This window comes from Eumetopias jubatus, unplaced genomic scaffold, assembly GCF_037043125.1.
Source record: "Eumetopias jubatus isolate StellerSeaLion01/CBP00866 unplaced genomic scaffold, mEumJub1_p1.0 scaffold_15, whole genome shotgun sequence".
NCBI lineage: Eukaryota > Metazoa > Chordata > Mammalia > Carnivora > Otariidae > Eumetopias > Eumetopias jubatus.
Window position 1 is genome coordinate 42,368,265 of NW_028274821.1, and position 550,175 is coordinate 42,918,439.

Genomic DNA, 550,175 nt, shown 5'->3' on the forward strand with positions numbered 1-550,175 from the left:
GGTGGTACCTGATGAGAAGTCAAGTTTGGGATAGCTTAAGGGTCTTTATTTTTTAACATAGAGTTAATGAAGGAAACCTGAATGACTGGTTGGGAGAGCAGTCACCCTGCCTTAGTCACCAGTCTCACCATGATTACCTCGATATAGCACTGAGGCCACCCAACATGGCCCCATCCCTTTTCTGAGAGATGCTTATTTGCCTACAGCTCCTGCTAAAAGACAACTTTGGTGGCCATATTTTATATCACGTGACTTGCCCCCCCGGCACAGCTGATTGGACCAGGGGTGAACACTGACCCAAAGAAGCCAAGCCAAAGCTTGTCAAACACACAAGACATGGCCTGACCCCAAAACGATGAGTTGAGTCAAACAAGATCTTTATTTAAGATGACAGGAGAGAATAAAGTATCGTCCATGAAGATGAAGCAGAAAGAACATGATGTGGTGGAGTAGGGTTGGACAAGGTCTTGGGGAAAAATTTCTGAGTGAGATGAGGAAGCAAATACAGCAAGGAGATAGGAGCTCCAAGGTAGAGAAAAGACATGGTGTACAGAGTGAACATAGGTCATTAAAGGACAGAAAAGAAAGGTTCACAGGGAGAAATAGAATGAGGGAAGTGGGATGTGGACGAGTCCCTGAAACTAATGTTAGTAGTCTTCTAATTTCTGTACATGGCTCTGTATATCTTTACAATTAACCATCATTTTTTTTAAAGAGTTAGTTTCTTTCCTGCAATCCAAAGGGTATGAATCATATAATAGACAAACAAAGGGGAGAGGTTGGCAAGTGTAGATACACCCTGATGATGAGTCCAGGCAAATGCAAACACCAGGAGATGTTTCTGTGTCCTTTCCTCTGTGAGCCAAGACTCCAAGGTCCACTCTTGCTAGAAGTTGCCATATACCCTTCTCGTGTCTGAGGCCCCATTTTGTCCTATGAGGGCATTTTCAGAGGCAGAGACCTTGAAAGACTCTCTCTGCGATGTGTCTCAGAAGTCTGAAAATTGAAGGTGACCCCACTTGACATGACTCTGTGGTCTGAAAAATGTTATTACTGAGAATTCACTATCCTGAGAAGGGGCACACACAGGAACCTTAAATGAAGAGTCTAATTTAGAAAAGCAGAAGCTTTGAGTTTTCAGGTCTTTAAGGAGAAACTCACAGTTTTCCTGGTTGGGAATCTTTTGAATTGCCTCTGACTTAATTCTATGAACAAAACCCCTGAGACCAGCCACTGTTTATAGCTGAGGGAGGTATCTGTTCACTCAAATCGGGCCCGTCATGCTGGTAGCTAAATGCTTTGACAAGTGGGAAAGGACAAGTGAAATTATCTAAATGGCTTGAGCTATTTATCTATATATCGTAAGTGCTATATTTCCTGGAAAGAAGCCGTGAGTTAAAATAGTTTTAACTTGTTCTCTCAACTTCCTGGCTGCTGTGATACTCAAACCACATTTCAATATTTCTGGGTTTTGTCTGACAAAGTAGAAGCGCGCGGAGATGGAAGTGGGGAGGGGAGGCAGGGAGAGGATGTAGTGAAGACAAAATCATGAAACCTAGAGAGAATTTCAGGGGTTCCGATGCTGCAACCCCTGAAAGTGGTGCAGGCGGGGCTGCCCTGAATCCAGGGTGTGTGTGCCTCCTGTTTAAAATTGGCAAAGAGGGTAATATATATATTTAGACCACTCCCTCCTCCCTATCTGTATCATGTCGCCAAAAGCCACTTTAGCCAGAGTTGATTACATGAGATCTATTTGCAGGTAATTGCCCTTCTTCTGAATCTCTTTTCCATTACTGTCTAAAATTTTATAGGCTGGGCTACATATCTCCAGGCATGCTCTTTTGATCTTTATATAAACTTAGCAAATAACTTTTTCTCCAGAGCAGGACAGGATTAGAATTTGATAATACTGGTTATCTCTGGGAGCCATGAGATAAAAAGAAAAAGAAAGAAAAAGAAAGAAAGAAAGAAAGAAAGAAAGAAAGAAAGAAAGAAAGAAAGAAAGAAAGAAAGAAAAGGAAAGGAAAAGAAAAACTAAACCAAAAAACCAAACCAAACCAAAACAAAAAACCCAACTCTAATATTTCTGTAGCACCATAAATCTGTGGTTTGTGAAATGCTTCATAAATTATTTCACCCCCCACGACAACACAAAAGATAGATAACATAGATGTTCATATTATTTCCATCTTTCAGATGAGAACATAGAGGTTTTCAGAGATTCTGTGACTTTCCCAAGGTCTGTATGTAAGAAGCAGAGGTCCTTGGTGACTCAGGTCCTTGGGGAGAGTGCTTCTTTCTACTCTAGGTGGACTCTCCAGGGAACTGAAGATACTCACAAACTGTTCCAGGTCAACTTTTTAGCTGGTGACCAGCAGCCAGGAGGGTTCAAGGCCATAGGAGGCAGTGGGTCCTGAACCCAGGAGCAGGCCAAGTCCTCTCTCTGTGGGTAGCCCCTGGGAGGCCACGACCCCACCCCATCCCAGCCCATCCCACCCCAGGTGAATGGCAGCTTGGCCAGTCCTACTGAGAGATGACTTGAGCTTTCTCTGTCACCAAGACAGAAAGTTCTACAGGAAATTACTACACCTCATCTCTGCCTTCTCATTTTCTACCCAAAGTGTGATGCCCAAAGTGTGTGTTGATTAGTCACCATCTGTATTGGCTAGCTACTGGTGACTAGCAAATTAACTCAAAACTTAGCAGTTTAAAAATATAATCATTAGTTATCTTTGTTTCTGCGGGTCTGACATTTAGGAGAGGCTTAGCTTGGTAGTTCTGGCTCAGGGTCTGTCAGAGGCTCAGCCAGCAGAAGGTGTGAAGCCCTAGAGGCCCCACTTCCTCACCATATGGACGTCTCCATATCACTGTTTGGCTGTCCTAAAACATGGAAGCTGGCTTTCTCTAGAGTGAGGGATCCAAGAGAAAGAGCAAGGAGGAAGCCCTGATGCCTTTTATGTTCGAATCTTGGAAGTCACACTCCATCATTTCTGCCACACTCCATTCGTTAGAAGCAAGTCACTAAGTACCACTCACATTCAAGACAGGGAATTAGAGTCTAGTTCTTGCAAGAAGGACTATCAAAGTATTCATGGTCATATTTTACAGTTACCACACGAGCCCTCTAGAGCACTGAGGAATCCCTATAGCATTCAAGAAATGAACGACTCCAACAATGTTCAGGTAATGGAACCAGAAGGATGAAGATGCATCTTACTCATGCACCTAGTCACAGGAGGATTACAGGACTGTTCTGTTGGAGTTCTGAAAATAATGTGGTCATTCTTCTAAGAAGCAGAGTCATGCATATAGCAGGTAGATAATTACAATACGTTGCATCCAGTAACAACCATGACAAAGATTTTTTGAGCACTTACTGTATGCCCATGGTAGTCAGAGGGCTCTACTTGTATTGAGGAACACAGCCCTCACAAAAACCCCATGAGGTAGGTACTGCTAATATCCCCACTTACTTACAAGGACGGTTAGTGATTGCTGGAGCTGGGAGCCCAGCAACTGGATTGAGGAAACCCAGAGAGGAGGGGCCTCCTCCAGTCAGAGTTGTAAAGATCATATTGAACGAGGACATATTTAAGCTGGGCAGTGGTGGTGAGAGTTGTAAAGATCATATGAACGAGGACATATTTAAGCTGGGCAGTGAAGCATGAGTAAGAGTTTGTTGAGCAGAAAGGTAAAAGAGATGTAAGAACACAGTCTGGGCAAGGAATTGTGAACACTGAGGCTAGGGTGTAGAGAGTTACTGGAATTTTCCCCCAGTCGTCACATATGTTCTGGGGAATGTGAACAAGCTTTTTGTATTATTCACATCTGTGTTTTATGTAGTTCATACCCACAGTCTGATTTTGGTCTATCCCTGAATGGAAATTCCTGCACCAAAAGACCTTTGAGAAAATCATGATGGGTGTGGAGAAAGAGGAACCTGTCCACAGCTTGCCTCCGTCTAGTTAGCCATGTGGCTCAGAGCAGACTGGGAAAGAGGCTGCCCCCTTAAATTCATTTCCCGTATGGTCTGGTTTGCTTTTTTTGGTCCCTGCCACAGACAGGGACCGTGGCAGCTCTGACCTGGCCAGCTGTCCCACTGGTGTGTCTGGCTGGTTGCAGTCTAGCTGGATACACTCCACCTGCACCACTGGGTATGGATGGGAGGCCTAAAAGCACATGTCCTAATGACAGGAACCATCCTTCTACAGAAGGACGCTATAAGTGAAGCACATCATTGCCACAACAAATTCCTATTTAGCCTGAATAGGTAAGCAAGCTGTGGTGGTTAGTTGGCTGTTTTGATTAGCTAGGGGTTATTACAGAGCTCACCCATACATTACTAATTTTCAAAGAATTAGAATCCAGTAAGGCACCACTTTATTCTAAGATATTGCTGTGCATGATTTGGTATTTCTATGAAGATTTAATGGCACTGCAAATGTTAAGGATTCTTAAAGCCCACATTATGATGGGAAGGTTAGATATATGAAGTTGAGAAGGAAAAAGAAAAAGGTCAAAGAATGTTTTCCTATAGAAACTATCAAGTAGAGAAAGTCAATTATCATATGGTTTCACTTATTTGTGGAACATAAGGAATAGCAGGGAGGACATTAGGAGAAGGAAGGGAAAAATGAAGGGGGGGAATCGGAGGGAGAGATGAACCATGAGAGACTATGGACTCTGAGAAACAAACTGAGGGTTCTAGAGGGGAGGAGGGTGGGGCGGTGGGTTAGCCCGGTGATGGGTAATAAAGAGGGCACGTACTGCATGGAGCACTGGGTGTTGTACAAAAACAACGAATCATGGATCACTACATCAAAAACTAATGATGTATTGTATGGTGACTAACGTAACATAATAAAATAAAATTAAAAAAAAAGAGAAAGAAACTACCAAGTTTGCTCTGGGGGTTGAGTGTGGAGGTCTGCTTAGGAAGTCATGCATTTCCAGGTTGTTCCTAGAATAGGCCAACCTTCAAAGAGGGATTCAGAGCCATGTCAGAGGACACGTGCCCCAGAAATACTGTAATGGGGCTCCCCGACCCCTGGCTAGAAAGACCGCTGTTGAAAACTTCCCTGATAATCAAAACTGGCTTCAGAGGAAGGTCAGAGTGTAATTTCTAGGGGCAGTGCTTCATAAGAGCACTAAAGCATCACTGGGGTGCTAGACCTTACTGGAAATATAACATGGAAGAAGTTGGATTTATCAGAAGTATGTGTGCGGTTGGAATTTTTATAAAAAATACTGTTTGCAATGGGGTGGGGTTTCACACTAGTTGCGTGTCATTTTATCTTCAAAGAAGGGCAGGTCTGGTTGGTTGCTGGGCTTTTGCTGGTCTGAGTGGGGCATGCAAATCTGGGACAGAGCAGAATTGTTGAGAAAGCAGAGAAGAAGAAACCTGGTGCTGTCCTCTCCCTCTCACTTCTCTCCTTCTCGTTAATGGTGAACAGATTTTTTTTTTTAAATCATTTTGGAGGGATGCTAAATTATTAGGCTTCCCACTATGGTCATCTTATCTCTGTCTGGCTTTGTTCCTAATGCACTGATGGTTTAAAGCTCACTGGTCAACTTCTCTCACGAACCCCCTCTCTCCACTCTCCTTCATTTCAGAAAGTTGATTTTACTTCCAATCAGAAAGTGGGAACAAAACAAGAGAAGAAAGGACACCTAGAGCGATCATGTGTTCTACTCTTTGATGACTCCAATATTTTAAGAGGGGGAAATCAATGCAGGAGGCTGAAGCCGGTGTTTAAATGGGATTTCAAAATGACTTATGTCCAGTTTTAAAGTAAACTATACTAAAAAGGATTTTAGCAAAGATCTAAGAGCCTTTGAGGATGCGGAGACTGCCGTCCAAAGTGACTTACTTCAGGTGACAATGCAATTTCAACATCGAATTAGGAGGTAATCCACGAGAGGTAGGAAAAGCATCCCCAGGATAGCATTGGAAGGCTGTGTCCACCTGGTCATCATTTCTGTGTGTTCTTTTCCTTGCTTTAACCTAAGGAAAGATAGGAGAAGAGAATTACTCAGGATTCCTTGTGATTACCCAGCATTACTTGTGAATATGACAACCAGCCTGGATTCTGTGCCTTTGACAAACATTTATAGAGTGGTTGTGGTTATTATGTGTCAGGCATTGTTCCAGGCAGATTCTGAATATGAACTCATTTCATGACCATCACACCCCACAAGGCAGGTGCTGTTGTTATCTCTGTTTTACAGATGGGGAAACTGAGGCATACAGCCAGCACGTGACAGAGGTGGGGTGTACCCACCCAGTCTGGCTCCGAATCTGTGCTGTTAACCACGAAGCCCGCCTGACCACAGAGCTCTGCCCCTTAACATTTTCCAGAAGTCTATTGCAATCCCCTGTGATCTGCCTAAACTAGCGAACATGCAGAGGTCTGGTGCTGGTGAGAATGTACTTTGCTGGCTGGGAGGGGTCCCTGGAAGGATCCTCAGGAAGGAACAATAGAGCAACACGAAGACGCCCAGTGGGGCTTTTCTACAAAAACATCAGCTTTGTTGGGAACAGAGGGAAGAAAATGGGTGAGGGTGAGGCTGAGGATGTAAGATGCAATCCATATGGGAGTACATTAAGATATATGTGTATACATGTTTGGAAGTCGGCACACATGTGTTTCTGGTTGTGTGTGAAAGTGTTTATGCATTCATTTTTTTATACCCACTGTGTGCATGAGCGTGTCTGTGTGTGTGTGTGTGCGTGTGTGTGTGCGTGCACCTGTGGGCTTGCTAATGTGTATGGAAGGTGCTAGAATAAATTCCTTCTATAGTGACTGAGTTTCTGCCTATGTAGTGAGGTCATATACACATCTGGGTTACTTGGCTTCAGGAGTACCCAGTCCTCCCTGTCCACTGTGTGATTCCCATCACTCTTCTTGAGCCAAAGGAAAATGAAGCTGAGAAAAAAAGAGAGAATTCTAAAAGAAACACCCCCCACCCCCCGCCGGAAAAGGCTATTATTTGCTCAGAAGGCCATAGGATGAGCAATATACTTGGCGATTTTCCCTCCTCTTTAACGAAGCTGAGGCCCAGCTGGAGAGGACCACAGAGTCCCCTGCTATGTTGGCTCCCCAAATCCATAGCCCATCCCCGTGGGCAGTCAGGACCTAGTACAGGGGCTCACAGGCATTGACCATCTGGCCATGAACTGGGAACCTGGGAGGGCCTTTCCACGTTCCACTTGCCCACACCCTTAAAATTTTAAGACCCCATTCAAGGCCAGCCCTGCTGTCCCCAGAAATACTGTTTATACAAGGGTTTTTCAAGGAGCCACTGTCTACAGGCAGACAGGGAAAGGAAACAGAGCATTGCTGCTGCTGTAGTTTCAACACAAACTGTGAGCATGACTGGGGGCATTTGTCTGTCTGCAGAAGTGGCACGGAAGTGGCAGCCCAGGCTTCTTGCACCGGAAGGAGATGGCTGGGCCGATATTCCTAAAGAAGCCAGAACAGGGAGAGCCCAGGGAGAGGGCGACCAGAATTGCTTGGCGGCCGGGATGACAAGCAGGACCAGCAGAGGGCGCCACCGCGCTGACGCTCGTCCTGCTGCGCGCGGTGCAGGCAAGTGGGGGATGCTCAGAGAGGCCAAAGAAGGATCGATTCAATACTGTACCCCCCTCCTCTGTCTCCCTCCAGCTCCTATCTCTTCTCTCCTTCCTGCCCCCTCCTCTGTCGCTCCCTTCCCTCTCCTCTCTCAGTCTTTCTTTCTTCCCATCTCTGGCCCCCACCCCCTCCCCAACTTGAGCGGCCACCCCAGGGAACCTCAAGTCTAGTAACTGAGTGTTAATTATGTCTGAGCGGATTCTAGAGAAAAAGAAAACCATATACTGTATCAGCAGAGAAATGGTTTCACTATGAGGAAACTAATGATGCTTTTATCAGGAACAATATAAAGATCGCTTTTTTACTAGTGTGTGTCCCCTAGGGTTCAGGGCTATGAGATATTTCTGTATCTGGCTTTAGGTTCCTCTGAGCTTTTACATAATCAAATCAATATAGCCATGATTCACCCTCTGGCAACAACTGCTCCCTGCAAGTTCACTGTTGCTTCTTTAGTGGCTAAAGAGAAAATAAATAAATATATAGAAAGGAACTCATGAATCCGTAAACATTGATTTGTTTGGTCTTCAGTCTTCCTTTTTAATTGCTCTGCATACACATGCACACACATGCACATGAAGTGAGCATATAAGGTCACGGTCAGAAATGAAGTGGCAGACGATCGGCCAAGACATATTTACCATTGTCTGTACGGAGGAGATTCGTCCTGCTTTTCAGAGTCAGATTTGCTGCTTGTCTGTCCTCCAGTATCCTTTTCCTACATAGTCTTCGTCTTCTTTCCCATCCCTGTGAATTCCCTACATTCCGGACATGATTTTGGTTCTTGCTTTTCTCTTTGAGCCATATTGCTTTTATCAGGAATTTCCCTCCCCTCTGCCAGGCAGAAATGCTCTCCCTTGGACCTAGATCTCGTCCCAGTGCCATCAGTGAGAGCTCAAGCTTCTCTCTCCCCTGACCTGGGGACAGTTGGCATGGACCCCAAAGAGAACAAAACATGGGAGTGGGAAGGAGAAGAGAGGTCACAGGGCCACCTGAGAACAGATCTTGCCATTTCCTCGGGCAGCGCACCTTCCCTTCTCGTGTCTCCTGAGGATCAGCCCAAACTTTACAGTTCACGGAAGGATAGCACTGGCAACGACTGTCGAAATCTTTCACAACACAGGCAGTTTGCCACTCCTTCTGCTTCCCCTCCCTTCTTTCTCTGGGTAAATAAACAAAGATATCTTTCTTTTGGACTAAAACATGGGTGGGGGGGCCGGGGGTGGGGGGAGGATTCGGTGTCTTAGCACACTGTCATCTGCTTTTCATAGACAAATTGGGATGACAGGAGTCTCTACATAAGGCTTTTACAATGCCACTTGATGCTGTAAATTGGCATAAAGTCGACTGAGAAAATAGGTAAGTTTTGCTACGTTTGGGGAACAAAGGTGGAGCCTCACGGGCACCTGGCTGATCAAGGGGACCGGTGAAGACTGTTTAGTCATTTCTACTCTGGTCCCAAATATCAGAAGCCTTGTTCATGCTTTGCTGGCTTTTTCCCCGCTCCTCCCTCAGAAAGAGAAAAAGTTAGAAGTGATAACATTGGAAGTGATAACAGAGACAAGACAGGAAAGGAAAACCACGTAAGTGATCAGGTGTGCTGAGCCCCGGGGGTGACAGTTATCACAAATATAAAATGGCCCCCTAATTATGGGGGAGTCTTATTAGCGGAGCCGTGTTTCCACGACAGGGATGCCATACTTCGAGAACCGCGAGAACAGAATTCTTTAAAGGTCTCCCTTCCTTGGGTAAATACTGGCCGTTGAAGAACATCGTCCTGCAGGATTCTTGGTGCTTCTATATCCCAGGACTTCCAGCCATCAGGGCAGACATGATCTAGCTTGTATTCTAGGGAAGGGAGGAGATGTCAGCATTGGGTATTGTGGCGCTAGCAACACCACATGTCAGCATAGGGAGAGTCACAATGGCTGCCATTTATTGAACATCTGCTCTCTACCACAGGCTGTGCTGGAAGCTTTGTGTACATTATTGTATTATGTTAATTGTAATCTTCGGGACAGGACAGCAAAGAAAGTCATATTATTCCCATTTTATGGAGAAGGACATTGAGACTCAGAAAGGTTAAATAATGTGTCCAAATGCATAGAGCTGGTATATGATCAAGTTTCTTCAACTCTGAAGTCTGTGGACTTGCACCATGCCAGTGTCACAGAAAGTGTGGAAAACCTGCCAAGGTGACCTTGAGTTGATCCCGGGCAAACTCGTAAAAAATTATATAATTGCGTGTTTCTTTTCAACAAATATTAAAAAATCGTATTGCTCCCACACTGTGCCCCCTATTTCATGGATATTCTTAGAAAAAGGCTATTTTCTGATTGAAAAGAGAGAGAATCGATGTAAATCAATTAAGTAAAATCCACTGAGATGTGGAGTGTGCCGATGTGGTAAATCTCACGAGACTGGCAAACAAATGATGGGAGGTCGGGGAACACCACAGTTGACCACATTGCCTTGAAGAACAGGCGAACAGGAATATGGTCAGTAGCTGCCTTGAATTTTGTGTTGAGAAGGATTCTGAGGCCCCATGTGTTACCTATTAGCGATGTCTGCCTTGGGGCACCCTGCAAGCTTGGGGGGAATAGTGACTTGTGAGGCCTCTTTGATCAAGCCCAATATGCTCCTTTCCCAGACAAGGAAGAAGCCCAGAAAAATTAACTGAACGATTCAAATGTTTTGAGTCAATAATTCTATCACGAATAGCCTTTTTCCAACAGATCCAAACATTTGCTCATGGTTCTCCATCAATACATTTTGTCCTGTGGGGAAGAGGGATCATGATATAGGCATCGTTTCACCCAGTTTAACTTGCTTCTAGCAGACAGGCAGAACTGGATTAGAATCCTGCACTATTCCACATGTGATGGGAGGGAGTGACCTTTGAAGAGTCCTCCTCCACACAAGAGCTCGTCATTCTGGTGCCGTCAGCCCATTGGATGAAATAAACTACATAAGCACCCATTCTGATCAATATGTGGAATAAACCTTCAATAAACAGCACCCACTACCCTGTTACTCCCTCTCCATCCAGGGGATGCTTATTCTATGCCTACTATGTGCACGGACCTGTAACCAATAGGGTTCGCATAACAGTGAAAACAACAGGCAATTCATTTCTCAGCTCACACTTAGAAGGCTCTGCTGACACTTCCCGAGGCCTTTATGGACATCATCTTGGGCCCACAGCCCTCCAACCTTACCCCCCCCCCCCACACACACTGGTCCTGACCAAACGCTCTCACACCAGAAAAATCAGAAAATACACTAAGAAAAATCCAATAATACTTACTTGAGGTTTTTAAACTCCTTGGGGGTAGAGAGATACAAGGCAGTAAACCAGCATAGGGAAAGAAAAACAGTTAAAGAAAAAAAAACTAATAAAAAAATCCCATAGGAAGGAAATGGAAACCCCCTGCCCCCCAAATGGAGCTAAATTGTGTGGTTGCTGTATCTGCTTTCCTGGAAAGGGGGCCAGAAGCTGTGAGCATGGGGCACTTAGACTGGAATTGTTTTCTAAACAGATTTTTTTTGTAGCGTGTATTTTTCACATATTTCAACCTTTCTCAAAACGCCCTGGCCAAAAGCAGTAAAAATGCTGTACTATTAAACTTAAATTAGGGGCCTGTGTCGGCTGAGGGACCCAGCTGGGTTTCTTCTGGCAACAGGGCAAAGGACAGAGAGGGAAAGCGGACCACGGCATATTGCCCTCAGGTGCTTGCTGGGAGAGCCCGGGAACATTCTGCTCAACCAGGCCCCGGCTAACAACAGAACAGCCAAGGCAGGGGCGGGAGAGTGGGGAGAGAAATCTTTAAAAACAACGAAGGGACATGTGTATGTTGAGAAGGTAAAAAAAAAAAAAAAAAAAAAAGAAAGAAAAGAAAATCTGCATGTTTTCAGAACCAGCAAGCGAGGTTAGGGCTATAGTTTCATTTGGATTTCTTGTCCCCGAAAGGGAAACATTTCAGGACTTGCGGGTAGGTTATGAAGGGGGTGGAGAGTGGCCCTGAGTTTTATTCAGAACAGTAGGTTTTAGCTAAAGCCAAGTCGGGCAAAAGAGACATGTTCACAAGTCACCACCGGTTGTGGCCACAGAAAAGTCACTTTCTGTATTGCGATTTTCCACGGGTCCTTGGGGGACCGGATCGAAAGCTTTAGAACATTTTTTCTCAGGGAAGCAAACTCTTGGGTGACAAGCTGGGTCACCTTACCATCTTAAGGGCCCAGCACAGCCTGACTTGCTCAGAGGGGACCTGAGGAAAGTTCTGTGTTCAGGGATGAGTGGGTTTATTGATCGTATGGAAAATGGGCATTTCAGCTTCTCTCCGAGGAATCAGCCTGGATGTGTCAGCAAAGAGCCCCTTTGGACACATCAACCCAGGCTGAAGAGCGTGCTTATAACATCTCATGTCCACAGATTCTGGCTGGAGCATCAGTAGCACTGGCTGATGGTCCACTCAGGAAGAAAGGGAGCGAGACAGAACAGGATGCCCTCTCCCTGCAGACGGCATGTGCCCGGGTCTGCATCTGGTGCATCGCATCCAGGCCTGCGGGCAGTTATGGGCGCCGTCGGGGGACCCAACGAGCCTTGGCACAAAGATTGTTGTAGCTGGGAATGTCCTTGAGCTTGCAGATGTTTTGCAGCAAGGCTAGAACATGTGAAGCATCTGCTGGTGCCACCAGGCCTTGCAGTTGGACCTGAGCTTGGGCTGCTAGGACATGACCAAAGGAAACAAATGTTTGACCAGACATCTGAGAACATCTGTTTTATTTTGCTTGTGCGGATGCAGCCTGCCTGGTCCGAGGTGTCTGCTTTTGGCTGAGAGGTGAAGTGAAGGCCCACTGCAAACACGGGCGATGCCAAATATGGGCAAAGTCAGCTTCGGGGATTGCGTTTTTCCCTATTTAAGTTCCCTCGGTGAGATGCATGTCTTCCTAATTTATTCCAAGCCCAAACGTTCAGTTTTGAAGGGAGGGGACAAACACGGATGTGGGGTGTCTCAGGCACCAGTCATCCTCTGGGCTTTGAACCCTTCTCTCCTTCCCAGTTTGGGAGATTTAAGGGGCCTCAAATCACCACTGCTTGGACCATCCCACAACTGGGACAAGAAAGGTGAGGCTGAGGAAAAGGGTTTGTAATAGAGCTCTCCTGGGAGGAGACCCTTAAAAAAAGGAAGGAAGGTAGGAAGGAAGGAAGGAAGGAAGGAAGGAAGGAAGGAAGGAAGGAAGGAAGAGAGAGAAAGAGAAAGAGAAAGAGAAAGAGAAGAAAGAAAGAAAGAAAGAAAGAAAGAAAGAAAGAAAGAAAGAAAGAAAGAAAGAAAGAAAGAAAGAAAGAAAGAAAGAAAGGAAAGAAAGAAAGGGAAAGAACAAGAAAAAGGAAAAGAAAAAAGAAAGAGAAGAAGCGGTTAGGTCCCGAGCATGTTTCCTTGGGCTTCGTTTAGAATGCCCCAGTTCTCGGGGGTAGAATGATGCCTGGGTTATTCTGGGTTGAGTGCTTGGGGAGTGTGAGCCCGTGGGGCTCTGGAACGGAAGGAAGAACCACCACCACCAAAGAGAAAAAGACCCAGGCTGGTTCTGCCTGTCTTCTGGAGCCGTTCAAAGCTGGGGGAGGAAAGTGGATAGAGGCAAAGACCCAGACATGGCTGCATTACGAGTGCCCCCCCCCACCTACTGACCCCCAAATCATGATTGTTTTATGTGGTTCTTTCTCCCTTCGGTGAGGAAAACGGGATGTGGTGTCAATTACTGGGAAAAATATACAAAGTCCTAATGGCTAATCTATTCTTCTAAGTACAAGGAAGCCTACTACACCTAAGAGACTTGATCTAATTGTATAATAAAACTCGAATCATTCCAAGCAGGATCGGATCTGCCAGGTCTGCTGGAGGAGCTCGGGCTGCCGGGGCCGCCTTGGGCGGGAGAGCGGTGAGCTGACCCTGGAAATTGCTTGTGGGGCAAATCAGAAGGGGGACTGAAGGGAGTGGGGAAGATGGCTGCAGGGAGTAGTGAGGGGCCATAAAGATGTTGGGCTGTAAACAGTATCTTCATGTTTTATGTGTCTCCGTGGTGGCAGTTGTTTTCTCAGCTCGAACGTCTATGTCAAGAGCCTAACCTTGGAAAGAAATCCACAACGCGGCTCCGTGACGCTCTCGCCCTTCTTTCTCCCCTCCCGGCTCTCATCTTCTGAAGATCCTTGTTTAAAAAATTCACGGTGCCCATCCTTCTCACGGAATAGATCTTGTTTAATTTAAGCCTCCCAACAACCCTTGGTGGAAAATCCAGTTATCATTTTACAGATGAAAAATCCAAGAAAAGCTAAGTTGTCCGAAGTCACACTGCTAAAAGGTGGTGGCACCAGGGCCCCCACCTGGGCTTTCTACCTCGCTCCTGCCCTTGGCTGCCCTTCCTGGGGCTGGCCCTGTTGCGGGGTCCCGCCAAGTGATCCTGATCGTGGTGCAAGGCGTGGTGGGGAGCCGAGGCTCGAGAGGCGGGTGTGTGTGCTGAGAAGCTGGTGGCGACTCGGATCCTAAAATTAGCTCTTCTCTTTTCAACTCTTTCTGATCCAACCTAAAAACATGAAAAGGCTTGCAACTCCCTTGCATGTAAGTCCAATGACAGCTTCTAACACTACCACAAAAGGCAAACCTTCTGTTTATTTAAGCATTGGGATTTTTTTTTTTTTTTAAGAAAAATACATCTGGGAGTAGAAGTCACTGGGTTATAAATGAGCTCTCACCCCACCAAAGAAAAAAATAATAATTATAATAAAAATAATGGCACCGTATTCTCTGATAAACCAGTGCCAGAAAAGCTCTTGGGGATCAAGTTTTGTCAGTCCCCAGCTTTTACCAATTTAAATTCTTGGCAGAGTATTAAAAAAAAAAAAAGTATAAGGTATTTGAAACTCCAGTCCCTCAGGTACTAAATCTAGTGTTTCCTGGCAATAGATGAATGTTGCTGGAGTGAAAACCTAGCACCACAGGACCATATCTCCATGGCTGTTCGTATTTATACTTAACAGACAAATATGTCATTCTTTCGGGATCCCTTTACAGGCCAATTTTTTTTTTTTTTTCTCACATGTTACCCACCCTTTTCTGATAAAAGTGAAGGCAGACCCAGGCCAGGACACAGACTTTGAGTTAGGGCTCTTCTGGTATCGGAAACCATGTTTTCCCAGAGGTGCCTCATTTCCCAAGTCGTAGTATAACGAAGAAGTGGGAACGGGACCCTCGACCCACAGCTTCCTGTGGTGACGGTGAGTGGAAGCAGGATTGACGTAGCCTGGTGGCAGTCACTAGCCAGTGACTTCACATTGCCCTGTTCTTTCTAGCGGGACTGTGATCCACTGGGAGTATTAGGACTCCATGGTCCCTCAGATGTTTTTGCCAGAACCTTGGCTTGGGAAAGGTTGTTTAACTCTTTCGGCACAGGGTCCCTTTGTAACATCAATGCCTACACTCCACTGATGAAATATGGGTCATTTTTTCGATCCCAGGCTCCTGCAATTTTGCCCTATCACAGAATCCTCTAGTCACCTTCCAGAATATTTTTCTATTCCACTGCTTCTAATCAAGTTTGTTCTCTCTCCTCTCCTCTAACCTCTGCTAATAGGAGTTTAATCTAGAAATAATCTGGAAATATCTCAAACAGCTTACCTTCCCCGAGTCTGCAGACCATATTTCAACCTTCATCATGTAAGAAGGGAAGAGGGCATGCATTTATTGAACGCCTACTACATTTGGGGCACTGTGCTTAGTCCTTGTCCAATTTTAAAGTTGGATGAGAAGTCTTCTGAACCTCGTGAAGGAAGAACGGTATTAATATTTTACGTACTCTGAAGCCCTGAGAAGCACGGCATAAAATATTGCAATATGCCACTTCCATTGCTTGGTCCAATCTAGAGCTTCATATTTTTTGTGAGTGGAAAATATATCCTTTAACTTTCAGAAAAACGAGTTTTCAGTCAAAGTGTTAAGATATCTGAATCCTCTGTACTTCGTAAAATATTTATATCATAACCTGAGGGACACAGGGCTGTCTCGGCAGAAATGGAAAATAACTGAGGTGAGGATTTTCGACAAGAAGTTGCCGCGGGAACTTCCCACATCTCCTGTGAGTACCCCTTAAGCTTCAGCCCACACGGCAGCCTTTCCTTGGCCCGGGCTGGTGAGATGCTCCTCAGCCCATGAAAGCAACTGAGAACCACAGTGCCAAGTCGTAATGGCAATGAGGTCACCTCGTCTTGTTCTCCTGTTCTTAGCATAAGGCAATGGCTGGAGGTAGCCCCTGCTCTGTACCCTCCCTTTCTATTCTCCTTTGAAGAATTGTTCATCTATTCTCTCCCTTTCGGTCATGATGTCCGTGCTGATCTCTACGCCTCATGCTGACCTCTCCTCAGGGCTCTGGGACTGTGTGGCCAGCTGCCCATGGGACATCTGAACATGGTGGCCTCGTCTCAAACTCAACATGCCCACAAACAAACCCTTTCTCTCCTAGAATTCCCTATGTTAGGCAACATCCTCACTTTGCCAATTACCCACATTTGAGATACCAGCACCCTTCTGATTCTTGCATCTTCATGTTAACAATAGTTGCCATTAATTAATGATAACAGCTCGTTTTAACTGGATTCTACCTGTGTCCCCCGTGCATTGCCTCATTTGGCTTCTAGTCTCCTTGAGCCTTCATCACAATTCTATGAAACACATTATTATCATTCTCATCTTGTAGGTGAGAAACAAACTCAGAGATGGCAAGTGGTTGGCCCAAAGTCACACTACTGAGTGTGGAACGCCAAGCTGTGGGTTCAATTCAGACCTTGGTCTGTGCTTCTCCAGAGCCCACACTTCACTTTTCTACACCATATGGCAATCAGGTAGAGTCTGCCCGAGTCTTCCAAAGAAATGTCTCTTGAAGTCATCAGTCCTGGTCTATTCCCAGGCTACCTCGCCCCTCACCATCTTTCTCCTGAAGCTGATTTTGCTAGCACTGTGATTTCCCTGGATTCAGACTCTTCCCATCAGAAACATTATCAAGAGCTCATCTTTTAAGATACAATGTTTACTAAATTGAGCGAGACCAACCTCCAGTGGTTCTCCATGACAGCAACCTTACCCAAAGTGTGTCTTGGAATATTCCCCGTATATCCCTCTCATTGAAGGGGCAAGAGTTTTCTCTGTGCCAGGAAGGGGACAAGCCAGACTAATGGAGTTTTCAGTCTAACGAAAAAGTAAGCATTGAGGTGATGAATGGTTTGAGAAAAAGTAGAGAATGGTTATGGGGGCCCCTGATCTAATCTCATCTAGCCAGCCTGTCAGGGAAGTTTCTTTTAGGAAGATCCATAGGGTGTTTGGAGGTGTACATTGGGTTGAAGGAAACCAAATAAGTTTCTTTATTCCAGGTCTTCTCAAAGCCTGACAATGTGCTAAAATGTAGTGTGACCTTCCAAGAGGGTGACTTGGTGGAATACGGCATCTCCCAGATTCTCTTGGTCACGATGCCCTCTGTTCTATGAAGCACCTTACAGGGTGAGATTTCCATAGCATGCTAATGTAGAAAAGCCCACCCTAGAGAATCAAGTTCAAATTCCTCATCCTGGCTTTGGCGTTCCAAACACAATTATTCACTCGCCTCAAAAAGCGTTGCCCCATCCCACCTTCCTCCACGTCTCCCACCATTAATGCACCCACTTGCTATCGATATGTTTCCACTCAGCTCATCACACGCGCAGGGCCACCTCCCTCACAGAATGCTGCCTTGTTCACCCCATACTCGCCGAGTCACACCCCACTATTCAGGTCCAACTTGAAATTCCTTTTGCAATCAAGAAATTTTTTTTTTTACTTTTTCACTTTAGGTGGCTCTCTCATTTTGCAGTCCTTCAGCCCTTAGCTACACGACTCCATTACATGGAGTAGATACTGGAATCTAAAGACCTTGGTTCACGTCCCAGCTTTGAGTCCACTATCTATGCGACCCTGGGAACCTGGCTCTTCTAAATCTCAGCTTTCTTATCTGTGAAAAAGGAATATTGTTCCCTCAAAAGCTGAATCTATTTTTCCATTAAGAGGTGGTGAAAAGGAGCATAAATGTGGGGAGAAGGCATCTTAGCAGAAACGCTCTGTCATGGTCTTTGAGCGAGTCTGCCCAGGCTCTTTCCCATGCTCTCCAGGACATCAGTCAGAAGCTGCTGCTCCTTGACCCTATACTAAGAATATATCTGGGGCTTGTGTTTACCACCCAGTTCTCCTCTCCCTAACCACCCGCCTCCCCTCCCCCCCCCATCACGCTCAGCCTGACTACAGCCCTCACTGGGCTGGATCCCTTGCCGGCTTCTCGCCTCAGCTGGCTCTCAGGGAAGGTAGCAGAGCTTACCTGCTAGCACGGTGGTGAACACTGGTGAAGCCAGCGATGAAGCTCGGAGGCACAACTGAGATGTCCTCATTGCCTTTGATCTTTTCCATCCTATGTCCCTGGTTATCTTAGATGGGAATGGAATCTCTTTCTCTCTGTCTGTGGTTTGTACAGAGAAGGGACTCCATAAACACTGATCAGAGTGGTGGTGCAGGTGGACTGTGGGCACAGAGAACAGCCTTTCTATATGCCTTCTCAGAAACCCATGCCAAGGTTCAGGGATCGTCTGCCCAGCTGCTGGTCAGCTTCAAGACAGCCAAGCCCGCCTTGTCCACCTGTGTCCTGGTGCCTGGCCCAATACCTGGCCCAGAGGAGACCCACAATAAGTGTTTGTTCAAAGAGCAAATGGATGAACAACACAATGATCTTGGATGAAATGACTGTAGAGGTTATTCCATCTATCATATTTACTTAAATGTCACTGTGCCCACACTTCTACATCTCCTGAAAGGTGAACTCCATTAAGACCTTATTTCCTTTAGTCCTCAGACTTTTACTCTAGGCAAGAGTTTAAAGGGATCAAGGACAAAAGTCTGGTAGACCTGGGTTTGAATCTTCTCCTCCACTTATGAGCTGTGTGAACTTGGGAAAGGTACTTAATCTTTCTGTACCAGTTTCTTCATCTATAAAATGGGAATTAAAATTGAAATTCCTCATCTATAAAATGGGTGACTGGGCAGAATAAATAAGAATGCATGTAAAATCTTTGGCACAGAGCTTGGCATATAGTCGTTCACCAAAGTTTAGTGTGTTGGTATGGTTGCAGGTGTTGACTAATGTGTTTCCAGCCTCCACGAGCTTGCAGTCTAGTCTGGGAGACACAGAGTGCCTGAGCACGCTGGTCATCAGATAGGCCCACATCCACCTCATGCTCCAGTGTAACCAACCCGGCAACCTGAACTTTAGATCCTTCTAGGGTCATGTTCAATGGGCACCACCAAAAAGGAGCTGACCTTACTCCATTTGGCATGTGCTTTTTAGACCCCAGTTGGAATTCTAACTCCCCAACTGGCGAGCCACATGATCCTAGTCAAGCTACGTTACCTATTTTCCATTCTGGTTTCCGTTTTCATGCTTATGAAATGGTGCTAATGATGCATATCTCAATGGGCCACAGCAAAGATTAAATTAGATAGCATTCATGAAAAGGCCTTTTGTAGAGTAGGTGTGTAATAACTGTTGGTCGCCTCCAATTCTTAACCCACTTTCCCCTCCCCCACACCCTGCGCACATGCCTCCCTGCCCCCTTGCTTCCCTGATGTGCAGGAAGCAGCCCTCAAGAAGAGAGGCCCTGGGGCGCCTGGGTGGCTCAGTTGTTAAGTGCCTGCCTTCGGCTCAGGTCATGATCCCCGGGTCCTTGGATCGAGTCCCACGTTGGGCTCCCTGCTCAGTGGGAAGCCTGCTTCTCACTCTCCCACTCCCCCTGCTTGTGTTCCTGCTCTCGCTATGTCTCTCTCTGTCAAATAAATAAACAAAATCTTTAAAAAAAAAGAAGAAGAAGAAGAAGAGAGGCCCTGCCCTGCTAGGGCTGGGATTTCACTCTCGACCCCATACAAGAAGGACACACAGGGGTGCTTGGCTGGCTCAGTTGCAGGGCATGTGACTCTTGATCTTGGGGTCCTGAGTTCAAGCCCTGTGTTGGGCAGAGAGCTTACTTAATTGAAACAAACAAACAAACAAACACACAGATGCCCAGTGTCTGAATGTCCTTATAAATTTCTGGATTCTAAAAGAAATATGAGGATTCTTCTTAGTGAATTCTCTCAGCTTTCTGGATCATCAGCATAGGGTTCAAATGCAGTCCTCCTTCTCTCCCTTGTCTTTCCTTTCTTCTCCTCTTAAGCCTGCACATAGGACCTGGCTCCCTAGGCCTCAAGTCAGAAGGAAACAGCATGGCCTGTTCTCTCTGTACTCCACTGGACTTCTTTCTGACTCTCAGAGTCAACAGTGCCCCTCTCCAAAGATCCAGAAAATCCCCGCCCAAATGGAAACACCCCCACTGGTGCCCCTTTTGCAGGCTTTCTGAACCCAGAATCTCATCTCTCTGTTCTCCAGTGAGCCGACTTGCTGTTCTCACCTGCAGAGAAGGGAGAGGATAGAAGCGTTGTCTTCCTTCCCCCAGCCTTTTTATTTCTGGTTTCCGTAGTGGCTCTTCAGCATTTTGTACTGTATGTCCTCGAGACTCTCAAGGTCCTGAAGAAACAGTTGGGAAGAGATGGAAGAAGGTACAGATAACTAATTGCCATGTAACGACATTTGATTCTCTTAAGAAATTTGTAAGAGGGAGTGATGTTATGGAGTGAGTATGGTGATAACTTGAGGACAGGAACTAGAAGCTGAAGAGTCTGCTCCAGTGGGGGGGGCGGGTATACAGCTGCTGCCTGGTGGGGGGTGGGATGAGAGGGAAACCAGGGGCCACTGAGGAGGGACTACAGAGACCAGAAATACCAATGGGGATTTAAGTTGTCTGCTGTAGAGTCTGTATAGACTCCTACCAGATTTTCAGTAAAATCTATGCTGCTCACCAAAGTACTTATGCAAATGGATTCTTTTGGGGGAACTCCCATAGGGGCCGAATTCTGCAGCTGGGTTGGTGTGGGACAACAGTCAGAAATGCTTGAGAAGAGGCAGAAGCTGGAGGACAAAGGGACCACCTCCACCTGGCTTTCATGGGACATATCATGGTGCCAGTTCTCATGGAGCAGATGATCTAATGGAAAAAACAAATATGCAAGCACCCAACTGGAATCTAAGCACAATGACCTCAAACCAACCATGGTGGGGTCATTAACTTCTGACTGGGGGAAGCAGAGAAAATATCAAAAGTTTTAAGAGATGACATGGATGGAAAAGGGTAAGGCCATGCATGAAGGTATAAAAGAACACGTTAGTGTTTAAGGAAGCAAGATTGAGTAATATCATGTGACTCAAGAATGGGGGTGTCTTGGAAACGCTTGATGGAATTGGGGTTTTATTACCCAGACACGGAAGGATTTTGAAGACCCGTGTGACTCTGACAATCAGTGAAGTGTAGAGTGGAGGCATATACATGAGGAACTCAGAGACGGGGTAGGAAATGACTGCAGTCATCCAGGTGAGAGAGGATTCAGCCCTGAATGGGGGGTCCTAGCAGGGCTTCCCTTCTCAGCTAGCCTGGCTGGGTTCAATCGTCCCCTTGAATGTGCCTGTAGAAGAGCTCGAAACTCTTCGAGTAGTCCATCATTGGAGCTCACCTTGTGTATCCATTGGCTTTAGCTGCTCTCCTCAAGCCCGCTTCCTCCATTCCCCACAAAGCCATCAAGGAAAGGAATCAAAGACGCTCCAGTAAAGCAGGTGATTGGCGGGCTAGGAACAATGCAGGGAGAGGGCCTGGTTGGCCCCCCAGTGGGGGAGCTGGGTGCTGGGGAGAAGGACTGATGTGAATCCACGTGCGAGATTCAGCTGTGTATTGATTAAGCCCATTTGCACGTGAACCTCATCATCAGCTCCTGCTTAAGCCCTCGCTTCCCCGGTAATTGACTCTCGCATATTGATTAAGATGTTGATGTGTCCCAGGATTTCTCGGTGGTGATGCTGATGCGGGCTGGCCTCCCGGCAGGCAGGGCTAACAAAGCTCTCGCAGTTTGGCTGTCACCGCACGCTCCTTAATGGATAAAGCTGTCATCTGAGAGCTGGAATGTCTTGCAGGCACAAAGACGAAATTAACTGTTCAATAATGTATGGGACATGGAAAAAACTTTACCCAACAACTCGAATTGATTGCTGTAAGTGTTTTGACTGCACTTGCCTGCTTTGCATAAAGTCAGCGACTTTGGCTAGCCTGATTTTCACACACAGCCATTTCTCGGCCTCTTTCCCAACAAGAGTTGAGAGACATCGGCGGCTGCCAGGAACGGGCCGCCGTCGGTGGGGGGGGGGGGGCAGGTAGGTGGGGTGGGGAGCAGGTGGGCACGGCTGACACCTTCCCTCGGGATCTTTGAGTGATCCCCGGTCTTTAAAGCAATGCATTCCTGGCAGTTCTGCGGGATCTTGCTGGAATTGATCACCCTGGGTGAATGGGGTGAATCACTGGGTGTGTAGTTCCCGGATTCTGTGACCTCACTTTGCCCGTGGTTCTCCTCCTCTCCCACTGTGTTAGGCTGAGGCCCCTGGCAGAAAGAGGCTGTCAATCGGACCTATGGGGGGAGAGGGCAGTCGGGTCACATGTTTAACACCAGTTTGATAAACAATTTCCATGTCATGTAAAGTGGACCTTGCTTATTATTTGGGATTTCGTTAAACACCAGGTGAACTCTCCCACAGATACCAGAAACCACTGTGCATTTCTCCCCGAGTCTGCTCGCCTTCTAACCTGGGAAAGGGGGAGAATATCAAGGTAGCAAACCTATCCTCTACATCCTTTCTGCCAAGCTCAGCCTTTTAAAAACAGAACGAGACCCTTTGAACGCAGCTCTGTTTTATCACAGGATCTTTATTGAAGTTTTAATCAACACGAGCAGCTGACAAAATAGGAGCTTGCAGATTCGGCTGTACGTTATGTATCCTCCTTGTGAGTCCGAAAAAAAAAAAAAAAATCCTAGCATTAAAAAGAAGAGAAAATAAACAGCCTCATTTAAAAAACAAATGAATCCCACCAAACCAAGGAAATCCTCTCGCACCCGGAGGAAGAAGGCCTGCGGTGCGGCGTGCCGACTGCGGCCCCGCAGTTTGGAGCCTCATGGAGATCATTACCATAAAACAAATAACCATCTCGTTTTTGTCGCCCACTATGAGTGAACTCAAAACCTCAGGCCCACGTCCAAAGATTCCTTCCCCGCAGGCCCTGCCAGCTCCGGATCAGGCTGACACCTCTACAGAAGGGAAGGAAGGCATGGCCTCTGTGTCCAACTCCAGAACCTTCTCTCGGTCCAGCCCCTTTCTTCCCTCACCCAACAATGGACAAACGCACACCAGTCTGAGTTTCTCTGCTTCGGTATGTGAGACAGCACTGGGTGAGGAGGGAGGAACACTCTCCTTTTTCTATCCCCATCGGGGTCCCTTTTTGAAGCCAGGCGGCCATCTTGTGCTCCAAGAAGGGCATCCCCTGGGTCTGCATAGCTATTTCATTTAAAAACTGGTGCATGGAAACTATTGAAGAGAGGGACCCTGGTGGCCGCAGCCCACCTGAAAAGACTCCTGCTTTGACAGCCGATGCCACTTCTCTCTTCTCCGAGATAGGGAGTGAATGCGAGGGCAAGGGGAGTGTGGCCCTCAGTCTCAGGAGGGGTGGTGTTGTGATGGAGAACTGGCCTCTCCGGTGGCTTAGACCTAGACTTGAATCTGCTCTGCCACTCAAAACGTGTGGGCCTGGCACCCAGGAGGTCTCCCTAAATATACATTGGCAGAAAGGATGAGTGAGGAGGGGGAGGGGGATGAAGATACGACCCTCGGGCAAGGAGGGTGTGCACGAAGTACCGGGAAGATCAGCTGAGCCATGATCCCTGAGGAAGGTTTCCTGAAACAATCTTTTAACTGGGTTATGAAGTAACAGCTGCATTCTGCTTGGTAGAGAAGCATTGGAAGACTCGAGGTATGACAAGCTGAAATGTGGCATTAGCCTGAGGATCCTGGGGAAGTCTGGAGATCTGGATGGGGCTTTGAATGCCAGATGGGGCCTGGAAGGGAGCATTGGAGTCTGGAATAGGAGAATGGCAGGCTCTCCCTTTGGGAATGATTATGTAGCCATAATGGAATGATCATGAAGGGACCCTGGGGAGTCAGGACGCATGATCTGTCCAGGGAGGCCACTCTGGCGTGGAAAGGGCTAAGGCTCTGGATATCAAGGTAAAGAAGAGACATAATCTTGGCAGGTCTCGGGGGGGACTTCCCAGCCATGAGATCCTCCAATACTGTGGTGGCCTTCATGTCAGATTTTCAGTCTTGGGATAAAGACTGCAGGAAACTTCCCTAGAAGTTCTGTTTCTGTGCATTTTATTAGTTTGCAACCAGATCCAGAGAACTGGATCCCTAAGCCAAGACATCTTCCTGTGGTCCATGAATATTCCTCAGATATTCATCCCATGCAGGTAGTGGGGACACAAAGATGCAATGCTGCTGGTCCCTCTTCCCTGGTATTTTCAGCCCACAGCAGACAGACAAACTGATACACGGAGGACCATGAGACTAACTCAAATGGGGGTGGTACCTCTAAGCTGGTCAGAGTGCAAACGGGAACTTGTCTTCGCCAAAAAAGTAAAAGAGAGGTTCCAAACGTTGTTCATTGCAATGGGATGACAGAAAGATCGGGAAAAAGTGGGGCAAATGTACAGAAGGGCATGGTTGGGTCTGGCCAGGCACTCGGTTTGGTAGAAAAATTGGGCTGGCCTAGCCATAGCTCCACAAGTGAGCCCCCCCCTACCGCCCCCCCCCCCCCCCACCTCCGGCTTTGAGAAGCCAACACTGCTGAATGGGGGAAGGGGGTTCCTAGAAAGACTTCGTAATTACTCTGGTCACCTTTAGCTTCTAGACTTCCCATAGTACAGAGAGTGCTTGCCCCTTGGCCATAGGGAAGAACAGTAAATTAGGTCAGAACTGCAATTTCTCCTCATAGGTAACTAGGGTAATTGTCCCAGAGCCTGGGTGACCAATAGCCAGCTCCCCAAATCTTGTCTCAAGGCAATTGCAGTAAGTGATTTGCAGTGGTGGGAATGGAAGTGATTTATTCTCAGAACCCTGTCTGCATTGCTGTTAAATCATGTGTATTTTGTTACGGGACACGAGTGAGCTAGCTGTTCCCCGAACTGCACTCCTTTGCTTCGGGCCCCCACGCCGGTTGCACAACTGCTTATTTCGGGTGACAATTAGCAGGAAATGATGTTAAGGGCCCCAGGGTGGTCACTTTTCCAAGGGACTCTGGGTATTAAGTTTCAATTACTTAGAGTCTCTGATCTAGGTCTCCAAAAGGAAATGAGCTTCTTTTATAGTTGTTAGAGAATATCAGGGTTTTGGTTTTGGTTTGTTTTTTTTTTTTTTTTTCCTTCTTCCCGTCTTCTGTTTTGTCAATTTTCAGAAAGTTAAACTAAGAATTAAAGCAAAGGGGCTCTGAGGTCCAATCTGGCAGAAGCACATCTATTTCTCCCACCATCCACACTCTAAAAGGCAAACCGAGAAAGAATAAGAAGCAAGGAATAAAGCCAAGTGAAATAACATTTATTTGCCGGTTTCCCTTCAAGATGTGAAGCGCGTGTTATTGAGAATGTTCCAGGCAGGGTCCCCGGGGGGGGAGTGCAACCGTCCCAGCATTTCCTGCGCTGGTAGGCGACCCGCTTGCTCGTTCTCCTCGGAGGAACTTTGCTTCAGGTCCAGAGAATAGGATGCATGGGTTTCCAGGGCCGGGTAGCAAACGGGGGTCTGGCCCAGACCAGCTGAACGAGCAGGGTTTCTGTCAACTGTGGCCGGGGCTGGCCTGGTACTTTTCTGCCGGGTCTGTGAAGACAGCGAGCAGTGTGTTTGAAGTCTGGTCTTTGGGAAGGAGACCCAAGAGAGCATGAGCTGGGCTTGTCTGGATATCAAAGTCCAAATTAAAAATTTATTCCAGTGTTTGAAAAATTCCTGGCCAGAACCTTCATCTGGATTAAAAAAAAGTACAAACCTCCTTGTTTCTTCAGTGGCTCCAATTGAGGACGAGAGGATTTATTCTGAAAAAGGAAAAAAAAAAAAAGCAAGGCCAATAGTTCCATAAGTGGACTCAGGTCAGATGGCTTCTTAGCTAAAGCTGCGGGCAAAGTAATCAGTTAAACCACTTTGGGTACCTGGGAAGTGCTTGTTTTCGTTATCATGTTTGAATCTTCTTTTCTCCCCTCTCCTATTGCATGTCACATCACCTGGCTCTTTGCTGCTGGAGCTGGAGGGGACAGAATGAGAAAGAGCTTCTCCCCCTTACCTACCCCCACCCTTGGACCCTGCCCCCTGCCCCCGCCATTCCACTGGACAGAAAAGTAGAGATAAGGCTTTTTATAAAGTCGTGGGTTTGAGGGGGGAAAATGGAGACCAAGCAAATGATCTCATAGTAATTTTGAAATTATAGATCAATAAGAGCACAAAAATCATCAGGCAAAACCAGGAAAAAATTAAATAGGGAAGAAATGAAAATTTCAACAAAAAATTTAAACCAAGGCCATTAACAAAACTTATAGAAGGAAATGGAACTAAGGCTATATGGAGCATTATTTGTGAAATACGAACAGAAGTTGAGGATGAGAAATCAGCTCGGGGGGCAAACCACCTAAATGAAGGATCAAGATCGATGTATCAAATTGAGATTGAAAGCCAAGGGCAGAGTAGAGGAAAGGGATAGAACCATGTCGACAGGCGGAAGCAATGGAAACTAGGAGTGGAGATGGTACCAGAACTACAAAGACATAAAGCAACCTGCAGAAGGTAAATGTTAGGAATCAAATGAATTTACACAGGTCTTCGGGTCTAAGGTTTTTGCTATTGTTGTTTTGGTCCAGCTTGGTAACTTGAAGTATAACTTATATATCCATCATTAGTGTGCAGTCTGATGAATTTTTCAGAGCAAATGCACCCACGTGACCACCATTCAGACCTGGCCGTGGAATGTTGCCGTTACCCCTAAAGCTACCACCTTTACTCTCACTCGCTAATTGTGACCTCTCTTCGGACAGCAATCAGCAGAGATAAGTTGTGCTTATGTTTGAAGGTCACAGAGAGTCACACAATATTTTAAATGCCTTTTTTATTTCTTCCTTCCTTCAACATTACATTTATGATTTTTGTTCGTGTTGTTGCATGCAGTGGTAGTCCATTCATTCTTATTGATGTATGGTATTCCATTGTATGAATATACCATAATTTATACCATTCTACTGTTGATACATTTGTGTTGTTTCCAGCTTTTGCTAGTAGAAAACAGCACCGCTCTGAACATTCTTGTGCATGTCTTTTGGGACCCTTATATGTACATTTCTGTGGGGATATATCCAGGAAAATTGTTGGGTCATAGGGTATGCATGTGTTTAGCTTTAGCAGACGCTGTAAAAACAGTCTTTCCAAGCAGCTGGGCCCGATTACAATCATGCTAACAGTGTGTGTGCCAGTTCCTATAGCTTCACTCTGCACCAATAGTCAGCATTGTCAATTTACCTTAAATTTTACACATTTAGTGGTTAAGTGCTTAAAACTGAATTGTGATTTTGATTTTGCATGTCTAATTGTTCATCTTTTCATAAATTTGCTATCAATTTAGATATCTTTTTTGTGAAGTGGCTTTTCAATTATTTCTTCCAATTTTAATGCACTGTATGTTTTTTGTTGTTGTTGTTTTAGCAGAAGAAATCTTTACATATTCTGGATACAAGTCCTTTGATATATTTTTGGAAATATCTTCTCCCATTCTATGACTTGCCTTTCATTTCTCTTAATGGCATGGGTCTATTTGCTTTTCTTTTCTTTTTCCATAGGGAAAAGTTCTTAATTTTAATAAGACCAATTTATCAATCTTTTGTTTTATGGCTAATGAATTTTAGGTCATTTAAATTTACCTACAGCAAGGTGATGAAGATATTCTCATGTGTTACATTATAAAAGCTTTATTGTTTAAGCTCCACACTTAAGTCTGATTCATCTGTAATTGACTTTTGTATATGGTGTGAGACAGGGGTAAAAGTAATTTTTTTTTCCCTGGAAATCCAATTAACCCAACCATTTTTTTAAGAGACAATTCTTCACACACTGCATTACAATGATGCCTTTGTTATAAATCATGTGATTTATATGCAGCTCTGTTTTTAGATTCTCAACTCTGTTCCATGGGTCTATTTGTCTCTGTTTACACCAATTTCACACAGTCTTAATTACTGTTGCTTTAAAACAAGTTTTGTTATCTAGTAGCGCAAGTCCTTCCAACTTCTTCTTTAAATTTGTCTTGATTTTTTTTTTTTTTTTGAGCGAAAGAGAGCCAGTGGAAGGGTGGGGTAGACGGAGAAAGAGAGAATCCTAAGCAGGCCCCATGCCCAGCGTGGAGCCCAAAGTGGGGCTCAGTCCCACAACCCTGAGATCATGACCTGCTCCAAAATCAAGAGTTGGACACTTAACCAACTGAGCCACCCAGGTGCCCCTGCCTTGAGTATTCTGTAACCTTTGCATTTCCATGTAAGTTTTAGAATTAGCTTATTAATTTTCACAAGGAAAAAAAAGAGAGGAAGGAAGGAAGGGAAGAAGAAAAAAAAGAAGGAAGGGAGGAAGGAAGGGAGGGAGGGAGAAAATCTGCTGGGGTTTTGACTGATTTTGCACTGAGGCAACAGGCCAATTTAGAGAGCATCAATGGTTTTACAAGACTGAGTCTTCAAATCCAATTTACATGATATATCCCTTCATTTATTTAAATCCAACACTATTCTCTCTAGTGTTCTGCATTTTTTAACCATAAGTCAGGTACATATTTTGCTAAGTTTATTCCCATAAAGGTACTTGATTTTTAAAATGCTATTGTAAATGGTAACAACTTTATTCTTTTCTAATATTTATTGTAAGAATATAAAAATGTAATTGACTTGTTCCTATGTACTCTTTATATTTATTAGCCTAGCTAAATGTAATCATTTGCTATAATAATTTACCCACAGATTCTGTGTATGCAATCATGTCCACAAACAACATCAAGTTTATGTATTTTCTAATCCTTAAGGTTTTTAAATTTCTTTTTCTTATCTAATTACTCTAGCTAGAACCTTCAATGCAATGGTGGATAGAAATGGTGAGACTGAATATCCTTGTCTTGTTCCTGATCTCAGGGAGAAGCTGATTAAGTATAGGTTTATTAGACATATCCTTTACACATTAAGAAATTCCCTTCTAGTCCTAATTTGATGAGAGTTATCTTTTTAATCATGAACAAGTACTAAGTTGTATCAAATGCTTTTTATTCACCTATTGAGATGGTCATAGTGTTTTTCTTCTTTATTCTGTAACTGTGGTGAATTATACTGATTATTTTTTAAGTGTTAAACCAACCTTGCATTTCTGGAATAAACTTTGTTTTGTCATGATATTCAATTGTTTTAATACATCTCTTTGCTAATATTTTGCTTAGGAATTTTAAATCTATGTTCTTCTCCTATAATGTCCTTGACAAGTTTCAGTATCAAGGTTATGCTGGTCTCATAAAATGAGTAGAAAGGTGTTTCCTCTTTTTTCTATTCCCTGGAAGAGTTTGTATAACACTCATATTTTCCTCAAATATTTGAAAGAATTTTCCACTCAAACCATTTGGACCTTAAGATTTCCTTGTGGGGAATTTTAAATTATGGATTTAATTTCTTTAACAAATATATGAATATTAAAATCATCTTGTTCTTCTCATATCAGTCTTTTCACATTTTTCTGGGAATTTGTTCATTTCACTTACATTTTCAAATTCATAAATTTCATAAAATTATTCATAATACCCTCTTAATATTTTTTAATGTCTGTATGGTGTGCACTGATAATCTGTGCAAGCTCTCTTTTTACTTATCTAGTTCAGTCTTTCCAGGGATTTATTTGTCTTTCTCTAAAGGATACAGACAAATACACAGAAAGATAATACATTATACATTTAGAATTAAGAGAATGTCACCTGAAAGGTATATAGTGAATGGTGGTTTAAAAGGAGGAGAAATTATGATTGGAAAGCTCAAGAGAGACTTGTAAAGTGAGAAGTCTTTGAGCTAAACCTCGAAGAAAAAGGGAGAATTTGGGCAGCATAAAGAGAAGGAAAGGCACTGTTGGCAAAAGGGGAAGTTGGAAATAGTCATTTGGATAAAGTACAGCAGAGAATCAGTGAAAGTGGGAAGCCTGAAAAGATGGGACGGTTGAGACTTAACAAGAGACTTGAGTCGTAGACAATGAGAAGACTGGAAATTTACGATATTTTGTTATCCTGAGTATTTTGGTAAACACAAGGAACAATGCTGAGAAAAGACTCCAAGTTTTCCAGCATGGTGATTGGGAGGATGGTGATGTTTCCAGAAAAATAAAAGAAAATAAAAACACAAAAGGCAGGAGAAAGAGCATTTCAGGGTTTAGGAATGAGACTTCATAGGTACCAGCAAGGTACCTATGAAGGCTGAAGCCAAGGCTGGATGAGCCGTTAAGGGAGGGAGCAGAAGGAGACAACCGGGCTGCGTCCAGGGCCACTGACTAGCAGCTCCCTTTAGGAAGTAAGAGAGAGACGAGCCAGTGGCACAGGTGAGAGTGGAGCATGGAGCCATGGAAGCCGAGAAGCAGGGTTTTTAGTCAGGGAGAGTTGATGGTACGAGCTTCCACAGAGCAGGTGCGTGGCAAGGACTGAGAAAGCTCCCGGATGTGGCATTGTGGCACGTGGGACATCACGGAGACCGTGACTGGTTAGTGTCAATGGGGAGAGAAGAGAGAGCTTCGTTCTAATGGGTATGCTTTTCCAAGCTGTGCAACTCACATGGTCTCTCATTCGACAATTATTTACTGGCTCCATTTGCCAAGGACCTGCTTATGGCAGTGAACAAAAGAGGCATGATCCCTCTCCTAGTAAGCTTCCGAGCAATAGAGAAGCTAAACATCAGATAAATATAAAGAAATAATTAAAAACCATGGTTAGTGCTTGAGGCAAAAGAAGAGGGGGTGAGGAGAGAGACTAAAAGAAGGAGCCTGGTTGAGACAGCAGGGAGGGGTCAGGGAATGCCTCCCCGTGGATTGCATGCAGGAGCATAAATGGATTGTGACAGTCCGTGTTGAAGTAATCAGATGAGCAGCGCGAGTGCCTCATTCAGGGGTCCTGTAGACGCCGAAGTTCTAGAACTTGCAGAGCATCACAACTCCCCATCTTCGTACAGTGCTCAAACCTCGCTCCCATCACCTGCCTATCTTCAGGAGGTAGAGGTCAAAGGGGGAAATTTGTAGGTTGACGCAAGGTTGTCTTCAAAAGCACATGGGGAAGATGAATCTACCAGTGTTAAGTTATAAGGTCGAGAGACTATGACGGCTGGTCTGATTAATTGTAATTATCATTTTAACATTTATAATGGATACTCATAATCATACGGCTTCTAGAACATCGTCATTATCTTTCACTTTTGAAATGCCTGGGTTTCCCTACAGACTTGGGAAGGGGCTTTTATTAGGCCCAGATCATCAATCCAAACCTTTTAAGGTAAGGGTGTTGCTACCTCAGCAGCCAAAGAGACGTTTGCTAGCCTGGAAAGAAAGCACTAAATAGTCCTTAGCTCCTTCAATCTGTTTACCAGCCCGCCTGTTGCTGAGGTTAGACTGGCCTCAAAATTAACACTCTGCTCTATTTGTCCATCAGCATTGTTGTCTTACAGAATGTGTTCTCAAGTGGCCATGGGCAAATCTTGTTTCAGGCCGGAGCTATGTTCCTGGGGAAAAAATGTCTAAATTAAATTTAGTTTATTCAGTTCCATTGGAAATGAAGAGTGTGTTTAAAAGAAAGCCCCACTCAATACTTTTTAAAGCAAGTATCCATCATTTGCTCTGACTGGTCTCAGAACTCCTGGGGGAAGGAGTGTTTGCTTCCTTCTTTTATCAGGGGGGCAACTTCATATCCAGTTGGTTTTTTTCTCACCTCTGGTGACCCCTTCATAGGAGCGAGGATGCTCACGCAGCTCTGCTCTCCCCCACCCTCCATGACCTACCTCTGGCCATCCCCTTTCTCTCCCAGCCTTCTCTCACTCCCGAGTGCTCCCCAGGGCTCTTGGGTCTTGTCTCACTTGGGTACCCTCTCTGTGGATGCCCTTGTCCCCAAACATTTAGGTTGGCACCTGCACCTTGACCTGTCCGTGTTAAGACCTCTTGAAATCCACAGGGACAACTCACCAGTGACTAGGGACAGAGCAGCTGTATCAACTCAGCTTAGGGAAGCTCAAGTATCCAGTGATCTTGGCTGTGTGGAGTTTGAAATGAAGCCCAACATATTACTCACGGCAAAACCAGGGGCCAGCCAAGTTAAATAGAACGCTCCCCAAAACCTTCACGGGCTGATTTGAGAAGGAAGCTTCGATCTAAAGAGCAGCTATTTTGTGCCTGTTTGTATTTTTTTAAACAACATGCTCTCCACAAGTGAGATGGGAAAAGTAGAAACCTCAAAGAACGATATTTGTTAAAATATTTGTTCATTTAAAAAGCTTAGACCTACGATCATATGCCATGTCCCTTTAACTTCCTAAGAAAGGCCAGAATTTTAAGGAGCAGTTCTTTTTTTTTCCAGAAACTGTGCTGAGGCACCCAGGAAGCATGTTCCCACCTAATCTTCATGCCAACTCTGTGGTACAGGTAGCATTGCTGTCCCCCTTTGCAGATGGCAGGCTGAGGCCCAGAGAGTGCACAGACTCTGCTTTTAAGTGACGCGCTAGGCTTTGAACCCTGGCAGCCCGCCTCTGCATTCTTACCTGCTCTTAAACAAATGCAAGTACCCAGGAGCTTTCATGAAGAGGCCACCTCAAGAGAAAGCCATGACTTTACCCCCCTGCCCCCCTCCGCCCCCTGTCTGTGAGTGGAAGCCAGTTTGTGCTCGAAAGAAATCTAAAGGCTAGGAGTCCAATAAAGCTACACAAGCCCCGTTGAACCAGGCAGGGCTGGAGTTTGCAGATTATTTTCCAACCAGAGGGAGCTCATTGACTTGGAGGAAGAAAGAGAATCATATAATGGACATACAGAAAATATTTTTATTTTCAGGTTTTTTTGTTTTTGTTTTTGTTTTTTTTTTTGGTCAGATCTGAGGCCATGGGTCCTTTCCTCTGTTGGCTTTTCCTACCTGGGATTATTTCAAGGAGCCTGAAGCTGAGTCCTGGGTCCCCCACCAGCCAGGCCTGCCTCTTCTTTGATCAGGTACCTGCACTACCCTTTGCAGTGGCCTGTCCACGCAGACATGTTTATTCCAGCACTGAGCATCTCACTTCTCGAAAAGCCCTGGGAATTAGCTTGTTTTCCATGCTGAAAGTTTTCATTTGAAAAATAACCCTCTTTGTTTAACTAATGAAAAGGAGGGGCTGCCCTCCCTTCTCGGGCTGGGTAAGAATTCCATGGGCAGTAATTCTGTTTCTCGGTGGAAAATGTTTCGGTCTCTTAGTGTTGTTTTGCAGACTGGCCCCTGCCTGGCCCTGGCTCCAAGGACCACACGTACACACACATGCGCCCTGGCCCGTGCAAGCTTCCCCGCGGGGGGCTGGGGATGGCTGCATCCCCTTTCCAGCACCTGCAGGACAGCAACGAGGTGGGCCAGTGGCCGACACCCAGCCAGAGGCATGGCTGCTTGCTTGGGAACAGAATGCCTTCCCGGGGCCAGGCTCTGAACCCCAGGGGCTGGGTGGGCCACGGGGGAAGGAAGTGAGACTCTGACCTTCTCTTGTTTCCATGCCACCCCCATGTCAAGCCATTCTCTCTCACACTGGGGGGGGGGTCTAACATTCCCTGCTCAGTAGCTGAGTAGGAAATGGTGGCAAACGCTGCACGGTCATCCTTGGACTCACGGCGTGGCCAGCATGGTGCTGAGTGGCCAGGACTGTACGGAGTGTATCAAAACACGGCCCCAGAGGCAACTCAGTGGAAGGAAGAAAAACACGGACGCCCAGATCACCCAGACTGAGCCTGTGTCTGCGGCTGTGGGCGAGGAGGTTATTTGTCCCACAGGGATGGGCAGGGCCATGGACGATCTTGGCCACGGAGTAGATGTCCACGAAGCATCTTTCTTCCCTTCTCCGTTCTCTGAAAATTGCCCATCTCCTGTCTAGCTGGGAAGACAAATGTCTGGGAGGCAAGGTACAAACACTTGAGTGCCGTCCCATTCTGCTGCCAAGTTAGGGGGAGCCGTCAAGAGGGCTCTGTGTGTTCTAGGGACCCAGGGGTCTGTCACCAGTGGTAACTGTGAAGTCCAGCGAATTCAAAGAATTCCCTCTGTCTAGAGTCTTCGTATGGGAAAGATACAGCTGCCCCGAGTGCGTGGCTTAAACATAGTTCTGCTTAAAATGAGCAAAAGTGATGGACAAGAGGACCACAGTACGAAAATAGACATTTTGAAGATCCGCATGTGTAAAATGTAAAAAGCCAGCTGTTAGCATGGAGTAAATAAATAGCTTTGAAAGGAGACAGAGATAGGATGAACAAGTGTATCAGTCAGACTGCTTTTGGTTTTAAGTGCCAGAAACCCTTTTCTAATATTACCTGAAGCAAATAAATAAATAAGGAATTCACTGGTTCCTATAACCAAGACATTCTGGGTTAGGTCCTCAGCTGGGACTAAGAGCTAACTTGTTCTCTCTCTTTCTTTCTCTCTCTCTCCCTCTCTCATTCTGTCAGATAGCCAAATTCTCTCTTCATGACTAACTTCCTGCTCCTGGTTTAGCAACCCTGGCAGAGACAGAAACTCTCGGCATCTGTAAGTCAAAGCCAGGGAAGACTCAGCTAGCTCTGAACCTGTCACTGGCTAGGGGATAAGGTGCCATACTTGCTTTGTGGTAGTTGGCCAAAATGTTTGTGGAGTACCTCCTCTGTGGTAGGCACTGTTCTAGCCACCAGGGACATAGCAGTGAGTGGGCCAGCCAAAGCCTCGTCCCCGGGGAACTTACGGTCTTGTGAGGAGCCAGCATTTTAGTTGAATCCCCTTGCCTCTTGCTACCTGCCCCCCCCCCCCCGAGAACCAAACAAAAACAGAGTCCTGGCAAATCCTTTGCAAAATTAACAGAAAGTCACCGAATACAATGATAATGTGCTGAAGGTTCCTACACGTGAGACAAGCATTCAGGTCCCCACATTCCAAATAGCGAGGCAGCCTCAGCGTGAATGGTGCCTCCTGGAGGTGTGCTGTGGGCAGTACAGCCCACCAGAAACGGCGTGGGCTCTAAGGACATAGCTTCTCTTCGGGGTTTCTTGCAGAAAAGTCTCCCAAGGAATGCATATGGTGTGCATGACAAGCAGGGGCCTGCAGGACGACCCTGCAGCTCTTGGCATCTGCCCTTCTCATCCTGGCTTCGGGAGGTTTCCAGAGATAAGAACTCTGCAACTCCTGCTGAGTTGTCGGTTACTCTTGAGGAGCCCATGGAGACCTTAATAACCCAAGAAATTATTTTTCAGGGGAAAACACACTCATATATATGTATATGTATGCACATGTATATATAAATTATACATGTGTATATATATATATATATATATATGTATAAAATTACGAGTTCTCCGATCAAAAGAAGGTGGAGTGTTCTATAATCCTAGAATCTACAGTATGATAGGGAATCAAGTCTGTGTCCTCTTTGCATTGCAATGGGCATTATGGTTTTAGGTTAGGGGAGAATAAATGCCTTCTCAAGTCTTCTGTACTTGGAGAGATCAGTAGGTTTGTGTTTCTTGATAACTCAGATGTGTGCTGGGGTAGGAGGGAAGTCTCACCAAATAGAACTTTTTCAGTGTTTACCGAGTACCTCCTATGTGCCTCTCCCCAGACAGACAATAACAAGCAGTACAGTGTCTCTGCTTCATGGACAGAGTATCTAGGGCCGGGACCTGCATGCAAACTGACCCCACTGCAGTGGGTAAGCGTTCTAAGGGAGATGTCCAAGTGCATTGTGCTCTACTGCGTCTAAGACGCATGGCGGGCTGTTTGTGCTGATGGCAGGAAGAAATGGTTTTCGGCTCATCTCAGAATGGCCGCCTAGAACCCCAGCGGGAGCCTTGGCTGAAAGCTGGGAGACTGGGCGGAAAGGTGAGGACGGGCTTTTAGAGCAGGCCTTTCAGCCAGCTGAGGCCACAACTTGCTAAGCATGCTTGACCTCTGCAGGCCCAAGGTGGTGCACGACAAGCATCCGCAGGGCCTGCTGGACAATCATTACTTTCATTATGCTTCTACTCAGAAATCCACATGGACTGCTCTTATGATTTCAGGTTGTCCCAAAAGAGATACTCAAGAATCAGTGATGAGCATGGCAGGAGAGGGAGCCGGCTGCCTATCTCAAAAGGGCACATCACCATAATCACGGATAGACGGTGAGCATATGCAGAAAGAAAGTAACGGGGGCGTGTACGTCGGGAACAGCCCAGAGGATACATAAACCAAGTGCCCCCTTCCTGCATTCCCCCCACCCCCACCCCCCCGTCCCAAGAGGGTGCCTTTACAATCCGTGATGGGTGCCCACATCTTCTCCCTGACCCTGCACACCCTCCCCTCCCTCACTAGCCACCTTTGCTGCTATCCCACTGAATTCACCCTGGATCTCCCCAGGGCTGGCTGTTGCCTTCATATTTCATGCGGAATGTGCAGCTTCTCAGGAGCCTGAGCATGCCCTGCATGCTGATGCATCAGTGCTCTGACTCCAGACAGCTCCAGAGCATGCCTAATGAGGAGGCTGACACTGAGGCGCAAGAGTCAGCCGGGCTGCAAGGGCCTGCCGCAAACGTGGGGTGACAGGGAGGCAGTGGGGGCGGGCCAAGGAGACAGACAGTGGGCGCTTCTTAAGGCTCTCCTGTCACCAGATACTACACACCTCAGCCGATTCAAACACCAGCCATTGATCGAGCCCTAGTGAAGGAGCAATTCCGATCAAGCGACATCCTTGGAAAAAGCCTGAAGTTGAAAGAGGAAGGAGAAGCTGGGAAGACCAAGAAGGGGTGAAGCTCAGACTCCCTCCCGTTTCGCAGGCTGGGCTGGTTCAGGGTTAGCTCCCGAGGAGGGCTGTGTCTTCCAGTCTCCTTAGAGACCACTTCATTATCTAAAAGATCCTGCTGAACAGAAGTTTTTCCTTTCCTTAAAGCCTCATCTACCTTCATTTCACGCATTACTCCTCATTTGGACTGGCCCTATCAGGACCCATAGACCCTTGCTTCCCCTGGCATTCAAGCACTTAGAAGGGGCGTGGGCAGAGTAAGTGCCCACAGTCACCGTCCCAAAGCCCAGAGCCTGTGATACTGACATGCTCTGTGTTGATGCCGCCCTCCACCTGACACTTTTCCCAAGCCTGGCCCCATCTGGTCACCCCACCAAACTGATGAGGTAGGTGAGGCTAGCTCCATTTGTCACATCCAAGGCTACACAACAGACCAGTGTCTCTAACCCTGGCCAGGCCCCAGTGCTTTCAAATGAGCTGGTCACCCACAAAAACTTGCCCACCATTCCACTTAAGTGTATGTGGAATGAAGTGGCATACCTTGATTCCCAATAATTTAACTTAGATTTAATATTAGTAAGGGAAACTTTCACATTGAACAGCTTAAATATTGATCAATATTTAAGTCATGTAATCTAATGAAAAGTTTTCCTTTAAAACCTTGACTTCTGGGGGCACCGGGGTGGCTCAGTTGGTTAAGTGTCTTACTCTTGATTTCAGCTCCGGTCGTGATCTCACCGTTGTGGAATCGAGCCCCGCACTGGGCTCCGTGCTCAGCGGGGAGTCGGCTCGAGATTCTCTCCCTCTCCCTCTGCCCCTCCCCCCACTCATGCATGCTCTCGCTCTCTCTCGAAAGAAATAAATCTTTAAAAAAAAAACCTTTGATCACCTCACACCAGTCAGAATGGCCAAAATTAACAAGTCAGGAAATGACAGATGTTGGCGGGGATGCGGAGAAAGGGGAACCCTCCTACACCGTTGGTGGGAATGCAAGCTGGTGCAGCCACTCTGGAAAACAGGATGGAGGTTCCTCAAACAGTTGAAAATAGAGCTACCCTACGATCCAGCAATTGCACTACTGGGTATTTACCCCAAAGATACAAATGTAGGGATCCAAAGTGGTACGGGCACCCCGATGTTCATAGCAGCAATGTCCACAATAGCCAAACTACAGAAAGAGCCTAGATGTCCATCGACAGATGAACAGATAAAGAAGATGTGGCATATATATATATATAGATATACATATATATATATATATGTATATATATATATATACTGGAATATTATGCAACCATCAAAAGGAATGAGATCTTGCCATTTGCAACGATGTGGATGGAACTAGAGGGTATTAGGCTAAGCGAAATAAGTCAATCAGAGAAAGACAAGTATCATATGATCTCACTGATATGAGGAATTTGAGAAGGAAGACAGAGGATCATAGGGGAAGGGAGGGAAAAATGAAACAAGACAAAACCAGAGAGGGAGACAAACCATAAGAGACTCTTAATCTCAGGACACAAACTGAGGGTTGCTGGAGTGGAGGGGGATGGGAGGGATGGGGTGGCTGGGTGATGGACACCGGGGAGGGTATGTGCTATGGTGAGCACTGTGAATTGTGTAAGACTGATGAATCACAGAGCTGTACCTCTGAAACAAATAGTACATTATATGTTAATAAAAAAACACCTTTGATTGCTGTCATCGTTTGCGTTTGTGTGTGTGTGTGTGTGTACGTGTGAGTAATCAGCCTTCTGTTTTGGCGCTAGGAACAATAATTTCACAGTAAGAATTGCAATTCTTTATTGCATCCTTACTATGCACCCCACACTTTTCATTAATTATCTCGTGTCATCCTTCTGACACTGGGAACCAGGTGATACTGTTCTACTCTGCAGATGAGGAAACTCTTGCTCAGAGAAGGCAAGCAATAGGCCAAGGCCACAAAGCTCTTGAGTGTACAGGGACACTGCCTGGGGACAAGAACCTGCCTGAATTGAAACTGCATGCTTCTAACCCCTACAGGTAATGCTCATATTAAACCACATTGGTTTGCAGCCCCATCATATAAGCACATCTTTAATATGACTCAGTGTCCCTTTATTTTCTGCATCATCATTATTCATGTACCTCTCGCCCCCTGGAAATATCTTGAAATATCTCCCTTGTTAATACCTGCACTTTTTCTTGTGTGGAATTATATTTTACTAGTTCTGGTTTTTTTTAAGATTTATTTTAGGGAGAGAGCAAGCAAAAGAGAGAGCATGAGCAAGAGGGGCAGAGGGAGAGAGAGAGAATCTCAAGCAGACTCCAAGCTGAGTGGAGTCCGACTTGGGGCTCGATCTCACAACCCTGAGATCACGATCTGAGCTGAAACCAAGAGTTGGATGCCTAAGCAACTGCGCCACCCAGGCACCCCTTTACTGGTTCTGTTTTTATTTTATGATTCTTTAGAACCTGTCCTTTCCCAGAACAGAACAATTCTCACTTTTAGCTCTTAATTTTCTCTTGTCATTGAATACTTTTAGAGTTAGAGTTAGAAGTTTACATTTGGAGGAGACCTCAGAGATGACCCATCACCACCTTGCTCCCGAGGCAGGAACTGGCCCTACAATATCCCAAGCAGGTGGTCATCCAGTCTCCGCTTAAAACACCCTCAATGCCAGAAAGTGCACTCCCCGCAAAAGGCAGCTCAGCCACTCTTGCAAAATCTCGATCGTTACAAAGGTCTCCCTTCCACCCCCTCGTGTTGAGTCTGCCTGCCGGACACGCCAAGCCACTCTCCAGCAAGTCATGTCTGTCACCGAACCACTTCAGCCCCTCTGTTAGTTTCCTGGGTTTGCCGCAAACAGGGTGGTATAAACAAGAGAAATTTCTATCTCACAGTTCTGGAGCCGAGAGGTCCGAAATCAAGCAGCATGGGCTCCTTCTGAAGCTGTGAGAAAGAATCTGTTCCATCCCTTTCTCTTAACTTTTAGTGATTCACTGGCAATCCCTGGCATTCCTTGGCTTTTAGATCTTTGCCTTCGTGGTCCCCTGGTGTTCTACCTGTGTGCATGCCCATCTCCAAAATTCTTCTTGTTCTAAGGACATTGGTGGGTCGTATTGGGTGAGGGACCCACCCTACTCCAGCTCAGCTTAGCTAATCACATCTCAACAACACTATTTCCAGATAAGGTCATATTCTGAGGTAACGGTGGGGGGGGGTTAGGACTTCGACATACGAATGGGAAGAGGGCCACAATTCGACCCATAACAGCCCCTCTTCTGCAGAAAAGCCATGCAGACATATGAAGAAGGCACTTGTGTTATCCTGAGGGTTCTCTTTTTCTGCTTGAACAACCTCCAGCTTTTTGCCATCGTCTTCTGTCCTGGGAGGCTCTTCTGAACATGCTCACCTCTTTGTCAGTGCCTGAAAGGGTGGCACCCTGCCAGTTGGGCTCGGAGAAGTTGCGCCCTCAGTCCTGCAACTATTTCCCCATATTAGTGCTGGTCAAGTTCACAGTCTCGGCCGCCTAGGTGTGCAGAGCGTGGCTTGTGTCGGTGGTGGAATCTGCTCATCATCCCCAGTCTCTAGCACACTCTAGGCTGTTCTTAAACCTGGCCCCCTCCATCCAGTGATATGCTACTTGATTCCCTTTCCAGAACATCAATGAGACAAGCCTAGCCAGAGAGAGATCCTCTCAGCACTTTGCTGGAAACTTCCCAAGCAAAGACCTGCCTATCCAGGTCTTAGGCAGAGCCACCCACTTGTGGGTCTTTTAGTCACTTCTCAATTCCCATTACTGCAAATCCTTTTCTAGTTTTCAAATCAAATCCATCACAAAAATGAATATAAAAGTGAAGGGCTCTGAAGCTACCTCATTTGCTAATCCTGAAGCTGAAATGTTAGAGGATACCGTTTTTTTAGCAAGTTCAGTTTTTCACAAACATGCCACATTAACTTCTCGAAGTCCTGTTGTATTGCTCATGGAGCCTTTCTCTCCTAGGATTTGTTCCATTTTCCTGCAAAATGTTGAAATTCCTAGTTGTATGTTTTTCCTGGACTATTTCCAGGGAAATAATGCTTTCCTATTTTGGAAATCGGTCCCACATGTCTTCTTTTGATAATTCTGATAAATCCCCTGATCATGATTCATATTTTTCAGTCCTTTAATAAGTGGACTTCTTAAGCAATTGTTCTGATCAGTTTTCTAATTGGGGCGTGGGGAGGGAATTCCTTCAAATCTACCGATCTGTACGCTTTCCAAGGGCACCCTTTCCTGGGTTGGCTTCCTTTGTAGATATCACAGAACTAAGGCAGAGCCAGAAAGAAATCTGTAAACAGAAATAGGGTAAAACAAGTAGCAGGCTTAAAAGCGGGGAAAAAAAAGTAGTCAACTCTGTTTTCCCAAATTCTTTTGTGAGTATATGGGAGAGGGGAACTAGAAAGGCGGTTAGAGTAGAACATGTCTGGGAACAGGAAGAAGAAATGTAGTGACAGAGTGGGATTAAGGAAGGACCTGGATTGCCTTGGCATGAAAACAAGGTAAAGCTACTAACCCAGGCAACATCCAGGTCATGAGTAGAGGCCCTAATCCTTTCAGGACAAGTTCTAGAATCTCTGGAAAGCAGTGCCATCCTGGTGTATTTGGCATGAGGAGCAGGGGCGTTCTTTAGCAACCCCTCCTCTGTGCTACAACATTTATTTTTGGGAATCAGCTGTACTATTCAATAACGGTTATCTCTATTTGTTATTCAGTTTTAAAACTAAAAATTAGCAATTTCAAAGGAAGAAATCTCAGTGTTAAAGATATTCAAAGTCTGCAAAATATTTCAGGCGTGCACTAAAATTTACAACATATTAAACAAAAATATGACACCTCACAGTCTGCACCCTGTTTCACTGTCTTGGATTTTTTTTTAAGATCTTACTTATTTATTTAAGAGAGAGAGCACACAAGCAGGGGAAGAAGCAGAGGGAAAGGGAGAAGCAGGCTTCTCGTTGAACAGGGAGCCCGACGTGGGGCTCGAACCCAGGACCCTGGGATGATGACCTGAGGCGAAAGCAGATGCTTAACTCACTGAGCCACCCAGGCACCACGCTCTGTCTTGGATTTTTAAAACAAAAACTCTAAGAGGTCATATAAAGTAACACCCGGTGTAACCCACCTTTCATTGTTCCATCCTTGTAGTCTCGTACCAGGACCAGTGTTTTTCATCTGGTGTTGAAGTGCAGGTATGTGTTCTATCACAGGAGCTGAAGACCTCAACTGTACCCAGTGTGAACTCAAAGGATCCCTAGCCGCAAGAATTTCCTCCCCAAAGGAACATGAATGTATGTCTGCCTGTATGGGAGACTCTATGGCCGAGGATGTCTGCATTAGCGTCCACATAGAATACAATATTTATTCAATGAAAATGTGCTAATGTGTGTGTGCATCTATATATTATACATATGATATAAACATACAACCAAAACTCAACAGTAACTGCAGCAATTCTTTGCCTTAGACCAGCAAAGATTTTGGGATGGGAGGAGGTGGAGAAGACCAATTTTATCACTGGCATGTTTTAGAATCACTGGTGCATGTTGAAAATAAGAGGTGGACCAACACCACACCTGTCCCCAGGGCGTTCTGCTCTCACTATGCTTGGTGGCCGCTGCTGGACAGTCATGAGAACAGTAAGAATATTCCCAGTGGACTGTGGCGGGCAAGGAAGAATTAGGGTCTAAGGGTCTGTGTTGTTTGCGGTGTCGATTATGTCCAGTTGTTTCATTTCACATATTTATGCTTTGTCTCTTTGACTTGACAAATATCTTCAGGGTGCTGCCATCAAGAGGGCTTGAGGGCCCCAACCCTGTTTTGTGCTTCTCTCTATTGCCTCTGTCCTTGGCCTGGACCCCTCGATGGAGCACAGTGTTTGGTTCACTTCGAGTCCTCAGTAAATGTCTACTGATAGAGGGATTTCTCTAATCGGTAGCATCAACAGTTTAAAGGCAACATCCTCTCTGTGCTATTTGAACTCATGAATCATACCCTCCTCCTCTTTCATTTATTACCTACCCTAGTGGGCTTGTTTTTCCCTAACACTGTTACATAAGACTCTTGATTCTCTGCAACCCTATTAGCTCATCTTCACTCTTTCGGCTTCTGCTGTCTCCGTAGACCAACACAGGGGAAGAAAGAAAGAAAGGCAGGAAGCAGCAAGAAGACCCCCAAAGATTTCAGTGCACTGGATCCACCTGCGATCATTCAGACAGAGGTTCTTTGCAACCCCGGGGCCTGGGGAGGTCTCCCCCTCACCTTTACTAAGCAGAAGTGACATATCCACAGAGGTGGCCCAGGGCCCAGGTGGGAGTGCCAGGGGAGCTGGAAGACACCACCCTCAGGAGACTCTGCAGGCCCTTGTCTGCTTTCTTCGGGGCCAGATTCAGCTCTATGAGTTGGAGCAATTCCTCCTGCCCACCTCCAGACCCAGCAGTTTAGTTCTTCATTAAAAGAAGGTCCACAGAGGGGCTTAAACACAAAACTCCCTATAATGGTGAATACTCAGAATTACTTTCCACCTGATACTGCTTCATTTAATTGGACTAAAGCAGGCTCCCCTGGCTCCAGGCTCCCTTGAAATCCTGCCCAAATTTGCCTGGCTCCTGCGTGGGCCTGAGTAAATATGCAGCAGGTGCGCCGAGGGGTTGTGAGCCGGGCTCCCATGAACTGTAATGGTTGCTGCATGACTGATTCCCCAACTCCTCCGCCCTCCCACTAAATCCCAGGACCCTCCCTGCTTATGCAAAGAGCAGGCTCCCCAGTGTCGTCTTATGAAGAAGTGGTAGAGCAATTTCATTTAATATTGCTAGTGCTTCCATTAACCTGAGTATATTGCTCTCCATCCTCAATTTAAGACTCCCTCTTTCTCTTGATTATCGCTGTATTTCAGAGCGCCTGAATGTCCTCCCCAGACCTCTAAGCCAGCCTGGAATAACTTGATGATGGAAAGCTATGGTTCCTTGAGGTTTCTGGCTTTGGAGGAATGCAACTTTCCCTTGCCCCACCTGGAGGTCTTAGAAACCAGCCCGGGGTCTCCGTTTTGCTCTGAACACGGCTCCCTCTAGTGTGTTCCCCTGTTTTCTATATTCACTCTCCCCTTCCTCCCTCCCTCCCTTCCTTCCTCCTTCCCCTTCTTTCTTCCTACCTGTGTTTTCTTTCATCATTCTCTTCTTTTTGTTTGTTGAGATTTGTGGGACAAGAAAGTGTTTTCAGAGCTCTGTTGAGGAGAGGGGACGTAAGTCTGTTATGGACTATTTTGAACACACTGGGTTAATATTTAGATGTCTGGGAAGCTATAACTGATTGATTCAATCATTAATTCAACAAATGTGTATTCAGTGCCTACTATGTGCCAGGCACTCTTGTAGGTGCTGGGGATGAACTGTGAGCCCGGCTGGTGTAACGGTTGTGCTTTCATGAAGCTGAAATTCTAGCAGAGAGAGAGAGAGAGAGAGAGAGAGAGAAAGGGAATAAGCAAATGCATGTACAGCAGATGATGATAAATGGTATAAACAAAAATAAAGCAGGGTTAGGGGTTGGAGAGCGATGGGGAGGCCACCATGAGTGCTCTGGTATACATACACCTCCTTTAAATGATAGAGGCCCCTCTACATCTACATCTACATACTGCATCATCTACAATAAGGATGATGGCGGGAATGGGCCAAGAACACACCCTTTCCTGGGGAAAGTAGAACTGGCATGTATCGGAGTCAACTGTCCCCACCCCATAGCTTTCCTGGTCACAGCTTGCAGGAAGCTAGGGCAGGGCCCCCAGGAGCACAACCCCAAGCTTTCCTCTGGAGAGCAGCCCTGGAAGCATAAGGCACTGATGTGACCACAGAAAGCAAACTGGTCACTACCATTATGCCCCTCATTCGACCACCACTGGTTTGCCAAATTCCAGGGGGTCGGCAGAGTCCTCATCCCATGCATGCTGTGGGAAACCAAGGACCGAATGAAAGTTGGCTTTTCAAATCTATGATAATTGGGTTGATAGGCTGTAGCCAGATTCCTCCTGGACCCAATGCCTTCAGGGAATGGTCCCCTGCAGCCTGGCCAAAGGAGAACACAGTCCTCTGACCTCAGCAAAGAGTGGGAGTCATGGGGCCAAATGCTCCGAAGAGAAGACAATTCTCTAAGAAATTGAGGCCAAGTGAAGGGTAGAATAAGCGTAAGCCTTCCATAAAGATGGGTTTCCAGGCATCTGTGTGCAGCTAAGAAGGGATGGGCGGGGGGGCAGGGGAAACTTTAGAGTCGGTCATACTTTGTTTTGGGTTCTGGCTTCACAAGTTTCTAGATATCTGGTTTGGGGTGACTTACTAACCCTTGCTGAGCTACAGTGTCTTTGGTGGTAGGATGGACCAATCACATCTTTTTTTTTTTTAAAGATTTTATTTATTTATTCATGAAAGACAGAGAGAGAGAGAGAGAGAGAGAGAGAGGCAGAGGGAGAAGCAGGCTCCCAAGGAGCAGGGAGCCCGATGCGGGACTCAATCCCAGGACCCCGGGATCATGACCTGAGCCGAAGGCAGACGCTTAACCATCTGAACCACCCAGGCGCCCTTATTCAAAAAGTTGTGAGGATTAAAACAAAATATAAATGGACAGTGCTGGGCATGAGGCAAGAGCCTGGCACTGAGTTGATGACCATAAACGTCATTTGCTGGGATTGTGCTTAAGTAGGAAGATGTCCTGATTTGATCCGAAGACTAAAGAACTTAGGGGTAAAATATCGTGTCTATCATTTACTTTAAAATACTCCCCAAAATATTAAATATTAAAATATTAAATATAAGTAAATAAAAGCACGTTTCCCTCCTCCCTAGAGAATCTCTAGCCAGCACAACACTTACCCACTTTTATTCAAACTCTTGTTAACATCAGTCATTGTCTTGGTTTAAAGACCATCTAGTAGCCAACAACTCTATATTTATACCTCCAAGCCAGACCTCTCGTAGGGAAAACTTCAGACTCACATACTCAACTGCCAACTTGACATCTCAAAGCCAGATGTCCCAAGGATGGTTGATTCACCGTCCCAACCCTACCCCCACAAACTGGTTCCCTGCCCCAGCCCCAGCCCACCTTTCCCATCTCAGTAAATGGCACCACCATTCCCCAGATACTTGAGCCAGGAACCCTCAGGACAGTCCGGACCCCTCCTCCTCCTTCACCCCCCACATCCAGTCCATCAGCGTTCCCTAAAGATTTCCCTAATTCGTCCTCCACTGCTCCCACCTCCTCCACTGCTTCCTTTCTGCACTGTGACAACAGCCTATGAAACTAATCTCTCCTCTTCCACTGCTCACATAAGCCACACTGTATCACTCGCCTGCTTTAAACTACGCATGTATAATTTCCCTTATGCATCGGTTAAATCCAGGCACCTGCCCTCGGCCTATGAGACCAGGCGTGATTCCCATGTCACTCCCTCTCTCTTCCTCACTGCACTCCAGCCACACTGGCCTCCTTCCTATTCCTCCAACAAGCCAATCTCCTTCCCTTCCATGAGCTTGAGTGCTCTCTCCCTCCCTCTTCCCATATCCAGCTCCTTCTCATCCTTCAGGTCTCAACCTACATTTCACCTCTTTGAGTATCCTTCTATGACCCCCTTACACTCAGTTAGGCCCCTCGGCCATTCTTTCTCATAGCACACGGATCTGGTAGCCTTCAGAAGGGGAAGGGCAGTCTATTTACCAACGTACATCTAATGCTTTGCAGAGCGGTCATTGAATATTTGGTCTATAAATGGATGAACCAATTAAAAATTCCACTGCCCTCATTTCAAATCCCCCTCGTTGAGCCCCACACCTTGATCCTCAGCCACAGGTATCAGGCCACCCCTTTGGCCAGGCGTACTGTGGCCACACAGGCCCCTATCTCGGCCAATCCCTCTGGAACCGCCTCCTATTGTCCCACCAACCTTGTGCGGCCCTTCAAGGACAGGTGAAATGGTCTCTTTGCTCCAACACACTGGTGTGCACACGTGTATGTGTTCATTATGTGCAAGTGTATGCAATCTTGCATTTCTCCTGAATCAACTGCTGCCTCTAGGTTGCCCATCCAACATCTCCGGGAAAATGGGACCGTGCAAATGTTACCAGTGGACTACAGGCCATCCCTTACTGAAGTTGGGCCCCATTCTGAGGCCTTCTCCTTGGGCTTTCTGAGGTGGTTTTCTGCTGTTGCCGAGGTCAGCATGGAGACCAGCTTTGAACATGGAAGCCTCTCCCATCCCAGGGCGACTCTGGCTTTCCTATCAGACTCTGCACTAATGAGAAGTGAATGCTACAATCACAGGGCGCCCTCTGAGGTCGCAATTACGTAAGGATTATTAATGAAGCAACAATGTCAAAATTGTGTGAAATCAAACTCAGATTTAAGTACTTAAAATAAACAGATATAAAGTAACAGATGTCCCGTTTTGTTCTCAGATGATTTCATCCCTTGTTAAAAATAAATGTCTGGATTGAAAGGAAGAAAAAAATAAAAGGGAACTTTACTTCCATGTTAAAAATTAATTGAATCCAGAGGTTGGTAAAGCAACTAAGTGACTAAGTGGTGTGTGTTTTTTTTTTTTTTTCTTAAGGCAAAGACATATTTGTGTTGATTTTTATTTCAGCGAGTAATGAATTCATTGCATAGCCCCAACTTTGATAGACCAAACTCACGTCCTTTGAAACCCAAAGGGAAAATTTCTCCATAGTTATTATGTAGATAAGAATGGGGTCCAATGTATCTATCTGAGGAGAATTTCGTTCCATGCTAAACCCCCAAGGATACAACAGCAGACGCTTCAGAAATCACAAGTCCTGACTGTCATTCTCGCAACCATGAGAATCCCACTGAGGTGCTCTTGCCTTGGAATTTCAGTGTGGAAGTCCCAGAGAAGACTCCTATTGAAATTAGTAATGGGAAAGGCAAATTAGGTCATCTTGTCGGTCCCCCTGCCAGCTTCCTGCACTGTGGTTAATTTTCTCCTCCTTTGATCAGATACATTTTAAATGTTTCAAGAGATGGAAATTGCACCAGTTGTCTCCCTCCAGAGTTCCACGGTCTACTGAAGTTACGGGACTCGATATTCTGACTCGATATTCTGCCTGTGAAACTCTGTGGGAATTTTTCCAAGAGTGGAAAGTTGTTTGGGGGTTGGGGGCTGCCTTTCCTCCCCCAGATGTCTCCTCCTTGTTTCTGGTTTTGGCCCAATTCACAGGGATTAGAAATCCGGAGGAATGCTCACCTGTCCAAAATCACAAAATGGCCCCGGGAACATTCAAAGGAAATAATTTATTTGTAGAATCGGAGTACAAACCAAGGGGATTGATACTGATGCCCTTTGGATAAAAGATGGAGCAGCTCATAGCCCTGATGCTGGCTCTCTGTGCAAGAGAGTTATATGGAGCAACATTTATTGGAGGGGGATAAATAATCCAGATAAGAAACCATGTTTCCAGGCAGAAGATACATGTGCTTTTAAGCTGTTAGCACTCTGAAAAGTAAAACTATTTTGTATTTTTGAATGAATTAAAATTTCATTGCCCTTATTTCAAATCCCCACCTCTGAACCCCATACCTGAGAAAACCAGCATCAGATTAGCACTGAAAAGTAAACAATGGGATCATGGGGATGGTTGCACCATGTTGTCAGGGCACTTCATGGCACTGAACTGAACACTTAAAAAGGGTTGAAATGGTTTTTGAAAAAGTTTAACAGTGAAGCCCTTCTAACTGTACCCACAGGAAGCCGGGGGCTACCTTATGCAATGGGAAAAGTGGGCGGCAGTGCTGGAAAGGGTGACGCCTTCTGCCTTGCTTTAGAGCACATGCCCTAACTCTGGCGGAGGAGAAATGGAAGAATGAAGCACACGGCGGGCAGGGAGTTAGAGACCTGGGTGCTTGGTATGGTTTTGCTCAGCTCCAAGCTGCGCTTCTTTGCATTTCACGCTACACCTTCTCCAGAGACAAAGAAGGTGGGACAAAAATGCCCTTGAAAGCTCTCCGGCCCCGCACCGCTGACGCCAACTCCCCATCTGTTTTCCTTTCTGATGGACTAACAGAACCTAGATTTTGGTTTTGAGCGTCACTCTGCCCGATTATTAAAAAGAGAGAGAGAGGGAGAACGAAGGCTAAGATCACTTCCCTGCCTCCCTTGCAGCTGGGCGCTGGCCATGTGACTTGGTTCTGATCAATGAGACAGAGGCAGAGCCCCTGGGGAGGGAGCCCCTTTGCCCCTTCCCCTTCTGCCTCCTTCCTTTGGCTCCTTCACGTTTGCAGTGCTTCAAAGAGCAGCAGCGGTCTTGCCACCCTGGGGAGGAAGCCGGAAGACAGGAGGAGGCTCGGCAGACAGTGACATTCTAGAGCTGCCATACAAGCCCTTGCAGGGGCAGAAAATTTTCCCTTCTTCCCTTCTAGGTTTGTTAGCTGGTCTAATGATTGAATTGACAGAAGACAGATTAACAGAGAAAGACAAGTTTAATTTTGTCCATTCTGAAGCCACAAAGCTATGAGACTCAAGGGCAGTTGAGGCTAATATGCCATCCCGAGCTGAGGAATGGGCTGGGGCCTGGGCCTTCAAAGGGGAGGAGGCGACTTGCAGGAGGGTAAGAATAGATGATTAGTAATTAGATGTCTATCCTGCCATAGAGATAGGTCTCTCAGATAAAAAGTTCTCTGGTGATAGCTCTCTTGCTGGGCCAGGCTCCCTATCTAAATTTTTTTAGGTAGTTAAGAGAGAGGTAGAAGTTCTTCCTGAGTCTGCTGGGTCTTGATCTCCGTCAACACAAAATAACCCGTATGCCAAAGTGGCATATTTTGGGGCGGCATATTTTGCTCTCCTTGAACATACAAATCAACAGCATCTGTGTGTGCATGTGCAAGCGTGTGTGTGAGTGTGTGTGTGTGTGTGTGTACTCCTAGAACACCTTTACTTGTTTAAACCATGGCAGCATGGCTTTCTGTTACAGCCAAACCCATTTTTAACTGATATAAGTTCTATGTCATGTCACTTGAAATTCCACATTCGGATGAAGTGCTGAAGGCCAGTGTTAAAATACAGTTGCTCTGAGAGGGAGCATTTTTAAGTTACAGCAAACCATTGACATCTTACTTCAAGTGAGTTTATCAAAACTGCTGTCTGGTCCAATAGCAGGGTCCTAAAGGAACAGGCCTGGGGACAATGGGTCTGGATGTGAGGGAGGGTGCAATGAAGCCTCCAGCTGAGTTCCTGGAGGGACTGAGTCCTGGGGTCTAGGGACTGGGAGAGGCGAGCAGTGCTTGAGGAAAGATAGAGAAGAGTCAGAAAGGATGTGGGAAAGGCCAAATTTGTCCTTGAACTTGTCACTTGTAGAGGACACTTCAACTCTGAGCAGCACCTGAAGGCCCTGGGGGTTCACAGAAACTGCTCTCAGACATTTAGAAGGAAGGTGGGAGAGCTTCATAAAAACCACCCGGGAGTTTAGACTTTAATTCGAAGATACCTCTGCTTACAATTTCTTTGCCTGGAAAGTGCGTTTCCCTCCCCCACTGCCACTGCTTTACATCTCACCCTGCTTTAAGAGCCTGCTCGAAGCCCAGGGCCTGCGTTGACCCCTTTGGGTCTCCAGGACCCTCTCAGCATGCCCATGCTGGCTTCCGGCTCTTCCCGCCCAGTTCGGATATGCACGCGCCCCAGCCTCTCCTGGCTGACTATCCCCCGGGGCTGAGCTGGCTCTGATTTGCCTTGGTATCTCCTCCAGGACCTGGTCCCACGTCCTGCTTTTAAGCTAACATTAGTCGAGTGCTCACAATAAGCCAGGCACCATTCTAAGGCATTTACGAGAACCAATTCCTTCAATCCTCAGTCCTCTGGTTCTTCTTCACCCAAGCCAGGGGCCAGGGCCCTCAGCGTTGTCCTGACAGAGTAGGGGCCCCATCTGCTATGTAGTAATTCTGGACCCATTCACTCTACCCTCTTCTCTTCTCCCAAACCCTCACTCTGGGTAACCTCCTGGCTTCTCCTGCCAACAGCACCAGACCCTTAGCTACTTCTGCTGTTAAAAGATATATCAGTCCCTATAAAGTTTTTTTTTTAAGATTTATTTATTTGAGAGAGAGAGAGAGAGAGAGAGAGAGAATGTGAGCAAGGGGAGGGGTAGAGGGAGACAGAATCTCAAGCAGATTCCCCACTGAGCGTGGAGCCCGACGCGGAGCCTGACATGGGGCTCAGTCCCAGCACCCTGAGATCAAGACCTGAGCCTAAACCAACAGTCAGACGCTTAACCAACTGAACCACCTGGGTGCCCCGCTGTAAAGTTTTTAATAAAGGAGATGGCTTCATCATGAGGCTTAGATCAAGAGGGCAAGGAAACAAGGTTCCTGGAAAAAGAGTGTTCTAGAACACTCTAGAAGAGGGCCCAGTAAAACCACTCTTACACAGCACAGAGGAGGAAGACCCCGTTGCCAGGCACCCAAATGACCTCAATAAAATAGTCCGATGGGGGTAATGGGATACCTTGAGGGACAGAGTAGATGCATGGATTTAGGCATCAGACAGACGTGGTTTATGTCCTCGCTGTACCACCACCTCACTTTGTACTCTTGGGCAAGTCCCTCAGCGTCTGTCAGCCTCGTCTCCTCATCTGTAAAATAGGGGTATAGTTTCATTGGCTCACATCTCATACGTTTCTGTGAGAATACAAGAGATTCCACATAAAGCACTGTGGGTGTTTCAGCAGGGGGGACGTCATACCAGAAATTGGTACTAATGTTTTAGAAGGGCTGTTGGAGTCGAACCAGGAAGGCGGTGTTACCCAGAGAAACATCAGTAACTGCAGGAGGACAGTAACTTCCATCTGGGACAGGAGGAGCCGAAGGGGGTGTGGGGTTACCCACAGCTCACAAGCTCTGTCTCCTGAGGACGCTGGGGCCACCATCGCTGCCATGCTGAGGAAGCCGGGAGGCCGTGCCCTTGCAGGGGCTGCAAGAGCCCCACAAATCCACAGGGGCTGCCACTCACCCCCCGTGTTCCAGTGGCCTGTGGTCACCTTCCATGGCGTGCTGCTGCCGCCCCCTGCTGCCACAGACACTTAATTAGTTAAAATGTTAACATAATGACTCCTCCCTCGTTCCCATTTCCCAAGATTCTGTGAGCGCTTGTCAATGATAGAACCTACCTGAAGCTGACAAGGAAGTCTGGGAAATGTAGTTTTCCGGCTGCCGAACCCTGGACACAGAGGAGAAAATAGCAGGGTGAGTATGGAGCTAAGAACCAACTATGAAATCACCAACACGAGCAGTTAGCACAATGCAGGTACTTGATTATGTTAACTGTCATCACCATCATCATCATCATCATCCTTGTTAATTCTGCCACCAACAGGCAGTGGGACCTCAAGTTATTTCACCTTCTGGGTTTCAACTGCTTTATCTTTAAAGTGAAAGAGGTGGACTGGATAAGTACTGGGTCCCTCCCAATGAAGAATTTTCTTCTTTGCCTCACTTATCCAATCAACAAACATTTGCTGAGCACCCAGTAGGAGCCAGGCACTGATGGAAAATCGGCAAGATCGGGTTTGCACTAAAGAGTACTGTCTAGTGATGGAGACAAAAAACGAGTAATTGGGCTACATAGTAATCATGAGCTCACCTAGCTAGTTAAGAACAAAACAAGTGGACTCCAGTCCAGTACTCATCCCTGTTTATCTCTACTTCCCTAATTAATTGTTCCAGCAAATTCCACAGTCGGGGAAATTTTCTTCTTTTGCCTCTGGGTGTGCACAGAACCGACAGTCCCTCTCTCCAATAAGCTCCATTTCCCATTGTCCGTCATGTACCCCCTCCCCCATCCGGGCCCCAATATCAACTTGTCAATGATGTAGTGGGGATATGAGCTGCAGAGCGGGTCATCAGCCTGGGGCCCTGGTCAGCACCTGCAGAGCAGTCAGGGTAATAAGGGATGTAAAAATATGAATGCTCTGGGTCTCCATGATTTCCCTGTTTGCCCAATCCGTCACTCTGCTACCCACGGATTTCCCACTATTGCTCATGACCCTAATGTGGAGTGGGAGACCCTGTGTATTCCATCTCTTATTCCTGCTCACTCTGAATGCATTTCAAATATTGCCGTGGAAACGTCAATTCCCCAAGCCAAGAAGACCCCTGTTTCCCAGAAGCTACTTCTACAAACTCTAGAATATAGATGAGCCTGGCCCAATCACGCGCTATATCTGGACCCAGTGGATTTGCAGCACACCTGCATTGGAGGTAAATCGATTGGTGCTTCTTAATCCTGGCTACTACCAGGCAGGTTCTCTCCTACTCATTGAAGCTTAGTAGCAACATGCCCTTCACTGTAAAGAGAATTTTTTGTCCTCTCACTTGGGACTAAAGGTCAAAGTTTAAATCTATATTTAATGCCATTTTCTGAAAACTGGATTTGTGATTCCCTTTATGTTGGTATTACATATCTTAAGGGATTTCAAGGGGAGAAATCTGGGAAGCCCAGTTTCTGAGAATGACCTTTACTTTAAATGTGTAAATAAGATGGAGCTTTTGTTTCTGCTTTTTAAACCTTCTAATTGTGCTTCCAAAGACAGTTCTGGAAAACATGGGCTGTGCAGAATGGTTACACAGAAGCCACTTTGAAAGCAGAGACTTTGATTTTTGTCTTATGCAGATGAAAGGCCGAAGGTTAATGGCCTCCTGCACTGTTGGCCTGCTAGGGACAGTTTCTTTTGAAGCTTTGTACCTTGAGCTACAGTGATCCCACATTAGAATATGCAAATAGTACGGCCTTTAACTGCCTCGGCAAAGGGAAAGTTCAAATTTACTTAATTCTATTTTCCCCCTGAATTTTATAAAACATTATTGAAGTGGTATCAGAATATCATTCAGAATGTCAGTTTTAGAATATTTCAAATATTTACCTAAAGGTTTTTTAAACGGCCGCTTTCACAGTCTGAATGTGGCACTAAAGGCAGATATAAAATTGACTTTCCTTGCACTGCAGAAGCTCAAACTTGCATATTTAAAAGGCAGCGATAGGGATTTCTCAGTTTGCCAAGTGTCTCCAGGCATGGCCATCTATAGGTAGGTAGGTAGGTGGGTAGGTAAGAATAACAGCAATATTTAATAAATATACCGTGATAAGCTTATTTTTTCCAAGGTTGACCTCGTGTTATTATCACATAATCCCCTACTCTCATATTTCCTAAAATTTGGCATGTGTTGTTTTGAAATGAGACATGATTGTATCCACAGAAGGGAGGCTCTGGCCTTAGAGTTTTCCTGACTCAACCACATCATAAAATCTGTCCCTAGGAAGCTCACTCTCTGGGTCCTACTGGACTCTTCTGCCCTCCTGTCTCCCTATCACTCCTGCGGCTAAGACAAGACCCCAGTAACTTGCCCGACCCTCTCTGGATGCTTTTGCTGTCAGCATAACATCCATCCATGATAACCCATGAGGGTCGCTTTTCTGCAGAGGTGGCCCAGGAAAAGGTACAACGTGCCCAAATTCAACTCCAAAGTGGTAGGACCGGGCTTCAGCCCCAGGCCGGTCTGACGGAGAACCTACACACTCCACCTGATTTCACTCTGCTCCAAAAGGAAGTTGGCTGGGCCCTCACCTTTGAAAAACAGACTCTTCCTCTTCTTTTTTTTAAGAGAGCCCTTTCTTACAGTATTTATTTTTTTCTTTCGTCTACACACGTCCATCGAGGCCTCCTCCCAGCCGTCTGCCTCCTCCATCAGAAAGCCGACTCACAAACAGGTTGTGGCAGATTTAGGCTGGTGTTTCAGGCACTTTAATGACCAAATCAGGTCTCTCTGTGGTCAGCCCTGAGCTGGCCAGATGGAACAAAGCTGTACATGCCCGGGGCAGATTTGTTCACAATTTATAGCCACAGTGAACTTCAATTTTCAGAGAGGCATCTAAATAGCCACTTTATGATTGCCCCAAACTTTCCTCTGCCTCCCCGGGTCACTGATGCCTTCACCGTCCCATCCTGCCAGCCACTTCCAGCCGCTGAACACTCCTTAGGGACGCAGTTCTCCCGCCCCCATCCCCTCATCATTTTCCTGGTCGGTCTCCGTTTCTTCCCTCTTAGAGCCCGGGCTCCGTGGTCTCTTCCCCTTTGTCCTTTTGCTGCCAGGGAGCTGTCACTGAAGCCACCGCTGACCCTTGCCTTTCCAGAATGGCCAGTCTCCCGCGTCCAGCATCCTTTATTTAGCTGTGGCCGCCTTAGGCGAAGCTGATTAAACTTGCCTCCTCCACCACCACGCTGCATCCCTGGGGCTTTGTGTTACCTCTGGCTTTCTTCTTACCTCTCCTGTGATCTTTTTCCCTTCTGTTCTCTGAGCTCCCTTCAATTCTCCCTTTGCACTTTGTTTCTATCTGACCTCCCGTATCCCCTCACTTTTAACTGTAGCAGACTCTGAGGGAGCGTCTTTAAAAAAAAAAAAAAAGAACACCTGAACACACTCTCTTCCCTCTATTCACTACCATCTTTCTCCCGGGCCCTCCTTTCTCTTCTCTTTTAAGGCAAGTTGCCACCTCCGCCTGCAACTAAAATCAAGTTTTATTGTCTTTGCCCGAGGGCGTTTCCTCTCTCATTCCCAACTCCTACTCTCCAAGCCCCAAGCTCTCATATGGTTTCTTGGATGGAGACCCTCCTTTCCTTTTTTCCAAAGGATCTCCAGAATTCATTCTACCCCTCCAGCCTTGGCAGAAATGTCTTAATTCAGGGGTCCGTGTCTCTTATGCTTTGGCTGATGAAATGCTTACCTTTTCATGCCGCTGCCCGCGACAAAAACCAAGACTGTCTCCTTTGCAGCAATCTTGGAGGGTGTGTATGGTTGTAATCCCATGAGAAGGGGATTGTCATTGCGAGCATTTAATTAATATTGACGCAGTGCAAGGACAGTTCAGAGTGTGAGTTCTGGAGTTGGGCGGATGAGGGTTCAAGTCCTGCCTAGATTCCTTACAAGCTCCTCATTTCTTCTTCTGTAAAAGATAATGTATCATAAGAGTATCTATCTCATGTGCTTGTTGTAAGGATTAAGTGAAACACTGTGTACGAAAGTTGATCCACAAGTCTGGTATAAAATATTGTTCAGAAACATTAACTGTTATTAAATAATATTCCATAAACAAGGGAAAACTCCATGGGATGAGATGGTAGTTTCTTATAGTTGATGTTCTGACTCTTTTTTAAAAATCTCTGCTTATGTCTAGGTTTAACGGACCCAAAGTGGTTCCCTGTTTCCCAGGCCTATTTCTAGTTGTTGCCTATCATGCGCATGTTGGATATGACTAGATCCACATGAACCAGGCAGCCTCCCATCTTTGTCTAAAAAATCTCTAAATTCACCTCTTCACTCTCTATAGGCACCCACTGTCTTGAGTGCTTTGAGGTACCAGGGGCATCACCTTGGGGGACAAGTGTACGCTTTAGGAAAGAATTCTTTTTGACTTCCTTGGCCCCCAAGCCAGCTCTATGCATTTTATGTCGTTTAAGACCAATCACAAGAAAGGCATGGGCACAATTCTTCCAGAGGAGAAGTTTACTCTTTTAACTCTTTTAATTCAATTGGCCAACAAATTCCATAAGCACTTTAAAGAAGGATCAGTTCAATCAAAGAAAGAGGGAATTCGGTATAGCCATCAATTTTGCTTTTTTTGGGAGGGTGGGGGGAAGGGTTATTTGTGGATGAGCCACCATATTGCAATGGAGACAAAATGGCTGGATCTGGATTCCATCAATCTACTTTAAAGCACTTTCAAGGAAGCCCCCTTGACCAAAGGGTGAGAAGCCAGCATTTCACCGCCTTCTCAGCAAACGGTAATTTTTTCATCAGCCCTGTAAGTGAAAGTCAAAAGCCGAAGTGTTAGCAGTTGTTCCCACGAGAACAAAAGGGAGCCCAGTGTTGCTGCCAGAGCCAAGGACTGGAAGCCAGGACACTCAGAGCTCTTGGTTCTGTTGCATGACTAATTCTCCATGAAGGTGCTTTGTTTTCTCTCCCTCGACTTCTGCATCTGTAAAATAGGAGTGACTGGTATCTAGAATGGCCAGAGATTCATAGGCAGGAACAGGCATTAATGAGGTGGCATATGAAATATTCGGTGAAATTCTTGGATACAGAATTACCAGGGATCACATACTTGCTTTCTCACTTCCAGATTTAACAAATCTGGTCTGTTAACGCACACTAAAAATTGAAGGATAGCAAGAGGTCCAAATTTTACTTTGCAAAAAGTGTTTCAGCCGTAGCCAGTTTGGAAATGTCCCTATGAGCTTGGGGCTTCACCCTAGCCTCCTTCTCTTAACTCCGGCACTCACTGCAGTGTGGGACAGACGCCCCGGGCCTGCAGTCTTGGGGTCAACCCCGCTCCACGTTGCACCCCTCCTCCCTGAGTCTGTGCTATGGCCTCTAATCTTATTTCATAATAAAAGATCACAAAGCTCCCTTTTTGCGGCTAAGCCTCAACTATGCCCTGATTTTAACCCTTTAGAGGCTACAAGAGTATCTTTTTTTCCACTGCTGTTCCAATATTCATATAAGTGGGTCATCTAAGTGGCAAGAATATGTATGTTTTCCCAGAAGACTCCACAGATCTGTTTCCCTTTGAAAGGGGGAGTAAGAGGCCTTTAAAAATACTCTGGTAGTTTTGTTTCCTTAACTGACCTTTTTGCGAAAAGTCGTGTAGCATTTGCCCTGCCCTCAGATTGGCTCATCCAGTGAGCCATCTTGCGGAGAGAGCCCTCCCCAAACATCCTCCAGACTTCACCTCATCCCATCCCCCTAAAACCAAAGTGCACGTTCTAGTCTTTGAGGAATGGAAAAGGTTCAAGCCACCACCTTCCCCTCGGAGAAGGCACCTGGCCTTCTGGCTCCCCGAACCTCAGCCTTACTCTCCTTCATGTTTTTCTTTGTCCTGTTTCCTAAAAGAGCCAACGCAGAGCATGTGTGAAGCTGGTCTCCAGGGAGAAGTATGCACTCACTAGAGTGAACCCAATGAGGGAGGAAGCCAGACAGGGTCATGCCCCCCTCCCCGGCCCCCTCAGTGGAACCAAGCTGGCAGTCAGCTTGGAATGTCTAAGGAGGGAGACTCCAGTAGCCAATCTAATTGCACAACCCCGCAACCCCTCTGTGTTGTGAGTCACCCTCCCCAGTGAACCCACAGTGCTTTGATGCAGCCCTTCTCAGAGCCCCAGTCAAGTTGCTGACATGCCTGTCTAGCCCTCTCCTCTCTGAGTCTGGGGGGCTGGCAGCAGCATGTCTTCTTTCTCTGTGTCCCTCTGTGCCAAGCACCGTGCCCGACACTTTGGAAGCCCTCACTAATTGTCTGTCAGATGAATGAACACAGATAAAATATCGGTTGACAATTAACTCGCTTCAAAGGATGGAGAACTCTATTTCTGGAAGCTGTATTGAAGTAATTGGTTCACAGATTAAATCACAAAAGTGCTTACTGGACAAATGAGTAAGTGACTTTCTTGGCACACTTCATAACAAGTGACACATCTTTGACCAGTCACCAGGAATGTGAGTTTACCCATCAAGTATTTATTGAGACCCATCGACGAGCTCAGGACTGTTCTAGTCCCTGGGGGAAGGGAGCAGAAAAAGGAAGACAGACTAGAATAGTGGACAGACTAGAATAGTGAGACCCAGGCCCTGTCCTTGAGCATCTTAATTGTAATGAGGAGGGACGGATTCAGAAAGCTCTTTGCAGAACCCTTCTGACACGCCAAACTGGCGCCAGAACCCTGGACAAAATCTGTGGGATTGAGACATGGCTCAGCCAGCCAGACTGGTTCTGGTCACAACATCTCAAGACCACATCATGTCACAATGCACGACGGTCACATTACTAAAACATCCCGACATGTGTTCAGCCATCATGCAGCCAAACCAGTGTCTGTGGGGAGATGAGTGGTTCCAGTACAATCACAAGTCTGAGAGTAGAAAAGGCAAATGAAGAACTCCAGTGGACACACCACCTGGAGAAGAGATGGGGACGTGCCAGACTCTTCCATAGAGCTGTTGCCTCCTCCTCCTGTCTAGATTTCCTCATCTTCTCTTGCCGAGAAGTGTGGCGATTTTTTTTTTTTTAATAACTCAACGTCTATTTCCAACTCTTTTTCTTTCACATCCTTCCACTGTAGCAGCTGGAAAGGCTGACTTTGACTTTTCCCAGCTGCCTTGTGAGGACGGGTAGCCATTTGGTTCCTCTGGCCGATGAGGTGGAAGCATAAGTCTGCTAAGAGCTTCCCGGAACACTTCTGCTTTACTGACACCGCCCCGACCCAAACCCCCATTTCTGTCTTGAATACAGACATGACATCTCCAGTTGGGCAATCTTCTTGGGAGCATGAGAAAAAAGGTCAAGATAAAAACAGACACATCAGTCCTGACACCACTGAGCCATCCAAGCCAACCGCAGACCTCTCATCAAATCCAGTTTTGTTTAAGCCACAGTTAGATTTTTCTGTTACTTGCAGCTAAACGTATTCCAAACTAGATTCGAGATTAAAAGTCTTCTTTTTTACATGAAGAACAATCAATGAAATGTCAAACTCTGAAGCCCAATTTCTTAGGTTTGAATCCCAACTCTGCTACAAGCTGCCTATGTGGTTTTGGCCAAGTTACTTGACTTCCCCGTACCTCAGTTTCCTCATCTGTAGAGAACAGAACAAGATTCTTGTCTCCTAGGACTGTTGGAAGGACTAAATTAACTGAAATACGTAAAGTGCTTGGAATCATGCCTTATACATAGAGAACACTATGGAGGGGTATAGCTATTCTTCTTCTTATTATTATTCAAACCTAAGTTTCTTATTTGACACAAGGACCATTTATATCAAGTTGTGGATAAATCTGTTGGAATAATAGATGATTTTTGCATATGGATTTTGTTGGCCTTTCTTCATTCATTTACTACCTACATGGGTATCTGTCATGGGCTTAGTTGCTTGTAAATAAAAAGGTAGAAATTTGGAGCACAAGTAAATATTCCCCCATGTCTCACCAGCTGGCAATTACACACACACACACACACACACACACACACACACACACACACACACGGAGCTATGAGTGTAAATCCCACATATATTCAGGCAGGAATCTTTAAATTGTCCCTCCTTTTTCTTCTGGGAGTCCAAGGAGTTTGCCTAAACCTACAACCTGTCAGTCGACTTCCTGGGGCACAAGGTACCCACGCTGCCTTTCTTTCCTGCCCTGGCTCCCCCAGAGCTGCCTCAAAGGGCCCCTGCTGCTCCTGGGACAGCCACTTCCCACCCAGCTGCTGGCTCCCATGTGCCCAGAGCAGCACTGCAGACCCATGCAGAAGACGGGGGGACAGAGACCTCCCCAGCCACACTGCCACCCGGGCTTCAAGCAGCGGGTCTATGCCCTGAGTCTCACAGACATTCCCAGGAGAACAATTCTTTCATGCTCTGGCTCTCATCCCTCTAGTCATGGGTTCAAACCCTGTCCACTAGACCAGACTCAAAATAGTTGTTTCTGCCATTCTAACCAACTCTTCCTTTCCCTCCTGCCTCCTTTCTCTATTTGTTTCCAAAAAAAAAAAAAAAAAAGAAAGAAAGAAAGAAAAAAGAAAAGTTCCCCATGTAATTAGAAGAATGGTCATGAGTGGGGGTGAAGAGTGGGGCCTGTCTGCACTAGCAGCAGCTGGGACCCAGCCGGGCCAGCAAAATGCTCTCTCCCAGTGCTGTCAGAGAACTGTCACCTTAACACTTCATGACAGTAAGATGTAGTCGGGCAGTCTTTTAAAGGATCAGGCCACACTGATCCCTTCAATACACAGCTATTGATCACTTACTGGGTGCCTGGCATTGGGCCAGTGCCAGGCGCACCGTAAGGAATAAACACAGCATCTAGCCTAACTCACAATTTCCAATGAAGTGAAACACAGATGAATTTGAACACATTTTTTTTTCTTTTTTCCAGTGAAACATCTATGATATGCTATCGCATTTGGATAAGACACATTCCCAGCCTGGACCCTCCCAACACCCTCCATAGGGAATAGAAAGATAAACATTCTTTTATTTGCAGTTGACATGGTTTTATTTTCATGAACTAGGAGTGGCCTTAATAGACAACAGGCCCTGCTCTCCAGTGACTGCCAAAAAGAAGAACTACAGAACATCTTTTCCGAAACCACATCTCTGAACATTTAACTCACCCAGGGTTCACTGTCCTATACAGCAGTTACCTTTTGGTTTATAATGTAACTGGACATATTTGATACCTTCTTATCTAAATCTCCAGGATAGCACACTAAGAACTCAGTTCCCAGGTGGTCATCCAATAGTATTCCTCCAAGATAAAGAAAAAAAAACCCCTAGCAGAGGCTGTGTAACTCATGTGAAAACAGACTAAAATATTTGGGGAAGAATTTCAGCAACAGTGACCAGAACCAAAATGGAGAAGCCTAATTAACCCTCCATTAACCAGAACATCCTCTCCCTCTAGGAATTTTGGTTAATCACAGCTTTATTGCACTCTTGAGGATTTGTAGTCACCCACTCAACCTGGGATGCCAATGGCCCAGAGGACACGGTGTTGCCCAGCAAGTCCCTACGTGACCTGCTTCAATGTTTGAGTGGTGTGCACTTTCACTTCTAGGTAAATACCCCCAAATAACTGGAAGAGGGAACTCCAACAGATATCTGTACACAAGCACATGAAAAGATGCTCAACATCCCTCATCATTAGGGAAAAGCAAGCCAAAACCACAATGAGGCATCACTTTACACGAGTTAGGATAGTTACAATTAAAAACAACAACAACAGAAAATCGCGTGTTGGTGAAGATGTAGAGAAACTGCAACCCTGGTACACAGTTGGTGGGAATGTAAAATGGTACAGTGACGATCGAAAGCACATGGCAGTTCCTCAAAAAATTAGAAATAGAATTGCCATGTGATATGGCATATGGTATATATGGGTATATACCCAAATAATTGAAATTAGGTTCATAGCAGCATTATAGGCAAAAAGTAGAGGCAATCCAAATATGCATTAATGAATGACCGGATAAACAAAATGTGGTATATACATACAATGGAACATTATTCAGCCCTAAGACGAAATGGCATTCTGATACAAGCTATAACCTTAAAGACATTATGGTAAGTGAAATAAGCCAGAAGCAAAAGGACAGAAACTGTACGAATCCACTTTTGTGAGGTACCTGGAATTGTCAAATTCATGCAGACAAAACAGAATGGTGGTTACCAGGGGTTGGAGGGTTGGCAGGAAAAGGGGAGTTACTGTTCAGTGGGTCCGGAATTTCAGCCAGGAAAAATGAAAAAGTTCATGAGGTGGATGGGCGGTGATAGCTGCACAAAAATGTGAATGTACTGAATGTCACTGAATTGTGTGCTTAAAATCGATTAAATGATACATTTTACGTTACTTGTATTTTGCTACAGTAGAAAAAAATTTAATTAAAAAAAAAATGGGTGCTCCTAGAATGTTACTTGCATGTATGCGCCAGAATGATCACAGGCCATTTGTTCTCTTCTGAATCTTTTTTTTTTTTTTTTAAGATTTTATTTATTTATTTGACAGAGGGAGAAAGCACGAGCAGGGGGAGTGAAAGCAGGGAGAAGCAGGCTCCCTGCCGAGGAGGGAGCCCGATGTGGGACTCGATCCCTGGGATCATGACTTGAGCCGAAGGCAGATGCTTAACCATCTGAGCCACCCAGGTGCCCATGTTCTCTTCTGAATCTTAATCCCTGGTCTATTTGTGCTGTGGCAGGATCCTCGGTCTTGGCCGCAGTCTCTGTTCCCACCATCCGCTAAGGAGCGTCTGATTAAGTGGCATTGCTGTATCCACATGTGATTTACAAAAATAATATTTTATCCTCACCATCAGTACTGCTTGTGGCTGCACACTGAATAGGAATAATTTCGGAAGGTTCCAGCTGGCCTTCTTCAAAAGGTAAAGAAAATCCAACATTTTTAAGGTTTCTCCAATCTTTTGTTGTTTCAAGTGAATGCTTCCTCTAAAGGACGATTTCAGCATTTCTGGGATCTATTAAGAAGAGCATAATGAATGTTACAGAGCCAGCCAACTTAAAAAAAGAGACAGAGAGAGAGAGAAAGAAGAAAATATTGCCGACTTGCCGAAATCCCCCCCACCCTCTTTATACCAAAGGAGCCATATCTTCTATGCCATAATAAATGCAAACTTGGAAAGGCTCACAAACCCGCCTGCCTCTTCAGCTAATGACAGCCTCAATTATGGGGCCTAATCCTGCATTCCGGACACTCCCCTTATCCCTGCATAACTTCCAGTGGAGTCAAAAGGCCCTCAGCCCCTGGCCCTGGCAGGGAAACATTAGTTATGCAGGAGCAGCGCCTGGGGCGTGCTGGCAAATTTAAGGGTCTGTTCATATAACAACACACACTTGGAAGCCTTAAATCCTCATGCTTTGACTCTCCGCCTTATACTGAAATAAAAAGCCACAGTAACTCCGTTAAAAAATATAAAATTCCTCCACAGGAAATGAACACTAGTTTGCTTCTAATTTATATCGGTTTTAGGCTTCTCCTTTCCCCACCCCCTTTTTACTTTTCATGTTAGTGTCCAGCTCTATGGAAAATATTTTCCTTAAGGAAAAAAAAATAAACACGAGCATTGTGCTCGGTCTTCGCGTTTTATTTACTAAACTGGGCAAAACAGCTTGGATTTACTGGCTCTCACCCTCCAGTAAATGATTGGGAATCCCTTGCAAATACACCCATAGGCCACTCCCTTAAGTCGCCCTGTGAGGGACATCTGAAGACCTCTGGCTTATTGAGAAGTGGCCTTGTTTTGTTAAACTAATCATCCTGCCAGCTACATTAATAACAAGACTATAACTCATTTTCATCCTAGGCACACACTGTGTATTATCAGTCTCCTAATTAATCCCAGGCAATTCAGGGGGCAGGTATTACTACTTCCAATTTTCCTCACTGCTCCTCATGCCAGAGACTCGGCAAACAGAGGGTCAATGCTCTGTGTCTTGCAGGCATGCCCCTGAGTCCCAGCCCAGAGCCCACTCCACCCCAGACACCCCTGCCTCTGGACGGGGGAAGCCCTGGGAATCAGCACACCCCTGCTGATCTCTGAGGCGGTGGGACTTCCTCACGGGAGAAAGAACCTGGGGTCAGCAGACATCCGGCAAGCCTGCTTAATGGACAAAGTCAACAGCAGCTTCCCTGGAGTCAGAAAATAAAGTCGGGGCCTTGGGACACTGCACACGGCTGGGCCTGTGCTCTGGGCAGCTGAGACTCCTCCCCACTAAGTCCTCACACCCACCTTGTCCCTCCCCCCGTGCGGGTGGGGGTGGCTCCAGACTTCACACCCCCCACCAGCAGGCTGCTAGCTGTTCAAAGTCAGGATCTTGGGCTGAGTGTTCAAACCCCTCCACCACACATGCACAGTCATAATCCTAGGGCCTTTGAAGACATAATCCCCCAAACAGGAGATTCTTACCGTTGCTGAAAAAGTAGCTTCCCTTCCTCTTCTCACCTCCCTGGTTCAGAGTCCAAAAAGGCACGTGTTCAACCATGAACATGAGCATCTATAAACACTCTCAAAAAAGGACCAGCTCGCTCAACTGCTGGGGCCCTTAGTCCCTGGAAAATCTTCTCTTGTTGCATTTGAAAGAGCTCTAAGCTTCGGGTCTGGAGACCTGTGTTCAAGTCCTAACTCTCCTCTTAACCTGATTGGTACTTAAAACTCCCCAAGCCTCGATTTTCTCATTTTTAAAGTGGGGATAATCGTACTTGTACGGCCTCCTTCCTTTGCAGGGCAGCTGTGAAACAGCAGTCCTTCCTGGTCGCCTTCAAAAGCTTCTCTTCTTGCCAGTCAGTGATGTTGGGAGTTCCTCAGCACACGGGCCCTGACCTCTCTCTGTTTTCACTCCCTCTCCCTAGGTGAGCTTGGCCAGACCAGCACCGCGCCCAGCGGGCCGGGGATCCCATTTTAGGGTTTCTGTGCCCAGGTGTGGTGAGCGCACTTGCACTCTTCAGAGGGCAGCGCTCAAGCTATGAGAGTTGCTTTGCCTGCAGGTCAAAGGGGTAGAGAGCCAGGATTTGTGTTAGTTACAGTTGAGGTGTAACTTAAGTGTCTCGGAGTTCCCCTTGGAGATCCTGCCTGCCCTCTCCAGTGTGTTGTCCTGGATCACACTCTTGCTTAGCTGCTGCTTCTTCCCTGCTCTTACTTAACCTTACCTCCCTTTCCGGGTTCCCCAGGAGCACTTACCAAGTAACTTACACATGACTCCTCATCTCAGGGTCTGTTCCTAGGGACCTTCTCCAGTAATATGTCTCCAGCCAGACTTCACTCAGCTCTAGACCCATATAACTAAATATCTCTTAATCCCCTTGCATTTCTCAATGGCACCCCAAGGTCAACATAAGCAAAACGGAACTCACGGCCTTCCCACATCCCCAAGCCTGGATGCCTGTCAGTGTTCCCCTACTCAATGAATCCCAGCCCTTTCACACACACACACCCCGCCAGCCACTTCACAATGTAGAATCCTAGGACTCTCCCTAGTACCGCCCTTCCCTTTGAATCTTCCTTCTGCCACACCCCCCACTCCATACAGGCCATCTTCAAGCTCCTACCGATTTTATCTACTGAATGACGCACCTAAACTCTACAAAACTCCCATCAACTCCCACCACCACCACCGTGTCCAGGCCACCACCAACTCTTTTTAGGATACCTACAATTCCCTCCGATAGATTTACCTACTTTCCTTCGGGTTTCCAACGTCAGTGATTGTTCCAAAACAATCGAATCCAATCGAACACTACCCTACACGTCACTCTTCCATAGATCTCTACTGCTGCTGAGTACAAAATTCCTCACCCTTGCCACCAGGCCCTTCGTGATGCAAGCCCGCCTCTCTTTTCACTCCAGCCTGGGTCATTGGCCTCTTTTGGTTCTTCCACCCAGCCTGCTCTTCCTTCCCCTCCGCACCACGGCCGTTCTGTCCAGGCCTTTCACTCAGCCGGAGCACCACTTTCTCAAGGTAATTCCATCCGATCTCAGATTCCCGATTTCAGGTTCCTGCAGCACCACCCTACCTCTTCTTAATACCTGCCACAGTTGCAGGGTGTTGCAGTCAAGAGACCGCAAACATGCATCTGTGTGATCAGGTGCTACGCAGCTTCAACCCAGTCCAGGTTCGCCACTTTGCCCTTGGCAACAGCCAGCAGGCACTCCGCGAACGTCGTCATAACCAGACTTTGAAGACCCGAGTCTGGAGGGGTATGGGGGAGCGGAGGGGGTGTTTCCTTCGGTACGAGCAGGGACAGTGTCTGTTCTGTCCGTGCGATCTCCCTGCGATCTGCTCTGCCTCAGGCGCGTGTGACCTGGGAAATCAGAGGACTATGCTCTGAAGTAAGAGCTGTGCTCTCCTAGGAGAGGGAGGTATTAGTTCCCAAATGTCAGGCTGGTATTATCCCCTTCTCAAAAAGGAGGATACAAACAAACTACATGTTTAATCATCTAACTGCCTATTTTTTTTTTAATTTCTCCAATTAAAAGGGCAAAGAAGCCATGGTGGCGTGCCTACAATAGCCAAGCTCGAAGCTTCGATGCGTATCCTCACTCATCCTCACCGCGACTGCTCGAGGTCTTGCTTGCCCCATTTTAAAAGAAGAGCGGACTGTGAAGCTATGTATCTTACCTGAGACCACAGGGTGAGCGAGCGGATGGGTCGGGACTCTCGGGGCAAGGCCGCCTGAGGGCCCCGCCCAGCTCCCGGCCCCACAGGGCTCCACCTGCGCGTCCCGACCTTTGTCTGCAAAGTTTCATGTGTTCAAAAAATGTTCCTCTGTGAATGTCTCCTATTCCTAAACGAAGTCAGATCGCTTCTGCTTTATTTCTTGGTGCAAATCACCAGAAAGGCTTTTCTTCTGATCCAGCCAAGACCGTATTTTGAAATAGTGTGATTCAAAGCAGAGACGTTGTGAGAAACAAGGACCAGGTATTATTTTGGTGACGCCCTGAAACTAGTAGCTTCTCTATAAGCACATGGGAAATAAAATTTGACCTCCCTCTCATTGGACTATTGTGTGAACATGAAGTATTAGAAGTTCCTTGCTCTACTTATTTTCCTCTGTCAGCATTCCGCTTGTTTTCCAGACCAAGAGCTTGACTTATTTTATGAAAATGAAACGCTCTCTTTGAAAGCATAAAGATGAAGTTTTTCTCTTTAATTGCTGCATGACTACAATTACTGTAGTTTGGGAATGGAATGGAATAAATTTCAAATAGGGCCAATGCTTTTGAACAGGGAAGGAAGTCCAAGTGTCTTCATTTTGCCCCCACCCACTAGACAGAACCCGGGCAGCCCAAAGTAAGCAACACATCTGAAGCCGAGTCTTTGTCTGGGACTTTGAGGCAGGCCATAGGCAGTGACCACAGCCTCAGAATCCAGAAAGCAAGGGCATGCCCTTCCTGCTTCTCCTGGAATCCATTTTATATTTCCACAAATTTTGCATGCTTTGCACTTCTTTGTCACTAGGCTTGTCTTGATTTGATAATTTCTTATGGTTTACCCAGGTTGAGGAGTCAAAGGAGAAAATCAAATTCTCAAGCTTGGACAGAGCTCTGATAATGCTCACACTCAGAGCCAGCATTTTGACAACTCTGTGCAGTTTATACAATGATTTTATGCATGAACTTTGGGGCTGAGGCTTTCTGCCCTCTTTCTGGAATATTCTATCCAGATCTTCCTTTCTCTTAGTTCAGATCTCAACTCAATGTCATCTTCCCTGTCTACCCCTGTGAGCGGGCCTTTATACAACTGTGTATTTTTCCCAAAGCTCTCAACACTCTCTGAAATGACCTTGTCTTTTTGTTTCCTTGATGGCTACCTCTCTCCCCACCACTAGAATGTCAGCCCCACAAGGACAGGGATTTGTCTTAATACTCCTGCCTCCTGGAGACCAAAAACAGTGCCTGGCCGTTAAAAACACTCAGGATTTTTCCTTGTACTGGTGGATGTGTGAACAACTTCATTTGAGCGTTGTGGTCCTGTAAGGTAGTTCTTATCTTCACTTTAGAGGTGGGGAACCCACATCTCTGTGAGATTAAGCCACTAGCCTGGAGCCTCACGACCTGTCTGTGGCAGAATCATAACTCAAACCCAGGTCTTCTCCTCTGGTTTGGAATCTTCAGATGGGAAGGAAAGTGAACTTTTACTCAAAATTGGGCCATGCTGGGTACTCTTAAAGGCAATTTCCCCATCAGAGATCATTAAATGTCAACAGTTTGGAGTATAAAAGTCCTGATAAAACCCTGGGTCTATTCCTCACATCAGAGACGGAAAAGTACCTGCAAGATGAGCTTAATGGCACAGCACAAGACTGCTTCCAAAGGCAGCTCGTGGGTGGCTTGCTGCCCCTCCGTCCTTGCACACCACAGACCCTTTCCCATCCCTGCCTTCCCTGGCCTTGGACCTCACTGGCCTCTGGGTCCCTCATTCCAGGAGACTCTGGCCTGGCTCTAGACTTTCCACAATTTTTCTGACATCCTAATTTCTTGATCACCTGTGCTGACACGATCCTGATTTCCCTCAATATGTCTTTTTTCCACTCCTGGGAAATTTATGTCTGTTCTGGCATCTGTCCCCTTCTTCCTTTGTGAAAAGAGAGGCAAAGAGGGGAAATAAAAATGCCTTTTAATATTTTTTCACAATGTCTTCATGTTCTGTCAATAAATTACCTCTGCCAGCTTTTAGAAGCCCTATTGGCTCTTGTACTGACCTTTCGTTCCTTCTGTGCTTGAAAAATGCCTTATTATTTATCTTAGCCTCTCTTGCAATCTTTTCATTCCTCACCTTTGCTTTCCTTATCATGTTTTTGCACTTTCTTAACTTTGTGCTATAATTTCTCTCGCTGAGTTGCTGTTGGATTTTTTTTTTTCAGAGTTTCTCGCTTTCCTAGTTTTGATTATTTCCCTTACCACCACCACATCCTTTTTAGAGCTATTTGTTTGGCCTCTTTTCTACACTTCACGTTGCTAGGGAGCTCGTCTTTTCTTTGGGCAGTTTCTATTCATTTCTCTCTGACGTCACTCTTCCATTGGGAACTGTTCTTAGCACCCTTGGATCTCCTTGGGAGGAGCTGAGAAATTTTGCGCCCTCTGGAACCCCTGCGCATCCCTCTAAGAGAGTCCTCATTCCTGCTGAGACTTACTTGGACTGCGAAGTCCCCCGTCGGGCTGCCATCAAGAGAAAGCCAGGTGCCTCGATTTACATGTCACTCGAGTTTCCCCAAGTCAAACCGCCTGTGGATACAAGTGGGGTCACTTTATGGTGGTGTTCTGTGCACACTGGCAGGTGGTTGAATGACTCCTATCTGCTCACTAACAAGACTAGTCAGCTATGAATGAATCCTGCTGAGCTCCTGGGCCAATGTCCACCTTCTGGATGCCATTCTGTCCCCCAGGCACTGCTTGCTAATGCTGGGCACTGCAGCCACCTCTGTGGGGCATTGTTACATCGACTGGTGCCACCAAGCTGTCCCCAGACACCTGCATTGCCACGACAGAGGCTGTAGCTCTCAGTATCTCAAAGCCATGCTGCATCTGGGTAGAAGACATCCTCTCTCCCACAGTGTGCTTTGTCCACAGGTGTCAGGTTGCTATTGCCTGGGTCTTTAGAGCTTTCAGGGAAGCAGAATGGGTTTTTTTCCCCCTTCCAGCTTTCCTTTACTGCTCTTCAGACAGGAGTCAGTGCAGCTTGGGTCAGGTACACTTAGATACTGTTTGCCCCTTGATGCTGAGGCAACATATGTCTGTCCATCTTGTCTTCCATTAGAATGTGGTCCCCTGTAAGTGGTTCCTTAGTTTTGCCTGCAAAAGGACTTTGGGTGGGCATGTGGGTGGCTCAGTCAGTTAAGCCGTCTGCCTTCAGCTCAGGTCATGATCTCAGGGTCCTGGGATCTAGCCCCACAATGGGCTCCCTGCTCAGTGGGAAGCCTGCTTCTCCTTCTCCCACTGCCCCTCCTCCTGCTTGTGCTCTCTCTCTCCCTCTCTCAAATAAATAAATAAAATCTTAAAAAAAGGATTTGGGGTGAAGATACCCAACTACATCCACCCCATAATGGTCACAACTACACACATTGTTCTTTGGACACAAGTAGAGCCCAGTTCTGACATCTGCCAAAGTCCCATGAAATCTCTGTTCTCAGTTGTCAACTTAAACAACATCCCGAGGGGTGCCTGGGTGGCTCAGTCGGTTAAGGATCCACTCTTGATTTCGGCTCAGGTTGTGACCTCAGGGTCGTGAGATTGAGGCCCGTGTGAGGCTCCACACTCGGCAGGGAGTCCTCTTGAGATTCTCTCTCTCCCTCTGCCACTCTCTCCCCCCCATGCTCCCCCCAAATAAGTTTTTAAAAATCTAAAAAAAAAAAAAAAGCCCAGCATCCCAAGTACGTACCCCCCACCAGGGGAAGCTGCAGGTAACAGACGATGGTAATGGATGGAAAATGAGGAAAGAAGGTTGATGTCAGATACAACAAACAGTACAGGGGCACCTGGATGGCTCAGTCAATTGAGCGTCTGCCTTCAACTCAGGTCATGATCCCAGGGTCCAGGATCGAGCCCTGCATTGGGCTCCCTGCTCAGTGGGGCCTGCTTCTCCCTCTTCCTCTGCTTGCCGCTCCCCCTGCTTGTGTGTGTATGAACACACTCTCTCTCTCTCTGTCAAATAAATAAATAAAATCTTCAAAAAAAAAAAAAAAACCAATCAGTACAAAGTTTATTCAGACTTACACATGCCAGGTGCAATGCTATATTCTAGAATTACAATGATCAGTGCAGTTCAGATTTGTACCTTTCTTTTGTAGAATTAAAGTTCTGGTGAAGGAGGGATCCACATGAAAATAAGCTTTAATCATATTTTTGGTGGTAAGATAAAGGTGTTTGCATGCGAGCCCTGGGAGCACAGAGGAGGAGCTAATAATCCCTCCTGGAAGTTTATGGCAGATTTTCTATATTCCCGGAGTGTTCACATGAGTAGGTTCACTGCAGTAAATATGCCACTCGTACTCCCCGTCCACACCCACTCACATCTCAAAAGGTATATTAACCACCTGCATCACCCCCTATGACTCCCAGGCACCAATCCTCCAATCAAATATCAATGACTGAATCTCGACCGATGGCAGTCTCTGTTGTGGGAATTTGGAATGAGAAAACCGAGAGTTTAAGTCAGGTGTACCCACAGGATGATGGGTACTTGACCCGAAAGGTCATAGAGAATTGGTCTGAAGTTGCTACCCAAGCAAACCAGGACCACCATGAGGCTATAAGATCTGTAAGATCATCTGTTGTAATTCTGTAGTAACACTCCTCTTTACGTCAGGTAGTTCAACTGGATTTCTTTGCTTTGCAACCAGAGCCTTAATTAATATAACCTTCCAGTTGCCCAGCTATAGCCTACTGGTGCAAATTTTCCTCCTTTACTCGGCAAATGCCTGCTGAGTCTTCATTACCTGGCTTCAGTGTTGCCTCCTTTCTGAAGCCTTCCCTGACAGCTCCGCCTTCCTGATCCTTCAAGACTCTGCTCATAACCATTACATTGTGGCGTCACTGATCTATCTAAAAACACTCCACTCTCCAGACCACGAGGTCCTCAAAGGGAGAGCCCCGTCTTAGTGCCTGCTACCCAGAAGGTGTTCAGTCAATGTTTGCAGAATTGCTTCAGTGACTCTGAGTTGGTTCTGGAAGCAGCTTGCCAGTTGGCACACCACGCTACCTGCCACTCAATCTTCCTGGCTCTCGAGGGGTTCTGAGTTTATGCTGACTTTGCTAACTTATCAGTTCACTCCCAGTTCCATCTTTTCTCAGTCCTCCCTGGTGTCTGGGATTTCTCAGCTTGCTGGGTCCCCCCTGCTTTGTGCAAACTTCACTACCCTTGGATCAGTGACAATTCTAAGGCGACCTCCCCCCCTCCCCCCGGGGCAGAGCACATGCTGTTTCCTAGGGTTCTAGAACTCTTTGCTGAGTTTTGGCTCCTCTTAATGGCTTTGTGTGGTTGCCTGGGGCCCATGCTACCTGTGTGTCTGCTCCTGACAGCATCCCCCACCCGATTCCACCATCTGTTTATTTTGGCTTCATCTCCTTCTGAGAGACAGTGAATAGCAACTACTTCTCATCAGCCGGAAGGCCTCGCTGCCTTGTCCATCGGAGAAAATTTGTCTCCGGATCTGCAGCCGCTTTCTTACACGGGAGACAACATCAGTGCTCATTTGCTCAGGAAAAGCAACAACAACAACAAAACCTCTTGCTCTGCTTGGACCTTCTTTCCTTTATGGATTGCAGTGCCCCCCAGCAAACCCACCAGGTTTCCCTGCCAACTGCCAGCCATATATCCAAGCTGCTGATTCACCCCCTGTCAGCCTGGGGCAGGGGGTGGCGAGGCAAGAGTTTCACAGCTTTGGGGGATTTATTTGCTTTACTTTGTGTTCTCTGGTACAGAGTGTTTTCCAAGAGGGATTTCTGCAAGTACACCCGATGTTCTAACCTCAGTACTGATATGTGTATCAATATCAGGGATCACCTGGGGGATCAGGTGGTTTAAATACATGGGGGCTGTGATACCTTTGCCCCTCAACGTTTCACTTTGCTGACCTCTGCTTTCAGACACAAAGCAAAAACAAAAACAAAAACAAAAACAAAAACAAAAAACAAAAAACAAAAAACTCAGGCTCAGCTCAGCCTCCCGAATTCCAAAATGGACTCCCTTGCCTCTCTCTGAACCACACCTCTCGTGTTGATGGATGTAGCTTTTACAGATTCTGGGACTTTAGTGTGTCTTGGTCTGGAAATGGCGTCAGACTTTTTGGCTAAAATGGCACCTGCCGCAGTCATGTACCTGGGCTCTTTCTGATCTCCATGATGGACACGGGAAGCCCACTTAGGACGGACCTGTCTCTGAAAGGGCTCCTGCTCACTTGAGGCGGGAGAAGCGACTCTTCTATATCAAGTCACATCGTAGACAGTCCCTTCAGCCTCTTGCTGCAGGGTAGCATGGAACAAAAGACAAAAGTCTCCAGCCAGGCCGAGAGCCACGAGGGATTAGTGCAAGAGTGGATGGCTCTTGTGTTGACTCTGTTCCTCTCCATGTCTTGCTTCCTTCTTCATTCAGAGATCTCAGCACATCAAAATATTAGTGAAGGAGATAGTTTAATCTGGGGATAAAATGATACCTCTTTAAACCTACTTACCAATCCGACAGCTACAAGTTGTTTGCATCCGACCATAAATTATCCCCCAACGCTGTTTTTCTAAAATGAAAACCTGTCTCTGGAATCTGGGACAGAGAAATAGAAGAGAAAGAGCACTTCACCAGGATTCAGGGACCTCTATTTCTAATGCTTGGCTCATTACTAATGATGTCACTTTGGGCAAATCATTCTATTTCTCTGGCTTCATTAGTGACCTCAGTGGGAGCAGTTTTAGTAGAAAATCTGACATCCTAATTGCCAAATCCATAGGCTAATTTTCATTCCTCATCCTACTTGACAACTCCATTGCACATCGGCACTCTTGTCTGCCCTTTCCTTCTTGAAACCGTCTCTGCTCTTTGCTCCTGGGACCCTGCCTCTGTGAATCCTTCTTCCACTTCTCTCCCAACCCTCTTCTCTCTTCTCAGACCCCACCCAATTCCCCATCACCTGCTGGGATTCCCAAGAATTTCCCTCCTGGCTCCTCTTCTCATCACACATCCATTTCCTCAGTGATTCAATCCACTCCCTTGAAGCCCCCATCTCTTTGTGGGTAACGTCCATATCTCTACTTCAGAACTCTCTCGGCCTCTCTCCTGAATGCCATCCTAACTCTCTGGCTGCCCACAGGATGACCCATCTAGTTGCATGTCCAGCCCCTCAAACTCAGCCTGCCCCAAACTCAGTTCACTGTCTTCTTGCAAATATCCTACCTGCCCCCGGAAACCTGAATCCTTGCAGCCCATTCTGCCTTCTATAGTTCCATTGGTCTCTGAAGCCAAATGGTCTTTCATGCTTCATTCTCCCTAAAACGTTGTTGCTACCAAGTCTACCTGAGAGGTGTTCCTACATCTTCATGCCAAAGGTGTTGCTGAGCTTCAGGTCCTCAGATTCTTGCATCTGGATCTTTGAAATAGTAGCCAAGATAGTTAAGAATGGGTTTGGCTGACATAACAAGAAAACGGAGCTGGCTCTGGCTTGACCAAACAGAGTTTGGGGTTTATTTTTTCTCACAGAGGGCAAAATTCAGATATAGAAAGTCCAGAACCAACATGGCAGACCCACAAAACTTCTTCTATCTTTCCAGGCAGCCATTCCTGACCTGTGGCTATCACAGGCTTGTCACTTATGCTCACAGAATAGTAGCTTCTCTTCCACATCCACATTCCTGGCAAGAAGAGAGGAAAAGGGCAAAAGGGCACAAGGCAAACGCCTTCTGAGCGTCTCCTTTCGAAGAGCTCTCTTGGAAGCTCCACCCAATGACTTGCATTCCTGTGTCATGTGACCACTCTCTGCATGAAGACTGGGAATGGTAACTGGGGAGGTTCTTTGTTTTAAGCAGGACACATTGCCTCCCTTATTAAGGTTGAGGTTCTGTTAGAAAGAAAGAAAAGGAGAATTGATACTGCAGAAGCAAATAACTGTGTTTGCAACAGCCAGGTCTTGGTCACCAGAATCTTCATCCACTACTCTACTCTCTATATCCCTGGGGGGGGGGGGGGGGAAATGTGACCATATTGTTCCCCTATTTTAAATATCTCTGTCGAGTCCTCATTGGCTACAGAATAAAGGACAAACACCCTGGCCCACAATCTGAGTCCCATCTTCATTTCTATACTTCTCTCTTGCCATCACCCTCTCCTCTCCCTGAGGAACACACCTTAAGATCCCACAGAACTTTCCATGGCTTCCTAAACCTGTGGTGCTATTCTCATGCCCGATTGCCTTTCTCATCTCCACACATTTCTTAAATCTTCACTGCCAGGGAGGGAGTAGGCATGTATCTGTCCCTCACCTCAACTCCTAGAAGAAGGACATTCTTCACACCTATGAGTCCTCCTTGCCCCCTACAGCCTCCACCCCATGGGACAAGGCATTCAGACTGAAAGGGCAGAGCCCAGCATTAGGTGGGCCATGTTTCCTGGAGGATGGGGGATGGGGTTACTAAACTGAAAGAAAACATACATCTCGGAGCACATTCTTTGTCACTTGCCACTCTCTCAGTGAGGCCCAGAACCCTCTCCCTTACTATTATTTCACTACTTGTTCCTTCAAATAAAGTATCCTTGAGTACGACATCTCCAGCAGCTGCCTGGCCACCTCCCGGCTCACGCCATTTCTGTAATTCATCCATGATGTTGCTTCAGGAACCTGACTCAGAATCTTCTCAGGGACTCAGAAGTCTGTCTATTGTTCTCTGCAGACAACCTGGGTGTAAGGGTCCCAAGACTGCCCTGTATGGAAGGCAGTGTCGCCTGGCACATACACCGAATTTTCCCAGAGCATTGCATGGTGGTATTGGGCATTTGTCAGGCTTCAGATAAGAGCAATGCTATGTTTTTGCATACATTTGCATACATTTGCTAGGGATCCTCATGTGCAGACAGCCGTAGGCTGATTAATGTCTGACAACTGGCTCTCTGAGGTGGGGGTGGCCAGGGAACGGAAGCTCTGGTCTGGAGGCTTTACCAATTCCTGTGGTGTAAACACTCCCATCAGGACCAAATTCAAGCTACTGATGTGTTGCAACTGAACTTGAAGTTGGCTTTGGCAAGCCAGGGTGAGCTGGCTCCAGCTCGGCCACAGGAGGCTCCACCAGAGAAGAAGGATGCATGACCAGGTCTAAGCACCAAAACCACACACAAAGCTTAGCAGCCATGCCCTCAGCAACATCTCTGAATGAACACTCCCTCCCATCCAAACCGAGCTCTTTCCCCAGTTCATATGGCTCTTCGATGATTCTTCTCCCCCGGCAGTGTTTTTGAAAAGCTTCTTCTGGGGGAATGAGTGCACTATTGTGCAATGTGCATTGCCTCAACCATTTACTCCACAAACGGGTCCCAAGCACCTTCTGTTCCTTGATTCCCTGGTGAATCCTCTTCCTGTTGAAAAGACTGCTATACTTTGGGTCACCAGCAGGAGTCACTCTTTGGCATCAGCCACAGACACAGAGCCTGAACAGCACTGAGCACACAGTAGGGCGGAATGCCCACTTGTCTGATGAATGACGGACAGAAAGAAATGATGCTTTCTTACTTCGAGCCCAGCCTGTCCTCCCTGATTTGCCTGGCTATCTCCTACTTACCTTCCGAGGCTCAGTTTAAATGTCTCCTGTAGGAAGCCCTCTTTGGACTACCTAGCCCCTAACCCCCACCACCATCAACTGTGGGTTAGACGTCCCTTCTTTGGGCTCCCATCAACCTTTGCCTTCAAGTAGAATTAATCACCCTGTATACCTGCATTTCAGTGTTGACAGGATTGCCTATTGGATTGTGAGCTTCAGGAGGGCAGGGCTCTTGTCTCCAGTGGCTCATACGAAGAGTTACTTAGTAAACACTTGCAGAATGGGGGGTTGAGCAGAATGTGTAGTACTTTCAAATATTCCCCCTGGGAAGTTTAGTTTAATTTCTTTTGCCTTTGTCTTTTTCTTTTGTTATTATTGCTATTGTTTTCCACACCAAATTCCTGCTTTCAGTATGACAGTACAAAAGAAAAAAAGGGGGGGGGGGTAGAAAAGATTTCACTGAATTGCAGCTTCCAGCTGGTTATCATTATTTAAATTTGGGCTTTATCGTTGTGGGCAACTGAAGCCTATGATTTAAGCTATCTCTAGCTGAGCAAGGAGGTCGGATGCCCGCCCAAACACTCATATTTCCAGAGTGCACTTTGCTGTGTCAATATACATTACTTGTCACATCGCAAAGAGTCTGAGAAGTTTGATCTCCACTGTTAGATTGTTGTCATGTGTCAAATCACACAGCCCAGGAGGAATGAGTACAATGCACAGGAAAAGCAGACACTGAGCCGTGGTCAGACTGCCTGAAAGAGAAAACTGTTGTGTAGACCAGAAAAAGAAAGGGCAAAAAACAATTTGAAGCTTCAGATGCCGTAAGCCTTCGTTACTTTCATTTTCTTGCCACTCTGAGCCTTCAATTTTACCAGCAGGGGCAAATACACATTTTTCATCCAAATGACCTTCCAGCAGATTCTCCCACAATGCGGGACTAGTTGGAGTAGTAGTCCCATCACTGGTGACGCAGGGCAGCATCTGGGAAGCCCCCACGTTAAAGCTGACCAAACAAAGCAGGTGCAGTGACTCAACAAGCTCCCACCCACTGTCCTCTGTGAAACGGAAGCTCAAAGAAAATGTGCGAATACAACTAGACACTGGGAAGAAGAATTCACGTAAGGGACTATAAGCTCCCCAAGCAGGAAGGCTGGAATAATTCCTTGCTGCTGCTGCTGCTGCTGGTAGTCTTTTTTCTTTTCCTTCTCTTTCTTTCTTTCTTTTCTCTTTTTTTAAAAGTTGGCTAAAAAAAAAAAATTAAACAAACAAATAAAAAAACGAGTACTGGTTGTTCCATATTAAAGAAGGAATGGGTGTGAGTCAACCTCCCCATTTAAAGACGCTCACACACTTGAAATAAGTTCCTAGAAAGACAGATATAATTCAACCGGGTGTAGCTCAGCACACTCACAAGGCATTTTTACGACACCTTCCAAATCCTCGGTGGCTGATCCCGTGGTATGACAGAAGCACGCCACATTCATTGCACCAGACAAGGATTAGGGGAGTAAAATTAGTCATGTATGTAAATTGTAATCACGTTGGACGGTTGTATGTGCTCATTTAGGCATTTTAACAGTGTGTGATGCTATCCCCTCCACAGGACTAATAAGCATTAGCCATAATGAGGTCAGTCAGTCAGTCAGGCATTCCCAGGGGATTTAATTGGGACATGGGTCTCTGCTGAAGTGAAAATTAATAACTTTTGTCAATGTTCTGGTGAAATGTTCTGTCTTATTAAACTATGAGGGTCAATTAGAAAGCATTATGTAATAAAGTCCCCAGCAGCAGAACTCAAATTGAGTTATACCACAGTCATTATTCCAGGGCGAATGCATTTGAAAATGGAAAACCAGAGCGCCATATGGAGGATTCGGGTCAGATTTACAAGCATCGCATGTTAAGGCTTCAACAAGAAGGAAACAATTAAACGTAATACCGAAATAAATCAGCGCGCCGAGCGTGCTGTGCAGGGCCCAGAGCCCGGGGGGCCGGCCGGCTGCAGGCCCGGGGCGGGGACACGGCAAAGTGGCGGCGTTTAGCAGGCTCGTCTGGGCTGTGGCCGGCGGCCCGGGCCCTGCAGCTCGTGCCCGGGGCTTCAAATCTGGGGCACACCTGGAAGGCTCGGGCCTGCACACTGCCTCCTATAAATAACTCTTTATTGTGTGGCTATTAAGACGAGAGATTGCTTTTATTAAAGTGCAAGTTATTGTGGTACAGCAAATTAAAGAATTTTAAAGCATACTAAACAGCCAGCAATAGTCCCCCTTCGGTCATGTTTTACGGTACTTTAAATGGGCAGTATATTGTTAGGGAGATAGAAAGCCTGTGCCAAGGTGGGGATCTGATAAAACAGTCTTCGGGCACTCCTGGCCGGGAAGGGTCACTGGCACCGGCCTGGATGGGGCGGGGAGGTGGGGAGGGGGGGAGGGTGGAGGGGAAGGGACGAGGGTGCTGGGGGGCCAGGATGTCCCCTGTCCTCCCGCAGACCGGGGAAGGTGGTTGTTGTCGGCAGCATTCCAGCAGAAGAGGACATCTCCAAACCGGATTTTGAAAGATGCTCTGCAGGTAAAACAATTAGGAAATGGAAACAAGTAAGGGTGGGAGATGCAGAGACCATGCGTACTGTCCCGTTACTGAAGGATCACAACTTTCCATATCTGCGAGGCTCGGTCATTTCTGAACTTTCTCTTCTCCCATGAAGCGGGCTGGGTCTGATTATTTCCCCTTTGATCCCTAATGTTGATTATGTTTCTCATTAAAAACAAATTGTAACAATGCCCCTTTCTTGGCTCCAAACCACCATGGAACCCAGGTTATTCTCTCCCTCACCTCCCCAACCACTGCTGTGGTCTGAGCCCCTGCCCCTTCCCACCAGAGCCTGTTTCCACTCCAGCTGCTTCCCCCCCACTTCCTAAAAACACAGATCTGGCCATGTCACTCCCCTGCTTAAAACCCTTTAGCACCTTCCCTTTGCACATGGGATAAAATCCAAAACCCTGACAACAGCCCACAGAATCCCTCCCCAATGTGCCTGGGGCTCGCCTGGAGCCATGCTTCCCTCTCCTACGGTTCTTGCAGATTCTGGAACACATGAAGTTCGTGCTCTACCCATGGTTTTGGCACATGCGGTTCCCTTAGTCTGGAATTCTCTTCCTCCTGATTATGTGCGGCTGGTTCTTCTTAAGCCTCAATATCCATCTTCCAGGAGCCCTTTCCTGAGCATTCTATCTCAGGGAGCCTGTCCAGAATTTTGTATCCTCATTCCATGTGTGCTTCCAGCATAGTCCCAACCGGAGTTTGTCATTTAAAAACAACTTTAACATAGCAAAAGTGCAGTAAGTAGGAACTATTATTGTTTTTGTTGTTATTATTCCATTTACCCATTAAAGTATTTCCATTTCCCTATGTTGCTCCCATAACATTAAAGATGGTCATGTCTGGGTGATTAATAGAACAACAACAACTTGATTTTGGTCTACTCCTACTTCTTCTGACACCTCCGGTCTAAGGGTGCTGCGATGACAAAGACCATATCTGTTTTGTTTCCCATAGAATCTTTAGCAATGGGGGCAAACAGCAGGAGCTCACTATGTGTCAAGGGAGTGAATAATTCATTGCATTCAAAGGTTGCCTTGGAAGGAAACCTGAAGTTCATCCAACTCTTTTATGTCATGGAAAAAGTGTTTCTGAGGATGGTGGAATAATCTGCACAAAGAAACTATTGAGACAGCTGGGGCCACTCCCTGGTTTACCCTCAAAATGTTTCCTTTTTACTTTCTTCTGCCCAATTACCCACTCCTATCCAACCACACCTGGTCTTTACCGCTATTGGAATAAATGCCACCCTAAATCTGACAGTGAAAGCATATTTAAAACCAACTTAAAAACGGAAGCTGTTCCACCAATAAGAGAATAGATGATTGAATTCTCCTGTATTCATATAATGGGATACAAAGTGAAATGAGAATGAATGAATCAAGGCCACAGGCACAAAAATGGTTGAATCCCAAACCCATAATGTTGAATAAAAGCAGCAAGTCACAAAAGAATGCATACCTTGTGATAGCCCTTATATAGAGTTGAAAACATAAGCAAAACTAAATAATATGTGGTTAGTGGATATGTGGTAAAACTATAATGACAAAAGTAGGAATAAGGAAAGTTTTAAAAAAATGAAAGCAACATTCAGATAGTGGTTACTTGCCAAGTGTTGGGGGTGGGGGGGAAGGAAAGGGACAAACATGAGGAATTGTACCAGGGCTGGGTGGAGGGTGATCATGTTCTTCATCTTTAGTTGGGCAGCAGTTTCATGATTATCCATTTATCTCTTATGCTTCATAATTTAGAAGTTTGTATGTATTTTAAAACTGCACACATTTTTTTAAAAATTAAAGCTGATGTGATTTCAGCTTTGCCTGAACATACCCAATCTCCGAAAGAAAGGCCTCTTTCCTCTTCTCCAGAAATGCCTTCAGGAGCTTTCTCCAGCTAGCCACACCCCCTGAAGGCCAGCAGACAAGAGTCCTTGGGACCTGTCCCTGGGCCAGGTCAACACCATACAAAACCATAGAGTAATTATGCAGACCGTTTGGAAAGGAGTGACTTTGGAGACACTGGGTAGGGCTCTTGAGCAAAAATAAGCCCTCATGGGTCCTTCCACTACCAGCAAACTCTTCCCTGCCAACTTCAAAGCTTTACCACCTTTTATACTCCCTTATTAAATCCAAATACTCTTGAAAGTATCCACGCCAGAATCAACACCCTAGTGATCTTCATTAACTGAGAGCGAGAACGGGGTCCCGGGGTTGGGGGGTGGGTACTTCGAGGCACCCGAGCAGGGAAGAGGCACGATGAGGGAGCCCCAGAGGTAAGCCAGGACAGCATCCCATTTAGTCCAGTGACACTTTGCCTACTTTTCTACACAACCCCACTGATTTCACATTCTCTTAATTGTTTTATTTGAGCCCTAGGATTGTTACCAACACAGAATGCCCCAAGATGGCCAGTCAATGTGCCCCTGGTGATGTTGCCACATGCTGAGATTCTCCTCCTTGAGCAATTCCTCTTTCTAATGTTAGTGGAGGGGGTTCCCGCCATAGGGGTTTCTGGTTCATTTGTGTTGCTGGGTCTCCCAGGGCCACACTTCTGTTTCGAGAGAGAGTTTTGGCATCAGGATCCTTCTGACATGTCAGACTGAAAAAGTGAATTTGAGCCAAGAGTTCTGTTGCTTCATTTCGGTTATTTATGAGAAGCTGGTGTTTTCTGCTAACAAAGACAACGGGAAATTTCAAAACCTAAAAATGATCAAGCTATTGTGGTGGGAAAATAGAAGTGGCAAAGTATTTCTCAACTGGTTTGAGTAACTTGCCTTGAATATTTTTTCCCAGGAGTAATTACAAACAGAAATGCCACTTGCCTTTTGGAATCTTTTTGCTGAAAAGTATCAAGCGATTCCAGGAAGGATGGAGACACAGAAGGTCCCCATCATCACACACTCTTACAGGAAAATGCAATCTGCCTGCACCTCTATGCTTTGGCTAGTGAACGAATGAAAGAGTCAACGAATGAATGAACTGCTCAGCCTTACATGAATAACGCCACAGTAATGCTTGGAAAAATAGAGAGAAGTACAAAGAAGAAAACAGGAGCATCCATAACCTACCCTACAGAACGATCTTATTAACATGGAGATCTATGTCACACCAGTGTTTTTCTGAGCATATAAATGTTCCATGGCTGAGATCTTACTGTCTGCACTGCTTATATCTGTGTTCAACAGAATTCAAGATGACCCCCAATGCCCTATGCCCTTGTTTAATCTCCTCTCCATGAGTGTGAATATGATGGGATGGCACCCCCATAATTAGGTTATGTTACATGGCACAGCTGACTGTCAGAAAAGGAGATTGATTATCCTGGTCACCTGACCTAATCAGGTGAGCCTGACAAAGGATGGGGCTTTACCAGGAGTTAGACACGAAGGATGAGAGGGTCTGAAGCAAAGGAGATCCTCCCTAGGTGGCTTTAAAGATAGAGAGGACCACACGGCAAGGAAGGCTAGAAGCCTACTGAAGTTAAGAGCTGCCCCCACCGAAATTCAGTAAGGAAACAGGAACTTTGGTCCTACCATCACAAGGAACTGAATTCTACTGACAGCTTGAATGAGCATAAAAGAAGACCCCCGTTCCAGAGGAGAGCACCATCTGGCTGACACATTCATTTTAGTCCTTACGAAACCCTGAGCAGAAAACCCAGCTGCGCCTGCTGGGATTTTGGAACTACAGAACCTATAGAACCATGAAATAATAAGTAGGTGGTGTTTTAAGTGGCTAAGTTTGTGGTAATTTGCTATGCAAGCAATAGAAATCCAATAGAATGTTCTACTTTTTCATTCCCATGAAAACTTTTCTCTTATTATTAACTAAAATTTTAATGTCTACCTCTAATGTGGGTATGGGTCATAACTGATGTAACCAGCCTGTATTCTTAGGCATTTAGGTGTTGTCACCATAGGTGTTAGAGAGTGCTTATTTAAAAAGTAAGTGCTTTCTTCTTATTTTGGTTGTCTCTGTTTGTTTTGACTTCTATGGTCGCATGAGAGGTGAACATCTCTTTTCCAGTATCTGCTGAAGCTATACCTCTCCGGCAGAGAGAGAGAGGCAAGGTATTCCTGAAGGCTTCACTCTGCTCCCATTTGGAAACTGAAAACTTTGGAGCAGAGAATGATTCTTTGTGTTTCAAAAGTGAAGGCTCTTAGGAGCTGTAGGCTACACTGTCCAAGGAGAGGAATGAAGACTGTGAGCTGTAGCTGTTGAAAAGGGGTGGCTCCTCCCAAGACTAAGATGAGAAATGAGGGTTGGACTTTGACCCAGGGTGGAACTATGGCCCCCTCTGAGCCTGGTGCCCTGGGTGACCTCAGGGAGGGCCTGCCGTGTGATTGTCTCTGGGGCTGGTACCACCCACCACAGCTGGGGATGCTCTGCCAAGGTCCTTAAACCCAGCTCAAGGCTGAGGAATGGAGAACTCTTGTCACCACCCTTAGCTAGCATTGGCTTCAACCAGATTTAATTCCACTTTGAAAACTAAAGAAATGTGGCTTTTTGTACCATTTGGGGACCATTTCCTGTTACATAAACAGTACTGTGATAAATAGTTCTACATAAATACATATCTATATTCATTACTATTTTATTTGAATGAATGTCTAGAAATAAGTCAAAGGATATAAACATTTTAAGGTCCTATAAATTATCAAATTAGCGGGCTTTTAAATTTCCTAAGTTAAAATATACAGATGTATAATAAATTCTCGCATCGGCCTCTGCCTCCAACCACCCCAGTACAGTAACTACAAAAGATTCGAGGCCCACTTGGGCAAGCCTGGGTGCTGTGTACTTCTCCACAGAGAAAGGTACTGTGCAGCCTGAGCCGTGTAACAGGTCTGGCCTAAACCCACACCCACCTGTACCATTGACGGACTGCACGAATTTGAGTATATGCACTTTTCCGGGGTCGTCATAACAAAGTTTCACAAACTGGGTGCCCTAAACAACATAAATGTATTGTCTCACAGTTCTGGAAGCAAGGAGTCCAAGATCAAGGTGTTGGCAGTGTTGAGTCTTCCTGAGGACTGCGAGGGAAGAATCTGTCCAGGCCTCCCTCCTAGCTGCTGGTGGTTTACCAGGAATCACTGGCATTCCTTGGCTTATAATTAAATGTAAACAAATGACCATCTTTTCTCTGTGTTTTTGCATGGTCTTCCCTCTGGCCTAAATTTCCCCTTTTTATAAGGACACTGGTCACATTGGATGAGGACCCACCCTAATGACCTCATGTTAACTTGATCATCTGTAAAGACCCTATTTCCACATAAGGTACTGGGGGTTAGGACTTCAACCTACTGGGGGTTGGGTGGGGGACATGATTCAATCCATAATACCTTGGAGAGCCCTATACACTCTCTAAGGCTCTGTTTCTGATCAATAAAACAGGGATGTCCCCCCCCCTTATTGTGAGGATTAAATTTATCTGACAAGTGGAAGGCTAGACAGATGACAGAACACTTACCCAATGCCTGGCACATGATAGTGGCTCAATTAATATTGGTGAAGTGATCAACTAAAATTTTTGCTGTTATTATTTCACATAGATACACAGAAACCCATGCTCAGTTGGGCGGAGATTTATGCTTATGTGGCCACCATGGTGCCCCTAGAGGGAATATACTATTTTATTTTCAAATGTCTTGTCCCTTTGCCTCGTCCAGCCTTTGCAGGCGGGTTGTAAGCCAGGCACAGACCTCACCTCTCCCACAAAGCCCACTTTGGAGATTTGGCGCCTGCCTTCTGCCGCTGGTTCATTGTCTGAAAAGTGCTGACACCTCTCTTCGTCCGCGGTGCCAGGACTCTGTGCCAAAGCTGCCCACATGAACGAGACGTTCTTTATGCACCAGGGTTTCAGAAGGTGAACCTGGCACCAACCAAACACAGTTAGAGAGGCCCTTGTGATACACACACACACATAAGCACACGCACACACAGGAGCCAGAGACCAGAGACCCCCAATCATTACTTAAAGCAACTTTTAAAAGGAATAAAAATTGCCCAATCTCTTTGATGATATTCAAAGGATCTTTTTTAATATATGAGAAAGGCATTCTACATTCTGAACACATCTGGTGTCACCAGCTCTTCACCCCCACCCCCCACTAAACCCTCTTAATTCCATAATTTAGAAGGTCTTAAGACACGGAAGGATCTCACCGCAGCATAATTGGGTATCCTGCATCTTCCAAGTTGGATTGGATGCCCCACCTCAGCCTGGAAACTTTTTCACAGAGTCGGACAGGAAAAGTTTGAGGCGGTGGGGGTGGGGGGGGAGTTGGGGGGGATGTGGGCAGGGACAAGGACAGCGCCCTGCTTGCTCAGGCACCTTGGATAGGAGAGCTGAGCTGCCTGCAGGAAAATGTTTGCTATTCATTTTGCCCTGACACTCCAGGAGAGGAGCACAATTTCTTTTGTGATTGGAGGTAATGTAATCTACAGGAAAATCAATGTGGGCTGACGGGAGACTCGCCCAACTGATCTGCAGGCCAGAGACACTGAATCACCGCAGGTTGCAGGCGGCGCTTTGGCAAGGCACTTCCTGCTGCCTCTAGGAGGACAGGGTCTTGGAAAACTCACACCCTGGGGTGCTCCTGACTCTTCACCAGCCTGTCGATGTGATGCCTGGCTGCTAGGAATTGAGTGACAAAGTACTCAGCCTGGGGAATGAGGCGAGGGGGCCGGAGGGCCACAGCATGCCCCGCCAGGCTCCGGAGAGGAGAGAGAGAGACAGAGATCCTGAGACTGTAAGCTAGAGACAGAAAGAGGTAGGGAGAGACAGACACGCATACGCATGCATGCACGGACCTCAATTTTAGAGCGTCTACATAAGCCTCTATTACTTTGCCACTTTTTAAATTTAAAAATTCAGACTGTGCACCCCAAAACATGCATTACCTCTAGTAATCAGGAAAGAATATGTTATAAAAAATTAAAGAAGAGACTTAACACAAAATCACTCTCGCCACCCCAGAAACGCGTGCACATCGGCGGGCCCCCTCCGCCAGCCTGGCTGAGCTGACGTAGCACACAGCCTCCACAGCAACTGCAGCAGAATTGGCAGGTGTCACCCCAATAGGGCTGTGAACTGCATCCCGTGATTCACAGGCATAAATCAGGGTAATAGGCCTGGGCCGTCCCCTCCCTGGATGTCCCCTTTATCTGAGCCAAGGCCATGGACAGCCCTCTGGCCTCCGGAGTTTGCTTGATGGCATGACCCATACCCCCCTCTGGGGTACTTGTCTGGAATCTGTTTAACCTCTCCGTATCGTCCAAACACCCCTGCAGTCTATTGCACGAAGCATGTGGAAAACCTCATTTGGGGAAGTAATGGGTTACAAACTGCAACTGAGAGCGAGCCCTGGGAGGGCAGGCCCGTGGTGTCCATCGGTAACCATGGGCAGTTCAAGGAATCAGGAGGCGGCTGGGTGGTCCAGAATGGGACGGAACCCTGCCTACCCCATCTCTCCCGTATTGAACGTGGAGCGGGCCTCTTGTGCCCACCCCCACTCCCCACCCCCTACAAACTTCCTGGCAAAGGCTTCCGACTTCACCTACTATGTTCCTGGCAGAGACTTTTAGGGCCAAAGAGGCGGCAGCCTGGAGCACGGTCTTTTCAAAGATTTGGGGGCAATCCCAGGCCTGAATATGCTCCTTTTCCCTTTCCGCCTGCACAGTCCCTGCCCCGCAAGGAGCTGACAAGGGCTCTGGACAGCGGGACAGCGGGATCCAATAAATCTGAGGCCTGTCTAGGTGCTTCATTTATCAAGAGGCCTAATTTACCCAGGCCCTTTAGACTAATTGCAGATTTGCAAAAACTGCTGAGAGTGTAGAACCGAGTATTGTGAGTGTCCCTTGCCATATTTCTGCTAATGTGTTTCATCTGGAGTACATAAAGAGGCAGGGATGCTGATTTTAGACACAGCACTTTGGGGCTAATCCAGCTAAATGATTAGCCCTAAAATTCTGCAGTGATGTCATTTTCCCTACAGTGCTCTGCCAGTCGGCTTGTTTGCTTTATAGTGAGAAATATGTACTCGCAGACCCAGGCTAGCTGTTTCGGCATTGCAGGAAAATCGGCCCTCCATGGTTTATTTGGGGCAACAATGCCAGGCTGCACATCAGTCTCTGGGCATCTTCTCAAGATGACAGGAGCTGCCAGCAAGACAGCAATAATGGGAAAATGCAACTTCTTTAAGGGACTCTCGGATAAACTTTTCTCTCCTCCCCCACTCAAGCACATCTGTGAGCGGGTTCTGCCTACTGGGGAAGCCGTCCAGGTTCTGAGTCCGAGCAGCACAGGTGGGGTAAAGAGGTGTGAGTCTCAGCTCTGCCTGCAGCTGTGTGGGCACATGCTAGTTCCATGGCCTCTCTGAGCCTGTTTCCTCCTCTACAAAACAAACAGGAACACCTGCCTTGCTCGATGTGTCAGGACAGCAAAGTGCAAAAACAGAACGTCTGTGCAAGGGCCGCCCCTTGGCAGCCCTGATGGCAGTGATGAACATGGAGCTTTGCCGTGAGACAGCTCAAGTTCCAGCTCTATCATTCCCAAGCTCTGAGACCCTGCTTACTCATCCCCTCTGTGCTTCAGGCTCCTCCTGCTTTCCACATGGACGATAAAAGTGGCCTTGCAGGGTTATCAGACTTAGCATTCACCGCCTTGCAACCAGCCCTGTGCTCCCCGAATTAGAGCTGCCCAATAAACAGTAACTCTGGTTTGGGTTTATGCACTTCCCCCACACTGGGTCCACAGATTCATTTCAGAAAGAATTGGGTGGCAGTTAATGAGTTTTTGATACCTTTTGCACCCTAGAAAGTTATTTTCCCAATAAGTGCAAAGAAGTACATTTGGCACGATCTCAGAGTTTAAAAGATAAAAGTTCCTAAGGTCAATTAGACTCCCCAGAGTCCTTTGGTATGTTCTAGAGGAGGAGTAGAACTATCCCCTTTAACATGTAGCCAAAGGCTTCTCAGATTCCAAAGTGCGTATCCTACTTAATATTTACAATAAACATTTATTGAGTGCTCAGTATATGCCAGGCATTGTCATATACTAAGCATAAGCTTTTTATATACAACCACTGTTCAGTCTTAACTACAGCTCCCCAAGGCAGGCACTATTATTATGTCCGTGTTACTGAAGAGGAAGATCTTTGCGAGATTAAAGGCTTTACCCAAAATCACAGAGCTGGTGAGGGGCACAGCAGAAACTCAAACCTCGGTCAGGCCGCCCCAAAGCTGGGGCTGGATCCAAGACGCCACACAGAGTGTGGAAAACCTGCAAACACAGACAACAACCCAGCAGGGGTTTACGGCATGCCAAGTGCTGTGCTGGGTGCTGTCAACCCAGTATCTGTCATCTTCCCGGCATTGCTGCAAAGCAGGAAGTAATGTTGATCCCGTGTTGCGGGTGAGGGAAGTAATGCTTGTATAATTCCCCCAAGTTACTCGGCTCGAACGTGGGGTCGCTGGGAGCGGAAGACAAGGCCAGCTGCCTCTAGAGATGGCCTCTTAATCTGTGCGCTATGCTGAGAGGACAATGAGCCCTTCGAATGCGCTCATAAGACAGGCATCCATGATGGAATGGCTGGGCCCATGATCTTTAGATACTGGCTGTGGTTCCGTTGTGAGTGTGATCTTCCCAACTAGGCCAGAATAAATGAGGCTAGGTCGTAGACACCTTCACAAGGCCCTTTGCTTGCCTAAAAACTCTACAACTTGATCCTCTACCCTAGAGAATTATTAAATAACGTCCCAGAAGAAGCTGAGGGCTGAGCACTCCTCTGTATCCTGAGTTGCTGGGTGTTAAGCCATCTTATTAATTTGACCTGCCTGGTGGAAGTGTTTGTCCTGATGGATCAAAGCTTGAGCTGAGACACAGCACCCAAAGCTGTGGAGGCAACATTTGTCTTGCGTCTCCCATCTCTGATTAAGAAGCTGGGGGCACCAGCCAAATTGTATGATGGATTCCTCACACGTTGTACCATAAATTCCCCCCCGAGGGCCAGACGCCGTGGTCCCGCCTGTGTCAGCACACTAGCACGCAGCCTCAGAACCATAATGTAGTGTTCTAGGGGGAGGCTGAAATTAATGAAACTCTGGCTGACATTTTGAGCACGCACACACATATCTCAAGATTATCCCACAAGTATATTTCTTGCAGAGAGAGTAGTTTTTCCATATTAAAAGATGGCATTAACCTTCAATACTCCATCACTTGCTTTAATTCTTTCCACCTGTAAATATTTCAGATGAAAATATCACATTGGCTATGCCTGTGTCTTACAAATGCGGCTTATAGCTGGATTTCAGGGAGATGATAGGTTAAACTTTGTCACTTGGAAATACCCATCAAAACCAGACTCAGGGGTGCCTGGGAGGCTCAGTCGATTAAGGGTCCGACCCTTGGTTTCAGCTCATGTCAGGAACTCGCAGCTGTGGGATTGAGCCCCACACTGGGCTCTGCGCTCAGCACAGAGTCTGCTTCAGATTCCCTCTCCCTCCCGCTCTCTGATGATAAATAAAAGTAAAATCTTTAAACAAAAAATAAAACTAGAATCAATGGGTGGTGGTGTAAGGAACATGGAATTTGGGGTCCACAAGACTGAGTTCAAATACCAGCTCTTTCATTACCAGCGCAGGAACTTTGGGAAAGTTCCTTGGTAGGTCAGCCCCTATATGTGGAGTTTCTGCCCTGCAAAAAAACAGCTTTGTGCAATTAGTCTGTCCACAGGGGCTGCATTTTTTGTAATTCATCTGCCTGCATTTATTTTTTTTTAAGATTTTATTTATTTATTTTAGAGAGAGATAGAGAGTGCAAGCAGGGGCAGGGCAGAGGGAGAGGGAGAGAGAGAATCCCAAGCTGACTCCACACTGAGCACGGAGCTCTATGAGGGGCTTGATCCCTGGACCCTGAGATCATGACCTGAGCCAAAATCAAGAGTCAGACACTTAACCAACTGAGCCGCCCAGGTGCCCCCTGAATTTAAATATGTACACCACTGTAAGCATGAGTCTCAGCCTTGTTTTCTGTCTTTTTCAAGGCTCATTAGCCTCTTCCATAAAATCAAGGGCATACCTTCTTTTCCAGGTCCTGACCTGGAGAGATGCTGTGTATATAAGCTCGGCCCCATACTCCCCTCATGGAAAGGAGGCCCCATGCAGTCAAGGCTCTTGAACCAGGGTTGCAAAATGGCAGCCTGCGGGCAGGAGCCATTCCCCATGCATGTTTTATTTGGCTCATGCAGGATTATAAAAACTTTTGAGCCAACCTTTAAAAACTAAAAATCAGGAGGTTAAAAACCTTTAGAAATCAGAAGACTTTCCCATAAAAGCTGTACTTCTTGTTCCTCTTGATGAATCAGAATGTCTGGGCACGCAGATGGTATTCCCAGAGAGCGCTAATCAGCAGGACCTGGGAATGGTGCTTCCTCCAGACAGGCAAGCTCACTGCACGCCCCACGGTCCCCAGCTCTTAGACCTCATGTGCCCACACCAGTCACCTCATTCCTGTACAACCTGTGGCCACCGCAGTTTGAACTTGCTTCTCCAAGTGTGGCCTGCGGACCAGCAGCACCTGGGAATGTGTTCAAGATGCAGAACCTCAGGCCCCAGCTGAGACCTACTAAGTCAGGATCCGCAAGCTATCTACACGCACATTAAGGTTTGAGAAACCCTGGTCTGGGATGGGAGTGGCCGTCTATGGCAGGCATGCCAAATCCAGCCAGCTGCCTGGTTTTGTAAATTACGTTTCCTTGGAACACAGCCACGCCCATTTGTTTATGTGTTGTCTATGGCTGCCTTCACTTACAATGGCGGAGTTTAGTAGTTGGACAGACCCTCAAAACCTGAAATATTTACTATCTGACTCTTTATAGGAAACGTGTGCTGAGTCCTGATCTAGAAGAATGCTTTAAAAAAATATATTTTATTATAGGTTCCAATTGGACGTTCCAAGTGCTATAGACTCCATTGTATGCAGGGGCATTTCTTCATGTAAACCTACTGGTTTCAGCTTTCCCAGCTTCTTCTTTTTGGGGGGTTCTCACTTCCCAGCTCTCAAGAGCCCACAAAGCCACATCCCTGATGTTGGTAGGGAGTCCTCTTCCATTTGGATACCCCACCTCCTGTCTGCTTCTCTCCCAGCCTCCCAGGCATTTACTCGTTTTTTCCCTCCTTCCCTAGGACTCTTCGTCTTCCTTTCCTGCTTGTTACTCCTTCAGCTTTCTCAAGTGTCCTCCTGGATGATTTGGGCAAGTAAAGCCCTGGGCCAGCCAGAAGGTAGAGGACAGGCCGGTCTCTCGGCGCAGAACCTGCAAGATAAGCGGACTCCCACCATGCCCAGATTCACAGCACTTCTTCTTTACTGGTACATTGCTGAAAGAGTGTCTGTCTCCTTCTGCTGTCCCAGACTTATGTGTACAGACCCCCGGGGGGACAGAAAGGTGGAAGGAGGAGGAACCATCCTACAGCCTAAGTAAACCCAAGCCCAAGACACACCCATGATGAGACGCAGTGGGTCTGCCTCACATGAAGGCATTTTCTTGTACTTCTTTCCTTATCTGGAGGCAGAAAACTGCAAAATACTATAAAGCGAAGTCATTTTTGAGCCAAAAAAATGTCTGGAGCTACACACAAGTTCCATATGCGGGTCTGATGAATTTTCGACTGACCAGTCGACAGAGACACTTCATCTTCAAAGCAGAATTCAGCATTTCAGAAGGTGTGCCAGCCAGCAAGGTGTTCGCCACATGCGGTGTCCACAGTGATTGGAAACTTCAGGTGAGCCCCAGGACTTGCACAGAGTATCTGGAGGATCAGGCAGGTTCCAAAACCTTCCCTCGCAGATGAGGAGACTGGACGTCTCAGAGGCCACAGGACGTCATGTGGGTATTTCGGGCCCAAGCTGGAGGTGGGACCCACATCTACCTTTCCACCCCATGACACCGCCCTTTACCTATTCAAATGTGACCCCATCAGGGGAGGACTTTCAGAGATCATCGTGCAAATTCTTCCTATTTTTGAACCGGCTGAAGGGTTTCACAGCCTATTCTGGAGCTCATAACCATCTCTGCCGGGAAAGATCCTTAGGCAGAACTGAAATCCCTCTTGCCATGCTCTCTGCCTTCCATTTGTTCTGTCTTTCCTGAAGAAGCGCTGGTTGCCATTCTGTCTTTAATAATCTTTTTGTCCCAGAGGATGGCTCCCCAATCCCCTCAGCCATTTCTCCTGCAAGTTAATAATTGCAATTCCTTTCATCTTTTCCCCATTAGTCCTGTTTTCCACCTCAAAATCACTACCCTCGAACCATTTACAAATTCCCTGCATCCCTACAAACTGCCTTCCTATTTTAAAAATTATGTAAAAATGTATCAAGTAAACACATGAATAGGACAGCCATGGAGGATAAAATTCCATTACATCAGAGATGGTTCCCGGATTTCTTCAGAAGGAATGTTCAAAAGTATGAGTCTAGAGTTGGCATTTTCCCATTTGTTTGTTGTTTTGGAGTCAGGGATGGGGAGATGGCTGACAAAGATCTAGTAAGAAATACCAATGGTAAGATTAATAATGACAACAATGGTATTAGATGTTTATGATGTACAAGGCTCTGGACTAAGGTTTACACATATTATTTCACTTGGTCCTCATAATGCTCATGGAAGAAAGCACCGTCATTATGCTTGAATCCCAAACAAGGAAATTGAAGCACGGGAGAGGTTAAGCAACAGGCTCAGAGCCTCTTCTAGTAATACTAGGCGATCTCCCAAAAATGTTCCCATCCTGCTACATGAGGATATAGAATTTCCCCCAGATGCAAGAGAAACCAAGAAACCTATTCAGAGAAGGGGCAATGGTTTTAATCCCCACTGGACCCCCAGCACCTAGCAAAGTACCTGGCACACAGTAGGTGCTCAGCAAATGTTTGTGGGATAAACGGATAAGTCAACTTCATTGCCGGGTTTGAACAGGATGTCAGGGTTCAGTGGACATCTGGAACTGAGACCCAGGTGATCACATTTACTCGCAAGAACATCGCTGACTCGTGAAGGAGTGATCCATCCTGGCTGAGCAGCAGAACCACCAGAGCACCGTACCAGCTTCTCATCTCGGACCTCCTGAAATGGAATCTTCCAGGGGCAGCCTGGGATTCTGTACTTGTTACCAAACCTCTCTATATGATCATCATGCAGAACAGACTGGGGAGTCCTTCATCCCTGCCTTGTGACCAAGGAAGGAGGACTTTATAGAATGCACACATACGTCCTCCTGCCCTCTGGCTGCTGACTGGGTCCAGCCATGAGGAGGCACCAGCAGATCAGGATGTGGAAGGAAGTGAAGTGGAGTATTAATGCCCCAGCTCCCTTTTGACCAAGCCCCCCGGAAGACCATGGCTGTTTCCTCTACCAAAGGCCACAGCTCATCAGGCAGCCCTCTGTCAACAGCAGCTCTCTCCCCAGGTTCAATCAGGGCTCCTTCCCTCACCCCTGCAGTCCTTCTGTTTCTCTGTTGTTATTAGCCTGCTGCCCCCTCAGCACCCCTTCTAGATTCCCCTTAGCCCTGCCCACAAGGCTAAAAACAGTCCCTCACTAACCTCTTTTCAATATCCCTCTTAAATGTGCTATTTCCTGCTGGGACCCTGACTAGCACTTTATCTGCGAAGTTAGGTCACACACACACACACACACACACACACACACACACACGCGCACACATATGGGATGTAGTTTAACAGGGGCCACCATGGGTTCCTTTCTAGGGATTTTGCGTATGGGACCATACTAAATAGGGCCTTTATCTTACTCCTTGGACCCAGAGGCTAACAGTTGGCAAGGTCTTCCCGGGCTCCAGCTGGCCAAGGCAGCCCAGATGGGATTTGTCATATTTTGTTCAAAGTAAGAAGGGAGAACCCAATACTGTCTTTTGGAGTATTGATCTTTACCATCACATGCCTAACTTTAAAATCATATTAAAACAAAAACCATTCCCTTCTGAGGCTTTCATGTCCAGATTATTGAAGAGTCAGTCTGTTTGAGGTAGCTCTGTTCACTCACTCACTGCATCTTAGAAGGTTGGGGTGGTGGGTGAAAGAAATATATGAGCCTTATGGGAATGAGGTCAGGGAGAACGGGCCAGAGTTCCCTCCAGGAGATGCAATTCAGGCTTCAATCACTTTCCCAAAAACCTCAAAGTGAGAACTAGTCAAAGCCCCAGGCTTTGCCCATTTTCTGCCCAAGCCTAGTAAATCAGCCTGTTCACATACCACCCAGACCAGCATCTGCTGAAGCAGACTCAGGCCCTAAAGAAACCCAGGCTGAGAAAGCCCCCTCCAAACCCAGTCTAGAGTTTACGAACCTTGGCCAACCTCTCTCAAGCACTTGGCCCAACACACGGGTCTGGGCCTGGTTTAGGGTTTCAGAGTGGCAGTTTCAAAGCCGTCTCATTATTACTGATGACCAGGACTTGCTGAGAGCAATAGTGTTTTATAGCCCACTGAGCAGGGGGCCCCAGGAGCTGTGGGGGATCTGCTGCCTCTGAACTTGTGCGAGGCACCAATCGCAAAGGGGGTGAAGGCCATATGCTTGGCTGAAGCTGCCCTAAGTGAAGGTTGCAAAAAGCAGAAAACCAACTCCTACACTCCCACGCAGCAACCCCAAGACAGAGTGGCAATATCCAGGTGTGGCCCGGGTCCTCATCTTAAGAGCCGGGAAAGCACAAGGAAACTATAGGCAACAAGTGGGAATGTGAGGGCGGGTTTCGGTCCCCCAGGACATTATCAGGTGCCCTCAGGATTACTGTTGTCCCAAATCAGAGATAATTTTGTGACTCATTCCCTGGGCCATCTTGGTCCAATTGAGGCCTGAACTCCCATTCTTCACCAAAGCCAATCTCTTGACTATCAGCGTTCATCCCTGGATTTTCTGGCCCACAGAAGTCCTGAGAAAAATTAAAGTTCAGGTTCAGGGAATCAAAGGAATAACATTAACTGAGGTGCCAGTTTTTTATCCTTGAGGTCCACATTTAATCTCCATAGCAATCCTGGGAGGTGGCAGTTATAATTATTCTTATGGTTAAGAAGGCTAACACTCAGATTTTTAGGCAAAGTCGCACAGGCAGAAAGGAGAGGCCAGGTTTGTCTGACCCGGGGTCAGTGCCAACACCACTGCCTTCTTGTGCTAGATAATGACAGGGAGGCTTCTCTGTAGCCTGCCTCAGTTTTATATTCTGCTTTTCCTTTGCAAAATACAGGAAATGACAAAAGAATAAGTAAAATCTACACACAATCTCACCAGTTTTTAAATTACAAATAAATGAGAATGTGCAAGTGCTTCTGTTCCTGTAATCCTAAGCCCTCATAGCAGTTGGGCAGCCTTGGGCTGCAAGGAAGAGCACACACATGGCTCCTGTTGATGTAGGCAGTAGAACATTGATTATCTTCTGTAATATGAAGTCCTAAGGCAGCACGGATCCAAAATTGGTTAGCTCAGCAACTCGTGACATCAACCAGAACCCAGGTTCTTTCCATCTTTCCTCCCTGCCATCCTCTGGGTGTGCACTTGGTCGTTGCGTTTGGATACCTCATGGCTCCAAAATGGCCACCGCGGTTCCACTGTCCCACTCAGAAGAGGCAATGCAGGCCAAAGACTCCACTCTATCTTATAAGGACAGAGAAGCCTTTCCCAGAATTTCCTCAGTGGCTTCCCCCATCAGCTCTCATTGGCCAAAACCGCGTCACATGCCCACTCTTAACCAATCACCAGAAGAGGAACGGAAATACCAGGATTGGCATAGACTAGTCAGCATCATCACAGAGCTGGGAATGTTGTGTTTTGGGTTTTTTTTCCCCCTGAAGGGTGGATACCTAGATAAAGTTGGGATTCTGTTAGAAAGTGAGGTGGGCAATCAATAATGACTGCCAAACCCACACACTAACATGAGTATATATACACACAGCCAACCATGGGTTATTCCTATTATTAGTTTGTTATTTCCCAAAAGTATTACTATGCCAAAAAAAAAAAAAAGAAAAGAAAAGTGTGTATATATGTTGCTACCTTTTTATTGAAAGTAATCTGGCATTTTTTACTAAATGTTTTTCATGCTTGAACACACAGATTTAATCCACGTCTCCCCTGTAAGCATTCATGGAGAGCTATACCCATCTTTATTTAACTATTCAGCTCTTCATAGTCGACTTCTAGGTCGTTTCTGATTTGTGGTATTAGCAACGTGGCTTTGACCAAAGAACCTTGTACATGCATTTCGAACATTGTATGCTGTTATTTCTAGATGACAGCTTCCTAGAGTAAACACTTAAAAAAAATTTTTTTTTCACAGATTGTATCCATTTACACTTGCCTCAGTACTCTACTAGAGTGCCTGATTGTCCACACTCTTGCCAGCAGTTAAAATTGTCATTTGGATTATTGTCAACACAACAGGTTAAAAAATGGTTTTCCTCTGTTTTCAATGAAAACACCATGAAACAGGCTGGAGCACTCTGAGAACTCCCAAGTTCAGTGTGGCTGACCCACAGGGAAGGGCCCCAGAGGAGGGTAAATGGGTTGGGAGTGGAGGGTGTGAGTAATAAGATAGAAGGAAACCAGTTAGCCAACTTTGTATTAAGTCAGGGGGAGAGCCAATGAGGCCCGGAACTAAAGCAGGCCAGTGAGGAGGGTGAGGAGGGCTGGCCAGGGGGGACTGTTAAAGAGGTAACCTTGACAGTATGGGGGTGCAAGTCACCCAAGGAGGCTAGCCCTGCTTTCCCGGAGCTCCAGGGGTGGGCAAATGAGAGCGGCTGGATCCTGTGTCTACATAGGTGACAAGGTTTTGCTCAGAGCAACACTCTCTATCCCAATAGTAACTTTACAGGACACTTTGTTCTTTTATGAGGTGTTTTCTCTGGGGAAAAGAAGTCATTTATTTTGTGTATGGAGAGAGGAATGAGTGTTCACAGTTGGGGCTCCCACAGGGGCTTGCCTGCCGTAGGGCTGCCTCCTACAGTCAGACCCCACGCTCCCGCTACTGGAGGTGTGAAAAATGCCTCATGGTGGCAGGGAAGGCAAGGTAGAACTTGAAGTCAGACATGAGATCTCAGAATCCAAGCTTTTGCAAATTCCTCCTTTGGTGGGAGAAATGGCTCGGGATTTTGAACCCAATGTGTGCTTTCCCAGCATTGCTACTGGTACGTTGCAGAAGGCAAAGGGCACAGGGCTGGGTGGCCAGTTTGACGGCACTCACCTGTGAGTCCTCCACCGCAACCAACAGCAAGGACACCAAGAGAGCTCCAGGGGAGAGAATGCTTCGGCTCCACCATGAACAGAAACATGTTTTCAGAGCACAAAACGTTTCTTCTTTCTGTTGTTTGAGAAATTGCAAATGTTAACATTCCACCCTCGAAAAATGAGTGAAAATGTATCCCAGCGTATGATCATCCATCATCACAAATGAACAAAAAGGGGATAGTGCTGGGTATTCACAAGTTTATTTTGTCCATTTTTATTTGGTTATGAATGTTTAATTCATAGAGCAATTCACCATTATAACAATTTCAAATAATCCATTAAATTGTTCTGGGCACGGCCATCACTGGAGTATTTTTTTTAAAGTAAATTTATTCTTGACTGCCTTTAAATTGCGTTGGTAGCACTTTGATCATATATTCCATTCATTCAATGTGCTTCTCCAAGATGCTTTTCAACAAGCGCCTATTGTCAAGGTTGTCTGCTTTCTGTCCTGCTTCTAAATGTTAAAATACACTAACATTTGTTTAAAGTAACAGTGATGAGGGCATTAGACAGCCAGGTTTACCTTGCTTTATGCAATACATATACTCCTGAAATGTTGCATCTAAGTGGCATTTTGTAAATTTTATGTTCTCTTAGACAATTAAAAAAAAAGCAATACTAAACTGTTTTATATATAAATTGAGATTCTCCATGCCAAGTTTGCCTAAACTGAGGTAGACCCAAGAATCCTCATTTGAATTAGGTAAAAACTGAATGCACATACACTTATTTATGCATTCATTCAACATGTATTTATTGACTACCTACTGTGTGCCAGATACAGCTCTAAGAAGCTGGAAATTCGACAGTAAACAAGCCAAAGTCTCTTCCCTTGCAGAAATTATATTCCAGTGGGACAGTCAGACTAGACAAATAAATAATTACATGACACAATTTCGGGTGGCAAAAAATGCTATAAAGATAAATAATGCAGGAAAAGGAGATCGAGAATGGCGGTAAAGAATGTATTTTAGACATTGTATTCACTTTCTATTGCTGCATAACAAATTGCCACTAACTTAGTGGCTTAAAGCAACACAAATGTATTATCTCACATTTTCCATGGTCGGGAATCAAGGCATGGGTTCTCTGTGTAAATCTCACAAGGTTGTAGTCAAAGGGTCAGCCAGGCCTGGGTCACATCCGAGGCGAGGGGTCCTCTTCCAAGATTTTGTGTTTGTTGGCAGAATTCAGTTCTTTACAGCTGTAGAACTCATGGAGGCAGAAGGAGAATATCTGTTACTGCTTAGTCCTCTTCTAAGGGCTCATCTGATGAGGTCAACCTCACTCAGGATAGTCTTCGTTTGATTAACTCAGAGTCAAGTGATTAGTAACTTAATTATGGTGGTTCTATCCCATTAAACCACAGATTCTATCTGCACAAGGACATTACACCAGGGGGCAGAGATCATGGGGCCATCTTAGAATTTTGCCTACTCCAGACAGAGTGGTCAAGGAATGACTTTCCATGGAGGTTACATTTGAACAAAGACCTGAGTAAAAAAATCAGAGACTGAGCTACATAAAGGTCTGGGACAAAAGCATACCAGCATATGCAAAGGCCCTGTGGCAGGAATTGGCATATTCAAGGAATACCAGAAGGCCAGTGGAGTTGGAGGCTAATGAATGAGGGGAAACATGGTATGAGGTGAGATCAGAGAGGAGGACAATGTACAGATCATGAGAAGCCCCGTGGGTCGTGGTGAAGAGTATGGAGAACTCTGGGTAGAGAGTGATATGATCTAATTTCTATTTTAATTGCCCTTGCCGACTTCTTTGTGAAGAAGGAGCTGTAGAATGGAAGCAGAGAGATGATGGCTAAAATCCAGGTGCAATATACAGGTGGTTTGAACTAGGGTGGCAGGCCCTGAGTCGGCGAAAATGAATTCACAATGGGTTTGAGAGGTAGAGTCAATTAGATACACTTAAAATGTAAAAAGTCAATTAGCTACAACTAAAATGTAATGATTTAAAAGCATACACTCTGGGGGCGCCTGGGTGGCTCAGTCGTTAAGCGTCTGCCTTCGGCTCAGGTCATGATCCCAGGGTCCTGGGATCGAGCCCCACATCGGGCTCCCTGCTCTGCGGGGAAGCCTGCTTCTCCCTCTCCCACTCCCCCTGCTTGTGTTCCCTCTCTCGCTGTGTCTCTCTCTGTCAAATAAATAAAATCTTTAAAAAAAAAAACAAAAAAAAAACCAGCCTGAGCCAGCTACAGGGACTGTCCCTGGAAAGCTGCTACATGGAATGGCTTTGGCTTCCACTGTCCACCAGGCTAGCTGGGATTCTAGCTACCACCTGACCGAAAGCAGAAGTAAGTGACTCTCTCACCCTGGGGTGGTGGGAAGGAGCACTGGCCTCCTGATCACCCCAGGACACAGCCGGCAGTGCTGGATCCCTTCCAAATGTGTGCAAACTCACACTCTGACACACCATAGGAAACACCTGGGGCTGAAGAATTAAGAATACTCCCCCTCTCTCTCTCTGCCAACCTAGTCTAGTAATTCCTAATTCTTGAGGTAAAGTGTTCATTTCTCCTCACTAGCTTTATCGTTCACACAGAACATAAGAACAGGAAAGGACCCTGGATTTACCGTCTAGATAGCTGCCACGGTTCCTTCACCATCTCGGCATCCCGCCACCAGCTCCCCAGGCGACACCTGCGCTGGCCCCCCGGACCGGGTCGGGACTTCCTGCTGGGTGTTCTCAGGGCTCCCTACAATGTGTCTTCATGGTCACAATGCGTAACGATTGCCCAGATTGAGATCTGGGTCCCCTCCTACACCATGGATTTTGTGGGGACAGAGATGACAGCAGTTTCACCTGCCACCGTGTCACGAGCACCTCCCGTGGATACGCCGCTGGAGCAAGTCGGCACCCACTACTCAGCACTGACTGCTTGCCAGGGCCGGTGCAAGCCGCTGGGAATGTGGTGGTTTGCAAAGTCCAGTCATTGTCTTTAAAGGGGCTATAGCCAGTGCACCTGTTAACACTCTCCCCAGAGGTCGGCCAGGACGGGCAATGGGAGGAAGGGAACAGGTCGGCGTATGCATTATCTCGGACATTTGAGAAGTTTTGAGGAGGCTCAAAGAGCAGAGAATCAGGTGGTTATTGCTGGGAGCTATTGACACATCGCTTCCCAGCAAAAATCCTGTTAAACCTGATGCTGTGAACGCCTCCTAGTCACATTAGGTTTCCAGGGACAAGAACTCTACAGACGAGAAAAGAAGTCCCCAAGCCATCAGGAGTAAGTGACCCCGATCAGGGGGAGTTGGGCCGTTGTCCCATAATGGGGCATGGAGGAAAATGCTTGCCCTGGGGCATCTCTTGGCAATCCTCTACCCAGCTGTGATGGTAAATGGATACTCTTGGTGACCACAGCCTGAGAAGGGCATGATGACCGGGAGCTGACACCTCGAAGGGGGGCTCAGCAGAGATACTAGCCAGGGATGAAGGGCAGTACAGGAGGAAGATGATGGTAGTTGCAGCAATCAGGGCAATGTGGTTTGTTTCACGAATCTTCCTCTTAAAAGCTTCCTCAGGAAAAGAGAGCAGCCAGAATCTTCATGAGCTATTTGTTCCCAAACAGGGTGAACGTGTATCACAGAGCGGGTGGATTCAAACCAAACAAGAGGATAGAGAGTAGTGGATTCTGTGAAGTGCCACCCAGATCACCCTTTCAGAGCTGAGACTCTTGTTTACCAGCTGCCGGGAATGATGCCTGATGACAGCTCACAGGGGCCCTCCCCAGGAACTACGCCTGGCCAAAAGGAGCTGGCTCGCCCCAAATTACACCCCTCCGCAGGGAAGCCTCACATCCTTGACTGAGCCTCTCCTTCCTGCTTCATTTTGGGGCATCTCTGAAAGGTCACTCCAGCTTCAGAGAATCCAGAGAGCCTAAAAGAGGCCTCTTTGGCAGCTAGGCTGCGGCTCAGCCCCTCCCTCTGCCCACTCCCCACCCCCCTCACCCCTCACAGGCATCGTTCCTGGGCATTTCCTAACAAATCGCTGGCATGCGATGCTCCGTTTCAGCATTGGGCTAGCTGATGTTTCTTGAGCATTTCCTGAATTTTCAGCTTGTGCTACCCAATAAGATACTCTCTAGCCACTTGTGGCTTCTGAGCAGTTGAAATGTGTGCTCTAAGTGTAAAATACACACCAGATCTTGAAGATTTCGTATGCAAATGTAAAATATATGGTCAATAACTTCTTATATTGATTACATCTTGACATGATGATATTTGGGGTAGTTTGAGTGAAAGAAAATATATTATCTAATTTTTTCACCTGTTTCTTTTTACTGTCTTTAAGGGGGCTAGCTAGTAGCAAATGTGAAAGTTCCTGAGACTTGCCTTTTGACTCACAATATGTTTCTTTTGGACAGTACTATATGATAGACACTGAGCAGATGCTTTATAACAATGCTGAAAGTAAACACTGTTTATATTCCTATTTTACCAACAAGAAAACCGAGGCTCCAGAAGATTAACTAACCTCCTCGAGTTCACGCATTCAAAATGTGGTAAGACCACGATGTGAGCGGAGGTGAGGAACAGCCTCAAGGCAGGTCCACGGAATACAACCTGTGCGGTGACCCAGGCCCCCATGCTCAGGACGATGCCTGTGAGGGGTGAGGGGGGTGGGGACTGGGCAGAGGGAGGGGCTGAGCCGCAGCCTAGCTGCCAAAGAGGCCTCTTTTAGGCTCTCTGGATGCTCTGAAGCTGGAGTGACCTTTCAGAGATGCCCCAAAATGAAGCAGGAAGGAGAGGCTTAATGCTCCACTGTCACCATTTTCAGATTGCTGGTAATTTTGTCTTTGAACTTGGGTTTGTAAATGAAGCCCGGCAAGACAACGGAGCACGTGCCTGAGCAGAGGAGATGTGCACAATGCATCCTTGCCTCCCCGTTCACATACAACATTTGGGATGCCCCATGGCACAGAATTTCAGGGGCCCGGCGATGCCTGATAGTTCGGTGAGTCTCAAAGTGAATACAAGGTAAGAGTGTTATGTCTACGAGTAAGTAAACAGGGGGTGCTGACAGCCCTGAGAGGCTGCATCCTTTTCATCTGAACCAGAACTTGCTTCTGACACAGAAAGAGGGCAATAGCATTCTAAGAAACACAAACGATCAATGAACCCTAACCTACCCTTTCTTATTCTTGTTGCTTCTCTTTATTAGCCAACCACTTCCACGGAGAATGATAACATGGAAGGAAAGAGAGAGATAAGACACCCCCCAGTTTCTTCCCTCTCAGTTTTCCCTCACTCTCCAGTTGGCCAACGATACAGATGTTGATAGGATGTATGCATGTCAAGAAGCGAAATAAAACAGTTGAGTTCGTTTTGTGCCATGTCCCCTCTTTTCCAAGAACAATGAAATACATGTGTGAGCTGCAAAATAAGGACTGTGTCATTAAAACAATTCTGCATGAGTTAAATGCTCTGATGTCAACTTTTAAAACACATTCTGAAACATAAAATCGAACAGTACAAGGTATGCTAATAATTTAAGATTTTAATTTCTCTTCGTGTAGAATGCCATTAAATAGCAAATAAAAAAACCCACCATGATAAATCAAGACAGAGGCCACAAAGGAAAGGAAAAAGCTTTGTTTCTTGGTACACTTAATGGCATTTTTCCTGCTTTTTTGAATGAGGGACCCTGCGTTTTCATTTTGCACTGGGCCCCAAAAATGTAGCTGACTTTGGAACGGAAGTTCTAGAAGCTGGTGCTGTTCGATGCTACTTTGTATTGCATTCCCCAAGACAAGTCCCGTTCTCAGAACCATTGTATTTGTGTTGGTAAGAAGGGCTGTGTCATGGAGATTGCATTCTATCCACAGAGTTCTGTGGAGAAGAAGTGGCTCCCTGTCACATCCAAAGAATGGGGTAGAGAGCGTCGCCCAGCAGGTTTGGGAAGACGAAGAAGACATCAGACAGGAAGCACCATACTACGCACCTCTGGGTCAGAATCTTCTGTCCAAAAACCCAAGTGAACCTGGGATGAACCCCCAGCCAAACTCACCAGTTGAACAGTTCATGTGAACTTTGGGGTTTTGTTGCAAAACATGTAATCAGGCCAAGTTTCAGGTTCCATAACAAAGTTCTTCCCAGTCTAGTGACCGCAAGCCAGACTGACATCTGTAAGTGCATTTCCACAGAAAAAGAAGGTGCTGCCTAATTGCATTAGGAGAATTGTAGCACACTCCATGGGAAAGCGGTGACATGCTTTGACAAGCACAAGGAAAACTTACTCCTTTCTGTGCTGTGTCCATCTTCTTTGGGGTCATGGCCATTACCGTGGAGATAACAAAGAAAGGCTCAATTTTATTTCCCTAATGAAAACCAAGTTGGCTGTTCTTTCTTAGTAACGATCAAACAACCACCCAGCATGTTGCTACCAAATCATCTCACTTCCTTCCAGTCACAAGGATTATAATTCTCTTCTGCGAAATGACCTTGTGACTTAGGAGCTCCCAAGAGGGAAGGGAGTGCTAAGTGAAGGGAGAATCTAGGGTAGAGAAAGAGCAAATAGGTAGAGATAACGCATTGCAGATTCTCTGTTGTTTGTTAACTGGAAAAATAGAGAAAGAATGTGGAATAAAATCCTTCAAAGTCTTTCAAAGTACATATGACTCTGGGGAAAGTGCTTTAGGAAGGAAGTCGAAAATTATGGATGTTTCAAACAGGAAAATTGTATAAATGGACATTTCCTAAAACGGGAGTGTTTGTGCTTCTTGAAAGCTCGGAATCACATTTCTGTAACAGGAATAATATTTTGCAAATATTACACTTCTAACTTTCTGGTTTCCTCTTAAATCACCTTCCCCTGCAGTCTTCCACCTCCAAGGCTGAGGCACAAGGCTTCTGGCCCCAGGGATACTGCCTAGAACAAAGAGACCATTGATCAGTTTGAATCTCAAAGCTGACTTTCTTGACCTCTTAAGCAAGAAAATCATCTTCAAAGCCAGGCATTGTTGAAAAGGAAGGGGATTTTCTAAATTCCTTTAGCTCCCATTAGTATATCGAGAGCCATACCTGGTGGAATAGATCCTAGAGATTTACTCTGTGCCATCAGGATGGGATGTGGAGGTGTGGAAAACAGGCTCTGTTCAGCCTAAGGGATTGGATGAAGAAGGCAAAGGGGGCAGACAGACAAGGAAGCCAGGTAGGGCCTGAGCTCTCCTCTCAGATCCTAAGCCCTGGAACAGGGGGCACAGTAGAGAGACGGAGGGGAAGGCTGAGAATGTCAGGAGACTAGAGACTCCATAGTGGAAGAAGATATTCAGGCTTGTGAGCCTACGACGATCCCTAGGTCCCTAGTGTCCCTAGAGGGCACCTGGGGGATTCTAGGGTATAGGGGTATGAAGGTGGGGTGATGAAAACCATCATCCGGATGAAGAGACCATAATAGGCCCTGAGACCAGGAGAAATGGCCGGAAGTGGGGCCATTACATCATCCCCAAAAGGCCAGGTGGACATTGATCCCAGGACAGGGGCCTGGCCAGTCCTGCCAATTTTGCCTCAAAGATCCAGAGGATCTCACATGGTCCCCTTTCTCCTCTCCCACCACTTAACATGAAGTCTCTTTAACCACCCTGGATGGGGAATGAGCTTTTACCTATAGAGGACAAGATGTTTAAGGGGGGAAATTTAAGCCAGCCCTGGAAAGGAATTGAATTTCTAATAACTAGGGTATTTAAATTAAAATGAGAGCATTTAAATTGGAAGAGACTCAGATATTGCTAATTGGCAAGTGGGGGTTGCCTAAGGAAGCTCAGACCGGCTTGATACTGCACATATGGGTGGAGCATGAGTGCATTTGTGGCCCTGCTACATCTGTATTCCTCACCGCTCCTTACCATTCTATTGAGTGTACACACGTCATCCTCTTTCAAGTCAAAGCAGATTTGGTGTTTGGAAGTGTCCTCCGGGAAGCCTAGGGGCACGAGAAACTTTCTTTAATGTCCCAAAAAAGGCAATAGCAATTTGAAGTTTGCAAGATATGCTCTTGAGAAGTCCTCAATGCTCACATCACTTGAATTAAAATCAAAGCTGCAGGAAAGACTAGCTGAGCCTCTCCGTGCTTCGTGTGAAAGTGGAGGTCACCATTCTTTGGGGGGGAGGAGAGTGTCACAAACTGGTCGGGGGGTGGGAGCAGTGAGAGATGTGGAATGAAAAATCACAAGAGCCCAGCTCCCTGAAAAAGTCTCCGCTGAACCCACGATGTGTTGAAGCAAACTAGACAGACTCAGGCCGGCACAGGAAAGGAAGATGAAACTTTGTGATGTAGCTAGCAAGGCTTAGTGTGCAGGGCTCCGTCTTGCAGACACCTGTGCTCCCTCAGGCTATGGATCTGTGCAGGCCATCACTGATGTGGCCGTGTGCATATATATATATATATGGCCCAGGCAGAGCCCAAGGACCCATTTATGGACAGCGAAAAACGAAAGTTCAAAAGCAAAGCTGAATGGGCAGGGGGCGGGGTGGGGGACAGAGTCCGAAAACTGGTTGCACGTGTTGGGTCATGTCCAAGGTGCTTAACTGTTATTGAATGCCCGCTTTATTGTCCTGGGCTGTATTATTAAGGTGCCCATACTGAGAAGCAGCTCTTGCCTGCCTCTGCCAGCCCTCATTGATTTTCAGCAAAGTTTCTGAAAATTATGCCCAGTACCTGGAGGAGCCTGACTTCTTGCGAACACATCAAGCATCAGAAAGGTTCAACGGGAGATAACCGGCCAACCTGAGCACCGAAGATTGAAGTATGACCTGCTCTGTTTTACTGCTGAGCATCAGATGTTCGACAAACAGTACAGACTCGTTTGGAATAATGGTTCTCCTCCCTTTCACCAGCGTACCACCAAATTCCAATCAGTGTGTGAAATTCATTTTTGTTCCAACAGGGGTGCGTTCTGTTCCGGTGGTGTTGATCAGATGGAAGGGAGCCGAGCCAGCCTGCAAAGAGTGTGCATCGGGGTCCACCTGCCTGAGAGGGTAAGAGGTGAGGCCTAACGAGGAGCCAGCCCTCAGGGTAGAGTGGGGTTTACTGGAAGTGGGAGAACTTTCTGAGGAGGGTATAACAATATGTGACCGAGCTGGTCAACAATTCTACTCAAGGGCAGCTCAGGGCTGAAGGACAGACAAGTAAATAGTGAAATAACGATGGCTAGAACTTAATCCCATCAGGAGTGCCACCAACAAACCACTGATTCAAAGAGGACGGGATGCAAAAGGAGAAAGAGCCACTGGTGTAATAAAATACATTCTTGAGGAAGGAAGTCATGCATTCCATGCACATTACTGTCATAGGCTGACATACATGAATGTGATGGTTAATTGCTGGGTCATATGTGTCAACCTGACTGTGTCACAGGGCGCCCAGATGGGGCATTTTTTTTTTTCTGGGTGTGTCTGTGAGGCTTTTTCTGGACAAGATTAGCATTGGAATCGGTGAACTCAGTATAAAGTGGATTGCCCTCCCCAGTACGGCTGGGCACCATCCAAACCCTTGCGTGCCTGAAGAGAACATAGGTGTAGGAAGGAGGAATTCATCCCTTCTTCTTCTTGTCTGCCTGCTTCAGCTGGGACTGGGTCTTCTCCCACCCTTGAACTGGCATTTATATCATTGGCTTCCCTCGTTCTCAGCTCTTCCGACTCAGACTGAATTACACCACTGGCTTCCCTGGGTCTCCAGTCTTCCAACAGTAGATCATGGGACTCAGCCTCTATAATCGTGTGGATTAATTCCTCATAATAAGTGTCTCTCTCTTTACATATATACAAGCACACACTGATGTAGATACAGATATATCCTACTGGTTCTGCTTCTCTGCAGAACCCTAATACAATTAATTCACAAACTCCCATTTTGCACTGGAAAGGGTATCAGGAATCATCTCATCCAACCCATTCATACTTCTGTACACATTGATTGCATGTCCTGTGGACTATGTAAAAACAAGATGACACTTTGCTTTCAATGTGCTCTCATTTAAGATGATATTGCATATTCTATGTCACAGAATCTTCCCATTCTTGCATTGGAAAGAATGCAAAAATTCACCATATCCAATTCCCCACATTTGTTAGAGGACTATAATCAAAATATTCCTATCCAGTGGTCCTTGGACATTTGCTAGTCACACTTTTAGTGACCGGGAACTCACTACCTCCAAAAGAGTCCATTCTGTCTTTGAAATGATGGTTATTATGAATTACTAAATTACTCCTGGAAATTGCTTATGCTTTGTTTTTGTTAGCTATCTGTCATTAGCCAACTCTTCAAACACTAGACATCAGCTACTTTTTTTTACCATTCTCTGCAAAATATTATATGTGTATACACAAATGTACACACTCAAACACAGACTCAGCTAGTATAGTACTTCCCAAATTAATAGGTTTAATCAGGAGTTGATTGCACTATGTGTGTGTTCACACTCACACAAGCACACATATGCACACATATTGTTACTCCAGTTCTTAAATTGTCATCAAGAATGGTTTATTTATTCAACCATTGGCTGCTCTTTTCTTTGGAAATTATTAACAGACCCAAAAGAGTTTTGTGGGTGTGTGTGTGTTTTTTTTAAAAGCTCACCAATTTGCCTTGGGGCAGAAAAAATATGAGTGCAATTTATCATTTTGCCAAAATAAGTAAGCCTTGATGAGGTGAGCACCCATCAATTGCTTAAGTTAATAATGGGAATGTCAGCATGGACACCACTCATTCATTGTCTGGATATTGGTGGACACGGCTGGTTCATAGACTCTCACCTCAGCATGTACCCAAATCATCTGTGTGTATGCTTCTAGCCGTGTGCAGGCTTTGTCTCCAAGAGTTATCCCATGGAACAAAGGGTTACCGGTCTCACTGGCATCTTTGAAAGATTACTTTCCTTCTGACCATATTTCCCTGTTTGTCATACGCTGACCGTAAGACATGCCATCGTGTTAATATCACCTTTTGGTGGCCGCTGATACATTCATTGGACCCATCAGCTGTAGGACGTCCCGATCTCAGAAATGGTGAGGGGTGGGCAGGGAGCATTGGTTAACGTGGAGGAAATGCACCGTTTACTTTCCCGAGCATCAGAGACAAAATGCAAGGACGTTTTTCAGCGGCGGCACCACAAAGAGGAATGAGTGTGGGTTTGTTCGGTGGGTTTGCGTTCTAAAACTCGCTCCATTCCCTCCAGCTGTTCTCCCAGCGTCCCCCCTTCTCACGAATGTTGTGCTTTCCCCTCTGTTAACGTCTTCTGGGCACGTTTACTTCGTCAGCTTTGATGTTTGGCAGTGGTGCTGAACTGATTCCAGCCAACCCCAACTCTGAGGCCGGCCCTCCTCGGAAAGGATCTCATTCGCGTTTCTTTAAGCTCCAAGCCTGGTACAGCCCCAAAGCCAGTTGCATCAGGAGAGAAGCAGCCCATGAATTATGGACATAAATAGTATTGGGGAAGGTTGACCTTCACACAGACAGATAAATAAGTGATAACAGGGAGACAAATAAGAACACAAAGATAAATAAGTGATAATCTTCAAGAAAACTTTACTTCTCCCTAAATCAGCAACCTGAAAACTTGGGAGTTATTTTCTTTCTTTCGTAAGAAAGCTCTCCAGAATTCCTCCACAGTTCCATCATTTACCCCAGCCGACGGTCTAGCAAAACTGAGGCTACTAGGCCCCGTTTCCCAAGTTTCTTTGGGAACAGTGGTGTGGTCTGTGGAGGGTGAGGAAGGGCACACTCTTTCTGAGTCAGCTAGAGGTTGAGGCTGGGCATGGAAGCAGGGGCATCTCTTGTCCCTTAAATCAATTCTGTGAGAGACATTTGCTTGAAATCCTGATAGGAAATTAAGAGCAGGTCAGAAGCTCTTCGGGTCACTCTTTTTGCCAATTCATTGGCAGTCCCTTCCCCAGCTCTGTTCAGCTAATTAATCCCCCCAGACACTTGTATTCACCACATGCAAATTATCACAGAAGGGAGCTCTTTTTTTTTCCTTTTTTTTTAAACATACCCTTGAATTATACTCTTCTGACATCAGCTTCCAGCCCCACTGAGGGGTTTCCAACAGCCTAATAACAAACAGATTAGAGGCCAGAGGAGCATGTATTCCTCGAGTCCTTCCCTGCGTCCAGCTGTGAGGCTGCTCGGGCGATGGCAGGCGGAGGCCAGCCCCGGCCGTGGCTCCAACTCTGATGTTAAAATGGAAACTCGGTGTGAAGGCCTCGGGGGGATTCCAGAACACTAACTCCGTTGCCCATCAGAAATGGATAATATTCCCCATTCTGTTCCTGCTGGTATCAGTTCCAAGTTGGAAAGCAGCCTCCTCTCCTAATTCAAGCTGGGGCCAGAGTGGAGCAAGCCTTCTCAGATATTATAAGCCAGTGTGAGCTCAAAAAAGAATTCACTGCTCAAGGCCAAATAGCTTCAAAGCTAATAATCCTCCAGAGTCAGTGTGAGAGCGCCGCAACTGTCAATGTCAACTGACACCATGCGTGGGGAGAGCGGAACTTCAATGGCGACATCATGGAGGAGAGGGCAGAGGGTAGCTGCCGTGGAGGGAAGTGCCGGGGCCCTTCAGATCTTGGAAACCTGCGAGGATTTATCTGGACTAACATGTCTCCATGTAGTCATTGCAGTCTTAGGCTCCTCTGATTAAGGATTTAACGTAGTCAAAGGGTTTCGGCAGCAGCAAGATGACACATTTTCGGGAGCTCGATTGGATTCCATTATCTCCTCCTCTCTTCTTCTGCAGACGCACCCCCTCCTTCCAGGCCTCCAGACGGGCCTCCCCCAACAAGAGGCTGGTCTGGCTCGGGGTCCCTCCTGGCCCCCATCTCCCCTCCCCTTTTGTTCCTGGCTGGGTTTGCTTGTCAAGCTGGCCCGACCTTCCTTCTGCCCTTGAGTGTCAGGATGCAGCCCTCGGGGTACTTGGACAGTTTCCTCCAGGGCTCCCCTGAGCCCCACAGAACTTCCTCACCCCGCCCCGCGGTGGGAGGAATGCAGGTTCCCATTAGAATACACACACACACACATATATATATGTATATATATATACATATATATATATATGGTCAAGGTCACAGTTCACAAGAATAAACTTCACAGAATCCTCAGGGAGGGAAGAGATGGGGAGAAGCAAAGCTCAAGGCAGGAGCGGAAGGTCAAGGGGGAATCATCCCACCCTCCCCCACCTCAGCCCTGGCCCACGAGGACAAGGCAGTTCAACTCTGCCGGCTTTCAGTCCATAAATGAAGCTATCAGGAACTCATCACATAACCCGAGCCCGTCTGCCAGGCACTGCAGGGACCTCAGGCAAGGCGGAGTTTAAGAAGGCTCCTGGGGAAGGGACACTGCCCTGAAGATACTGGCAGATACGGCTAGTGAGTGCTCGGCGCAGTGGGCATGCTTTGGGCCTCGTTCTGGAGGACACTGTGGTCTCGTTTACCAGACAGTGACGGCAATATTGGGCCAGCCAGGTGAGTGTTCCCGGAGCTCAGTCTCAGAGTCAGAGAGACCTGAACGCCAGTCTTGGTCTAACTAGCTGTGTACCCTTGACAAGAGCCTCCCCCTCTCTGTACCTCAGTCCTAATCTGAAAAATAGGAGTAATGCCTCAGAGGGTCAGGGTTATGGGAAGATTACATACAAAAATGCAGGCAAATCGCTTAGCATAATGGCTGGCCCCAGTGTACGTTCAATAAATGTGAGTTGTTAGCATTATTATTATGATCATTGTCACTCAAAGAGTTTTTGCCTACACCTGAAGGAACCAAAAACATTGGAACTTGAGAGAACCGTAAAAACACTTCAAAGGGAAGAAATAAAAATTTCCCTAGATCACACTGTGCATGGCTTTCCATATGGTGAATGTCAATACACATAGAGATTGGTCCTTGCAAATGTGGTCTACAGGAGTGTCTCTGGAGTGTTGAAGGAGTCTGACTCAGAAATGACCATGAAGAGCCTGGGACATTTCTCGAAATCACCAATATCTGTCCTGGTTCTGACTCTAGGTCTTTCTTTTTCCTTTGTTTCAAATTTCAGTTTTATATCAACCTTATTGGAGCACAATAGACACACAACCAAATGCACACATTTTAGGTACACAGTTTTGATGAGTTTGGGCAAATATGGTCACTTGCATAGCTACTATGACAGTCAAGGTCATGAACAGTACCCCCGTAACAGAAAGTTCTCTCATACTCCTTGTTAGTCACCGCCCACCCCCACCCCCTAGCCCCAGGCAACCACTGCTCTACTTTCTGTAGATTAGATTTGCCCATTCTTGGTCTTCAAGTAAATAAATGAAAAGAGTGTGTGTTCTTTTGTGTCTGGCTCCTTCTGCTCGGCATAATGTTTATAAGATTCAGTGTTTTGTTGCATGCATTGGTAGTCCAGTCTGGATTGCTGAATAGGACCGCATTATATGGATGTACTGCATGTTGTCGATCCATTCAACCTATTGATGAATGCTTGGATTGTCGCCATATTGGGGTTGGTATAAAGGGAGCTGCTCTGAATATTCACTTCTGTGTTTTCATTTCTCCTGGGTAAATATGTACAAGTACAATTTTTTAATGTTAAAAGAAAACTGCCAAGCAGCTCTCCAGGGTAGTTATAGCACATGGCATCCCTGCTCTCGATATGGCTGCACGTCTTGGCCAAGAGCGGGCTGTCAAGGGAGGGGCCCGTGGGAGGGGGGTTGCCCTAGCTGGGGAACAATATCTTATCACTGACATTGTTTAGAATTGCTGATGCATGGGGATAATCAAAAGCAGATTGGCTTTGAGTTGTTCTGTTATTGTTCCCTGCCCCGGACAGACTGCTTACACCGCCCCACCCTTGGCACAACCACTATTTGCCAACAGCTGGTGTAGTCAATCTCTTAAATCTTAGCTGCCTTTGTGTCTGTGTAGTGGCATCTTACTGTGGTTTGAATTTGCCTTTCCCTGATGGATGATGAAGTTGAACTTACGGGCTGTTCATATACCTTCTTTAGTGAGGTGTCTATTCAAATCTTTGCCTATTTTTAACTGAGTTATTTGTTTTCTTATTATTGCGCTGTAGGAGTTCTGTATATATCCTGGATGTAAGTCCTCTGTCAGGTGCATGTATGGTGCGTATTTCTCCCAGCGTGTGGCTCCTTACACTTTCCTTCTTGCTAATCCTTATCTTACCAACCTAAACGGACAACAGATTTCTGCCTTGACACCGACAGTCTAGCAAGTACCTTTCTACCGTAAATAAGGGAGCTGCAAAAGTCACCGGTCCCGCGATGCCACTAAAGGAAGGAGGACTCCTCCTCCTTCTTCCTTTCTGTGATGGTTTTTGCTGCTACTGGTACTGTGGTTGCCCATTTATAGACTCCAGTTTAAATCGGGAAGCTCTGCCTCCCACTCAGGGAGGCAGCTGGGAACACATTTCAGCCTTCCCCTCCTTCCTGCTCCCACCGCTGTCCACCTGAGTATCTAGCATGGCCTTTTCCAGTGCTTTGCTCCAAAATGTTTCACCCTCACCTACCACCCCATGTCACAGGGCCTCACGCTGGATTTCATCTTCTTGACGAAACGTGAGCACTTCCCACCAGCTTCCTGTGTTCACGGCTTCCTCCCCAGGAATCCAGGTGTGTTTACCTGTTCACTTCTTCATATCCATGCATAGAACCTGAAACCTGAGTTGGGCCATTTGAAGCCACCATACTCCCTTTCCCACAGAGCCATCGTGGGGAGGGGGGGCAGGGAGCCAGGTCAGAGTCTTCCCAAGGAAGCAGAGACCTCAGACGCCTTCTAACATGAGGCGGTGAGGAGGCTGTGCTGGTTTATAGTGATGAGATTCAGGAATGGGCTGTGGCTGGCAAAAGAAAGGAAGGTGAGTGGGAGGCAGAGCCACCAGGACCTGTAAAAACTGGCCCACGTGCCACCACAGGACAATGTCAGCCTCGCACTCGTGGGTAGATTGTGAGGATTCAAAGAGATGCTACATAAAAGGCACTTAGTATAGTGTCTGGCTCCAAATAATTGCTCAATAACTGTTAGCTATTAGATCAAGATCCCTTTTATCTGACACAATATGGACTGGTGTGGGTCAGTTAATGGAAAAAGCTGGTGGAAAAGAGAAATCCGAGGAAATTATGCTACACACCTTCAACATTTTATTTTAAGTTAAAACATATAAATGTACATCCATTCCCTAATCTTTGATGTGGGTCCAATGCCTTTCCTTTGAGTGTGGGTGCATGGATGGGCGTGTCCAGCCATCTTTCCCGAGTAAACCACACCCAGTGCTGCATCATCTACCGTTTCCAGTTTCCGTGTCTCTAAAGTGGTACGAGAGCTGACATGTGCCAAGTGCTCTGAGTGGAGACTCATCTGAGATGTGTTCATTTTCCCTGCAACCTCCAGTGTTAACCAACCCACACCTAACAAGAGCGCTACTTCCTACCAACCCATCATCATGTCATCTTCTGAAAGTATTTTGCTCAGTTTGCAAAGGAATGATGACTCTTTTCTTTCCGCTGTCATTATATCATCTGTTGGCAAAACGTCTCATTAAATGCCTTAATTGCAATAAGGCTTTTACAAAGACAAGCAGAGCAAGCATGACACAGGTTTGGGAACAAAGACTCACTGGCACTTAGCAAGCAAGCGTCCACCTGGCAGGAGTGGAAGTGGGTTGTGGAGAAGGGTGTACGGGGGAAGGGCGTAGAGAGGTGCTAGAGAATGACTACTAGCCAGGGGCATTCACTGTGTGCTGGGCATCACTTGATGTGCTTTAGGAAGGGGCTGAAGAGCAGTTATTATCTAGAAGATTGGTGAAGCAGACGCGGTGGAGAGAATGCCTATCTATCTTGGGCCTGCACGCGATTTGTTGTCGAGCTTTGTCTTGACCTTTGGGATGATTTGCTTTACCTCTGGAAAAATCCGTGGGAAGAGAACTTTGAGAGTTACAGGACCAGCATTCTAGTCCTGGTCCTATCAATTACACACCTTGTGATCTTGGCCATGACACTCACCCTCAGTTCCTAGAAGGAAAGTTTGATGGGATCGGAGGTGAGTGATTCTGCCCACATCACCCTCGAGGACCTAATGAGATCGTGTGTGAGACAGCTGCTCTGGGCGTGTTACGGCCCCGCTCAGCCTGAGCAGTTTCTCCGGTCGGTCTGCTGGTGGCCATGACCCAGATGCCAAAGGGCTGGCCATGCCACATGCAGGGGCTTTCAAATTCCAGGCACCAGTCCCTAGGAGAGGAAAGGGCGCAGGCATGTTCCCCGTCAGTTCCTCTCAGCATCTCACTCTCGCCTCCCCGCTCTGCCCTTTCACTGCTGCCAGAGCGTTATGTATTGGGCAGAGCCCCCATCCCGGCTCCTGAGCGCCTCCAAGGGCAGGACCTGCCATGCCAGGCAGCCCTCCGCCGGGTCCATACACCTGCTCCCCCCACACACGGTTAACCACAGCCAATCCACGCCTGTTCTCCATGGGCCTCCTTTTGCGGGGAGGACGCGGCGGCCGGGGGTGGGGGGGGGAAGTGTTATTTGGAATACGAAGAAGGAGCCAGTGTTGAAGACCTCCACCCAGCAAGCACTGACACAGTCTCAGGGGTCGTTCCAGAGAGCGAGGAGCATCCGATAAGACTTCATACTCAGAGCAGGCCTTTGCTAAGTACAGCGGGCAGCCCTGTGCGTGGGGGGGGGTGCTTTTGAGGGTCCCAAGGATGACTTCTGCCCCACCCAGGCCCCTCAGCAACTCCCTGAGGCAAGAGACCCCACACATTCATAGCCATTTGTCCCTGCAAACACCAAAACCCCAGGAAGGGAACACATTAAGTTCTATCAGTCATTTTCCCTCTGATCTGAAGACCCTAGAATCTTCCTGCAGAGCTACTTTTTGATGGGCTGGGAAGGGAGACCAGGAGGACATGGAGAGACAGAGAAGGAAGAGGGAAGCAGCGTTTGTGGGAGACAAGAAGAACACAGGAGGGAAGAGATCCAAGGGAGGCCGTCCCAGGATGGGAAGGGAAGAAGAGCCTAAAGGTTAGCCCGACGCCCTCTGCAAGACTCTCTAGTGCTCAGAGCCCACAGTACAGAGCACAGCGAAGTGGCCATTCTGTGTGTTTGTGTGTGTGTGATCCCACAAAACCCCTAAAATGATCTGATGTTATTTTAACTTTTTTTTTTCCAGGATGAACAGATTGACATTCTGTGAATTTTTCCCCCTATCTAAACCCAGCCCTGATTTTTCTCTCTCCATCTGTGTTCCTTTGGCAGAAACTTGTACCAAAAGAATGAAGGAGTGAAGGGTCATTCTGGGAAGGACAGGATGTGGGCCAAGCTGGGAATGCACTTTTGCTGAAAGGGCCCAGCCACCGGCCACCCTGTGAAACATTAATGAGGGAGGGCTTTCGGGGCCCGGCCAGGGGAATGATGCATAGATCCATTTCTCACATGCTTGCTTTTATGCCAGGTTCACGGCAGCTCTGCATTGGGATTATTGTATAGTTTTGTTTCCTTTTATAAAATTTCAGCCCTGCCTTCCACACTGCATGCACTGTGCCGGGGTGGGGGTGGGGGGGTGGGAAGAGGGTCACATGAGCTTCCCAAGGCTGGAATTTGAACCCTGGTTGTCCCCACACATCTGGAGGCTGAGGGATAAATCCTACAAGTACACGTTTAACCACTGAATGCCTGGGTCGGCCCTGAAGACAGTGTCTGTGTGACACATCCCCCCCACCTGCCGCCAGAGAGTGGACCCTGGTTGATATAGCCCTTCTGGAAGGAACCTGTCTCCCCAACCAGGCGAAGCTGTCTCTGATCTATAGGGTTGTCCCTGGCAGGTGGAAGGGAGGCAGCTTCTCCAAGGCAGCTAGGAAAAGTAGAAAGAGCATGACCCGAGGAGTCCAGTTCTGTTCTGTCCTGTCCATGACCTTGAGCAAGTCACTTAATTTCTCCGAGCCCCCGGTTTACGTGTGTTTTAGAACATGACAGCAGCATTAAATGAAACCTGAGAATAGTTCGTGGCACCGACTCCTAAGGTGGTGGCCACTCATCTTACCTGCCGTGGCCTCTGCGTCCTCGTCCCTGAAGAGCTCATGATGCCAGTGGCTGAAGTGGGCCAGAGCGGGAAGGAGGGCATTCAGCCAAAGATCCTGAGCTGTCTGTGTGCCTCGCTTCCCCCAGCTGCTCCCCGGAGCCCTCAGGGATGCAAGGGTAGCCCACCGAGCAGTCTTTATGACTCTAAGTTATCCATGGAGCAGCCCGTGGCGGCCTGTCACCGCTGGAAAGGCCAAGTGGTGCTAATAGGAAGTGATGGTTGATCCCATTTAGTTGGAAACGTCCGGGAAGGCAGGATTTAAAGGAGGCTCGCATTCCTGCAGCTCTTCTCCCGGGAACTCCGGCGCAGGGGTGAGAGACGTGGTCTGTAAAGCAGCAGGGCCTTGCGATTTGGGGAGGCACAGAGGTGGGGGTGGCAGGCCCCGTGCGGTTCCTCCCTGTCACCGAGGATTATGCTATTTTTGTCTACCTTCTATTCAGACTGAGACAGGGGATACTGGGGAGGACGGAAGGTGCTCTCTGGCTGAGACGTAGCCTTCACAGAGAGGCAGAAGAGGTGCATAGTCTCTGTGCCACTTCTCCGGGGAAACCCAAGCAGGGACAGGGGTGTTTGGCTAGTCCTGAGTTTTGGCAGTGTGCTGCCTGGACCGCTGAAATGTTCCACTGCTCATTAACAGATTGGGGAGCACAAGATTCAATAGTGTCACTGTCATTCGCTGGCTTAAATGGAGGATGGTGTTGTTCATGATTTCCTGGACCCAGCAAGGCCTCTCTGGGGCACCTCGGAGATTTGGTGTCATTTTCGGTCCAAGATGGGGAGGACCACTGGCTTGCTCTAGGATCCCAAGCATTTGTCGAAGGATGACCCTGCTGGTGCAGCCCCCAGAGCCAAACCTCCCTACGAGATGCATGCCAGGACACAACTCAGGCCAGGCTCAACTTTCCCCACCCATGGCCCCCCACCTAGATAAGCTGGTAGGAATCACTTGGTTTCTCAAGGAGCAGCCCCCTGGGGCCCAGCTCAGGAGCTCTTGCCCACTGGCAAGTGGGGCCAAGCAGACCAAAGAGAGAAAGGAAGGCCACTTCTCCAGGGCATGGACCATGACCAATATCCTGGCATCTCCCGTTCATTTGGATGTCTTGTCCCCTTGGGACGGGGACACATGTTTGCTTCTAGCCCAGGGCCTGGTACACTCTGAGTGTGCATTTTGTTACAGAGAATTAGATATATAGCAAAATCCCTGGCACAGGATCATTCAGCCTAGATGGGTATCTGCGTCTGTTCAGGCTGCTATAACAGAATACCACAGACTGAGTGACATAAACAACAGAAAACTATTTCTCACAGGTCTGGAGACTGGGAGGTCCAAGATCAAAGCACCGGCAAATTCCATGTCTGGTGAAGGCCTGCCTCCTGGTCCACAGACAGCGGCCATCTCACTGTGTCCTCCCATGACAGGAGAGATGAGAGAGCTCCCTGGGGTCCTTTTTATAAGGGCACTAATCCCATTTGGGAGGGTTCCACCCTCATGACCTGATCACCTCCCGAAGGCCCCAGCTTCTAATACCATCACTTTGGGGGTTAGGACTCCAACATATGAATTTGGGGGGACAATATTCAATCCATGGCACCTTGTATGGCAGATATGCTAATACTTGTTGTATATTAGAACACACAGAAGAAAGGTGTCTATTACCACAATGCACAGTTGTACCATAGTAGACACAAAAGGGACATGAGTGGAAAAGAATAGATTCAGGAAGGTCAAGTAACCTGCCCCAAGCTGCATCTAGGCACTTTCAGTATAAACAGAAAAGATTATCCAGGTTCCCTGCACTTGAGGCCAGTGATGTTTCTGCCCCATCCTGTACTCCATGGTCCCACATGAAATGAAGGGCTACCAGGAAAGGCAGCCCAGAGTGATGGAAAGTTCTGAGCATCGAAGCCGGAGAATTCTGGGTGTGAGTGCTTTTCCTGACTCTTCAGGACTATGCAGGCTCATCCCTGAAATGGGCACAGTGTTGGAGAGGCTTTGTTGAAAGGATCCATTGAAAGAATTAAGGAGTGCCTAAATCCTCTGCGCCTCAGTTTCCACATCTGTGAAATGGGAACAGTAGAGTCCCCCTAAGTTGTGCCTGTAAGGGGGGGAGCCCATGAGAGGGGACACAGAATGCACCCAGCAGAGTGTCCTGCCCAGAGTGGCTGCTCAACAAACTCATCGTTCGCCAGACTGTCAGTTACAGAAAAAGCCACATCTTGCAGAAATGAAGGTGAGAGAGAGGCAGGTCTGACGGAGAACAGGTCTGAGAGCCCCGAGGAGAAAGATCTCTAGGAGGTGAAGCATGACCTTGCAGAAGGGCTCGCCGGGGAAGTGCTTGGCGAGGTGAATGGCTGGCGTTTAGCTGAGCCAGGTATTCTGGGCCTCGCTCTCTGGGCCCTCTTGGCCTGGGAAGAGTGCCCTGCGTGTGGGCTGCCAGCGCTCTGAGGCCCTCGTAATTACTTAGCCATTTGCTAGCATCCGAGACACCCAGGGTGCACTTCAGCCATCAATTAGCTCTGCTCACGGCCCCCCTGTGAGGTCCAGTGGTGTCAGGACTCCCATTTTTCAGCCGAGGAAACTAAGGTGTAAACAGGTTAAGCAACCGGCCCAAGGTCACACCTTGAGTCAAGCGGTCACAAGGCACCGAGGCCGCGTCCTCGCTGGCTCCCTGGCCTGTCCTTAGCCCACTGGCCCATGCCGCTGCCCATAAAATCCGCCGTTTATATCTCGTCAGGAAGCCAGGGAGTGCACCCGGGACTTTAGGAGCTGTACAGAAAGGCCATTCAGCTGATTTCCAAGGCACTGTAGGGTTTTTAAGGAAATGTTTAACCCCTTGCTTAGAGAGGTCGATGGCGGGGGGGGGGCAACGTGACCTGAGTTAGCAGTTTCTTCGCTGGGCGGCCAGTGCTGCCTCCCACACCACAGCTGGTGGCAGGGGTCTGGGTTTTCTTTCTGCTTGCTCCAGGAGACACCCGTGCTGGCACCTTCTGGGGACCACGAAGAGCATCTTTCGGGAGATGCTGAGATGTGAACACAGAGCACAGGCCTCGCTCCAGCAGGTCCGCAGCCCCAGGACCTGCCCAAGGGCTCCCATGGGGCTGGGAAGGCTGCTGAGTTAGAACGGCTCCCACAGTGAGCAAGGAGCGGGCGGGAGGAGGTGGGCAGGGGGAGCCCTCTGTTGCCTCGTGATCCGCCTGGCCACACAGAGCCCCCCCGGCCCCAACCATACCCCTCCCCGACTTTCCCACGTTCTAGACCTTCTCTCTCCCAAGAGCACTGGCCCATGTCCTTGCTTCCCCGGGCCCTTCTTAGTCACCTGCCCTATTCTCAGCTCCTCCCTCTCCCTCGGCACCCTTTCCCTAAATCCAATCACCCACCCCCTAAAATATCTCACAAGTATTTCTGGAATCTCCATTTGGACAGCTCCACCCCAGGCTCACCCAAACCATTATATAATCTCCTCACTGGGCTTCCGGTTGCACTCCCCGCTCCTCAAACCTGTCATCACAGAGCACCCAGAATACCTCACCCTTAATTTCTTATTCTCTTTCTTAAAAACCCTTCATCCTTAGTGCCTGGGAGGAAGTCCAAGCTCCCTAGTACAGCGTCCAGGGCCCAGCACCCTTTCCTGCCTCTCCCCACCTCGCACCCCTTTTGCTTTTGATGTTCCACTCACAGCACACCCCATACTTGTCCCCTGAGCCCGATTCCAGAAGTGCCTCTTCCGCCTGCCCTCGCCGGCTGAGCCTTAGCCATCCTCATGGCTCCACTCAAGCTGGGAGACCGTCCCAGCCCCTCCAGCTGGCTGAGTGGCTGTCCTCAGCCCCCACGGCCCTCTGTGCATGTGGTCCCAGCACCCCACAGATACCGAAACTTTATTAAGCTTAAATCAGCCAGCATGATCTGATTCTAGGGATGTTTCTAATGGCCGATAATTTGCACATGAGAAGGAAGAGTATAATGGATTCCAGCTAGGCTCTCATACTCAACAAAATAAACTTGGGTGTACAAACCTGATAGAATCTAGCCAGCTCTCAATTTTCTGTTGAAATAGCAGACAAGTCACACAGCCTCTCCAGACTTTAGTTTCTTTTATGGTAAATCAAAGGATTTGAACAGGACCTGTGGGAAGCCCGGATGAGGGGCCTTGGTCCTACTACTGGGGTGAGGGAAGCCCAGCAGGTAAGGCTCCAGGTCCCCCAACATACATCCTTCGGTCAGGGAAATTCTACTCTTATTTGTTTTATCAGTGGGACTTCGACATAAGGAATCATTTGAACAAAAGATCTTGCGGCTAGTGAAAACTAAGAAAACCACTTACCCTATGTCAGTGCCAAGTGGGGGCATTTGGGGTAGACCCAGGGTGTCTCTCCGCACCCCTCCAACCTCGCTCGTGGCCTCAAAGAGTGAGGCTCCTTGAATATAAGCAGGCAGTGTTAAGTCGGGCATCTCTCAGTCCAATAAGGGGCCCGAAGAAGCTTCTCTTTCCTTGTGACCTTTGAGAATCCCCGGGGACCTCAGGCGCCAAAGGCTACGCTGGGCAGAAAAGTTCAGGCTGTCAGCCGAGCATCTGGGTTGGTGAGGCTGTAATTACAGAGAGCGCAGAGAGCCAGCAGGGCACTAGGGAGGAAGGGAAGGGGTTCCATGGCACTAGGAGGACATCGCTCCGAGCCCAGGGCAACCTCCAGCACCGTTAGCTTCCACCTCTCGGGGGCTGGTCACAGGGGGACTAGGGAAGACACCAGAGTTCCAGACCCCCATTTGTACAGAACCCAACGGAGCCATTTCCGGGCACTCACAGGTGCAAATACCTTGTTCCAGGTACAAATGGGCGTGTTCAGGGTGGAGTGAGGGATGTGGGGAGAAGCGCAGCCTCTTCCTGGAAGGGGGACCCCCACGCTCCACCTCCTGGGCGTGAGTCACAGCCTTCTTGCTTTCTCCTGGCCGTGTCTGTGGCACGCCTGGGACTAGCCCCACATTCCCTGGGTCTGGAAGGGCATAGACGAGAGAATCAGACATGCTCGGATTTAAACCCCAGCCCTACCACTCTGCCGGATCTGAAACCTTTGTGAGGCAAGTGCACCTCTTTGATCCTCAGGGCGTTAGCCCCGTAAAATGAGGCTGGGTCAGGTAAACTAATCCGTACTTCAGTTTTCTCATACATAAGAGGAGAAATAAACACAATACCAATATCCCTGTTTGTAAGAAGATAATACATGGAAAGAAAACACTTAGGACGTGCCTGATTCCAATAAGTTAAATTATGAGGCTGCTGATCTGAGCCTTCTCCACCGATGTTGGCCAGCGGTGTGGCGCGTTCTTCTCCCCCCGAGACCTCCCCCTCCGCCCCCGCCGAATTCAGCCCAGTGCTGGGACACTGAAAAGCTGTCTGTCCTCATTCCTTATTCTCCCCTTTCCTCTCTCCCTTCTGCCCTGTCACCCAAGGGCGGACAGCCTGGGGTGCTCCCCCAAGTGCATTTGTAGACTTTCTGGAACAACCCTCCCCACAGTCCTCCTTGGGGACCCTGGGGTTAGAACAGCGCCGGGCTGAGGGCCAGACTCCCACCCAAACTCAACGTCAAGTTTGAGCAGCCACTTGGTGAGAGCCAGGCCACCTCTCAAGGCAGCCCACGGGGTCAGCCAGACCTCCACGGTGCCTAAAGCCGTGAGCTGTGCGGCACCCAGGGAGGATGCACTGAGCCGCCCTCCAGAACCTTCCTGAGCGCTTTCCTTTGCTTCCTGGTGGGTCAGGGCTAGGCTCGCGATCTAGGCGCTACACCCTGGCCCAACCTGACCTGTGGCTTCCCAGTTGGCAGCTCCGGGGTCCGAAGCCCCAGGTGTTTGGAGGTCAATGCCCACAGAGCCTTGGGATACTGCTAAGCTTACATAGACCCTGAGCTGGCCTTTCCCAGGCTTTCCTCTGAAAACACACCTGTCATCTTTACCAAGCTTCTCTATGAGCCAGGTGACATGCAAAGATCATATCGTGCAGAGCTGTCACCTTTATTCTAGTTGGTTTGTTTATAGTCCAAAGGCTGAGGGAGGTTGGGGGTGGGAGGTGGTGGCCAGAAGGAGGGGGCCTGGTTAGATGCAGATGCCAGATTACACTGCCCCCAGGGCAGGGCCACTCAGGAAAGAGAGGGCCTGGGCCACTTCCCTCCCGGAGCTTCCGGCATATTAAAAAAAAAGAAAGACAAAAGCAGAGTTTCAAAATCTGTTCTATTTTAGTGTTTACTTTTGAGAAAACACTCTTGACGCGTGGCGCACAAATACAATGCAGCATAATTGTGTAGTTTGCAACGCAGTTACAGGATTTATTCTAAAAATTGCTTATCAGTTGATAGGGCACTATATTCGGCATAATATAGTCAATGGGGTGCAACTCTAAAATAGTATAATGAACATTTCTTCCAGGTCGGCCAGGACAGCTCTGTGGTTGCATATCCAGTCTTGTAGATAATAAGCAGGTCTTGAGCCGGGGGCCTCTCGGAAAGGCCCTAGTATGGGGCCAGGATGCTGGCTGATGGAGAGGGAGTCGGGACACAAGGGCATGTGTGTTTAATGAGATCAGAAGGACATCTGGGAAGGTGAGCTAGCCCACCCACCACCCACCCCAGAAACTGCCCCACACCACTTGTTTTCATGAGGCTGCTACCTCCCCCGTGGCTCAGCTGTGTGATCTGGACCAGTTGCTTGCTCTCTCTGTGCCCTGGACTTCCTCAACTGGAATCAATAAGAGTTATGAGTGCATACTATTTGGGGGTTGTTGTGAGCACCAGATGACATAATACAGAAGTGTGCTTGGAACGGCACCTGGTAATAGTTACTATTACTAGGTTTAGCCAGGAGTGCGGGCCTATTATTGCCAAATCTCACTTTGTTATGAGAAGCCAAAAATCCAGGATTTTCATGTGAATTTTTTGATTTTTGAAGCACTGGCTCTTTTTTAAGCACTGTGCAGGTTAAACAGAATAGGTCTGCCGCCTGATGGGCCCACATCTGGTCTGTGGCCTTGGGTTTCACACCAGCCTCCCTTGGGCTGCGATCAGGAGCCCCCCACTGCTCCCGCCCGCCTCGCCTCAGCATGTGTCTGCAGGAGAAGTGGGGAAGGCGGCAGTGAGGAGGGAGGAAAAATGGAAAGCCCATGCATCTGGATGGCGATTTCTCCCATTCAAAACGTTGATCGGCCAGCCCGAGTGATGTATTGAGTTCGTTTCTGTGGGTAATTGTTTAAATGTTATAGCAGCTTTAACATGTCGTCTGTTAAAACGTATTGGTGAGGCAGCCATTCCAAACTTGTAATGTGGGTAATATTTAGATGATTTACTAGGTGAGGTGCAGTTTCTGATTCAATCAGAGTTGCATTTGATTCAATAGGTGATGCATCTAATCCGACTGGGAGCCCATCGAATCTAGAGGTGATGTGTTTGATTCACGGGCTGATGTACCTGATTTAGAAGGTGATGGATCTAGTCCACACTGAAGGATTCCAATTCCCCCATGCCGGGTATTTGCTTCAAAGCGTGATGTATGAGTTTTAATAATCAGACCCGCTTTGGGGATGGTGAGGGCACCAGCTCCTCCCACTGCCTGGCATGTCTGTGGCTGCAGCCGGCTCCTTGCAGAGCCTGTAGGACCAGAGGGGCTAAGTAGGGGCAAAACCCCATTCCCCAGGTATGACCTGATCCTCCACACGTCCTGTCTCTGCCATTCTTCTAAGACCCATAGATGGTCTTCTGCCTATCTGTCTAATTGTCGAGAGGTCCGCAGTTAGAGCTATTGTGTTGACAATCTGGTTCCTTACTTGTGGGGGGCCTTCGGGGATGCACCTGTCAATTGAGAGATTCTCATCCTCTGTAGTTCTGCCTGACGCTTGCCCGACACTTCATGGGGTGCCAGTGCAGCCTTCCTGAGCCAGCCATGTCTCTGCTCAATGTTTAAGGGATTGGATTTTCATGCTCCAATTAGGGACATAGGGAAGGGTTCTCCTGAACTACATTTCAGCCCCTACCCCATTATCCTTCCTTCCCTACCGTGACTGGCAATGACCTCCCGAGAGAGGAGATGCTTCTGTTGCGTTCTCTCTTCTGCCCAGAATGCCCTTCTCACTCTTCCTCAGCATGGCAGAAAGCTGTGCCTCCTGTCCAGAGTCCCTGCCTTCTGTAACCCCACATAACAGAAGCCACTCCAGCCCCACACCCCAGCTTGGCCCCAGACGAGGCCTTCCCTCGTTTTCCATGTCTCCGGGCCACATCTCCATGAAAACACTTGTCACATAAGTTGCCTTTGGCAGAGAGGTCTGTCTCTTCCTCACGCTGCTGTCCCCAGCACCCGGCTCAGCACCTGAGAGATGGCCGACATGGAACCTTCGAGGAGGGGTTAGAGTGAATCGTTAATGATAATCAATAATAATAATAATAATAATAATAATAATAGCTCACATGTATTGAGCTCCAGGTATGTTCTAAGTGCAGAGAGGCCTGAGATGTTACAGATCCCTGCCATGTATGATAAGAACTATCATTACCTCCACTTGTGCAGATGGAGAAACAGAGGCTCAGTGAGGTAAATGATCTCCCCAGGGTTACACATCAGCAGAAGTGGATTGGAAGCTAGGTCTCTTGGATCCAAAAGCCAAGCCCTTAACGGTCACATTATTATCTGGCCTCCCAGGACCAGACAAGCTGCCCCCTCTGAGCCCAGCACAGGGAGACTGGGGTCTCCCTGTGGACATGTAGAGGTGCCCTCAGGGAGACAGAGCCATGACACAAGGCACAACAACCTGATCGGTAAACTGAGGCACAGGGGGCCTTAGAAGGAGGAGAAATTAAGGAAGGCTTCCTGGAGGAAGAGAAGAAGAGAAGTGTGGCCATCAGCTCTGCTGATGCTCATTCTCAGCTGCTCTTGGCCCAGCGCTTGGTCCTCAGGCTCCCCGAAGCACAGGTGAGTCAGTGAGGCTGAATTGGCAGCAACTAGTCTTTTGGGTAATGGTTCCCCACCAGAGCTCTGTGTGGTCAAAAGCTGGGCCTGGGCCGGTGCTTCAGACAGGGATCTCACCCCCGCCCAGAAGAGACTAGCCAGCGCACCATCTTCCGGGAGGGAGATGTTGAGCCCGAGCTCAGGTGAGTCCTGGATATTCCTGTGACACCGGGGTGGCCCTGATCCCACTTCTCTCCCAGCATGTAACCCATAGCTCTTCTTCCCTCACTCTTGTCACTGCCTTGCTTCCCCAGAACCCTGGTCCACCTTCAGCGGGGAGGTCCTCTGGGGCATGCTCTTACCAGGGCAGCGGAGTTTCCGGAAGACAGCTTGGGCCATGTATACGCTGCCCAGGATCAGGTGGAGGGGAATGCCACAGGGGGCGGGGCCCAAGGCAGGGATCTGCTTCAAAGGGACCTGGACCACCCCCTGCCCAGGCCCACACAGCCTGTCCTCCTGAGCCAGCCCTCCAGGCTGTGGCCCAGGAGTCTGCATGTAACAAGCCCTCCGCTGGAATGTGACAGTGACCGCGCTGGGCCGTGTGGGGGGCACCAGGCAGGGGGCAGCCGGGGCCTGGGCCATCCCTCCAGTTCTCTGCTGTGCCTACCGCTCAGCTCCCCTGTTCTCTCCACCCAGAATCCCAAGAAAGCAAATCTGCAGGTCCAGGGCAGTGTATGGATCGGCCCCTCTGGGGAAAGAGGACGCTGCAGGTACCACCGGCTGTAGGTCAGAGCTCAGGGAGGCCATAATGCACCCCTGGCCACACGCTGGGCGCCCGCTATGCCCACATCCTTGATCCCATCTGATGACCTCAGTCCCATTTTACAGGGAGCAAACTGAGGCTTGGAGAGGCCAGGGGGCTTACCCAGGGCCAGGTAGCAAGTACTTGAAGAAATGAAGGCGGGAGTGATATCTGCCCTCTCCTTCCATGTCTCTCTCCATCTCTCGCTAATGGTGGGTCACCAGGCCCCCTGTCAGGCTGGTGTGGGAGATAGTTGGCTCAAGTACATCTTTTGTGTCCTCTGGTCTTACCACTCTGGCAGAGGCACACTCCAGTGTACGGTTGCTGATGGGCCAGACAGGCTGAGTCCGTGGAGGCTGCATGCTGAACCGCTGCTACTCCCCCAAGAGGCCTCTGTGGCCCTGACTGCCCATAGTTTCCCAGGCTGTGCCGCAAGTGGGGGGTCCTCGGACCCAGACAAAGGAATAGCTCAGCCTTGCAAATGACTTCAAAAATGGGGCCGCGGGGATTCCCCTTGGCTGACACGCTCTGCCCTGGCCCAGGCTTCATCTCCCAGAGGCATCCCCTGGCCCCTGTCAGCCAGCTGTGTCTCCCACCGCTGCCCACACCCAAGCCCTAACCACACAGACGTGGCTACTCAGCCCAGAATTCCCCGTCACACCCCTTCCCACGCAGGGAGGGGCAGGCGGCAGGGACAGGGGCAGCAGGGACTGTGGGGGCTGACTCAGCACTGACATCAGACATGGATCACAGACCCTCCCTGGGCACCCCCCGTGGACCAAGGCCCTCATGAGCCGAGCAAGGTGTTCATGTGGGACTTGCCCGCCATTCCTATCTCAGATGAGACCTCAAGTCCAACACTGAGGGTGTTAATGCTAACGAGGGGCATCAGGCCTTCTATGCAGAACCTGTGAGGGGCGACCACAAAAGACACAGCACCCATTGGCCTAGCAGTCTTCCATTTGGGTGCCCTGGGGACTCAGGGAGACATTCTCAAGAACACACAGGCACAGACAGCCTTGAAGACATCTTTCCAGCCCCTCTCTTTTGGCATTCTTTCCAAAACTAAAGTGTCTGAGCACACACTGGTGGTTTCCAGTTTTCCCACTAGAACAAAGAAAGGCCTTGCCCATCCCAAACCCTGGCTGTGGGGCATCTCCCTGGGGTATAAAATCCTCACGGCACCAAATGCAGGACTACAGGGAAGAGCCCAGTAAAAATCCAAGCCAGGGATATTTCATATAAGTAACAAACCACCACAAACCACCTCCTGCCTACCTACCTGTCTATCTTGGGATGAGAATGCAGGGGTTTATGTGGCACCTGGGTGCCTCAGTCAGTTAAGTCAGGTCATGATCCCAGGGTGCTGGGATCGAGCCCTGCATCGGGCTCCCTGCTCAGTGGGAAGCCTGCTTCTCCCTCTCCTTCTGCTCCTCCCACCTGCCTGTGTTCTCTCTCTTTCAAATAAATAAATAAAATCTAAAATTAAAAAAAAGAATGCAGGGGTTTCCAGTACATATTAACTTTTATATTATGTTAATATAATATTTTCACTTTTTCAAGTGAAATCAGAATTTTCCATTTTTAGAAAAAGTTCCGACTTAAGTCTTTGGTTTTGCCAAGTTAAGTTAAACGGCAGCTGTGTTGCCTCCATTGGATGACCAAAACCGGCAACTTCAAGATCTCGGTGAAAAATCTATAAAGTGCATATGTCATGTTCAGTACACCAGAAATCTCATCCTTTGGAACTATTTAAACTTATGTAAAATTTTAGATGTCAATTTTAAATGTTTAGTAGTAAAAGCATTTAAAATGCTTAAAGATGTTTGAAAGGCTACACAGTTTTCCAAAATCCTTTTAGGAAGTAGTCAAACAAGATAGTTTGAGGACCATTCTCTCAGTCCACCCCCTCCTCTAAAGCACAGAGGAGGACCGATCGGCAGAGACTGGAGCAGAGAACGTCCAATGTTGTCAACAAGTTTGCTCATCTGCTCCCTTTCAAGGCGGGGAGAAAGGGGGCCTTCGGGAGGACAATGCTTACAGAACAGGTGTGTTTCCCATGAGAAGACAGTGAACTCACCCTTCTGGCCAGAGGCTCACTGAGCTACAGAAATCTGAGTCATGGTGACACCAATAACTGGGGCCCCTCAGGAAGGGACTCCTTGAGAGAGCCTGACCTGAAGCACCGGAGAGGGAGACACTGGGTGGATCCCTGAAGCTCGTCTGGAGAAGTCTAAAGGCAAGCGGCGGGATGACCACAGCCTGATGCGGGAGACTGAGAAGGTGACAGTGGGTACAAGGCGAAGAAAGGACAAGCCATTGTCTGTGGGCCAAGTGGACCTACGGCAGGCAGCAGGTTGGGTTCTGTCTTGACAGGGTCTCCAGCCAAGCCAGCTCCCTGGCAGAGCTAAGGCAACTCCAGCAGAAAGAGGTTGGAGGTTGGCCCATAGGGTGCGTCAAAGAATGGAGGTCGAGCGGGGCTGGCCATAAGCTGTCGGCTAGAGATGATGTCTCCCATGCCAAGTAAAAGCACAGCAGGCGAACCCTAGGAGGACCCACAAATGCTCATTAGAAGGAAATGAGCCAGTATTTGTGTGCGTACCAGGATCCCCCGTGCCAGATGGCAATAGATCAGGAGAGAAAGACTTCTGTCCTCTGTCACCCTTCTTCCTCTGCTCCAACCCCAAGGCCCCAGAAGCTGCACATGGAAGCTAAACACAGCCTCTTCCCCTGAGATGGGGCTCAGCTGGGACAGGGAGACCTTAAATTGGATGAGAGGGTGAAACTCTGGGATTAGACTGGACTGGACTTTTTTCTTTTTAAGATTTTTTTTTTTTTTGAGAGAGGGAGAGAAAGCGAGCGTGAATGGGGGGAGGGGCAGAGGGAGAGGGAGAAGCAGACTCCCCACTCAGCAGGGAGCCAGACATGGTCCTCAATCCCAGGACCCTGGGATCATGACCTGAGCCGAAGGCAGAAGCTTAACTGACTGAGCCACCCAGGTGCCCCTGGCCTGGACACATTTTGAAGTTGTTTGGTAATCACAGAAAATGACAATGAAATCCACCAAAGCTGAGAGGCTGCCCAGGGTACGGGCAGGGCAGACAGAGGTAAACTGTGCGGAGGCCTGTTTGATCTTTTGCTCTGCTAGCCTCCCATCGAGTCCGACCTTAGGACGCAGCCAGAGGGGGCCATCAAAGCCTGGCTGCTCCTGCATGGACTGTAGAGAAAGCACCACGGGAGACAAGACCCTGTGAGTGACGTCAGCCGCAGGAGCAGGCCAGGGGATCAGCACGGGAGGAGGATGGTGGGGCAGGGGAGAGCAGTCTGCCCCATCTCCGTTCTTCTCTCCAGAGCCAGCACATCACAGATATACACACACACACACACACACACACACACACACACACACGCATCCGTACCATCCTGGGCACACGCACACTACAGGTGGCGCTTGGTTCAGCTACAAAAGTCTGGGGGAAGAAGCAAAGCCAAGCATGGTTTGTTATTGTAGGCCCTCACTCACCAGACATGTCCATTTTTAGAAAAGGCATCCAATGATGGGGAGGAAAATAGCCTGGGCACATCTCAGCCCCCCTGGAAGGCTGGGGCACAGGTGGCTGGTGAGTCTTGCCTCTGACCCTCTCCCTCGAGCACGTGAACCCTGAAACTTCGTGCCCCCTCAGCACTCTCTTCCCCCCGAGAGAGGAGGCCACTGCAGGTCAGGAGCATTTAGGGTCATGTGGTCTCATTGGCCTGGCGACACCCAGTGGCCCATGATCCCGTGGGTCCCCTAGGGTCCTGCCCTGTCCCATCATCTGTCTGCCATGTGGAAGGAATGCCTGCTCCCTTAATCAGGACTCAATCCGTTCTAGGCAGGAGAGTCACCTGATAGGGAAGGGCAGCTGATCAAGTGACCAGCACTGTCCCTGCATTTGACCTTCTCCTGGGTTCGCTCCCCTTCCCATCAGCTTGTCAACCCCAGGGGAATGCGGTTCTGATTGCTCTGGTCTATGCCTAAACAAAAGTACCTGGGTTGTCTGGAATGATCCCGACGCTCACTTCAGATAGCTGAGGCAATGATCTTGCAGGCACCAAGGGCCCCGAATCTGCCAGTGGGGAGGGCCTGTGGCTGAGCTCAGCTGTCCTCAGTCACAAGGTCTCAAGGGCTCCAGGTCCTAGGAGCTGATGTCCCCAGACAGCTCTGGTAAATGCTGGCCCCCGAGGCCAATCTGCCTTGTACTCAAGTGGTCTGATTGCTGCCCCCAGTGATAAGGTTCCTCTCTTGCGTGTTCTATAAGAAGGAAGGATCCTCAGGAAGGGCCGACTTGCCACATGGCAGTGAGCACCTCACCAGCCCAGGACACCACCCCATAGGCACAGTGGGAGAACGGGGACCCCTGCTTTTGCTGGCCTTAAAATTTCCCCTTTCCCATAAAACCTCTTGCTTAGCCCCTGTATTGTGACATCTGGCCCCACCCTGGTGCATGAGAGGTGGTGCCCGCCAACAGGCCGATGGTATTAGTCAGCTCAGGCTGCCATAACAAGATACCACAGGCTGGGTGCCCCACACCGCAGAAGTTCATTTTCTCACAGTCCTGGAGGCTGGAAGTCCAAGATCAGGGTGCCAGCAGAGCTGGTTGCTGGTGAGAGCCCTCTTCCTGGCTGGCTGACGGCCACCTTCTTGGTGTGTCCTCACATGATCTCTTCTCCGTGGTGGGTGGAGAGAGTGGTCTCTGGCATCTCTTCTTATAAGGACACCAGCCCATTGCATTAGGCCCTACCTACCCTTGTGATGTCATTGAACCTTAATCACCTCCTTGCGGGCCCATTTCTAAATATCATTACATTGAGGATTAAGGCTTTGAAGTATGAATTTGGGGGAAAGGAGGGCTCAGTTTGGTCCGTAACACCAACCTTGCCTTGGTTCCCGTGACTGCAAGTCCCCGAAGTGTTCCTTACCCACTAGGAGAGAGTGACAGAAAGAACAGGAGAGGAGCCTCAAGAGCCGGCCTGTCAGTGGAGCCCTGTGCCTCCCCAAGGGCTCACAGGCCTTTTCCCAGCCCTCTTGGGCTTCCAGGGGAAGCAGATGCTGCTTCCAGAATTTTCTCACCTCCGTTTATTCCCTAGACACCTCCCCAGGGTCTGGTCTGAAGTTCACACCTGTGCCCCATGCCCATTACCAGGAATTGCTTCACCATTCCTGGCAAGAGCCCGAACTCTCCCCAGGCAGCGGTGCTGTGCCTTCTGGGCTTCACATGACCGTCAGATGTCGACAGGACACTGGGCCATTGCAGTCGGGTGACAGAAGACAAAATTCAGCGGTGGCCAGGGCAGGCGTGGGACAGAGAGAGAGAGGGGGGATGCGAGTCGGGGAGGTTTTCAAAGACAGTTCTTCAGGCTGGCGTGGCAGGCAGAGATCTCCGGTTTCCCTCTGTTTGCAACTCTCCCATTGCAGGCAGGGGGCATGTGTAATGTTTTCACCTTCCTGAACATGGAAGACGTACACCAGCATCCCTGGTGCAGTCTGAGCATCTAAGACACAGAAGGGGGGGCGGGGAGGGCTAAGGGGGCACCAAGGAAGGACTGAAATATGTTGCCTGCCCTTAAGGAGATGATCACCTAGAGGGAGAGTCAGATACAGAACTGACCAACCATCTCACGATGTGGAAAGTGCCTGATCAAGTTACAGTACTGGGTACTTGGGGATCCCAGAGAAGGACCAATTCATTCTGCCTTGGGGGAGGGGGCAGAAGGGGGCAAAGAAGATCTTTTGTGTTTTAAATAAGGAAACTGAGGCCCAGAGAGTATCAAGAGACAAAAGGTGGTTTTTTTCCCCCCAAGGTCAGTGGCAAAACCTGAGAGAGACCCCAGGACCCTGACACTCAGGCCAGTGCCTCTGTCTGTTTCTCAGGGACCAGTTTGTGCCGTGGACTGCCTCCTACACTTTGATAACCCTGACGCTCAGCATCCCAAGAGATGCTGGCAGGGCTCTGCTGGGCACTGGGCTGAGTCTCTGAAATGCTGGAATGGTACCAGGCAGCCAGTGCCCTCCCTGGACTCTGACACCTGGGCAGTGTTGCAGGCGTCCGGGAGGAGGGCAAGGAGTCCACCTGGTCTGGCCTCCTGGCCCCGGGAAGTGATGCCTCCCTCCTGGGCTCATTTGAGCAGCTATTGCTTGCTCTGCCTGGCTCAGATAAACAGGCAGATGTCCTCGGGGCGACCTCCCTGACTCAGAGAGTTTGGGAACTGAGGTATTCAGTCCCTTGGCGGGGGGTTGGGGGGGTAGGAGGCAAGGACAAGACTTGTGCTGCTGACTCACTCTTCTCAATGCCTCTGTTCCGATTCTCGGGGAGGCAGGAAAGACCTGGGGAACGAAGGAGCTGTCTGCACAGGACGGGATCCAGGACAGAAGAAGGGCATATTCTCCTTCCTCCCACCCGTGCTCCCCCTCGGCTCCTCCAAGATGGCCATGGGCCTGGGGCAATTTCTCACATTCGTGACACAGCAAACCTTGCAAGGTCTTTGGGTGGTAGAGCAGATGGGACGAGGAGGGAGATGATCCTATGACACCAGACAGAGGCAGAGCCAGGTGGAGAGAGGTTGCCGCACGTATTTTCTGGGTGACAGATAAATTATAAATATGCAAAATGATGATGATAGCAGAAAAGCAACTTTCCTGGACAATAGAGCTTGAAGGGGCATTAGACATCATTTTGTCCCACCCTACCCGAGGGCTGGCTTCACAGGTGTGCGACCTGTGAGGACACACAGAGCCCCACACTGGGAAGGGTCCCGCTCCGGGGTTAAGGATTTGCTGTTGCCATCTTGAAATTCGTAGGCATTTTTTTTTTTAACCAGAAGCCCCCATTTTCATTGTGTGCTATGCCCCAAAGATTAGGTACCCAGTCCTGCCCCTGGCCTTCCCAGTAAATAAAGGAGCCCAGGGAGGGAAAATGCTGCTCAGGGTCACGCTGCTCATTTTTACTGTCGAACCAGGGTAAACAGCCAGTCCGGAGTTCTCCACCAGTCTCACTCTGCTGTCTCTGTTCAGGGCCTCCTCACACTGAGGGTCCTGTGCTCTGTCACCTCGCCAGCTCCAGGTGGGTGCTTGGGGGGAGGTGGGGGGGGTCCGAGGTGGCCCAGCCTGGGCCTAATGTTTGTTGACAGGCCCGCAGCTCCGGGTACCCAAGAACTCAGACAATGATGATGGGATCTCAGGCCTGCCCTTTCTGCCTCTGAACCTCTCTCTGAGCATCTCTGATCATTGTACCTATTGTGAGCAATATCGCAAGAACTAGAATGTACGTCGGGAGCCCCGCCATGCCGGATCCCCTGGGCTTTCAGTAGCACGTGGCCTGGCATCTGGCCTCGTGCACATGCTCGATAAAGCCTTCCAGGGCTGATTTTGTCTCTAGCTCTGCTTGTCCTGGCCTAAGATTGTGGCTGGAGACAGCCCTGCTGTCATCCCTGACACTGCCCTCTAGTACCTGCTGTTCAAACTAAGGTCTGGGGTCCAGCAGCAGCCGCCTCCCCTGGGAACTCCTCAGAAATGCTGAATCTCAGGCCCCACCCCAGACCTACTGAATCAGACTCTGCGCTTCACCAGGATTCCCAGGTGAGTCACGTGGGAACGAACCGTTTGGGAAGCAGTGTGATTTCGGGTGCATACAGCTGGGCCTCTCTTGCCCTGCCCCGGGGGGAAGCGGGGGGGGGGGTGAGTCACTTCCTAGTCCCGGCCAGAATTACTCTTAAAAAGGCAGAGCCCTGGCTTCCGGGATGGATTGGACCAGAGTCCGAGTCGCTTCCTGGAGGCTTGCAGAGTGGCCGGGGTGGGCTGTGCGAGGAGGCATTAGTGAGACGGGCATCGACATGGGGAAGGAGCGACAGTCGGGAAGCTACTGGAGACCACTGCAGTGATCCCAGCAGTCGGGGGCCAGGAGCGTGGGGACAAGGGGCTAAGTTATGGAGTTCTACCTGATGTGGAATCCAGCAGACCTAGCAAGCAGGTAGACGTGACAGGTGACATGGGCGAAGGAAGGATTGAGGGCAACTCTGAGATCCTGGATTGAGATCACTGATGGAGACACAGTGGACCAGAAGGAAGGATAAGGGGCAAACGATCAAGGGAAAGGATGCATGCTTTTCATTTTGGACGCAGTGATTTGGGTGAGCCAGTAGGACATTAGCAAAGGTTTTCTGTAAGAAGAGTGGGCCTTTTGTGGTAAGTCAGTCACATCTCTTTGCAGCGCTCCTCATTCTGGAGGTAAATTCTGCCTCCTCTTGACCAAATGGCCCAGACCATTCACTGGGTTGGAGTGCTGAGGGGCTCTGGAACTAAAAGGGTGTGGGTTCAAATCCTGGCTCTTCCACTCTGGAGCTGTTTTCTTGGGCAAGTTAATAAACCTCTCTGAGCCTCAGTTTTTACCCTTGTAGGATTACCTATCTCGGACAGTTGCAGTGAGGATTAAATGAATTAATACATGTGAAGTGCCTCGAACCACGCCTGTTACCTAGTGAACACTCAATAAATATTATCCATGCTATAACCGCCTGTTTACTTTGAAACTGTGAGGTCCTTGGGGGCAGGGACCTCAACGGAAATCGCCTTTGTGTTGTGTAACGCTTTGCACAAAGCAGGTATACAATATGGTCTGCAGAAACCATAACATATGCTGTTCATTAAAGGTGGCCCCGTGGGCCAGTGTGGTATCTGTGCACAGACGAATACAGATGTTGTATCCCTTTACAAATGTTCATGCCTTCCTCTCTCCCTTTTTTCTAATCACAACTTAATGACTTGTAGGTAATGAGAATCTGTGCTCATTCGCTTCTCAGCCCAAGCTCATCTATGGGCCACTCTGATAACCAAGCCTGGCTTTGGGGGTAAATCCCTTCTCCCCAAAGAGCAGTACTGACCCCCTGAGTTGGGGGAGACCTGTCCTCTGAAGATTCTTGCTTTCACTTGACAAACATTACTAACTGTGTGCCTGTCAATAATAATGACAATCACTTCCATTTCTGAGTTTGAGTAAGACGAAGACTTTCCTCACTCTAGAGCTCAGGCTCATCGGGGAGAAAGACAAGAAAGCAGAGTATTATTAAAAAAAAAAGTGTGATTGGTGTAATGTGACAGTAGAAGTAGACACAAGGTGCTGGGGGGGGGTCACAAGAGAGAGAGGCACCCCAGTCTGATCATTTGAAATCTAGCTCCTCTGTGAGAGGACCAAAGCAAAATCGCACCCCTGCGTGAATGTCTATCCTTCCCACAGCACTGTATGCCTTTTCTCCTTCACTATCACATTGGGCTTGGTGACAGCAGGGCCTGGAAGCCAAATGAGGGCAGAAACCAGACCCCAAGCACAAATCCCTTGACGGAATTCAAGGCCAGGCATAAATCCAAGTCAGACAATGACTTCGGCCCCTTTTCCTAGGAGCAGAGCTTGCGATAAGGATTGAGTACAGCTGGTTTATCAAGGGGGTGGTGCTCCTCAAGGAAAACTGATAAGGGAGAAAGGAAGGAAAATTAAAGAAGGAGAAAGAGAGGAGAAAAGTCTGGCTTTTTGCCTGATCCTTGGGGTCAGAGGATGAAGAAACCTTGCCCCGGCAAGGCACTCCCTCAGTCAACTCAGTGGAGAAAGTGGGCAGCCGTGAGCTGTCAGTAGCCCACAGGAGCATCTGGGCGGGCAAACAGGCCCAGTAAAGGGAACCTGGGCATCAACATTCTAGGCACAGGCAGGTTGGGGTCAAAGTACCAGCATCGTGTCCACTTTCCCCCATGATCACTGTAGTCTGTGACCTCTTTTGTGAACTGGAGTGGGCTGACTGGCTCCTTTAAGAACCTCAGTCTGGGCTTGGTGTGGAGCTTGCTGGTGACCAACCTCTTCAAGTCTTTTCCACAAGTGCTGCTACCAAGCACATCTCCCTCATTCTGCTGGTGCATCTGGAATTTGCCTACGAAACATGACTTTGGGTGGTAGGGACAAGCTGGTTTGCCCACACAATTTGGTATGAACACTGGGTGTCTGGGGCATGGTTTATACATTGCTGCTCACAAATTATCAGCCGCGAACTCGAGTGTGCAAGAGGAGAAGCCTGATTGTTTTCAACCACCAAGGCAACCTGGCCTCTTCTGGCAATTGTGAGTCATACCGTATTCCTTCGATAAATTCCTTTTCTGCTTAACTCATCCAGAATCAGTTTCTGTTGTGTGCATCTAGGAGTCCTGATGGATATAGACAGTAAATCTGCTCCCAATTTCCACATTTTAAGTAGTGGGGCGGCAAAAAGCATTATAAATTTGTGCATGGGCCAGATTCGTTCCTTGAAACTAATTCCTAGAAGCAGAATTGCTGGATCAGAAGGTCTGCAAAAGTGTAAGGCTTCGGGTTTCTACTGCCTAATTGTCCAGGAGCCTCTGGTGTTCCTGAGAGGAGAGGAAACTGCACCAGGAGTGATGGGCATTGAGCTTGGAGCTGCAAGTACAGCAGCCCTACCGGTCACTTCACCTCTCAAGGTGGGTGGCATTATAACCATCTCACAGATGAGGATACCAAGGGCAGAAACTTGTGTCACTTATCCCAAGTCACAGCATGGTAAGTAGCAAAGCTACTTGAGATTTGAACCCAGACATGCAGGATATTCTATCTGCTCCTCTAGACCCTATCACCACTCTCTTCCACAGGGAGGCCCAAGTTATGGCCTACATCCTGGCCCCCCTGCCTTTAGCTCCTGTTGGCTTCATGCAACGGGAGGCACAAGTAGGAGTTGAGAGAATGGGGAAGGGGGAAGTCACAGTATCGATTCCCAGCTTCCTCCTGGCAGGCTACCTTGGTTGACTGAGCCCCCCGACCAAGAGAGCAACCCAACCTTTCTTTGGGTTTGGGAAACTTCTCCCTCTACTGGCCTCCTTCTGGTCTAAGAACCAGAAGAGCTCTCTACTGTTGCACATGGGTTTCTGCCCCATCCCTTGTCGGCTTCCCTTGACTCCACCAGCCTCTGTGTAAATAGTCCCTGCGTTAGGGCCTCCACTATTCTCTTTTGGGATTCGGACATTAGATTAGGTCCAAGCTGGAGTTTTCCCATCAGGTCATGTTATGCACACGTACCTTTAAGACATCAGCCCAACGACGCTGATTCCTGCACATACGCATGCATCCCATGATGAGAGTTTACAGATTCCACCAGTCAGCTCCGTGGAGGTCAGACTGTACTCAAAAGAGCACTGGAATGAGAGTCAAGACTCCTGGCTTGCTGTGTAGCCTCGGGCAAGTCCTTCAAGCTCTTCAGCTCTTCGGATTTCCATTTCCTCATCTGAAAAATGAAAAGCTGGACTAGGAAGTTCCAAGGGTCAGAATACCCAGGAGGAACAGGACCGACAATTGGATGCAACAGATATTAAATTCACATGTGTACTTTACACATATGTGCACACTCATATGTGCAGTTCTGTGAGGAGAAAGGGGAGCCCCTTTGCAAGCCAGAGTGCGGGGACCTTTTATTCACATGTATTTAGAACCTTTGCTGTTTGTACTTGGCCAGCTTTGGATGGCAAAACGGTCTATTCTCTGTGGAAATTTTGACTTATTTTTCCAGCTGGTCTGCCAGTTGCCAAGAAATGTCATCTGAATATCATTATTTAATCGAAGATTAGTCCACGCCTGTGACATAGGCTGCAACTATTATCTTCTTTGATTCTTTACATAAGCACACATTCTCTTCACAGACTTGACCTTGCCTTAGTGGAGGTAAATGCTGCCTCCTCTATGACCAAATGGCCCAGAGCGTAGCAAAGTCATCCACTGGGACTGTGGCCGTCTGTAGGTGTGGGGAGTATGTGTGTGAGTAGGAGGATACGTAGTGAGTGTGAGGAAAGTACCTTTGAAGTCATTCCTTGCAGGGATCCAGAGAGAGAACTTTCCTTGATCATTGGTCATATCAACATGGCCTCCCACCCTAGCAGCTGATTTCCAGTGTTTGTTTTCAGATTAGACCATGTGTGAAACAAAATCCAGCCAAGCCTGCTGGGAGGTATGAGGATGGACCAGACAAAATTTGCAACCCAATCATATTGCAGATCTCTTGGGTAAAGCAAAAGAGAGGAGGGCAGGGAGGGCATGAGTTCAAGCTGTAAATGTTGGCTTGGGTGTTGGAAAACTCTAGACTGCATGACCTTAGAAGGCCCCCACTTAGCCCTGGAATGTCTCCAACCTTCTTAAGCTCCATGTGACATCCAAGTTAGCTTTTCATTTACTGCTTTCAGGGCTCCCTAGGACAATTTTCTTACTGGCCTTGGTTCAGCCAGCTGAGGTGATAACACTTTATTTTGGTTTTCTTATCAGGTTGCTTCCAATGAAGCGGGGCCTTGACCTAGCCTCGGAGTAGAGCTCATTACAGGGTCAGGATTTGCTCTCTTTTTCATGAAGGCCCTTTAGATTCTTCCTTATTTTCCAGCCTCCTGGCCTCTGTCTGGCCCAAGGGCCAAGCTGTGGCCAAAGATCTAACACCATCACTCCCAAATCACTGGCTAAGTGATCATCTGCCAGGAAAGAGGAGTCTGGGGACAAGCCCCTGGGCCTAGAGGGCAACTTGACTCTTTATTTCCATACACTGTGGTGGGGGCAAGAAAGGTCACTGGCTTCATTTGTAAGAGTTGGGGCCACAGAAAAACTGAACCTAACAACCAGAAATTCTCACATAGATCTTACTTATACCTCTCCACTTTCATTCCCTAAGCTTTTTCTCTTTCCAAAGCCAGTACATGGATATGTCAGCTCAAGGACAAAGAGAACCATAACCAAAAGGACAATCATGTCCATGCCTCCAGCACTTTCCCAGTGCCCGGCATGTCATAGACCCTCGAATGTACTTTTTGAAATAATGAATGAGAGAGTGAGTGGGTGCGTGGTGTGGGTGGGTGGATGAAGATGGCTCCCAGAATATATCCCCAAGAAAGTCTTCTTTAGAAAGGGTAGACTGGGGAGAAGGCCCCCACCTGCAGTTGTTACAATATAACAGTTATAAATGTCTCCCATACTAGTGAGGACCCAGCCTCTAAATCAAATTGGAAATCTCTTTTCAGGTTCCTCTGGGTGGAAAAATGAGAGCTGAAGAAGGAGGAGAGGCAGATGGGGAAGAACGGACCAAGGTGAAGGTCAGACCTCAATCTCCATTTGAGCTATATGTACATTTCAGTCCTTTTCCCAGACTGCTCAGCACATCCCTCACCCTGGCGCTCCCCCAGGTAATGATGGAGGCAGATGACTAGATGGAGAAGATAACCAGAAGCCCAACCAGATTTTTTTTTGGTCCAGTTGCTAAGTGTAGAGTGACTCATAAGAACTCCAGACAAGGATGACGATGGAAAAGGAGTCTAGCAGATCACGGGAGGGGTTGGGGGAAGGAGGGGGACCCTTGAGGTTGGGAGAGAATGGGAAACATGTTTTGTAAGATTTCCAAGATTTTTGGGGGCTGTTGTTAAGGACTTTTTCATAAGACCTGTTATCCTGCTGGGGTTTACATCACTATTTGATCTAAGCCCCAATAGGACGACTACATCTGCTACTAAGCTGTGTTGTAAATGTCTTTAATTTTTATATTTCATCTGAAGGGAGTTGTTAAAGTGAGTTTACAGGGTGATGGCTCTTTGAATAAAGGCCATCAATACTGGAGCAGAGCTCTGTATGACACTTAATTTTCACTCTAATAAGCCCTCCTAAAACATTACAAGATTTAGGAGGTTTTTTTCCTTTTTTCTTTTTCTTTCCCTTTAACCTCCCTTCCCTCTTTGCATTATTCCTCTCCTCTCAATCTCTTGCACTCTCCTTTCTTGCTTTTCTTAAAGGACATATTTGAAAAGAACATTTTTGCCCAGATGACACCACTTCTCTTTTCACCGCCAGCCAGATGTGCTCTTGACTTCTGAACAGGAGAAATGTTTCTTTGAAGTTTTTCAAAGACTTTGCTTTTATTTAGAATTTTTCCCCCCTTTTCTCCTCTCCCTCATGTTTAACTGGTTGGGAAGCCCCAGGAGGGGTTTTCACATGGGCCTCTTTTCTTTTCCTGGGGCATAAAAGGAATGGGATCAGAGGCACTGTGTTCCCAAAGAGCCTTCTATTTTCTGCCCCAACGATTCCAAGTAGTTTCTGATGGAGCCGCTGTCCTTAGGAGCAAAAAGAAGATGGCTTTCGATTCGCTCTGGAACCGGATTTTTTTTTTTTTTTTTTTTGGTTAATACAACAGTTCTGTCTGGAGTGCAGGGGTGGAAAGTATCCCCATCCTCTTCCTGAATATCTTCCTGTCCTTCAAAAAGGTGGGCAAAAAGAGCTCTTCTCTTGCCTGGCCGTGGTGCAGTCATGATAGCTCAGGTACTCTAGCATTGGCCTGAAATTTTGTGAAAACTGGGGGGCACATCAGAAAAAGATAGATAAGCACCCGAGAAATAGACCAGAAGCCCCTCTGAAATCAAAGAGAAAGCCTTATTCATCTTCATCATCCCCTAGCACTAGACCCCGTCATGCCACCCAATAAGTTTGGGTTTGTTAGGGTTTTTCGAGGAGGCTTGGGAAGGAGCTAGTGCTTCAGGAGATGGCAATCATAGAAAGCTGGAAGATTTCATTTGAAGAACAAACATGACATGTTAGTGCAAAGAGTTGCGAGTATGAAGTCCTGGTTAAAGTTCTAATTGTGTACTGACTAGCTGTATTTCTCCCCAACTAAATGTAAGTTCCAGAAAGGTGGCATCCCCAGGGCCTAGAGGAATGCTTGGGACTTGGTGGGCACAGAGTGATTACTTGCTACCTGCATCAGTGTATCTGTCTGACAGCAGCCCTGATTCTTTTGGAGGGAAGGGTGTTCAAGACTCAGAAGGAAGACTTTCAAAATAGTTACTGGGGGTTCTCAGAAGAATTCTCACTCCATAAAAATCTTTTTATTTCTAAAAACCTCTGAGGTTGTTGAGGAAGATAAATAGATCTGGATTTGGGGATTTTGTTTTTGTTTTATACATTAGAGACACCTGGCTGGCTCAGTCGGAAGAGCATGCAACTCTTCATCTCAGGGTCATGAGTTTGAGCCCCATGTTGGGTGTAGAGATTACTTAAAAATAAAATCCTTAAAATCTCTATGTATGTATATCTATCATCTATCTATCTTCATTAAAACCCAAGGGTGTATATGTGTGTATGTGTATGCATGTACATGAACTGGTTTCTGCTTGCCTTACGTGAGGTGTGTTCACTACTACAGATAGTCACAGTCAGGGACTCCTTTGACTAACTTTTAAAGACTAAACCTCTAAGGTAGAACCACTTGGGTTGAAAGCATACCACCCCCTGTGCCTGGAATTGTAATACCACCTCTAAAAGTGACTGGGTATGTTACAAAAATTATTCTCCAGTCTCTTCTTCCTACCGATTTACCTCCATGTTCTAGGGGGAACTCAGGTGTGTGATTTCTTAATTTCTGCCTCTGGGTGAAATGCAGAAATTGCCCTATTATAACTAAAAAATGGAAGGCTCACCAAATATTCCACATTTTCCCCTACTTTCCCAGAGTCCTTTATAGATATTTAGTTAGATGTGATTAGTTTAGGGCAACAGACTCTGGGTGGAAGTGATGTTGATGTCAGATCAGTTAAAGGTCTTTGCTCTGCCTGCATCCATCTCTTCCTCTTCTTTAGCATTCAGGATGCCACATGCTCTGTAGTGCAGCTGAAAGATAACAGAACCTCTTTCAACCTGGGTCCCTGAGTGACTGAGTACAATCGAGCCCCCTGCCAATCAGTCTTGGATGTAAAACATGAGGTAAGTAAAATTTTGTTATGTTAAAAACAGAGATTTCAAGATTAATTTGTTATTGCAGCATGACCCAGCATATCCTAACTAATATGCCTTTGAGAGTCTGGACAAGCTGTCAAACCAACAAGGCCTATGGTTCTGCTTCCTCAGTGGCTCTCACATCTGTTCCCCTCCATTTCTGTTGCCAAGATTCTGCCAAGACCCCCAGCCTCTCACCTGCACAGTTACAACCTTCTGCCACCCGGAAGATCCAGCCTCTCTCACTCTACTCCTCCCCCGTCCCTCGTTTCCAAATGTTATGTCCTTAGACATGGCTTAGTATCATATCACACCCTTGCTTAAAATAGCTTCCATCAGCTACAAAACAAAGTCTAAACACTGAAGCCAGCAACCACAAAACCCTCCCTAATGAAAATGTAATCCTGGGGCGCCTGGGTGGCTCAGTCGTTAAGCGTCTGCCTTCGGCTCAGGTCATGATCCCAGGGTCCTGGGATCGAGCCCCGCATCGGGCTCCCTGCTCCACGGGAAGCCTGCTTCTCCCTCTCCCACTCCCCCTGCTTGTGTTCCCTCTCTCGCTGTGTCTCTCTCTGTCAAATAAATAAAAAAAAAATCTTAAAAAAAAAGAAAATGTAATCCTATCTTTCCATCTTCTTTTCTCAGACCCCCTTCTCAGCTCCAGTTTGCATTAAGTGACTGTTCACGATCTCTTGCTGCACATTCTCACTTCCATCCACTGCCCATTTTTCCTCCCAGCTCTTCCTTCCTCATCCCATACCCCAGCTCGTCCTAGCCAATAAAGGCTCCAGGGCCAAGTCCCCCCATGACACTTTCTATCTTTTTAGCCCCCTCACATAGAAGTGATCTTGCCCATCTCTGAACTCCCAAATTCCTGGTCTTCTCTGGTGCCTGTTAACTCCTTCCACAGAGCATCACTGGGTTTCACTGAGGAAGTCTAGGAGTCTTTTATTTGTACCATTCTCATTGAATTCACAGAAACTAACCCAGTTCCTACCCACAGTAGCTTAAGAAACTGCTGAAAGAATACACAAAGAATGAGCCAATATCTCAGAGACCTAGTAGGAATGAAGCATATTATTCTATTGCGTCTGCTAGCTTATTGAGTATTTAAATCTGTTATCTTGAGAATATTCTGATCTCGTAGCTCTAGAGTGAGTCTCCAGAATTCACATTTTATGAGAACACAAGGGGATCCTGATGCAAAAGATCTGCAAACCACATTTAGAGAAACACTGAGGTGTATGAACCTGTGCATGTGTGTTTGTGAATGCTCTTGGTATATGAGTGAAATGCATTGATAGTTTGGGTCATTGGTGTGCAATCCTTTCCAGGGATGGCAAATACGTTTTATCTCACTTGTCAGCACCAATACATTCATAGAGGCTGTCCAGAGGACTGTTTTAAGTAGGTCTCTGGGGCCACATCTGGCCTGCACAGGAAAATGTCCTGTGATTGATGGATGATGTCTGCTGTAGGACCGAGAGGGGAAAGTGGCGGCCTGTGTGCCAGGTGTCTGCCATCACGGCCAGCCCCTTCTTTTGGAGACACGGAGCCAGAACTTGGGAGATGGAGATCAAAGGATCATCAGAGTCTTAATCCAGCCTGCAACCAGAACTGACATCACCGTTGACTTCCTCAGGTGACTTTGTGGCAAAAAGTAATAAAATCAAGATGTTTGGTAAAAGGCATAGCTAAACAAGAAGCTACAAAGTTGTCGTAGTGTATACGTTTTGTTTACATCTGTGGCCTCCATTGCCGCCCATTCGATGGTACTTTTATTTTCCTTTTGGGAAGCCATTCCCCCCATTCCCATTCCATGTGGGTGGGAGTGACCACGCTCCCTATTGCAGGGTGGGCCATGACTGGCTTAGGCCAAGCAGCATACCCTACCTCCCCAGGATATGAGAGAGAGGACGTCCCAAGAGTTATGGGAGCTAACAGAAGACCTTCTCCCTTCTCCTTGAGAAGAGGTCATGAAGGTGTGCAGTTAGAAACGGCTAGAACACTTTTGCTGCCATGAGATGAGAAACTGCAGCTGCCTGAGGTGGCCTCTCTGAGCAGCCTGAGGATGAAGCCAGTGCCACCAATGGCAAACCAGTGACAAGGTCCTGGATGACATCATCAGGGCCACTGGACCAAGTCTGACCCAGCAACAGTCCTACCACTAGACTCTTCAGTTACATGAACAAGACAGTCTTTTCATTGTCCAACTGTTTTTTTAATCATTTGCCATCAAACAAATCCTATCAGTTCTTTAAAAGGAAAATGGAGTTTCAGGGGTGTCTGGGCCTCGTATATGCCAGAAACAAAGTGGCTCAGACTCAAGGCCCAGCCTGGGGTCCATGTGTACCCTAACCACGGGCACATGACCTACCTTTGTTCCTTTGGTGCTTCTGCTGACATTACACCCTCATGTGAGCTTTTCATTTCAGGAGGAAAGGAAGCAGAGAGGAGTCAATCCCACAGGCGGTTTGCTCTAGGCTGCTAGCCTTGATCTCTGCTTTTAGCACCCAGACCTCACCAGGGGCACGGGCAGTGATGTGTGAGCCTTAAATAGTTATACTGCTAAAGGTCTTTGAAGGCCAAAATCACTGAACATTGGTATTTGGATTCTTTTGAACTTAGGAGCATATTATTAAACACATAAGATAAAAAAAATCAATAACCACGGGGCGCCTGGGTGGCTCAGTTGTTAAGCATCTGCCTTCGGCTCAGGTCATGATCCCAGGGTCCGGGGATCGAGCCCCGCATCGGGCTCCCTGCTCTGCGGGAAGCCTGCTTCTCCCTCTCCCACTCCCCCTGCTTGTGTTCCTGCTCTCACTATGTCTCTCTGTCAAATAAATAAATAAAATCTATAAAAAAATAATAAAAAATCAATAACCACTGAATTATCTGGAGCAAAAGTAGTTGGTTCCCACATTAGCATATAGATGTACAACAATTACTTTCCTATGATTGAACTTATGTTTATGTATTTTAACAGATCCCATTGTAGGGTTTTTGTAATTAGGATATTTTATTCATCGCCCATTTTTCCTCAGTCCCAGCTAAAAAGGAAGAATATATTTCCACTCAACGTCAGTTTGGGGTTGATTCAAAATCTCATTTACAGAAAACACTGTGAATGAAAAACCACTGAGACGTAAGGACACAGGCCTCTGTGGTGGGTTTTCTTCTTCTTCTTCTTTTCATTGGCTATCATTTCTCTTCTAAATTAAAGGTGAAATTGACGAGAATTAGACTGCCTGCAAGCTGGAAAGGCAATCGCTTAAATAATGACATTCAAATAGATCACTTGGTATCATGTAAATGTCAAGCGTTGGTCATTTTTCAAAACACCACCTTTGCTCAACTGGGTCAAATGCAGGGACACGCTGTGGTGAGCTTTTGTAGGCAGCACCCTCCCTCTTACTTTCTGAGTGTGTGCATGTGTGAAAGGGGCAAGGGGGAGGAAATCAGCACAAGAGAGCTTTCACTTCTTAAAATGTTAATTTCTTCAGTTCACAAAAAAGAAAATGTCGATTAAGGGAAAAAACAAACAAACAAACAAGATGAGTGCCAATTTCTATCCTCCTTCTCAGAATTTAGCCTTAAGGTCTGTAAGCCAAGCTGTGCCCTTTTCCTCTCTCCACCAAAATCATGCCGTCTGGTTTCCTACCTTATGAAATATTATCGACCCGCTTGAAATGAAAGTGGGCTGTAAATTAATGCATGCACCATAGTCTCCCATCGGATGGATGGCTGGAGCTGGAAAGCCACTGCTTTTAGAATGTTAAATATTTATTGGTTATCATTTCAACCAAAATATGAACTTGCACGAAGAAGAACATGATGCAGATCACACCGAAAGGTTTGCCTCGCTTCCTGTGCCTTTGGAGAAAGGAGAAAAATAGGGCCCGTGAGGATGTGCACCTTGTCTAGGAGCTTAAAAATGCTCCCGGAAGAGAAATGAAGAGCCCTACAGCAAAGGACTGGAAAGAGCAGCCGGTGTCCCAGAGGACTGTTTCCCGTGTTTCCGACTTGAGAAATGAGTGCCTCATTTAGACTGTTCGTTTTTCCATCCTTGCATCTGGCTGAGTTCCTCAGGCTCTCAACCCCACCCCCAGTCATGGAAGTGAAAGTCGCCCACCAAGTATTCTTCTAAAAGACATTGCTGTGGATCATTTATTGCAGATAATAATTGTTTTATCTTTGTTATCATTGTAGTTGGAATTTTAAATCCCTGAAGCTAAATATTTGAGATTTGTTGTTAACTACAGATCTTTCAGCAATTAGAGATATGTGAAAACTCGAAGATATTTTTGAACATAAAGCAGTATTGTAGGGGATGGAAATGAATTCTCTTTCAGACTTCATTACCATGAGGGAGTGAATTTACCTCCCAAGTCTTGGAAAGGAACACAAAATAATTCTGTTTTCACGGCCAAAAATATTAAGAAGAAAAATCAATAAATTCACAATGTAATTTGTAATTAAAAGGTGGGCCAGTGAGTTTAGAAACCCCTGCAAAGGGACAATATATCACAGATGTCCCTGAGACATCAGCTGGGTTCCAGAAGGACTGGCTATACATACGGACACGCTCCACTAAGATGGTTTCTGTCTGACAGGCTTCAAAACCTTTGAAACTAATGTGGAATAATCACTTATATCCTCACTTTAATCTTAAAAAAAAAAAAAGTTAAGGTGACTTACAAAGATATGAAAGGTGTTCCAAGATTAAATAACCCATGGGCAAGTCTTAAAATTTGAGATGAAGAGAGACTAAGCTTAAGGAAGTAGGTTGGAGTCAAGATGTAAGCACATACACCAAACGTCTGCCATTAAGGATTTAAGGTTGAACTATCAGTGGTTCAGGAATTTGGCTCTTAGCTACCTAGCAGCGACCATGAAGAGGGAAGTGTGAAAGTTCTTGAGATTTAGTGTCTGTAAAGCAAAAACAAACCAGTTGTTCAAGGAAGCAACATAGCCATTTCTGTGCTCAGATCAATCAAATTATCTCTCCTTAAGGGTCCTTGTAAAGAAATCAGTTCCATCTTCTGCAGCATCTCTGATGATAGCAATAAGTTTCATAACCTGTCTCTAATGAGAAGAGGAGGCCGAATATTGGCCAATGACACACAAGTAACTGGGCTTCCAAAGAAGCTTTCAAGGTCTTGTCTGTCAGTTAAGGGTAGGGGAATCAGGTCTAGTCCTTCTGAGAATTATAGTCCATACACACACTCTTCTGCAAAGTACACATGCAGTTGGACAGACAGACCGTGTTCTCCAATAATAGTATATTGAAAGTCAGGAATTTCTGTAGGGTGGACACACATTGCCTCCAGGGTGTGTCCTCTATAGAATGGCATGCTAGCCTTCACCAAAATGGTGGCTATGATCCTGTGGAGGCTCCAATACCCCGTTATTGATTAATGGGTTAAATTGGCCTGTTATGGTGATAAGATTATTTTGTTGTCAGCCAAACCTCTAAGGACTTTCTTTTTCATGCCATGAAATGAAAAGGTCGTTCTGAGAATAAATTTGGTAACAGAAATGCATCTATTTCTTGTCTGCCAGAACCCTTCCCTTCTTCTGGCATAGTGGGCCACCCCATTTAGAAAGTTGTTCCTTCTCTTTCCCTAAACCATGTATTTGCAGTCGGGGTCTAAAATCATAGTACTCTCACCCCTTGGCCACAAATGATTTGCCTACAAGTGGCACATGATCCGAAGGAGGCGGATCAGAATTCGTTTCTGGGATGTCTCAAACTGGGGCCTGGAAAAGAGTTTCAGGCCCTGTTTGGTGGTGGAATTGTTAGGTGTGGGCTCCCTTGGGAATGTCTCATACACATTCTCCTGTTTGGTTAGATGATAGTTTGTGTTCACATAGCTCATTCTCAAGGATTCTACAAATAATAAAATGGAAAAGAGGGTGAATTCCAGGCTTGTGAGCTTCAGCTTGGGCCTCACATTCTACTATTTCCAGCCCCAAACTGACATCTAACACAGCTTTACTGTGTCACACTCAAAATCACAAGGCTCCTTGACCTTGAAATATTTCTAGCAAGTGTTTAATCAAGGCTGTTTGGCAGCTTATATGATTTAGAACCAGTTATATCTGAATCAACAGTCAAACTAGTGTTTTCATAGTCGTTGTAAATTGGGACAATCTCCCCTTAAAGAACCATATCTCTCCAACTTTCAATTACAAAGGAAGAATGGGAGACCAGATTTTTGTGTTAGGTAGTGTGAGTTGATTTGAACGTGGCGATTCATGCATGAAGCACCTAGTCTGTAATCCAAGCAAGCACGTTTTTAACTTGTTTAAATGGAGGTTAGTAACTCAGAGCTGGAGCTCTGTCATAATGTTCCATATATCATTGATTCTAAAATACTGTTTTTCCAGCATTTTAACACCCCTGAAAACAGAATGTGATTGAAACTGGGTGGGGTACTGTAGTTGGCAGCATTTTTCTTTCTTAATAATAAAAGTTTGCAACAAATGACATTTTTTTATTTGATAAAATATGGCACTTAACCGGGAGGGCACATTTTCATTGTCACAGTATTTTCCAATAGGTTACTTCCTTTTCTCCTCACAAAAGCTCTGTGATGCCGGATGACTTAGGAAAGGCCCAGACATGGGCCTAAAGGTCCCCAGCTGTTATTGGCAGAGCTCAGCTTAGACCTTGGTGCTCTGGAGTCCCATGCAGGGTTCTGCCCATTGGATCAGATTCAGCAGCTCCAGATGAGAAGCATACACAACCAAATAGATTCGGTTTCATTATTTTCAGACATTTTTAGTAAAATTAGTGGGAAGGGTTGGAGCGAGTAATTGATGACACAAAGGAATCAGTCTCTGTACCTCGGAATGACCAGATGTTCGATAATAATTTGGGGCATGTATCCCCCACCAGGGCCCAACCTCACTGTTGTCTTTCAGAATCTTTGTTGAATGCCAGCACAAGAAAGGAGATTGGCGAGATTCATTCCACGGTGGACACTGCTGCCTGATCCAGCTTTCTTTTCCTTTAATTCTGTATATCCTTCATTGAGAACGGTCCAGACAGCCTCTGCCAATCAAATGCAGCCCAGGAGGTGAAACCCCTTTGCTGCCCTCGACCTTTAGCATAGAGTTCAACTCCCTTAATCCCTTCTGACCTGGACACAACCTCCCTTTCCCATTTTATGTCCTCCCATTTCTCCATTCCATGCCACAGGCAATGGAAATGCTCACTGGCTCCAAGAATATGCGAAATTTTCTGTCACTCTGCCCCCAAGAAGCTCCTTATTTCTTTTTTGCACTTTCACTCCATTCACAGCCCCACCTGGAAAAAGTCTTCTCCATCAGAAGTGAGCTGGTTGGGTCCTGAACTCCCTTAGCACTCTATCTCCTACTACTTTTGCACTAGATATAAATTTGTTCCACAGTATGAGGGCACAAAAAACATCACGTTTGATTCTATTGTTTTCCCCCCAGCAAGCTATGCGAACGACCACTAAGGGATGTGCCTCTGGACCAGGAGGTCCTGTAAGAGTAGGCATTGACACAGTGGTTGAGGGCAAGGAGTCCAGGAGCCAGAACAAGAAGGATGAAATCCTGGCCCGGCTACTTAACCATCCATAAAGACCTTGGACAAGAGACTTAACGTCTTTCCACCTCAGTCTTATCTACAAAAAGGGGATGATAATGAGGCTTATGTCAGAGGGATTTGGTGGGGATTCATTTAAAGAACTTAGCTGGTGCTTGACACATAGTTAAGCTCAGTAGATGTCATTTATGAGTAGTACTGGCCTTCCCTCCCCCTCTGAGTTGGGCTCTCTAAGAATTTAAGGACTCGGGCGCCTGGGTGGCTCAGTTGGTTAAGCGACTGCCTTCAGCTCAGGTCATGATCCTGGAGTCCCGGGATCGAGTCCCACATCGGGCTCCCTGCTCGGCGGGGAGTCTGCTTCTCCCTCTGACCCTCTTCCCTCTCGTGCTCTCTCTCTCTCATTCTCTCTCTCTCTCAAATAAATAAATAAAATCTTAAAAAAAAAAAAAGAATTTAAGGACTCAAGGAAAGAAGAGGCATGCCTGGTCCTTCCTCTTTGGTGGCTGTCGCCATCACCACAGTCCTTCCTACTGCGGGCAGCCTCCAGAGGTGCACCCTGCAGAGCTAAGTGCAGGCACAACCCACTCCCCACCCAGGCTCCCAGGGCACGGGAGCTTAATAATCAATCCGGATCTCCATGGACTGCCCTTTTAGAAGCCCTGCCACCTGGCCCAGGGAGGATGGCAGGGAGTGGGCAGTTTCCGGCCCTCGGACCATCAGCCCTAGTCATCCCTTCCCCACCTCCCAGGCTTTCTCTCCAAACTCCAGCCCCGACACCCCCCATCAGGCAAGTCCCTCTGAAGTCCCCGATGACTCTGTGTGGGGATTACACTGTAGCCAAAGTTTGGGGGATGGCTGGGAAAAATTAGGTTTTCATTCTTTTTTGCCTCCCCTAAGAGCAAAAATGAATATCCCATTCGATCATCCTGGCACATCCGTGTCCCACTTTGGATTAATGCGCTGCTTTCTGCTACTAGAAGGTAAGCTCGTTGGGGGTTGTATCTATGTCAGATTCACTCTGTTTTCCCTCCGTGTTATGCCCAGAATCCTATATTAGCAGCAGAAGAATATCCATCCAGGGACGCCTATTTCCCTTTTTCTGCAGCCACCCCCCCACCCGAAGCCACTGGGTTAACATGCTGCCAGTACATGCCACCAGACTAGCTTCCAGGTCCCTCAAACCAGCCTTAAATCCAAGCAGTGTCACCTGCCATCAGTCCCCCGCCCCTTCCTCACCTCCACTTAATGAGCAGATAAGGAAAGAAAATTAAAGTGAAAAAAATTAAACAGCTTTAGCTAAGATCAATAGAATTCTATAAAGCTCTGGGCAGTGGTATTGAGTGAGCCCAGAGTAATCCCCTGCATATTGCATGTTAAGTTAACTTGTAAGAGAAATATGCTCTTGCTCAGCCTCACACCTTCCCCTCCGTTGTGAATGAGGAAGCAGGGAACACAAATTAAAATAATGTTGATTTAGTTTTTAAAGGGAGTGCCCAGGAGCATTTTCTGCATGGCCAACTGAAAACTCCAGCCCTGGCTGCCCAGGCTCCCCCTCTGCACAATACAAAGAGAATATTTGATCCCCAGAGCTCAGCCCACAGGCGGGGGCGGGGGGGGATTTTTATTTTGTTTGGGGTTTTTTATTTCCTGTATGCTTGCCTCTGGATTTCACGATTTTAAATGGCAACTTGCAAATTCCTCTTCCGGCAAAAGATCTCTACTCCAGTGCAGCAGGATTCTCTGGAATCCTTAGTCCTAACACATAGCGATGAGTGATCCAGACACGTCTCACGCGGGAAGCAGGTGGAGGAAAGTCGTCGGCGCATGGCAGGCACAGCGTGGGTCAGGGGGCTTTTTCATCGGCTTAGGTTCCCCTAGGTGATGGAGAGCTGAGAAAACCAGGTCTTCAGGGTTGCTCCTGGCAATTCAGCTACCTCCTTGAGTGCTACGGAGACCATGCTTCATTTTCAACCAGGGTGGGCATTGGAAGCCATTCAAGCCCAAGAATTCAAGATCCATCCTTGTGAAATAGAAGCAGCCAAGGTCATGGTGAAGGGCAACAGGGCATGAAACGGGGGCAGGGCATTCAGGCCTACCCTCCTCTAACCCCCAGCTCCCCCACTAATTGGCCGTAGAAACTTCAAGTTATTTTACCTCTCTAAACCTCAGCCTCCCATTTTTAAAACAGAAATTATCCAGCCTCCCATGCAGGATGGCGTTGAAGATTCAGGGGAATACAGCATGTGAAGGAAGAATGCCTGGCATGGTGTAAATCCTCAGTAGATGTCACCTTCCTTCTAAGGGGTGCCCTGCAAGCCTGGGAAGGGGCGAGAGCACAGGGATTGTGGACTCTATTCTGAATTCATCTCTGAATCTCCAACACTTAATACATTAAATGCAAATAGCTGGGTGACTGAATCACTACATGACTAAAACACTGGAGCTAATCCTTTCTTGCTACTTCGTAAGTGACAGTTTTTCATATTATAAAATTAACTCAAGCGCCTGGGTGGCTCAGTCAGTTAAGCATCTGCCTTCAGCTCCCGTTGTGATCTCAGGGTCCTGGGATCGAGCCCTGCGTCGGGCTCCCTGCTCAGCGGGGTGCCTGCTTCTCCCTCTGCCTGCCGTTCCCCCTGCTCGTACGCTCTCTCTCTCTCTCTCTCTCTCTCTGTCGAATAAATGAGTAAAAATCTTTTGGGGCGCCTGGGTGGCTCAGATGGTTAAGCGTCTGCCTTCGGCTCGGGTCATGATCCCAGGGTCGTGGGATCGAGCCCCACATCGGGCTCCTGGCTCAGCAAGGAGTCTGCTTCTCCCTCTCCCTCTGCCTCTCTCCCTGCTCAGACTCTCTCCTCTCTCTGTGTGTATCTCTGTGTCTCAGATGAATAAATAAAATCTTTAAAAAAAAAAAGATTAAATCACGTTGAATGTAGCGTACTTAGAAAACCTAGCTAATCAAAGAGAAGAAATAAAAATCACCTATAACCTTGCCGGCCAGAAATAGCTACCATTACCTTTTGGGTGTATGGCCTTCTGGGTACTTATCAGCTTGTTGACAGAGATAGAAATATTTGTCAAAGCAAAGTGGGACCATCTTGAAACACATCTCCTGTAACCTGTTTTGTTTATTTAAAGATGGATCAAGAACATCATTCCATGTCACTCAAGTCCTTCTACTAGGTGGGTTTCTTAAAAGCTGAATAATATTCTATTGATTCAATATATCTGAATTTATGGAAGTGGACCCCTTCTTGGATATTCAGGTTATTTGCAATGTGTCCCTTCTCTGAATGACACCGTGGTGAACCCCTTAGACATCTGTCTTGGTGACCGGATTTGAATATTATCTAAACATTAATTCCCAGAAATGGAACTACTTTTCCCTGGAAAGGTCTAAGGTCGACCAGAAAGGAATATAAAATAGTGCCATGGTGGGAGTGTACCTCACACAGCACCTCCCCAGGTAGCTGACTTCCCTTCCCAAGCACATGGGACCCCGAGTCCCAGTGCAGGCTGGGCACCAAGAGCTACTGTTGACCTGAGTAGTGGCCCAGGGCCGGCCTGCGGAAGGGGAGGTGCAGGGGGGCACGGAGCAAGGCCAGAAGGAGGCCAGGTGCCCTCACCTCTGGTCGTTTTGACTCCAGGCAAGTATTTTAATCATATTGAAGTTCCAGGAACTCTGTAAAAGAAGGACGGTGATATTTTTCCATCAACTTTGGGGGCTGTTATGAGGAGCTCATGAAAGGCTATCTGTGAAAATGTTTTGCAAAGAGCAAATGAAATTAGGGAGGAGTTGCTCTATGGGCAGCTCTGGGAAATTGAGCAGTTTTCCCAAATCTCCAGAGACAATCTTCTCGGTGTGTGGCTTTGAGCTTTTGTTTGAAATGATACGAATTCCCAGAACATCAGACACACCCATGGTCAAATGCGAGCACAGAACACACCCAAGCCAAGGGTGCTGGGAATCCTGCCCCCTTTCTAGTCAGGGTTATTCACCCTGAGGCCACCTTCCTTCCACCCGTGCGATCAGCTGCCTGTGTGTGGAAACTACAAACACCACATCACCAGCCCGCAAAGCAACAGCCTGGAACCTTCATCCATCCGTCTCACCCCGTGCTCTGACGGAGGGAAAGAGGAAGGAGATACAGGCACGTTGGCCAATCTATCCAAGTCTTTCAGGTGCATGGGGACATTTCCTGATACCAAACAGTGTTGTTCCCGTGAGACCTTCAAGGGAGATGGTTAAGGCTGGCTTCCCTTCCAGCAGCCTGGCACAGTGTCTGCCACCAGGTCGCCTCCAGGGCACAGTCTTGTGATAGAAGGGCTGGGAGGAGGGTCAGAGGAGCCAAAGACCAGCCGCCGCGAAATACAGAGGCTCTTTCCGGGTCCATCGGGGCCTGCGCTCCGTTTGGGCCAGAGCCCAGTGTGCTTGGCTCTAAAGAATTCTGTTCTGCCGTTGCAGAGGGGGCTCGGCCCTGGTGAGGGCATAGCTGCGCTGCTGATGGGGACAATGCATTCATTTACGAGTCGGTAGAGAGCATGTTCTGGATGGCGGGGCCAGCGTTAAGCACTGGGGATGCAAAGGTGCAAGAGACAGCATCCGCCTCAACGAGTGTTAAGAGCGGTCAAAGTCAAGGCCTTTGCCCCCTACTGGATGTGGCACCTCGGGCAAGTCCGTCAACTTTGCTAAGATTCTGGAAAGTGGGAATATGGAAGGCAGTTTACCTCGCAGAGCTGTCGTGAGGATGAAATAAGATGATATTAAAGTAACTGAACATATTCCACGGACAACCTTATTCTTCCCAGCCCATGCGTTTTGCACCCCTGCTCCCGGTTGGTATCTGGGGCTGAGCCCAGAGCATCGCCAGTCACTGGTCAGCACTAGAAAAGTCTCGTCCTCAGAAATGGATAAAGCGCAGACCACTCTAATATTAAAATTTCAATTTCTCATCCAATTCAAAGCCCCTGTCTTTCCCCAGCTCAGACATACTGAGCCTCAGTGGCCTGAAGCTGGGAGGTGGGGGGTTTTCTTCACTCTCAGAGTCCCTCCCCCACCCGCCTCACCCCTCCAGAGATGCAGCAGGGACCTGAAAGGGAAGGGAAAGGGCCAAATCGGATTAGGGAATGAGCTGGTGCTGTCCAGAGATCTCCATGGCAGATGTCTGAACCCCGACCTGTCGTCCATGAGCACTCTAGTGCCTTTCTCCAGAACCCCACACTGGGACCTCTCACTCAGCATGGCCCACGGACTCTCAGGCTGGCCCTCAGTACCACCTCCATGGTTGCACCTCCTCTCCCCACGACTCCTTGAGCGACTGTCCACTTAGCTGGTGGGAAACTCAGCATCTTCACCTCTCAAACCCTGGAGGGGTGCATAGGCCACCTCAGGCCTTTCTCCTCACTCTACCAGCCTTTCCCCTTTGGACTTTTCCCTTCTTGGTGCCTCCACCTGCCGGGGGATGCCGGTCAAATTTTCTAAAGAATTCTCTCACTACGTCCCCTCCCAGAGAAGCTCAGGAAGGGTCAGGATGTTTCTTCAGTCCAACAATCAATAAATGGTATGTCAACTCCCCTCTGGCAAACAGCCCCAAACTTGGGGTCCTCCCGCTGGGAAATGTATGCCCCTCCCCAACAGCCAATTTTTTTCGAAGAGCTCTTCGTTCGTTCTGATGACACTGATGGTAGCTGACACCGGCCCTTACTGTGAGCTGGGCACTGTTCTCAGGGTTCCATCCACAGAGCTGCCTAGCCTCTCTACAGTGATTTACTTAATCCTCACAGCATCCCTGTGAGGTAGATGCTGTCATCACCCCATTTTACAGATGAGCAAATGGAAGAACAGAGAGGTGACGTAACTTGGCCCAAGTCTCCCAGTTGGTATGTGGCCAAGTGGGGATTCGAACTCAGGCTGCCTGGCTCCAGCTTCTAGCCAGATTTCTAGTTACGGATTTCTAGTGCCTCTCTTCCTCTTATACAGATGGGAGGCAAAGAATGGAATAGGGTGTCAGAAAAGATTGTTGTCATCTCAGCACGTGCTGCAAATGTGTTGACCACCAATCTTTGGAATGTAAGGGTAGTTATCATCCCTTGTTTTCGGTTTTCAGTTAACCAAAGGTCCATAGACAATAATAGTCAAATTCCCATTAACCAACCATTACACATATAGATCTCTTAGAAATGTGCCCACCATTCATTTACAATAAATAGAAGCTTCAAGGCTCGGAAGCTCCTGGGTTTAGAAGAGACAGGATAAAGAGCATCATAATGCTGTGTAAGTGCTGTGTGCTTGGTTTCATGTCTTGAATTCCAGAAATATTTACTGGACACTTATTACAGGCTGTTAGGGGCTGAGGATATAGGTGATCAGAATGGATAAGGTCCCTGCCCTGTGGGAAATCCCTGCAATTGGACAGGAAAGCGTCCCCCAGAAAGAAGATATTTCTGTTACTTTTTGCTGTACAACAAACTACCCCAAACTTAGTGGCTCGAGATGACAGCAACGGTTACCTGCTTATGATTCTACAACTTGAAGAGAGCTGAGGCAGGATAACTCAACTCTGTCCCATGTGTATCGGCTGGGGTCTCTCAAGCTGCTGCTCTCAGGTGGGGAAACGTCCATGAAGGTGTTGTCCACATGGCTTGCTGTTGGTGCCAAATGAGAGCCGGTATGTCTTGATTTTCCTCCACGGGGCCTTTCTTCCTCCAGTAGTCTGCATTGGCTTCCTTACCAAATAGTAACCAGTTTCCCAGAGGAAGGTCCCAAGGGGGACCACTTGTGCAAGCGCTTATCCAGTGTCTGCTTACGTCATGCTTTCGAATGTCTCATTGGCCAAACCAGCCACGTGGCCAAGCCCAGGGTCCGTAGGGGAGGGGACCACACAGGAAAGTGTGGTTTCCTGGGGGCCATTGATGGAACAGTCTATCGCAGAAGGCTTCATGGGGTGTCTGAGCCCACTGATAGCCTCTCCCAGGTGACTAGATCTGGCTATGTTCCTACCCACCCCTCTAGAAGCACCCACCCTCCCTCTAGAAGTCCCAACCCAGAAGGTGGCACTGGAGAGAGAACACCAAGACAGGAGGAAAGGAGCAAGAACCTCCTTCTATCATATCAGAAATTTACCCTCCGGGTATTATCACCTATGTGGTATCAATACCAAGAGGCATCAAGCCCAAGCAGGGTCCCCATCTCAAAAAGAACCCTGCTCCCTCTGCGTCTCTATTACAGCTTCATTCTTTGAAGGGGATAAATTCATGTCTGACTGGAATAGAGACATGTTTACTTAATATGAACCAGAGCCCTGCTGTGTGTGATTTGGTTTGTAATACGCAATTATAATAGGGTCTTTCCAAACCACTGTTGGCCAAGTAGATCTTGAGGGCAGTTCCCACGGAGTTAGTCAAATGGGCTGAAGCAAAGTCTCTGAGTGAAGAAGAGCATCCTTCTCATGGGTTGGTCAAAAACATTCCAGCTGCTGTGAAGGGAAGTCCTCAGTAGATGGCAGGATGTAGAGCTAACAGAGGGCTGGGGCTGCGGCTGATGGGGAGCAGCGTGCAGGCTGACTGTACGGGGCAGCTGAGCTACAACACCCCCCTCCCTGGTCCCTACCCTTTTCTCTTTTCCCTAATCCCAGCGATTTTTCTAGTGGGATAGAGGCCAGAAAATCTTGTTCTTAATCGTGACTTTCTCCTCTGTCTTTTGTCCATAGGGGCTCAGCCTTTGGAACTCAAAGGCTTTTGGAGAGGTCCCCCTTCTCTCTGCTTTCTCCTATCACATGCTTTCCCGAGGGAATGAATCCAGAACGACTAGCCTAATTGAAGGGGGCAAAGGGCCAGAGGAATTATCACAGGGAGAAAATTTTGTTGACATTTCTAAAAATTCTTATCCCATCACATAAGTATGCATAACCTGACTGTACAGTGAAACTTATATTGGTCTCACCCCATTGAGTGGGTTCAACCTTGACTAACAAACCCTGGTATTGTCTTTATTGTCTTTGTAAATTGAAGAACCTCTCCAGGCATTTTTATAGAGAGAGTGGGCTGTGTAGGAGGCACCTGACTCTTGGAGTCAAGATTCTGGCATCCAGAAAGGAAAAACGAGGTAACTCCCCTTACAAACAGACTTTTTGTCCATTGGCAAGTGCAGCTTTCGCAGGATGGGGAATGACATGATCAAAATTGGATTCAGGGAAGATTAATCTTCCATAGTAGGCTGGCTTGGGGGTGGGAGGTCTAACAATAATACCCACAAATTATAACAGCATCAAGGGTGAACCTGTAGTAGGCATTTGATGTGATCAAGTGCGAGGCAAAGTATTGTTTTCCAAAGTGTACAGGTAAGGGAACGGAAGTTAAAGAGATCCAGACATTTGCCCGAGTATGAAACTGCAAACAGGTGGTAGATTCAAGATCAAATTCAGATCCATCTGACTCGAAAGCCCCATGTCTGTCTGTTCAGAGACTATTACAGTAGTACAGATAAGAGATGTCAAGGCCAGAACTAGGGCAGGGAGGCGCATACAGAGAAGGAATCAGTGCGGCAGGTGGCCTGTGTCAGGAGGAAGTAGGAGAACAGTGTCGGGGACCTGAACTTGGGGCAAACTGAGCGGAGGCACTTTGGAGTCCTACCTGCCTGGACCACCCACCATGGGCATTAACTTGGGTTGTGATGTGAGCCCAGAGACGACGATGGCCGGTGGCCACTCCAAGGAGGCAGACGGACCAGGAGGAGCACAATTGAATCCAGTTTTACTGGTGGAAACTTGATCGTTCTGTTTTGTTTCAGGAAAACTGATGAATCCTACACATTTAACTGGCCAGAAATGATGAATAACTATCCACTTATTTAAATCCATGTCTTCATTTGTGCATTCTTTTATTCAAGAAACGGGGTGGGGATGTATGGCATAAACAGAAAGCAGGAAATCCTGGGAAAGTCATTAGTTGCTATTTCATAGTAGTAGCCCAGACCTGCTAGAACCTGCTAGCCACCTGAAGCTAGACCCAACTCATCCCTTCCTTTGGTTTCCACCACTGAGCATAGCACCTCGCACTCAGCCGGAGCTTTGAGATAAGGATGTTGACAGTGTCATCCGTGAGACATCACACTACCTGGGTCCAGACCTTAGACCTTGGAGGGTCATGGGTCATGGAGCAAGTTACTGAATGTCTTGGTGCTTCTGTTTCTTTGTCTGAAGGATGGAGATAGTAACGGGACTTACCTCACTGGATCGTTCAATTAGTTTAATGTAAAGTTTATATAAAATAAAGTCAGTAAGTTTTATGTAAAGGATGTAAAGCAGTGCACCCCAAAAGTGTTAGTTGTTGTTGTTGTTGTTATTACTGCAGCCCCTGCCTCCCATTCAGAGCAAATACCTTACCTTGCGTCTGCCGCAGGGTCCCAGGGTTGGTGCATGGGGACGCGTGGGTACTAGACACAGGGCTTTGTTAGACAAAAGCTTCAGTTCACTGATCTGAAGAAGCTCACAGTTCTTTGCACCTGCTTGCTTCTACCTTTTCAGCATCCCCTCCTATGATGCTGTTTGGCTCTGTGCCTAGAGTGGGTCTGTGTTTGTGCCTGGGGCCTCCCTCTTTGAAAATGTCTCCATTTTAGCAGGGCACCTCCTCTCCTCCTGGGAGACCCTTGCTGATCCCTGCTTTGGTCCCCTCAGCTATGTTGAGAAATGCTACTTTGGCTTCTGCTTCCAACCTCTCCTTTTAAGGGGGCCCATAGAAGGTCCAAGAAGGGGCTCTGACTCCCCAGGCAGGCAAGTGGTGTGGTAGCTCTGACTGACATTTGGGCAGGGAGGCCTGGACGCACCCTCTCTTGCACCCCCAGTGGTCACCCCTCCCCTTTAGAATTTCCTGCCAGCAATGACTTGACCTCTTGTTTTGGAGAACACCATGGTCACGTGGTACAGGAAGTTTCATCCTCCAGCCTCCTCTCCTGCCTCTCCTCCATCAGTCAACCTCACACTCCCCCATAATCCACACGTCTCCTTCCTCTTTGCTGAGGTCACCCCTTCCGCTCATCCATCGAACTCTTAGAGGGATTTTCTTCGTGGCTCACCTTTGCACACCCCCATCTTCCCTCCCTCATCCTCATGCTTCCCTGGCTCACTCCCTTTGGATGCAAACATACAGCGTCGGGGCTCTATGAAGAGGCTGCCCTTGACCGCACTGACCCTTGGAGACTACATCCGTGGTGTTATGTCCTCTTCCATCTCAAACCTTTGGACCTCGAAGTGGTTATTTCCTTCAGGGATGACTTTCCTCTCTCCCATTTCCGCCTCATGGCTCTACTGAAAATGCTCTCAAAGGTCCTCAGAAAAACCCTAACCTCCAACCCAATGACTATTTCCTAATCCTTAACCCTCCCGGCCTCTCAGGGGTATGTGTCCCCACTGAACACACACTCCCCTGCAAAGCCTGCCCTCCTTTGGGTCCCCTGGTGCCTCACGCCCCTGCCCTGCTACCCCTCCGAAGGCTCTTTGTGTTCTTTGTGGGCTCATTCCGCACGCAGCCCAGGACTTTCCTGCCACGATCACATCAGCAAATCTCCGATCTGTAGCCACCCCTAGGACCCTCCCACTTGGCATCGGACTATATCAAACCAAGAAGTTTCAAACTACATGATTTAGCCCCAGCCCAACCGCCTTTCCCTCTTAGCATCTGTACCTCTTTCGGTGACACTTCAGTGTTTGAGGAACTGGGGCCTGTAGTCTGGATGCCCTCTCTGACTTCCAGGTCCCTGAGATGGACGGGTTCCTCCCTCAGGGCCTCTTTCTTTTTCCCATCACCACCACCCAACCAGAGCCTCCACGCTTACCCCTGGATGATCACAAACCAACCTCCCCCTTCTCAGACTGCCCCAGGTGTGCCACAGTTAGACATAAACCCTGCCTTGGGCGGTTACTGAGGGGCTTCAGGCATTCAGGTCCTATTTCCCCCAGACTAGAGGCCTCTACTGCTTTGCAGAACTTTCTAAAGGCAGGGACGACATTGATTTTGCCAGCACTCAATGGAGAGGTGTGCGTGTTGACGTGGGTGACCATCTCCAGGGCCAGCCCCCCAACCACGATGCTCTGATTATTCCCCCAGTGATCCCAAAGTTCTCAGTGCAAAATAAAAAATCATATTTTTCTGAATGGTCCTCTTTTTTTTTTTTTTTTGCCATAGGAAAAAGAATACTTTCAAAAGCAAAAAAATGAAAGTTGGAAAGGTCTTAGTTTTGCTGCCATTAGCTAAAAAAAAAAAAAAAAAGACTGATTAAAGACGAAATGTGCCCATGAGTCCATAGGAGGTGATTAAGCAGTCACGCTCCTCGCCCTCGGGGAGGTCATTACCTTGAAGAATGCAGCAGTCTTTGCCGTTCCTATTAATGGTATATATTGACTCTATTTTTGAAATCCCTTTTCTAAAGGATGCAGCACGTCCCCCAAGGCCACCAAACACCGCGTGGCCCAACCCAACCTCAGTGATCAAGGTGATGACCCGTGGCCTACCCAGAAAGCCCGATGCCTGGCTCGTACTTGACCTCACAAGGTAAACAGTGAGACTCAGCCTGGAGGGACCAAACATTCACAGAGGGTGAAAACACAGGTGGCAGTGACTTCAAGAGGAGACCGCAGACCCCAGGCAAAGGGCTCAGCAGGTGCCATGTGCTCAAGATGATTCAGAAGACTCTGAAGCGTCAGCAGACCAGAGGCGTTGTGGCTGGAAGCGAGCCCTGCTCTGAGACTTGGTAGCTGAGAGACTTTGGGTAAATCATTTGTCCCCGAATCTTAGTTTCCTCATCTAAAAAAAAAAAAAAAAAAACAACAAAAAACACCTCCTTTGTCAAGCTACGCAGGATTGAAGTACCACCGAAAGGATTATTTTGTGCCGGGCGCAATTCCAAGCATCTACATCCATTAAATCATTTAATCCTCTCAACAAACCTCTGAAACAAGTAGTATTATCGTGCCCATTTCAGACTGGAAGGAAATGAGAAATGAAAGGGTAAGTAACTTGCCCAAGGTCACCCAGCTAATTGATAACGGATCCAGGAAGTGTCAAGCATAGTGGAACAGCTGCTCCAAAGGTTTGAGTCAGAAGACCAGCTTGCGGGAGATGACAGAGATATGACATCTGTGACACTTCTCTGGTCTGTGGAAAGGCAAGGACCATCCTGTGAAGTGTTGAAATCAAATTGTTCTGTTTTTTCTTTTCCCTTCATGGGATTGAGTCTGGTATGAGTGTGTGTGTGTGTGTGTGTATGATTGTATTAAATGTGAGAGTGTGTGTGTGATGGGAACAAGGAGGCTCGGGGACGGGGTGACCACCCCACACATCTCTGGTCTCCCCATATTCACTGTCCCCTGCCCCTCTGCCTTCAGACATGTGCAGGTGAGCAGAGCATTGGGAAGATTTGGCTTCTTCCTGATGCCTCTTCTTACTATTGCCCTATTTCTCTTCCTCCAAATGAGCTCCAGGTTGATCTGTTTCATACTTTGGGGGTCCAGTTTAGGTCTTGTGGGGGAGGAAGGACTTCTACTGCTTTATAAAAACTTTAAAAATCACCAGTGGATGCATATTCTGTGCCCAAGGATATTTCAGACCAACTAGACTTTCCAGAAGGGCTGAGCTGCAAACAGTTGGAGGTCAGAGCCTCTGAGGAGAAAAACCTAAACATAATAATAAAATAGATACCTTTGTTCATTTGCAAGCATTTATGAAGTGACTTTCATGTACCAGGACTCAAATTTGCCAGGATGCTGTCCTGCCTCCCCAGGGGCTCACAGCATAGTAGGAAGACAACACCCGAAGAGTTGTGGTGTGAGGCAAAGAAGGAATGCGTTGGACCAGGAGGGGGCTATGGAAGCCTTGCACCCATTAACCAGCACAGAAACTGCTAGAACATGTGCCTTGATCATTTGCTTGTCCAGCAGCCCTGCTAGAAATAAATCCCACAGCCAACTTCACTTACCTTAAGACTCTAGAAATTCTCCACTCGAGCTTTGCCAGGTTTGGTCCAGTTGGTTACTCTGATTCCCTAATACCAACACAAAGCGTGAAAACTGGGTATCAGCCCTTAATTTACATTTTTCACCATCAAGGTACTGGACTTGGTATTGATTCATATCGATATAGATACACACAGCATGAGACACACTGAGGTTTCCCTTCCTGTCAGAGCAACCATGAGAGGTAGGGGCAGATGATGAGCTGACGAGTCAAAGGTAGTTTCTTCGCTTTGAAGGAGCCAGGGGTTGGTGAGGTGGAGAGTCCTTTTTTTCTTCTTCTTTCCTATTTTAAGGTGGAGCCCCGTGATGAGATCAGTGCCTTAATACGGACAGGAAGAGACCATGCCACGTGAGGGCACAGCAAGAAGTTTACTGCCCGCGAGCCGGCAAAAGGGCCCTCACCAAACACTGAAGTTGCTGGCGCCTTGACCTTGGACTTCCCAGCCACCAGAACTGTGAGAAATGTCTGGTTTTAAGCCACCCAGCCTATGGTGTTTTAAAACAGAAGCCTGTGGGGGCGCCTGGGTGGCTCAGTCGGTTAAGCATCCGACTCGGTTTCAGCTCAGGTCATGATCTCGCCGGTTGTGGGACCGAGCCCCACATCGGGCTCTGTGCTCGGCACAGAGTCTGCTTCAGATTCTCTCTCCCTCTCCCTCCTCTCTCAAATAAATAAATCAATAAAATAAAATAAAAATAAAAAAATAAAAATAAAAATAAAACAGAAGCCTGTAGAAAGGGTAGGAAATTTCCCCAGATAAGAGGGTCTGATATGTAAGGAGCTTGGAAAATGGGCATCTTCTGTACTCATGCCTGTTTGTAGTACCCCATCGAAGGTCCCCTTCCCTACGAGCTCGCCAGAGTCAGTAAGGCCCCACCTTTGCTGGCCTTTGAGAGCTGAGCTTCTTTGAGTGAAACAGACTTGTGGGGTCAAAAAACTTGGTCCCTTGTGAGAAGCGATCAGAATTGAACTCCCTCAGGAGACAGCACTGGCCCAGCTTGGACACACAGTGGTAGGAGGGGGAGGACAGGCAGTGCCTCCAGTGGAAGAGAGAAAACATATCCCAGGACTCCTGCCTGAAAGTGCCCCCTTGCCCTCCCGCCCCCCCCCCGCCCTGTAACCAACAGCACTCCATTTACAACAAAATATGAATCAAGAAAGAGTGTTGGGCACACACGGTAATGAAAATCCATGGTTCAACCGTGCGTTCATAATTATTTCATAAATAAATGGCTTCTGGAGAGCTGCATCTATCTCTCGCCACCGAGAGTATGTCTTTCATTAAAGTACCCGGGCCTGCACGGAGCTGGTCTGAGAGCCCCACTCATGGCCTCCTCCTTCTTTCCATCACTGTCCACCAATAGGTTTTTGTGGTTCAGAAAGAGCTGCAAGCCCCACACTTCTCCACAAGACTGATGGCTCGTCAATAACATTAGCCAGCATTACGGGCCGCATCGGGGTAGAGCAGAATCAATACGGCCAAGTAAAAAGTCTAATAAGTTGACATGGCCATCCTCAGCAGGGCTCACATTACAAGAAATGAGTTTTCTTAAGGAATCAGCGTCAGGGTTGCTTAGGTGCTGCACACCCAGATGTCCTGACGAAGATTTATAGCTTTGTGTTTAGTTGGTGGAGCATGGTCGGTGGGGAAAAATGAAATGGTAACTGGGGTTAACTAGAGAAGAAATTGGGGACTTGGGCCATACTGTTGACAGTGATGGCGGTCCGTGGCTGGGGGAGTCTTCGTGTGACAGCACCCCCTGTGAGCGGGCCGCTCCCCGTCCTGTCTCCCAAGGTGGGCTCCTGCTGAATGATGGGTGGGAAGTCCTTCGAGGGGCCCCTGGCACCGGGCACCACCAGAGTCACCTCAAGGTGCCTTCACTGATGCCCCCCTCCTGTCCTCTCACCCAGGGTCACCCACAGCCAGAGTGAGGGGAAGTTGCAGCAGACATTTCACTTTTATGAAAGGATATGCTCATCTTTTCTCATTTGGCTGGTCATCGGAGGGAATCCCTGTTCAATTGGGTGAGGTGACAGCATTATCAGGGGCCTTCACATAGGCTCAGCCGCTGTTGCAAGAAGCTTCCAGAGCCAGGTTCCTCCACAGATGTGCCATCATCTTCTTAAGGGGACAGCCCAATGGTACAAAGCTGTGGAGAGAGTTCCAGTAGTCATGGGAGCACACTCACCCAGTTAATCTTACCTTTCATGAGCTCACACAGGCCTTTCCACCTCAGGTCCACAAGCACGGACCAAGGGCCAAGTGAATAGGTGGGTAATTCAAGGGAATAAGAAATGGTCTCTGTTCCCCAGATTGCTGGGAGAGTAAAGGGAAGAGAGAGGGTAGTGCAAAAAAAAAAAGAAAGAAAGAAAAAGAAAGAAAGAAAAGAAAGGCTATTATCATATCATAATATGAGACAGGCTGAGATACAGGCTCATTCATTCATTCATATACAAACCAAATGTACTGAGGACCTACTATGTGTTTGGCGCTGTTCGAGGTGCAGGACCACAGCAGTGACTAAAACAGACAATGTCCTTGCTCTGAGGGAGCTTCCATCCCTGTGGGAGCGGCAGATAATGAGAAGTTCCACAAGGGAACACATCGTTTCAGGAAAATGCTATAAAGAGAAGTAAGGGGACAGAGATAGCGTTGGATACAGATGGGGAGCTGCTGCTTCAAAGGGGGGTGGTCGGTGAGTGTCTCACTGAGGAGGCACATTTGAGCGAAAACATGAAAGTAGGCAGAGAAAACAAAGCGCAAAGGTATTGAGACAGGTGTGTTCTTGGTGTGTTCAAGGAAGAGCCCGGAGGCCAGTGTGACCGGGCCTGAGGCAAGGAGAGGCCGGCAGGAGAGAGCATCGGGAGGGGGCCCGAGGCCAGAGCCTGTTGTGCCTCGTGGGAAGGAAGGACTGTGGATTTCTTTCTGCATATGGCAGGATGCCGTTAGAGGGATTTGAGTGGGGACTGACACACACAAATTTTCATTTTATCAAGTTCCCTCTGGCTGCTTTGTGAGAATAGTCTCGAGAATGAATTCAGGGAGACAAGTTGGACTGGGGAGCAGAAAAAATGATAAGAAATAGGATCATGGAAATATCTGAAGGAAGAGCCAAAGATTTGTTTATGGAGGGGATGAGGGATGTGAAAGAGCTACATCAAGGATGAGGAGGCCAGTGTTTTTAGCCTGGGCAACTGACCAAAGCTGGTTTCTTTTCCTCCAACGGGAAGCAGGTTTGAGCAGGTGAAATCAAGAGATCGTTCGGTGCACGTTGAGTTTGAGGTGCCTATTAGCATCCAAGCGAAGATTAGAGGGGGTGACTGTGGAGTCAAGCCTGGGGCTCGGCAAGAGCTGCAGAGATAAATTTGAAGCCACTTCATACTGAAGCTATTAATGTCATAATTCTGGATGGGATCCCTGAGGGAGAGAGCATAGAGAGAGCAGAGAAGAATGGCACCAAGGACTCCAGCATCCAGACGACAGAAGGGTATGGAGGGTCTGGCAGAGAAGACTGAGGAGCACGGCCAATGACGTCATGAAGGCTCGAATGAAGCGCTGTGAGATCACTCAGGAGGGCGGTTGATTCTACCTGGAGGTGGTTGGAGTGGAATATGAACCTTGATGGATGAGACAATTGCAACAGTTGGGTGAGTTGGGTGGGGGTGGGAGGAGAAAATGTTGTCAGGACAGGAGGGTGGAGGGTCAGGTCAGGGAGAACACCAGGAAGAGACTGTGAGGAAAATGACAGGATGTCCGGATAAGCTGGTATGTGGAATTCACGGGAGGTGAAGAGGAGAGCCCAGAATAGCAGTTTGGAGACAAATCCCAGGTGAACATGAATGACTATATGTGATGGATAGGTGATGGCGAGTGATGCCCAAAGCATGTCAGCGGCCATCAGAAAACAGAGAAACCATATACCCCCGTCTACTTGAGAGTATCCATGAGCAACCTGAGCTAACACTGGGGTGAATATCGCCCACCCTCACCCCCGCCTTCCCCACCATTTAACAGTAACCATTACGGCAGATGTTTCTGGGATTCCTACAAGTCTAAGCTCTTGAACACAGAAGGAAAAATTAAATTTTCAATTCATGGAATGATTCAAATTTCTCTATTTGTGCACATTCCCTTCAACAAAACTGAGCTAAAGCCTCCTAAAAAAAAGGACCCTGTGCATTTGCCTGATGATTCACCTCATGAAACAAATACGAACACTTTGTTTTTATTTTCCCTGAAATATCTACACTGATTTTGTTGTACATTCATCTTATGTTGTATTTTGAAGACCCAGTGATTGTCAGTTCTGCAATAGGTTTGGCCAAAAGCAATAATGTTCTGACCCGTGAGAAGACCTTGTTGGGTCCTTTGGGGGAAACAAAGGCTTATGGAACAAAGTCCCCAGGGGACTTAAAATCCATCAGGGGAGAAAACACATGAAATAAGGTGCAATCGATGCTCTAGAAAGAGGAGCCTCAGAGTAGGGAGAGATCACAGACCAGGGGGATGGGAAAGGCAAAGAAATCCAAAGAGCCAGCATTTGGAAAGCAGGAGCGAACGATGGAAATAATAACACCATTTGTTGAGAGTTCATTCAGGAATTGTGTTAAGTACTTTACAGGGAAAAAAATGTAAATCCTCCAACTACTCTGAAGTAAATACTACTTGCATTTACCTTCATTTTAGGGAAAAGCAGAACAGAAGGTTAAGTTCTTGCCTATAGATGGGTGGCCATAAGAAGGGGAGTCAAGTTTCTACCCCTGCACATCCTTCTGCCCCCCAAACCCAAATCATTTGCCCTCCAGCTTCCCATAGAACTGGATGGAGTCAGGGCACATGGGGATGCAGGGAAAGAACAAAAATCTTGGAAGGACCTTCAGGGCTGGAGGGCCTTGGGCATTGACTCCTTCTTAAACCATGAGGTGGAACCATGACCACTCTCCACCACACTGGGTGTGGAGTAGGGACTATAAATAAGCCCAAGGCAGAACTTTAATAGGCTGAAAACGTCCAGAACCCCCCCCAACCAGGACTGTCACTGACCCATACAGAGCCTTTGTGTGAAAGAGGAAGACACATTCTCCCCTCCTCAAGACTATTTCCATCAGTCAAAATTCTTCAGACAACTCTAATTCAGTTAGAAAGAGACCCTTGAATGCCAAGTACCGGAGAATTGTGGTGATGAATATGCACCTCCATGATGCCCTTGAGGGGAATGGCGCCTCCTAGAGCACCCTCGTGTAGAGCGCAGTACTCAACATCTGGTAAAATTTGCATGTGGTAAAACAAGATTTTAAGATTTTTGTGATCAGTTAGGCTAATCTCTTTGTCCACCCTGACTTCACTCCCCCTTGCCTCTGGGGTAGTGTTGGAATAGACGTGAGCACTGGGGGGTTGGGCTAATGGGGAGTTGAGCTGCAGATGCATTAGTCTGGGTGAAACAACACGTTGTATGTATGTGGTTCTCAGTCACTGCCATGGCTGGTGAGGTTACTCCTGGCTTCCCTGGGATAGAAATGGCTTCCAGGAATATTCCTCCTACCCACTCTGCCCACTCACCTGGTGTCCTGAGGCAAAGAGGCAGGGCCAGAGGTCTTATTAAGACATGAACATGTCCCAGAATGCCAAGTACCAGGAGTATGTGGGTAAAAGGAGAAGCAAGTTTTTAAATACACAGAGGCAGAAGCCAGCATGTGGAAAATCTTTCACATCTTACAGCTAAGGAAAATGAGCCCTGACTTCGTGGCTCTTCACCCCATTGTGAAATGGTTTTCCTAAGATCCATCTTGGCACTCTCTGGAATCCTGTGTCTGAAAATTTTGCGTGAGTTAAACTTTTGTTTTTCGGGATTGAAGCAACTATTCATTGGCCTGGAATCAGTGCGAGAGCAAGGAGGACGGCCAGTATGAGGCGTCTTCGATCCAATAAACATTCACAGATACCCTCCATGTGCAAAGCCACTCGTGTCCTGAGAAAAGGCCATAGGCAACTTCAATAAAATAAGAGAAAAAAACATCTTGCAGCTAATATATGAAATAGACTTTGTATGAGATTTCCTCAATTTGGCAATAATTCTAAAAATGAACATGATCTTAAGTGAATTTTGAATCTGAAGGAAAATTTTAGAAGATATTGGCTCTCCCCTCATATGAATAATGCTACAACATACATCTTGGTTCATGTGATTATTATTTAACATTGTAGAAACTTTAACCAATAAGAAAGATATGGGGGGGGGCGCCTGGGTGGCTCAGTCGTTAAGTGTCTGCCTTCGGCTCAGGTCGTGATCCCAGGATCCTGGGATCGAGCCCCGCATCAGGCTCCCTGCTCGCCAGGAAGCCTGCTTCTCCCTCTCCCACTCCCCCTGCTTGTGTTCCCTCTCTCGCTGTCTCTCTCTCTCTGTCAAATAAATAAAGTCTTAAAAGAAAAGAAAGATATGGAACAGAATAAGAAGTATAATTATTAGAAACAAAGAGGAGCGCCTGGGTAGCTCAGTTGGCTAAGCGTGCAACTCTTGATTTCGGCTCAGGTCAAACAGTCGAAAGATCGAGCCCTGCGTGGAGCCTCGTGCCAGGCTCTGCACTCAGCCGGGAGTCTGCTTGAGGTTCTCTCTCTCTCTCTCTCTGTCCCTCCCCTCCCTCAAATAACAAATAAATAAGTCTTTAGAAACAAAGAGAATGATTATTATTCATAGATGTCAAAATTATAAAACCAGACAATGTAAGAAAATCAATTGAAAATCTCCTAGAATCAATAAAGGAAAGTAGCTAAATGACCATATTTTAAAAATATTTCAATATAACAAAAAATATATTTGAGTGTATACAGTATAAAGGGAAAGAAGGCACTATTCACCATAGCAACCTAAGCAAAAAGTAACTAAGAAAAGCTCTAGCAATATATATGAAGAAACCACAGGAAGAAAACAACAGACATTCACTACAATTTGTGGCGGAAAACTTAAAGGAAATCTTCTTTCGGGTGGGAGATAGGCAGACTACTGTAGGGCAGTTAATGCTTCCGAATCAGCATCTAGGTTGGTTGTGATTTCAACAAAAACTCAAGGGGGCTTTTCAGACCCACCTAGAAGGATGGATAGGTAAAGATAACTAACTTTTTACAAGTAAGGGTGGAGTTCTGCTGTCAGATATCAAAACATCTCAAGTGAGAGACTTAGACGAGAAACAGTGAACAGACCAATGGAAATGGACTTAGGGCGTGGATGTTAATGTATGATGGAACATCACACACTCACCCCGCAATAAACAAAGAAATCGAAGTTAAAACATATTTTTACTAACCAGATCTGTAAAAATTAAAAAAGGAAATAGATAAAAGACATCAGAATTTCACGTACAAGGGTCTTCATCACAGTACGCTAACAGCAAAGAAGCAGCAAGCAACTAGAACAGGAATGTTCCATAGAGGACCAGCTAACTCCATCATGTTACGAACACACTACAGCATTGCACACTTATGACAAACAAAATACAGCAGTTTTCTACCAGTTTCTTCTTAAAGATGTGCTCCCTGAGTGCAAGGAGATTGCAATTTTGCTATGGAAATAAGTTACACCCATAGAAAGAGAAGTAACAGCTCAAACTAATACGTGGCTCAGGCTCTAAATGCTATCAAGATTTCAGAGAAGGAGCATTCCTGAGCTCTTTGGCAATATGCAGACACACACACACACACACACACACACACACACACACACACACACACACTGCAAGAGCTTCACTTCCCTTCTTGCTTGCACCATCCTAGGATTTTGCCTTCATTCTGTGAGGGAAGATGGGCTGGAGAGAGAAAGAAAACACATGACCTTTCCACTTAATCCCTACCAAACATAGGGGCTCCGTAGGCTCTAGAACGACCTCTGTTCTGCTGGGAAGCTTAGCCCTAGGACAGAAGCTAGAAGACAAGGACAAAGCTCTCATTACCTAGATAAGCAACTGAAGGCTATACAGGTATTAAGAAGCACGAGTCCTGTTAGAATCTGTCTGAAACAAGCTTAAAATTGAGACCAAACTCCGGAGAGCCAAGCGGTTGATCTCATGAATATATTCCCTTCTAGTGTGGCTTTTCAAACTTAAACCCAGCTGGTCTGGTTTTGTTTGAGTTTTTAAGGTCAACAGCCATGACCAAGATTCAGTGATCCAAATGAGAAAAACAGGAGAGTTCTTTGATAATTGTTGATTGAAGACAACTAAATTAAGATGGATGAGCAGGTCACGGTTGCTTTTCTATAGTGGGAAGAAAACAACATATATATGTGAGTCCGGAACATTATCTGGATATTTCTACCTTCTTGACTCAGCAGAGGTATCAAAACCACTCAGCTCTGATTCAGGTTCTATCCCCTCTAGCTCTCCCCCAAAACAGAAGGAATAGAATCTTTCCCCAAAGAAGGCATAACTCCAGCATCTTCATGGAGCTTTTGAATCTCTTTACCTGAATGATAAAGGAAAGGGCATTTTGCCCATCTACAAATCCCATTATGATCTGGAAAGGAAAATATATGACAAGAGACATGCAATATATTTAATTCAACCATTTCTGCCTTCTAGGGGGTGAGAGAATTCATCATGAATGAGGTTTTAGTGGAAAGGCCACGTTATGGCACTTACTTGAGTCTGTCATGGGTTCTGTTAGGATGAAGCTGACACAGGGAAAAGCCGTTCTGTACTGCATAATAAACAAAAGGTGTCCTGCTTAGGTGGACGAATTGTTCTTCAGGGAGCCGTAGGGTGAGGCCACAGCATGGACCAAACCCAAAGTTGAAAGAGAGAATATATTAGTTTACGATTGCTACTTCAGAAATTACCACAAACTGGTGGCTTAAACCAGTCCAAATTTATTATCTGGAGATTCTGCAGGTCAGAAGTCTGACAGGGTCCCCCTGGACTAAAATCAAGAAGTCAGCAGAGCTGTATTGCTCACCGGAAGCTCTGGGTGAAAATCTGCTTCCAGGCTTATTCGGGTTGTTGGAGGAATTCAGGTCCATGACATTGTAGGAATGAAGTCCCCATTCCCTTGCTAGCCTTCATCCAGGGGTCATTCTCAGCTTTTAGAGGATACCTGCAATTCTTGGCTCTTGCCCTGCTTTCTCCATCTTCTGCCATCTTCAAAGCCAGCAATGGCTAAGCTCTACTCATGTGTCACATCTCCTCTGATCTGTCCTCTGCCGTCCTCTTCTGCCACATCTCTCGGACTCCAGCTGGAGAAATTTCTCTGCTTTTATGAGCTCAAGATTGGGCCACCTGGATAATCCAGGCTACTCTCTCTATTTTAAGACTAGCTGATTAGTAAACTTAATTCCATCCTTGATGTCCCTTCACAGCAGTGCCTAGGTTAGTGTGTGATTGAATACTCAGGGACAGGCATCTTGCGGGACATCTTTAGAATTCTGCTTATCACAGAGGATTTGGTAGATGAAATGGACACCAGCAACATGGCGGCCATCCAGAGCCATGGGACTGCATTTGGCCAACAGATTTCAAGAGTGGTGATGTCAGATATTCAACTTCATCCTGTTTCCTGCTCTTTGCTGTGACCCTCTGTTATTCCCTATTGTTCACAGCCTGGTGTAAAGTGCTGCTTTGGGTAGCCTGCATAGGCCCTGTGTCCACACTTGGAGGTGTGCCCATTTACTATAAAGTAAGCACCACCTAGTGCTACCCCAAGCAGACATTCCTGAGATCTAATTGACTATCATCATCATCATCATCATCATTACCAGCATCATAAAGATAATTGTATCACTCACTTGCTTACTATTATCAGACATTAGGTAGGTGCTTTACATGTGAAATTTATTAAATCTCTTTCTCTCTCTCTTTTTCTTTTTGTTGCAAATGAGGTACAAATAAGTTAACCAAATTGCCCAAGTTCAGTAGCTAGCACAAGGCTGGCTGCAACCCGGTCACACAGTCACCATGGCTGTAAGGAAGTCTGGGACACTGAGTATCTAGCAAAGGGGAAGAATATCCCCCTGATCAACATGGGCCAGTGGTTCTCAAAGTGTCTTGAGGGTCTCCTTTTCAGAGGTTCTATGAGGTCTCCCTTTCCAGCCCCATCTCTGTATGAGATTGAAATTTCAACTCAAACAACGTATCACACCAGACTGAACACAGAAGCAGATATGAGAATCCAGCTGTCTTTTATTAAGCCAGATGTTAAAAAGGTTTACAAAAATATAAAATAATACTTCGCCAGTTTTTTGTTTTGGAAAACATACTAACATATAATGGGTTTATTATTGTTATTTTTAAATGAAATGATGAATATTTTTCAAATTCTCAGTTTTAAATTTTACATGCGAAACATTGATAAGTTTACCCAATGTACACAAAAGGTCTTCAGTGTCCTCAGTAATTTTTAAAGGTGTAAAGAGGTCCTGAAACCCAAATGTTGGGCTTGGAATCAAATTCAGCAAATGATGACCGTTGGGACAAATCTGTCCCCACTGACTTTTTTTGTGACTAAAGTGCTTGGGTTTTGGTTTTTGTTGTTGTTGGTTTAACAAAGCAATGTCCATTCATTCATGCATTGTCCACGGCTACTTCTGTAGCACCGTAGCAGAAACGAACCACAAAGCCTACAGTGTTTCCTATCAGGCCCTTTAACAATAAGAAAATTGCCAACCCTGATTTAGAAAATCATGATTGATCACCTGGGACCTGGCATATTACCAACCCAGACAAACTCAGGATCCCACTAACTGTGAACAAGGCAGACCCAACTGCTGTCCTCATGAAGCTTAGGTCTCTAATGGGGTTTGGGAATGGAGGGATGAACACAGACGATAAATAAGCTGGTGTTGTATTGGCCGCAGCTAGGATGGTCCTAACGCGGTACCTACTCGGGAAATACTCAACAATATTTATTGAAGATCTACCTGAATGAATAAAGTAAATGTGTGTGTGTGTGTGTGTGTGTGAGAGAGAGAGAGAGAGAGAGAGAGAGAGAGAGAGATGAGAAATGTGGAAATCACACTGCTTAAATCATTATAGTTTTATAATATGCTTTGATATTCGTTAGATCAAGGCATTGCTTCTTTTTCAAAGTTGCCTCGCCTACTTTTACATATATCCTCTTCTTGATAACTTTAAGAACTTTACGTTTTCAAGTTCAATTTAAAAATTCCTCAAGTCATTTAACCAAACCTGTTTGCTGCTTAGATTGTTTTCATTTTTTTCTAATATAAATAATAAGAGATACAGCCATCTCTTATTATCACCTTAGGATGAGCCCGTAAGGTTGGAGACACTGAATCAGATGGAATGTACATTGTTTAGGCCGTTGATCCTAACAGTCTAGCAGAAAAGCTCCTTCCAGTGGGCAGAAGCAACTTCAGGACATCCTTACTTGCTGCTGGTGGAGCATAAACCTGCCACCCCAAGCACGGTGTGCTCAGTGGGAGAATCCCTCCTCCTGTACATGTTGTCATAACCGAGCATGAGGAAATGGCTTTATTTTGTCTTATTCCCAAACCTGTATTTTTTTTCCTGTAGAAAATTTCACGAGGCCCAATCAGAAATCATTTCCGCTAACTGGAAGCGTTAGCCATAGCAGATAACTACATTGCACAGATGACAATGACAGTGACCATTAACAAGGAGTTCTCCGGGAAAGATTCCTACTTCATTTCATTTCTCGCCTCAGTATTTCCAGACATTTGATGGAGGGTGGGGGTTGTTGAGGGAGGGGGGGGCACTGATCACCAGTTTCTGGAACACCTTTCGGGGAATACCTAGGGGGTTATGTTGATTCTTGTCGTGAGGAGCTTGGAGTCAGTAACCCGCGAGCTCTCGTCCAGCTCTGACCTGTGGAGTTTTCTATCACGCCTCTCATTCCAGTTCCAACTCCTGCGAGCAATGGTCTGCGAGTCCTTTTACAGTCTCTCTGTAACTTGGAGCCACTGGGAGGAGGCTTTCTGCTGCCAGGATTCCACAAGGATTTCTACAGCATTCACTTGATGGCGCAATCTTTGCCACCCCGGGGTGTGACTGGCTCCCCACCTCCATGTTGGATTGACAGAAGGGAATGTGTCTCAGGGACTCTCAAATATCAATGGCCCTTTTTGACTAACTGAGCTGTCAGGCCTATTTTAAATGGCTACTCTCCTTCAACCACACTGGCCCAGGGGAGCCTAACCTCGGCCTCGTGTTGATAGGCAAAATATTTAACAACCAACATGCCCAGCAGTGACGGATCAGAATGGAGGCCAGCCCCAAACCCCCAACCAGCCATTCTGGTGCATCCAAGCGAACACGAGCCCTGCCTCCAGCCCCCTTCTGGCCCCTGGGCAAGGGCTTCCTTCACTCCTCTTTTGGGGAAGTTGAATATAGTTTCTCACATTACGTACCCACGATTTCCCAGAGTCTTTGCAGTTCATTGCAAGTAAAAAGCCATCCTTCTGAAGATAATTATGTCTGGAAATATCCTTTGGAGCAGTGGAGGCTAGTCTTCTCTGCCTCAACAGGGAGAAAATGCACAGGGCACAGAGATCAGCCTGGGCAGGAGCAAGAGACCTGGATTTTCAACGCAGCTCCAGACCTGATGGATGAGTTTTCTGTGTGGGCGTGGCTAGGCTGTAGCCCTTGGTGATTCCAACACTAATCTGGATGTCCCTGTAAGATTATTTTGTAGATGTGATTAAAGTCTATGATCAGTTCACTTGAAGTAAGCAAGATTATCCTAAATCGCCCAGGTGGGCCTGATTCAATCAGTTGAAGGGAGGCTTCCCTGAAGAAGAAATTCTGCCTGTGGACTGCAGCTACCAGCCATGTCTGGGAGTTCCAGTTGTCCCCCGGGCTTCAGACTTGTCTAGCCAGCCCGGGCATAGTCACAGGGGTCAAGTTCTTGCAATACATCTATATGTACATCAGCACCTTTATCTATACAACCATATCTGTATCTGCATGTGAAAGGGTAGGTGAGACCAGAAATCTTCCAGGCCAAGATTCACAGGTGCCTGCCTATTCCAAGGAAGTCCTTCTCATCATGGGACTTTCAGAGCTGGTTCTTGATTCACTAGGGAAGACACAGGCTCGGTTGTCTAGATGCCAAGAAGCAACACAGACAAACAGGGAATAGAAAAATGAGCAATTTCTTTTCTTCTTTCTTGCTTTCTTGCTTTCTTTTCTCTTTCTTTCTTTCTTTCTTTCTTTCTTTCTTTCTTTCTTTCTTTCTTTCTTTCTTTCTTTCTTTCTTTCTTTCTTCCTTCCTTCCTTCCTTCCTTCCTTCCTTCCTTCCTTCCTTCCTTTCTCTTTCTCTCTTCCTTTCTTTCTCTCTTTCTTTCTCTCTTTCTCTCTTTCTTTCTTTCTTCCTTCCTTCCTTTCTTCTTTCTTCTTTCCTTCCTTCCTTCCTTCCTTCTTTCTTCTTCTCTCTTTCTCTCTCTCTGTCTCTCATCTCCTGTGTAACTACTCTGAGCCTGGCACTGTGTTCTAGCAAGAATACAGTGGTGAATGAAGGAAAGGGGCCCTCTTGGAGCTTGTAGTCTAGTGGGGGTTGCAGACATGTAACTGGGGGATCACACTTGAATACACAGGCACATTGATGGGGTCTGAGCACGCTGCTGAGGAGGCAGCCAGGAGGGGCACCGAGCTCAAGCAAGAGGGATCAGGGAAGACCTCATGCAGGATGGGCTATGGAAGCCAAGACCAGGAGCCATCCAAGCGAGGCTTGCCAGGGAAGAAAGTTCTAAACACAGGGAAGAATATGCACAAAGCCTACAGGAGCAAAAAAGAGCCAGAGAGAGCCTGAGAACTTAACTCAGAGTACAAGCTATAGAGATTGAAAAAAAACCCAGTAGACCCTTTTGCAAAGACTGTTGAGGAGTTTTACACTTTATCCGAAGGGGGACCCATTGAGACTTTTCTAAGCAGGACAGTGATGAGGTAAGATCTGTCTTTAAAATCTCAGTCTGACAACAGCATGGTCAGAGATGCCAAATCAGGACTGAGAAAGAGGATTGGAGGCTGCACACAGCCACGGTCAAGGGCCCCTTCACCCTGAGGGTGGCAGGGGAAGAGCCCTGCACGGAGCCTCTTAGCTGCTGAACCCCATTCCCCAGGGAGGCTCAACATCTCAATCCGTCTCTCTCTCTCTCTCTCAAGCCAGCCCTCCCTGAGCCCCCATCCTGTTGAAGTAGGCTGATGTTCAAGCACCTCTCTCAGTTCTGCTAAGGCAACTGAAAGATACCTGGGAGGGAGGGTAGGGGGGAGCCAGCATTTACTGGGTGCAGATACCCTGCGCTGGGTGCTCAGATTAAGCCATTCTATGGTGTTCCTTTCCTTCCATCCTCCCAGGAACCCAGCGATTGCCTATCATCCCCCTCTCCGGGTGCAGGCAAGCTGCTCAAGGGGACAAGTTAGCCGACCGGGAATGCGTCTGCCCTCAACTGTGTTCTTCCCACCTCTGCAAACATGCACTCTCTCTCCCGAGTCGTCATTAGGGAGACCAGGGATGCGCCCTCCACAGCTGGAGCACAGGAGCAAGGATGGGGCTTTGCTCGTCCACAGTGGGAACCAAGTTGCCCAAACCCAGCACCCACACCCTTAGCCACAAAACCACCTGCTCTGGGGGGCAGGTCTGCGGTGGGGGTCGGGGGGGGTCATGGCCTCTTTGCATCTGTTGGGTCTCAGTGAGAGGTAAGAATCTGTCTCGAAGGAAATCTCCAGGCTCCATGCTTTTCTCCTATAAGATTTCCTAAATCTGAGGGATCATATTGGTTTGGGGTAGGTAGAGCTCTTGTATCTTTTATTGTCCTTCATGATGTGACCAACCTCCTTGGTCCTACTGATTTGAGGGTTAGTAGGGGAAACTTGTGCGTGAGACTATTGCTGTTATTGCTGATTATTTATATTACAATTTATGGACTTCAAAGTAACGGGGTAGGAGTGAGCAGTAACTGAACTCTCCAGATATTTCTTCAACAATCCCTTTCTGGTACTGGGTCATTTATTTGGTGCACACGGACATTTGTGGGAAGAGCCAGATCATGAAACCTAGAATCAGCCTTTGTGTCCAAGGTCAGGCCCTGAGCAGGAATGGCCAACTCCAGGTCATATTCTTTCAAGCAAAGAATCAGTGTGGCCAAGAAAGGGTTGGGTGAGCATTTGGGAGCAGGGAGCCCCTCCGGTACCCCCCTTGCCTCCCGAAGGCCCACAGCTGAACCTTGGGCTGGCCCCTCCCAGGATGGCCTGGTGTTAATTATGATGCAATCCCCCAGCCATGCAGCCTCAGCAACAATTTCGGGAGTCAGGGTCCATGTGCAAGGCCATTAACACTAAACATGTTTTAATCCATAATTGTGTGAGATTTATTTAATTTAGGGGCTTTATTTATAGTTCGATTGGAATTGTAATGTATTCTCAGCCCTCCGCACTGGGATCTGTCGATTTTTACGGCATCTTTTAATTGTGTTCTTCCAGGCCAGGTGCAAGCAGTTTTCCAAAGCAGCCTGATCAGAGGAGACCTCCCTTTCTGTGATGGGGGAGGGCAGTGGCCTCGCACAAACTCGAGTCCGGGCCACCATGAGGGCAGGGACACTGGGTTCCCTGTGCCTCTGGGAGCCACAGCCCCTCTTTGCAGCTCCGTCATAGCCTGTGGGCTGAGAAGGAGCTTCTGAACATCATTCCACTCACACCCTTCCATTCCTTTGTTCAGTCCTTTGTTTACTTAGCAGACACCGACTGAGCACCTACTGTGCACCAAGCCCTGTGCTTAGTATAAGAATGTAAAAATGAGGAAGCCGGTGACCCAGCCTCTAAGGACCCCGTGCCTGGAACTGATGGTCGCCAGAATTTGTTGAGCACCTATGTGGCACTGCACTCAGCTCCCCACCAGAGCGATAAAGAAGGACATGACCTCAGCCTTCGGATTCAGGAGATTTGGTCACAATGAATTGATCTGAGAGTAATTGGAATGACTATACTTTGGGAGCAATATGGAGGAGAGCAAGTTCGTCAATACGGTGACTTGATCCAAACACCTCCAGATCCCTCCTGCTCTCTGAGTTGAATGGCTTGGGCTGGTGAGGAAGGCTTTATTTAAATGTGAATATTTCTTAGCCTTATTTCTTCTCAAGTGTTGGTAATTTTCAAACACCATGGGGGTACTTTTGCAACCCTTTATGCATCTTTAAGCACCCTGTCTGTTTTTCCGAGTCATTTTCTTTCCAATCATACACTGCCACGAGCTATAAGTGTTGGAGGAAAGCACCAGAAATCGAAGTAAAAGAAAGTGGAGAAATGAAATGAGACTCTGCTGGCTGGGGTCGCATGCTGAGGAACCGCTCCTTCTGGTGTAGCTGGAGGAGAGCAGAGTTCCAGCCCAGGCCCTGGAGGAAGCTGTGGTCCTCACTCAGGGGGCCCCGGAACCTTGAACAACGCCTAGCGTGTGCGAGTTATCAATAACCAGTGGGTGAATAAATAATGTGAGTGTGAAGAAGATAACACCTAGGGACAAGGCTTTACTGGTTAGAAAATAAATAGGCTTGGTCAGGAAACAAAGGAAAAAACCCTACATTTTCCGAGTAGGGTTTCTTCACACCTACCATGTGCCAGGCATTGTGGTAAGTGGTTTTAGTTACAAGTCAGTACATCCTCAAAACAGTGTGAGGTGAGGTGTTCGTCCCATCTTACAGAGGAGGGCGCTGAAACTCAGGGCGTTTCAGTGACTTGCTTGGGGTCATCCATGATGAGAGAAAGGCTTGCGGGGGGAAAACCCCAGTGGGAGCAGGGGGGCCTGAAGCCAATGAAGCAAGTCACTATTTTCCAGAGAGTCCCACACCTGAGGTGGGTGAAGGCCAGTCTCCAGGGAGTCTTTGATCCCTCAGATTCTAGAGGTTCTAGAGAACCTCCCAGCCCCTCTAGAGAGTCTTTAGAGAGGCTTTTGCTTTCTTAGGTCCATAAAAATAGGGGAGGAGTTATTTATGAAACAATGGAGAGTGGGCGCCTGGGTGGCTCAGTCAGTTAAGCGCCCGCCTTCAGCTCGGGTCATGATCCCGGGGTCCTGGGACGGAGCCCCACATCGGGCTCCCTGCTCCATGGGGAGCCTGCTTCCCCCTCTCCCTCTACCCCTCCCCTCTGCTTGGGTCCCCTCTGTCTCTCAAATAAATAAATAAGTCTTGAAAGAAAGAAGGAAGGAAGGAAGGAAAGAAAGAAAGAAAGAAAGAAAGAAAGAAAGAAAGAAAGAAAGAAAGAAAAAAGAAAGAAAGAAAGAAAGAAAGAAAGAAAGAAAGAAAGAAAGAAAGGAAGGAAGGAAGGAAGAAAGAAAGAAAGAAAGAAAGAAAGAAACAACCAAACACATAGTGGAGAGTCTGTAGCTTGATAGGTGGCTGGGAGCACACTGGGAGGGCCCCAGCGCCATTCTAAGGGGAGTCAGCTTCCTGTGAGAGGAGGCTGAGTCCTGAGGACCCAGATATGGCGCCCTGGGACATGGCGCTGGCAGATGGGAGTCCGGGAGAGCCATTAAGAGCCTGCAAGGATGGTCCAGGTGGACTTCAAGGGGAGTGGGAGGGAAGGAGAGGGGTAAGTCAAGGGAAGGAATAGAAGCAAGCGCTGTTACTGATGTCATTTGGGGGAGAAAGAGACAGAAAAGAGGTCTTTGTGCTGGGCAGTCAGCTAAACTGGGAAGGGTCAGAGGCAGAGAAGCAGGACCGCCTGTCCAGCCCTGAAAAGCCAGGAGGATGCTCACACGAGGGAGACGGCGAGCAGGCAGGGGGCAAGGCGGCCGCAGCCGAGGGACGGGCTGCTGAGCGTGATGCACTGGCCAGAGCTGCTTCCCGAACGTAGCAGGTGAACGTGTGAGGTCAGATGAAGATCTCTACAGGAGAAAGGGCAGGAAGAACAGGGCCAAGGAGATGCCCCTAAAGGCTGCTGAGAAATAATGGTTGGAGGAAGGAGACCAGGGAAGAGAAATCTCAGTGGAGTGAAGACAGAAGTTTTGCGGATGATGGGGTCCATGGCAGACGCCACCACTGTCAGGGGGGCACGCGGAAGACAGCAGTCGAGTAGGTGGGAGGGAGGACACTGGTGGTCTCTGACAGAGTGACAGGGTGGTAAGTCAAGGGCTGGGGTGGGGAAGGCTGAGAAGCGAACGGATAACAGGGTGGGGGGGTTGGGGGCTGAGCATCCGAGAACACGGACCCCAAACCATCTCTCCAGGCCTTGGGTTAGTGAACACCCCCATCACTAAAACCAAGTTCTGCCCGGTCCCTTCTGCAAAGCCTCTAAGGTAAATGTGCTTTGCAATTTGTTGGTCAACCTGCTTTTTGGCGTCAGAATTCTTTTCAGTCTGTGAACTGGTTCCTAAAGACCCCAAAAGTCATGAGCAGATACGAATGAAGGACCAGAACCTTAAAACTTTCGGGGAAGCCAGGAAACTGGGCTGAAATTAATTTCCTTAGGAGAGGGAAAATAATTCTATCGCAAACGGGCACAACTATTTGGATAATATGACTAGAAAAATAATGGATTCCTTATTTTCATTAAATTTGTTAACACACCTAACTAGGGGCACCTGGGTGGCCTGGTCGTTAAGTGTCTGCCTTCAGCTCAGGTCATGATCCCAGAGTCCTGGGATCGAGCCCCACATCGGGCTCCTTGATCAGCGGGGAGCCTGCTTCTCCCTCTGCCTGCCGCTCCCCCTGCTTGTGCTCCCTCTCTCGGACAAATAAATAAATAAAATCTTAAAAAAAAAAAAACAGAACACGTAACTTTTTTAGAAATGAACCCACCTAAAAACAAAGTTGATGCACACACACACCCCATACACACATACATACACACACACACACACACCCATACACACACACATACTTACACAATACGTACACATGCACACATGCACCTACACACACACACACACACACTTTACAACTTCTTATTGTCTAAATCTGCCAGAGTGTTTTTCAAAAACCATTCTCTCCCAGTGGAAGTCTTTCCTGATCAATTTTAACATTCTGAGATTTTTTTTTTGAAGGTAAGATCAATATAAATAATCTCTCTAACATACACACAACAGAGATTGTGAAGAACTTCCTGATTTGGCCCCAAGGGTCCTACCCAAGCAAACTTTATACTCCGATAGTGCTGTGGGGACCTTAGGGCAGAGTTTGGGAGAGCCACAGGGTAAGGAAGACCTTGCAGAAGGGAGATGATTCTTTAAAAATTATATATTTGGATGAATTATACATATGAAGATGGATTTTTTAAAGTTCCTGTCTTTTTAATTTATTCTTCTTCTTATTATTTTGATCTGTTTCTATGTTGGGGAATTCTCCATCACATGAATCTTGAATCTTGGAGAGAGCATTGTATCAGTCAGATCAAGCCAAGTAATGCCCTGCTAACAGATAACACCCTCTCCAATCTTAGTGGCTTACAAAGCTTTAATTCCTTCTAATGCTGCGTGTTAATTATGGCCCTGGCTCTGCTCTGCATCGTCTTCACTCCTTGGATCTGGACTGACGCAGCAGTCCCCATCTAGAGCAGTGCTATTCTTGAGGCAGAGGGAAAATATACGGCAAACCACACCCTGGCTCCTGACGCGTCCACCTACAAACGATCCACATCATTTCTGCTCCTATTTCAGTGGCTAAAACAAGCAACACATTAAAGCAGGATGTCAGAGAGGCAGAGAAGCGCAATCCTTTCCCCAGTGTGGGGCAGAAGTATTTGGGAACAAAAATGTGGTTATTGTAGGCAGAACCTTCCTTCCCGCTATAAGAAAAGAGCATACTAACGCGAATGACCTAGGACTGGCCCATCTGATTCAGCCACGGCACTCAGTGAATTCAGAGCTGACTATGCACAGGAACAGGGTCGATGCCAAGGTCATTCTAGGTCTACGCTGCAGGAGCACCGGCTGTAGCAACCGAAGCCCAGTTCTGGCAACATCACCCAGGTCCTCACAGGACTAATGCTGGGATCTGATTTTAGTTGTTGGCCTATTTTTTTTACCTACCGTCTTGCATTCCTGTCAGCTTCCTAGACTAGTGATCCAGCCTTCTTAGCAATTCTGTGAGCCACCCAGCAGTATCTGAGAGATATTTCCATATAAACAAGTCAGAGTCTTCCACTGTTGCTTTCAGTTAAGAACCTGACTGATATGGTAAGGCTTTCAGCACCCCACCCACCCACCCCCCAAATTTCCTCAGTTCAGTTTCTAATCACCACGTGTGATTGTTGCCCAAGGACCCGTGATCCCTGCACCGATGAAAGTCTGGCAAAGTATCAGGGCATCTTCTATTCAAAGATGTTACATAGGAAAGCCCAGTTCAGTCTTCGGTTCTGTGCGCTCAGGAGATGGAGAGACACTGCATACCAAACAATACGTGTGGAAAGGGCTTTGCCAGCGGGTGGGCCCCAGGTGATCTTGAGTTGGGAAGTAGCCTGAAAGGCCGCGAAGTTTCTCTGCAGTGACTACATGTCCAGTTTGCTCAGGACAGTCCCAAGTTCCTACTCTTGTGGACCTGTTGATGCCTATCAACTACTTTTAGTGCCCTCTTTCTTTATTTCTTTCTTTTCTTTTCTTTTCTTTTTTTTTTTTTGCCCTCTTTCACTCTAAAAAATATCCTAGCTTAGACAATAAATTATATGGACACTCCAACCAAAATGGAAATGGTCCTGGACCAGAAGTCAGAAGATCTTTATTTATTTATTTTTAAAGATTGACTTATGTATTTGAGAGAGACAGAGAGAGAATGGGGGGGGAGGAGCAGTGGGAGAGAGAGAATCTCCAGCAGACTCCCCACTGAGCATGGAGCCAAACGCAGGGCTGGATCTCACCAACCTGAGATCATGACCTGAGCCAAAATCAAGATTCGGACCCTTAACCGACTGAGCCACCCAGGCACCCCAGAAGATCTTTACTTTAATCACAAGCTAGCACTAATGAGTGGAGCAACCATAGACTTTCCATACCTCAGCTTCCTCATCTACAAAGTGGGGGAGTTTTTATATCAGGGTTTGGCAAATTGTGTTCTGGTTTTCAAGACAGTATCTCATGGCGCCCTGCAAGGGGAGAAAGAGGAGGCCAAATAGGGGAAGATCTGACACCCCCAGAGACCTCTACTTCTATTTGTTTCTGGTCTTGGGGTGGTACCTAACATTGTGATCGGAAGAAGTGTTCTTGTCATAAGAAATAAACACACACACACACACACACACACACACACACACACACACACCCTTCTACCTTGACCCTTCTTCCCACTTCTGATACAAGTTTCTTTCCTTTGCCACAAAACTTCCTAATAAAGTCCATGCCCACCCTCGTCCATGCACTTCTGCAGTCCTGGAGCACCTGTAGGGACTGGTGTCTCTATCCATCTCTCTCTCTCTGCATTCCTAGTCTCTGTCTATCTGTCTGTCTGTCTTTCTTTTGCCCTATTTCTCTTTCTCTCTTCATCTTGGTGCTATTTCTTCTCATATCCAACTGCTCAATCTACTTTATATATCAGAGTCCAGTCCTGGACAGAGATGGTTTAAATAACGAATTACTATCTTTGCTTTGTACCAGACCTCCTCATGGGCACACCTGCCACCCTATACACAGACTGCTTTTGCTTGGTCAGTCTCCGGTCATGGTTTGGCGAAAGTCCACCCAGCATGGCTTCGTGGCGTAGGGGCTGACGACGAAGCAGTTTTAAACTAGCAAGGAATCCGGGGCTTGGTCGGCACTGTAACGCATAAATCAAAAACATGCCCTGTTTGCACCCAAGTACTAACAACTTCCCCAATCACTGAATCCGATGAGTGCTTCCTAATCTCCACCTCACCCGATTTCTCCGGAGGGCTTCATATGGCCGACCAGTCGCTCGTTGACACTTCGGATCCCCCCCACCTTCCCGACCACGGGTCTGGTTATCTCCTTACCACTCCTGTCAACCTCCCTTGCTGGGCTCCTTCAGCTTCCCTGTCCCTCCCTTTCCAGTCTCTTCTGGGAACACACTTCTATCTCTTCTATCAAAACACACTGCTGTCAATAAGGCAGAGAGTTTTTAAACCTTAAGAGGAATGTTTGTCAATGTGTTTCCTCTCTAGGGTTTTCTTTTAAACCTTGTCATTTGGATGTGAAGGAGGCTGCCTTCTTTTAAGGACATAGCTGTAAAAGCAAACAAGTAAAGGATGTATCATTTATAACCCAGGGGTGAGAGGGTACGAGAGGCAGATTTCACTCCCTCTGAAAGCAGATTACCAGGGGACTGATCTCTACTTCCTATTCTTTAAAACAAATTAATATCAAGTAAAATTGACTTTTGCTCTGTGGACAGCTCTATAAAATTCAGTACACATATAGATCTGTGTTACCACCACCGCAACCAGGAAACAGTGTGTTTCCTTCTCTCTCCCAAACGCTCTCCGGCTCCCTCTCCATTGCCATGCCCCCCTTGCCCCCCTGGCCCCCCTGGCCCCCGCCCCCCGCCCCCTGCGCCATAGCAGCCCCCGTCTGCTCTCCATGGCCACAGATGTGTCTTCCAGACAATGTCATATGAGTAGAATCATGCAGAGCGCAGCCTTATGTCATAGCTGTCTTATGTAGTACATCCACATACATTGAAAACGCTGTTGGACGATGCTATCATTTTTGCTTTCAATTTACAAAAAAAAAATTAACAGCAAAAAAATAATGTATTATATTTGCCCATATATTTATCATTTCTGTTGCCTTTCTTTCTTTCTTGAGGATCCAACTTTCTTTTTGGTACCATTTCCCTTCTTTCTAAGGAATTTCCCTTCCCAGTTCTCTTGGAACATGTAGGCTGGACAAAAAACTGAGAATTCCTTCATCTGAGAATGCCTTTAATTCACCTTCATCCCTGAAGAATATTTTTCCTGGACTTAGAATTCTGGGTTGACAGTTCTTTTCTTTCAGCACTTTTAAGATGTTGTTCTACTTTCTTCTGGCTTTCTTGGTTTCTGCTGAAGACATTCCAATGGTTCCCCTATATGTAATGCTCCGTATGCCTCAGGTTTTTTTTTTCTTTTCTTTTTTTTCTTTTCTTTTATGTTTTTTAATCTGTAGAATCCAGTAATTAGATTATGCTGTGTCTGGGTGTTCATTTCTTTGACTTGATCACCTTTGGGTTTAATGAGCCTTTGAATCTGTAGGTTTGTGTCTTTTGGCCAAACTGAGACAGTTTTCAGCCATTAGGATTTCAAATGCTTTTTCCTCTCTGTGATCTTTCTGGAGCTTTCCAACCTTGCCTTTTCAGCCCTTGGGCCGGAAAGCTGTTGTTTTGCAGGGACTCCGCTTACCTCCAGGACCAAAAGGTGAGAGGGCCGATGGAGATAAAAGGGGTTTCCCCACCCTTGAGACAGCAGCTCTTATTGGGGTGCAGAGTCTGGCTCCTGCAGGTCCCCATCACTGCTGCTCTTGTCACCACCACTTGGGTTTGAGGCTGGTACTAGAAAATGTGGGGGGCGGGCAGACTAAGCAACTTCTCCTACTTTTTTTTGACCATTCACTGTTTTCTTCCCCACTTTCTGACCACAGGGCTTCTGGAGATGCCTTCGTCCAGCCCTGATGCCCACTCATGGGTTTCAGATTTCGATGAATTCAGGCCAGCTGGGGCATACAGGAGGGAGGAAAAAATGGCGAAATAAGGCCATTTCGGTAGCACTCCGAATCCTGGTCTTTCTTCTCAAGCTTCTGGTAGACTACTTGCTTTTCAGAGCCCACAAAGAGCTGACCCATGCGTTCTATCCAGGTGTGCGACCACAGCCTCCTTCGCCTCGTCATAAGGCTGGCTTTGACTTTGGTATTTAGCAAAGGGCTCCATCCCACAACCTTCATCCCCTATACCTTCCTCTCTTCTGTTAGCAGTGCACTGATCACCTACTAAGGACCACAAGCTGCAGGCTAGAGAAACAACCCATCTTTAAGTTGTTTAGAGCACAGTTCCCACATGAGACACAGCTCCTGGATCTCACCCATGTCCTGGCTTTTCCCCCTCTGTACTTAGGCTCACAGATCTATGCGAAGTGAGTGGATTCTGTTACCTCCTTGAAAAAACAAGTCTGCATGTGAGCCTGAAACCATCCCCACATGTGAGCTCTGTGGGTGAGGCGCAGGGCTTCGGAGAGAGTCAGAGTTTTCAAACACACAGGTTTGTGGTTTCTGAAAGAACAAAAAGCAGAAAGCATAACATCTTGCAGGATTACTTTCTGCTGAAGACCAAGTGATGAGACATCTGAAAATAATCAAATAAGTGTCTTGTTTTCAGCCTGCAAATGACTTTGTGAAACTTTGGAAGGAAATTCTCCACTTAAGAGAAGAAAAAAAAAAAAAACAAGAAAAATGGAAATTGAGATCATGAGGAAGAACAAAGATGGGGAATTATGAGAGTGCTTTGAATTGTTAATAGCATTTGTATTTGTAAAAATGAATCTAAAAACCTGGAAGTGGCCTAATCACTTTAAATCACCTTACATAGCACATACCCAAAACCCTGATAACCTCCAGCTTCAGTTGCTTATGACCATTTTCTGGAGCATTCCAAAGACCTGAAGTTGCCACACAATGCGCAGAACTCTGGATTCAAAATTATTGAAGACTTTGATATTTTTTTTCCTTATAAGCTCTTACATTTGGAAAGAAGTCAAGGTACAGTCTAACCCCAGAGGATCACAAGATATTGAACTTTTTTTTTTTAATGTTATCAGCCAAGAAAACAGAAATTGAACTGAACATTATAATGAGGAAAGTAAAGAAGGGCAAAGAAAAGGCTGAAGGTGGCGTGTATAAAAGACAAAAGTTGAAGGAGAGGGTGCACCTCAGGAGGAAAAGTTCTGCTGGTCGAGGTAAGTCCCAGGAAGGCAGGTTGATGAAGATAATGGGAGGCAAATGAAATTCAACGTCATCAAAAAACCCAGGCTCAGGTAAGGAGAGACTGGAGCAAAGAGAAACTTCCCCGGGGCTGCGGTGGTTAAGGGTGACTTCGTGTTCCTATAGCATTTCATTAATCTACAAGTCAAGTGTTGCTAATATCCAGCGTGGATGACAGGCAGTTGTACTTTGTGAATTTCTGGTTTCTAATGATGCGTTTGAGCTTTATTTTTTACAGCTGTCCTTGTCTTAATCCTGTACTTTTTTCCCCCTCCCCACTGAGGTTTAATGGTTTCTAGTTCTATATCGGCATTTTAAGCCGCATGCCGCCCATCAGGCCATACGCGGCTTCCAAAGGTTATGGCGTTTGGGTTGCCATGAGTGCTCCGGAAGGACGAGTGCTCCGGTGAACAGCACAGCAAACCCTCTCGTAGGATGGGAACGCGCCAGCGCAGGACCAGGGCGCACGCCAGGAATCGAACCAAATGCCTTTTGCAAACAGCAGCTCAATGAGGATTCCTGCCATGAGGCAAAATGCTTGGAAAGTTACTATGCACTGGCATCACTGGGTTTGGGGTCAGCATGCTGAAACCGGGACTCATTATGTTCCTACCATGCCAACTTGGTGCAATTAGCCGAACATGATAATTTCCCGAAGCCATATGTTGATCTTTAGGGGAGGAGAGGCTTCAGATGCCTGATGGCTCTGAGCTCTGACTGGCATGTCCCAGCTTTGAGCACATTTCCGTAAATCAGGGTAACGGCAGGCACACAGCAATCAAAGGTGAGGTAGGAGAGCCGGCCCGGATAGAGGCAGGAAACAGAGCAGTGCTGTGTAGTTGTTGACTCTTGCAGGGACTTGGTTTTCTTCTTCTTCTTCTTCTTCTTCTTCTTCTTCTTCTTCTTCTTCTTCTTCTTCTTCTTCTTTTTTTCCCAAGGAAGATTTCAGAGAAAGGTCAAGGGAGCACCACCGTGTGCAAGGCTGTTCCTTCCTCCCCCCCACCAAAATAAAATCAATGGAAGGACCTAGAACACAATAAGTTATGTTCCAGGGCTCTGTGGCCTGTATTCTCATTGGAGACCTATCAATGTGAACTAGCACTGTTGGGAAATCTCTTCAGCTAGCCCTGTTAATCAATACCTCTGTTCATTATATGTCTCTGATGAATACGGGTAATGATTGGGTGCCCGAGAGTCAGGTGACTAAAAATAACTGTGCCTCACTGAAGGTCGATAGATGTCCCCCCCAGTATTACTGCAGGCAATTCAATATTCGCTGCCGCCCCTCCCGAGTGCCCACCGATGCGCTCCTCTCTGGTCTTCATTGATAGATCAGCTCTGTCCTCAGAGCAGCTTTATTAAATTAGTAGCACTTAATCTACGGTCATATTGTCAACTGACTGCGGGGCAACCTCACGAGAGCCACTGGCCGCGACCCAGGCAGTTTTGATTAGCTTTGTGCCAAGAACTGTCTTCACGGGTGCCTCTTTGCTAAACAGGAGGATTTCCACCATTTAGTAACGTTTAAGACAATTTTTTTTTTTTTTAAGAAGAAGGAGCTGTTTGAGGGAGAATTCTTGCCAATTACAGACGTGTTATGACAGATGAAAAGATCGTAATTACGCTTGGATTCCCTGCAGGAGTGCGTTAATACATCCGTGACATTTAATAACCACATGCGTCAACGGAGGTTGACTTCTCCAAAGTTGTTTAACCTACCGTTTCTTTGCCCTTACCCCCAAACCCAGCTAGGGGTGCTCAGAGGAAATCGAGGAGGGAGACCCCTCAGGGCTCGCTGGCTGGCAGCCTTGCTGCCCTGGGAGGGCCCCTCAGTCCGTGGCACCCGAGGCCGGCTGGACAGTTCCTCGCTGTGGGCCCGATGACAGCCTGTCCCGCCCCTTGCTGGCCAGAGGCCCAGGGCCCAGGCTGCCGCGGAGTCGGGGTAGCTCATTTCCCTGGTGATGCGCCGGACGAACTTGGTGCAGTGAGTGCCACAAGCTGGGGAGATGGGCAAGTCCAGCGCTAGGGATGGAGAACAGAAAAATGCCAGCTTGGAAAGGAGACTGCAGGAAAAGTTAGTCTGGGGTAGCCACCTTTTTTTTTTTTTAAAAGATTTTATTTATTTATTTGAGAGAGAATGAGAGATAGAGTGCACGAGAGGGAAGAGGGTCAGAGGGAGAAGCAGACTCCCCGCTGAGCAGGGAGCCCGATGTGGGACTCGATCCTGGGACTCCAGGATCATGACCTGAGCTGAAGGCAGTCGCTTAACCAACTGAGCCACTCAGGCGCCCATGGGGTAGCCACCTTTTTAGCTAAGAGGTGGGGGTGATAGTAAACAATGCTGAGTCAAAAGCACCTTCTATATGCTTCTTCCCCTTGTCCCTCAAGTAGGATGACAGGAGGAGGAAATGTCACTGATTAGGACATCTGTCCTTCTGCTAGTTTTATTTCTAGATTATAACAAGCACAGGCTGCAGAAAACCACGGCCCAGGGAATATAAACTGAAACACAAGCATTTAGTCTGAAAACAAAATATATAGTCATCATCCTGTTGGCTACGGTCCACAAATTTCAAAGGGCGGGGGAGGGAAGACAATGTATTTGTAGACAGTTAAGTGGCAAAGATACCTAAGTTCTTCCTTTGGTCTTTCTTTCCTAAAAAGAGCTTGGGCAAAGGGCTTTGTGTGTGTTGCGGGGCGGGGGGGGGCAGGAATTCTGGAGAGACACAGAAAAGTCATCCCTCAAAGGATGGCTTTGGTGAGGAAGACTCTGAGCAATGTCTGCTGGGCTCTGTCGGGACTGGCTAGAATTTTCATAGCTCTGACTCAGCTTCGCCATCTGAGCAAGAGACGGGTTTGATCTTCCTAAGGAGAGTATTCAGTAATACCAGGATTCAGTCCAAACAGGAGACTGACTCTGAGTTATACAACAAGTGTGCTTCAATAGGGGGAATTGCCGTGTGAGCTGAAGTGTTACTAAGTGTATTTTGTAAAGGTCTATCGGAGTTGGTTGAGTTTCTTCAAATCAAGAAGGGAAGAAGAGGTCAGTGACTGATAAATCTTTAATATAAAAATTGTACAAGAATTCTGATACAAATTACAAGAGGTATTTGGACAAAATATGAATAAAATTCCATTTACATCCCCAAACCCTTATGCATTTTATGCAAAAGACATACTGTAGACAGTTATAGTACAGAAAATACAACAAAGGAAATAGCAAATAAAAAACTTTTAATTCCCTTAGACTACTAATCAAAACAAACCAAAAAGCAAAACAAAACAAAACAGAAACAAAACCCTTGTTCAAGGTAATACAGTATTTCTGAAGCTACCAACGTCACGAGTATTACATGGGGGGATGCAAGCCGTCCCCGTCCCTTGGTGCAGCTACCGAGTGGAGCGCAGACTTTGGCTCTGCAACAGGCTTTAGCAGAAGAGACTGGTTTGATGCAGATGAGAACAACACAAACAAAAAGAAAAGCCCAGACCCCCCAAACTCTGGGGGAGGGAGAGGACCTATCTTGGTGAAAATTCCTTTTCCTCAAGATATTTCAATTCCCTTTGACCACTTTTGCTGTCAAATATGCAGGTCGAGTCAAATGTTTTTGTTATCGAGACACACCGGTGGGCTTGAGGTGGATTAGAAAGTTATGTGTTCTCCCAACTGTGTGAAGGATCTTGCTAGTTCTGGAAGGACTAGCCCCTGATCTGGAGGGGAGAACAGAGAGCTTTCCTTCCCAGAGCCTCAGCTTGCCTCCAGCTTTGAGGAAGGGCCCAGGTGGCCTCAAACCAAAGTCTCCTTTTGGTTCCTTGACCTTCCTTGACCCTCTGACCTCCGTGTACCCACATTTAGCTCTCCTGCACTTTGTTTTTTACTGGCACTAGTAGGAAAATGGTAAGATTTCTCTGCAGGGCCGCTGAACCAAAGTTTGCACAGGAAAGAGAGTGCACCATATATTATAAATCTTAGATAGTCATATCAGGTTAATATATAATACTAGAACATCTCATTCGCTTAATTCATGTTATGTAAACCCTGGACAGGGTAGAACACACACATGTTTCCGAAGTGATCAAAATCAGGACGAAGGAGGGAGTGTTCTACCTTCTTGCTTCAGAAAAGAATTTTTTTTTAAGGGGTAGGTGAGATCAGAAGGAGAGCAAAGGGTAGGAGTGGAAGGGTAATGGGAAAGTGGGGGAGAGTAAGATAGGCAATGAGAGGAATGGATTACTCTGTACAGAGACATGCAAAAACGCTCCAAATTGAGTACTAGATGAAAAAACAAAAAACAAAAAACACACACAAAAAAACACAAAAAACAGTCAACCTTGGTTTATACATCTCAAGTGAACCTATTAACTCAGCACATTGTCTGGGAGTTCAGGAGCATCATACCTCGGGAACCAATGCTTCTCCAGGCTACCGCACTGAGTCTCACGGGGCAGGGAAGCTTTGTGTCCTAGCCTGGTAAAGGCAGGCAGGCGGCTCACCTTGCACGGGGACTACCCAGAGGCCTGGGGTTTTCTCCCCCCTCTTTTGGAAAACACTTGCAGGACCAGGTGAGAGGGGCTCTCCCACATAGCTAGGGGCTCCTCAGAGTCACCTGTCAATCCTTGCGTTCCGCAACGGAAGTGCGCGGAGCCGGGTAATAATGGATTGATTCGCTATCTTCGTTGTGCATTGTTTCAACATCACATTTGGCAACAGGAAGCCTTATAAAGTCTTGGTATAGCACTTAGATACTCTCTCTCTTCAAGAAATATATTTTTATACTATCTACTTCTCTCCATTTTTGTTAAAATACCTCTTTCTCCTCTTCCTCCCCTTCAAAGATTTTTTTTAAATGAAACTTAAAAAAAAAACATTAGAAATGTCCTCAAGCATCCCTGTTATTTCAAGGGGGAAAGCTAATATTAGTTAGCAGATTCTGTGCAATTTTGGCAACTGAGTTTTTAATTCATTTAAGATTTTATTAATATGTTTGATAAATGATTGTAATATATACATACTGGGGGAACTTAAACAACATCAAGCCAACTGCTTTTTCTCTGACCCCAAGAATCCTCGCTCAAAGTGCTTTTCTTCCCAGTCCTCAGACAGGCTAATGAAATTATTTCGCACAAATTTGTCAACAAAGACCTGTTAAGCTTTCTATGTCTAAGTCTCCTGCTTTTCTCTCTCCAAAAGTCCACATCAAAGATGACACCTGCATGCATCGCATTTGTTTGACAAATACATTTGCCATGTGACTGTTCACAGCGGGTGGTGGGGGGTGTCAGCAACTTCTGTCACACCTGCTACCAGACGGAGAGCGGGGAGGAGGCACGGAGTCCCCTGGCTCCTTGGAGAGGACGTACAAATCGATCTTGCGCTTCACTTAGTCACTACCTAGCCACTTTCCAACCATTATCGAGCAGTTCAAAACAGTTCACTAAACAGTAACAGCAACCACTACTTACACGTAATTCGGGCTCAAGGTATTTTGGAATACAACATTTTCGTGTGTTCCTCCTTTGTACCTTTTGTCCCCACGTCACTTGTCACTTGAGTCTGTAAAGCTCACTATACTTGTAGTTATCAAAATTCTCCCAAAGTGGAGAATTTACCTTTTACATATAGGGTAGTTCCTGTTTTAGTGATTAAAGTAAAAAGTCCCATCACCTCCCCTGCCCCCCTCCCCCCACCCCCTGCTTTTTTTTAGATTGTCAGTCCAGTCTCACAAAATCAAGGTTAAGCTGTCGTGTTACACTATGGATTCCGAGGTGGTCATTTCAAGGTACTTGCTTACCACCATGCACAACCAGTTTGTCTCCAACATACACACTTTTGGAAGGGAAAGGAAAATATCGTAATGCTTTTTCCAGAATATGGGGTGATCTAATTTTGCTCTGCCACTGACTTGTGGGAAATTTTGCTCCAGCTATGGGGGGGGGGGGGCACACCCAGTACTCCTTAAATGAGTGGGCATGGAATTGCAGTACTTGTTTCTAAAGACACAAAGAATGCTGTCACGGGGTCTCTCTGCTGACCCTTTATTTAAGAAGTCATCTTGTTACTGTCCACTTAATAGCTGGAGAGGGCATCGGAGAGGCAGCCTCGGGCTTACCAAAGACGCAGCTTAGTAAGGGTGTGTGTGTGTGTGTGCGCGCGCGCGTGCACGCGCACTTGTATGTTGGGAGGGGAGGGAGAGAGGGAGGGGGAAGGAAAGAAAGGGAGAATTGTGACTGTGTGTGTACATCAGGGAACTCAGTGGGAAAGCTGAGCCCTTGTACTCCATTTCCCCTTCACAAGGGATAAACAGGCAATTACGCATCCTTTTATATTTGATGGCCAAGTGCTGAACTGGAAAGCGCACTATTAGTTTGTGTCCCTTCAGGGCCAGGGCAATAAGTAGCCAGGAGAGCTGGGGCTGAAGCAGAGAGGGTGTTGTCTGCTGTTAGTGTGACAGTCTTGTCAGCAGCATTCACATTACTGGAAGGTAATAAAGTGACAAGTAAGTTATTAGAAAGATATGAGGTGAAATTGAACTGAAGCTTCTCGCTGCTCAGCCCCAGCTTTTTCCTTTCCTCTTTTGTAATGGTCCACTATTTGTTACAAACTGAGCCTTGTCTTGATACTCTATATAGAAAAGATTTTTTTTTTGCAGTAAAGGTCAAATGAATTTACGATAACACTTTAGAAAAGAATAAGGATGTTTTATAACAATAGAATGTTGCTTCAAAAAATATATATAGCATTATAATGAACAATAATGCAGATCCAATTTGATGTACTTGTAAAAATGCTCCTTTAAAAAAAAAAACCTTTATTAGGCACTTGGAGTTTTTAACAAATGCCCAAAGACAGTATCTGATGTCCAGTTATTGCCACATGACCACAAACATCATCTCGGGCATGATGTGGAAAGAAGGGGGATGATGGAAGGACACAAGGAAGGATGGGTGTTTGGGCCAGAGTGATGTAGACTAATTCAGCTGTCAGTTTTACAGCTGGGTTTATAGACACTAATTGCAAGTCACCATATATGGGGAGCAACTCTCCAACTACAGGGAATAGGGAAATGAGTCGGAGACACATCAGATATGGTCGTAATTCTAACACGAGGAAGACTGCCACATGGTTTAGCTTTGAGGGGAAACATGAAAACAGAAAAGTTACTTTTATGCTTCACAGGAAGGTAAATGAGCTCACATTTTGATCAAGAAGTCTTTGGCCAAGTGGCATTACAATCATGGCTACAGGGGCAAGCAAAAGTCATGATGGAGAAAATACATTTAAGAGCTCAGTTTGACCACCAGCCTTTTCTATAACCTAGGTGACCCATCACATCTCTTTGCTTCCCTAAGGGACTCCAGCATCACTTCCCACCCACAAAACAAAAAACAAAAAAACCCCACAACTGTCCTTGTTGGCTCTTCTGACCCATTAAGGAACCTGTTATTCCACACAGTTGTCTTTGCTTTCTCCTGTTCCTCAGACTGGAGTGCCATGGGTCACCTGGTCATAGGGAGCTCTTCGGGGCGGTGCATCATTATGCTCTCGCCCACTGCTAGGCACAATTGTACCAAACCTTTCTTTTGCACAAACACTTCAGGTTCATTCACTATTTTCTTTTCTAGCTACCCCAGACCGGGGTAGGTACCAATCCCCTACTTAGTATCCCTTGCTCTGCTTTTGGAAAAACTCATTCCCTCCAGTCTTTTTGGCACTTGCCTTTTATTGCCCTCCTTACACATTTAGACCCTTCCCATTAAAAGACAAAGCATGGGAGGGAGAAGCAACATCCTCTAATTTAAATGTTCCAAGTTTTTAAAGAATGAAATTTATTGTAATTGTTTAAAAGTTAAGGAGTGTGTCCAGGGGATAAAAGAAAGTTTCTTCTGGATGATTTGTTTCTTTATGATAGCAGATGTAGTGTGTCTTATTACAGCTGAGTTTTATTTACTCTGTTAGTCAATCCAATCCAACACTAACAGACCGAGTACAAGTTAGGACTGCTCAGGTCAACTGTTAGCAGTTAGCAGCATGTCCACCCCACTCTGGTTACTGGCTTCTTTATGTTTTAATTGCCAGTGGCCCCCATTCTCATTTGCTTGGTACACATCTGGGGTGTGTACGTAGGGAGGGGAACAAAAGGTCACTTTTTATTTGGGGGGAAGCTAATGCTTGGTTTCTCCTGAGTAAAATGGGGAGAATGCCTCTGAAACAACAGCTTATTCTTAGTATAGTCAAAGGTTTGTTTGTTTGTTTGTTTGTTTTTTTGAGAGCAATGTACACACTAACAGGGCTGTTAACCAGTTAAGTGTCTTTCTCCTCTTACTGGAAGGACCTGGAAATTCATGACCAAAGAAATCACACTACAAGGACAGTGGCACCATTGTGCTAAAAACATTTGCAAAAAAGATGTTTGTCAGGTTGAGAAGCAAAACATTAATACCTTCAAACCTTTAAAAGGCATCAGGCTGAACTGGACAGCTAGACTAAGATCTGAGATGCGTTACATTGCATTGACTTATCTCAATACAATTAATAGCAGAACAAAGAATGTCAAGCTTTTTAATCACATTTTTTTAAAACCAAATTACTTATCATCTATCCTTTCCCTTGCTCTTTGTCGTCCCCCTCCAGCAGCATGCAGATATTCTCTAAAGCAGACTAAGCCTTTCTGATATGTACAAAAACATAGTTTAAAATGATCAAAACAGTAAGTTTCAACATCAGCTAGTGAACATGCACATTAATAATACTGCCTCATTTTCTACCTGTGACAAAACTGTGGTTAAAATCAATCAAATGCGAAAAAGCTGCTTAGATGAAAATCTGCATCGCTATTAATTTTCAGCAGCACAGAATGGATGCAGCCCAAGAGAAACTGTTACACAATAGAAAACTCCTATGAAAAAACAAAGGAGTAGAAATGGATAAAGACGAAGGGCCCAATGATTAAAATGCTGGTCTCTTTTTCCTTCCCGTTTGCAAATAAGCCTTGGGATCACCGTCCTAACTAGATTTACAGTTAAGTCAAAACACTGCACTCAGGCACACACCCAAGAACAAGCAACACTTTGGGACAGGAAGCACAGTGCATTTCATAACGTTACACTTTATGTACCACTTCGCTTCCATCCATTCCCCCGGTCCCTTTTTAAGCAAACAGGCTTTATACTGGAAGGTGTTATTCACCCATTTAGAAGTCCACCATAACATTTGGGCACTTGAGGCACAAAAGTAGTAGCAAATAGGGGAGACACTTAAAAAAGGAGCCAGTTGTCCAGGACTCACGGCCATTTCTCTGACAAATCTCAGGCGAACACATTCATGTTTCTGAGCAAGGGCAATTCTACCTTGAGAATCTCATTGCTTCTGGACTGTTCTTCTAACTGGCTATTCACATTAGCCCAGTTTGTGGCAAGTAACAAACATTTGTTCTAAGCCCCGTTCATTTGCTGATGTGACCTGCTGACAGCTATGTAATTCACTCACTAGGGCTATTTGACCTTTCAGTTGACATTAAATTAAACAGACTAAACATTGATTCTGTACAAGATGAGTTCTAATATCTCAACCAAGAGTGTAACTTTTTAAATATCACTGAAATAAAAATGTGTTATTTTCGTAAAACTAGGTGTAATTCCATCTATCACAATCCAAAAGCCAGTGTTTCCCTAATCTTTTGTTGGGATACTAAAAAATATTTTTTCCACCCTTTTTGACTCGAATCTTCTGGTAGTGGGCCAACAGCGCAACACAGAGAACGCTAAGAGGACCAAAAGGTTTGCAAACAAACTTTCATTATTCTAGTTCAATTTTTCACAAACATACTGTACATAGTCTTATATGGTATAAAACAAAGGAAAACATCTCTGTCTATTCAATTTAACACAACACCAAAATAAAGCAATTAAGACTTTGGGGAATTCAAAGGTACAAGAAAACAAAAATGGTTATTACTAATTCCTCAGCTTTTTACCGTAAACATTTGTCATTTAACATAGTGTTTGATATGGTTTCTTTTGTACTGTGAATACTTTTGGTCTTTCCTCACTGGCGAACAAATGAATTAAACGAGCCCCATAGCATCCTCTGAAGGAGATGAAAAGATGAAGCTTCTAGACAAGTCTAGCTTATCTTTAAGAATCTATTGTTTCTGAAATTTTTACAAATAAAAATACTGAATCCTCAACTAATGATGCTTATTTTTGGAAACAATAAATACTGTGAGGTACAATAAATCCTACAGGAATAACAACAACAACAGAAACATATTAACAGTTTCCTTTGGCAAATTTAACGGAAGTGAATGCTGATGTGAACATAGAAAAAATAATTACAAAACATATGAAAAATGGAAACAACATGCAAAGTTCAAACAAAGGGGGTATTTCTAACTTTGAGACCGATGAGAGAAATGTTTGAGGCCATTAAATGCAGAAAAGAAATACATTCTCTTTAAATTATTGTGTACTGTTAAGACAAAATATTCCTTGTTTATCTGTCTTTCCCCCCTCCACTTAAAAAAAAAAAAAGAAAAAAACAGACAACAAAACACAGTCTGCAATGCACGTCCTAATGGTTTTGGCTGCAGACTGAACTTGAGTAAATATCATCATTTAGTCAGTATGTTGTGGTAGCTGAGGGCTGCCCATGTGGTTAACCAGCTCAGGCAACATGTGTAAACATCGGAAACAAAACAAAACAAAAACAAAAAAGGTTTGGAGAATCGTCTCCCTCTCTTTCTCACTCTCAATTGCTTGGTTTCAGGCTTGCTTTCATTTCTCTCTGACAAATCATGTGGGGAAACACAAAACACTCAACAGTGAGAGATCCTATTTTAAACCCCCCTTCGTCTGGCTTTTCAGAAAGGAGTGTTGCTCAATTCAAGTTCAGCACATGTTTTCAAAGCTTCCAAGTACTGCCGCTGTGAAATGTCTTTTGATTTTGTCTATCAAACAGGCCTGAATCATAGGACTACTGCAGAACTTGCAACAAATTAGACAGCCATACAACAGACCAACCCAGTGCAGACTTCTTTCTTTCTTTTTAAAGGAGAAGGGTTAGGTCCTTGGAAATGAGTGTTCAACACTTTTACTATATTCAGCTTTGTTCCATAGTGAGTAATTTGGGCTTTTGTATCCTGAAATATTATCCTGCCTCTGAAGAGTAAATGCCTTGGCTGTTTCACACCATGTAATTGTGTTTTCCTTTTATGGAACTTAACATATAAGCAAAGAAGGATGCAATGTTGATTCTAATAACATTCGGCACTTGAAAGAATCACCAAGTGTTCTTTTTTTAAAGCGGTTTTCTGGTGGCCGACAAATTGGCCTGTGGTTATGTTGAGTGACTAATTGTATTTTCTTTTCTGGAAACTTGTGCAAAGTTGGCAGTTTTGTGTTAACACTAATACTTTTGTTTGGCATTTGTGCCCTATACTGACCAGACCATTTTTATACAAGTGAATTTTTTTAAAAAGACACTTACTTGAAGTGTGGCAATAGTTTAAGGATAAAAAAGAAGCATGGATATTACACATCCCCTTGTAGTGTATGAAAAAAAGTGCATGACTGGATTTATGTACTAGTACAGGACATTTTAAAAAATCCGATCTGTGCTGTAAAGCATGCCAGCACCTCTTTATCACTATATCTAGCAGGTAGTAAAAACAAGACCATGTTTTTTTTTTTTTTAAAAATGTGCATTAATGCTAACATAAATGAATAGAGCTAGCCAGCAAACTATTTTTCTCCTGTATATCTAACAGCTGGATGTAACTGTAAAAATTAAACAAAAAGAGTTAAACAACCATCAATACAATTGCTTTACATCATTGGCCTCTCAAGGCTAAATATTTACAGGTGAATCTGCCATGCTTTAATTGAAGATTCTCTCAAAACCTTAAAGTTCACAAAAGACAACTATAAGAAGTTCCTTTTTTGTTTCTTTTTTCTTTTTTTTCCCTTTATTTTTTTTTTGCAGGCAACAGTCATGGATACAACAAATTGTCCCTCTGGAGAGGACCAAGAATTCTTATTCTTTCAGAATTTGGGCTAGTTGCACACTTTGTGTGTGTATGTGTGTGTGTATGTGTGTTTTAAGGGTACTTTGTTTTCACCCCCAAATTAAAGATCCCATCCCTTTCCCAAAACTATAAAGGAAAAAGAAAACAATTTCAAAAGCACCTAGTGTTTATCTTTTTATACCTAAAGAAAAGATGTCTGTGTGTGTATATATATATGTAGACACAGAGGCGTACATATGTACACACACACCCCCTCCCCAAGTACACAAGCACACACTGACTATGGCAGTTCAGATATGTAGGCCATCTGGTGAGAGCTGGCATTTGTAATGTCCGTTCTGAGACTAATCGACGGAAGTGAAGGGAATGTTTTTGTGGAGATTAGGGTTCTGACTGTGCCGGTTTCGGCTTCGCACAGAGGAAAACATCATATTGCAACCAGGGACTTTGCACTTGTGCATTTCTCGCAAATGCACAGTTTTGTAGTGCACTCTCAGAGTCCCCTTGTTGCTGTACATTTTGTGGCAAATGTTGCACATGATCCCACCATTGCTCCCGGACAAGCTGTTGAACATCAGAGATCCTGGAACTTCGGCCCCTAGACTGCCAGGGAGGGCAGGAGCCTCGGCCTTGTGTGCTGACTCCCCACTGTCACTCGCCCCGTCAATGTCGTCGAGAAGAATGCCCTCGTCGCTGCCTGCGTCGGATTCTCGGGAGGAATGGATGCTGCTGCTGGACTGGAGGCTGGAGGTGGTGCTCAGGTCAAGGACCATGTAGTCCTCCGCCATGCCTCTCCCGTACCCATTCAGGTGGGAGTCTTCAGTCCCTGCAGGAGAGGAGGCGTCTTCCCTGACATCGAGCCCCAAGGGGTGCTGGGCACCATAGATCTTCATCAAAAATTCATCCCGGAGGTCCTTGCTAAGGGAGGGCTGCGCTGAGTCCAGGCCCATGTCATCGAGTTCTTTGGTCAACAGTTTGCGATGCAGGTTTATGTTGGCACTGTGTCTAGGAAAACAAGAGGGAAGGGGGGGGAGGTGTACGGGGAGTGGGGAGGGGTGAGAAAAAGGAGAACATTTTAAAATTGATTCAGCTTCCACCAGGCATCAAATAAGCACATTCATTGCTAATTGCACCATTATAAAAGCAAACATTGCCCTACATCCTCAGGATTTGGGAATAAGTGGTGGTGGGGAGTGCAAACAAGGGGAGCTTTTCATTAACATAATTTTTATAAGAGTAAAATTCTTCAATGGTAGAATGAATGCAAACCCATGCACCTTTTTCTCAATGATATTGTTAGCTCTACTAGGTAGCAGCATCAGCTGCACAGAATCTCACAGCAGAGATGTCAGAATATATATTAAATAGGATAAAAGAATGGAAACTTGCTGCTTGCCTAAACTGAATACTTTGAATTTACACCTAAAAAAAAAAAAAGCCCTTTTTTTTGCCTACAGCGCTTCATTTAGAGGTATAAAAAAGATCAATTTTTAAAAAAGTAAATGGTCTAGATAATTTCAGTTTAACTTTAAAACATAATGACATCTTCCCCCTTGCCTTTCTATACTTCATGTTCTAGGAAGGAAAAAATTTAGTTTTATAGATTAGCAATTTGAAATAGGGTTACAGACTGTATCATAAATCCCTTTCCTCAGAATAATTTGGGATCTCAACTAATCTACTAGTAAACTACACGTCATTTTCAGAAGCTGCTGCATTTTAGAGTTGAAAATGCTTTTATCGAATAATTCAACTTTTAAAATTTAATCCTTTAAAACAGAGCCTGAAAAATAGAAATTGTTTTTTAAAATAAAATCCACCCACCCTTTAAAAAAATCACACTGAACAACAGAAAAAACCCAAAGGGACAAAAAAGAAAACACACAATACCCCCAAAATCAAGCACAATATATGGTCCCCCTTTTTTAACAATGTACTTCTTAGACAAGCAAAACTTTTACTCTAAGTGCTTTGCTTGTGTTTAAAAAAAAAAAGATAGGATTTGTCCCACAGCATCCCATAGGGATGTCATGATTTACAAAGCCTAATATGTTATTATCTATCTGAAAACATTGCCTTTGTATTTACATCCCCCATTTATTTTTAAAGTGCCCTTGGGCATATACCTCTCTCCACCTGCAAAGGCTCACATGTTTGACAAGTACCTAAATTGAAGGCTACCCTTCCAAAAAATAAACCAATAAATAAATACACAGATACATAAAAGCTTCTCGATAATGGCAGAAGCTCTACATCTTGAAAAAGTAATTGTGATAATAGAAATAACCTAGAATGGCCAGTATAACATTCAACAGACCTCCTGATTATAATTAAAACGTATGGAAGACCAAAATGAGTCACTCCATTTGGTGACAAGCATGGCTAATTTCTTAGAGATGGTTGAGAGGTATGTGCCTCAGAGACAAGAAAGGTAGGAAAGACTTCTCCACCTTTCCACACAAGACAATATATAGCACTCCGGGTGTTAAGGGGCAGAGGGGAGCAGCCCTCTCCACACTGCACTTAGGAAGGCTGAGCTTACCTTGTGATAATAAGATCAGCTTTCTAATCTTTTGCTAAATCGATCACAAAAGAAAGCAAGAATGAGAGAGACAGAGAGAGAGAAAGAGAGAGAAAGAGAGAGAGAGAGAAAACAAATTCACATTCTAGACATCTGGTTTAAAAAAAACTTAAACAATAAAATAGGGATTTAAAATGTTCTGATCACAAAATCATTTTCTGTCATAAGCGATCACCTCATATGCTGTCTTGATGATTTTCAGATCAGCTGTATAATCCAAAAATCGTAAATCGAATTAAGATAAACCAAGTTCACAGCATCATTATCATCCATAAATGAGTTCCACACAGATGCATGCAGGGTGCAAGTATGTGAGTGATAAACAGAAGTTGTCCCCACAGTCCCTGCCCTGACACTGGTGTTCCCTGTTTCCTTGGCATCAGATGGCAGATGACTCCAAGTGCAGGTTGCAAAGCACAGTGCAGTCAATGCCTACTGCGCGGTCTCCACCCTGACATGCGGGTATGACGCCCCCAGAGTTATTAGAAGAACATGGAAACAGAGTTACACTGAGTACTCTTACTCTATTGATAAAACAATCTGCCAACTGTAAGTAGCCCACGAAATCCTACCCCTCTGTTTATTATTTTTAACACCCTCCCCACTTTCTTAATTTCACAAGCACACATTTTGTGATGACTGTAATCTAGAACCCTGTTGCTTCTCACACATCTGCAGTTACCACTTCCTAGATACACTGCTGAGAAAATAGACACATAGCAGTCACATCAAGACACACTGAATAAGGAAGAATAAATTAACATTGGCAAAAGGACACACTGATCACCCAGATGGACACTTCTTTCCTAAGATGACTTGTGAAATAACACATCTCTACTGATATGTTACCAGGAAGAGATGTTTCTCTTCATTTCTCACTTACAGCAATAGAAATCTGTAATCTAATTAGATGATGTACCAGCCCTCAATATCTGTCAACCAAACGATGTGCAGAAATGTGTAGACCAGCTCTGGCACTCTGTTCAACAGTGTCCCTTTTCCGCTGTCAGCAGTACTGTTGGCCTCTGCTAATATAATTACATTGACTTTTATTCAATTAAGTGCCATTCCTTGCTTTAAAAAAAAAAGGCTATTTTATCAATTGATTCAGGTGTAATGCAATAATAAAGATGAACTCATGGCAGTGCATTAGCTCTGCTGTTCATAACTTCAGTACAAGGGCTCATTCATGGTAGTCGATTTCCATTATGCAACCACAGTTCAAGAGAATTGATTCTTTTATGCTCATTTCTTAATCTATTTCATTTTTGTTTAATAATCTTCCTAAATACCATATGCAAAACACTTGAAGTGGGGATGGGAAAGTCTGCCCGTTTACCCACATGGTAGCGGGCTTGGGAGATTTTCTAACACTCACACAGTAATGTTGGGGTGGTAAGAGGAAAAGCGAGAGCAGCAGAGAAAGAAGAAAGACAGATTTCTTTAGAGAGTACTGATCCTGCTCCTCAAGAGGTTAGGTTCAGCCTCTACAGAGCAGATAGAAGGCAGCACTTGATCTTAACAAAGACCTATTGTTGGACTCTGGAATCAGTCGATCTAAACCATTAATTGTCATAAAACACTGTCCTTATGAGGAGATACAAAGAGAAGGAAGATGGAAGAGACACAGAAAGAACTCATGCCTACTGACCATCAGATGAAGAGAAGAGGACCCTAAAATGGGAGGAAGGCCAGAGAGTGTTGGAAATATGAGAAAGATCCTAGCAGAGGAAGCAGTGTGCAGATGTATGTAGTTAAGTGGAAGGAGGAATCTATGAAGGAACTCAATTTTGAGTTCTTCTGAGACAGAGACGGTTTTTCTAGAAATGGACTTACTACGAATATTTATCTCCAGAAGAGAGAGAGATAATCATTAGCAAAAATCTAGATTATATTCAAACTTATTATATAATACAAGATCAAAAACAGTACTAAGGCTCTTCCTGCTTGCTTCAATTAGGTAGGAAATGCCAATACGCAGATGTAAATTTCTCTCATGGAACAAAAAAATGACTGGGATGGAGAGAGAAGATGAGTTCCTAGGCACAAAGGGTAAGGATCTGAATAGGAATCTGCTGTTAATGAGTACAGACAGTACTACTCACTAAGAGAGGAGTCCCAAATGTAGCCCCCAGATGGTCACTTTCAAGAACACAAACTAAACCTCATTCAACCTCCAGTCTCCTGCAGTAAAGTAGAATACTTTGCACATAGGAAATACTTGAAAGTACATTTACTCGCCTTTAATCAATAATATGCAGGAGAAGCTTTTCCCAAAATACATTGTAGAAGAGAAAACAATGATCCCAAGACCAGAAGCATATAACAGAATACTTAAGAAAAGGCAGTGGTAATACAGCAAAGGGTAATTCTGACTCTATTAATACCCCAGTGTGGTACACAGAAATGCCATGTAAATTAAGACATGACATAGTCCTATAACTTGGGCTTGCTTGGAATTGCAACTGCTTCCTCTGAATCTCTGTACTATTTCCTACTCCCTCCACACTGTGAGTTTACAAAATGCCTTTTGAAAACTAAGATTATCCTAAAGAGCAAAAAGTAATGAAGCCTTGGGTAGGGGAGGTCATAAAAACAAACTTAACACTGAAATGCTGAGTGGAAGTACTCTAACTGGTCTGAAGTGGACCACCATTCTTTTTGTTTCTTTAATAAAAATTTTACTTATGTCAATTATATCTCAATTTAAAAAAAGAAAGAAAACTTTACTATGCAACCACGGAAGACACCAAATTCATCAAACACAGTTAAGTAAATGCATAAATACAAGCGAGAGAAAGTAAGAGAGAAAAACTAAGTCTTGCTGGGCATTTCTCTTCTTATGTTTCTCTTGTTCTAATGCCCAGTTCAACTTAATACAATGTTTGATGTTTTAACTTTGACTTTGATATATAGGGAAGGAACTTTTTATTTTAAAGAAAAAGTTCCATGTCCAAATTGGAAAATCAGAATGTAGTAGTCAAAACTGAATAGTGAATCAGACCATAGGTTACATGAGAAGTTCAACACTTAGATCTTAATTCTTTGTAAGTTTTGAACCATTCTAAACTTGGTGAAACAAAATACTTGGTAAATATTACAATATCTCAGGCAAAATAGAATTGAGGCTCTGTATTGGATTAATTTTTATCTTTCTTTTCTTGCTTATCTCTGCCACTCAACACACACACACACACACACACCCCTCAAATTACACTGTTCAGAATGATCAGTGATGTATACATATCATATATATGGTGTGTGTGTGTGTGTTGTATATTTATGTACGTATGCATATATGAGGATTATAAATTTATTTATAATCACTCTAGAAAAACCTAGATGATGCCAGATTTGAGTGTACTGTGGGATACTGAATCAGCAGCACTCCTGAACAGAAATGTACATCATCTATCCAAATCCACAGAATTGAAAAATTAAAACCTCTGCCCCTCATTAATTCTCTTCTTATCTGGATTGCTCTGACATTATCTATTGTATTTAACTCCTCAAAATTTTTGTATTAATGGTAGAAGGCTTACAGCTCTGCGAGTTAAATGACATTTTTGATAGTACACGTTTCTGTAAAACTAGCATTTGTTCTATAGGCTATTACTTAAAAACCCTCTCCAGAAGAGCTGAAAACCATCTCTAGCCCTCACACACACACACACACACACAAAAACCGAAAGTACAATTTTAGTGAATGCTCAAAAAAAAAAAAAAAAAAAAAAACGAAAAGAAGTACATATGAAATGCAAGAAATAAAAGCTAAGCAAATTCTTGCAAATTAAAACTATGAAATTCAGTCACTTCAATCTTTCAATATAAAACAAATCATCCATACTGGTCACGCAGACAGTTCCCTCTACATTCAAATTATTCACTTGAAGATAAGCTCCCACCAAACTCTTTAGGGGTTTAGCTAATTTACTGCACAGATACGGCACGTCTGTTGTAATAACAGGTAGGATGTATTGGGGTCGACCATTTATCAGAATTAGACTTCTTTTCTCAATTCACAGTGAATTATGCTGCCTACATGACTCCCCTCTCTCAGAGCCTACCATCCCCTCATGGCCCTTAATGTGGCAGGCAAACAAAATTGACAGTCTCATCTTGTCAACAAGGGGCGATTCTCCTGAGAAGCCATTTAACTTTGCCGAGGATGCAATGTATTAATGTGCATGTCCCAGCAATGTTAATCATCTTCAAGCTTCCGACCTAACTTTGACGTGAACGAAATCACCAAATTTGTTTACTAAATGAATCGTAATATGCTAATAAGAAAGCATGACATATATGGAAAAGCCAAACAGATGGTTTGTTTACTCCACTTTGCAACTTTATAAATGTTGTAATTCTGAAGATGTTAGTGAGAATTATTGGTTTGTTGGCAGAGGCAAACGTGTCTTTCGCATACTAAATCTGGTGCTACAGTTAGAAAACAATTTGTCATTGCTGTGGAATGCATAAAAAATGTTAATGTAGTAATGGCATTTGGGAAGGCAGATTGGTAGATGGAAAATGCGTATGCTGGATGCTCAGGTTAAGTGTGGGATTGATATCCAACAGCCCTGCTCCCTAACCATTTTACTTTTGAGTTGCATCTGACACATCAAGGCTTCTCCAGGGTGCTGATTGAATTCAATAGGTACCTGTTGCTTTGTAACCTGAGAGAAGTGCTACACTGTGAAGAGGGTTGTTTTCACAGCATTCAGAAATTTTCTCAATCAGGCAGCTCATCTGGTGCTCAGTTTACTACTATTGGTGGGTAAGAAAAAGGGCATAAACACTGGCGTCTTTTAAGGAATGAAACGAATCTGAGCTCTAATTTTGAGTTTTATTTTATTTTTTTTTAAAGATTTTATTTATTTATTCATGAGAGACAGAGAGAGAGAGAGAGAGAGAGAGAGAGAGAGAGAGAGAGAGAGAGAGGCAGAGGGAGAAGCAGGCTCCCAAGGAGCAGGGAGCCTGATGTGGGACTTGATCCCAGGACCCTGGGATCATGACCTGAGCCGAAGGCAGACGCTTAACCATATGAGCCACTCAGGCACCCAAATTTTGAGTTTTATATATATATTTTTTACCCTGGATGAACTAACCCTCAAATCTTCCAACCCTTGTGTTATGGTCTGACTATAATAAAGAGCTTAGAAGACCTACGTCTAAAATAATAGGAATGCCTTTTTCTCTAGAAAAATTTCTGCCATTTAAAAAATAAGCATTGTTTTTTAATACATACGTGAAACCTCTATTTCTTTCTGAGACCTTTTTCAAAGGAAATACTTCCTAAGACTAAATATTCAAATGTTTTACATCATTAAAATGGTTAATTTAAGATCTTTTAAAAAGATAAGGTTAGGAATGTCTGAGTTCCCCAAGGGAAGGGACAGAATTTTGTAGACCATCAGTATTGTGGTTTAGCTATGGCCTTATCTGGAATTCTATATTAAAAATGAAACTACTTAAGATACATGAACAAAAAGAATGTGCAAAATCTAATTTATGTTTTTGGTTACATGATGTCAAACGTACCCAAGAAAACTTCAGTTAACTCACCAGCAACGTACCTATGCTACTAAACATCTCAATTTTTAGAAACACTCTATTTTTGTGAAATAATTTTTACTTTTTATTCACATGAACATAGGGGAAGCAGAATTTTATATTAAAAAGGTAGTGATTTCTCTCAATATTATGAACCATTCCCCCCCAACTTCTTAGTCCTACATATCGAGACTACCACTAATCTTGTGGGATTTCCTTGTGGGATTTCCATACAGTGCCGAAATTTTTACCCATCTGCAAAAGAGAAATGAGAGAACAAAGGGATCTAAAGAAACCATGGAGTTCATCTTGCTGCCCAAGGATCACTTTGGAGCAAGAAACATTAGCGGCTATCCCAGCCTGGCGCTTATATCTCATTTGAAACATCTCCTCATTCCTGACCAACAAAGAAAATTTCAATAAAGTACTTTTACTGGTTTAACAACAGTGAGCTCCTGGGATTGTCAAAGTCGTAAGCCTTTTTCCAAGGAGAGAAAAAATCAGCAGCTCAAATATAATTAACCTTCTATTCTCAATGCAAACTGCCACGCACAGGAGCTCTGCAGTCTATTAGCAAAGTTAAAATGGCCAACAGGCAGAAGCAAAATTGGTCAAAAAGTTGGCTGCTGCTGTCATATTTTTGGAATTATGATTAATGGCACTAATAATGTGGATGATTACTGATATGTGTATCTCCAGCAGTTTATCATATTGCTCTGGCTGCCTACGTCCACAATAAACAGGATGCTATCATTTACCTCTTTATTGAAGGCAATCCTTCTCTTGAAGGAGCATATTCTAATTACTTCGTAATGTTTTATGTCTTAAACATTTTGCAGCTCTGGACCTTGCCAACTGCTTCATGTCTACCATTGATTAATTACTGAATGTTTAATCAAAATTTAGAATCTAATGTAGTCATTTATGAGCACACTGCAGTGCCAAAGTAGTTAGGCTTTGCTCCCAAGTTTGGAGAGTGTTGGGTTCAAAATCAAATCCCAGCTATGTATGAGGATCCAAGAATTTCACCTTGGGTGCTCTGAGGTTGCCAGTTCTCTCTCTGCTGATGAATGGAAGGTAATCTAACTACAGGGTAAACAGCATCTTTACCTACCCTCTCCCTACGGATTTCCCTATCCTCTTTCCCCAATTCCCTAATCAACAGAGCAGTGCCATTGGCTGCTTCTGAGAACAAGAAGGTCCTCGTGAACACCCATCACGAGAACATAGATTTGAAGTGGTTAAACAAGTGAAAAATAATTTGCTGGGACAAATACATGAGTTTTTTTTTTAATGTGGGTTTTTTATGGTACTGTCATACAACCATTCACCGTTGAAGTTAAGTGTTTTTTTAATACCATTACTGAACTGCTGAAATGGATGCTAATATAGCTTGGAGTGCTAATGTCAAGTCCTGGTAATAAAAAAGACAGACTGCTGAATGAAATAATTTCAAGTAAAAAATAGAACAAAAGTGCTCTCTCTCTTGCTCTCCACTTTTATTGAATTGGGACTGACTGAGCCAATTGCTTTAGAAGTCTGTAAAACACAATTACTAGTGAGCGAACTGACCCACCAGTGCCCCCTTAGTGACAGAGGGGCTAAAAAGGCAGCAGAGCCAGAGCGGCCCCCCTCAGCTGGCCGTCAGACCAAGGAGGTTTCCTTCTGAACGACTGTTGTGCTCATTGTCCAAATCTGTCTCCTTTTACTTACAAAATCTGGTTATTTCCCACCAATGTGGTAAAGTAACTTCATTCGTTACTTTCCAAGATGAAGATGTCTGTTCTGGCAATGAAGGATGATCTGTCTTTTGATATTCTTATTTATGTGGATGTTTATGTATAAACACACATATACATTATGTGGATGCATTTAGATTAGGACGTTAGCATATTTTTTGAATAGCTGGTAATAATTCAGATTGATACATGTTCTAGCGAAACTGAAGCATCACTTATATATGTTCAGCTAGAAACACTTGGCTTTTTTTTTTCCCAAGGTAAAGTCAAAATAATTAGAGCAAGCAAGAAAAAGAATTGAACTAGAAGTGGGTAACATTTTTCCCCCTAGTTAATAAAAGAAGTAATAAACTCCATAAAGTACTAGAGTTAAGATCACTAACACTTCAGGCATAACAGCTTTTTACCAGGAATTTACAACCCCTGTTTTAATTCAAGCAGCTTGCACTGGGACATAAAATCTAGGTATTTTTTAAAAGTGTAGTTTTATGTTAAGTAACTGAAGAAAAATTGTCCTTTCCTATAAAGTATTCTTTGCTCTTGTTTCACAGCCTGCTTCTCACACATGCGTGTACACACACACACACACACACACACACACACCCCTTGGCACTCAAGAATCGAAGTTACTAAATCCCTTTTTTCTGACATTATAATTTTTTGGCAAGTGTAAACTTTCATATTCTGCCACATTCATTTATTTGAAGCTTGTAGCCAAAACATTAAATTATTTTTGAGGCTTAAAAAAAAAAAAAAAGAAAAAGAAATACTTTCTAGCCCGACCTTCACTAAGAAATTTCAACAGAGAGAGGAAAGTCTCCCTTCCTCTTAGCACAACAACAAATGATCACTCACAGTGAGAGAGCTGGTAAGAAGCCTTTCACCTAAGAGAGAACCACTCTTGACAGTCCTGATATAATTGACTGCTAATGTATGTGTGCAGTCTTACAACCCACTTTCAGCGCAAATGGCCTACATTTTTTAAAAGATTATCTACAGAAACAAGTATCTCGAATAATTATGTAGAAGAATAGTTATGACTAATAAAGTCTACCAGGGTGTCAGGTGGATGGGCAGATCCCAGAGAGGTGGAAATCAGGAAGATGACCCCTTCAAAATGTTGCCATTGTGAAAAATACTGCCTGTGCACTCAGTATGTGCATTCTGTTCTAAGTGCAATTTTTGCCTGAAATCATATGCATTTATTGAAAATCTCTCTTTAGAAAAGTTCAAGATAATGCTGGCAAGAGTAACAGCCTGTTCCTTTCAAGGGAAGGTAAGAATAAGGAGCGTGTAGGAAGCATGTTTGTGCAATCGAAGTTTTGTATCGATAAGAGATGTAATGTAACTCTCATCAATAGAAATGTGTAAGCATCTCTTTGTCATTCATCCACCATTAAGCCGTGCTGTCTATTTGGTACTCAGTCTGGAAGACGGTGGAAGTGACTGGTGTAGTTCTTGGAGTGGAGGAGTGAAAGGTCAGCAGAGGCTTAAATGAGCTTGTCTTACATCCAGCTGGGCCAGCAGGAGATCATTAGGAAGATCCGAGGCTCACTTTAGGCTTGTCAGAGTCTCTCCCCATGATACAAGGAGACCGTTTTGCTCATTGCTCTTCTCCCAATATATAAAAAGAACCCCAGAGACAGGAATGACACTGAAGTTTATCTTACTACCAAAGTTTCGCTTGAGGAGGGCACAACTAGCAATTACTCAGAAGGGGGATTTATTTTGTTTGTTTGCCTTTGATGGAAAGTAATGGAGATAAGTAGAAAAGACTTATTGATCTGCTGGCTTCTATTGTGAAACCAAATAGAGTGAAGGAGGGGAAGTCTCTTCCTTAACATTTAAGTGTCAGAGGTCCTGCACAACTTCACTTTATAAAAGATTTTTGGAAAAGGAGAGTTTCAGTTTGGCAAACATATAGGAAATGAAATGCCTTAAAATGTTCTCTTATACTTGAAGAGAATTAACACACTGTATTTGACAGCTAATTATATGAAGGCAAATATACTAATAGTTATCTCAAACTGGTGCGAAGTGGCTCATTTCTTGAAGGTAGTGAAATCATATATGCATTTATTGAAAATCTCTTTTTAGAAAAGTTCTAAGTTTCCAAACATAGAGAACGATGGAAAAAATCGATGTTGCTGCTGAGCAGATGATAACAGGAGGTAGGTAGCATGTTTTCGCATCTTCACCTCTGTTGTTAATGTATGCAGTGGCTCATCAGAGGTAGCTCATGTTAATTTATTCCTGCACACCTGTACAGGGCTGGAAGTCAGGTAATCAGATAGGCAAAAACTATACATCTCTGCTTTTTAGCTACAGCTACCCAGAGGCCTATATAGGAACAAATTTAGTTCTGGAGACATCAGCAGGTTTTAATAAACCAAATACAGATGTCTTCTTCCATACAAATCAAGAAGTTTACATGTTTAAATCTGGACTGATTTAACTAGCAATCAAAGAAAAGGTTCACACTTGGCACCAATGGTTGCCTCATATTTATTTATAAATCACCCTAAACAAATATTATTTTGTTTTTAAATTTATGCATGGGGCTGAATCATCTTTCCTACACCTTGAAGATTAAATATACATGCTTACCTTTCTAATAAAATTTAAGACAAACTTTGGCAATCAGTGGCCACTATTCTCAGAAGGGAGGAACAAAGATGGTAAAGATCATGTTAGATGTAAAACAAAGGGATACATAGTTCTTTCTAAGCAGATCACCTCGTTTCTGTGTGCAAAGTCTTCATTTTAATTGAGGGAGTTTTAAAACTGCCCATCACTAAAAGATATAGATTTTAAGGTATTAGCAAATGATAAGAAATTCTAGGGAAGAGGACCGGAGGGCATTTATTTGTTGTTGTTGTTAATAAAAACCAAATGTAACTTATAAATAACTTAACATGAATGAATACACAGGTGATCCATGGTCACTCAGGCCAGGGATCAAAATTCAAGACACATGATGAGAAATGACCTAAGGTAAACCAGCCCCACTAATTCTATGACACGTCTCCAAGAAAAGTCCCTCTGGGAAGACCAGGTTCTAAGCCAGTTATAATTTCTTCTTTCCTGGAACTTCTTCATGTGCATACTTCAAAACGGAGGGTCAGCTTCCTGATCCTTGAAAGAACAGTATCTTAGTAGCAGAAAAGTCAAGGGATAAACAAGAAGGAAAGAAGGGTGTTTAGGGGAGTGTCAGGTCTAACACTACACCACATTATCAGTTTATACTTAAACACTTTAGTAATCACCTTATCATGCTACAGTTCTTCACAGATAAAGTAATTTACATTTCACTTCCATAACTCAGAACAAAAATTATTCCTACAGCCACCTAGTGACTGGATGAATTGATCTTTGTGCATACCGTTCTCTGTCATTAGCGTGAAATGGTCCTCTTTGCTTTTGAATCTATTACACTCACACTCAGTCACAACTGTATAGAAAAAGGACACCTTTCACACTGTGCTTAGAATCCTCAGCCCTAACAAACCATGCATGTACCCCCACCCCCCACCACTTCTCCCTTCGTATGACTTTAGACAAAGAACATTCTTGCTTTTCAAAAAGCCTTCAACTTGATCTTATAAAATCTAGAAAGACCATAAGCAAAGACCTGGAAATCTCTAATTGCCAAATGTAAAACACAGCATTTAACATCTTTCTACTTACATCTTACTAACTAGCATGTCTACTTGGAGACCAAAAATGCAATTCACTCGTGTATAGCCATTTTGGAAAAAGCCCAAGAAGATCTGGGTATCACTCCTGTAAGGTGTTCTAAGACCAAAGTTAAGAAGACTGCTTTTATAAACAGAAGAAGAGGGTTATTCTGTTAGTTTTATCACTACACATCCTGTAGCCTTGCACACTTCAGCCCCCACTCAAAATCCCCTCTAATGCTTTATTTGCACAAGGAAGACATTGTGGAGTCAAGGATGGATGAATCAAGACTCTGGGGAAAGGAAAAAAATAGGGCTGAGGACAGCAGGATTAAAGGCAAAGAAGGGTTTCTGTTTGGGAAGGTCTGTTGGCTCAGAGAGAGGTAAGAAAATGTGTCTTGGCTTCCTTGTGAATTGAAGAAGAAGAAAAAAGCAGGGACCCCAAATTCCTGGGGTTCTCGTGAATAATACAGCAAAAGTGAAGAGAAAAGGGGAAGGTAAGTCTAAGTGGGAGATCAGAGATGTGGTCCAAGAGGCTCTGTGACACAGGAGGTTAAGTGACAAGTCACCATTAGTGGAAGAAGTGATGAGAACTGGCTGAGATGGGTGTACGGCTATGTTTGAGTTCACTCTGTGGAGATGCAGGAAGAGGCAGGGACCCCAGTGGCATCCCTGTCTCTGGTTACATGGTGGTAGCTATGCTTGCAACATATGTTAATTCGAGTCATAGACTCAACAAGGATGAACACTTTTTTTAAGGAAAGAAACGTCAAAATTAAAGTATTATAGTTTTTGAGAAGTTTTTAACTTGGGATCAAAAAATGTGAGTATTCTTGAAAAGCAAAACTTCAAGTGAGAATCAAAAAACTGTCTCTGCATGGCATTTTTTTTTTCAATTTGCTTTCCTTCATTTACCACGTGTTACACAACTCCAGAATTATAAAGATTAGCTGTGATGTGAGATTCCACCCAGATGAAACCTACCACCTGTCTTCTGAGGTTTGCAGTCTCCTGTGTGACTGGACGCACATGGGAAAATATCTGTATTCTGCTTCCCCAGAATATCCCAGTTAGCCTAGACACTTCTAAATTTCCATATGGCTAGTCATCCGCCAAGTTCCTAATCCTTAGAATAAAAATGGAGATTGAAATATTCTCCTGCTATTAATAAATGTTTTTCCTTAGACAAACCACCCTTTCAACAGCACCTCCTTATGCATTAGGACATAAAAATACAAGTGCTTGTGTTTTCTAGTGGTTTGACATAAATGAAAGCACCACGCTTCGGGCATTGTAGCCTTTTGGTTCCAGAGCCATTTACGCCAGTGTTATGACTTGCAGTATTTTCAGCAAACCAACTAAAACTGTGATAGGAATTCATGCAAATAAGCTTAAATTTTGGCTTGTCTTCAAACACTCCATTTCCATAAATATTTTATGCAGGTTTTCATGAGTCTTTTATTTTTGTTAAAAAAAATCCAATGCATTAACCTCATTATCACAAGTGCACTGTGTCAAATATAAAAGAATGAGTAGTATTACTCACAAACTTGGGGGTGGGAAGTTGTGTATAGTATTATATTTTATTATTCAAATTGTAGCTACCTTATCTGCTGTATTCTGGTACTGTCAATGATAACTCAGAAATGAAAAAGACTTTGTGACTGTAAACCATTTTTACGGAACAAGGTAAATGGGCGTGGGGGAGAGGGGTGGGGAAGGGGAAATCTTAATATAGATTTCTCTTCAAAGCATGTTTTGAGTTGTATAAAGCGAGCCACTTATTTTTCTCAGAATTTTGCTTTTAATGGATTGGGCCTCTTGCATTTCAGTACTATGGAAAATATTCCTTTAACTTTTATTTTTAAAAAGATTTATCTTTTAAATATGAAGACAAAATCGAGTATTATAGAAGCAGGTCGCTACTTTTCAGTGGTACCTTTATTTTATGTTACTTTGTCAAAGAATTCTACCCAATTGATAAGTGTGAGAATTTGGGGGATGCCTATTTGGAAACTTCCTAGTTAATCATGTTTCTTTTACTATATTGATTTTTACTATGTAATGAAATTTTGTCTAAAGATATTTTTAAAAGACAGAGTAAAACCAAAAAGCCACATCGGACATGAGAGGAAGAATTAACTGGTGTGTGACTCTGGGTTGGGCTGGTATATTATGTAAATGATCTGCTTGCAAGCTTATCTCCGTTAAGTGTAGGATGACTGTGTTACCCACCACTGACCACCTTGACACATTCCATTTATATTACATTTTCTTTAGGATTGAAAAAGAACATTGGAGGTTTAAGACCAGCTGCTTCTGTTTAAACCCAACTGTTTCAGAGCTGTAGCCACATAGCTAAGGTCTGATGTCATCTCACGGCTGGACATATATATTCTGAGTGATCCTAAAAGTATATGCATGCCTCCCCTTCTGTGCATAATTCCCACAACAGACTGTATTTTAGAGATATGTTCAAAGACACTGAAGTCAAAATAAAGAAACCCATACCACCATACCATTTCCCCACATTAAATAATTATTTTGGTCCCATTTTCTTCTGATATTTTCATGACTCTTAAAAGAATTCAAGGACACACTAAATACTCATGTAAGAATGATAACATTTCTGGTTATACCTACGGAGATGCAGGCTGTCTCGATGTCCTGGACCTATGGTTCTTTCCATCCGTAAATTTCTGTTTCTATATTGGATAAATATGTGTGTATGAAGATAATATATTGATTTAATTAAAAAGCCACAAGGCAAAGCAGAAATATATATAACAGAAGCTGCGGCTTCTAAGTGAAGCTTCATGAGGAAGCAGGGAACTGTGTACATAGTTAACTTATTCACACCTAGATGCATGGGAAAACATACATACACACATACACAGAGCACAGAGAAAAATGGCGTGCATTACTGGGTAAGATGGCATATGATTCTGCATGCTTAATCATAACAAGCACCAACCGCAACAATCCTTCATGAGCATGGCAGCTTGGTTATCTCATGGTTACTGTGGACAATCTTTACAGTGCATCAAAAACATCTAAGTTGGATTTTTTTTAATGCTAAGTCCAACATGACTGGCACCCTCCACCCCCAGCAGGAGCAGCCAATGGAGATTTACTGACCTGTCTCTGCTTCGGCGAGAGGGGAAGGCAGCGTTGCAGCCAGCCACCGTGCAGACATGCATCTCTTTTAAGTGAACATTCCTGTAGTGGAGCTTCACACTGTAGGAGCTTTTGAAACTCTTCTTGCACACGTAACAGATTTTGGGATCTGGGCTAGAACACAGGTCGCCTTCTGGGGAGAACTTTTGAGGGCTGCCATAATTCAGAGACGATGTAAAACTTTCATGCAGGGCTGCCATGCTGGCCCCCCCACCATTGTACAGTCCATACTGGCTCATGTAAAACATGTCGTATGTGGGGTCTGTGAATTCTTCCTTCACCTTGATGACATCCTGGTGAGAGGGCTCACTGTGGTTCTCATCAGGCCTCTCACTGCTCATCAGGACTTTTTCGCTCACTTCACTGTGAATGTGCTCATCCCCTTCCATGGACTCCTCGCCTAGTTTGGGCTCTGAAGACTCGGACTCATTCTCATAGTCCCGCTCAGGTTCTTGGTCCTCGGAAGTCATGCTGTCAGCCCTTCTTATTTCAGTCCTTGAAATGCACCGGGTCCTGCTATGTTTAGAAAAGTCCTTCACAGACATGCCTGGACTCATCTCCTCTTGGGAGTGGCAATGATTGTCATGGCTCACATCGTTGACCACAGCTGCACCATCATTGGGGTCGTCGTCTTCATCATCGAACTCATCAGCGGTATCAATGATCTCCTTCTCAATCTTCACAGGCATGCTGGACTTCCTGGGCTTCTTCTTGGGTGCCAGGTCGGCACTGGGCTCATGAGTGGCCATCATCACTACTGGTGCTGTGGGCTCAGAGGGTGGTGGGGGGTGCTGCTCTATGGTACCACTGGCTGGAATGATGGGACTGGTCGGGAGGGAGGTTGGAGGACTCACCATTTCCCCCGGAGTGAGTAAACTTCTATAAAATGGAGGAACTGGCTGTACAGTCTTTAGCCCAGAAAACACCAGCTGGCTAGGCAGAGGATTCTGTAAGACAGGGTCTAGTGGGGGAGTGGTAAAACCCATTGGGGGCCGGCCAGGACTTGTGAGTGTGAGATTTGATTTTGTACTTGCTATGACAGGGGTGGCAGCTCCTGATGTGGCCCGAATTAAATCTTTGTCTCGGTTATTTCGTAGCATGGGCATGTGAAGGCGAGGATTAGGGTTTGCACTGTGGCGATTCCGGCTTCGGAGGGAGCTAAAGACCATGTTGCAACCTTCGATGGTGCATCGGTGTTTGATCTTCAGGTGAACAGCATTATAATGAATTTTGAGAGTACCTTTGTCATAGAACGTCTTCCCACATGCGTTACAGAACACTCTTCCTTTCCTGGAGGCTGACCCCATCCTTCTCATCCGGTGAATCCGGAATGAGCTTTTTGGGTGTTCAGTTTTGGTCAGATCACTGACTGGGGCAGAATTCTGAATGGGGGATACGCAGGCTGGCTCGGTTTTGGGCTCCACATTAGTAATGCTGGTCAGGGCATTTCTATTGGGTGTCTGGTCATTCTTATAAGGTGTGGGAGATACTTCAGATTCACTGCTCTCATTGTATTCATTCTGGGTTGAAAGGCTTGGTTCCCGCAGCCTCAGTCCCGGTTGCTCTAACAGTAACCCGTTTGGAGGCAATCCTAGCAGTGGGGCCGAGACTGGGTTTATGTACTGGAATGGAAGCAGAAATGCAAGGCTGTTGGGGATGTTTTCAAAGTGATGAATGCTGGAAGGGTTGCTGTTCTCTAGATGAGCAAGAAGGCTGGGACTCCGGGTGCGATTATTGCTCTCAATGAAAGTCCTTATGTCTGAGTCTGTCTTTGAAGATGGTACAGCTACGGCCTGCCCTTCTTTCTCCTGAATTGCCATCAGCTCTACAATGGACTTGGTTTCTCCAAACCGCAGAAACTGCTGAAGGGTGATGATTTCCTCTTCTCGAGACATGATGGCCCAGCGGTCCAGTACCTTGCCGGCAGCATCCTAGAGGCCACATCAAAGAAACAACAAACATAAACACAAAAACTTATTGATTGTGCAAAATTATTCAATGCAACTGAAGGTGCTCTGCCTGCTCATGAAACACTGAGAGTTACTGCAGAAAACACGCAAGCACCATTCAGAAAAGTCAACCCACAAAGCAAAATTTTCTGCCATGCAACTGCAGTAATTAGAGTCACAGAGAAACAGATTTTAGTTTAATGTCAAAGCAAACAAAATGTAGACCACTGGGGCTCTGTGATCTAACATGCCTTCACTACTGCTATTTTAACAACAATGGTCTATATAGAATGCAACTATTTAGCACATATTAGTATAAGACGTGAACTCTTGCTGTGCAACCCAGTAAAAATGCAAAAAATGGTACCTGAATCCGTATTAAGTAGTGACACCACAGGAAGGGATTAAGTACATTTTGTGAAATTTATCTCTTCGACACAAGCAGACATGATACTGGCTTCAATTCCTTTAAACAGGAGCTATTATACAACTTTCTGAATCAAAACGATGAAGAAAGGAGCTTTGCTCTCTGTGCTCCCATTACTAAACTGTATTTTTCTCTCTTTATCGGCTGTATTTTAGTGTCATTTACTAACAGACAATCTCATAAGGTAGAGTTAAGGAAAAACAGTGATTGTACTTTTCCTGAAAATTGACTGTAATCCTGGGATTCCAAGTTTGAGTTAGACTTTAAGTATTTGACTTTTTATGATCTTGTTATAAGTGACAGTTATAGATATTCAGAAAGTAAACATGTGATGGATTTAGATAGAATAAATGTGTAAAAATGTTGTCTCTTAACATCCTCCTCTGATAGCAAAAGGAGTCCACAGAGAATACACATCAGTAATCACCAGACTATGTGTTGTTAAATATACATTAAAAAGCATTTCACACTTTCATTTTTGCTAGTAACTATGAGATTTGCCTGGAGGTAGGACTTAAAAATCCTGCAATGTAATGTCAGGCAATCCATTTCAGCATGGGCTGGGAGAAATGTATTCAAATGCTTAAATAATGACTCCATCATTTTCTAGAGCACAGCTTCTTCCTAACCAGGATGGGAACTTTTGCAACCTCTGTGAATAATACTTGCCCCAACCTGCCTATCAATTTAAGAAAGCATAAAATCTTCTTAAAAAACAAAATTAGATACGTATTCATTACAAAGAGAAAAACCATAACGTTACAACGGAGAAACCTAGCAGACACCACCTTAACCAAGTAAACAAAGTCAACATCACCAGTGTTAAGCATCATCATTATCTTCTGATATATACTGAGAAGGGCACATCATCTTTTTCTTGCCAAAATATGTATAACCTCAATCTAAATCATGAGAAAACATAAGATAAACCAAAATTGAAGGACATTCTACAAAACAGCGGCTAGTACTCTTCAAAGTGTAAATGTCAGTAAAGATTTTTTAAAAAGGACCAGAGAATGGTTACAGATTGGAGAGGACCAAGAAAATAGGACAAATAAATGTAATGTGAGATTCTAGAGATACCAGACCAGAAAAAGACCCTTTAATGGGAAAACTCGCAAAATTTGAATAAAGTATCTAGATCAGTTAATAGTATGGTACCAACCTTAATTTCTTAGTTTCATCAACTGGGCTGTGTTTACATAGAATGTGTCATTAGGGGAAGCAGGATAAAGGGAACGATACTATTTTTGCAATGGAAAATTCTGTCTCATAGACCATTTCTATTCAGCTTTGTGATATCAAATTCTCTCTGGACCACAACTGTATGGTCTGAACCAAGACAACTAGTTTGATTGTAAGGAGATACTTATCATTTATTTAAATTACTTTACAAAAAAGAAGCTCTAATATGTGCCATTCCTGATAAAGACTCACTCCAGCATTCTATTATTTTACATAAAGTATATGTGTGGTATGTGCATGTGGGTGTCCATTCCTACAAAAATTTTCCCTCTTTCATCTTGCAGATAACATGAGCCTTCAGATCAAATATCCTCATGCACCTATCTGCTCAGAATACTTATATAAAGATATGTATATATGGTGACTCTGGGTGATGCTGGAATCCTGCAACAGCCAGTTTTTAAAAAGTATCACTCAAAGCAATTGGTCTCCCTTACATGCTTTTTCTGGAATAGGGCAAAGCAAGGGGGAGTGTTGGGTATTGTAGGTAAACAGAGAAATAAATTGTGATTTTGTATAGATTATCTCATTTGAACCCCATAATAGCTTCCAGAGCTCAGCAAATGTGTAACAGATGAGGGGCCAAGGGTGAAAGAAAGGGGGATGGCTGGTTGAGGTAGCCAAGACGCTAACTTGGGGTCTCGGACTCGAATCCAGAAATTCTGACTCTAAGTTCATGGGGTGTAATGACTGTTGTCCATAATGTCTTTTCCCAGGTGGGCACACTGAGTCTCTGACCATAAGGAATAGGACTTCTGCACAGGGCTGGTCTCTGGAGCGCTGTAATGTCCTCCTCTACACCGTTTTTCTTTTACCATCAAATCCATTCTCTTAATTGTACTTCTATGGAAGCTTTTACTGTGGATCGTTTCTCAGGCTGCAGTGCGACCTGAGCAGCACGCAGTCATTCCTTCCCAGGTAGCCGGCACCTAAGTCCGCATGTCGATAATGTACTTACACAGCTGGTGGCCTCTGGTATTAAAACAACCCTTAGAAACCATAGCAACTGATCAAACCCACCTGAGGCATCTCCTTTCCATCACCCTCCTATCTTGTCTCCCCCAGCAGAACACAGCAGTCCCATATGGTTTCTCTTTTCTCCTGGCCCGCCACAACGCCTGCTGCTCTTTCTAAAACCACTGCCTTTCAGACCTCTTTTAGTCCTGAGTAGCTGTCTCCGCTAAAATGGAACCGTTAGGTTAAACCACTTACTTCTGGTGGAAGAGGTCCAGGTAAGCAAGATTTAGAAATTTGCTGGTAGCCTGAATCATAAAAGAGAAGCTCCATTTATAGTGGTAAATGGAAACAGCGATTTACAGTTACATAGGACAACATCACATCTTTGCAAACAAATGTACTTGGGAACAGGACAAACATCCACATTACCCACTCAAACTGGGCATCCAGGCAATATGAAGCGTCACAGATGTTCTTTCCAAAGAAGCCACCATTCATGTTTGATCAAGGGTATTTACTATCATCTTGCTCATAGAGAGAGCAACTGTAGAAAGAAACAAGTTGACTTTCTTATATAACATCATGGGTCTGCAAGCTCAATGCTAAGAATGACTATCGGTTTTAGCACATCCTTGGATAAACTGGTTGAATGGGATTTGGAAGTCACCAAAGGGGAAAAAGGAAGGCCCGGGTTCTTTTTTCCTGAAGATCTCAGTGACAGAGATAAGCATGCTCTGGTGCAGTGATTCTCAAAACAGTGGCTTGGGACTCCTGTGTTAAAGCAAGAATTTCCATGAGTGGTCTATATGCTATTCAAAAAAGACCGGTGTCAGTTTGTTGTTTTTTTTTTAACCAGTCTGCAAATAATTGAGAGTAATCATTTAGAAGACTTTGAGACAATGTGACAACTGCTGCGGCAATGAAAAGTGTGATGATTTCTTTTTTATTAATTTCTTTTTATTTTATTTAAGTATTGGCTTAAAACTTAAGGGGGAGGTGGGGAGGGGGGAACTGGTCCTTCCTCACAGATAATTCGAGAAGTACAGATCTAAAATCTTGGCCCCCGTGCCATGTCAAATAAACCTTACCAGAGTGAATAAGAGCCATAGAAAGAGTTAGGCATTATCACAGAATAAATATTAATAAAACAAAAATTCAGTCTGGTAGACCAGTATGAATGTCCTGACTGTTGACCAACCCGTAATGGGACATGGGTCTTGTGCAGGAATAATAAACCACAGCAGATTGTGTAACTGGACTCTGGTCCTTCTCATTCCATTTTGTAGTCTGTGAGTCAGTTTCTTAAGGCTTTCCCATTTGTAACCAGAGTTCAGTGACCTTTAAACCTTTACATTGGGAATTGTTATTTACAAAATGAGGATCATAAGATTTACCCTGTTAAGTGAAATGCAAGGTATTATTATATGTATTGATTTCTTGTGAAATAACCAGCTATACTATTAATTAAAAGATGAGTAAGACCAAATAATCCTAACTTATAAACCAGTTTTACTGGGTTCAGAAAAAGTATAAAACACTTAAAATATTTACATGTAAGTATTTTAAATGAAAAGATTTCCTTTTATTATTTTGCTGGAACTGGTGATTATCACTCAAATCTGGCACCTGTTTCTGTATGGCTCTGCAGAGTGCTTTTTAAAAACCTTTTTTGTAGTAGAATCAACTGTCATGGTTTCAGTGGTTTTATTTAAGCCCTTTCTTCATGTTAAAATATAGTATATGACCCATAGTTTTAAGATCAGAGTAAGGTTGGTTGGTTTTTCTTAAGGGAAAGGGACAGTAGAGCAGGGAAGGATGTGAAGAGATGGAAGAGGGACCAGATAAGACACTTTGGGATAATTAGATTGTCAGGTGACCTCAAGCCCACAGACTCCTCAGTCCAAGAAACCCATCTGTGTTCATGGCAGGCCACAACCATGTCACAGTACAGAGGGAAAACAATGCCTTTCTTTCTGTCCACACATGTGAATGAGGGAGGAACAGTGAACACAGCAGAGATCTAGGACTCATTTGCTCTAGCATTATTCAAATTATTAAGAAATAAGCAAATAGCTTTTAACTCTAAAAAAGGCAGAGAATAGTTTAATTTTCTATTCTTATTACATGAACTTCTTGTCAGTCAAATTTAAAGCATATATTTTTAAAAATCCTAAAATGATTAGCTAAAAATATTTCCTGTTTGATATAATTTTAAATCTTTTAATTAAATGATACTGAGCTATAGAGAATGCTGACCACCTAGAACAAAATCAGAGTTTTATGAGATATACTTTTTGATTTCATGTCTAGATTTGAAGTGTGCTATCTTAAGAAATTATTCTAACATAACCATATTGGCAACTTATTTTCATGACCAGTTTCCCGTATTTTTTATCCTTCAGGTTTAATTCAAATATCAAGGCAAGAAGAACAGGGCTGGGTAGAAGGTAGAGAATTACCAAATTTCAAGACTATGTAGCTTGGTACTACTCTATCAGGTAAAACTTAACAGTAATTGTAGAGTTAAAAATTGATGAGACAATGCTATGAATCATAAATTTTTACCGGGTTTTCTACATGTGTAAGTCTTAAAGGTAAACAAAGAATGGGAGAGCTATGTGCTAGAATTATCACTGAGCACTTAAAAAGAACAAACTAGTGATCCACAGTAAAAAAACATGGAGGACTCTCAGAAGCATTAATGTAAAAATGAAAGAAATCAGACTCAAAAGACTACCTCTTACCATTCCAATCATGGAAATTCTGGGAAAGGTAAGACCATAGAAACAGAAGGAAGATCAGTGGATGCCAGGGGGTGAGGGTAGGGGACAGGGGCTGACTGCAAAGAACACTGGGGAACTTTGTGGGGTGATGGAAATGTTCTATATCATGACTGTATCCATGTTTACATGAATATATACCAACTTAAAATTGGTACATTTCATTGTATGCAAAAATATACCTCAATGAAGTTGACTTAAAACATTAAATCATGCAAATTGCATGAAGTCACACTCAGAACTCAACATTCATAAATTTCCCTATTTATAGACCATCTTACTTGTTTCCTGCATTGTTTTGTGACCAGAATAACAAACATACACATCTCTCCCATCAGTAGGGTATGTACCATAATCCACCGTGACATGGGGAGTAAACATAAAAATTTCCTTTCTCTTTTTTTACCAAAAAGATGATTTTTTGCTAATATTTTATATGTGTCTTTACAGTAGTATGTTACTAATTTAGAAACAGCTTTACATATATTAGGATACAAGCTCATACATTTTTATTAACGGGGTGTGTAGTCATAAAAACCAGAGACTGCATCTCTACACAGCTAATACTGACGTGTGGCAGACATGTACTACGCACACGCACCTTCATGAACACTTTGGATGGTGTTGATGAGGAACTGTCAGCTAATTCACCTTAGCTTGCCTCTATCTGACTTTGTGCTGGACGCCTGGTTAGGTGGACATGTGTCAGGATGTGACCCAGAAATTAGGAAATATATCATCTAACTGCTGGGTCACCTCAGGAGCAAGCGATGGGCTCAGGCCATTATCTCAGATGATATGAACAGGGGCATTCCATCAACTTAACAGATGGGGTCTGCAAATGGAGAGATCATGGGTACCACTCGTGGGTGCAGAGGGCAGGCTCTGAGGACTGGAAGTAGCTGGAGTTTGCGGGAGATACTCCGTGGAAGGGAAGCCTTTGAATATTCCGTGTGGTTTAAGAAAAAATTATAGAAGTCATAAAACTTTCAGTCCTCTTTTGTCCCATTCTCCCACTAGTTACCTGTTTTAGAACTCAGATGGGTCCATATGTAACATGCAGATATTTCTGTTTAAACTGTCTTTCTAAAGTCAAGCCATTGTTAAAACTTTTCTCTTCAGCCAAAAGTTTAACTGGTCTGGGTGCTCTCCACTTACAACGGCCAATCCTCCCCCCACCCCGTCTTTTTGTTAATTTTTATCTATCTCTATAATTTATATGACTTGGCAATCCTAAGTGTGCATGGGTCAAAGTTTTGTGTGTCTATGTGCCTGCATGTGTGTGTGTATGTAAGCAGGCAAGAAAGGGAGAGGAACAAAATGCTAAAAGAAAAAAATTATTGAAAGTAATAGATTCTGGGAAGTACTTAGGGAAATTTTTTAAGCAATGTTGTGATAATTTCTGAGAAACACTTGAAATTATGTGGGAAAAGAACTTGGCATGCTTATTTGTTTTAGCAAATTTACATTTAAACAGATATTTCTTGGAGGGCACTGACTGAGAAAGATGCACCACTAGCATACACAATATATACTGGAGCAGTTTGGTTGTGTAAGTAAACAAAATTATACCATTCTTTAGTCACACAGAGCTCTTTTATGTGATTGTGCTTTTCCACTATTTTAGGCTAATGTTTCTAGGCCAGCTGAAACAACTGTAATATCTGTAGGCAGAATGAAACATACTCATTTATACCATGATTGCACCAAATGGTTCAAATTAGACCTGATTAAAAAAAAAAAAATCAACATTTGTTTTGGGTAATGAAAACCCTACTCAATTTCTATGTTTTAGAAATATGTATTTTACAGAATTTCTCCAGAACATCACTTTACCTTCAAAATATAAAGCTGACCAGTCATATCTTTGCTTCCTCTGCTCCTCTCTGGGACAGAGGTGTCCGATGAGAAAGAATCAACAGGGTGTGGCATAGAAAAGAAAAACTTCCAACTAATAATAATCAAGACTGTACTTTATTTGTTAATGTTTATCCACATGAACATCCCCTTTGGAAAACAAATATGCTTTCCTCATCAACTCAAGACCATCATTGTCATGAAATGAGCGTGCAAACATGAGAGCTGGGTATATTTTGGCTTGCTGTGATTACAGAAGCGGGTGATCAATTCAGTATGTCCAGATTATAAAAACCTTGACTTGAAATACCTTTCTGATTCTTCCTTTTTCTTCCCAAGGAGAAATGAATGCTACAGGAATATCCACCATTGGTTAGAATGCTAGAGCTCTCAGAGAACTGCATTACAGAATTTTCTGGCAAAAAGGAAAACCTTATTAGTCCTTGTTAGCAGACATGCTAACACTGAAGTCTCCTCTCCATAAATACTGCTTGCACATCGGGATTGGCTTTAAAAGATTTACTTATCACACAAGTTTCCGTGTACTGAAATATGCACACGTATATAGAGACATGACTACCATTCTTGGCTTACTCTTAGTGTACATGAACCTTATTATAAATCAGTATTATAACATTCAAAATGCTGGATTATGGAGAATGGTGGTATAGTGAGGTAAGGCATATTGAATTAATTGCAAAAAAAGGACAAAGTCAAGGAATGCCTCCCCTTGGATAGAACTGGAAGTTTGATGAGCATGGCCCTTGACTGGAGTTGGTAGCAGAAGAAAAAAGCAACATGGTAATTTTCTGTAATTTTAGGTACAGGTGTTGACATTTTTCAATATATCAATCTCTACACCCCTTCTCTGAGATCCACATTTGAAAATACTTTTCACCAAAAAAGGTATCTTTTAGGGGAAAAAAAATTATTGAAAAATTGAACAATACATCCTCCCAAACCAATCATCTCTCTAACCAAAATAACATTATCAAAATGCCAGGGCACTAGTTTCAAATGGTTCTTAAAATTTTTAAAACATATTGTTTGACTTTTGATAAAAAATTCATTTCACTATAGAGTGTTCTTCATTATGGACCAGATAAGAATATATAATTCATAGGAGACTATCACTTTTTTTCCCTTAGTAACAGTCTGTATAGCGTTTTTACTTTAAAAACTGTGATTATGATAGATCACTCCAGGGTTACAACACATTTAATCATAGAAGCTTCAGCTAAGCTCTATTAAAGGCCTGTCAGGATTTTTTCTTTGTACCCAGGAATTTTAGCTTGTCTTGCTTAAAACAAGCCATACGCATTTCCTCTATGGGCATTTGTTTGCAAATAAATAAAGCAGGTGCCTTGGTTTGCCATATAAAAAAAAATTCAGAGGAGTAAATTACTTTCTGTAATGTCTAGAATTGCACTTCAAAGATTCAAAAGTATTTTTCAAATTACCTAGCTCCATTGTAAATCAAACTTGAGAAACTTCTAAAGACATGATATATTTTAATGTTTAATAATAGTATCTTAGGAATCATTTAAGTTTCAAAATAGAGAATTTTAAACCCAGCTGATATTCTTAGCATACCAAACTCCAACATAAAACTACCCGTGCGTGAGTCCTTAACGTAAGAGCAGAATATCTAACTCTGTACCTGTAGGCGAAAACAGAATTTGTATCTTAAAGTTTCAGATTTTTGATTCATTTAACATAACTTATACATAGTCAACCTTAGAGGGAAATAAAGAATGCAAGTGAATAACACCTAAGTTCTAGTCTTGGTTTTGCTAACGACCAGCTGTGTTGGCTGTCAGATCACCAATACCCAGCTTCGGCAATCTACACTAAAATTACAGAAAATTCCCATGTTGCTTTTTTAGTCAATCCAATGATCAGTTCAAGCGGAAACTTTGCCTGAAAACTAGGGAAACTGCTCAAAAAGTCCTAAGAGGCCATGGGAACCCCTCAAAATCCCATCAGTTATGGTTTGTGAGAATTCTGCAACCTGAGAATCAACCATTCCAAAATAAATGCTGTACCTCTATAAAGCTATAAGTAACTACCTGTGGTCTTCCAACAACCTTTGCAGTTCCAGGGAAGAGCAGTATTTGCATATAAGAACCTCCCTCCAGCTAAACCCTTTAAATAGGCACAAGTTATTCACTTCATCGTTCAGGACAGCAAAGGAGCAGTTTGAAACCCTCAGAGACGACACTTAGAAACAGGAGGAAGGAGAGGGATGGTCCCCGAAAGTGGTCTTGTTTTCTTCTCCCCTCAGACATAAAGATAAAGCCCGAGTCCTAGGACAGCTATAAATCTGCTTGCTTTGCAATAAACAAGACTTACAAGATCCCCTTCTAACATTTTTGCTTTGAGGACGGCATTTTCTCATTTACCTTTCTTCCTATAACCAAAGTTCTGCCACTGGGTTTGTAGGAAGCCTCCATATATATCTAGGGGTTTGGCTGGGGCTTTACATACTTAAATATAAATGCTAAAGACCCTGGCATTTCCTGACGTGCTTTCCTATAATGTCTGACAAACAGCAAAAACATGGGGGCAAAAAAACTTTTTTCACAAGGAAGGTGATTTAACACATCAGGTAGGGGCCAAAACCTTGGGACAAATTCAAGGCCACAGGCTCTGAACTTTGACATTTTGTCTACGAAACCAAGATAACCCAATAGTGGTGTGTGATCAGAGATTCCAAAGCTTGAAAGGATGATTCTATTTTACATATTATACTTTGAATTACTCCACAACTGGAGATGATGGAACAACCCTAAGGAACTTTAACATATTCATTAGGATATGAGGGAGCAGGGGTAGAAAGGGACTGAACGCTCACTAAGCAGTATTCCATAGAACAGCGAGGACTGAGTATTCTATAAAACACACGGAGGACGGAGTGTGTGACTGAACAGAAAGATGGATTGGGAGATTTAACTTTGTTCTTCTCTGGGTATAAGAATGGCAGTAGGACACAAAGATTAATTTCCTGCTTTAGCATTCATCAGGGAACAACACATTATTACTTGTAACACATACACAAGGTTGTTGATGGATATACTTTCCTTTGATTGCTCAGATTAAATGTGTTTCTATAAAAGGCACCCCCACACACGTGTATGTATAATTATAAATCCACGTATGCATTAACAGTGTCTTTATATTTATAAGCAGCTATCAAAGTAGATATTACACATTTTATTTGGCCACGAAGTCGAGGGGATTTGGGGCTGGTGGCTGTCTGAACAGATACAGATCAAAAACAGAATAAGCAGAGTTAATAATCAATCTATGTTATTATAACAAAAAACTCAGAAGTTCAAAATAAAGGAGGGTAAGAGGAGGAAGCATGCATTACAGAGCGAGGTAATAACCGCGTCTGCATGCCTTAGTACTCTCCTGTCCCAGCAGTCTTGACTTTCTAAGCAGCCCACTTCTCCACATTAACGGTAGTCATTTGGAGAGCAGCAAACGTGCCATTAGAAGCACTTTTACAAGTGTATATTCATCCACCAATTAGCTTAATGTGGCCGCTTTCTGCATATTTTCTATCCAGGCTTGCACAAATCTTATTAATATTTCCCCCTAGCGCTTTGACAGATTACCTTGTCATTACGCATCCTGGAGCCTTTTAAACAATATGGGTAAACTACTGTTTGTGAGGTTAATGACAATTATCCCCTAATTACTGCATAAGTCACTCAGTCCACTTTATCTCATAGGCAGGGTTCTGCTCTGTGTATCTGCCATTGTGTCACTGTAAATGAATCTTGTATTGCTATGTTTGTCTGCCACTGCCTTGTAAATTATACTGACAGAAGAATGAACAAATTACTGCATGTCATCACTTTACTGATTCTGAAATTAAAAAAAAATGCTTCGACAGAGAGCCTCAATTGTGATTTTAGCAGATCACAATTAGTAAAAACATATTTAATGTTTTAGGTTATATTTCAAGGCTGATTGCATGGAATTCAGTAGCAGCGTCACAACAATGGCACTGAGGGTGAGAGGAAGGGGACAAGCGATGGAGGTGAGGGGGGAAAGGGTGCACAGGGGACTACCAACACCAGCTCAACCTCCTGAAGGCATTTCCTAGTATTTCACAGATGATAGGGCATTCTTGAAGTATTTCTCAAGATTTACCAATTCTAAAACAAATTCAGTGGGTTAGGGATAAGCCACACTCTTCAGCTGGGATCATTATTTATTTACTTATTTATTTATTTATTTAAGTTACTTAGCACCAGTCCACACATAAAACACAGAATCCATGTAATTGAGAATAGATAATGTAATAAAGGCCATAGGCTAAGCCAATTTCATTGATGCATTTTTAAACATTATTAAACAGGTTCAGAACACTGTTTCCAAAGCTGCATTCGAAATTGTTTAACAATGTTTAAATCAATGAAATTAGTTTAGTCCATTGCACTATCAGGGTGACTACATCTGTTCTGATACAATTTACAGGGAACATCGGACAATACCAGCACATTTAAAAAAAAAAAGAAAGATTGAGTCAATTGCAAATAATCTGGAAATCTATGATTCTGCAGATTATCAGGTAAATAAACATTTGCGTGAAAACAGGCAGAAACATCTGGCTTCCTGAGATGCCTGCCATTTAATGTGTACACTAAAACATTTTGAAATGGGAAACATTCAAAATGTCTCCATTTAAATAACACCTAGGTGGCTGCTAACTGGCAAGCAGAAGCAACTGGGCCACACCAATCTTAAGGATGGCTTTCAACTCTGAATGAGTTGGGCGTGGAGAAAGCTTGCATCAAATCCCCCTATGACAGCCACGACTTTGTAAGGGAGAGCTCACAGCACTGATGATAAAGCTATCTGGTGGAAGCACGCACGCACGCACACACATACGCACGCACACACGCACACACATATGCACGTACATACGCATGCACGTACAATACCTTTTGGTGTGCTTGTTGAGCAGTCTGGAAGAAAAAGCTGCAGCAAAAAGAAAGGAAAACATGAAAGCCCGAGTTGACAGGCCTCACGGGGATTCTAAGCACAATCCCTAGGGCTCCCGTGGATCCCCAAAGACTGATTTTAGCGTCTGTCCCGCATTCAGTCAATACAGATTCAACCAACAAGTGCTGCAGGCAAAAATGAAAGCGCTGTACAATGTTTTTGTTTTTGTTTTTTTAGTATATTAGACCAAAGAGATCCCAGGTAAGAGAGACATCACTGTGACAACCACTAAGGGGTTAAAATTTTTCCCAATTTTCTTTTTTAACTGTTTAGGCTATCTATGGAGACAGAACTGAGAAAAGTGAATTTTTAAGTCGTTAACTTTTTCTTTTAATATTGGGCTTTGTTGCCCACACCCCTCTTCTTTAAACCTTGCTAATGGTATTGCCAATATGGTTGGGCATGGGGGGAGACAATACGCATTTAGGGGAGATAAGCTCTTGGTGTCACCTCAAAAAAAGGAGCACAAACAGTACTTTCTTGAGTTTGTGAAGTTAGTGCTGGTTATAGAAAGGGACACGATCCTGAAGGATCAATATAAATGCCAAGAGGTACCTGGGTATAAGTTAACTGCTGAAGACAGTCATTAAGAAAACAAATAGCAAGTTTCCCCAATCACCACTCTTTATGCATTTTCGTCAGATTTCTGAAGACTGAAACTAGAACTATCTCACTCCCCCTCCTCGCAAACTAGCACTGATTCCCTACTGTGCACAGAATAAATAATAAATTCCCATACTTGGCATTTGAAGTCCCCTCAATATAAACCCAACCTACCTTTCCAACATCATCTCCTGCCAAGACCTCTAAAGCTCCAGCTATAAAAAGCTACTTGCCATAAATGATCCTGAGTATGGAAAAATCTTACCTGATTCTGAACCGCTTTCCGTTCTGCCTCTGTCATTCTCTTCTTTCAAGGCCCAACTTAAATGAAGCTCTCTATGAAACGTTTTCTATGCCACCCTCTTTCTCCCTTTTCCCCATTCCCAGCAAGAATTACCTGCTCCTTCAGTGACTTGCTCATACTTCTCTGTCATGTAGGTATCTTTATCACAGGATTACTGTACTTTGTATTCCCACCCTCCAGATGAATCAGTAGTGAATTAATCACTAATACTATGAATGTAAGAGCTGGTTAGAAATTTAGACGTCATCTAGTGCTACCTTTATTACTGTATAGATGAGAAAATTAACAAAGAAGTATCTTACCCAAAATCAGGAAGCTAAAGTATGTGGCTGACTTGGGACAAGGCACTCAGCTTCCCTGACACGGTCTAGTATTTTTCTCCCAATACTATTTTTTTTCTCCTGGCAAATACTCAGGAAACAGAACATCCTGGGTAAATGAGTAGATTCACATCAACTGGCACTCTCTTCAACCCCATACCGGCCCTACCTGAAAAACATTTTTCCTTGAATTGAACTCCCCTCCTAACCATCAAGAAGGTGTCCAACAGAAACATAGTCTTTCCCCAAGACCAGTCGTACAGGGGAAGCAGCTGCATTATTAGCATGCTGGAGGTGAGAAAAAGTTGAGAATGATGGTTTTAGCAAAACATATGTGTTTAAAATTTGGTCCTCACCATTTTTTTTCTTTGCAAATATCAGAAAATTATCTATTGTTCTTGGAAAATGCTTTTGGCAAAGACATTGCATTTATTTATGTTGGACATTTTCTGGATCAAAATTAAATCCTATTGTACAAAGAACTAGAAAGGAAAATGCAACAGTCTTTCACTTGGTTGGTGTTCTGTATATGGAGTGAACAAATTAATTAAATCAGTCAGTTTAATACTGGACACAGGAATAATAAACCACTACAATTATAAATATGTGTGTATGTATATACTTTTTTTTTTTTAAAGATTTATTTATTTATTTGAGAGAGAGAATGAGATAGAGAGAGAGAACATGAGAGAGGGGAGGGTCAGAGGGAGAAGCAGACTCCCTGCCGAGCAGGGAGCCCGATGCGGGACTCGATCCCGGGACTCCAGGATCATGACCTGAGCTGAAGGCAGTGGCTTAACCGACTGAGCCACCCAGGCGCCCCTGTATATACTTTCTTCCTTCGCTTTAGCTTCTGCAAATAACTCTATACTTATCAACCCCTGAATCATCATCTGGTCTTCCCATCAATCTTGTGATTTCTCATTTCTGTCTTACATTTGCTCCATCCCTTTCTATGAGGAAAATTTCAACTCTGAGGATTTCTTTAGGGATTTCACCTATAGACCAAAGTAACTAGACAGTTGCTCAAAAAATCATCTGAATTCGGAAAACAAAACAAAACCACCAAAACAAAATCTGAAACACACAAAGGCACAGAGGTCTTTTTTTTTTTTACTGAAATACTATTTTCAAGCTAAAGGATTGCTATAAATAACAGTCTCCGTGCCTTGGTTTCCTCATATATTAAAGAGGATGAAAATAGCTACCAGCAAGACATCTGAGAATTTAACAAAATAATAATGCCTATACTTCGCACTGAGCCAAGAAAGACTCTAGGTAATATATATGTATTATGTTCATCTACACTTAAATGAGGCTTGAGGTATTATTACCAAACCCACTTTATAGATGGGAAAATGGAGGTGCATCAAAGTTGGTTAATTTGCTGGAGGTCATAAAGCTAGTAACATTTGGAGCCAGGATTCAAACCAGGATTGACTTTAGAACTGTACTGAAATGCCTTGCACAGAAGGAATTCCTATCCATTCATCTCCACCCGAGCCTCCATCAGTGTGGCCTCTCCTGCTTTCTGTTTTCCTACTATTCTCTCTCAAATCCAGGTGTGAAAAGATAAGTTCCTCTGACCAATTCCTTGGTTAACTCAGCTGTCCAGTCACATACCTGTCTCTTCAAACCTATCCTCCCAAGCTTAGTGATGGCCCACATTCCTTCCTAAATGGATTATGATAATCGTTCCATGTTCATCCATCTACTCCACCCTTCTCCCCACTCACATTCCCTGATGTCAGGCTGCTTTTCCTAAAGTATACCTCTTGATCACATTACAATCTTTACCTCCAGACTAGACTTGAATAGCTCCCCTTTGCTAAACGATTTAAGCATAAATTCTTCATGCTGGCATTCACGAACTGCCCAGATCTAGCTTCTAAGTCTTACTTCTCTTATATACACTCTCACCTTGGAGCTGAATGTGACAACTTACTTTTCAGTGAAGGCACTATACTTTCTTGAAACACCGCATTTTTGCTTACACTGTCCCTTCTGCCTGGAAAGCTCTCATCAATTTTCTGGGGCCCCACTGTCGTCCAAGACCCACCTCTCAAATATCACCCTGATCATAAATCCTGTGATCTCTTCAGAATCTCCATCTGTTTTTTGTGGGATTTTTTTCTTTAACTGTATTATTCCATTTTATATAGGTCACATGCAATCTGGGATAACCCCTTACAGTATAACCAGACCCTTGAGTACAGGCAGATCTCGTTTTATTGCACTTTGCAGATATTGCATTTTTACAAATTGAAGGTTTGTGGCAACCCTGGGTCGAGCACGTCTATCAGTGCTATTTTCCCAACAGCACTGCTCACTTCAAGTCTGTGTCACATTTTGGTAATTCTCGCAACATTTCAAACTTTTCATTATTACTGTATTTATTATGGAGATCTGTGATCAATTATCATTGATGTTACTGTTGTCATTGTTTGGGGTACTACAAACCATACCCATATAACATGGCAAACTTAATCGACAAATGTTGTGCATGTCTGACTGCTCCACCGACCAGATGTTCCCCATCTCTCTCCTCCTCCTCTGGCCTCCCTATTCCCCAAGACACGATAATATTGAAATGAGGCCAATAATAACCCTACAATGGCCTCTAAGTGTTTAAGTTAAAGGAAGAGTCACACGTCTCTCTCTTTAAATCAAAAGCTAGACTTAGTGAGGAAGGCATGTTGAAAGCTGAGATAGGCTGGAAGCTAGGCTTCTTGTGCCAAAGTTAGCCAAGTTGTGAATGCAAAGGAGAAGTTCTTGAAGGAAATTAAAAGTGCTACTCCAGTGAACACATGAATGATAAGGAAGCAAAACAGCCTCACTGTTGATATGAAGAAAGTTTAAGTGGTCCAGATAGAAGATCAAACCAACTGCAACATTCCCTTATGCCAAAGCCTAATCCAGAGCAAGGCCTTAACTCTCTCCAAGTCTATGAAGGCTGAGAGAGGTGAGGGAAGCTGCAGAAGAAACACCTGAAACTAGGAGAGGCTGGTTCATGGGGTTTAAGGAGAGAAGCCATCTCCATGACATTTAAGTGCAAAGAGAAGCAGCAGGTGCTGATGGAGAAGGTACAGCAAGTTCTCCAGAAGACCTAGCTAAATAATTACTGAAGGTGGCTATGCTAAACAACAGATTTTCAATATAGACAAAACAGCCTTACATTGGAAGAAGATGCCATTAGGACTTTTATAACCGGAGAGGAGAAGTCAATGCCTGGCTTCAAAGCTTCAAAGGACAGGCTGATCTTCTTTCTAGGGGCTAAGGCAGCTAGTGACTTTAAGTTGAAGCCAATGCTTATTTACCACTCAGAAAATCTTAGTGCCTTTAAGAATTATGCTAAATTTACTTTGCCTATGCTCTATAAATGGAACAACAAAGTCTTGATGACAGCACATCTGTTTCCAACATGGTTTACTGAATATTTTAAGCCTACTATTGAGACCTACTGCTCAGAAAAAAAAATTCCTCTCAAAATATTACTGCTCATTGACAATGTACCCGGTTACCCAAGAACTCTGACAGAGATATAGAATGAGATTACTGTTTTCATGCCTGCTAACACAACATCTATTCTGCAGCCCATGGACTCAAGAGTAATTTGACCAAGTCTTATTATGTAAGAAATAATAAGGCTATAGCTGCCATAGATAATGATTCTTCCGATGGATCTGAGAAAGTAAATTAAAAGCTTCTGGAAAGGATTTGGCATTTTAGATGCCATTAAGAACATTCATGATTAGTGGAAAGAAGTCAAAATACCAACATAACAGTAGTTTGGAAGAAGTTGATACCAATTCTCATGGATGAAACCACTCTGAGGGGTTTAAACTTCAGGGGAGGAAGTAACTTCTTCTCGTGGATGAGCAAAGAAAAGTGGATTTTTGAGATGGAATCTATTCCGGGTAAAGATGCTGTGAAGACTGTTGAAATAACAAAAGATTAAGAATATTACATAACTTAGTTCATGAAGCAGCATCAGGGTTTGAAAGGATTGACTCCAATTTTAAAAGAAGTTCTACTGTGGGTAAAGTGCTGTCAAATGGCATCACATGCTACAGAGAAATCTCTCAGGAAAGGAAGAGTCAATTGATGTGGCAAACTTCACTGCTGTCTTACTTTAAGAAACACCACAGCCTCCCCAACCGTCAGCAACCACCACCCTGATCAGTCAGCCGGCATCAACATCGAAGCAAGACCCTCACCAGCAAAAAGATTGCAGCTTGATGAAAGCCCAGGTGGTGGTTAGCATTTTTTTTTTTTTTAGCAATGAAGTATTTTTAAATTAAAGTATGTACAGTGTTTTTTTAAAGATATAATGCTGTCACACATTTATGAGACAACAGTGGGAACATAATATTTATATGCACTGGAAAACCAAAAAATTCATTTGCCTTACTTTACTGCAGTGGTCTGGAACCAAACCCGCCTGTATAGAGACTCCAGAACACTCACCCTTAAACCCTGATAGCAACTAGGATGCAACCTCATACACATTTTTAAGAAGTTATGCTGTTTTTATGCCTAATTCATTTCTGTTGACAAACGACCATTTGTCATTCCTGTAAACCCAACTATCTTCCATAGACAGATGCTTACTGGATTTCTCAATACACAGCCAATGTGCATCCAAAACACAGGTTGTCCAATGTCTGGTTCAATAGTCACATATGCAAATGTAGATATTGAAAAGTTTTTATTATGTACTTAAAAATATGAATATTTTCTGATGTAACTAAAATTCATTTTTCTCTGAATATTTTAAGATCTTGGTTGGGCCTATGCTTCCGAGTTCATATTATTATACAACTGTTTACAGGTGTAGGTGCAGAAACTTAAGTTTCTAAAATGCAAAAGTAAATGACAGTATAGAAAAAGAGTGGCAGAGGAAAACAAGCTAGGAGGAAAAAGAAATTTAGGGAAGAGGAACAAAGTATGAGAAGGGGAGCTCAAAAAGGCAGATATGGGATCTGAATATAGTACCTTTAAAATCTGACAGCTTAGAAAAAATTTCTATTTGTGGCCAACACTGAGTTACTCAATGCTAGCACTGAATGTTAAACATTTGAAATAATTTAGTTGAAACAATAAGTAGTTGAGTCCTGGCCAGAGTAGGAGGTATATCAGCAGACAGAGCAGGAAGAAGAGTAGAGAAATCTCTCTGATAGAAGGTTTGGGAAAACTAAACCAGCTGAGAAAAAATAAACACATAGGTATAGGAAGGTAGAGACTAGAGTCATCAATTTTGAATATATTAACTGAATTCTTAATATGGAGCCCTGATTGTACACAAAAAATAAAATGTACAGAATGGGGAGAAAAAAAAAAGCACAGAAAACAGATGTTGCTGAATGAATATGAAATGTACTGAAAAAGAAATATTACAGAAGAACTTTCAGTCAGTCGGAGTTATAAATATAAAAGGCTTTCACTTATTTTACTTTTCAAACTATTATCATTTGTTATTTATGAACAGTGGCTCTAACGTTTCCATAGAGTATAAAATGAATGACTTGCTTGTCTTAAAAACGTACTTTTATAATTAGTGAAGTCCTGCTCTCACTGAACCACCATGCAATAAAAACAGTTCAAGCCACCTTTGAAGATAATCAACTACTTGTTGACTTTCTAAATTACCAGGAAGACTTTTTTCTTTACTATGTTTATGTGAGGAAGGAAAGGGAATATTAAATAAAAACTATCAAGGAACTAAGTCATTTTAATAAAAAAAATCAAAATTTCACTAATGGAAAGAATATAAACATTTCATTTTTTGGAATTACCTACACCAAGGCAGGAGACAACATTTTTGTCATCCCAACATCTTTTCTTCTGGTGTCTATTTTAATCAAGTCTAAAATAGACATTGTCTATAAATTTACATGCTCTATTTGCTCTATGCTCAAGTGTCTCTGAAGTAAGGAATAAAGGTTATCCTACCAGACCAAAAAGGCAAAGTGTATGTAAGCTCCTGCAAACAGATGAAAACACTACCAGCCCAAGAGCAGCAGACAAGTCAATGATTGCCAGTGCAGCCACTCCTGAATTCAGTTTCTGTCTCGTACTTTCTCCCCAAATGCTCTCCTGGATGATATTTCTCAGCAGCACTACTGTTTCTCTTTCTTTTCCCAATAAGGAAGGAAGTAGAGTCCTTTCAAGTGGAAACAGACATTAAAAACTCTGGAAACTTCTCTGTTGTATAGTATGGAAAGACCTTATTCAATATAAACATCCGAGAAGTGGAATAAGGTAATACCAAAAAACCCCACAAAAACCCTCCAATGTAAGGCAGTTTTTGTCATTTTATTTTCCTAACTCATAAAACATTCCCAAATGAAAGTCAATTGCCACTGTATTCTATCAAGGAGGAGAATTCTAGTTGGTACTGATTTCCAATTAGAACACCAGGTAATGGGGAAAATTGTGTGTGTGTGTGTGTGTGTGTGTGTGTGTGTGTGTGTGTGTGTGAGAAAGAGAAAACACATCGTGTTAAATCTCTCTGACCTTTACACCTCAGTTCTGATAAGAGTGGAGAACTAGGAATGAATTCACATTGATACCCGAATGTTGCAGAACTGCCCGTACAATTACATTCTATTCTAAACATATTTACTAAACTCATCATCAAAATGAAGTAATGCTTAGGAAGAAAATGATACAGGATGCGGAGATCTAGAAGGTAAATTTCCAGGCACTTCAGACTTTCTGCCTTTTCTTTTTATATGGAATCCTATACAAGTTAGGTTTTAACTATTGTGTTGAGGGTTCCTAAGACTAGCCCTAGATCAGTGAGACCCACAGGACTCAGCATACAGTCATTCTCACAGCTAAGATTTACTACAGTGAAAGGAAAATCAAAAGCAAAATCAGCAAAGGGAAAAGGAACAAGGGGCAAAGTCCAGAAGAAACCATGAGCATCCTTCCAAGAGTTCTCTCCCCAAGGAGCTACATAGGATGCCCTTAATTTCTCCAGCATCGACTTGTGACAGTACATGTGAAGTGCTGTCTATAAGGGAAGTTCAATAGCAAATCAGTGCCCATGGTTTTTGTTGGGGGTTTGTCACATGGGTACTCTGCCTAGCATGTACCCAAACCCCAAATTCCAGACTCCCAGAAATAAAGCAAGTGGTCAGCATAAACTAGAGTATTTCCACAAACACAGATTAGAACACTGAGCCACTCCTCAGTTAGGGAATGGTGAAACACTCCCCAAATCCAAGTTCCCTGATGCCAGCCAACAGCCAACTTCGTAAACAAGCCTCTCTAAGGACGGCTATCTCAGGCCTGCTGTGTTAACACCTTTCTGCACACCCACTGTACCTTCTCCATCAGATCTGTACCCCCACTGTTAGCCCATACAAAAACGGACTCTGTAATTTGTAGTTCTAGATGGCCACAAGCTCAGTCCTGATACTTGATCCAGGAATGGGAGGACAGGTAGGAGACAGGGAGATGCCTGTCTTTACTTGAGCACAGGAAGGTGTGATTTATTAGTGTCCTCTATGGTGTCAAGTTACATGGAACAAAAAACATTACTGAAAACTCAGTCTGTACCTAAGGGGGGAAAATACCTACCATTATAAATTGCACAACAATAGATACATGAGATTAAGGCGCATCAAAGCCAAGGGGCTACGCTAGCATCATATTCTTTAGAGAACATCCATGCGAATGTGTCTTTAGTATCTCAAATGTTATTTATTAGAAGATGCAACTAATGGTTCCCCAAAAGAGGCCTCTGATCCAGTAGAGGCTGGAAAAGCAGCTTTTGTGGTCCCTTTCAACATTCACTTCTAATAGCAAAAATCAATATGGGGTTGCTTGCAAATCTCTTGGTTTTGGGGCACCTGTGTGGCTCAGTCGTTAAGCATCTACCTTCGGCTCTGGTCATGATCCCAGGGTCCTGGGGTCGAGCCCCGCATCAGGCTCCCTGCTCCGTAGGAAGCCTGCTTCTCCCTCTCCCACTCTCCCTGCTTGTGTTCCCTCTCTTGCTGTCTCTCTCTCTCTCTCTCTGTCAAATAAATAAATAAAACATTTTTAAAAAGTCTCTTGGTTTTGATAAATAGGAAAGTCTTCATTGTCGTCTGAAACTGACTTGTTAGTTCTTAGTCTACAAATATGACATCCAACTTATTTACAGCAATCAGCTAGAAACATAAAATAATTCAGGAAAAAGAAATCCATGTAGCATTTTGTTTTCAACCCAATCCACCAATTATATGCAAAAGTACAAAAAAAAATAGAATTCTTATTTTAAAGTCAACATTTTGTGATGCTCTCAGCAAGGTAGAAACTGACGAACAAAAAGGCTATCATAAATCTGTATTAAAGAGAGAGGTGCAATGTGACTTTGGGTCCAATGAAAAGTAACACCTACTGCTCACTAAGCACTCACTATGTGCCAAGCACTAAGGGAAAAAGTGCTTCACATGCATTACCTCACTTAATTACTCCACCACTGAGTGCACACATGAAGGCTACAAACTGTATTTCAGTTCAAGTCCAGAGTGAGGGGAAATCAGGAGCAAATACATGCACTGTCCTGTTTAGTTTCCTGGTTTTATAGTAAGAGCACCCCTGCTGAATAAGGATATTACAAAAGAAAACACATTCCTTCCACTTCACACGGGCAAGACAAGTGCAGAAACTTTAGTCTCTGTGAATAACACCACTAATGAAGACACAAGTCCTTATTTAAGTTTAAAAAAAAAAAAAGAATGAAATTAGAGAGTTAAATGGAAGCCAAAGTACACCCATATGCGTGTATTTCTTCCTTCCCTCAGGATATTACTCAGAATTCAGTGTCGTGAATTAGCATTTGTCCTGACATGCGTGATCATGTTCTATAACATGACCTTCCTCCTTCTCTCTACAAAAGGATCTGATGCTCACAAGTAGCTAGAAAATAAACAACAGACACAGAAACTCCTATGAGTCCCAACTAAGAGGGTGCTTCATAAACAACATTCTGGGAGTTTCCAGGCCTTTGTAAGTAATGCTCTCAGGCCACAGGTGTTGGGATTTGTTTTCTGTGGCTTTAGGGTAAAGCTCTCTGCAATGGATTTTACCGAAGATGGGAGGCGGGGGGTGGGATTCGAGGCTCTGGGCAAAATGAAACATGGTGGTCTTTGATCACTCCAAGCCAACAAGGAAGAACACACCTATTTGTAAAAGTCCCTGATCCAAGAACATTACCATTCTCCACAGAAACACAGGCAGTGCACGGCAGGAGAAGGAGGACTCAGGACCTGGGCCTGAGGCACCCACACACATAGCAACAAAGAAAACAGCGTGCAAACAGCAGCTGCCCAGACACTCAGTGAAGACAGAGGCTGGTTTTTAGATCTTGCATTGGAGAGAACAAAGACATCCCAATTAATCACAAGACAAGTGGAAAGCTGGAGCTTCTGCCCTAGCAACAAATAAAAAGAAAAAATTGTGGCAAATGCATGTAATTTTGGCATATATTTTTCATACATAAATATACATATTTATGCGTATATATATACATACGTATAAATATATAAACCACAGAATGCACAGACTTCCTATGGCCACAGCTGCCTGTTCCATTATCCCTTTATGCAAGGGCTTTGAGAAGGAAAATGAAAGGAAATGGGGTAAAAATATTTCCATTATATATATAGCAGACTGTTGCCAAATATTTTTTATCCTAAAAGAATGTTTTAATATGGATTTCTGGCAAAATTTTTAATCTAATGAATATTTCATTAAAGTTGATAACATGTATCAAGAGGCTAACTCCAAGTTATATCACAGTTAAAAAGGCAGCAACATAATAGGAGCAATAGCATACAATTGAAAGAAAATTCAACAAAAGAGCATTTCCCTGACTATCAGGGTAAAAAGGATAAGCTCTGGTTCTAACAATCCTAAAATATCCACTTTGTGGAAGTAAGGGGAGGCAGAATGGAATGGAAAATCAAATCAAACTAAATGAAATCAAAACAAACTAAAATACAGTATGGGATGTGAAGTCACAGACCTGTGCTCCAACACCAAGTCTTTCACTTGGTAGCTCTATGACCACTTTGAGCCTCAGTTTCCCAGCTAAGAAATGAGGATAGTAACACCTGACTTTTGGGGATATTCTCAGGAGTATTAGTTATTATTAGGATTGAATTAAACGGAGTATAAATACTCATAAAAGCTCTTGCTGAATTTCTAGGCGCATGGCAGGCACTCAGTAAACGATTGTTCATATAAATAGTTGTAGCTTTAACATACATCCAGGGACCAACTGAAATCTTGACCTTGCATCTAGAAATCTGATTGTACAATGTGATCCACTGATAACGCATATAAAATAGCAAACAATAAGTGACACAGAAGACTTATAAAGGCAAATGTTAAAATTTAAAAAAATTCTATTAGTCTAATTACTGGAAAAACTACACTTTGATCAGTTTAAGATTTTTTTTTTGGTTGTAGGTGCTGTGTAAAACATGCAGAGATAAGATTCTGACAATAAAAGGATGGATTTTACATGTGAATGCCATTCACTGAATTCAATGAGCAGTCTTTTTATTTTTATTTTATTTTATTTTTAAAGATTTTATTTATTTGACAGAGAGAGACACAGTGAGAGAGGGAGCACAAGCAGGGGGAGTGGGAGAGGGAGAAGCAGGCCTCCCGTGGAGCAGGGAGCCCGATGCGGAACTCGATCCCAGGACCCTGGGATCATGACCTGAGCTGAAGGCAGACGCTTAACGACTGAGCCACCCAGGCGCCCAGCAGTCTTTTAAAAAATGATCATTTTATTCTTCTGTTTATTGGTTTGTTGGGTGTGGGCTCTGTGTGCATGTGTGTGTGTGTGTGTGTGTGTGTGTGTGAGAACACGCATGTGCAAAGAAACCAGGCTCTTTTTTGTTTTTAATAAAAGTATGGCAGGAATCCTTTCTGCTTTTCCAGAAGTATGGAACTTCTTTCAAAGAAGAGAGAAGCTTTGAATGAAGATTTATGATGTGATTAGAGCTAAATATCTCAAAAATGAAGCAATCATATAGGTTATTTTGTAAACATTTTATTAATCCTCTAGGAGCCTCCCAAGTGAGGCCTCACAGATACTTACTTATATTATTAATCTGCTATGAATAAATGCTTCGATCCAGCACCTGCATTCCAATGACCCAGGACTAAACAGCGGAGTGTAAGAAGGTTTCAGGTGTCACAGGTGCAACTCCCTGTCAAGACACAGAACCCAGTGACACGTTCCCTCCACCAGGGACAGCTCGCTTCAGTGATTCAAAGAGGTTACAAAAGGGCAACAGGCCTTAATGTCAGCTACATGGTTTTACACACCTACCACATCAGGGGCTCCCAACCTTCTTGGGAATTCATTCAAATGTAGGACTACTTTTCTAACAACATCTTCCATCTGCCACTGACGTGGAAGGCCACTCACTTCTGTGCTTTCCAGTTCACAAATGCTGGTAGTGCTCTCTTCAAGGTACGTTAAGCAAACAGAATCCTCCTTCTATTTCCTAACAAATAATGTCTTTAATGCCTTCCCTTGATTTCATTTGCATACCTCCAGCTGTAGACATATAGTTACAAGATAAATTCAGAATCGCCTGCCTTTCCTCACATGCAGTTCCTATTAACATTTAATGAGTGTCCATCGGCAAGTCTATGGATTGCTTTTCCACTCCCACTCTCAGAAATCCTCGGCTGTCTCCAAGCTAACCCAGGATTTCTTCACCCACGTTATTTATTTTCTCAAAGCTCAAAACCATCTCCGTTCATCAAAGAAAAAAGGTATTCATGGCAGTTGAAACAGAACATGCCGATGTAAATTAAATTGGGCTTTATTATAAGAATTAATAAATTTATCTATCTAAAATGGCTCAGGAGCAGGGTTTTGTGAGATTTCTGCCTCCAACTTTTGTACGGAGATAGAGGCAACCTAAACCTACTTCTCTACCTTCTCCAAGCCTGAATTAAATTTTTGTCTTTAAGGGCAAACTGGTGTAGAGTGGGAACCAAGACCGAATCTTATGCCTCATATTTGGCAAGATGATTAACACAACGAGTCAAAAAAGACTAAATTTGGAGAAGAGTAAGAAAAAAACCCTCACCTACCATCTGATAAAATCCCACCTAACAGAAAGTGACAACCTCTCACACAAAGCACTTTAGTTGTAATGACAGTAAGAGTCAGGCTGTCTTCCAGCTACATCATTCCTGCCTCTTTAACAATGGAAGTGGGGAGGAGAGAGAGAACACACATCATCAGTCTGTGATGGTGATTCAAAGAAAAGGTCATTAGCTCCATTCCCGCTCATTCCTGGTCTTCACGGGTACCTTCTTTGTTCTCTGTTTCCATCCGTGCGGCTCCAGTTATTTAACATTATCCTTCCCTTGTGCTTCAGATACCAAAAGGTCCTCATCTAATGTTTCTTTCCTTCCACTCTTGTCTGACTTCCTGGCTTTACTCCTAAATATCCTTCTCCTGAACCGACTGAAATCCCCCATTCAGAGCTCACGGATTTCTTCTGTTCCTCATACTACTCCACTGGCCTCTCTCTTTCCATTTTCCCTCCTGAAAGCAACTTTTCTATCCTTTGTCACACATTCCATTTTGGTTCAGAGAAAGGAAGGGGGTTATGAAAGGTCATGCTGATTGAAGCATTCAAAGTGTGTTCTGTCTACCAGGAAACATCGGCAATCTCACAGAATGTGAGAGCGAGCTAATGTTCAAGAGATTAAATGAGGGTGAATGAGAAGATGTTCTGAGATCATTCTGGAAAGTACAGAAAAATGACTACATTGAACATTTGCCATTGTGAGCATACAAGTGCCTTCTAAATCCCTTGACTGATCTATCCAAATGGAAGGTGTTCTCCGTGTCATTTCACTGCACTGACAAAATGAGAATTAAATTCCCATTTGTCGCAAATGAGGGTTACATATCAACACTGACGGGAGATTATTTCCTAATTCCTCCTCTGAGTACAGAATTCATAACTCAAGAAGACAAAGATAAATGGTTTAAAAATGGGGAGGGGGCATACAGTAGAGGCCAATTATAGCTAACAAATCTTTGAGACCCACAAAAAATATATATTTACTTATTTATTCCGACCCCCCAAAGCTAATGTTCAGCTCATGTGTCCTAGGCTGGTATGGAGCATGCGCCAATGTCTGGGGATCTGTTCTTATTGTACAGCATCTGTACCATTCACATTAGTAAAATTATTTAAATATTATGACTGTATTCTCCTCAACATATTTACTTTTCCTTTCTCCTCTGTATTTTTTTTAAAGACTTATTTGAGAGAGAAAGAGAGCGAGGGAGGAAGATGAGATGGAGATGAAGAGAATCTCAAGTGGACTCCATGCTGAGCAGGGAGCCTGACTGGGACGGGATGGGGGGGGCACTTGATCTCATGACCCTGAGATCACGACCTGAGCCAAAACCAAGAGTTAGACACTTAAATGACTGCCCACCCACACACCCCTCCTCTGTGCATGGATTTTTTAAAAATTTTATTTATTTGAGAGAGAGAGAGGGAGAGAGAGAGCATGAGCCGGGAGTGGGGGAAGGGCAGAGGGAGAGGGAGAAGCTGACTCCCTGCTGACCAGGGAGCCAGACATGGGGCTCGATACCAGGACCCTAGGATCATGACCTGAGCCAAGGCAGACACAAAGGACTGAGCCAGCCAGGTGCCCCATCTTCCTCTGTATATTTTTGAAAGAAGTCTTTCATTTTTGTCTCTTTTTTTTTAATAATTTTATCATTAGATGATATGATGCAATGTTGTTTTTCAAAAAAACAAATCATGCTTTCCTTCTTCTGTAAGTCTTCTGTCAGGATGGGTCATATCTGTCTCAACTGCAAACTGTGTGCAGTGGTTTCTCTGCCTTTAACCTGCTCACTTCTCCCCATGGTGATTCTAACACACGATTCTAATCATTTCACTCCCTTGCCCCAAATCCTCCAAAGACTTCCCATCTCCGAGAACGGTGGTTAACAGACTAAATGATCAGTGAAGAGAGAGGAGTACATGACCCAAAACTGGTATACTTACTTAAAGGAATGATATTAAAACTTTTAATAACTGGTAGGGCTAGGCAACAATCACTAAACACACGCTGTAACCAATTCAGAAAAACACCAGCCATGAAAATAATTACTATGTACTGGCTGAATACATGTTCAAACTCTCTGCATATACTATGTACTAATATACAATGCCTTAAAATGTATTATATGCATTGTATGAATATTATAAGGCAAAATTAAAATTAAAAAAAATATTTTAATGATCCTGTAGTCCCGGGATCGAGTCCCGCATCGGGCTCCCTGCTTGGCGAGGAGCCTGCTTCTCCCTCTAACCCTCCCCCCTCTCATGTAGTCTCTCTCTCTCTCTCTCTCTCATTCTCACTCTCTCAAAATAAATAAAGAAATCTTTAAAATAAATAAATAAATAAACAGAAACTTAATATCATCTCCTTGTTTCTCAGTGTCTAAACCAGAAGTACTCCCCTTAGAAGATGACCGGCACAGAGTATAAACTCAGAACGTCTTTTCCTGGACAAGGCTCTTCAAGATCTGACCCCTGACTACTGATCCAGGGTTATCTCTTGTGAATTTTTTTATGCTCCAGCAACACTGACTCATAGATTTCTGGAACAGGCCATGGTTCCTCACGATGCTGCTATGTGTTAGTGGACGCTGTTCTGTTTGCTTGGAGAGAGTACTCTGTTCCCGAGAAACTCTTACTGTCATCTTTTTTCACATCACCTCAACTGCTACCTGCCTCTTTGGTGAAATCTGCTCTGACTGCCTAGGACACACTGAGAGGGTCCTTTCCCTCTTATTGCTGCAGTAACAACAGCTAACATGTTTGAGCACTGGCTGTCCAGCAAGTATTCCGCTAGATACAGTGCACACACTACCTTGAACAACTTCCCCAACCATCACCATATGGTGGGTACTATTATTCTCTCTAAGCTGAGGCTTAGAAGGGCTAAAGATCTTACTCAAGTGGCACAAGTAAAGAAGGTAGGGAAGGTATTTAGGCCCCAGTCTGGCACCACAGCATATACTCTTTGTCCACACCTCTAGTAAGAGTATTACATAGCATTGTAAATGTTGGTTTGCGTGACAACAAACCTTTGTCAACAAATCTAGCATTTTTTGCCTCTATATTCAAAGCACTTAGTACACAGCAAGCTAATGTAAAATGTTTGCTGAGTGAATATACATCTAGCTAAAAATCTTGTGTTTTTTAAATCACGAGCTATTCAGCCTATGCGCTGTGGAATATTCTATGTTACATCTGTGTGTGCTTTTTATATTTCGAATATTGGTAACAAACTAGGTAGTGTACATGACCAAAATTTAGCTTACCAGGAGTAAATCTTGCATTCACCTTATATGAACAAGGAGCTCTGAAAGAGAGGATGCTCAAATTGTACTGATGATTCTCTCTTACAAGGATAAATTCTAAAAGCCTCACAAACACTATAGCGCCTTGCACTGACACAAAGGGAAAGGCACCCAAGACAGAATGGGTATACAACCTCAACCCTTTTCTTTTTTCTCCTTCCCCTCTCACTTCCTAAGGAAAAGAGGGAAGGAGGGAGGAGGGAAGAAGAGAAGGATGGGGGATGGAAGAGCGGGAGGGAAGGATGGGAGAAAGAGGGGCTAGAGAGAGAGAGAGAGAGAGTAAGGGAGGGAGAGAGGGAGAGAGATAGGTAGGTGGGTGAGCTGAGGCAGGGGTGTGTGGAAACAGCTCATGAGAGGTGATGCCCTACCATCTGTCTAACAAAGAGAAAATGATGGAAACTAGGAAAAACTGAGATCTAAGCTTTTTACGGATGTCCTGATTGCTTTACCCTCACCTAGATTCTTGCCTGTACCTATTCTCTTTTACTCAACTGTGTGCTCTTTGAGGATAAAAATTCAAACACAGGCACTTGGTTCAGTCACCTTCCACCTCCTTCCAGACTGGGTCCCCCATTCCCTCAGTCCTAAACTAGTCTCCAGCCTGCAGTCATGGTGAAACTTCTGAAATACAAGTAGGGTATGATCCACAGCTTATATTTCTTCTTCTTTCTAAGTCTCTTGGAGGTAAAGACCATGTTTCAACAAGCTTTAGAACTGCCGGGAGGTACACCATACAACCCAGCCTTTGGAGGCCCTACTGAGAAAATGAAAGGTCAATATGGGAAGTCATGAGAAGAAACAACTTAGGAAAGGGGGTAGAATATAAAATATAAAAAATTCAGTTGTAGCTATGTTGATATGTATTTATTGATAGTGCCATCTGGCATCAAAAGTCAGTGGACATTTGAGAATGTGGAATTGTGGTACCTAGGACGATGGACGCTTGGGTATCAGATATGGATCATCTACCCAAAGGTGGCAGCTGTAGCTATGGGAGATTTCCCAGGCAGGTCTAGTCAGAAAGGAGACCACAATGTTGGAGGCCAGGCATCTAGGAGATGACCCTGGAGCTGGGCAAGATATTAGATGGACAAGTCAGATGGCTCCTACCTTTTCCTAGGAGTACTTCCAATGTGCAGTGAGACAGAAAGGCACTTGTCACTGGGAACACTGTTATCTCTGCAGAAGAGGGAAGCCAATCTGGCAGCAGGATGTGGTAGAATGCCATGGACCAAGAGTCAGAAAAATTTATATTGTCATGATAGACCAGTTTTGTATTTCTCTCTCTCTCTCTTTTTAAAGATTTTATTTATTTGACAGAGAGAGAGAGAGCACAAGCAGGGGGGAGCTGCAGAGAGAGAGGGAGAAGCAGGCTCCTCACTAGTAAGGAGCCCGATGCAGGACTCAATCCCAGGACTCTGGGATCATGACCTTAGCCAAAGGCAGATGCTTAACTGACTGAGCCACCCAGGAGCCCCTGTATTTCTCATCTTCAGAAAGGCACCCTAGCTTTTTCCCTTAGGGACAAACCTGAAAGTGCTCTGAAAAGGTAAGACTGCCACACATGTATGTAAGGTAGCACTTACGAATTCTGTAAGGAGCTGAAGTTAACTCTTCTGAATTAAAAGGCTAAGTGGAAGTATATTTAATATATAAAAATAAAAAAATAAAAATATATATTTAATATATAAAAAAGTATACTTAATATATAAAAATAAAATATATATATTTTAATATATAAAAATAAAAAGGCCACTATTTCTAGAGTTGATCCTAGTTTAACCACTGTCAAAGCAACTTTGGGCAGTCACTTTACCTCTCCTTGCCCCAATTTAAAGTGATTTAAATTTCATTCCTGAGTATCTCATTAGGGTATTATGATGATTAAGTACTTAAAATGTCTTAAGATCTAGTGAGTAATGTCTTAACATTTGGGGGAGCAGTCATGTGATATTACAGCTTGTCTGAATAATTCTAAAAGCTGTGTGATGTTTCTCCAAATTCCCTAGGTCTTTGATACCAAAGATAAACAGACAACATATCCAACACTCGACTGCAGTAGCATTTGCTTTCAAGTTCTAAGAGAACTGTACTTTGTAACTGCACAAATGGAATGCACAGTGATCAGCTGTAAAATTTAAGGGTGCTTATCCTTAATTACCCATCTTGAATAAGAGTTAGAATTATGCATCCTAACTTAAAAGAATACCTCTTAGGAAACAATAAACTCTGCATACACATCATTATATGTTATGCTTTCTTAGATATCACTTATGATACAGCAGAAAGAGGAACAGTTAGGAACATTATCATGAGCACGGGAAAGACAATGAGGGCCTGCACTGAGTTCCAGGACTGGAGAGGACAGGATGGGTTCAAGGGCTATTTAGAAGACTAAAACAACAGCATTTGGGGGAAAGGGTGACAAGTGGATAGAGGAGGTAAGAAAGAAGAAAGCAGGGGCGCCTGGGGGGCTCAGTCGTTGGGTGTCTGCCTTCGGCTCAGGTCATGATCCCAGAGTCCTGGGATCGAGCCCCGCGTCAGGCTCCCTGCTCAGAGGGAAGCCTGCTTCTCCCTCTCCCACTCCCCCTGTTTGTGTTCCCTCTCTCGCTGTCTCTCTCCCTCAAATAAATAAGTAATCTTTAAAAAAAAAAAAAAAAAGAAGAAAGCATCAGAGATGGACATATACTAGTTGAGTGAAGGTTTGGGGAGGAAGATAAGTCATCAAGCCTTACACATATTGAGAACAAAGTACCTCTGTGATACTACCATTTTGAAAATTCCTTTATCAACTTCCTAGTTTATTTTCATATAGTGTAATAACAGAAAAACCGAAGAGTTTTAGTTACACTTGAAGACGTCTCTGAAAAATTTTAAGTCTTTTGAATGTTTAAGAATACTCAATATTCCTCTACTCAAAGAAGAAATATTTACATACCATATTAATTCTAGTCTCCCAGTTACTAAGAACACCCATGATGAAACCACATGGTGAGCTTATCTTGGGAGCCAAAAGCACTCTACCAAACTGGTCCTGAGATGGCATTAAAGCAAACGAAACTCAACCAGATTTCTCTGTTCCAGCTTCAACATAGAAACAGAACTATATAGGGCTGGACAGTTAGAAAATGTCATGCCATTTCAGAACAGAGTAAAGAAAGGAAATATTAAAAGGCCTTTCAACCCTCTAGGTATAATGCTATACAAGTAGATCTGATTTTATACCATGGCGAATTCCAGCAAAGCTCTAGTCTCATGAAAACAGCAGAGAATTTATTAAATTTATGAAGATAAGGGCATTGGGTTGCATTTTTCAAAGACAGGGTTAATATACCTATTAGACTAAAAAAAGAACATCACTGGATATACAGCATTGTCAACACATCCGTGTTCACACATGTACATTATGTACATGCCCCTCAGCCTGAACACAGCAATGCTTTAAAAAATATGTCAAAAGTTATTTCAGAATGCACAGTATGTTGCTATGGTGCATGCTGCTGCAAAGAAAAAGCTAATGGACTCTCTACTTAATGTGATTAGAGCCATTATTGACATAATGCCAGGAAGATGCAAAACCATTAGCATTACACCACAGCTCACTTTAGTATCCACTCAGATTTAGTATTTGATCCACAATTTTAATTTTGTTCTGCTCTATTCAGAGCTGCATTACACAAAATGCATAATTAAAAGCTGCTGTGATTCTCTCTACTTCTCAAATTAAAAACATAGCAAACATTTGTAGTTCTAATCCACTAGAAATTAATAAATCAAATAGTGTCTTTTATCCTCTTTCCTCCATGCAATTCAGATTGCAGGTTGGGAATACTTTTGCCTGCAACAGAGTAGGCTGCAGACAGAGTGGCTGCTCAAAGGAAGGAAAAGTCCCCTAACTGCCTACTGCAAAGGCAAGTGAGGACCTGGAGGGCCTAGAAGCACTGATAGCCTTATAATTCCAAGCGGTAAGCCGGAAGGGTTTTCTGCAAAGAAAAATTTTAATCAATTCACCATAAATCCTTTTGATGCATTTTCCTTCATTAGCTCACTTTGTCAAGCACACACATGCTCCTAATTTAATTTAATCAAATTCACCATGTCTTTCTGTCAACAGTGAAGCAATGCCCATGTCCAAAATATCTCCTATCAACTCCCTACCAGGGGCAGCCTGGAGGAGAAGCCAATGAGCAACAGGAGTTTTACTTTATCCACCATGAAAAACTCAGAGGGCTTCCTTCCAAAGACCTGCCATGAAGAGGTGAGACCCCGACACCGCTGCTAGTTTTACTGCTTTTAGAAGCCCTTATCACCTGAAATAATAGAGCATTTTAATTCATTACAATAAAAACAGCATATTCTCTCTTGTGGACATGATCCTAGGAAAGTCCTGGAAGGACCACAAAAAAATAGCAGCAGAGAAGGCAGGTGTGTGTTCGAGGCAGGCCCCCTCACTGCTCTTGAGTCTCTCCACTCCATACCAGGGATGCTCGTTAGCTTTTCATTGCTAGTTCTTCCAGCAGCCCATGCCTCCTTCCGCCTGCAAACCCCCACCATTGCCCACTTCCCTCAAGAACTGCAACTCATCCTTCAGATCTGTGCTCAAAACTCACTTTCTCAAGGAAACAATTCCAGAAGTCCCCTAGGACACTTGCTTTTTAAGGCCCTCTGTGTGTATGTATGAGTGTTTAAAGACTATGACGATTTACATGTATATGCTTATGTAGTCAGTTCCATGAGGGTAGGAACCACATCTATCTTGCTCACCATTTTAATGTTGAGAACCTAGCAACTGTGCCTGGCACCCAGTAGTAATTCAACAAATACTGGTTAAATGGCTAAATGCTGAATTAACCTACCACCGTCTCCCGAGAGTCTCCCTACACATGCCAAGTTCTATTCATTTTCTTAGCTCTTTCATGTTATAAGCCAATTGTTCCTGAAATCATATTTTAAATAAATACAATGATGCAAAGGTTTTAAAATGTACAAAAACTTTACATTTTGTGGGGTTTTACATGTGTCTACAGTGGGAAACGAAACGAGTGAAACTGCTGGAAATAATGCAGGATCCAGAAGAAACAAAAAGTAGCAGAAGCCCTCAAGAGGGCCCTTCATATGCAACTGGAACTGAAATACAAGAGTGTCCCCCATATTGCTTCAAAGAGGAGAGTGAAAGGCAGAAGTAAGACAGAGAAAGACCACTCCTTGAAGAATGGTCCAAGTGTCATTCAGCTTTGGAACAGGCTCTGATTACCTTTAGTTTCTAGTATTTGCTTCTAAAGACAAACATTCCTTTATAAAAATGTGACAAGGAAACAATAAGCACTAAATAACAACAAAAAAACAAGTCTCCTTAATTTTCTTATCAAACCAAGACGTCAAAGCTTAGAAGCAGCAGCCAAAGCCATCATCCACCACGACAGCCATCTGTTTACAAATGTCAACCTTAAGCATTTTTCCAAGAAGAGAGGGCTATTCTTATAGTATTCTCTTGATCTGTTACAGAAATATCTTATCTTTAAATTTTTAATTGTTTGTGCTTTCCTCCTCGACACAAAGAAATAAAAATTGTGCATTATTTGCTTGTAGTTCCAAACATAAATGAAAAACTAAGGCCTTCACTGGAAGATACGTATACATCTAGACTATTTCCTATAACCCTAAACAAATGGATGGATGGGAAAAAGATGAATAGTATATATTTTCATTTCAGCTTCAACATTATAGAATTTTCTATTTTTAATCAAAAAACTAATCTATTTCTATCAGAATCCTGACTTAAGATGCACTTTCCCTTGAGTGCGCCCAAAAGACCAACATCCCCAGAGCAGACTTGAAAAGAAACTTCCTTTAGCTTCTATCGTACAACGGACTCCCCCAAAAAAGAGGATACTCTACTTTTGGGGAGGCGCCTGGCCCGCTATTTGAACTTCTCGGCATGTCTTTCTGGAGGTGCTCAGGAAGTATCATTCTCTTTAGAAAAAGGCTTGGGTGGGCCCCTGCGTCCTGCCATCTCCTGCAAATAGATGACAGGAGAAGTCAGGCAAAAAAAACAAAAACAAAAACAAAAAAACCCAGCTGTATCTGGCTCATTATATTATAAGGCAGCTCGTTTCATTGTTTCATGGCTCTAACTGCTGCACTTCTTTCCTTCCACTGAGCTGAGGTCTGCCTTCCTAATAAATTTCAGTCCTCTGAGGCCTTAACAGAATCAGTCGGCTTCCTGGTCCACGTAGAAGCCCTTACAGATGGGGGAGGAGACTCCACTCTGGGAGGCTTTTGACCAGATGAAACATGATTGGAATCTCCAACTGATCCCCTCACCCATATGGTTTGTCTGCAGATCCTCCACCACCCTGGTCACTGATGATCACACTTCAATTGCTCAACACTCCTCCATACAATGTGATATCCAGCACTAAATGCAAGATTCAAGATGTGGTCTGAGTAGCATGGAGAAGAAGGGGATACTTTACAACAACCATTACTCTGGAGTTAATAAGAAAAGGCATTTTATCTTAAAAAGACACATGACAAAAAATATATAGAATATGCACCTTTTCAACTTAATACTTACTCTGTACAGTTCTAAAATACTGCCTTTTTCTTGGTGGCATCCATAATCTAATTTCTATTCTTACTCTTCAATGAACAGCATTAGTGTAACACAGAATATTCATCTTAAAAACATCTTTTAACACAAATTACAAGATGAAAGTATTGTTAGATGTAATAAGTATAGATCATCTAATGTACAGATGCTTATTAGCCTCAGAATATATTAGCTCTATATTAACCACAGAACTCCTGGCAAACTCTTCCAGGTCACAAAGAAATGTCATTGTGCAAGAATGGCATTAAATGGAAATAACTACCTTGGGGTACCCTGCCTTCTTGGCTCTCCCTCAAAGATCTTCCTTCCAGCTCTGAACAAAGAAAGGAAGCATGACACTGATATTAAGCAATGACCAAAATGCAAATGAGAATTCAATTCACAGAAAAAACCAAAAGACTCAAAAAGAAAGAAAGAAAGAAAAGAAAGAAAAGAAAGAGAAAGAAAGAGAAAGAAAGAGAAAGAAAGAAAGAAAGAAAGAAAGAAAGAAAGAAAGAAAGAAAGAAAGAAAAAGAAAAAGAAAGAAAGAAAGAAAGAAAGAAAGAAAGAAAGAAAGAAAGAAAGAAAGAAAGAAAATTAAGAAAGAAATTAAGAAAGAAGTTGGTGGTAAGAAAATACATCCCCAAGTGAGAATGAAATGGGATTTCAGAGGGTGTGTTCCTATGTGAATTCCACACCACCATGACTGCCATTTATCATGCTAGAGAACACAGGGTCTAGGAAAGGTTTTCAAGCTTCAGAGAGTTTTCCTTTGAGCTAGTGAGAAGCAATGTTATGTCTCCCCCTACCAATATTTCATTATTAAAATTCTTTTTTTTTAAAGATTTTATTTATTTGAGAGAGCAAGAAAGTGAGAGAGAACATGAGCAGGGGTGAGGGGGGGCAGGGGAGAGGGAGAAGGAGGCTCCCAGCTGAGCAGGGAGCCCGATGCGATGCGGGATGTGATGTGGACTCGATCCCAGGAGCCCAGGATCATGACCTGAGCCAAAGGCAGATGCTTAACCAACTGAGCCACCCAGGTGTCCCTCATTATTAAAATTTTCAAATATACAGAAAAGTTGAAAGAACTGTACAGTGAGCATCCATGTATCTACCATCTAAATTTCACAATTATCATTTTACTATATTTGCTTGTAAGGGTCTTTTTTATGTATCATTGATCAGCATGAGACAACAGGCAGATAATTTACAATTTCAGGGGAAAAAATTCTTGATATCACCAGGTCAGCACTCATTTTTAAAGTACAGATATAAACATTTCAAATGCTTAATTTAGACTAATATAATCTTACTTCCATTTGAGTTCTAAATTCTTTATGCACTCTGGGAAGAATATCTTCTAGGTTATTTATCTGTTTATTTTAACAGCTCAGCACAAAGATAGTAAAATGTTATCTGTAATAACTTAACCTTTGGAAGAATACTTACCTTTGACAGTCTCCAAATGTTTCTGAAAATTCGAAAATTACTTGCAAGCCTCATTTGTTGGTTTAAGTTACTATCACGGTAACAGCCACAAAATAATTACAGCAGCTAATTCTCATACAGTATTTACTATACGGCAGGTATCAGTCTTAAGTGCTTTGCATATTTTAGCTCACTCAATACATGTAATATCTTCATAAAACAGGTACTATGAATACTCTCACCACCATTTTAAAAATATAAAACATGAAGCACGAAGAATCAAACAGTGCTCATAAGGGGCAGGGGTGGGATTCAAACTCCAGCAACCTACAGGGCCGACTTTTCCACCAACCAATACACTGCCCTGCCTCTCTAGCCAACAAAAAGAACTCTATGCCTGAGGGAAACTGAATATGTTACATCTTTACCATCACTGACGTTACTGCAAACTTATGAACTGACTACTTAATTTAATTTGGGAAAGTGAACCGATGCTCCATTTCAATGAATCTTTTAAAAAATCAATAGGTTTTTATAAGTAAAAAACACATGTACAAGGTACATTATGGTTATAATATATTTGGAACATAAAATAAATATGTATGCTGAGTATGGAATCAATGACTATACACACAGTCCAATATACAATGATGTGCGATCTTGAACAAGTTAGTTAACTTCTTTGAACCTGTGTCTTCATTGACGAAATGGAGGCAATAAAGCAACAGTAGTATCAACCTCATGGGATCATTACGAAAATTATAGAAGATAATCGAAGTTCCAAAGTGCCTGTGATATAATCATATAATAAACACTCAATAATCACAGGAAAAAACTTAGCACTATATATGGTGCATTGTGGCCACCAAGTGTTGTCCATAATAATAATGATAACAATATAAGATCGATGTATATCAGTACAAATGACTATCTACTAATCCCATGAAGGGATCCATAATTTTGTTGTAACGTTGCTAAAAGCATAATTTTAATCTGGGCCAAACACAGCCTTCCAGAAGATGGCATCATAAAGGATACTTCTGATTAATTCAAGGTGACCAAATAGCACCACAGACTTAGAAGCATCATTTAACTTAAAAACAAATCAAATTAGTATCAGCACAAGGTCCTGGTGGCTATTATATCTCCACTACATCAATCCAATGGTGTTGGCAAACATTTAAAAATTAAATATTCAGCTAAAGAAACTCAAACCCAAAGGAGAAAAAATATCTCTTAAACTGAATGACACAAGAAAGAATTAAGGGCTCAATTTTAATAGTTTAAATTTCAAGTTGACCCCTAGGAAGGGGACTGTAAAAACTGACACTGAGACTCTCAATTTTTGGAAGAAGGATGATGAGACATGAAATCTTCCTGGTTTCACAACTCCACGGCCTGCAGATAATTTATGAAACTTCTTACCTCTTTTCTGATCCTAATGCTAGCAGGTAAAACCAGATCCCAAGAATCAAGAAAACATGCCCTCCCCTCTGTGTTTCCAATTTAAATGAATACATTCAGAGGAGTCAGTCACTACAACATTAAAAACCCAGGGCATCTGGGGCTAGACTGAGTCTCAAAGAACACTGATGGATTCACTGGGCCCCCACATGGCTTTAAGTGAAAAGTCATGCAAAGGTCCAGTGGCTTCCCTTGGCTGGCCCATCAGTTCACTCAGGTGTTACTAAAGCCTTGACCAGACCAGTTAGTCCTTGCAGATACAAATGGCAATTTGCGGGTGGGGGGATGGGTTAGCCTGGTGATGGGTATTAAAGAGGGCATGTTCTGTGTGGAGCACTGGGTGTTATGCACAAACAATGAATCATGGAACACTACATCAAAAAACTAATGATGTAATCTATGGTAATTAACATAACAATAAAAAACAAATGGCAATTTGCTGTACATTTTCGATTACACACATATTTTTTTCTCCATCATGCCTAGCCAAATGTAAAACAAAAAAAGTACCATTTTGTACACACAAAGGCACTTTTCAAGGCTCAGAGGCTCTCAACACCATGCACTTTCAAAGGATCGATGATGGCGCCATGGGAATGGGACAGGAAACAGACATCTGTGTTTTCCCGTTAAGAGCATAATGCAACTTTATTGCTAAAAGAAAGTAAAAAAGAGGATGTTCTTAACCACCTCGAGCCACTGAAAAAGACACTTGCTGCTAGAAGCCAAGAGGGACTTTTGTCTGGACATAAGGAACTGAACATATTTCACTTCCTTAGGCCATACTATTCCCTTCCCTACATTTCCATTATTTCACTGCTCTCAAATTACATATATCTATGTGGTTTCCTCAGATATAAGACTCCAGTACTATAAAACTATGTGTTTTTGGCTGCAAGCTGGTAATCCAGTTCTTACACAGATGCTTAACAAGACTTTATCTGGCTTCCTAAAATTCAGTAGACTATATTTAACAATTAGTGACAGTTACATGGTATATACAGTATATACCATGAAATATGGAGTCATAAAGCCCCAGAGATGAAAATATGGACTTCATATCCACAGTAGGTATAGCAAAGTCTGTTGCTGTTGTAGGGTCAAGAACTTTAAAAAGTGTTTGCTTTAACCCAAATTCCAGCAAATACATATGCATATATGTATACTTATTTTGAGGTATACCTATTTCTAAAACAACAAAAAAGAAGAGTGAGATAAAAGGCAAGGTGCCTTTGTATAAAATTTCTTAAAGAATGGTCCCTGAGCAAAATGACCTGAAAGCCAACCATGAAACCCTACTGACTTTCAGACTTCTAAGTACCCATCTTTAAGCACAGCCCTTTCCAAAAGCTTATCCCTGACCTACCCACATGAACTTAGTACTGGGTCAACTTCCCTGTACACAGTAGGTGCTTAGTACACAGTGGGTGCTGTTCACGGTGAGTGATAAAGATAACAGGAAAAGAAAAATACACCTGAAACTCCAAAGCCCCTTCTGACAATCCTAGCATCGCTCCTGGCTCTCCTCGGAGAAAAGGATTGCAATTGACTTAAAATGACACCAAGACGTCTTCTGTGTTTGTATCAAGTACCCCTTACATTCAGCCACCTCCTGTGGACTCCTAACTCTTCCCCTTGTTAAATTTTGAATAATATATGTCATTTTACACCTCAGAGCTCAGATAAGGCAGCACAGTAGCTGGTGTATGGATGTGACAGAATGTTTTTATTCCACCCCTGAAAAAAAGCTCCTTGTTTTTGACACACTGGAAAATGTACAGCCAGAGAGCGCTTGAGGCGAAGATGCCACCCCAGCCTTACATCTGTCTGCTTTCATTTGTCTACAACTGTGCTTATAGATAAAACAAGCTTTCCAGATGTCATCACAAGCAGGGTTCATATGCTGATTTCACTGAGACACCATTGTTGGCTGCCAGCATAAGAGAGTTGTAAAACTAAAATATTTAAACTCTGAGCTACTCAACACAACTTTGAATGTCACACAGGATCTTATTTCAGGATTAATTAATGTACACCCCAATAAAATAATCATGTGTTAAAAACAGCTGTCTGGTGTGCAAGTGGATCTAATTTTCCTCTTTCCAACTGTTCCAATCACATACAACAAGAAATTTCCAAAGGAGAGCACTTATTTCTACATGTGCACACTCTATCAAGCCCTTACATTTCAGGTGCTATGTCCCAAGGATCTATATGTTCTCATTTTTTATAAAGGACATGATGAACCTAAGATGAACAAAAGCAACATGCCAGGCGCAGACTATAAAGACCTTTCCACTGTGAGAGGGGAAGGCCAGTGACCAGCGATGGGCAATGTTTCAGGTACCCATATGCAAAGCTTGGCTTTAGGCAACCTGGTATCAGGGAGCTTGAATATTTGTTTGAGAACACAATATCCCTGTGGTTATAATTACAGCCACGGCATAAAAGAGGATTACAGTGGTTTCATAACATCCCTTAACAAAGAAGAACTCATTGCTCCTTAGGTTCCTGAAAAATTCCTTAAATACACACATGCATACATAAGCGCGTGCACACTCACACACACAGTAGTTCTGATTTCCTTTTTCTCTGAATCTACATAACAATTTCATTGTCATTGAGAGAACACCAGGGGCTCAGCTTGGTTTAAATGACCATTCTTAGTAACATCTAATACAAGTGCTCTGAGCTGCCTTAGAAAAGGAAGCTGATTCATAGTTGGATACATGAGATCTGTATGTATCTCCCTCTAACTTGGGCTTTCCTTCTGCTCCAGTAAATCTTTTCTAGCCCAGTTTGCATGCTTGTGAACTTGGGTCAGTAATGCTCACTAAGCATCTGTTACTCAAAAACCTGGTTTATGGGTCATTTTGGATTCGGAGGCTAAATTAATCTCAAATCCACAAGCCTTCTGCAGTTTCTGCTTAATTTGATAAGAAACGAACTTCACATTAACGTAGTCAAGGCATCATATTGGGTCTGTCAGGGCTGGTCCTGCACTTCAATGCGCTCATCTCAGGTTGCTGGAGCTCACCAAAACAAACAAGCAAACAAACAAAAAACCATGTTTCATGCAATCCAGAACTTTACTCCACTCCCTACTCCTACAAAACAGAAGAACAAAACATTTATTCGTGACAGTTTTCCAGGGAGAACATATATTGAGGGGAGAAAGAAGTCCGTTACTTTGTTTTCCCACCATCGCGAATGTTCCCATCTTCTCTTGAGCTCATCTAGTTCAAACCTTCTGAAAATAAATCACCCCAAAGCACTCAAGATTTCCCTAAAGACCCCTGCAGGCTTCCTGCTCTGTGTGTTCCCACTCCTGTGCTGGGAGGCTAATGTGTTTTAGGGATGTTTGTTTTAATGCAAAGAACTTCACTAAGTCAAAACAACCTGTCATGGCGATCCATCTACTTTGGATGATCCTGGCCTCTTCCACTCTTATTTCGGCCTGAGAGTTAGAGACTCATACAAAAATGAAGACCTGAGTGTTAAATTTCAGTCTTCTTTAAGTGTCAGGAGAGCAATCATAATTCTTGAGGCAAGAATAATAATATAATCCCTGGTTTTGTAGGACTCCGTGTTCCTCCTTCATTTGAAGCTGGGGTAAATTTCTAGCTTGGGGAAGGAATAATTCCTGCTGAAGCCCACACTCTGCACTTTAATTCCCCCACACTAAAATCAGTATGTAGCCATGTTATTACCATCCCAGTACTATAGTTGGGACAGTGTTGTGTGAAAGAGTCCCTACATAAAGCTATTTTGAGCCATGCTTACATAATCAAGCCCTAATGCAAAAGTACATTCCCACAGACATTTAATGATACATCAATGGTTTTAACTATTTGAGCTAAAATTTATTTTCTGTTCTTTAAAGCTCGCCTTTAGGTTTCTAGGGGGAGTGCAAATTATTAAGGAGCAGCAAACTGAGACATTCACATGACATCTTTCATCACATCTTTGCTTTTTCAATCCACTGGGGAATCCAGAAGTGACACCTTCCAGACGTTCCTTTTACAGATGAGAAGAGAGATGGGTGAGCCGGTTACTTGTTTGCCCAAGGGCAAGAAGGTGAGCCCAGAGCCGAGCTGGAGGGGCACTGGTTTACTTGAAGATCAGCTAGATGCACAGTATTGGGGTCAATTGTCCTCTCCTGGCTACAGACCAGAGGACTTAATAACAGCAATAAGTCTGTTCGCCAGGACAGAGTCTGTTCTCAGCACTGAAACCTAACAGCTTACTCACAGGTCCGTATTTGAATACAATTGCATTAAAAAATAACCCAATTTAACAATTCAGAAGTTCTGATCTATGTTTTATAAAAATGTATGAGAGACCTAAAAGCCATGGAGAGCCATAACTTTGAGCTGCTTCATTTGTTTCTCTTTTATTACAGTCCTGCACAGTGGGCACAAGCTCTTCACTGAAAAGAGAACATTAAATCTTTATTCTAAACTGTTTTAGCAGAACGATATTAATAGTTGAATATTATTTTGTCTGACTGATAAAATACCATTCAAATAAGACCAAAGAGAGCACTGAACCCCAGCCAACTCCTATGAGGAAAAAGGGACCAGCTCTCTTCAGAAATAATAATTTCTTGTCACTCTTAAGACTCTAGGAACATTTCTACTGCTGTATGAGCCCAGAAGCCGAATACCTGGAGTGAAGGTGGCTTTCAAAAATACACATTTCTCTGGGTCCTCCTTAGTAGGGAAAACAGCTGTCTGGAATATTCCTTCTCCTCCTTGTAGTCTGTTTGGTCTTTCCGAATGCACGATCAGTAAGGGACCAATGTGGACACACGAGCAAACCACGAGGAAACCACTTTGTTTCCATGGATATTTTACCATACTTGGAGAAACAGGGCAAGATTCACATTTAAAAGAGAGAATTCAATACTGGAAAATATTCAGACATCAGTATGATTCAGTTCAGCAAAAACCCCACCACTACTACTATTTATGGCTCTTATCTCTGGTGCTCTTTTTTCCTGTAGTACCAAACTACATATCCCACTCCGTACAAAAAGGCACCATTTTCCCTTTACTTGTATTTCTGTGTGTGTCATTACAAACAAGTTCAGTAAGGTTAGCCCAAAACCATACAGATGGCTTTTTCTTTGAAAGGTTTCTAATTTTCTGCCAAATACACAAGAGTTTCTTTTTCTTTCCCCAACCTATATCTTGATGTTCCAAATAATGTAAAAAATAAAACACTAACAACCCGTAAGTTAGGAAGCCTCTTCTCTGCTCAAGACACCTCTTTTTAAATAACTAAATAACAATAGGATTTATACAGCACTACCATGCCTAGACTTAAACCAACTGAAAAATTACACTGAACCTCATTTGGACTCACATAACTAAATTAGGCAACTTTGTGGAGATATTCACAGGAATTTCTCTGTGAAAGCTACTGAGGCAAATGTTTTTAGTAGGAAACAAAAATTTTTCTAACTGGCAAATGAGTGGCTTCTATGTGGAGATATTTTCATTCACTAAAGTATCTGATTCAGGGCTTAGCCTGCAAATACTTAAGATTAAGTGTGCTGTCTTAGATACTGTATTGACTGTAAGTTCCCATTTTTTAAAAAAGTGCTGTAGTGAAAGCATTTATGAAATATCTGAATCTTCATCCCTATTATTTAGTCAGCCTCACCCACCAGCCAGTCAAGGAACAAAGATTGAAGTCAAACTAGCTTAAAACCAAAAACGATTTTAAAAGATAATGGCCCGAAGAGGGATTAAAATCCTTCATTTTCAGCAAATAAGGGAAAATACTGATTGGTAGATCCAGTCAAAATTGTAAGCAAAAAATTTTAGGAGTCATAAAATCATCTAAACCATGTTTTAGTCAGTACTAATTACCCTATTATTCAAAATGTTTAGGATGCCCATTCAGTATAAACCTTTATACTGAAACAATGGAATTTTAAAATAACATGAGTTTTCTAAGCCAGCGTCAAATAGAAATATATGACCCACATGAGGTAATTTTAAGTTTTCGAGTAACAATAAAAATATAAAAAAGAGATAAAATTAGCTTCAATTTTAATAATATATTTCACTTAAACAGCATGTCCAGAATATGGTCTGTTCAACATATAAAAATTCTTAATATTTGGGGCACCTGGGTGGCTCAGTCGGTTAAGCTTCTGCATTCCGCTCAGGTCATGATCCCAGGGTCCTGGGATCTAAGCCCATGTCAGGCTCCCTGCTCGGTGGAGAGCCTACTTCTCCCTCTCCCTCTGCTACGGCTTTGCCTACCTGTGCTCTCTGTGAAATAAAATCTTGAGAAAAAAAAAACTTAATATTTGACAATTGGTTTTTGTACTACATCTTTAAAATCTGTTAAGTATTTTACCTTTTACCACATACCTCCAGTTTGGTATGGATACTGGAAATGTGGGTATGCAACTACAGAAATCTTTTTAAAATCTTATTTAGGTTTAATAGACACGTGGTTAGTGGTTACTGTATTAGACAGCATAGGTTCTATAGTTTAATGATCCTAACTCACCTTGCATTGAGATACTAAGTTTTAATGTACAGCAAAATCCTAGGACTAGAGAAATCTTTTAAAAGACAAAATATAAAGCATTAATCATTGCTGGTCTGAGGGTAGGAGGGCCGAGTTGAAACGCTGTATATGCAAATATGATCCAGGGTTTACACAAATGTGTTTCTGACACTTTTCATTTTCTGTGCACATGTGTGGTGATGTGTGATTTAGCATCCTAAGGAGAAAAACACATCACCCATCTTCAAAGGCTCTTGGCTGATATTTTATGTTACCTGCCTTTCTGCTCCCCAAAGGCTAACTCCATGGCAGGTTTGAAGTACTTTCAAAAGGAAACATTCTTGAGTGATTTGAGTGTTACAGAAGTGGGGGTTGAAAAGTTTCTTACCCTCTAAAAACTCAGATCCCTCCAGATGTTCAGGTGACTCCAAGGAATGTTAACAGAACTTGAAGAGACAGAACCTAGTGCTCGAAACACCTGGTGGTAGAGTAAGAGCCCTGAGTGTCTGCCACTGAGGAATTACATGAACTAGATCAAGTCATTACTCTCTAAATGCCTACTCGAGTAACAATACTGTTCCCTCTCCCTTGAAAAAGAGGTCTCGGAGGAAAACAAGTAAACATATCTTTCTATTCTTCTAATGACACCCATATTTAAATGATTGTTTAGTATCTAATTCCAATATTGCCCCAAGCCAGAGACCCTCCTCTCTGTTATCAGAGTGAAATCTCATCTTCCCCTAAATGCCCATCTAAATATAATTCACACCTTTATTAGAAAAATTTTACCATCTACGTAATTACTATTTTGTGTGTGTATGTGTGTGTGTGTGTGTGTGTGTGTAAGGACACTGTTATTGTTGTTGTTACACTGTGAGCATCTATAGGGCAGGACCCATGGTCTAGGCATTCTTATTCTCTCAAATCAGGGGGTCGGTATAGGTGTGCTAGACAGAAAGTGCTCTAGGCTCTCAGAAGGGAAGATACAAAGAAAATTTAAAAGAGAGGGTCCCTACTCTGAAGGGGCTTATTCTCTAGTTGAGGAGTTAAATGCAACTAGATACCTATCAATAAAATGCAGTACACCCCGTTTAGTGTTAGAATTGGCAGCCTCCAACCCTCTAACCTGCTGGAGCTCACAGTCTATTGGATTCCTTGGAAGAAAGAGTTGACAGGGATCTTTTAGAATTTGAATAAGCTGAATAAAGGAGCTGAGATCCTACAGGTCAGATGGATCCAAATGAGCAGAAGCACGGAGATGGGAGTGCAAGTTTGGAGGACAGAGGAATGGGCAGTCATGTGGTTGCGGCAGGTTCCCACCGGGCATAAAAGAGCAGAAGCTGACATTTTAAATGAGAATGGGACCACGTTAAGAATGGCACAGACAACTAAGACAAATATTTTTTTTATTTTATGTTGCAGTTAGTGAAAAGCCACTGAGAATTTTGAGTAGCAAGTAAAATGATGAAAGTGGGATTTATGGAAGGATCTGGACACAGCTTCAAGGATGTACACAGCTAAGTGGTAAATCATGTCCATTTCAGTAACATACTCAGCAGGTAGTGGGGGTCTCATCAAGGGGGGTGGCCATTCAAATAGAGAGGAAGATGCATTTTCCAGAAATGACAAGATTTGGTAACTGACCAGACAGAAGAGGAACAAAGATAAGAATCAAATATTTTTTCTACTTACATGGAATACCTTGCAAGCAGGGGAAATGACAGTAATCTTAAGGGAGACTGGGAAATCAGAAGGCTTAAGAAAGAAGACAATGAACTTCACTTGTGCCATATTAAAATAAAAGAGAGGTAGTAAAGATATATATTGCAGCATGTGTGAGTGTGTACACACGTGTGCACAGAAGTGTGAAGGATATACTACTGGTGTCTTAGAACTATTTTCAGTTGATATCTCACCCCTTTTTAAGTTATACAGGAACAGGAACAAAGAAAAATTATGACTACATGTGCTACCAAATTATCAAAATCATCATTCCCTCTATAAGCACATTGATATCCATAGCATGCTCAATAAACAAAACGACACTCTGGTATGTCACCCACCCTGTTTCTATGGAGTCATGAAGTCAGTTGTTTGTTCTTAGACATGATTGTAAGTTTCATCTAAAGTTTCATAATTTAATGAAATATTATTTTAAAATATCAATGAAATATGATTTAAAAAAAAAGTTCATTCTACAGAAACTAAGTTGAATGCCTTCGGAAGCCTTGACAAGGATGGGTCACTTCAAAAACCTTACTCTCAGTGGGTAACTGCAGAAGAGGGAAGGCTCCTGCACTCAAGGCTACTCATTCATATCCATGTTCTAGGTTCACTTTAAAGCAATAACACCTTACAAGTGACATTTTTGTAAAAATTCAGTTTAGAGGGGCACCTGGGTGGCTCAGTTGTTAAGCGTCTGCCTTCGGTTCAGGTCATGGTCCCAGGGTCCTGGGATCGAGCCCCGCATCTGGCTCCCTGCTCAGCGGGAAGCCTGCTTCTCCCTCTCCCACTCCCCCTGCTTGTGTTCCCTCTCTCGCTGTGTCTCTCTGTTAAATAAATAAAATCTTTAAAAAAAATTCAGTTTAGGACTCCAATGAGCATAGCCATCCCTACCTCAGAAGTTTGGAGAATGAATGCACAAAGTTTAAGATGCTTAAAACGTGTGGTTGGTTTTGGTAAAGTTTTACAACTTAAACTGATTAACTAGCTCACTATTGGTTCTGGCTACAAAACCTACTACATATGGTTTCCTTGAAGCAACAAAAGCACAGGCTGAGAATTAGTTTAATATGTATTTACCTGGCAGGTTATAAAGGTGTTCCCGCTGTGATGTTATGGTCCATTGAGAAATCACACGATATACTTCTGATCTTTTAGGAATACATGTCATGCATCCCAACACTAGCAAAAGCTACAGCCTTTGCGGATAGCAAAGTTCTGCCCAATCTTTTCCCCCATAGCTATATATAAGGTTGACTCGATAATATCTGATGGGTAATAAGTATCATTACAAATCAGTCACAGCAAACTGCTAAAATTTTTATTGCTATCTAAAATGCTGTGTCTTAATACAACTTAACACATAGGTAAGTTTTTTATTTTATTTTTTTAATATTTTATTTATTTGACAGAGAGAGACACAGCGAGAGAGGGAACACATGCAGGGGGAGTGGGGGAGGGGGAAGCAGGCTTCCCCGCCAAGCAGGGAGCCAGATGCAGGGCTCGATCCCACCACCCTGGGATCATGACCTGAGCCGAAGGCAGATGCCTAACGACTGAGCCACCTAGGTGCCCCCATAGGTAAGTTTTTTATAGGTGTTACTGAGATAACATTCTTTATCATTAGTATAAATAACATTCACAACATTAGCTTTTTTGAAAATATTTTCTGTTGATCATCTACACTATAGAGTATTAAGCAGATTTAGAATTCCCCAGCTCTTACGTTATTTCATCTTTATTCAGATGTTTCATAGATGAAATTATAATTGAGTGATTAAGCCACTTAGTTTTTATGTAAGTCCTGTTTTGAACAAACACAGTATGCAAAGCTACTGATTTGTGTTTCTCAGAAAACACATACAAACTGAGGACCTTGAAATATCCATTTGCCAGCCAGTGTATCATGATAAGATTTTTAGTGTCAGAAAGAGGTTTTCTCTGCCCTGTCTGATGATATCTGGATTTGGTCAACAATCTGAAGCTGAAAGTTATAAATTCAGAAGAGTTCTTCAAAGTTCAATATTAAAACAAAAGCATTTAAAATTTAAGGCATTGAAAAAAGTAAAGGGGAGTTAATGATAGGTTCACTCAGAGCTTTACTGAGCACCTATAATAAACATAGCAACATTCTACTTAGACTAGAAAGATGAATGAAATGCTCAGATAATCCTCCAGATCAATTGTAGCCTCTTTCCGTCCTTTCTTCAGTTAATAAACTTTTAAGATATGTGTATAGTGTGCCAGGGACTGAGAATACACTGCCAAATAAGACCTTCAAGGAGGTGGTGTGATTTAATGGAAAAGCTAGGCAAAAGGGTAGACACTAGGCAATGTAATCAGGACTGTACTGGGAGAGGGCCCAGGAAAGCCTTCTAGCAGAGGCGCCTTCTGAAGTCTGAAGGGATGAGAAGGTGAGGATGAGCCAAGTAAGTAGAGGTAGCAGCAAGAAAAAAAGAGACTGAAGATGTGGGAAATTACAGTGTGTTTAGAGAAAAAGCTTGCAGATTGGAAAGATGTGAATAAGTAGGAGATGAATAAGTCTGATGGGACATGGGGATGGAGAGGCAGGTAGGGATCAAATTCACTCAGTTCTCTGTTCATCCAACATTTACCGACCACAGGCTACAAGCTTGATTCTTTTCTAGGCACTGGGGACCCTAGTGAACAAAACAAGCAAATCCTTACCCTCAGGGAGCTTAAATCCTGGGGGAAGAGAAAACTAACAGGCTGGCTAAATAAAGTATGAACTACATTAGATAGTAATTTTTAAGGAGGAAAAAACAAAGTAGGGAAGGAGAATCTGAAATGTTTGGGGGTGAGGGAAGCCTGGAATTTCAGATACCATAGGGAAGGAGAGACTTGTTGAGGGGACCTCAGAGTCAAGATCTAATATCTGGGGGGAAAGTATTTTAGGGAGAGGGAACCAGTGTGGCTAAAGTCAAAAGAGTGAGGGAGAGAGAAATGGGAGACGTGGTCAGAGAGGAAAGCAAGTCACACAAGCCTGGTAAGTCCTGTAGAGCCTGGCTTTTGATACAGGGGCATTATTCTGAGATTTTTTTTTTTAAGTTTATTTATTTATTTTTTTAGTAATCTCTACACCCAAACTCAGAACCCTGAGATCAAGAGTCCCATGTTCTTCCAACTGAGCCAACCAGGCACCCCTCTCTGAGTTTTGATCTCTCTTGAGTTTTGATCAAGATTTGGCATGCCATGTTGATGAGTCTGGACTTTTCTCCAACCAGAAGGAAGTCACGGAAGCATCATTAGCAAGTGTGACCTTTTATGAATCGGAGGAGAAAACAGAGTAGCGGCTAGAAGACCAATTAAAAGGCCGCTGCAGAGATTCCCAAGGGGGAAAAATGATTAAAGCCTGAATATGGTGGTGACGGAACATCAACTCTTACCTGAACTATTAACAGAGACTAAAAAAGGGTGATTGTAGTTTAACCTACTTTGCTTTCCTGGTCTAACATGGCAGAGAGCAGCAAGAGGAAAGAAATCAGCAGCAAATATTCCCAAATATTGTTTAAATTCAAGATAAAGTGAAATTGCTTTTCTGTTCCATAGAGTGGGCCCGTTCCTACCCTAGAAGTCACACTGTCAGCTCTGAGGACTTGAGGCTTGAAGGTCAAGAGACCATTGTAGACTTAAACAGACCACATACTCAAAAGCACCACCACAGTGATAGGATTGTCCATCTGACATAATGTGGTTCCCAGGGCACCTGTTAGCAGCAGGTGTGTCCTGCCTAGAGATTTGGATCTAGTAAATCTGGGGACGGAGGGTCAACATGTGTATTACACACACGGGCCCGGCCAAAGTGGCAGGTGGGGCTGAACTTAGCTCAGGTCTAGTTCACCGGGACCAAGCCATGTGCTCTGATTTTGGATGCATCTGTCCAGAAAAGGCACTTTTTCCAATTTCCATAAAGGCTTAACATAAGCTAGAAAATCTGCATTTAATCCCAGCCCCCAGAAGACTGATGGGAGTCAGATTAGCCACGGTAGAAAGGGTCTGAGATTCTGGGAAGATCACACTACTCTGGACTGTACGAGTCTCTACTACAGAAGATCCCATTTCTTTTCTTTTGAAACATAATGATGCCACAATCCATAATTTGTCCCTTTTTTTCTAAGTGAAGTATTCAGAGACTACATTTTCCCCTTAAGTGATTCTGTTTAGGACACATCACAAAGAATATAGGTTTATTTCTTTAGAACTAGCACTGGACTATTAAAAATAGCATCATTATGGTATCTACAATAAACATTCAAAAGGACCCTAAATTGTACTTAAGCACAATTACCTTAATGTCAGTTGAGATTTTACGATACAACTGTGAGGCACTTTATTTTTAAGGCAGTTTAACTTGATTCATTCCTAAGAAGAGACATTTAAGTTTTAAATCTAAGGTTCTCAATAAGATGGTTAAGCTATGCTCAGCAGTTTCTTTAAATATTTAAGAGAATTTTCATCACCTAAATATTTACGGCAACAATAGAGCCAGGTGCATTTTTTTTTCTGCTTGTCAGAAACAAGAGATCCATATCCTTTCCGAAGCTGGGGACGGGGTTGCCTCAACAATCAAAAAATCCTACCAAGCCCTGAGAATCCTAGAAACTGCAGAGAAAACTTTATGCAAACATGTGCCCTCAGACTGGTGCTGTCATTCCCAGATAGCTAGCGAGGGGCTGCCTTGAATGGGAGTTTGCAGGGCTAAGGGCTGGAGAGGGCTTTCTTTTGAAGTGAGTATCTCCTACCTCATGGACTTCATTTCCATCATCAGATCAGCAGTGTTTCAGCAGTCCTGCCACCGTCATAAGGTGCATGGTGCTCTTTTTCTGAAGACAGTCCTGTAATCGCACAGATGAGGTGTGACCTGGATGCTCCTCATAGCCCTGCACTGCCTGGTGGTAAGGTGAGGTACTCAGGGAGTCTGCTCAGCTTTGCTGGTTGTTAGCATGTCCTTCCATGGATGGCCACTCCATGCAGGCTCTGGGCAGCCTCCTTAGGAACTGCAGCATCAGAAAGGGGATTCCTAGCCATCTCCACGTGGGAGAGAGGAACTCCCTAAGGGCCCTCTTTATGACCTAGGCCCAAACTCTAGATATTGGAAAGAACAGTATTCAACATCGCATGTAGCCCCCAGAAGAGCTCTACAAAGTAGATGGGGGCAGTTAGTATTCTGTCCACTTTAGATGATGGAAGTACAGAATTGAGAATTTTAATGATGTTAACTAGTCTGCTTTATTGCCAAAAGCACAGACCCTTTGACATACCCTTTGACACATAAGTATTACATATTTTCTAATTCACTAGTTCATTTTCAAATTTATATATATGGATTGCTTATTATATACCACACAACTGTACTGGAACCTAAGTATACCAGATAATAGAACAGAAATAGCCTCTGTTCTCAAGGAGCTTAGAGTTTGGTGGGGGAGATGGTTATTAAATAAACAAATAGGTAAATGAACATAGGATTACAGAGTGTAAAAAATGCCATGAAAAGAACTGTATAAGAGCTATGGGAAGAGAAAAATCGGGAAAGTCATTTAGATTGGGTGACATGTAAGCTGAGAAGTAAGCAAGCACCAATCAGCCGGGGGAAGAGTCTGGGCTACAAGCACCTAACATGACACAGGACACAGTGCGCAACCCTGAAAGGAGCTGAGGGTTTAGCCAGTCATACCTATGAACAGGTAAAGAGCTGTTAAGGATTTTTCTGTTTTCTTCTGTCTCCTATCTTGAACTATGATGCCTGGCATTGGGAAGGAATGCTTTTACTGACAGAACTTGATTCTGTCCAGCTCTACCACAGAATCCCAACTCTGGTATCCCTTCCCTATTACTCCTCAGAGTAAGTGAGCTCCTTGGCCAGAGAACATCAAACAACCTGTCCTGGGCTACTGGACAGCAAATGGGAAAATAATGTGAACACAACACCCAACACAGAACCTACAAATGCTGGACACATTTGAGATATTATTAATCACAGTCTTATTAGTTATGCCATAAGAGGAACATAGGCATGTTCAGTTCTTAAAAAAAAAAAACACACACACACACAAAATGTAAGCAAATTCAAATTTTAAAATTGGTACACTAATAATTATAGTTAAAATTTACTGCACTCTTGAGTATTTGCTGGGCGTTATGCCAAGCTGTTTACATGCTATCTCATTTAATTCTTACATAAATCTTCCAAGGTATTATTTTTCTTAAAGATTTATTTATTTGAGAGAGAAAGAGAAAGAGAGTGTGCATGTGTGCAACACACCCATGAGAGAGAGAGAGAGAATGAGAGGGGAGGAGGGGCAGAGGAGGAGAGAGAACCCCAAGCTGACTCCCCGCTGAGTGCAGAACTCCTACTCAGACTCAATCTCACAACCCTGAGCTCATGCCCTAAGCCAAAATCCACATCACACTAAATCCCATAAATTGTTCTTCTGACATATCTCAAGTGCATCCTTCTCTCTCTATTTGCTCTACCATCAAATGCAGTTCCTCCATGAAACTTTAAATAGCCTTCTAATTGGCTGTTCTGCCTACAGTATCTTCGACCTCTAATCTCTCCTCTATCATATACTATCATACCAATACCAACTGCTATTCAGTCCTCAGAATTCAGCATTCTGAATGCCATTCCTCTACTTTAAAACCTCAGTATGACCAGACTACCTAAAACACGAAGACCACATTTTGTAGCTGGGTATGCACAAACTCACAGCACTTAAGCCCTGCAGCCGGCTGCCCCCAGCTCTTCCATTCCTTCTCTCCACAAGCCCTCCAGATCCACCTGCTGGCTGGAGCACATCTCTGACTACATTCATGCTGACTTTATACCTGCCTTTTCACCATATTCCTTCTTTCCTTGCCCCTCCCCAAGAATACTCTTTGCCGTTCAGAATCCCACTTGTCCACCAAAACTCAACTCTCATGTGCCTCATTAAGCTTCCTCCCATCCTCAGTAACCTTGTTTGTCCCCAGATCCGGGGCATTTAATGAGCATCCAAAACACCTGACTCTTTGCCACCTCTTGCATTCTTGTTTAACAAGCTACCCTTTTAAATTTCTAAATGTATATAACTTGTCTCTATAGTAAAATGAAAGCTCACAGATGGCAAGAATAGCATTATTTTTCCTGTGATTTTCCAGGGTTCACACCCAAAGGAGATAATTCAAATAGTATCTAGAATGAAAAAAATCTTGCACTCAAAAGACGTACTTTATGTCTGACTGAACCATTAGAGTCTGTTTTGCCCTTGCCCAACCAGTCACAAATCCAGGTCGGCATATTGTCAAACCATTTTTTGCATGGGCTTGCAAAGTGTGGCCAAAGAATTTAGTTTTGTGGGGTGGGTAGGGCAGGGGCACAAGTGAGAGAAAAATAGTTCTCCTCATTTAATCATTTTAAATATGGTACTGAAAAGAGCATATCTAGACACCTGTCCCTTTTGTTTAAGGTCACACTAACACTTAGTATATACTTGGTGCTTTATACCTAACAAAATATTTTCACAAGAATGAGACAGGCAGTTAATGGTTTGTCCAGTATCTTACATCAGTTAACTGACCATCAGAATGTGAATCCATTTCTACAAGGTTGTATCTCTTCCAGCATCCCCGTATAAATCACCAAGGTGGTAGAAGATAGTGGTTAAAAGCATGGACTCCAGAGCTAAACCCATCTTGATTCAAATCCCAGCTCTGTCACTTACTAGCTGTGTGACTTGGGCAAGTTACTGAAATGATCTCAGTTTCCTCATCTGTGGAATAAAGTTAGCAATCATACTTAGTACATAGAGTTGTTTTGGGGATAAAATGAGCAAATATATACTTAGAATGGTATAAGTTCTTTATGTTTGCTTCATCATTCTACAATATGTTCTTTCCTGTGTGTCGGGGGGGTGGTAGGGAGAGATCTAATTAGCTTTCTACACATTCAGCTTAAGGAAGTCTTTATTATTCACATAAATGGGTAAGGCTTATTCTTTTCACCAAAAATCTTGTGGAACAAGGGAAATAATTTACTTGATAAGTCAGTGATGAAAACCATTCCTCAACACATCTTTTGACTGATACGATATCATGCTTTTTTATGTAATGCTCTTAAAGTTTCTGTCAACACTTTTCACACATTTTGCCCTCACAACCATTCAGTGAAATGGGTGGATAGATGGTCAGGTGTACAGATGGTGAGCAGAAGTTAAATGGCTTGATTAAAATGAAGTAAAAATCTGCTCTCATAGTGCCCAATCCCTGCTTTTAAAACTTAATCCCAATATCCATACAAACTAACAGTATTTCTCTGGAGTTCCCTTGTCTTGGGGGTGCACACAAAATCTACATGAATAGGGGCCCTATAAACTCCCTCTCCACAATTGGTTTGATGGAAACCTTGATTCCATCCCCTTAGGAGTGGGGTAAAGGCTAAGTGAGTTTATGACCCTTTCTGTGTGCTGAATATAACCAACTCTCAAAGGAAGGTCAAGAGACTCAGGTCTGTGTTGCTCTGACTTCTGGAGGGTGATCAGAACTCTTGTGGACTGTTGCAGATACCCACAGAAAACTACAGCTGAATTGTACCAGCTAAACTGCTTAAGAACAGAGAAAAAGTGGGTAAATCTGAGGAATATCAAGACACTTTGCCAATCTCTTGCATATTTAAAATGCATTTCTTATTTGCAAGGGTGTTGTTTGACTTTACGTTTCCTAAAATGTACTTTATAAATTGCTAACCCAGGAAAAAGTCTTCCTGGCAAATAAGTTTGGGAAATGTAACATATTCTATGGTTCTTTTGGGGGGGGGTGCAAGGGGGGAAAGAAGGAGATACACAATGCTTACTTTTATATTAAAAGGTTCTGAAAAATTTTTACCAAAAATTTGGGTTAACATTTTTTGACCCAGGCTTTCTCAAACTCATCTGACCTTCTACCAACACTTAACATCCCATAGAAAAAAATGCTTTGTGGAACACCCTTGGGAATACTGGTTTAGACAAATTTTCCCACTCTTTTTCTGCTCTTTCTTCATTGGACTGAAGAATTCACTTGAAGAATATCATTCTGGCATTTACTTTGTGTCTGCTAATATTTGGAAACAAGGTCCTCTACAGTGTGAAGAGGTCACAGAATCAAGCAGGAAAACTGGACAAAAACCTTAGTCAGAATTGCATGAAAGCCGTATTTTCCATAAAAACACAATGCTGCTCCATTTTATAAGATTTCTATTAGCAGTAATAGAAAGGAAAGGAAAGACTAAATTGGTATTCCAGGCTCTCAGTTGATGATGGGATGGGGTTAATCCCATAGAGGGTAAAACAAATGCATAAATATCAGAAGGGGGTTTCATGTGGCCTCACGAAGCAAACCAAAGTAGGAGCTATAGCAAACATATTCTACTTCACTCCAGACTTACAGGATTGGGAATTTTCACCTTACCAATAAGACTTTCCAAAAGCATAAGTGAAAGTTCCTGCCTTGACAGTTAAAGGGATTATTTCTTGCCCCAAGATAATATCGGTATGAAGAAGTGGAATTGTGCACACTTTCCTATAGAGAGTATATGAAAGAAGAATAGAAAAGGCAAGGAATGTAAAACAAAACAAAACAAAACCAAACCTTAAAAATGTAACATATATGACTTATCTCCTATAATTTTTATCCCAAAACATTACAACAAATACCTTTTTGAAGCAAAACTGGTATGGTTAGGAATGAGGACATTTTGAGGGTCAAAAAAGGAAGCACAATATTCTTCTCCAGGGCCTCGCTTCAAATACTGTACCACGAATATGCTCAAGGGAAGGAATAAATGACTCTATGCCTCTAATAGATGCTCTAGCAGATCTAAGCACTTTTGCTCCTATTTGTTTTTCTAAGGGACCTTTTAAAATCAGAGACACAAAATATATGAGCACAAAGGAGGTGTGTGTGTGGGGGTGAAGGATAATCATGTATCAGTCAACATCACACAATCAGATGGTAACATGACAAATTCAAGAGACAGGAAAGTAGGGTCAAGCAGCCTCTCATAAAAAAATCTGACTAAAGATAATCTGGCAGAGTTGACTTAAATAAAGCATCTCTAATTATACCTGGCAACTTTTTACTATCATTGATATCTATAGACATGACATTATTCAAGTTTTTATTTGTCACCAGAATGTTATAAATATATATGGATATACAAACTACAAATCAATAGCACCTTTATAAATATTTTAAGTACCATTATTTAGCAATTATGTGGGCCTCTTCATGTGCCAACACTATACAATTCTTAACATGCCAATAAGCCCATTAAACATATTTATGGTTATAGTTATAAAGTTCAAGGGGTTTTGTCCTGAAAATATAGTCCAATAAGAAAAACAACCTTGTAGTGAATCACAAATTTACTGCAGGCAAGAAATCAAGATACCCTGATCTTATATTCAGCACCTACAAGCAAGTCAAAATCCATGAGGAAAATTTGCATCACCTGCATCTATTAGATGTCATCTTGGCAATATCACTCATTTCTCTAAGTCAAAGTTTCCTCATCTGCAGAATGAAGAATCTTTGCCTATACTGTATGTAGAAATGCATACCAAGACAAATGGTAAATAAACATGTTCCAGAAGAAAAGCAAGCCTTTGTGAAACTTACTGATAATCAAACTTCTTAGAAGTTCAAGAAATAACTGCTTTAGGATTATGTGTACCATGAAACCAATGTAACACTGGGTGTCAACTATACTTAAGTTAAAGGAAGAGGAGAAAAAAGAAAAGAACCATCTCTGACACTTCTTTATAGGGTAGTCAGTAAAAGAGATGATGCTTGAATCAAATGTCTGGGTTTGAAATCCAATTGTCTGCTACTTACAATCTATGTTACATATATTGTGACATTGTTACAATATACTCTTAATGTTTCTGACTCTTGGTTTCCAAATCTGCAAAATGGGAAGAACAGAATCTTCAAGGGCTTCTAGAGAAGGCTAATGGGAGGATTAAATGAGAAAGAATGTGTAAAACCCTCCAGACAGAACTCAGATATAATTATAAAAGCAAGGCACTGCTATCCTGCCTATGAGTAGCACATCATATCCCATATCACACTACTGCAATCTCCTAGTAACGCTCAGCTCTGCTCGGACCTTACTGCTGACATTTTTTACTCTAATCTTTGTTTATAGAAGGAGTAAATAATCCAAACAAAGAACATTCCAGTATGCAGTGTTGATGGTTACATGATAAGGCAGGGCCTGGCACCAACACCAGGACTGGCTATCTATTAAGGTGAAAACACATAACTCTGATAATGAAGCTGTCTCTTGATTTATAGAAGCTACACTGTCTTAACTCTTGGGAGTCAGAGCCAACCAAGATCTAGAGAAAACGGTGCTGGGAGGGGGGGTGGGGGGGAGATGAAGATGCAGACAGGATTTAAAGAGAGAAGATTTTAAGCTTGAAACACTAAAGCTGTTCTGAAAGAAAACAGTGTTTTAAGTTCACAGAGACAACTTTTAAAAAAAGAGAATCAGAGAGCTTTAAGTCCCATATCAGTAACAGTTACATTATAGACCAAAAAAAAAATCTTCCATACTTCCTCCCCTAAATTCACCTCTCAAACACAACGCCAAGAACGTCAATGAGGTCATCTGAATTCATTTCAGCATCCATAATAATCTTAACACTCTGAGCAGAAGAATCAGTCTCCTAAGCTGTGAGGCCATGGTCTCATTTTAGCACGTTTGTAGGATGATCACAGGTACACTAAGTCTCATTAACCACATTTACAATTTCTTTCAAAAATTCTGGAGTACTGCAACAAGAAACACTTCTCCAAATAAACAGTATAATTGTAGCTTTCTGGTAGCTCTTTTCACTTTTATTCCAAAGACTTAGTAAGAAGTGGACTCTGAAAAGCCTTTGAAGAACCTGGCACAGATACTGGTCCACGAAAGCTTTTAAAACCTATCACAAACTTTTCCCATTAAAACTTGGATGAAAATTGCAAAAAAGTTTTTACCTTTTTAATGGTCAACTGTAAATTAAAAAAAATTCACACTGAATTTCTCAGACTTCTTACATGCATGACAAGTTTTTGAAAAAGTCACAGAAATACTTATGTGAGAGCAACTGGAGGCCACCCACTAGGCCCTGGATGAGACCTCAAAAGACCTTCAGGAGGATAATCATCATTTATCAGGGAAAAGTCCTGGACAGAACTAGCTTCTTTCCTAAAACTATTCTTAATCCCGAGTTCAAGCCAAACTAACTACTTGCTATTTCCTAGGCGTGCATGATTTTCTGTCCCTGTGCCATTTGGCAAATGGAAATCCTACCTACTCTACTCAGGACTAGATTAGAAAAAAGTAAACTCCTCTAGGAAGCTCTCTTTACCTTCCGGGATGGAAAAAACCTTTTCATCTTTTAAGAACTTCCATAGCATTTTATATCCAGACATCCCATATTATAGTGAGTATTACAGTGACTTATGGAGATATCTTATCTCTCCCTCTTTTCTACAAGCTTTTGAGGGCAGAGAATTTGTTTCCTTCTTGTATGCTTCCTATTCAACACCTTGCTTATAGTAGGCCCACTATAAACATTTACTGGATGAATAAATGGACCTTAATTACATAGCATTAGTGTAACTCCATAGACAACTGAGGATGTCTTCCTATTTGCTCAGAGAGGCTTAACAAGAGCTTTCCAAAGCAGAGTCACACTTCTAACAATAGTGCACAGCGATGCTTCCTTATTATAACACTTCACTATCTTGCATGAGAATGCAAGTTCTATGGATGTTTCTAGTCTCCGAGTATCGATTACATTGCAGGCATTTTCCTAAGCACAGAACATAGCAACAGAAGCAAGACTTGGTTTCTCTGCTGCTGAAGAATTTAGTGTTCTAGCTAGCATACAAGATTTCATTACTATCCCCAAAGACTGCAATTGCTTCTTTGACCACAGTTCAGCATATTCATAAATGTTTAAATTCAGGTCTAAAATCTAACAGAAGACTTACTTCTCTTTCTGCTCAGTACATCCTTATCATTTCTGGTAAAAGACATCCTGGACTTGACCACCATGGACATTTTTCCAACAGATCAGTCGACTCTTAAATAGGCTTTAGTACGTAAGACTCCTGCCATGTACGTGGGCAACTGTAAACTAAATCACCAACATTTTGCAATGAATAACACAAAGCAAAAAAGAGATGTAGTTTTTATATCTCTTGCCACTAACACTTGGTACAAAAAAACAGAATTCTTGAAGATTCTCTCACTGTAAGTCTTTTAAATCACTAACCATTCTATTTTATTTCTGCCATGTATGTGTTGGTCTGGATGACTGAATTCCTCCAGCTTCTTCACACCTTAATTTATTTAACACATTATTACTAGAATAATTCTCCTGCTGTAAAATTTTCATCGTATCATTCTACAGCTCAAAACTCCTATTGGTTCTTTACTGCCCCAAGGCCTAAACATAAACTCTTTACATATTACACAAGCTTCCCCCCATGCAAAATCATTCTCAACACTCAGCTTTTCCTCCATCTAGGATATTCTGCCTTCTGCTCATAAGTCTACTTCTCTGATCTGTATAAGCTTTGCACATATTATTTAATTTTTACTTTTTTAAAGTAATCTCTATGCCCAATGTGGGGCTCAAACTCATGACCCTGAGATTAAGAGTCACATGCTATACTGACTGAGCCAGCCAGGAACCTCACAAGCTTTGCTCATCTTAAACGCCCTCACCTAGATCGCCCACCTCACCTTTCCCGATCACCCCCATTAGCACCTTTAATATCAGCACAAGTTACACCGCCCCTGGGAAGCTACCTGGCCTGGTATCTTTTGCTACAAACCACCTATACACTTAAGTCCTCAAATTCTAACACATAAATATCTACTTATTGGTACGTAAATGTTGGCAAGTGTACTACAACCATTTCACCCAGGACAGTTGCTCTGTGGACCTTGAGCATAGGGAACCCATGAATGTCTAATCTTCAGTAGCAAGAGCCTTGCACACACAAAAGTTACTTGATAAATCCCACTGACAACACTGGTAGGAATCCATACCACCTCCACAATTTTCTAAAATGGAACAATAGACTCCTTTGTGGATATCCATCAGAGTTACTGAAAACCAGGATGATATCATAAAAGGAACAGAATTAGACTCTTAATTTAAAATGAGAGTAAGTCAAAAACACTATCCTGGTAAAGAGGTATTCTGTGGGCTGCTGTAGATCTTTTTAGCTTCCATACTAAAGCATGAGGTTCTAAAACCTGTCAAATTTCTATTCAGGAAAGCCAGAAATCTGTTACCTGGCCAAAGAAAAGCAACATTACTGGCTACTTTAAATGAACCCCAAAGCTCAAAATTATAATACCACTTATCAACTAAAGAAGGAATATGAAGAGGTCTTTTCTGCATTTCTATGAAAGAGGTGATCTGGCTGAGTTTTTATAAGGATCAGTTGGCACTTTTCTTACAGTCCAGATTTTGGGTTCTGAATTAAAAATAAATTTGTGTATGCAGTATTTTAAAATATTCAGGTCTGTTTTCAGGCCTTAAGAGGGTTAGGCCATTTTTTTCCTCCGGTGTCTAACAAATGACTACAAAGACCTGTTTGTACCTTAGATGTTGGAGGAACTGTTCAGGAACAATTCATCCCTGCAAGACTATGAACCAAACACACTGCCAAGGTCAGGGAGACCTCTGCTAATCAAGGAAGCACTCGCCACACATCCACTCAAGCTGCCTTAGAGAAGCTGGCCTCTGAGCCCACTATTTTTTTATCCACAGGTCATCAATCATCTTTACAGAAGAGAAAATGTCCAACTTTCTCATTGGGTGGAGAGCCTCCTGCTAGGCCCTCATCTGGTTTCCTTTCTACCTAGCCAGTGATTTTCCCAGAGGTGCACAACAGCTACTAAAAGGCAAGACTCCTATTTGGTTAGGAAAGGACTGCAGAGAGATCTGTGCAACAGCCCTGTGTGATGATACTAGGAAATAAGACAGGAGGCACAGCTACCAGATGCTGGAACAACTTTTCCCAGACATCTCTGACCTCCGTTTCTGTATGCTCTCCTTTCACTTACTCTTAAGTTTGATGTAATCATGCCACAAAGCCTGGGAAATTCACTGTGTCCCAACAGAGCTACATGTATTGTATACGTTTGCACCAGCTCTTCAAATACAAGGTGTAAAACTTGGTTAATTTCTTCCCCCTCCGCTGCCCCCGCCTGAAATCAATAGGTGTTTAAGTCTTCACAGATTTTTGAATCATTTCCTCCTCTTCAAACTTATGCACGTTACAGGCTGGGGAAGATGGAGAGGAAATTCCAGGGGAATAAATTGGCCAACAGATGTTATCAAGTTTTATCAATGGGTGATGGATGAAATCTTCAGGTGATTTACTGCCAGAGGTCGTATTGGGTGATAAACTGACAGAACTGCAAATTTCACAGAGCAATAAGTTTCACTTTGTCCTTAATTTGGGTAGTGGTTGTGGGATTTTTACATGAACAAAAAGTACCACATTTCCCTCCAGATAACCCCAAATTTGAAGGTCTCATTAAAAGAGTTTTTCAGACCTATACCAGGGGACTGTCAGGAAACACCCATTTGCTCTACCAAAGGCAGAGAGAAGAAAGGGCAAAAGTAGGAGCTAACAGCACTTTTATTTAATGTAAACACTTTCTCAGAAATGCTAATGGATCACTAAATTTACTCTTCATCTAACTCTGGTAGCAGAAAAATCAAGTCTTTCTGCTGCTAAAGCAAGCAAACATATTTTTTCCCACATTACTCAAAATAACATTATTTCACTGAAAAAAAGCACAAAGGAATCACTTTAAAGTATTTGTATACTTGTGTGTCTATGTTAGCCAATAACCTGCTAAATCATTCATTTAAAATTCCATCAACACCGCTCCCTGTAAAAATTTCCTTGTTTGATGCTATTTATGATGCTAGTACAAATATTCACAAAATAATAAAAGATTAATGTGGACTCTACTTTTATTTAAATTAATCTATTCATCTACCTACCTACACATACACACACGTGCGCGCGTGCATTTCTTGAAGAAAACTTCATAAACATTATCTTCCTCAAATTTAGACATTTTTTCCTTCCTTGAAGTGGTGGGAAAATTAAATACTTGAAAGGATGCCTGATTATCGAATTGTTGATGTAACCCTTCATGCTCTCAAACAGAACGGAGAACTTTTTAAACTATCCTACTTCCACATGTGGTGAATAAAATTCTGACCAATTTAAAAAGTTGTTGTGACTAAGGACACTAAAACATCCTGAGTAATAACAGTCCTCAAGCCAAAAACTCACAATCAAACTAATGAGATCCTTTTTCTACCTCTGTTGCAAAACCTGTAAAATGGGATAATGCTGACACAGAGCAGATCTGAAGACTATTAAAGGTCAATAAAACAATAAAATAGAAGCTGGGCAACAATGTAATTAAATAAACAACTGATTGAACTAACTTGTTGCATGATGAAAAAGGCGCATCAAATAAAACTACTTTGTTGTTCTGCTTTACACATTTACTTGCAATGTTAGTACATGGACAGCTGCATAGTTTTAAGTAAGCTATAAAACTTTGATGTTTTAAGGGATTCTATTAAAAACTATTATGAATAATTGTATATGAAAACATGTTTTAATCAAAGAAAAAAAAACATCCTAAACATTAATTAGTGAGTATATTTGTCTAGGAAGAGTAGCACTAGCAAAAATCATAATTAACTTTCTTCATAGAAGATAAACCTTTATTCATAGAAGATAAATCTTTAAAAAACAAGTTGAACAAAGACATAAGGTGTTTGTACAAATAAATGGTATAGAATATGATTTGGTTGTTCTTAAAATTCTACAGTTCATTAAAGGAAATAACGTTTATAAAGAGGAAAGTCTAAGACTTAAGAAAAGGTTCCTAATAATCAAGAGATTTCTCAAGTATGATGAAACAAAGAGAACAGGACCAGGAATAAAACTAGCATCTTCTTTCAAAGAAGATGCTAATTCTCTTCGGAGTTGTACAAGAGTCGCTGCTGAAAAGGACAGCATATTGAGGACTGCCGGGCCACTCAGAAGAGAGAAGGGCAATAATGATGGTCAGTGATTAGAACTACAGGTAAAATACTAAGAACAAAGCCCTAAGAGTTTCTGAAGGAAAACTTCGTAAGTTATCAGATTCACGGTGTTCAAAATGTTAGGCCATTAGTCCAACTTACGCTGGTGCTTGCACCATATGAAATGACGAATTAGCCTCTGTGAAGATCCAAAACTAATACTCTTTCAAGAATATTACCAATGATATTATTAACAAGATAAACAGGAATCATCTATACATGTGGACAACTCCTGCCACTTTCTTCTGCAATATGACAGTAGGATTTCAGAGTTCTTGAATGCAAACCTGTACCCACTAGGATACGAGTCCCAATTATACAGTAAGCCTAGTTGCTTAGATAATGCTTTAAAAAGAAAAAGTAATTGGTAATCAAGGAAGAGTTCTTAAAAGCAGCTCTGCATTAGGAATCTATTATCTGTATCCTCCTTGAAATCAAATTCATAAACTTCCTTTCCTCTCTATCTTTTGGATGTTTTGTGTCAACATATGAATCTCACTGTCCTCTCACCAAAAGGGAAGCAAGGTTAGTTGCTTTACTTTTTAATTGTTGCAATAACATTTTTTCCTAAAATGTCTTAATTTCTATAGCCACAAGGATCCGTTAGCAAATGATGCATCTTCTGATACTTTTGGAAATTAAAAAAACACCTTTCACACTGAAAAATAAGTCAGTAGTTCTCAGTCAAGCCACTTCTTTCTTTACTGTCGTTAATGGCAATCACCGGAAAAGGCTTTATCATCTTGCAATTAATAACTCCCAAATATTCAACTCCAAACCCATTGCATTTATTCCTGGTTCCAGCAGCATGTTCTGGTTTTTGAACCTAGCAAAACTGCCCGGGAGTTTACACTGGCCCAGAAGAACAGGAGGTGGGAAAGAGAACTCACTTTCATGCACTGCTATCAGTACTGTTGGCTATTTGCAGAATTCTTATGTCAATAGGACCAGTAAACAAGTGTTAATATTACAAGTGGAAGCAACATCCAGAGGGAATTCAATGTAGTTAGCTGCATGGAGCAGAGCATGCAGATCCGAGAGGGAACTGTGCTAGCTCCTGGAAGCCAGCAATCTGTGGCTGTCAGCGGTGTGGAATGGAGCTGCTTCAAAGCCGACTGGGCTGTGACCTGAACACTGCACATCCCTGCGCCCAATGAGAGAGGATCAATGACTGTGTTTGCTGGGCTCTAGTCATCCCCTCAGCTAATGAAAGCTGCACTGAAAGGCTGCTATGGGGCCTCTGGGTAGCCTGCAGCCTGGCATTAGCAGAGCCTGTTCTATAGCTTGGCTGGTGAGTGCACCAGGCACCAAAGCCTCCCTTGCCCCCACCCCTTCCCTCTTCTATCCCACCAACTCCCCTCTGGCTGTCTGTTTAGTGTCACTCAGTTGGGATGGATCCTGTTAAAGATCTGACGCTTAGTGAGGACTCGGAGGTGTCTGGAACGCCTGCCTCTAATCATAAACACCACAGCTGGCAATGATGTGGTCAAAAAAAAATCACCTTGATCCAGTACACATTCTCTTTGATGTCTCTGCAGCGAGTTCACTGCCCAGAGAAAAAGGTAATTTTTTTTTAGACTCTGAAAAAAAAATCAAGCTTGACATTCTCAAATCATAACCATATGACTTTCAATTCCATGCTTTAAAAAAATTCATATATATATATATATATATATATATATATATATCTCATCACATTTTGTTCTAAGAAACTCAGAGAAGAGGCATCTGACAATGATAACATGAAACAGGTTTGGAAGATAATGGCAGTTTGAGAGGAAAACACTTCCAAAAGGGAAAAAAAAAAAGTCAGACTGCCACTACCAAAAAAGGAAGAAGCCTTCTGCCAAAGATTGCAAACTGCAGTGACCTTAAGTAAGAGACTGTAGCTGATTCAAGGGAAAATGAAAACTTTTCAAAGACAACACTGCTTGTGCTGCGCCACTGTTTATAAGTGCCTTATGCCCTCTTGCCTTTCGGGTGGCCTGGTAAACACACAGCCTCGCTGTGCTTCCAGCCCCAGGCCACAGGGTTCTAATGAATATTCAGCCATATTAACATGCATTTTCTTTGTGTATTTTTTTTTTTAATCCTACCAGGACAGGGCTGGTGTGAGCAATGTCCTTGTGATGTCACGTTGGGTATGTGTACTGTGAGGTGCTTTTGCAAGTCAAATGCTTAGATGCTCCAAAGATTACGGGGAACTTAAAAAAATTGAAACACACTAATCCTGTCCTTTAAAGAAGAGAGTTTACAAGGAATAACAATTTTGCAAGTCTGAAGATAACTCATGAGGTCTTCCTACATAAACTGAGATAAACATTACTTATCATCAATGCCCATATTACATATCTGGGCATCCCACATACCCCAGGATACAAGGTGCAAACTCAAAGATTCTTTATTTTTATCCAGCAGCCAGTTCTAGTATACACTGTCTTAATATACAAAGAAGTATACAAAAACAAGATCAGTCAATTAAGTGTGCTGCTTTTTCCTTTTTAATCCTAAAACCCAAAGTAATTTGAAAATTCTCATATCATTCCACTTTAATAAAGAAGTGAAAAAATAAAAAATGGTTTTCACCCAGATAGTTTTAAAATGCTGACTTTGTCAGGAGAAAAAGCATCTTTCAAATTTCAAACGTAGTAAAAGAGTCAGGTAATTCTAATTCTCAATAAAGTAAATGATAATGAGATGGTTTTGATTTCTTTGATTCTGAGGAAAAATCGCAAAACTGCTTTAAACTGGTCAGTTGCACTGTGACACAACCAATGTTTAAGAAATCACTCTATAAATGGCACCCAGGAATGCAGCGGCATCACATGTTGTAACAATATCCAGACAAAGCCAAAAAGTTTGGATACTGCTCTGTTGTTCTAAACTGACTGAGGTTTTGCAGACTAACAACATTCCCCTATAATGATGGTGGTGTCTTTAGATTGAGATAAGATTCAAATTTACTGAGGGTTATTTACTGTGGTGTATAAGGATCTGTGTGTTAAGGAGTGAAGTAGCTGGTTGGAGGAGGGCAACTTGGCTGGACTCACAGCTGAGAAACCTCAGGAGTCTGCATACCCCTATAAGGTAATTTCTTTCCTTTTATAATGTAGGCAAGGCAATTAAATGTTAGTCAATCTCAGCACAACGAAAGGCAAAGATATGCTAATATACACTGAAATACTGGCATTTACTGCAATATTTACCTTATTATATTAAAGTTTTGTGATATATTAAGTATAGCTCTGCCAGAAATTTTAGTCCAATTCTAATCACAAGTATGTGTTTTCAATTGTACTCCTTGCCAGAAAGAAAGGGAGAGAGAAGGGAAACGAAATCCTATATGCTAAAATTTATACTGACAAATTAATTTTAATGGCGCACCAAAACTCCCCAAAACCTCCACAAGACTTAAGTAAATGTATGCACCTGACCTGATGTTCTGTGATGGAAAGTAGACTTTATTTTTATTTGTTGTAGTTTAAAGGCATTAGTTTACTTCCTTCTTCCAAAGCTTAGAGGAGACAAAAAAAAAATGACACTTATTTTGTCTTAAACAAAGTGAAGTATAGGCTTAATGTAACCATATAAATTTTGATCTAAAAAGGGGATGGAGGAGTAGTCACACAGTAAGTACTAAGTTTTCTAAGCTGATCAATGTATTAAATAATTGCATAATTCTCAATCATTGGTTGAGACCAATTCAAAATAGCTTTTGGAATAAGTATCTCATGCCAGGATTTCTACGAAATCCTTTTAAAAGCTGGACTGGTCTGAAAGGAACACCAACAAACTGGTTATTCGGGCCCACTAATTACTTCACAAGAGTGAAACTTGGGAAGGAAGACCTATAGAAGAGTATAGTATATTCATTGGCGACTATATAGACTTCTGTGTAGTTTAAATTCTTTATAAAACTATTACAATAAAAAACAGAAAACAACCTCTTCTGCATAAGGCAATGCCCCACTTTACTACTATTCATCTTATTCTCTTAAAATCTGTTATACAAGACTTAAGATAAAACGGTAAAGAAGTCACGTATTTTGATAAAACTAGAAAACAAATGTCTCTATCAATAGCTTGATGGGCCAAACAAGAAAAACCCCAGATGCATTACTAGCATGTCATTGTGTTAAGAAGACATGCTTGCCAGAATTGTCAGATTAAAGAGACACAAGCAAGAACTCTGCCCAATTTCTTTTAAATAGGGATGAATTCTTCCTTTGCTGCCCTCTCTCTCAATTTAATTGCCATTAAATTGCAATAGAGTAGTAGTGACTAGGGTCTCTTAGTCTCTCAGAGGTGTGACCTTCATTTGCATAATAAATCCCAGCACATTATGTAACCGACAAGGGAAGGATAGTTATCAGGGGACTGATTCTGAGGCAAAGTCCCAGTTGAAGCAAACAAAAGGCAAGAGACAAGGACTCTGAAGATTCCAGTGTAAAGTCTCAGAAGACAGGAACTCGCCCTTTTCTAGTAGGTTGGAACTTTTGCTGCAAATCATCCTTGATAGCAGACTTAGGAGATAACTTCCTTTTAGGATGTAGGGATTCAAAGAAGAGAAGTGTCTCTTTGGACAGGCATGGGCAACCGTACATCTCAGAGAGTTTCTGGCTTTGGGAGTCTAATGAGCTCTAATGTAAGGAGCTAGCCTCAAGAGGCACCGCATTCTAGGTCGATTGGGGCTTGCTGCTAACCAAGCAACCATAAAGACAACAGATCAGAAGGCTCGCCCAGGCTGCCACGGTTCTTAACAACAATGCCAACAGTGGTTGCCACCTGCGGAGTTCTTACTTTGTGCCAGGCACTCAGCTACCATTAGCTTCATTTTTTTGTTTTTTGCAACCCTGTAAAATAGACATTATCATCTATATTTTACAGAAGGGAAAAGAGGTTCATTGATATTAAGTAATTTTGCTCAAATTCATACATCTGGGAAGAGACAGAATTAGACTTGGATACATAATACCAAAGACTGTGCCTAGTGTCCTTCCAGGTAGGAAGAGGACCTCATCTCAGAAGAGGACCCTCATCTCAGAAGAGGTGAGATGACCATATCCATGAGATAAGGGAGGGGCTGATGCTACAAATCCCTGAGACAAAAATCCAAGAAATAAATTATCTTCAAGAATCCTTCTTGAGGAAGTCTAAAGGACAGACATCCATAGACTGTGGCTACTATAATCTACAGGATGAAGTCAGTTCCTTTCCCTTGCAGGTAAATCTGTTCATGCTTGTGAGTTCCAGGAGGTCCAGGAGGAAGCATTTCCCATGTGTGAAATCTTAGTGGGATCTTGAGCCAAGAGTATAACAATCACCCTGGACCATTCATCCCCACCCCCAAAATATCACCTCTGGAAGATGCTTGGGTTCTTCCACCTTGAAGCATTCCTGACATAAGGGTCACAGGAAAGGGAACACATTAAGTCTTGATTTTGAGGAAGGAAGAGAGAAGAAAAAATCTTGAACAAAAAAGCAGCCAAAGAGGGAAAAAGCATAAAGCATTAAGTATAAAACTGAACAAGAAAAGAACTGGGATAAGTTCAACTTGAACTGAGAGTGAGAGATTCCCATTCCTCTGGAATATCGCATGTATCTGAGTGTAAAGGCATTTCTCACTATCTGTCTTGTTTCTGTGTTTGGACAATCATGGTTTAAAAGGCAAGAATTTGGAAAGCAAGACATGTAACATTATCTGAAGAGCACACAAGACGGTATAGACAAAGGGTGATTCCTTTCAGCCAAACAGCCCAATCAAAATAATTTATTTGAACTGATTTCATTTCTGAGTACAGATAGCTTTAGTTTGCACACTTAGGAATAGTTGTATTTTGTGACTCCTGATTCCACTGTACATGCATGTACTACAGGCGTATGCTGTATAACTACGGGTTCCTTATACCAGGCTACTTAAAAAACTTTCTAAGAAGTCCTGTGCTCAGTATGGTGCACACATAGATAAGAAAATAGCAAAGAAAAATAGAGGCTCCATAGTAATTTTGAGGAATTTTCTCTAAGACAGACTAAACTGGGACTCTCTCTAAACAGACTCATATTAGTATTTTACCCCAGCCTCTACCCAATCTACGTGTAGTTGTAGGGCCCATCAGCACAGTGAGCAGTGAGACACAAGGACAGACTCATTAAATCACTAGGAGAATCATTAAAAACAAAGTGCCAGAGGTAAAGTGCCAAAGGGTTAGGGTTTAAGTTTCTTGAAGGCAAAGAAATGGCCAGGCTTCCTTGGGAGATTTCTAGAGACTCAAGATATGACATATAGGGCCATATATCTGGAAGATCTTGGCTGGAAGCTGCTGTTTGAAAAAAAGGGACAAAGTAGTAGAGGCTCCATCTCTCTCCAACTCACTTGCCTGGTGTCCTTCCCTGAATCTCTTAGCAACCAAATCAAAACCTCAAATCAAATTTCCACCAAGAAGTAAGGGATTTGACTCTGTAGGAATGGGGAAGTAGTTGATAGTAGTTTGCAGTATAAGCAGTAATTTCATGACCACTTCACTGCTTTCTGAAATAACGTATTCACATGGCAGTTTCTTATACACTTGGCATAAACAGGCTATGTAAATGGCCTACATCATTAGAGTAGAAAATGTAATGATTTGTTCATGTATATACATTTCTTATAATATGAAAGGGTAATGTACTTGTCTGAGGGAGGGGACTAGAATGAGAAACTCACGAACTATTATTTTTGTGTGTGTGTACCTTTGCTTTTCACAATGTGTATTTTAGGTCTTTCTTAAGGAGATTCTTTATAACATGAAATTTCTTAAAAGTGAGACTTCTTACCAATAGTAGACAACAATATTAAAACTGTATCATGTTTAAGTGGATTTTTAAATTTTCTGATCTCACCTTAAGTGGGGGGAGGGGGAGTAACGAGCCAACATTTTTAAACCATGAAATCCATGTGATAGCTACAACTGCTTTTAAATACTCGTATTTTAGGCCTGTCTGTGACAATGCTTCTTGGAAAAAATTATAAAGTTCCCTCCCCTCCAATAACATGCTCAACGTCCTCTTTTGCCAGAGGCATTCACTCATTATATAAATCAAACAAGCACACAGCCCTAGACAAAAAGTGACTAGTAATGCCTGGCGCATTCCTCTGCTTGAGCTAAGATGATTTTGCTGCATTGCATGCAGATGTCAGGTATTTTAATAAAGAGCTCCATTGTGCAGGCCCCACTACTCCTCCGTAGCTCCCAGCACTCCCTGTAAAGGGGGGCAGGGGGAGAAGGGAAGAGCGACAGCCATTCCAGCTGGAGCTGGAACCTCATCTGAGTCAGGAAAACCACAGCTCATAAGCAAAGAGGAAGCATAATGTTCTACAAGGACAAAACATTAGCAGAAATGTCACTCAGCCCCAGTTCCACATGTTGGCTGCCACGGCCTCTTCCTCTTAGCATGCCCGATTGATATAAATTCCATCTGCTCAGCAGCCAAGTGACAGAGAAGAAATACCGGCATCTGGTCTCCATTGCTGTCGGGTTTTTGTTCCATGTTAGACCTTAGCTAGAAACATATGAAGAGATGAATGTGCTGGCAAACGACTAAAAGCCTGAACTGGCATAAAGGAGACTTTCTGATGCTTTTCACACTTCCCTCTGGATTTTTTACATGGAGAGGAAGGGTGTGACAGAGACTTGATAAACTAAATAGTGGGAGCCAACGGGCCTGAAGGTCATTTCATGTTTTTTAGGGTTTGGGGTTTTTAGAAAGAGTTTTAATGTTAAAAACTATAAAGCAGGACATTCTTCCTCTTTTGACCCATTTAATGCAACAGAAGGCAACGAAGTCACATAAGAACGTTCTGCAGCAAATATTCTTTTTTTCCCTTTCTCTTAAACATCCACTGGTTTGGACCCACTCCACAGGCACTCTATATTCTCCTGAGGAGCAGCTGAAAAATGCCAAAACTCGAAACCACCAATTCTCTTTTAACCCCCAGCTGCCCAGAAATGTATAAAGTCACCTATAAAGCCTAAAGCTATAAGGAGAAATAAAAGTGAGTATGCCCCATAAAGAAAGCTGGATGCCCCAACAATTCACTCCCCATTACTCTCAGTCCATCATTTAGTTATTCACTTGATCAGAAGACTGAGAAAAGTAAAAAAGAAACAGGAAAGCAGAGGTGATAAGAGAAAACAAGGGCATTGATTTTTCTTTTTTTTTTTTTTCAGTGTCTACTTGCATGTTCACAAAACAGTAACAGTGAGAGTGACTCCATTCACACAGACAACATGGAAAGGTTTTTTGTTTTTTTTTTAAAGATTGAAGTCAGGTCAGGTTAAAAGATAAAGTTGCTTGGGAAAGCAATTGTGAGGGCGAATCCTGTAAAATCCTCTTCAAAATATGACAAAAGACATGTATAAACTTTTTAGCAAAACAAAAAAATTCAAAAGATCTCAACAACTGTACTATCTTAACAACTCTGGTGTTAGCATCACCTAAAAACCAAAACAAAAACCCAAAAAATAAAGAAAAAAAAACACTACTATATGGGGTTGTACTGTGCATTAAGTAAGCTGTTTCTTCAACCTCTTCCTTTTCTCATTAACACTTTGTGAGCACTTGAGGTAAGAACACCATGCACAGTATGAGTAGTGAATAATGATAAAGATAATAATATTAAATAAAATGACAAGGAAGCCAGTAGGAACCAAGTTGACGACAACCCCTTCAAGGCTGTCAATCTTGGGACTGATCACTATGAGTGCTAATGACTCAGGAATTCATAATGAAGTACAGACGATGATCAACTGCCAGACACTCAGAAGCAGATTTACCAGAGAGCTAATGAGGCTTAAGCCTCGGGTCCCTCATTTGCCCAGGACCTTAGTTTCAGGGAGTTGTAGAACGTTCTAGATGGAAAGGAGAAGCCAGGTTGCAATCAGGAAAGATTTCTATGCACACATTTCTGGTAAATTCCCTAAGGAGATATCAGAAGAAAAAGGCCTGAATCTCTATGACTGTAATGACTTTGGTTTTGGGGTTGACTTCTTATTCTAAATACACATTCATTACTGTACATAAAAATTATTAAAGGTTTAAATTAAATAACATTTAATTTCACTGATAATTAGGACATATCAAACACACATTTGATAATTAGGACTCTGCTCTTTGTATATGTGATAATCATTTGAAAATGTGTTACATACTTTAAATAATCAAACATCATTAAAATAACACCCCAGTGAATGAAAAAATAGATAACCCACATATAACATACTTTCACTACCTCAAGAACTTAAAAATTCTGGCGGAACAACTGTATCCAGTAAGACAGAAACTCACTGAATACAAAAACAATGTAAAAATACTAGGGGATCACAGGAACTGTTTCAGTTGTCCTGAAAACTGGAAGATCTTTCTAAGTTCTACTTAAGAATCAGAAGCCAACCCAAGGTTAATAAAGACACGTGAAACCTAACACAAAAACAAAAAACCTCCAAGGCAAAACCAAATGAAAAACAAAAGCAAAAGCAGAGTAAAGAGCTAAAAATCCACTGCGAACAGATAGATTTGCAACATAAATAGATTACAGGCTAACTTCCTTAAGACAAAAAAGTGCTAGAAATGAATAAGAAAAAGGATTTACAATGAAATTAGAAATGTGTAAGGAACTCGAAAAGACATTTTGGAAAAAGAGAAACAGAAATGACTGATAGTCATAAAAAGAGAGTAAACCTTACATCATTAGGAGAGATGCAAATTAAAACAATGCACTATTATTTATCCCCTCCACCTACAGAATGCCAAAGTTCAAAAAATTTGTTTCAACACCTAGTCTATCGGTGGTTGAGGGAAGAGGCACATAAATTATGATACATCCATACAGTGCAGCTGTTAAAAAAGAATGAGGTGGCTCTTTATGTGTTGATATGAAATTGTTTACAAGATATATTATTACGTGAAAAATGAAAAGTACAGAATAATGTGCTCATTGTATCCTCCCTCACCATTTTTATTAAACAAACAGAAGCATATGTGTGCTTTATATGCATAGACTATTTCCAGAATTATACCCCAATATCAAAGACTTACTTTCAACTATATGATCCTTTGTATAATTTATTATTTTTAACTAACGGCATCTATTTCTCTTTAAAATATGGTATTACTTTAAAAATGTATTCTGTATAGCAGAATCAGGGTCTATCATTCTTGAACTTGTAACCAAATACGTTTTCATTTATCTTAATATTTTCTGTTACTCTATCTGCCAGAGAGTGTAAGTTGTAATAGGTATAGTTGCCCTTGCCCTTATGAAAGTAAATTAAAAGACTTCATTCTGGGTTGTTGTGTGTTTCTGAACCTCCCTGAAAATGTAAGATTCTCGCTCTTTTTGGTCTTTTCAGATTGCCATTGCTTTTAATTACAGTAAGTACATAAATAAAAAATAACGTGTATATATGGGATGTGTGTGTGTGCATTTCTACACCCAAATTATATAAATGCCTACATATTATGGCATTGTTCTGGGTATTATAAATTTGATCATTTTCTATTTCATTACACTCAGTGAGATGAGAATAGCAAAGAACATTTGGAGGGTGAATCCATTTCCAAATGAAATCCTAACCGATATAATGCCTAACTGATTTACCTCCTTGGAGGATTTATTTTAAAATCATAGTCTGTGTTCACAAATACTGGGATTACTTCTTAAAGCTTTTTTTTTTTTTTTTTGCCTTGTGATACCTTACTCTCTGCCATTTCCTGAGCTGTGTCTGAAGACACCCGGTACCGCCAAGACATATTCTCAAAGAAGCGTTAAGACATCAGTCACTCACTAAAAGGGCAATAAGCAATCAAAATGTTTTCCTAGCTGTACCCATGGCACCAGCCTAGTGCATGGTAGAGAGTATATGCCCACAATTTATTGCTTGAACTCCTCCTTGATAGGACCATGATATGCCAAAGGAAAGTGAGTTCAAAAAACTCTTTCATTCTCTTAATATCAATTTATTGAGATTCTATGATGTACTCAGAATATGGATAAAGCAAACAACACTAAGAACCACCCATTAAAGAACTTACAATTTAGGAGACGAAACAGACGATCAGGTAATTATTGTAAATAAAAACTGCCATGTGAGCATTTGAGGTGGTATAGCCAACAATGAATATGGAGAAGAGCAGCCATTTCTTAGAAGAATGATGGCTAAGTTGAGACCTATAGGTAGGTAGGTAGGAATTAGCCTAGAGAACTACTAGAAGCAGCCCATTTCAGGCAGAGATGGTGGAGGCAAGGAATACATGTCTAAATAGAGGAACCACAAACCTGCCAAAGGACTTCTTAGGGGGCAGTTCCTGTCTTCTAGATTATATATAGCTCTAGTCTCTCATTCTTAAGCTTTGGCTATAGGCTGGGTGCCAAACTGATGGGTCCGCTAACCAGATCAAGTACACCAACCCTAAGTTTGTAAGCATCAGAGGATGAAGGAAGATGCTATAACACCTATGTGCAGGTGTAGCATCAAAGAGACAGGAATGTTGTACTTGCTGTTGGTCTTCTTCACCATCCATGTCCCATTCTCTCACCTACACCTGTTACCCTGCTGTGGGGTCTAAGAGGAAGGTTTTATCATCTATGATCCCAAACACAATGATACCTTTCTCAAATTGTATTAGGTGTTTGGTTGCCTGCCTGTGAAGCCCCAAAACACTACTTCCCTGCAGTCAAGGGACTCGCAACAATACAGCTGCTGAGGTGACTGAAAAGCTCAAGGAAACTACATAAGCTTCAATAGCAGGCCAGAGCACCACTCCTCGGTGAAAGACAACTGATGGCTCAAATCACCAGGGAGCTGCCAAAGAGTTATTAATGGTGACAGGTACACTACCTGGGAGACAGGTTGAGAAGGGAAAAAGATTATTTATAAGCGAATAGTTAACAGCTGTACCTACTGCTAAGCATTACATGGATGCCACAAACTGCAGAATTCAAATCCTGGGTTATTCAAGCACGAACAACTGCCTGTCACCCAAATGCAATGCATCGTTATAAATTAAAGTGGGAGAGATGAGACTTTGCAATACTGGCTTGCCTAGGAAGGCAATGTCATCCCGGAACTCAGATAAAAGGTGGAGAAAGGCTGAGATAACCATGTTGTGAATTACTGTTCTTAATAATAATGACGACTTTGCAAGACTAGCTTTATAATTTTTCCTGAGGGCTTTAGCAACAGAACAGATGCCAAATGCATCTTGTATTTTCAAGAGTAAATTGAAGTTGGGAATAAGGGGAGACTGAAGAGCTATATTAGAATGACAAAATTAGGGGGAAAAAAAACTTCCAATGAGAAAAAGAAACTACAGCACTTTGGTTCAGAAAATAAAATTACTGTAATAATTATTACTTGAGATCATTTTTAAATTTTGTACATCAATAAACATGACATCTGCCACTTTTATCTGAGCTAATACTACTAATGCTATTCCTCCATGACTCTGGACCATAAACTAAGTAGATATTATGGAACCTACCTCATGTATTAAGAAAATCCAGAGTGGAAGTTATTCTTCTCAAGTCAACATTCTGAAAAGCCTGGAAGCTCAATATATATTGAGTTGCAAATCTATGAGAATAAATAGCCTCAACAAATTTCTTTATTTTCATTTCTATGGGATCTGAAAATTCCTATGACCATATGTATTTTTTTTCTAACATTATTAAACTAGAGCTGTCAAGAGGATGAAAAGAAAAAAGTAAAGAGAAAAAGCGATTTTAGGGACCGGTCTCATTTTAGAAAACAATTGTTAATGTTAATTGTTAATTATTAATGGAGTATAAATTAGAAAACACATAGGACACACTCAGTAAATAACTGCAATAAATACAACTACTCTTAACTTCTCCAAATAGTAGCTGTTAAGTAGAAGAAAAAAAAGGAATGCAATGCCCAGAGTGTGTATACTATTATTTGGGTCAAGAAAGAAAAATAATATTTATATGCACATACTTATGGACTATCTCTGTAAGTATATACAAGTACAAGCAACTAATAAAAGGGAGTGCATCTGAGGTGGGTAACTGAGCAGCTGTGTGGCAGGGAGTATCTGTGTTTATATTACCTACTCAAATGATTAATTATCTTAGAAGTACCTACTTATTGACCTGGTAATTCTATCTCCACATATTTATTCCATAAACACTCTAACATATGCAGTAATACACACATATAAGAATATTCCCTAAAACAATGTCTGTAAAGTCAAAACATTAAAAATAATCCAAACATCTTAAAATAAAAGATTAAATAAATAACAGTGCATCCACACAAAAGAAAAATATAGGGAGGTTAAAAAGAATGGGTGACATCTATATATACCAACATGGAAAGAGGCTTGTATTAGTTTCCAAGAGCTGCTGTAAAATATTACCACAACCTTATGACTTGAAAGAATAAAAATTTATTTTCTCACATCTCCGGGGGCTAGAAGTCACAAATCAAGATGCTGGCAGGGCTGTGCTCCCTTCAGAGGCTCTGGGAGACAGTTTGTTCTGTGCCCCTCTCGTGGCTTCTGGTGCCTACTGGCAGTTCTGTGCTTATAGGCACATATCACTCCAACCTCTGCCGCCATCTTCACCTCACCTTCTCCTGGGTTATGTCTCCTCCTCTGCATATCAGTCTCTAATCTCTCTCTGCCCTTCTTGGAAGGATACCTATGATGGTATCTACGGCCCACTCAAATAACCCAAAATTATCTTCTCAAGATCCTTAATCACATCTGCAAAAGACCTTTTTCCAAACAAAGTAATATTATAGAGTCCAGCTATTTGACATGAATATTTGTGGGATGGGATAGCAGAGGGCAGGCCATTTATTGGTCTGTCACAAAGACTAGGCTGTATCATTAAAATCTGAAACAGTAAGCTATAAGAAAATACACACAGAAGGAACCATTTTTATTAAAATTAATAAGAAAAAATTAGTTAGTACTATATTTGCATGGAAATATATGGCCTATACACCAATAATTAAGATAGGGGTTATCTCTGGGAGAGGGGGTTAGGGACAGCTTTCATTCTTTGAATTATATATTACAGCAATGTTTGAGTTTTTTATGTCAAACTTGTATTACTTTCATAAGCAAACACATCTTTATGTAATGTATGGTGGTTAACATAACAAAACAAAATAAAAAAACAATATTGTAATCACTACAACAAACATGTCTGTGGGTTGAATTTGTACTGACTGACTGCAACTTTGAAAATGGTGCATAAAACTTGCCATGGTATAATAAAGCTCAGATTTCTGCACTAAAAAATAAATAAATAAATAAAATAAAAATAAAAAGAGGCTCTGACATATTTTGACATTTCCCCAAATTATCTTACCTAACTCTATCATCTTTTTAGTCACTGTTGAGAAAAAAGGTTTAGTCAAATATTTATAAAGAAGATAATTATCGATTGTTTAGTGAAGTAAAATTTTATAAATATTAGATCACAATTTTCATGTATAATATTTATAAAATAGACTACCAAAGTTTCTAAGAAAGGTTTATACTTGATCTTTCTACAAATACCTGACAATTATTCCATTAAAAAACAAAACACCAAAACAACCCAAACCCAAATTCTGTGACCTCGCCCTCAAAAGCAGATTTTGAAAGCATTTTCTAAGTTTGACTGTGTACAGGCGTCAACCACTAAAGTGGTGTTTTGTGCATCTTTCCTTTGGCGTAATTCTTCCCTTTGCAGGTATTCTCACTGAATGAATATGGCTTCATCTTCAAGTTTCCTTCCACCTACAAAATGCAGCACCAATATCTGCACCTTACTGAAACATTCTGGAACAAAAGTTCCAAAAATCTTTGTCCATTTCTCTACTCTTTTCCCCACTTCCAGTGAAAAAGCTAAAGCACTAAGCACTATGAAAGTCAACTGGGGTTCCCTAGGGTGTCTTTCTCAGGCATCTCTGAAAACTGAGCAACCTTTTCTCTGTCTAGAAGAGAAGGCGATGAACAAGATGAGCTTTTACAGAAAAGATTACGTCGTGCTAAGCACATCTGTCACAAGTAGGAAAGGCACTTAATATAGGACAAATGGAAACCATCATGCCAAGAGAACTGCCTGCCTTAATTTTTCTCATTCATTCCCCAAAGTCTATGAAATGCCTACTGTGTGAAAGGTTGTAACACAAAGCATGGTGTATGTTGTAAACTGTGTGGGCAGAACTTCTGGTGTCTGAGAATCTGACGAGAAGAGAAATGAGTTCACTAACAGCAGACTGTTGCTCTGACGAGAGGCGGGCCAGCAAGCTGAGGCACGAGAAGATGCAGGAACAGAGCAAGAGTTAGACAGGTGTCATGCAGAAACAGTTCTGCAGTCGGGGCTCAGAGTGCCTGGTAATTATGGCTACTGTCAGATCTGCCAGGAGACGTATGGAGCCATGGGCAGGGAGGGGTCGGGGGAGGCTGGCACATGACGAAACTCGCCACCCACCTCCCACTGGCACTATCAGTTTCATATGCTCTATTAAAGACAATCAAGGGTTCCCAGCCTCCCCTGAGATCAAGAAGAGAGGGTGATTATGAAAATAATAACACTTTTAAAAATTACCTCAATGTTCCGAGGGAGCTTTGAGCTTTACTTCTGACAGTGTTAAACACTCACAGGCAGGAAGGTAAAAAACAAAAACAAACTAGGAGACCACAGTAGCCTCAGTCTGAAAGGCCACTCCAGGGCTACTTAAGCCAAACACCCTCTGTGAGTTCAGTGGTTAAGCGATTCCCTTCTCCGGGTGGCATTCCAAAGGAATCTCCTTCACAAGTGCAAAAACAAGAAATTGGCACGAAGACGTTAGGGCAGATTTCTGTTTGAGACCATGTGTCTGAGGAAATAGCAAAAATAGCAGAAAGAAAGAAGAGAAAAGCTTTTCTTTCATTTTTTTTTAAACAAAAACTGCCTAGAGACACTGCCTTGGGAAGCCACGTTTTTTAAAGTACAAGTGTAATTTACTTTTATATAAACATAACTTCACAGAGCTATCAGTGGGTTCCATTTCAGTAAAAACAAACAAAAAAAAAGAAGCTGCAAAAAATAATTATAAAACATATGGTGCAAACCCCGGCTGTGTTTATTTTATGACAGTTAACATTATTTACAGTGTGATCTGGTCAGAATTAATACTCAAAGGGTTATACACAAAATATGCCCAATTTTTCTTCTTAAACCATGCTCACCAACAGTTTTGTCAACATATCTAAATGAATTTTTCTAGAGATCTCTTGTATTTCCCCAAATAAATCAATTATATTTTTAACATATTATTTTATTCAAAATACTTGAGTAATACAATCTCTATAAGCTGCCAATAGCCATACAGGAGGAAACACACTCTCTCTCTTTAAATAACAAGGAAGTTTGACAAAATGCGTTTAAAACCCTGCCATTAGTTGCACCAGATTCTTTAAATTGTACACTGTTCATTTTATTACCTCAGTTGGTAGTGTATATTAACAATTTACAAACATTCCAGTTTCTTTGCTTTTGTAAGAACAAGCTACTAGTTCATGTTACACATTATCAATATGTCCTGTTGAGAAAGACTAATGTAAATAGCCTATCCTAGCTTTTGGAATGGCTTTTGGAGGTACTAATTATAGAATCTGCCAAATGGGAAGTCGAGATAGAACTTTTTTCCTTTTAATGTTTAACTGAGAGGTATGTAAAGGCCAAGAGATACAGAAACAGAAAAAGAAAGAATAAGAATAATGCTGGCAATGAAAACCTTAAATTCTTTCCAGCCCTTTTACTAAGAGACTTTAGTATTTTATTCCCATTCAAGCTTTGTATTACTATAAATATCAATATTTATGGGACCAGGTAGTGTTTAGTAATTCAAGCTAAAAGAGAAAATGGCTGCCTTTCCTTTCTGGGCACACAGACAACACTAGGTACCCTCCACCACAGAGGGTGTAGACAAGACCTACCAATCACCGGAAATGGGAGCGGCGTGTTACAGTTCACTCTCACCAGCCAATGAGAGCTAACTGTTAAAGGTTCTGCAATTTTTTAAGCTGGTTGTCAAACATAGACGTTACTCAAAATTAAATTATATAAACTTAAAGAAAATTTATTAAAAATAATGGTAACAGGTACTCAAAACTCATCACTTCTAATTATTTGACCACATTTTACTATTATCTGTGCTTTAATGTACTTCTGTTTATATCTAGTATGTGGAAATACTGTATAAGAGCATGTTACTATAACTCTCATCTCAGACCCATGTTCGGTGGCTTGTGCTGATAGGCTAAAATCAGCCATAGTGGGATATTTTCCCCAAACACTGCAATTCAGGGCTTTTAAATATATATATATATATAAAATTTAGAGAGCTGCTGTAAAGCATTTACCAACATACCAATATCCAGCTTCTTCTAAATAATAGATGACTGTCTAGTTTCAAACCTTAGCCTTCATTTGAAAACACACATTCATTTAAACTTCATAATCCTATCTGCACTCATTTGGGAAGGAGAGAAAGAAAAGGAAGATAATTTTGCTATGACAGATTTTTAAAAATAACTATAAATTTTATCTGGATCACTTATTTTTATGAAACCTTGTAAAACATAACATGGAGCATGATTTCCGGATATGAAAAACATTAGATATGACAAATGAAATATACGGTTTGTGCCTCAGACAGGAAACATCCTGCCCAGCCTCTAGAAACAAACACAAAGATTAAGTCGCAGGAACACAATTTTTTTTTAATGCCTGGAGTATTCTGTGTTTATAATAAATTAGTAAATGAGATTCTAGCCATTGTAACTCTTTTTGTGTTTTTTAAAAAACTGTCAACTGATTATGATATAAACACACCTAAGGAATAAACCATAAAAAAAGATTGAAATAATTCTGAATCAAAGCCAATGAAGAAAAGACAGCTTGTAGGTGTTAAGATGTAAGAAAAATTTAGAGATAAATTACTTTTGCTTAAACATGAAGCAATATCTGTTAAGATGAAAATCAGGATGAATCAAATACTCCTATTCTCAAAACTAAATCTGGATAGGAATAAAAATCTGTCTATTTGTATTACATGGTACATCCACAATCTCATTCTTTCAATCTCTAGTTTATAAACTTAAAACAAACATTACATTTTTCAACATTACTGCTATTTGTAAATCATCTACTAAAAGGAAATATATTGAAACTAAATAGCAAACCATTAGGAAATCCTACAAATGCCAACAAGGAGAAGAAAGACAGGATAAATATTACTAGAGTTAAAATGAATGTTTTATAGGTCCTCCTATAGCAACTGGCAAAATTTTATAGAAGTGAATTTTATTAGAGAGAAACACAGTCTAAAAATCAAATTTTAAGACAACCATTCTTATGAGTAATATGGGAGATTTCAATGCAGCTATAAAAAATGTAAGTCTGATTTCTCTTTTTAAAGATCCATATCTACATAACAGACTTTGTGACTATCAAATAAATCAATAATTATGCAAGTGCTTTTTAAAACAGTCCTAGGCCAAACAAATAATTATTATTTAAAGATAAACATTACACAATGCAAAGAACTCTAGATCTGATATCAGACAATCCAAATTTGAGTACTTAGTTTTGGGTACTGTTAGGCTTTTTCACCATTATCAAGTGTAAGTTTTAGCTTAATATCCTATAAAATAAAATTAATAAAACTTGCCCTCTCTATTCAATTGATTTCCAAATTAAATGAATCAGTACATATGAAATCCCTCTGTAAGCTTCAAGTGCTAAGGACCCCAAGAGCCAATTAACAAGTTCTTGTTACCCTATCATCTAATGGCTGGTAGAGCATCCATTCTGAATTAGGAGAATATTTCTTCCTTCATCTAAGACTGTGGAAGCCTTCTTGTTCTAGTTTTACAATAATTGTGATTTACCATGAATGGCAGAATCACATAACACTAATGCAGGAATGGATTAACTAACGATGCAACCTAATTCTATCTGATTTGTACCCATGGTTGCAAAAATCACAGTTTCAATTAAAAAAAAATCATGACAAGATCATTTTTAAAAATCTGTCTCTCTTCCTTCTGCATTTTCCCTTCCCTTATTCTCTCTTCCTTAAATGATCATAATATAAAATTAAAATATATTTTGTTACTTATAGATAACAATTTGGGTACCCTCATCTTAATTTAAATGATAAACTGCATATTTTTCTTCCAGAAGCAAATCATGCACTAGAGTTGCTTTTTCTCCAAGTGTCTCTCTCATTTTCTTTTTTAGGTAAGTCACATGCCCTTAACAAAAAAATGGTTCTCCATCCACATATCTGAAGGACAGGGAAACCATGACCAAACTAATTTTCTACTCACTTAACAGGAAGACAGCTTTTATATATTTTCATAAATAATCTAGACACGATTTCCTCAAAAAACATTCACAATTTGGAGGAGTTAAATCCCAGATTATGAAGTGAATAACTGAAAAAGAAGCAAAACTTTTATACTCTGGCTCTGAAACATGAAGCATAAAATGGTTAAAAAAGGAATGGTGGTGTCACTAAATTTTAAACTTTTATCTAAGTTGACAGAATTCTAAATATAAAAATAATCTCAAAGAAACATGTGTAAATACTAAGTTCTCAAAAATCCAAGGTAGATGTTTAGTTCTGGGAAATGAAACCAGGAAATCCAAACTTTTGGACTTTTTGTTTATGGCAAAGTTGCCCAAGTGCTTTAAAAAAAGATGAGAGGAAACATTTCTTGTCATTTAATCATCTTTGCAAGGCTGATAGTAAAGAAAGCACTGGGAAGAGGCCATGAATTTTAAAGCAATAGGTTAAAAAAACAGAAATTTAAGAGAGCAGTCTCATTTCATATTAATGTTTCTAGACAGAGGAATAGGAATTGTTTAAGAAGTTGCACAGATGTCCTATGTTCACTGCAAATATAAACAGGTCCAAAAGCCTACCAGTTCTCTAGATTCCCACATATCCAGCCCTGAATCCTGGAATCAATTTTGAGCACCTTCTCTCTCCCACACCGACTGAATCTAGTCAGCAAGTAGTTTTATCTAACCCTGCTATTTCATCTCCCTGCCACTACCCTAACGCCAGGCTTATTTCTACTCAAACTACTACAACAGCTTCTAAACTAGACAGCTTGGCTCAGGACCCCGCCCTCCTGGTTCCACATAGATAACATGACCAAATGGAGCTTCCTAAGACACTAATCTGGTAGTGATCAATTATAACAGTACTGGCTCCCAAACTGCTCAGGTTTCCTTGCATGTTCTGGAGTACTCATCTCCCACTCTGGCTCTGAGCTTTGCTATGTGATCTGCTTTGCTCAGTGGGATACTAGTAAACATGAAGCAAAATACACTTTAAAAGTGCTTGCACATGTGGACATTCCCTCTCCTGCTGCTCTTCAGAACCCTAAATTATCTGCATGTGAACAAGACCAGGCTAACCTGCTCAATGGTGAGAAATACGACACCCAGGGACTTCCATTGCCCCAACCAATAGCCAGTACCAATCAGACAGCAAGATAGGTAAATCAGGCCATCCTAGACCAAAGAGCCCACCTTTCTTCCTCACTCTATCAATGTACCAGCTCACTGCAGAACTTCCCAGCTCACCCACAGACTTGTGAACGATAATAAAACGGTGGTCACAAAGTTTGGAGTGGTTTGTCATGCAGCAGTGAATAACCAATACATTCATTACTTACTTCAAAAGAATCAACTTCCAATAAAATAAAACCCTTCAACCTGCCAATAAATGCCTTTGGTCCTCTGGTTCCATCCCACCTTTCTAAAACTCTCCCAATGCTCTTCTAGATTATTCCATATTTCAGTCATACTGACTTTAAGGGCATACAACATTGTGTAAAAGTAGAAAATAATGATGAGATTTTATGAAGGCCGTCTAAAATAGCCAATGCAAACTTTCTCATTGTGAAGTCCGGCTATGTTCTTTTCTGCAGAAGGTCTTCAAAGAAAAGTACTTATAAGCTGAAGTATATGGATTTTTAAAAATATCTAAATATGTGTTTCTGGCCTCACAATTTAAAACTCACAAAACACAGGCTTTTATTTTTGGGTTCATTTGTTTTCCTTTCTTTTCATAAGCATGAATTTCAGAACCTATTTGACATGAAGAAAAAAACAATTCCTATTTTTCTCCCAGAGTCTTGTATTTAAGCCCTATTCAAGAAACCATAACATTAAACAAAGCTCTGTTTATATCCCATAAATACCACATAGAATTCTATCTCAAGCTAATACTCTAGATTAAATGAGAAAATATGAATATTCACATTTTTATTCTTTCCCTCAAAGATATATTTGGGGAAGAAATAAGAAAAATTTGGAAACATTTTCTAAGCCAAATTTTGGGATCTGTTCTAGACCAAATTATTATTAACAAAAGCAATTTTCATGTTTATAACACCAGTTTTATGCACTGAACTGTATGCTCAAGGTTAGTTCAGTTATATATAGCAGGAATTCACTCTATTTAGTATATTATTTTAATCAAAACTAAATATGTAAAGGATGACCCTTAACATACTAGCACCTATCAAACACATTAGCTTCTACTGAGTAGAAAAATAATCTTGAACATGTTTAGAGGTTCCAGACTTAACACAGTTATTTGGGATTTTCAATTACTCTAGATAGCGAAAACTTTATATACCATTCATACATTTATTCTGCAAGAAAATATGCTTTAATTCTGTGAATGTCATTTCAAAAAGAATACATATGCGTTGAGTAGAAGCACTATTTTTCAATATGTATCATAAAAGCCTGATATTATTCAGTGCATAAGTACATTCAGGTTCCTTATATCTCACTGAAAACAGTGTGGTATTAACTTGCAAAAACTTAACAAAGTGCTCTTATATTTAACATCTGCACATTACTCTTAAACACTGTATTGCTGTAAATAAGTGGATAGAAATAAAAGAACTATGATCCTCCAAGCCCTCCTCAGTATTTATGTAATATTTACTAAGTTAGACTGATTATAAGGTATATTCTCAAAAAATGAAAGAAAGAACCCTGTAGAAAAGTAACACCTTACCACTGTCACTACATAACACTAGTGTTTAAATTCTACCATCTTGCAGAAAGGTTAAAAGACAAAAGTAGTAAAATTAACTAAAACTACAATAACTAGGGTACACATAAAATAAAAAGATGTAAAATGTGATATAAAGAACACAAAACATGGGGGGGTAATAGTAAAAATGTAGAGTTTTAGAATGTGTTCAAATTTAAGTTGCTATCAAATTAAAATAGACATATATATGTAGGATTATATATGTGCACCTCATGGTAAACCTAAAGCAAAAACACAGAAGAAGATGAGAAAGGAATTTATACATAACACTATAGAAAGTAATCAAAAAACAGGGAAGAGAAAAGGAGATGAAAATAGAGAGGAACTATAAAACCAGTCAGAAAACAGTTAACAAAACGGCAATAACTACACAGCTATCAATAATTACTTTAAATGTAAATGGACTAAATTCTTCAGTTGGGTGGATGAACAGATTAAAAAAAGAAACATCTATATACAGCCTTCAAGAGACTTAGTTGAGAAGGAAGTACATATGCAAACTAAAAATGAAGGGATGGAAAAAGATATTCCACGTAAATGGAAATGAAAAGAGAGTTGGTGTAGCTGTACTCATATCAGACAAAATAGACTTTAAAACAAAGACTGGAATAAAAGACAAAGAGCGGTACTCCATAAAGGAGTCAATCCAACAAGAAGATATAACATTTATAAATATATATGTACCCATTATAGGAGCACCAAAATGTATAAAGTAGTATTAGCCAGATCTAAAGGGAGAAAATGACAGCAATACAATAGCAGGGGACATTAACATCCCACTTACAACAATGGATAGATTATCCAGACAGAAAAATCAATATGGAAACACTGGCTTTAAACAGCACATTAAACCCTTAGGGTTAGGGTTAGGGGTCTCAACAGATGTATACAAAACATTCCATCCAAAAGTAGCAAAACACACATTCATCTCAAGTGCACATGGAACTTTCTCCAAGACAGATCACATGTAAGGCCAAAAAACAAGTCACAATAAACTCAAGAAGGTTGAAATCCCTGTCAAGAGTCTTTTCCGACCACAATTGTATAAAACTAGAAATCAATTATAAGAAGAAAACTGGAAAAACTACAAGTACAAAGAGATTAAACAACATGTTATTGAACAACTACTGGATCATAGAAGAAATCAAAAGAAAAATATAAAAAAATACCTAGAGACAAATAAAAACAGAAATATGACATACCAAAATCTATGTGATGGAGCAAAAGCAGTGTTAAGAGGAAAGTTCACAGCAATACAGGCCTACTTGAAGAAACAAGAGATCCTCAAATAAACAATTTAACTTTACATTTAAAGGAACTAGAAAAAAAAAAGGCCCAAAGTTAGCAAAAGGAAGGAAATAATAAAGAGAAGAACAGAAATAAATGAAATAGAGACTATAAAGACAATATAAAAGATCAATGAAACTAAGAGCTGGTTCTTTGAAAAGATGCAAAAATCCTCCCCAAATTTAGCAAACCAAATTCAACAATACATTAAAAGGATCATACATTATGATCAAATGGGACTTATTCCAGGGGCAAGGATCGTTCAACATCCACAAATCAATCAACATGATATATCACTAACAAAATGAAAGAGTTCTAGAAGGGAGGGGGTGGGGGGATGGGTTAGCCTGGTGATGGGTATTAAAAGAGGGCATGTACTGAATGGAGCACTGGGTGTTATATGCAAACAATGAATCATGTAACACTACATCAAACACTAATGATGTAATGTATGGTGATTAACATAACATAATAAAATAAAATTAAATTTAAAAAAATCATATGATCATCTCAATAGATGCAGAAAAAGCATTTGACAAAATTCAGCATCCATGTATGGTAAAAACTCTTAAACATAAAGGGAATGTACCTCAACATAATAAAGTCCATTTATGACAAACCCATAGCTAATATCATACTCAATGAAAAAGCTTTTCCTCTAAGATCAGGAGAAGACAAGGATGCCCACTCTCCTCACTTTTATTCAACATAATACTGGATATCCTAACTAGAGCAATTAGGCAAGAAAAAGAAATAAAAGACATATAAATTGGGAAAGAAATAATAAAACTCATTATTTGCAGATGACATGATACTATATAGGTAACTCTAAAGACTGCACCAAAAAAACTGTTAGAATAAATGAATTCAGTAAAGTTCCTGGATACAAAATTAATATAAAAAAGCTGTCACATTTCTATATATTAATAACAAATTATCAGAAAGAGAAATCAAGAAACAATTCCACTTTCAATCACATCAAAAAGAACAAAGTACCTAGAAATAAATTTAACCGAGGAGGTAAAAGATCTACACATGGAAAACTCTAAGACATTGATGAAAGAAACTGAAGAAGATGCAAATAAATAGAAAGATACTCTGTGCTCATGGATTAGAGGAATTAATATTGTTAAAATGTGCATACTACTCAAAGCATTCTATAGATTCAATGCAATCCTTATGAATATATTAAAGGCATTTTTCACAGAACTGGAACAAATAATTATAAAATTTATATGGAACCACAAAAGACCCCAAATATCCAAAGCAACCTTAAGAAAGAAGAACAAAGCTGGAGGCATCACACTCCCTAATTTCAAACTATATTGCAAAGCTATAGTAATCAACTGTATGGTTTTGGCATAAAAACACACACATAGATCAACAGAACAGAATAGAGACCCCAGAAATAAACCCACTATATATGGTTAGTTAATTTTTGACAGAGGAGGCAAGAATATACAATGGGGAAAGGACAGACTCTTCAATAAATCATGCTAGGAAAACTGGACAGCTATACACAAAAGAATAAAACTGGACCACTTTCTTATACCCTAGACAAAAATTAACTCAAAATAGATTGAAGATTTGAATGTAAAACCTGAAACCATAGAAAAAAACATAGGTTGGTCTTAGCAATTTTTTTTTTAATCTAAGGCCAAAGGCAAGGGAAACAAAAGCAAAAATAAATAGGACTACATCAAGCTAAAAAGCTTCTGCACAACCAAGGAAATCATCAACAAATGAAAAAGCAACCTACTGAATGGCAGAAAATATTTGCAAATCATGTATCTGATAAGGGATTAATATCCAAAATATATTTTTAAAAAAACCTACATAACTCAGTGACAAAAAAAATACTTTAATTAAAAAAATGCACAGAGAATCTGAATATTTTTCCAAAGAACACATACAGATGGCAATAGGCACATGAAAAATGCTCAAAAAGGAAAAAAAGCTCAACATCACTAATCATCAGGGAAATGCAAATCAAAACTATAATGAGAGATCACCTTATATCTGTCAGAATGGCTATTATCAAAGCCAAGAAATAACAAGTGTTGGCAAGGATGTGGAGAAAAGGAATGCTCATACACCACTGTTGATGAGAATATAAATTAGTGTAGTCACTACGGAAAACACTACCAAGGTTCCTTTAAAAATTTAACATAGAACTACCATGTCATCCAGCAATTCCATTACTGGGTGTCTATCCAAAGAAAACAAAAACACTAATTTGAAAAGATATACCTACCCTAGATTCACTGCAGCATTATTTATAATAGGCCAATATAGGGAAACAACCTAAGTGTCCATCAATGGATAAATAAATAAATGTTGGGGGTGTGTGTATGTACACATACAAAATGGAGTACCAGTCAACCATAAAAAAGAATGGAACTTTGCCACTTTTGACAACATGGATGGACCTTGGGGAGGTGATGCCAAGTGAAATAACTCATACAGAGAAAGATAAACACTGCATGATTTCACCTCCATGTGAAATCTAAAAAACAAAACGAAACAAAACCCAGACACATAAATAAAGAGAACAGATTAGTGGTTTCCATAGGGGAGTTGGGTTAGAAGGTAGAAAAAATGGGTGAAGGGGATCAAGAAGTACAAACTTTCAGTTACAAAATAAATAAGTCTTAGGGATGTGTACAGCAAGGGGAATATAGTCAGTAGCAGTGTTTTAACTTATGATGATAGATGGTAACTAAACTTTTCGTGGTGATCATTTTGCAATGTACACAATGTCAAATTCCTATGCTGTACACCTAAAACAATATAATACTGTACATCAATTATATCTCAATAAAAAAATTAAATTCTACCATCTTGACTTTCTATTAATATAAAATAACACATGAAAGAAAGGTATACTTATTTTTCATGAAGTAACCCAATCCAATGATCTTAACAAAAGCTAAGCCTTGACTAAAATAGATGGTAACCAGACTCATAGCAAGACATACTTAACCTGTGGCATAGCCAAATCTAAAAAGTTTGTGAAATTTAAACCATCAGATAACTTCGCAGGTCTGGGAAACCACAACTTATACCCAGGATGCTGTTTGGGCCTTCAAAGCAATATGTTCAAGTGAATAAATCATGCATGAAAACCCTATACTATAGCATTCTTTTATAAAGTTCCTTTTTAAGAAGCATTCCCCTCCAAGGGTGTGCCCCTTTCAGGTCCCAGATACTTTTCCATATGGGAAATATAATGCAGTAAAGCTTCCTTCCATCTGGTGTCTTGAAAAACATTTATGAAGTTTTACTGTACATTTCTGATAATCCTGATATTCCAGACATCTTTTTTGTCAAAGTTATCCTAAAATGTGAGCCTTAGAAATCATAATTTATATTAACGGCCTGGATCCAGGTGTAAGGTAGAACATAGAGAAAAGAGAGAAAAAAGCAGATAGTGCTTTCAGATGGTCCTTCAATTATTCTGCTACTAAACCTAAGACTATTTCCATAAGAAGAACCTATGGGCACCATACTGTCAACTCCTTAATTACATTACTCATATTACTTGAGTCAAATAAGCAATGAGGTGAACTAAAATTCTATGCACTGAATGAACTAATAAAGGGAATACAGACTAATTCCAAATTTGATGTTTGTAATTTAGTAGGCACTATATTTAATATAAGACATCCGCATTTTAATTGGCCCAATTATTCCCCAAGTGGCATTGACAGTAGTAATTCCGTGCAGATTTTCCTGTTCTAAGTGAGTGACTTCATAGGTAGCTTTTGCAAAATGACCCTGATGGAGCTAAAAATGATCATCTTTGGATTCTCACTAAAAGGGAATTTTTAAAGTTTTTATTAATTTGTCAAAACATTTATGAGTTAAGGAATTAGAAGGAAACACCTCTTTGCTGTTTAGTATCTGTGATCTAATAAACAGGTGGGTTTTCCTTAAGACAGCAAAATCTCATTAATTCAAACGAAAATAACGTTTTCAGCTCAAAAAGTGCGAGCTGGGTTGAAAATTAATTTTGTTTAGTCAGTCATTTAATTGCATAGTTTGAATTAATAGTACAATCAAGACAGGGAATGTTCAAAATTATTTAAGGCATTAACTTTTCAGGAAAGTTGGAAATTTGTCCAAAAAGTCTATTTAAATAGAACTCATTATTGTACTAATTATAGATCATGTTTATATATTCATTAGAAAATGTACACTAATGACCTCTGCTTTCAAGTAGCTTAACTTGAGCCCCAATCTCAACCAAACTGAGAGTTGAAACAGAGAAACATGGTGTCTATCTCTTTACCATTTGAATATAGCAGCTACTCAAGCAAATATTTGTTGAATGAATACATTTTCCTGAACTTTCAAAATAGGAAAAAAATACAGCATAAAGGAAAACTGTGACCTAATGGGATTTTTAAAAGGGATGGAAGATCCAATTTGAAACAAAGACTATACACTAAATAAACAGAACACATTAAATTATACATTTTAAATTAGTAATAACAGGCACCATATGGTTAATTTCCGTTCACCACTCCGAACTTGCCTAGGAGTTTTCTAGATTTACCTCCCCAAAGTTTTAACCAGATGTCTCAATTCATTTTTCCTTATTAAAAAAATTAACATGCATAGTAAAAAAGACAATATTCTTTCTGCCTCTGACCCTACCACCATATAACTATTCAACGTGTTTTTATTTTGTAACTCAAAAACACAACCCAGAGTGACAAGAAATTTAAATGAAAATCTCAAACTTGCAGAAGAGGTTTACATAAGCAAATCTTTTGCATATAAAAATTTTGTTTCAAGAGAATATTAAACTTTTACATAAAGACAATACATCGATGGAAAAAAATTTTCTACTTATGTACTGAAAATAATAAAATTATTTAAACATTACATGCTTCAGACTTTTCATTAATTCAGACTGACCTACTCATTAACTTGAAATGATAGCGTTTTCCCATACCATATATGAAATATACATATTATGGTCAGGTACATGAGTATATGAGTCTCTCTGCATATAAAATTAAAATAGAAGCATCTGCTTCCCCAAACCACCAAAAATTATCTAAATTTTGATTTAGAGCAAATGAAGTATTTCTCAAATCCTTAAGATCATTTTTGTAGGCAGTTTTTCAGTAGCCTTATTTCAGAGTTGTCTCTATCGGATACAAGCATAACTGACTACAAAAATGCATAAGTAAAGGAAGCTAATGGCCTTGCTTAATTAAAATGTAAAACTTCACCATCTTATATTCCATTTATATGATTTTAAAGGAGGCTTCAGTAAGTCACTCTCTTGACAAGAGCATTCAGATTGCAGAGAAGGCTACAAAGGCGTTAATGACATTTACCCCCCCTAATAAGAGCTGTTCACACTTCACGGTTTTCCCTTGTTATTGCTCAGGACAGACACTCGCACCTCATTGAAAGATCAGTGCTGCAAAGGAAAAAAGGCCCCGTGAGACATCTCAGACTTGAGGAAAAGCACTAAATCAGGTGATGCTACACAGATGACATATTTGATTCTCAGGGGTTCTTACTCACCCTATGGCCATGGATTTGAGGCAGTTAACACACAGCCAATCAAAACCCTCCCCCACTCCCCGAAGACAGGGCCATCCTCTTCTGCAGCAGGCATAGTGAAGGCCAGGGAGAAAAGAAATAAACTTCTTTCAGGTGCCCTAGGTCTGGCAGAATCCAAATGTCTTGTACTGCTCTCAGCTAATTTCCATCGATGTGTGGCTGAATGAATAAAACACTGACCTTTTCACCTAAGAGACCACAATTTGAATCCAACTTAAAGTCACTGAAGGATCAATGGACAGAGGCACTCATATTTTAAAGCAATAAAGCACTGCAAAAAGGGAAAAGGAAAAAAAAAAGTTTTTTACCGTGGTTTTGGCCACAGATTCAACCCGGTTTCCCTGGCTCAGCTATTATGAATTGGATCTCTGATTCAGAATTGAAAAGCTCCCAGCACTGCCCCTATGGATCTCAAAATCTGGCACGAACCCATGGCTACTGCAAGGCAGACATTCCCTCACATGTCAATACGTGGAAAAGCAATCCCGGCTGGTGATGGAATGATGGCTGACTCAATGGAATATACTCAGCATGAACTCCAATTCTGGCAGAGATGACAGGACGCAGAAACAAGTAGCTCTTAATTACTCTTTCAAGGGGAATTTAAGTATATTTTGTTGTTAATTTGAAATTTCTAAAGATGTGTGCATACTTTTAAAAATAGGCAAATGAATGAAGTGACTGAAGGTGTGTCCCTGACTACCTTGTTTTGTGTCTTATCAACACACCGTAAAATAAACAGGCTTAATATGAACAGGTACCCTAGAGACAAAAACCTATAGGATAGATACTCTATTGTTTAAATGTCAATTTCTTTGAAGCCTGGACTAATCTGACCATAAGCCAATATTTTCAGTCTTCTGTGTTCCAAATATTCTATTTCTTTCACTAAGGAATCTGAAAGAAATGCCTGTTGTGCACTGCTTTCCATTAGAACTGCATCCCAGAGAGGATGCAGTGTACACCAGAGTCTTCAAATTACCACACTTACTCCACTGCTATTTTTAAAACCAAAAAAGAAAAAAAAGTCCACAGCAGGAAAAGCATATTAAAATAAAAATAGAAAATACAGCAACCACATTACTCATACTAACTAGAAAGCTGCCTCTGACACTATTATTATGGCTTTGTTAAAGAGAGAAAATTACACGAGAACAAGAAAACCAGGTTAAAGCATTTCCTTACAGAGAGGACCGTCAGTTCTCAAAGTCTCGGAAAAATGGTTTCCTGGGGCCTATAGGTAAGAAATACACAGTAAACTAAAGATGACCTCTGGACAGAAAATACATACCAACTGATATCTCCCTCTCTTACTTTGGGGCCTTATGAATTATGGTCTACTGTAGCCATACAAGGCATTCTATTGTTAAAATGCAAAACTATCTGTCTGATCTACTCTCCAAGTCCCCATCCCAAGTCTACATTGACTGAGAGTGAGAGAGAGAATACAACACTCAGTGCCACCAACAAATGAAAACACTTCCCAGATAGCAATAGGATCTCAGTGGTGGGTTTCTAAAACAACTGTTCATGAAGCCACGAGCCAGTGATTGGCCTTTTTCAGGATTATTAGCAACAAATGCCAGGTCTGCAAAGCAAAAGAATCACTAGTTACTCCCCTTAGAAAGGGATATGATGCAGGGTGCCTGGCTGGCTCAGTGGGTAGAGTATGTGACTCTTCATTTTGGCATTGTGAGTTCAGGCCCCAGGTTGGGTGTAGAGATTACATAAAAATAAAATCTGTTAAGAATATATAAATAAATTTTAAGAAAAAGAAAGAAAGAAAGAAAGAAAAAGAAAGAAAGAAAGAAAGAAAGAAAGAAGAAAGAGAAAGAAAGAAAGAAAGAAAAAGAAAGAAAAAGAAAGAAAGAAAGAAAGAAAGAAAGAGAAAGAAAGAAAAGGAAGGAAGGAAGGGATGTGATGCAAATATCAGGTGAATCAAGACGAGCTTCTGAGCAACAGGCCCAGGCCTGGCCTAACACACTCACCTAAACCACAGCTCAATGCTGCTCATCTAACTGAAATGCAACTCTCCCCATAAACTTGTTCACACCTCTTCCCTACGTAGCATTCTTCTTGTACGGAAAAATGCTTGTTCCATCCTTTCTACTAGGTAACAATATCTCTCTTCTTCCTTAAGAATCTCCTCTTTCAACAGGTCTTCCTAGAGTAATTCAATTTGGCAGTGGTCACTTTAATTCTACTAGCAAATGTATTGGCCTGCATTCTATTTTTCCAATTGCTGCTGGCATTATTTATAAGACGATCATACATGAATCAAATAAGTAGATCTTTATTTATGTTTGTCCCATCTGTGTGGACTTATTAGCAAGAGCTTCCAGCAACCCACACAGATGCTCATCTCACTTTCTACTTTTTCATAGTCCTTCATGATTTCACATAGGAGAATGTGAAACATAGGTCACTCAACAGGGCAGACTGGGACTGGGTCTTAAGAGCCTTCCCATTATTCTTTGCTATAGTCACAGATCTCAGTTCTTGGGCAAGCCCTCACCGCCCCCCACCTGCCCCTTCAGTCCAATTGGGGGAAATATTAGAAAAGGACATGTAGTGCAAATAAAATGTATGGACAACTAGAAGAATCACAAAGTTTCTGTTGCTCTAGAAACTTAAGGGTTGTGAGGAATGGTGAACTGGAAAATGGCTTTATTTAAAGAATTAGTATTTACTGAGCTCTACTATGAATTTAACAAATGACTTCCCTTTATTCTCAAAACTCCAGTAAGAAGGAATCAGCAAAACAAGGCTTATATAAATTATGTATTTTTTTGCAAGGCTAGAGAGCTAACTGATGGTGGAAATGAGGTCTAAATCTACAGCTGAGGAGCCTTCCACTTCAAATTCAACGAGGAGCATGTCAGAGTATTGCTCTGGAGACCATATGGTTTAATCAGTGCCATCACAGACAATATCCATTTCAGGTAAATCTGAACTGGTTCTGATCAGATGGTGAATGGCCAGAGAGCTGTGGGCTCATTTTTTGTTCCTCCTGGGGAGCACAAAAACCCTCTCCCCATGTCCCAACAGACACAAATTCTATTCTACCAGTTACTGCGTTCCATCCTGGAATCTGGTGAGCTATCTATTTCTACTTTGCAAGGGTAAAGGGAGGAATATTTTTACTTGAACTCTGAGCACAAAACATCAAGCTATGTCCTTGGATATAAGGTGTTTATTTTCATTGCTGTTCAAATAGTTAGAGCTTTGGCAAGGGATTCAAAATCCCTGTATTCCACTTCCAGCTTTGACCCTGCCTGAGGCCTTCAGCCACGATAACTTTAAAACCAGGGATAACAGTCTCTGAAACTATCTCTCTAATAGGACTAAGAGAATTGCTGGGATGATGTCTGTAGAGTGGTCCAGGCACTCTGGAAAACAGATACGGTAAATATAGAACGTTGCTCTGAACCAGCTACCTTTTGTATATCCCTGCCAAAGACAGGGGGATCTTGATCATTCATGCCTGTGATCTTTCTCTTCCGAAAGAGATTCACATATTGTTGACATAATGCAAAGACACCTTATGTTATGGTGGTGATAACCCAATCTTAGTTGGAGTCAAATAATCTCTCCTCTGGGTCAGTACTATAGGTGATCTGTACATTCTTATAATTTTGATCAGACAACCAGCATGATTTGTTTATGGCTGCTTTGTTCTGTACAGTAAAGGCTTCCTGAGAGATCTCTTGTGTACTCAGCATAGTAATTAAGTGGTAAAATTTACTATTTGAAGGACTACCTAAACGAATTTAAACCTAGGACCATTCTTCTTTCTGCTCCAGAAATTCCCTAAAAATCTGTGAGGTCAGGTAATACCCATAAAAAAGGTTGTCTATTTTAAGTTAAGTTTTACTTTATGCAGTGGGGTGAAAGCCCAGATGCTCTAACCATTTTAATAGATTCATTAAGTAGTCATTCATTCTGTGCCCAGTGCTTAGGAGAATATTGGAAGAGTTGATGAAATAGAAAAATGCAAGGGTAATAAAATGGCTGTCGTTTTTGGAATAAGTCGTTACTTAAAAACTTAAAAAAAGAAAAAGCACACATGCATTTTTACGTGCTCACAATGTAGTACCCGTTAATAAGAGTGCTGTGGGCTAGTTCCTGCACTACATACTTTATAAATATCACTTCATTTAACTTTAGAAATAAACTTAGGTTCAAATATGTTAAATGACCTACCTTAGGGAACAGAGCTATCAAAAGTTGAAACCAAGATTCATACCCAAGTCTGTCTCACTCCAAGGTCCAAAGCCTTTGTTATTATACTTTCCTGCCTCTTGTAATCAGGTATATACTACGTAGGTACATATGTGCAGGTTTGTGTGTGCATGTATGTACATGTGTTATGTCTTTTTTTTTAAGATTTATTTATTTATTTGAAAGAGAGAGAGAGAAAGAGAGAGCACATGAGAGGCGGGAGGGTCAGAGGGAGAAGCAGACTCCCTGCTGAGAAGGGAGCCCGATGCGGGACTTGATCCCAAGACTCCGGGATCATGACCTGAGCTGAAGGCAGTCGCTTAACCAACTGATCCACCCAGGCGCCCCTGTGTTACGTCTCATTTACAACTGAATAGTGGCTACTCTTTTGCCTGGCTGTATGGGAAGGCATTCTGTTCTAAGAGACAGAGTGAAAAAAAAAAATCCTGGATTAAAGGCTGCTCTCTACACAAAGGTCTAAAATGGTCATGTTGGCAAGAGTCTATTATCATCATCTTTTTCATTATTATGTTAATCGTTAATATTTACTGGATACTTAGCAAGTGGCACTACTAAATGCTTTATATGCATCATCTTATTTTATCTAATTTTATCTTCATTATCTTATTTTATCTAAACCCACGAAGTACTTTTAGTATCCTTGCTTTCCAGGTAAGGGAACCGAGGCTAGGTAGATAAAGACACAGGCCTATTTTCACACATTTACTAAGAACTGGAGCCGGGATTAAAACCCATGTACCTGTTTTAATATAGTACTCTGCTGCCCTAAGCTTTCCTTGTCCAACTGTATAAAAGAAGGTAGAGGGCTGCGTGGGTGGCTCAGTTGGTTAAGCGACTGCCTTCGGCTCTGGTCATGATCCCAGGGTCCTGGGATCGAGCCCCGCCTCGGGCTCCCTGCTCAGTGGGGAGTTGGCTTCTCCCTCTGCCTCTCCCCATGCTTGTGCTCTCTCTCTCTCTCTCTCTGTCAAAAAACTAAATAAAATCTTAAAAAGAAAAAAAAAAAAGAAGGTAGAATTACAGCTATTCCACCACACCTGAGCAGGGGCACTGATCTGGATTCATCCTCCATGGTGCAAAGGTACAGCTGGGGGTGGCTGCTCAGCCCCAGACAACACGTTCTCGTTCCCAAGTGACTACTTGGCCCCATTTAGATGGAAGCTCTGATTAGTGACTTATAGAAGAAGGAACCCACTCTGCTTTCAGAACTGGTCCATGAAAACCTCCCACACAGAACCTCTCTTATTTCCCAGTGCTGCCACCTGGATGAGGAGCTGGAGGCCCCAGAGAATAAAAGAGCCATAAAACAGCCGAGGCCCTAAATTCCCAGAGACCCTTGAGGAGATCAAAGCACCTCGAGGAGGAAAACGTTCACCAACCAGGAATGCTGACTGGTCTTGCTAAGAGAGAGAAATAAACTCCTGTTGTGTTAGGACACTAGTATTACAGGGTTTACTTGGTAAAACAACTAGCATTTATCTTATTAACTAAAGTTTAAAATGTATTTATCTTTTTCTAATCACTTGATATCTGCAGAGAAACAGGTTTGACACCTGATATTTCCCTGCTGTAACTGATCAGAGTTAGGTTTATGCATAGATATAAGTGGAGAAAAAAAACTTCAGTGGGAGTTTATAACATGTTTTCATCTACATTAGTTCACCTTTTTGCCATTCAAGAGCAAGAGAGGCATAAGGGGTTATCTCAGTTTTAAAGTTGAAGAAACGGTGGGGGCGCCTGGGTGGCTCTGTCAGTTGTGTGTCTGACTCTTGGTTTTGGCTCAGGGGTGTGAGATCGGGCCCCGTCTTGGGCTCTGCACTAGGTGTGGAGACTGCTTAAGATTCTCTCTCTCCCTCTGTCCCTCCACTCCCCTCCACCTCAAATAAAAAAAAGAAAGAGGAGGAGGAGGAAGAAGAGTAAACTATGGCTGACAAGGGCCAATTTTCCATACTCACATATATCATCAGTGGCAATACTGGGACTTTAGCCCAATATTCTTATTCAATGTCCAGTGCCCCCTTTGCCATCCAACTTGATATCGTTGTATGGACCCAGGAAAGAGCTATTTTATCTCTGCTCTAAGTCCTGCACATGATATAGCTGAAATCTTACTGATTAGGATTTTTACACTCTTCCAAAGGTATGTATTCCTGGAAAGGTAAGTCAAAGAGCAGAATTTACAATGAAGCATCAGATAAATATCAGATCTAGAGAAAAATTTGGGTCATGGAAATGAGAGGAAGGTAATCTGAAACAGGGTGGAATATCAAGAAATACTCAAGAAAAGGGATACAAAAGAGGGACTAATTTAACTAAGGTCAGGTGGATAAGACCTGTCACTGAATGCAAGAGACATCTTAACTATCTTTCCAGCTCAAGATTCTCAGGCCTTCTGTTCTCTAAACCACGCTCCTCTGATGCTACAAGGCTCTCACAGATTACATTTTGGAAAGAGAGCTTGGTTATTGTTAAAACAACAACAACAAACAAATACTCCACATAGAATTGGAGACCTGAGTTCAAATCAGGTTTCAAAATTTTCTCTCTCCGATATTTTGGAAGCACTATTTTGTGTCAGGCTGGTTACTAGGAGTTGGGTTACAGTGATGAGCAAGTGGTTCTTATCCTCAGGAAGCTTATAGTGCATCAGCTGTACCAATTAATAGTTTCTGTGATCATGGGAAAGTCATTCAATCTCTTTGAATTTCAACTACTCCAAATGTTAATTCACCGGCAATATCTACAAGAGAATGGTATATAAGAGGATTCCAAGAGCTAACATATGTGAACTTGCTCCACAAAGGGCTGTTTAAATACAAGTGTTTGCTGAATATTGACATTTTCTACCACATGGATACCACACAACACTTGTTCTACACCAACCACTAGCTGGGGGTGTGGGAGCTTTTGTTGTTCTTCCTAATGCCCTCAGGAGCCCATCTGTCCTTCCAGTACCTAGGAAGCCCGAGGAAAGACTACAAGCCCTTGGACCAACAGGTTACTACATATTCCATGAGTTCCATGGTGAAACATCAAGCTATACCAAGTGAAGCAGGTTTCTTTACCCATTCATTTAACAAATATTTATTGAGTGCCCTCCCTTTGTGGCATTCCCTAGTGAGGAAGCCAGGAAGAAAACCATTTTAACAGTTGACTTAATTGATTGATTTTAAATTGGATTGGAGCTTGAGGGAAACACTCTTGAGGTAGAACCACACAAGAAAAGACTTATACTGGTTAACCTGGACAGAAAAGGCCTTTGCAAAAAAGTGGGACTTTGGCTGACACCTAACGAACAAGAAATTGCCCATGTGTAGAGAGGAGTAGGGGAGTCCAGGCAGAAGAATCCCTATATGCGAATGCCCCAAGTTGAGGAAGAGTTCTGAGAAGCTTGACAGGAAAACGCTATGAAGTGGAAAGTGTTTGTGGAGTCAACTTAACTACTCTCACAAACCACTTACTCCAGAACTTCTCATAGCCTTTACGCTAATGTGTACCTTCAGGCTCTACCAGAAGGATCCTGAGTGTAGTTCCTCCCAAATCTAAAGGCAGACCTCTGGAAGACTAGTGCCCCCAGAATACCCTGGGAAATAGTCTCCTAAAGTATTGATGGTTCTATTAGTTCTGATTGTTTCAAGACACAGGTGATTTGAATGTACATCACTGCTCGCCCTCTCACAAGGCTGCTGACACCTTAGCTAATTATTCAGAGTGTCTGATATGGTTCTCTGAATTCTGGCAGGACTCATTTGCAAAGCAAGAGATTTCCACAGATGGGCTGGTGTATGAGCCTTGGCAAGTCAGAGACACATTCAAACTGAAAAATGACTGTGTGAAAACCTGATTTTTAAATGATTAAATTCAACAATGATAATCACCTATACTCTTATATCCTAAGTCAAAGACAGGGAAAATGGGGAAATGACAGGACACTGCTTCTATTTATTGTCAATAAATGTACCATGGGATATAGACTTGAAAAAAGAATTACTCTTTGGCAGCAGGAAAAACATCTTATGTTCCTTTAGATTTTAGCACCTAATTACCTATTTCCTTTTTCTGCTGTTTTGTGGGAAAAAGCCTAAAATTTACCTCACTTTTTCTGTACTTTATGAATGAATACGCTAATTGCTACACAGGAAAATACTGGGTTTTCTACCTTTAAGACGCTACCTGGATTCTTAAATCATTGAGGTCCAAGTTATGCTACCCAGCTGGCTTTCTTATGAATTGCATGGATAATTACAGAAGTGAAAAAGTAATTTTTATCAAAACAGCACAGGATTCTTGAAAGATATTGCTAGTTTTTTAAATCTGTGCCATCACTATCACCTCCCTCTTCTTTTTAATAACCTCTTCATACACGCTTGTAAATGACAGTTTTGCACAGCCTATTCCTCTTTCCCCCCACACCCAAAAATTCAAAATCGGATCAGACACCTGCTATTCTTCCACATTCAAAACCATCTCTGGAACCAGCAGTAGCTATATATACAGGGATGGAGGTTTAGGCCCAGAGAGAGTTAAATTAATATCCTGGCTTCACCAGTTCAACTTACCGTACATCTTCATTTGCCCAGTAACACAATCTATAGCCAACTGCTAACCAAGTCAATATGTGGTAAGACTAACAGCCACCCTAACTTGCCTTGATAATTATTCTCCTTTAACTGACATAATATTCAATATACTGTTGTTGAGAGCAATAATGCTAAAATTGATGCCTTGAGGGCTACAAGACAATTGAGTTCTAGCCGGATAAAATGACTTGTATGCTAACAGTGCATTATAGGGTTCCACAACCTTTGGACACACATTTTACAGCCTCCTTGCATGAAAATGGTACATATAATTATATTCAAAGTCATTTATGTATACCTTATCATTACTACATATAATTTTTAAAATATTGGCCAATAACCAACTCACATTGCTTTAGAGGAAAAGGGTTTATTTCTATAGCCTAGCTCTTGTTTTGAGTGTTTTTTTTTAAACAAAATGAACATTTTCTCACTACATAGTTTTTTGTCCTTCAACCTCTTGTTTTTTCACTACGCACAAGAACTATTTTCACAAGGAATAGATGATAAATGCTAAGTAACAAAAAGCATCATTTAAATAAAATCTATATTATATCAATCCTACCAATAAAACAAGACAAAAACTAAACCTAGTATTCTTCTAATGTAAAAAGCATCTATGATTTTCTCAAAATGTCAATTCTAGGCCCTGAATGGAGAAACAGATTATATTAAGTTTAAGACTTTGGCAAAATGTATATTAAGTTAATAAAAATTAATTATAACTTAAGTATCACAATAAATGACAGAATTCTTCATATGCAATATTTTACCCTAAAATAAGAGACTTTATAAATCTCAGCTCATGGTTTTGCTGAATTTTCCTCTCATACTTAATTTCTCTTGCAATTCTGTATTGTCAAAACAAAAAGAAATACATTTCAAAGTACATTTTCTATGCACGCCTTAGAGATAGGCTGAAACAGAGAAAAGTTAGCACTTAAATAATAATTTCAAGTAAAACAAAGAACAGGTATTGGTCAAGGCAAAATATCAGGACCATATCACATTACAACAAGCAGGTTCCCGATTTACCGCCATCCAAGTGCTACAGTGAACTGGGTTGTTAGGAGGGCAACTAATCAGTCATGCACGTATCTGTTTGGCCAGGAAGATACCATATATCTGCTCCAGATAGCTCAGGCAAAAATATACACATAGAACTGAAATACAGCACTTATGACAGAACTAAGCATCAGAGTGGCGGCAGTAAAGGTGGTACTAGATAAGGGCATATTACCGTAGGTTTTGAATAAAGTAAAGAGTGCTTAGCTATGCTAACAATTCTGTTCAAAAATGTGCAAGAGCGTCGTTCCTTTCTGTAGAGTAAGAGCTATCCCAAATGGATATTAATAATTATGTTGTGGAAACGAATGTAGAAAGATGTGGCACCATATCTACTCCAGGCCAGTATGAGCAGGTATTGTGAAACTGGTTCCATGCTTTATTTTTCCTGGCCTCTTCCTTCTGGACCTCATGCCCCCTCAGGTCTCCTGACCACCCAGGACTTAACTTTCCACTCACCCCACTGAAATGCCCCCATCCTGAGGCAAATGAGATAATGCTTGTGAAAGTCTTCTATAAACTAAAAACGTAATATATAATTATTCCTATTATCATCATCATCTTGTCTTCTGAGGGCCAAATTTTTTGTGCCTTTGCAAGTTGACATCTCACTAAACTAAGCAATGATTCAATGCTAACCAAAGCAGTCTCAGGAGCAGACGGGCTATTCTACCCTCTGTCTCTCTCTACTTCTTGTCATCATACCTCTCTGCTCTCCTGCCCTGGCTAACACCTGGAGGTACCACATAGGAGAATGACAGGAATGTGTGTGTGTTCATGCCAGGTTAAGGCAAGGGGGAGATGTGAGGCCCTCCACTCTTCACATACCACACTGGCAGCCAAGGCCTTGCACACAACACAGGGTGACTGGGGGATAAACAAGGCTGGCAGAGCCAAAAACCGTTTTTTGTTTTTCCTGAAGGGGTCAATTCTCCTGGTATTATCCCCATAAGAAATTTAAAAATCACTTCAGATTCTACCTTCTCCAACTGTGATCTCCTTTGGCAGGAGGGAGTACTTCTTCATCGTCCAGTGTAGTCTTTTTGGATCCTGGGGTCTCCCAACATGCTGTTTTCAACATTTACCCTTCAAGGGTCGTAGGAAGACAGATGGCCATAAAAACACTTCAGAGGCAAAGTACACAATGCAAAGCGACTCATGACATACTGCAAAAAATGACGAAAAAATGCAGGGAGGTTGGGGTGGGGGTGGGAAGCGGAGGCTACAGGCCTCCAGGAAAAGTCTTAAGACCCTTACCAGATTGCAAGTGCCACTGATACAAACAAGAGGCTCAAGCTGGATGGACAGGTGCTGCGAAAGCCAAATCTATAACCATGTCTCTGGGTTCTGGAATGTGAGGGTTTACTGGTTATAAAAGCAGAGAGTTTACAGGGGTTACAGTTCTTTTGATTCGGATGAAGAAGCAATAAATAAGGTACACGGACAACCAAACAAAACAAAACAAAACAAAAAACCACTAAACCTACAAACTCCGTGCAAGCAAAAGCCCTACTAAACCCAGATGAAATGTAATCTCAGATTTTCACAAACATGTCACCCACCTCAAACAGCCCTTCCTTTTAGTGGGGCTAAATCAGACTTGTTGGAGAAGCAGGAAGCCCACGTTGTAGGGACAGAGAGCTGAATTTAAAAAAGATGCAAACAAAGCAACCCTAGGCAACAGGTCACTTTTTCCTTTCTACCATCCACCACCGAGGCCCAGTGCCAGCCTGCTGGGACAGAGTTCCTTCTCTCCAGTTCTCTAACAAGCCTGCCAAAAGGAGCATTTTAATCAGAAGAGGGTGTGCATGCCCAGGCCTGTGAGGGGCAGGAAAGAGACCAGGTTCGCAAGGGTTCTCCCTCAACCCATCCTAGAGCTGGCCAGACACCAGCTTCGCCATCCTCCCCCTACCTGAAGGATGTACCCCCGGACGTAATCCCGCAGAGTCCAGCCCAGGCCGTGCAAGATGTGCAGCACCTCCTCTTGCTTCAGGACACTGAAGAGACGGTCTAGCAGGATCTTTAGCCGCACCGGCACCGCCTGCGTCCCGTAGAGCATCAGGCTGCTGATGTCGAACACCACGTTGGACTGCACGATCTCCACCTGGGTGGGGTGGTATAGATGCTGCGTGCTGAGTTTATCCAAGGCTGTGGTGTCCCCACCAAAGTTCCGGAGGTGGGTGGGAATCCAGAGATCGAGGGAAAGGGCAGAGACAAAGAAAGTAGAAACAAGTCACTGGAAGTTATCAGGGCTCTGTTTCTACAGATGGATCATGACCACAGATGTTTAAGCAGGAGTTTGCAATGTAAACAGTTCTCTTCCCACCTCCTCCTTGCTTTGCCTTTTCTTTTTAATTTGGTATGCTTATAAATTGCAGACAACAGCAAATACAAAACATACTCGACTTTCAGAAAAAGAGCCACTGAGGATGTTTCTAAATGACCGTGGCTGGCTCTAAAAACCTGACTAATTAATTTGCCAATTGAACTATGGCGTAGCCCAAGTTGCCATGATGTCCTCCCCACCCACCAAAGACAGAAAAACAATTCCCGACTCCTGCCATAAGAGCAGATTTAGCCAATATCAGTTTTCTGAATAAGATTCACCCCTTATCCTACTTGAATGGTTTAAAGAGGAAGAGGAGCAGCTCTTTAGATTACAGGGTTAAAAGGCCCAATTGGAGGGAATAAGGGCTACTAAAGTAACTCAAGTTAAATTAGCGAGCAGGGATTATCCCAAGAAGTAGTTCTTCCAACTCTCCCTCTTGCTATTCACCTGTTAGACAGTTTAATGTTCACTGGCCTATTCAAGACAAAGGAATTCACGTTGTAACTTGGTCCCTTTTTATAAACAGCTCTGACAAGGGTTTAGTATCAGATGAAAACGGGACAAAATGACAAACATCAAAGTTGAAGAATTTCTGTGTATTTCAGCGGTGTTACCTCAGTCCAGAAAAACTGAGGATGACCATCCTCACAGTAAATACTTTAGGCCCTTTTCTCCTCATGTCTAAGAAGTTACGTCTAGATCTACAAGCCAAGATAAGGTCATACATTCTAGTCCCCAACCTTATCTGAGCTCCTGGGAACGCTACTGCAGATAATGTAATTACAGTTTTCCTCAGTTTCTCTACAGTGAACAATTAAGATAACATTGTCTCATCTACAAGGCTCAAAGAGATGCTGCAAAGATTAATGGGATAATGAGTGAGAGGTGCTTTGAACTCGTTAAGAGAGCACAAAAGCCTTAGATCAACTGTCAGAATTATACACAGATGACCTTCCAGAGATTAAAAAAGATAAACATGTGAGCCTGAAAGATGGTCATCTAATCTCATAAGTCAGGCAAATGGGTATCAGACAACAACCAGGCTCAAACTGTAACTACACCTGAGAGCGCCCGAGTTTTTTGCAAGTTCTAAACCACTGCCCGTGCTTTCTCAACCACTCTTCCCAGCACCTCATCCCTTCACAGTATAGGCTACTGTACATGTGCACTCTGAGCAACTCCTATTTGAATATGCCTGTATTTCTGCATATTAATGCAGGTATTTAAAAGTACATGCACACACACACTTTTTTTTAGTATTTCAAATTTATTTTTTCAGGGTTCCTCCTCCACTCTCATTTCCTCCTGACTTGTGGTCACCAGAGAGTTCATGTACTCTTGATAAATTGCTTTCTTACATCCACAGTGTAAAGGCCCTTATCATTTACCCGCTGGCTTCATTCAACACATTTACTCCCAGGAATACTTTGTCAAAGAGTTCGGGTTTCCTCATACTTCATTTCTTGCAGCTGATTTGTCTGATCTTTCCTATTCTAGTGGTTAAGTCAACTTTGAATAAATAGCTTTAAAAATTAATTTAACGTTTGGGAAAGATAAGGGATTCACAAGCCTAGGGATTGAAGTCTTCTCTCACTCCACAGGGCATTTAGACTGCAAAAATGTAGGAATGAGGTATTACTATCCCTGTTCTTCTTCAAGTAGAGCTTTACTACTCAGCCTTCTGATGAGTAAGCTGCCTCTGCTTACAGAATCCAGTGACCAGGTCAGGGGAAATCTCCTCTCCCCCGTTTCCCTTCATCAGCCCTCCTGGCCTGCATCAAACACCTCTTCACCAAATACACTGCAATGACCACCGCAAATAGGAAAGCAAGAGGGTTCAGTAGAGGGGAAATAAGATGACACCAAATCTTGATTTCTGTCCCCATGTTTGGTACCTACAGCCATGCATTAAGTACACACAGGTGTGTGTACCTATGTGTTCGAGGGCTGAGTGGGAAGCTGTCACCCCTCTCCCTCCTGCTCTTCAAAAAAGGGCTGGCATAAGAGGACTAAACTGTTGAGGCTCCAGAAACAAAGAGAAGTTGTTCAGAGAACTGAAAGAGCACAAGTGGAAAGGTAAAGCAAAAACATTTCCCTAGACATGCTTTTGAGAACAACAGAGAATGAGAATATTATAAGGACATCACCTGATTCTTCTTCATAAATATGCCATATGTCAAAAAGGAGAAATACTGTTATAAGCCACATAAAAATACAGCAGGGATCAACAACTTTTTCTGTAAAATGTCAGACAGTAAATATTTTAGGTTTGTGGGTCAAACGTCCTGTTTCGTAAGTACTCACCTCTGCTGTTATAGAGGGAGAGCAGGTAAGACTTAAACTAATGGGTGTGTCAGTGTTCCAATAAAACCTTATTTACATAAAAAGGCACCTGGCCACATTTATACTCTGATATGGAGGATGAAAGGGTGGGCCAGGTACTTAAAGAAAGTCAATAGTAGATAAGGGAAAAAAAACTTGAGAGTGTGATTTAAGCAGCGATTATCTAGGAGATGAGCCAAAGGATTGAAAAATTAAACTGCCCAGCTTGCAGGTGTCAACTACAAATTTCAGCATATACATATCATTGAAGAATATGATCTGTTGAATTTCTTGAATGTATCAAATTTTTCTGCTTTACAATTGCTGGATCATACTAAGTCACCAAGTTGTCGACAACTTTTGGGGATGTCTCCTAGGTGAGCAAAGGGTAAGTGAAATTTTTTAAGCACCCTAAATAACAGTAAACTGAGTCTGCCTCATGTCATGACCTTCCTATGTCTGACCTTAGAGGACTCAAGTCTGAGTCTTAGTAGGGTTAGGAATATGAGATGTATGAGATGGGCCAATGGGGATGAATAAAAGGCAGGGCAAGAACTTGTTCAGCAGAATGGAGTGAGAAAAGAGGGTCACCTACCTGTATAGTTTATGGGTCTAACCATCTTAAATTGTCCTATACCAATGTCCATTTTCAAATGAAATCTTTAGAAAAACTGGGTATAAAAACATATAAAAGTAAAGCTATTCTTGGTGAAGCTGGAGTTCGTGTGGATTAGAGAACTTCGAATAATTTGTTATTCTCTTCTTTATATTCAACTTGTTTAAGCTGGGACCCCTAGAATTGCTGGAAGCACAGTGTAAAAAAAAGCACTTTTCTATACAATAAGATGATGTCAGCTGTTTTGCCTGCTTTACATCTACTCCCCTTCATTCTGGTACCAGACTCTTGATTTCCCTTTGGGGAGTCACTCTTCCCCTCAGTATCAACTATTTCACAGACCAGGATGTTATGTTCCTTGAGCCAAGCCTAGAAACCAGGATATCCCCAGGACCCTGGCACAGCAACTTGTTCAAGAATGGGCAAGTGACCTAAGTCTGAACAGTGAGACTAAATCTAGGATTTTAGTTAGAACTACTGGGAAGTCCTCTCTTTCTTAGAAATTTGCAGCTAATATATATGCTTGAGAATGAGAATCACATGGAAGACAGGCTACAAAATGGTCTGAGAAAGACCAAGTACTGATAATAACTGTTTGATCCAGAAGATATGGATATGGCAATGTTGAGGCCGGAATTTTCAGTGACATGAGCCAAAGAAATCTCTCCTCACTCTACCTTTTTATGTCTGCCTGAAGTAGGATTCCATAATTTGTATCTAAAGGAGCCTTGACTAAGACAACCACTTTTGGGGGTACTTTTCCAGCTGGATACCATGTAATTTCAAAGCACCTATCAGTGGTTCAACTAAAGGTATATTAGTTCCAGGCCAAATGCTATTCACAATTTCTCCAATGACTAGAAACAGGGTATCCTTAACAATTGCAAATCTTATACAAATTTACAAAGGGTAATGGATACCATCAACGTTATTAAATAAAAATAATTGTGTGTTGGGGGGTGGATAAAGAAAATGACCATTTAAGTACTAAAAGTCAGGCATCATTCTAGGGGGTTAAAATGATCTCCTTTAATCCTCCAAAAAAATAAAAAACACACAGTATTACTCTTATTGCCTATTTAGAGATCACAGGCTCAATGAAGTAACTGGCCTAAGGTCACCTAGTTATTTCTCCCAAGAAAATTGTTTCCACCACATGTTCAGATAAACAGTCAATAAGTCTGGAAACTTGCAAGTCTTCATCATGTTGGAAGTCCCCAACTCCCAGCAATCTGGGCTTCTTGCCCATCACTCTGCTGAAGCAAGCATTTCAAAGGTCACCAACACCTGCCTTACTATGAAATCCAATAGCTTTTTTCCTTCATTATTCTCATGATTTCTTCACAGCAGCTGACCTTATTGATCACCACTCCTCCTATAATGCTCTTCTCCTTCATTCATGCATACATTCATTTATTCACCAGCACTTAATAACTTATCACCAAGGTAGATGCTGCATGCAGATGCTAAAGTAATTTATGTTGTGGCCTCCACCTTCAAAAGGAGACAGACGCAATCAGTATAAATGCTATAAAAGAGATTTGATAAAGTACTGTATGACACAGAAGAGAGGGTAACTCTGCCAGGAACACATCATCTTATAAGATAACTAGGAATTCAGTAAGTGAGAAAGGAGGAGAGCAGTCTAGGTAGACGGAACAAAGGCAGGCATTCTCAAATATTATGTACATTAGAATCACCTGAAGGGCTTATTAGAACACAGATTGCTGGGCCACTGTCCCCAAAGTTTCTGATTGGGTCTGTGGTGGGGACCAAGGATTTGCATTTGCAGTAAGTCTCCACAAAATGCTGATGCTACTGGCCAGGGACCACCCTTTGACAACCACTGAACTAAAAGGATACATGTAAGACAACAAAATATCCACAGAGTGTGTAACAATTGAGGCCAAACCATTAGAGATAAGTACAAAGGAGTTAGATGGATAAAGTGTAAGGAGCCTTTAATATTAAAGGCCAAAAGCTGTGGAAGGCTTATGATATAATTTTATTTCCTGTTAACAGGATACAGAAAACATAAAGCATTTTATATGATAAAAATGACTTATAATTTCAGATATAAAACTTTGATAAGGGTCCACAAGTTGAATTAAAACAATGGTGGTCAGCTTGAGGGACATGGCACATGTTCAGCAGTAAAAGCCACTGAATAAACCTCAGCCACAGAGCCACAACCCCCATTTCTCCTTTAAAAATTGTACCCTTCCTTCTTCACAAAATAATGGTGTACTCTGACTTGACTTATACAGTGCAGTGGCCCAGGGTGGAAAACTCTCCTGGGTGCCAAACTAAATGAGGCTTTGTGAAAGACCCCTTTATTTATTAATAAAAACACCAAGAACCTGGGAAGGGGTGGTGTTTTTTTCCCTGACTATACCTATATGGGTAAGGAGTAGCTAGAACCTGATATTTCGGTCTATGTTGGAATATTCAGAATTCAGGCAATGCATTCACCTCTAGCATTCCTACCTATTTTAACAATGAATCACTTTTTAGAAAGTATCCTGTGAGAGCAAAGTACAAGTGTCCAATACTGGAAATGGCTTTTGCCTCCCAACATATTCAAAGGCAAGCCATTCTTTTCAGTTAATCCTGACACTCATCCCGAGAAGTTGGGATCATTACCTGGGAAGAAAAACCCCTGAGCCTATGACATGTCTACTTTTTTAAATTCAGTTTGAATATTTTCCTGGATCTATAAACTTTGTAAGACACATTAGATAAAATGTGAATAGAAATTTTACATGATTTCTTTCAGAAACTATGTTGACCATTTAATAAGGTAGTTACAACCTACTTAATCAAATAATATCAAAATATTTATTTCAGTTATGATTAATCATCATTTTCATCTTTTTTTTTGAGAGGAAGGGAGGGGGGAGGGGCAGAGGGAGAGGGAGAAAGAATCTCAAGCAGGTTCCATACTCAGTGTGGAGCCTGATGTGGGGCTTGATCTCACAACCCTGAATCATGACCTGAGCCAAAATCAAGAGTCAAACACTTAACTGACTGAGCCACCCAGGTGCCCCTCATCTTATTTCTTATAAAATTTTGAATATTTTCCACATCCTATTAATAAAGGTAAAATGAACATAAATTATGATCTAAATGCCAAAGCACTTAATTTTTAGCACTACATAACTGCTTTCATTAAATACATAAAATCAGTTTAACCATGAGATCTAACAAAATTAATAAATGTTTTTATAATATACAACTCTTACCTAGTTTGTTCCTGAAGTCCAACACCATATTGTGATACACGCATGGAACCACATTATCAAAGTAAGACCATGACTTTTTTTCCCGTGACTTCTAACATACTCTTCATAAGAAACTTAGGTTTACATTATACTACATCATTACTAATTAAGTAATAAGAAATAGCATTTCTATTGTAAACTGAGTAATATTATTAACCCCACATTTTATTCTAGACTGTTTTAGTAATCTACCCTATGAAATGCAGTCTATAACATACTGATTTTCTAATAATTTTTCTCAAAGTGCATATTAATACATTTATTTGAATTGAAATGTGAGTTCAATTTCTTCCAAAGAAAATTAAATCAGATTTGGAAGCATGATTTGACCATAACCACTGGTGGAAATTTTCATCATTCAAGATAGCTGAATCTGCAATGATAAAATATCTCTTTTCAAAAAAAATAAAAAGCATATTGCAGAAACTATTTGAATAACTAATACAGTATTTTTATTTTCTCAATCTTTTCTGTGTATACTAGAATAAACAATATGCCTCTAAATGAAAGACTTACAGCTAAGTTTATAAGTAGACATTTAATACACCTTGTTAATGCCTTTTTCCAGAAACTGAGAAGGGGAATGACTATAACAACATCTCGGTAATAAGGTGGGTGATTTTCATTTTTTTCCTTTTAACAAAACTAACTGATCATTGTGTAGTTTTTGGCATACAATTTGAAATGATTTCTAAGAACTGAATGACGATGGGATAAAGTTCCTTGTCCCACCCATTCATGTGAACAGGTATCTCAGCAGTTACATCTGCAAAAATGAGAAATGACAGGGTAACTTTTCTATTTCTTACAATAAATACTATTCATTTACTGATACATGAACTAGTCTGGGAAGAAAAAAAGTATAGCCTCATCCATTTTACTGACAGGTGTATTTCTAACAAAAATCCACTTTGTGTTTAATAAATTACACAAATTTGTAATATTTCTATTGCTATGGATCTTATCATCTTGATCAAGGTAAACAATAAAATCTCCTATTTATAATATATTATTTTCTTAATTTTCATTGCAGACATGTGTAAGTTGAATGATACAAGACTTTCCAGTGAACATGACTGACTGCATTTATAGTAATGTTATTTGGAGGCAGTGAACTGGAAACAAGAATTAAAAGAGATAAAATAATGACTTAAAACAATGATTTAAAGTTCCCAATGTTAAAAAGATTGTTGTCCTCCAGATAAGGGACAGTTTTTCTAGGGCCAGACTCCAAGGGTTCAAATCTCAGCTCAGTCACTTACTTGCTTCATGACCTTGGCCAAGTTACTTAGTACATGAAAATGTTAGGATGGCTTTTCACTTTCAAAATTCTCTTTAGTAGCAGGCAAGCCAATAGCTTGACGGCCACTTCCTTAATTCAAGGAGCGAGGAAAGAAAAACACAGAATCAAGACCAAGCTAAAAGGTGTGGGGAAGCTAATAGATGCTTAGAGTAAAGATGAGGCAGGGTTACAAAAGGACTAAGATTTTCTAGTTTGGGGGATTTGGAGGAGAAATCAACTGAGATGCAGGGGAACCATCAGGATTTCAGAGCTGCTGCCTCTCCAGCTGTGCACCTGTGATGAGCTGCCTGTAGGAGTCCAACCACTCTTACACTACACAGCTGATTCCTAACCAACCCAAGCGCCATGCTCTCAACTCCAAACATATACTTGACCCTTAGTGCTGAGAAAGGTAGAACTAAAGAACCTAGGCTGAAACAAACCTTTTTGTTACTGTTGTTGTCTTCTGATTGGCTATGTCACAGGTGCTCATTGAAAAAACGCCGTAAATTCAAGAAAACAACAATAACAACAAAACAATCATCTATAATCCCACCACCCAAAGATTGCTAATGTCCATATGTTGACAGAGTTGCATCTACTTCTTTCAGTCCATAATTTTATATAGTTGAGGAGGTCTACACTATGGATACAAATTTTTATCTTGTTGGTTGCTGTTCTTCTCACTGAACATTATATACAGCGAAAACACTGAAAATTATCTCAGGCTACTGAGTACCCATACATTTTTCCACTGCAGTTTCTCCTGGATCAACCCCTCCTCTCTGGCCTAACTTCTACCACTTTAGTACAGGCTTTTAAGACTCTCACAATTCCATACTGCAAGTGACCCTGGGAGTCTGGTCTATCTCTGCTCTCTCTGGCCCAATACAACCTAAATACAACCCACAAGTCAGTCTTCTCAAAATACTGCTTAGAATATGTCTCTTCTCTCACCAAAAGTTTCCAATGGTGACCCCAGCAAAACCCTCCCTCCCCCTTTACACAAAGTCCTTAACCTGGGTCAGGAGACCTTGGCCAGATCAATTTACTATCCATCATAGTAACTGACACAGGCCTCTGTGACCAAAGTGAGCTACATACTACGTTTTCAAACATTCCTAGCGCTGCCATATTTGGTCACTAAAAGAATATTTCTAGGCCCTATGCTACGTTTTGGAGATTTCGTGAAGAACAAAACAGATCGATTCAAGCCCTCTTGAAGTTAATAGACTAGTGAGGAAAACAGACTTTTAAAGAAATACACATTAATGCACAGAATTACAAGTTGGGTATGCGACATGAGAACATAATTTAAATGGGTAAAAAATTATTTTGCTTTTCTAGGCAAAGCCAGTTCTGCTAGGACACGAGACAGAGCAGCAGAACAGTACAAGATGATGCTGTAGAGATAAGGAGGGTTCCATCTGCTGAGCTACATTTCAAAAATGTTTAATTTTCAATGCTGTTCCTTAAGTGCCTTTCCTCTTATTTACCTTTTGACTACATCTTTCGTCTAGCTTCAAGTTCTATTTTCTTTTTCCATGAAGTCTGGAGAGGTCCCCTTATCTAAGAGCAAACTGTCTCAGTAATGATGTGTGCCAATCACGTACATCCCAACCACATGTTGCCCATTTACTGGGTCACTTATGTGCCTATTTTATCATGAGAGCTTGATGTTAAGCAGCAACCCTATCTGACACATAATCGACTCAAGAGTGTTCAGTCCTCATATCGTTGAATGGATAAACACAGTTAAGTGAACACAGAATAAGAAAAGGCCATCAGTGTATTTGCCCTGAAAGCCTGTGTATGATTCTCCTGTGCCACCAAACTCTCCATTTTACCCATGTCCCTCTCTGATCTTTATACTCCTCTTTATACTCCCCTAGAGAACAGTGGGGTAGGTAATTGTGGCAGTTTAGGGAGTGAGGTGGGGCTGCTAGTTGGGCAGGAATCACCTCAGCTTTGCATCATCTATTCCCTTTCCTACCATTCCATGCGTTATTTGGAGGCATCCAATAGATTTCTAGGTAACAACAATATGAAATCTAGTATTGCTAAAGAAAACCAGCTTGAGGACAGGGGGTACAGACTAGAACACAATGAACAGACATTATGAAAATCATAGCACAGATCACTAGATTTGCGATCAGTGTGCTAGAGCTATGGTTTCACAGCTATAAAAAAGGTATGGATGGTACAGACTTTGAACAGGGTCAGAGAACAGTCACACAATAAGACTGTAAGAACAGCATCTACAAAGAAAAGGTTATTTTTCTTTTATAAAAGGTCTAGAGGAAAAAAATGAAGCCAACATATAAATTAATCTTTTTAGTATGTGGAATTTTATCTGGAAAAAGAAAAGGGTTTAACTGCACAATATGGATACTAGTTAGAAAAAGAAAAGAAAGTTCACACAAGAGCTTCTTAAACTGTGAATTAGGTAACTGAGGGAATGTAATTTACCTGGATTTCCTTAAAATGCCAGAAACAGAAGCTTAAACTGGTAATTTTCAAGCTATGAGACAAAGGAGAAATTGAGGTCTGGATATAATTTTAATAAACACTTTAATAGGATAAGACCCCAAAATGACATATAAGTCTGGATGAAGAAAACCCATTTCTGTTAAAAACAGAATCACCATTAAGGACAACAGCCAGAATTTTTGTGGTTCATTACTGTAAATGTGTAATGTAAATGTAAAATAAGTATAAAATGTAATGCAAAATATGCAGTAGTGAAGTAATGTGAAATAATATACACTTTGAACAGTATTGCTAACTTAAAGAACAAAGTAACGTTCTTTATAAAATTCTGTTTTCAAATGTATAAAATAGTGCTGGGGGTGGGTGAGGAGTTGTTATAAAAGAACTTGCATCTATCAAATGAAATGTGAGTAACTATTTTTTATTTCAATTTTTAATAACAGGAATTACTCCCCAAACCTTCAAATAAATTAAAATAAATGTAAACCTGTAATTCTACAGACTTCACTTCTAATATTTTCTGTGAAGGTCACAGAAATAAGAACATATTCAGATAGTTTTTTTTCTTAATGTAGGAGTATAAAAGTGCTTTTCACTGATCCTAGAAAATTGGCTCTCAGTGATAGTTTATAGTTCTTAGTTTTCCACAACTTTTTTAAACATAACTTTCTTTAAAAGCCAGATTCAAGTGACTTAGGTGGTTTTTCACAGGAGTATGCTCGAACATTTCAGGCCCTGACGTCCAGTGGACTCCCATCTAATAACTGCTCAGGCACGGCAGTGAGCTTAAAGCCATTCAATAAGAAGTGAGAGAAGGGGGGTAACTTTTCAAAACCACCTACTTTGCAGAAGAAAACAATTAAAAATTTGTATGAAAACGGCCTAAAAGGAAATCTTTTAATTCACTAATTTCCAGTCCTGTCCTGGATATTTAAAAATTTTTAAATACTAATTTGAAGCAATTTTACAATAAGAAAAAAAACTAAAGAAACCTATTCTTTCATTTTGGGTGAAAGCCAAGTGAGCCTTAAATTGGAAAGCTAATTGTTTCGAGAACTCCATGTCTCTTTGCCTCAATTCCCCTTAGGATTCTAAATTATAACAGCATCAAGTGGTCAGCTTTTAGGAGCTCTGGGTCCTAGAACATGATTTTAATTTCTAATAGGTTAACATTTAACACGTGTCTTTAAGGGATTGTTTTATGGAATTCTTTCCATGATTAAGGGTTCAGAAATAAGGTTGTTAGGGGCAGGATTTCATAAGAGCAATTTCTGGGGTCAGATTTTTAAGTTTTGATTACTTAGAAACAGATTATTGTTCCCTTTCCTACTCCAAATACCCAAATACTCTGACTTTATGAGGGTCGGCGGCTCTTCATTCTTGCTAATATGACCAATAATTTCCAATTACACCACACTTTATGATATGCACACTATACCCGATATAATGATATGTCATTTCAATGTAGCTAGTGCATGAACTTCTACAGGTTTAATGGGATTTTGCGTATTCAGAATTTCATCATAAAGGGGCCCTTTGGAATCATTAGAACATCAATCCTTTCCCATTATAAGACTCAGTTCTCTTACCAGGCAAGAGAGTATCAGGGCGCAAGGCAAAGGCTTAGCCTACCCATAGATTGTAAGCCAGATCCTAATAAAAGCCATAGCACTTGGGGAAAACATTAATAAATGGCAATGATGACATATTAAAAACTTTTTAGTGAATCAGAGAATCGATCATGAAGGCAGACAATGACTGTTATTAAAGAAGGATTCCTTATGACTTGAAGTAATATTTAGATCTGCACATTTTATTCACTACTTTTGGGGAAAAGAACTATATAATTGGGGGAAAATTAAATACAAAATAACTCATGTTCCATTTAAGTCACAACTTTCTAAATGTAACTGTCAAGGTTGAATTAATTAGGATACTTAATACCAAGGAGAAAGAAGGCGTGCTTCAAGAATCTTTTTTTTTTTTTTAAGAAAAGAAGAAAAGGAATGATATATAGCTCCAAGAGTGGATCCCCAACCTGGTGATAAAAACTGTCAGCCCTTATGTGTGAAGGGTTTATTTTTTTTCTTGAACAAATAGTGTGTCAGTGTTTTTAAGTATAACAAAACAAAAACCTACTGAGCCTCCATAAACCCTGATTACATTACTATATCTTATATACCTCATGTGAACGGTTCTTGATTTTTTTTTTCTTGTCCCTTAATACATAAGGGATAAGTATATGAATACTCTTATGGTCCATTATGGATGTGATTCTAATCTGTAGTGAGGAAAGGGGGACAAAGTAGTTCCAATGAGGCCTCACTGTCCTATGGATTTTAATCATCCTTAGTTGACATTCAGCTTTGAGAGTATGTGGATATGCACACACAAACACCCACAATTAGTCCATGGCAGAATTTGAGCTCCACTTGAGACTATATAGTAATATTTCAAACTGATTGGCATTTCCCCCCTGTGGCCTTATGCATAATAAAGTCTTCTCAACAGACTTTGGAAATCATTAAAGTCTGACTGAGGCACACATAAAAGTAGACTGTCAACGCTTGGTTATTCAGAAGCTCAGTCTCTTGGCTAAGAGATTAAACAAGTCCTTGGTTTTATTTCTTCTCCTCCTTCTTCCTTACATGGCCCACTTTTGGGGGGGGCATGTCTTTCCTCATTTACAGCAACTCCATCAGAAGGTGGTTAAGGGGAAAAGAGAAAATTTAATCTGCAAACTTGACAGTAAATCTAGGAAGAGATCTGGTACTTGAATCTACTTGCTGCAACCAGGTTTGGGGGGTTATTGTTCCTACTGCTGTTGCCCTATCCAATCTCCAGTTGCCAAGGCTGGCTGAAAGTTGACCACACAAACCTTGCTTTATTTAATTTACAGATCAATGAATTAAATGTACATGGACTACAAAACACACCTTGTTTTAAAAGTAACTATTGAAATATGCTACTTGAACAGACCATGTAAGTCCTTCTTTAAAAAATGAACCTTTCTGTAAGCAAATAATTACCCTACTCCTAATTTATTAGCTTTAAGAGATGTCATTTTGTTGAAGTAGCATTCCGCTAAGAATTTCACTAAGGAAACACTGTAAATGCAAAGCATATTTATTTTTGATAGAACATATGCTTTAAACTCTATCACATGTAGTGAAGAAATATTTCAAAATGGAGAGAGAGCAGTAATACAAAAAGCCAGCATCTGGTAGGAAATACCTAAAAGAAAGGAATGATTATATTCAGTCTTCCCTTTTTTTTTTTTAAATAAATGTCACTTTGTGTCACAAGTATTTTTCCTTCCCTCTCCCAGTAAGTTAGCCTGAAATCTCATTCTAAATCTATAATCAATCTTTTTTTTTTTTTCCCCTTCTCTCACCATAATCCCTTAAAACTCTGGGCTATCACACACACTTTTGACACTGATGTGTGTTTTCTTCTGGATTGCTGGATTTGCTTAATGCATATATCAAGTATCAAACTGCTTTGCATCTGTGACTGGAGGGATAAAAGACCCTATATAAAGATTTGCTCATTAAAAAAAAAGAGTTAAGGCAGTCTTAGGAAAAGTCTTAACTAACCAATTGTTAAGTGCATGAACAGAAAATGTCAAGGACTAGAGCGATCCTTGTCGGTTTTCCCACTAACATGATCAACGTTTGATTGAGCAGATGGGGAAACAAAGTTGCCATCCCATCCTAAAGTTACTAGTTGGCTAGTTGACATGTATGCATTATCAACAAGGCTAAATATCTTCCAGAGTTTGGGCCAATGGCAAAATGAAACTATTTTATAGCATCACCAATATTCAATAAGTGCAAACTTCCAGAAAAGAAGTCAAGGCTCCTGAAAAGATGTGAACAAAGAAACAGAAGGGAGATATTGGTTAGCTCTTTGAATTCTGGTTACCAACTTGATAAAAATAATGACCCTAATTTCTAATGAGAAGAAAAATTCTATTAATTAGTACCTGCGGGCACAATCATAAAAATAAATCCAAATTTTAAAATGGAGCAACTTTTCCTTTAGTTTTTTTACTGTATTTAAAACAGTACTAGAAAACACTTGCCAACTTCATTTAGTCTCTGACTGAGGCACACATATGTGATCTCCTAATTTACAGCTTGCACGTACAGATGTTCACACTTAGTAAAAGGGCTTCTTAATAGCTTTTTTTAATTAAAAGTGTGTTGATAATAGGTGTTTTAAACATATCCAAACAACACAGCTGAACTGACAAATGCCTGTCTTCATGCCTCACCATGCCTCACATTGTGGCAAGATTTTATAAGAGAGAAAAGATTATGATTCAGTCACATGTATATGGGATAAATGTTACTCTAAAAACCTCTAAATGAAATCTTTCATTAATTTTTCTCTCTATGATCTGTTTCCAAGTAGAAAATGTTAGATTGCTACTAGGTTTATGTAGCCAAAAGCAGAACCACATAGCCCTCGCTTGCTGCCTGCAATTTTTTTCCTTTGCAAAACTTTGAACCCCATCCAGCTTTGACACACTGCCTCTTCAGTTAATAACTATCAAGTTTCCCCTTGTCTCCTGTCTACTTTTCTTTGAGGCAATTGCGCACTCAGCACCCCGAGATAATAACACACATCTATAAGATAAAAGCAATGGCATTAATGTAATTGTCTGCCTCTCTCTCTTTAGCCTAATCTTTTTTTCCTTCAGTTTTGACTGCCTGTGTGACACCTGTTTTTGTCTCCTCTGATCCTACGACAGGTTTTCCGCTGACAAGGTTTTTGCCTGACAGAGATTCTGCAGACAAGAACATAATAAAATATGAAGAACTGCTTGTCAGAGTTTCTGCCAATGCTCACATGAAATAAAGGAAAAAAATGACTTTTTTTTTTTTAATTTTTTTTATAAGGGGCCCTGTGATGGTCGCTTCTGGCCTGTCAGAGAAAAGACCTCCCTGGCCAATTTCTCCAAGCCAAACAGGTGTTTTCTTTTACGGCAGAAGTTGATTTGTTTTTTAATTTTTACTGATAGTGGAAAACATGAACGGCCCAAGAGGGGAGGGGGGAACTTTTATCCATCAGATGTTTGCAGGCAAAGGAATATTGAAGAACTACTAAATAAAAGTGCAAGATAGCTCACTCAAAACTGTACCTTCTAAATAAGACTAAAATGCCAACATCTGTTAATGATCAAACAAATTGAACTTCCCTAAAATTTACTTCCTGGCTAGTCAGGCTGCTAAAACCTACCTACCTTTCCCGGGTTTTGTTGTCTGAAGACAGAAGAAAACAGCAAAGGCAAGAACAGAGAGGCTGGACAAGAGAAATGCAGAAGTGGGACTAAAGGCAAGTGCCTGCAGCTGTGCTTACCACTTAGCATGGAAGAAGCTGCTGAAAAAGAAATGGCAATTAGGAATCAGGGACTCTATCAGATACACTTAGGAGTTTCCGCAAATCTTTGTTCCCATGCTCCCATGTAGGAGATGCTGCAGTGGGTATCAGCGCGAAGAGATGAAGAAGTGTCCTTCCTGAGCTCCTGAGCTAGTGGAGGGATCAGTACTCCACAGAAACGACCCTCTGGTCTCAGTGAAGTGCGCTGAGCGCGTTCAGAAGGGAACACTTAATTGCTCCTGGGGGCAAGGGGATCCCTTTTCCCTGAGGACAAGGGCAGAGGAAAGACTGGACATGATCAATAGTGCAGCAAGTGTGAAAGCTCGAAGGACTGGGAAAGAGCTGACAGTGATGAGTGAAGGGAGGACAAGAGACTGGGTTTTGGCTTTTAGGATTCTCACACCAATTCTAACTACTCTACCAATAAGCCACTTTAACCTAAGCTTCAGTCCGCCAATTACACTATCTCATACAGAGGGCCTAGAACAGCTATGTCTAATAAGAAATATAATTCAACATGAGTTTAATTGTATTTACTTTAATTTTTGTAGTCTCTTTTAAAAGGCAAAAAACAAACAATGAAACTATTTTTTAAGAATATATTTTATTGGGGCGCCTGGGTGGCTCAGTTGTTAGGTGTCTCCCTTCAGCTCAGGTCATGATCCCAGGGTTCTGGGATCGAGCCCCGCATCGGGCTCCCTGCTCCGTGGGAAGCCTGCTTCTCCCTCTCCCACTCCCCCTGCTTGTGTTCCTGCTTTCGCTATCTCTCTCTCTGTCAAATAAATCACTAAAATCTTAAAAATATATGTATTTTTTATTTAACTCAATACATCAAAAATATTACCAATATGCAAATATAGCAATAATTCTTTTTTTTTTAAAGATTTTATTTATTTATTTGAGAGAGAGAGAGAATGAGAGATAGCACGAGAGAGAAGAGGGTCAGAGGGAGAAGCAGACTCCCCGCCGAGCAGGGAGCCCGATGCGGGACTCGATCCCGGGACTCCAGGATCATGACCTGAGCCGAAGGCAGTCGCTTAACCAACTGAGCCACCCAGGCGCCCCTATAGCAATAATTCTTAATGTGATATTTTACATTTTTTTAAGATTACATTTCCAAATTCCAGTGTATATATTTACAACAGATCTCAATTTGGACTAGCCACATTTCAAGTGCTCAAATCCGTAAGAGCGGTTTCCTGATTGGAGAGCTAGGTCTGGAGTTGCCTTTGAATTCCTTGGCCAACTGAATTTAAGGCCCAACAACAATGTCCTTTCATTTTGATGGGTTTGAGCTTCTATCTGTAGCATCACCTGCCTGACCATACGAGCAGAGCAGGCTAGGAGGCCTAAGAGGCCAAAATGGGAAATTTCCTTGTGCATCAAGGAACAGCTCCAGGGAGAGAGAGAGAGACCTTACTACAGGGCCCCTTCACAGATACTGCTCATGGTTCTACCCAGTTGTGGCACTAACACCTTAAAATACTGTCTATACAGCACTTTGGCTATATGCTCACTAATAACAGATGAATTCAAGAAGCTTTTGAAAAATTACAACCACCTACCCTCCCAGAAGGCAAAACCTGGTAAGGAATGGGATGCATAAACATTTTATGCCTCCCCAAATACGAGTCAGAATTTCTCTGAATTACCATAGTTACCTCATCCCATGCTTTCACTCTTCAACAAAGAGTAGGGGGAGGGCAGGGCCCCTGCTCAGAAGAAGTCATCACTATGACACAGCAGGAAAAGGAAGATGGTTGAAGAGTATCAACCTGATAATGCTGAGACATATTGGGTCCTTATGACCCAGCAGTATCTCCTGGTCTATCTGAATAGTGCATCCTGAGTAAAATGAGAGGAGTTGAGTGTTTCATTTATAACTCCTTCAATTTGTGTTCTGCTTAACCTGGTGAACTCCAGTTAATTAAGATGTTCCTATAAACAATTAAGCTTCCTGTAGGATCGTTAGCAAGATATAAAAATTTATGATGTAATAAAGTACAATAAAATGATAAAGTGGTTAGCCCATCAAAGCACTTCACATGCAAGAATATAGGTGTGAAAATGGGCAAAAGTAGTCTGAAATCTGACTGAAATTCATCTACTTCTGGTTTTTGGACTTTCAACAGATAAATATTCCTACAATCCATTTTAACTGGTCTACACTTCTCAAAATGTGACTTCAGGGAAAAAGTGTTTGACTTCTGTTCAAATAAGGGCTCAAATGACACTTTAGGGGAAATGGAAGGTATGGAACTGGACTAGATTTACTGGGGAAAGAAGCCCGGACCCCCTGTACCTTAAGTGAGGCTCTGGATATTATCATCAGTATTAAGTCCACTCTTCTCTTTAATCCTCCTCAAAATCTTGCTGTGATATTTAGGTATACTCCTGTTATTATCTGCATTTACAGATAAAAGAACTGAGGCTTATTAACTAGGAATCGAGATGGGATTTGACCACTGCCTGGTAAATCCAACTTTTAACCACTAAACTATGCTAAAACATGTCTGTCACACCCTCAAGGGTGAAGTTTTACTTCTGTAAGAGTTTAGAAATAACAACAACTAACACTATTAAGTAGATTATCTTATTTAATCCTAGGAAGAACCCTACAAACTCAGTGCCATTATTATCCACATTTCATAGATGAGAAAACAGAGATTACGTAACTTGGCCAAGGTTCTCCTGATGGTGGTAGAGCCAGCACATGAACTTAAACAGAACTGCACTCTTACCTACTTTTCTATCATGCCTCCCATTTGTGTATGTGAAGCTTCCTTATACCCTGGGGCTCCAGCTCTGTATGTTTCAATCTCAAGATCCTCCCTAGAAACTCCTTAGCAGTAGACTGGCACTGTATACTTTAGAAGCCAGAATTTACCAGACTCATCTTATGTTCCATCTAAGTAAGAAGAAGCTAGAAAAAAAATGTGGGGAGCTAATGGGCAGAGAGCCCAGGACTCTGAAGGGGAGGCATTGTTTGTGCTGTGATTAAAAAAGAAAAAATTTAGGGAGTTCAAAGCACCATCCCAAAAGGTGGGCAGGCTAAGAAACAAATCAAAATAAGCAGCTCAGGGACACTGTAAGAATATAGCTAATGCCATTAATCAGGCACTGAACCTTTGCATTTGTGAGGATGTCCTCCCTTTAAAGCTTATCAGCTGTGATCAGGGAGTAAAGGAAAGAAACAGAAGAGGGCACAGTGCCCTCAGGTCGAGTAAAGAAGGCTCCCATGCCAGGCAGGAAAATGGCCTTGTTTTTCTTCTTTAAAATAAAAATAACTGGAGAGATGTTCAAGGACTTTGTCATGGAGAGACCAGGACTCAACTGCCTCACCAGAGCTAGGAGGCACCTATAAAGGTGGTTTCCCTAACTAAAAATGAATCTCATGGCTAGGCAAGCCAGGTTTCAGCATCACAATGTGGAACTAAGTCTATTTCTAGATAGATTCTTTTAAGCAGACACTACGTTAGTTCCTACCTTTTCCAAACCAGTGTACCAGGGGAAGAGGACTATGGTGTTCCTACCCACATGCAAAGCCCTGGCAGCATGACTACCTACACATCTTCCCAAAGATTCAAGTTCTCACTTGCAAAGCTTATATTTACTTCCCTGTGCTAAGGAATCAAGCTAGTACCTTTCTTACAGTTTTTATCGGATCCTAAATACCCTCCTGCAATAAGTCTCTCCCAAAGCAAAACTCACTCTTATTGGGACAATCTCCAGGTCAGTAAAAAGGAGGTGAGAGCTTTCTTATAGGTTAATATTTGGGAGGATTACCTTTCCTTTGTGAGAAGACACTCGTTTTTTTTTTTTTTTTTAAGATTGTATTTATTTATTTGAGATAGAGAGAGAGCGCATGAGCAGGAGAAGGGGCAGAGGGAGAGGGAGAAGCAGACTCCCCGCTGAGCAGGGAGCCCGAAGCAGGACTCGATCCCAAGACCCTGAGATCACGACCCGAGCTGAAGGCAGACGCTTAACCGACTGGGCCACCCAGGCGCCCCGACACTCAGTTTTAATCACCCTCCTCTCTTACTCTTGAAAAATTTACAGATTATCATACACAAACTGTTGCTGAGTTACTTGGAGTGAGCATGATGTCACAGAAATGTCATGCATTATTTACAATAAAGGACTTCTACTTGGGGTGTGAAGCGGAGAGAGGAGGAAGGAGAAGGAAAGGTTACTACTACAGTGGTTATTCGGGCTTTTAGACTTGAGTCAGAGAATATTACGGAGTTACCAGTTGGGAATAAACTACTTTCACAGATGTTTAGACAGCTCATAAGAAGAGCACAGACTGGGACAAATAATAAAGGCATGTGACTTTTCATGGGATAAAATGAAAAATTACTGCTTTTGATCCACTCTGTTTGAATCCTTATAAAGTACACCATACTGCCAACAAATTTGAGGAATTTCTAAACAGAATGCGGAGATCTCTTGATCTCTGACATAATCAAAGGTTTTTGATTATAAAATGTTCAGAATCAATGGCCCTGATTTAAGACTTAATTATGCAGATAAAGCCTCACTAGAATTTTCTTCTGGGTATATGCTTGCCAGTTTAGCAAACAAAAATACGGGCTCACTCAGCTAAATTTGCAGATACACGGCTGTCCTAAAAAGAGTATTTACTGTTTACCTGAAATCCAAATTTAATGGGATGTCTTATATTTCTACTTGGGTGAGGGTCTCTATAAATAGCCCTGTTCTGATAAGATGTATCAAGTAAAAAAGCTGAGATTCAATGATGCTGAGAAAAAAAGAAAAATTACTTCCAGTGAATTACAAAAAAGAAAGGTTTGAAATTAATGGATTATATGAATATTAAGTCTTATAGTACATTAAACCATAAAACTGGTTGGTATATGACACTAAATTAACTTTATACTGCCCACCATTTCCTGTGGCACAGAACTAAGGAACTGAAGGATACCTGGCACAGTACTTCACATATGATGTATGTCTAATAAATATCTATTCATTGATGATCCAGATGATGCAGGCCAAGCCTGCTCATTTTATATTAAAAAAAAAAAAATCGGAATAGTTTGGATTCCAGCAGGAAAGCAGCTGGCTTGATGACCAAATAATTAAAGTAATAACACAGGACCATCTTCTCCTTGAATGAACTGAGGTAGTAAAGAGAAATCACATTTATAGAAAATAATAAAGGAAAGGTCTCGAAAATTCTGGTGCAACAAGCATGCTCACAGGCAGACCCGAGCCAAAGGAAATAACACTAGTGTTAATTCAGGTTGCGTGGAAGTAAATGAAAATGCTAGCATTCATGCAGCTTGTTGGAATGGTGGATCCTTTTGATTTAAATCAAAGTATTCTATAAAGAAAATAATTTTACTGAGAAAGCTGTTGTGGGGTTCATGAAGAAGCTATGTAATATATTTTTTATTCATCAAGCCTCATCTCCTTGCCAAATGCTTACTAGATATACTAAGAAACAGATTTTTTTCTTAAAGGTAGTTTCAACAAATAGGATTTGCTGAAAGTAAAAATCACTGACCTACTAGTAAAGGAAAAAAAATTCTACATACATCACGTTTCTAAAATCTGCCCACCTCTGTTCTCAAATACACAAATCAAATATACCCCATCATGAAAGAAAAAACTTCCAGTTGTCTTGGATTATCACTAAATATTTCCTAAAATCATTTAGAATAGAGGGTACTTTAAAAAAAATTTTTTACTACTTTATTTATCTTAATGGTTTAGAAATAAAGTCTTCATCTAGACTAAGGTCATGACAACCAATCTGCAAATAATAAATAACAAAAGTGATTAATACCATAGTTCTCAACCTTTATACCATGCTCCAGTTTCTTACAAAGGCAACAAAGTCCTATTAGTAACACTCCTCATTAGAAGCAAGCACTCTCCCTCCACCACCTGCACCCGACCCGGGCCCTCCCTATACACCTAACCCATTACTGGGTATATACTAGTAATACTTGCTATTCTCTCTCTCTCTTTTTTTAAGGTTTTATTTATTTATCTGAGAAAGAGCAGAGAGAAAGAGAGAGAGCACATGAGCAGTGGGGAAGCACAGAAGGAGAGGGAGAAGCAGACTCCCTGCTGAGCCAGGAGCCCGATGTGGGACTGGATCCTAGCACCCTGAGATCATGACCAGAGCTGAAGGCAGAGGCTTAACTGACTGAGCCACCCAGGCGCCCCCTTGCTATTTTCTAAGACTATGTAAAATCTTTGGCTGAAGCTTTAATTCTGTGAATGGTTGAATCACTACTATAGTATGGTGGGAAAGGGTCAAAATGCAACAAACTGAATTTCTACCAACATAAACATTTGTCACCAGTAAAGAAGCCCATTGCTGCTCTTATCCTGGTATCTTATTTCAGCACTTTTGAACCAAGAAAAATTAAAACTTGTAGGAATTTTAATTTTTTCCAAGACTCACTCTATCGAATGAAGGAAAAACAAAGAAAAGATAATGCAAACAGAAGAGGGAAAGAAATACAGTTATTAAATGAATTAGCTGGCAGGACGCTAGAGTCCTTTATCCAAGAACTCTGAACAGAAATTTACAAAATTAGAAAGTCTGGGTTATTACACACTGTAGGTATGGAAATCGTATACCAAAAAAAGCTTACTTTGAAATAAAGTTAAATTCAATAAAGCCCTGCTTTCTATTAATCAAAGTGAAAGAGCTAAAATCCATTAATGAGGAGAAAGAACAGGAAATCCTTTATTAATTCAGTGGGAAATACCTATTGGTAGTCAAGGAACTGTTTTAGGTTTTCTCCCCCTCTTGACTCAATGATGCTAAAGATTTCATGGAAGTAATTTGTGAAAAGCACATGGCCCAGTGTGTAATTTCAAAACCTAGGTGTTATAGTATGATGAATTAATCACTCACTCTCTTTAATTTTTTAAAACATCTTTCTCAAGATTGTTGTAAAGCAGCTAATGTCAACAATTTAATCAGGCTGGAGAAGCAATCTGTAAGGCTATGGAAGAGTGTGTGAGTGTGTGTGTGTGTGTGTGTGTGTGTGTGCGCGCGCGTGCGCGCGCGTGTGTGAGAGAGCTACAATGACCCATGAAATCCAACATCTTACAAAGAAACTGAAGATGCCGCTATCAAAAGAGATACAGGAACATATTTATTCAAAAGAGGCCACCAAATTTCTAAACATTTTCTTTTTATAGAGAACACTTGATTCTGACATTTGGTTATTTTTTTAGCAGCAAATTTTATTATTATTATTATTATTATTATTATTTGAGATAGAGTGAGGGAGTTCACACGTGCATACATGAGTGGAAAGGGGAAGAAAGAGAGGAAGAGAGAGAATCCTAAGCAGGCTCCACACCCAGGGCTGAGCCCCATGCAGGGCTGGATCTCACGCCCCCGAGATCATGACCTGAGCTGAAATCAAGAGTTGGACACTTAACTGACTTGAGCCACCCAGGTACCTCACAAACATTATTTTTTTTACAATATAATAACAGGTGGAGTATGTTTAGTGAACCGATGAAATAATTCTATGAGATGTGTTCTCAGCATTCAGAGACACACTAAAAAACCCAAGTCATTTCCTCCTTGTCCCACACACAGGACACCGTACCGTGTAAGGCAGCCAGGAAGACTGCTGTGTTTCACCTCTGAGCAGAAATAACTAGAGATATGATTTCAGGGTTTTCTGTACAGGAGGAGAGAATGAAGCAACTAGTTGAAATGCCAAGGGCAAAAAGAGTGGGTGCTCTCACCCCACTGCCAACTCAAAAGCTAGAAGCCAATCCCCGTCATATTTGTCCTAATGAATGGGGGAAGAGTGGGGTTTGTGCATCTGTATGTACATATTTGGAGTTGTAGACTGATAAACCATTGAGGGAGAGAAGAGAGGTCAAGGTAATAACAGCAGTTAGAGAAAGTTAAGATTTGTGAATCTCCACAATTAATATCCCCCAAAACACAGGATTTCTAATGACACGGTAGGAAAAGCATAGGCTGATGTAACAGAAATACCTTATTCAAGTTTGGTGAAAAATCACATCCCTCAGAAAGTCTCAGAAACAACCATTGGCTAGGAATAATTTATTTTGTTCTAGAAAGAAGAAATATTTCTCCCCCCTATTACACTACTAATGTAATATGCATGTGGAAGCTGGACAGGTAAAACAAACTGGTGACACAGTAAACTTTTATACCCACAAGGCTACCACAGTAGATAGATGATGGTAACACTTTGGAAAAACATGAGAGCAAATGAATGAAAAGTCCTTCGTTTAACTGACTGACCCACTCTTATTGCTTATCCATTGTTCAGTTTCTTACTTTTAACATACTACTATTTATTTGAAGGGCTTCATGTACTTTATCTTTAATTCTCACGATAATACTGCAAAGGAGGTATTATTCATCCTGTATTACAGATAAGAACACTACGCAGCAGAGATGCTGAGCTCTATACCATTGAAGGTGCAGAGCCAGATCTGACCCATTACTGCCTCTGTGACTCCTGATGGGCTTGGGACATAAGTTCTGGTACCTATTACCTAGCAAAGCCAACACTTATTCAGGGAAACAAGGATACTTAGGAAGTGTTATGAGCTGAACTGTGTCCGCCCGCCCCCAAAAGGCATACCTTGAAGCCTTAATCCCTGGTACTTCAGAACGTGACTATATTTGGAGTTGGAGCCTTTAAAGAGGCTGATTAAGTTAAAATGAGACCACTAGAGTGGGCCCTAATCCAGTCTGCCTGGTGTCCTTAGAACAAGAAGAAATCTGGATGCACAGAGACACCAGGGGTGTGTGCCCATTGAAAGACCATTTGAGGACATAACAAGAGGGCAGCCATCTACAAGCCAGGAAAAGTCCTCAGAATGAAACCACTCTGATGGTGGACTTCCAGCCTCTGGAACTGTGGGAAAATAAACTTCTGATTTAAGCCACCCAGTCGTGGTATTTTGTTATGGCAGCCCTAGGAAATGAATATAGGAAGAGAGAAGAAATCACCGCATGTGGTAACACACATACACTGCCAAAGGAACAGCAGCTCATCTGTTGTTCAAAACCGGACCGAGTTGCAGATTTTGGCCTTGTTAATGAAACAGGAGAGTTCCATCCCTGGAGGCACCGAAGGATCATGGCCCTGCCTGCCAGGCACACCCCTTCCAGGATATTCCCCCTCCTACCACCCTATCTACCTCTTCTCTCTTACACACAGAAACATGGCTGAAATGTCCCCACAACGCCAACACACACAACCTAACAAGCAAGGTACATGATAAATTAAAAGCCTTTCAAGGCATGGCCCAGTGTTGTTACCTCAGATCTTGCTAGAATAACATGACATTTATAAAAATACAACCCACTGGATATTTGACACAACTTGGGAATGAAGAATATATCCACTAAAGAGCCAATACCCCAGGCTGTCAAAAAAATCTCAAGCCAAGATTTCTTTCATAAACATTACCTATCTATTAAAATTCTACATTCTAGGAAGTAAAGAAAATGCTTATTTTCTAAGTCTCTTTTTGCCTCAATGTAAAAACCATAAGCCATACATAAGAAGATATTAACTGCTTAGTCACGGCACACCGGCGGAACAGCTCTGTGCGTCTGGCAAAAAGCCGCAACGCTTCCAGCCATGGCCCTGGGTCACCCTCGCCCCCAACACACACCTACGCAGAGCTCCCACTCTAACACCGGCCACCTCCAATCCTGATGCACACTGAAAGGATGTATTTACAGATTATTTTTTCAGATACCAGCCAAATAATGTCCCCGTTCACTCTCTCACCCACCTTGGACCATACAAAATTTAACATCTGGGAGGAGAAATGCAGCCTCAAATGCATATGACAAGGGCGAGCAGTCATCGACGAATTCTCCTCAAGCAAAGAGGGTTTGCCAGCTTCGCTCTGAGGTCCGGGCCCTAAACGGCCAACTGTGGTATGTTTGAGTTTCCATCAGGCCTGGTGCTTGCTGGCCGCTGCTGTGTTCAGTCAGAACCCCACGGCCCAACTGTCCTATAAACATCGCACCCTTCTGCTAAGGGCTGCTCTGCTCGCCTAGCCTTGCTCCTTGGAGCCAAGGATACGCTGGAGCCTGAATGTTAACTAACACTTGGAGCACAGCTGACCCCTCTCTTCTCCAGGGCAGCGACGGCTCGGAAAAAATACGCACGTTCACATGAACCTAACAAGAACAGGAAGAAAAGTCCAGATTTTCCTCACCATGTGCCACCCAGCCATGTTTACACTGATCGCAAGTCCTCAGGTTAATCTTCCCTGGCTGAAAACATTCACACGTGCAGTTTACCAGTGTGCAACGGATGGCCTGAAAAATAAAGGAGGAAAAAAAAGGATCAGCATCTGTTCAAAGGTACTGTGTTTCTTCACCATTTTAATAAATAACATCCACTTCCATTTTTAAAGGCTTTATGTTGGTAGGGGCCTGGAGAGTTTTAAAAATAAATTTGGATCAAAATCTTTTACAAAAAAATGTAAGAAAACAAAGCTCATTCACTAACAATGTTTTGTGTCATTCATATTTCACCTTTAAATTAGGAACGTAGACCAAGCAGAACAAGAATAAAGGATTACATATTCTACAAGATGCTTGATTTGTTAACGCTAGGGATCCCAAACAGAAAAAAATATTGCTGCTACTATATATTCCCATTTAAGTTTATCCACTTGGCAATAACACAGAAAAATACATTCTAATACAATAATGCTCAGGTGAAATGTTGGTGAAAGTAAAACATGACATACAGATATTATTATTAGAATATTACTTTTCTTCTGATGATTTCACTTAAATTGCTTTGCTAATCTATCAGATACACCCTGAAAGACACTCCTGTCAGCCCAATAAAATCTAGCATAGTTCTGGTATTATTTATCTACTTCCCAATGCCTTGTTTTTTCCCTTTTGACTTAATTTCATTTTCATTCCTATTTTGAAAAATACAAAACAACTTTCCTTTTACTTTTTATTTATTTTTTTTAAAGTGTGCTCCATGCCCAGTGTGGAGCCCAAAGTGGGGCTTGAACTCACAACCTTGAGATCAAGACCTGAACTGAAATCAAGAGTCGGAGGAGGCTTAACCAACTGAGCCACCCAGGCGCCCTCTTTCCTTTTACTTTAATGGTGATGTAAGAAAATAAGTTTAAATTTGTTTTCAGATTAGAATAGGAAAAGCCATTTGTGTAAACATCTTATATCTATAACAATCCAACTCTTAGAAAACTGGAAAACACACTAAAAAAATCTTTCATTTCTTTACAGGTACTTTAAAAAATCATCTCACCAGTTTATATTATAAAGTGAATCCATAGAAAATTAGCATAAATGAAGTGTAACTTTTTATGGATAAAAACCTATGCTTAAAACTCGCTAAAGCTGACCTAGGCTCCTAGACTACAGTTAATAAATTTAGCTCATACATTTAGTTCTAATTTGCATGGAAATTCTGAAGACAGAAGGGATTTAGTCTGATCATTCACAGATTAACAATCTACTGTAACTACCTGAACTGCCAGGAAAAGATCTCTCTACAACTTTAGATGCAATCAATGCTTACTGATTTGGGGTGGTGGGGGGCAAGGGGGTTTTTGGAGGAGAGGCATGGAACTACCTGAAATTGCAGGTCTATAACTGAAAGCTATGCTCCCTTACACAGCTTCCAGATGCTCATATTCCTGGAACCATTTGGATTTTTATATAAACTGTCTCACATTTAACAGACAGTATTTTAGATATTGTTAACACAGTTGGGCCAAGTTCTATTTACAGAGAATAAGACTGGACGGGGTTTTTATTGTTCCCTATGCTTTGGATCAGGTAACTTTGAAGTATTTCTCTTTTCACTAACAAACATTAAATCTATAGGTCCCAGTTCGGTTTGCAATGAAGAGTCCTCACTATAGACTCCTTTCTTAGTTCACCTCCACCTCTAATTTGCTGCTCCATTACCACTAGGGAAACATGCAATTGTATAATCTGCCTGATATTTCAGGGTCTGTCTTCCAATGTCAACAGTCTAATTACATATTAGCTAGATTGTAAAACTTTGCTGTATGCATTGGTGACTGGAAGAATGAGTTATAAGAATAGGGATACCAAAGGAAGTAAATGCTGACTAAGCAAGAATAATATATGCATTTGTAGGTTACAGGGGGAAATATTTCTCCCGAAATTTCTTATTTCCACTTCAATAGTTTACTGACCGAGCAATATATCAGAACCTAACAGGTTAGAAACACCTTATTTAAATATCATGTTCATTAGTTAATGAACTCACAATTTGATTGTAATATGGTTAAAAAACCCAAACCCAAACAAAACAGTTTAGAGGGCAGTGTTTCTACTAAAAACAAGGTACTTTACAAACTATCTAATTATAAATTCAGATACGGCAACCACATTGACATTAAAATATTCATGTAATCTGAACTGCAATAATACAAGCTTTTATAACTCCCTCCCTCAAAAAAATCACCTCTGCTTTACCAAAATTTAAAAATTCCCAATAAAAAGAGATGATTTCTCAAGGACTATATGTTAACTTCAACACAAGAGACATACATATTTTCAGTCATTAATTTGATAACATTCAGTTATTTTACAAAAATAGCCTAATTTTACATCGTGTTTAAAGCACACTTTTCTCAATTTTAATTATAGCTATATTCAGGACAGAACAAATTAAGAGACTGTAGACTTGCTTTATTTTTATTATAATTATTTATTCACTAGTTGACTCATTCATTTACTCTTAACTACTCTATGATTTAAATATTTTCTCTACCTAAATAACTTTATACATCTGGCACATTTGGGAATTAAACTTTTCAGACCAACATCCTTTTTTATGAATTCTACTCTTTTTGTACCTAAACACACAAACATTGGAACACCTCAACTCCTTTTGTATATAAACACTTAAACACTGGAATATCCATTTTGAATTTCTATGAATTCCAGAAGGTCTATTTGTTTTAAATTCAGATTTTTATAGACTACAATTGTTCCTTAAGGGAATTATATATATTTAAACAATATGGTCTAAATAAATATTTTGAGTAAGAGACTATTGTGGCTTCAAAGGAAGTTTTATTCTAAATAACATTTTTGAAACAGCATAAAACTCTGACATACTATTTATTCACAACAAAACAGAACCAATGTGATCACTTGCCAACTCACCCACACTTAAAGAAAATAAATTATCATAAAATTATCAAAGGCAGTTAAGCCTCAAAAATGTACATGCTTTACAAGGAGACAGCTGGGAAGAGTAGAAATGGATAAACTTTCATTTTTTGTAAGCACACTTACTTCTTCCTTCACTCAGCTAACATATAAGTTCCTCCTACTCACTGCTGGGCACTCTCAACTACAGAAAATCCAGAGATGATGAGGAAGTGGCAGAAAGAGGATACCAGGAAAAAAGCAGACAGTTTAGTCAGACTGTTCCCCCCTGTATTTGCAGGGATCCTCAGGCAGGTCTAGCTGTCTCATATTATCAGCCCCTCTGTGCCTCTTCAAGAGCGCTCGGTAATTCTTTCCTCAATTCTGACATGATCAGCATTGCCAAATCCTCCAGAACAATAACAATAATGAATTTTTTTAAATCTGCAACTTATTAAAAGTAATTATTCCTTCTGCTTACCTTTACCATGGATTTCTTGAAAGAAAAATCCATGCATCCAACACCCACTGCTTTTAACTTCTGCACCACCACCTACATTTTAATTTTGCAATCTGGATTCTGTCCCACACGTTTCTGAAACTTTCTCCAAAAGGAATGTTCTCATTAATTTTGGTCCCTTTTTCTAGTCTCCTGGTCTTCCCAGACCTCGATGCAGCTTACGGCACTCTCTCCTTCATTCCTGGGCTGTAGAGACCAACTATCCTAGTTTTTCTGGCAGCAACGTCTCACTTTCTCTCCACTGTAAATAAATACAGGTGTTTCCCACGCCAGGCTCTCATTTTTTAATTTGGCAATTTTATCCCCTCCTACAGCTTCAAATATTATCACTACGCAAAACCATCATTTTGGAGCCAAGTACTGTGTTAAGTGGCTGGAAACGGATGGCAGAGTCCCTGCGCTCAGGGACCTGACAGAGTTTGTGGGCAGTGGGTGTAGAGAAACGACCCTAAAAGAACAGAAGGAAGCCCTCAAATGGGCAAGAGAAGTACCATCTCTCCTTTTTTATTCCTCTGTCTTTTCTTCTTCCAAAGGTAGGATTTTAAAATTTATAGCAGTAACCTATTACCCATTATCATTAATAATCGCTAGATTTACCGGATATTTGCCATTTTCCACTCATTGTGTTAAATATTTTATAAATATTAGCTCTCTTAATCGTCAGAAAATACCATGAGGTTAGTACTATTATTACCTTTATTTCGCAAATGAGGAAAATGAGGTGGAGATAATTCAGTACCCTGCCTAAAGACATTGAACTAATAAAGTCATAGGAATCAAACCCAAGTCTGTGTAAACTCTCCATCAGGCTGACTGAGAATTTCAGTTGTAATCCCATTTACAGTCAGACAGTCGTGAGGCAGAGCCCCTCAACCTGCCCACCATTAAACCCCCGTTGTACATGGTTAACTAATGCCCATCTTCCACATTTCAACTCCAATATTACTGCCATGCCCCAGGGCAGTTGTCTTCATCTCCTGGTCAAGTTCCCCATTAGTTTCCTGTTTCACAAGGGGTCTTTCTGTCATAGCACATATCATGGATGTGAAGATTTATCTGTAACTTATCTTTATTTATTATCTATTATATATAAATGTATTTATACATCTGTGTGGTTATTTGATTAATGTCTGTCTTCCCCTCTAGAATTTAAGCTTCATGAGGGCAGGGCAACACATTTGTGGTGCTTACAGTGTATACTGGCAAATAATAGGTACTCAAAAGGCACTTGAAGAAGTACATGATCCTCTGAGCCTCTTTCCTCATTACTAACAGTAGCAGTAATGTCACAAGAGAGTCAAAGGCTTAAATGAAATAATGACTATAAAGGACATAGCACTGTGCCAAGTAATGGGAAAAGCTCAATAAATGGAAACCATTTATGACCCAAGAAACTTTCCACATATTATATTTGAATATTTTCCCCTTATGAGTCTTCCCAATGTACTATTTTCCTAACACTTTATAAAACGTTTAATACATATTTAGTCGTAATGAAAAAATGAACACTTTGACATACATGATGCCATATTAGGTATACTATAATACTCTAAGATAGATATGACAGGGATTAGTATTTGTTTTTAATATTAGGATTTGGAAATGTTTATATGGATATTACATGGCTCTTAAATGACAGGGTGGATTTCCCAATTATTAATCAGTTTATTTCCATTCTCTAGAGAGGAAGGAAGAAAACATACAATTAAACCAGTAAATTATAAATATTGACATTCAAAAGTATATCTAAAATAAAGTCAATTAAGAATAAAAATATTTAATCAAGGTTCAATCAGTAACACTTTTGTATTTGAATATTAAATAAGAGTGCATTTGAAAGTATTCTGGATGAGTTCCAAAGTCCTATTCAAATAAGATTCTGTTATCACTAAAACTGAAGTCTCTTTAGCTTTATTATAGTCATAGCTGGCTTGAACTCTGCAAGTATATGTGAACTGCACATCAATCTTCTCACTAAGTGACATTTCCCAGGAAAACACGATTATTGCTTCAGCTAATATTTAGTGTGCCTCACAAAAGAACTATAAACAAGTCTCATTAATAAATCTATTAGCTGTTTCTTGTCTGGGAACACTTATACAAATTACATATTAATACAAAATAACAAAAGGCAAAATAAGGCCACGGGGCAAATAGAAACATAAAACATATATTCTGAAGGAGCAATCATAGAAAGGAAAAAAAAATGAAAAACTTAAATTCTAGGTTTTGCCTTTCCCTAACAAAAACTATTTGCCAGGAGTTCCCTTCAAGTGTTTATTAACCCTGGCTAAATCTCCCATATATAACTAAAAATCTTTATTAAATTGCTTTTCCCTTGTTCATTTTTGGGGAGGATATCAAGATTTATAACCTAGACTATGAAATTGTATTTGAATCATTTTTAATTGTTTAATAGATAAGTACCTGACCTACATTAAAACTGAACTATAGAGAAAGCTGATTGTTAATATAGTATCCATTCTGTCCCATCAGTTTCTTCTGTAAACTTAGGTAGATTCTAGGTGTATAAATTAATTGGCTATGATGGTTGTAAGTGACAAGGCTCACCATTTTTATCTTTAGCAAGAACAAATTTCTTAATGAATTGAGTTTTCTACTTTGGAAGTCACACATAGATACCATAAATATGTAAAATTGGCCAACCCTCCATGAGGATACAAAACAGTCTATGTTATAATAAATTCTTATTAAGTCATCACTACATATGTTATTCATCTCCTAACACACACACAAGTCCAAAAAGGAAAGATATACATGGTGTCAGAGATCAAATGAACCACTTTATTGGGTAGGAAAATCATCCTTGAAATACTTCAGTCTTAAAAAAATAAAAATCTGGAATAGAAAATTATCTGTTAATGAATCTGGAAGCTAAGTATTCCAATACTGTCACAGATTACATGGTTGTAATTACAAAGTAACAGTTAACAAGCAATTTGGATGAAGAGAATGGCCAAAGAGATGCACAGAGATTAATGGGACTTCCACATATTTATACATCTTGTATACGAAAACCTAAGACAGTACTTCAAAAACACTGTCACGAAGATTCCAAAGAATTCAAATGACAGTAAGGTGACTAAGTCAGGAAATGCCTCCCCGTGTAAATTTTTTTTTATTTTATTATGTTATGTTAATCACCATACATCATTAGTGGGTTTTTTAATTTTTATTTATTTTTTATTATGTTATGTTAATCACCATACATTACATCACTAGTTTTTGATGTAGTGTTCCATGATTCATTGTTTGTGCATAACGCCCAGTGCTCCACGCAGAACGTGCCCTCTTTAATACCCATCACCAGGCTAACCCACCCCCCAACCCCTCCCCTCTGGAACCCTCAGTTTGTTTCTCAGAGTCCATAGTCTCTCATGGTTCATCTCCCTCTCCAATTTCCCCCCCTTCATTTTTCCCTTCCTACTATCTTCCTTTGTTTTTATAACATATAATGTATTATTTGTTTCAGAGGTACAGGTCTGTGATTCAACAGTCTTACACAATTCATTTCAGGTCAGTTTTCCTTCCCATTTTTCACATGGCTGATACATAAAGCTAATGGAAAAGAAACAACTTCCAAACTAAGTGCTCTGAGTGTTACCTAAGACTTGGAAAACCTCTATGACATTGCCTTTGTAGAACTCATCAATATCCTAAATTTGGCCAACACACAATGCAGCCTAAGCAAACAAAACTCAATTTTTTTGAATGGTGGACAGCTTCTGAGTCAACTTGAACTAGACAGAAGCACAAGAAACTTACTCTTACTTGATTACAAATCTCAGACATGATTAAAGCAAAGGTATGTCCCCCTGTTGTGCTACAGGGTTTTGCAATCGGGTATTGAAATAAGATAAGATGGCATGAGTTGGACAGACAGAACAGTGACCAAAAGATCCATGGTTTTAACTGTCCTACAAAGAAGTTTTATAACAGTCTAAAAGTCTTATCTAACTCTGAGACTATTTTTTTAAAGATTTTATTTACTTATTTCAGAGAGAGAGCACAAGAGAGAGAACAGAGGGAGAGGGACTCGATCTCAGGACCCTGGGATCATGATCTGAGCTGAAGGCAGAAGCTCAACCAAGCCACCCAGGCACCCCAACTATGAAACTATTAATATAAATCTATAGTTGTAATAAGGTGGGTATGTTTTCTAGTATTTATACAAAAAAATTACAAATCTGAGTTTTAATGGGCAATGTTCACAGAGTTCACAAAAAGTAATTATCAGTGATTACAAAATATACTATAAATTTAAGGGTCCACAGAGTGTTAAACTGCGTATAAATACCACTACTCTTAACAGTAATAATAGCAAATGAACAACAATGAAGTTATTCTGTCTGCTTAACAAAATCCACTCAATGGACGCCTGGGTGGCTCAGTTGGTTAAGCGACTGCCTTCGGCTCAGGTCATGATCCTGGAGTCCCGGGATCGGGTCCTACATCGGGCTCCCTGCTCAGCGGGGAGTCTGCTTCTCCCTCTGACCCTCCCCCCTCTCATGTGCTGTCTCTCTCTCTCTCAAATAAATAAAATCTTTAAAAAAAAAACAAAAAATAAAACAAAAAAACAAAATCCACTCAAAATTTCACAATGTGAAATTACAGCAAAAGTATGTATCTTATTTGGTGGTAAGATAAATTTAAGATTGAAAAATTAATTAACCCTTCAATAACAGGTTCCTTCAAATTTGTCTAAATATTTTTAACATCATATGAATAGCAACTTGAAAATGATCATTTTGTTATACCTAGGTGCTCTGAAATTTCTTGGTGTCTTCAACAATCAGACTTTCTGGCTGAATCAGAGGATTTGAAGACACAAGTTAAGGCCAGACTCACTGCAAGGGCCAGATGCCATTGATGTAAACATGGTCAAGATGAAAAGCTGGACAATTCAAAGATGGTCAAACAAGTCACCATGAGAATAAAACTATTGATCAAGGAATATATCATCTTTGTAAGAAACACTTCTCTAACATAACTGAAAGAGATTCACTGGGGGAAAGTGGCCTTTCAAAACCATTTACTGTTAAAATCCAGAGATTTTAAGCCTTATTTTGAGTTTCTCTTAAAAGCTATGATCCCTCCATCAACTGGTGAATGGATAAAAAAAAATGGCATATTCCATATGATGGAATATTATTTGGCCATAAAAAGGAATGAACTACTGATATATAGTACAACATGGCTGAACCCTGAAAACATTATGTGAAGTAAAAAAAAAAAACAAAAACAAAAACCTAGTTACAAAAGACCACATATATAGGATTCCATTCATATGAAATGTCCAGAACATAAAAATCCATAAAGACAGAAAGTAGTTAGTGGTTTACTTAGGGCTTGCAGGGGTAGCTAAAGGATTTCTTTTTGGGGTGATGAAAATGTTCCAAAAATGACTATGATGATGGTTACATGTAATTATGAATATACTAAAACCTACTGAATTGTACACTATAAATGATAGAATATATGATGTATGAACTCTATCTCAATAAAGCTGTTTAAAAGGGGCGAGGGACAAAACTCACTGCAAAACCTGGTTTCTACTGGTGGCATTAAATTACTTAACTCATAAGATAGCATTCCCCTGGGATACATAATGTAGCATAATATCCTTCTTCAACCTAGTAGGTCTTCAATATGCGAATGTTAAATGAGTGAATAAACAGAAGGCAAACAAAAAAAATTTTCCTGCTACCTAAATTTGAAAATCCCTTCTACTTTGAAAATATTAAAGCCTAATATATCCATCTAAAAATTGGCAATTATTTTCTAAGTCCATTGCCATTATTCCTTCAGGGAAATCTAGGACACTCTTCAACAAATTGGGGGGAGGGTGGCTCTCAGTTATGCTCAGCATACTAATATCAAGATACTTAAACAGCTAAGAATTTGTTAAAAATTGACAGTAATGGGGGTGCCTGGGTGGCTCAGTCAGTTAAGCGTCTGACTTCGGCTAAGGTCATGATCTCAGGGTCCTGGGATCAAGCCCTGTATAGGGCTCCACACTCAGTGGGGAGTCTGCTCTCTGTCCCTCTGTCCCTGTTCCTACTCATGCTCCCTTGCTCTCTGTCTCTCAAAGAAATAAAATCTTTTAAAAAAATTGATAGTGATGAATTCTGTCATGTGTATTAGCAAAAACATTCCTCAATTTACTGCAATGAAACAGTTACTTCTGCAAAAGTCAGGTTTTGGTTTAGCGGGAGGGAACAAAGAAGGAAAACCATAAGCTTCTGAGTAAATGTTTATACATGAGTGTGAATGTTTCTATGACTATGTGTGAATACATAAACACAAACAGGGAGAAAGAGACATATACACAGGCACATAAATTTTCACAGACATGGGTCCAATGAGCATCTGTAGTCATTGCCTTACGACCAAAACCTACTATCAATCGACATGAGGAAGACCCCATTTAAATAATTTAGGAGTTCAGAGCAAAAATCAACAGCGGGATATAGCCAATTATATAAGGAAAATACCCATGCTTCTATGGCATCAAAGCATATTCAGGCTTTGGAGTGCATGTGTTACGTTTTTTTTCCTCCAATTAAATTAGGCCTATGGTAATACAAGCTATTTTGTTAGGCAATTAGTAATATTAGAGAAACAGGAAATGAAAAGGCATTTCAATTTGGGCAGAAACATTTTATTTTCTTACCTAACAGTTAACAATTAAGATATTCCATTTATTGCCTGTATGCTTACAAATTTTACAGACTACTCACACAGGCAGCTGTGATAATTAGAAAGGAAATACTCTTTCAGTGAACATACCTATCATCTAATTGAAAATAAGGGGTTAGCTCATCATACAAAATAACCCATTTTAACTAAACTCAGTCTACATTTACCAGAATACATAACTTTATATAAGGAGCCAAAGCACCTCTGATATCATATGAATGCTAAGTAATACTCATCTCATTTCACCTTAATGTTGAATCAGCAATTTTGTATTCCATTGATATACATTTTATTCATTTTCACTAATGCAATTTGAAAGATGGTAATGTGATTACATTTCTCTGTGGCATTCATGAAAACAATTACTAATATAATATGATAGGGAAGACATTAATAAGGAAGGGATTTATAATGAGATGCAAGAAGATTTATAAACCTTTAAGCACTTTACAAAGAAATACTCCTCACTAGGCAAGAAGTAAGACAAGATAAAGCCTTCAGTTCCAGTATTTCTGGAGCAGCTACAATCCTGAGAAGAACGATTTGCATGATGATGTCATATTTTGGTGACCAAGCAGAGAGGTGCAGGAATAACCCAAGACTTGTCCCAAGTTGTGCCCAAATGTAAGACATTATCCCAACTTGATGACACCTCTCCTTTCCAGACAGCATGGGAAGGACTCCCTTAAGGGAGGAGAACCTCTAAATCTTGATCCTCTGCAAAAGGAGCTAGCCACATTATTTCAAATGCCAGAGCACAATAATCAATCCATTTACCAAGCAAGAGCATAAGGTGGGTGACCTTTTAACTAAATTTACTTCTCTAGGCTTGTAAAAAGAATTTATCCCAGGAAAGCAACAAGTGAGACAAGTTGTTGCGTTTTAGAATGTATCGTTTCAGATGACAACTCTGATTACCCAGGCCAATTGAGGCAGCCTTTGTGAGACTAATAATATCCACGTTTGTTCAGTGCTATGAAGCTTGCATAATACTTCAAATACATTCTCCTATTTAATCATCAAAATCTCCCAAATTAGAGATTTTTCAAACAGCATAAAATGAGGCTCTGAGATGTCCTTAAATGGCCACTGCTAGTAATCCTGGGCTCCTTCCACTCTGCCTGTGTATGAAAGGCAAGAAGCTAAATAATCCCCCTTGCTACCCTCCCTCCACAGTGAGATTTCCTCAGATATATTTTAGTTCCAACAGGAGTTTAAAACCGAATAAGAGATGTGGACAAAACTACACTCAAAGGGAGAGGTGTGGGTAAAGGTTTAAGCAACTTGAAAAGGTGGGGCAAACTGCAAAGTAAGCAGTTAATTTATATTAGGACTTTCCATTAAGTGGTACATTTTAGACAGAGAAAGCAACTCTGAACAGCTTTCTATGGAGTCTTTAAATGATTATATTAAGAAAGGCCAAACTCTGAAAAAAGTGACACAAGGCATCCCTAAGAACACATGGTTCATTTAATATCACCTTATTTCTACCTGCCTTGGGATTGCCCATTAGTAAGTAGTGTATCTCAACAAACATTTTAATACTTTCCATTGTGCATATATAACTGTACATCACAATTATGTCTGATTATGAAAGACTATGTTTCTTTGCCCAAGAGCAGATATCACCTCAGGAATCATACCTATTACAAATAATAATAATGATATGATGAACAGTCTACATGCCCTCTTATACGTTATTTATGTTAGGTCACAGATTCCCTAGGGGTCCATGCCGAGACCTGGACTGGCTTCATTAGAGCCTCATATATATCACTAAAGGCACATCTTGATTTTACCACTGGCTAGAGTTGCTAGAATTTTTCAAGTGAAACCTCACAGGTAATACATTTTTTAAAAACACAAATAAAATGTTATCATTTCTTCTAAAAGGTTGTTTTCTCAAATTCAAAGGGCTACATTCAGATGCTCAGAGAAATCTCACAAATTTCTAAGGAATCTATAAGTATCTGAGGGTAAAATGTGCCCTAGAGTATTGAAAAAACATTATTCTCTTTTTTCTTGTAAGGATTAGTTGGTTAAAAGACAAAGAGAGACATATAGAGAAAGATGGCAAAAAACAGACCATCTAGCTGCTAACAAATGCTTCAACTTCACTGAACAAACAGAAACCTATGCAATGGTTGTCAGGAACTCTGAGCTAACTCTTGAAAATTAAGAAATAAATAGAAAGCCTTGTGGGGGGGAAAAAAAAGGGAATCTTCCAGAACAATGTTAATGTCATCTTGGGCATGTGGACTGGGTTCACATGTGTGTCAGCTGAATCAACATAATGGCCCTATAACAGCTTCGAAGCAGCTAATATGGTCCATTGGGTCAATAATCCGTGAACTAAGAAGGATTTACTTGATAGACTATAAATGGTTCATAAGAACTCAAAAATCACTCCATCAGATCAAAAATCCAATTTTCATATGGTGCCTTTCTACGAATTAGCCAAAAGAAAGTAATAGCTCTAAAGGACTTCAAGGTCTATCAGTTAAAAATTTACTTTTTAAAGAACAGTGTATAGGAGGAAGAATTAAATGCATCTCTCTCTCTCTCTCTGGTGAACCAACCTATTTTAAGGGGAAAAATATATTTTATGATGGAAAGCTAATACACAATGGGAAATATTCATGGGCTTTTCACATTTTCCTATGGGTACTTGAATGTATGGATACAAACAAATGAAAGCATAAACATACGAATGTACCCTCCATCCCACCGCACCCTGAATATATCTCCACTTACCTGCATACATTATCACTAATTACAAAACACTATTTCTAGGATGGCAACATTTAAAGATGAAGATTTATATTTTGCTTTTGCTTCTTTGCATAGTTTGTGAGAGTCTGTAGTGTGAGGCACATGGAGACATTTGAGATGGCATATGGATACTGGCAAATTCTTTCATTTTCCCGTATGGAAAAGTGGGCAAAAAATAAAAAACTACAAAAGGCAAACAGTAGGAACTACAATACATTTTCTACATTTAAGAAAGAGAGGAAGGGGCTGGCTAAAAAAAAAAATTGCTGGTGTTTACAGATAACTTCAACTTCTGCCCACTCTAGACTACAGAGAAATACTAGCCTCATCTTGTATTTGTGAATTTTATTATGTATTCACACTAGGTGATAGTGGTTGCAGATTAATTTTTTTTAATGTAAGCCTACGTATGTGAATAAATGTATTTACTAAGTTCGTGGCAAGGAAGAAGAGCAGAGAAAAATGCTCCAAAAATATAACAGGCTGTAATTAGAATTCTTAACAAGAAAGAATTCCTTTCCTAGGGAAGAAAATGCGATCAATCACTTCTCTCTCAAAATGCTATTAGCTTCTCTTCATCATAAGAACAACAAGAAGGAATCTTTTCTCTTTTCTTTTTACAGAAGTAACACTGAATAAAATAATAAATGTTTTTACATCAAAATGTATTAGCTATTGACATAAACTCAGTCCTCTTAACTTTTACACAAGAGAAAGAAAAATTCCAATAATTCTGAAATAGACAGATAAAACTTTTTTCTGTGGCCACGGCCATGTACTATTATATGTAACTACTTATTTTTAAAAAGAGCCTTATTGGTGTTCTCAGAAGGATTTTCTTTTATACATAGCTTTATCCTATAATTTTGTCCCTGTTGGGCACACTGCCTAAATTTAAACACAAACAGTCAAGCAATGAAGAAACATTAACACATTTACTGTGAACAAAAACTCCCAGTTGTACAGTGAAATTTTAATACATTTCAACTTATCTCTTTTACTAATGGGGAGAGTACAAACCCTGCAGGAATTCGCTCTGCAAACTGGTAATTACAGTAGACTCACTTTTTTATAATGCATATGTATAGTCAGATACAAAAACCCTGGCTGCCCTTTTGATGTAGGTTACAATAGGAATGTTTTAAAAATTATGAAAATCTACAGCAATTCTAAAGGAATGCATTATTTCACGGAAAACTGTCCTTTAACTCTGTATATGGACACAAATAGACATATATTTAGATATTTGCTTTATAAACCAGAAGGCACAAGCTTTATCAGCATGTGCTTTCATGTCATTTTCTCCATAATCTTAGTGTATAGAATAAATCCACTCTTTTTTTTAACAAAGCTGGATGTGATTTTGAATATCATAATTCATCTCTCACGTAAAGATGATATTCTTTCATCCGTCTGGTTTTCCTAGTTTGTCCCCTCTAGTTTTGGGGATTTAAATCTATATTTTGAGTTCTCATAGAATATCTTTATTACATAATTAAGGATTCCAAACCAATAATTTGTCTCTCAGCACAGGCAGACATAACCCCTTGACAAAAAAGACCCTTGTACATACCTGCACAGAACAAGAGCCATATACTCAAATATTAATACTAGTAGCACAGAAAGCTGACAGAAATGAAGTAAAATCTCTGTTACTAGTCACATCACTCGCTAGACACTTTATATTTATCTGTCAAATTTTTGGTTGCATAATAACTTTCTTAGAGAAATTGAAATCTGAGAGAATGCTAAGAGGCTATCAATATAAAATTTACATTAAAATCATATTTCTAAGTATCGGCATACTGGGGAAAAACAAAAGCAGAAAAAGCTTTTGAGTAGATATAACGTGCAATATTTTGTGAATTTCTAAATAAATAAATAAATAAATAAAGTTGTTAAAATGTCTGTGACTGAATAACATCTACAAATTCCAGGAATATCTATCTGAAAATAGACACTATAAAAAAAAAAGAAAATAGACACCATAAAATTCACACAACACATAAAACATACAGAATACATTACCAAAATATGCAAGTTGTTGTACAGAAATAATTTCCTGGTCATCCAAATTCAGATAAGAGTGACAAGAGGTAAACAGTTTCAGTCAGCTTGGCTGTGCAATACTCCAGTAACCACTATAAGAAACATTTTAGGTATTCCAGAAAAAAAGTATCTTATTTTGAGGTTGCATACCCAGCTCATCTTCTAGGCAATATTAGTAACATTCTAACTTTATGTCTATCATTATAGAAAAGAATCCTTTCTTCTCTACCATTACCATCTTTCTGCTCCCAAAGTCAACTTATACACACACACATACACATATATACACACACGGTGTACCTGAAACCAAAGAAAAAGGAAAACCAGACTGATCACAGCTCATCAACCAGGCACTAGCTCTGTCACAGTCAATGTGCAATCTTTGGACAATACTTAACTGCTTCTATCTAGTAATGAAATGCCACCCTCCCCCTTTAAAAAGCCAAGCACCAAAATATATTTTCTTCAATATTCTTTCCTTAAAGTCAGTTTTTTGCAGCTGCCCCTCTTCTTTGACCCAAGTGTTACTAAAAATATCAAGTTTTGGCTTTAATATGAAGAAATGAGTAGGAGTATGCCTCAAGGACGGCTCCATGAAAAACTGCAGCCTCTGAAGAATCCATTCACACTATATAAACACAACTGAACATTAAAGAGTCACACTTTTTTAAAATGTATGTGGTCTGTCATAGACAAAGCCCTCGTGCTTTCATTTGCTAAATCCATAACTCCAAAGACAAGGCTAGAACTTGTAAAACACAAATATGCCATCTGCTCTCTCCTAACTAAATTTTGAATGCAAAGTGATCAGGGATAGAGTTTAACATCAACCATATTCAAATGATTTGAAGGGTTAAATCCTAACTTGTGCTACAGTATTTTACAACTTTCTTAGGGTCAAAAAGTAAGAGGTACAAATTCAAAATTCAGATTCCCTTGCTGCAAGACACCCTAATAGTTATAAACAAAAGCCTACCATACAACAGCCTTCAATGCCAAACATGCACACCCTTCTAACATCTTCTCCAAATGAACAGCTCCCTCAATTTGTCTTTCAGTAAAGGTAAAAAATTGGTTAAGGGAGTCAATTTGAATTCCCTGTACAGACTGATGAAATCCTCTCAATCTGCTTTCTTGCTCTGGAAAGGAATGAAATGGTCAGACTATTACAGAATCCTGGTTAGTAGGTTAAGATGAAAAAGAGGTAATATATTAAGATGTTTAACACTTTCATACATTTCTACTTTTCTTTAATGAAATGATTCAGAAGGTAATGCTATATGTTGTGGTGTCTCCACCTCTTAAATAAGATTACCATCAGACAAGTCAATACATTATTGGATGACGGGATGATCAAATACACACAAACTAGCTTTGGTGGTCTACAAAGAATGATAAAGGAAGACAGTAGCAACCAATAAAGTTTTACTGCATTTATCACTCACCCACATTCAGAACCCTGATATATCAGAAACCTATGCCTAGTCCACATTATGTATTTTGAATAATTCCAGAGGGACCCTAAGTAGACCATAGACCACAGGCACTGCTCTTCATGAAACTGGACATCAGTGGCACACAAAAACAAAAAACACAAGAAAACAGAGTACAAACTGTATTTCTGCAAAGTACCTCACAGTATTATAAGATAACTATTTCCTACACTATTTGGACAATTAGTATATTCCACTTGGGTGAACCATAGATAGATCAAGAAAGCACAATTCAGTATGATTTAACTTTAACATTATCTGGATCTCTATAGAGCTGGCAGTGAACATGTTTTAATATTTTATGTTTGATCATATCCAGTAAATGTGGAGCTATTATTTTAATTGTAAAATATATTACCTGTGTTCAATTTAACACCAAAGCATAGCTGCCTGATAGTATGCCTTGGATATAAGTAGGAGTGATAGAATTTTAAGTGGGTATATACTTGTACAGTCTTATTTTCTTTTACACTACTAGTCTACAGATACATTCAGCTTTGTACCTCTTCATCAAATATTAACAAATTTTAGAATTAGACTATATAATGCTTATCTAGCCATATTCTAACTGCCAAAACATCATTCTCAACTTTTACTTCCATGCAAAATATTTTTGATTCTGTGTGTCAGTTCACTGAAATAGAGATTTCTTTCCCCAAATTAATGTGCTTAATTTTAAAAAGTTAATGATGAGGAGGAAAAATCTTCTGGTGCCAAAAGTGGTATAAAGTGGTAGTGTTATATCAACTACTAAAGCTTGTTTGTGTGTGAGGCTATTCTATTACACCAGAGGTAATAACTTAAGACTCTGCACATAGGTGTCAGGTATGTTACCTTTACGTCTGAGAACACAAAACATACAAAGAGGACAAGGGTGAGAAATGTAAAACGTGCAAATAGTGCTTCCAATATGAAACTACTTCTTGCTTTCACTTAGAATCTCAGAAAATAGTGTTGGTGCATCTTTTACTATTTTGACACTGGAGATAAAGCAAGGGGAGTCTACAATGAAGGTGAGATTTATCAAGGTGCTGAGAAAAAGTTTTTTAGCACTATCTCATCTTCTTATGCTACTGGCCAAATGCTTCCACTTCTTTAAAAAAACAAGGCAAAGCTCTTATCTATTAAATATAAAAGAGAACAAGTATATCTAAGAATCATCCAAGGCACCCTGCAGAAGTACAGGCTGCCAGGACCACACTTCAGAATTAATGAATTAGCATCTCAAGTGCCATGCATGATCCCCAAAGGGAGCACCTCCTAGAATTTCGCACCCTGGGCACCTCAGCAGCCTCCCCCGAGTCTCAGCCCTCTAACAGTTTATATTAGTGTGGTGCCCCAAAGAGGCATGGAACCATGTTGAGAAGTAGATAAAAGACATAAATTCAAGAAGATGCTCTGCTTGAAGGACTTCAGGGGTGAAGGGAAACCCCAAACTTGTTTCACATCCCTCTGGATACTGTGAAGGAAGTAAGCAGTTTCCTGAGGAAGGCCTCAAGAGCTTTTCCAATGTTAGAAAGCAGAGCCTCTCACAGGGAGCTGTGGTCCAAGCCAACGGTTGAAGCAAGATCCCACTACATACCCCTGAGCCTGAAACTGATGGGGGTGGGGGGAGAGGGAGCTGGAAAGGGCCAGGGTCTGGGTGCCTAAATGGCTATCCGTTTGCATTTTAAATGGATGCAGGGAAGAGATATGAATGATTCATAGGACTAATCAATTCCCTTAGTAATTCCCTTCCTCCCTTCTGCCACCACTCACCAATTTTTCAATATGCATTTAAGAAAGTTTGCCTACAACTGGCAATGACTGCAGTTTACTTTGCTATAAATGGAAGTCAGGTAATACCTGCACATTTTGTAAAGTAAAGTATAGGAAAGTGCCCCTCCAACGTATCTGCTCAGTAAGGCATCTCTTCTCTTCCCAGTCCCCTCCCTTGTACATAATCATCAAAAGTCTGGAGCCATATACAGCAATCAAGTTTTGACATACTTAAAAATTTCTAAGGACAGGGTGCTAATCTGCTTTCATATTTTTTTTTGTCATTCCAAACCCCTTGCAGCAACTAAATCTTTTGCTCCAGACCCTTATGAATACAAAGCAGGTTCATCTTCTAATTTACAGTAATTGTAAGTGAATTGGGCCAAATGGCTCCCAAACTCATTTTTGAAAGACTGATATGCCCTCTTCTGGCTTCTTATTTAAGAAAAAAAAGAAAAAAAAATGCTAGTTTATCAGATGCATAAAAATGTGAGGTAAAAGTTTGTCTGTTTATTTACTATATTTACTACTGATAATTTTAATTACTCAGTAGAGATTTTCACAGGTAAGTGACAATATTCGGAAGCTCCAACATTATATAAGGTGAGGATACCTTCCAATGACACAGTGCTCAGCAAAGGGGCTTTCAATTAATTTTTCCCCAAGTCAAATAACAATGCTGAAGAGGATATAAACTGCAGGAACAGGGGTCAGAAAAGTAAAAGCAAAACATATGTACCCACTAGCAAAATATGAGAAAAAGTCCGCCCCTTGGTGCCACACACACCATCAGCGCGCGCCCCACTATATGCCCACGCAGGCCTGCTTTCACAGCTCGGGGCCGACAGCAATGCCAATTAGTGTCAGTTGTGATGGGGTTTTAGAGACACAGCCCTTTGTCTTAGAGGAAGTGGGCTGCAACCACCAACTTACTGTACAGAGGCAACCTAACAACCCATTAGGTGGAAATGACTTTTCAGCCACTTCCTCCAGGGACTACATCAGAAAATGATGGCTTAGACAGATGGGAACATTTTTACATTTCTGTATTAACTGCATCCAGGAAGGTGGATTTTTATCATTTAATGCTTCCCAATCCTCATTTCATCCCCTTTTCTCCTCTATATTATTCCTTCGTTCCATATAATATCATGATATACGGTATTACATAATAAAATGATGAACTTTAGAAATAGAGGGAGCTGTCTCTCTGCATGTATTAAGAGCATTCTATGGGTTAGCCACTACAACTTTTGGGAAGCAGTAATAAGAAATTCATTACTGGAATATTGCTCTGGAATAGCATTCTGTGTTTTGGGAAAAGCTGTTGATGGTTATCCTTTATACCTCCAGTTGTCAAACTAGTATTAGATTTGATTAAATCTATTAAGATGCAAAAGCAATCCTACTCTTTAGTCCAGGAGAGAATGAAAGGCGCTGCTAAAAGGAATGTTCACACTTCTGTTGCAAAGCCAAGGCTGGGGCTCTAATCCAGCACTATATCCAGGTGCATAGGGTTGTGACAGGGTTAAAAGTAACATTTACTTCCACTCATAGCATCAGATAGAATATTAACATTATACAAGAAAACTTACAATCTGTTAAAATGTTTAATTTCATGTTCTTTAAAATGTGAATTTAAAAACACACATAGGTTTATTAAATACTGCCCATGTAAACAAACACTTGTTAAACATTTAATAATCAAGTTTGTCCTAATCCACCATAAAAATCATACTCTTTTGTCCATATGCAAAATTGCTTGGTTTAAGAATATCACTTTGAAACACTAAATATCCATAGCACACATAAACATTATCAGCAATAAGCAGATCTCAAACATTTTTCTAAATAGAGATATCCAGTAATCAGAACGCCCTTTTTTGTTCAAGATACTTCAGTGTGGACAGAACCAAGAGGATGGAAGTACATCTGGCAATAACTTGAGGGTTTTTTTTTTTTTTAAGATTTTATTTATTTACTTGACAGAGAGAGAGAGAGCACAAGCAGGGGGAAGAGGCAGAGGGAGAAGCCAACTCCCCGCTGAGCAGGGAGCCCGAGGTGGGGCTCGATCCCAGGACCCTGGGATCATGACCTGAGCCGAAGGCAGACGCTTAACCGACTGAGCCACCCAGGTGTCCCAATAACATGAGGTTTCTCAGTAATGTTTTATTTTAAGTGGGCTTCATAGCTAATACCTCAAATATCCTGTTAGTGTTCCTGCTCATAATCTCAGCTTCTTAAAGCATGAGAGATGTAAATTTTTTCTTTAAAATTCTTCTGTTTAGGTTTTCTTAAAAACCTTTCTCTCAAGCTCCAACAAATTAAATGTCCTATAAAACATCTAATATGGAGTATTCTGTCATAGTCCTAACTTAACATGTTTAAAATTTTCATATAAATTGTTAATTTTTTCCTTACTCAAATCAAATATAAAAAGATACAAAGGTACATAAATTCTAGTAAATAAAATTTTGGTTTGTATACTAAATAAAGTCTTATATAAATAATACTAAAGGTCTCAAGTTTTATTTGATTTGGATGTTGACAAAATTTTTTTTATCTTGTTCAAATTAGTTCATGATTTTGAGACCATTAACAATTTTCTTGCTTATTCAACAGAAATATAACATTAAAAGCAGGTATCTAGGCTCTATCTTAAAACACCTCTCTCTTTCTTTCTTTCTCTCCTGGAGCCGGTGTGTACACAGCATTTTTAAAAACATTTTATAAAAAAGAAACAATACTGTTAATTTTCATAATATTCCAACACTTTAATTTTATGAAACACTGAACTACTTGTTTATTTTTAAAAAGCTGCATGGTATCATGTGAATTCAAAGCAAAATCATAAAACTTTCTTTAAAAAATCCTTATCAATAAAAAGGATTTTGAAAGATAGTAGTGATAGCCTGCACAATGTTGTAACTGTACCAAAACCCACTGATTGTACATTGTAAGTGGTGAATTATACATTATGTGGATTTTACCTTAATAAAAAAATAGACCTTGTAAAACAAAAGATAAAAATATTTCTGGGTGTCAGTCTGTTTTTATGTGTTTTAGTTAAATGAATAAGGACTATACCAAACAAATCCCCCCATTCTTGGGAATTACAAAAATAGAGAATAAATTTTCTTAATGGACACATCTCCTTCAATATAGACTTCATAAAACGTCCCCTCACACATGTTAAAAAACAAATCATTATTTTAAAAACAGCACATTTAAGACTTGACTGCTTTCTTTAAAACAAGCTAACGGGCTCTGGCGATACAAGAAGTACCAATTCACTAGAAATAAATGAGTAAGAAGAATGAAGAGAGGAAATAGCCTACTTTAAGATCGTGTTTTAAGAATATTTTATTTGTATATTTCATATCTTGTCTGGAGAGTCTGTAGTAATATTGGCCAACACTTCGTCTTCTCATGAATTTACTATATACCAAGCACTGTTCTACATACTCCACGCAGAAAAACTTAACCCTGAAAGTTACGCAATTAGGAGGGTATCACACTATTGCTATTACCGGTAAGAAAACCAAAGCACAGAGACAAAACCTAACCTTCCCAGGATTCTAACTCCTGCCAAATCTAGTTCACTGACCAGGCTCTAAACCATGAAGCTTTACTGCCTCAAAGTTTTGAAATCTTTATTTATGTCCCGTGACTACCATGAAATAACAAGTGCTACAGGGGCGCCTGGGTGGCTCAGTCGGTTAAGCGTCTGCCTTTGGCCCAGGTCGGTCCTGGGATCGAGCCCCACGTAGTGTTCCCTGCTTAGCGGGGAGGTCTGCCTCTCCCCCTGCTCTCTCTCTCTCAAATAAATAAAATCATTTTTTTAAAAAAGTGCTACATAACTTTTTCCGTTATTTAACATGTAAGATGGGCTGAATTAAGGTTTTTTTTACTGTCAGAGAAAGAACCCAAAGTGAGAATTTCAAAAAATATGAAACAGGAGTATATTACAGTGCCAAAGCAGACTGGAGCCATGAAAATTAGTATTTTTACAATTCAGCGTACACACTGATATACTTAGGTGAAATTTAATAAGGAGTTAGTCCAACGTTTCAAGAACGATCTTTTTTTTACACCAGCCATTTAGAAGATCCATTCACAGAATGGAAGAAAGGGCTTCCAACTTCAATGATAAGCAAGTTTGGGGTCCTACATAAGAGAACTGATTATTTATAAACCAGTTTGCATGTGTATTTAGAACAGGGAATAAAGAAATGTACAGAGGACAAAAGTTTGAGAGAACAGAGAAAAATGTTTTTTAAAGGGATTCTCCTTAAAGGGTAATAATAATTTAAAAAAGAAAAAAAACCACCCTAGCGGACTGTGAAGAATGGATTAGAGGGGGAAATAAATAGGTACTCAACTTTTTAAAAGGGATTCACTTTGATAAAAGTAAAATGAAACCTCAGAGGAAGAAAACTTGAGAAAACAAGGAGGGATGGAGGCAATCATAAAGGAATACAGAGAAAAGGGGGTGCTGTTCCTATGAGGTGCCATTTAAAAGCAACATAGGACCTGCTCCACACTTATAAACCTGGTCATAACCATTTCAACTTTTGTTTGTTTTGTCTTTTCTGTTTCAACCTTGACAGGTAGCTCAGATCTGAACACAGGGAGCTGTGATAAAGGTTATACTTAGAGGTGAATAAACAATTTTATTATATTCTTATGGAATACATGTTCAAGGCAAAAAAATAATGAGACAGTGCCTTTGGTTATCCTACCTTACTAATTTTGTCAAAAATAATACACAGAGAAGATAACAACTCTACTGGAACACAGCACAGTGAGCTCACTTACATTACATAGATGCTTTCATTGTCAGAGGAGGTTCTTCTTAAGACTTAATAGCAAATGCAATGCTTTCCTACCCTTTCAAAGGCAGTTATAACTTTCCTATGGAAAGCCCCATAATATTCTAGTCACAAATGCTAGTGATCTAATTTATAAATGAACAAAAATTAACACTTTTAAAAAGTCACAAAACAAGGAAATGAAATCTGACTCCCATGAAGGTCAGTGTGTAAGCAGTTTTCAAATCAGTTAGACAGGGTTCCTGGTACCCCCAACTTATTCTTACTACCATTATCTACTCCCTGGTTTCCAAAAGCCCCATGGTGGGACTGGTAGCCACACTGCCCGTCATGTCCACAACGCGCTGTTTATAATGAACAAAACTTAAAGAAAGTTCAGGCAACTAATTCATACCAGGAGAAGGCAGGCAAGAGAAGAGTGGAAAGCCATGATTAACTACATTTACCCTTATCCTCCATTTTCCTAAGGGTACTCCTCACTTACCGTGTGACCATGTGTAAGGTGCTGATATTCTCTGAGCCTCCACTGCTTCACTTGTAAACAACAGAATGATACTACTTTTTACATGGGGTTTTTATATACATTAGAGACCATTTGTCTAGAGCCTCACACAGAGCCAGACACATAGTAAATGGTAAATGAAAACTATTATTATGTTTACTACTTCATCTTAGGCAAAATAAGCATTGCAAGAAAATGTTTCTGATCTAAACAATACATGGCCTCCAGACATGTGGTTTATAGGTTTAGATATGCCCTCACCACTTCACACAGAAGCTGATGTGGTAAAAAGAGAATCTGACAGGGGAAGGGAGTCAGGGAGACCTAAAAATCTGAGTTATTACTTCCAAATCTGTCATTCACTAGTATGTGAACTTGAAAGAGGCAAAAGTCAAAGTCTATTTCCACTTCCTCTTCTAGGACAATAAATGAGTTGGAATATGCTCCAAATTTCCTCAAAGCTCTAGGTTTATACAACAATGCACTAGCTTTTATCATGTACTTATGCTTTCTAAATATCACACATCTTCAACCTAAATTTAGTCTATACAGTAAAGGACTGGGATTTCCATTTGGTCATTTGGTGCCCAGAACACTGTCCTATGAAATGAAGATGCTCAATGCAGGCTGTGGAACAAGAGGCTGTCTGATGTACAGGCTTGGCCAAGTCTAATCACTGATTGGCTGGAAAAACTGGCACCCCAGGGGACCTTCCAGAGCCACTATTCATGGGGTCAAAGAGCTTTTATAGAAGTTTCAGGAATGAAGTCATTAGTTAAACAAATATTTTCTGAGTGCCCACTCTGTGCCCGGAACTGCAAATAAAGACACTGTCAGATAGACAGTTCCCTCAAGAAATTTAGCCTGCAAGGTAAGTAAATGAGTTATTTAAAGTACAGTGGGATAAACACAAGGTACTATACCACACAGAGAATGCATCCCAAAACCCAGTCTTCTAGAGAAAGAGACCGCTTCATTGAGGAGAAAGGAAGTAGGAGCCTAAAGGTCAAAAGGTGAAAAGTAAGCTTGAGCTACTCCAAGGCAAAATATTTGGAACTCAACTGGAAGACAAGCTAAATGGGAGGATAGAGAATCAGGGTACAACCCAGGAATGGCCTGCCAAGAACAAGACTGAACTTTAATCTTTTATCTTTAGAGAAATGGGGCAAAGTCTCCTGTTTCTTTCCTTGGGTTATAGTTAATAAATGTACATATAATAAGTGGCTACAAACTCTTTGGGTACCAGGACTGCAAAGTTGTAGCCAGGGAATGCAACTTACAGAATTTATGCCATTGAGCACTTTCTGTTCTGGTTCTTAATTCAGCCTAATGTGGAGAAAGGTCTTTTCTGCAGGACTCCCAGAGAGATTAGCAACCCCCCACCCCCGACCCCATCTGGTTCCTCAGTCTTGACTGAATTGAGAGGTATAAAAAATAGATTTGGCTTTGTTTTATTTTTATTGTTCCCTGCTTCCCACTCAGTTGCTTAAGTTGTATTTATTTGAGGATGATAGGCTCTTAAGAAGGTGAGTCATCTCTATTTTATCCCTTCATACCAAATCATTTCTATTTCATACATATTCTAGGTAAATAATATATATGCTGATCAATTCTATAGGAAAAGCCTAACAACACAATATAGATATCACATAGTACAATAGTGAGGGAGAGGGAAAGAGTGGCAAGGACTGAACACACCATGTAACCAAAACCAGAAGGTTTACAGTACAAGAGGATGTACCTAATAATGAAACTGAAGAAGGATAGGCTGAATCTGAAGCATTTTAAATTACACTCATGGAGTGGCATTTGGGAGCCCTCTTTGCTCATCTAATGGTTTTCATGCCTGCCAGATGCACGACTATAATTAGATTCACTAAAACTTGAAAAGAATGGCCAATGAGTAATATTTTTCCTAAATATCCCCAGAAGGAATCTGAAGTTCCCAACAATTTATGAATGGGAAGAAAAAGTAGACTACAGATATGAGATTGAAGGGGTAAGAGTCTCATGAGAAACTGACAAAACACTTAAATGACAATAATTTATCAGGGTTATATGGATCTGTGAACTGAAACAGAGAGAGGGATCTTTGAGCAGTTACTCCAACAGAATATAAATGGAATTAATGAAGAAGACACGATGTACACCTGAAAAAAGTTTCTATCTGCTCTCAATAGTCATACTCTGCAGCCAACTTAAGTCTCATTCCAATCCAAAGTATTTCACCTTTCATTGCTTCAGAGTTCAAGAATGCCAACATTCAGGAGACCACATGTGCATGGCATGTTTTCCAGGGCACGCCAGCATGCACATACTTAAAATAATTAGTCGTAAATGCATACCCATTTTCAAGATGATATATGTATAGCAGACCCTGTTGCTTACTGACACTTTTAAGAGATACTTAAAATTTGTTGTGATAAAGCAAGGAGAAAGTAGCTGTCCATCAGGCTGCCATTTCTGTCATAGTTTTTAATAATACAGCTCCTGTAATTACACTGTGGTTCTTTATATTAACTCAGTGAAAGCTTGCTTGGTTTTAGCTTGAAAACAATTTATGAAATTATAGAAACAGAAAGAACACAGCAGTTCATTTGCTGAAGCAATTATCCAGATCCTTGTCAAAAAAAAAAAAAAAATTACAAGTGAGAGAAGACTGTGATGTGCAAAAAATGGTTCTAATTCTATGCTCTAATATGTACAATATGTCTGTGGTTGTGCTGAATTATGTTAATAAACTACAGCCGAAATATATTTGTCACAATACAAAGAAAAGGCGCTATCAATCGTCCTACCAGATACTTTAAATTAGTCACCAAAAGGTCCAGCTAGAGTTTCCTCTATGACCTGCAGATGAAGAGAAATGCTTACTGTACAGTTCTTCTGGGACGAGAAGGGTTTTTCTAGTATTTTGAATTCTCTGGAAAATAACTGTAAAGTGAACTATGGCACAAATGCCATTTTTAAGTGACATTTAAAAATCTGATGTTATTTTTGAGTGGTTATCCATCAAAACCCAGGTTCCTAAGCAGCTTCTAAAAAGGGGATTTAGGATACTTGTTGCACACAGGGTGAGGGAATAAGACAATCAAGTGATGTCAGGGTTATTGTTTAAATAATTGCATAAAGACCAAAACAAAGTTCAGGGTGAATGAAGTCTCCCTTCATACTTAATATTAAGGCAAGAAGTCTAGAGTTCGTTTGCATTTAGTCAATAAAGAGTAACTTGTAAGAGCAGCATTGTGAAGCTATGTCATGCAAGTTTTACTAAGCATGTTTCAAATCTCTGAAATAACAATTAAGTCAGTTTCAAATATTCTACCTGCAGAAAAAAGGAACAATTGTTAGCTTAACTAAAAGTTTTCAAAATTCTTATACATGTACATTTATCACATAAATATCTCCCAAAGAAATAACAGCTCAAGGAAAAACATCATTTCTCCATACTAAAAATAATCTAACCTCTTTCTTCTAACTAGACCACAGAACTTTAATAAAAGCACATTACCATGTTTCCTTTTAATTATTTTAATAGTTAATTTGCAGGAGGTGAAAAAGAGAACAGGGATCTAACACTAAAATAAAATGAAGTGCTAGAAACAGAAGCAAAAAAAAAAAAAGCCCAAGCTCAAAATGTGAATTGGGCAAAGTGTTATACGCAATAAAATGTGGATGTCGTTCTTACTCCCCACATCTGGAGATAGTTTAGTATACCGATTTCCAGAAACCAAGCAATCGTCCAGGCTGACTAGCCCCTTTCATTCAAAAATAAACAATTAATGAAATGGACAACTAATTTTCCAAGTGTTCATATTCATTAGGCTGTTTCCTGAAATTAAGTATCTGCTTCATGATATAATACTGTACACGTTAAACAGTCTCCCACCCCCACCCCTTCCCCAGCCACCTTTCTCATATCAAATGTAGTGAACTAGGCATTCGTATTTCTCTTCACCTTCTTTATAATACACAAGGATTTGAAAATTAGATTCCCTCAACTGTGCCGAATGAGTATAAAATATTAAAATACGACAAGATCCCCTCACCAATTCTATTCTCTAGAGAATTTCTATTCTCATGGCTCCGTTGATTCACTAAATATTTATCAAACACCTACTATGTGGAAAGCAGAATTCTAAACCCTGACCTATAAACATAAATACGTCCTCAAGGAATTTACAACTGAGTAGGGAGATAAACCTGACCACAAATAATTATACTAGAAAGTAGAATGTGATCAATGTGACAAGAGAGGCATAAACAAAATGCTTTAGGGTTCAGGGGAGAGAGACTACTTCTTCTGAGGTAATGAGAAAAGGCTTAGTGAAGGGGGTGGTTTGGAAGATGGATAGGCTTTCAAGAGGCACTGGACTCGAAGGTCCTCAAGGTCAGAGACCATGTCTTGTTTGACTTGGCATCACCCCCCACACCTAGCACAGTGCTGGGCCGTCAGCACCATGAAAAAGCTATTTAACTGAATTCAACAAGCCAAGATGGGGAAAGACGACGGACGAGTCCTCCTAATGGCTCTAGGACAGCATATGCTCGCTCAAAGACCATCTGAGTTTTAGAAAAGAGGATTCCTAAGAACGTAAGGTTAGAAAGGCAGTCTGAAAAACAAATTTAGACCAAAATAAAAGATAGCCAGCAAAATTTATTTTAAATTTGTGAACCACAGGGAACATTATTTCCCAGCATAGGAATAATTAGTAGAACCATACATCTATTGTGCCAGTTTAAGTAAGAATATAACCTATGTAGTTTTCAACTTTAAAATGCAGAGCACACAGTAAAGAAAAATATACTACATTGAAGAAATAATTAGGAACCCACAAACCTACTGACCATGACATGGACAGTGTGCCTTGAAGGCCAAGAGAAGCTTCCGTTATATGTACACAATCCAGGAAAATGTTCCTTTAGCAAACTTTAAGTTTAAAATAAAAATGAAATCAAAGAGAAAGACAGCTCCAATTCCCATGTGTCGTTCAAAGAACTGGTGGTGGCAGCAGGGTGTGGAGCATTCCACTACCACTACTCAGACTCCTCAGAACAGGTATTTATAACAAAAACAACACATACAGCTCTTCTGGAAAAGGAGATGAGGTTTTACCTTCTGTTTTCTTAATTTCCTGTATTCTGTGCAAGCAGTCCTGCTTGCTACCTTTTATTTAAGTGACAGAGACAAATCTAAGTGGAGGCTCCCAGGCTTTTCACCATCGTTTAGGATCCCCTGCATCCCTGAATGTCCCACCATCTATGTGAGAAATTCCTGGCAACTAGGACAGCAGACTATGACAATTCCCTGGGATTTCCAAGAAGGAAAGGTGACAAGTATGCTTGTCATTTGGATGTGTCATGCAGGATTGCATAATTTTCTGAGCTGTCTCAGATTCCACACAGACTGTGTACTTCATATTGTCTAGATGACATCATGTGACATGTGGCTTAACAACAACAAAACACAGCCACAAAAGGACTAGTGCCTTATGGAAAACTGCTCCCAAAGAAACAAAGACTAATGAAAACAAATCCAGATTCCTGGTGCATGTGCTTCCAGAGCCAAACCTAATGAAATAAGGCTCAAAACCAAATTACAGTGGTCCTATTAAAAATAATAATATAAAATTATATATATAAGTTTTTTGTATATATAATGTTTAGAAGAATTAAAACCTAAACATGTTAAATTTGACTGTCATAAACTTCAAGAAAAAAATACTGGCCGGGGGGGGGGGACGGGTGGGAACACACCCTGGGATTTCAATGAATGAAATCCTAACAGAAATAGTTGGCCATTGGTCAAAACTTGGAAACCCTTCCAAAATATTAACATGTGAACTTTGTATTAGCAAGGATGGTGTCTTACTCATTTCACCTTCCCAAACCATAGTACAGTGCCTAGTATACAGTAGGCAGTCAATATATATATATATATATATATATATATGCTTTAGGACCAAATTCAGTTCACTGTGATGACTTTAATTTTAAAAAGTCAACACAATCACTTGGAAAACTGTTTATTTTTTCCTGAAGAAAACATCCAAAGAATTCAACCTCATCAATGCAAATGGCTTTACTACCCTAATTTATGGAGTAAAAAAACGTATTTTTTTCTTTTTTTTTTTACTATTTTCCCATCCTCAAAAGAAGCTCTGTTGACACACTATGGTGCCCCAAGCCAGGCACTATTTGCTGCTGAGCACAGGAGTGACGCTTCCGAGAGTGAGGATGCACAGCTCATCTTCCAAATAGCAAGTTAGGTTAACTGTCTCAATATTCCTAAAGCAAGCAATCTTAGAGTTATTTCTCAAGCTCTTGCTATGTGTCAAGCACTAGGCTAAATATTTTACATTCATGTAAATACTTTAACATACATGCATTTAATCTTCATGATCACTGAGCAGGATGGGTACTATTATCATCTCCATTTTACAGATAAGGAAATCAAAGGTCAAAGAGATTCAACGGCTCAGCCAAGGCCTCACAGCTGGTCAATGAAAAAGTAGAATGCAAAACTGAGTCTGATGAGCTCAACAGTCATATTTCTTTTTTTTTAAGATTTTATTCATTTGAGAGAGAGAGACACAGCCAAAGAGGTAACACAAGTCAGGGGAGGGGGAGAGGGAGAAGCAGGCTTCCCGCTGAGCAGGGAGCCCGATGAAGGGCTCGATCCCAGGACCCTGGGATCATGACCTGAGCGGAAGGCAGACGCTTAACAACTGAGCCACCCAGGCGCCCTCAACAGTCACATTTGTCCAACTGTATTATACCAAGATAACTCCAATTAAGTTGGCAAATCTGGCAACCACGACCAGTTAATGTTCCCATAACTATATTGAAGAGGTCCTCCTTGGGCACATGTGGAAATTTTAAGTGGTTCTCCCTAGCATTTCATAGCGTGCTTTCCTCCTGATTTGAATCATTCTGTCCCCATTGCCATTTGCGCAAGTATTACTATATCTTTGAGTAACCATATAATAAACAGTTGCCACAAATAATATAAAACCCAGTTATGTGCATGACAGCAGGTAACTGTGAAAGGCTTAAGTCATAGTGTTGCCAAATCTGTAGTACCTATTCAGACAACTATACAAAGAATTTGAGAATATGAAAATTAATATAGGATCATGATGATCATTGATAAATGTAAATTTCATGGTCTATCTTCAAGTTCATTTTAACCTTGGCACTGCAGTACAAATGAGGTTACTTATTCTGTAAACAAAAAGGAAAAAAGATAGAACACATCTGAATGTTTTGAGGATTAATAAGGAAAACCTTCTAAAAATACTTAAAGAATAAAAAACAAAGACTTGCTTGCTTTTGGACCAAACTGATGGTTAGATACAGCTTCTTAGCAAGATGTAAATTCAAAGTTAATCACTGTGGGTTTTAAAAAAATGCAACTAAAGAACATCCTTCCTTCTATGACAAATTTTGCTTCAGAAAGAATGCTTCACTCAAAGAAAGCAAAGCAGGGGCACCTGGGTGGCTCAGTCGGTTAAGTGTCCAACTCTTTATAGCAGCTAGGGTCATGATCTCAGAGTCGTGAGATCAAGCCCCATGTCTGGCTCTGCGCTGGGGGCAGAGCCTGCTTAACATTCTCTCCCTTCCTCTCCCTCTGCCCCTCCCCCCCTGCTATGCTCTCTCTCATTCTAGGAAGGGAAGGGAAGAAGGAAAGGAAGGGAAGGAAGGAAAGAGGGGCGCCTGGGTGGCTCAGTTGGTTAAGCATCTGCCTTCAGCCAGGTCATGATCTCAGGGTCCTGGGATAGAGCTCCATATCGGGCTCCCTGCTGAGCAGAGTCTGCTTTTCTCTCTCCCTCTGCCTTCCCTCCCCCAGCTTCTACTCTCTCTATCCCCCTCTCTCTCTCAAGTAAATAAAATCTTAAAAAAAAAAAAAAGCAGAACAATATAAAAAAGATTATGAAAACAGCTCTATTTCTAGATCAAAGTGGAGTTCACTCAGCCCACTTTCACCCAAAGGAATCTCACAACATGCTTCGGAACCAACCCCTTCAAGTTTCATCTATGGACGAAGGAAAAAAATGTGAGGCTATCTTTAGGACCTTCTGAGTACACAGCACATATGTATGGTCTTTGTGTCAGGCACAAAGATTACTAAAACCTTTCAGTTGATGAAGGGTCAGATTCCAGGGATTCACTAATGGTTCGCTAAAGCACTAACAGTTCTCAGCACCCAGTTTTATTTTATGACATAAACACATACATAGTACTTGTTATATTTCAGACACTGTTTTAGGCATTATAAATTCATCCAATCCTCACAATTTATTTAAACTATGTAGGACACAGGTATTATTATGCCCATTTCACAGATGAGGAACTTGGGGGAGAGAGACTTCAGTTAACTGTCGAAGGCCTCACAGCTTGCACAAATGGTAGAAAGAGAATTCAAAACTGGCTCTGGGGTCCATGCTTTTTATCACTATGCCATGCTACCTTTGCCCAGTAATGTCAGTCAAACCATTCCTGAACTAATCTCTAAAGCGAAGTGTCATTTTACAGTAACCAAAAGCAATTTCCAAGGCTACCGACTTTTAAGACATGCACCCTTTTAGCCAGACTTGCTTATGGGAATCCTATCAATTATCCCCAGTCCCATACTTAGTGTATCGCTACATTATCAGTGAGGCCAATCAATGCCTTGGGGACTATCATGACCAATTCCTCTCTGCCATGTGACCTCTAAGATGGCTGGGGTCTACTGTTTAGCCACACTGTCTCTGAGATTTAAACCAGAACATCTGGCCTTGTTCTCTGAGCTGGGGGATGCCTAAAATGCTCAGACTGCATTTAACAACTTCTCTCTCTGGCCAAATTTAAGCTCTAGAGCTATTCTACATAGATTTTGGTTCATTCTATAATAACATAGAGAAACCTTTCCTTGAGATAAACTTTTTCATTATCAAAGTCTGTTCACGGTATGACCCAACAGGAGTGAAGTCACGGAGAACACGGCAGTGGACTTGAGACATGATATCCAATATAATATTCAGGGGGCCCTCCTTATTTACAGAATGCAATCAGTAGGAAAGATCTATAAATTTCAATATCAAAAAGGAGGTGAATTTCATATTACAATAGTTAATAAACCCTACAAGTTCTTCCAAAACTACAAATCAAAGATCAGTTGAAGCAAGGAATAAGAACATGAGGTAGAGAAAGGATGGGTATTACTCCCTTCTACATGAGACTTGACTGTTCAATTACTTAAGTTACGCATTCTTAAAAAAAAAAAAAAATTCAGCTGGTATTCTGGGAAGCTCCAATACAATGCCTTCTATAGTCAATTACTGACTGGTATCATAAAGTTAGAGAACAATAGTTGCGGGCTCATTTAGTCTTGAAGCTGGGGAGGAAGAGGTACTCTTTCAACACTCAACTGATTTTCAGGAAAGAAGAAAGAATGATTTATCATCAAAAATGTTCATCTATTGACATGGCAACAAATTTAATTGAGTCACCAAAATTCCCAACTTTGTAAAAGTGAAGTAATTCAAAAATTTTTTTTACTGAACATCTAGCATGTCAGGCTAGCAGATCATTAAAGCAAGGAATCCTAACTTAAAAGGGTAGATCAACTGGGGCCACAGAGAGCGGGGGAGAGAATAATTCAAGGTAATTACAAAATTTGAAAGGGAGAGGTGGCTTTCATGGGGGGACAAAAGGAGAATCATGAAACCAAATGTCCCAGTAAAAATATTCACAGAAAAATAACTATGTACACCATCAGTGCTCTTCCCAAGAATATGAGAAGAGAGGGGCACAGAGAAAATTCAACCCCAACACAATACTTTCGAAAAACAAGAATAATTTTCTTAAGAAAAAAAAAGGCCTCCTGGCACACCAACCTCCCTGTGATTGTAGGGTGAAAACTGTAACATAAAAACCCAGTCCATAAGTGCCAGAGGAAAAGAAACTTTCCCCAAATAACAAAATAAAAATAAACCTTCAGTTAAAATAATACATTACGCACTGATGTAAACTGAAATGCTCTTGTCCATGGGTTAGGCTTATGAAACCCTTAAACATGAGCATGTAACACTAACAAACTATTTGACATTATTATTTGGGTTCAAAGACTCCCTTTCTCTAAATGTTTATAGCACCATACCAGTTATTTCAACGGGGCTGACACAATGAATTTCAAATGATCTAATACTTCTGACTTACCAGTGGATTAGCACATGATTACTCTGAGTAAAAGGATTATTATTACTGCTGCTCTAAGATATTAACACTTTCTGTAACACACTCTAAGGACGCTGTATAGATCACTAAAAAAATGTGACAAAATACATGGGGTAAAGGGGATTTTTAAAAAGGAAGGTGGCCAGTGTTCTCTTTTAGGTTCTCTTGCTTAAAATAAAGTGGGCCTCCCAATGATAGAAGCAGCATTTTGCAGGATGCTTTCAGTGGTGTACAAGTTACAAATAAGTAAGTCCAGTATTCAGTGCACTTAAGAAAGTAAACCACGTGTGGCCTTCTTCCCATGAAGATCAGGCTCCAAACAAAAACCCCCACTTTGTAATAGACAACTAATTCTCCTGTAATGAATGACAGAACACAGCATTAATGTACTTAACAAGACAGAGCTAAATTCAATGAAGCTTGACGCCATTTATATGAAAAAGGGTTACATTTGTAGACAGAGCCAAAGGGAGAGAGGATAATTCTGAATTAAACAGCACAGCTTCTGCTCTGGTTGAGCCCTCTCGCTGGAATTAAAGATCATAACTAAAATAGGACCCTTAAAACTGGCAGCAGCAACCAAAGCTAAATAGCACCATATTGAATCCTAACTCTCACTGATGAAAAGGTAACAGCTAAAGGACTTTGCTTAGAGCCTCTATTGGCAAAAGTGCCATTTCTTTATAGCCTAATTCCCGGTCCATTAGAAACATGTCCTTTCTCTACCAGACTCCATGATATGCAATGCAGCTGGTACATAACACTGTCACAGAAAAAAATCAGATAACCCAAATGATGTCTTACTATCTACTGAATCCTGTGGATACCAAATCCTGTGGATAAACCAAAGGAGGTGAAAGTAAGCCATGTGACAGGGAGTAAGCTGAACAGAGATAAGTTTAGGTGGTTTTGAGGGTTTTAGTGTTACATTCACCCTTGCTCTAACAAAAACGTTCAGAGAAGTCCTACGGATACAAGTTGTTGTGGAAGTGTGTATGTGTGTAGATATGTGTGGCCCCTCACAACAAAAGATTTCTAAAAGCCTATGAATGACAATCCTTTCAGTGTAAGTTCAGAAAATGGATTTTAAAGCAGAAAATGGATTAAAAACATAGCATATGAATGACCCCAATCAAGCACTTACATTCTAAAAACGCTTTATCAATTACCGTAATTAGATGAGAGGATATATGAACTCCTCTAGAGGTTTACAGTAAGAACATGGTCCTAAATAGCACACTTAATGCATCTGGTGATAGGACTGATTTCTGGAGGATGTTCTTACACACATCACGGTAACACCACTGCAACTGTTATACCTTGAGGCAGGGAAGCCTCGGCCTTCCTCTTCTCTCCCCTATCCACAGTGTTATCTGGTTCTGTTCTTGTCACAGAGCCAGGGAATGAAGCTCTTCCAGAAAACTTACCCAAGATCAAACTGTGCCTGGTGACAGCAGTGTCCAGGCCATAAGTAATGTTCAAAGGATTCAACAACGCCTGTGACTGATCATTCTCTTTCCCTTGCCATCACCTGCTGATTTTGTCCAGGTGTTTTATGGCTATCTTGAGGATCTGGAGAACAGACAGAGGGAAGACTTTGCCAATTTCTTTTGTCTGGGATTGTGAATTCCTTACACAGATGGTGGACAGCCTCAGCTCGGGGCAGCGCCAGGCTATGCTGTCTTCAACCTCCAAAGGGAGAAACAGAGGGAGACATTATCTTCTCCCACAACACTGCCTGTAACATGTCTGTGGTTAGCAAACTGAGACAGCATGGCTTCACAGGGGGCCGAGTTAAGAAGGAAGAAAGTCAACAAATAACTTGAAAATATTTACCTGTTCGACATATCACTAAGCGTTTATTTACCAAGGAATCAAAACTGCTGATGAGAAAGAGGATTCCTGAACAAATGTGCTTCTATCCAAGACTTCTTACCCCAAATTTCAGTTACTTTTTCAGTTATATGTCTAAGTCACCAGCTCTCCTAAATTAACCAAAATAGTGACTTTAAAAATCCAAGTCAGGCCTTTTGAGCTATTACACTGCTGTGCTGGAAAGAAAATTGGACTGGTGTTTATCTACACCCATGATGTTTAAGACAATAGCCACTAGCCGTATGCAGTCACTAAACACATGGCATGTGGCTAGTTCAAATTGAGATGTGCTTTAAGTGTAAAACAGACCCTGGATTTTGAACAACCAGTATGAAAAGATGAATGTAAAATGTCTTGATAAACATTCATATTAATTATTTTTGTATCTACTATACATGGACATGGTCATTTTTAATACATTGGGTTAAATAATATATACTATTAAAATCAACCTAACCTGTTTGTTCTTACTTTTGTAATGTGGTACTAGAAAATTTTAAATTGTGGGGCACCTGGGTGGCTCTGTTTGTTGGGCATCTGCCTTCGGTTCGGGTCATGATCCCTGGGTCCTGGGATTGAGCCCCACATCGGGCTCTCTGCTCAACGGAGAGTCTCCTTCTCCCTTTCTCTCTCCCTCTGCTCCTCCCCTGCTCGTGCTCGCTCTTTCTCTCTCAAATAAATAAAAATCTTAAAAAAAAAGAAAATTTAAAATTGTATGTAAACTATTAGACAGTGCTTGTCTAGACACCAGGACTCTTGTCCTTTTCAACCTATTGTTGGTTATTTGACCATAGTCTTCTTTCTTAGCTTTCTGAGACTCATCATTTTCAAACGACGAGGGAAGGAAATGAAGGATATAGATTCAGAATTTTACAGCTCCAAAAATTATAAGATTTTATTTACTTATTTTTCAGACTTTCTTTCCTAAAACCCAGGTCCATTTTCATTTGGGCCTGCTCTAAAGAAGCGATGAAGAACAAATAATAGGAAAACAGGTTTTATTCATTATTTGATTAAGAACCCACAGCTCATTCTGATGATTTTTTTTAAAGATTTCTTTATGGGGCACCTGGATGGCTCAGTTAAATGTCCAACTCTTGATGTTAGCTCAGGTCACGATCTCAGGGTCCTGGGATCAAGCCCCATGGCAGGTCCGAGCTCAACAGAGTCTGCTTATCCATCTCCCTCTGCCCCTCCCCCGCTCTCCCTCTCAAATAAATCTTTGATTTACAAATAAATAAATCTAATCTTATTTGAAAAAGAGAGCAGGGGAAGGGGCAGAGGAAGAAAGAAACTTATGAGAGGCTCAATCTCACAACCCTGAGATCATGCCCAAGCCGTAAGCAAGACTCAGATGCCCAACCGACTGCACCACCCAGGTACTCCTCTGGTCATTTTTTTAACTGAAGTTTTTCAGAATGATTTGCATAATGTTTTTAATGTTTGCAATCTAATCACAAGAGTCCCATAGTGACTAATAACTAAAGATGATATATAAAATAAAAAACATCTATGCCCTAGATGGATAGGGATTTCTAAAGCAATGAACTGAGCTGCTTGTTTTGTGAGTTAAAACTTACTATCACTGGTACATTTGATTGTAATTCATCTAGTAAGAGGGCTACCAAAGCAGAGATCCCCTACAAAAACCTCAGAAAAGCTTTAGTGGTTTCTCTACTAAATCATAGGAGGTATATCTTAAATTACAAGGTGTGGCTGATCCCTCTTGGAGGCACATTTTTTGAAGCAATAGCTGCACCGATCTCATCAGTTATTACTAACTTTGTGATAATTCATGAAACACCTCCTCACACAGCTCTTGGGTGGCCAGGCTCAGAGGAAGGATATTTTTAGGAGCCTGTTGCTTCCACGACTTGTACTAACTGTTGGTGTTATGTGATTAAAACAGGGCTAAGGATGAAGAATCTAAAAAAACAACAATTTCAGGTGACAATTTAAATACTTAATTATACACTATTACTTCTCTACTATTAAGGCATGATGAACAACTTCATTCTCTAAGTTCCTTGACGGGAATAAACATTTTATTTTACCGGTTATGTTGAGAATTTGAATCAGTTTGCTGCCTGAATCGGAGAAAGGAAATGGAAAACAGGAGGAGGAGATTAAATGTAGGACAGAAATTCAGTATCTGTTTAATACATGTATTTTTACCAAAATGATGGTGCAACTAAACCCCACATCCTGGCTCACTAAGAGCCTTGCTGGAGTATGTTATTGTGTATTTAAAACATACATACACATATACATACACACACACACACACACACAGCTCACTTACGGATATATTCCAGTAAATGAGACAGGAGGAGTCAAGTGTGCCATAAGAAATTGAAAGTGCAGCATACAAGAGTCAGGAGTTACAAATGGGGAGAGAAAGACTGAGAGAGAGAGAGAGAGAGAGAGAGAGAGAGAGAGAGAGTTTTGTACCAGATTGAGTTATTTCCTGGCATGATGAGTTTAAAATCTAATACATAGTTAGCAAAAAGAGCTATCAGTGAATTCTGTTACATTCTATGTATCCAATGGAAGGAAAGCACAAAACGAAACTTCTGTCAGGAATGAAAGATCAAAGTAAACAGCTCATGCAGATAGGTGGCAAATGAAAATTTAGCATGCTGTGGCCAAAGCTAAGGAGTCTGCAGAGAAAACTGTCTGAATGGCTTAAGCAGTCACACTCTGTAAAGCATTTCAGTGGATCATTTTAAAATTTCAACATTAGAGGCTAAATGTATAGCTGATTTTAAGGATATACAAATAAAACATTAACTGCAAATAAACTTACATGTAAATAAAACATTAAATTATTTGTTTTTATAATTATTCCTAATGCTTAACGGATAAATACTAAAGTGAGGCTGAATTAATTCATAGTTGCTCTTTTCTTGGCTAATACCAGATGTATGTGGGCCATAATGTGAATGGTTCTTACCAAAAGCCTTTGAGAAAATCAAAGTAAAGCCAATTTTGAGCTTTATCACTAGTATGCAAGATGAAAAGCATTCAGGGAAAAGCAAAGCAAGAAACAGGGAGAGACATTATCTTAGAAAATGGTTTATGGGGTCTTTTTGTACCTTTGTTTAATGTTTCTTAAAACAAATAACAAGACTTGCTTAAATGTTAAACTTGGAAACCATAGGATTTCATTTTTTTTTTTAAGATTTTATTTATTTATGAGAGAGAGAGAGAGAGAAAGAGAGAACGCACAAGCAGGGGGGAGTGGCAGGTAGAGGGAGAAGTAGGCTCCCTGCTGAGCAAGGAGACTGATGATGTGGGACTCAATCCCAGGACCCTGGGATCATGACCTGAGCTGAAGGCAAACACTTAACTGACTGAGCCACCGAGGTGTCCCAACCACATGATTTCAAAAGATCATTTCATTGAATATTAAGTTTTATTTGCCTAGCTGACAATTTCTTGATATACGAAATTTCTTTTTAAAATATTTTAAAATACTACTTAAAATTCTTTTTAACTACCATGTTAAAAAAAAATCTACAGCAAGGAGCTTCCAGAAACCACTAAAACATTCTTGCCCTCTAAATGTTTGAGAATGGTCTCTTGGTGTGTTATTAATAATCCAGACAAAGTATTCATATTAATCGGCATAGAATGAATATTCCGTTGCATGTGGGCTCATACCGCAGGGATATCAAAACCAAAAAGCTACTTGTACTTGTCTGACACAGACCCGCATAACTACCTGACTATACCAAACTTTCTGCAGTTTATACAGAGTTATATAAATGCTCGCTGTGGCAACAGAGATAGATATATGCACAAATACCTGTGATTTTAAAGGGAGAGGCAAGAAAAAGTGTTCACACAACATAAAAGTTAATTTTACATTAGTATCATTAATATTATACTCACAGTGTAACAGCCAAATAAACCTTGTGCTTTAAAAACAAATCAGGTCCCTTGAGCTACCTGCTGCATTCTGCTAAGAAAGCAAAACCTACCATGCATGGCTAGTGTTGACACTCTTTCTCAATGACACTTATTGTCTCTGGTTAACTCTGAAATCTTCCTTTTCCACATCTTCAATCAGAATCCCTCACTCGTAGAAAGTTACATTTGTGGCATTAAACCCACATAAAGACTTTAAGAAATGGTACCAAAGAGAAGTTATACTTTTTTTTAAAGTCAGGGTTATTTCCCTAGTTTATTCGGGTATTTAAGTTTTTTCTTTAAATCCAAAAAATATTTCTTTAAAGAATAGTCTTTGTGTGGGTGAAATTAGAATGCATACAAGATAGTTTTTCAAGGCCAGCAAGCACTTCCTAACCAAATCCCCCACTTCCTTTGCTAGCTAAACATAACTCCTTTAAATGTGTACATCCTTTAAAAAGTTAGAAGGGAGCACCTCTCACGTAATAGCAGGCAGCTGGGAAGCCAATTGGTACAGTCCGCGTGCACATTTTAGAAAGCAGCTCTTTAACATTCAGTAACTACGTGGTAATTGGGCACAGAAATATAAACTGTCAAACTGAATCAAAACCTCTTTGCTTTTCAGAGTATTATTTGTAAGATTATACGAGAATTAAATTTGAACATGCATCCACCCTATGCATTCAGTCAAATTATAAAACAAGAAAAAAAATTGTTGTGCTTTCTTTGGATAAAATTAATGTCAGCTTTGTGTCCTTAAACCAGACCCGATCGGGAAATGAAATATGTTTAGTCCTGAAATAGTTGTGGTAATTCAATCCCTGCACTCTCCTTATTTTCTTGATGACAAAGAAAAACTCCCAACAGGCAGGGCCACCTGCACTGATTACTCCTTCATCCACACCCACAGAATATGAAAATGAGCCAATGATCATTAACCTTAATTTCTTCTAACATAAACCTCGGCTCTTTTTCAGTCTTGCTACTCAGGGAACTCCCCTGAGATAGAGAAAAGGGGCTGGGGGGGGGGGTCGAAATACGGAAATAGGGAGTGAAAGCTCAGAGCAAAGGGGGTGGAAAGCAAATGAAAAATGGAATCCACTGGCTTTTAAAAACTGCACAGCTGGCTTATTAAACTTCATACAGCAAAGATGTTACAAAGATAAAGAGATTCTGAGGCATCACCACTCTCTGGATAGTGGAATACACTCCTGTCCAACACTCTCCTTCTGAGCAAACAATAAGAAAGGATGCTTCCTCTCCACCCCGTCACTCCTCCACCCAGACATCACTACAGAAAGAGAGCAAGCAATAAAAGATAGGTCTGGACAGCAGGAATGCAGGTGTGGCTGTAAGATCTCCAGGAGGAGGACCAAAGGGCCTCAACAGCCAGGGGAGAGACTTCCAAGGTGAGCACTTCAAATACAGTGTTGAATGCATCACACCTTCTGGTCATTCACATTCAAGTATCACCAACTGGAATCATTTTAATTCAAGCTGTGTGGGGCTAGATCCCACTGGCATTACATCATCTTCTAATGGATGAGGAGCTAGTTGGGGCCCTAAAAAGAAACACAACCAGGAGGGGAACAGGAAAATTTCAGAAATAACAGTCTCTCTTGTGCAGATGTGTATACTGAAAATTATCTTGTTATGTTTGCCTACACACATAAGCAGATTGCCCAAAAAGATTGTAAGACCATGAAAATGAAGAACATATCAACATACCAATGTACGCAACTACACATTAACCCTCGATAAAGCATTCATGAAGCTGGAAGAAAAACAAACTTTAAAAATCATTACATTGCCAAATGAAAGCAAAAAGCCTTTAAAATGTGCTTTTTTCCATTAGAAATACTGAAGGCAAAGGCAAATAAATGCTTAAAGAACATAACAAAAGGGAACTATATTACCTGGAAGTGTATGACGAGATGTTTGTTGTCTACCCAACACAGGGAGACAGAGAATAACTGTGATCGCACACTTATCTCATTATTTTTTTTAAGTATTTATTTATTTAAGATTTTATTTATTTGACAGAGAGAGAGAATGCCAGGAGGGAACACAAGCAGGGGGAGCGGGAGAGGGAGACGCAGGCCTCCCGCCGAGCAGGGAGCCCGATGCGGGGCTCGATCCCAGGGCCCTGGGGATCACGACCTGAGCTGAAGGGAGACACCTAATGACTGAGCCACCCAGGCGCCCCTCCTCATTATTTTAGATTCAAATCAAGTAGCAGCCATGAGGAGGGTAAGGCAGAAAGTCAGGAAAAACAAACAAAAAACCTGGCCACAATTTGGTCCTGGATTCTGCCGCACAGTTTAAGCTAAAACCTGGCTCTAGGTTGCTCAGGGTTCACTGTCTTCTTGCTTCGCCTCCCAACTGGTAGAGGCAAGCGCCTATACACACTCCTCCTTCTGTTCTCTCCTTCATCCTCCCACCCGCACTCAGGCTGTCAAAGGTCAATGGTCCTCTCTGGAAGAGGGGACAGAGTATTGAAGTGTTTCGTGCCATGAGTCATCTTAATAGATACTCTAGCGACTGTCTGTGACCCAGCAGTGAGCCGAGACAGCAGGGCTTTTAATAAAGCAGCACTTTTGCACACTCACAGCCTAGTTAATTTAATACCTGCCACTTGTTTACCAAACAACGCGGGCATGTCTCTGTGTCGATAACTTCCCAGTGACAGTGAGGCGACTGAATCTGGGCACGGAACAGATGCACCTTTTTACGCTCTGTTAAACCGTGTCACAGACTACAGCCCCTGAGCGCATTCCTTTATTTATGCTGCAGCCAGTTGAGCTAATTGTCAGAGACAGACCTGGTTCTAATTCTGCAGAGTCCAGCAACTGCAGAAGTATATGTGCTGAGGCATGAATGGTGCAGAACTCTTTTAAAAGAGCTGGAAAACAAAGTCAGAGGGTAGAGGTATCATCTGCTGATATTGTACCTAGAGAGACTTCCAAAATGTCACCTATCTGAATAGTAGGTTTTTAAGGGTGGGGACAAAGAAAAAGCATCATGGTTTTTAATGGTGGTTCTTAAATGAAGTAGAGGAAAGCAAATGTTAAAGCAAACACCTATGTAAAGAGAACACAAAGAGAGCAGAGACGCACTCATTTTTCAGGCGCTGGTTTAAATACTGAGCAGTTGTATTGAGCAGTTGTAATATATTCACAAGCTTAAAAACTACCTGATCACGGGGCAACATTCAACGCAGCTCATACCAACAGTCCTGCACGATATCAAGACTGACCATTTCAGATACCACGATGCAAGCCCATTAATGACACCAAAATTAGGAGAAAGATGAGTCCTCATTCATCCAGCCATACAACTTCAGTCTGCTTGATCGTGTGTAGACAAAGGAACTCCCATTTATTGTTCTCCTCACACCCTGTAGTATTAGAAGTGTTTCCTATTAGCTGTAATACCCATACTCATATTTTATCAGTAGCAAGAGTTCACTCCACTTAAAGTTCTTCACCCGTCATGGGCATTTTTCAACAAATTAATGTCTTTTACTTGCATGACTTCTCTTCATATTATAATTTGGGGTTTAAACGGATCATAATACTTTACAGAAAAGAAAAAGAGAAAAAGAGCTCAGTGTTGATAATTTTTACTACTTATGACTAAATGACCTCAACTGAGGAATAAAAAATTAAGTCATTTGTCTTATGAGGTACAGAGGACATTTTATGGCGTACAATTTAGCTAATAATGGGTTGGGGCCAATCCTTAACAAGTCACATGTTTCCATTGTCCCTTCACCCCTGCTTATGTTTTTACCACATCCTAACAAAAACATGACCAGAACTGGTGAAAAACATACGGTTCCAACTAATGAATCACATACTTTCCCGCAAGTACAGTAAGTACTACCAGCTGGTGTGACAGTCCTGCTCTGGCAGTGGGACCGGCGTAGAACAAGCCAGCCCGTCGGAAAGCAGCTGTAGTGAAAAACCACAAGCCATAGAAGTGTGTCTGTCTTCTCAGAGCGGCTTTGTCTCTGTTCTGGGTCTCTGCTCTGTCCCCAGAATGTGCCAGCCATCTTGTATGCAGAAAGTTTCAGAAATTTCAGAGGTAGAGACAAAATCCACAAATCCAAAAAAACTTAAAAAAATTTTTAGAAAGTACTGTCACTTTGTCACGTGGAATGCTGCGAGAAATTAAAAAAAAAAATACACTCATCTCCCACATCCATCCTCCGATGTTCATCTTTTGGGACTCGCCTTAAGACTAAAGACTGTGCATCTCCGTGTATCTAAAGAAGGGAGACGGGAGGCAGGAGGAGGAACAGCATGAGATCCAGCTACTCACCAACAGGATGACGAACACACACGAACACACACAAACACACACTCAGAACAATTTGCAGATTATCAACTTATGCCACAAGCTACTACAAAAATTCAAACCTGCCATTTCTACAACAATAAGCTTCAATTGTAACCACAGAGCATTCGGAAAAGATGCCCTGGCAAGCCCCAGATATTTTTACACAAATGAACTTTCCCTTTCCGTGAAACAACATTCAAATGGATAAACATTACTGTGAAAGGGAAAGAAAGCCCAGCAGCATTAGTCTAGAAATGTAAGTGGAAATGGTAGGATTTTTTAACCTTTATAGTGTGTGAAGGCAAAAGCTAATAAAATTTTACCAACATTATCAAGTGATCAGTAGCTTTTATGTAGCACACAAGGACCATTTCAGGCTTGCTCTGAGAAAAAGAAATACCTAGAGTTGTCCTTCTTGGCTCCTCCAATGTCTCAGCGGGGGGAAAAAAAGGTGCTTTTTGTTTTGTTTTGTTTTTTTGGCAAGTGTTTTAAATGCAGGAAAAGCACACATAAGGAATAAAAGGGAAGGTCTGCTTTTAATGTTTGCCTTTATCAATTAATTTAGCCAAACAAATTATTCTAAGCTTATACTGTAAAGATGCTTCATCTAGTAAAAACCTAATATGAAGGTCATATTAACACATCTTTTCTGTTTATACCTCAGTTCTGTGAATAATTTTGGTTTTAGTGAAGTTATCATCAATGAAATACTTAAAGAATGATCAGAAGATTCACTACAGTAGTAGTGAAAACCTTGGCCCTTAAAAGGATTTAAATGCCTTCTGAGTGAATTTTGCTGTGCCTATGTTTAGGGGAATTCAGGGCTGGGTTGGTAAGTGCTCAGGTTGAGTCCAGAAGTCACACCCATCCATATGGTTGGATCAAGCCAGACATAAGGGCAGGGTTGACAGCACCAAATAGTATTGGGGAAAGAGCAAAAAATAGACATATATTAAAGCATGAAGAACAAGACTTTTCAAATATTCACTAAAATGTGAATTTGAAAAACAGTACACTGATGAAGAAATAAGACATACGGTTTTTTAAAAATGACTAGTTTGTAGCACTTAGTTCATATTAAATATCATAAAGAATGCTAGTCTAAGAAGGAAACAATCCGAAACTGATTATGAAATTACATAATGAAGTCTATCAAGAAAGAATATAGTTAAGCCAAACATGATAAAATTACCATGAAATCATTAAAACTCATAGTAATTAATTTAATGACACAAAGATAATTACAATATATTGATAATCAAAAAGTGGCTTATGAAACAGTATACATTTTTAAATGAATGCAAGAAAAAGGACAAAATACCCCCTGAAATGATTAATACCTATGTGGACAGAACTATTGGCCATGGTTTCATTGTTGTTAAACTCTATTTTCTAAATTTCACTTATTTAGCATACATAAATTACATGTAAAAAATATGTTTAGAGTTTTTTTTCCAATGTGATCAATATGATGATGAAGAAATCTACTAACTAGACTTCTGGTCTTCACTAGTAGTTATAATTCAAAACTATGTACTATAAAAAGAATGAAGCTTTTCTTTAAAAGTTGGGTTTCTTGGGGCACCTGGGTGGCTTAGTCGGTTAAACGTCTGCCTTTGGCTCAGGTCATGATCCTACGGTCCTGGGATCGAGCCCCACGTCAAGCCTCCTGCTCAGCACGGAGTTCGCTTCATGCTATCGCTCTCTCTCTCAAATAAATAAATAAAATCTTTTTTAAAAATGGGGTTTCTTTGGGCACCTGGGTGGCTCAGATGGTTAAGCGTCTGCCTTCAGCTCAGGTCATGATCCCAGGGTCCTGGGATCGAGTCCCTCATCGGGCTCCCTGCTCCTTGGGAGGCTGCTTCTCCCTCTGCTTCTCTCTCTCTCTCTCTCCCTCTCTCTCTCCCTCTGTCTCTCATGAATAAAAAAATAAAATATTAAAAAAAAGAATTTTAAAAATGGGGTTTCTGTGAATAATTGTTTAAAATCTACATTTTTCATTTGTATGTATGTATATTCCCTGTAAAATCTAAAGACAAGTACTAGGGACACCTGGGTGGCTCAGTCAGGTATCTGGCTCTTGATTTCGGCTCAGGTCATGTCATGATCTCCATGTCATGGGATCAAGCCCCATGTCCTGCTTTGTCTGCCAGTCTCCTTTTCTCTCTGCTCACCTCCCCCCACCTGCTCACTCGTGCATGCTCTCTCTCAAAGAAATACACCTTTAAAAAAATAAACACAAGTACTATATTTACTTAAGTCCCCCAGCCCCAATTTCCCAAAAGTATGCTTTCATAATTTGAGCTACACACTAGGCCTGTTAATTCAAACTTCACAAAATTAACAAACCGTAGATCTAAATCTTTACCTTTCTAATAAAAATAATACCTTTAAATAACACTTCTAATTACCAGAGCACTCCCATAAAATAAAAGCCCATGTCCACTACTGAAACACCACTCCTTCACCTCCAAATACAGCAAGTTGCCTTGCAGAACCCAATCCAGGGTCCTTGGTAGTATGATACTGTAATAGGATCAATGCAACAGAGCAAATCTGTAAAAAATGCTAATCCAGGTTGCAATATGGCAGAAATAACTAAATTAACAACCATACTCTTCTAATACAGAATTTAGTATCATACCCAGGTATCAGAGGATTTACTGTTAAAGAAACATTCAAACTCTTTCATTCTATGATTTCTGAGAGTGCTAGTATGGACTCCTTTGGCAAATATTTACTGACCAATCACCATGGCCTAGCATTGTGTCCATGTTCAGGTTTGAACAAATATAAAGAGAGGCTATTAGGAGCTTTTAACATTAATAATTTTGACATGCTGTCTAGTTTAGAAATCCACAGAGAACATTCCAGAGAAACAGAGGAAAGACATTAACTTCATCTGAGGCTTTGAAAAGACTTCAGGAAAAAAGGAGAACTTTTTGGCAGGATAAGGAATAGGGAAGAAAGTGGACAACATGGGAGAATGCTCAATAATGGGAAACACCACCAAATCAGTGGACAACTAAAAACTGATCTGTGCTGCTGGGGCATGAAAAGACAAGAACAGAGCTAGAGAAGGAGACAGGGGTCTACTCACAGAGAATCCCAACTGTCCCTTTAAAGACCTTCTACCATGAGAAGTGTTCAAGCTCCAGAGCTCCATTCTCCACAAGAGTGGGGACTATCCACATCATCAGGGTGGTGGGAGGGGGGTGATGACATCGGGACTACGACCAACTAATTGCTCCTTTCTTTTAACTTCCTTTTTATTTCAAAAAAGCACTCACTGAACACCTAGCTACCAGGTACCATTTCAGGCACTGAAAACTCGGAATAAATAGTCCTGCTCCTTGATGCTCAAGGAGCTTACTTCTGTGGATCTCTCATTAGCTAACAATTTCTTTAAAGCATATACAAAAAGTTTGGCATGGCCCTCTATGTCTTTTGGAACTTGAAAGCAAAGAAAGGCAAGATAAAAAGAATCTACACAGGTAAAAGCACAATGTTCCCAAATCATTTTAACGGTCACATTCTGCCCGACTGATGAAATCATAATTAAAGAGAACAATTAGTCAAGATATTGTTAATTGCAGATATTAGCATATCAGACCAATCAAACCTTGGGAAAATTATTCTCTTCATATGGTAACAGGTACAACCAATTCATATAAGCCACAACACAGCGTACACTTAGGTCTAGACTAAACCTTTGTTCACCCATTGTATTGGGGATGTGCTGCCATATCTTTGGCTGAGACACAATCCCAAGGCCCACTTTCACACATTTAATTCATAACATAACAGATAAAAACACACTGTGATGCAAATTTTGACACCAGTCAAATTTTAGCACCAACATTTATGCACAAGTCTATACCCTATAAAAGCCACTTTCTCAATAATTCCTAATGCAATACCCTTGGGGAAAACAATATAATCGAGTTTTATAGGAGGGCAGCTTTCTTAATACCAGCTGGTAATATTTGGGCTCTGAAGCATGCAAACTGATCATATTAAAATCCAGATACTAGCTATTATATCTAAAATTGTTGTTTCATTCATATTTAGCATGAAGAGGAGTCTATCTAAAGCAGGCTCTATTTAATACAATGTGGTTTTAATTGGAGTCTGTTTTAGATGAGCCACCTGTATTTCATCTTTTTAAAATTATCCATAATTTTCTGCACAATTTGCCTCTGCAACATAACGAATAGCAGTTAGTTATAGATTATTGCCATTGTTTAGATGTCTAAGAAGAGAAGGCAAAACTCTCTATTTACTGAAACACAATGGCCCCATACCAAAGAAGGAAAGTAGGAAACTAGGGCTCTGCCCTGTTCCAGCACAGGGATGAACAAAGGTATGTATATGGAATTATTCTTGAGCCTTAAAACTAGAAATATACCAAATAAAAGCCCTATTATTCTTCCTTCATTATGGCTACTCTGAAGCCTAGTGCTACAGTAAATAAAATCTCGCTTTCTTTTCTACTCAAGAAGAGCCTCTTTCTTTTTTTAAATATTTCTAACTCTGGAGAGTCCACTGCCACCAACAACCTCAAATAACATTTTTTAGGGCTATGGCTCTACTTTGCAATTATTTTTACTTAAATATATTCATGGTTTGTTCCCAATTAAAACCGTTCAAATATCATGTCACTATTTTCTAGTTTTTACCTGCCTCATAATTATTCAAGTTTTCTGAAATACGGAATATCACAGCAGCAGCATCATGATGATTCCAATACAGATCCAAGTAAACAGCAGTTTGCAAACTAAAAGATATTTGTGTGATGCCTGTAACAAGAACCACATAACAAAGAAAACATCTAAAATGCAACTTTCAAAGAAAATTCTTCATTTAATCCATTCTGAATTACCAAAAACTTTTCAAAGTCAATAGCCAAAGTCAGAATTTCAGTGGGTATCAAATATATAAAACTGCTTTTCGGGGGCACCTGGGTGGCTCAGTTGGTTGAGCATCTGCCTTCGGCTCAGGTCATGATCTCAGGGTCCTGAGATCGAGCCCCACATCAGGCTCCCTACTCAGTGGGGAGCCTGCTTCTCCCTCTCCCTCTGCCTGCTGCTCCCCCTGCTTGTGCTGTGTCAAATAAATAAAATCTTTAAAAAACCCCACCAAACTGCTTTTCATCACACGCTAACCTTGGGCTTGTTATAGGCTATTTAGCAGGAATAAAGCATCACAATCCACTTAAATATGCTACCCAAAGTTTTCTCTCTATGCTTACCAGCAAACGGAGGTGATTCCTAATAAGTATTTCTCCTCTAAATAGTTTGTTTCACACAACAGGACTCTACTCACGTTGTCTTTTGACAGAACTATTTATATAAATTTTATCTTCCAATTCCGATTTATCTACCATGCTCACTCAATGGGCTTAAGTACACTACAGAAACAGCACCTTTCTCTTTTGCAAATGTCAATGCAGTGTTTTCTCCGATATATTCATTTCTCTACTATTAAGTTCTGACCTTGCTTTGCCTTCTTTCCTACTTAAAACATTTTTTTAAAGACTTTTTATTTATTTATTTGACAGAGAGAGAGACAGCGAGAGAGGGAACACAAGCAGGGGGAGTGGGAGAGGGAGAAGCAGGCTTCCCCGCGGTGCAGGGAGCCTGATGCGGGGCTTGATCCCAGGACCCTGGGATCATCACCTGAGGCGAAGGCAGACGCTTAACGACTGAGCCACCCAGGCGCCCCTACTTAAAACATTTTTAGGGATATCACTAACTGCTATTATTTTTCCCAATTTCTCCAAATACAATGTTACAATTAGTCACATGAAATCTAAATATGTCTAGTGATAAATACAATTATTACGTTAAGAATAGTATTTCTAAAAATCTAATCTCAGAATTATTGCCACTCAGTTACCAAAATTATCCTATAAATAGACCTTTAAATATGTCATTCTTAAACACCAAAGTGAGAGCCCAAGAATCTGCCTCCAGGAGTGGTATGCACTACAGTAGGAGGAAAAAAAAAAACACCTAACTAAAAAAGGTCTTTTCCTTTTAATCCAACCCAATAACACCAGCAATTTCCTTCCATATTCCATTAGGGGAGTTGGAGTTCCGCGAAACGTGACAGAATCTATTCTTAAGGTGGTTGGTATAAATTACATATAGCATACCCTCTGTTCTGTATAAATTATATAGTATACCCCATATGGAAACCGTATTTTGATATTAATCAATGTTTAATAACAAACACTGTATCTGAAGTTCTTTGTAGCAGTTTTTCTTGTTCTCGTATTTTGCTGCACTACTTCCACAATTTGCCTGCTCAGATATTTTAGTCTATGAAGCCAAGGCTCTTGAATTTCCTCACTATGGTGAAAAGGGATTAATTTTATCCCATGTTGTATTAGTAACAAGATAACTGAGCTTCTTGAAAGACATCACCATAAATTATCTTGATCCAGAAATTATTCTCAACATTCGTAGGTAACAACACTCTTGTATAAACATCCTTATTTGTGGACATTACTAATTAATTTTATTTACTTTATAATTTTATGTCTTTTTTTGTCTTTGGTCTCTGTCATGTAAAATTTATTAGGCAATGTGCCACAGGCTATAACTAGTTGCATTTACTATTTTATAATACCTTTGAGTACTTTGATAACAGCAAGTATTTTTCTATTTTCGTAAGCGCAGTCTTTATGTTAGAATGTTTTGAAAATATACAATTTTACAGAGAAGTAAAAAAAAAAATTAGTAATTAGGTCAGCCTGAATTAATGCTGCAGATTTCTGGGTGTATTTGCAAGATAGAATTTGAAGTCACATATTTCAAAATGGGAAGGACAATTCAATTGCATGGATTTTTTAGCCAACTCTTATTAGAGACTCCAACAATCTAAATGTATTTCTGGACAAAATCTTATAATAAACTCAATAGATAAGTCACAGAACTTTTTTTAGATATGGTGCCTTAGTGCTATTACCCAGGTTTTTTTTTAAGATTTTATTTATTTATTTGAGCAAAAGAAAGCATAAGCAGAGGGCGGGGCAGAGGGAGAGGAAGAGGGAGAGGCAGACTCCCGGCTGAGTGGGGACCAGGACCCTGGGATCATGACCTGAGCCGAAGGCAGACACTTAACCGACTGAGCCGCCCAGGCGCCCCCATGATCTAGTTTTTAAAATGGGTTTCGTCAATACAGAGGAGAAAGAAGAGTTGCTTATTTGAAAGATCACTAACAAAACCTGATACACTCCACATGACAAAGGGTAAAGAGTCCAAGTGGAAAGCAATAAAAGCAATAAAAGGACTCCCAGCAAGTTAAGAACAGGAGATACATTATGAAGGGCTTTTGTTTATTTGTTTTCTAATGTTGAGAGACTGGGAGCAATTTAAACTTAAGATAAAAGGATACTCAAATTTTGCACAAAGGAAATAGCAAAAATAATCTTAGGAATGTTCCTTGGACTACTCTAGAATATTAGAATATGGAGACTGTTAGGAAAAGTGAATCAACACACCCAAACGCTAAATTAAACCTTGAAATCATATTGGCATATTGGTCATAAAAATCATAATGCTGCAGGGAAAAAATCTAATACAAGAAAAAAAAAGAATGTCTGACCAGCTGTGGTTTATTTTGCAGGAAGGTGCATGTTTTTAAGGAAAGCCTTCTTTTGTCTAATGTCTAACATACAGATCTATATACTATGAAACACCCGTGAAAGAGGAATACAGATTACAGTAACAGATTTCAAATCCAAAGAATACCCCAAAAATATCTGAAGGGAGGTGATAAATTTTTGGGTTACTTTGCCTTTTCTTTCTTTCTTTCTTTAGCCAAGCTACTGGAATTCTGTATCTCACTTAGCAGATTCTCAAAACAAGCCAAATAGGTGGGATGTTATTTGAAGCCACGTCTCTTATTTAATTAGTAAATGAAAGAGTGTTGATGCAAAATCTGGATACAATTTTAAATCATTTGTTCTATAATTATTCTATGATAAAAAAAAAAAAAAGCTTAAGCACTGCTTTCTTAGCTAATGGGAAAAACAGGTTAGGGGACCTTAAGAATAAATCCTGCTGTGGTTGAAAGACAACTGATCTTTTTTTTTTTCTTCTTGCTGTCTATGTAGGGGCAAATGTTTTTCTCTCTTTTTTTTTTTTATCATATCCTTATGGCTTTCGTTAGGCACATGAAGGCTACAGAATTAATTTTGTGTTCAGAATTACTCAATACAAAGCCCTATATAGGAACTCATATGGAAAATGATGCAAAGGGATAGGCTTCTTAAGGTGCCTAATGGACAAGCAAACTTTAAAGGGGAAATGCTCCTTAGTGTTCATGGGATTCAGACCTAAAATGAAGTTGGAGTTATGTGAGATGCTGTGAGATATTCAGCAAGCTCTCATAGACTGTAAACATAGCAGTTCAAGTTGTGATGTTCACCTGACATCAAAGCCATCTACCCAGAATGTGCTGGGGCAAGCCCCCACTAGGGAAGACCTGCCTGTGTCAGAAGGATGGCTCTAGCCCCTCCAAATAACCCAAGATGTGATTTACATTACAACAGTACATAATAAACATGGGCTTTATCACACTAATTCTAAGTGTTCAAAGTCATAACTAAATTTCTATGGCTGCCCCAAATATGTATATGTAGTAGCTTATATAAATAATACCTTAAAAAATGCAGCAGCCCCAGGTATTTCAAAGACATGTAAACACAACTAAGTGTTTAACACACCTGCAAAGTGGAACAGGCCTCACCTATGTATGGAGAGCTTACTAGCTACTAGAAATTTTAAATATAACAATGGAACAAGATTAAAAGAAAAAAGGAAATAGCCATCGTTGCATCAAAAGTGAACATTATATATCAGGCAAGGGAAAAAATACACAAATTCAAAACGTTAACAATATTGTGGTATAATTTACATACAGTCAAATACATAAATCTTAAGTGTCTGGCAAGAAGATACTTTGGAGGAAACATACAAAAATCAGAGACTGATTTTTTTTTTCTTACTTTGATTTTTATACTGAGGTGTGGCTGATAACAAAATCACTGGGACATTAAAGCAACTATAATTAGGAGTGGTGATTCTAAGCAGAATTGGATTCACCTCCCAAATTTTAAATGATTGCTTCAAGCTAAATTTCTGGGAATTTCTTTGGTCTGGTAATCAGTCTGGGAGTCTTGTAGGAACAAGCTTTCTCGTGATATTTCCACTGCCTCGTGGTTTCTGGCAAGGTTGAGCCGTCTACAGAAACAAGATTTTCTAAGAGTGTCTTGTTATTTCCATTTCCTATCTCAAATGAAACCAAGTGTGTGTGGACAAAAATGTTAAAAATACACACATATGCAAACTTTTCATCATCAAGGCTGTTTCTAAATCCAGTCAAATGAAATTCATCAACAATACTTCTGAAGATTCAAGGCAGATCTAGCTGTACTGGTTATTGGATAAAACAGAAAACTTCTAAGAAGTGAAGTGAATAACTTTCTATTTAAAAAAAAGTAAGCTATTCTCATAACCATGACAGCATTAAGAATGCTTAAGACATACAACATATTAATATATTAAGCACCCCGAAGTCTTAAGACTACATGGACCTTTCCAAAACATGATTCTTTAGATTTGGATTCTTATCTGCACTCCTTCAGTGGCCTATGTTTCTAATTACATTTAAACTTTTATATATAGCATGCACTGTTATGCACTGTGCCATATTCCACTCATAAAAGTGTATTCCCAGAAAAAGATGCCCTTAAAAAAAGAATTCACTTTTTCATCTATTAAAATATGCCAAACAGACAATAATAAACTCTGAAGGGAATGGGATAGTATAATTTTTTAATATTTCCTTTTCCATTTATTTTAAATAAATACAATTCAGTCTATTTCTAAATGCCCACAAAAATTACCTCACCTAAGACCACTGGATAGGATTTATGATTCTTGGCCAGAAATTTAGTATCTAAACACAATGATAATATAAATTTCAAAAGTTAAAGATAATAATTAGACATTAATCATGCCTAGGATAGCAATGTAACTTCAGGGTAATGACTCAGTTATTGATCTGACCTTATAAGATATTTAGAAAATGTGAAGTTTAAGGAACTCTCAAAGGAGAAAAAAGTATAAAGGATGTCAAGTGTAATAGGCTATTTTCCCTGAAAGAAACTTTTCCTCAGTGCTGACTTAATAGGTTACGAAAAGAAAAAAAAAAACTATATTTATTTTTATAAAAACAGAAGTTAATAAAGTATTCTGGGATAACACTTCAGAAGACATTTCATCAAAAAAATTTTAGTTCAAATAACAGAAATGATGAGAATTCAGATTCATGGAAATGCTATCACTGGCTTCTATTAAGTATGTGAGCAAATCATGGCCATTTTATTCTAATATTAAATTTTGGTATTGGCTTACTAATTACCAACATCTAGGAAAGAACAAAAGCTCACTGTCTGGCCTATTTAACTTTTGTAGGCATAGGCCTAACATATATTTCAATAATGATTTCAAGTTGTAACTTCAAAGTAATTACAACCTCAATGCACCACTGTTGAATGTTATTACTGTATTTATTCTCTTTTTATGATCTTATCTGGTAGTGTTTCTTATTTAATTCTGTAACAAAACTTTTTATTTTCTTATGACAACAATAACGAAAACAAACCTTACAGCAGTTAAAAGGCAGGGGGGAGAAAAACCTCCAAAGTGGATTACATTTTGCCCCTGTTAGTGACAGTTTGAGTTTTGTTTTCTTTTAAAGACCAATTTTTATTTTTACAGATATAAGAACTCATTTCCACTATGCTGCTTCTAGTGATTATAAATTAAAAATAGCAATATAAAGATCTTCATAAAAACTAGAGACCAGTGAAGTATTTGATACACTTCTGTGCTTAATCTTGCCAAACTACATTACTGGTTAAGAAAATTAACCAAAAGAAGAATGCTAAGTCAGACTACAAAATCCAACAGGAAGGGCTGCAGGGTAAGTAAGTGCAGTGGTGATGCTAGATTAAATCTGGAAACCAAAAATTCAAAGATAGATGAATCTTCTTTTCCTTCTCTCTCTCCCTCTCCACAACCCACCCCGTCAAGCTACAACCATCATTCCCAACACATTTTCTACCCAGACTATCTAAATACATTGTATTACACACAGATACATGAGAGTTCATCTAATTTTGAAACCTTTACAATGTTTAACAAAACACATGGGGGACAGAACGCTACGGCAATTATTAACTACTAATTTCCAACTATATTTTCATTTACAGGTTAATAGTTTCCTCAGAAAGCAGAGAATCCCCTCTTCTTATTATGTGTTTAATATTTCAAATTATACAACCCCATAAAGAGGTCATTCTATCAGGCTAAGCCAACTTGTAGAAAACACCCAAGTTTATGCAAGAAATGGTGAGGGCTTCCTTGCTATGAATTATGAACCTTATAGGTGTATTCTAAAAGATTTTAACAACCCTGTAGCCCTTCAAGAAGACCCCAACAGAAGGCATCAAATCTGTGAACTTTAGTTCAAAGCATAACCCTCTAGCTGATGAAGAGCCCAAACTGGGCATTAGAACGCCTGGAATCAAGACCTGGATATGTCCCTTGTGGTTATAGGACATCAAGCCTCTGAATTTCAGGAATTTCGTTCTTACAATGAAAGTAGCACTATCATCCTGTTTCTTTGGAAAGGTGCAATGAGGACTCGATGAGCAATAAGTTCACGGCTCTAGAGAAAGCTATTATGATTGTGAGCATTTACAGATGCACCAGGATGTGAGTACAGGAAATTAGAAGCTCAGAGTAAGACCTAGAAATGCTCATGGAGAAGCACAAGAATTGTCGGATAAAGTAACTACTGGAAAAGTACAAAGAATGAAGGCTTTGGTCTATATTGTAGAAATCAATTTACCATAAATATTAACTCCCTAACAAGTTCACTGTTTACTTCTTAAGCTTTGCTTTATAACTATACATACACAAGCATACTATGTATAGTATTTGAGTATTTTTTCAAAATACTTCAGATTGCAAATCATTCAAAAAATCAGTGAGATGATTAAAATAAAACCTTTGAGGAGATCTTAAATTGTGGAAGAAAGGTACTGGTCACATGGGTGAGAAATCTCTTATCCGTTCTAGAAATATTCCCTTTCTCACAACTGAGAAACTTAAAAATCCACCATAATAAATTTGCTAAGGCACTGCCCCAGATAATCTAAAGTAAACTGTTATTACTATTATGAAACAGTTTAGCTATCCAAATCTGTTGTTTTTATTTAATTTCCTGGTTTTTCAGTCTAATTACTAAGTAGTTTCTCATCACTAAAAATTTCTATATTAAAAAAGTATTAAGATACAAGTTAAATAATTTATTGGACTAAAGATGCCTATTATCATATAAGTGCCTGAAATCAATGGGTCTCTAGCTGATATTTCTATAACTTCTATTACACAGTAATTCTAGTCCAAATAAATGCTACACTTCACTGGAGGTGTAAACATTAAGTGAAGTAATGCATATATAAACATAACCATCTTAAGTCCTTTTCTGGAACAAGCCAAGAAATAGTAAGCATACTACTTAAGGCGTTATTATTTAACGGAAGGGCCGTTTTCCTGTTTGCTGTTAAAATTTAAAAGTCACCAACTAATATCTACCAACTTACTGGTTAAAGATTTATTCTCTACAGTAAATAAACACCCAACGCAGCAAGTTACTAAGCAACATTTATCATCTGGTTTCTACCTCCTCATCATAGTTAAGACTTACTGTCACATTCATAAGCCAAAATAAACAGTGACCCTAGTTCCAAAACACTCGTCTTACATGTTACTAAAGTATTACCTCGCCAACATGCTCTTTGCATGTCCCTATGCTCAACTTGAAATGATATCTAATACAAGTTTTGGTTTTTTACTTTGAAACTTTAAAATGTGTACAGAATTTTTTTTAAATGAACAGGAGAAAGAACAGAATACCCATAACATTCAACAAGTCTGAACAGCGTGCTGCTTTAGAAGTGCTGTTTTAGGCAATGCCGTAACGGCTTCTGATTCTAAACTAAGAAACATCTGAGGTTGTTTCACGTGACACTACTAAGCAGAGCCACCCACACCTGAACTCTTCTTTGGAAGGTAGAGTGCATATTTTCACATATTCCTCGTTACTGTATAGATTTCCTTATTTTTTCCTCAGTGATAAAACAATACAAACCATTCTATAATACCAATGACCAAACCACTCCTTCCACAGGATCCACCTAATTTTTTTTTCTTTTACTTCTGTAGACACAAAAATCTTTGAGGCAAATCTACAGCCAGTTGCCAAGTGTCTGTTTGGCAACAGAGAGACTGTCATCACTAATATCCCGTGTTCTCTTGGGATTCAAGAAACAGGGAAAGAAAATGGTGAGTGACTGGGGCCATGTTTTTTTGTTTTCTTAAATCTGGCTTTCAAAATGTGGTCTAGAGTTCCCATGGCTTAAACTATCTACACAAAACTTTTGCTTTGGGATGAAAAGTAATACCAAACTCTTCTAGGGAAAAGTACAGCTAAGTAGTTCAGGAACTATGAATCTGGAATCAAACTTCTAGGCTCCAATCTGACTGCTCCCGCTTACTCTTGCTCTGAAAGTGTACGCAAGTTACTTAACCTCTCTGGGCCGGTTTCCTTATCTGTGAAATAAGAATATTAATATTTCCGGGGCACCTGGGTGGCTCAGTCGTTAAGCGTCTGCCTTCGGCTCAGGTCATGATCCCAGGGTCCTGGGATTGAGCCCTGCATTGGGCTCCCGGCTCAGCGGGAAGCCTGCTTCTCCCTCTCCCACTCCCCCTGCTTGTGTTCCCTCTCTCGCTGTGTCTCTCTCTGTCAAATAAATAAATAAAATCTTTGAAAAATTTATTAATATTTCTTAATTAAGGAAACAATACCTATAAAACTCTTGGCACAGCACCTGAACTGCAGAAAGTGTTCACTAAACTAAGCCATTATTACCATAGTAGAAAAAGGATGACAGAAAATGAGTAAGGATCACAGGACTATCTTTTCAGGACAGGAAGCTGGGATTAATAGGAGATTAACACATATGGAGTGGTGAGAAAAATTCAGGTCTATCCAAACCTGGGACACCTGAATTCCAATACTAGGTCTCAAATAATTACTTAATCTCACAGAATAATTTTACCTCCTGTGAATCTCAATAACCTCATATGCAAATAAAAAAGGTTGGTCTAGAATCTACACTAGCGGTTTTCAACTCCGCCTGTATATTTTAATCATCTGAGGAAAGTGAAAGAAATATCCATACATACCTGTCTCCACCAAAGATCCAACTCTAATTACACTACTTATAGTGTTTGGTAGCATCATCTTAAGTCCCTCCTATCTTTTAATTCCAGAATTCTTAGTTTTATCTTTTTGTGCATGAAACAATATGGAGATCAAATAATCTAAACATGTTAAGAGCAGCAATCACTACTTATGCTTCTTGGTATTTGTGGGGGTAGCAGGTATTCAGTCCCCACTTTTGGCCTCTTTTGGGGTAAATGGGACAAGCACATGGATCTTTTTTCTGCCCCCAAATTCATCTCCCCCAGGATGGTTTAAGATTAAATATTCGATGTCTAGGAAATCATCAGATTTCTTTAGCACATTTTCCTCAATAATAACAACAACAAGTAGCCAGTTTTTAAACACTTGAGTTCTCTTGACACTATAAACTTCCAGAAATATCCATGGGTGGGGGTACACTTAAGTGTAAAGCCTGAAAAAAATACTCCAAGAGAACCTTAGAAGAACTTTCTGATAACCTTTAGAGATGTCAAAGCAAAGACTCCCTGTTAACAAATGGTAACCTATATCAAAAGTCTTTGCAATAACTTTTATTTCTACTCTGCCTTTCCACAATGACATCAAAGTTTCCTATACATATAAAATCAAAAGATATTCTAGGGAGATATTTCATTCCCAACTTACCAATGGAGTCAGGGGCAGAAATGAGAAGAGAATCTAGATTTCTGAAATAACCTTAAGTGGCTCCTCAAGTCATCGCAACATGAGCAAAGAAATGAGGGGATTGAACTAAATTATTCAATGTTAAGGTTCCATACACCTTAAATATATTTTGTTTGTAAGATTATTTTTAACAAAGATTCTCTTTCTGACAGTATCAAGAGTTGAATAAAAACTTTCACAGGCAACAAAACTTAAACCTGAAAATTCCTTTCACTATGTAATCATTATAGCTATCAAGAGAAAAAAAAAAGGAAAAGACTCCAGATGTAGTCTATATATGCTAAATCATTTTTAGTCACTAGGATTCTGAATAATCCCAAATTTTCTAAAGCATTCTTCTTTTTTTTAAGCCAGTGCCTTGTGTTTATAGAAAGTCACAATTTATCCTTTCAACTTACAATAACAAACATGAAAGGAAATGTATAATTATTGGCATAAGACACTTAACATAAAGTGTCAGCCTAAGCATATTGAGGGAAAAACAGAAAAAGAGACAGTAAATAAATGGTACATATCAAATATCATAGAGCAAAACCAATGACTATCAAGGATGGAATAAACTTCCCAAATGCAGCTTTTTGTCTTTCCTCTTTCTCTTCCTTTGGCTAGTGTTGATTTAGTCATTTTATTTTGCTTTCTCTCTTCTTTAAAAGTTTGAAGGAAAGTAGGCCCTGTTCTAGAAACAGACTTTATAAACTAGCACCTAACTCAACATTCTGTGCATTTAAAAAAAAATCTTAAACTCTGCCAATCGAAGCCATAACAAGGATGCTGAATTCATCTATGTAAAAGAATTTGCTACTGACTGCTGTCAAAATATTCTCTTAGGTAAACTCTTAAACAGATACAAAGATGTCTCCAGTCCCTGTCTATGAATCACATTTAAATTAAAAAGCTAATAATTAAATAATGTTCTTTAAATCTTGGCTTGGCTAAGAGAAAATAATATTTGAAAAAGTAGGGTAAGAGGCATGAGGGGGCAGTCTAGGTTTCTTCTGGCACTCTACTGTGGGAAACTCAAGGAATCTTGCCCCAAATCTTCATCTTAAAAATTTGTACAACAGTCCTTACTACTTCCATCCTTCACAAAATGTTATTATTTTGTTATTTTTCACACATTCTAAGACCCTTAAAGGAAAGGAATCCAATGTAATTAGAGGCTCTAGTTTGGCTCACATTTTTATACCTTCCGTTATACTGAAGAGTTTAACAATTACATTAAAATGTCCATTACTAAATACATCTATATTTCATTACCTATTTAATACTTAGAAGAAAATGTCCAAAAAGGCTCTGTGGGACATTAGGGTAGAGTGTTTGAGAAACTGGACATCATATCTGGAATCACACCCTTGTCCCATTCCCATTACTTACTAGCTGGGTAACCATGGGTAAGTTATTCAAGGCTTAGTTTCTGCAGATATCAAGTAGGAATAATAACAGTACTTCAGTACTTACACAAATAGGATGTTAGAAAGATTATATCTGAGATAATGTACATAAAGTCTTAGCCCATCGTCTGTAACTACTAAGTAGCTTAATGACGAGTAGCCACTACTAACCTAATCAACCAGCACTTTTTATCCTGAAAGTATCCAGGCCAATGGGGCTACATGAATCTCTCAGATGATAACTCAAGTCCAGAATGACTCTGGGGCTTCTCAGTCCCTCAAAACCTAAACAGGGAAAGTGAGGACAGACATCCAATCTAAAGTATACTTCCAGAGCATCTTAAGGACAAAGTCCCCCTTTCAGGCCATTTTCAAGGGTTCTAAAACTGCTCTCAGAATATTTTGGAACCTCCATGTGTACAAAGAATACCTCTGCCTTCTAAGAGCATGAAGGTTTTTACAAGATAAGTGAGGATGCCTAGAGTTTTAAGACACTGGAGAAAAACTGAAGCATCCACGTCCTGCCTCTGTTGTCTCTGAACACCCTCAGTGCACACAGAGGTTGCTGTTCCCTCTGAAGAGCAGGGATGTGGACCAAGAAGACCAAGAAGCCGAGACTTTGAGATGAATAGTCAGCCCACTGCTGGGGAATTCACCAGCCTTGGATGTACACGTAGCAGAGCAATGGAAAAGTCCTTCTAATTCTATCAGTCATAGAACAACAGTGCCAAACTCAAGAGTAACTGTGATGTTAATATATCCCCATTATATAGAAACAACTCATAAAATATGTCTAAATATTCTTTTGTAATGGATGTTGTTATAATGGAATATTACTCAGTAATAAGAAATAAACTACTGATACACACATCGGTATGGATAAACTCTCAAAACTGTACATTGAACAACAACAACAACAACAAAAAGCAAGATACAACATAATACCAACTGTATGATCCAATGTATATGAAGTTCTGGAACAGGAAAAATTAAACTATTATGACAGAAATCAAAATAATGACTGACTCTAGGGGGAAGGAACAGGAAGGACTGCCTAGAAAGGACCACAAAAGAGCATTATGGGGTGAAGAAAATGATATGGATTTTGATTGGGGTGACAGTTTAACATGGGTGTATATATGTGTCACAACTCATTATACTACACTTAAAATCTATGTATTTAATTTTATGTAAATTGCACCTAAATTTAAAGATTAGGGGTTATGCAAAAGAGATCCTAAAGTTCTAGAGTAGATTAGAAAATAGGCATAGAGATCAACAAAAAGTATGGGCCATAATGCAACAACTGGGAACAGACAGGAGGTCCAGGGATGTTATCCATAGCTGAGTCCCAGTTATAAGTAAGATAAGGTTCTTCCTTGAAGTCTCAGACAGTTCTGTTTCACTTGTTAGTTTCAGCAGGCCATGCCCACCCATGAGCAGACATGAGAGAGCAAGTTACAAGTATTACATGTGGGGAGGTGAAGGGGGGATGAGCCGGAAGAACAGGAGGAGAATGGTAATTGATTTTATTTAAATGCAACCTGGTTGTAGATGACATTTCCCATGTATACATATATTCTCAAGCAAACACCTACATATGGTTGTATTTTCCTGATGTCTATCAGCCCTTTTCTGTTGCAGACTTGAGCACAGCACATGTTCCAATTAACTCCACTCTTTGTTACAACTTGCTGAGTCTTGTGTCCCTTGCCAAAAAGGGTAGGTGGTAGGTTACATAACAAGGATTGGGGTGGAATCTGCTGCCAAGTCTACACAGAGAGTTAGCGGACTGTGTGTGGTATGGGTGGGGGCTGGTAGAGGTGGGAAGAGTAGGGGAGACCCACAGGAAGAATAAAATCCTTTGAGACAGACTTTGACAGAAGCAGGCCTCATCTGCTGTGTCGCTAAGGGAAAGAGAGTCAAAGGAGAGCCGAAGTGAAGATGATGAGGAGTCAGTATATAGGATGTAGATTAGGTTGTTCTATTACACAAGAATTTTTCCCTTGGGGTGATGCTTCTGGGAACAATCTAAGATGACAATAACTTTAGGAAGAAGCTTGATCCAAGTGTAACCATGATGAAATTTTAGTAATGAGAGAAAGGGAAGTCATAAGGTTAAAGGATAAAGAGGCCTTTAACAAAGTTGATTTTCAGTTAAAATAGATGAGATTCAACAATATGTGAATTCCTATCAGTTTAATGAGTCAAGTACTGCTAATTAGGAAAGCAAACTTTAAATCTGATCTTCTTAGGCAGGCTTAAAGACATCTTAGACATTTAGGCCAATATTTTACTCAAACTCACTTGTGAGTCTCTGCTGGTTCTACGCCATAGCTATGGACTATATTTCCTACCTACTTAACCATCTCCCAATCTATTAAAAAGAGTTTGTGTACTATTAGTGAATTCATTCCCACCAATGAACAAAATTAAGTGATAGAAATTAAATCCTAAAAGGCAGTCAATGTAAAGTGTCCTTGGGACTGGTCCCTTTGAAAGACAGGATTATAGAGAGTCACCAATACATTTAAAAAATGTTTTTTAACAAAGACACAGTCTTTAAATATCTCAGCAATTGCTAACAGACAATATGGGACAAAAGTTATTTACTGAAGAGATAAACATTATGCTTCTAATGCAAAGACTTCCTAGGTAGGGCAGATGTGACAACAGTGCAAAATCAAACTTTAACAAAGTTGATTTTTAGTTAAAATAGAAGAGTTCCAACAATATGTGAATTCCTATCACTTCAGTGAGTCAAGGGAGTCAACAGTCCCTCCACTATTACAAAGACTGTCATAATTACTGCTGCCAAGCACTTGGCTTTTTTTAGTTGAAATTCAAAGATTTTCTGGGTTTTCTATTTAAGACATTAGTAGGGAGCACCTGGGTGGCTCAGTCAGTTAAGCCTCTGGTTCCTGATTTCGGCTCAGGTCATGATCTCAGGGCCGTGATACCAGGTCCCACATCCGGATCCACACTCAAGTGTGGAGTTGGCTTGAGATTCTTTCTCACCCTTTGCCCTTCCCCCTGTCTGTCTCTCTCTCAAAATTAAAACCAAAAACCAAAAACCAAAAAACAGTAGTAGAACGTTAGGACCTCAAATGGAAGGAGATGGCAGAGACCGCCAAAAGAGGGCTAAGTAAGGACTGCATGGTGAAAGATGCTTCACATGACAGCAGTGATGAGTACACATCCATCCAGGTTTTATTAGCCAAGACCAGATTAGATGTGTGTAATGCTGAAAAAACACATTAGAAATGTGACTCTGAACATGGAACTTCCTTGGGTCCTCGAAGACTAAGGACAGGGGGATAAGTGTCACAAAACAAACGGTCTTTGGGCTGAATGCAAAGTAATGAGGACAGAACCTATCACGGCATGTTTAATAATGTAATTTTGCTAAGGCAAACTAAGGGGTAATGAGGTTCCATCAAATAAGTTATGTGAATTGTGTCATTTGCAAACCACAAAATATCACATTAGTAAAGGGAAACATTTGACAAGCAGTTTCTAGTCTCTTGACCAATTCCACATTAGGCAATCTCACAAATGACATAATTAACACAACTTACTTAACTGATCTCCATTTGCGATTCATTAGGAATAGTTTTCCAACAGAATTATGCCCTCCAAAGGTGACCAGGCATATAAGGGCAGTTAACGCATATGAGGTACTCTACCTAGATTAAAATGTAGTTTAAGTGAATCACTTTGGGCTAAAACTATTGTTTTTACACCAAAAACATATAGCTACTTAGTTCCCTTAGACTCTGTGACAAAAGATGAAAACAGAGAAGCATACCTTTCATATAAGTGCATGTATATACATATAAATTCATCCCACACTTTGCACACTCCTGGCGTGCTAAATGATGAGCTCTACAAATAACAATCTGTTTGCACTTCCTTTGAAAGAGAGAATGAGCCTAACAGAGAACTTCCAAAGGTGTTCCAAGACTGACAGCCTCAGATGAGCTCACGGTCTTCTGCACACAGCCATCAAGTCTGAGAGCTGAGAAGCAGTATGTGCTACACCCCTGAACCAGCCAGTGTTTTGAGAGGCTAGTGGTCTGCAGCTGAGCAATTCTTGAGGAACCATTAGTTTTGAACAAGACCTTCCCAGAGTCCCTGGGAAGAGGAGAAGACCTGGAAGAGTGCTTTCTCAAACTCTCATAAATCAAATGAGAGAATCGAGTCCATTGGCGACACATCTTTTTTTTCATAAGGCTAATGATTTTCTCATGAAAAGTATCACTGACTCAAGAGGAAAACTGGGAGCACTGGCACAAATTAGAGAGAGAGAGACAGAGGAAGGAACACATTCTGCCTGCCCCTGGTTTTTTGTTTTTTGTTTTTCCTTTTAGGGATTTTCAGTAAGAAATCAATGACTGCATGTTTGAAAAGCTACTTCCATATGCCTCTATTTCTTACCTTTAAGCTTAAAAGCTATGATTTTATATTCAGGTGGCAAAATCTGTAAGAGAAAGATATCAGATATATTTCCAATGTTTAAATGATGAATTAGCCAAAATTTTCCTTTCATATAATGCACTGTCATAAACTTCATTTATTTGAGAGGTCAACGCTGTAGAATCATAAGCGATATGGCCACAAGCCTTGGTTTAGACTACCCTAAAATGCCAAGATCATTCACCTAGCTGTACACTTCTAGGATTCCCCAAAGAATAGAACTAAATGTTAATACTGACTTCTATGGAGACACGGAGACCTTATAAATTCATTCTGCAATATTCTCCCAAATACTCCCTTAAGGAACATTAAATTCTAGCCCACGGTTTTAGAAATGGAGAAACTGAGGGCCACAGTAGTTCATTCAATCTGATTAGTTTAGACCTGCAGTCCACACACAACCACAGATGTGTAGGGGAGGAAGGTAAAGAGCAGAGGTGAAAGCAAAAATGGAGATGAATGCACAGCTGGTTTCAAAAGTACCTTGTGATGAATCTAGAATATTAAATGCATATTGCCATTCACAAGACACAGGAACTCTTTAAAATTCGAAACAATATTGACTGTCCACAGATATATTTTAAAATGGAATTTTACTTGTCAACCATTTTTAATAAGGAACAGAGGGTATAAATGGGCCCATTCCATTTAAATTATTATTATTTTTTAAAATTGGAGATGCACTGTGTCTGAGTGTAGGCAGGATGGAGCCTGACGAGGTAGGCCATTGCTGATGTGTTTATGTCTCAGTGGTAAAATATTCTGTTTTTGCCTATTCTGTAAAGACTAATTAAAGTCTTTTCAGTTCTTCATTCTTCCCTTGTACACTCAAGGTACTTTACCTCTGCAGTATAAATAAAAGAGTCTGCCAAACTGCCTAGCTGCTTTCACAGGGAAAATTATATTTGAAAAAAAAATTTACAATAGGCTAATTACTCACCTATTTATATTTGTAAGTAATGCCACTTCAGGCCAAAGCCTAATTCTAAAACTGTAAAACACAGTTTCAACTGGGTATTTCGTAAGGGTAGTATTATGCAGAAAAGTGAAATATCCTCTAGAACCTTCCAGTTCAAAATATATTGCAGCTTCTAGGTAGAAAAAATTCATTCACAAAATTGTGCCTTTAGTAGTACTGAGTGTAGTCTCTCTTCAGAGCTGTTATGAAATTTGAGGTCCACAAAGGAATATTTGTTTAAATCCTCTAAATGATGACATCCATTATATCTAATAAACAATATACTTTACTTTTAATAATTCGCTTGTTCTATTTTGTTCTTTTTCTATTCAGATAACTCTTTGAAAACAATCATCTTTATAAGCCTCCTTTTCCTCACCAGAAAGAGGAAAATAATATCTACCCTCAGATGCCACTACTCCACAGGTGTATCATAAGGGTTATTTAGATACTAAACGCAAAGTGTTGTAAGCTGTGTAAAAAACAAAGCTGGAATACTGAATCAATGACTGTCTTAGGCTATACTTTCAACAGAGACCCTCACGATGTTTGTAACCCATGTCTACCTGTTTCTCTTCCAAGTTATCAGGTAGATATTAAATCATGTATGTTTCAAAATGATAATTTGCTGATCCAATCTGGCTTATGACTTCAATCAGTAAAAGAAGAGAAACAACCTAAAAAGCCAATTGTCTTACATTTCCAGTTACAAGCAAAATCAGACCCATGTATATTTCACTTTATTACTCTGACCAATTCTAAATGCCACTTGACTTTAGTGTTGTTTCAAATGATTCACACTGCACAGGTTTTCTCACTGCACTGAGGAAAACATCACAGGGTTTGGGTTTCTTACCCTCCACCAGTCACTTGTCCTAGAAGCTAAACCGAACTCCCAGCTCTCTGGCTGATCATAGCTGGGAGCTCATTAGGCTGTTCCTCACGTTAAATTACTGAAAAGGGTGATGTATTTATAATACAGCTTGCGATGCTATAAAATGGCTCATCAATCTGTTTTATTCATGGAAAGTCCACATAAGGCCACTAGTCTGTTACTGGCAATAAACCTTGGGTGCGTCTTCAAAAGACCTGCATATTAGATAGTGATTTATGTCTCTGTCCAAGAAATCAAACATGATACTAACAAGGCAGGGGATAACTCAACTGACACTTTCAAAAGCAATATAATTTCAGTAGTAAATCAAGTGGGTATAACATACACAGGGAAAAGAGAAAGACAGATGATTAGCACGTATATATTAAAAGAAAAGTAGAATGTTAAAAAAATAAAGTGTTCAGATCTTAAACAATTCTTCATCTGTTCTCTGCATTATTTTTCTTACATGGTATTTCTTAGATAGCTTAGTCACTCCTCATCTTCCATTTTATAACTCGAATATTCTTTTGTCAAGACACTGATATATCCTAAATAATTCATTGTTGTTTTTTCAATACCCAAAAGCAGAGTTGCTCAGTTTTTCTTATCCTTAAAATGTAAGGTTGTTTTGGATGAAAAAGACACAATGAAAAGAATGAGAAGTATTTAGAATCGACATGAGAAACCAAAATAATTAGTTAGGCCTTATACTGTTTTCAGAGAACAGCACATTCGTTAGAAACCGTTTCCCTGTTAGGAGTCTGCAGATCCCAGCTACCTCAAAAAAGACCTTTCACTTTAAGATCAAGTAACAAACTGACCATAAAACAAATTTTTTTTTTAACCACTGAGTTTTCTTCTAGGATTGCCAAACAGTCACTTGAACAAATAGTATGAATGTGAAAGTATAGATGTAGAAAATAAGTTTCTCATACAAGTGAGTAATGAGTTTAAGACGCCTTACATGTACTTGCTATTTTTATCTTCAACGGTCCACTTTAAACAAACTCATTTTAATAAAAGATTAAGGTGAGTTGTACAAATTCCGTATCTTATCACATACACTGAACCTGTTTGCATTACTCTATCTGGAAAAGAGAAACCTTATTTTTAAAAGAGAAGGTCTTTTGTTGTTTTTTTTTAATATCCCTAAGTGCACATGACATCACCACTTTTCCATCAGTGTGTCTCATATTCTTGTTCAGGCAAAACTGGAGAGCTACTTGAATTTTCCTCATGGACTGCCCAATCTTATGGACAGGCATCGCGCATGCGACAACATTCCTAGAAGAGAAAGGCAGAAAGGCATCCTCCCTATTATTGTTAGTCAAAATAAAACACTGAGCTTCGGGAAGGAGTCACTGGAAACACCTTCCATTTCAATGGAGGCAAGCCTGCCTGGCCCGGCAGAGGACCAGCTGCGGTTGCTGAAAGGCCCTCTGTGGTCCCTGCTTCCTAAGCGTTCAGAGGCTCCAGTTTTAAACTCTTTATTTCAAATGTTGATAGCTATATATTTGTGTTTATATTCAGCCCAAACAAATAGAAATTCTAAATTACAAATAAGTTTTTACAGCTAAAAATTACTTGGTTTTCAAAATAAATCAAATGTTTTAAATGCTGCAAAGTGATTAAAGATTACTACAGGGTTTAAGATTAGAAAGAGAATTGTGGGTTGGTGTCTCAATTGGATCTGGGTAGTTTTACTCTGAAACAACTTTGAAAATATTCACATGTGAATTAAAAGAGAGGTGATTTCTTTTCTGCATATCTCACCTGTCGTCAAAGCTTTTGGAACAGAGAAAGATGAGAAAACTCACCCCTCTAGCCCCTACCCCCCAAAATCAGAACACATTTAAGTGCCCACACACAGAGATTTCCCTTTTGATATATACAAACAGAAAATAAACTATCTCCTCTTGCATCCTCAAACACAAAATGCACACACATACATACCACCAGCCAGACATCCTCCAGGTTATCTCACAGTTAAACAAAATAAAATGGGGTTCTTTTTGTGCATTTTGACACACACACACACACACACACACACACACACACACACACACACTCCAAGAATCCTGCCTCCAGTACTCTGTCACAAGAGCACTCTGGGGGGCCCAGGCGCGCAGGGGGGAGAGCTGCTTGGGAAACAGAAGGAGCCGTTTCAGCAGGCATGGGTTTCTCTCTGTGCCTGTGAAGTGGACATTGGCATATCTAGCCTGGGCTTTTCCTGTGGGGTTCATCTGGTCGGCAGGGTGGGGAATAGTTGTCTGCGCCATACCAAGGTCAGCCGGCTAGGGCTGACAGTCTCTGTCTCTGTACAAAGAAAAGAATCAATACTTTTGGACTACGGCTGTGCCCTCAGTGTAAAACAACAAACATGCAGCGTCTGACATGTTTCTAGGTGATTTGTGGCAGAACCTCTTGTCTGATCTGTATCCAGGAGCTGCTGTGTTACTGCTCTTTGCTTTTCGCCTCCCCCACGCCCTTCCCCGGCCCCCTCCTGCCTGCCCCAGCTCTGTGATGTCTAATACTTTAGTCAGGTACAGAGGCGGGTGTTCTACCCTACAGCCACTTGTCACTCAATAAATCACACCTCCGAGCCCACTCTGCACAGAGTGATCTGGGCTTTAACAAAGGATCAGAGGGACAAAGTGCAGGCAAGATGCTGTAATTATAACAAAACTAAAATATTCGGAGAGAGGGACAAATGCACAGGCTCTGAGGCATAGATAAAATGTCACTAGAAATGGTAGCTTTTGTCCTTTTTTTGGTTTCACTCTTGTAAGGCATACCTCTTGCCCTTCCTCCGTCACCCCTACCCCTTACTTATTTTTGTTGTTCTTGTCCTTCTTTGTTCTAATTAGAATTAAAGGCATGACGGGAACATTATTAAAGCATCATTAAAATAAACAATGCTCATCTTGGATTTTAAAATATATGTAAGATGTATTAAATGCAAGAGAGGCACCTTCAAGAAGTACAGTATCTTCAGTTTGTATCCTTGTCTAACATATTTGCACAGAGGCCCCAAATCCTCCTGAAACTGCCCGAAATGTAGAAACTGTACCAAGAGACAGCTATTAATTAGGGCCTGAAGTTAATGATATGAACAGTCATCCAAGGGTTTTACGTATACAAAAACCTGCTTGTTTTGTCTGGCTGCACAGTTTGTGTAGAAATATCTCTTCAATAAAACATTAACATGTATTCTATATTCTTCAATTTGCTTAGCAACAATTTTATACTAGATCTGATCTTTCTCACGCATCCCCCACCTCCCAAATTTATTTGCCAGAGTCTGAACCATTAGCCAAGTCAGATAAGAAGGTTTTGGACAGTTTCTTCTGTTCTAAGTATTTTAAATGCAGCAGTTTGAGTTATCCTGGCAATTTCAGTCACATCAGACACCTCTTAATGCAGGAAAAGTGATGTTCCATCATGGAGGTCTTGCACAAGTCTCTACTGTAACTGTTGCTGATGAAAATAAAAGTGAGTTAGAATAGCTCTACACTTCCTTCCTAGTCAATCAATGCCTGACAGCACCAGTTCCTTCAGCCATGTACTTCAGCGATGATGGATCAATAACTGTGGTTTAACAACAGGGAGCCACCAATCATTATACGAATGATTAAAAGGGGTCTCACTCACATACACCTCTGCAGACAGAGGAGGCCATGAGATCAGAATACTTGCCACTTATGCTTCATACTACAGAAATTCAGGTAAAGAAGGGGAAAATGGGGGAGGGAAAATCATTAAAACACAGCATAAAGGAAATATAAAATGTTTATCACTGGGCCAATAAAAGCCAAAAAAAAATAAAGAGGAAGGATTGCTTATTGCTAAATTCTACAAATCATCGACTTATTAAGATTACTTGGAATGTCACATAAGCATCCCCTTAACCCTCCACACACCCACAAGGCCCCTCTGCCTGGAGGGTCTGTCTCAGCTCAGTATCTTGGAAATCCTTGCTGTAGTGACTTGCTTTTATCTCACTATATTAAAATTACTCCTTGAATATCTATCTGGAAAGCCTAAAAGACCCTGAAAGGGTAAGACTGTTCCATCCAGGAATAAGTAAATTCCCTGGTATAAAGCAGATGACTGACATGATTGATAAATTAATGAAATGAATGGATTGGCCTTTAAAAAAAATCTAGTCTATTTTTAAAAGAACTCTGGCAAAAGTACAACTTCCTCATGTACCTACAGAATATTACCTTGGATTCACTTATTACAAAGCAAAACACCACAAATTATCAAATTAAACTATCAAAATATATCTCTTGCAGAATGGCACAATTCTCTAAGTTGCTGACTGTCCTTTCTCATTTGTTGGGGAACAATAATAAGGGGACCATCCTGGCATATACTCAGACAGCAAATGCTGCATAGGGGCCACTCGGTCTCAACACTGTTCCAGATGCAGAGGTGCCTGGATCTGACCTCCTACAGCAGAGAAGATAAACAAGTAAGGACATAAACACAAGATATTATTTTAAGTGTTTCAGAAAAGATACATAGAAGGGCAGTGTTCTTAACCAGGGGAGGTTTTGCTGCTCAGGAAACACTTGGCAACATCTGGAGACATTTTTGGTTGTAACACTGGGGTGGGGACAGGGGAGAATATGTTACCCTCATCTAATGCGTAGAGGTCAAAGATGCTGCTAAGTATCCTACAATGCACAACATGGCGCCCCATAGCAAATAATCAGTCAACATGAAATGTCAATAGATCCGAGGTTGAGAAATCCTGGTGTATGGTGTTCAGGAAAGCACAGAGGAAGTGAGTGCCTAACTACCTGGAGAAAGAGAGAGTGGAGGAATGAGAGAACTCAACTCTTCCCTCATAGTAGCAGGTAAGTGAATAGAGGGAAGAACAGGGTTTGGGAGTGCGGAAGTGCAGAGTGACGAGGGTCATATCTGCATGTTAGAACACTCTAGTTGCAACAGGTGGGACAACCAAGAGAAGTCAAAAGTAGAGTTAGAAATGAAGAAATAATGGGAATCTTTACAAGATCAGAGGCACTGGGATTGGAGAGAAACAAGGAGGGAAACAGCAGAGTTAGTTGCCTTTTGGATTTGGGGAAGGAGCTAGGGAGAGGAAAAAGTCTAGAACGACCTTCCCAATTCCCACCTGAGAAGGATTTAGATAGGAATTTAAAAGGAATTAAAATTAAACTCGTAAGTAGGAAAAATAGAGTCTCAATAATAGACCATGATCCCCTGAAACAAGAGGGGTATGGCATCCAGATCACCCGCAGGTGGAAGGAGGCACTAATTTTTTTAAAAAGATTTTATTTATTTATTTGAGAGAGAGAAAGTGCCTGAAAGAGCAAGAGCGAGCACGAGCGGGGGCGGGGGGTGGGGAGAGGGAGAAGCAGATTCCCCGCTGAGCAGGGAGACCAACATGGGGCTCAATCCCAGGACCCCGGGATCATGACCTGAGCCCAGGGCAGCCATTTAACTGACTAAGCCACCCAGGCGTCCCTAGGAGGCACTAATTTGAGAGGAAGGTGAGCTCTAGCTTACAATGCCAACTGTCTGGCAAATTAGAAATTCTCCAAATTAGTAGTATCTATAGAACGAGCAGAAATGTGCACTGTTAAATTGTCTATCTAGAATTAACAAAATTTTAAGTATGAGTGTCATTAAGTGTTTTTGCAATAATTTCAAAGTATAGAAAGAAAAAAACCGGTGAAAGAGGGTGGTAGGGAAAATAAGAAAGAGGAAAGAAAGCAAAACTTTGAGCAGCTGATATATTTTAGTCAATTCTTCTAAATGTCACTGTGAAACAAGGCCACCTCAGTTTACACTGCCTGAAACTAAAACACACATTAACTTGGCCAAACGCTTGGCTAAAATGCTTATTTTTACCGTGAATAGCTTTCATATTGTTCTGCCTATCACCTTCTGGATTCCTTAACTTTTTTTCCCTTCAAATGGCCAAAGCCACAATTAGAGGGAACAGTTCCAATGTCAAATTCTTAGCAATTCCCTTATCCTTCCAAATTCTGGGAAAGATCATAGGTCTTGCAAGTATGTGCCCAACCCTTTTCCTCCCCAGCATCAATAAACAACTTGGTCTGTCTCTTAGGGAAAGGCTGCATTTTGCCACACAGATGATTCACTAAGTAGCCCAGAACAGACAATCCAACTATTAAATATCCAGTATCCGTGTTCTCTTTACCCAGATGTGGTGGGTACTCTTTTTTTCAACTCTTACACCCTGTAAGATGTTACCAACAGCTGAAGTCCATATGACCCACTGACCTGGGAGAAGGTAGTTAGATGACAGGTTACATTATCTTAAAATTATCAACTAGGTTCAGAAAAATAGATGAAGCCAACACATTAAGTCATTCTACAATGGTCTACTTTTGGGACTGGGATTAAACTTAAGCATGGGTTCAACTGAGAGCCAGGGCCTAGAATGGTGCTGGCATCATAGAAGGTACTCAACAGATACTGGATGAACGGATACACGGATGGGTAACTGGATGGCTGGGTGGGTAAACGGCAGATAGAAGGAACAGGAGAAAACATGTATGCATGCACTTAATGCACAGGACCCTAAGAAGAGTGTTACAGTCAGATGCCACTGTGCTCCCACATAGAAAGGCTATCCTTTTTATCATGCCCTTCTGAAATTTCAGGATCCTTTAAGCTGAATTTTACTGACAACCACATTGCTTCTTAAGATCACCAAGTCTGTCCTTACATCAGAGTATTCTTTCTTTCCTTCTGCTAAAATGTTCTTCCTCTAGACCTGTGTGGGGCTCACTCTCTAATTTCACTCAGGTCTCTGCCCAAATGTCATCTCCTCCAAGCTGCCTTTTTGATCACCCCATAGCAGGCCCCTCCCCCACCCTAACTCCTCATCCCTTTGCTCTGTTGTTTTTCTTCATTGCTCTTACTGCACACCATATCTGTTTTGTCTATTTTTATTAGTTGTCTTCACCACTGAAATTTCCAGGAGAAAAGGACTTTGTCATATTCACCACTGGACAATCAGCAATGAAATCAGTGCCTGAAACAGAATTATATGCTCAATTAATATGTTATATGAATACAGCCAAATTATCCCCTGTAGACCACTTTATAAATCTATTATCATCTTTTCTCCCAGGAAGTTTCACCCATAGCTGGGACCCCTTATTTAGCTGTTCCCCAAATGTAGTATGTACTTAGCACTCTGTTCATGATGCTTCCCACGCCTTCAGTGCCTTGCACCTTCTGAAAACTCCACATGTTTTAGCCATCAAGGACCAGCTCAAAATAGCACCTCCTTTTCTAACCTGACTCCAGAGGAATACATTATTGCTCCTTATCTGTACTCCTCCTGGTTCTTAATACATAGGGCGACTGTACTGCACAGCACTTTGTATTAGTTCCTTGTTTATGTGCACACTTCCCACAACTTAGCCGAACAAGAGCTGCTTAAGATACCCATTAGCAGGGGCTATAATGTGCCTGCACAAATAAAACCAATCTTCTTTGGACAAAAAGAAAAAAAGGTGGGGGGGGGTAGAAAAAAACTGAGTGCCCACAGAAGGTGCCACCCAAAGTGATGCATGATTTCATTTAATCTGAAATACTATAAAAAAGCAAATACCACTGTTCCCATTTTAAAGGTAAAAAAACCTGATGCTCAAGACAAGTACCCTTCCCAGGGTCACATGCTAAAACTGTGATTACAACCAAGGACTTCCTTTTTCCATTCCTAGAGAGAAGGAAAGGGGTGGTGAGTCCATGCTTCCTTCCTGTGTCACAGGAGCATGATGCAATGGACGATAAGCTCAATGTGAAATGAGAAACCCTGGGTTTAGGTCCTACTGAAGTTAGTCCTTGCTAGTTTTGTGAGTTTACTTGGGTAAACCACATAACCTCTCTAAGTCAGTTTCTTCATTTATAAAAAAGTGAGTACCACCTGCTGTGCCTACCTCTCAAGTTTATTGGGAGACTGACTTCAGTAGCACATGGGAAAGTGATGAATAAACTATATAGCTCCATGGTAGCTCCACAGAGGTGAAAATCATGTGTGGGTCCACATTACAGAAGACTCTGGAGCTCTCTGCCTCCTAATTTTAAATTCTGTACAGACTTATTGCTTTGGAGACTCCTACTAAGGCAGCTACAAACTTCTACTCATCTCATTTTCTTACCTATCTTTAAAGACCAGATATATATGTGATTTGTTATGACACAGTTCCCTGTTGAAAAAAAATTAATAAATAAAATTCACTTCTCAAAATGTTTCAAATGTCTATGTAAAGTCACATAAGAAAAACTATCTTGTAAATGACTACTACAGAATTAAATATTAACAGAGAGTTTGTTTTTTAAACCAGAATATTAGAATAAAATGAATCTGAAATTATTTAACTCAACTCCTTAGCCAGCTCCTTAGCTTCAAAGACAAGTAACAGAGCTGGGTCTAAGCTTTGGGTGTGTAGAAAACCACACTAACAATCATCTTCAAACCACCAGTTATTTGAAACAGCTGCAAATATGTTTCCTTAGAAAAACAGATTGGGATTTAGGGGCTTACAAGGTGATAGCAATTTAGTTAACCATTCAAAAGGAAATTTCAATTCAACCCATTAAACTCCTAACATTTCTCCTTCAGAAGGGAAAACGGTGACATATTAGTTCTTGAGTTTATTTTGTGTACTTGAAATAGATATTCTGGTCCTCTAAATGATAGATTTTATGATGCTACATATTTAACACATTTTAGAACATAGGCTCAAAAAAGTAAACAAAACAAACCTACCAAGTGAAGAACAGGACAAGATCCCATTCTATTACACACTAATCAGACCAATCTCCAATACTTTAAGCTCTAGAAGAGAAACACTGATCACAGTGGAGCACAGCCGGAGAAAACTGGCCGGATTTTAACTCATCCCAAGAAATAAAAAATATCCAACTTAAAACAGAAAAAGGAATGAACATTTGATGGCATAAAACCAGGGAGAATTTTCCACTAGTTTCTTCCCTAGAAATATCATTCTTCAGTAAGGTTACTGAATCAGTGGTTTTCATTCAATTACTTAAGTACTTGTAAGCCCCTATTACTCCCAGTCAGTGCCCTAAACAGGAGGGACATAAAGAGGAAAACTCCCAGTCTGTCCTCAAGGAGGCCTCAATCTAGTCTGGTTACACCCTATCTGATCATTTATTTAATTGGTTTCATTCTAAAATGTGGCAATTCCATCAACATCCCCACAACTTCCACCACCACCCCCCAACAATCCCAGTGATTGGCAGGCAGCCCACTATTTTGAACTAACATATACATAGATTCAGTCTCATTTACCAATTGGGTTATTTACTCCATCTGTGTGACTCTGGGCCACATTATAACAGGAAGAGGCTGAAACATAATGAACTCTGATATCTGATAATCTTGGTATTTTTATTCAAGTTCTTACATTTGCTTTAAAACTGTGTCTTTCTGTAACTACACTCAGGTTCTACCTCTGTACTCTGACATCACACAAGGAAAAAAAAATCACAAAACAGCTTTTTCCAAAATCTCAAAAACAAGAATTATTATTATTATTAATCTCCATCCCAGCAGGTTATAACCTGCTGGGATATCTAATACACTGAACAAAATTTTAAATTAAAGTGTGAGGTGTGAATATTACTTCCTTACTTAGTAAAAAGAAAATATGAAAGGGGACCTAGGAAAGCAGATTTTCCAAAAATCTTTGCCTTAATAAGCAAGTTCCTATTTGAGTAATGTACTATTAGACACAGAGGAACTTGTCTAGAGACTATCTAGTGTATGGTCCAAAACAGAGGAGGAGGTAATCCCCATGAAAGGAAAGATCTAACGCAAGTATCTCGCCATTCTTATTAGAGATCTGCCATACAAATTAAACCCTCCGTTAGTCCTTGATTCCCTGCCTCTCTGGTAAGGCCTTCATCCTTACTGTTCCTCGATGAAAAGGGAAATACTATGACAAGAAAAGGACCAACACTGGACTAATGAAGGCCGTGCTCATTTCATCACAAACACTGGACTCAATGGACAGTGCTCCACGTCACTGAGCTCTACACCTCCACAGCCCTGAGGATGCCTACCCTATCAGGCCAATCCTCAGCTGCTACTTGCTGGTGCTGTGGCACATTAGTGTCCTCCTTCTCCTCCAATGTCTGCCTTTGCCAGAATGCCCACAATTCTTACCAGCCCTCTTAACTACAACTTCACGGGGCCAAACTTCTGGGTCCAATAACATTCCACTCCACCAGCACTAAACGGTGGTCTCAACTCAAGCAATTACACCAAGTTTCTGCTAGGGCCTCTGTCCTTTAGTCTGGGACTGATTTGGTGCACCACAAAGATCTGGCTTCATAGTAAAGCAAATGCACATTCAGAAATTCTATGTGGGAAATACTTCTGAAGACTGCCTTATCCCAGTCTGGGTTTGGTGTTGGGCATGGTTTCTAAGTGCTCACATCGATGACAGATTCATGAAAATGACAGAAAAATAATAGCAGGGGCAGTAACAGCACTGAGAAAAAAAGGAGCAAGTAAGAGGAAGGTGGTAGTTGTCCTTGGCTGAATATACTATTTTGATCTGGGGATAAACCTTCCCAGCTTTAAACCTGGTCTCAATCAGCCTCATTAACATTAACTGTGTTACTATGATAAAGAACCAGCAATACAGAAGGCCCAACCAACCCAAAGCAGGCAGTTGGGGACTGGGTCTGACACCCCCTGTGGAGTCTGATCAAATCATTTGCCTTTTCTTCATCTGTAAATTAAATAGCATGGCCCCATGCCTAGTTGTCTAAATGGAGGGGAAGATAAATGAAAAATGCTCTACGAATCTAAGGTGATATTGCCATCACACAGCATCTGAGAGACATGTGCCAGACACGGTATTGTGTGGTAAAGACACCAACATGAATGAGACATGGCCACAAATCAAGGCACTACAACAGCCTAAAGAAATGGGGTAAGAATAACTAAGAAAGCAATTATAACACAGTATGGTAGGAACAGATGGTGTGGTGGGAAAGGAGCAGAGGGATACCCAGAAAGCTCTATGGGCAAGAAACACAGACCAGGTGGACAAGGTGCTGAGAGCACTTTTACAGAAGAAACACCTGAGCTAAATCTTGAGCAAAATGTATATGGCCGTGTCATCCTGCAACTGGCTGATATACGTGCCTGTGCAAATCTTACATCTGACTAATAATTATAATTCAGTGACTTTTTCTGTAAGCATGTCAACATGAAATGTGTGCATTGGAATGTTTCACTTATATCAATGAAATATTATGTCTAATGCTGCAGATACCTAGCCTGTTCTGAATCTAAGGAATTCTTTATAAATCAGGGAGGTGCCCTAGAAATCATAGAAACTATCCCATACCAGAGCCCTAACTTCTTTTACATTGAGCAATCCTTACTGTCTTCATTTAGTTTGAAACTATCCTATGTCACCAAACACAGAAGTACGTTTAATATTTGACTAGCATCATGAATGTATATCTAAGACTAATTTGGAGATATGGAAATTCATACTGCCAGTTAATTTCTCATCAAAACAAAATTTACTACTTCTTAAACTAAGCTATCAAACATCATAAAACTGGCAAATCAAATGAGGATCATGCACAGTATGATCATATTTGCATTCCTAAGCACAGTGACCAAAGACCATATCTCCTACTATGCTATTTTGTGTCCTCTAAACTTCTAAAAGTCGAAGGTGGATGTTCCCAAATTTTCCTTCCTTTATAATTAAGCATTTGATTATAAAAATAACAAGCTTAAAAAATCTGTAAACATATACTTCGTACCAGTTTAACTCTTCCTAGAAAATCATCACTAATTAAAAAGACACAAACTACCATAATTAGTTTTTTAGTCATTTTTACAATAAGGACTTCCAGGATCAGAAATAATGAAAATATTTAATCAATATTGTATTTGAAAATTTATCAGTTTGTTAGCTGTTTTCTTTGTAATGATTCAATGATTATCTGTATTTATAAAACAGCAGTAATTTTAATAATTCCTTCATTAATAATTCCTTTGAGTAGGTTATTTCTTGCATAAAATCTGAATTTCTACTTCAATAAATAGGAAGTCATGTGACTTTTAGTATATTTTCCCCTATAAAATACATTTTTTTCTATGAAGTTCCACCTTCTAACATACTTTCCTCCAGAGCTATGTTTTGCCAGAGGGCTTTTCTCTCTCTCTGTTTTTGGTCTCATCTTCAATTCTCTGTTTTCTTCACTCTGGTAGTTTTGGCATTCCCTTGATCTCTGTCATCTCCATTGCAAATGTTCTCTCCCATAACTCTGTATAGATGTTTTGTTTTTCTCGACAGTGTGAATACCTCAATAAAATAGGTGGTATTAAAGATATTTAATATGCCCATAAGAAGAAACCAACAATAGCTTAAAAACACAGGCACAAAAAGGCTACTGCCCAATAATACTCTCAATTATCTGAATACTACAGCGCAACTGACAACACAGTAAACAGTATCAGAGCTATCTTGGCAATTAAGTAAAAATGCCTTTCAAGAAACCATAGGTCAGCTTTCATTGCTAAGACTTGTTGGGTGATTCTGTAGCTAAACACTTCAACACACATCCCGCTGATATTATTATGTTTTCTCAGTTCAAATCCTGTATCTAAACAGCAAGTTTATCTGTTTTGCTACTGGTATAAAATGTAATCTACACTAACCTATTCAAAGCAAGATTCACACATATTTTTGAAGTGATATATCCTTATAAAAAAATTCTGATGTTTTGAGGAAGTGCTATCTATTCCATTTTAATGTAATCAGTATTATTCAACGTGGACACTTGCTTGACATTTTTTCTTTTGGTAATTTTTTCTGCTTGAGTTTATAGTGTTTTAAAACTCACACACAAATTCAAATATTTATGAACTAGTATTAGGGTAATATTTTATTCTGAAAAATGTTTAAGCCAACAATGAACATTCTAGGTCTCCTATTTCCATTAAAGAGGTAAATAATAATTTCAGAGAGAAATACATTTCACTCACACACAGACACACAGACACATACACACACACTGTTATGAAATTACTGTCACTAGTTGGTTGTTTATCCAAGAATGGTAATGAGATGTGATGACCTACCTTCTTTAGCCAAGTCCTCTTTGTAATAGTAACATTCATTTATTTAACAGTTAACCAACATTTGGAGCACTGTCTATGTTTATTCAAGGGGTTTTTCCCTTTGCAAATCTAACCAGCCCATACAAGAACAGAATCCATTATCAAGCTCTTGCTGATCCCAGGCCCTACTCAATTGAGATAGGCAGGGCAAACAATTGAAGTATTGTTACTGGACAAGATAATCGACAATGTGGTTAATTGAAAATTAATAGTAGGACTCTACTTAGTGCCAAATGTAGTCATTTGAAGTAGTCACCTTCAATAGCCCAAGAAAGAAAGTCGATTCTCAATTATCGAAAAGTAAGGATCATCTGAGGAAATAGTACTTTCGACTTCCTATTGACTTAAATTGAATAAGAGAGAATTACTCTTTTGATAACATTTTTTTTCTCTAGCATATATCACTTAGATATAATCAAACAAGAAATGTTTTAAAACCAAAACATTTACCAGATTCTTAATATGGAAGTAAAGAAAGGTACACTTCAAGTTTATACAGAGAGAAAGCCACACAGTATACTGAGAACCTGCTATGTGCCAGGCATTATTCTGGACACTGGAGTACACAAAGATGGGCACAATTTCATTCTTGCCCTCAAGGACAGTGTCTTTCAGCTATGCTTGCTGATTCTCCACTCTCTCTGCCACAGGAAAACACGACCTATTCAAGAACTTGACTAAAACTTTATCCCGTGTGTAAATGCTTTCTTGGTTTGCCTGTCCTCTGTTACTCTGTGGCACAAAGATCAGCATTTATCACATTCACTCATCAGCAATTATCAGGTACCATCCTACTAAGTGCCAGGAATGACAGTTGATGCTGAGACTCTAGAGATGAACAGATAAAATCTATCCCTTGGGAAAATCACAGTGCAACTCTTAACAAGTTAACTTACCTAAGACTACTGCATAAAGCAGAGCTCCCCTGGAAGCACCAGCTTAGGCATCTTTACATCACTAGCTCCTGGCATACTATAGGAGCTAAAGATGTTCATTCAGTACCAGATGAAAAATCTCTGGATGGGAAATCAGAAGATCATATTTTGACCACAATATGTCACTGTGACACTCTGGGCTTCACTTTGTGTCAAACAATGAGGTGGCTGTCTGCCCCATGTAGTCTCAGGGTCTACTGGTATATGAGTCAATATTCTGATTTCAAGTGAGAGAGGTAAACATTTTTAACAACCTCGGGATATGCTTTAAACAATTTTAAACCCATCTGAGCTATGATTAGTTCAATGACTAGGCCTATGCTGAAATCACATCTTGAAACATTATTGTAACCATTATTGTGGAATTTACTTTCTGATTTTGATATATTGAGTTCTTTTCTTGTCTCCCCTAACCCCTAGATGTATAATTTGGGTCTGCTGTATTCTTTCAAACGAAGAATTGGCAGGGTGGTTGCTGTTACTTAGGGTAAGTGTATAATCTCTTTGACTTTCTCTTGTTGGGCAAACTGCCCAGTGAGTATCAATTTTTTTTAGAGCTACAAATATGGTTTTAATAGATTCACAGATTTCAAATTATTAGAATTCAGAGCATGTCTCTCCCAGGGTTAGCAGATAATTCACAGCAATCCATGTAGATGCAAAGGAGATGACAATGGATCAATCTGTATGTGAATAAGTTGACATAGTGGTTTACTGTTCCTCCTATCTCTGCAGCCCACTCCCACCTCCCAACACACAAACTTTTCACATGAAGAAAAATGCCTCAGTCTATGGGAGTTTAAATTAGTCATAATATCCACTTTAGGGACTGAAGAAGACTTACTGTAAATCAGCCACTCAGAAACCACATTTGACATACTTTGGTTAGAATGTAACTAAAAGTTGCATAATATGGTACCTATTGATTAGAGCTTGGGATTATAATGGAAAGCAATTGCCATACATTGAAAGAGACCAGCCACAATATAGAAAATTGTTCCTGAAGAGCCCACAAAGGGAATCATTTTCCTTATAATCTGTAACTCCTTATCCTCTAGATGGTATATTCTATTGCTCCCTTAAGGTTGTATTTTGCCCTAAAGGTGCTAAGGATATCTTATCCTCAAATCACCTAACTGTTCAACTCCCTGAGAGCAAGAGAAAGTTCTGCAGAGTAAACTGAATTCTTTATTGAAACAGCACTGTCCATTCTGAATTGGAGCAAAAGAGCAAATCAGAAAAATGTCTCAATGGGTAACAATTCTCAAATGGTTGAGGATGTTATAATAGTTATAAATTCGCATTAGAATCTGTCTGGGTTTTTTTCTGTTCTTTTTCCTTTATAAAATATAATAATTTATTGAGGGAATTATTGTACATCAGATACCGTGAAATGCAATTCATTTGCAAAGTGTCCCTTCCATCTACCTGAACAGAGAACTTGTTCTTCTCTACCAGCCTTAAAGCATCATTCCCATAAGCAGTATGTATTTTTTTAAAAACAGGAATACCCAGCAAGTAAAGAAATCTCATGCCACAGAGAAAGAACTAAGATCAGTTCATCTACTTATAAGAAGCAAAAGGTGCTACAGATTTGAATCATAGCTTGAGTGCATGGTAGGAAACTTTGATGTTTCATACCCTCTGCATGAGTCACGATAGTAGTTAACCTTATAATTTTTGGACCATGACTCCAACAAAAATACATAACTACAATAAAAACACATATAGTAATTGTGTAACTCAACTGCTTTTGTTAAAAGTTGGTTTCTGAAACAGAATCTTCTGTCATGTAAATGCTTGAAGACATGCATAATATTTCAATCCCACTGGGGACTACTTTTTAGTTTTTCCTTACACTCTTCCCTAAATCTTCACTAATCTATCAGATGTCATGATTTAATAGAAGCGTGAACTATACCTATTGGGGTTCCTGGGTCCTTTGGAAAAACACGGTGAAGATTTGGGCCTTCGTTTTTGAAGATCTGAAGGAGCTGAATCACCCTGTGACAGAATTCTGCTAAACAACTGTTTTTTAGAAGAATATTAACAGTAGCTAAACAGTTAACAACTTGCCCCTGTTTCAAAATCAAGGATATGGAATAAAATTGAGATAATGTCTCTAAATGTTTTATATTTCAATGTGGATAAAGCTGGGGACCTGTGTCCATGAAAGGGAAATGCATTATGCACTCCAGATCACTTCAGTCTGACCAATTTTCAGCTGGTATGCTAAAATTATTAAGGAAATGCCAACAGTCCTTTCAAATAACAAAGTTAAGGTGAAGGCACACCTGACTGAACTCATGTGAGAAGCACACTACAACAAATAAGGGATTCAGGAGAACAGATACTCCAAAGCACTCTAAGCTTTTAGATCCACATGAAAAACAACTTATCGGTTCCTATGGTGGACTCCATCTCTGCATTACCAAAAACCCTCCCTGTCTCACCTCTTATTACAGCCACAACACCTAACTTCCCCCATTTATAGCTAAATAGCATCTGAGTTTGCCTCACATGCATCATGCTTCCTGACAATATGGAAAAAGATGCACAGGCACAAATTAGAAGTGTAGGGAGTTAAGGCTCAAAGGACCACAATGATCAACCAAGAATGAGTCAACGGGTAGACATTTCCCCCTTTTATTTTGTGGGGAAATGTATTCATGAGGGGCCTCCAAAGGCTCCAGTGAGAATGAGCACCCATTAGGAGTAGTAATGATCACTTTAATAATTCATCTTTGTATTGGTTTCCCATGGTCCTTCATTCTTACTCTGGAATCTACCCGAACAAAGTACCTTCATGTAAGTCAGTATTTCATGATCTGTTTGCAGGAGGACCTAGGTTAAGTCAGCTCTCCAAAACATCCTAAAATGTATAAATGAAATAACACCTGAATGTACCAAAATATAAGAAGAGATAAGATAGTGACATAATTCACAGTAAAAAAGGAAAGATAAATGATAAAAGGAGAGAAACTAGAAAAGCCCTTAGAAGACCTAGAAGGCTGGGATCTTCCCATTCAGAAGAGGCAGCCCATGGAGGAGCCATACTCAGAAAAACTCTGAAGGGCACAACTTATAGCCCTTTATTTTTGCTACTAGGGCTTCTACTTGACAGAGAGCCAGACCATACACCCCAGAGCTCCTCATAGGCTCTGGTCATCTGCATCAATCCCAATTAGAAATAGGACATGCACCCTCATACTGTCTTCTCAAATCTCTGAAACCTACTTCCTATCAGATCTGAGAAGCAGGCTCTCATAAGTGAGCAGAGAAGAGCAGTCAGCTCACTGTTAGTCACCTCTTAAACCCAGAAAGCTTCCTGTCCCACCATATGCTTGGCTCCAGTCAGCAGATCCCCTGATTTCAATACCGGTTTGACAAGTAGTGTCCTGCAAGGCTTCCCAGGAAACAGACCCAAACTCCATCAAATACATCTGCATAGTAGAACAGTGATTGAAAATCCAAGTTGCATAATCCAGAACAGAGCCAAGTTTAACAGTGAAAAAGTATCCTCACATGTATTGTGAGGTTGTCTTACGCCACAGTTTCTCTCATTAAGGACATTCTGAACAACTCATTCATAGATGATTGGTCTGAAATCTTTTAGTGGTTACTGATTCACAAAACCACAGAAATAATACATATTCTGCTAACAGCCAGGGATGTTGCTATGGCATCACAGATAATCACTTTTGAAACAGAGATATCTGTGGCACTCCCGTGAAGATGAGAAAAAAATCTTTAAAATAATATATCCAAATATCTGATTTGTCAATTTGGAAGTGTTTAACATCAACACAGACCAGTAAAGAGGGGGAAAAAATCCTGATTGTTCAGGGCAAAATGAAATCACAATTAAGATTTCATTATACACAATCATAACTGCCTTGTATATAACCCTAAAAGGACACTGTCCTAATAAATCCATTGAGATTAGGTAGTAACAACAGTTATCAGTCATCAAGCTCCATTCATAAAAGTAAATCAAGAGGGAATTACCTGTGACATTTGTTTTTCTGCAAGTCCTTGGTTAAATTATTAGGCACTACTACCAAATTCTGTTAAAGAATAAAGGAATGCCACGAAGTAGCTAAGCAACCTGAGAGCAAAATCAATAAAATACACACCTTTGATTCAATCTCCCAAAAGCAAAGTTTTCATTTGGGGACATAAAGAAACCAACTTCATGGAGTAAGGGGGATGGGTATGAAGAAAGCAGGCAGAGTAAAAAGGGCAAAAAATACCAGCAAAAGTCCTGAATCAAGTAGTAACTACTGACACTGACAATTTTCTTTTGCACTAGGATTCTGGGTTTTTTTTTTTTTTTTAAGGGTTTCTGTTTTCTGCTCCCTAGCTAATAGGAGTCCTTTCCCTTTCACATGGAAGATAATGAATGTTCCTTGCATATGTTAGACATGGACTTATATGACTAGGAGTTATAAGCAAAATTCCTTTGCACATCAAAGATTTAAAAAAAATTTTTGCTTATTCAAGAAATTCCTAATGGCTTCATTTTTAAATAAAACTTTCTCTTTATTTGAGACCCAGTGGCACAGTAGCGTATAGCTTGAGGATAGCAGGTAACTCTCATAATGAACTCTGCACAGTTTTGAGAAAATAATATCTGAAGGCAGTTTTTTCTTCTGGGGTCAGTAGATGAGCAGTTCAAAAAGAATAAAGTATCCCAGGGAACAGAACACAACTGGAGGGGGAGGGGAGGAACATTCTTGCTAATTAAAATTTCCAGTTCTGATGGCCCTCTATATACACAAATCCCAGTCAAGAAAGGCCTGCAGGATCAGGCCTGTACCAAGAAAAAGTATACCATCATCACATTAATTGTATTATTACTTCATAATGCTAACCAGCCAGGTTTATATAGAAGAGATTAAATAACAAGATAATCTTATAAACAATGCTCATTTCATCAGTGTACCAAATAAGTTTGATTTATATCAGTAACTGTTCTTCTAATTAATTTATGCATCCACATGCTTTAATTTACACAGACACACACCTACACTGGGGTAGGGATAGCTATTTTTTTTAATATTTTGAACTTTAAGATGGGTTTATGTTTAGACTTCCCAATGTTCACACTTCAAAAATGAAGTGACTGTTAAAATATCCTGCATTAAAATTGAAGCATGCAGAAAGAAAACATTTTATCAAACTCAATGCCTTATCTCCCCCTGCCAACATTTATGTTTGATTTTAGTTAGTCTAGCTTTACTCAAACTTAAAGCCAGATCTGTCTATTCCAAAGTTGTAAACTTACGTTTCTAAACAATATTTCCCTCAAAGCCTTTTGGATATAGAACTTCATCTTGTTATAGCATCAATCTTAAGCTCCTATATTTGTTTTCCTGCAGTTTCTAGTGATTTAAAGGGGGAAAAAAAGGCTGCTAGCTTTAAAAAAAAAAAAATCATTTCTACTATCATCAGGGGCTTGGATAAATTTTTTAAAGTACACTCCAGGATGCTGGTTTACAATAGCAAGTTTACCACCAGTCAACAGAAATGAGAAAATTCCAGAAAGGGAGGAAAATTCAACCTGAAAGATAAAAACAATATGTCTGAATCCAGACCCGCTTACAATAAGCCATCAGTGACATCATGGTAATGCCAGCACTCTTTGAAAGCCCCTAAAAATAACAATCTAAAAGGATTATCTTGGTGTCAGGATTATTCCAGTTTAGTCATTTTACACCATCCATGATACTTTCAGTGTGGCGATGAGGAGGTCTATTTACTTATTTAATTGGGCAAGCAAAAAGGTTTTTACTTGTCTTTGATATAACACTTTTATTTATGTATTTGATCAGTGTTTATTTGTAGGACATTAATATAATAACAGATGTCAACTACATTATCTGTTTTTGATTATAAACTCCTAGAGGGCAGAAACACTGTCTATTCAGCGCACTTTTTATAGGATACAAACATAGTACCATAGTCAAAAAGGCACTTAAATATGGTTTTTATAAAAACGATGGTTTCAAGGGTTTGGTCTGCCTCTGTGCTCCATGAAACTCAACTGGCAAGTACTGAAAGTAACACTTATATTCTTGGGTAATTCCATTCTTCAGATGTCTGTAATGGCATTTCTCTTCTTGAAACAGTGATTATTTAGATGGAACTATTTCCACCTCTTAATGTTCAAGAACTAGCTTTTGTCAAACACCTAAATTCTATAACGAATTCACACTTCCTAGAAAATAAAAGAAAAAAAGCCAGACCCAAACATCCCATTTCTTAGCATCAAGTTAACACACTTCCTGCATCAGACAGAAGGATCTGCTGTTTTCATGAGGGAACCTGCTAACACTATTACTGTGGTACCTAAAGGCTACTGTGTAGCCTTCTGGTATTCTTAATGCTCACTCAGAATATCTAGAACAAGGAATACAATGAGTCAAATAATTTTCTGTGATAAGAACTTAGAACCTTGCCATATAATGCTTACAAACTCTAAAGGAATAAAAACCAGTAAACAGTATTCTTCAAGGCTCTGACACATTAGAAGTGGAGAATGTTTCTGCTAACTATGTAATTTAGAGTAAGTTTTGAAAAATTTCTGCACCTTGGTTTCCAAATCTATAAAATGAAGACATTAGATTATATAAATAATTCAGATAATTCCCAGGTTTAAATTATGAAATCATATGAAAAAAATACTGAGTCCTAAAGAATCTCACACACAGACATTCCATTATCTACCCTAACAGAAGGTTTCCCCCCTTTTTTTTTTTGCAGGTGGAAGAAGGTAGACTATGTGTTTTCAATGTAAATCCTCATTTCTGCAATGTTACTCATTATGACTAACTCAAAATATTCAAACAGAATATCACTAGCCATTCTTATAAACATAAAATATACACATTTATATGTAATGAGATATACATGTACAAAATCCATATACATGCACACATTCTGACACATACAATTCTCTCTATTCAAGCCAAGAATTAAAATTCTTCCTGTTTTTCTATCTTTATCTTTTCTTTCTCCTTCTATGAAGCATCTACAAAGCTGTTATGACTTAGGAACTTACATAAAGTACAAATAAGCACCTTACTCAACATTTCTTATATTCATACTGACAGTTCCCAACAAGAACTTATGTTAAGCTGATTATCTGAAATCTAGATAACATTCCCTCAATACAGTGGTTTTGAGAGAGAATACAGAATGTAGGTAGGTTCTCAGGCCATGCAACCAAGATTTATTTAATCTGTAATGTACTTGATATATAGAACTCATGATACAGAATCCATGAATTTAATGATACTTAAGCAGAGAGTAATAGTAACAACAGCAGGAGAAAATTTAAAAAAAAAATGTCCTGAAAATATGTAGGGGAATCCAGGCCACACTCCACTAAATTATAAAAGGGAGGAAGGAACTTAAGTTCATGAAACTGCTTTTTATCTATTAATTATTTACTAAGACTCCTGCAAAAGAAAACTTCAAGCAACTACTGAGTATACTATCATTTTCTTACTTGTTTTGAGAAATAAATAAAGGCACCACAGAATGCAGTGATTTCTTCCAAATAAAGAAAGAAAAGCACAGGTATTTTGTTCAAAACTCCCTATGTTCGCTGTGGATGCCTTAATCTCATGGAAAAAAAATTATAGAACTTTAAAAGTGAATATAACTTAAATGGATGCAGTATATGAAATTTTCAGGAAAAAAAGTCTTGCTAATTTTTAGTTGCTTAGCCAAGAGAAGCTAGTAAAATACATTTATATCATAACAATAATGCATTCACTACTTGCTGTGTATTAGACACAGGCCTTATGTACACACACAACCCTTCAACCCTTCCAATAGTGCCAAGAAAATAGATCTGAAGAAGCCAAATCTTCCTGTTCTTTTTCATCAATTAAAATGAAATCCAAAGATCAAAACACACAGAAGCAATCTCCTAACTACTGGTTGCTCTATTAGATGTCAGGAAATTCAAGTACTTTGATTTGAATGTCGTCCTCATGTCAGGGAAAGGGTAAGTGGGAGCCACAAATTTCTGGCTTTCATCAATAACAATTCCACTCAAAAGTCCAGGAAAAGGGATGATTTAGTGAGTATCCTGCATTCCTTTTTTAAGAAACAAACAAAACTAATCAAGGTCTAGTCACATTCCTTAAAAAAATCCACCAATGCTCATACAAATTTATGTAAAAATGCAACCTAAAATTTCTAAGTTCACAATTCAAGTAACTGGATATTAATCTTTTAACTACTAGCAAAAAAACGAGGACTACAAATGAAAACAGAACTGCAGTTCACTTTTATGGAAGACAGAATTGGTTGTGAAGAGAAACAAGTATAAAAGAATAAAAATTAAAAGAATAATGGAAAGGAAAGAGAAAATGGAGAAGAAAAAATGGAGGTACATAACAAGGAAAATAGAAAGGCAGTGAGGTGAAGAGGAGACTGATGGAGCAAAGTGGGGTAAAACGTTTGTATTAAGATGACTCTCGTCCAAAGCTCGCTAGAGCTGGACCATCGCCTCTATGTGACAGAGGGATTACCTTTTTTAGTGGTTTTTAAAAATGCTTTCTGTACCTACACAGTCTCATTTTATTTTTCAAAATTCTGTGTTTATTTCTAAATAAAAGTTCACGTTTGAAAACTTTGCTTATGTGTAAAGGAATGACTTTTATTTTAGAAATGTACTTTGGAACATACACACCATTGCTCAGTTTAGTGCTCAAAACCTCAGAGATGCCCTGACATTCCAAACCTGACAGTCTTTCCTTTGTCAAGAAATTAGGGCTGCCTCTTTCCACAGTACTTGAAAATTACATTTGAAATCAGTGTTCACGATTTTGCAAAGCCTTGAAAATACGTCTGTTTGCTTGAGGAACAATCTGTCACTCAAGATAGTTGTCCCGATTGTCCAGAAAACAAGGTAGATGTGCCCAAAGAGTCAGATCTCTAAGGAACATCAGAATTTGGTTATCAGAGAAAAACTGTCCTCCTGCCTAGAGTATGTACACAGAACACTTGCAATGAATATTGTACCCAAAGCCAGATCCATAGAAAGGTGAGCTGTGCATCAATCCAGTCTGGCTTAGCAGGCTAAGAACCCCACCTACCCAGTCCGCCTTGACCGGATAGCTTGCTTCTTTCTTCCCATCCACCTACCCATCCTGTATTCCAATAAACCCCTCGTCCTCACTCTATCCCTCAATCGCATAAGAATGCTTTCATATAAAAATTCATTAAGTAATGTACCACTTTCAATATATTGATCCTACAAACTGTAACTCTGTGAAGTGGTTCAACACGATGTCATCACCACACAGCAACTTGTTTCATTTACAGTATCTGTTTCACTTCGACTCATGAGCTAATATAATTCAATTTTTTTTTTAACTGCACACAGGCTGCTAGACACATGTGCATGGCAAATGGAATCTGAACTTAGCTTAACAGCCTCATTTATTCCTGATGGTTTAAATTATTTCATCACAATTAATGACACCCCCTCAGCTTCCTGTGCAGCGCTGCCAGATGTTCAGAGACCACAAAGCCACTCTCTTCTTTGACGGCTGGTGACAAGTCGTCCTCTGAAGGACGTTCCCTAGGTACACGGGCCGGATGACACCTCCATTGCTGAGCACCTCTCTGCCTCCCAGAGTACCCATGTTGAGGAAAAAGCAGGAAGGCATGAGAAAGAAGGCATGAGAAACCAGGAAATGCATTAGCAAAGGCAAATGATGTGAAGTGATCTGCACTCGGAGGAACTTGGCTCCCGCCACAGGAGTCCCTAACCTTGTTGTTTTATGAAAGAGCTCTTCACCTCCACCTTCCCAGGCCCTGGTATCCACTGAGTGCCTAACCTGGCGTCAGTCCTCAGGGAATGTCAAAGGACAATAAAAATATCAACTTTTCCACAGGGATCCTTCTTGGTTTTGGTAATTTTGTTCTGAAGGGTGTTGTTTAAACTTACTACCTTCACTATGATCATCATGTTGGTTTCGAGAGTAAATACTCTGAATGGTTTATCATTATATCTTTTTTTTAAGATTTTATTTATTTATTTGAGAGAGAGAGCGCAGGAGCAGTGGGAAGGGCAAAAGGAGAAGCAGACTCCCCACTGAGCAGGGAGCCAGATGCAGGGCTCAATACCTGGACTCCAGGATCTTTTTTTTTTTTTTTTAAAGATTTTATTTATTTATTTGAGAGAGAGAGAGAGAGAATGAGAGATAGAAAGCACGAGAGGGAAGAGGGTCAGAGGGAGAAGCAGACTCCCTGCTGAGCAGGAAGCCCGATGCGGGACTTGATCCCGGGACTCCAGGATCATGACCTGAGCCGAAGGCAGTTGCTTAGCCAACTGAGCCACCCAGGCGCCCCCGGGACTCCAGGATCTTGACCTGAGTCAAAGGCAGACACCCAACCGACTGAGCCACCCAAGTGCCCCTTATCATTATATCTTCAACTATAATTTTCTTCTATCCTATTCAGCATTCACTTCCAACTGAAACATACAACATTTTGGGAACTTATGGCAAACAGTTTCACCCCTTTTTCTTTTTTTAAACTTTATGGAGGTATAATATAATGGATATACAAAAAGTTGCACACATTTCACGTATATATCTTGATGACTTTGATTTACCTATTTTTCTTAGGCTTAGTAAGATTTATTTGTTTCAGGGACTGTTGGCTTTTTGTTTTTGTGCTTGTTAGGTTTTGTTTGTTGCCTGGTTATTTTTTTTAAAGAACATACTGAAAAGTAGACTTCACACTTTCCTTATTTTGATTCTAATAATGGGCAAAACCATTTACTTCTTTTTTTAAAAAAACAAAATTTTTATTCAGTATGAAATTCAGAAATAGTGATTATATTCATCATTTTACATTCACAAAAAATATAAATTCATATAATCACAGGTAGCTAAGAGTAGCTAACAGGGTAGCAGAAACAGTAAACACACTAGCACTGATACAATAAGAATCCAATACTACAGCTCTAATTCGGAAAACATTTCCATCAACTAGAGAACATGTGGCAGACATTTTATGGATTATTTTTTAAATGTTAAAAAAAAGACAAAAAACGCTGATCTTATTCAGGGAATAAGGGGCCTTTTTCTTTGCCAAAAAGTGTAATAGGAAAACTGAAAGGCCACCTGTGTCAGCCCACCCTATAGTATGAACATAAGCTATAAGAGCATTTTGGAAAATATCTTCAAACTGAGATGAGAAAAAAAAATCAATATCAATACAGATTCCAAGCAGATGCAAAAGGCTTCTGTGCATGTTAGTGATTATGTGTGTGGCCTACACAGGCTAATTTCAGATGCCTCCAAAACTCAGTATACTTTCTCTTTTACAAACTATTTGGGATTAAAACTAGGAGCTCATCCATATCAACTTTGACAATGGACACAAATACAGGGTAAGCTAATCAAGCCAAACAAGTTGACTATTCCCCCTCATAGAAGACTCTTTTAATCTTAAATGCCTACTGAAATTTACAGACATGCTACACTTACATTTTGACAGTTGTTTATTAAAATTGCTTTCCTAGGAAGTTCTATGAAACCAACAGTCTAGTTTGTATCAGAACTGAAGCAATCGGAGAGAAGTCGAGATGATGGCATACTTGCAGCAAGCAGACAACAATAGGAAACTCTTAGCACTCCCAGAGTTGCATCAAATTTTCCATGGACCGAAACTAAAATGAAATAGTTCAATTACTAAGAGGTAGATAAGTAAAATAAACAACTAATTTCATACAGTGAAGTTGGGAGAGAGTCATATGGACCTCATTCTGTTGTCTCCAAACGCTGTATTGGAGGGGGAAAAGGAGCTGAATAAACTTTAAACTCTCATGTAGGGATGTATTGCTTGTGTGTCCCTGGCAGATGTGGAAAGGAGATGAAATGGGCAAGGGAGAATCAAATATCCCATCGCTGCAGGTTTGTTGAGGGAAAGAGCACTGCAAAGATCTCACATCTGGCAATCATTTGTCAATAGCTGGAAAGAGAACGGCAGGAAACTTTCTGGCTCTTGGAGAAGATGAAAAGACAAAAACCATGTGTCACACACACACACACACACACACATTCTGCAATGGTACAATGACTACTACACTTATTCTCCACCCCTCCCCCCCCAAATTTAATGATCTTCAGATATACTCTACTCCGTGGTCAAAAACATGCAGTCACTTGACTTGTTAAAGCTGCAGTGTATGTACATTTTTCAAATAAACCCCAGGGCTGATGTTAGAAAATCAAAATCAGTCAAGCATAGACCGCCTGGTACTTTGGGCAGGAATCCTTGTGGTTTAGTCAATAAACAGAATCTGAATGAAAGACACCACAGTAACTAGACAGTAAGGTTTTGAACAGTTCTTAACCTAAGGGGGGTTGGGGAAGGCGGGTGCACTAGTGACCATGGACATAAGGCTACCAGTCCACTTAGATGGCTTGCTCTACCTGCAACATGACTGTGTTTAGCACAAGGTCATCTGTTGTTTCTCTCTCTCTCTCTCTCTCTCTCTCTCTCTCACACACACACACACATACAGTGAACTTGTATTAGAGGAATGTTGAATGTTGTGAATGAATTTAGAGAGGAAACAGTTTGTTGTTGTTTTTTAAATAATCATACCTCTTTAATAGGGTGGGAAGGAGAAACCTCAAATTTTTTTCGGTCCATACTGGTGATAATAATATAGAAAATTTGCTGGCTTCATTATGAGTTCATAAAAATGACCAGCTTTGCCCTAGCAGGTTTATTATGCAATAAAAAGTTTTCGAGACAACCCACACAAAATTAATTAACTTCTCCAAAATCATAGGAATTTAAATCTGGTCATGGTGATCGATAGACTTCAATAAGCAGCTTTCAGTTCAACCTTATGCTGCATTTAACTAGCAGCAATCGCCAAGCTCATCCCTGTGATTCCATAAGTGAATGCTGCAGGTTGTTTAATAACCTGGCAAATTCACAGTAGCTTGTCAAATTATTACAGGAACAGTGTCATCACTAAACAAGCCTGATCACGGTTAATTACAATGCAGACTAGAGTGCAGCCACAATTGTTCATTAATTACAGGAAGCACCTCATTTAAATTTTATGGAAATTTACACTTGCACCCCGGTATGTCTGGGAAAAAAAAAAGTGATCCTTCACGCATTCACAGAAGAAAGGAGTCTGTGGTTTATGAAACATCACAGTAAATTGTGTCTAATCTGGTACTGAAATATTGGTTCATTATTTACTCTAATTTTCTAAGCACTTTAGTGGTGAAAAATATCAAGTCAACCCCACATCTTGAATTCCCAACCAAGAAAGGAACTGTGTTGGGGTAGATGTAACAACTTAATACAGGATAAGGCAGAGTTAGACTTAAAAAGTAACTTTTCTCTGATTGAAAATATAATATTTAACAGCAATTAAGGGAAGTCTAAACTAGAATAACCACTTCCTAGAAAATAATTATATAAGAGCACAATTTTTTGCTAATATACATCAGTTAACCTCCCAAGCTAAAAGAAAGTACGGTTTCATACCCACTTCAAAAACCACTGAGGAAAATCAATAAAATTAGTGAATCAAAGTCTTGATTTCCAGCTACTTTTCTAAATCAAGCATATTAACACAAAAAGCCAGCAGACACCCTTGCAAAAGTCAAGTAAGACACAGACTTCAGGATAATAGTCATTCAAAACCAAAGATATGTTCATGAAAGTGTGCAAGGGATCTTGGGATTATTAAGCAATAAAGTTGCTAGCCACCTGAAATTTTAGGGATAGAAAAAAAGAGTGAAAAGGAAAGAGGTAAGAACAGAAAAGGACTCCACCAGTTATGAGAAATTATGTCAGCCAAAAGAGAAAAGTAAATCAGATATGGGCGCTGTGTGTCTAAATGAAAATCCTTCACAGGAAAGGATATAAACAAACTACTGCTCCTAAGTCAAGGTGTACAAGAGGTTATTCTCAGAATCAAGAGGCCAAAACAGCAAATCCTCTAGTGGTTATGATGCCTGGCCCTGGGGGACAGCCTGAGATCCAAGCAGGGAAAATAGATGCCTCTGGCACGTCCTAGGGTGAACTCCCTGGAGTGCAGAATTAGACTAAAAACTAAGAAATGCCTCATTTCTTAGGGAAAAAGAAAAGACCAGATACATGCGCCATAGCAAGAATGAAAGGACTCTAAGCTAAAAACCACTCCTGAAATTGTTAGCTGGTGAAGAACATATTAAGTGTCAGGTTTTTTTATGACTGACATAATGTGGATATGTACCAGATATCATTAAAAGGTATGGAAGCCATATTTAGAAAGAGGAAAAAGAGAAGGAAATGTTCAAATGGGTCCCAGTTAATGCACCAATTCACCACACTTGACTCTGAACAGATTCAACCTTTCCACTCAGTCTGCCAAAATGGTGTTGTAAGAGGAGGAGTCCAATAAAATGAGACTCATTTCTTTGCCCGGGGGCTTGGTCTTCCTTGCAAGGACCGTGATGAATTGTCAACTCTACAAATGTTTAACTACCCACAACCAGGGTTTCACTTAAACTAGTAAATATACATCTTCTCTCTTGGTATGTTAAAATAATATGCTCCGTTGGTCTCTTTCAGTTTTATTTCACACAGTCACATCTGCAAAACCCATTGCTCTTTGCTTCATAACTCAAAGTTCACAAACAGATTATCCAACAACCACCCATGACAGACCATTCCAGGTGATATGTTTGAAGAACATCACTCGTCCTACCCAAAGAGGTCAAGGATCAGACCACTCTCCATGAAAAGTCTTCCATCACTCTGCATTTATGTGTCACACACAAGCTGTTCACTTTCTAAAACTGGGAAATACATGATCATGTCTCATATGTGTCACACCTGCTTTTCTATTGTACCATAGCCATACACCACCCAGACAGTACCAGCTTGTGGCATAGCAGAGCTCAGGTGGTCTTCCCTAGGCCAAGAGCAGGTGTGCAAGAGATGGTACACTCTTCAGTACCATAAAAACTGAAACCTCCTCCTACCAACACTTCCACCTTCTCTCCAACTGTGAAGAAGTCAATTTTTAAAACTATTCTCCTTTCTCATGCGGAGTGTCTAAATCAGTAAGAATGCTTTAAAACCAAGCTCATCATGCTCATCCTATAAGTCTGAAAATTTAGAAAATGATGCAAATGCAGGTCCTAAAAAAAAAAAAATAGTATGTGTTTGCTCATGCTAGGGGATGCCATCCATGTTACAACTTCAGCCAATATCTCTGCATTAGTAACACACACATTCCTTAAATATTAAATGGACATAAAGTAGAGGTAGGTCTTTGACCACGGTGTCATTTTTATATTTTTTATCTGTGATATACCAAACTACTTCTAATGTCCCAAGACCACATAACATGAACTGAATTCTAAGTACTTTCATTTGGCTAATGAACTTAATATTGAATCACAGGACATATCTCCCCATACAAGAAAAGGGAAGATACTTATCATTAAATCATACTTTTCTAGTATGGTGCCTAATGGCTTCTGTTCTCCTGAGCTGAGAAACCATCATGCAGGAAGCATGACTTGCTCACCATGTATCTCCAGTGCCTAGCAGAGTACCAAGCACGTGGTAACAATGCTTTGAAAAGATAAGAGCTAGTCTTAACTGAATGCCTGTTATGTGCCAGGCCCTATGCTAACAGCTACGTATATGTTAGAACATTTACTCCTCATAATCACCTTGGGTGGTAAGTCTCCATTTTATAGATGGGAAAGCTAAAGCTCAGTGTGTTTGAGTGACTTTGCCAAAAGTTTCACAGTAGCTTTTGTCAACCTAGGCAGCCAGCCTTCAGAAACCATGTTCTTATCCACTGCAGTTTATACCATTTCTTAAATGGATGAATAAATGAATTATCTCCAATTACAGACAGTTTAGCCTGAAAAGGACTTTTTGTGGTGCACATGCTACCTTGGTTCTTCCTTTACACCTGTCTCAACAGTTGTCCATCTCCTGATGACACTGATATATCTGTATGGCCTCCAGGGACCACTGTTTCTGTCACACCACCCCCAACTAATAAAGCAATAAGACTCCAACCTGGACTTCCAGCCTCTGGTCTGGCTCCTCCAGGTTTGGGCAAAAGTCTGCACCCAGCACTCTGCCAGCACATGCCACTGGAACCTGGGGGAATATGGCCAAGTTAGATGCTGGGTGTGGAGGTTGCTGAGAACTACACACAAATACATTTGACCCAGACAGAAGCAGGGACATTCCAACTGCAAGTATGAAACAGGCCATCATGGCTCCATTGGTTTTTGACACTTAGTACGTCAAATATATTATGTCAAATATATTATGACTATCATGTAACCAAGTTTATTAACTATCAGAAGGCAAATTCTAAGAAGAAAAGATCCACAAAATTTTTATTCCCCCTTGTATCCACAGCATGTAGCACAAAGTAGGCATGTACTAAGTATCTCTGGATGGAAGGAGGAGAAAAGATTAAAGTACAGGGGAAAAGAAACAGAGAATCTCTACTTGACACTGGTGACATTTTTTCCCCTCTTTTAATTTTCTTATGTGAGAATGAAGAAGAACACTGTATTCTCTAATGCCTAGAGTTCCTTTCTGCTGTTAAAATTCCTGTTCAAATTTATTTTTCCTATTTATGGTAAAGGTTAGCATAGACAGACTTTATCAATATTTTTTTTATTCATGATCTCTAAATTTTAACAGGCGTATTTTATGTCTGTTCCAATAATAAAGATGATAACAAAGTAGCAATAATTTAGAATATTTCTCTATATCTAAAATTCTATATGGAAAGCCACTAAAGATTCCCTTTCGAAACTATCTTAATCAGGCGATCTCATCTCAAAATATTGCCTACTGTTACTTGCTTACTTCATTTTAGATTTTTTTTTTAGATAAAGACAAAAGGACTTAGATTCCATCTAAACCTGTTTCTGCTTTTTAAAAAAGTTCTCTAAATCACTATTCAATATTTCCAAACACACACTATCTTTGTTAATCATACAATTATCTTTATCATAATCTCAATCCATCAATCAGCTTCATTCCACCTGTCTTCTTTCCCTATCAAGGCCCACCTTTGCTGTTTTGGTCTGTGCTTTAGCTCCACTTAGGATCATCTGTGCCAGTCAATTCTTTGTTCAGAGATCAGTTTTCAGCCAAGTGTACTGCCTTAGAAGATATTTCCCTCTTTCTTTCGACCCACAAATCAGTTCACTTCTTCAAATTTAAACAGTTTTCAATGAAGTCCACTTAGCAAGTTTACCAGTGAATATTACTACTGTTGTAAAAAAGCACTCAGTCAATTCTGCAGACATTTTTGGGACCAACTCTCCTATTCTTTTTAAGTCTTGCATTCTTTCTTCTTGCTCATGTCCATAAGGTGACATGGACAAATTATCACCTGTCTTTGAACTTAACCACTCTTCACCCACAAATTTCACAGTGGGGCCCAAGAGGTGGGAAGCAAGAGAAGTCACGTTTACTGAGCACTTGTGATGTGCCAGTCACCATGTGGGCACCTTACACACATGGATTAACCTGTTTTATTCCTTGCAACCATCTTACGGGTTATGAGCATCTCCCTTTGACAAATGAAAAAAAAACAAAACAAAACAGAGGCTTCGAGTAGGTAAATAACTAGAACTCAGGGTCCCATACTAGAAAGTTGCAATTCCCAAACTTAAGAAATGAGAAGACTGAGAACATATTTCAAAGAAGTTAACAAAAAACATGCAAAAGTTGTGGCTTCCCATCTAGAGGTATTTGTTGATGTTTCATATGAAAGAAATTATAAAAAAGACAAAGGAAGTGGAGAAAGTGTGTTATCAAGACCCACTACTTGCTCTGTGGTTTAGGACAACATAAACAATGCGAAATTATCCTCTAACTTGAGGAATGAGAAAGAAATGGGGCAAAGAGACAAGCAGGGACACTGTGTATGTGTGTTGGGGCACACACAGACTGATGCTGATGCCACCCCTCAGCTGACATATGGAGGGGCACTAATGAGTTCTGCAACAGTAATCCTCCCTAAGGTGCAATAGAAGAACTGGGGAAAAATTAATCTTCGAATATTCTACATCAAAACAACCCCCCCCACAGCTTCCTATAAAACCTCAATAAATGGGACTACTTAACTGATTAAAGCACATTCCATGAGCCAGAATATATACTGCAAATCAAGTGTAAAGAATATTTTATGTACACAAAACAAATTCCCACTTATCTTAATATTTTTAGACTGTGTCACCAATACTAAGTTTCTAGTTCCTTTATACCACCTCCCACCCCACAGAATGCATTTTATAAACACTCTCAAGAGCAAAGGAGAAAGTTAAACAGCGACAATTACACGTGATTACAACCTCGACACTTAGAAATACACAGTTTCTGAGAGAAAACAAAAAGGTCTGTGAATAAGTTGGAAGGAAACAGTGCCAGGCTACCAGAAATCTATCTGCTTTCCAAATCACGAAAAGAATTACACTAGGGACGTGAGTTAGCACTCTCAAACAGAATCCGAGGGTTTCTGAGCAGAAAAAATCCATCAGGATCCAGGTAAATGGACTCCTGCATTTTAAAGATGAGGAAATTGAGACTTAAAACAAAACTGCACAGTTGCACCATTGGGTTCACTGTCTAATGATGTCCTCTCCTACCACACCCACCACACTTCATGGCAGTATCAGATAAAGAAAAATATTTAAGGGAAAAGCACGCTCTGTTTCCTAATTCATCAAAATGTACCAAGGAAAACACAAGGATACAAAAGTTGATAACCTAATTAGTTATAATTCTGCACACCTAGACCATTAGGCCTTTTGATTTAGAAGCCTCAGTAGTGAGACAGCTAGCTAGAAATGATCAAAAACATGACTGACGGATACAGCAGACATAAATTGTCCAGCCCCTTATTATCACTTCAGTGTAAATTAAGATAATAAAATATGGTATGTACCTCACTACTGTTTTCTCTGGAATACAAAATTTAAATTAATTTGGGGAATTCCAATTTCATCTGCTTTCCTTCATGCCAGTGTTTAGTGCCTTTTTCAACACCATACTTTATTTTTTTTATTTTTTTTTAAAGATTTTATTTATTTATTTGACAGAGAGACACAGTGAGAGAGGGAACACAAGCAGGGGGAGTGGGAGAGGGAGAAGCAGGCTTCCCGCGGAGCAGGGAGCCCGATGCGGAGCTCGATCCCAGGACCCTGGGATCGTGACCTGAGCCGAAGGAAGACACTTAACGACTGAGCCAGCCAGGCATCCCTCAACGCCATACTTTTAAAACAAAGTTCTCTACAATGATTTTCACAGAATGTTTCAAAGTGATTTTTTATCTCTGAAAAGTAGTAAGACTAGGGGACTTTTTATTTTTTGTTTTTTCGCATCTTAGTATATTTTGCTTTCAGTATAATAAAAACATTTACGTTAAAAGCCAAAAATACTAAACCGATTGGCTAATATTTCTGAACAGTATGCCACAGGTTTAACTATGGGATAGTAATTGTCTCGTACTCATCTAAATTTCATTCTGCTATTGCTGTAACAGGAAGTAGGAGACCTTGAAAGGGACCCTCTAGAATCCCCAGGGTAAGCAGAAGCTGAGTGCATATCTACTCTCCAGGACATACCTCAAAGGAATCATGGTGCGTGAGAGAGCTATTTACAGCCTACTTTGTGTATAATCAGCAGGAACAAAAGGTATGACAACAAGCATAAAGGCCTCCCTCTCTCTCTCCCTCTTTCCCCCTCTCAGGGGAATTCAGCAAGGGAGGGCCAGTGGGTATTCACTTCAGTGTCAAAAGGGCTTCCAGAAAACACATTTTCCGTGGGGCAGGGAGGAAATATGGCAGGCTTCCTACACACACACACACACACACACACACACACAGTTCTTGTTTACTGAGATCACACATTATAAACTGTTAGGGGCGAGACTTCTGAAAAGAAGACTGAACAAACCCCACAACAGGAGCTCCTCCTCAGAATAACGGAAACTGAATGAGGTAAAAGGTGTGTGTAAGGAAGGGGACAATGGAAGAAACAAAGAGGCACAGGAATGATAACGTGAGAATACAAACACGTTACCAAGAAAAGGGATTACAGAATCTGGGATGCTTCTTGCAGAGTTAGGGCCCATTTGAAATCTCATTTTTAAACACTGAACACTCAGGTAGCCATTTGCCTGATAGGCACTATAAAAGTCAGAGCCTAAATAAACAAACTAACTTCCCTGTCAGCTCAAGACTCTTCAGTTAAGCTGGCCACAAGCCTGGATCAGTTCTGAAGGGCATCTGTTTTGGTGACTTCAGACTAGCAGTTGCAGGGATGAGGGAAACTATCTGAACCCATGAAAAACTTGGAAAAGAATGAAAAGACAAAATTTGTTTTAAGAAGCAGAGAGTGGGAGAGAGAGAACCCAAAACAAGTCCCATTAGAGGACGGAGGGACTGGTTGGGTACAAGCTCTGTCACCCCCCCAAGCTAAAGAAAAGCACTGATTAGAACTTCAGCCTCATTTCAGTGGTTAGACAATGCCAAGCAGCAAGAGGAAAAATTACTCAGATAACACAAAGAATTCAGGAAGACCATTAAGTGAAATAGATTTGGCAATAAGCTAGTCAGGAGCTCGTGAGAAAGAGCAGAGAAAGAAATAAATTAATTACCAACACTATAAAGATGAAGATGTACACTGAACACTGCTATAAAATAAATGAATACAAAAACTGAAAAACAGGAAGATGAACTAAGTTGCTGGATGTGCAGATAACTTATACCTTAAATTTTCAGGCTACACTTTCACTAAAGACAACATTCTGGGCCTAATCTTTCTCAGCCGTGGAACGTTGGGCTAAGACTCAGAAGGGACAACTATACAGAAGCTAAAGCTCAAGAATCAAAATACTGCTTAACCATCAGAAAGGAACTGGTGAATCTAAACAGTATTGATCCAGTCTCCAATACAGAATGGCCAGAAATATGCTTATTCTTAGAGGCCTTAGATGAGGCAGGGCTGTAACAACAGGAACATGGTAATAATGAGAGATTATAGGAGAGCTGAGCAGGACAGAGGACAGTCCCCTCTAGAGTCAGCCCAGAATAATGAACTACAGGATCGAGAAGAGAGAGGAGAGAGCAGAAAAGGGTCAAGGCGGGATTCTGCTACTCAGCAGGTTGACAGACACAGAGGATTACTGCGGGTGGGCACACGTCCTCACAGGAGCCAGGTACTGTTTAATTGGGGCTCACTCTCTTTCTGCCTCGGGAGCTGGTCCTCTTGGGTGAGCCAGGGCCCTAGGCTCTGTGATAGGAGCAACCTCTGCAGGTACAATTACAGGAGATTTTCACAGCCACAAACGACAATACCTTCTTTTTATACTGTGAAATGTAGACTAGAAGGTAAAAATCTCTCTTTCCTGGTGACCCCCTGTGGAGCCTGATGGACCATGAATAATGCTGAAATTACATAGCATCTTTCTTCCAGAGCCCTCAAAGGGCTTTACACATAGTATTTATTAATTCCCATACCAGACAAGTAAGAGGACAAGAGAAAATTTCTATCATACTCTTTTTAAACAAGAAAACGGAGGACCATCACTACAGTCTTCCCCCACATTTGATAAGCTGAATAGAACTGAAATTAAGACAAAGTTCCCTCAACTACCACGCTAGTATTTTACTAGAAAAACCTTCTACCATATGAGAGTTTGCTTATTTGTCCAATTCTTTTTTATGTGGGTTTTAGCACTGAAGAAAATGTGAATGAAGAAGTTATTTGTAACTTGCCATGGATGAGCTTTATACTTAAGAAAGAAAAGTACAAAATCTGATTACTTTCAACTAGTTTACCATCATTTTTGTAATTCAGTATTTTGGAAATTAAACACCTCAGACTGTTGCTGATGGGCATATACACTGTCAAGTCTGACAAGTGACATTAAGTGAAATTTCTTTTTCTTTTTTTAAGATTTATTTATTTATTTATTTGAGAGCATGGGTTTGGGAAGAGGCAGAAGGACAAGCAGACTCCCTGCTGAGCAGCGAGCTGGGTTCCATCCCAGGACCCTGAGTTCATGACCTGAGCCCAAGTCAGACACCGAACCAGCTGAGCCATCCAGCTGCCCCTGAAACCTCAAATATGCTTATATACACCCAGGTTATGTTTCTTTCTGTCCTCAAAGCTCAACTCCAACTATCTTAAAGACAGGTAATATGAAAAACTCCACTGGCTTTGGTGTTAGATTTCTGTTTTAACCGCAAAGGCAGTACATTGTAAAGTTGATCAGTAAAGTACCAATTTAGAGTCTTGTTTCCTGCATCCATAAATTGGGAATAATTATATTTTTACTGTGTAAGTTTGGCTAGTTTGAAGGAGATGACACAGATAAAGCACCTAACTAAGCATGCAGTAGGGACACAGTACAGGTAAATGATACTTCCCCAGATGTCACCCCACCCCTTTCCGAGCACACACTCCCATGAGAGCTGAAAAGTTTGAGACAGAGAAGGAAGGGATTTGAGGGAAGTAAAGTAAACCTCAAGTAACAAAGGAATAATATAAGCAATTAGGGAAACTAAAAAATAGTATCTATTCAATTAGTCTCAATTAGGGGCCAGGTCAATCAACTTTCAGAAGGCTTCCTAGAATGCTCTGTTGAGAAAGACTATAAAGACCTGTGTAGGGGCGCCTGGGTGGCTCAGTCGTTAAGCATCTGCCTTGGGCTCAGGTTGTGATCCCGGGGTCCTGGGATCGAGCCCCGCATCGAGCTCCCTGCTCGGCTGGGAGCCTGCTTCTCCCTCTCCTGCTCCCCCTGCTTGTGTTCCCTCCTCGCTTTCTCTCTCTGTGTCAAATAAATAAAATAAAATCTTAAAAAAAAAAAAAAAAGACCTGTGTAAGTTCTGAGACACTGACTGTTACTGCCTTCTTCGGGGGAAGGAATGAGAAATGGCACATTTCACACTGGGACACTCCTGCCCCAACTAAGCCCTTCACAATTAAAAATAAGGTAATTTTTTGAGTTTTCTTTCAAGCTAGTGGGTTGACCTATGAATTAAAAATAAGGAGCTTCCAGGGAACACAGGTGAATAAAATCTGAAGAACCTCTACCCTTTTGGGGTTAAAAAAAAAAACTGAACAAAACAACAAACTGATAGACAAAACCAACTGTCTAGGTCAGAGGTTCAAAGTGTACTCCTCAGCCAAGGCACATGATTAGTGCATCTCCTGGGAACTTGTCTGAAATGCCTTTGGGACTAAAGACCTGAGACCCACTGTGACAAAACCCAGGGGTGGAGTCCAGCCACTCGTTTATGCAAGCCTGCCAGGTGATGCTGAGCAGCATTAAGGTTTGAGAATCTAAAGCATAAATAAACAAGAAAATCAAAAAAGAACTAAGAAGGCAAAAGCTCTCTAGATGATAGTTTAGTTTTAGAAAATATATCCCTCTTTAAAAGGGGGGGGGGGAGAAGAAGAAAGTACCACCCATTAGGCATAAAATCCAGGATGTCCCAAAATCTCACTCTGAAGAAGAGATGGACAGTCAGAAAAGGAGACTCTGAAGAGGGAAAGCCAAAATATGCAAGCCACTTGAGCAGTGGCCTGTCCAACTCCACAGACGCGGCAAACAACAGAAGAAAATGATTTGGGGGTAGACATTAACTTCAGCGTTTAAACTAAAAGCACTTTAAAATTATCCAGGTACCCTCGAACTTGGCCACTGGGTCAGTTCCACTCGGCTTCCCTCCCTGGTTCTCCACAGCAATCAAGAATGAGGATAAATGGAACAATCTCTAATGAGGGGAAAGAGGCTATTTCGATCACCAAGCCACTGAATTTCTTTTTTGAGGGGGTGGTATTTTTTTTAGAAAGGCATTCACTTTTGAAGATCTTACTTTCATCAGAGGCACAAAATGAGACAAATCCAAAGGGTTTCTTTTCTTCCTAACTTTAACAATTCTAAAGAGAAAAATGTATGTGAGTAAGCAGAAAGGAAGTTTGGGGATCACATAAGATAGAAAGAAGGGTTACGTGCCATAGAGTGAGAAAACAAGTATTACTCCCCCCAAAAATCTATGTCTCAAGTTACCCAGTAAATCACCTACCTTAAATCTATTATGGTTAAAAAAAAAAAAAAAGTTTTAGTAGCCATATACATGGCTTAAGAGACAAAATACAAAGAGCACATAAACTAGATTTAATGCACAGTGGCTGTCTAGAGATTCTTCTGGACTAGACCCTTGCCCTATTTGACAGCACTCAGACTCACTATGAAGAGTGAGGCTGAAGGAGGCCACAAATTGTAGCAACAGACCAGAGGAATTCCGACTGCTGTAAACAGGAGAGCCAGGGGAGCCTTTACCATGCTGCCAAAGTGCATAATGTAGCAAGTCGAAGATCAATGAATCAACGTGGTTTTCTTTGCATGCAAAGTTTGAACACAGGTAATGAGAAGAAAGGAAATGGGAAGGCAGATTGAGGCTTGCTGTTCCATTCAGTAAAAACTTTCCCAATTCAAACGCAAGTCATACTGTGTATTGCACAATACCCCTCCAAGCCTGCTAAGGATCCCAGGCTAAAAAGAGAAAATGTACAACATACAAAGTTGATTTCTACAGAATGCCCACCCTCCCACTAACCAGAGCCCCTACCCCATCCCAAGTACACAGATCCTAACTGGGGTGAGGTCTAGGGAAGATGAAATGCTACAGTATCCTGTACCAGACAGGTGGAAAGTGAATATAAATGCCTCCTACCAGGGGCATCTTTTTGTTACTGTGGGTCTCAGGAAGTGGTGAGAAGAGAAAGTAAAAGGGAGATTCTTATGTTTTCCTCGGAGAATCTTACAAAGTATTTTTTCAAACATATTTTACTCCTAAACTCTAGTGGCTTTAGAGGCTAAAAGCAGCAGCTTAGTAGACAGCAAAATGCTTTATAAATGATAAAACACATAATCTTTTTTGTTTTTGGTGTTAGTAGCCTCACATGAAGGTAGAGGTACTTATGTCATCAACTTACCTAATGATAAGTAATGCTACAAAACACCATTTTCTCTCTACAGGTTTCCTTTTGGTTATGTGATGCTCTTCCCAGGTTTCTCGGACCACCTGTATGTGAACAGTGTTCCTAAATCCCTCCCTATTCCTTACCTCTCCTGTGAATTTCAGTCCTGCAACTAGAGCTAAACAAGCAAAGCAGACAGGTCCATTGCAATCCTATCTTCACTACAGCTCTCTCCTGACTTTGCTGTCTTTTGCAAAGTTATAATAATAATCCCATTAACAAAGTCTCAGAACCACAGATCATGATTAAAAGCCTTGTCCTTATTTCCCGAACCCAGTAAATGGGTTTACTGAAAGCCTAGCCATTCTTCCTTTCCAAGCTCTTCAGCTGCCTTCCCCCCCAACCCCAAAGATTTCTCTCCTTCCAGATCATTTCTAACAAGTACATGCTCAGACCTTTGCCATAACCCTTAAGTGATAATACCACCTTTATCATTTCACACTCACCAACCAGTGCCATATATCACCACTCCAACTGTCAAACATATTCTCCTAGATGATGTTTAGAGCTCCCCACAAATTACCAATTAAAGTTCCTTCCGGGCCCTCTGCAACCTAGCTCTCTACCCTGCCTTTCCAGCTTTATCTTTTCCTCCTCCTTCATGACAAATACTTAATAGACAGTCTAATTAGACTATTGGATGTCTCTTGCATACTGATTTGGACTTTCCTAATTTGACATAGTTTACATAAATACCTTCTCCTGCATTATACTTTTGAAAATCTTTCTATTTCCCAATGCCACGTTTACAGTTTTCTGATATCCCCAGGCAGAAGAGATCTCCTCCCCAGTGTTCTACATCCTTAACGGATCTCAGCACTACACAACTTTGGACTGTAAATACATGTTTTTCTTTCCTTAAGGGCCGTATTTTACTTCTCTTTGTACCCCCCATAACCCCTACCACACTGCTTTACACACACAGCAGACAGTCAACAAATACATGCAAAATAAATAATAAATAAATCTCTTAAAATTCACAGTGGCACCAGTAAGCCAATGCTACAAACACAGTGATTTTAACTCTACCTTTATTCCACCAGATCCTCAACAAACACCCTTAAGGCAGTTAAGGGCCAATAATTCCTATTTTATAGAAATTCAGGATGCAAGGAGGTTACTATATATGCACAGAACATTCTTCTGAGTATAATTTAGCCTGTAAAGTTTCAGTAACTAATTCAATGTCACCCTGTTGATTTGTGGTATGTTTCTATGGAAATGATACTTCTCTTGCTGGACTTTCCTTCCAGCTTACTTCAGGACACCTCTAAAACCTGACTCCATCAAAGCAATCTTCTAGAGATGAGAAAATACACAACACTTTCTCTACAACAGAAGTGTGAGAGATCTTTCTCTGCCCTGCAAGCTGTCAACACGTGCTGAAATCTGAAGTACAGAATGATAAAATAAATTCTGCCTCTCAGTTTAAAATTTACTAGGCTTTGAAGCAGAAGCAGGTATGAAAAACCTCCTGTAATAAGCTCTTTAAAACATGTATGGATTGCTATATACCGAGAAAGAAAGTAATCAGCCCATTACACTGCCCTGAGAGAGGAACTCATTTCCAAGATACCATGAGAGTGGCTTACAGCCAGCTGGAGATAAATTTCCATCCCCAATCAGTGTCTCCTTTGTTTCAAGCCAAGAGTAAGCAACTACAGCCTGTGGGCCAACTGCTACCTTGTGATCTACTTTTGTAAATAAAGCTTTATTGAAATACAGCTTTGCCTATTCCTTTATATCATCTACGACTGTGGCTACAAAGACAGAATCGAATAGTTGCTACAAAAACCACATGGTTGCCTAAAATACTTACTATCCAGATTTTTTTTTTTTTAAAGATTTTATTTATTTATTTGACAGAGAGAGACACAGTGAGAGAGGGAACACAAGCAGGTGGAGTGGGAGAGGGAGAAGCAGGCTTCCCACCGAGCAGGGAGCCGGATACGGGGCTCGATCCCAGGACCCTGGGATCATGACCTGAGCCGAAGGCAGACACCTAACAACTGAGCGGCCCACGCATCCCTACTATCCAGATCCTTACAGAAAAGGTTTACCAACCCCTGTTTTAGACTGCACAAAATTATACCTCTTTCCCCAGCAACATCACTTTTAAGAATTAATCTTTAGGAAATAAGAATACAATGCAAACAAGAGTGTTCATATTGAAGCAACACTCCTCTTAAAAGAGCTGGCAACAACCTCAATGTCCACAAACCAAGAACCCATTACATAAATTATGTTACAATGATTTACTAGGAATCTGTTAAAAATTATGATAGATATCTAGATTTATAGACATAAAACGGTATCTATGACAGGGTTGAGTAAAATTTAAAATGCAAGTCATGTATCCATAATCCTTTTATGCAACTAATACCTATCCCTATGTTTGCAGGTACACCCAAATGGAGAAATGACTAAAAAGATGTTAATGAAATGTTTCCTTAGTGGCAGCCTTTCAGATAGCTTTTTCTCTCTGTAGCTTACTTAATCAGATCCATACAAATGAATATGTATCTTTACACAAAAGATGTTAAAAATAAAAGCTTAAAGTATTAAGAATTAAAATCAAGATGTAAAGTTTATAATCCACATTTTATAAAATACTTTTTTTTTCCAGAAAACAAAGGGTTTTTTTTTTTATTTTTTGGTTTGGGCAGGCTTCTGGTTTTGTTGTTGCTGTTTTAATTTTTCCTTTTTCTTTGTTTTAAAGACAAAAAGACTCTTAGGCTTACTAATAACCTGCATATCCAGGCACTGGCATTCCCAATACATATGGCAACTTCAGTTTTGGATGGAAAAAGTCCCCTGCAAAAGGATGCATGGGTTAGGAAGAAGAAGAGAGGTTAACAGAATAGTCCCCTGAATGGAAATGTATTAATTCAATCAGTGTCTTGCTTCTGGGTTACCATAAAAAGGTTCATAAAGTACCCAAAAGCCACATAAGATTTTAGAATTATGCTGCTCAGTGACTGATTCTCAGTGAAGAGTAAGAAAAGAGAGATTTTTCTCCATCTTCATTTTCCTCAACAAAAGTAAGCTTCTGCAAGATTGACATATGTATTTTTTAAACTGATAATGAAAAAAGGCCAAGGATGTACATGATACGAGTATTAAGAACCAGGTAGCACCACTGATAAAGAGATGCTAAGTCGACACTGCATAAGGCTTGAAAACTAACCACAAGAACAACAGAGGGCAAAACTGCTAGTAACAACCAACACCACTCACCCTCTCTGTATCAGACTTTCCAGGCATGATTACTAAGCCCCACTTTATAAGTGAAGTCACTGAGGTTCATAGAGGTTACAGAACTTTTCCAAAGTCACATAAAGGAGACAGAAATTGAAAAGCAGATACATCTGCCTCAAAAGTCTGGACTCTTCCCACCAGGCCAGCTAATGAAACAGAAATTACATTTCTAATGAAGTACTATATAAAATCCCAGTATAAATTTAACAAGTTAGAACACTTGAAATTCCTGGTTTATAAAGATATTACAAAATGATGATGTCAATTAATTTGCTTTACAAGTAATTTATTTTAAATCGTGTTTTCTACATTATTTTCTGAGTTAAATATATTCATATTCTCCATCCTTACATTTACACATATATGATATGTACATATCTTTGCAGATAATGCTATATCATTACATAAAGCACAAAAACTTTTTAATATTTTCATACTTAAGTGGAGTCTGACTATATTTGTAGACACGGACTCCAGTTAGGCAGAAAACTGTGACTTGGTTTTTTTTTTATCACTTTTCCCACAGTAAAATTCTTTCACCGTTATGGATTAAACAAAATCTGTGCCCTGAAAATTAATATGTGAAAAGCTGTACAATGACATAACTAATTTCTTTTACGTCGGCATTTAAGCTGTGCTATTTTTCTCTTACATATATTTTCTTTTAAAATTATGCAGAGATTAGCTTTTCCCGTGAATTCCCCATAATTGCACCTCCACGCTCAAGATACATAAAACCTTTAACTCCCAGATGGGGAAACTGAGGTATTGCTGTGCCTCCTGTTTGGGAGTGTGGGAGTATTAGGCTTTGGTTTTCTGATCAGGCAGGCCATGGATCCCTGGTGGAGACCTAAATGATAGGACTTTGTGGCTGTACCCCTTTCCATCTAGAGCACCTCTAATTTTCGGCAGTTCTATATATTGACTTCCTTATAAAATTTAATTTGAAAGAAAAATCCTAGCAGATTCTACAACTATTGTTTTTCTTTATTCTTTTTTAGTCACTGGCTTGAGTTACAGATGGATAACAAATGAGGCAGAGGAAAAAGCAAAGACTCTGAAGTTAACTTTATTGGATACAGATTTTAGACCTTTATTTCCTCAACTGTAAAATAAAAATAACTGTACCTGCCCTGAATGCTTTTTAATAACTGAATAAGATAACACAGGTACCAAGTCTAGCACACTGTGTGAGCTAAGAGATAGCTGTGAAGTTATTAGATTTTAATCCTCATTTTCTTCCTCTTAGAAACAGGTGAAAATAAACGCTAAGCCAAATATTTATTTTAGATCTGAAGATGCAGTATGTTCAAAGTAGGATTGGCTAAAAGAAACTAGATGTTAAGCAAAATAACAATGTTAATCAAAGGTCACCTATAACAATATTAAAGTACTACACAGGAGAACATAATTACTTGTGATAAAACATACTCCAGGATTAAAAAGCACGAAAAGCAGCACATTTTGCTCAACAAATAGTTCCCAAGCCCTAAACTACACCTAAAGCATTGTGCATGACTGGAAATGAGATAAAATATTGCACAGACACCCATGTATGTTGCTTGCTACTATTCTGTTTCATTCTGAGAGGTGTAAGCAGGACTCGCTTTCCTGTGACCTTAATTCTATGAATACAAGTGAATATTCACAAAGCCAGGGATACAGGGTGGGGTCTTTACCTATAAAACCAAACTTCAAGTTCTACTATCAAACGCTAATGATAATGAGTATAATAAGGCAGGAAGCTTCCACTCAGGCACATGATTAGAACTGAAGATACGAAGGTATACAGAACTCAGGAGAATTTGCCAACTTTGCCTCCAGTCTACAGTTAGCCATAACTGATATCACAGAAATAACAGCAATGTTCTGACACTGACGAAAGGCCAACCTGGTGAGAATTGTGCAGAGTGGCGAAAATCCAAGACTAATGGATGACACAAGAGGATTCTCAACCAAAAAAAGAAAGAAAAAAAAGAAAGAAAGAAGAGAGGGAGGGAGAAAGAAAAAAAGAAAAGGAAAGAAAAGGAAAGAAAAGGGTGCCTGGGTGGCTCAGTTGGTTAAGCGACTGCCTTTGGCTCAGGTCATGATCCTGGAGTCCTGGGATTGAGTCCTGCTTAGGCCTCCCTGCTGAGCAGGGAGTCTGCTTCTCCCTCTGACCCCCCCCCCCCATGCTCTCTCTATCTCATTCTCTCTCTCAAATAAATAAATAAATAATTTAAAAAAAAAAAGAAAAAGAAAGAGACTGTCTGCCAATGCCTCATCTCTCCTTTCCTTTAACTGAAGAAATTAGAACATTTTATTTAAATTTACCTCATTGTCCCCCCAAATTCAAGCCTCCTGGGGCAAGCTGAAAGAAAGGGATCTATAGTTTACTCAATATCTACTTGGTACCAAAGCTTCACATAGGTTATCTCATTTCATCTTCCTGACAAATTCTCAAGCTAATTGTTCTTGTCCCCATTTTGAAATCGAAGAAAATAAAGGCTAAAGTGACTTATCCAAGGTCCCAAGACTAACAAATTGCAACATTAGAATCTGAACTCAGGTCCCATCTTTTAATCCCCTCCCCCACCCAAGTTCTATAATACATTAACGTCGGGTCCAATGGGAACAGAAAAATGCTGAGACAACACGTATTGCTATTGACAAAGTTTGATTCTTAGGGAAAAAAAAATCCTAAATCAACTTTAATTTTCTTATTATGGAGACATGATATTGGACTAATTCTACTCTTTCCCTCTTGGATTACGAAGGGAAAATTTTAATAAATCAAATTGGAAAAGGTTGAAATAACCACAACATCCTTTTTATAATCAAAAACTGCTTCCATGATCAGGATAACAAATATATCTTTAGACACTCTAAATGTACATGATAAATTTTTTTTCTCAATTTGGCACTGTTAAGGAGTTTTTGTACTATTTAAGATAAAGAATTAATTTCGAAACTGGCTGTAAAGAGAAAAAAAAAAATCCAGCACAAAGAAAGTTTACTATCCTTCAGAAAACTGCACTTTAGAATCTGGAGCTAAAAACAAAAATCACCAGAAGAAAACTCCCAATATCACTTTACTACATCCAACAAAGTATAAAAATAATTCTTAATGTGAGCATTTTTTAGGACGTAAGGTAAAATATGTAATCAATTATCTAAACTTGGAAGTGCCACATCCATACATAAATCATGGTTTTTGCTATAGAGTTGACTGCTTGTTTTGGTTTAAGACCGCCCATAAACAACGTGAATGTATCTGTTTATAAAGAACAACCCATTATACAGATAGCACTAATCTGATTAAACCCAGGAGGTCTATCTTGACAAAATCATCACTTTACATAAATATACAAACCATGTACCCAAAACTCTCTAATTGGACACATAGACCCACCCATAGTTTACTTTTTGTACTATATTCTTGAGTTAAATTTCTATTCCATAACATTTAAAAAAATAACTTCTCAAGAGAAAACTACCTTAGTTTAACAACTCTACAATTTTTTCCCTGTTAGCTATTTGGCAATTATCAAAGTGTATGTGCACATACAGGCACACACATACACAACCCCATATGTGTATATATATGCATTATTAAGGAAGAGAAAATGACACATCACAAGAACATGAAAACAGAAAAAGTATTAAGGTTTGAAAGTAAAAAGAAACAGGTAATTCTAAATTAAGATTCAAACTATTATGGTATCTTTACTTAGGTAAGCCCAAGAAAATCCATATTTCTCCTACTCATTGGGAAAAAATCAGGCACATGAATATTTTAAAAAGTCACAATGCAAAATCAGAAGGCCGTTCCATATACCCGTACTTTAATCTGTTATAAATTAACTGGAGTCAGATAAATCATGAAGCAATCCTGAGTGTTATATGTAACATGCACAATTACAACCAAAGTCAGATCATACATACCCTCAGCTAACTGTAAGCCTAAAACAACTAGAACAGTGAATGAGAAGGCTAGAGTTTCCCCTGGAGAGGGACTGGGGTGGATGCAAATCTACAAAATGGATATATCTGAAACAACTGCAAAGCCTGAAAATGTCCTAAAACCCTGAAGATGTTCACGTGGTTTCATAACAGAGTCCCTTTACAAGATCCACAGCCCAGATGACTTGCATCTTTTAAACTGCCCTAGTTCCAGAATTCCTGATTTTAAATCACACTGGAAACCTTTGGCTGCAATTGAATTAGAATGGTTCAGTTTACCCCTTCTAAACGCCAAGGGGGAAAAAACAAGCACCATACTTAAGTTTGTTTTGTTTTAAACTGGACCTTCTGCATTCCAAATTGTATCCCTCTGACTAATATAAACCATTATTACAGAGAAATGGTTAATAAAAAAAAAAAAAAAAAAGGAAACCAAACCATCCAGTGAAAGGAATGAGGGAGTAGTAATGGTAACATACAGTACCATGAGCTGCAGTGGCCTCCCAGTCAGTGGTGCAAGGTTAACAGATCACTCTTGGCCTTCAAGCAGACAGCAAAACACAGCCTGGGGAAGGGGGGGTTGGGGGGGGGACAGGGACCAAGCGGGGGGAGGGGAGGGGGCTCTCGCTCGGGTAGTTTACACAAGAAGTCAGCTCAGCTCCTTTCTGGCGCATTCCTCCTCTCTATCTCCCAACCTCTTTGCGTGTGTCTTGTCATATTTTCTTCAGCTGTTAATTGTCCAGACTGCAAGACTTTAAACAGCCACAGTTTAGGAAAAAGCGAAACCCTTCTAAGTGACCATCACAGCAAATCAGCTTCATGCTGGTGGGTAAAATTTTCCAAGGGAAGTGTTCTTCTGATAGTTCCTGAGTCTCTAAGTCACCCCCACCCCCACCCCTACCCGCCACCACACACACTCCCCTAGAGGGCTAAACGCACTGTGGCAATAAAACATTCATGCGACTTGGAATTTTAACACAATGCCATTTCCCTAGTTTAACCTGAAAGGAATGCACTAGTCACAACAGACTACATCATCCTGCCATTAAACCCTGCCAAGGAACGGCTTTTTTGGCCGTGCTGGGCCAGCTTTGACGGGAAAGGAGTACACAGACCCACACACTGAGCACAGAGGGGCCACCTCTGCTTCCTCAGCCTCGGCCAGCAACACCCTGCTCTTGAACATGACCCTTGACCCTTCGCATTGTGACCGGCTTGTGATGCATGTGTCACTCTGGAACTTCTGCAGAGCCACGCACTGCGCAGGCCATTTGCCGCTCCCTCTCCACAGGACTTGGGAGGATGCCAAAAGTTCTTATGATTACTGCTACTACTGAAACTCAAAAGGTTTAAGTGTGGGGATGCTTTTTCCCTGTGTCCCAGAGTGGTCTGCTTTTCTCTTTCCTTTGTTTGTTCAGGACTTTTTAAAAAACAAACTTTGCATTTGCATTCATAATTAGGTTATGATTACCGACAAAATGGTTTGCTTTTGGGACTGCTTATCAAAGCTGCCAGTTCTTTCGCATTTAAGTGACATTTAATTTAGATTTACAAAATACAAAAACAGAAATAATTCTGATTTCTCCTGAGAATCTTAGAGAAAAACTCAAAAGGTGTTAAATTCTAAAACATCCACACTTAACCATTTCATGTGGCTAAAGTACTATCACAAAACAAGCAACAAGTTAGAGCAAAAAACTCCTAGATTATTGATTTATTGGTTTATTACTTGTGCAGAGATTTCTGCCTTCCAAGGAACATAATGGACAAACCAAGAAACAAAGAAAAATATATGTACAACAAATAAAAATTTAAATCATTTTAAAAGTTTAAAAATGTTTTAATTAATTTCTAACTCTGCTGTGAGGCCAGTTTGGCCCTTTATAACCAATCATATCACAACAGTATTTTTATTAATTTTGTGAGTTACCAGATACCATAATTTTGCTCCCCCCAGAATCCTTTTTTCCTTCAACTTCTCTTCCACTATTAAAGTACACCTTCCAGATTTTTTTTTCTTTTCTGATTATCCATTTTGCCCCTTTTCTGATCATTAACTATTTTCATATGGGGCACTTTCACTTTCAACATTGCTCTATTATTTTGTCTTTGTTACTCCTTCTCTTTGCTATAGTCACAGGTAGGTCTGAAAAGCAGCAAGTCTCTTCTTCTTGCCCTTGACCTTGAACTACAGCCAGGTGAGGGCTGAATTTTCCCTACAAAAGGCAAAAGGTGTTCCACTTTTAATCTCCTAGAATGAGGCCACATGCCCTTCTCAGTAACAAATGAAGAACATCTTACTTCATCTAAGAGAATACTCTTAAAATACAAAATGATGATCTCTAAGCAAATTAACATGCACATATAAAATAAAACCAAACTGTCGTCTTTAGCGTAATTTTTGTCTCCTTAGTAGTTGGAATTAGTGTTAAGCCCTAGTTAAAAGATTTTTTTCTTTTTCTTTCCTTTAAACAGACATTATCAGGCCTTGAAAAGTCATTCTAATCCCTTCACCTTAGCCAAGCCAGGCTAATTCTAGATAGGAGGACAGCAATTAACTTTAAAAAAAAAAAGGGGGGGAATTATATTTGACTTGGGGGACAGAGGGTGGGAGATCAACCCAACAGAGAAGCAAAGATTATCAGAACCTTTGCTAAAGATTTCCATTTCAAAATGTAAATGCTGAAATCAAACTCATTTTAATCTGTATTAAAACAGAGCAATAAAGACATGATTTTTTTTCAAGTTACCTGACTTATTATCAATGTATATTCAAATTCCAAATTATGGTGTTTTATTGGGAAACCCAGTAAAATTGAAGACAGCACCAAGTCAAGACATGAGATTAAAATTACAAAGGATATTTTGCTTGTATCAAATTAATCAACACAGTGATCCCAGAGTATCTAGGATGAGCATCCAGAAAGACAAAAGTGAAGGTCTGTGAACATGCAAGAAGCATTTTAAAAATCCTCTCAATTGTGATGCATTTGTTCTGAAGACTTCTGGAATTTTGAGATACATCATTCAAAAAAGCAATAATCCATCTTATTCTATTTCTCAACAAATTGTCAACCAATTTTATAATGTATTCACTGCTATGGTACAGTGATGCATCATAATGAGGAAACCATAGAATGGTACAAATACCACCATGAAAAGTATTTTATATGAAATTATATCAACAATATAGAACTTGCTAGAAAAGAAAGAAACTCGTATCAGTAAGTTCACCGAAATGCAAAAAGTTGCAAAAATCCAAGTTTTACAGAAATAGTAACTTATTTTGGCAGGTAGGTTTGAGATGATCAAATCTGTGATAACCATTTTCCCATAACCAAAAAGAAAAAAAAAAAAGCCTTACCGTGTGAAACGGCATTTAGAAATACAAGTTTGAAAGTTTTGTAAGCTACCTTTTAATTTCTAGAAAGCAAAATAGGTGAGATTTTTCTGACTTCTATTACAAGGAACACGAGCACACATATGTTAACTCATTCTTCTCAACAAGAGTCCACTTGGAGTCAAGGATTGGCTAAATCAACCACCACTACCCCACACTCGGGCAGTTAACAGAAGCCAACCCTGAGTTAAGGCAAACCTCAGAGGCAAAGGGATGAGAAAGGAAAGGAGATGTGTGGATCGAGGAGGGAAGGAAGAAAAAGGAGATGGTGTGGGAAGAAAGCAGACTGAAAGAAAAGTAAGCAACAAGCAAAAAGGAAGTGAGAGAGAAAGAGTGTAAAAATAAGCTGGGAGGAGTGACATGGAAAGAAGCAGGGAAAAGGAGAGAAAAGAATAGGGAGCCTGAAGGAAGAAAGGGGATGGCTGGGGGAGAGAGGCAGAATAGTAGCCCCACAACACCACAGTGGATCAAGCAGCTGGCTGGAGATGCTAATTCAGCGCTTTAACAAATCAATGCCACTTGAAAAGTACAATGCGAGCCCTCACTGGGTAGATGTCAGGGGACTGAGAAAATGCATTCTCAAGTATTTCACATTAAGAGGGAATAATGTGTTAATTTATAACTCTTCACCCTATACACTTGGATTATCTATCTGTGTCAGCGATTTGACTTCTTAAATTTATCAAAAACGCAGGCAAAGGGAGGCAGCTTCAGCTTCACCACTGGGAAAAGGAGGTTTAGGGAAAGCCTGTCCTGGGTAGTACTGCATCAGTCTCCTATCTGAGCTGAAGTACTGGGTGGGGGGGGGGGAGCGAGCAGGAAGGAGTGAGCATCTGAAGGAGGGATCAAGAGAGGAGGGGAACTCCTGGATCAGTTACTAACGCAACCAAAAAAAAAAAAAAAAAAGGCTTTCTTTGCCTATGGTTGATTGCATTAGGTACCATCCGTCAAAAGTGACACAGAAGAGAAGGAATAACTTGAATCAGCAACCCGAGCTGCCATCATCAGAATTTACTTTACGGAAACTTACTTAAGTCTCTCAGCACACCCAGCGTTAGAGAAGCTGCTGACAATTGGATTGTAATTAAACAGTACTCTCACCATGCCACCGGAGTTCCACAGACAGAGCTTATCAAAATAGGAAGGGAAGGGAGGGCTAAGCTTATTCTATTTGGTTAGCTTTGAGACAGGGAGGGGAGATGTTAACTGATATTACATCCTACCCTAATGTTCCTTTCTTAAGAAAAACCTATTTTATTAAACATCAAATTCTTGGAATTGTTGCCTAATTGTTCTTTAATGTAAATTTAGCTCACTTTTAATATAATGATAGCATCATTAGAGTGTTTCTAACCCGAGGGAGGGAGAAAGATTCTGTTGGTATTTTTGCTGCCAAAATTAAAGCCTTACCAGACTTAAGTTTTTAAGGTGCAAGTTCTGTCAACACACAAAGGCAAGTGTCTTAAAAGTGGGGAAATAAACAGAAGTAAGTTCAAAAAAAAAAAATGTTTTAATTACGATCACTTCTTCAAAGATATTAAGGGGGGAAAGTGGTTCTACATACAAAGAACACAAATGACTGGATTGTAACTATTCTGAGTTTCACTTTTAAGATTGTTTAAACTATACAAAGCAGTATTTTAAACTGTAGGGTATTTTTATTTGCAAGTTGTACAACTGCAACAGAAACAGACATTCTCTTTTTTGAAACATTCATATGTAAATAAATGCTGATGAATGGAAATGAGATGCTATACATGATGGGCACCGTTCAACATTTAGTTTAAAAAAAGGCAAAGTTACCTCACTCACTGAAGCTTGAATATCTTCCCTTCTGCAAATGGGCACAAAAGGAAATGAAAGACAATGATGGACCTTCTACCAGTTTCTATTGGCTAAACACCAGGAACAGAGATACTTATGACAGAAAACAAACATTCTTTCAATCTTACGTTATGCATCTTTTCTACGACATAGCATTGCACAGAATCATTTCTTAAAATGCGCACTTGATTAGCAACTGAAATGATAAGAATAGCCAGAATTTTTACAGCTGCACTGAGCCAACGAGTTAGAACGTCCAAAATAGTGTAATTATTTAATGTTTTATTTCTTTTAGAGGAGATAATTAATAAGGAATTTCCTAGGTCAAGACCGTAGAGTACACTACTTTCCCTTTTCATAAAATCTTAGGAGACAGCATATATATCCTAGGCAGTATCTTTTCAATGGGAAAGGACCACACTGTATGCATTTCAAGGCCTCTATGCCCTGAGAGTAGGATTTGTCCTATCCCTGGTTTTCGCATGAATTACCATTGCTGCCTGTCCCATCCAAGCCAACCCTGTGTAAACCATCTATTCTCATCATTATTGGTACCATTAATCCCATTCTCCCCTTCCCCCTCCCCCACCTCACTCACCTAAGGGGTTAAAAGACTTCAGTACATTTGTGACTTGTCAGTGACATATAATACCCGGGTCCTTCATGCAATCAACTTTTACTTGACATGTATTTGCTCATCACAGGACCCGCATTACTACTGGGAAAATGAAGAAAAACCTAAATTAACACTTGACATTCAATATGGTCAAGTCCTTAATTGGCTGGGCTTCCTGAGAAAGCAATTTTCTATTCCCCAAACTGTTCGCGTGTCATGTGTGGAGTGCAGCTCTTGGCCATCACTGCTGTCCCTCGCTCCCTCTAATGAGAGCAGATGAATTAGTGCTACGTGACACGATTTGAGCAGGGCTTCCTCCTCTTCCCCTCCCCCCAGTCTTTCTCCTATACCAGTGACAGCTGTGTGGCAAGGGAAAGAAAGAAAGAAATGCAAGAGCAAAGAATCCTGTAAAGGATGATCATTTTTTTAAATGAACCTTAAATGTCTTGTTGAAACTCCAGAACAACAGGGTCATTTAATTGTGGAGGTGGGGAAGGGGGTTGTTACTAGGATCAGGGGAATCATCTGGCTATGGTTGATTTGGGTTGTATTAACCTCCAGCATGTTTCTTCCATTGCTGGCTAGTTGAAGTATTAGATTGCACTGGCCTAATTAAAATGGAATTTACATCCACTTAAAGAAGTTTTTTAAAGGTCTGGAGAATGGGTCAACTAGAAAAAACAATGAACAGCATGAAATGATTATTATTCTAAGATAAACATACCTCTAAAAGAAAAGTCCTTTCAACAAACGTTTAAGTCAAAAAGAACCTACAACACAACTGTCACTGTACTTTGTTTTCAAATATTGTGCAGAATCTGAACTTAATGCCAACCATTCTATTTTAAATCATTTAGTTACCTTCGAGTGTTGAATTACTGCAACAAAATTAATTGAACACTGATTTCATTCTATTATTTTGGAGAGGGAGGGAATATATGCTGCTTTAGATGTGCTTATCTAGCTCAGTAAGAAAGAACTGAATGAAGGCATGAAAGGGAAGGCAGGACAGAATCTGCTCTATTCAAAGATACTTAGAGGTAAATTAAAGGGATTTCCCTGAGTCTTCACTTACTCATTTTGAAACCAAAGAGGAAGTGATTCTAAATGCCTCAACTGCTTGGCCAATCCGATTAGGACCAAACAGAACTGGGGGAGGGATGAGTGGCAAAGCAGGGAAGTAGTTAGTACAAGGCATCAGTGAAGAGAATTAGTGAAATTAGGCACCTTAGCATCTTGAAGCTTTACCCATTTTTATTTAAATGAGAAATAAAGGGGTGCCTGGGTGGCACAGATGGTTAAGCATCTGCCTTCGGCTCAGGTCATGATCCCAGGGTCCTGGGATCGAGTCCCACATCGGGCTCCCTGCTCGGCGGGAAGCCTGCTTCTCCCCCTCCCTTTGCTTCTCCCCCTGCTCATGTTCTCTCTCTCTCTCTGTATCTCTGTGTCTCGAATAAAAAAAAAATCTTAAAAAATAAAACACTAAAAAAAATAAAAAATAAAAAAATAAAATGAGAAATAAAGCACAGATGCTACCTGTGTACCAGAGATTATTTCAAGACTGCACTGGTACCACAAAATCCATGTAAGCCTGCAAAATACAACTGACTTCAAGTGTAGTTCCCCTGCCTCTAATAACTAGCTTGATCATTTATCATTCCTCCATAATTCTGAATATTTAAGTAAATTGTGAAGTAAACTTGCATACATAAAAATATGGTGAAACCCACTTTTGCACTATGTTTAAAGTAATTTCCACATTTTGTATTTATGGAAAATAACATGAAAGGAAATGAGCTTTATATTTGTCTTAAAGTCAATTCATAACATGATTTTAAGTATCGATACACTAAGAGAAGACCAACATAGGGAATCTTTCTGGGACAGTTCGGACTTTCAAATTTGTTGGAAAATTATTCACTTCAAGCAATATGAAAACTCTAAAAAATGAGTGTAATTTAGAAGTATTTTCACTGAAGTAAAACATACAACACACTGTGCATGTTATCCCTCCTGTGGCCAAAGCACTGGTATTTCAAGTATTGTTAAGATCCCTTTTGAGAACACACTTGAGACAGCTTGTGAATGGGCATTCTATCAGGTGTATAAATGAAATAAACAGGTAATTTGGTATTCTGGAAAAGTAGCTCAATCTAATACACCCAGTTAACTGCTAGAGTAGCATTATCATTACTGAGCAACAAAGCGAACAGCTTTAGGGTGACCTTTGCAATGCTGACTAGTCCGTCAACTTCCATCTCTGAGATGCAAGGTATAGACAGGGATGGTTTATAAACTGAGTTGGGAACCAAAGACCAGGAGCCTCCAAAAGGGTAGGCGTTTCACATTCAGGAAATGGGGAGCTCCTTGCCCTAAGAAGAGAAGTAGTGTACCGTGAGGATCAGGCTGAACAGCCCCATATTCTTTCCCAGAGTATTAGCCTTCCGTGGTGTAAAACTCCCAACTATTAGGAAAAAACAACATCTTTTTCCTCTTCAGCTACATTTTTAAATACTGCAATGAAAATCCAGCTGTGAATTGGTAAAATGGGATCAATGACAAACTCCTGAAATAAAGCTGAAAAAGAATGTTGACATCATCTCAGAGCTTTAAACGAATTGTGATGAGTCCTGCTTTATTTGGGATAGTTTCCAACCACTGCTACTGGGATGGATTGGCAGAATTCAGGAGGAGAGCAACAGTGGGTCAGAAAAATGACTCTGTACTGAACTGAGAAATTTCTTCAAGGATCACCTGCAGAAAATCAGCCTTTTTGATTCAAGAAAGGTACTTTTTGATTTAAGAAAGTTAACTGTGACTATGGCAAAGTGACATGCTTAAACTTGATATTCTCTTAGGGATGAGCAGGCTTTGAAGCTCATAATAAACTTGAAATGGTTCTGTGGAATGTTAAGGCTTAATGTAGATGGTTGGTGCCACTGTCATGCCTACACAAAACTATGTCAACCTGGAAATAACTGAATTAACAGCTTCAGGGTATTTAGAATGCAAGGCTTGCCCCTCCCCCCCTTTTAAGAATTTTACTTTGAACCACAAAAAGAAGCTGCATTAAGTTTCCAACTTATTTAGCACAGCTTAAATTAGAATACTTATTTCAGTTTGGAAAGGCATAATGTTCGCCACCCACTTAGTTCATGTTACCTTCACGTTATATCGTTCTCAAAAAGTATAAACACAGGAGAGAAATGATTGCTTTAAAATAGACCTGTATATGGAATAATAAAACTATCAAATATAAAGCACAAATGTTATTTTATAAAAATTAACAGCATCTAAAGGAGTATATTCTTCTATCTTTTATTCTTCACCACCCTCTTCACTTCAGGGCTCCCCTCCCCTTGTATTAAAGATATTTTTATCTAATTCCCAGTTGAAAGGTTTGTGAAAGTGGTAAGTCACAGCTGTGTTGATGGTGAACTTGAAAATGGCATACCGGCGTCATTCCGACACACTTACAGATGCTTCGTAACAAGCTGCACCAGTCACTTGATTTGAAATACCTGACTTATTATAAAACAAACGGTTAATCTCTGGTCTTTTCTCCAGTTCAGCTCTTCTCTGTAGTTCTGGAAGCAAACCAACAGCTTATTATGTTTACATCAGGAATGACTCCTTTCTGATTGGTGTCTGATACTGTCCAGTGATGCTGCTCAACAAGGCCCTAGACAGAACCTAGGCACACCTAGGCCCCACTGGCAGATCATTTTAACAAGACGTTCTTGTTTCCTGTTCCCACGAAAATCAATAACAGGATGACCTTCAATTTGAATTTCAAACCAATTAATTACTTGTTCTCTTGAAAATGTTGGTATCTGATTTGCCTACAGAATTTCAATTATGAATAGATTCTATCTTTTAAAGAGCCCCTTCAAAAAATTTAAATACATACTGAAAACTTCATCTTATACAATATAAATGATGTTTTCTTGAAGCTTGTATAAAATATTGGCCTTGCCTGAATTAGGACGGGGAAGTTTTCCCCTTGTGGTCCATCTCCTCCTCATGACATCATAATCAATTGCCTGGTAAATTATAGCAATCCCACAAAGATTCAGGGCCAAGAATCACTGCTTAAAGGTGAGATGAAAAGCTTTTTATAGTGGAATTCAGCTTTTCATCTACATCAATGACTGACACAAATCATGGGTTTCTTTTCAGAGTTTAGAAATCTCTCTTTAATTCTAAAATTCTTACTTTTTCTAGCTTTATTAAAATACTTTGAGCATTTTTTTGTTCTGCTCACATATTTTTCTTTATATGTGGGTCATAAGGAGAAAAGCTATACATCAAAACTATCAGCACCAGAAACATATTTACCAAACACTTTTTTCAATTGTGAAAAAAAAAAATGAAGAATTTGGTTCATCCCAGCGGGGAATTCCCAAGATGAATGATCACATGCAATGAAACTATTATCTTCATCCATTAAAATATTATCTAAAACAGAGGTTTTTATCTGGCAGCCAGTAGGCTGAATATAGCCTGCAGATGAGTTTTGTTTGGACCACACACTTTAAAAAATATTTGAAAAGGTTGCCAAGATTTAAAAATCAGGAGATTTCACATAAAAATCTTGATTTCTGGCTTCTAAGAAGAGAGGAGGAGGAGGTGGAGGAGGAAGCGGGGGGAGGAGGAACTGTTGGATCATCTCCCAACATGGGCCTGCATTCCTACCTGGTAACAATTGGCTTGAGCTGAAGAACCTTCTGGTCCACCACAGACCCCACAAGACTCACTCCACCTGTTTAATTTACCTTACCCCCACATGCCCTTTTAGGCAACTTCTGATCTTTAAAATGTTACACTACTCCAAAGACAGTTTGTAGAGTTTGCGGAAGAAAAAGAGAAAGGTATCTAGGAACAGATATTTAAAAATACGTATCTCACGGGCTTAAACAATGTAAGACAATGGGTAGAATTTCAAAATACAGTTGTTCAATAAAACATAAATGCAAAGCAAAATCATTTTCATGACTAAAATACTTTAAAAAGCAAATCCAGAACTGATGATATCGTCTTATATAGAGAGTAGTCTGACAAACATTTATACTGGTTTTCAATCAACCACATCCTTCCCTCCAGCCCAGAAAAGATGTTCATGTGAAACAATTGCCCAGATCTACATATCCATTTTGTTCCTTCACATGTTAAAACTTCTGCACTTCCTTTCTAGAATGATCATGTACTTAAATGAAAATTGACCCTAATATGAAAATAGAATATATCTTCAAGGTAAATTTTTAAAAAGTCAACATGTAGGATGCATGAATATTATAGCAAATACTCATCCTTTACTGGCTCTACACATATGCCACAGTATGACATTTATATATTTAAACTAAACACACATTACTGTAGTTTCAAATGACCCACAAAGTCATGGCATATTTCTTTAGAAATGATTATTACCTAAAAGCAGATGTTTATGACAAAGTCACTATGCATTCCTATTGCCTTTCTTAACTGAAATGAAGTACAAAGAGAAAATATTTTATATTTCACAATTTCCAATCAATCACAGCAACACAGTATTTCTACCTATTAGTGGATTTTACAAATTAGGAGCACCTTATTTTGGCAGAGGGAAGAAAAGTACCTTTTCACTTCAACTATATTAACAGGCTATCTCTGATGTACTGGACAGTACAGAAATGTACTAAATACGCTACGACCAGTCATAATACAACTTCATTTTTAAAAAGAGTAAAATTTATACCAACTTTAGTATAGTGTTTTGAAATTATATTTCCTCATTTGCCCTCTTTCTTGAAAGAGTATTTTTTAGTTAGGTGTTTCCTTCCTAAGAGAGAAGCATTCTTCTTCCATTTTCACCTTTACAAAGTAACCCTGAATATATGCCAAATTTATGTCAAATCGGACTTTAATCCCCAAATTCTCTTGATTCTTAACAACTTGAACGACTTTAAGTAAACAGTTCACAAAATCATAATGATCGTACTACATTCCTTAACTCCCAGTTGAAATAGGAAAAGAGAAGATACCAAAGTATCAGCTCCATAAATATAGTGTTAGGCCTGATACCTGAACAACAATACGATATATTCCTTATGGGAAGCATTTTTCCTTAATATCATGTTTGAAATTTTAGCAATTAGAAGCAGACACCTGGAGCTCAATTATTAATATACCACTCCCCACCCCTTTTATACTTCTTTTGAAACCATCTCTTAGGGTACTTCTTAAAGAGATGATACTATGGGACAGCATGCATACAAATGTTCACATTATTTTCTTTAAAACATCCTGGTATAATCTAAGACTAAACTTACTCTCTTTATTAAACATATTAGCTTTAGAAAAAAATTAAAACCTCTCAATCGTAAAATGACAAAAAAACAGGAGTGCCTGGCTGGCTCAGTCGGTAGAGCATGCAACTCTTGACCTCAGGGTCATGAGTTCAGGCCCCACACTGGGCATGGAGCCTACTCAGAAAAATAATAAAATTTAAAACAAACAAAAAGACGGCAAAAAACTAAAACAAGAACACGAGGTAAAGTATAATTCATTACATTCATGTTGATTGGTCAGCTATAATATTTTAGAAAGGGAATTTTATGAAAAAACAGTTAATTTCCACCCATGATGAGGAAAGCTTTAAACTGGTCTCCTCAAGGCAGCTGTAAATACATAAAGCAGTTCTAGAAGACTCCTGATTTTCTTATTTTGTTTTCACTTCATCGTTTTAAGATGAAAAATAAAGTATGAGATAATGAATGTTTAATATTATTTAACCTGTGTTCTATGGAGATTAAGGTACTATGCTCACTTAACTCCTTCCTTCTTTCTATAAAAAAGTATCTCAAAATAGGCTGATGTTGAGGCTCACGTAAGCATTTTTTTTTAAAGATTTTATTTATTTATGTGACAGAGAGAGAGACACAGCGAGAGAGGGAACACAAGCAGGGGGAGTGGGAGAGGGAGAAATGGGCTTCCCACCGAGCAGGGAGCCCGATGCGGGGCTCGATCCCAGGACCCTGGGATCATGACCTGAGCTGAAGGCAGCCGCCTAGCGACTGAGCCACCCAGGCATCCCTCACGGAAGCATTCTGCATTTGTTAAAAAAAATAAAGACGACGACGACCAAAGCGCAGGAATACCGGCATCTAAAAGAACAGTATGTTGGGGCACCTGGGTGGCTCAGTTGGTTAAGCGGCTGCCTTCGGCTCAGGTCATGACCCCAGAGTCCTGGGATCGAGTCCCGCATCAGGCTCCCTCCTCAGCGGGGAGCCTCCTTCTCCCTGTCTCTCTGCATGCCTCTCTGCCTACTTGTGCTCTCTCCCTATCTCTCTGTCAAATAAATAAATAAAATCTTAAAAAAAAAAGAAAAGAAAAGAACGGTAGGTTATCAGAACACTCAGAAGGCAGGTTTGACTGGTTGGTTTATTGAGAAATTAATAAAAATAACTGTTTGCACAAGTTAAAATAACCAACTTCTCACTTTTACCAAAAGGGTCTTTTTAATATAGTGAACATCCAAGCTTCTGTGACCATGAGAAAACCTGGAATATATTATACACGCATGAATGTGGCCCAGGATGCAGGATATGAGATGTGCTTGCTATCAACAGATTAACACTTCATTTCCATTACTCTAATCTCACCACAGGCTGTGAACACTCTCTTTTTCTTATTTGAACAACAATGGTGCATGAAAAACCAAGCTGACAGGCAGGCGGGGCTCATTTAATGCATAAGGCCTTTATTCCCATAACATGTCTCACCTGTATGAAGCCAGGGTTCAGGCTTCCAGGCTGGCCACTGAAACAAACTCTCCCAGATGTTGGACTTCTACCTCTACCCTCTCCCACTTAAATTTATGATAAATGTCAAAAATAAAGTAAAAATGGAAAAATTCTTTCCCACAATGAGCTCTATTTAGTAGATAATAGAATTGGTAACATATTTTAAGATTTATTCAGTTCCAGAGTTGCTCAAGAAAACAAACAAACAAAAAGTGGCTTGGAAGGGAAATGATGAGACATTTGAAGTTTGAGTCAAAGACTCTCACCTTGGTATCTCCATCCCAGCTTAGTTTTAACTTGTATGAGGAGAACTATAGTTTGTCACCAATTGAAAATGGCAATTCACAAAATAAGAATCCAATCAAGCTATTTCCAAACAAATGACACTGAGCTTCACCAAAAAGCTATGCTCAAGGAACAGAAAAGCTACTAAGTGTAAGGAACCATTACAGTGAGCTTCCTAAAATGGGGGATCCCTTCTAAGCAGGGAGCCATCCACACACTCATTGCATTTGAGGCAACCATGAACAAATCCTCAAAAGACCTAGAAATAAATCCCTTAATTCCCACAACCAACCAAAGGACAGGTGTACACTTTCTGCATGTCTATGCACCCCATATAAATGCACTGCCATGTGACAATCTGAATCTTTAGTATGTTCCATAGCAACATAGTAAGTCTCTCCACAAAGTCTAGAGAAGGCCTTGATTTTGATTCTTTCTGGTACTCTAATTTTATACCTAAAAAAAGAAAGAATAAAAGAAAAGCAGTATTAGATAAAGTAGCAGATAACCTAGCTGCCTTGAGTTAGGTTTTGACATGAGGTCAACAAAGAGAATGTTTGCAGGCATTCTCACTCAAGGGACACTTTCATGAATATGCTCATTGTATAATTTTTCTCCCACCTCTCGCAAGTGGCCTCCCAGTCATGGCCAGTGCTGTCTAGCACCGGCAGAGGGCACGGTAGTGGGCAGTTCTCTTTACCTGTGCCTGATCAGGTGCCCCAAAGAGCCATCCTAATGATTTAAGTCAACGAAATCTTTCTTGCTTAAATTTTAAAAGAAGAGAAAACAAACATTATTAAAACCCTGCTAATGGAGGTTCTCATTTTAATATTGGTTTTGTTATTATGTTAAGCCAACTGAAAGTAATTATTTTTGGTGTGTAAAATATTCATTATCCTAAAATTTCTTCTTTTCAAACCCCCCAGTTCAAGCTCTCTGATCATCAAATATTGGTCCTGAAGAACTGTTTAGAGCACAAATAGCCACTTAAAGATACCTTAATAAAGTTGAAAAATTCATGTCAGTCACACAAAAGCACAGCAGGTATAATAGTGAGGCTATGTTTTTCCTATATAGAATATTTTTTAATCTTGTCGATTCTAACAATGTCTCTGCCATGTAAGACAATGAGTTAAAATTTATTAAAAACAAAACAGCAGTGAATCCTCATTGTGTTAAGTATACCGCATATTTTCAATTTCAATTTCATAACGTCATCCATTAATATTAGTCCTGCCATCATTTTAATTCCTTTTTAAAATGTTTCAGTTAACTCTTACTAACTGCAGTTTGTCTCAAAGAGTCACACCTTCCATCTACTGAAGGAAAACTTTACATGTTTTCCTCCTTCTAAGGAAATGCTCTCTTGTACAATGTAAGTCTAACTGTACAAAATGATAAATCCAAGAATAACTTTTTTTAAAAAAGAAAAACAGAAAAGCAAAATCTCTTTTCAGCTAAGTACTTTCTCACACAGGCGAAGGATCAAATTGAGCTGCCTTTCAGCACCTCTGAACGATAAGCCTGGGCCCCTGGTTACACGTTTTTATCATGCCCTTACTTACAGAACCCTTACATAGCAAAACTCGGGACAGTCTTCCTGTCAGCACTTACACACTGAGGACCACATCTGAGGGTGGCACCTCTTCTCCGGTACCTCTGCCAGAATGATGTATTGACCAAAAAGTCATATTCAGAGCATTTCATTTCTTTATATTAGGGTAAAAAGAGCCAGCGAAAGTAAGGAGAAATTCATAAAAAGAGAAATGACGTGAAAGGAGAATAAAGTGAGAAAGAAACTAGGTCTACGGGAAACGGAAATGGGAAGAAAGAACAGACTCACCATGTATTTAGGTCATTAAGTAAATTGCTTCCAACCAAATAGAAATGAGACTTAAATCAACCCCTCCCCCTCAACAACACACAAACCCTAAAGACAGTAGGCAAAGTAACAACACTGCAGTCCAAAAATACTGAGTAAATAAGATGTCAGATATGCTCAAGAGAATCAGTGTTTCAATGAATAACTTCCTACTGTTCAAGATTATTTTCATTTTCTTAACAGGGAGAAATGAAAAACTGATGGGCTTAATTAAAGAAAAACAAAAGGATATTATTTCGCCGTTAAAGGATCGATTCTTTTTTTTTAATTGGAATGATGATTAATAAGCTGAGAATCTGATTTCTAAGCTAGCCAGTTTGAGTAATGCGTTGTTGTTCCACAAGCATCCCCATTAAGGAAGACTCTTGTGAGGAAGAAATGATACAGCGCTCAGTCTCTTCTCATCTCTGACGCTGTGGCATGAAATGCTACATGGAGTGTTGGAACGGAATGACACTGCACACAGTCCTCATCCAAATGAACTCCAGTCATAAAATAAATTTTCACCTTAGGGTTGGAATGTATACCATGAAATTTGCTGGGCTTCCTACGGGGAATGCAGAAATTGAAAAAGAATCAACACTTTTATTTTTCCTATTCTCTAAACTTCCTTTTAAACACAGGGAGGGAGAAGGCAGTACAGGCATGCTCAGTGAGATGTAGGTACCATAGATGTCACAGCCCCAGGCACCATTTTTGGGATGTCATCTGCATATTAAAATTTTCTTAGAGCTTGAGTTGCTCAGAATGTTTTTTCCAACTTATTCTTCTTGCTTCTTTACTAGTTTACCTTGTAAGAAAATTCTCCTCTTTCACACAGTGTTTTGCTTGTATGTCCGGATAGGAAGGCTGTTATTCCTGAATTATACCTCTTTTCCTTTATTTCTCAAAAGCTTAAAAATAGATGTCAAAGTTCCTTGAAAGGGTCTTTGACTCCTTTTCTCCCCCCTCGCCCCCATCCTTCAGTGGATGAAGATCACCAAGCAAAATGTGGAAGCCAGCTGCTTTTCGGGAAATAAAAATGGCATCAGCTTTGGCAGACAGAGGTGAGATCAATCATTTCCTACAATCCCCAAACAATCTTCTGACCAAGGCCTAAAGAAGGGTGGTTATGTAGCGGCAAAAACATAACTATGAAAGGTACAGAGGTACGAGAGGATTTTCACGTGGTGAAGAATTCATTCTATGCATATAACAAACCAGGCTCTACATCTCATGTGAAAGAAAATCTTGGAACCATTATATTCCATGTTCTTTGGACAATAACAAGCAGGGAGGCCCAGACAAATTTCTCACTGAAAAGGTCATCCCACAATTCACTCTGTTCTCCTTACTACCCCACAAAATTCCCTGACAATATTCTGTGGGAAAAGAGGAGTTAATTCTTAGATGGATTAAAACACTGGGATTCAAATTATGGACACCAGCTAAAGCAAATTCTAGTTTCTTCTTGAATTCCTTTTGATATATCTATTCTAATCAAGAGTCCCAAGTTGAGAAAATACCTCTTCGGCTGTACAGAGTCATTAGCTATTCATGTTTATAAGGAAAATCTTCTCAAAACCTTTGCGGATTGATATGGGTGGATGCCCACTGTAAATGTCTTTAAATACGTGTAATGCACATAAGGTGGGAAGAGAGAAGCACTAGAATTTTTGTTTTTCATTGAAGGGGATGACGCGAGCTCCCTATCTGTAACGGTCTGTTCCTTTGGAATCAGCTCCCTGTGTCACAACGACCTGGCAAACTTGAATGCTTTCACTATCACTGGAGTCCTTGCAATCCTGCTTTGGCTGTGACCCATTCACTTTTGCCCCAACTTCTCAGAGATGCCTTACTCAGCATCTAATTAGTTAGGGAGGATTTGCCGCGGCTCTTAACCCTGACACAGGAGTGGGAGGATGTGCTGCTGTGGCAGCCCAAATCTGTACTGTCACTACATTAATCAGATTTCCATAAAGGCATGCATGAATAATTGGATTTATCACTGAATGTTAAGATACACTCATAAATATAATTATAAAAAATACCTACAATTATAGATAAGGTATCTGCACCTTTAGGGATTTGTTTTTCAACTGTGGTTGCTTGACTCACCTTAGCACAAGACATTAACAATTACACACAGAGTACCAGTTTGCAGCTGACAGAAATAAGAGACAAACAATTTCAAAATGATCACCTACTATGTTCAAATTCACTTAATGTATTGTGTTGAAAATAAACTTGAAATTAGTGTACAGGTTTTTAACATATACCATATACCCATCTGAGAAAATGTTTGTGCATGCTTTGCTTGCATTACTATGTACATAAATACCACGTATAGGACATCACTACTTTCCCACTGCATTACAAATTCAACAGTATCTGTTAAGTGAAGTCTGCATGTTATACACAGACTTATAAAGTACAGGCCAACACACAAGCACCTGTCTATACTACAGTTTGTAATTTAACAATTACTCAAATCGTCCCATTTTAGTGTTACATCATCAGAATGGATGTTAAGAATTGTATCTGAATATATGTCTACAGTTAAAACTTCAAAATAAAACATATTATCACTCAAATCAGAGAAGGGAACTTAAAGGGAGGTAGCAGCCTAGTAATTCAACAGGCTGAAATTACATGCTTCCTAATGTAAATATTTTCACATCAAGACCATAAGTTTGGTCAATTTAAGACGTGATTACCAAAACACACCAACTGTAAGAAGGGGAGTAAAAAGGGAGGGAAAAGTGCAGAAACCTAGGGATGGATGATGCCTGGCAGTGAAAGTCATTTTCAAAGACCATTAACTATCAACTGCTTTACTCAGGGCTCTGATTAAATAAGAATATACATCCCATGTTGAAAGGGATGTCTACATGAGTGGGATAGAGTTTAGAATACAAATGTACAGACAATAAAGAAGAATCAAACCACAGTATACAATTAGGCATCTGACTTATGAGATTATAAAACTGTATATGTGCCTTTTAAACTGTGAGTGAATAAACATTTAAATTATTTGGGGGGGGAGGTAGGAAGTCAGACAAAACCACCATTTCCACTTTAAAATATAAATTCAACAAACTGAAACTGTGTTTGCCTATATGAAAAGAAAGAACTAAAAGAGTACTGGGAGAAAAATTCATATCAAACATGCTTTTAAATGGACTCCAGCAATGTTATTATATATTTCTTACAATATATTTTATTTATCATTTCTCTGAAATGGGCTAGATTTTATATTAGAAAGAAAGTTTGCTTTACTCTGTCATATCTCTGGTGAGCAGATGCTCTAGTATTAATGTAAATCGTTGATTTAATTTTTAGCTTTCTTGGTTTGCCCCTCACCTACCTAAGAAATGATTTCTCTGGTGATAACTAACACATCATGCTAATGAGAGAATCTAATGCACAATAGAAAAATGTCACTACTAATAATATTTGCATGAAGTTAAATAAAGCAACTGTAAGAGAATGTCAGACAGTTGTTCTTTAATAAGACACAGTTTCACAATGAAATTATGTTGTTAATTTTGTTACATCATTGGGTGAATCCTAAATTACTACATAATGATGCACAGAGTCATTTATAATTCTAACTTAGTATTTCACTTGTGTCTGAAAAGAGACCTTATTAAGGGATCTACATTTTATTTGAAACAGGTTAAATATACCTCACCAATAATAAAAGGTAAATGCCTCTAATAATGTGTAAAACATGGGCTGGAACCATTTACCTGTTACGGTTTCATGTCTGAAAAGATTTCAAAATATATTAGACTATTGCATCCCTTGAAGTAGCTACAAAGAATTTTATTTGATATTGCCTCAAATGCACAAAATATTTACAAAAATAGAAAAATCACTTTTTAAAACCTGATTAGGAAAAAAGAAAAACAAGTTCCAAAAGCTGGCCTTATTTTCTGCTTTTAACAATACTTAATGAGGTTAAAATGGGCAAAATAATGTTCTAGACTCTAGGAGATTAACACAGAAGATGAGCAAAGGGTTTCTGGTCATTCTCGACCTGTCACTGATCAAAGTAACTCAAAAAAGAACTTCCTTTACAGAAGTCAAGAGTCATGCCCTTTAAGGTTATCAAATATTTGTCTGTATGGGAAAAAAAAAATCATCCTTTTTGAAAAATCTTACTTAAACATGGGAAAGATGTAGAAAGGCAAGAAAATGTGGTAAAATTATCATATCTTGAATGTAAGGGACAAATACTTAATTCTATCAAATCTAAACTGGCTTCAGTTTGTGATGTCTTTTTGTTATTATTAGACAGACTGACAGATTTACATATAAGCAGATCCAACTTTGCTCATACAAAAGACAAAGAGTTTTATATCCCTACTTCCTAATTTACCTGTAGAAGATAACAAATGTAGATTATTAAATTTCAGTATTCATGAGATACTGCTACAAGTTTTGCTGTAGTTAAGTAATAGTGGTGGTTAATTCTCTGTAACTCAGTTTTGAAACCTGCTAGTCAGTCTTTTCTAGTATTTAAAGAAATGATCTGGTAAATGTTACATTTTTATATTATTAAAGAAAACTTTGAAATAAAAAAATAGACCCAAGCAATTATATTCAAGAGTTGAATCAATTTTTTCTTAGAAATTAAAATAATCATAACACAGAAAAACCTCTTTATACAGAATTCTGCCTGTTTAATTAAACTGGACAAACTTTTACCTGTAGTAAAACAAAAGCTGGCTTTAATGTGTATACTGAAACTAGTATTCCTTGAAACTGTTGGCTTCAAGAAAATCATTTCAAGAAGTGTCCTTCCTGCGTGCACGCACGGACACACACACACACACACACACACACACACACACACACACACACACACTGAATCAGCACTGCTGATGAACTATAGGTAAAGAAAATAAACATATTTTAATAACACGTACAGCATATATATTTTTAGATTTACACAGTCTGAATTTAAGTTTACACAATATTATACAAACTAAAATGTCATCCTGAAGGAGAAAAAAAAATACACTCATACACTCTTTACATGCTTTCCAGAAATGCACAGGAGGTAAACATTTAGTAACCATGACAGGAAAAAAAAGGGGGGGAGCCAATAACTACATTAAAACCAAAAAATAAAAAATATATAGTTAAACCACAACACTTTTTAAAATTGTGATTTTCTCCATTTTACTTCTCTGTTTAATAAATGGCATAATACTATGTAATTTGTATAGCACCCATTATGCATAAATTACCTCCCTATATTTCTACTCTTTTCATATAAGTCGACTGATGCTAAGACACATGCATGCACACAGGTAGAGACAAAATAGATCTTTATATATCCACAAAGTCAAACAACTGGATCAAAGACATCATACTAGCTTAGTTGCACAAGTTTCTCTGAGCGATTTCAAATTATTTTCCTAATTCTGATCAATCATTTATATCATTTACTTTTATTTGTTTTTTAGCTATAATGTTTTCCATGACTTAGAGTCTCCTTAGATTCAAATCTACTTCGAAATGGGCTAGTGCCAAAGAAGCAATCTAACACCATCTATGTGGTTCAATAGCCATTTATCAATTGATCATTATCTCTATCTGGTCTTATTAACTCTTTTCTAGCTAGAGGGAGACCTAAACAAATTTTCCCTACACACACACACACACACTTGACCTTCCCTAACTCAAGGAAAACCCTAAACGTGACACTAATTTTTAAAGTGCGGCACAAGTTGCTTGGTCCTACAGTGAGTGCACACCCTGTGTTACAAGCACGGAGAGAGCCACCCAGGCAGGGATGTGCCTCAGAAACACACCCCTCAAAGCACTCTACGATGACAAGGAGTATCTCTGGGAGGAAATGAACTTTTTAACTTGCAAGAATGGGAAATAGCTCATAAAGAGTTGCTTATTGGGTTTATGTTGATTGCATTTAAATCCCAGCTTACTGTATCAGCAGTAATCAGGGTCCCTCTACAGGATATGTCAAAATACACCTTATTCAAATGCATTTATCCTATGTAGAAGGGCATGACACAGCCTGGCTCTGTGCACTGGCTTTTGCAGATGTACCTCTAAACTTCTGGTAGTTTATAGCCTACCAAATTGTTTTCTTTCCTTCATTACCAATACTTTAAAAAATCTAATTAACTCAATAAAGTATTTAATTCTCATGAACTCTTACACGCAAAACAGGTTTTAGAAAAAGAAAGCAATTGCAAATCTGTTTTCCAATGAGTGGAACAGAACCAATTTCTTAACAACTGCCATCTACTTAAAATCCAACTGTATTTGTCAGTAATACTTTCGTGCTGTGTGGATGATACTATCATGCTAACTCTTGCTTTGTGTGGGTTTGGTGTAGGCTTTTGAACAGCAAGACGTGTCTAGGAGGGAGGCACCAGGGAACTTCCCTCCCTCGCTTGAGCACAGTCCAAGATGAAAGTTTCTGGGTTGTTTCCCTTCGCTTCCTCTCACCCTCGCTCCCCCTCGGAGCCGCAGAGCCAGCAATTGTGCAAGAGGAGCCGGGCGTGCAGGGCGCGTATCACCAAGCGCATGGTACAAGCAGCCGGCTCCAGTGATTAATTATCAGTTGCCGCCGGCCTCGCACTAACACGTCGGCTTTCCCGGCAGAGCCAGCACACCCAGCCGCCTGCAGCGCGGCCCGGACAGAGCAGCGGCTTTGGGGAGGACGCCGCCGCTGCGCCCGAGTGTGAGTGCGCCGGCCAGCGGGCGAGCGGGCGAGCGGGCGGCCGGGCGGCCGGGCAGCCGGGCGGGCGGGCCGGCGAGTGTGCGGGAGCCAAGCCGGCGCCGGCGCCGGCGGGAGCGCAGGGGCAAGCACGGAGGCAGGCGGGCGGGCAGGCAGCCGCGGCCGGCGCAGAGGAGCGGGGACGAGCCGGCACGGCCCGCCACGCACACCGCCGCCTCTTCCGCGACCCTCGGCGCTGACAGCGATTCCTGCACAGCCTCCTCTCCGCAGGTCGGAGTCGAGCTGCTTCCAGCCCCGTGAAGTCAGTGGGGCTGTGCAGAGGGGCCCCTACATTTTATGACTGGTTGCAGAACCTACTCTGAGATAGCAGACACTTTGACGAAGTGATTAATACAGCCAGAACGATACAGTTTTTGGATGGTGGCCTTTTTTTTTTTAATTTTAAACAGAAAACAAAGAAATAAAGTCTTCCCATGACCCAGGCTATCGTGTGAAACTTTGCAGCGAATGCCTTTGCTTTCTTTTACTTCAGTATCCTTTCCCCTTTTTCTTTTAAGGAGCCCTCAGGGAAAGCATGAAGTAACCCTGCATTCCAACACCACAGTTATGACAAAACAGAGCCTATTAAGTGATCAAATTTTTAAAAATGTTGTAAAAGAAAAATAACAGAAACAAAAGTCTGTATAACAATTCAAGGTTTCTTAAAAAAAAAAGAAAGTAACTTACCTGTTGGGACATTCTGAATAAGAGGTTAGTATCAGCGTTTTGCCATGTCCCCATGAACCCTGGTTCAGCTGTAGTCGTTCTGGTTCCGAACTGCATGGAGTTGTCAGTACAGGAGTCTCTTAAAGTCAAGTCTCTTGCCCTCTTTGGCTCTCTGTCTCTCTGTGTCTCTCTTTCTCTCACATCCACTTCTGCCTCTTCTGACTGAAAAGTGAAGGTGGATTTTTTGAGCCTCTTGGCAGCCAGTAGCAGGAGTGTAGTGTAGTTAAGAAGCTGGCTGAACTGTGCATTTCATTTGGGAAGGGGGAGATTTGGGGGAGGGAGGGGGTCAGAGCTTCTTTCGCACCTTCTGCACAGATACCCCTATCATTTATGCATAGATTGTGACTCCCCGAGCTTGCCTTTGCTCAGTTTAACAGCTGCCTGTCAGGTGTGCAGGCAGCACTGGAGACCCAACCATCAGCTTCAAACTCTCAGCCACTGCATGTCATTGGATAGCAGAGCTAAGAGTCAAATGCACTGTTCCACTGTCAGGCACCGAATGACACCCTGGCACTAACCCCTCTCCAAACACACAGAGAGACACACACTTATGCACACTCCAAGCAGCACCATGATCACGGACGGCACACAGGGTGAGGAGAAGCTGAGGCCCTTCCCAGGGAAATCTTCCCAACAATGCTTTCGGGTAGAACATGCAATATCAGTCTTCACTTTAACATTTGTAAACTGCTCTGCTTAAACATTTTTTTTCTAATTACACTGGAAGAAAGAAAAATATTCAGCTGTAAGAGAATGTTAAGTTGGCTCAGTTGTTGTCTAAATGTTAGCTCCTAAAAGTCATATACTATGTGCTGGGCTATTTATAACCACATATAAACTCCTAGAGAAAATAATGTATATAGAAATTTGACCTTCCACTCTGAAAAGTAAATAAATAAACCTAGCAGTTTTTTGAACATAGAAGATGCACAATAAACATTTGCAAAATAAATACAAAGTATTTAACATCCAGTTTCTCCAGTCATTAATTATTAAATTGGATGATAAGTAATAAGAAATTGAATGGCAAGGAAAAAAGTGTACCTTTTCTTATAGCTCACAAATAGAAAAAAATCCTTTGTTAAAGTTCCTGGATGAAGCATCTACAATATCCTTTCAAATCATAAAAAAGAAAAAGATGAAGAAAAAAAGCTTGTCCCATTTCAGGGAAAAAAGTAATGAATATAAAAATTCCATTTTTCATTCAAGATCTCTATGGAAAATTCTATAACCTTTTTATGCCTGATGAAATATAACCTGGGGAGCATGTTGTATTTTTAATTAAACTAGTTTTAAAACAAAACATCTATTTATTAGATAGTGTTTATCTACCTTATTTATGGAAAAGCAAAACTGAACAAAATGCACTGTACATAAACAGTAACTTCAAAATGGAAAGCTAAATTCATGTCATCTCATAAAAGTAGTCAGCAGGAAAAAGCCATCCTCCTAAACTTAAAATGTAAGGAACATTAATCTTCAACCACCTACAAATAATCGAGGACAAATGTACCACTCTCCTTGCTCCTTCTTAACTCAAGAATAACAATAAACCTTACTCTCTGAAACAACAAAAGAAACAGAAAAGAGCTTCAATGGCAGCTCTGTGTCATTAGTGGACAATGAGAAAAGATGAGAAAACGTACACTATGTTGACACAAATGTGCCTTCCCCTCTAGAACCGACATCTCCTGAAAGCTTTTCTGTTAAACTTCCCTCCGGTTCACCACCATTAAGCACAAAAAAAGTCTCAAAAGCAGCAAATTCAATATCTGAGAAGAAACAAACAAGAACCCAAAGAATTGTTGCCTTAAAATATATGAAGTCCACCTGTGGTCAATAAAAATATTCTTGAGGGGGGAGGGCAGGAAAAGCCCCTATGAGTCAATTGTCAACAGTGACTGTACCTTTACAGCTAGCTATTACCCACTTAAACTCCCTCTAAAATTCGCTAGCCTCTTGATTTCTGAAGTGGCACTCAGTGCCTCAGTCAAGCTGCCTGCTCAGCTCCTGACCTTCCCACTAATGGCTGTTATTTGTGGGAGGCTTAAGGACACTGTCAATAGCAAGCTTCCTCCTCGCTCCTCTCAGGCTCTGTTGTATCGCTTTGCCTGCGTGTTCTCTCTCGCCTCTTTGCCCTCCCGCTTTCCCCCTCCCTCCTTCCTCTCTCCTTCACTCCCTCTTCCTCTTCTTCTAGCCCCCACCCCTTCTTTCTTTCAGTCCTCTACTCCTCTTCTTTTCCAGGTATCATTCCCCCAACCCCCTGCCCCAACCACACACACAGACACACACACAACACAAAAATCAACTGGCATGCAGCAGCAAGCACCTGCAGTAATAGACTCTTTTATTAAAACTGTTATTCTGCAAGACTTGAAATTCCCCATGGACCGGGCCATGTCAAAGCCGATATAATTAACTAGAGGCTCAGCAACGGATCAATTACCAGACAAGCAAGTGATAGTGAAATCAATGAAAGATCATCAGCCACATTATCAGTGTTGCAACTCATTAGGGCAAAACTGAGAAATGTGCTCAAAGCGAGCCCAAGCAAGGTGGCATTACAAAACAAAGGGCTAATTTGGAGACCCTGCTGTGAACAATCTGTAACAGAATTAGCCTTTTTTCCCCCTAAACTGCACAGCTCCGTAACTAAATGTGACAGACTGAGAGAAGCAGTTTATTAAGACACCAACCCCAAGTTTATTTAGTTCATAAACTCTCTCCTAGAAAATCAATACAGTCTGTACAGGGTTATTAGGCTGACTAGCTAATACATCCAAATCTGGTCTGCCCAGCCAGCAGTCTTCTGACAAAATGCTACCCAGTGTAGGCAAACTGAGCTCTTTCAGATATCAAGGCTTGAGGTTGCTCTAGATGAAACAGGTCTGCAATGTAACTAGGACCTGCATATTAGTGCCAAGGCACAAGCCTCAAAAGCACCAGGATATCTTTCTAAGGTTTAAAATTTTTCACAACAAATCTATCATACAGTACACACTGCACTTGCTAAATGAATCTGATAAAACAAAATTTTAACTGGTTTGTAAGACTAGTTTACAAAGAGGACAAGCTTTATAAGAGACAACAGTTAACCCAAAGTCTTAACAATAAATGAATCAGTAAACTAAAACAAAACCTCAAGCGTATACACACGCTGTGCTTTGCAGATTTTAAATTTGGAATATTCATTATTAAATCAAGTTTTGAAAATACATATTAGACTCCTCTAGAAGTCCCCCAAATACATGATTTGAACTTGCCACTCACTGCCACATATAAACACAGCATGAAGAGTCTTTGATCTTAGGCTAATTTTCTATCTAGCAAGAAAGGCACAGGTTACAAAAAATAAACCTACAAGGCACAAAGAGGACTTCTGAGTTTGTCCAGTGGCTCTATAGTCTGTGGATTATGGAACAGTTGTCTGGAATCATTTGGATTAAAGTTATTTAAGGCTGGGGGCGGGGGGTAGAGGTAGGCATCACTTCCATAGTAATCGCTTTATACTGCCCTGATTCCAAGTATTTCAGGTTAAACAACTACAAATATTAAAGGCTATGTGCTGGCATTCCCACATTTACTGATTGTGAGCGGTGGACCATGGAATTTAAGAATACACCAACTAGGTACAAATGGCAACCAAATTATTAAAGACATTATGGGAATGTGAATACCTCCACCTCACAACAACAGATAGCAGATATACACTTACAAAAAAAGAAATTCAATGCAGTTTACAAAGTTAAAACAGACTGGAAAACTGTCAGAAAAAACCAAAAGACAACAATTTTTGGAAGTGAATTCTGATGTTCATGATTTAAAATGTTTTCACATTTAAAATGTTCCAAGAAAAGAATTACACTATTAACATGACTTCAGTATACTGGCTCTAAGACACTAAATCCTAAACTTCAAAACAAAAGTCCTTATTTTCACAGGACTTTATTAGAATTCAATTTATAGATTGCTGTAAATAAACATTTTTCTTCTAATTTTTGAGCTGGAACCTTAACAAGCATTTCATGCTGTTTTTGAGTAATCTGTAAAAAGTTAAATACATATATATATATATATATATGTACACACAGATATTCTAAACCTATACTATAGATGCCAAAGTTTTAGATAGTAATTAAAAGTTGTAATTACAGAGAAATTATATTTTTTAAAGCCTTTTTGCATATAACTACATACTGTGCATGCACCCTCAATGAGATCCAATTAGTTGCAAAGAATTTGCATTTCAGTTAGTATGGGATAACAAGACTATAGGGAGGCACAATGCAATTCCACCAGCAGAGTAAGAAAGTGTGTTCTTTCTTGTTAGCTTTGTAAGCAATAATTCCCACAACTGATTGTTTAAAATGTTACTGATCTTTTCAATATTTGGGTATTGAGGTAGGTTTAAGTTTTTCCCTCCATTAAAAAAAAAAAATCACAAGTTGGTGCAAATATCAACCACAATGAATACTTAACAGAAACAAATGAACAAAGGATTTTGTTTTGTGTGTATGTTTGGGGGGGGGGTTGGTGGGAGGATATTGCATGCTTTCTCTTTTCCTCTTAATACTTACTGGTAATTTCTTTTAAAAGCACATTGCTTTCTTAAAATAAGTTCCATAATGGGGGGCAGGGCAACCTCACTGGAAACAGTTCTATGTAAATATATATGGTTTTGTGATGCAGGCCTGTAGTTAGTACACCGAGAAAGTACTCAAGGATTTTCATTTCTTCTAGTTATGTTTCTAACAATGTAAATCCTAAGCAAATATCAAATAAATGTATAATTTATATACACAGTATAACAAGCATCTCTAGGACTTCTGCTGGTTCACGGAACAATACCTGTAATTCCCTGGGTTCAGTTCAGCAGCTGTTAACAGATTCTGTAATCTGTAATGACAGTAAACTGGCCTTTGCTCTTCTTTTATTCACTATTCATTTTCAAGGCTTGGTTAAGTACAGAGCTGGGTTAAAGATCAGTGGTTTTTCATGTGACACATGCTGGTATTCATCTAATGGCTTGTCAAGACAAAACTGTCCCTGTTCTTGCCAAAATAATAAAAATGACGCTCCACATCGCATGACAATCAGCACTTCCTTATGGCAAAACAACTCAAGCTTTTGTAACTCATTTACTTTATAGAAAAAAATTTTTAATAACTGGCTGTCCAATCCTATACGTGGAATTAGGTTGTCATTCTCAAAGGAGACTTTTTTTTAAAATGTTACGTATGGCCTCTCTTAACTCTAAAGCAACATGTAAACTACTTTCTGATCAAATCAGACTTTACCGTATAAAAATAATGCTGAAGCTACAAATTCGTATGGCATTAAGGAATATAACTTAATATATGCAAATTATGCAGAAGCAGCAGGCTGGGCCCAGGCACAGAGGTGGGGGGAACCAATTGAGGAAATGTCATTTTTCTTGAGAACAAAGTATGTGACTTGCTTTGCAACATCTGTTGGGCTGTGTGAAATGTTAACAGATGTCTTAAGTGAAAAAAGGAAAAAGAATTAATAAAGGAAACCTCCTCTGAACAGATAATCCACCCAAATTTCCATATTCCTAAGGAAAAAAGTTGACAGCAACCTTTTCCCCTTGTGAAACCTGCCATCCCCACTTTATTGTGTAAAGTTTCATTTTCTATGTGAAGTTAAGGGATAAAATTTTTTGACTCACTAAAAAGAATAGAGAAAAAGTAAACCTAACAATTATTTCAACTGAGGTTTTCCCTTTGTGAATAATTATATCATAATCTAAGCTCTTTTCCCTTGAGTCACATATGTAATTTGATGGGAGGATAGTGAAAAGTTCACCCCCTCCCCAAAAAAAGAGCCACACAAAAAAATGAAATATTACCCTACTGTGCCTGCATGTTGGGGGAAAGGAAGGAGGAGAAATTAAAAGGTAGTTCTTAAGGTAAAGTTCTAATATGAACACCATCTCTCCACATTAAGGCGTCCATCGTTGCAATCGGGATTCACCTATCATTTATACCTACATCCCCGCATTCTCTACACCTTCCTACTTTCCTTCCATTACTAGCCTAGTGTTCAACAGCAGTATAACCCAATGATCATTAAGAAAACTTCTGGAATATACTAGTTGGATCCTGGTATTTCAATCTTTTTTTTTTTTTTTAACATTTATTTATTTGAGAGAGGCAGAGCACAAGAGCACCTGGGACAGAGTGGGAGGAAGGGAGACAAGCAGATTCCTTGCTGAGCACGGATCCCAGGACCCTAAGATCATGGCCTGAGCCAAAACCAGGAGCCAGACACCTAACCCATTGAGCCACCCAGGAGCTGGTATTTAAATCTTAAAAAAATTGGACAACTTTTCTTTCTTAGTAAACAGTTTTCATTCATATTTCAATATATTAGATGATCTAGCCAAACATGAATGAAGCAGCCTTGAATCCAGATTAAAAAATGATGCATACATACCAACTACTGAATCTAACCTAGTGTCTGCTTACATATTCTATAAATCTTCCACTTTGGAGAGATCCATTCTATTGCTTATGCTCTTAAAAACTCAGGACATAACTATGGGTTAACAGTTCATGGATTACCTAGTTCAAAACACAGTTAAGGATCTTTACAGATTCAGGTGAAGGAAGAAAAAAATGTGTTGTCATCTCTGATTGCTGGTCTCAATCTCTCTCTCCTCTATGAGATTCTGTTTTAAAACTGTACGTGTTCCTTCATGTTTACAACTATACCTTCTCCAGATGGCTCTGGCAGCCTGGGTTGGGCATTTCAACATATAGAAACTTCAGCCAGAATAGCCAGAAGATTTCAGGGGACAAGATCATGGTCCAAGTTGTAAATAAGACATGCAGGCAATGCTTTTGGTTTTTGGTTGGTTTGTTTTTGGCCAAAGCATTGTGGGTGCTAAATGCTCTGGTGTGTACTCACAGGAATACCACATCACAGCCTATGACAAAAAATAATAGTAATAAGTGCTATACCAAAAACAAAACAAAACTGATCACTTACACTGAGGGAGAAAGCTTGTGCACTGAAAATATCATTATATGACCACAGACCCAAAGAGGAAAAGATGCCTCCTAAAATAAAATTTGAATATGACACAAATTTAAATTACTTTAAACAGTGGCACAAACATCCCCCTTAAGCAAACAATATCTAAAACCTTCATCTTTATTATTATTATTATTATTATTATTGCAAAACGGAGAATCTGCTCTGGTTGACACTTGTCTCTGTACCAACTAGAACAACAAACGTGATATAGCATTTGCTGACAGCCTAATCAGGGGCCCAGTTTCAGAAAAACACATCAAGGATATACCGAAATGCCATAATCCCTTGATATCCTATGAGAAATTTAAAAATTTGAAGATTTGGGTAGGGTGTGGTAGATGAGGTAGTTTATAAAATATTAGGGAAATGATGAATACTTAGACTCAAGACGTTTGCAGATGCAAAAGCATCTGAAGTCAGCATGAATCTTAAACCTCCAAAAGATCAAACATTTTACCTACCCTGTTTTGGCTTAAAAAAAAAAAAAAAACAGAGTGACTTTATATGTCTTCTCTCAGGTCAAACGTTGACAATGGCTTCTTTCTACCATAACCTAAGGTCAATGTTTTATGAGAAAATCTTCTAAAGGAAAAGAACCAGCGATGTATTTCCTTAAATGAGTATTAAAAAACAGGCTGGGGAGCATCCAGTGGAGAATTACTTCTGTATGACCGAAAAAAGTTGCAAGGATTGTAAAGATAGTATTAATTTCTTCATTTACTTCCTTCTAAAGTCTACTGACGAGGAAGCTTGCAGCCCCACTGAAGATGTCATAATAATAGTTGAAATTACTGTCAGGAAGAAAGATTGAGACTCACAGACACCCAGGAAATCCAACACTGTTTTTAGAGTTATCATAGAAAAAAGCAACTCTATTGATGGTACCACCCCCTTATATGAAAATCACAAACCCAGAAAACAAACATAAAAAGTGAAATCCTGGGGCCCCTGGATGGCTCAGTCAATTAAGCAGCCGACTTGATTTCAGCTCAGGTCATGATCTCAGGGTCCTGGGATGGAGCCCTACTTTGGCCTCCGGCTCGTCAGGGAGTCCGCTTGAGATTCTCTCCCTCTCCTTCTGCCCCTGCCCCTACTTGTGCACACACACACTCTCTCTCTAAAATAAATAAATCTTTAAAAAGTGAAATATCAACACACCTGAAGTTCCAAAATCTTTGTAAAACCACAGACTATTTTATATTCATACATATTTAAATAGAAATGTTGGAATAAATCTGAATGAACCTGAAGACAGTTTCTAAATCAAGAAACCCAGAAGATGTCAGAAACTCAGAAGAGCAAGTTAAACATAGGAAGAATTAACAATGGCTTAAGTCTGTCTAGTATTGACCTTCGGTGGGAGCAGTGGCTACAACAGGCACAACAAAAGCTTCTAAGGTACAAGTAATATTCTGTATCCCCATCTACCTGGTGGTTCTGGGTATGGTCACTTGGTAAAAATCCATCAAGCTACATACACGTATCATTTGCACACTTCTCTGTATGCATGTTATGCTTCACTTCTAAAAGTTTACTATTGCTACTGCTAATGGCACTACTACTAAAAATAGTGATAACCATAGATTAAAAGTACGGGAAAGAAAGAAAACGAAAAACAAGAAAAAAGAACAGCATGGAAGAGAAAGAAAAGAGACAAAAGACCGCAGATATTTATCACAGTCAAAAATTAATCAAGTAACTGACACTATGCGTACTGCTTGCAACAGTTTCTTCAGAGGTAAGAAGCATTAGCAATCAAGTAAATATCTGAGTTGCACAGAATGAGGATGAATGTGAGAGGCAGTAAATGGGTGGGAGAAAGAATAATTAGGTGAGAGATACCTTCCCTAGGCAGTACAAGAGTATGAGTGTATCCAAGTGACTTAAATGAAAAAGAACATCCTACACAACATAGGATCCTGCATAGGGCTTGCAGGTTGTTGCTCTTTGAGCCTGTCCTATGATTTGTAATTATGACTATTGGGGGGTACGTAATTGCGGGTGGGCACAGAGTGTGCCTGTTGAGAGACTGGTAAGGAAATTACAGATACCCTGCCAACAGCATTACTTGGAAGTATGGAGTATATCAAGACAGATTTTTCTTATTGCAAATATAACATACTCCTCTGACCCACCCAAACACATCTTAAGTGTTCCAGTCCCCAAGGCTGACAGTAGCCAACTGTTAAATAAACAAACCCTGGGCAGAATGGAAGTAACGAAGAGGGAACAACTGAATAATTTGCTAATTGATAAGGGATACACTTTTACCCTGACTGGCTATGTTTCTCACTCCCTTTTCTTCCATTTATTATAAAGAAGGACATTTTAAACATTTTTTAGCCACTGCTAGGGAACACTGATCAAAGCCCTACTTGCCAAGTACAAGAAGGTGTGGGGAACATGAAAGTTAAGGCATAGTCCTTGCTCACAAGAAGTTTACAGTCAGTACAGAAGATAAGCCATTGGGGCGCCTGGGTGGCTCAGTCATTAAGCGTCTGCCTTCAGCTCAGGTCATGATCCCGGGGTCCTGGGATCGAGCCCCATATCGGGCTCCCTGCTCAGCAGGAAGCCTGTTTCTCCCTCTCCCACTCCCCCTGCTTGTGTTCCTTCTCTCGCTTTGTCTCTCTGTGTCAAATAAATAAATAAAATCTTAAAAAAAAAGAAGATAAGCCATGTATAAAAACAACCTTAATAAAACAGAACGTGATAAGAGAAGCAGCAGCAGAATCCTACACGACTTAGAAAAGGAGATTCCTTCCAGCTGGTGTTGTAAGAGAAAGTTTCTAAGCAGAGGCAGCTTTTGTGCTGGAACTGAAGAACCGATAATATTCCTAGAGAAGTGATCCAATGTGCCTGAAGATAAGGTAGGATCTGTGAAGAGCAATGATGAACGAAAGGGACTGACTGGTCAATAGGAACTATTATTACTGGAAGGGGCTTATACTCCACTATAAAGAGTTGCTATTTATCCTGCATCCACGAACAGTCACAACTGCTGAAAGCTTCTCAGCAGCAGCAGGGTCTGATCATTACTGTACACACTAAGAAGATTTATCTGGCAACGGCATGACAGACAGACTGAAGTATGAAAAGACAGAAGCAAAGCCACCAATTAGGAAGCTGTTATAATAATCTGGGTAAAATGATTACAGGCACTAGGGCTGGGGGAATAAAAGCAGAATACAATGTGGAGATAAAACCCAGGGGCAAGAATGACTGAGAAAACCATGGGTAACAAATGAGAAGAGTGAAAGATGACACGAAAGTTCTAATACTCTGAGCATGGGAAATGGTAGAAGTATCAACAGAAATGGGGATGAACTAGTTTGTGGGATGCTAAGTCTGAGTTCACGTTGGGGAAATAGATCAAACCAATGACAAGGCAACTAGTAAACTTCAGAAAACAGACTGACACTGGAGTTATCAGATCTGGGAGCCATCTACAAAGAAGTGACACATGAGGTAGAAGAAGGCCGAGGTTAGCATCCTGGGAAACACCTATGCATTGGGGGAAGAAAACGGAAGGAGCAGTATTAACAGGGGCATTATGATGGTCCAGTGTTCTGAATGACAAGAAGTAAGAGTTTAAAGAGGTAGAGTTTTAAATGTTCTAAAAAAACAATGCTATATTTAGAGTATAGTAAAACCAAACATAGTAGTAAGTAGTAGTAAGTATAGTAAGAGCAAAATAAAATGCATGGGGATGATAAATATCAAAATCAGAGTAATGCTGGAGCATGGGGGTGGGTGTTGGAGAGAGGGGATGGTAACCTGGGGCTTCACATGTATTTTTACATTCTAAGTTCTTATGTTTGGGCAAATGGGTGTTCATTATACCCTTCCTCTTATATATCCGTGGTTGTAATATTTTGTAATTATATTCTGTGTCCTAAGAGCTCTTAATGGACAAATTGGTATAAAAGTTAGAATTCAGACTATAAAGGAGTTAAGAAGTAAGCAAATTATAAAGACAAGGAGGTAGAAAAGGCAAAACATTTTTTGGAGAGATTTTGCAAAGCAATCAAGTAAGAAAAAGGTGATCTTAAAAGTTTGCAGGGCCTGGAAGAAGTTGTGTTAGTGTGTTGATAGTTTGTTACTCATTACAGGGGGGCGGAAAAGAATGTATCATAGGCAAAGGGGACAAAGCCAATGGAGAAAAGGATATTGAAGATCTAAGCCAGAGGGAAAAATGATATAAGAGGGTCCTAGGAGAGAATGTGATCAAGACCACAAATAAAAAGGGTGCCCCTGAAGGGAGAGGGGGAAAAAAATTTTCTCAGAAACCAAAGGTAAGAGATAGAAAAAAAAATTCTGCCGTTAAAAAAATATATGTATTGAGAGTGCTTGTGTCAGAAAGCCAATTTACGACCCATCTCCCCAACTAAATTCTCCACTGGTTGAAAAGGAAAGAGTTTTCTCTATCTTCGGTAATCCGGGGCCTAACAGAGCGCTTAACACGCAATAAATGCTCCATAATGACATCTGCACAAAAGATGTCATGGTCTCAGAAAACAGTGACAAATCAAGGACTGGTGGGAAGAAAGTGTTGGGTCCAACTGGAGAAGATAAAATGAAACTCTGAATCAATGAGAAATGAATCAAAGAAATGGCAAGTAGCAGAAGGGATTCAGCCTTGGTTCCCAAAAACTCTTGAGAAATTACAAGCAAGTGGACTGGGTTCAAGAAGTGCAGCTCAGATTTCCCACTTTCGGAAGCAAGATACTTAGAACCAGGAGGGAGTTCTTAATTCAAAACTGAAAAATGCCTTGCTCCAAAACATACACCCTAATAGGCAATAGCACATCGTAAATCACTGCCCTTATAAGGCATTCCTATAGCACATAGTTCTTATAAACTGAAACACTGAGAAGTGGTTTTTGGATGAAATTATTTAATATTTTACTTAGATGTCCCCTGATTCTACGTGTTTCCTATGCAGTGTTTTTAAAATGTCTGTGAACATATTCCTGACTAATGAAATTCACCAAAGCAAACAAAAATCAAAAATCTTTATGCCATGTCACATGCATGATTTGCATGAAGGAGTGGGAGATGTGGAAGAATGTCACTTCATTAACAGACACAAAACGGAGGAGAGTGAATTCAGCTCCTCTCCTTACTGCCCGGTTCGAATCTCCAAGACTGCAATTGTGGTCCATGTCACGCCAACCCTTTGCACAATTAGTGAGGGCTGCATACTCCGAGTCCAGAATCCCTCTAGAGAGCACGGAAATGATGAGTTCCATCACCTGGCCAACATCAGCAACCGCCAGTCACCTCAGGGACTTGGACAAAGACATTCATCCACTCTGCTGGCAACCACTACAGCCTGCCTTCCTAACAGAGTCCTTTTGTGAGGACCACTGTCTAAGTGACCTGTCATAGAGCTTTATAAAGCAGCATTAATACTGTGGGCCAAAATGAGATTGATCTTTGAGCTTCGTGGTCTCCCGTTGTCAACGGTGCATTATAAAACCAATACTAAATACTTTATAAACAGGTCTCCCTACAGTGTATTAGAAAAACAGTGCATATTTCATGCCCCATAGTTAGGTAGCCACATATCCATCAGACTAATAAATTATTTATTAGGTGCTCAGAAGTGCAATAAGAGTCAATAAACTAACTTCTGAATACTTATAAACTACTATTTCACTAGAAATTGTACCTGAATGAGAAAACTAGCACACTAACTGAATGGGGGCCTGGAAATAACTCAGCTCTCTCAAGTGTACCATCAAAAGGAAGCACAGACCTTATGGGTGAGAAGAGACAAAATTATGTGTCCTGAAGAAGAGTCTGGGTTATTTAATTTACACAGAGAGCACCACCCAACCCCATGTTCATTTCCTTTCTCTTCTATATAGTTTTCTCTAGTCCTACCAACCTTGGAGACAGCTCAGGAAAATAAAAATTGGTAGAAACATTTCAAACATACCCTGAATCAGGCCAGATGACATCCACCAGTAACCGTTTACATTTGACACCTCCAAAGAAACTATACAATGGCTTAAGTGCACAAGCTTTCTGCTACCTGTATGGCATGTAATTGAACATTTATGCATCTAACATTTTGTGTAGCATTTTTTTTCTGTTTTCAGGTAAAGCTCCCAAGACCATAGATGCCCTATGATACAGTCCTGATGCCCACTCCAACATCATCAGGCACCTCTTACCTAGTTCCACCCCTCTGGAAAAGGACCTTCTGTTCAAGAATGTGTTTCAGCCCTTCACGAAGGAATTCTTCAGCTACAAGTTATTTCCCAAACTATCAGAGGCGTGGACCTTTGTGTAGTATTGTGGGTGCCCTGGTTTCACATGTTGGCCACATTAATACTGGAGATCAAGCATCTGTAACCCACAGCTGAGTGAGCTCCAGCCCCAAAGCACCCGCAAGGCTGGTGCCAATGCAAACCACTCTTCCCATCCCACATCTGAACCACACTGGTTTTCTCCAGGAGCCAGGCGCTGAGATACAGTTCTGAAAATGAAGGTTTTGGGTTCTCTCCATTCACATGATGGGTATAGAGTGTTGAGAAGAATACTGCCAGAGGGACTGGCTGTTTTTTTCTCTCATTCCACACCAAGTGAATAAACCATAAAGAGGTTTACAGTGTCTAATGGTGTTCCAAAATCTCCCAGGGGGAAAACCTAAACGGATAAACATATAGATTCTTGCACACTGTTTTCATTTTTCCTCCTAGAATCTTATGGTTTTACCCCTATAGGCTGGAGTGTTTAAGGTTGAAAAACATTTTATGTGAGTAGGAAAAAAGTAGTAGAAATAAAGGAGAAACATGGCAGAGACCTGATTTCACATCACTTTTTCAAAGAGATCTCCCCCAAATCCTAGTAATAATGAAAGAGTTGATGTAAAAGTGTAAGACAAGACTAGTTTCTTGTATTACTTTTGCTACTACAACCACTACAGCTAAGATGATTATTCATATTAATGAGTTTGGTATGTAGACAAACTATAAAAGATGCAGTCTCTGACCTCAAGTACTTATCTCTGTCTTTTGGGATTTACTCCTCCTGCTAGATTTACTTTTATTCTTCATACCCTTGCCCAGAGGAAGTGATCATCACTCAGGACTTGGAGCATTTCCATGGGTGGGGTTTAACTATGGCAATGAGAAGTGAGGGAACTTTTGCCCTTGGACAGAGACAATGTTGGCCCCACAGCTCAGGATGTCTCATCTGTAACAAAGAGAAATATAAAATCCCTGTGAAATTTTACACTGGCCTCAATAAGCTTTATCAGAAAAATCTTATAAAGTGTGAAAGCGTATAGTATTCCAGTGCTTTATCGCATCAAGCACACACACACACAAACTGTATCACTGCACACAAATGAGCTAACATCAGATGATGGTCTCAACTCACTCTTTATGTTCACTTATTTATGTTTTGTGTATGTACTTATAGCATATGTAGGAGAGCGATCCACGGACTCAGTTTTGCCGTGTGGTTAAGTCCCCAAGTTCTACAGTCTTGATTACTTGGGTTTGAATACCTGTGGAATTTTTTATTAAGTATGTGACCTTGTCAAGTTACTTAGTCTCTCAAAATGCCCAAATTCCTCATCTATAAAAAAAAAAAATAATCGTTCACCCAATTGTGAAGATTAAATATTTTGATTAGGGCAAAAGGTTTAGCTGAGTGCCTAGAACATAAGCATTCAATAAATATTAGTTGCTACATATACATATGTGTGTAAAGAGAGATTTCAAACTATAAGCCACAGGCCAAGTTGTTTTGTTTGGCTTCCTTGCTGAGGGTGTATGAGAATGCATGTATGTGTGGCTTAATTGTTGGCCAACATGTTAAAAAAAATCAAGACGTTTTAAATTAAAGTATGGCTTTCCAGCTGCTGGGGACGGAGCAGGAAGAAGCAAAAGGTGGAGGTTCAGGGAACTAAAGATAGGGCAACAGAAATCTGTGTTCCTTCCTGACAACATTCTGTGGTAGTGGACCAGAAGCTACTCTTTTCAGCAGTATTCACAGAGGAGCACAGTCTCCACCAATCCTCGTTGTCTTACACCCCAACCGTTTCCCTCAATTCCACAACTTGCTAGCCACTATGGCTGTTTGAGTTTGTGACTCCTGGCTATCGGTTACGCCTCATCAACCTGACACACATATATGGAAAATTCACGCACACATAAATGAAAGTCGTATTTAAAAATAAAATGTCGAGTGCCTGGGGGGCTCCATTGTTAAGCGTCTGCCTTCAGCTCGGGTTATGATCCCAGGGTCCTGGGATCAAGCCCTGCATCGGGCTCCCTGCTCGGCGGGAAGCCTGCTTCTCCCTCTCTGCTCCCCCTGCTTGTGTTCCCTCTCTTGCTGTGTCTCTCTCTGTCAGATAAATAAATAAAATCTTTTAAAAAATTAAATAAATAGAAAATGTCAAGTACCAAAACTATTTTCTATTATGTCTACCTCTGATAAAAATAACAATGAAATTCGTCATGTTCCCTTTTGCATTTCCCTAAGCCCTATATATTGTTGTATTTATATTTACAAACAGTGAGTAAACCCATTACCTGTCACGTGTATCAGGGCTCTGCTACAATGACAGACACAGGCCGTGTGACCGCTATTAAGTATTAGTGGTTCTCAAACATTTTTAACCAGTGGAGACCTCTTTCAAAAAGAAACTCATAATAAACATACAGGACAGAAAAAACACAAAGCTTGGGCCCCTTGGCTTCCAGAGTCTGAGATACCTTCGCAGAACTGAAAGACTATACCAAGAAAAGTTTGGAAAACTGATCTACTCTTACTGCTTTACTATGCAAACAAGGAAACAGAGGCAAAAATCAAAAAATGAGAAGGTGGTAGAGCCTGGACCATTTTTTGAGGCCTGTGTCTAACTGCTTTTACATTAGTTCAAAGCAGTGGTCCGGGGAATCTAGCAGTGTGTAAGAGATACTCTACAGACTTTTAAGAAAAGACTATTCTACTTTCAGGAATTGTGCAAGTCAGTTGACTTCACCTGGGCAACTTGAAATCAGCGATGGCGAGAAGACTTATACCACAGTAATCAGCAAATGCTACAAATCAGAGCACCCCTGCCCCACAAACCAGTTTTTAAACATTTAGAAGCACACCACTAGTTGAGATTCTGACATCTGCCTACTGGGCATCTTCATATGGTATATGTGATCATGTGTGTGTCTTTGTACTTCTTTCTAGAGATTTGAGGATTTTGGTGAAGGGTATGAAGAAAACCAAACCAGACACTTAAGAGTTAAAGAAATAGATCAATGCATAAGTCTGAAATGCTTATTATGTACAAGGCATTGTGATAAATGTTACAAAAGATACAATTATAGTAAAATCTCAGCATCCAGAGCTCTTAGGAAATTAATCGTTTTAGAAGGACAGAGAGGCTGGGGAATGTTACTTTACATTTATTGAGCACCTGTCATGTGCCAGGAAAAGCATAAAATATTTTTTCATTTGTTCTTCACAGGTCCTATTAGATAGGTATTATTATTTTCATTTTACCAATAAGGAAGTTGAAGCTAAGAGAGTGAAGTCACTTGGCTAAGGTCTTAAGTGTCAAAGTGGGGATTCAAAACCTAGTTGGTCTGATTTCAAAACATGTCTTCATCCCAGTATCTTACAATGCCTCTCAAGGTTTCTACCATTTTAGATAAGAATTTTCTTAAAAGGTGTTGTGTATCCACCCCTTTTTAAACAGGATAATTCTTGCTAATTAAAATTTTTCATTTTGTCGTTCTTGTTGTTTTTAAGGATTTTACTTTTAAGTAATCTCTACACTCAACATGGGGCTCAAACTTACAAACCCAAGATCAAGACTCGCATGTTCTACTGACTGAGCCAACCAGCTACCCCATAAGATTTTTCATACTGAATATCAAATTAAAATGTAGTGATACCTTCAGGGCTTCTAAGGACTTGGCGGGGGGGTGGGCGGCTCTGTTTGTTACCGGAGGGGAAAAAGATCTCTGGGAATGCTCTATTTTTTAATTTAAAAATTGACCATTTTGGGATGCTTGGGAGGTTCAGTCGGTTAAGCATCTGCCTTTGGCTCGGATCATGGTCCCAGGGTCCTGGGATCTGAGTCCCACATAGGGTTGGTTCCTTGCTCAGCGGGGAGCCTACTTCTCCCTCTACCTGGCTCTGAATGCTGTTCCCCCTGCTTGTGTTTTCTCTCTGACAAATAAATAAAATCTTTAAAAAAATTTATCATTTTATCCTTTTGTAGTTAGCTATAATTACTTCTTATATCTCAATATCTGCCTTCTTCCTGCTTCAAGAATTTGCTATTTTACTATGAACCTTTCCAAAGGAATATTAAGCAACTATTAACAAGAATGAACTAAAGCTATGACTATTGATAAGGAACATCTCCAAATAAATCATAAGAGGCAAGATACAGAAAAGCAAATAACAGTATACTACCATTCATGTCAAAAAAGAAAGGCGAAAACTTGGGGGGGGTAATAAATACTTCTATTATTTAGACTAAGTGATTTCTGGAAATACTTTTAGAAATCTGGTAAATAGAAATTACTTCTGAGTAGGAATGGGAAATCTGTTTTCTCTATACGCTTCTGCACTCTCTTCTTACTTCTTATATTATTTATATATTAGCAATTAAGAAAACAAGTAAGAGTTTTAGAGTTTTCAGGTTCTAAACAAAATGTGGGGGGGATGACTTTCTTAGAAGTTTGATATCTAAGCTTGGATGCTTTGTTATATCTCTTCAGAATTTTCAAAAAGCACTGCTTTTCCTGGTTCTCAAATGTGCTAATATTTGTAAGGTGTTAATATATAAGACAAGAGTCTCTAATTTCACCTGACTTATAGTGAAGTAGGTGATTACACATAAACACATGAGTTTTTGTAAAACATAAATAACTACTCTCTCACAATAAAAAAATTAAATAAATAACTACTCTCTCTTACTAAAGTAGAAATGCCAAAAATCAGTATTTGTATTATCAGCTAAAATGCTTCCAAGAGCATAATTTGGTCAAAAGAAGTTTATGAGTTGAGTTTCTTGAGCTAAGGAGAATATCAAAAGACCAAGAGAACATTCCAAATGGGTAAAGGGGCCTGAAAAAAAGTAAATGTAAGAAAGCACTGTTCCTTAGGTAAACGAAGAACTTTAAGCAGGAGATGAGGTTAGAAAGAGGGTATACAGGCACACCCTAGAGGCCTTGAAATTTAGGCTTTATGTTTCTGAACAGAAAAGTTAAATGTTGGAAATTTACTTTTGTCTAGGAAGTGTGCAAGATGTATTAGAAAAGAGAAAGTTCTGAGGCAGAAGTATTCAATTAAGGGATTTGTGTTGTATTCAAGAATGTAAGTTCCAAGGGCAAGGAAGTTTATAGGTTTTTATCTGTTTATACCACAGGATTTTAAACACCTGACCCTATATATGGTCAGCACATCACAGAACATGAACATCTAAACACAAATTTTTTTTTAATTTTGTTAGTGTTATTTTGTTTTCTAAAAAATCTTAAGGAACTGATGCTTAATAAATTTCCACTTTCAGGGACAAGAAGGAATCAAAAATAATGTGAAGATTTCCATTAGGAAAAATGGTGGAGGGACCTCCTAAGACTAACATTTAATTGTATGCATTAAACATAATTCGATATTTTACACATACATGTACTGTAGGGTTAAAATATTTCTACAAAAAAAATATTCTCTGGGGGCACCTGGGTGGCTCAGTTGGTTGTCTGCCTTCAGCTCAGGTCATGATCCCAGGGTCCTGGGATCGAGCCCCGCGCATCGGGCTCCCTGCTCCGCGGGGAGCCTGCTTCTCCCTCTCCCTCTGCCCCCTCTGTCCCCCATGCTTGCTCTCTCTCTCTCTCAAATAAAATCTTAAAAAAATATTCACTGAAGTTAATAAATGTCTAAACACTGAAATTATGTTCTATCCTTGATTCTCTACCATGTATACCTGACTGGCATCTCATCCAACGGCATATGGCTTCACCACGCACCCAAAGACTGACCATATTTCCCTTACAGCACCTACTACGTTTGCCTTGCACTATCAAAATGTCATACATAGGCTATACATTTGACAAGGCAATCATCTATCCATGACAAATGGGCATGGGTATCCCTCCAGAATGCCTGGCTACCTAATCAGTAAATACAAGTTCTCTCTCAAACAAGCTTTAGAATCTGCCAGATTTCTGCAAATGAATATTCTTCTTACTTAGAACTCAGTATTTCTGATTTGGACCATGATAGTCTCTTCAAAACTGCTGCCTACCACATTTCACATTTTTTGTTAATGAACAACGAAGCCTCCCAACCATTAAGACTTAAAAGCAAACTCATGTCTGTTCCACTTCTATATTCTTACCATGTTTGGCACACTTGTATTAAGGGGTATTTAAGAAGATTGGTTGAATGTATAAGCACATGATTAATAAATGAAGGATCACAGCAACTTTCAGGAGTCTGTATACTAGGGAGAGAAATTCAGGTCCTGATTCTTAGGACCTAGTTAACTCAGCAGCTATGGCAAGCATTGCTAATTGAGAACAAAACTTTTTTTTATCCCCCTCACCCACCTCGGCCTCTCAAAGTGCTCACCACCAGTCAGTCAAAATTCACCCCCAAGATGAAACATATTTGTCATCCCTGAACTATGCCTTTTAAAGTTTCAACCTGGTATCATTTCAAAAGTTTTTTCAGGTAACCCCTAAGGAAAAAGTTTAAAACACTGATAAGGTCAAAACTAAATCCACAACTATGAACTTACTTGTAAAATATTCTTTCCTTTTGCATTTATACTTGGTCAAGATACCCGTACACTGTGAGCATTGGAGTGCTGTGTGAAGAAATGTAAAACAGCTCAATCTTCCTCTGTGGTCTCTTCAGCATACAAGTGGTAAATGCCTTCAAGGAAAATGTGGCACCACATCTAAGAGATCAGCAATGAAATCTCTCAAAAAAAGTCCATCTCTGTTCTCTTTTCCAGACATCCCCCTATCTCTCAGTTTCCCTTTCACTGCAGATTTATTTTTCTCGAAATAAAAATAAATAAATATCAAATACTATGGAGACACTTGTCCAAACAGCACACAATTATATAAAAATTGTAACAATTTTTCCAGAAATAGTAACTCAATCAAGATGAAGTCCCAAGCACCATACTATGTATATATTTTTAATGAATTTATTTTTAAGTTATGTTTAGCGTGATGAAATCACTAAAAGATCCAATTTTAATGTACTGGGGCTTAAATTTCTATCTGAAGACAAAATTAACTGCTCTGTGACATTTTTAAGAATTTTTAAATCAGATCTTTTAAGAAATAAAAGATGATAAACTTTACCTTGTCACATTTTGTGGCAAAGAAAAAAAAAGAGAGAGAGAATAAGAAAAAAAGCCCAAAAACCCTAAATGGGAAGGAATTACGTTTCAGAATATAAGTTGTTTTGGCTCTTTTTGTTTTGTTCCATTTTGTATAACTAGTGCCTGAATATGATGAACAAAATACAAACTGCTAGGAAAAATAGGAGGGTACAATATTTTCAAAAGCTTGCACTTCCATCTTGGATAGTACCAAGTCTACTACTTTAAATACAATTAAGTATTACCTGAAACTGCAGTTTCCAGGCACATTAAGGACTGTGTCTTCACAATATAAAACAACTGATCAATGAAGTCAATGTGTTTGGGGGCAGTAGTAAGTCAAATGAGATGTCTCATGCTGCTGTAGACAAAATAACCAGCTGACTGAAGCTGTGAATTAGCAGTTTCATCTTAGAACTAAAATTCTCATGCAGTCTTAGAGAACAAGTCATTTTTACAAATTACTTGGCAATCACGCATTTCAAAGACAGCCTCTCAAACGGCCAGATTTTTTTTTTTTTTAAATTACAAGTTGTAATCTGTACACTTTCTTTCTTTTCTGGATTCTATCCTTCTCTAAACCAATGCATACTGTCGAGTAAACAAAATCTCAACCATCTCTTCTAAAAAGAGAAAGAAAAAAGAAAGTCTAATAACTGGCCCTCTCTGTACCATAACAAAGACATAGCGGGAGGAATATGAGCTGGTAACTCTGCCAAAGCTAAATGTATTCCACATGGTTAGTGGCCAGTGAGCTTTGAAAAAGGGGGAGAAAATCTGACACTTAACGCTTCAACATGAACATAACTACTAGATCCACTCTCTATTACGATTCCAGATACACATCCTAATAGTGATTAAAATGTATGGAACTGCACAGAGCCTAATGTCAGGAAGTTTCCTTGTCCCGTAATATCATGTGAACACCCCAGGTCAAATATAACATGACACTAATGGTCTGGAAGCAAAGTAGATGACCTGAAACTACATATTTTATTTTAACAGATCTCATAGACTCCTCTTTGAATGGTTGTGGGACCAACACAGCAGAATTTGAACATTAACAAAGGTTGTTAAGGTAAAGCTTAATCCCAAAGATGTTAGCATAAAACTACCTACTTAAGAAGATTTTAGAGTATGTTTTATTAAATCCTGAAATGCATGTCCTGGTAAATTTCTGTACAAATCTGATTTACAAATTCCACCGAAAATGTGCCACAGCTGGCAGAATAAATTACGACAATAAATCATTATTAAATAACTGTAAATCTTTGTAATGACATAATGCCTAACTAAAAAAGTATGCAGAAGTGAACATCCGGTAGAAGAAAAGCACTCTTCACACAATAAAACAAATTACAAAACTTACCATGCCAACACCACAATATGATTCAGTGACTAAACAGGGAAATAAAATTCACATAAATAGTACTTAAATCTGCACTGGAGTTGTGTTCACTATTACATCAAAACGAATTGTTTGACAAGGGGTAATGGGCTCAAGTCTCTGACATTAGCGTTCACACTGCCAAAGGGTAAGTCTTATATGTACATCTGCATCCAATATTTTCCTAGACAATAAAAACATACCCCAGGTATCCATCAGCAAGTCCACTTTGCCCCTTCTCTAAAGCTTCATAAATATTCCATACAAAATAATCTGCTTTCCCACTACCACACTCCCCCCTCCATGTAGAATACCACCCTACTTCAAAATAAACTTTTTGAAAAATATATGTAGTTATAGTCTTCTTGATGTGGAACAGATGGATAGTTACAATAATCCATTACTTCAGATGTCACTTGAAGTGAATCACTCCAAACGTCCCTGCCTTATTTAGATCTCCCAAGCCTCCATTTGTCAAAGTGCAGACACTTGGTACTTCTGTCACAACCAACAAGGCACAGTGCTCCAGCCAAGATGAGCTCCAGCAAAGCGACAGGCCCCAAAGTGCTGGCTTAGAGCATGTGATTGTTTCTTTAGCCTCTCGGGAAGGGTAAATTATTAACCAACACTTTCACAGCAGAAAAACTGTCTAAGATAAACCCATTAAAACAGTCTACCAAATATTTCACACTGCCAGTTGGTAAAATCTTTGTCCAAGTCATTACTGCCCACTCTTGTTTGTGTTTATATTTCAGTTCATAGTCACTACTCTTCATGAGAACGTGTCTCTGAACGCCATCTCTACCTGTTTATCCTCTCTGCCTATTCCAACAAGTGCATAATTTACTAACACACGATTCAGGAAAGGGCGCCTGGGTGGCTCAGTCGGTTAAGCGGCTGCCTTCAGCTCGGGTCAGGATCCCAGGGTCCTGGGATCAGGCCCCACATCGGGCTCCCTGCTCGGCGGGAAGCCTGCTTCTCCCTCTCCCTCTGCCTGCCTGCTGCTCCCCCTGCTTGTGCTCTCTCTCTATCTCTGTCTCTGTGTCATATAAAAATAAATAAAATCTTAAAAAAAAAAAATAAAGGGCAAAAATGGTTTCTATTTTAGTGTAGATCAAAATACTTTTGCAAATATGAATAGGGAAATATTTTCCCCCTATATGTCATTTTCTAATTTGACTTCAATTACAGGTATAAAAAACAATCCCGTTTTCAATGTGCAACAACTGCTTCATAAAGATTGTTATTAAATGCATCTACCCAAGAAACGCTTGGGCCCCACAGTGATGTACAGTTGACCCTTGAACAAGGTGGGGGTTAGGGGTGCCAAACCCCCACCCAAGCAGTAGAAAATCTGTAAATTCTGACTCCCCCAAAACCACATTCCTAAAAGCCTACTGTTGACCAGAAGCCTTACCAATAACATAAACAATCAACACATATTTTGTAGGTTATATGTATTATATACTGTATCCTTACAATAAAGGAAATGTTACTAGGCTGAGAAAAAAAATATTAAGAAAATCGTAAGAAAGAGAAAATACACATTACTGCATTTATCAAAACAAAGTGCATATAAGTGGATCTGCACAGTTCAAACCATGTTGTTCAAGGGTCAGCTGTATTTCTTCCCAACAAGATACTTCTCCCTCATCTCTACTTCCATCTGCATAAAGCCATTCTCTGCATCTTGCTGACCCTCATGGGAGAGCGAAGATCTGTGCTGTGGCCTCAAAACCTGGCACATTCCAGACCCAACAAATGAACCAGTAAAAGGATACCTAACTCTGTGAAGGGGAATAAACATCTAAAAGAAACTGAAAACATTTCCAAATAAGCAAGAGTTCAAAAAGAAGAGACCAAGGCAATATGTGAAGGCACACGGACCCAAAAGGAGAGGGTGGAGAACATATATGGGCACAGGAAAAGGAGTCAAGAGGAGACCCGAGAGACTGAAGAGAATGTACAACATACAAAAGCATAAGTTTAGCTTACAAGAGTGTGTGAGCTAAATTTTCAGCTACATGACCTAGGAAAAGTAATCAAAAAATGAAAATATTGACCACTGCTAAGATTATATATTCAGTACCCATCATTTAGGGTCATCTACTTAGGTTAACTCCATGATTATACAAGCAAAGACATGACTTCCTCTTTTCTTCCTTACCCTACCTCCCATTTTTCTAGGCAATCCAGTCTACTCCCAGGCTTGAGTTACCAACTGATCTTTGATGTCCCCCAAATCCCTATCTTCAGCCTAGATTGCTCATACACTACAAATGTATTCTACTGTCTACCTATCACCTCTAAGGGAATGTCTAATAGGAACCTCCACGAGTGTTGATCTGGGACTCCTCAAATGAAATGTGCTCCTCCTCCAGAATTGAACACCTCATTAAATGGCACCATTGACCACTGAGTACTTGGAAAATAACTGTTTTCCATTTATAAAGGCCCCAAAGAATAGTTTATCTTCCTTGGAGATATAGCATTTCCTTTGAGATATAGTGAAGCTCAGTCCTTACATTAACCTTTGGAACAGAGATAAGTCTCTAGGGATCAAGTCCACTCACGAGTTTTCAGTATAGAGCTATCTCCAAGGTCACATGCCAGATCACCTCAATATGTAAAAACAAACCTCTAGAATTAGCTCAAGTGTCTCTCATGAGATGTACAAAACATTCTCACAAGGAGCAACCTTTTTTCTCTCAAGAAGATGAGACACTAATGCACTCGGTTCTGCTTTAATGTATAAACTGTGAGATTTTGTCCCAACTTCGTAGTCACTTCTGTGTTATCTTACACGCATGTAAATCTATTAATGCCTCCTCGATAATATATTGTGTTCTTTCTCTCTCTTCTAGGTGGTTAAAAGTGCCCATTTTATTTCTGCAATAATCTCTCCCTGCCCCTCTGAAAACCCACATGCAATCTCCACACAGGTTCTAGTTTTGTTTTGTTTTGTTTTAAAAGATTTGACAGAGAGGGCGCCTGGGTGGCTCATTTGGTTAAGCGACTGCCTTCGGCTCAGGTCATGATCCTGGAGTCCCGGGACCGAGTCCCGCATCAGGCTCCCTGCTCAGCAGGGAGTCTGCTTCTCCCTCTGACCCTCCCCCTTCTCGTGCTCTTTCTCTCTATCTCATTTTCTATCTCAAATAAATAAAATCTTTATAAAAAAAAAGATTTGACAGAGAGATAACACAAGCAGGGGGAGTGGAAGAGGGAGAAGCAGGCCTCCCACTGAGCAGGAAGCCCGATGCAGGGCTTGACCCAGAACCCTGGGACCATGACCCGAGCCGAAGGCAGACACTCAATGACTGAGCCCCCCAAGCGCCCCCAAAGCTTTTAAACTCCAAAATAATCTCTGGATCCATCTACTCTACCTCTGCGGCTACCACCCTAAAACAGACTACATCTTTTGATAGTTAAAATAGCCTCTGACCTCAGCTTTTCTTGCATTTACTTTTTCTCTCATCCAAACCATTCTCCTCCAAATTACAGCTGATTTTTCCAAACTCCTTTCAGAAGACCCTATAGGATCTGACCTCTGCCAACCTAACCAGCTTTTGACCTTCACAATGACCCCAGATTTTTAGTGTGCTCCAGCCATTCTCTCATCACTTTTAAGCCCTTTCCCGAACCTTCAGAGATGGTTTCTTTACCTGTACTTCCTCTCAGCACTTGTAATTATTTAATTTCTAACTTGACTATCGGTCAATAAGCACTATGATGGCAGAGCTCTTTGCACCTATATCCCCAGTGCAAACAGATTCAATAAACACTTCTGACTGAATGTCCCAACTTACTAGCCAGTGAAAGTAAGCAGCAGCTTAAAAGCAATTTAAAAGTAGGTAGTTTTACCTGCTTTATTATATGTATTTATGTTGATCTCAAATTTCTTGCTATATGGTATTATATCTTAAAGTTTGTTGTTTGTAACTAATTTAAAAAAAAAAAAGACATTACCTGAGAGATTAAGACTCCACATAACCACTGTTTTCTGACTACTCCTCGTGCCCCACTTACTGAGAGAGAGATGAACCCAGTTACACCCTGAAGTTTGAGTCCAATAAGCCCTTGAGCAATTCCTTGACAACTGCCAAACATGACAGATATGTGAGATACGTTTGTCAAAAGCTTCGAGACACTTCTTCAGACCTAACACAAGCATTTATGTTTCTAGCTTTCTTCAAGCCTCTTTCTCAAAACTCCAATGTTAACAACTAATGCAAATTTTGCCCTAGTAACTTTACTCATTGTTTTCAACATTTATTGAATGTCTACTCTATGTTCCTGGTACAATGGTAGTACTAGAGAAAAAAAAATATCACAGTTGCAAAGCCAAACAATTCATTGTTATTTAAGAGCAAAATGATTTGTATCAACCCATATATAAGTTGTATAAATTACTATTATCCATGTTACCAAACGACTTTTGTTCCTTCATAGTTTTCAGATTTCAGTAATAATTTTATTCAACAAGTTACAAACACAAAGCAAGGAATAATAGCTTTCTATGGTGGCCATAATGAATTACCACTACTTCAGTGACTTAAAACACAAAAATTCATTATCTTACTCAGATAATAGTCAGAATATCTTACAGAATAATTGGTCAGAAGTCCAACAGAAGACTCAGGGGACCAAAACGAAAATATTAAAAGAGTTCCATTTCTTTCAGGAGGCTCCGGGGAGCTTCTACTGGCCTCCATTCCTTGGGCCCAGGGACGGCCCCTTGCTCCATCTTCGAAGCCAGCAATGCAACTCTCTGACCATTCTTGCTTTGTCACCTGTCTCTGACCACAGCAGGGAAAAGATTCTTTTAATGATTCATGGGATGATTGGGTGCACAAAGATAATCCAGGATGCCTTCCCTATCTCAAGGTCTTTGACCTTAATTACATCTGCAAAGTCCCTTTTATCATGTAAGGTAACATTCACAGACTCTTAAGAGTTGGACATGGTTGGGGGGGGGGCATTACTCTGCCATTATTTTGCACAAAAGTCATTCGAAATTTTCAAGTTAGTATTCCCACCTGAGAAGTAATAGCATTTCTCTAATTGCCTAGTATGTGACATCTGCTAATTTAATTAGCAGTTAAGGCACAATATATCAATGAATCTTATTATCACAATCAGAATCTTTGATGAATCTACTGGTTTTACTTACACTTACAGATGTAACAATAAACCTTTTTTAAAAAATTACTATTTCATTTGAATGGGAAGAAGGAAAGTATTCCAGGGTTACAGTGTATGTTTTTGGTATAAGCACAAATTCCTGAGGGAATCTGTTCTGATTATACCAGTGATAATTTTCAGGAAACTAAATCAGCTTAAATGGGTTATATGACTTAACTTCAGGATAATAGTTTTCAGTTCACACCAACAAGCAATGGAGAGGAACGGATTATAGGTTACCACAGCTGGCTATAATCTCATGCTCTAATAATATGGAAGATGTAATTTTCACACGAAAATCTTAGTTGAAATTGAGACTTATTTAGTTAACTGCCTTTAATATTATTTTTCTTATGAAAAGATTTTTTTCAGATAGAAGTCAAAGACCACACCTGAAGCTTGTTTTATTCAGGGGCAGTATGTTTTCTGTATAGAGGTTAGAAATTACTTTAATGGAAAAGTATATTTTTAAGACTTCAGGGACAGAAAAACCATCAGATTTTTTTCCTTTTTTTTCCCCTCTGAAATCCCTATCATTTTGATAGAATGTAAGTAAGGTTTCAAACGGAAAAGGAATTACCAGTATCAATGTGAATGAATCAGTGTTAATGCCCCTTACAATATATAGGGAGAAAAAAGGAACACTAAACACAGCTTAAAAACAAATCATCAAGAGAACAACCATTCTTAACTATGTCATTTATACATAATTCAGTTTTACTGTTACATTTTTAAATCTGTGAAAGCATTCCATAATCACATATAAAGCTAGAAGTACAAAGATATCATAGAACAGCTCAATTTTTGAAGAAACTTCCATGAGCTAAGTATTTTCTGAATTACATTTGCAATGAAAATGCATTACTTTTATAACAAGAAAAATCTGTAATGCTACTTCCTTGGGGTGGTGGGCAGACAGGGAAGGCAGGACTGGAGAGTGTCCTAACAAAGCACACCTAAGTGTCCTAAGCACACCACCAAGTACTCATCCTCATATTAAAACTAAGGCAGAGAAGACAAATTGAATGTAACCTCTCCTCAAAGTGACTAGTAATTACCACCAAACTACCATCGCTGTGCTAACTACTGAGTCTCAGAAAATGTACTCACTATTGGCTAGAATATAAATAGCCAAGTTGTTGAATAATCTGTACATTCTACACACAGACACATACACACAAAGCCAATTATGTGAGGTAATGGAGGTGTTTAATATTACTGTGGTATTCATTTCTCAATATATACAGGTTACACTTTAAAATTACATGTTATATGTCAATTACATCTCAATAATAGTATAAAAAATGAACACCCCAATTGTGGTCTTAAATCATGCATTGTCAACAGAAGAAAAAAATTAGATATTACAATAGTTTGTGGTCCTCCAAAGCTCAACCCTACCAAACAAAATCATATCCGTTAGGATTTAATGCGTAGTGTGTAGTAGAAGAGGGCAAGGGTTAGGACAAAATGTATAAAAAGGCTCCTTATGCCCTAATAGTGGAAAAAAGGTTGAGAAACAGTCCAAATCAAGATGAACCTAACCCTGGCTATCAACTATAAGAATATGAATACTAGGGGATCCCTGATAACCACATAACTACCTGTTTCATGCCCATCCACTCCACTAGTTTTGGGGCATTTCCAAGGATGACCCAGTTTGACCACTCAGGAAGTATATAAAAATCACATTAGTCCATGTAAGTCATTTGTGAACTCGCCAGGAGGTGTATTTAACCACAAAAAAGAAGTGGCAAATTACTTTAAATTCTGTTTAGTATCTAATAGAAAATAAAATTATTGATATGAAATTTGGGAAGGAGGGAAACAGGAGGAAAAATCATGGGTGCTGCAGTATCTCTTCAAAAAATAGGTAATACTGAACAAAAAAGCTTTGTTAGCCATGATTCACACTTAAGAATTTTCACATGTGGGGATAAATAAAAAAGAAAAAATACTTCAGGTACAGAGGTAGCAATAGCTAGCTGCAATTTAAAAGAAATTTCACTTGTTTTACTCTTGATGCTGAAAAACTAATATTATACCTATAGCAGCCATATGTCGCTGATTTTCCACAACAATCCCAATTTCATGTAACTGTATTCTTACTCCTGCTCCCTAAAAGTGATTCTTTAAATAAAAAACTATGATCTCATCTAAGACTTTCCATACAAACAAAACAATACCAGAAAATCCATTGTTAGACCCTAATACTTGGGGGATAGAGGAGGTTCAGAAAAGTATAACATTCTACTCATATTTAAAAGCAACATACTTGTTGTACCTTTAGGATTCTAGTAAATGAAGAAAAGTTAGAAAACCAAATAACAAATGATGAATTGTTTTGACCAATCCATATTTATTTTAGGAGTTCTTAATTCTTTAATACTTATAATTGTTTTCCTGAGACTCCCTTGCAAAGCATTTTTGATGAAAAGAATTATCTTCTATTTCAGACCATGGCACTTAACTCTCTTGCACTTGTGTTTGAGGAACAAGCACTTTGCAAACTGGACATGCCACCAAGTTTTATGTGTATGATGCACAAGAATATTCGTTCCAATAAGGTAGTAAAAGTGAAATGCATCATGGTACTCAGAGTACCAAAAATTAAAAAGAATAAACATAGAAAGTAGCAAAATCTCTTAACCAAGAAGAATCAACATAGTCACCTTCATTAGTTTCATAAAGTTGAGACAAAGGACAGTGTAGGTTATTTTAGAAAAGTAACACATTAAGATCCAAAGAACCTGTACTTCAGGAAGCAAACTTCACTCTGGGAGACAAGAGCTGATCTTCTATTTTCTCAAGGACATCATCTAGTTGATGCCATCCAAGGCCATATGGAATTGCATCTCCTTCTGTAATATTATATAAGGTGTGAGGAAATACGCAAGACAAAATGCCAGAGGGGGCTATCTAGAAAACAAAATCGTCTTGTAAAAAATGCCTTCAAACATTACCCAAAAACAATCAAAGATGTGTATCCGCTCTGCCCTCAACCTTTCTTCTTTCTTAGAGAAATGTATTTCACAAAAAACCAAAGAGAGTGAAAGTTGTAAATGAGGATTCATCAAAGCCCACAATGCACTTTAGAACTCTTGAATGTGCAAGCCACAGAAAGGCTACATGAACAGCAGGACAGGTACCAACAGAGTATACACTTCAGGGAGCTCAACACCAACAGCAGCTCCTAGGAAAAAACTGGAGGTAGATTACAGCCATCTCTCATTTGCCTCAATTTTCTTTTTCAATTTTCAAGCAAAAATCGTTTGCTTTTTGTTCACAAACTAACAGAGATGGGGAGGAACAGAAACTGGCCTCAAGAGTAGGGAGACAGGTAACCTGACCTCTTAATGTCCCCTGCCAACTACTGAATCCATACAGCTCATTCTGAGACTTACTATTTAGCATTTAAAAAAGCCCCCCTTTGTATATGGCACTGTAATGAAATAACAGTAATAATAACAATAATGAAGATGCCTTGTATCTACTGCTTTATACCTTAAAGTGCTTTAATGACTTTAATGGATTGAAGCATCCCTATGAGATCAAAGTCAGATATTATCATTTCCAGTCTACATAATAGAAAATCAAGGAAGAAAGGTTAAGTAACTTGACCAAGCTTCACTCATCAATACAGCATTCTGATAACAGTTAAGGGGCTGCAAGTCCCTTTGCTGCTTAGCAGGCTGCTCGGCTCAACCTGTAGTCTAACCCCAAACAGCTCTCTGGCTGAAGGGGCTACGGTGACTAGACACTGGCCTGAGAAAACAGATCTGCCTAAATGTACAACCAGTGAAGTCCAAAGAGCTCCAGAGAATGTCAGTAGACAAATGCATTTTTATATAAATCAAGTACCTTTCCTTTGATTTTTGAGACCCATGCCACCCACTCAAATATTACACTGCAAAATCACTTTGAGATGAGGGTTTATTCTCCAACTTCATAGTTGGAGACCAAAACACAAAGGATAAAGGGAACAGAAAGGAGACACCTAGCACCAGGGTCTTTACCCAAGCTAGTGGTGAGTGGGAGAAAAACTGTAGAGCCTGTTACTTGCAGATAATAAAATCTACCCTTCCTAGTTCCCATTAAATCTGTTAAAGATGAACACAACACACCCAGCTAAAGAATGCTCAAGTATCATGTCACAAAGGGCAGCAGCAACATCTTTAACCATTACAAGACCCGAAGGTTTGAAAACTGCAAAGCTGTACATGCATTTGGTCATGCTCATGTTTACAGACATCACGTCCCCTCCTACTACAAAAACTAATCACTTCGCACTGGAAGACTTTAACCAAGAGAAAAAAATAACCTAATCCTAACATGAAATCTCTTTATTACTTATTTATTTCAGTTACCAAGTATGTGATCAGAATTAAAATAGCTAGGATTGGTTCCTAATAAAAGCTAACCTTGCTCTCCCACCCACACAAAAGTAATTCTGTTTAGAAACCTTTCATTTTTTGGCCCCAACCCATTCTTGGGGTGTGTAGCTCACTCACTGCCAGTAATTGCTTCCATACAATACACTGTTTTAAAACATGTTTGCATACTTATGATGATGCATTACATTTATATTACATTTAAAACTCCAAACAGGCTTACAGGTTTTATTTTCTGTACTAGGAAACAGAGATTATGCATGGTGTCCCAAAGTAATCACCAGAAAGGGACGTCGGTTTCATTTTTTATTTTCAACTCTCTGTCTCTCTGAATTTTTAGCCTCCTGAACTTTTTCTTTTAATTACTTGGAAATACAAACTCATTCATCTGGGAAGAAAATTAACCTAAAAATCTGTGACAAGAAACCATGTACCAAAACTACTATTACCCAGGTCAGTATGCAATAAGTTTTACTGGCTAATTATCATTTCACTTAGGGCAATTTCATTTGACTCAATAACAAAAATAGAAAACTTCTACAATGATTGTGGCTCATATTTCCTTTCTTAAAATTACTAATATAACATTTTTAACCCACCTGCTATTTTATTAGTGTAGAATTATACAAGTTGGTATGATTTTATTTACCTACATATACTTACACTTTTTAAATACAAAAGCAAATTCTTTCTGCATTAAAAATAAAATTTTAAAACTTAATATCTAAATTTGCTAAATTCAATTTGTTCTTCATAGCTCTGTGATTTCAGAAATAAGTTAATTTTCACTGTCCCCTTCCACAAACAAACTTGTGGTCAATGAAGAACTCAAAATTCCTCCTTCCCCACCCAAAATGGAAAGAGATGATTAACTTTTGTACTCTTCAAGCTCTATCATACAAAATACTCACTCTATCCCCTACGTTGAAACCATGCTATTCCAGACCCATTTGGGGGATTTCTGTCCCTGATATAGTGAACACACATGTACATACAAGAAAAAAACACAGTAAACAGCTAAATCTTATAAGTTAAAAGCTTTACGTAAAGAAGACTTTCTAGGATCACAATGTGATTTTGTAAACTGATAATGTGATTAGATTTGACTACGGCCCTTACAAAGTAATAATTTATTTAAAAAACACATATGAAATTTTAGATCTATTCTTAAGCAGCAAAAACCCACCCCTACAGCAAAGAGGTAAAAGCTAAATTTTGCTTTCAATACATACAAAATGATATCGCTCAACATTATTAAAACTGTTCTTAGGTTATTATTAAACTTTAGTAAAAAAAATTAGTTGCTTTACAAAATAAATTCTTGACTTTAGAAAAGCTGAAATATGCTCAGGTATTGAAATGCACAGAGTTGGGGTGTCTGGCTGGCTCAGTTGGTAGAGCATGTGATTCTTGATCTCTGGGTTGTAAGTCTGAGTCCCACACTGGGTGTAAAAGTTACTTAAAAATAAAATCTTAAAAAAAAAATGCACAGAGTCACAGAAACACCACCTGGCCCCCTCCAAAACTTACTATTTAAACAAACACCAAAACTCTTCTGGTAAAAGTAACAGGTTTTTTTCCATGGGCTATAATCATTCACGGACGATGCCTTAATTAAAGCTGGGCAATAAATGTGGATATTAAGCAGAGTGTCAAGTCAAAAAACTGACTTCCTAGCACAGCAGAGCACACTCATAATTTCTTAATGTGTCCTGTTAGATCCACATATTAGCAGAGATGTAAACAATATCACTTTTCAAACTTAACTGTGAATTTTTTCATTTTTAGCGCTTTCTGTCCCAACTTTAATGTTCTTTTAATGTAGTTTTTCCTGTGTGATATATCATATTTATCTTTGTAGCCATCCATCACTATTTTCTTTAATTGAGGTTAATTTCTTTCAACTTGGGGGAAGGTGGGAGGGATGAGGGAATCCTCATTCTACTGTGCTGAGCACAGAGGGCGTTCACAGCTGCTGATTTTTTTTAAATCACAACGCCCAATTTTCAGGATGCTTAAATTCCTCAAATCCACCCTACTGCCCTCCAATCTGGACCTAAATCAACAATCTACGGGGATGGGAACCCAGTTCCCACCCAGCACCACTTACTGAAAAATTTCTACCTAACTAAAATCCCTCCAGCTGTAACCTAAGTCCTTTTGTTTGTTTTCACTCAAAAGGCTAACAGCTGGTACCACCTTCCATGTAAAATTATCTCATGTGTTTGGAAACCGTGATTAACTCATACCTTGGTCTTCACTTCTCCAGGCCACAAAAATCAGTTCATTTCTCAAATCTTTTCAACATTTTCTACTTTCAACTCTGGGCTCCACAGTCATATTGGAGTTTGGAATAACTGAGTGGCCAGAAATAAGTGAAATACATTGTCAAGGTTGAGAAAAGGGTTATTCTTCTGCTCACCTTTTGAGCCTAGTGTAGGGAGTTTAGGATGGGCTCTGGCAGAAGGCTGGCTGGAAGCTGCCCTCCCACAAACCATTAGGTGGCAAAAACAACTCCCCCACCCAGTTTTATGGAGTGGACCAAAAAAGAGGGAGGGGGACCTCGTAAGTGTAAATGTAGAGACTGACAATTTTAAAAGCCACCGTTAAAAAGAAATTAAAAAAAAAAACTGGGCAAAAGCTGGACAAAGGGTTTTATTTGACATGCTAATGAATATTTGGCTGTCTTGCATTTCTACAGTACAGTTTACCTATCATCTCAAGGATATATATACTTCATTCCCTGAGAAGAGTTTGGGATGATCTTAGAAATGAAGAGGAGGAAGGGAATCCACTGACCAAAGTTAGTCCCAAATGCTGCCCCACACTATAGGCCAGAAGTAACTACTAGATTTTATCTCAAACATTCATTTAGTGCCTGACACTCAATAGGCACGCAGTGAGTGGTGACTGGACTAAAACTGGAGGTGGGGGAATGGGAACCTTCTTGGTTTGGGCAGTCCTCAGTGATGGGTGGAGTGGTAGGCAGCGCAGCAATACACAAAGAAGCAACAGAATGGGCTTTAGGGATGGTTCATCAAAGGGATAGGGAAGCCAAAAGGAGAGAAGACCCCAATCGGGCTAATGAAGTGGTCCACGGAGGATTTTCATCCTAAAGCTGAGTCTTTTTAATCAGTGCTGAGGACAGGGCAAGCAACAGAGCGTCAGTCTATCAGGCTGAAAGAGATCTGAGGCCAAAAGAGACAATGGGGAGGGTTATGAGAGCGCTGCTTGCTCTACAAAGAAGTTCAGATATTGTCTATACAGTGTATAGCCAAAGTTTGCTGGGTTTTATTTTTTAATTGTATCATGAAGTTTTCCAACATACAAATGCACATAGTAGAAGGCGTCCCCTGTAAACCGTACCATCAGCTTCAACAGTTATCAGGACATGGTCCGTCTTGTTATACCTATACTCCCCCTAATCTCCTTAACCTCCCCTCCTCCACTGGACAGTTTGAAAATAAATCCCAGAGTATCATTTCACTTGTATCAAAGGCTTTTAAGATCCGACATGATCAGATCCATGTTTTAGAAGGATTACCAGTTCAGGGCAAGAGGTGACAAGACCAGTTACGTGATTCAGATAAAGAAGGAAGTCCAAAGAGCTTACACCAAGTAATGGTTTAGACATGCAGTCTGCAGAAGTAATGAGGGATGCCAGGGAACCTTTTCCTAAGTAGATCTTCCTACCCAGAAGATGGCGACTAATGGGGGGCTGCGGGAGTGTTTGGGAGGAACTGAGTTTGGATGGAGACAATGGAGATAGTGAAGAATTAGAAAAAAGGAGGAAATGCAGAGTTGGGAAATGTGTGGAGTGTTCAGTTCAACGGGCCAACTGAACATGAAGGCAGAATAAATGTTAGAGACGAAAAAGGATGAGCTGTTCCAGAAAAGAAAACGAGGAGAAAATCCAATTTACTTCAATATTCGAAAACAGATTTGTGCCCGGGATGGATAGACAGAGAAGTGGCCCCTACCCTCAGGGAACTTTCATTCTAGTTGAAGAAATAAGGAGATTTCCTACACAAGCAAAGACAATTGCAAAATTGGGATTACTGTTTTAAAAGAATATTTATGAACTTTATATCAAAAACTAATGATGTACTATATGTTGGCTAATTGAATTTAAATAAAAAAATAAAAATGAAAAATAAAAGTTGAACTACCCTATGGTCCAGCAATAAATAAATAAATAAATAAATAAATAAATAAATAAATAAATAAAAGAATATTTATCAAAAGAGGGGTATGACTTAAAGCCAGTGAGGACTGATCTAAGATCTGAAGGAGGATTAAATTTAAACTGGGTTCAGAAGTCAGAGAAAGGTAGAAAGCAAAACAGGCAAAGGTAAGGAACTAAGTAATAGGGATGCAGAGAGAAAGGAGAGGAGAAAGGGGGAGAGAAAGCTGAGGAGCAGGCAGGGGCAGAACTCTCAAGTTTCTGACTTCTAGAAACCTGAAATGGAGAACAATGTTAGAAGATTTCAGTTAAAAAGATAATACCAAAGAAAGCAAGGGGCTTTCTTTGAGAATCACCAACAGGAGCCTGGAAAAGTCTAACACCTGTACAGACCTGGCTTAAACTTGAAGCCAGTCCATCATCTATGTATGGTTTAGACATGCAGTGCACAACTAAGAAATTTTGTAAATTTTTGTTTCAGTGTCTTGCTGTGTCCACAGGTCTGCAAGCTTTACAGGGGCTTGCAGGGACTATGCCTCTCCATGTCACTACTGTGCTAGAAGTTCTAGCACAGTGCCTGGCATAAAGAAGATGACCAATAAATAACATGTGTTTTCAGAGACATTACTTCATTATTTATTCACAACACCAGGTTAAATAAGAGGAATCATTCCCCCTTGTTTTACTGATAGGGTAAGTGCAACTCAGTTGGGAAAGGACTAACAGTCACCTGGCTGGTAGGAGACTGGCCCCAAAGCACCGTGAAGAAGTCACTCCATGGGCATGAGAGCCAAGGGAAGGGAGAGCAGAGCTCAAGGAGACCACACAGCGTAGGATGTGATGTCAATAACAATAAGGAGCACAGACTTGGGAATAAGAGCAGGCTTGGATCTGAAAATCCCAGTCCTGCCTCTTACTAGTGACACAGTTTCCTCACCTGCCAACAGGTGAAAAGTAGTCTCCATTTTACCAGCTTAATGTGAAGACTAAACAATGATGCATGCAAAGCATCAAGCAGAATGCCTGGCACACACAAGATCTGCCACTTCTTAGTACATTAATGTGGACGTAGCTTCATCGCCATTGAAGCTTGTCTGTGACCCTGAGAAAGCCCTGGTGGCTGTGAAGTGCACACCACCCTACACGGTGTCTCCAGGCCCTAAGAAGTGCTCTAGGATAAATACCTGTTCTAATACTCCATGAGAATGCAGAGAAACAGAACCTTGCAAAGGAGGAGGCTGGAAAGAGAGACCACAGGTACTGCACACATGAAGACCAATGGTTTGCTCAGTGAATTACTGGCCTCAAATAAATGTTAGACCCAACTGTCATGGCTAAAAACAGAAAGTTCATTCCTTCCTGAAGCACTTCAATAGCAGGGCACCTGACACAGTATTGTGGCTCAATGCTAATTTAGAAGGTGAGGTCCTGATCTCAGAATGTGAGAAACTGGTCATCCAGAGATATGGGAGAGCTGATAGGGGATGCACACCCACTGTCACTTAAAGATCGGGGCCAACCTTCAATATCCATAGAGATGGACTGGTTGTGCTCTTCCATTTAAGTAAAACAGAGATGGTGGTAATAAGAAACCTCTCCCCAGAGTTCATCCACCCTTGAAAAATAGACACTTTCTTCATGATCCGCAGTCAGAAAGTATTTCCAAATCCTAAGTACTAAATGACATCAACATCTCTAAATTAATCATCTATGGCTTAAGAACTCAACTGACAAGCACTTGGAGGAAAGGAACCAAAATTGAAATGATCCACATGAACACTAGGACAACTGCCTCCAAATTAGGAGCTTACCCACAATGACTGTGATAACCAATCTCCCAAGGGCCGTTTCACTTGAAAAGTTCTGCATCCCTCACCCAATTCATACAATAATTTTTTTTCTTAGCAGGATGACCTAATCTGGAATGGAATGTGCTGTATCTGTCCTGAGGCTAAGAGGTGGCACTGAGTCTAACAGGTGTGAAAAAAGTTATCAGTCTGGTGAGATTGATAGGCTTATAACCCTCTCTTCTTAAAATATGATTTTCAACACAAGCTACTTCAGATATAATAAATCTTTCAAGAGACTGTGTAGGACAATGTGCTCCCAAGTATCCGAGATCAAAACCAAACTCTTAATGTCTGCTATTCTGGAAGTTCGTTAAATACTGTTATATGGCACCCAAGGTTTTAGGTTTAAGATATGTGTTCATTTTCGTCCAAGAGACAGCTACAAGTGTAAGCAGAATATGTGTCACAGTTGGCTTGCCTAGCGAATCCTGCATGAATAGTCAGCAAAAAAGGTAAGGCGTTTACCGATTTTAAAGGCCCACCAACAGCAATACATGAACTATAATGACAAGACAAAGGCTTACTCCAAAGGACATTCAACTTGATAAAGGTGTCACTATTCATAGTTACACCCCTAGCGTGTATATTTTTCTCATGGAAGAATGTATATAACACTTTCTCCAATTTTCCCTAGAAATGCATCTTTTGCTAAGTGACAGATAAACTCCACCAAGAATTTTAAGACTCATTTTATTACCCTCAACACCCCAATCCTCTATAAAGAAGCAACATTGCCAACATGAAAATATTTTATCTAGCATAGTTTTAAGTTAAAGTGGTATCTTTGCCATTGTTTGGGGGGGAGGGAGGCAGACAGGAAGGCGGGAACTAGAAATGGAAAAAGAATTTTTAAATCCCTGTTGCATTATCTACCAGATGTAAGTGAATAATAACTAATATGTCTGCAGCCTCTGCCTTAATCTTAAAACAAATGATAGTATTCAAATATAATATTTCACACATGCAGACTGATAACAGGTTTTTCCTTTCTTTATTTCTTGAAGATTCTGTGAACGACACAATACAAAGTACAATGTACTTAATGAAAGGTTTCCAGGCTGATTTCCCTACAGATTATTTTCTTTCTTTTCTCTGGAACCCACACACCGGGTATACTGCAGGGACCAGGGGTGTATATAAAAATAAACTATGAGCCAGTATCAGAGCTGATACCCTTCTCCTACAGGGGCAAGTGAATTATTAGATCTGTGTCATGAGTGTTTTTTTTAATATGCCATTGTTCCCACTTGAGCACATTAAATTTTCCATATCCACTTTTAAACCAATATAACCTTTTTTTCCATGTTCATAATGTTCATGCTGTACATTAACAGGCAGAAAATCCAATAGCTTAAGTCTTCATATAGTAGTTATATGTAAAGCTTGGTGGATGAAAACCTTTTGCATTTCCCCCCTCTTTGAACAGATACTATACTGGAGTTGGCAAAAACCCTGGGAAAAAAAATTATACCTCATGGGAAACTGTACTAATATTTTTTTCTTTTATGATTGATCACAAATCCATTTTGAACATTACACATTTTTTTAAGTTTATTATAACTCTGGTTCAACATCTTCTAGCCCAACAAATTGAAGGTGCTGGAATCTTTTGGTCTGGAAGATGTGTTTGCCAATTATTTTTGCACTAGTGCACATAAACAGGGAGGACTGGATCTTAGGTATGAGTTATACATTCCTGTACAAAATAATTGTATATTCTATGAAGACTGATTCTTTTTCTGGAGAAATATACAACAACACAAGGGAAATCTTGTACTAGCAGCATAACTGAAGTGGCAAGATACAATATTAGAAAAACAGAGCTACTTTCATTACTGTGATGCTGTGTGTCAGAATGTCTCTCCTTAATGAACCTGTTTGCAATAAGACTCCGGGTGCAAAGAGGCTATTTAGAGAGACTATTGTGTCTATAGCGAGTCCTTCAAATATCTTCCTACTATTAGACATGCCGCATTGACCAATTCTGTCCTGATTGCTGTTCTTTTTACTATCAAGGGACATTCTTGCCCAGACAGACGGATGGATCAGACACTGCAGTTCATAAAATGTTTACACTGTACACACACACACACACACACACACACACACACAATGGTACAAGCTACAGAGCTCCAGATCACACAGTGAGATGAATGTGGCAGTGTCATATGAAGGCTTATGACTTTCCAATATCAATGAGAGGATTTAAGTTAAACTTTGCTCGTCCTGTCTGCCTGTCACTCTCAACAAAAAGCCTTTTTTCCCCTCTCTCTTAGTATATGCCCATGCCCATTGCTCACATGGGAACACTTCAGGCAAATGTTTTCTGGGTCATAAGGTTTCTTACTCTGCTGAAATTTTCTCCTAATTTCTGACAAGATAAGAAGACTATACATGTCATGTCATCAAAAAGGGGGGGAGCTTGGTAAGGGAGAGCACAACAACCATAAAAGAACAGTCAAAAGGACTTTCTAAAAAGATTTAAAATTCCAACTCACAGGGACAGCAAATGAGACCTGCCTCTACAGTATAACTGAAGCACCTGGCTAACGCAGTGGCCCTCTAACCAAGTACCGAACAGAAGAGGCTGAGGTGCTTTGCAGAAACTTCCTGTTCATCTTACTCTGCTGCGTTCTCATCAGCTGCCAGGCATTGTCGCAGCTTCACCTCTCACATACCTACATGCTAAGTGATCCTCTACAAAAGCCCTTTCCTCTTGTGCTTTTTCCAATAGAGCATCCTTTCCATTGTAATACAAATAACGTGCCTGACAGCCACCTGCAAAAGGTTTTACACATCTCCCCCACGTCAGCTGTCAAGCAGAAAGAACTTCAAACCCAAAGGTCCAAACTGCCAGTACACTAATAAATGTAACTACTAGTTACAACTGATAAGGAACTAGAGAACTGCACACTGAACTGAACCTGGATCCAATGAATCAAATGTATCCAAAGACAGTTTCAATTCCCATTATTTTAACATTTCTCTCTCACCTCCTCCTTTCTTCCAGGCTCAACCTGATACTCTAGCAGACCTGACAAATGAACCATTAGTTCTCCTGTAGCTCTGATGTCCAAAGCCCTTTGGAGTATCTAGGATTTCAAAATATTTCCATATCCAAATTCTAAATCCCCATCATGATAAAGCCTTAAAATAGTGCCTCTATTAGAACTACTTTGCACATTTATTGATAACACATAAGTATTTCTTAATTGAGATATTTGATATCGTGAGCCTGTGTAAACACACTGAGGATCTGCCTGCAGATTTAGGAAGTTCAGGGACAGGAGAGACCTATTAGCAATCATTTTTTTCTCCAAGGAAACTAAGACTGTAAGAGATTTAAGAAAACCTATCCTGGACCAAACCCAAGACCCTAAACTAGGACTCCAGACGTCTTGGCTACTGGTCTGGCTCATACCAGGCTATAGCTCTATATCCAATAACCTTTCTGTATTTTACTAATAAGGGTTTTTGTTTGTTTTTTAAATAGCAACAGCTCAGGGCGCCTGGGTGGCTCAGATGGTTAAGCGTCTGCCTTCAGCTCAGGTCATGATCTCTGGATCCTGGGATAGAGCCCCCCGTCGGGCTCCCTGTTCAGTGGCGAGTCTGCTTCTCCCTCCCTCACTGCCTCTATCCCTGCTTGTGCTCTCTCTCTGTCTGTTTCTCTCTCTCAAATGAACAAATAAAAATCTTTAAAAATATATAAATAAAAATAAGCAGCAACAGCTCTACTAAAATACATTCAAATATATGTCATATACACTAGCGTAAAGAGAAAAAGAATATGAATAATTACAAAGAGTACAGACAATCCAAAAATGATTTCTATGTTCCTTAAGAACAGTTATTCTCATAGTATGGCTGCAGGACCAACAGCTTCAGCATCACGTGGGGACTTATTAAAAATGCAAATTCTCAGGCCCTCTCCAAAACTGCCAGAATCAAAAAATCTGGGTGTAGGGCACAGCAGTTTGTGAGTACACAAGACCTCCAAGTTATTCAGATGCATGCTCAAGTTTAATAGCCATAGCTCTAGACTATACTATATGATTTACTTAGCTTCATATTAAAATTATTTAAAATGGCTAATGCTCCTTAAGAACATAATCAACTGGCCAGGAGCCAAAACTAGACCCAGAAAGAGGAAAAGCAGCCCTGAATTAAAAACACTTTTAGGAATATCCCAATTTTGGGCAACAGACAATTAATTGTAAAGATAGTATCTTTTGACTGTACTACACAATACAAACCACTCCAATGATTCTTTTATTTGGAAGAAAGCAAGCATTCTCTTTTAGAATAATTAATAAAATTAAATATTTAAATAATCCCAAATTTAGGATGAGGTGATGAAAAATAAAATGGTAACAAATTAATGAACTTAATCATAAGAATCAATAGTGAAATGCAAAGACATGTTAAACAATATGAAGGTATAACAATTTAAAAATTAAAGATCAGACAGGACACAACCATGAGGCAAAGAGAAAATGAAGAGTCCTGTGAAGGTAAATGGAGGTGTGGGTATGAAGGAATTATGAAACTAGCACCAGATAAAGAGCAAAATAAGTGAAGAGAGAGAAAGTACTATCATGTTAGTGGTAACATCACACAAAACCTGTGCAATGTAGGAGGGGCAAGTTTGAACTGGATCTGGCATTAAATCTCAGGGAAATTACTTCATGAGTACTGTTCACTCAAGATGAAAAGCATATCAGAATCACTCATGACTTCACACTGTTTATAATAACGAAAAGTTAGATATGACCTAAATACCCATGCAAAGAGGACAAGGGACAGTAATCACAGTACTCCTATACACAGGAATTCCACGAGGCCATAAAAAATTATGTACCTCCATGATACTAACATTGAAAAAACAAGTGGAAAAAGCAATTAAACAAAACATGCAGTATCATCCAACTTCTATTTCACAAAACATGGGCATGTATACGTATACACACTTAGAACAGACTGGAAAATGATAAACCACAATGGACACCAGAGTAGGTGATCGGTTTGCAACTAAATTTTATCTCTTATTTTCTGAATTTTATTTTTTTAAATGAACAATAATTACTTTTATAATGTGGAAATATAAAAATACAGACACACAAATGTTTTAGGGAAAAAATACAATAAATTGCCTTCTTATAGGCAGGGATGCATGTAAGTACTGCCGCTAGGCAGAGGGATTAGAGCAGTAATAAAATTCCTGAGACTTCACAAAAACAGAATTCTGAGACAAAGGTACAAACTTCAGAAGGGAAAAAAAAAAAAAAACCTCTAAATAATAGGCAACTTCGTAATATATCAGTCTCTATATTCAGCAAAAAAAAAAGGGGGTATCAAAACTACTACATTCTAAAGATAATCTAAATGAAAAGTAGAAAGGACATAGTTTATTAAGCACATTCTATGTGCCACTTTTACATAATATCTCCCTTAATCTTCATAACAACTTGCAAAGTATTACCTCTATTTTGCAGGTAAAAGGCTTAAAGGAAACAAGTATGTTTCTGATGCTCAGTGGACCTCAGAGCTCATGAGCTCTTTCCACTACACCGGGCTCCAAAAGGGATTCTTAACACATAGTTCTTGAAGTGGTACAAGCTGAAATTTAGGGTGCTCAAACAACAACTTCGGAAAGGACTCCATTATCCCTCTTAAACACAAAATATAGAATAGAAAGGGGGGAGGGGTGCCTGGGTGGCTCAGATGGTTAAGCGTCTGCCTTCAGCTCAGGTCATGATCCCAGGGTCCTGGGATCAAGTTCCGCATCTGGCTCCCTGCTAGGCGGGGAGCCTGCTTCTCCCTCTGCCTCTCTCTCTCTCTCTCTCTCTGACTCTCATGAATAAATAAAACATTAAAAAAAAGAAAAAAGAAAAGAAAATTAAAAAAAAAGAAAGGGGGGAGGGGGAAAGGCAGTAAGGGCTGAGTGAGGCAGCCTTGCAGGCTCTGGTAAGTATTTCTGACTCCTGAGAGAAAATGACTTTAGCAATGCTCCTTTTGCCTGGTGTAGGGCAGGACAGTGGTAATGCAATGACCAAACAAAAGCTGTGGCTTAAATAAGTTACCAGAGAGGAGAAGAGAGCAAATTTAAGAGGTATTCAAGACACAGAACTGACAAGATTTCCTGATTGATGTGATGATATTCTTCCTTTTGACCCAACAACCATACGAACTTAATTGTAAAGTTATATATAACTTCACCACTAACAAACTTTGAAGGCATCTCCAATTTGAATCTTACAACTTCACTTCTTTACTTTTTGCCTTTGTAGTACAAACCTACCCACATGCATCTAAATATTAAAAAGTGTTTCTTCCATCAATTGGCAAATGGATAAACAAAAATGTCATTTATACACACAACAGAGTATTATTTGGCACAAAAAAAGATGAAATACTGACACATGATACAACATGGGTAAATCTTGAAAATATTATATAAGTGAAAGAAGACAGTCACAGAATACCAAATACAGTATGATTCCATTTGTATGAAATATCCAGAATAGGCAAATCCAGAGACATAAAGTAGATCCCTGGTTACCTACAGCTGCAGGGGGGTGGCAGTGTTGGGGATGATAGCTGAAGGGTATAAATTTCTTTTTGAGGTGATAAAAATGTTCTAAAATTGATTGTGGTAATGGTTACACAATTCTGAATACACTAAAAATACCAGTGAAACCAATAAACACTACATAAATAGGTAAATTGATAGTGTGTGACTTGCAGCTAAATAAAGCTGTTATTTTTTAAGTGTTTTTTGTGCAGTATTTATTGAGTATGATGTGCTCGGCGCTAAGGTGGACAGAGGATTTCAAACGTGAGACAGCACACAAAATCTACAAAAAATAAAACCCCTGTAAACAAGCCAAGTGCTTCCTATTGTTAGGATCTTCCATATGGTTCTATGCAAAACAATCCTCTCGACATCTTTAAGAAAAAATGCTTACACAAGAAACACGTTCATTTTTCTCTTGATTTTTAATGCCACAGAGGTATTTGTATACTAAGATAATATTCCAAGTCATTGACAGAAAGGTTAATCATACAGTTAAAGAACATTCCCTATAAAAGATTTAATTCCACTATTTAAAAAAAAATTCCCTGGATAAGTCATTTCTAGAGACATGTAGGCACTCTAAAAAAAAAACTGGATGTAACACTAGCCTTACATTTCATGTCCAGCCATATAACATTGAGTTCAACTTATGCTTTTATTTATATAGATGTAATGGATTCATTTCCAAATTTATTCTTCAAGCAGGTATCTTGGAAAATACTGGTCTAAATGCCAAAGATCTGAAGATCTAGATTCAAGATCTCATGTCGTCAGGACTGGACTGATTTTCAGGGGTGCTGATGGTAAACAAGCAGTTTATATCTACAAAAAAAAAAAAAAAGCAGGGGCACAGTAGAAAGGACATACCTTTTTAATACCCTAGAGAAATAGAGAAGAGTTTAAAATTTAAATACAAATACATTAATTGGAGCAATATTTAAAATAGCAAAAAGTTGGAAACAACTTATCTTTCCAATAATGCTGGGGTCTATAAATAAATAATGGCTCATGACAGAATACTATATGGCCATTAAAATTCATATTTAACAAGCACCCCCAAGGTTATGAAAACAATTATAACTTTTAAGTTCAAAATGTCAGTTAAAAAACAGCATTTTCAGTATCATCTCAATTTTATAAAATTAAACATGCACTGGAAAAATCAAGAAGGCTAGTTACAAAATCGTAAGTAAGGTTATCTCTGGGTGTTAAAATTACGTGATTTTAAATATCTGTTAGTTACATACAATTCAAATTTTCTTAAATAAATGAGTATTTCTATTATTTGGTGGGGGGGGAAATCAAACAACAAATTTGTAGTTACTTCTCATCTTTTCATCAAAATAAACTGAGGAAGAAAAATGTTCTGATCCAAAATGAGAGTTCTGATTATCTGAGCTTTACTTGCCTAAAGTATACTAGTCCTCCAACGTGCTGAGTTTTCTCTACTCTGGGCTTTTACGAGTGTCATACCTAGTGCCAGGAACATTTTTAGCCACACTTCCTAGAACCCTTCATTTCCCTGGGCTAACTCTGAGGAATAAAGAGACAGAGGTGTCACTTACTCTAGAAGTCTCCAGCACTGTGTGTGCTGATGGAACCCTGGGCTTAGCATTCCACAGCATTTATCACAAGGTACTATGGTTGCCTGGTTTCACATTTTTCTCCCCTACCAGACTCTTAAGATACTATGAGGGCAAGAAAGAAATGTTTCTGTTTTGTTCACCACTACATCAACTATACTTTGTAGCATATCATATGAGCTTGATAAATAATTCTGAAAAAAAAAACAAAAACAAAACAATTTATGTATTAATGGATGAATTAAGAAGTAAACATTCTGTCACAGAAGCTAAGTATACCTAATTGTTACAAGTATTTACTCTAAGTAAACTAGGGGTGTGTGTTTCATGTCATGAAAACAGAGTATACTTGTACAGTAATACATAAACACAAGACAGGTCTTATGTGCTCCTGTTCGCAGAGTCTGCAAATGCGAAAGCATGAGTATAGTAGAAAGTTAAATATATCCAATCACAGGGTATTAAATATGTTAATGTCTTAAATACACCATTTGTAAATAAACAGAAATAAGGTGCAATTAAGGGAAACAATTAAAATAGAATTATACTGTATTTCCTGAACTTGCTTCTCAAACATCAGATTCAGATGTTGCTTTTTTATTCATAAGCTTTGAAAAAGTAAATAAAACATTTTGTATACTGCTCACCATAAATCAACTTACCATTCAAATTAAATCTAAACATAAACATGACCCTAAAACCTTCTCCAGTCCTACAAACACTCAAATCAAAATCTGACTTCTAGGACAGCAATTCTACTATAGGAGTACAATATTTATGTTGAAGAGATAAATTATGCAAATCATAATGACTTATGCTTATGTTATATTTAAGCTTACTCTTCTGCATATTACAGGGTTCAAGAGTCTGCAAATTTACCCAAAGTTCAGGCTGCTTATGAAATAATTATACCATTTAGGACACTTTTTTTTTTTAAGTAAGTTCTATGCCCAACATGGGGCTTGAACTCAACCTTGAGATAAAGAGTAGCATGCTCTACTGACTGAGCCAGCCAGGCACCACTAAGACACGTTTAATACCAATTTAGGTTTAAGATATGGGAAGAGCTGATAAAAGCTTCAAACAATATGCACTACTTTGTATTATTTACTTAACATTTGATCATAATAGCTGTACAACAAACTTGAATTAAGAATTTACAAATTAAACCTCTACTTTATTTACACCACTGTTATATTGAATCTTCCTGTGGGGAGGTCTAGAAATGTTAAAGAAAGTAGTTCAAATAAAAAATCAAGGGTGCCTGGGTGGCTCAGTCGTTAAGCGTCTGCCTTCAGCTCAGGTCATGATCCCAGGGTCCCAGGATCGAGTCCCACATCGGGCTCCCTGCTCAGTGGGAAGCCTGCTTCTCCCTCTCCCACTCCCCCTGCTTGTGTTCCCTCTCTCACTGTGTCTCTATCTGTCAAATAAATAAATAAAATCTTTAAAGAAAAAAAATCAAGGCCATGTTAAAACTAGATCATCACTAACCTTGGTTATGCAACCACCCAATTAGCTAAAGGTACACTGGTAATTTTCCAAATATAAATTTTAATATTCATTTAAATTTTTAAGTGTTTTGATACATAAAAAACATTGGGAGGTTTTGTTTTGTTTTTTTAATTTAAAATTTCAAACACAAAGTGATTAGTGGCACCTCAACTAGTAGTAGAATAGCAGTCAATTTTCTTTTTCCAGTAAGTCTGACACAAATTCAAAATTCTTGGGTAAAACAAGAAAAAAAAATCCTATTGAAAGAATGGAGGAAAGCATCACAGGAAGAAGAAACAAATGTGACTATCTTTTCGGTCCAAGAGACTCTGCTGCTGACTCTTCCCTCACTGGAGATTCGAAGAGTATAAACCCCGTTCTAGAGACGTTCACAGTGTGGTGGGGAACACAGATAATGAGGGTTCAGTGTGCTGAGTGGGTTGTTCCCAAAGGTCTTTGTAGTAATCTGGGGCTACTTTTTCACTGAGTACTTGGGACACCTACCACCACTGAAAATAAATAAGACAAAGCACCTTGCAAGAATTTTTTTTTAAAAATCTAGTTTGGAGGGACACCTGGGTGTGTCAGTTGGTTAAGTGTCTGCCTCTGGCTCAGATCATGATCCCAGGGTCCTGGATAGAGCCCCACATCAGTTTCCTTGCTCAGTGGGGAGTCTGCTTCTCCCTCTCCCTCTGCCTGCCACTCCCTCTGCTTGTGCTCTGACAAATCTTTAAAAAAAAAAAATCTAGTCTGGAGCATTACACAAACATACAAGTAATTGTCCCACAAGGTACAAAGCAGGCAGTAGGTGCCTTAAGGAAAAGACTGCAAAATAGGAGGCATACCTGGGAAACAACATGGCTAGGATACAATATAAAAAAGACGGTCAGGGAGAGCTAGAGATGGAAAGATAAGCTCACCTATTCTTACAGAGAAACCTGAACACAGAAGGAAGGACTTATTCTGACCAGAGAGGGTCAGTAATGGATGAAGTTTGAGAGCTGAGCTGTGAGAAGGTCAAGTATTTTTAAAAGCCTCGGGGTGCCTGGGTGGCTCAGTTGGTTAAGCGACTGCCTTCAGCTCAGGTCATGATCTCAGGGGCCTGGCATCGAGCCCCGCATCGGGCTCCCTGCTCGGCAGGAAGCCTGCTTCTCCCTCTCCCACTGCCCCTGCTTGTGTTCCCTCTCTTGCTGTCTCTCTCTCTGTCAAATAAATAAAATCTTTAAAAAAAAAAAAAAAAGCCTCCAGCACCAATGAGTCAGTGCCTGGAAGGAGTCTGAGGGTGAAGTGGCCAAATTACTGCAGTTTGTAGTAGGACAGTAAGATTGAAAAGGAATAAAGGAGGGGCTTCTGGGTGGCTCAGTTGGTTGGGCGTCTGCCTTGGGCTCAGGTCATGATCTTGGGGTCCTGGGATTGGGACCCTCATCGGGCTCCCTGCTCAGCAAGGAGCCTGCTTCTCCCTCTGCATGCTTCCCCCACCCCCGACTTGTGCGTGCTCTGTCAAATAAATAAAAATCTTAAAAAAAAAAAAAAAGAAAAGAAAAGGAGTAAAGGAATGATATGAATTCACTTTATAAACTACCACCCCCATTCGACTCCCCAGTAATTATAATAAGATTTTTTTTTTAAAGAAAGGACACTTCTTAGAGATAATGCAAACGAAAACAAATGTCTTCAGAATTTGGCAGCAAATGGAGTGGGAGAGGAAACAGGAAGAAAATGATTACCCAGGTATCTGAGGCTGTGAGACCCAAAGAACGATGGGCACTTCTAGAGAATTGTTAGGGTTCCTGTGTACAAGCTGACATTACAGTGCATTTCACAGAGACAGCCTCCACTGTATTTTCCTAAAAAGGACATGTGCTTGTGTATTAGAAAAAGAACTAGAACCTTAAACTCACCTTTGCCCAGCACAACTCTCCACTAAGCAAATCTGTGTCCATTGCCATGTAAAACTAAACTGTCAAGCCTTCAAGTATCTCTCTGGCAAAGTTTCTGTTGGGGCTTTTACTTCCTGATGGAGGCTGTGGATGAACCACTGCTCCCCATTTTCAAAGACCAGAATTAGAAAAACTAAAAGAACTGGAAGGCCACAGAGAAAGTAACTGGATCAGGTGACTAATTAAAGTGATAAAGCTCTTGCTCCGTATTTCTTGAAGGGAACTACTCAAGAGCAGATGTTGGTTAGGTGAGACCCAAGGCTTGTATTTAGGCTTTTAAGGAACCTCTTTAAGAGAAAGCACACAAAAATATATGCAAACCTCAGAAAAAGAAATGACAATGTGAACACATTTGCTGGGGCCCTTCCCAAGGCCTTGAGGGGAAAGTCGCCTCTATGCAGAAGAAGAGCCCTAAGGCTCAATGGCCATCTTGAGGAAACTGAAGGGAAGGTGGCAATCTCAAGAATCTGGCACTTCTGTGTGATCGGAAGAAGCAAACTTTCCTGCACAGCACCAAAAGAGTTAAAACTGCCCAAGAAAATGCAGGCAAAAAGAGATGAGTGGCTTTGACTGGCTGATTACTCTTACAAGGATCTCATTGGACAGGGGTAACATACAAAGGAAGTGTGTGCCAGTTTTTACAGAAAACATATGGGAACTTACCTGGGGAAATTTGCTTTCTCTTAAGTAAACAAGGAGTCTTTTCAGGTATTTTGAGTTGAAATTGAGAAGGACATTTTTAATTATAGAGAATGTGGAGAAAGAGTAAGCCACTGGAGAATGGTGACCATAATCCATTAATATTCAACTTCATGGGAGCGGGGGAAGAGACGAGATCAGGAGTTAAATTTTTACATACAAAGACCCACTATACAAGGGAGGAAGGAAGGAAGGGAGGGAAAAAGGAGGAAACAGAAGAAAAACATCAGTCTCTATTTGAATAAGCTTACATGAGGGACTTTTTGTAAAAGAAAGATTAACAAATGTTAAAGAAAATTAATTTATTCCCCCAAACGTGGCTCCTCAAAATAAAATTAAAACAAATATGAAATGTAAACTGTTAAGGCAATGGCTCCCTTTTCTGTCCCAGATGTCCCGTTCTATGTGAATAAGTGCTTGGGGCAAGCAAATCCATTGGTCCTCTCTTTCTAGCTCTGAATTCCAACAGCAGAAGGGGAGATGCCCTGCACCAAATGTGGAGGGGTAAAGTCTGGTACGTATGGGTGAAGCAGGACGAGCAAAATCACAAAGGGCAGCACCCCGAAGGGAAGGTCTTTGATCTGCAGTGCAATAATCTCAATTCTGTAAGAGTCCCCTCCCCCTCTCCCATCCCCACACTCAGCTCTCATCCAGCTGGTTGGACAGCTTCTCCCTTCCCCAACTGCTACTGGAAAGAGACTGGAAAGAGACTGGAAAGAGCAAAGATCAGACAATGATCAAACAGGACAGGCTCGAAAACAGTAACGGTGATTCCAGGCTCCCTTGGGAATAATAAAGTAACAGGGGACGGGAAGAGAGCCAATTAGTACATTCCCAGGCAAGAGAGAGCGGAGGCCAAGGAAAAGGATGGAATTAAACACCAATTGTGCCAGTCTGCCTACTTCAGTGTTATTCTTCACGGATACAAAACTGACAAGCAACCAAGACAAAGGTATGAAATTTGCAAAAGTGGTGAGGGCCCTATAACTAGCCCTGCCTCCACTATCTCTCTATGATCCTGAGTGAGGCAGCAGAGCCTCTCTAGACTTCATCGCTCTTAACTATAAAATTAAGAGTGAGGAAAAAAAATAATTCCTGTGGGTCCTTCCCATGGTAGCATTCTAGAACTCTAAGGAGAGCATGGTGTACACAGAGGAGTATGGACTCTGGAGCTACATGGCTTGGCTTTGCTCCAGCTCTACCAGACTAGCTGTCAGACTCTGGGAAAGTTACTTGACCTCTCTGTACTTCAGTTTCCCCACATGTAAGTGATGAAAAAAATATTATCTGCCTTATGGAGCTGTCCCGACTATGAAATGCTGTGTTAGCTGTAATTCACGGCCGTGAGACAATTTTGTATGCAATACCTTTCAGGTACAGGCCTTTGTGTGGTAAATCACCTTTCTGAAAAGTTCATCAGTGGGGCAAATAACTGCCCACCCCTTCCCGGGGTGCTTCCCTTCCTAGGCCAGATGTAGACATTAATGAAGCACAGAATTTTCCCATTAGCTTAGAAGACGCAGCCTGAGGATCTTCAGTGAATCAAGAGTTTGCACAGAAAATGAGTCAGTTGGCCACATCTTAAATATAGATAATACTGTGTTCCCTCATCACTACTTCCATCCCATAAGGTTCAAATGTAGTACCCTACAAAAACATAATTCTCTTTTGATGCGAAAGAGAACAAAAGAGAATCCCTGACCTGTGGCTGGTTCATGACTACTGAACTCATATCTAGCTCCAAGGACCACATCTTCCCCAGAAACATTTATACTGTCATCTATGGAAAACAATAGGTAAATGCAGATGAACGGAGCTATTTGATACTATTTGGTGAACACATTCTTCTAAAAAATGACAAGTTTATTCAACAATAGTGCAATAAGCCAAAGCAAGGTCTTGGGAGCAAATTTTTCATGATGATGTGGTAGGATGAACAGAAAAAGGAGCCCTTTCATCAAGCAAGGTCAATGTTTAGCAAACTGGATTCTGGCAAAGACCCAAGGATAAGAAAAGAGGGAAAACAACTTCTTCACATGCCTACCTCCTGCTGGTCTTCACCTCAAGGCAATCCCACATTCACACACTCAACACACTCATACACTCAACACATCCAACAAAGGGTCTCCTCTTCCCCATCTGTTGTCACTCCTGTGTTCCCAACCTCAGTTGAGACCAACTCCACCTGCCACGCACTTCTCAAACCAAGCCGCACTTTTGCAACTCTCCTCCATTAGCACCTAGCTAACTTGGAGTAACTGCCTCTACTCTTAGTCCTCTCAAATCCATACCCCAATCAAATCTCAGAAAAATTTCCTGCTTACAACCCAAAGGCTTGTACATGCAACAACATAGATGAATCTCAACAGTGTTACACTAAGAGAAAGAAACCAGACTTAAAAGTTTATATACTGTATATTCCCATTGATACGACATTCTGGAAAAGGCGTAACTCCACAGGGGCAGAAAACAGATCAGTGGTTGCCAGGGCTGGGGGTGAGAGCAGGGGTTAGTCACTCAGGAGCACTGAGGATTTAAGGGGGTGATATAAATGCTCATCTTGACTCTTCTTGTGGTTACAGGCCTTATATCAAACACATCAAACTATACATTAAAATGGGTCCATTTTACTCTATATAAATGCTACCTTAATATAAAATAATTGGGGAAAACCCCAAGTACTCTTCCATTGTCTATGGGTTCCATGGCACTGTTGATCTGTCCCATCTTGCCCTCCACATTCCAGCAAAAATCAACTTTTTCAAATGTCCTGCACCCTCCATGCACAAGCTTCTCACCACTGTCTCACTCTTTAACACAGCTTTTCCCAATTAACTCCTAAGTCCTCCAGGCTGTCTCCCTGTCTCTCCTACACCTCAAATCCCCAAGCTAATAAGCTGGATGCCCTTCCTGTAGGCTCTCATAATGCCTGATATTTCCCTATCACTGCATTCAAAGAAATGTATTATACATATTATAGGCATATGTTTTGACAATAATCCGGTCTTTCATCAATCAACTGAAATGTGAATTCTTTTGGAAAAAGGACTACTTTTTATTTACATGTGTGTATGCAGCCTGGCACATGGCAGACACTCCAAAATCTGTATTGGAATAAATGTTTCATAAGGCATCAGTGTATCTCCACCACTTTTAAGAGTGCCCCCTTGGCTCAAAAAATACAGGCAGCTCTTGCTGCACAGCCACAGAAATGACTATGCAAGCTGAAACCATGTGAAGCAATCTTAATAATCAATAGGAAAATTATGATTTTTCTACAACCTCTAACATTTTTTGTCGAAGCATTAAAAACTATCAGTTATATTTGTATAGGAAAATGGAAAAAATTTATCTAGTATACGGTAATTTTAAATAGTTGAGATATGTGTTTTCTTTTATTAAAAAAAATCAAGAGTCGCTCATAATGCCATCTTCTCAATGTAAAATTTAAAATACCAAATGAGCATCTTTTGATACCTTGGTGAACTGGTATACTCCTGAGTTTGGACTAGCTTCCAACATTTTATCCTCTGTCTTAGAGTCGTGCATTATCCCTCTGAGGAGTTCCTTCAACGGAAGTTTTTTTGCCAGAATCCTTTCCCCTATTAGGTCTTCATCCTTTTAGTCACGATCACCTTCCTAATTTGTGATAAATTACCCTTTGCTCAGCTCCTCTGGCTCCATGTATGGAGTGTCCACAACAGTGGCAATGCTGACATTCCCTTGGTCAGCTATTTTTTCCAGAACTCTCTTTATAAGCAATTTAAATTTCATTTCCAGCATCATTGCTTTTCATTTCTTTGCTGCAACTTTGATCATTGTCAGCCAGTTCCCTCTTTGCATTATCCATTTTTATGAAATGTTATGAGACAAGAAGCAACATAGCTACATGATTTGCTGTCTGTTCAGGACCAAATAACAGGGTGTGCTGGTTGGACTTTATACAATTATTCACAGTTAACATGATAAGTGAAATTTAAACTGTGTATTTTGGAAACTGGTGTTACTTAATGAACTGAAAATTGTGCATATGGGAACCATGCAAACCAAGAATTATTTATATTTAATAAATAAATAATTTTAGAATGAATGAGCTGGCTCACCACTGGGCCAGATTTAAGGAATAGGAGTTTATGCCCTCCCCATCTACACCTTCTAGCTTACAGCATCACAAAATCAAGGCAACTTCCTAACAACTCAATTACAGTCAAGTGTAACAAATTAGAGGAAAGAGTCAGATTATAATCCAAACTTTGTTCCCAGTAACAGTTATGTACTGACACTGTGCCTCTATGATTTCCCCTATAAACTACAGTTAAATAACAGCTCCTTCTTCACAGGGTGGTTGTGAAAACTCTAAAGAAGAAACAGATTTTAGGGGTGCCTGGGTGGCTCAGGCATTAAGCATCTGCCTTCTGCTCAGGTCAAAGTCCCAGGATCCTGGGATCTAGTCCCACATCGGGGTCCCTGCTCCACGGGAAGCCTGCTTCTCCCTCTCCCACTCCCCCTCCTTGTGTTCCCTCTCTTGCTGTGTCTCTCTCTGTCAAATAAATTTAAAAAATCTTAAAAAAAAAAAAACAGATTTTAAAATGCACTTTGAAAAATTCAACCAGATACCATCGCATCAAGTGTACACTTAGTATGCACCAATCACTATTATAAGAGCTTCTCGTTAAATTTTCTCATACAATTCTCCTAACAACCTACAAGGTAAGTAGCATTATAGTCTCCATTTTACAGAAGAATATTAAAGCACTGACTGAAAAGTCAGATAACTTGTCCAAGGGCATGCAAATACTAAGCAGTGAAGCCTGTATGTGAACTCAAGAAGTGTAACTCCATAGCTGAAGTTCTTTAGAACTTCTGACTAATTTGTCCGCTTTCTCAGACCACAGAAGGACATGGTCACTGAGAAGGGTAAAACATGACTCCTCGAAATTGGACAAACCTAATTCACTATGACTCAATATAGGAACAAGTTCTACTGGGACATTTTCAGGTTTCTGGCAAAAGGACAAAGATGCACCATGTCCAGAGATCAAAGGAGCTAAGCAGAACTTTTAATAAAAGGAGCCAAAAAATTGGTGGGGGAGTTCAAATATCTTCAATTATTTTATGTTAGTGAGTAGAAGCATAAATACCAGAAAAAAACTAAGAAACAAAATTCATTTTGCAAGAATAGTGAAGGAATTATATTTATCATGAGTGTATAAAAAAGCAAGAGTGCCATAAAAACAAGATATGTAGAAACAACAAATTTCACTGACATTTTCAGTAACACCGACCCTGAAAGTTAATAACACTGTTTGCTAAGGTCTGATTTCACAAGAATTCCATATAGAACAGAAACATGAGAGCCGAGGGGCACCTGGGTGGCTCAGTCGTTAGGCATCTGCCTTCAGCTCAGGTCATGATCCCAGAGTCCTGGGATCGAGCCCTGCATCGGGCTCCCTGCTCGGCAGGAAGCCTTCTTCTCCCTCTCCCACTCCCCCTGCTTGTGTTCCCTCTCTCGCTGTGTCTCTCTCTGTCAAATAAATAAAATCTTTAAAAATAAATAAATAAATAAATAAATAAATAAAATATTTTTTAAAAAAGAAAGGAAAAAAGAAACAGGAGAGCCTAATAAGAATGTATGATACGAAAGCAAAGGGATTAGGTAACTAAAACAAGTAGATTCTTCTCAAAACATAATCCATTCAGAAGGACACATTTAGAACATTTGTATCTCATTAAGGGTATTAAGTGAAAAAGAGTCTCAGTACCAAGCAGTCCTAATTATAATTCATCTTAGGAAATAAAGTGAGTTCTCTTTACTAAACGGTAAAATATACTGCAAGAGGGGGCTTAAATATAGCAACAGGACTGTCAACAAAGGGAGACACCAAATAAACCTTATAGCCCAAAGGAATACCAACTAAAAACTGAATAACTACTCTAAAAATACAATGTATTTTTAGACAATACCCAACACCTCTTTTTTCTCCTATTTTCAATCCTAACAATCCAAAGGAGAAAAAAGTTGCTAAGCAAAAAGAGTACCCCATTTACAAAGAACAGAAACAAAATAAATACAAACCAAATGTAAACATGTTTGTCCCACCACACCTTCACCAAGGTTCCCTCACTCGTGAAACGAGATGGTCAATAAGACTTGACTGGCAGAGGTACACCTGCTTTGGGAAGCAGCAGTTTAGTTTTCAATCCCACCAAAAGGAATATTTTTCTTTTATGTCCTGAAACAGAAAATACTTTAAATGATATATAGTGGGTTGTATGATTTACAGATTTTAAGAACTACTTCACAAATCTGAAAGGAAAATAATAAAAGGAGCATGATTAAAGAATAGAAGCATTTTAGTAGATAGAAATTAGGTTGGCCCCAGTAATAGAAAATCTGGTTGACAGGACCTTAAATAACTAGTTCTCTCAAAGAACAAGTACGTAGTCAGGGTGTCAATGACACCAGTTTTGCCTTTCCTATCTCAGTGTCCATCCTCATGTTTGTTCACTGCCTTGGTAAGCATCACAGCCAAATTCCAAGCTATCATTTGTTTTTCACTCCAGATGGGAGACTTTCACTACACTCTCCCAGCAGACTTCCTCTTACATATTACTGGCCAAAACTTAGTCACATGCCCACTCTTAGACCAATCACTGTCAAGGTAAATGAAATCACCATGACTTGACTTTTCTTATATTAATCATGAGTTATCTCCTATTATTGCTAAGATCAATGGCTTTCCTGTTCCCATTCCCCACCCCCGGACACTTGCGAACAGAGAGGTGGGATGGTTCTTAGCATACACATCAGTGTTGACCTCAATTGTTTTTAAAGATTCATATGACATCTGTAAAAGGGCAGTTTTATGTCAATAAGTCAACAGTTAACATCGCTATCTAGATCTGATTCTCTGTGAGTTTACAGAACACTCCAACATTAGACAACAGGGGCACCAGAATGCAATGAACTATTTTCCTAGTTAGATGAGTAAGAGCCAGAAAAGTAAAGTAGCTCTTAAAAAGCACAATTTCTCAGCCAACATGAATCAGGAGAAACTGTGTTAGTTCTTTTCAATTTTACATTTCCCAGTATGATCCAGTGGGGCAATCCTATCCAACCTCACCTCTCTACTCAGTCTCTGCTTAGGGAATGAGAGGGTGAGAAAACATATGGGGCTAGATATGTCAATCACTCCATTTTTTTAAATTAGCTATCTTTTCACTTAGACAATTTTTGCCTTCCTAGGAAAGCAGTGAAGGTCAAATTATAAGAGATTATGTGATAAAAAATACCCCCATGCAAGATCTTCCTGTATTTAGATTTTCAGTTATAGACTGATGATGAACGAAAATTCAAATACCTTGGAAAAACTCAGAATGCAACAGTCTTTGAGGGCATAAGCCATTCCTTCTATATCTTTACAGAAAGCATTAATCCTAAAATTGGAATTGTTAGGCTGACCCTTACTCAAAGTATGAATACAAATTTATGAAACTTTTCTCATATTTAATATTTTAAGTAATCTCTACACACAATGTGGGGCTCGTCACAACCTCAAGATCAAGAATTGCATGCTCCACCTACTGAGCCAGCCAGGCACCTCCATTTTTTCTTAAAGTAGGCTCCACACCCAACAGGGAGCTTGAACTCACGACCCTGAGATCAACAGTCACATGCTCTACTCACTGAGCCACCCAGGCACCCTGAAACTTTTCTCATTTTGAAACTAAACAGCATCACATACTCCTCCCTGAACACATCTCATCTTTTCCTCTGTGCTTTTGGGTTGTTCTTTCCACCTTAATGCTTGCCTTGCCAATTAATGCTATAATTTCTGTCATTCAAATTTTATCAGATAAAATTCTGTGTCTGTCTCACATACCCCCTTCTCTTCCATGCCCAGGCAGGGTCCAAGACTTTGAATCATTCTTCACAGGGTTCACTCACTATCCAACTCTCATCCTCCCAGAGACCTTTAATAGAGCCAAAAAAGATGCAAGCTCTATAAAGTCCCTAAAAGTAATGAGACCAAAAGGTCAGTTGACTATGGTTGGAAGTAGGACTACTGCCTGTATCTTCCCTCACTTATTTTTTTTCCTTTAAAACAGTGCAGGTGGAAAAGAATCAGCAAAGAAATCGGGAAGGCTCAAGAGAAGATGATAAGGAGGATTCCACATCTGACTGGTTTCTTTATATTCCTGAGATGCATGATCTGCATGTATCTACAGAACAGACACAAACTAATACTGGCTTTTTTTTTTTTTTTTTTTTTTTTAAGCACACTCCAAAAGTCACTGCAATACCAGAAACATTTGGGAGATTGATCCATCTGATGACAATTACAAGAATCCTGGAAGGGAAAAGAATGCTCAGGGAACACCAGACAGTCCTGCAATAATAAACCCTACTTCAGCCCCAGAGTCCTCCCCACACCCTCCACATCACTGCCAGGGAGAGATGGATGGTGATGCTGTTATTCAACATTACCAGGACGATTCTGGAGAAGAGGCATGCTCACACCCTGCTCCAGAGGGCACATCATGATTTTGGTTTGCTCAGTTTTCTCATCCTTTGAAGACACTTCCTGATTGTCATGAGTTTGGTTCCCAAGGATGTGAGACCTTTGGTTCCCAAGATGATTGAAAAGGCAAACCACTGAAAATATTAGTATGACACTAAACTTTTTTCCAAGTTCCTTTATTCCCTGAATTGATCCTTGTGGAATTTGGGGTAGGGGGCAGGGAGGTTAAGAGTAGGGGTTGGGAGGAGAAAAGGAACAAATATTTTCTGAGCACCTCTCAGACCAAGCTGCTTTCAGAATTAAGAAACCTTGCAAAGGAGATGACATCTGGGTTTAATGACAACTAAGGCTCAGAAAGGCAATGTGCCTAGGCCCAAAGCTCTTAAATGAAGGCAGCAGGCTGGAAACCCACACAAAAGTGACTCCAAAGCCCACGCTCTTTCTACTAAACTATACTGCCTGAGACTGAATGCAAATACATCAGAGTCAGATCTAGTATAACACAAAGAGGCATTCAAAAATCACTATCTTACCAAGGCACAACTGACTTAATTTCTTTCTTCTTACATAATTCATATAAAGTATAAAAAGGGAGTTGCAGGTAATTCAAACAAAGTAAAAAAATTATTTGTAAAAATTTTAAAAAATAGTTATTAATCTTCCCAGAGAATAGGTAACGTTATAATTAGTCAATGGTACATTTCCTTCTAGCATTTCTTTTTTTTTTTTTTTTTTAAGATTTTATTTATTTGACAGAGAGAGAGATAGCAAGAGAGGGAACACAAGCAGGGGGAGTGGGAGGGGAAAAGCAGGCCTCCCGCTGAGCAGGGAGCCCGATGCGGGGCTCGATCCCAGCACCCTGGGATCATGACCTGAGCCGAAGGCAGACGCTTAACGACTGAGCCACCCAGGTGCCCCTGTGTCCTGTTCTTTTCAATTAATATATTGTGAGTATATTCCCATGTCATTAGAAATTCCTCAAAAGTCTTTAAATAATTACATCAGAGGGCACCTCATGGGTCTGTCGGTTAAGCGTCTGCCTTGGGCTTAGGTCATGATCCCCAGGGTCCTGGAATTGAGCCCCACATTGGGCTCCCTGCTCAGCAGGGAGACTGCTTCTCTCTCTCCCTCTCTGCTCCCCCTGCTTGTGCTCGCTCTCTCGCTCACTCTCAAATAAATAAAATCTTAAAAAAAAAAATTACATCAGAATATATTTCGTAACTAAAGTCTTCCAACTGAAAGCTCTGTGCTGACAGATTAGGAAACTTAAATACTTGAAATATTACATATTCCATGTAGATGTCTACGGAAACAAGGAAGTACAGGAGACTGCAGAGCCATGAATCATGATTCTACAGAACCCCTGCTGTTAAAAAGATATACTTCAATAGAATCACATTTGATAAAGTTTCATAGGTTTGAAATATTACTAACCCATTAATACAAACAAAATGTACAAAATTCCCAAAATTAAGATGGCAAATTATCAGTTATCTTTTGCCAATGCCTTTCATGGGTCTATATGGAAATCAAAAGCACCCAACTTTATGAAATTTTCTTTAAATAGAGTCACAATAAATCGAGTACCTGCTTCCATTTATTAGCAAAAGCTGGGCTTTTACAACATGGCACACACCAAAGAACTGTTTGACTACCTTATAAAGCACAGCAGTGGTCGTAATGGTAGCAATAGCTCCAACCCTTCTATTAGGGTTAAGCATCTGCCTTCGGCTCAGCTCATGAGCCGAACCCCCAACCCGCATGGGGCTCCATGCTCAGCCAGAGTTGGCTTCAGATTCTCTTCCTCTCCCTCTGCCCCTCCTGCTCATGCTCGCTCTCTCACTCTCTGTCTCAAATAAATAAATCTTAAAAAAAAAAACAAAAAAACCAGAAAAGAGTCATAATCCCAGTACTGAGGCAATAACTGATGACATACTGGCCTATTTTCTTCCAATTTTTTTTCCTGACTGCTAGATTATTAAAATATTTCCTTTTCTACAGAAAAAGTAGCAATAATAAAAAGAAACAATAAAAAGAAACAAGAAGAGGACAGTGATGATAACTTTCATTTTTTAAGTCTTATTCCATGTCACTCACTGTTCCTAACTCTTAATATAGATTTTTCGGATTTTTTTCTTTCTAAATCCCATAAGGTATCTACTTTTCTTATCCCCATAAAGTAACAAGCAACTTGAACCCAGAAAACTTGAATTCAAATCCATTCTTGGCTCTAATAATCTGCAAATAGTTTCTTCTCTCTAGATATCCAGTTCTCTACTGTATAATAGAAGGGTTAGGGCTAACAGCATTGTAGATTAAATGAGCTCTCATGAACTATGGATTTGACTATCACTTGAAAATACATATGTGCCCCTTGGGGGCAAACACATATCTAAATAATCGTGTCATTAAATCTCATTATGGGCTCAAGATCTTTCATAGCATAGCACACTAGGAAGTTACGAACAATCAACACATGTTAGTTTTAAAAGTGAAACCTCCGGGGGCACCTGGGGGGCTCAGTCATTGGGCATCTGCCTTCGGCTCAGGTCATGATCCCAGGGTCCTGGGATCGAGCCCCGCATCGGGCTCCCTGCTCCACGGGAAGCCTGCTTCTCCCTCTCCCACTCCCCCTGCTTGTGTTCCCTCTCTCGCTGTCTCTCTCTCTGTCAAATAAATAAATAAAATCTTTAAAAAATAAATAAATAAGTAAAAGTGAAACCTCCGCGGCCACAAAAGTCCAAAAGCTAAAGCTTCGTAATTCTAGAAATTTAAACCCCAAGATGAGCACAGTCTGTCAATATCTGGTATCCAGCTGAAAACTCTTGAGAAACTGGGGTTTCCTGCTACCGTGAAAGCCGGCTGACTTAAACAAAAATATATATTTATCAACAGTTGCCCAGGACAACAAAGCAAAAGGTCTACCAGGGTGGGGCATGAAAATCCATGTCAAGTCCCAGGAAAGAAAGGAGAGCCATCCCACCAAAGAGAAGGCTGCCTCCAGAAGGAGAGTGTGGGATATCCATCGGAGCCCTGGGGGAAGAGATCCAAATCCTGATTTTCATCTACTCTGCTTCCATGTACTAAGCTAATGTTTTAGCTCAATGAAAGTAATTACCAGCCTGGCTCTGCAATCCATCAATTTACCCTGAGCATTCCTGCTGTTTTCTTTGGTCTCCAGGACCCAAGAATCCCTTTGGTTGATCTGTAAATATGAAGGAAAGATTGGTTGTTACTAGTTTCTTTCAATTCTAAATTTCTGCTAAGTAATTAGGAAAAGAAAATGAATTATTTTTGAGTATTTTAATGGAAGCTATGGGGTTTAGAGTAAGCATAGCCTCTGACAAAAATAAGATTAAAACCATACATCTTTGACCACCCCTCTTCTAAGTAGAATGGACAAATGCAATTTGGCTCTAGGCTGTGAACTCAGGGATGTGATCCAAATCACCTCCATTCAAATTTAGGCAGTTTGCCAAGAGTAGCTTCGTCAATAAATGAAACGTATATGGATTTAAAAAAGACTTTCATATGTCCCCTAATGCTTCTAATGGAAGACATTATTACTATCCCCATTTTACAGATGAGGACAACAGAGTTCAGAAGTTAAAAGTACTAGCCCCAAGATCACACTTAAAAAAGTAACAAAGCAATCTTCTGGGTTCAAACACCAATCTTCTAAGCATTTTTTTCAAATAACTGTAGCATGTTATGGTCTAAAGAAATTCCCCCAACCGGAAGTAACATTCAAAACTAAGCTAAGGACTTTATGAATCATAAGGGAATCTTAAGGGCATCCACCCTGTAGGCAGGTATTCATTTTGCACTGTCCACTCAACTACCTAAATATGATAGAAGAATCGATGAAATCATCCCATGATTCCTCCCACTGCTTGTGAATCCATTTCCACTGCACAAATACACTGGATGGGAATTACAAATATAATAAACCTATGTCCACAGGATACACACATACGAAGTAGAAGGTAAAGAAACATGTGGCAGTAAAGACAATGGTGAGCCCTTTCTGCCATTTAAGTCGAAACACAATTGCTTCCTTTGGTCAACCGCAAACCCCATGTGAAGGTTGTCTGTGAATATATGTACTACCAATCCAAACAGCAGGTAGCTCTGAAAGCTATATAAACATCAACAGGGCTTTGTTTTTTTATTGCCTAGAACCAAGGTTCCAGGTTCTGCAATTAGAACAGGCAATGTTTGACTCCTTAGGCATATGAAAATCTGCTAAAATACACATATATATTTTCCTTTTTTCTGATTCTACATGCAATATACTCTAGCTATAGAAAATCTTGAAAGTGTAGAAAAGCATAAAGAAACAGAAATTAGGGGTGCCTGAGTGGCGCAATCAGTAAAATGCCTGACTCTTGGTTTTGGCTCAGGTCGTGATCTCAGGGTTGTGAGACTGAGCCCCGCATGGGGCTCCGTGCTCAGCCAGAGTTGGCTTCAGATTCTCTCTTCCTCTCCCTCTGCCCCTCCTGCTCATGCTCGCTCTCTCACTCTCTCTCTCAAATAAATAAATCTTAAAAACAAAAAAAACAGAAAATAGTCATAATCCTAGTACTGAGGCAATAACTGATGACACACTGGCCTATTTTCTTCCAATTTTTTTTCCTGACTGCTAGATTATTAAAATATTTCCTTTTCTACAGAAAAAGAAACTAGTTTCTTCAGACAAGAACAGGAAAATGTAACTTAGAAATATTTAATTCCACTGCATTTAAAAATAAATTCAAATTTCTTGAATAAAATGTTAATGATATAACTACAGCAAAAAATACTTTAAAATCCTTTGGAAAAGCTCAGTAAGGTCACAATCTAATACCTCCCAGTGCTACACCCACCAAACCAGAAGAAATAATAATCTATAATGAGCATAAATAGGTACTCTTGTGAAAACCTGTTTTATTTTTCCAAACTTTATTTTCTAAAATCTTTTTTTTTTTTTTTTTTTTGCATTGCAATTGTTAACCGTATTATCCTAGCTGGGTTCAGGATGTACTACCTCCCAAAAAAGTAGGCTGGCATATTGAATATCTTAAGCTGAAGGAATCTGAGAAAATGGCATAAGCAGGAAGGTCATGCTGACCTTCCCCTGGACTTTCTTCCCTGAAAAAGGCCATAAAACCCTCCTAAGCAAGGTGCCTTCCCTACACCAAGAGGAAAGGTGTATCCCTATTTCCAAAGACAAAAGGATACAGAGAAGAATTCTAACAGGCCTTGCTAAGTTTCCTCTGGTTTACTATCATTACCTCATACTCTTACCCTACATCTTCCTCCACAACTGCATACGCTTCATCACACCTAGCATAAAATACTCAGGTCTATTTCTTCGGGTCTTCATTTCTTACAAAACTCTCCATGTCACATAAAATTTACATTAAATAAATTTGTATACTTTTCTCCTGTTAAGCTGTCTTTGTCAGTTCAATTTTCAGACCCAGTTAAGGACCCTAAGAAGGTCCAGTAAACCTCTTCCTGTACAATCTTACCAGTGAGAAAAGGAACTTCAGCTCACCCAAAGAAGAAACTATAAAGAGAGGGGTATAAAGTCCTGTTTTCTTCTCAAAATTCCACTTCTGGAGGATACAAAAGAAATATCATCTAAATATGGTATATAAGCCTTTTCTTCACATGTAATATAACCATATATAACATGTATACAACAGTGGCCTCTAATATGAAACAAATAGCTCAAAAGTAGGGCCATTCATGTCTAACAAAGTTGAAAGCAATCTGCTTTTCACATGGAGAAAATGGAGACTCAAATGGAACCAGTGACCTCGATAAGGCTAAGAAATTGGAACATAAATCTATTTTGTAGCAATTTCATTGATCATGTATTTCTAGGGTACCTATTTAAAAAGGGCTCACATAGAACAAGTACTTTTGTACAAGTTACCACTAGGTAAACACAAGTTTTAAATAATCTTCAGTGCAACAGACCTGGAATTTTATTCCCCACAGCCTAGTGATTTTAAATGCCCTGTGACCCTCTTAAGCACTGCCAACATCAACATCTGGTACCTGGCACAAAGAAAATAGATTCTAAGAGGTTTTAAAAAAAAAAAAAAAACCTTTCATTTTCATCATGTGCTTTAAACATGTTTCTAAGGTAGTTCTCTTTCTCCGCCTTCTGATACACAAGAAAAGAAACTATTCTATCAGGCAGCTGTATTATGTTTTTAGGAGCAGAAGGGAAAAATAATTGCCAAAACTCCAGTCGTTGCTAATGTTTTCTCATCCTTCCCCGGAAGAAGAGATTATATTCAATATAATAGAGGTCTGAGACCTGACTAGATGAAAGAAACCCAAAAACGAATGTAATTATCTCCTCACAAACATATATGCTTGCAAAAACAACTTCAGAATTCAAGGCATAGCTCCTACACAGTTCTCTCTGTATTTCTCTCTGCTACTCTCTTCTTCCTCCTGTACTTTCTCATGTAAGGTTTTTTATGACCTTCAAACCCTCCAAAGATTTTAGCAAGAACAGTGATCACTGTTTATCTACTGATTATCTACTGATAATCAAGATATTCATTACCTTTGAATGCAAACAAACTTTATTGGAGAATCTCAAAAGAATTCAAGCTCATTCATTAAACCGTAAGTACTAACCTAGGAAATTTTAAGTGACTTTTAAAAAATAAACATGGCAATAAGCAAAACTGACCATACTTCACGAAGAAGTGAATGAGAAAACAGTGGGAAATAAAAGCTAAAATATTTTATTACAAGACACCCTCTTTAATTTAAAACAGAAATGGATAAAAAATTAATACTGTCTCCCAATTATAAGTTACTTGAAATAAAGCAATAATCCTTTACTGTATAGCTTCAAGACAGTTGTGAAGGTTCATTTCTATATAAACTTCTCCCTCTCTTTATTTCTGGCTCAAGTCTGTAGTTATCATTACATAAGTAAACCAACCCATAAGTTTCCTCTCTATTTCAGTATCATCAACTCCTAATACAGGAGATGTGCAATGGGCAGTCAATGGCTAATGCATCAATATTTTTCACAAGCACTCATGTTACCCCACACGCTTGCTTAGTATCTGAAATAAAATGACTGCCTTCTACGTTAGAGAAATTTTCTCAAAGAAAAAAACATGACCATCATTCATTTCTTAGCCAAACATACTCAAGGAAACAGCATTGGGGCTGGTTAGAGTGCAAATATATTAGCTGGGACGGGACTTCAGCAAGTGCCTGTCATGTTGAATAGCATGAA

General features: G+C 41.2%; 1 protein-coding gene across 2 annotated transcripts; it reads right to left on the reverse strand.

Annotated features, from left to right (window-relative positions):
* Positions 1-199,338: 199,338 nt before the first annotated feature.
* BNC2 (basonuclin zinc finger protein 2) lies at positions 199,339-484,748 on the reverse strand. Of its 2 annotated transcripts, XM_028107323.2 has the most exons (6): positions 484,653-484,748; positions 445,233-445,316; positions 348,325-348,427; positions 322,308-322,543; positions 215,680-217,649; positions 199,339-199,999 (listed from the first exon to the last, which is right to left on the reverse strand). In XM_028107323.2, the coding sequence occupies exons 1-6, from the start codon at positions 484,746-484,748 to the stop codon at positions 199,339-199,341; spliced, it is 3,150 nt and encodes a 1,049-aa protein (XP_027963124.1). The 2 variants fall into 2 exon arrangements, with proteins under 2 accessions (XP_027963124.1, XP_087875002.1); XM_088018876.1 differs by lacking the exon at positions 445,233-445,316.
* Positions 484,749-550,175: the final 65,427 nt, after the last annotated feature.

Excerpts from the sequence above, each read along its gene's own strand:
- BNC2 (XM_028107323.2), bottom strand. The coding sequence starts at position 484,748 with ATGCAGTTCGGAACCAGAACGACTACAGCTGAACCAGGGTTCATGGGG. Across the intron at positions 322,544-348,324 it reads ACATGGCTGGGTGGCACATG|CCTTGGATAAACTCAGCACG; the intron begins GTGAGGAAAATC and ends GGGACACCACAG. Across the intron at positions 217,650-322,307 it reads TCCGGGGGTACATCCTTCAG|GATGCTGCCGGCAAGGTACT; the intron begins GTAGGGGGAGGA and ends TGTGGCCTCTAG.